General features: G+C 33.1%; 3 protein-coding genes and 1 non-coding gene across 18 annotated transcripts in view; 2 read left to right on the top strand and 2 right to left on the bottom strand.

Annotated features, from left to right (window-relative positions):
- Window positions 1–80,228: 80,228 nt before the first annotated feature.
- Window positions 80,229–364,429, bottom strand: LOC145291276 (protein DOP1A-like). Of its 10 annotated transcripts, none has more exons than XM_080136910.1 (29): window positions 363,784–364,429; window positions 276,548–276,713; window positions 273,939–274,291; window positions 273,034–273,223; window positions 271,451–271,679; window positions 266,033–266,667; window positions 256,434–257,319; window positions 243,062–243,330; window positions 241,809–241,961; window positions 240,425–240,528; window positions 238,144–238,296; window positions 231,293–233,167; window positions 224,467–224,566; window positions 209,223–209,399; window positions 207,208–207,333; window positions 203,987–204,127; window positions 199,886–200,046; window positions 197,722–197,788; window positions 195,449–195,599; window positions 190,996–191,099; window positions 185,705–185,814; window positions 184,223–184,434; window positions 183,184–183,336; window positions 182,054–182,190; window positions 180,876–180,931; window positions 117,219–117,266; window positions 86,779–86,943; window positions 84,083–84,212; window positions 80,229–81,116 (listed from the first exon to the last, which is right to left on the bottom strand). In XM_080136910.1, exons 2-29 carry the CDS (start codon window positions 276,692–276,694, stop codon window positions 80,763–80,765), a joined length of 7,386 nt encoding a protein of 2,461 aa, XP_079993036.1. In that variant the 5' UTR covers window positions 276,695–276,713; window positions 363,784–364,429; the 3' UTR covers window positions 80,229–80,762. The 10 variants fall into 10 exon arrangements, with proteins under 10 accessions (XP_079993036.1, XP_079993037.1, XP_079993031.1 ...); XM_080136911.1 differs by lacking the exon at window positions 117,219–117,266 and adding an exon at window positions 132,997–133,020; XM_080136905.1 differs by having other exon boundaries at window positions 224,362–224,566.
- A 12,258-nt stretch (window positions 364,430–376,687) lies between these two features.
- Window positions 376,688–394,532, top strand: LOC145291277 (mitochondrial import inner membrane translocase subunit Tim13-B-like). The gene is made up of 3 exons (XM_080136915.1): window positions 376,688–377,082; window positions 392,693–392,761; window positions 393,883–394,532. Exons 1-3 carry the CDS (start codon window positions 376,966–376,968, stop codon window positions 393,982–393,984), a joined length of 288 nt encoding a protein of 95 aa, XP_079993041.1. The 5' UTR covers window positions 376,688–376,965; the 3' UTR covers window positions 393,985–394,532.
- A 22,315-nt stretch (window positions 394,533–416,847) lies between these two features.
- Window positions 416,848–520,000, bottom strand: part of LOC145291278 (protein O-mannosyl-transferase TMTC1-like) — a 163,098-nt gene continuing 59,945 nt past the window's right edge. For 4 of the 6 annotated variants that reach the window (XM_080136916.1, XM_080136917.1, XM_080136919.1 and 1 more), the window contains 17 exons: window positions 500,609–500,786; window positions 493,525–493,598; window positions 483,551–483,703; window positions 481,528–481,594; window positions 479,185–479,288; window positions 473,556–473,745; window positions 471,247–471,359; window positions 464,276–464,440; window positions 460,919–461,032; window positions 457,515–457,658; window positions 446,567–446,778; window positions 437,877–438,012; window positions 434,172–434,325; window positions 433,404–433,547; window positions 430,121–430,243; window positions 421,238–421,318; window positions 416,848–417,347 (listed from right to left, as the gene is read on the bottom strand). In XM_080136916.1, the coding sequence (XP_079993042.1) occupies window positions 417,219–417,347; window positions 421,238–421,318; window positions 430,121–430,243; window positions 433,404–433,547; window positions 434,172–434,325; window positions 437,877–438,012; window positions 446,567–446,778; window positions 457,515–457,658; window positions 460,919–461,032; window positions 464,276–464,440; window positions 471,247–471,359; window positions 473,556–473,745; window positions 479,185–479,288; window positions 481,528–481,594; window positions 483,551–483,703; window positions 493,525–493,598; window positions 500,609–500,786 (2,281 nt within the window). In that variant the 3' untranslated portion in view covers window positions 416,848–417,218. Of the gene's footprint in view, window positions 417,348–421,237; window positions 421,319–430,120; window positions 430,244–433,403; window positions 433,548–434,171; window positions 434,326–437,876; window positions 438,013–446,566; window positions 446,779–457,514; window positions 457,659–460,918; window positions 461,033–464,275; window positions 464,441–471,246; window positions 471,360–473,555; window positions 473,746–479,184; window positions 479,289–481,527; window positions 481,595–483,550; window positions 483,704–493,524; window positions 493,599–500,608; window positions 500,787–517,766; window positions 517,891–520,000 lie in introns of those variants that run through there. The other 2 variants (XM_080136920.1, XM_080136921.1) reach the window with 2 other exon arrangements.
- Window positions 461,561–461,633, top strand: Trnar-acg (transfer RNA arginine (anticodon ACG)). Its single transcript has one exon. It is a non-coding gene; the product is annotated as a tRNA-Arg (tRNA).

A 520,000-nucleotide genomic window follows, 5' to 3' on the forward strand; every position in this document is an offset into this window, starting at 1 on the left:
TTTGTAGCCCATTTGTATTAGTCTTCATTATTGTTATCCGTTGTATCTTCTCAGACATTCAACTTGTTCTAATCTTTCCCATTCTTTTTTGGAAGTATTTCCGGATAAGAAAAATGATTCACGCAAAATAAAATACATTGGTTATAATAGCATAGTGAAAGGGAAAAACAGGCTAGCTCGAATCAAGTATGTCAGACGTTTTACTATTTAGGTCTTTGCAAATCCGACAAGAAAATTTTGTGTTAGACTTGGAGTTCTAGGCTAATTGTTTGTGGCAAATCGTTGTTTACGTTTTTATCAGCAAGGTAATCATTGTTGATGCATTTGCATCGAAATCCTGTATGAATCTCAGTTTATATTTTGTGGTATTCTTTGTTTGTATCTAGTCCCATGGACTAAATAAATCGCTTGTTTTGTAATATTACCCACGCAAACAATAATAGCAACAAAAATAGCTTAATACATAACATATCGATTTCTATAAAAGTTAAACAAATAAAAAAAAGCGCGACAAACGACATAATCATTGTCATTAGCATCATCGTCAATATGTTCTAACTTATGAAGCTATATAGTCAGATTTGCAAAGTAAGACGCAAATACCATTATATATATATATATATATATATATATATATATATATATATATATATATATATATATTGTTTTAAATATAATTATCTACTGACACGTGTTTCGTTGTCTATGTCAGCCACTCTGATGAGTCGTAGACGACTAAACATGTGTAAGTGGATAATTATATTTTAAACAATATATATGCCGCTCCCCATTTGGGGTTACCAGATTGGTAAGAGGGAAACTTATTCCCAACTCGCATTTAGGTAAAAATGCACTTTCGTGTAAATAATTGAATTCATTCAAAAAGTATCGCAAAACAAAAACATATATATATATATATATATATATATATATATAAGTGAAAATTTCTCTCTGTGTCTGTCTGTCTGTCTGTCTGTCTGTCTATGTGTTACACTTTCCTTCCAAATAACTCTGTTAATTTTCGGTCTACAGACTCGATATTTGACATGAGAGGGTATTGAGATTTGGGCAAATCTTTTTAATCGGTTTTCGACCAGAAATTTTGCTGTTAAGGGGTCAAAGATCAACAACTTGACCTTTGATAACTCTACCAAACTCCTTCGCCAATTCTGGGTCTAAACACTTGAATTTTTTTATATATGTTCCTTGCACATGGATCTAACTTAATAACTTGATTTGAGCTCAAAACAATAAATGCTAAGGGATCATAACTGGGGTTAAATTTTAAAAAATTGACCTCTGCGGTCTCTACCAAATTACTAATGCTGTGATAGGCCTCCGTGCTTAAGTCAGCAACTGACCTCTAACGTGGCCTTCGTTATAAAGATGGCCGGCCAGCTGAAAAAATAACGTTATCGCCGAGGTCCCAACAAGCAAGATATGTGGAACTCTTAGACTGTCAATAATGAACAGTAATTTTTACAGACAGCATTACAAAACTTCAAAATTGGATTAAAAAAAATAAAGAAAGAAAGAACACGATGATTTATACTGAAACTCATCTAATATTGACAATAAAAAAATAATAAAAAAACACAAGTTGTTTGTTTAAGTATTATGAGCAATTGAATATTTCGTTGCATTATAGATTTTAAAGATTAGAATGCGTACATTAATTACTTATAAATTACATTTTAAAAAAGTGAAGGAACACGATTTGATTTGAAATAAACTTGAAGTTTATTTAATATAATTAAATGAAAATTATGCATGTAAGATTATGAATATTTGAAGCAGAACACAATCAAAACATTTGATATGAGTTAAGACAATAAACAAATATTAAAATTAAACTATTTTTTTAATCAAAATGAACAATATTTTTTAAATTAAAATGAAAAATATTTTTTAAATCAAAATGAATTTTTTTAATCAAAATGAATTTTGTTTTTAATCAAAATGAATAATTTTAATCAAGATGAACAATATTTTTTTAAATCAAAATAGAAAATTTTTTAATCAAAATGAACCACAATATTTTTAAATGCAAATGAACCACAATATTTTTTCAAAATCAAAAACAATATTTTTAATAAATTCATGAAATATTGCACAGTAAAAAAATAATTAACCTAAAGAAAAAATCATGTTTCTTATTTAAGATTATTTCGCCACATAACAAAAATAACATGCAAAATCATTTTTTTATATCCATATTTTCAGTTTGTGGTACGTGGGTTTGTATTACATAGATTCGAAAAAGTTGTCAAAAAACAAATATATAACAAATAAATGTTATCAAAGGCAAGATAAATTACTTTTCTACCAAACTGGATATATTTTTCGTGTTTTTATTCAATGTTACATGTTTATTCAGCTCGAAAACCATACAGTGTTTACCGATGTATTCGAAAATTCAAGATGGCGTCTGATTCTCTCTTTAACACGGTAAGTTTGGGAAAAGGTGTTATCAATACAAAACTGGATAAAATACTGTTAAAAACTCGCTCAATATATGTTACTGTGACATAGGTTGACATATATTCGGCGGCTTTTTAATAGTATTTTGTATAGTTTTTTATTTATAACAACTTATCCCAAACTTACCGTGTTAAAGAGAGAATCAGACGCCATCTTGAATTTTCGAATACATCGGTAAACACTGTATGTTTTTCGAGCTGAATAAACATGTTACATTGAATAAAAACACGAAAAATATTTGGTAGAAAAGTAACTTATCTTGCCTTTGATAACATTTATTCGTTATATATTTGTTTTTTGACAACTTTTTCGAATCTATGTGTACAGTAATACAAACCTAATTACGTTAATGAAATGAATTTAAAGACCGCGAGTGAACGCGCGTTTTTTTAGTTTAGTTTCATATATATATATATATATATATATATATATATATATATATATATATATATATATGTAAGTATTTTTAAATTTTATCTTTCTAGCTTTAAAAAAATAGTTTAAAAATTTTATCAGCCGGCATAATTTATTTTTAAATATTGAAAAATTTCAGGAAAATTAATTTTTGCTAGATTTTTAAAATGTGTGTGTCAACAGCTTAAAAAAGTCGTCTCTTCAAAAGAACGTGTTTTAAAGAGTCGATGTTGTCTCGCATTTTCATTAGTTTTGTATGCTGTAAAAAAAATTTTTTAATATTAGCAATTTATTTGAAGCTTCTTTTGAATGCTAAAAAACTTAGGATGATAATATTGAATTAAATTATAGTTACATCGTGTTAAATACAGGGGGGAGCACGTTAAAACTTACTTTGCTGAATAGAGATGGTGTAAAATCTTTTTTTTTACTGCATTATAATTCTTTATCTTTCGGAAATGAAAATACTGTCACTTTTTGGTCCTTTACGATAATTTCCTCGGCAATTTGGAACGATGCCCCGTGAAGGCATTTTAATAAAAAAAAAAAGAAATATTACACTGACTTCAAGACGTTACGAGTTACGAGTGACTACCAGTGTCAAGCAACTAAGGGACTATCCGTGATGACGTCAGCAGATTAAATTATTTTTGCCCACCGGCCATCTTGGCTTTTATGACGGTCTCATCGGAAACTGTGGCTCGTGGTCGTCTTCTTCCAGGAGATCTTCACAAAACATGCTCAGCGTCTCAGCTCTGTATTGATTTCTGCTGAAAAGCAAGTATAAAGCTTTACATGCGAGCCGGGGAAAGAAAAACAGACAACTCAGGGTTTCTAACTACGAAAAGTTAATTTCACAAAAGTTACAGATATTTTACATATGTACATCGTTCAGTTCACCAAAACATTTCTTCGTCCACCGGATGGCGGTCCGGGGGAAGGGGGTCTCGGGCGTTCTGGGATCGGGTTTCTTTCTCGAGAATTGGCTTAAATCTGCCCCAAACAGTCTGGCCGCTTGCTTAAATATTCAGGGACGGGGTGGATCGGGCGATTTGCTAGATCAACCATAATTCAACACGTCAAGACGGGAGTCCCAAACCAGTTTGCGTGTGTGCACTTCTGCAATCCGTCCACAGTTTTCAAAACCAGGGACAAAAAATTGAAATCCTTTCACACGACCTCAGGAGTCAAATCCTGTCAGAAGGCCATAGTCTAAACAGGTGTTCTCCAGCATAGGTCTGTTTTCATCTCCACATTATTCTGACATTTCCTGTCCTTGGGTTTTTTAAGCAATAAAATTTTTGTCTGTTTTTCTTCAAATACACTGTTCATCACTTTTTATAGGTCACCCACCGAGTCCGGGATTCAATTAACGTTCAACAGACAATCTCAGACTATTTACCCTCCTCTCTCAGGGGGTCTCAATCTCCCCAATCGGGAGCAATGTCGCTCGCTCAAGACAGTTACGTCACAGGCAATTTTTAGTCTAAATATTTGAAATTTTACATAAAGTGTATTCAGACATAAGACAAGCTTTTTAATCGCTTTTTGGTCGAAATTTTGGCTGCTAAGGGGCCAAAGTTAAAAAGATTTTACATTTGCGGTCTCTAGCAAACTATTCAGCCAATTTTGGTTTTAAACATTTGAAATGATACATAAAGAGTATTCAGACATGCAGCAAGCTTTTTAATCAGATTTTGGGCGAATCTTGAGAGGTCAAGATTGAAAGCGTTGACCTTTTCAGATTCTACCAAACTCCTCCGCCAATTTTGTGTCTAAACACTTGAAATTTAAGATGTAGGTTACTTGGGCGTAAGTCAAACATTTTAACTTGATTTGAGCCTAAAACAATAAATGCTAAGAGGTCAAACTTGGCGTCAAAGTTAAAAAAATGGACCGCTGCGGTCCTTGCCAACTTTACTCTATGGTAGTATAGGAAGCCTATTATATCGAAGACATTACTGTACATATGCTGACTTTTTAATGTATACATATGCATATAAAGTTATGAACAGTACATAGGTTTCGAGCAAAGCCGGGCTGAACTGCTAGTATATATATATATATATATATATATATATATATATATATATATATATATATATATAAGTAAACATGTCTGTGTGTCTGTGTGTGTGTCTGTGTACATTTCCCTACGCAATAACTCTGTCAATTTTTAGTCTACAGACTCGAAATTTGATATACAAGGTACTGAGATTTGGGAAAATCGATGTGATTGGGTTTCGGCCAGGAATTTGGCTGTTAAGGGTTCAAAGTTCAACGATTTGACCTTTGAGAACTCTACCAAACTCCATCGACAATTTTGGGTCTGAACACTTGGCATTTTAGATATTGGTTCCTTGGACATGGATATAAATTAATAACTTGATTTGCGTCCAAAACAATGAATTTTAAGAGGTCATAATAGGGGTCAAAGTTTTAAAAATCACTGTTTTTTTTTTTTGTTTTGTTTTTTTTTGGGGGGGGGGCTCAACATACACCTCCAAACACCCTGGAAACGCCGGGCACCCATTGCTAGTATATATATATATATATATATATATATATATATATATATATATATATATATATATATATGGGGGGGTTCTACTATATATATATATATATATATATATATATATATATATATATATATATAGTAGAACCCTAAGATTCAGTGGATCTAGGATACGGTTTTTTAAGTTTACGATGTGGAATACAATGTTTTTCCAGACCCTAGTTACGGTATTTGCCCCGCCTTATGGTGGTATTTGTATTTATAATGTTACTTGATTATATACATGTGTATTATATACTGTACTGTATTTTGTTACTAATTTTTAATGCAGTATCCGGAGTTCTAATATATATATATATATATATATATATATATATATATATATATATATATATATATATATATATATATATATATATATAAAGGTGAGTAGGTTATATGTTTAAAGTTAGTACGAAAAAACTCAGTGTTCGATTATATCGAACTAAAAAAATAAGAGCATAACATATATATATATATATATATATATATATATATATATATATATATATATATTAAAGAGGATAAGAAAACTAAAGTTATCGATGTTGTTCTGATATTCTGTAATAGATATATAAATGTATATGCGTACGATATTCACAAGATAGTGTTCAATAACGAGTAGCGATGTATTTTAGTATAAATTCTATTTATACAAACGTTCATGGCTACACATATGCAACTTTATTTATAATTCAGCATTCTCACTAAATGTTTATTGCGACCTAAGGAAGCTGGATTTGAATAAAGTCATAACTGAAACATGTACGCACATATACAGCTAATAAATACTTGTGGAAAAAAAAGTATACTAATATATATGAGTGCAGTGCGTTTACCCCTACCTCAGAAAATATAAACCATAAGTTAAAAAAGTATTTATTAATTGTTTATTTTTATCCACTTTAAAATAATATATATATATATATATATATATATATATATATATATATATATATAAAATAAAAAGGAACAAACCGTATTATGTGTTCATCAACGTTTCGTCTTTATTTCGAGACTTCCTAGACGAAACGTTGATGAACACATAATACGGTTTGTTCCTTTTTATTTTTTCTATTTTGTCGGAATACTATTTCCATTATTTTCATCATATATATATATATATATATATATATATATATATATATATATATATATATATATATAATGTACATACACACATACATACACGCGCACACACACACACATATATATATATGTATATCTATAATATAAAGCTAAATGTGTGTGTGTGTGTGTGTGTGTGTGTGTGTGTGTGTGTGTGTGTGTGTGTGTGTGTGTGTGTGTGGTCACGAATAGGCTCCTATATGGTTGACTATTTTAAAAAACTGATTACATATAATGATAGAAGATGTATCGAGACGCAGGAATAGGTATGTTCGATCTGGCAGAATTGTGGTTCATTAAAATTGTACGCGCCTGCTCCACAAAGTATGGAAATGAAAAGTTTAAAAATTAAGAAAAAAAGTTTACAAGGGTTTTTGATATAGATGAACATAAGAATACTTTGATCAGTATGTTTTAAATTAAATCGGGATGGTATAATAAAATTGTGGGGTCTGTGTTCGCGCCTGGCCTCCATAGAATGGAAATAGGCACAAACTTTAATAAAAGACTTTTCATATCTATCTGCGTAAGTATACTTTGATAATTATGTTTCAGTTTGAAGAAATATAGGATAATAAAATTATGAGGTGTTCGTTCGCGCCTAACCTCCATAGAATGGAAATATGTCACAAAGTTTAACAAGGTTTTTTAATATAGATCCACGGAATATTGAGATGAGTGTTTCAGTATGAACAGGTATGGTATAATAAATTATGGGGTTTATCTATTTTATTTTTACTTTCATCATATTTTGCTTTGGTTTTGATGCCCCCAAATTCGAAGCTGTCTATTTACAACCCTTCCTTTTCATAACCTATAATACTTTTATAAATCAGAGTCCATTTTCTGTAGGCTGTTTTTGAACCCAGTCAACGACGGCTACTTTTGCTAGTATATATATATATATATATATATATATATATATATATATATATATATATATATATATATATATATATGCAGGGAGACTAAATATTGCCCGGGATTGATTGAATAGTTGCAATCCCATTTTCAATCTAATCGATTAATTGCCTGCTGTAGTCGCGGACTCCCCGCAGTACAGCGGCAAAAACTTCTCATACCTCCTCGCAGTGATTTAGTGCACAACATATTGTAGTCTGTATTGCACTATAGAGAAACTGCTGTTAATTTTATCAAATTAATTAAACTTTAAAATGAAAAATCAAGTACCATGGTTCAATTGTGCTATAAACGGAAACATTTTATTTCGAACCCGCCCTTGTCTTACTGCTGTTTCATACGCCGGACCCTTCTGCTTGTGCGATGATAAAACTTCTTAAATGCATTTGTGATATGCTATATAAGGGTGTTAACTTTGGTCAAAATCGGACTGTTCTTTCTTTACTCGGATTTTTCGATTATCGATACTTATCGAAGGCATTTTCATTACATAACCTATCTAACAGTACTACCAGACACATAAAGAACATTTTCATGAACTTTTTTAAATCGGCCCAGCTGTTTCAGAATTCATAGAAACGAATTCACACACACAGAAAAAAAAGTGTCTTTGATATATATATATATATATTTATATATATATATTTATATATATATGTGTGTGTGTGTGTGTGTGTGTGTGTGTGTGTGTGTGTGTGTGTGTGTGTGTGTGCTCTTCAATGTAAGGAGGAAATGCTGCCATAAGCTACCCAAATATATATATATATATATATATATATATATATATATATATAGGCGATGGACCAGATTGATAAAAATGCATCGAACCTCCAAAAACCATACATTCAATCATGGCGGTAGCAGTAATTTGAACATTTTTACAGAAGACAAGCGAGAATCCTCCCACCCGCTCCTATAAAAAAATTTAACAAATTCAGTTATCCGTCATGCGTCTATCTCCCATTTTTACCCGCTTCGTGTGCAGCAAGCACAATGATCACGTGATAGAGATAAGTGTCCAAGCGTTTGCCGCTCTAACTCGATTCGGCCATCTTGATTTCGCCCGTCGCCGGCCATAAGGGCCTCTTGCAGAAAACAGCCACGGTATTTACTCTGCGAATAAAACTTTGACAGAAACATTTTGTTGAGTGAAGTGGAGCCGTAATTGCATGAAACTGTCCGCTTGAGGAGCGAAGAGGTTAGGTGGGGTAGATCCGGCTGACTTCGGCGCTCCCTCCCTCTCCAAAACTGAAAGGCGTCCGTATTGGTAGGAGCCGTGCGATTTTGGTGATAGCTTCAGTCAGTGAATATTCTAAAGACTGCATATATCAGTCGAGTTGGCACCCACTAATGTATGCCCAACGTGTATGGGGGCAAAGACCTGGAATTAGCTTGAAGGAGGCTTCAACTTATAATGTCTCTAGTGCTTTATGCATATTCATGGCTTGAACTTGCGTTGATTTATGCAAACAGAAAAAAGAACAATCATCCTTGGGTAAGTGTCATGTCATAATCGTGCTTAGCGAATTAGGTAAACACGACCCCGTCAAACGTCGGTCCCTTTAGATATTAGATATTAGCGTTCTAATTAAAACAGGATGGTAATTAACATTGTATATGATGAATACCATACATTTTATATATATATATATATATATATATATATATATGTGTGTGTGTGTGTGTGTGTGTGTGCGTGTGTGTGTGTGTATATATATATATATATTCCAAAGTTCATTATGCTGATCATCTTACAATTTATTTCTTTAAATCAGTTGACATCATTTACAATTCTTGACAGTATCTGTTTCGTAGCACAACATCAATCACTTAATTATTATATCAATCAGTGAATCTATTTTTCCCTTAACTCATCAGAAGAAATAGCAACAATCAATCCGTATAAAGGAGATAAGATGCGTTTTGACGTGATTAAAATGGCGCAATGGAAACATATGATAAGGTATTTACAGCTTCTCTTTCACTTTTCGGAATATTTATCATGTCAAAACGCACTTTATCTCTTTTTGACGGATTAATTGTTGCTATTTCTTTTTATGAGTTAAGGGAAAAATAGATTCACTGATTGATATAATAATTAAGTGATTGATTTTGTGCTACGAAACAGATACTGCCAAGAATTGTAAATGTCAACTGAATTAAAGGAATAAATTGTAAGATGGTCAACATCATGAACTTTGGAATTCAGACTGTTGTCATCCATTCATTCATTATATTACTCTGTAATTAAGTTGAGCTTCTTAAATAATGATTGGTATTAGGAAATAAAGTATATTTCCACAGAAATATATACACACACACACACACACACATATATATATATATATATATATATATATATATATATATATATATATATATATATATACAACAGCAAAATCCTAATACCATTAACATATCCTACTGTAATCAAATGCAACCGGGCTTCAAATTAGAAGAAAATGCCATAAAAATGTTATCCATAGATATGTTTCTCCCTCTGACCACAATAAGATTAGACTCATATACTATTAAAAAAATTAAAAACCCAAAATCTAGTAGTAAAAAATAGTGTCCCCCTCAAACCACTGGAACGAACCAACGTCATCTATACGTTCCAATGCTCCTTGGGGGAGTTCCTATAACAGCAATAAAACTAATAGTTACATTAGTTACGTCGGTTATAAAACGACTACCCTATCACGTCGTCTTACGATGCATAATACAGAATCAAGTGCAATATTACAATATTTACAAAAAAAAACATAAGGGCCCTCCTCTTTCCTGTTTCTTTCAAAAGCACATAATTTTCGACCGATCTCTCGGTCTTCCTCAGTTGTTTTCCAAAGACTTTCTGTATTCCTACACGTCAACACATAGGGAATAAATGCAGAAAAGATATAAAAATTTATATATTTTTCTTATTGATTTTTTATTCATACATATTTACATATATTGAAAGGAATACACGTGGATACCATATATATATATATATATATATATATATATATATATATATATATATATATATATATATTAGGTTGAAAAGAAAGATCTTGTGAAGAATATATAACAGAAGAGAGTATATAAATAGACAATATTTGGCTAAATTCCAGTGACTGAGGTTTTATTCATTATATTGCTCGTGATTATCCAGTTAAAAATGGCGACATGTTGTTACGGGTTATATTAGTATAGATAGAAACCCCAAGTTGGGGTTTTTTAAACGAATTAAAATCTACTAAAATCCCTTATTTTTGAGCAACCTTTGTTTTCCAAAAAGATAAAAGCCTGAATTTTATCATATGAACAGCAGAATAATATAAAACTTTTTCTACTTGTTTTAATAGAATTTTAAATTTTAAATTTTCCGAGAAAAAGAAAGATTTACCGCTATTTTTGTCTCGATGGATATCCATTTATATATTTTTAAAAAGGTTTTTGAATCAATTAATTTTTTGTCTTAATAAGATTTAGGATCACTTGCTATAAGACTATGCAAAAATGTTATAATATAAGTACCTCAATTTCAAATAATTAAATTTTTTATCTAAGTCTATAGATTTCGCGTGGCGAAATCAAAAAATCCAAAATTTAATGATAGTTTTGAAGAAACTACGGTAGCCTTTAATGAAGAAATTTACTCCTGTAAATTTCCATGTATTTTTAATGTTTGGTTTGACGATTAAGTGAAGAATCAATTTTATAAGGATTTCATTGTTTTTCCTAAGCGATACATATTGTTGCTTATATAACTCCCGAAGTTAAGCAACAATGAGGCTGGCCAATACCAAATGGGTGACCATTTTCGGAATGTTAGGCGTCGTATGTGTTGGAGACAACTCCTGCATCTAGTATCACGCTGGGTCGTCTTGACTCTGTCTTGCCATCAGGAGCAAATGTTTTTGGACGAGAGAGTGTGGTAGATATAAAAGTCCCCCACGCTTTAAACCCAGTCAAGCGCAAGTCACAGCAAAAAAGGAAAAGGGTGAGATAACAACTGTTTGTAAATATGAAGTACTGTTTTTATGGTCTACCTTAGGTGAGGAAACATCACGTAACGACAAATTGACGAAAGGATTTCACACTTCAAAACACAATGGATGGAAAATCAAACACATTCAAAATTAAGATTTTCAACCTTAAAATCTGATACGTGCGCAGTTGTTTTCTTTTTGTTTGTTTTATCTGCAACCCTCACTCTCCTCACAATACAATATACTTTGTTCAGTTTCGGCTGATTATTTTAAGCATATTTGTACCCACAAATAAAGAAAGTGGGTTATAGGCAAATATGTGTGTGTGTGTGTGTGTGTGTGTGTGTGTGTGTGTGTGTGTGTGTGTGTGTGTGTGTGTGTGTGTGTGTGTGTGTGTGTGTGTGTGTGTGTGTGTGTGTGGATATAGATATATATAGATATATATTGTGACATAATCCTTAAATTGGATTATGTATTTTATGAAAATTTAAAAATTAAATTTTTTGTTGTTTTTTGATTGTCACCAATGTAAAAATAAAAAGAGAGATACAAATAGAGGCTAAACCTATAAAGAGAGAAAGAGAAAGTATAGGAGAAAGAAGGAGAGGTGCGAAAGACGTTCAGCGGGTGAATCGGCAAGCAAGGTGACCGGGTCACCCGGTTAGCGACATGCTTTCTGACTCCTACTAGTTACTAATCGAACTAAGAAAAGAGAGGAGGGTGAGAAGAAAGAGGGAAAGAGACATTTTAGTACAGGACTCTCCGCCGTACCGCCGAGCCGGGCGCACGTGAAAATTTTCCACCCAACAACGACAATCGACCGATCTGCCGAGGCGGACGGACGTATAAAATTTCCACTCCACCACGACAGAGAAGGGGGAACGAACCGGCGTCGTCGAAATATAGAATGTCAACTTTACAAACGCAAGGCACACAGCACTCCAAAAAAAAAATATATATATATATATATATATATATATATATATATATATATATACATATATATACATATATATATATACATATATATATATATACATATATATATATATGCATATATATATATATACATATATATATATATATATATATATATATATATATAACTTGAGTTCCTTCAGCTATAATGGAAACCGAAATCAAAACTTATTAAGAATTCTTGATAAAATTATTTATTAAAAAAAAATAGATGACTTGAGTGCCATCAGCTATAATCGAAACCAAACCGAAATTTATGAAGAATTCTTAGTAACATTATTTATTACAAGAAATGGAAGTGCATAACAATTAAACGGCACTCACTCGGAAAAAAAAATGTAAGCGTGACGCACAAAATAACACACGCGCTATCGTATTAATATGTAGACTACTACTACTACTACTATTATATATATATATATATATATATATATATATATATATATATATATATATAAAATAAGAGGTGAGAATTCGGTATATTTTTTCTTTATCTCTTTTCAAAAAAGCCATAAAAACTTGATAAGCAATAAAATCTGTACAGCAAGAAAATCGTCAACAATTAGCAGAAGTGTTGCCAAAGATCCATCCATATCATTTAGACGATCAAATCAAATTGTGGTCTGTCGGTCATCTCTTCAGCGAGTTCTTCATGAAAAATTACATGGGTACAAGAGCGTCAGCCAAGAGATATTAAGAAAGGGTTCCAATACACCATCCAATTTTTAGCTTTTCGCAAATCGGAATCCAGACTCCCTCCAAAAATAAACTGGCATAAAAAAAAAATGCACACACAACATACAGAAATGAATATACAAATTGTACATAGTTAAATTTTACATTCAACGCTGGGGTTATTAGTTAGATTAGGATCCACAGAGTGATTGAGGTATTTTGGTAAATGTTGCCAGTCAAGAGTAAGACTTCAAAGTCTCATCTGTTACATAGTCAAAAAGACCCTGTACCCTCCCCCTCCCAATTTCTTGTAGGGCCTTGTGCCTAATTTTGTTGAATTGAATTTTTTGTACGTTTTTTATGTTCAATTTTTTCTTTCTCAATAAAATATATAAACAAAATAAATCCTCTCAGAAACAACATAGTGGAGGAAATTAGGGCAATAAGCCCTGTAACATTAAATAATGTGCTCGACAGTATCTTGAAGAAGGCACAAGTGTATGAAACTAAAAATGGTCGACATTTGAAGTAACATCATTTTTCATAACTAAAATTAGAAATTTAATTTTAAGTTTATTTTCTAATTTAAATAAAAATTTATATTGGAAATAAAATTTAAATCAGAATTTTTTTTTAAATACTCTTAAACAAACTATAGCAATAGACAGCTCTTTGCAAAGTAATGCTACATATTAGAGTTGACACAAAAAAATGAGCATCGCTTGTCTTGAACAGATGATTTACCTTTTCTTCTTCGTGTCTTCGCCTTCTGAACGTTGCTGACGAGTAGGTTTGCCATTACAATCCTCTGATTTCTATTCCAGATCCAGCAAGGTCGTATTGAGGAAACCCGGGTACACTCAACAGACATTGCAATGTACAGTTTTTAAATGAAATACATTGTTTATATATATGTGTGTGTGTGTGTGTGTGTGTGTGTGTGTGTGTGTGTGCGTGCGTGCGTGCGTGCGTGCGTGCGTGCGTGTGTGTGTGTGTGTGTGTGTGTGTGTGTGTGTGTGTGTGTGTGTGTGTGTGTGTGTGTGTGTGTGTGTGATTAGTTTTTTTTTGGGGGAAAAGAAATCCAGCAGAGTGCTCAATTAAAAGGAAAATTCGAAAAATAAAAACGCATTTATATTTTGTATTTTGTGCACAGAAAGTTGTTAGATGAGATAAGTCATTGGTACCGTCGGTTTCAAGCCTGATGAATAGGACCGTTTTAGATATCCATATCAAGCTCTCTTCAGCCAATACTCATCTCTATGAGACGGTACCAATGACTTGTCTCATCTAACAACTTTCTGTACACAAAATACAATATATACATATGACTTAAAAACATTATTACAATGATCCAAACATAATTCTCAATGAAAAACCAAGACACGGAATAATAAAATAATGTTAAAAAATACACATTGTTGGTGACTACTCCCTTATTTAAATATACATCTTTCTTTCGTTGGAATTTATTAACCCATTTTATATAAATATATATATATATATATATATATATATATATATATATATATATATATATATATATATATTACTTAAGTAATAAAATTCTATTGTTTATAAGCACTGTTGAATTCAAAATTTAACGACAATAATCAAAACAAGTGCAGACTTTTTTCCAATAAACAAACATGTATTAAAATTAAATTCGATATTTCGATTAATAACAGAATCTTCATCAGGAATATCTTTTTCTTGTTTTTAATATTATGGTGGTATTGGTAATGTCTGGCATGTTTTCCTTCAGGTGTTTGTGGAGTGTAATGTTCAAATGTTCCAATTAGTACAAAAACGCTGGTCTAGCGTGTATTTGTTAAGTAATAAAAACTCTTGTATATAAGTATTGTTCATATGAAATGCAAAATTCAAAATTTAAAGTTTAACGGTTAAAAGACCTAACCAAGTGCAGAATTTTTTTTCAATATCTATATTATAGTAGCGGCCAAAAGTTAAGGTACGATCGAGATTTTTTTTTTTAATGGCTTCTAACTTTATCTATGAAAAAGAAAAAAAATTTTTGGGGGTGAATTTTCCAATGTTTAATAATGGTAGTTAAAGAAAAAAATATTTTTTAATTTTTATTTTAATATATATTAGTTTTTTTTTTTTACATATAAATAAATTTAATTAAATTACAGGCGTCCAAATGTTAAGGAACGAGGGAAATTCATTATGAAAAAATATAGAATCCTTTCAGTATTTAGTGAAAAGCCCCTTGTTTTCAATCACACTATGGCATCTTTTGCTGCAAGACAGAATCAATCGTTCACATGTTATAGGGGAAATATTATTCCATGATGTTTTTATACATTCCCATAAATCATCAAGTTTTTTTTTTGGGGGGGGGGTTCTGTGATCTTATCACCAATAATTTTCCAAACATTTTCAATTGGATTCAGGTCTGGGCTCTGAGCTGGCCAATCCATAACGCAAATATTGGATCTATTTAGCTCTTCTAAAACTATTTTTGCTTTATGGCACGGTGCGTTGTCTTGCATAAAGATATCAGAATTAGACAGATTAGGTACCACATGTTCTCTAATCAATAATCTGTACATTCGGGCATTAACTTTCCATGAATTCTCACAAAGGGACCAGTTCCTTTTGAAGATATCATGCCCCATACCATTATATTGCCGCCTCCAAATTTTACTGTACTTTTAACGAACTTAGGGGACAGTCTTTCTCCATTTTTTTTCTTCTGACATGTGGTCTTTTGTCTGATCCGAAAAGATTAAATTTAGATTCATCAGTAAAATTAACCTTTTCCCATTTTTTTCTTCCCACTTGTATTTTTTGAATGGCTTCTAACTTTATCTATAAAAAAGGAAAAAAAATTTTGGGTGAATTTTCCAATGTTTAATAATCGTAGTTGAATAAAACATTTTTTTTTAATACATATTAGTTTTTTACATATAAATAAATTTAATTAAACTACAGGCGTCCAAAAGTTTAGGAACGCAGAAAATCAATAAAAACGTTAACAATTTTATTAAAAAACAACAAAATGTCAACTCCGAATATTCGAAAAAGGCTATCTGTACAAGAAAAACACCTTATTTGTGACCATTATTATGAAAAAAGTGCATAGGGGAGATTGCTAAAATATTGAAAAGGTCTAAAAGCGTTGTTTTTCGGATTATTGAAAATAGAAAAAAAGGTTTACCATTGACTGAAATGAAAAAATCGGGCCGACCCCGAATAACAACTAAAAGGGAGGATAGAAAAATCACTCGATCATCGCGTTCTGATCGCTTTAAAACTGCGGCTTCGATATCCCGGGATTTTACATCCGAAACTGGACACAAGATTTCCCGACAAACGATCTCACGAAGATTAAACGAAGTTAGATTATTTTCAAGAAGTCCATGCTCAAAGCCTTTAATTTCTATTAAGAATAAAAAGGCCAGATTGTTATTCGCCGAAAAACATTTGTTTTGGGAAGAAAAAAATGGGAAAAGGTTAATTTTACTGATGAATCTAAATTTAATCTTTTCGGATCAGACAAAAGACCACATGTCAGAAGAAAAAATGGAGAAAGACTGTCCCATAAGTGCGTTAAAAGTACAGTAAAATTTGGAGGCGGCAGTATAATGGTATGGGGCATGATATCTTCAAAAGGAACTGGCCCCTTTGTGAGAATTCATGGAAAAGTTAATGCCCGAATGTACAGAGAATTGATTAGAGAACATGTGATACCTAATCTTTCTAGTTCTGATATCTTTATGCAAGACAACGCACTGTGCCATAAAGCAAAAATAGTTTTAGAAGAGCTAAATAGATCCGATATTTGCGCTATGGATTGGCCAGCTCAGAGCCCAGACCTGAATCCAATTGAAAATGTTTGGAAAATTATTGGTGATAAGATCACAGAAAAAAAAAACACAAAAAAACTTGATGATTTATGGGAATGTATAAAAACATCATGGAATAATATTTCCCCTATAACATGTGAACGATTGATTCTGTCTTGCAGCAAAAGATGCCAAAGTGTGATTGAAAACAAGGGGCTTTTCACTAAATACTGAAAGGATTCTATATTTTTTCATAATGAATTTCCCTCGTTCCTTAACATTTGGACGCCTGTAATTTAATTAAATTTATTTATATATAAAAAAAATGAATATGTATTAAAATAAAAAATTTAAAAAAAATTTGTTATTTAACTACCATTATTAAACATTGAAAAATTCACCCCAAAATTTTTTTTCTTTTTCATAGATAAAGTTAGAAGCCATTAAAAAAAAAATTCGATCGTACCTTAACATTTGGCCTCTTCTGTATATGTATATATATATATATATATATATATATATATATATATATATAAATGAAAGAAGAATTACAGTTAAATTTACAAAGAGAATTCAAAATGGTAAACTTAAAATATATTATACATATTAAAGACTTAATATTTATAAATTACTCCTAACCAGATGCAAAAGCTCAATAAAACCAAATAGGAAATAGAGCTTATACTGTAAACAAAAAGTTAATAAAATATGTTAAAAAATACTTTAGCAAAACTTAAAAACATATTCAATTTTTAAAAGGGAAACACAAAAGAAGTGAATTGCCCTTAATCTGCGGAGTTTCGAAAGAAATACTTTCCTTCTCATTAGAGATGATGAGAAGGGAAGTATTTCTTTCGAAACTTCGCAGATTAAGGATAATTCACTTCTTTTGTGTGTGTGTTTTTTTTAATTAAAAGTTTTTAACTCTTGCATATGTGTTTTTAACATATTTTATTAACTCTATACATACATATATATATATATATATATATATATATATATATATATATATATATATATATATATATATATATATATATATAGGTGCTCGGAAAACTCGTCCCGGGAAAACTCGTCCCGGGAAAACTCGTCTCGGGAACCCCGTCTCGGGAAAACCATTCTCGGGAAAACTCGTCTCCGGAAAACTCGTCTCCGGAAAACTCGTCCCCTTTCGCTAGGTAGGAAAACTCGTCCCGTATTGAATAAATATCGATTGAAAACACATTTTATGATCGTTCTTGAAGGAGATATTGTTTTTTAAAATAGACTATAGCCCCCCATAATATTAAAAAAAAATATTTTTACTTGTTTAATGTTTTTTTTTTTAAATAAAATCGATTTTCTAAGTGTCCATTTTCTACCTAACTGGCTAAGTTCTTAGTGGTTTCATTTATTTTAAAGCGTTTATTATGTTCATACAAAGTTAATTACAAATTTTTTTGTTCTTATTTTAACGATGTTTTTTGGAGTCATAAAAACAATAATACAAAAAAAACCAAAAAAATTAAAAAACAGGGAGCGATTCGATTCTTCGTTACTTTTTTTGTTTTGGTTTTTTAATTATGATAGTTTTTTTTGTTGTTGTTATGTTTTTGTTTTCTCTCATACCAAATGCACTCATGCGTTATTTAAAATTATAATTTTATCAATTATCAACATTTATTGTCGTCCTGTCAAATTTTGCAAAAATTAACTAATAAATTAAAAGCGAAATATTTTTTTGGCGCGAGAGATGCCATGTGCTAACAATCTCTCGTTAACTCATTTTTAATTTTTACTTCAAAATTCTAAAATCAATCATTAAGAGAAAAAGTAATCACTAAATAAATTTATTAATCAATTTTATTGAAAACTCCGCTATCGTTTATCAAGAATCTTTTTAATTTCATTTTTTGTTGGTTGTTTTTCGGAGGGAGATATAGTTTTTAACCCCACCCCCCTCTCAAAATTATATTTTAAAAAATATTAAAATTTATTATTTTCTTTTTAAAACCAAATCTTCCTTAGTAATTTCTTTAATTTTCTATTTTTTAGCGATTATCAAGACCCCTAAGATGTGATATACCGGACATTATTTCTTGTTCTCACGTAACACTTTTGTTTGTTTTCTGTGTTTTTTTTTTCTTTACCTAATAAACGATTCCAAATAAATTAAACAACAGTAAATAAGTAAATTATTTTTTATATTAATATTTAAAAAAATATGCGGTCTCGTTTATGAACATAATAAACGCTTTAAAATATGTGAAACCACTAAGAACTTAGCCAGTTAGGTAGAAAACGGACACTTAGAAAATCGATTTTATTCAAAAAAAAAAAAAAAAAAAAAAAAACATTAAACAAGAAAAAATATTTTTTTTAAATATTATGGGGGGGGCTATAGTCTATTTTAAAAAACAATATCTCCTTCAAGAACGATCATAAAATGTGTTTTCAATCGATATTTATTCAATACGGGACCAGTTTTCCTACCTAGCGAAAGGGGTCGAGTTTTCTGGGGTCGAGTCTTCCGGAGACGAGTTTTCCCGAGACAAGTTTTCCCGAGACGAGTTTTCCCGGGACGAGTTTTCCTAAATTCGTGGAGAATATCCAGCTCCAAAAAGAGGAATTCTGGGTTGGAATAAAAATAAAAAATTGCCTCAGTCTAGAAGGATTTCTCCTTCATTGAATGATGAGAGAATAGGTGAAGTGTAGCACCAGAACAGATACTACACTTTGTTAAAATTTCGATCGATGTAACCTACGACCGAAATTCTGTGCAGATTCTCGAGTTCAGCAGAAAAATTCCCGAGCTCGAGAACACAAAACAGAACAATTAGTCCATTAATATTTTTTTTAATTGGAGTGAAGAATGGGGGTCTTCTTCTTAAAACAATATCTCCTGCAAGAACTGTTCTAAAATTTATTTTCAATCGATATTTATTCAATAATTGCCCTTTTTTCTAAGCTGGCCAAAAAAATTTATTCCATTGTTTTTTTTTCCGTTGCCCAATTTTCCTAAATTCATAAATTTAATGTAAAATGATCACCCGTTTCCGGGTCATTCTAAGTGTTTTAAAGCAGTTAACTAAATTTTTTATCACTGACCCAAAGCCCAATCGGCAAAATCATAACACCACAAGTAATCGCTTTATTTTTCGTATTATCACCCGGACTTAGGGTTAGTAGTAGGAAGGGGTCGCGTTTTTTTTATAACTTTGGACAATGAAATATTTTATACAATTTATTTTTATTATGTATTTACCGATGTATTGGAAAATTCAAAATGGCGGCCGACTCTCTCTTTAACATGGTAAGTTCGGAAAAAGGTGTAATAAATAATAAACTAGACAAAATACTGTTAGAAATTTGCTCAATATATGTTACCGTGACATAGCTTGACATATATCTGGTGGTTTTTTAATAGTATTTTGTCTAGTTTATTATTTATAACACATTTTCCCGAACTTACCGTGTTAAAGAGAGAGTCGATCGCCAATTTGAATTTTCCAATACATCGATAAACACTGTATGCTTTTTGAGCTGAATAAACATGTTAAATTGAATACAAACACGAAAATTATATCCAGTTTGGTAGAAAAGTAATTTATCTTGCCTTTGATAACATTTATTTGTTATATATTTGTTTTTTGACAACTTTTTCGAATCTATGTGTACAGTAATACAAACCCGAAAATTGATTAATAAATTTATTTAGTGATTACTTTTTCTCTTAATGATTGATTTTAGAATTTTGAAGTAAAAATTAAAAAAAAATAAAAATTAGTTAACGACAGATTGTTAGCACATGGCATCCCTCGCGCAAAAAAAATATTTCGTTTTTAATTTATTAGTTAATTTTTGCAAAATTTGACAGGACGACAATAAATGTTGATAATTGATAAAATTATAATTTTAAATAACGCATGAGTGCATTTGGTATGAGAGAAAACAAAAACATAACAACAACAAAAAAAACTATCATAATTAAAAAACCAAAACAAAAAAGTAACGAAAAATCGAATCGCTCCCTGTTTTTTAATTTTGGGGTTTTTTTTTTGTATTATTGTTTTTATGACTCCAAAAAACATCGTTAAAATAAGAACAAAAAAATTTGTAATTAACTTTGTATGAACATAATAAACCCTTTAATATAAGTGAAACCACTAAGAACTTAGCCAGTTAGGTAGAAAACGGACACTTAGAAAATCGATTTTATTTTAAAAAAAAAAAAAAAAAAAAAAAACATTAAACAAGTAAAAATATTTTTAAATAATATTGGGGGGGCTGTAGTCTATTTTAAAAAATAATATCTCCTTCAAGAACGATCATAAAATGTGTTTTCAATCGATATTTATTCAATAAGGGACCAGTTTTCCTACCTAGCGAAAGGGGACCAGTTTTCCGGAGACGAGTTTTCCGGAGACGAGTTTTCCCGAGACGAGTTTTCCCGGGACGAGTTTTCCGGGCACCATTCTCCACATTAAAAAAACGATCTTGCGTCTAACTTTACCCTACTAAGGGAAGCAAGTAAATAGGAACACTCAACATGAGAACAGTAGTACGAAGCGTGTTCAGAACTTATAAAAATTGATTTTATTTGGTTTTAAAGAACTCTTAAAATTTTAATATATGTTTTTTAATATAATTTTGGAGGAGGGGTCGCCGCTTTAAAAAAAAAAAAAACTCTTGGACAATGAGCTATTTTCAATCGATATTTATTCAATAATTCTCCTAAATTTATATGCGCTACTAACCCTCCATCCTTAATTCTAAAATGATTTTTTTAGTGGGTTCACAAATATCGCCTAAAAAGTAGATTATCATTGAGGGGGGGGGAGACGTAGATATAATTTTTTTTTAATTTGATGTAAATATTTTCTTTTTGTGTATTTTATCCAAGACTTTGATAAATTTATTGTGAAATATCTATGTATGTTTTTAACTTTTTCGGGGAAACGATTTATTTAGAAATTTAAAGTACATGATCAGTTTCACATATAAATTTAACGTTAAAATAAGCGTCTTTTTCCGAAACATTCTAATGTGTTAGGACATTAACAATTTCAGAGAACATTGTGGTCAGACAAAGCAGCTCCAAGAAAATAAAACTTGCCTATTCGTTTGAACTGTGACCTCTCTGAGAAGCGCCATCTAGACATTTGGCAAGAAGATGCTAAAAAACACTTGAACATGTGATCGGGCTTCAGACGGCATCTGGCGCCTAGGAATTCCTATGTCTAAGCATAAGCAAATGATAACGGAAGAATCAAAGAAAATTTGATGCGAAAAGTTTTTCATGCGGAAGCATTAAAATTCACAAATTCATTTCAAATTCAATTCAACGTTTTGTCAACTCCTTGTCGTATTTGTCAATGATGAGTGAGGGATCAGACAATAACTTACCGGATAAAATCCAACTGGACAAAAGCATAAATCCATAAAATAGATAAATTAAAAATTAAAAAAACAACTTTTTACATTCCATTTTTACTCAATTAGCAATAATACTTGATATTATTTTTCTTGCCAAAATATTTCTTTAATTTTAAACAAGTAGATTATAATTGGAGGGTATTTTAAAATGTATATATAATTTTTTTTTAATTTGATAAATTTATTTACTTTTTTTAGAGCAAGATACTATAAAACATCAACAATTTTAGGCAAGACAAAGCGGCTCCAAGATTTATATTTTTATTCAATTAGCAATAATACTTGATATTATTTTTCTTGACAAAATATTTCTTCAACAATTGTTTCGATACTTTGTAAATAAACTGCATTCTTGTAGAGTTTGTCAAGTGAATTTTCGCGAAGTTTCAAGTTTTGTTTTGTTTATTTTATGCAAATAAAAAATTACATCCTATTTGGATGTTATTATGATCTATAGAATTTGGTTTTACTAATAGTTTAAAACAATAAAGATTCATCATCAATACAAGCAATGGAAATTCAGGTTTAGAAAATAATAAAAGAATCGATTTTGGAATCGGAAATTAGGCACAAATTTTTCCGATTCCGATACTGATTCCGATTATATGTATGGGTGTGCAAGTGGAATCTACGTTTTTTTTTTCTGGGGTTATTTCTTACTGGAACGATCTACAAATAACTTATATATATATATATATATATATATATATATATATATATATATATATATATGCGTGAATATATATGTATATATATATATATATATATATATATATATAGAGAGAGAGAGAGAGAGAGAGAGAGAGATTTATATGTAATATACTGAGTTCGTGTAATTCAGTAAATTTTCATATACCAATAGCTTTTAAGCCACAAATGGTTGACTTAAGGATTAAGCTACAAAATTATCACATTTCATAATTAAGCATTAATACAAGGTTTATATATATATATATATATATATATATATATATATATATATAATTGAGCATTAATACAGGGTTTATATATATTTAATACACCCATTTTACTTTATTCTCATATTCAATCAAATTCTAAACCGGAAATGGTATTATATCCATGTACCAATAAAACGATAATATATAAACATGACTTGCCACTAATACGAAACTAAAACTAACCGTAACATCTTTACAATGTTGTTACGGCCATAATATAAATATAGATACCAAACTTTTACAAATTCTTTTTACAAAAAATCAATCATTGGGAAATAAAGGAATTTAGGAACCCAACAAATGGGATGTATTTTAAAAAGAATGTTCTTTTTTAAATGGCTTAGGGCTCCCCGTGAAAACTTCACATAACTTTTCTTAAATAAGGATACGAAAATTAGGCGATACCTTAATATTTAAATGGGCTTTTCCGTAACCACAACCAAGGTAAATGTTTCTCGCATGCTTTTCCCGTTAGGGATTCCCCCCCCCCCGCCTATTTTTCTTTCTATTCAAAAAATGGTACATCGTTTAAAGTGTGTTTATTCATAAAGTCTGAAGAAATGCTGTTTTTTTCTAATTTTCAAACGATATAATGCTTGAAATTGTCGAACTAGACATTGAAACAATTGTAACGTAAAATGAAATGCCCTTTTTGTTGCCATCAACACCTTGTCTTGAAGTCTTGATTTTGCACACACAGTATATATATATATATATATATATATATATATATATATATATATATATATATATATATATATATATATACTGTGTGTGCAAAATCAAGACTTCAAGACACATATATATATATATATATATATATATATAAAATATATATTCAAGACATATATACATATATATATATATATATAAAAGCTTTTATAATCGACAATTTTTCGTATTTAAAATATGCAAATCGGCGTTTTACGAATTTTATTTGTATTTTTCATTGAAAGTTGAAATCATTATCAAACAGTTAAAAGGAAAAAAGCTAAGTTTATAAAATTAGGTAAAAGTGATTCAGAGGATTAACTAAAGACTTAACTTTAAAAACTTGTTTTAGATGGTATTCCACTTTTACCTAATGCTAGAAATTCCAATTGCAAATTGAAATCGTTTTCAAACGATTAATTTTTAAAAAATTCATAATTCGAAATGCCACAAAAGTTGTTAGTATGATTCTTTTAATTAAAAATAATTATTTAATTTTTATTTTTTTAACAGTTTAAAACATTTAAACTTCATTTTTTTCATGCTACAATTTGAGACGCTAAAAACACGCAAAACATTTAACATAAAAAAACAAAACCGTGATTTGTGATAAATGTCTTCATTAAGAGTCGCACTTCTTTGTTTACAAGGCTATTCGGCGGAAATGACGTCAGACAAATTTTAAGGTTCGGATGACCAACACTATATATAATGTAACTTTTTTTACAAAGCAAATCTAAAAATAGAAGTTTTGGTAAACTTTTACTTGGTTTCCACCTTAACATCTTCCTTTAAAATGACGACTTCTAAAGGTTTTCGGGTATGCTGAAAACGACTATCGCATTTAAATTTTCCGCGAATAAGTAGTTTCCGGATATTAAACAATGTAATTATTTATGTTTAAAGTGGTGGCCATCATTGTACTCGCAAGCGCGAATATTTTTGCCATAATTAATATACACACTATTCCAGCTAGCCTACACATATACTGACTCAACGCGTCACGGGTAGTCTAGTATATATATATATATATATATATATATATATATATATATATATATATATATATATATATATATAAGTGAACGTGTCTGTGTATCAGTGTGTCTGTCTGTGTGTCTGTCTGTGTACATTTCCCTACGCAATAACTCCGTCAATTTTTAGACTACAGGCTCGAAATTTGATATACAGGGTACTGAGATTTGGGAAAATCGATGTGATCGGTTGTCGGCCAGAAATTTGGCTGTTAAGGGATCAAAGTTCAACGATTTAACCTTTGAGATCTCTACCAAACTCCTCCGATAATTTTGGGACTAAACACTTGAAATTTGAGATATAGGTTCCTTGGACATGGATCTAACATAATAACTTTATTTGAGCCCAAAACAATAAATATTAAGGGGTTAGTATCGTTTTAAGGTTCGACATTTCATACGACAAATATCGAAAAATTGGCTAAAAACATTAATATCTTCACCTTCAACTAGGCACTTTTCTACAGGGGGGTCACTTTTTTCGCCGATATTTTTTAAAGTTATCCTCTCCTTTAGATTGTCTAGCCTTAATTTTAAAAAAATGTCGCTTCTGGTTTGGCGGTGGTCGTAACAGCATAAACGTTAGGTTTTACCCCGTTCTTTTCCTCCTTTGCGGTACGGGTTCGAGCCTGCCTTCCTACTACCATTCCCAGATCACTTTTTTGGATTATATAGAGATGATGGACTTTGCCTATCGCGTGACTACAATGGATGTGCACTAGACAGGCTTAGAAAAGACCTAACTGAATTTTTTAAGGAACTAGGCTTTAAAATAATAATACAGACAAATTTAGATAGAGTAGATTTTTTAGATGCCACTCTAGATCTCGAGAAGAAAATACACAAACCCTTTCACAAACTAAATGAAAAACTCATGTATATAAATAAGGGTTCATGCCACCCACCCACAGTGTTTAAAAATATGGTAGCGAACATTAGCCAAAGGATTTCACGGCTTTCTTCGAACGCTGAAGTGTTCGAGAAAGCAGCACCATATTATAATGACGCACTGCATCAAAGTGGGTTCAATGAAAACATAAAATTTCAACAAACCCAGAATAAAGAAAATATAAAACGAAAGAGGAAACGGAAAATAATCTGGTTCTTACCTCCGTTTTCATTGAACACTAAAACTAGAGTAGGGCATTGTTTTCTTAGCCTTCTAGACAAACATTTTCCAAGAACACATAGACTACATAAACTTTTTAATAGAAACACGGTGAAAGTTAGTTACTCGACAGCTCCATCAATAAAGTCGATAATATCCAAAGAACCAAAAAAGATAGATAACGCAGGCTGCTCTTGCAGGACCAAAAATAGCTGTCCATTGGAGGGTAATTGTAAAGCTGAATCCCTTGTCTATGAGGCCACAGTAACGGAACAATCCACAAATATACCGGAAATATATATAGGTATGACAAAAGGCCAATTTAAACAAAGATATTATGCACATATGAGCTCCTTTAGAGCTAAAACAAGGATGAATACAGCATTAGCTACCCGCGTGTGGGAGCTTAAAGAAAAAAATACACCCTTTTCCATAAAATGGAGAAAAATAGAGCATAGACCAGCATACGTCCCGGAATTAAGTCGATGCTCACTCTGTAACGCAGAGAAATACTACATCCTCCGGTCCATTCATGACCCAAAAATAAAATGTTTAAATGTGAGGAGTGAAGCTTTGAAAAGCTGCATACATAGAAGGAAGGGGCTCCTAATAAATTGGATCAATGAAAAGAACAACACTTAGATGTTGTTTATATATATATATATAAGGAAAAAAAATTGTAAATACATAAATAATTAGTCGGTAAACTTGGATTTTAATCGCAATTATATTATAGATTTTTAATTAATGTCATATATATAAAAAAAAAAAAAAAAAAAAAAAAAAATTATATTTTATAAATGTAATTTATAATCTATTTCGAATTTAAAACTATAGAAAAATATAATAATGTTAATAAACTAGGGAAATCACTTAGGATACATAAATACTCACTTCCCCAAACCTTGAAAGATTTGTGTTTTTTAAAAATAATTTTTAAACGTATTTCGAAATTTTTAAACGTGATTCGATATAATTAAAAATATATATTTTAAAACTTTAAACATATTTTTGGAAATTTTTAAATGTTCGATATAATTAAACGAATTTTTAAGTTTTTAACCGATACCAATACAGATTTTGAAGTTTTTATACATAAGGAAAGAGATTTTGAAATTAAATGGGGTTCAAATTAAAATCGATTCATATAAAAAAAACATTTTTTCGAAATTAGATCTTAAATTTAAATAATTCAAAGTTGAAAATTAGGTATTACATTACTCGATATATATATATATATATATATATATATATATATATATATATATATATATATATATATATATATATAGATTAAAAAAAAAAAAAAAGGGGGGGGGAATTAAACAAAACGAGATTTGAACGTGGATTCGCGAGGTATATATACTTCACACCTCCGGTTATAAGATAGACGAATATTGGCTGAAGAGAGCTTGATAAGGATACCTGAAACGGGCCTTATTATCGGGCTTGAAACCGACGGTACCAATGATCTGTCCCAACTAACAACTTTCTGTACACAAAATATAAGTACGCTCTTAAAATTTGGATTTTCCTTTTAATTGAGCACTCTGCTGGAATTCTTTTTCCAAAAAAAACTAATCATATATATATATATATAAATTAAAGTTCTAAAAAGGATACGTGGAGTTATTATTAGAATTTGGAGGAAGATCGATGGGGGAAGAAAAAAAAATAGACATGAAAAATAGTCAAAAGACTAATCGACTAAAAAAAAAAGGAGACCCTCGCGGTACCTTTCGTCCGACACCTGTAAAGAGATTCCATCGGCGGCGATTAAAATAAAATAATTTACACATAATTGAAAATGGAGGCGAAGGGAGGGGTAAAAACAAAAACAAAATTATAAAGCTACGTGAATTAAATGAATGAATAACCCGTGATCGTCCATATTTCAGAACCTAGGACGAAATAAAAAAAAAAAAAGAAAAATTAACTTGCCTGCAAATACGTGCAGAAACAAAAACTAATGGCGCAATGTAGACATTTTTTCTTTTTTTTTTTTTTTTTTTTGTAAATTAGAGCTCTTTAAACAGGTCTCATTTGTGCTTCTTTTGCCTACAAGTCTCGGGCGAAAGGTACCTCGAGGTTTTCCTTTTTTTGTTGTTGTTTTTAGTCTTTTGACTATTTTTCGTGTCTATTTTTCTCCCCCACTCGATAGGTGTATCAGAAATTTGGAGGAAATTTTGACACAACTGCGAATAAAATATAAAAAACTCGTAATTTCTTTTTAAAGTGGGTTGTTTATTTTCTGTATGGAATATATTTCCAAAATAAACTATTAAAGTTGTTTGAAAAATAGTAGAAATATCATTTTGTATTAAAAAAAAAACAGTGTTTACAAAATGCCGGCGTGCCTTCATGCAGCCATTCTTTTACGTAATAAAATCAATAGAAGTTTACGAGTTAAATATTTTTCAATTTTTAAACTTTAAAAATCTATCAAAATTTTTCTATCGGTTCAATTTTTACGATATTTTCAAGGTCAATGTGAAATCTTATGCTCTTTCCAATAAACTAAACATAATATTTTAGAGAAACATTTTTTTTTCAAATTCACCCCCCCCCCATTTTAAAATATTTATTAAAATTTTAATAACTAATTTACGTGCCAAAGTTTTATATATCACAAATTGAAGATAAATGATCAATAAAGAAAATATTCTAATTTAAAACAAAAAAAGACGAGTTTTTTGGAAATTTACCTGTAAAGTCCAAAGTGTAAAACCTTCTTTTTTTTAAAAACTTTTATTTATTTATTTATTTTTTAATGAAAATCGCAATGTTATGCTTACATCGTCAAGTAAATACCAGACGCTGACGGCAAATATTTCTATTTCATTGAATGTTTCCTTTTTTAGATGTTTTTAAAAAAATTCAGTCGATAAAGAAGTATTAAAATATATCAATCAAAAATTCGTGTATTTCATTAAAAGAATTTTTTTTTTAATCGACGAATCTGATTTTTTGTTCTAGGGGAAAAACTTATAAGTGAATGTGCGTTTCCTTTTTAAATACGGAGGATCGTTATATTGTTCAGAAAATTTCGTACAACTATGACAATTTTTTCTTTTCTTTTTTTTTTTTCTTTTTTTTGATATTTTTAAAAACTCCTGTAAAGAAGAACTAAAATATATTAAATCAAAAGCTCGTGTATTTCATTAAGAGAATAAAAAAAATCAAAAATCGGTCGACTTGGTTTTTTATCGGCAAAAACTGATAAGTGAAATGGGATTATTTTTCATCTACGGTGACCCATATTTACTCACTTTTGTTTACAGCACACAATAGAAAGAGACATTAATTCTGGCGCCGAAAGCCACCGGAGATTTCAACTCGAAGAAAAACAGACATTTGTCTCCCTTTATTTCAACTCTGAAAAACATCTGATGGCGCGTTTTTTTTAATACTTGCTTAAAAAAGTATTTTATTTAAGAAGGACATGAAATGTAAAATATAAATGTGGATAAATTCTTAACAATGAAGAATAGAAGTACCCATTGATTAGTATTTTTATAGGTAAGTGATTTTTTGGAATGTATATATACATATATTTTATCGAAGTAAGTTAAAATTCGTTGATTTTCTTTGATTCTTGTTTAAAGAAAACCGATTTTTAAAAAAACAAATATTGCATAATTTGCTATTAAACCTGTTATTTTTATTATTTTTTTTTTTACATGGAGTTCACCACTTATCAAGGCCCAATGGCCACTCAGGGATAAGGGTTATTGTGTGTACAGTAATCAATGGGATAGTGTAGCAATAGTATTGGAGAACTGGTAAGGTGTCATTACTTAAGGGGGCGGTTCATCAGGAATTTGTTTGTGTTGGACTTGAAGACATCCAGGTTGAAGTCGGGAGGGAAACAGGCAAGTGGAACAGAGTTCCACAGGCGTGCAGTTCTAAGAAAGAAGCTTTGTTCATGGTATCTACGTTTTGATTTAGGCACAGATAGGGAGTGGGGAAAATTATTGCCAGTGGTTTCAGCTAGTCGGGTGTTTTTTTATTACTCCAAAAAATACCGTTAAAATAAGAAGAAACAAAATTGTAATTAGCTAATAAATAAAAAGCGAAACATTTTTTAGCGCGAGAGATGCCGTGTATTAAAGGCTCTCGTTAACTCATTTTTAAGTTTTTTATTTATTTTTACTTCAACAATCAATAAGAACATGTTTTTTGTTTTTTGTTTTTGTTGTTTGTTTTTTGTACTGAATAAACGCTTCAAAATAAATTAAACCACTAACAACTTCGCCAGCTAGGTAGAAAAATCGATTTTGCCATTTTGAAATCAACAGTAAATAATATAATTATTTTATTTAGAAGAATTAATTCAGTTTAAACAATTTTTGTGATATTAAGAAACAACAAAAAACAAAACACGGTATTTATGTGTTTTTGGTACAGCGCTAAAATAATATCGTTATTATTTCGAAAGCTATTCTTTACATGAGGAGGGGAAGGTATCGTTTAAAAGTCATTTCGGGGGCAATTCTACAGTATGTAGATGGCAGCTATTGTTAGGGGGCAATAACTCCAATTTCTTCTTGTTAAATAACGCGGCAAATAAATAACAAACAAGTTGTTGTTTTTTTCCAAACATAAAAATATTTGAAAACTAAAAGATTTATTGTATCAAAATATATCAATATATAATTGTAAAAACATTTATTTAAAAGTCTGCGTAAGAAAATATAATTTTGATAAAACAATTTTGTAATAAAAGCAATATTGGATTTTTATAAAGTAATATTGCGAACAAATAAATAATTTAAATGAAATTTTTTTTTTTTTAAATTAAAGCAACTTTGAAGGGTCAACAACAAATTAATAATTTAAATGTTTTCTGACCGAGAAGCGCTACCTAGCGATAGTTTAGTGACACTCACCAAGAAAAGATGGACGCCGTCCGCACACTAACTGCCTTTTGTTGTTTTCTGAACACAAAAGTGTTAAAACTAAATTAATTTTTCTAAATAAAATATTTGTTTTATCATCTGATAATACAAGAAATGTTTTTGTTTGTTTGTTTGTTTGTTTGTTTGTTTGTTTGTTTCGTAATAACACAAGAAATGTTAACAAATAAAGTACTTTTTTTAATATATATATTGTTTCGTTTTTCGTGTCTTCTGTTCGGTTTCGTTACATAATCAACCGTATCCACTTCCGGTAGCTTGATTTTTTATCCGAACAGTGATCTTGGACATTACTTAAAGTATAAAAATTCACGAATCAGTTCGGTAAATATTTCTCCTTGTGTGTGTATTAAATCCACACCCACCCGTCGCAACAAATCATATTTCCGAGAAAACACTTATTAATGTCCAGTAAATAAAACGTTGTAAATCGGTATTTTTTTTTTTTTATTTATTTTTTTCTTTTTGCATTTCCAAACATGGATATAAATATGACTCAAACATCCGCTGAGTCATAAGCTTCCTTTCGAACCGCCTGCCTGCCTGCCCCTCTCTCTCTCTCTCTCTCTCTCTCTCTCTCTCTCACACACACACACACACACACACACACACACTCACTCACTCACTCACATACACACACACACAGTAAATCGAACTTACTAAGAGAGATAATAAATTCCGGTGAATACCGGAAAAGTATCCAGTAAATAAAACTTTGTTTAGTAAATCGTTATTTTATTTATTTATTATTATTTTATTTATTTTTTATTTTTATTTATTTATTTTTTTTTTATTTTTTTTTTTTTTTTTTGCATTTCCATATACCAAACATGGATATAAATATCACTAAAACGAATTTAGGAAAACTCGTCCCGGGAAAACTCGTCCCGGGAAAACTCATCTCGGGAAAACTCGTCTCCGGAAAACTGGTCCCCTTTCGCTAGGTAGGAAAACTGGTCCCTTATTGAATAAATGTCGATTGAAAACACATTTTATGATCGTTCTTGAAGGAGATATTGTTTTTTAAAATAGACTATAACCCCCATAATATTTAAAAAAAAATATTTTTACTTGTTTAATGTTTTGGGTTTTTTTTTTAAATAAAATCGATTTTCTAAGTGTCCGTTTTCTACCTAACTGGTTAAGTTCTTAGTGGTTTCACTTATTTTAAAGCGGTTATTATGTTCATAAACGAGACCGCTTTTTTATATTAATATAAAAAGAATTTACGGGTTTGTATTACTGTACACATAGATTCGAAAAAGTTGTCAAAAACAAATATATAACAAATAAATGTTATCAAAGGCAAGATAAATTACTTTTCTACCAAACTGGATATAATTTTCGTGTTTTTATTCAATTTAACATGTTTAATCAGCTCGAATAGCATACAGTATTTACCGATGTATTGGAAAATTCAAAATGGCGGCCGACTCTCTCTTTAACACGGTAAGTTCGAAAAAAGGTGTAATAAATAATAAACTAGACAAAATACTGGTAGTAATTCGCTCAATATATGTTACCGTGACATAACTTGACATATATTCGGTGGTTTTTTAATAGTATTTTGTCTAGTTTATTATTTATAACACCTTTTCCCGAACTTACCGTATTAAAGAGAGAGTCGGCCGCCATTTTGAATTTTCCAATACATCGGTAAACACTGTATGCATTTTGAGCTGAATAAACATGTTAAATTGAATAAAAACACGAAAATTATATCTTGTTTGGTAGAAAAGTAATTTATCTTGCCTTTGATAACATTTATTTGTTATATATTTGTTTTTTGACAACTTTTTCGAATCTATGTGTACAGTAATACAAACCTGAACGGGAAATAATGTCCGGTATATCACATCTTAGGGGTATTGATAATCGCTAAAAAATAGAAAATTAAAGAAATTACTGAGGGAGGTTTGGTTTTAAAAAGAAAATAATAAATTTTAATATTTTTTAAAATATAATTTAGAGAGAGAGAGAGAGAGAGAGAGCGGGGGGGGTAAAAACTATATCTCCCTCCGAAAAACAACCAACAAAAAATGAAATTAAAAAGATTCTTGATAAACGATAGCGGGGTTTTCAAGAAAATTGATTAATAAATTTATTTAGTGATTACTTTTTCTCTTAATGATTGATTTTAGAATTTTGAAGTAAAAATTAAAAAAAAATAAAAATTAGTTAACGAGAGATTGTTAGCACATAGCATCTCTCGCGCAAAAAAATATTTCGTTTTTAATTTATTAGTTAATTTTTGCAAAATTTGACAGGACGACAATAAATGTTGATAATTGATAAAATTATAATTTTAAATAACGCATGAGTGCATTTGGTATGAGAGAAAACAAAAACATAACAACAAAAAAAACTATCATAATTAAAAAAAAAAAAAAAAAAAAAAAGTAACGAAAAATCGAATCGCTCCCTGTTTTTTAATTTTTTGGTTTTGTTTTTATTTATTGTTTTTATGACTCCAAAAAACATCGTTAAAATAAGAACAAAAAAAAATTGTAATTAGCTTTGTATGAACATAATAAACGCTTTAATATAAGTGAAACCAGTAAGAACTTAGCCAGTTAGGTAGAAAACGGACACTTAGAAAATCGATTTTATTTTAAAAAAAAAAAAAAAAAACATTAAACAAGTAAAAATATTTTTTTTAAATATTATGTGGCTATAGTCTATTTTAAAAAACAATATTTCCTTCAAGAATGATCATAAAATGTGTTTTCAATCGATATTTATTCAATAAGGGACCAGTTTTCCTACCTAGCGAAAGGGGACCAGCTTTCCGGAGACGAGTTTTCCGGAGACGAGTTTTCCGGAGACGAGTTTTCCCGAGACGAGTTTTCTCGGGACGAGTTTTCCTGACACCCACTAAAACATCCGCTGGGGCATAAGCCTGGGGGGATTGCCTGTAGGCTGAGACAAACCACGTCACACACACGCACACACGCACACACACACACACACACAGTAAATCGAATTAACTAAGGGAGATTATGACTTCTGGTAAATACCGGAAAAGTATTCAATAAATAAAAGGTTGTTTAGTAAATCGTTATTTTTTTTAAATGTCACTAAAACATCCACTGGGTCATAAGCTTCATTTCGGTACCTTACTTTCTTTAGTGGATTGCCTGTCACACACACACACACACACACACACACACACACACACACACACAGTACGAAAATTTATAATAGGATATATAATATATAAAAGGCTGTATGTGTGTCTACCTGTATCTCCGCCTGCCTGGCTGTATGTCTCCATGTTTTTAAACTGTATCTTTTTGAAAGTCGCAGAGTTGCGGCGCTAGGGGCCTCAGATGATTGGATTTTTTATGGACCGTTCTTTTATGGGTTTTTAGCTTGTTAAAATAGTTTTAAGAGATAAAAAAAAAAATTGGTCAGAATCTTTTAAAAACATCGCTATACATTTTGTACATTCATCTTAGTCATTTTTAATTTTTTTAGTTTTCAATCAGTTCGTATGTATGTCACGTTGGTTCAGTGGTAGCGTCACTCGATTTAAATGCTACAGTTTTGGTTTCGGTTATAGATGATGACAACGAAATATTTCTTTTTACCTTTGAAATAACAACTCTATAATAATATATACGAAATCTGAGGAAATTAGAATATCAGATTTAAGCGTATTTTACGACCGGGAAAAACCGGGCCCACCCGCTATTAACTTATATATATATATATATATATATATATATATATATATATATATATATATATATATATATATATATATATATATTAAGTAATGTGATTTATAATTTAAAATTTAAAAATTTAAAAAAAAATTTAAATTTAAAAATCAAATTTTAATTAAATTAAAAATCAGTTTCATAAGAAGGAACAACAACAAAATCAATTATCTGTACGATCGTTTCGGAAATCCGTGCTTTTTATTGTGGTATACATGAAGTTATGTAGAACAATTATATATAGTTTTTTGGTAAGCAAGGTCTCCTCATCAGCAAATTTAGGAGGGTTTTTATTGAATTTAAAAGACACCATAAATAAACCTAGCATTAAAAGTAAGGCAGATGAATCTGAAAAAATTGAAATAAAAGGTTTGGATTTAAAATTTATAAGAAAATTAATCTTCTGACCGGCGACACTTGAAATACAATTGCGAATTGATTAGGACTTCTACTCAGTGATGGCTGATAAAATGAGATCATTTTACCATCGTGTATACATTAAAGGGTTCCGTTCAAAATTCCGAGTTCGACAAAAATATTCCAGAGTTCGTCAGAAATATTCCAGAGTTCGTCAGAAATATTCCAGAGTTCGTCAGAAATATTCCAGAGTTCGACAAAAATATTCCAGAGTTCGACAGAAATATTCCAGAGTTCGACGAAAATATTCCAGAGTTCGACGAAAATATTCCAGAGTTCGACGAAAATATTCCAGAGTTCGACAGAAATATTCCAGAGTTCGACAGAAATATTCCAGAGTTCGACAAGATACACGTGAGGGACGTCGGAGGTTACCTCAACCGAAACGTTGTGAAAATAACACTTAAGATGAGAAAAGTAGTCTAAATAATACATATAATACAAATTCTCAAAAAAGAATTGAAATAAAATAAAGAGCGGTTGTAAACGTAAAAAATATTTTATTTAAAAACAAAAACATTGACATTGTTTTATGTTCGTCTGTGTGAGTTGATTGCGCAACTGCGACAATGTTGTTGGTATTCCAACGCACTCTCCTTCTAGTTGTGAGTAAAATAGACCCTTATTCTGTTAACCCTATACAAAGAATCGTTTATGTGTTTCATGTTTATGCATTAAATAACCTATGAAAAGTTGATGTGCGGCAAAATGAAGAACTTAAGCCTGGAAGACTTCTTAATAATTTCACAGATGCGTCCATAATCAACATCTTAATAATTTCATAGATGCGTCCATAATCAACTTCTTAATAATTTCATAGAAGCGTCCATAATCAACTTCTTAATTATTTGATAGATGCGTCCATAATCAACTTCTTAATAATTTTATAGACGCGTCCATAATCAACTTCTTAATAATTTCATAGATGCGTCCATAATCAACTTCTTAATAATTTCATAGACGCGTCCATAATCAACTTCTTAATAATTTCATAGATGCGTCCATAATCAACTTCTTAATAATTTCATAGATGCGTCCATAATCAACTTCTTACATATATGCATGCATACACAAGACTATCTCAATAATAAAACTGAAAATACTTATCGAATACACAATGCAAATATTCTTATATGATGTGTAATAATATGGGAGTCGTAGAGAAGAACAAAGGAATTTCGGTTCGAAGTTACGTCTGGAAAAAAGAATAATAATTACTAGAGCTATGACAACAGCATATTCTTTTCCTTGTTTTAATTCTCAAGTATATACCCATTGATATCTTATACGTTTTTATGTAGAGTGATGTGGTTCTCGGTTGATTAAATGTGTCTGACTGTGTCGTATATATAACTGAGAGTCAAAACAATGAAAAGAATATGCTGTTGTCCTAGCCCTAATAATTACAGCCAAAGAAAAAAGAAATAATTATTTGGAGAGAGATTGGAATGTATAACATTCCTTTGTTTGTGACGGAAGTATGTCAAAAGAAAGTATATTGTTTTGAAAGAAAATATGGTGAGAAAGTAGGAGAAAAAAATACTAAAACAACAACAAATGTGACATGGTTTATTTATGCAATTATTATATAACAACTGAAACCATGAGTCCCGAGGAAAATAGATCAGACTGGGAGACAGACATGGTATAGAGGCGAGAGTCTAAGCAAAGATTCGTTGTTTATTTATCTATAAAAGAACTGGCTGGGGGAGGGCGGCTTTGCCCGGATGTAAAATACGCTTAAATATGATATTTTAATTTGTCCAAATTTCGTATATATTATTATAGTCGTGATTTTAAAAGTAAAAAAAAAAAATTAGATGCCATCAACTGGAATCGAAATTGCAGCATTCAAAACTGGTGACGTTACCACTGTACCAACGTGACACGCACATAACCCGATTAAAAATTAAAAATAAATTAAGATGAATTTATAAGATGTCTAACGATTTTTTCAATTTTGACCCCTTAAAAAAAATTTTAACCTGCTATAAACCCATAAAAGAATGGCCCATAAAAAATCCGATCATTTGAGGCCCTTGGCGCCGCTTCGCGACTTTCAGTTTTGGATGAGATAGAGTTTGATAATATGGAGACAGACAGACAGACAGACAGACAGACTGACCGATAGACAGACAGACAAACATATAGCCGTTTATATATTAGATTAAACAAAAAAATACAAATCGTAGTCTGCAGTTATATTCAAGGGGAATAACCCTTCCCCGACAAAAATCGAAAGTATAAATTAAATTAAAGCCCTTACATCAGGAACCACGGAGTTATATTAGAAAAAAAAAGAAAGAAAAAAAAAACACAATTGATCATGTTACAGATGGACTGTTGGAGATTTCAAAGACGTATGTAAAACAATGTAGAATAGGGGTCAATTTTTTTTTTTTTCACTTTTGTTCATCCTACTGTGGTGAGGACCAGATTTATAGAGACAACCTGGGTGAGAAGTTGAATATAGATATGTTCACATTACATTTAAATTGGTGCATGTTTGTACGATCGGAGAAACCGGAAGTAGGAAAGGATTTCCAAAGTCGAGCAGCTCGGGGAACAAAGCGATCAGAAAAGCAAACATTAATTATTACTGTCTAAATGGGAATCGAATAAAAGGCATTGTTCTATCGTAATTTTCATGGTAGGCGCTCGACTTAGCTTCAATCTATGCCCCCTGTAAAACATTCACAACAAATACTTGTCTAGCTACAACCACTATTCAACAATTTTCCTTACTCTCTACCTGTGCCTAAAACTAAAAGAAAATTCCTTGAGGAAAGTTTCTTTTCTGGAACTGTCCGTCTGTGAAATACAACACTGCGGAACTTCTTTATAATCGACTACAATATGATCGTTTTCAAGTCTAATGTAAACAAGTTCTTGTTGAGACATCCATTTAAATAACAAATCCTATTCAATGTCCACAATTTCCGATCATCTCTGTGATGTCTAACCTTTATTTTCGAGTGGCTTATAGGTGCTGAACCCCTAGCCAGAAAAAAAATTAAATATTCGGCACTTCTGCATTACACGGACGGCGTCATTTTTTGTTTGGTGTTTTTCACTAAGCTGTCGTTAGTAGGTGCTTCTCTTCATTCAAAGTGTTTAATAATTTAAAAATTAAAACTATAACATATAATATATATAACTTTGTTGACCCTCCAAGAGATGCCACAAAAAAATTAAGACTATATTTTTGTTACAGTGACAATTTTACTTTAATTCAAAAAATGTTTAAAAAAAAAAACAATGTTGCTTTAATTCGAAAAATGTTTCATTTAAATCAAATTCTTCAGACAAAATAATCCAATTTTACTTTAATTGAAAAAATGTTTCGGGAAAAATCCAATGTTGCTTTAATAAAAAAATTGTTTTATTAAAATTATATTTTCTTACATAGACTTTTCAATAAATGTTTTTACAATTATATTTTGATAAATTTTTATACAACAAATGTTTTGGTTTTCAAATATTTTTCTGTTCGGGAAAAAAATCTTTTTTGTTATTTATTTACCGTGTTATTTGATCAAGAAAAAATTGGATCTATTGCCACCTAACAATGGCGCGGTCCGTGTAATGCAGAAGCGCCAAATATTCTCATATGAAGTTATTATTTATTTTTATATATATATATATATATATATATATATATATATATATATATATATATATATATATATATATATATTGTTCAGCCTCTTGTTTACTATTTTTGTCAGAATTATTGAAGACCACTGTTGTAGTCAATACGTGTGGCTTACCACCTAAATGCGATCTCTCCCGCCGGTGTTAATTGCGACCCTAGCCGACCCGATTACTGTTAATACCAATATACGCGGTTGTGCGAAAAGCTGTGAAAAGCCTGTATTAATGTGGCCGGGACTTGTAGACATTTTCCATTAAAAGACGGAGATATACCAAGTTTTATTAAGACTTGAGAAGGTTGATGGGGAACGTGGAGCAAAATGGCGGAGTTTAGAAGTGGTAGGCGTTAAGAGAACGACGACGGGGAGGAAAAGGTTGAGGATGAGGGGTTGTGAGATTGGTTATAACATTTGGGAAACGTATTTCGAACAGATTGCATCGAGCTTGGCGCAAAAGTAATTACTCTGTCAAAGACATCGCGTTGAGTATTGTAGATGTCAGGATCCATGAAAAGGGGTCGCCATTAGGCAGGCTCTTCTCAGTCTGACGGCCACGATGCAAGCCGAACGCTGCAAGCTGTGGGGGCCCTCAAGTGCGCCCATCGATAGAACCGTAATCAAGACTTTCCCTCCGAAGTGGGGGGGGGGGCAGTTTATTTAACCGGATGGGATCGGGGCGGGTGTAATGTCGTTGTAGTCGTAATGGAGGGAGGCGAGCGGACTGTGGATGCGTTGGCTGGTAAAAGAAGTTTCGTGAGAGAAAAAAGGGGATGGAGCGGAGAGAGTGGCCATGAGGGAGAAGGTGTTAGGATATGGGGAAGAAAAGGGGTTTTGAGCAAAGCCATTCATAAGTTTTTAGTCAAATAGCCTCCTCGTGATGCCAGTGTGTTGCACGCACCAAATAACATACTGCCTGTCTTCACAAACACTTTTGCACATGTTCGAGCAAACCTCATGGATCTATTATCTGATACGGGTATATTTGATCTCTCTCTCTCTCTCTCTCTCTCTATATATATATATATATATATATATATATATATATATATATATATATATATATATATATATATAACAAATGACAAAAGACTATATCCCAAATTTCATAATGTTGACCATCTTACAATTTAACCTTTTAATTCAGTTAACACTTACAATTATTGACGGTAACTGTTTCGTAGCGCAAAATCATTCATTTAATTATTATATCAATCAATGAATTAGTAGTTGCTACTTCTTCTGGTGAGTTAAGGGCAACATAGATTCATTGATTGATATAATAATCAAATGAATGATTTTGCGCTACGAAACAGTTACTGTCAAGAATTGTAGGCGTCAACACAATTAAAAGAATAACTTGTAAGGTGGTCAATATCATGAAATTAAGAATATAGACTTTTGTCATTTATTTGTTATATGCTCTGTAATTACATTGAGCTTCATAAATTAAGGATTAATATATAAAAAATGAAATGTAATTTTTTAAGAATCATATTTCCACAGAAATAAGAATCGATGTCTTTGTGTGTGAGTTCGCTCATTTTGGACTCGGAAACTGCTGAGATGATATTTTTTTTTCAATTTCACACGAAGGTACTTGATGTGTCTGGGAGTGTTCTTATGTAGGTTTTGTATCGGATTTAGTCTGATAAGTAGGGCTAGGACAACCGCATATTCTTTTCATTGCTTCGACTCTCGACTGTGTATCCGTTGATATCGTATATGCTTTTATATAGAGTGATGTGGTTCTCGGTTGGTTAACCGTGTCTAACTATGTCGGATATATACTCGAGAGTCAAAACAATGAAAAGAATATTCTGTTGTCACGTCCTTACTGATAAGTATCAAAAATCAATAATCCAAAAAATTGCATTAAAAAAGTACGATTTTGAGCAAAGTTAACACTTTTATATAACCTAACATCACGATTGCATCTGAGAAGTTTTATCACCGCACAAGCAGAAAGGCCCAGCTTACAAAATCAACTGTAGATTCTTTTATAAGACAGGGGCATGCTGGAAATGACTGTTTCCTTTTAGAGCATAGTTGAGCCATATTGACTTTTGTAGGTTTAATTTTAATTCAAGTGATTATGTAAAAATAATTACATAAAATCAACAGTTGTTTTTTTGTTTTTTTGTTTTTTTGATAAGACAGGGGCGTGTTCGAAATAAATGTTTCTGTTTACAGCACAATTGAACCATGATACTTGACTTTGCATTTCCAACTTCAGGTGAAGTTATTATTTACAGAAAATTGTATGAAAACAACAGCAGATTCTTTACAGTGCAATGTTGACAACAATGTATACTAGGCACAGTCACTGGGGAGAGGCATGTGCAGCTTCCTGCCGGTATACTGCGGAGGAGGGTCTCTAACTAGTATAGGCAATCCATTGATTTGATTAAAAAATGGGCGATTTCACCGATTTCGATGACAATAAAAGTATGGGATTGAATATTCCATCCTCCCATACTTTTATTGTCATCAAAATCGGTGAAATCGCCCATTTTTTAATCAATATATATATATATATATATATATATATATATATATATATATATATATATATATATATATATATATTGTTTGTTGGAGAGCTATTGGTTACACATTAGCAAACGTGTTTCAATGACCCCCTCCACCTTGGATGGTTTTTGGCCTGATGAGGTGATTTTCCCTGCTAGGGGGTCATTGAAACACGTTTGCTAATGTGTAGCCAATAGCTCTCCAACAATCACTATATTGCTCTGTTTCATGCATTGAGCACTCTTTGGAATGACATATTGTGTTGTTATGAGTTACTGAAAAATTCTACCAACAGTATAATATATATATATATATATATATATATATATATATATATATATATATATATATATATATATCTCCTTGATATATATCAAGGAGACCCGATGTTATCAGGGATTGATTATTCCATCCTCCCATATATATATATATATATATATATATATATATATATATATATATATATATATATATATATGGTAAAACTGGTAATTAGTAAAAACCTGAAGAGAGTGCTCAATACTATTGCAGAGCAAATATGTGTTCTATTTTTTTATTACCGTTTTATCTGTTTGGTTACATATGTTTCGGATGTTGGACCGTGTTTACGATCTAACAGCCTCGTCAGACCTTACAGAAATGGTTGGTTAGTTTTAGCAAGAATTGTTTTTAGGAGGAATACGGAAAAAAAGAGTGGGTTTTGAGGTAGGAGATAATAGAGGGAGAAGGCGGGTAATGACAATATTTCAGTTTTGAAGTTTAAAGTATATTAGATTGTATTGTGTGTGTAGGGGTAGTAGATTCAGGTGGAGATATGTGGATATAGGGAGGGGGAGGGGGAGAGAGGATGGTAAAGAGAAAAGAAAAAAGAGAGGGGGTAATCATTACCCCCTCTCTTTTTTCTTTTCTCTTTACCATCCTCTCTCCCCCTCCCCCTCCCCCTCCCTATATCCACATATCTCCACCCAAGCCTACCTGAATCTGCTACCAACCATTTCTGTAAGGTCTGACGAGGCTGTTAGATCGTAAACACGGTCCAACATCCGAAACATATGTAACTAAACAGATAAAACGGTAATAAAAAATAAAACATATATATACATATATATATATATATATATATATATATATATATATAGAGAGAGAGAGAGAGAGAGAGAGATAGATAGATAGATAGATAGATAGATAGATAGATAGATAGATAGATAGATAGATAGATTGTTTATTTTTTAATTGTGGTCAGACGTATATATCTAGATAGATAGTGTTTTTATTGTGTTCAGACGCATATATATATATATATATTATATATATATATATATATATATATATATATATATATATATATAATAGCAAGAGTACCCGTCGTTGATTGGGTTCAAAAACTTCCTACAGAAAATGGACTCTGATTTATGAAAGTATGATAGCTTATAAAAAGGAAGGGTTGTAAAGAGATAGCTTCGAATTTGGCGGTATCAAAACTAAAGCAAAATATGATGAAAGTAAAAATAAAATAGATAAACCCCATAATTTATTATACCATACCTGTTCACGCTGAAACACTTATCACAATATTCTGTGGATCTATATTAAAAAAACTTGTTAAACTTTGTTTTCATTCGTAGCCAAAGAGACCAACAAAATGATGTTCCCTTACAAAGAGAAAAGGTTATATATTTAATAATATAAATATACAAGAAATAAATGTTACCATAGTCAATAAAAGTTACTTTTATGGTAGAAAAGTTCATTGGTTTGTATTTTGAAGTAGTTTGTAAAAAAAATGCTTGTTTTTTTTAATTCACGAACCAGTTTAAGAAAAAATCAAAATGGCAGCGATTTTGAAATGGAGAGCCCCGTTTTCAATTTGAAGGAGGGGCACCTGAGCATTCTGTGTTAACAATTTTATAGAGTTCCGTCAACGTAAGGAATATTTACAAACATAATTTAATGCTTTCCGTTATTTTGTGCTTGAGGAATATTCGATTATGGCATGTGTAGTTTATATAAAAATTTATTTAAGTAGTTATCGCCTCAAATTTCGTTTTAATTTCGGTTCGCTGAAATTATTTCAAGTAAAGAGCATTAAAAACTATTTCAAAACAAAAAAAAGATGAACTGAACTTTTATTGACTATGGTAACTGTTAAGTTTGCAGGTTGAAACAAGTAAGGTAGAAAGCAATACAAATGACGACTCAACAAACAAAGGTAGATCAAATAAGAAGTGTATTAGGAAAAGGTATATTTACAGGATATTTACATAATGGTGTCAAATAAGAGAGTCTTTGCTGGAGAAACATATCTGCTCTCGGCGGCCTTCGGTGGCTTCTGGTGAACACACACTCAGACTAACTGAGTCTTCCTATTTATGTGTAATTACTATCCACATATGCAAATGAATGTGTGCCACCACAACACCCTCTTCCCAAGATTTTAAGTCGCACATATTTCAATATCTTCTTTTCTTGGGATTTAACATTAATGGTTCATTAAACTTTCTTTTTCTACCTGATCTTCGGGGTTCAGGTGTATATTGAGGCGGTTCCAAATTAAAGGATTCGTATATTATGTCCATGGTTTCCTCCTCTTCGACTGCTGTTGTATAATCACCATCTTGAATGTGGCGTTTTTTTTTTATTTGGTTCAGGTGCCTTTTATGTATATTTTGTGGACCTTTAATCATGTATGTACAATTACCAATGCGTTTATCCACTACTCCACATTCCCAGTCAGATGTGTTATTCCTGTAGCACTTGAAATATACTCGATCTCCCGAGTTACATTTCTTCCTTATCATGTGTGTAGTGTTTCGGACAATTGCTTGCCTTGGCAATCTGTCTAATTCTTTATTAATCTTTTCCAACCCAGCGAACGGAACTTTTCGCATTTTTCTAAAAATTGGGCTGGTGTTTTCTTTAAGTTCAAACGAGGCCTTAAATTTATTGCAACGACTTAATTTAGTCATAAATGCACCAGGGAATATTTTTTTTAAGTCCTCTTTTATATTTTCTGTTGTTGGAGTAGTACATTCTATTTTTTTACAGAATGTATTAATTGGCTTATCCCAGAGTCCAAATTTCTCAATTAAATCTATTCCAAACACGTTTTCACTATTTTTCAATACGAACATTTTTAATTTCTTCGTAATCCCTTTCAATTTTATCGGAAAGATAACTTCTTCAAATTTTATTTCACCACCAGTTACCGTCCGAGCTGATTTACTTGTTTTCATCATGGTTGGTTTACCCAACTTTTTCCATGTATTCAAATTTATTATAGAAATATCGGATCCTGAATCCAGTTGTAATTTTATTGGCGTTTTAAATATTTCTGCTTTTATGTATTTTCGCCGATTTTTGTCTAATTTTTTATTTGATTTTGTTTGCTGTACTCTCTTTCTGGTGAAATCTTTATATCTGCAACAATCGCTTTTGTGTCCGACTTTCTTGCAAATTTAGCATTTTTTTTTCTTTTTATAAGGGCAATCCGATTCCCAATGTCTTTCTGCGCATTTCTTACAGTTATATCTAGGAAGAGACTTGTTATATTCTTTACTATAATTATAATTATTATATTTGGAATATCTCGTTCCGTTTTGACTGCTTTTATTTGTATAGTTCTTGGTTGGTGTGTATGGTTTTCTAACCTTTCTTACATATGCCACTCCGGATTCTTCTATCTTTTTTTAATCCATTTTAGTGTAATGGCCCTTTCCCAATCCTCTGCTAATTTCTGAAGTGTTAAATCTTGCACAGATTCCAGCTTAGACAACACTCGTCTGCGTATTTCTGCATTTTTCGTGGAGACTAACCCTTGTGCGAAGATTAGGCATTTGAAATCTTCTACTGTTAGTTCCGCTAGCTTAAAATTATCACAGTTTTATTGACAACTGGTGCGTATGTCAAATAATCTTGGTTGTCCATCTTCCTTAGATTCATACACAACCATCTCTTATGAAAAAGAGATATATTCGGATTAAATAATTCTTTTAGTAATTTTACAGCTTCCATGAAATCTAATTCCGTAATTTTTTTTAGGTAATATATAATCTACGAACTTGCTGTGTTCTCTTACACCCAACTTCCTGAGTAAAAGGCTCACTTTCTGGCTATTTGGCCAACTTTTGCAGTCCAGTTGAAAGACATCCTCGTATCTTGTATAGTATGCTTCAAAAGTCGTTTCTTCCTCCGGCACATAATTAAATGTGTCCATGCTATTAAATACAGTTGTATGCGAGAAATTATTACTGTCGACATTTTCTCGATTAGTTTTTAATAGTTCTAGTGTTTTAGCAAAGCGTTCATTTTGCCTTTCTTCATATTCAAATTGTAATTTCTTCCGCCGTTCTTCTTGTTCAAGTTGTAATTTCTTCTGCCTTTCTTCTTGTTCAAATTGTAATTTCTTCTGCCTTTCTTCTTGTTCCATTTTCCATTTCAATTATTTCTCCTCTCTACGTGCATCTAGCTCGGATTGCGCCTTTTGTTGCGTCTGCAAAAATTACATTAACATTCTAGATAAATCTTCCATTTTTTTTTGTATCCTTCAGTAGCAGTAATGCAGTTACGAAGAAAAATTGTACAATTTCACATGCAACACAATATAAAATGACGTGTGTTACAAACAAAATTGGTCATAGTTCCTGTTTTCAATAGTAATATCGCTGCTCGAATAATATCTTCTCACTTCGCTAGCGAGTCGAGCTCATCCAACCACAGCATAAGAACTGAGGCTTTTGCTGAAACCACAAAATACTTTTCCGTTTTAGGCATTTCCTAATAAATAACAGCCGAACTTAAGTCTTAAGTACAACTCTTCCCATAGAAAAAAAAAAGTTTTTCAACTCGAGTCACAATTGAAAAAAATAAAATGTATGGACTACATTTAATTTTTTTTTTTTTGCGTGACGTTTTACTGTCTTATATCCGTTGTCCAGTGACAACTTTAGTTTTAAAAAATTCTTTCCTTGATTTTAGTTTAACTGTGGTATTTTTTTTTTTTTTAAATACCGAAGAGAAAAATTTGGTTTGCCAAAAAGTCTTTAGTTGGTATTAACAGCAATTTAGGAAATCCACTGGTGAACTTTTTTTTTCTTCGTATGTTACTTCCTTGTAATTTAGTAATACGAATCTGTTCTTCGTAATTTAGTAATACGAATCTGTTTGTCGTTTTACAAAAATTCACTTTTACAGTTTGTTATTTTTTTAAGTGAGTTCTTTCTATTTCTTCGTCAAACTGTTATATTTGACGTTCATCCTCGTCGTCACTGTTAAGTTTGTAGGTTGAAACAAGTAAGGTAGAAAGCAATACAAATGACGACTCAACAAACAAAGGTAGATCAAATAAGAAGTGTATTAGGAAAAGATATATTTACAGGATATTTACATAATGGTGTAAAATAAGAGAGTCTTTGCTGGAGAAACATATCTGCTCTCGGCGGCCTTCGGTGGCTTCTGGTGAACACACACTCAGACTAACTGAGTCTTACTATTTATGTGTAATTACTATCCACATATGCAAATGAATGTGTGCCACCACAACAGTAACATTTATTTCTTGTATATTTATTTTTTCGGGTAGTCGTTTGTTGGCTGTTCTTCTAAACACTCTTACTAAATAATATCGACCAAATATCGAAAAACAAAGAAACAAAAACAGTTTTGAAAAATAATGAAGCTGTACTTACTTTAGTAAAATAATCCGAAACAGCAAAATGGGATATTAAAAAAAGCAAACACGTAATTACTTTAGTTTTTTAAAGCTAAGAATCGATATGAATATGAATAAGAAGAAAATGGCGCCCTTTTAAAGCAGAACAGCTTCGTTTCAGTTTTACAGTATTGAACGGTGTGGTATTGCGCCGTCGGATTCAGGGTTGTACTATTGTAATGTAAAGAACACGCCGAAAGGGTTGTAATCAACTGAATTCCTTCTAGTACACTGACGAAAAAAGCTTAAACAAATATATAAATAAAAATAAAAAGGTTATGTAAATGTTCTAAAAAGACACGTAATCACGTGAGCAGGATTTTTTCCTTCTTTTTGCACGATAACAAGTAACGTTCTTATTTGTTATTATTTATCTATTTTAGAAAGAGTGTCACGTGCAAGTGGAGAAGAAAAAAAACAGAGTTATGCAAAATTTGTGTTGAGAATTGTCTAAAGTTCCGACTGTTTTTTTTTGGGGGGGGGAGGGCTTTCACTTTAATAAGAACGTGAATTTATGAGGTGAATTTATTCGACACAATATGATTCAACTCAAAAACAAAATAAATAAAAGCTAACGTGAATTAAGATTAAAGTTAATGTGTTATTGTGGATCCTCACCCCTTTTAAAAAACCTTGTTAAACTTTGTGACATATTTGCATTCTATGGAGGTCAGGCGCGAACGAACACCCCATAATTTTATTATACCATATTTCTTCAAACTGAAACATAATTATCAAAGTATACTTACGCAAATAGATATGAAAAGTCTTTGTTAAAGTCTGTGCCATATTTCCATGGAGTACAGACGCAAACACATACCCCACACCTTTATTATACCATCCCTATTTAAGTTGAAACATACTTATAAAAGTATTATTATGTACATCTATATCAAAAACTCTTGTAAACGTTTTTTTTTTTTTTTCATTTTTATTTCCATACTTTGGGGGCCAGGCGCGAACGCAGACCCCACAATTTTTATGAACTACCGTTCTGCCAGATCAAACATACCCATTCCTGATCCTCGATACATCTTCTATCATTATATGTAATCAGTTTTTTTAAAATAGTCAATCATATAGGAGCCTATTCGTGACCACACACGCGCATGCGAGCGTTCAGCTTTATATTATAGATATGGATATATAGCAAGTTAGAGGTATTCATTAGATAAAACTCATGAATTAAAACGAGGTTATTAAGAGTGATTAATAAAAGAGAGCAAAATATATTATGTTTATTTATATAGACAAATATTACATAGTCGCATCAGTGAACATGCTAATGTTTCGGACAAATTGGTTTGCAAAAAACCAAAAGTCCTCGTCAGGCGACGTAAAAAAAAGTTTATTTGCCACTAGAGGCATCTGGTTCAAAAATGAAAGAAGAGAAATACATTTTTTATTTATAAAAATAAAATAATAAAACGCTAAAATTTAACTGAGAGGTGTGACAAAGTGATATTTTAGATCTAAAATAGAACGCGATAAGGGGAAAGAGAATGTCAAGACTTAATAGGATAAATGAAAAGAGTAGACAGAGATTTAAAAAAAAGAGAGATGAAAAGGGAAAGGAATGGACAACGAAAGAAAAGAAAAAAAACGGAAAAAGAACGAATAAAAAAAGAAAGAAGGGAAAGACGGAAGAAGCACGAAGGGGTCAGCATGATTACATTACATTATTATGAGGAATGGGAGAGAATGGAAGCATTAACGGTTAAGAGATAATGTGTCAAAGAAAGAAAGAGGTTGACGTAAGGGGGTGGATAAAGATAAATTGGCGTAGAGAGTGAGATAGACACAGACAGAGATAGAGAGAGAGAAAGAGAGAGAGAAAGAGAGAGAGAATCAATAAAATAAGAAAATGACAATATAAAATATATAGTATGCATACAAATTTATTCGTTTATTCAATAAAGATGATACATCAATTAATGGTGTACGATAAGAACTCTTTACCCCATAATATTTCGAAGTCTAATGCTTCTCATCAGAAGAGGATAGAGGTAACATAATAGGGATCCGATGATTAGCGATAGCTACATTAGGAGCGAAATAATTGTGCAATGAGATATAAAATAATGAGACTGTAAAGTAATCTCTGTGATATAGTTTTTATTATACAATGAATGTAGGTGTAAAGCATATCTGCCATGGTGGGTTTAATATATGTGAACAATATGCGCAACTCGGAAAGAATATAGGGTAAGCGATTGAAAGAGGATGCTTATTTAATCATATGTATTAATGGGTTATAACTATTAAAAGGGGTTTACGTGCTATGTGTGTATATATTAGTAGGGGTATCAGAATTACAACTTAGTATTTAAATGAAGTATAAACTATTAGAAATACTTGATATAATAAAATAATAAATGTAAGGGAATAAATTATAAAGTATAAAATATAAACATTATAAATGAATAACTTAGAAAATAAACAAATGGTAGAATAGTTACGATTGATTCGATCGATGAAATATATATATATATATTTGTAGTCATAGACAACATGTGTGTGTGTATGTGTGTGTGTGTGTGTGTGTGTGTGTGTGTGTGTGTGGCTTAGTGAGTTAGAAGAAAAGAGTGAGCTCAATTCTATAAGAGGAGACTTATCGGGACAATATAAAGCTCAACAAGTATCATTGGAGCTTATATAGGAGAACAAATAGGAAAGGGAAATGAAGTCACAAAAACTATATACTGGTAAATATAGATTGGTTCATTTATTCAATAAGGGAATACAATAGAATTAGATGGGGGATAGAAGGGACTCTTTATGCCAAGGCATTTCGAAGCCTAATGCTTCTCATCAGAAGAGTAGGGAAGATGCTATGTGACCTTTGAACGTGACCTTTACACGTCTTTGACCCCTGATCGCGGCCCAGTTATGATCTGCACCCTGGTCGGTACAGTTATGATATGTCGACTGGGCAACCAGGTCTGCCAACCGTTAGTACGTCGCGTCACCCAGTGAGTTCTTCGTTAAGGCGTTGGGGATTCTTCTCGGATGCTCGGTCCTCAAGGCCTGTTCTCCGTGGATCGTCTAGTTATCTGGGTGTTCGTTGACGGATACGGTGTCACAAATGGCAAATAAAGAATGTACATATATATGGATCAACGCACATCAGCAACAAAACTCCGGAGGTTGGTTAATATAATATATATTTCGGAAATTCATAAAAGAAGTATTTACAGCATGTACATATAGTTGACAATTAATTCAAGCAAGCAGTTAGTTCTACAACTGAGCTTCTGTTGTTGAAATACCTGGTCGGTATCGCGGACTTTGCGTAATTCTCATTAAGTAATCTACACGTTATAAGCGTTGAGTTATCAGGCAACAAGCGAGGGGGAGAGAGAGAGAGAGAGAGAGAGAGAGAGAGAGGTGATTCTGCCGAGACTTATCTCTCTTCTTCTGTTCTTCACTCACTCTCCTACTTTTTACTGACTTAATCTCTGATTTTTCATTTCTTTTATAATACAATTATGGAATGATGACGACACCCATGTTCGTCATCGACCAATCAAATTGCTTGATTATAATTCGACGGGGCCTTTTCTCATTGGTTGATTATACTTCGACAGGGCCCTTTTTCATTGGTCCATTTCCAAAATTGGATTGACTCCTCCCTTAATTAACGCCCAACTTACACGTTGTATTATTTAACTCCTCCCTGGCTTACTAATGGAATTTCCCCATATCCAGGAAAATTATTTTTCCTTTGACTTAAAGCAAATCACGCGATTTTATTTGTTTTAAAATTACCTATTGATCTCACCTTTCGCTTTGATAATTCAAAGGGATTTTAGTTTATCTTTGAATTAAGTTCTGGTTGTCGGCCATTTTATTATATCAGACATTTTGTTTACGTCAAAAGACCAAGAATGCATTTGTCGCTTTGAACTTATCGGACAACAAATTTTCCCATCCGAGTAAACATATTTAATAACTTACATTCGACCTGATTCACCAAATGACAATTCTCGATACGTTATTTTATTGTTTTGAAATTTCGGACAATTCATTTTTTTTCCTCTTCTTTGTTCTAAACATAATGACGAGTCACTGCGTGTGTTTCTCTTAGATCAAAAACAACCCGACTTTTCAACTTGTCAAATTCCCAGGTCAACTTTGGCTCATAATTTTGCCAATTGCGGGTGTGAAATCCCCACCCCTCCGGCTCATGTACACTATGATTTCGGCCCTTGGAGATCAAACGCCTGTGTATTTTGGCTAACATATTTTATGCATTCTTTTTCGCTTTTGAAGTCCAGCATGTGATTAAACTTTTCGCTACAAAGGCACTCTTGCCGCCGCCATTTCAACAACAGACTTAGCTCAGAATTTATTCACAAAAAAATTAATAATAGTTTTTATTACTTTAACCCGATCATCGTCCGGGAACAAAAAATTATTCAGCCAAAATAAACGTCATATCAACCCTACAGGTCTGATGTGGCCTCTCTTTAGTGTTACACTAGGTAACATAGTGGGGATGCAACGTCTAGCGCGGGATTCATTAGGGACGAAATATTTCGTTCCTAATGAATCCCACCCTAATCTAATATATAAATCTCACTATGTCTATCTGTGTGTGTGTGTGTTTCCGTTATTCTAATTGTATCTCCTCCCAGACGGATGGTAGCTGGACGGCGTGCTTTAGCTCAAAAGATTGCATTTTGGGTGCAGAATTTTATTGCAGGTATTTACTCGGTTAAAATAATTGCTAAGGGGTTCAAAAAGGGGTTAAAAGTTGAAAGAAATAACAACTTGGTGAGTGTAGCACAATAGCGTCGTTCTGTGCATGCGTACACACTGTAAAAGAGAAATTTAGTTATTTAGTTATTTCAACCGGGTGTCCCTTCGATGCAGTGGATAGCATGATCAGTGTTTCGGTTTCTAGCTCCACCATTTCCTTTTTTTTTTTTTTTTTTTTTTTTTGACATTCCGATAGTCTTGCCATATAAATATTATTATGTAATAATTTTACAAGAACACTTTTATTTTTTTTTTTTTTTAATTCAAAAGAATGTTTTTGATGTACGTAACGAAAATGTCATATTCCAAATATATATTCTATACGATATAATAGCTTATTTGTTACATTCAAAAATTAACGTAAATAGATCAAGTAATGGAATTTTGGATTGGATTTACTCCTAAACTAATTAACCGATCATTATGAATTTTATTTATGTGTATATATTTATATATTTGTATGTATTGGATTAACTTCTAAACCGATTAATCGAGCATGATTATATATTTCTATGTATTGGATTAACTTCTAAACTAATTAACCGATCATTATGAATTTTATTTATGTGTATATGCTTATATATTTCTATGTATTGGATTCACTCCTAAACTAATTAACCGATCATTATGAATTTTAATTATGTGTCTATATTTACATATCTGTATAAATGTCATATTCCGAAAATCACATACAATGATTATTTACTTATTTAATGTATTTATGTATACAAGAAATCCTACCCAAGTAATAAGGTACTTATAGAGTATAGTACTCATATTAAAAAACTATGCAAAATCATCGCGTAGTTTTATCTTTATATTAGAAATAACGTACTTGCATAGTATCCACCAAAGAAATAAGGTACTTGTGCAGTATAGTACTCATATAAAAAACAAAGAAAATCTTACCTATGACGTACTTAAAAGTTGTTAAGACCGAAAATCATGCTATATATTCGAGTAGTATGACTAGCATATGAGAAACAAGGTGCTTCTTCACTATAGCACTCAGATGAAAAACAAATTCTTATCCCTGACGTACAGAAAATTTAGCACAAGAGAAAATTACATAAAAGTTCTTTCATTTGTAGATTAGAAAAAAGTACTTGTACAGTATCTTACACAAGGAATAAGGTATATCCAAGAAATAAGGTGCTTGTACAATATAGTACTTTTTTTTACATGGGTGTCACCGCTTATCAAGGCCCAGAGCCACTCGAGGATAAGGGTTAATAGGTATACATTAGTCATTGTGATTTTAGCATAGTAAACAGTGGGAATTTTGTAACTTGGATTACTTAGGGGGGCGATTCAATTAGAACTTGTTCACATTGGATTTTTTCTTTTTCTTTTTTTTTCATAGGCATCAACACATTATCAAGGCCAAGAGGCCACTCAAGGATAAGGGTTAAAGAGTGTACAGTAGAAATTGGATAATATAATAATCATTGGTAATGAAAATTTGTTAAATTTGATAACTTATATGGAACGGCTCATCAAGAACTTATTTACGTTAGACTTGAACACAACCATATTGTAGTCAGCCGGAAAGCAGGAAAACGGAAGACAATTCCACAGGCGTTTAGTTCTAATAAAAAAGCTTTGTTCATGGAATCTACGTTTAGGTTTAGGTACAGATAAAGAGTGGGGGAAATTATTGATAGTGTTTACAGCTAGACGAGTGTTTCTTGTGAAAGTTTGGCGAGGGGGGACGATAGACTAAAGCTCAGTCGAACACTTTCCATGAAAATAACAATACAACAGAGACGAACTCGCAACATTTCTTCTGTGAGATAGAGGTTGTAAGGAGGAGAAAAGGACATCTCCTACGAGGCTACGAAGTCTATTTTGAACTCTATCAAGGCAGGACAAGTCCTTTCTAGCAGCTCCTGCCCAGATGTGGCAACAGTATTCCATCCTTGGACGTACCTGGCTCTTATATAGATAGAGAATAGCATCAGCAGTGAGATATCTACCGGATCGATAGAAAGATCCCACCATTTTTCCAGCGGCCTTGGCAACAGATTTGATGTACGTGTTCCATTTAAGATCAGAAGTAATGGTCAAGCCCATAAGCTTGTCAAAACTTGAGGCTTCCTGAAGACGAGAGCCATTCATTTCAATTGATGCCAGATGTGGATCAGAATGTTGATGATGTAAAGAGAGAAGCTTGGTTTTAGATGCATTAAAAGTAACCAGCCACTCCATACTTATATGAAAAACGAAGGAAATCTTACCTGTGACGTACATAAAAGTAGTCAAAACCAAATATATTCGAGTAGTATGACATGTGTATAAGAAATAAGGTGCTTCTTTACTATAGTACTCTGGTGTAAAAAAAACTAGCTCTTACCTATAACATATGGAAAAGTTAGCAGAACAGAAAAATATGTAAAATCAACGAGTAGTTTTATATTTATATTAGAAATAAGGTATGTGTACACGATCCTACCCAAAAAATAAGGTACTTGTGCAGTATAGTACTTATATGAAAAACCAAAGAAAATCCTACCTGTGACGTGCATAAAAGTTATTAAGGCCAAAAAATCATGTTATATATTCGAGTAGTATGACTTTTAAATGAGAAATAAGGTGCTTATTCACTATAGCGCCCAGATGAAAAACAAATAAATTCTTACTCTAGACGTAGAGAAAATGGAGAAAATGTAGCTCAACAGAAAATTAAAAAGTATCGAGCTCTTTCATTTTTAAATTAGAAAAAAAGGTACTTGTACACTATCCTTCCCAGGAAATAAGGTCCTTGTATAGTATAATATCCATATGAAAAACAAAGAAAATATTTCCTTTGGCGTACATAAAAGTAATCAAAACCGAAAATCATGTAATATATTCGTGTAGTATGGCATTTATATAAGAAATAAGGTGCTTCTTCACTATAACACCCTGATGTAAAAACAAACTCTTACCTGTGACATACAGAAAATTTAGAACAACAGAAAATTATGTAAATTAGTTTAAATATGTGTTATACGTTGCCCGCCTGATAAGGAATTTTTTTTTTTCATGTACGTGCTGTAAATTTCCTGTCCTAGGGACAGTACAATCATTTCATACGTCCTAGAGTAGGTAAAATATACTTTTGTTCGCGATAGCAAATGATGCATAGACCTAAAAAGTAGACCTAAAAAATTCCACTATTCTAAGAATAATAGGTATGTTACAAAATTAACTTCATTTTTCTCATTGTCTTGTACGGTCCCGAGCGACGCCGGGTTGCCTTGCTAGTATAATAATAAATACGGAATCTGTATTTATTAAAAATATCATATTTAAGCGTATTTTACGACCGGGCCATGTCGGGCGGCCTACTAGTATATATATATATATATATATATATATATATATATATATATATATATATATATATATATATATATATATATATAGTAAGTTATAAAATATATATGGCGATTAAGCTACACAGAATTATCCGCGTTTCATCCACTCTAGGGTTCTTCAGGCTTATCGTTAAGCCTGAAGAATCCTAGAGTGGATGAAACGCGGAATATTCAGTGTAGCTTAATCGCCATATATATTTTATAACTTACTAACTAGCTCTACCTACTATTGAGCACTGTTGAAGTAAATACTTAAAAATTAAATTATATTATAATAATAATTTATACTTTCGAATATTAATTTATGTGAGTAAATGAAGTAGTCTATATATATATATATATATATATATATATATATATGTGTGTGTGTGTGTGTGTGTGTGTGTGTGGGGTGTGTGTGTGTGTGGTGTATCACAAAAAAGAGTACACCTCTCACATTTTTTCAAATATTTAAGTATATCTCTTCATAGGACAAGGTGGGGGAGCGCAAAATCTCAAATATTCGCCAGCTCCGCGACATCGTAATTGAAGAGTGCAAGAGCATTCTAATGGTTACATGTGAAACTCTAGTAAACTTTATACCCAGGAGAGTAAAAGCATTTTGGATAATGATGGTGGCCACACAGAATATTGAGAGTTGGTATGTTGTATGTTAATATTGACAACTTTTCGTAAGGGGTGTACTCACTTTTGTTGCCAGGGATTTAGCTTTTAGTGGCTATATTTTGGATTTATTTGTAAGGGAAAATAAATTAACTCTGTTATATATGCTGCAGACAGACTAATTTTCATTGTGTGAAAAAATCATTTTTTCAGTGTTGTTACATGAAGAGATATACTTAAATATTTTAAAAAATATATAAACAAAAAACCTTCGAAGGAAGAGATGTAGGTAAAAAAATTTATCACGTAGTTTTCTTTAAAAGAGAAATGAATTCCATATTGTTCGTTGTAAAGGTGTTTCTTTTCACAACGTCTGATGAGAGGCCATTCTTGCGAAAATTTTGGAACGATATACTGTTTGAATTCGTCCGAATGGTCTTGAATATCGATACACACAAAAGAAAACCGAATTTATTGGAGTATAGAAGATATATATATATATATATATATATATATATATATATATATATATATATATATATATATATATATATATATATATATATTCAGCGTTTCATAGTTCTTAATTCTATTAATTCCTGTCGCTATTGTTTGATGGCCCTAGGGTAAAAGCTTACCAAATTGAGCAAAAGTTGACTTCATAGCTCGGTTCAAATCTCATAACCTCTCTACACTGATGATAGCAAAAGCATGAAACACTAGTGTCTATAGGTATAAATAATAATTATTTTTCAATTATAATTATCAAGCACCTTTAAGAATACTTAAGGATGAGCACTGTCTGCGGAATTATAACTAAAAGGTAGTAATGTAAAAGTGAACGTGTCTGTGTGTCTGTCTGTCTGTGCGTGTGTGTACATTTCCCTACGCAATAACTCTGTCAATATTTAGTCTACAGACTCGAAATTTGATATACAGGGTACTGAGATTTGGGAAAATCTATGTGATCGGTTTTCGGCCAGAAATTTGGCTGTTAAGGGGTAAAAGTTCGACGATTTGACCTTTGAGAACGCTACCAAACTCCTCCGCCAATTTTGGGTCTTCAAATTTTAGATATAGGTTCCTTGGACATGGATAATAATAACTTGATTAGAGCCCTAAACAATAAATGTTAAGGGGTCATAATACGGGTCAAAGTTTATTTTAAAAAATGACCGTTTTATTGGGTTTTTGTTGTTGTTTTGTTCAGCATACACCTCACACCCGGGCAACGCCTGATACCCATGCTAGTATATATATACATTCGTATTCCTGTCCTTTTGTTTGTTTGTTTGTTCACAATTTGATTAATATATTCAAAAGCTCCCTTTTTTTTACTCTCTCATTCATTTCTATATATAGTATGATTTTTTGCAAAGTATATACAATTAAGAGATCATCTCATTTGTATATTACATTAAGGTAATCGATTTTATTAAATAGCGGTATCTTAGTTAATATTTCTAGCGAGAGATTCGTTGTAAGTGTTATATTTAAAGTTGTTATTTAATAATTTTTAAACAATAATTATATCGATAACATATTTAATTTAATTTATTTGGAATTATTATTCCAACATCGATTTTTTAAAAACATTTTTTAGAGTTATTTGCCCCTTAGAAACTTCCGAAAATTTTATTTGTTTGCTTTTATTATTCTTCACCCATACAGAAATCAGCAAATTTTTACGATGTGACCCAGCGTCGTTTAACACCTGAAAAACATAAAGATCTACTGCCCCCCCTCTAAATTCCACAATTTACACTTTTCTTTCTTTTTTCACGTTAATCTCATCGATTACAAACTTAAATTTCTAATTAAAAAGGTAAATTTTTACGACGTGACCCAGCGTCGTTTAACCCCTAAAAAAATTGAAGACCTACTTTTGGGGGGCATAATACGTTTAAACAGCCTTTATAAATAATATGAAATAAGAAATTTTGAAAGACAAGAAAATTAATATTTTAGAGTAGGGGATCACTTTTCTATATAAATTTAACGTAAAACGAGCACCCACTTTTGGGCCACACAGCGTTCAACGAGACATGTCATCTCTACCATTTTTTCAAGTTTGACGATCGAGGGGGGGGAACATGACAAATACAAGTTTTTTGGTGATGGTTTTGGGAATTACATTTGAAACATAAAATTACGATAAATGTAATTATTTTTTATGAGACTATTCTGTACTTTCACCTCACAATTTTATAAACAAAACGGACCCCCAAATATGACAAATTCATTTTCTTTGGGGGGGGGTACATTAGAAACATAAAATGACGAAAATTTTCATTTAATTGTTTTTGGAATTAATTTTTGGTAGATCTTCGTTTTGTTTTGTTTTTTTTATTATTATTGTTTTGCATACTTGGCTAATTTTTTCTTTTTTCTTTTTTTTTTGCGATCGCACGGGCATTCGCTGCTATTTTTATTGAAACAAAAGTTGTAATCATTTATTTTTAATTATTTGTGGGGGGAGGAGTTTTCTTTCCAGAGCTCAGTATACGGAGAATAGTTTCTTTTCTTTGTATCCCTTCTGCCAAAATATCTGGTGGAGAGGGTATCAGATACTTCTTTTTGGGGGCGATTACATTTACATGTTTTTATCCGTTCTTTTATTTTTGGAATTGTTGTGGGAGTATCTACGTTGCCCATGATGAAAGTGATTAGTATAGCAGGTGTGGTCCAAACGGAACTTCATGTCAACACAGGAAACGCCGGGTACCCATGCTAGTTTATAATAAACCGATGTACTAATTTCGAAATTGTCTTTCGCAGTCTTCAGTCTATAAAAACGCCGTAATTTCTGCTGTGCTCAATCAAATATTGTTATTATAGTTTTGAGGCTGGTGTTTGATCAGCAGCTGCGGATTATGATGCACTGGTTCAGTGGTTCACCGTGGCTGAGGGTGAAGCGGGAGCGTTAAATCACCGTCGTGATTAGAGCATCTGGTCGTCGGGTTCTGAAACGCCTTTCTATACGACGTTGTTCTATCAAACAAGCCCTTTTATTTCTTTTTACCATTCTTTTTTCTTCTTCTTCTTCTTCTTCTTATTTTTCGCAGCTGCTGCCGAATTTGAGCGACTGATAGACACTGATCTGGTCAAAGACGAGCAACTGAAATGCTGAACGGGCCACCTGCCAAAACGGAGACTCAACTTAGGCTTAACTTTGGCTTTTATTTATTTAGTTTTGTTTTGTTCTTTTTTAATTCCTTCTTGATGCAGTAACGCCGCTGACACGTTAGCCAACGAGGATGACAACGTAAAAGAGAAAAAAGGTACCTTCGTCGGATAATGTCCATCAAGTCTGGTGAGAACAACTGCATCCAGGAATTCAATGATCTCGCAAAGTAAATATTGGCGCGGTGTCAGGAAAACTCGTACCCAGAAAACTTGCTATGTAGGAAAACTGGTTCCTTATTGAATAAATATCGATTGAAAACGTATTTAATGACCGTTCTTGGAGATATTGTGTTTTAAAGATGACTACACACCCCAGTAATATTTTTAAAAGTTGTTTGTTTTAAAAAAAAATAAACTTGATCACGGAGTCAAGACACGAAAACGAAACCATATATTTATTTTTAAAAATACTTTAGTTTTAACACTTTCTGTGTTATTACTACGAAACAAAAATAAAATTAAAAAAACACGCATTATCAAAGAAAGCAATTATTTTATTTAAAAGAATTAATTTAGTTTAAACAATTCTTGAATTATTACGAAACAACAAAAAACAAAACACGGTACGTATGTATTTTTGGTACCGTGCTGAAATAATAATGTTATTATTTCGAAAGCCATTCTTAACATGGGGAGGGAAAGGTATCGTTTAAAAGTCATTTCGGAAGCACTTGTGCAGTATGCAGACGGCGGCTATTGCTAGGGGGCGATAACTCCAATTTCTTCTTGGTCAAATAACGCGTCAAATAAGTAACAAACAAGATTTTTTTTTTTTCCGAACAGAAAAATATTTGAAAACCAAAACATTTATTGTATAAAAATGTATCAATATATAATTGTAAAAACATTTATTCAAAAGTTTGCGTAAGAAAATATAATTTTAATAAAATAATTTTGAAAGAAAAACATTGGATTTTCATAAAGTAAAATAGCTTCTTTTTTTTTAACAAATAAATGATTTAAATGAAACATTTTTTTTAATTAAAGTAATTTTGAAGGGTCAACAACAAATTAACAATTTAAATTGTTTTTTGGCCGAGAAGCGCCACCTGGCGACAGTTTAGTGAAACGCACCAAGAAAAGATTGCCGCCGTCCGCATACAGTACGTGAATACAAAAAGTGTTAAAACTAAATTAATTTTTCTAAATAAAATATTTGTTCTATTATTTGATAATACATGAGGTGTTTTCTTCTTTGTTTGTTTGCTTGTTTGTTTCGTAATAACACAAGAAATCTTTAAAAAATAGTCATTTTTTTTATATATGGTTTCGTTTTTCGTGTCTTGCGTTTGGTTTCGCTACATAATCAACCGTATCCACTTCCGATAGTTTGATTTTTTTTTCCGAGCAGTGATCTTGGACACTACCAAAAGTATACAAATTTATTTTCTTTTTTTTGGGGGGGTCGTTTTAAACCTATATCTACCTCAGTATTTTCTTTAATTTTCTATTTTTGAACGATTATCAGGACTCCTAAGATGTGATCCTCTCATGTCAGACATTTTTTGTTCAAAAGTAACATTCGAGATTACTTATTTGTTTCTTTTTTTAACTAAATAAACTCTTTAAAATAAATTGAACCACTAAAATTTTACAAAACTAGGTTTAAAACGAACACTTAGAAAAATCAATTTAATTTTTTAAAACAACAGTAAACAAGTAAAAAATATTTTTTTACAAATATGGGAGGGCGTACAGTCTCTTTTAAAAACAATTTTCTTTTGGAGGGTGGGGTTCTTTTTAAAACTAAATCTCCCTCAGTATTTTCTTTAATTTTGTATTTTTTAGCGATTATCAAGACCCCTAAGATGTGATCCTCTCATGTCGAACATTATTTCTCGTTCTCACGTAACACTCGACGCTACTTTTTTTGTACTGAATAAACGCTTCAAAATAAATTAAACCACGAACAAATACACCAGCCAGGTAGAATAATCATGTCGCCCTTTTAAAAATAACAGTAAATAAGTATAGTTTTTAAAATATTATACGGTTTGTATTCTCGTTTTTGAACAGAATAAACGCTTTAAAATAAGTGAAACCACTAACAACTTAGCCAGTTAGGTAGAAAACGGAGAGTTAGAAAATCGATTTTATTTTTTTAAAAAACAACAGTAAACAAGTAAAAATATTTTTTTTAATATTTTTTTTTGGGGGGGGGGTATAGTCTCCTTTAAAAACAATATCTCCTTCAAGAACGATCATAAAATGTGTTTTCGATCGATATTTATTCAATAAGGGACCAGTTTTCCTACTTAGCAAAAAAGGACGAGTTTTCTGGGTACGAGTTTTCCTAAATTCATTGGCACTTATAAAATGCAAAAATGACGGTGTACTTTTTTTTTTATTTCCTCACAACTTACCGACAACTTTTATAATTAAAATCACATGGAGAAAAAAAAACAGTTGCTTACAAGCTATACTTCAAGGCATCTACTGCTGCTTGAATGCATACTGAATCCCCTCCTTTGATGTTACAAAGGAAAGGGTATTTATATGTAGTGATATTGAAACGGAAACATAACTGTAATTAAAGTTTATTATACCTTAAGAATAACTAAACGCGACACAAATCTGATAAAAGATGGCGAGCTATTTATTAGACGAAATCTTCATTTGAAGCCATACATCAGTGTGGAAAAAAGAAGTGAAGAAAGAAAAGGATTGCAAACACTAATTGGTTATATCTTGTCTACCCATATACATTCGTGAGCAAAAAAAAAATGGGCCAAACAAATTTTATACATTTTATTGCACTAAAAGCTATATTGAACAAAGAACAATTGAACAAGGAAACTTAAACGAGACTAATATTACAGAACAAGACATTTACTTTAATAAATGCTTCGGATGGAATCGCATTTTCTTTTGATTTCTTTAAAAGATCAATCCTTTTAGACATGCTCTCAACCAAAGTGAAACACTGAAGAGGAGATGCTATTCTATTCGCTTTGCACAGCTTCCTACAGTTTGTCATTCTTCTCAAAAGTTCTTCCGGTCAATGCACGATATATTATGGACCAAATATTCTCGATTGGGTTTAAATCGGGGCTTTGACCTAATCAATACCCCAACTCCTGCTGCAGTAACAGTTCCCCATACCATTATCTCTCCATTCCCGTGTTTAACTGTCGTTTTTATGCAACTTTGCAAAAATCTTTCTCCGGTTCTTAGATTGCACCATTCAGGAGCATCGGAAGCATCACTAACAAGACAAAATCTTGATTCTATCTAACTAGAAAACATTCCTGAACCAGTCTCTATCTTTCTTGCCATAACACGAGGAAAATCTCTTTCTATCATTGATGTTCTTCTTAGATAAAAATGACTTCTTTGCACGTCTTTTAGAAGAAAATCTCATTTCTTTCATTTCTTTAGATATTGTATATCTAGAAAGAGAATTTCCAGCCCCTGTTTTGAATTCTTTGCTATGGTCAACATAAGTTTTCTTCCGATCCTTCAAAACAGTTCATTTAAGCCTGTGGTCGTCCTTCAAATTGCATGCTCTAGGGCGACCAGATCCAGATTTCCCCTTTACCAAGCATGCGATTTCGAACCTTTGACCAATTCGCTTCATTACAGAAAGAGATGTTTTCACATTTTCTTTTCTTAAAATATCAAAAATCTGCTTGTAAGTCATTTTGGACTGCTTTAATGCTGCAATTCGGTTTTTATATCCTCGTCAACATGCGGTCTTACCATTTTTAGGATTAATTTTTTCACTTATTATTATATGCTATTTACAAAATTAACAAAAATTCATGGAAAAATATTGAAAAATCGATTTCTTCCTTCTTTCACTCTTGGTCCATTTTTTTGGGGGGGGGGGGCTCATGGGTGTATATACGGCATAATCACGTTGACACACAGGTTCTCATCAGATCATTGAAGTTAAGCAACGTTGAGCCTGGCTAGTACCAGATGGGTGACCATTTGAGAATTCTAGGCACTGTATGTGCTCCCCGCTTATCTCAGCACATGTTTCCAGTCGTCCTATACATGCATTCACTTGCCACTGGTATTTAACAATGTCAACTCAGGAGAGGTGTGGTTGGAGATTACGCACCTCCTGCCACAAAAATTTCACGCGCAGGCACCCCTTCATGGGTATCCATAGTCTGTCAAAGACTGAACGAGCCCCTGTGTCTACCCATATAGTTTTACGCCGGATGATCTTGTGTACACTCTCTCTCTCTCTCTCTCTCTCTCTCTCTCTCTCTCTCTCTCTCTCTCTCTCTCTCAGCTACATGACGTTGCAAATTTACACCTCCGGTTCAGCGAGTTTGCCTGCCACATTATATATAAATAAGTCAAGTGTTGAGTTTTTAATGAATAGCTGATCTTGACAATTTCTTATTGATGTAAGCAAACCCCAAAAGGAGGAGGTAATGCCTAGGAGGATGGTGTCGTGACAGAACATACACTACATTATCCCTTTCACGAACTGAGTATTGAAAGCTATTCCATTATTCTGAAATTGTGTAATACACTGAATCGACCATTAAAAGATAGTACAATGGTTCAATTAAAAGATTAACCCGCGTGTAGTTTTTGGTATTTATATTCTCTTTTAGGTGTAGAGTTTTCTATGTCTCTTCTCGAGTGGAAATATGAAAAATGTGGGTTGGATTTTGTGTGACTTATTGTGTGTGTGTTTTTTGTTTGTTTGTTTGTTTGTTTATTTGGTTTTTTTTTGTAAATTTTTGTCATTTTTTGTAATTTTTTGTGATTTAGTTTTTGTATTTTATTGTGATATTTTTTTGTGATGTTTTGTGATTTCGTTCTTGTGTTTTATTGTGTTTGGGGGAGGTGATTTAGTTTTTGTATTTTATTTTGATTTTTTGGGGGGGGTTTTGTAATTTTTTTGTGATTTAGTTTTTGTGTTTTATTGTGATTTTTTGTGATTTTGCTTTTGAGTTTTATGGTAATTTTTTGTTTTTTTTTTTTGTAATTTTTTTGTGATTTAGTTTTTGTGTTTATTGTGATTTTTTGTTTTTTTTTGTGATTTTGTTTTGTGTTTTATTGTGATTTTTTTTTGTTTTTTGATGATTTAGTTTTTGTGTTTTATTGTGATTTTTTTGTTTTTTATGATTTTATTTTTTTTATGATTTTGTTTTTGTGATTTTTTTGTCTTTTTGCGATTTTTTTTTTGTGTTTTATTGTGATTTTTTTTTTGTGATTCAGTTTTTGTGTTTTATTGTGATTTTTTTTTTTTTTTTTGTGATTCAGTTTTTGTGTTTTATTGTGATTTTTTTTTTTTTTTTTTTGTGATTCAGTTTTTGTGTTTTATTGTGATTTTTTTTTTTTTTTTTTGTGATTCAGTTTTTGTGTTTTATTGTGATTTTTTTTTTTTTTTTTGTGATTCAGTTTTTGTGTTTTATTGTGATTTTTTTTTTTTTTTTTTGTGATTCAGTTTTTGTGTTTTATTGTGATTTTTTTTTTTTTTTTTTTGTGATTCAGTTTTTGTGTTTTATTGTGATTTTTTTTTTTTTTTTTTGTGATTCAGTTTTTGTGTTTTATTGTGATTTTTTTTTTTTTTTTTTTGTGATTCAGTTTTTGTGTTTTATTGTGATTTTTTTTTTTTTTTTTTTGTGATTCAGTTTTTGTGTTTTATTGTGATTTTTTTTTTTTTTTTTTGTGATTCAGTTTTTGTGTTTTATTGTGATTTTTTTTTTTTTTTTTTTTGTGATTCAGTTTTTGTGTTTTATTGTGATTTTTTTTTTTTTTTTTTTTGTGATTCAGTTTTTGTGTTTTATTGTCTCGCTAACATCATTTTCTGAATCAGAACATTTTTGGTTTCTGAGAACTCTATAGATGAAAGATTCGGAATTGACACACTAATATTGGATGTTTTTTGTTTTGTTTTTGTTTTGTTTTTTTTTTTTTGTTTTTTTGTAAACGAAACGTACTTCATAAGTAACAAGGAAGTAACTGCAGTGAGAATGGATTAAAGTGAAGTTCAAAATTTCATAAAATGTCAAAAAACTACACAAGCGTCAAAATGTACCGTCTGCAAATCGTGGTATGAATGAATTAACATGAAATTAAAAAAAATCCGTTGTTAAAAAATAAAAGATCAAAAAAATACGATGAAAACATTCAAAACCCAAGACGTTCGTAGGGAAACAATTTATAAATAAATGATTAAAAATTTATTGCCATTAGAAAACGCTCTTCGGCAAGCCAAAACTAGTTCAATAGAAAAGAAGTTTAAAACAAAATAATTTAAAATCTAAAACCTATTTTATTAATACAAAAAAAAAAAAGTAGATAAAGATAACGAAAGAAAGAAAAAAGAAACAGCAAAGAAAGAAAGAAAGAAAGAAAGGGAAATCAAATATAGAAAGAGAAGGTACGTATTTGGGTGGGGTAAGAAATTATTAATGCTGGACAAGATTAAAGTGTAGTATCTGTTCTTCAGATGCTGCACTTCAATTTCTTGTTCTCTGTCAGTGGAGGAGAAATCCTTCACGACTGAGACAATTTTTATTTTTGTTCCTTTTCTCCGCGTTAAAAAACGATCCTGGTGTCTAACTCTGTCCCGTGGGGAGACATTGTAAATAGGGACAACAGACAGGATAAAATAGAACACACCACGCTCTATAACAGGCACAAGGGGAAAACAAATGAACACATATCTAAGGCAATGGGCAAAACACTACAGAACTACCTCCAATCTGTAGCGGAATGGGGACAAAAATGGATGGTCACATTCAATGCTGCCAAAACTGAGCTTGTTTCCTTCAATAATCATAAGAAACTGAGAATAATAGCTATGACTAAAGATAGATTACCTGAAAGTACTACTTTTAAACTCCTCGGCCTAACGTTCACAGGGAATATGAGTTGGAACAGATACATTTAGAGCATTGTCAAGGGTGCTGCGAATAAGGTGGGCTCTCTCTACCATGTTAGAAAGCTACTTATGCCTAAAAGTATCCTGTATCTTTACAAGGCCACCGTTCGTCCATGTACGGAGTATTGTTGTCACATTTGGGCTGGTGCGTCTGCTGCTTATCTCTCACTCTTGGACAGGGTTCAACAGAGAGTCGCTAACCTGGCAGGTCCTAAACTGTCATCAAAGCTTCAACCTCTGTCCCATCGACGTAATGTTTCATCTCTCTGCCTGTTTTACAAGTATTTTAATGGTGAATGCTCTGACGAAGCACAAGCCCTTGTACCCCTTAGATGTAAATATCCCCGACAAACCCGACAAGCAGCAAAAAAAAAAAAGCACAAAAGTAGTGTGTTTATAATTTACTTTTCAAATCATAGCTATATTATGGGTACAATATAATAATCAAAAGAGTGTAGGCTCTATAATTATAAATACGTAGGCTCTATAATAATAAATACGAAATTTTCATAAATTAAAATATTATATTTATGTGTATTTTATGACTGAGCCACACCGGGTGACTACCACTATATATTGAGTACAATATAATAATAAATAAAAAATTTGCATAAATTAAAATATCATATTTAAGCGTATTTTATGATGGGCTAGTATATTATAAAAGTCTGTATTAAATTATTCTGTCAATTTTTGGCCTACAGATTTGAAACTTGATATATGGCGTAATCGGACATGGAACAAATTTGATTTGGCTTCGTCCTGGAAAAAATAGCTGCTAGGGGTGTGAAATTGAGAAATTGGAACTTAGCAGGCATAAGTCAACTTAATGTGTATCCTCTACGCATGCACAAATATATATTTATATGTTTAATTGCATTGATTTGTAGATTTTGTGCGCATGTGTCCTTAGGTCAGATGATAGCGGATAGCACTGGAAAACTAGAGGTTTTGGTTTCGATTCTAGCTGATGGCACCTGAATCATATTTATTTTAACTTTTGAAATCACTACTATATATTGGGTACAATATGATAATCAATAGAGAATGGGATCTCTGATAATAAATTACAAAATGGCGGCCGACTCTCTCTCGGAGAGGGTAAGTTTGGGAAAAGGTATTATAAATAATAAACTAGACAAAATACTGTTAGAAATTCGCTCACTATATGTTACCTTGACATATATTCGGTTGTTTTTTAATAGTATTTTGTCTAATTTATTATTTATAACATCTTTTCCCACACTTACCGTGTTAAAGAGAGAATAAGACGCCATCTTGAACGTTCCAATACATCGGTAAACACTGTATGGTTTTCGAGCTGAATAAACATGTTACATTGAATAAAAACACGAAAAAATATCCAGTTTGGTAGAAAAGTAACTTATCTTCCCTTTGATAACATTTATTTGTTATATATTTGTTTTTTGACAACTTTTTCGAATCTATGTGTACAGTAATACAAATCCGAAATCTGCATGAATTAAAATATCATATTTAAGCATATTTTACCACAAAGCAATACTAGAAAATCTGTTAGAAATAAATATAATGAACAAAATTTATAAAATATAATGAAAATTAGAATTGAATAGGAAAGATATAAGAATTATGAAAGAAGATCACATATTTTAGATGGTAGAAATAATAGTTGATATAAAGTCATGCAATCCCTCTCACCTTTCATATTTTAATATATTAATGCTAAACTAGCAGGACCTGTGGAAATTCCACAGGGGACTCATTCATATGTTTTCAGAAAGTTTTATAAAAATCCAAGGCATCAATTTTTATTTTGATACGCACAAAGGTGTCAATTTTAGGCATTTAAACCCGAAAGGCACCCCTAAGGGGGCAACCGGAGTTTTCCCGGAAAATCTGTTCTGTTACTTTTTTTTACTGATGTTTTTTTTATTGATGTTTGAATTTTGCAGATGTTCAGCGTAAATGGAGACGCTCTGATATTTTTGTAGCTGTTTTGTTTAAACTGCAAAAGTATTTATCTAAGCTAGCAGGGAAGCCCGGCATAACCTGGTCGTAAAGTACGCTTAAATATGATATTTTAATTCTTTCAGATTTTGTATATATTATTGTAGTTAATGTTCTATCGATTTTTATATATCATAAAGTTGCGATTTCGAAAGTAAACAAATGAAGCATGCATGGTCCCCTGTGAGTGCGCAGTGAACGAGGCATAAAAAAATGACTAAGTTCAGCATTAACCCTTCCTCTCAATAAGCCCCAAAAATCCCCAGGGGATGTCAAATCCTGGTGAAAATGAATAAACGGTGCAGTTTTAGGCCTTAACAAATGTAAATTTGAGTTCTGCACCATGCAAAAAAAGAACTGATTAAGTCCATCATTTTCCCCACCCCCATTTAGCCCCAAAAGTTCCCAAGGCCTTAACATATTTAAATTTGAGTTCAGCACCATGCAAAACTGCTAAATAGACATACACAGAAAATTTTGGACAAATATGATAAAATAGTCCCAAAAATAGTGTTTTTATTAGTCCTAAAATAGCCCCTGGGGCACACGCAAGAGTTATCGCGAAGTATAGACAAACAAAATTATATAGAAATCAGTTAGTTACAACTTTTCAGAAAGTTTTATAAAAATCCAAGGCATCAATTTTTATTTTGATACGCACAAAGGTGTCAATTTTAGGCATTTAAACCCGAAAGGCACCCCTAAGGGGGCAACCGGAGTTTTCCCGGAAAATCTGTTCTGTTACTTTTTTTTACTCATGTCATGTTTAATGTTTGTGCAAAATTTCAAAAAATTCCAATGTGTAGTTATTGAGAAAAGTGCGGATAGACGAACGAACCTGTGGACAAAGGTGAATTTACAGGTCCACCCATTATTGTAGTAGGACAAAAAAAAAACGCTCTATATATGGTTTGAGATGTATCACTTCACTGGGAAAGCTAATGCTCCAATATAAGTATGGATTTTATGAGAGTTTATAATTTCATTCGCGTGATAATTATAGTGATAAATCTACTTGAAGTTAAGATATTCAAGTGTTGGTTCGCGGATAGGTTTATGTTAATTCATTGATATTAGGCTCCTAGAGTAAACCTTTCATTTATTTAATAGGGATAAAAATGGATAAATTGTGAGTTCATTAGTTCCTATTTACAATGCCTCCCCACGGGACAGAGTTAGACACCAGGGTCGTTTTTTAATGTGGAGAAAAGGAACAAAAATAAAAATTCGTCTCAGTCGTAAAGGATTTCTCCTCCACTGACAGAGAACAAGAAATTGAAGTGCAGCATCTGAAGAACAGATACTACACTTTGAGGTATTTATTTGCTCCCCCACTGAGCAAATTAGGCACAAGGCCGATTTTTAAAGTGAGGAGTGAAGGGGAAATGGGGGACCAACTCCCCGGGGAGTAGGGGAGCTGGATAGTGACAATTGGTATGAAGGGTTGCCCCTACATTGACCAAGGTCTTATATGTGGGGTTTCCCCCACATATGAACTTTCCTTGCAGTATCTGCCGGAACAGATGGTATTTATTTGCTCCCCCACTGAGCAAATTAGGCACAAGGCCAATTTTTAATGTGAGGAGTGAAGGGAGGGGGAAGGGAAAAAGGGGACCAACTCCCGAGAGGTGGGAAATGGGAGCTGGTTAAAGGTCAGCTATGTGGGGTTGCCCCCACATCTGGTCTTTGCTTGCAGTATCTGCCGGAACAGATACTACACTTTGATCTTGACCCGAAAGTATTATTCAGTGAGTTAATTTGTGTGTGTAATTCAGTTACTGTGCAAGAATATCTTGCATCTTTGTGCATACAATTATTATTAAGTGAGCATGTTGTGTTCTTTGGTAATTACAATTGTTACCAGGGGCTAATAGAGAGGGATTTGTTTGAGTAATTTTAATTATTTATTGTTAGAAGTTATCATTGTTTGAGCTATATTAAGCATTGTGAATTAAGAAATTTTTATAGAGGTTTATTTAAGATAGTTTTATATCTGTGTGGATATTCAAAGGATGTTTTAACATTATTGTTATAGGAGGGATTAAACCAAATATTTTTCTCAGTCTATTAATACAAGAGTTGGTACTTATGCATTTTCGTCGAAATTTTCCTGGCAGTTTACGTATAACACTAAAAGGTACCAAAATGTCTAACCAATGAAATCGCAGCAGCTAACATCATTTAAGAAAACATGTTTGCTATCATCGATTTATTATTTAAAAAAATTAAATATTTATCTTGATTTCAAAAAAAAAATAAGAAAAAATCATATAGAAAATAAAATTTTTGTTTGTCATTCATAAAATAAACATTTATGAAACTTACCTTACAATGAGTGTTTTTTTGTTTTAATTTTCAGTTTCGAAAAAATACTTCAATAATTATTAATTGTATTTTCTTCTTACGAAAAATTTTAATTTTTCAATTCACAAAGATGAATTGAAAAATGAAAATTTTATTTCTTAATAATAAAAATAATATATTTTTCATTGAAAAAATTTGTCCAGCGTTTGCACACACACAAAAAAAATAATCACAAAATATTCGTTTGGCATCTTCCCATGTTTTACGTAAACTGCACAGTAAATTCCGACGATAGCATGGTCCTTATTCTTTCTAAGTTCCCAAGAGTTATTATTGTTCTTAATAAAACTGTTTTCACATTTCTTTTTAGTGCCATATTAAAGCATTATACTAAAAATGACAAGTTTGGTCGAAAATTGACTTAATAGCTGAATTTCAATTTCTTATTAGAAACTCTCAGCTAAGTCAACTTTTCAACGAAAATTCTCATTTTTAGAATAATACTTTAAATAATTCTGAATGAAAAAAATAACATACAAACAAAATCCTTAGATTTTTATTACTCCTGACGTTCATAAACGACCTCCTTGATGAAATTGCATTCAAGATGGCTACATTTGATGATGGTACCACACTCCATTCTCGACATGTGAGCAAAAAAATGGACATACACACATTCACTATAACAGCTAATTCCTTAAAAACGACCTCCAGTCTATAATGAAATAAGGACATCGCTGGAATGCTACTAAGACAAGCTTTCTTTCTTTAATAATAATAAAAAAAAACCTCTCCAACTACTGATTCTCATGGTCAATGACGTCCAAACTCCTTGGCCTAACATTCACAGGTAATGTGAATTGGAACAAATGCATAGAAGATACAGCCAAATTTGCTGGAAAGAATGTGGGCTCCCTCTACCCTAGTAGAAAAATTCTATCTCCTACTAACATCTTATATCTGTAATAAGCAACCATTCGCCAATGCATGGAGTATTGTTGTTACATCTGGGCTGGTGCACCAACTACTAGCCTCTCCCTCTTAAAAAATGGATCTCTAATCTAATAGGTCCCACAAAGTCTAGCCAGCTCAACTCCTTATCCCATTGTCGCAATGTTGCATCTTTTTGTTTAGAGAAATTGAATATACAGTCATTTTAGCTGTTGCCTTGCACATATGTGTATGTGTGGGACAGGCATGTAAATGTGTGCGTACATTAGTGTGCCTGTTTTATTAGTGAGAGAGTGAATGTACAGATTCGTTTGTACATGCATTCAATGAGGAGCATTTATGTGTGTGTACCCTTTTTCCTTCTCATGGCGATTAGATATGATATCCTGGTCACGGCACCATCAAGCTGTACCCCTTACTCTTTTTGGTGATGTCCTTAACTTTGGCCGTTCCTGAGTTCCAGGTAATACACTCAGTACTTGCTCACAAAAAGGTTGCAACTCTGATGAAGACCGCATATGTTGAAGGGTTTTGTTCCGTCGAATTACTACTCACTCTACATTGTGAAAAATCATGAGGGCAATCGTTCAACATTGGTCATCGGAGTTGTGCCACTGAGGAACAAACGTGCTTTTCAAACATGAAAAATAAATAATTCACCGGTTGTTATTGTTTGCATAAAAATAATTATTCTGAATAAAAGTCACAATGTTGCATTTGTGTTGAAAAAAAGAAAAAAAACAACTTCTAAATTCACTTACGTTTTTAATTAAATTTTCACTAGTAAAAATTTAATTAAAACTTAATGAAAAATTGAAAAACATTAAAAACTATGTAGTAACACAAAAAAAGAACCACATTTTTTCTTTTTGAAAACTTTGTTATTTCAAATGTCCACTAAAGACTCCTCCCCAATGTGACAAGTCAATTTGCTACACGCAAACGCATAATGTAAGAAAACACTATTATGCGCTCGGCCATAGCGTTAACGAAAGCAGTGAGATGGCACAAAATCGTTTCAAGTTCCAGGGGTTAATACCACGCAAACAGTAAATTTGTGATGGGTTTAATCATCAGAATTGTTGTCGGGGACATCGAATACAGGGTGACCCTAAAAAACGGGCCTCAACTCTAATAAGGCCCCGTTTCTTAGTGTTTTGTCCTAATGAAATGAAACTTTGGTCATAACTAGTTTATTATATTCAAAACATCACATCAAAACACTAGGGTCTACAGGATATATTCTAGATAGTCTCCATTTAGCTTTTTTTTTTGGGGGGGGCGGGGGTCACCATGTACTCCTAAAAATAAAAAAATAAAAAATTAGAGTGGTGGGGGTTTCGGTGTAGCATTACATGATATTTACCAATATATTTCGTTAATTTTTTTTAAAACACTTATTTAAAAAAAAAAAAAAAAAAAAAAAAAAAAGGGGCTGGCAACTGAAATAAAATAATTCTGAATTTTTTAGATGAGGGCTGATTGATTAAACCAAGTAATGCAAACAAACTATTGTTCTCATCTTGAGTGTTATTTGTGCAACGTTTCACTCCGTGTAGCCTCCGACAGACATGTTGATCGCCAACTTGAAAAGGAAAGGAGAACAGTTACTGGCTTTGTAGATGGTTTCGTATTCTTCGAGTTGCTTTTGCTTTGTTTTTTTTCGCCTTGGTTTCATATTGTGCGAAAAACAAATTAAATTGACAAAGGGAAGGTAACTTTTATAAAGTTTAACAGAATCATCTCCCTTTTACCGTTGAAATTTTAAGAAAGAGGTTGTACTATTTTGTGCTTAGAGGTTCTCATATACTGCTGCTATCTATTTATCTGTCTGTTTCATTATTTTTTATTTTATTTTTTTAAAATAAAATATAGAAAAGAAGATTCTTATTTTGCCCCCCCCCCATTCCTCGATGCGATCTTATGGGGGGGGGTTATATCTTAGTTTGTTTTTTTTTTATATTAAAATATACTGGAATGATAAAATATATTTAATTGTAGGTAACAAACATAGCCGATTTATCAAAAAAATAAAAATAAAAAAGTAGTTGGAAAATATATTAAAATTATTTAAATTTTACGAAATTTTAAAAAATTATTTACATTTGACACTTTTTACCTCTGTAATTTCAAATGATTTCCGAAATTGTTTCTTAAAATTTTTTAATGGTTGAAATTTTCAAGGTTAGTGAAATAAATAAATAAATAGAAGATTCAGTCTTAAAACTTATAATTAACCAGAATCTTACTGCTAATAATTTAAAAAAAAAAAAAAAAAGTGGCTTTGTTTTTTTTGTTTTTTTTAATCAATGCCGTTTTTGAATAGTGAATAATTAAAAAATATGTTTAGAAATCGAACATGAATAAATTTCTCCACAGACTTCGCTAATAAAAATCGTAGTGTTACTTGTTTCTCAAAACAAAAATATAATTTCTAAACAAAGTGACTGAAACAATTAGGATTTAACAGTTAAATTTCTTTGTGCACAGCATGTGTTACAACCTGTTAATATTTAAATAAAAATGTGACTTTTAGCTTATAAGTCCATACAAAAGTTTTGTATGGAAAATAAGTTTCCGATAAAGTTAATTTAAGGATTTAGTTAAGATTTTTAAAAAAGCTTAGTTTTAGGAATTAAAGAGGAATTTAATAAAAATAATTTGAATATTACTTTTTTGGCGGCTACAAATCACGATATTAAAAATTTATAATATAAGAAAATTAACGGGTGCTATATCAAATCGGAAGTTAATTTTTTTAGGTGTTGTCTGCTTAAAATATGAAATTTTTCTGGATATACATTTTTTTTCATATTTCAAGCCAAAAGATAAGACTTTTACTGCTTAATTTCACTTGAATAATGATTGGACAAAAACTTTAAAAATACATATTTGTACTAAGTTTATCTATATTTTAAATGTTTTATAAGATCTGTGTTTTTTTGGTTATTTTGTGTAGGTCAAATCAAATTTCGTCCATTTTATTCAACGTAAAATAAAGAATGTTTATATGCGATTTAAACCCTGATCCTTCTTCAACAGAGTATTTACAATTACGATGAAATAATTTTAATTTACTAGTTTTTACTTGTATTTTTTTTTTTTTTTTTTTTTTTTTGTTCTGGATGTCGACAATCAGTGTCATACCTATTCTTAGTTCACACGTGGAAACAATACTTTCCTCGATGTGCACAAGATATACACTTTGCAAGTGCTGGTGTGGCTCAGTGACTTTCTTTTGGTTAGCAAACTTACTGTGTTTTCCCAACAAACAACCCCGAAAACCTGTGTTTTACTGAAAGACAATCAACACACATTTATTTAGGAAACAAGATTAGGGGAGATAAGTCATGCCAAAAAGTGTTATCAATTACTTCCCCTGAATATATTCAACTGATTGTCGGACTTGATATAGTAATTAACTTGTACATTGTTCTCACGGTGAATAAACTAGAATAGCGGTCAATAAATTCAGGACGAAAGAGAGAAACTGCCTTTCACATCAGTACCTTCCATGCATTGAAACTATCCGAGAAACATTTTTAATGGTTGTAAGTTCTGGCTAAAATGTATAAAAGCTGATTCAGATCAGAATATTCAAGGGGGGGGGGGTAATTATTAAACTTTCTCAGCATGATTTTTCTCCCCTGAACCATTTAGCGGTCCTTGTAAAAAGAATCAAAATCTCATTCAACTCTCCGACGAGTGCCTTTTTCATTGCACGAAAATAAGTGGGTTATAATCGATCTCTGGTGACTGCAGTGCAAAGTTCAATATTTGCCCCATATATTCAATAGCACTGGGGTGGGTACTTTAATTAAAGCAAGAAAGATATACTTTGTATCGTCGAGTTCATACAGTATTATGTATATAAGCCAGTGTGTTGACAACTATGAAGAGAGGCCAATTCGTCTAAGGGACGTAACTCTACTTTTACTAAGATTTGTTTTTGTTCTGTTTTCATACAATTAGCATCCCAAATTATCGTAAGAACAGTTAGGTGCGACTATTCTTTGAAAAAAACACCTGACATCTTAATAAATTATCTATTTTATTTACTTTCTTTTGGCGGGATTGCAGTTTACAGGGAAATCAAGGGACGCAACTCCTGCCAAACTAAAAAGGACGCAAACAGAATCACCGGGGGGCACCTGTTTCAATTTTTCTTTTTTTTGTTAATTTAAAATATGAACTGTTTGAATAAGTTATTTTTTAACAAAGGAAGAACATAGAACTTTATAAAACAGTTATAAATTATTTTAAGAAAGAATTATTTTAATAACATAGAATTATTTGAAGAACATAGGACTTTATTAAACAGTTAATTTTTAAAACGAATACTGTTCGCGGATGCATCTGATGATTCGTGGAAAACATTCACCCTTCTCTCTTTTTCGCCATAAAAATTCCATCAGATGCAAGCCGAACATATTTTGTCGATTCCCGAACTTTCGTATATGTTTTTTGGCGTGTGACCATAGTCCTTCAATAGTCTGTGTGTGCACTGAAGGGTCCAACGGATCAACGAAGTTGTCTTCGTGGACGACAGTGTCGTGCTCATAAGTTCCTTGAGCGAGTCGATCAAGTCCTTGGTAAGCCGCCCAACCGTCAGAAATAATTCTTGTTCCTGGCAGGCACCATGAATTTATGATTGGAAACAGGGTATCTCGATCCCTATTTTCCACTATTGCGAAATTGCACAAATTCGAGCCTCTTTCCACTGCGCCAAAAAGCCAAACGCCCTTCCTCACACGTCCCCTATTATACTTTCGTCGGAAAAAATATGACTCATCCACCTCCACTTCTTTAGGTGTCGAATGTTCGTCTCTCCCACCTAACATGATGGGATGGTCTAGCATGTCCTGTTCACAGACTTCTCTTATGAATGACATCCAATCTACGATTGTATGGTTACTCACACTTGCTTCCTGTTTAATTTTAATCTGCGGCATCTCCATGCTCCAACTGAGCAAAATAACTAAAATCTGCTTTATTGTCAGATGACTTCTCTGTAAGAAGGAACCCATCCTTGGCAAACCACCCTTCTTACAGACAGGACACTTCCACGCAAAACCATCCCCTTTGGCTCCGTTTTTATAGAGAATTCGATCTCTCTCACACGAGCTGCAGAAACTCCTATTCGGTATGAGTCCTAATGAGGCCGCTGTTTGTAACTGTACCTCGTTATTTGGTGGCAGCAAATTATACAAATGCTCATAGGTCCACTTCTGCTCTTCCACTTCAGTCGTAGACATAACGTGGTCAACGATAGTAGTTCTCATTTTGGTAAAAAAAAAATAAAAACGTAAAGAATAAAAGTATAATAAAAGATTGTAAAAACAAAAAATTAAAGAAGAAAATAATTTAGAAGTAAAACGAATAAAAAACAAAGGAATTAGAAAGAAATGAACTATTCAAAAGAAATCTTAAAACTTGTTATATTATTCCACGTGTAGTAGGTTCGGTTAAAATTCGTAATTTAAAAATTGAAACAGGTGCCCCCCGGTGATTCTGTTTGCGTCCTTTTTAGTTTGGCAGGAGTTGCGTCCCTTGATTTCCCTGTAAACTGCAATCCTGCCCTTTCTTTTTTCTAAATTTTGTTACTTTAAGTAAAAGTAATTGAAAAAACACTGTTTGAAAAAAAAAAAAAAGTCGTACAGTAATTTTTCTAGTCTAACAGTCTAATAAATGTAGGGAAAATGTAAAAATATTAACTATATTTATTTTTTAAATTTTTGTTACATAAAATAAAATAGTTGAAAAAACGTTTCGTGCAATTAGCGTTCTATAGTATAGGTACGGGCAAAATGAATGCCGATGCTGAAAATGTATAAACATTTTGACCCCTCCCTTTACTTAAAAATTCATCAAAAATCAGGAAATTAACCAATTTTAATGAAATTGTCAGTATTTATCAAATGATCGCGGAATATAATGAACTAATTATTTTTATTTAAAATTTTAGTGAAAATGTACTATTTTGTTTAAACAAAAAAAACTTTACTAAAGTTATGGTTTTCAGTAGTAAATAAAAAATGCAAGAATTTATTTTTGCTTTTTTTACGTAAATAAAGCATCGTAATTTGTAACAATAAAATAAAAATAAAATAATTTTTACAGGAACATTACGAAAAAAGCCCCTGAAGTCCGTATTAATGAATTTGATATAATTCAAAGAAAAATTAATTTCTCGGACTACTAATATTATCATTGAATTAAGCATTGTTTAATATTTTCACACAAAAAAATTATAACTGCAAAAATTATTTCTACTTTTTTTTTACGCTTACATTTTTAACGTAATCTTTACATGTAAGATTCTAATATTTCCATTGCACGCAAGAACGTATAATTATCAACGTAAAATAATGTTCATATAATCTTGGAAAATAAAGTAAAAAAAAATTAAATTGAAAAACAGGAACATAGAAAAATAATTTAATTAAAAAATGGCAAAAATTATACGAACGTTCCATGTCGGTAAGTACGGGTGCAGGGGTGCACAGAGTTGAAAAGAAAACCAGTCTGTTTTGCTCACCGTCCTCCTCTTTTCAACTACCCACATTATGATAAATTTTAACGTAAGTCTGTATTTTTTAGTGCATAATTTTTTCAGTGATTATAAACTGTTTTCTTAACCAATTGTAATTCTGTATTAATATTAATAAATAATGGTGCTAACTTTTTTTTTTTCAAAGAATAAATGGTCAGTAGTATAATTAATGAACTTAATTAACTTTTATACATTTTTAAATGAAGGAAGGAGGGTCTTTGACTAAAAAAAAAAAGAAAAAAGTCGCTCAGTATGCCGGAATAATGTTAAATAAAGACATAAATTATGTCTAATTTGTCCTTCCATACATATTTGAATTTTGCCGCTAGAGTTTTTTTGTTTTTTTTCATACGATGAACAAATCTCGTTCCTATTAGTGATACATTTTTGGATAATTATTACTTTTTTTTGCAAAAGTACATTTATTGTATTAATTCATTATCTTAAAACTTTAACTTAATACTTAACTTGGAAAAAATTCCAGAAAACTTATATTTTTCTTACCAGAAAAATGTAAACGCATTTTTTGTCATAATGAATTTTTACGTGAAATCTAGGGTTTTTCAGATTTGAGATAAACTTATTCCATGTATTTTTTTTGATTTCACACAAGTTTTTCTTTGAGAAATTAACTTTAAGCTATAATCTTTCAAATACAATAAAAAAGTACTCGAAAATTTAAAAAAAAAATTATTATGATTAACCGGCGTTAAAAAGCATACCCCCCTACCGAAGCAGCCATTAATTGCCGGTACCTAGCGTTCCAAATTATCATATGAAAAAAAAATAAATAATCTCTTGGTAGACGTAGAGTTATATCGCTCAGACGAACTAGTCTTCCTTCGTGATTGCCGTTAGGTATTGGCAAAATGAATATCCGATCCCTAAAAGATTAAAAAAAAAACAAATTTAGCGCATGTGTGAAAAGAGCAGGGGAGATAACTGCCAGGTTTGTTTCAATAGTAATTAAAATAATCTCTCTATATATAAATATATTATATGTTAAGTAAAAGATATTTTTAATATAATTTAAAATTAATAAGAAAAAAGTATTTATGATTTTATCATTAGTGCCAGCAATGAAAATTTAAGTTTTAAATAGCAACAAAAGAATCGGTTTTAGAATCGGAAATAAAATATTTCCGATTCAAATATAGATTTAGATACCCCCAACAAAAGTTCAGTTTTTTCCGCTTCCCAATTCCGTCCCAACGTATCAGTTGATACGGCTGGGATCATGATGGATTAAAAAAATCATTAAGATATAATTGTAGAAAAACCGGATGAAATATTTAACAAAATTTTATCTGTATATTTATCGATTATTAAATTAAAACTTACTCAACCATTATTTCACTGAGGCTTTTTCAGCATTTGTGTCAAAGTGGTTGATAACACAGGGGAGATAACTAGGCTTCACTAAGAAAACAAGCATAAAATGAACTTCGGATGCTTATTACAGGAGACTCGAGTAGTAAAAAAGAACAGAAAAAAATTAAATAAATTACCTGTAAATTATAAATATTTTAATGCTATTTAAAGACATTTAAGTTGTGCTAAGCCTTATTATATTCTATATAAATCATAATCGTTACAATTATTTCAATGAAAAAAATATATATATACAAGTCTTGCATATTTTTTTTTTGCAGTTTTCTACCCATAATATAAGAGGTCTTGTCTACAACTTATTAAATGGTACTTGTCGATTTCGTCTAACTTAATCTACATTTTTTTTTAAATAAATTAGCATGCTGCTAAAAAATAACTCGCATAATTAGATAGGGCCTGGTGCATCAGAAAAGACTGTAAGAGAATGACAAACACCTGGATTTCTTTCAAATCAGCTCAATAGTAGCGAAATTAGTGGGCTTAAAATGGTAGCATAAGGTTTCCACAATCGTTGATTGAACTCGAGTAATGAGTTCATGGTTTAACAAATGAAAAATTCAAATAATTCAAAATGAAAGTTCTGGCGGCGTTGGTTTATATACCACTCAAATGCAGCTAACAAGAAGAGAAAATTATATTGTCGGGTGGGGGGGGGGAGACCATCATAAAGAATGTAAGAAAACATGAATGAGTTATTATTTTGGCATCTGGACGCCAACTGCCCTTAATACCAAAAATGGTGGTTAAATCTCCCGTCTTAATTACCCTTCAATTTCAGTTGTTATTATACAGCAATTTGTGATCACTTAAAATGGCCATATAGGACGTCATTCCCCTCAGGGTGTTTTATTTGGTAACAGTTGTTTCATGACAATTTTTCTTCTCTCAGTCTCCCTATTGCATTTGCATGTAATTCTTGCCAAATGATCTTTAATACTTTCAGAATTTATCTTATCTTTTGACGATCTGTCATGTTTATATTGTCTCTTCCCATGCAAGTGAACCCTAATCTTATCTTTTCACGATCTGTCATGTTATGTTGTTTCTTAAATCCTGTTGCCAGGTGCACTGCTTCTTGTCAAAATGATTTTTAAGAATATTTAAATACATAAAAAAAAAGGAAAAAAAAAAAAAACATATTATTATGATAGTAAAAAATATAATTAAAGTTCTCTCAAAATTTTATTCAATTTAATGCATTTGCGAAGCTCACAAAATTCAGTTTTCAAAATAAAAATGAAAAAAAAAAAAAAAAAAAGACAAATCAAATTTTATTCTCATAAGTGAATCAAAAAGAATGTATTCTCTCTTTACATATATGCACGCACACACACACACACATTCTCTCATACACACACACACATATATATATTTGCTTTAATTTGTACAATCTCTCCCTTATAAGGCCCCCAATCCCATCCTCCCAACCCCTTTACTTTATGAACCAAACTTCCCCCGCCCATTATCCTCCTACCCGTCTCACCCAATGGTCAAGTTTTCACACTACGAGAGAGAGTGAGAAAGAAAAAAGAAATGTAATAATACAAAAAGAAAGTCAAAATGCACACGAATGTCATCGATGTTTTTGTGTCAGTTTTTTTTTTTTTTTTAAATGGAGGGGGTAAGGGGGTCTTCCTTTGGGGAAATGCTATCAGTTTTTAATTTTTATTTATCTACCCTCTCCAACTATGAACCCCTCAAACATGGGGCAGGAATTCGAGGAAATCACGCTTTACGGTTTCTTCAATCTGTTGGCGGTTTGTGAGAGGATACAAGTTCGTGGAGGAAGAGAGGAAGTCGGAGCTTATGGAGGTTCGGTGATCAAACTCAGGGGCAGATTTGGATTTCGGTATCGATGGGCGGGGCACGTTCAGCATTGACGACTGCAGCGTTGACATAGCAGAACCGCCCGCTTTGACTTCTGGTGATTGTTTATACAAAGTATTGAAAAAAGGTTGAAGTTCTGTAAGAGAGCGAATGTGTGTCATATTGATCAATGGTTGACCGGCCGTTTCCTTCAGACTTGGGATCTCCCCACCTTGAACTTGAATCTAGAGAAAAAAAAAGAAAAAAAAATTTTTTAATTATGAAAAAAAATTATTTAAAATATTTTGAAATCATTTTAAAAAAATGTTTAATTTAAATGAAAAAATTATTTAAAAAGGTTTAGAAAAATTTTTTTTAATTATTTAAAATTATCAAAAATAGATACTGTAAGTTTGTCATTTAATAACCGAAATTACAGTTTTTCTTTTTTGATTTAAACTGAAAAACATGCTCAATTAACTTAAAATAGTTTCTTTATTCATAGCATTTTTTTACACTTAAAAACAATGTTTTGGAACTTTTTTAGATTAGTCTTGATAATTTATACTGTTATATAGTGAGACCCTATGTTAGCAGACTGACAGTTTTAACTAGTATATAGATATAGATTTTAGAAACAGGATCCATTTTTAGTTTGATAAGTCACCGAGTTCAACACCTGTCGAACACAGCCAGAAAGGCTGGGGTGACAGGAAAGGGTCATTGGGGTTATGTCAGAGAGATTAACAAGGGCAGCCATCTTCAGCTAGGACTCGTTTTGTGGGAAGATGATTTAGCAAAATTTACGAGATCATATTCTAGGGTGAGATTTCGGAAAAAAGGTATTAGTTTCTTCTTGCGCAAGTCAGTTTTGTTCTTGGATGCATGAGAACACAGATAAACCAAGATGAAGTGCTAGTGAAGGATTTGGCGATACATCTCCAGACCAATGTGTGAGATCGAATAAACAACTACATCAAAAGAAAACAGCCACAGTCTTTCTGTTGTTGCTTGTGCGACTAGGTTTCCTTTTATAGAGAAAGATGTCTCTTTTCAGAGAGAAGGGTCACGCACATATTTTACAGTCGCTCAAACAAATGAATAACATGGGTTCAAAAGGTGTATAACCCCAAATGTGGTAAAAGTACTTTTGTTGTAAAGGCAAAAGGGTTGATATGCTGTGACACGAACTGAAGTAAATAAGTTCAACAGGCCATAACCACTATTCATATTATTTGCATTCTTTGGCCTACTGCTCTCAACATGAAAATAGTAGTCGAAAGAATACAAATATGAATAAGAAATCCTCATCTCAAAAAATCAGAAATGTATAAGCATTATGTATGAACCCTTTATGTTACAGTATTATCTACAAGGACATGTGGTACAATGAATATAAATGCTAGGTAACAATCTTCAAGGGGTTGAAGGTTCAATTCTCAACATGAATTATTTAAGATTTCTACCCTGTCATGGATGACAGAATGAGAGCAAGCTACCCTCACAGATTAAACAAAGGGGTTCGTTCAAAATTTTGTACAGATTTCTCAAGTTCAATAAGATGAAACTGAAGAAGATCAGAAGTTACATCTACCAAAACATTGTAAGAATAACATCTAAAATGAGAAAAGCCATCCGAATCATCAAAAAAAATTACATTTAAAGTAGATAAACTTGTTGCTTTCAAAACTAAAATCCTGTATTTTTTTTTTTTTTTTTTTTTTTTTTTTTTATAAATCGGCCAAAATTGCAGGAGTTTTTTTTATTAAAACTGATAAACATGTTCCATTTAATGAAAACTGTTTATGGATTTCATTATCAAGAGCATTTATTTCCATGAAAAAACAATTGGTTGCATATCCTTTCATGTGTCAAACTGGAATTAAAAATCATCACCTGACAACAATTTCTCACCTGCACAAGGTAAGAGAAAATCAAAAGAGGGCAGCATGCAACTACTCATCAAATGCTTCCAGTACCTATAACTGCAGTTGCTGTGGGTTACAATGCACATCACTGGTGAGATTGAAATGTCACCAATGATTGAAGCACCATTGAAATGGTGAAGAATACTATTATCAGAACCTTATACGCTGAACACAATGGAGAATATATATATATATATATATACTTCAGGATAATGTAATGCAATACACCTATTGATATGCAAATACAGTGATTATCGGTCTTACAAAATATTGGATGTAATATTTTATAAACACAATCCCAGCTATATTATACTAAATTATGTATTCTCAAACACAGTAATACTAGGAGATACGAATGCATTAAGATAGTATCTTTTTGAAATCCAATACATTTTATCTATATTTACACCTTAAGATAAAGTGATTTAAATTTTAGATATTTCAAAAATTGTGTAACATTAAAAAATTTAAAAACGAATAAAGAAAAAATTTTCCAAAGAAAAGGAAAAGCCCCACACAAAAAAATACAAACTAAGAAATCATGTGTCTTTGTGTGTGTATGTACGTGTTTTGTAGCCTAGATTATGCTGTTTCAGCCCACTCCATCTCTCTGCTTCCTCCTTCTAGCTCACTTTTGTTAGTCATTCATCGCTGTCTCCATGGTAAGTTGGTTACCATTTTATTCATCTTTTCTGTTACATTAAGACTTAAATATTAAGCATTTAGCAAGTTCGTTCAACGTTTTTAAATGCATATAATCTTGCCCTTTTTATGCATGCTTCTCTGCCACCATCCTCCTTGCATGCATCCCATATGCTTGCACTTGTCTAGGCAGTGAGTGCAACTATTTCTTTTTATCAATTTCTCTGTCATTGTTGTTGTATTTATTTTATTTTAGTGATTATTGAGCATAATTTGAGCTTGTTTTACGTAAATTTTTTACCTTTCAAATGGATTCATTGTTTTGTAATGTTCAAATGAGAATAATTATTTTGAGATAAAATTTTTCAAAGACACGTTGGTGGCCATGGGAAAAATTAAATTTGCATCTCAAGTTATTACTGCATGTATGTATATTAATAAAATAATATTCATTGTATATAATTCCATTTTCAAGCAACTTGAATTAAGCTGATAGACCTCTTTCTATGAGTGAATCGCTTCAGTACCCCCCTACTCCCCATGATTTTCTTCTAAAAAAACTTACATTTAATTTCATTATACAAGTTGGGTTGTCCTTAAGATATTAGGCAACAACACAAAAAATCAAATTAAAAACTCACTCGAGAATTCAACAGTTTACTGATCCGTGTCACATGACACACAAAGCTTTTAATTTTATCATTCTTTTCGCTTGCATCGGGTTCATGATCGTCATCAATACTGGGCCCACCAGTAAAAGCCCATTTATATCTGAAAAAAAAAAAAAAAAAAAAAAAAGCAGTTCCAAATGTTAATAATCAAGATACAACAAAAATGAATGTGTTAGCCTTAAAAACTAAATTGAAACACAAATTTTTACAATAAATTAAATACAAGTTTACGGTACAATTTGGACTGAATTATTTGATTCAACATCACTTTTTCTCTCTGCAGAGGTTTGATATTTTTGATATTCGCAAGCTCCAGTTCTCATGGTTTAGTGCGTCAACAGGCTTCGATACAATCTAATCTAATCACTTCAAATGTTTTCATGACTTGCCAATCTTCCTGTTATTCAAGATATCTACGCTTCTGCAATGGTTTATCCAAGAGAATGATAGCTCCACAGAACCATGCCAGCATAACTTATTCTTCCTCAGAATAACATCTTTGCTGGACAAATGTAGGGATTTCAGCAAATCCTGTGACCTAATTTATTAGTTTGGTTAGATTTCATATTGTAAATTTAGCTAATGGACAGATGGACAAAAATCACTATATCTATATAGTTATAGAATTGTGGACCTTGCGCCCTTGCTTGAATCTTGTCTTCGATCAGGCAATTTCAACTTTTTTAAAAAAGGAATGATAAGTGAATTTATATATATGTGTGTGTGTGTGTGTGTGTGATCCACATACAGTACTGTTTTGTTGTATCACAACCCATCAGTGCGGCTAGACATACACCTTTCCCCAGCCATAGATCGAACCTACAACCATCGAGTTCAGTCGGTTATTCTAACCATCGAACCAAAAATCAGTGTCATAAATAATTTCTCGAGTGTGCATTAAATCCACACCCACCTGTCGCTTACAGTGCTCAAACCATAAGTTTGTTTACGACCCAAACAAATTAATAGTGGGTTTCACTTAATTGCATAAATACGCGTCAGATGAAAATATATTTAAAAAGTGCTCAACACAAAGGTTTTTTTTTTTATTTGTCATCCACATATAGTACTGTTTCGTTGTATTACAACTCATCAATGCAGCTAGATAAACACCTTTCCTCAGCCGTGGATCAAATCTACAACCATCGAGTTGACAGTCGGCTGTTCTAACCATCGAACCATATATATATATATATATATATATATATATATATATATATATATATATATATATATATATATATGGACATGACTCAGAAGCTAAAGAATAAGAGTGGAGAGTAATGTAGTAGGTTTTGATTTTGATTCTAGCTGATGGCACGCAAGTCATATATTAGTTTCCATCTCACTACTATATATTATGTTCAATATAATAGCTGATAGCAAAGTTTCTATAATAATAAATATTTAATCTGTATGAATTAAAATGTCATATTTAAGAATATCTTATGACCGAGAAATGCCGAGCGGCCTTCTAGTAAGATATAAATTTCCAAATAAATTCTATAAAATATTTCATTCGATAGTTCTCACAAGCAATTCGTTTTGTTTTCCCCATTATTTCTTCATTCACCAGGATTCCAGCTGTATCCAAGCTTCTGATGAGGATTCTGTTCATTGCTGTAGGTCTTGGATGACGTGAGAGTAGATGCAAACCAAACTCATCAACGCCATAAACAAGTTAGCTTATGCTAAATCTAAAAATTATTGTTTGTAAGTTTTGACTTTTTTTGGGGGGTAATCTTTTGTTTCTTAAATGCTTGAAGTACAATAAAAAAATTTTTTATCTTTCTTATATTCATGCCAGTGAAAGACTGTCAAGCTGATTGTTGAAGACATGAATCAAATCCATTTTGAAACTAGATGACCTTTCTTTTATTGAGTTGCAGTATGGTTCTGTGAAGTTCTAGATCCACTTTCCCAAGCTTTACCTTCTCATGTTTTGAGAAAGGATGACTTTATTGCTAAGGCTGCTCAAGCATTTTTTGTGGGCCAGATTATACTTCTTGTGTGCCGGCTTTTTTTATGCCAGCTTTCTGACCTTGTGTCACATTTTTTGCAATGTAAAATAAAATCTTTTGCATGTTTACTTTTGGAAGGCCACAACTCTGCTGACCCAAAATGCAACCCACTTGAAGTGTTTAGGTTTCACATACTGACAGCAGAAATAAAAGTTTGGTTGTTTTGTTTTCCGACATATCAACTCTTGGGTTATTTAATGCAAAATCCGGTCATTTTGGAAGAAGCTTTTATGCTTCAATTTCTTTATTTTCAAATATTTATTCATGGTGTTTTTTTTTTTTGTTTTTTTACAGAAAAATTGTTTTTAGTTTAGCATTGCAGAACATGATTCAGTTTTGCAAAAGGAAAGGAAAAACAATATCAATGTTTGGTACATTTAAGTCAGGCATTTAAGTCATGAAGTTGATATCTTCAGACAGCCTGATCTAGTAGGACCAGAACAGAAATTAAAAAATAAACAATTTAAAAAATAAAATAAAAAAATTTAAGATAAATAAATGAACAAAGTTAAAAGTGGCATAGCGACTACCAACATCGATCACAGACTCGGCAAATCACAAAAAATATAATATAGTGCTGTAACCCCTGAATTTAGCAAATAATATAAAAATGGAGGAAAAATTAAAAATTAAAAAATGACTTACAATTGAAATTGCGGTATGATATCAGCCGGCAAAACTAAGGCCATGTCCAGAAGCTTGCAGACACTGAGATAAAGTTGTAACCAGATTGGGTTGTTGTGGGCATTCAACCCATTAGCAAGGTGTGCCCAACTAGAATCAAGGGCAGCTATTCTTTGCAGTTGAGTTCTGTAGAGAAAAAAATAAAACAGTTACACAAGAAAGTTTTCCCCAAAAATAAGGGGTTACCACCTTTAAGTAGATAAATAGCACATTTAATGCATAATTTATATAAAAATAATAAAAACAAACTTATTTTCAATTTTGTCTTGCTTTCAGTCCAACTTCTATCTTATACATTTCTGCATTGTAATTGTCATATAGTGAGTATGTAATACTCGTCTATATAAATAAAAATAATATATTTAGCTCTTTTTTATTGAGCACTCTTAATAACCTCGTTTTGATTCATGGGTTATATCTCCTGAATACCTTTAACCTGGTGTGTATATATATATATATATATATATATACACACACACACACACACACACTGGTTGGTTGCATCCCAATGACCAAAGAAAAGAAAAATCAGTCTAGAATCAGAATGATTAATTTTGTTTTTTGTTTTTGTGAATGCCTATGTTTTCTTTTATACTGTCTTACACGTGTTTCATAATTGCATTCGCCAAAAATAAGAAAAATAAAAATGATGAAATAATAAGGTGAATGAATTTGTTTCCAGCTTCAGAGCATAAATACTGGTTGATTGCATTTCAATGAACAAAGCAAATAGTCTTATTTCCTTTGGTCATTAGGATGCAATCAACCAGTATATATGCGCTGCAGCCGGAAACTTAACTTTGTTAAGTTAGGAGTAAATCCTATGAATAAAAATGAACACATACCTAACTTATATATATATATATACTAGCAGATGTACCCAGCGTTTCCCAATATTAAATATAACATTAAATTACTTAAATAAATAAAGTAAAAAAATGTAGTAAAAAGAAAAGACGGAAAGAAATTGAGATGTGTGCATGCGAGTATTGTTTTTTCTAAACAGTTTGATTTTTGTAAGTAAAAAAAAAATAATACTCAAGCTGAGATCGAAACCAAAACCTAAAGACAGTGAGTCAAGTACGATAACCATTAGGCCAGCTTGATATGATATTTAAAAAGTATTTTCCAACCTACATATTCTTAATATAAAGAAGCTGTCATGTGAACGATTCATGCATGTGCAGTCACGAAACAGTTGACAAATAGATAAAAATCCAATGACCCCCACCCCACCCCACCCCACTGTATCAATTTTGACCCTTTACCAACCCTTTTTTTTTCCGGATGAAAACTGAAAAGTTTTCCACATGTCTGAATGCCTATATACAAAATTTCAAGTCTGTAGATCAAAAATTTGTTGAGTATATAGGTTGAGAGTTGTCCTCACACACATATTCTCATTTTTATAGATATACTAGCAGGTCGTATGGTATTGCCCGATCGTAAAATATGCATAAATATTAAATTTTAATTCATACAGAAACTGCATGCGAGTATTATGTTTTTTTTCTAAACAGTTCACTTCTTGTAAATAAAAACATACTCGAGCTAAGATCGAAACTGAAACCTAAAAACAATGAGTCAAGTAGAATAACCATTAGGCCAGCTTGACACAATCTTCAATAAGTGTTTTCAAACCTACTTATTCTTAACATAAGGAATCTGTCATGTGAACCATTCACGCATGCGCATTCATGAAACAGTTGACAGATAAAAATCAGACAACCCCACATACCAATTTTTCAATTTTGACCCCTCAGCAGCCCTTTTTTCAGAATGAAATTCGATTAAAGTTTTCCTTATGTCTGATTATCCTATATACCAAATTTCAAGTCTGTAGATCAAAAATTCATTGAGTAATCCAGGTTGAGAATTATTCTCACATATATATATATATATATATATATATATATATATATTGATAGCCTCTACCTGATGTGCCTAGGAGAATTTGTAGCATGCATATGCCACCCCCTCCCCCAAAGCAAACATTTAAGAAAAATTGAAAACACTAAGTATGGGTGGTAAACAGATAATATAAGAAGATTTTAAAAAACAAAAGGAGATGTGCAATGTTGATGTGATGTGTTCATTAAAAATAAATTCATAGTTTAAATGGACACATGAAAAGTCAAATTCACCTGAAAATAAACAATTATGGCAAGTACAGGCTATCCAAAAAGTCACTGAAGGGTTTTGAACTTAAGTAGATTCTTTATTTTTGATGAGATCTTTCTGTAATTTGAACACACAATTTGGCAGACCTCAAAACGTCAAATCCCAAACCCTGCAAGAGTTGAAGGAAAACATCAGGAACAAAATAAGGGAGTTAAATCGCAATCCAGAGATTCTGCAATCTGTCATGAATAATGTTTTAGAAAGAGCACAATTATGCAAAGCTGAAAATGGGCAACATTTAAAAGACATTTTTTTTTTCATAAATAAAGATTGTTTGAATTTTGCATTTTCTTTTTTATGTCTCAATCAGATTGTGTTAAAATTACAGAAAGATACAAAAAATAAAGAATCTAAGTTCAAAACTTTTGTGACTTTTTGGACATCCTGTATTTATGTATTTTTTGGAATGGAAAAGAAAAAGAAAACAATCAAAGTAAAAATACATAAATGTTATAGACGCGCATTATAAAATCAATGGATGTATGAATCATTGGTATTCTAAATGCAAACATCAGGTAGATGTTGCATAGAAATATATCCATGTAGAAAAAAAAGGATTTATGTAGCAATTTAGCAACCGTGTATTTTGTTTCTAATACTTTAAAATCGTGAACCTTTTTTTAAAGGATAATATTATTTCCAGAGGAAAAAATCTTTACATAAGATCAAAGAAAATGCGATCTTTTAGTTATTTGGATAGTGAAAACAAACTGGAGAATACACTTTCCTACAAACAAACATCACTTGTAAGAACATTTTTAACATAATAGAACAACAGTAGACAGGTTAATGAGTGCAAATTAATAATCATTAAAACAAGCAGGTCATTCAGGATACACAAGACAAAAAGAGGGTCTTTTATAGAATCACTCCCGGCTCCAAATTGTTTTTCTCATGTATTTCAGACGGTTAAAACGAAAGGTTGGGGACTGTAGGTTAAAAAAAAAAAAAAAAAAAAAAAAACAGCATCGCACAAGCACAAACATCTGATTAGAGACGAGAGTGATTCTATAAAATTACAAAGACTAGAAAGATACAATTTATAAAAAGAGGAGGGGGTGACTTTTAATACGGACATGTTTAAACAGAATATAAAATATGGGAGATAAAAAGCAAACATTGATAGGAGAAAGAATCGTGCAGATGTAGTTCTGACTCTTGTAGAAAAAAATGAAGAGAATCAAACAATAAAAGCAAAAAAAAAAAACGGCAAAGAGTAAGAAATGGTTAGTTTTAAGCTGGAAAGTTTAGTTTTAAAAAAATAAAAATAAAAACAGATTAACAAGTAATACGCTTTAAAAAATAAAAATAAAAATTTTTTTTTTTTTTCATATTTAAAAAAAAAAAAATTTTTTTTTAGATTGGCACTTATGGCGACAATTAAAAGTAGAGAAAATACAGAAAAGTCTGATGTTCGTGCCAGTCACGGAACGAAGATAGAATATTCCAAAAATCACGTAATTTGCTCAAGTAGTTTTTTTTTGTTTTTTTGTTTGTTTTTTTTTCAAGAAAATCAAACTTTATTCTGTGACAATGTGGGAGGTGGGGAGCAGCGTCCATGAAGGAATCAAAAGCAGACAACCGACTTTAATTTCAATTTTTTTTTTTTTTTTTTTTTTGTAGATAATATCGGAAAGACAACCAAAAATGGAAGATTTAAAACCAACCAATTTATTAACAAAACGCGTATTAAAAAAAAAAAAAAATTATTTTTCAAAACATAAAATTTTCAAATAATGAAAACATTTTTTAGAAGGGTCATTTCAATTGATCTAAAAACAAAATTTGAAGAATATTAAAATGGCTTCACTTATTTGTAAAAAACGACAAATTTGTTTACTCGAAAAAAAAAAAAAAAAAAAAAAAAAAAAATTACTATCAATTTGAGTGATTTTTGGAATATGCTATCTTCATTCCGTGACAAGTATATAGGTCTCAATTTAAAAAGACATACTAGCAGGCCGCTCAGTATTGTCCGATCATAAAATACGCATAAATATATTTTAATTCATACAGAAACTGAGATTGCATGCAAGCATTGTTTTTTCTAAACAGTTCACTTCTTGTAAATAACAAAAAAAAAACTGAGATCGAAACAAAAGCCTAAAGGCAATGAGTCAAGTAGAATAAACATCACACCAGCTTGACACAATCTTTAAAAAGTGTTTTCAAACCTACTAATTCTTACCCTAAGGAATCTGTCATATGAACCATTCATGCATGCGCATTCATGAAACAGTTGACAAGCAGATAAAAATCAGAAGATCCCCATGTACCAGTTTTTACTATAATAAAATATATATTATAATAATATGATGAAAGTTTTTCTTCATTTTTGTTTATTGCCATAAGTGCCATTTTTTTTTTTTTTTACTTTCAGGTTTCTGAAAATAAACAAAATGTCAATGTAAACTTTATGAAAATCAGTTTTTTATAGTTACAGATGATCCAAAGACCCTATTTTTTTTCTCCATATTTCCTTAACAATAGCCTAGTCTAATAATACTTTCTTTTTTTAATGTTTCCATAAGTTATAAAAAAAAAAAGTTAATTTTAAAAATTGAAATAGTTGCATACTTTTTACAAACATAGGTCGTTATTATACAGTGGACGATCAAGCTTGACTACTGTTCAGAACAGTTGGAGAAATATACACGATTGTGAGTTTTAAGGATCAAAGTAAAAAATAAAAACATCTGATTTTCATAAGTGAATGATTAATGAGATAAGTTATGAGAAACAATCGATGTAAATAAATGACATATACAACAATCTCGATTATTTTGGATTGTTAAGATTACTGTCATCTGGATTATTATTTTCAACAGATATCAACCAACCTCCAACCATCTTAAGGTGTGCATAAAATAACGACGATAGACTGATGTACGCATATATAATGATATGTATTATCGATGGCAGTGAACGAGTGTGGGTTAGTGAAGAACAAAGATACATACACACAGAAATTTGACAATTTTTTTTTTTTTCGACACAAATTAGCAACCAACTTAAAATATAAAATTCAAATTATTAAATCTGATCAAAAGATGAGAAAATGGATGAGATGTAGAGTTTTACCATATTGAAGTGGAAGCCTAAGATTTCATTTGTCTGAGAAGTCGAATTGGGTTCACGCAGTCTTAAACAGGTGTTACAGAATGGATAGAGAGAGAGAGAGAAAGAAAGAGAGAGAGAGAGGTGAGTAAACGTGGAGTGTAGACACGTTTACCAGAACCGAGGGTCAGCTGATCAGATTACGTATGAGTGACGTGGTCAGGTTGGCTAGATCTGTGAGACTGGATTTGGACTTTGAAGAAGACGGACGGCTTAATAGCTGTTCCCTCCCCTTCACTGGGGGTGGGGGATGCTGACGTGTTCAAAGCAAGCAAGATTCACTTCCATATTCTGTGTCGACATCTGGAAGGTAAATAAAAAACTATAAAACCAATTCATCGTCTTGGAGTGATAAATCTTTGTCTAACAGGTACCAGTCTCCCTCCAAGAGAAGATGAATTCCAGATGGATCAACATCGACGACACATGAAGTAAGGTATGTCGAAGAAAATGCATGTAACACACACACACACAAAAGCATATGAACAATTAGAGATGAACACACACAACCGCATATGAAACTAGACGATCATACACACACAGAATTCTTTTATGACACGCATAATCTCCTTTCATTCTAATAATAATCATTCCATGACAACAAATACAATTATGGTCCCCCCCTTTTATGTTATACACCAAACGGCAATTTGGTGCCCCTCTATGATAACCCTAGTGATAACTTCAATGATAACTATGTAACACAGGCTGATGACAGAAATCCGAACAGCAGTCGAGAAAGCTTCAATGTGGTTGTGGCTTAAGAGAAATGACAAAAACTAAACAGATTGTCTGACGTCAAATGAAACATCAATGCCATCTAAGGTCAGAGCAATGAAAACATTTCAACACCCATAGTGATCTGTTACAGAGAGCTGGAGACAGCACCAGACTGAGACGGACACCTTCAAAAGGAGAGCCGCCACTGTGCCAATGCAATCAGTCGAGGTGTACTAATAGACTTACATAGAACGACAATACAAGCATTAAATAAAAAGCAAGATAAAGAAAATAGTGAATTTGAATGCTCATTTTGCGTACTGAGAGTGGCCAAACTGGTCAAGTATAATTTATACCAGACAGCTCACAAATATATTGAGTTCAAAAATCCTTGAAGAGAATATTTTTTAATGGAAATCACTCCAGACAAGACATGAAGCTACCTGATGTAAGGAGTTAACAAGAATGAAAGTTACTTTGTTTTATATGATCCTTTGATGCCGAATCCAGTTATTTTGTTAAAAGCTATTTTTTATACACTTATTTTTTATATGCTTATAATTATTCTATATTTATAATTTATATACATTTATAAAAAGACTATTTATAATATATATCTCAAACAAAAATAATATAAAACATATGTATATATATCAAACAAAACATCTACACGATTACTTATGGTATTTCACTTCAATAATAACACTAAAACTTTATACAACCCCATGAAACAGATGTTCAAACAACTAAAACAGGACCCCACACTGAACACAATATACATTAAACCCCCATTTGTGCCAAACGACAGCTCCCAACTTGCATTCTTTACTCACATCCACTTGGGTTAACCGCACACTCACATCTCAAGGAAACAAACCTTGCAACAGGCCCAGATGTCTAATATATACACATTAACACCAACAGCACATTCATCCCTCCAGGTACCAACATCCATCTCAAACTCCCCCCTCTAAAATGCAATAGCTCAAATGTAGTATATTTGTTATACTGCACCGAATGCAAAAAAGGCAATTGCGTAGGGGAAACAGGCCTGGAGTTCCCCCTATGCCTTAACAACCACAAATATACAATTAGAGGCAAATCTACACAGCATCCAGTAGCTGTACACTATAATTTACTAAACCACACAATAGACAACATCAGGTATATCCTCATAGCATCCAATTTTATTACAGAACATCAGAGACGAAAATCTGAAGAAAAAAAAAAAACAGAACACGCACACTTCAGGCCTCAACAAAAACCTGGGACAACTCAATGACTACGATTTCTATAACAAAGATTTTCCATAAACATTTTCCTTATGACTGAAATGCACGGTGGGATGAGGTAAAAAAAATTATTTTTTCTCTCTTGCTAACTCTTTCTGAAACCTTCACATTTTCCCTTCTTTATATTCTTGTACATATAGCTCATTTTTCTTATCATGGGATCCTACCAGATGCAAAACATACACCTGCTATTTTAGACACTCCAACCGAGAGATCTTTTTAAGATTCTAACCGTCCCTTTAAGTGCAATTGTTTGAATCTCCTTTGCACTTGGTTTACCTGGTATATTTGTAAGATAGTTTGTAAAATTCTTTTTCATAAGTCCGGTTGCTCCTATAATTACTGGAATGATAGAGATCTTCTTAAGGTTCCAGTTTTTTTTCATGTCATGCATGTACACGTCTGTGTATATATATGTGTGTGTGTGTGTGTGTGTGTGTGTGTGTGTGGATATATGTATATGTCTGTGTTTTTTTCCAAACATTTTCTTTAAGTGTTAGTTTTCTTCATATTACCGCATATGTATGTGTATGTATATATATATATATATATATATATATTTCTCGCACACCTATATCTCTTTTCCGCCCCCCTCTTTCTCCCTACATTCGCTTATGTAGGCTTGTGTATATATGTATAGCTGTCTCTATGTGTAAGTATATGCGCAAATATTTATGTATGTGCACGTGTATTTGTTACTTATATATATATATATATATATATATATATGCATGTGTTTCTGTGTGTGTATATATATATATATATGTGTGTGTATATATTTGTACATGTGCGTGTTTTTATACGTATGTGTATGTACATATTAATATATAAATAAATAAATAAATAAAAAGGAGCGTTTCGTTTCTGTCTTGAAATAGTAGAATTTGGAAACGAAGTTTTCGTTCTTTTTTCAAACGAGAAATAGCCGTTGATTTACAAATGAATTCATAGCCTCTCTCCTCATAACGTCTTATATCCTTTGAGTTCTTCTTCTCTCTTGAAATAAATAATATGGTTGGAATTCAAAATATTGGACAGTTATAGGCGCGTTTTTTCATGTTTTGTTTACGGTTTAATTTTTTTCTTTCGTATGTATATATGTACTGTGTGCATGTGTGTATGTATATGTATTTAAAACTGACATGGAACCTTCTCATTGATTATACCTCCTCTTTCTTTTCTCCTTTTCCCCCGTGTATGCTCATCACTTTCACTACACTGATGAAGACTGATGGAAATTATGTGCTTGTAAAAAAAGTTTTTAAATTTTTTTTCATAATATTATTTGGTATTCCTGCACGTCACCAATAGAAAATGAATAAAGAAAAGTTATAAGCTTTTATACTTTTCGTATTCTTTTATGTATATATATATATTTTATAAAAAGACTATAATATATATATATATTTATAAGACTATAATATATATAAGAAGACTATAATATATATATATAAGAAGACTATAATATATATATATAAGAAGACTATAATATATATATATAAGAAGACTATAATATATATATATAAGAAGACTATAATATATATATATATATATATATATATATATTCATAAGAAGACTATAATATATATATATATTTATAAGAAGACTATAATATATATATATATTTATAAGAAGACTATAATATATATATATATTTATAAGAAGACTATAATATATATATATATTTATAAGAAGACTATAATATATATATATATTTATAAGAAGACTATAATATATATATATATTTATAAGAAGACTATAATATATATATATATTTATAAGAAGACTATAATATATATATATATTTATAAGAAGACTATAATATATATATATATATATATATATAAGAAGACTATAATATATATATATATATTTATAAGAAGACTATAATATATATATATATATATTTATAAAAAGACTATAATATATATATATATTTATAAAAAGACTAATACATATATATTTATAAAAAGACTATAATATATATTTATAAAAAGACTATAATATATATATATTTATAAAAAGACTATAATATATATATATATTTATAAAAAGACTATAATATATATATATTTATAAAAAGACTATAATATATATATACACATATATATTTATAAAAAGACTATATGTATATATATACACACATATATTTATAAAAAGACTATGTATATATATATTTATTTATAAAAAGACTATAATATATATATATAAAGACTATAATATATATATATAAAGACTATAATATATATATATATATATAAAGACTATAATATATATATATATAAAGACTATAATATATATATATATATATATATATATATATATAAAGACTATAATATATATATATATATATAAAGACTATAATATATATATATATATAAAGACTATAATATATATATATATATTTATAAAAAGACTATAATATATATATATTTATAAAAAGACTAATATATATATATACACACATATATATATTTATTTATAAAAAGACTATAATATATATATATATATTTATAAAAAGACTATAATATATATATATATTTATAAAAAGACTATAATATATATATATATATATATTTATAAAAAGACTATAATATATATATATATTTATAAAAAGACTATAATATATATATATATTTATAAAAAGACTATAATATATATATATATTCATAAAAAGACTATAATATATATATATTCATAAAAAGACTATAATATATATATATATTCATAAAAAGACTATAATATATATATATATATATATATATATATATATATTTATCAAAAGACTATAATATATATATATATATGTATATATACTGTATGGAAGCAGAACAATACAAATATTTGAAATTTGAAGTTTATACAAGTTCTAAGCATATACTTTTAAATATTTGTATTTCCATAAAATTTTTTTTTTTTAATACTAACTTGCGTTTAAAAAAAGACTTCAATATCGTTTATAGTTTTTAGTTATTTTCAAATTAATAAATCCAATGTCTTTATTGAATCTGCAGAATCATCTCATGCAAACTTCCATATATCTAAATAAATAAATGCAAAAGTTTATCTACTTATCAAAAGTATATCAACATAAAAACAAGTCCGACTTTTATGCATATGTAACAAAGTAAGGGTGTGGGTAGGTTGATGCCCCCCCCCGTTAGGAAGGAAGGCAAAACCACTTGGTATCAAGTTATTTATTTAAGAAACCTGAGAACTGTGTGTTAAAGGTTAACAAAAACTGTATTTACTAACTGTTTATTTGAGTTCGATCAGATCTTTGAAGCGAGCCATTGTGTTATTTTTGTAAATGATAATTTAGATTATGGACTGAGAATTGAATTTCTAAACAAAAAAGAAATAATATCCGCGTGATGTTCAGAGGGCGATTTAATTGTTTATATATATATATCAACAAGTCAGATGGACAAGAGGGAGAATGCACAGGCATTTCTGGGAGAAGAGATGCGCAGAGAGGAACACAGTCAAAGCAGAGTTGGCTCTTGACTTGACACATTTCTTCAGATACCCAGAGACCGACACTCCACAAGGTTACAAGCTGATGCCTTCGACCATATTCTTAGCATAATAACACATCGCTTCCTTCAGGACTCTGAAAGAATTATAAGAACTGTACTGTTTTTTTTTGTTAATATATATTTGGTGCAGAATCGTTTTATCCTGTTTTTTTTCTTTTACTACACAAAAAAATCCACGGCTCTCTTTCGATGACGTTCGTCGTTAAGAGGGTACACAACGAATCGGTCCAGGATATATAACTAGACGATCAACCGATAATTCGGTCACTTCCCCATACCAGTAACTTTAGACGGCCAAGAATTATCACCGCCAGTGGAAGGGTTCCGAGGTCGACGATCGTCCTCAACAGACTGGTGGAAGAGTGTGTGGGGGGGGACACATATATATACACTTTTTATTTAATTTTAAATAAACATTTAGGTATTGCTACACATTCATGACTACTCTTCAGACATGGACTTCTGTGGACTTTTTTCCAAATTTCATTAAGGAGTTGAAGAGCAACATCGCCTGACAGTGTCTAAATATTCATAACTAGTTGATTGAAATATACTCATGAATGTGTAGCGATACCTAAATGCTCATGCAAAAATAAATAGGAAGTATATCTTGCTCTACTTTGGTATTGAGTACTTTTGTATAAACTTTAAATTCATTGGATGTTTCACCTCTGAATAATATTAACCTGGAATAAAATTATATATTTATATATATATAAAACTACTTCATTTACTCACATAAAATTAATAGACGAAAATATAGATTTATGCGTAAACTTTAAGTATTTACTTCAAAAGTGCTCAATACGTAGGTAGAGCTAGTTGGTAATTTATAAGCTTAATCACCATATATATTTTATAAATTATTATATATATATATATATATATATATATATATATAGAGAGAGAGAGAGAGAGGGAGGGGGGTGCATTGCAGTTTTATTTCTGTTTTTTTTATTATTATTTTGCTTCGTTGGTTATCTTATTGTATTTTCTAATGTATTATTTTCTTCTTTACTAATTTAACGCGGTTATCTTAATTTTTAATTTATTTTACAATATGTGATTACTCTTCAGACAAAAACTTTTGTGAACTTTCCCCAATATCCATTAAGGACTGAACATTTGTGAAAGTAACATCGCCTGACAAAATCTAATTATTTATAACTACTTGACTAAGACATACTCATGTGTTACAATACTTAAACGTTTATGTAAACATAAATAAAAAAAAGTATTTCTTGCTCTACCTTGGTATTGAGCACTCTTATGTAAACCTCATTAAATTAATTGGACCTTTTACAGCTGAATTATATTAGCCTGGAATAATTTATTTATATATATATATACATACACACACACACACAAACACACATTACTAGCAGGAGAGGGCGTCCGGCTTTGCCCAGTTATAAAATACATTTAAATATGATTTTAATTTAACCAAATTTTGTATATATTATAGAGTCGTAATTTCAAAAGTAAAAAAAAAAAGTATTTGAGCGCCATCAGCTAGAATCGAAACAGAAAGCAAAACTGTAGCATTCAAAGCTGGTGATGTAACCACTGTAACAATGTAACATGCATATGAACTGATTAAAAATAAACTAACATGAATGTAAAAAATGTACAAGGATTTTTTTCAGTTTTCAGTCCTTTAATACCTTTTAAAAACTACTTTAACCAGCTAAAGACTAATAAATTCTTTTATGGTCTATAAAAAAAATCCAATCATTTGAAGCCCCTAGCGCCGCTCTATGATTTTTAGTTTTGGAGGAAAGAGTTTGAAAATATGAAGGCAGGCAGGCAGACATATAGCCTTTTATATATAATATATATACATATATATATATATATATATATATATACACACACACACACACACACGATGGTTTTGATGATGTAATTATTAAAACGATTGAATAAAAAACAAGAATAACCTTCAAAACTTGGTTAGATTTCCATAAATTTTCAAGAAAAGTAATTTTATTTGTTCATACACAGAAAATTTCTTCAACATTGGAACATACCAAATAACAAATCTTTGTTATTTTTCAAATTAACAAAATGTGATTTTTTTTTCTTCAAAGAAAGCTACAGTTAGAGGGCAGAGGTTTTTGCTAAAATAATATGCATACAGGAAAGGATTTTTTTTTGTTTACAGGTGATTTAAATATAAAGAAAGAAAATAAAAAGCAATAATGGAATGGCAAAGATAACAGTAGCATTGATACAACAACAAAGACCACTGACTCAAAATAAACGTAGTAAGAATACAATGGCAAGAACAAATATTAGCTTGGTCAGTCAGAAAAAAAAATGTGGTTTTGAAAATATGCAGAGTTTCGTATGGACTTTTATTAAGAATAATCAAAGTTTAAAAATAGCATACATTATATAGATAGCTATATACAGACTAGTAGATATCAATTAGTGAAATATGACAGGAAATTATCACTGGAAAAAAAAATAAATAAAGGGTTTGCGCAAATGTTTGCTTTTAATACATAATTTACACTCTCTATCAACCTTTTGGCTAATAATTGCCATTTTGTTTATAAAAAAGATGTAGGATCACATGAAATATAAACTTTTGATAAAAAAAATCTATGTGCACACACATAATATAGTGCGATAAGCTTCATTCACTGAAGTTGTAAATTAAAGATAATTTAGAATGTATTAAAAAAATAAAAGTAATAGAAATATTATTTGGTTTACCTCACCATAAGATACTGAAAACCAAATTAGGTAAAAAAAAAAAAAAATCCTAAATCTCATTAACTGCTATATTCCCTGCAACTAGTCTTTTAGATTTATTTAGCATCAGCTTTCCTATGTTCAGGGGATTCTTTAATATTTTGCAAACATTCTCCAATCTTCATGGTTCGATTGTCTTCAAATGACATCCTGTATGGTTTTGTCTAATCACTTGCTTCAAAGTTTTCCTGGACTTGTCAACCTTTCTGCGATTCAAGACAGCCATGCTTCCGCAAGGTTTATCCAAGAGGATGAAAACTTCACATGACTGTACCAGCATAATAGATTCATCCGAAGGATAATCTCTATTCTAGGCAAATGTAATGCTTTCAGCAATAATACTTGCACATAAAACTTGTAAATTATTATCAAGGCACATGATAGAATTTCTGACATTTTGTTAAAATATGACAACTAAAATGGCTTCTTGTAATTTCTCAAATGTGGCTTAAAAATCACATAATTCAACTTTTAACGTTCAATATCATAGAAAACTGCACTGATAAGTGTTGTTCATAATCTTATATAATATTAAATAACCTTTTGTTTTAAAATAGCTTTAAAAGATTACAGCTGAAGAGAAATAACTTTTACTTTAACTTTGAAATTTACATCCGGGTTATAATAATTATTTCAATATCTATCAACAAGTGCAACAACTGCATTACTATCAACCTCACCATCTATGATTTTTCATTTTTTTATGCAAGTTTTTTGTTTTTTTTAATCTTATAGTTAATCAATGGTCATGCATAGAGAATATCATTAATAGTGCAAATAAAAACGTTAAAGAACAAAAACCTTCCCAATTATACTGTTGAATTTCATAAGTAAACGAATTTAAAATATTTAAATTGAAAAACAAATTGTTTAGGATTATTCAGACTGCTGTTCTTGAATGTCATACTTATGTTTGTGTTGAATAATCCAAATATAAATTATCAATTTTCACCAAAAAAAACTTCTAGACCCGAGACAAAAATTGATAATTTGTATCATTTTGATTAATTATGCAGTGAATGACATGCAGAGCTTTGGTGATGATCAGAGTCAACTACTTCATTGTCTGTTCCAAGGACTCAAGTATAAGTCCTAGTAGTGAGAAACATTTTAAGTTTAAATATGATTACATACCAAGGGTCAGAGCTCTGTTACACACTCTTCTCTGAATGCCATTGTTCAGACTACTCTTCTCATATGGCGCAATGGATAAAGGTATTCAGTAACATCAATTTTAAGTGTGTCTTCTAACATTTGAAGGTTTAATCCTAACAACACACTATGACTAATACAAAAAAATTATTAGAGACTTCTACCTGATGAAATGAGCTCAATTTATTGTTGGATTAAATAAAAGGTTCACTTCAAAATTCCATATAGATTTTCGGATTCGACAAAATGTGCCTGAAGCAGGCAGGAAGTTACATCGACCCAAACGTTATCAGAATAACAACCAAGATGAGAATCATAGTAAGCCAAATCACACCAAATATATTTTAGTCGTTTTCTGTTAATTTCTTACAGAACAGAGTCTCTGGAAATGTTAACAGAATGCTAAGAATTAAAGTAATCTTACGAATGAGAGAAAAGAAAATGAAACATCGTAGGACGAAAGAGAAAACAAGTTCCAGAATGTAAAGGAAAGAAATAGAGACAGAAATTCAAGCCGACGGAAGAAGCGTAAAAACACCAAAAAAGTTAGAAAATTAACAGAAAAGACAATTATGATTGTTTGGAGCTTTGGTAACAGCACGGTACTAAATGGAAAAGTGAATTTTCTTTTCCGTCTTCGCGTCATGGGTTTCCAGCCTGTCTGCCTATGACAACGTTTTTTTTTTGTTTTTGTTTTGCTCAACACACCTACAAACACCCAGGCAAGGTCAGGCACCCAGACTAGTCTTATATATAATAAAGTAGGTGCAATTTTTCCCCTCTGGACGAAACTAGCATAGATGATACATAAAAAATTATTATGTTTACACCATTAGCCATTACCGTATTTACCTGTAGAATGCATTTAGATACACATTTCTTATTCTTAAAACATTACTTATATTCCGAGGAACGCCATGTTCATCATCATTGTAGCCTACATAGGAAGTAGCTAGATTTTCACCACCCCTTCCACCAGTCCTCTTACTCCCCCATTCCATACCGTGTATATTTATACATGAGTTATGGATACTGCATTTACACTGTTCTTACCAGATTCATAAACTTATAGCACAACCATTAAATTCCCGTCCGCCTATTTGAAAAATAATAACTTCTCTCTTACAACTATCGCGATCGACTTAGCTCATACCGATCTCTTATTCTAGATTGTTATTCTACACATTAAAACTAACACTAAATCAATCCGGTATCCAATATGGTGACTATCGCTAGAGTCCAGATTTATACATTAAATAAAGCGATTTCTGTGCCTCAACAAAGTTCTATGCTTCTCGAACAAGCTCTCCCTCCATCCCATTCTTTCTCTCTCTCTGTCATTAGAGGAAGATAGAAAAAGTAAGAGAGAGTACTGCTAGTAATAATAATATGGGATAATCATGTTGACGTACTGATTCCTGTTAGATTATCAAAGTTAAGCAATGTTCAGTGTGGTCAATACTGAAATGGGTGACAATTTAGGAATACCTGCTGCTGTATGTGCCCTCTGCTTATCATGACATTGTTTCCAGTTGTCCTGAACTTCTTGCACTGAAATCAGGAGTTCTGATTGAAGATTGCACAACCCTTGCTTCTCCATTACATACATAGCTAACCTTACAGGGGTTATACATTAACTCTTGAGACTTATTGGAGGTCATGATACATGGAGGTTATTATGTAATAAAGACACTTTTTTTATGTAGAAGAGTGTTAGAAAAGAAATATCACTTTCAAAGTAGAATAAACAATGCTAGTTACAAAACGGGTCACAGGTACATCTTGTAGATGCTAAATTTATATATACAGTAGAACTGCGAAATACGGTAGCCCTAGGATTCGGTTTTTCAGGTCATGATGTTTTTCTGGACTCTGGTTATGGTATTTGCCCCGCCTTACGGTGTTATTTATAATGTTATTTGATTATATACATGTGTATTATATACTGTACTGTATTTTGTTACTAATTTGTAATGCCGTATCCCAGGGTTCTACTTTAATACTAAAATTGAAAATCCAGCTTGTTTAGTGGTTTACACAGGGGGACATATTGAACACAAAAGTCTCATAATTTCAAGGTTGTGAGTTCAATCTCTGTAAAGGCAGTACATTTTCATTCGCAATCAAAAATGAATTGCAGCATGATATAGATTGAGTCAGGATCAAAGGCAGCAAAATGTTAAAACATGTTGATGATGGGGAACATAAAAAGCATTAAAAACTATTCGTTCCTGCCTGGAATTGTAAAGGAATCTTTAGTTTCAAGTTTGATCTGTTCATTCAGACAGGAGTTAATAATTTAAACAACCAAAATAAAATCGTAGCTTACAAGTCCTGAAAATGTAAACATAAAATATAATCGCAGCATCAGGATATATTCTCTGGTACATGAGCAAAACACAAGTTGCAGAGACAAAGAGAGTAACGGATAGAGAAAGCGGAAACAGAATGAGACAAGTGAAAGATAAAGCATCCTTCAACCACGGGTTCACACCTGCACAAGTGAAAGACAAAGCATCCTCCCACCAACACTATTACTACTGCTTACAGTGCACCAGCCAAAATCTTTGAAAAGTTAAAGAAATAGTTAAATTAAGACAAAAAAAAAAAAAAAAGGCACTGTTTTGTCATTGTGCAGGGGGAGATAACTCTCGTTGACTAAGAAATTTGTTAATTTTTTTCATCTCATAATTTAGGACGCTTGATGCAATTATATTTTTTTATTAAATCAAAAATTTTTTAAAAAAAAGCTGCGATTAATTTTTTTTTTATATAACAATGTTGATAACATTAAAAATACAAAATGTAGTCTTTACATGACTATTAAGAGAATCATTTGTTTTCATATCATAATTTCCGATGCTAAAACCAACGATATTTTCATTAGATAAAAACATTAAAAAAAAAAAAGCTGTGGCAACTTTTTTCTACATTTTTTATGACTACTTTTATTTTAATTAAAAACTAAATGTTATGCTAAGGTTTTTAAAACAGAAAAGCTTTTAACCTTAAAAAATACAAGAAATGAAACTTTCTAATAAAACAAGGATGAAACTTTTAAAGCTACAGCGACTTTTTCTTTTCTTTTTTTACTGTAACGAAACTTATAATATTAATAACACCAACATTACAAAAAATGAAAATGGGATGATAACTGTAGAGGAGTTGTAATTTTTATTAAAAAAACAAAAAACTGCAAATTTTTTTTTATTTATGTTACAAACTAAAAATTGGTGTTATTAATATTGTAAGCTTTGTTTAGTAAAAAAAAAAAAAAAAAACCGCCACAGCAGTTTTTTCATAATTTACATCCTTGTTTTATTAAAAAGCTTTGTTTGAAAAATATAATTTCCTTTTGTCACATTTTTGATGTTAAATACTATTTTAAAAAAACAAAAATCTTACCATAACATTTACTTTTTAATTAAAAAAAAAAAAAGTAGTTGTAAAAAAAAATGTAGAAAAATGTTGCCACAGCTTTTTTTTAAATGTTTTCATCTAATGAAAATATTGGTATTTGTTTGTTGGTTTTAGTATCGTAAATTATATGAAAACAGAAACGATTCTATTAATAGTCACATAAAGACTACATTTTGTATTATTAAGGTTATCAACTTTGTTCACAATTCCTCTACAACTATTGTTGCATTTTTATTTTTTTAGTATTAAAAACTAAACGTTGGTGCTATTAATATTATAAACTTTGTTACCGTAAAAAAAAAATGTCCCGCAGCTTTAAAAGTTTCATATTCCACAAAATAATTTGCTTACAGTCAACAAAATTACTTTTCATTTCTTGATTAAAAAAAAATAAAAAAATAAAATAAAAAAGTATCATTTTTGCTTTTATTCGAGGTAATACTGGGCGGATATGGCATCTTATATATCTGGATAACAGATTAAGAATGGAGACATTTCTAATGAGTTTAAACAAATTTCAATTAATCTTCCATGCTAAGTTTTAAATAAAAATACAAAACCGTATTTAAATTTTATTTGGAGTTTTATTTGTTTTATTAATACTAACAAGCCTTGTGGAAATTCCACAGCATACTCTTTAATATGTAATAAATTGATGTTGGCATTCTGTGGATGTTCAGCGTAAATGGAAATGCTCTGATATTATTGTAGCTCTTTTGTTAAAACTGAAAAAGTATTTAAGCTAGCAGGGGCGTCCGGCATAGTCCAGTCATAAAATACGCTTAAATATGATATTTTAATTTATGCAAATTTCCTATATATTATTATAGTCTATTTTCTATTGAGTCTTATATATTATAAAGTTGTGGTTTCACAAATAAAAAAAAATACATCCATATGACTTGGGTGCAGCAGTTTGAATCAAAACCAAAACTTAAGAAAAATAAATAAATATAACTTGAGTTCCTTCAGCTATAATCGAAAACCAAAACTTAATAAGAATTCTTGGTAAAATTATTTATAAAAAATAGATGACTTGAGTGCCATTATTTATCACAAGAAATGAAAGGTCATCTATATATATAAAAGGCAAAATGCGCGCAAAAGTTTTTGTATGTCCAAGAAAGGCTTTTTGTCGGAGGGTTCCCGGGAAAACAAACACAAAAAACTGTCCCGCAGTAAAAATTAATTGCGCTATTTCTATTTGACCTCATTAAATGCGCGCACCTGTCAATTCTGTTTTTCATACCTAAATAAATTCAAATGTGTTTCAGTTACTCTTTCTTGCTGGCCGAGCAGGTAACGTATCAGTTTTTTTTTTTTCACACTTTATTTTCCACCTTCACCTCATGGCGAGGGTTCGATCCTACCTACCTACCAAAACTTTTTTTAAATCCCCCGGCTTCCCAACACACATATACACACACCTACAAACACACAGGCAAAGATTTTTTTAAATTTTAACGTTTTTTTTATATATAATATTTAAACAGCATTATTACTTTGCTTATTATTTTGTTTTGATATACTCCCCCCTCAATGCACACATCTCTAAACACCCGGGAAACGCCAGGTACCCCCGCTAGTCTATATATATATATAAAAGGCAAAATGTGTGTGACCATTTTGTGTATGTCTCGCAAAGGCTTCTTTCGCACACGCTCCTGGGGTCGTTACTATCGCTTAAAACTGTTTATATAGGTCCTATATAATAATATCTAGGATTTGGGAACACGGGTTGTCTCTAGAATTATTTATGCCGACTTTTACAAAATTATTGCTATTTTGGCTTCTCACGTGTTCATTCGGCTTTTTCCTATAAAAAGCGAAACTAATTCACAGGCCACAACCGTTCTCGGCACCGCGCTGGAAAACATCCAGAAGCAATCAGCTTTGATCAATCTTATATATCAGACAGTTGCTATTCAATCTGGACAATTGGGAGCTGCTTTCTCCTCCCCAACATCTGTTGGGGGAAAAAACAGTCAAATTTGGGTAAACAAACCCAAACGCTGTGTGACTTCTATTTGACCTTCTTAATTAGGTCAAATGAAAGCAGCAGAGTTAACTTTTATTGTGCACGCGTGTTTTTATAGTTAAATAAATAAATTCAAACCTAGGTATGTTGTATGTCGCGGTGGCCTAATGGTTAACGTCACCCGTTTTTTTTTTTCACACATTAATTTCCAACTCAAGGGTACGGGTTTGATCCTCATACTCACCTACCAAAACATTTTTTTTATTATTATTTAACACCCCCCCCCCCCGGGAGTTTTGATTTACCTCAAGACACCCGGGCATCACCGGGTACCCCCCGCTAGTATATATATAAAAGGCAAAATGACCATGTGCCTTTTTGTATGTCCAAGGAAGGCTTTTTTCGGGGCGGTTCTCGGGAGGGTTACTATTTTTTAGAACTTTTTATATACTCCCTAGATTATAATATCTACGATTTGTGAAACGCACGCTGTATCTACATTTATTTCGATCGACTTTTATAAAATTCCCTCTGTCCCGTCGTGTGTTTGTTCATCTTTTTCATATAAATAAAGCAAAACTAATTGAAGCAAAGTAGGCCGCCTGACTTTCCTACCAGGAACGTCTTGACAGCCATTAGCTTTGATCAATGTGGGGAAAACCTTTCATATCAAACAATTGCTATTCATTTGGAGAGCTCCTCCTTCTTGGGGGGGGGGGAGAGCTGGTTTTCCTAAACATCATGGGGAAGCAGAAACTGGCCTGCAGTCAACCTTCGTTTCTGCACCTGAACTAATTTCTGCAAGCCAACTTTTTATCGATAAATTTGAACGCTTTTCACTTTCTCTCGCCTCGTAGCGTATAGTAATAAGATCTTAGCTTTTCTTTCCGCCTTTGCGTCACGGGTTCGAGCCTGCCTGCCTACTAACACCCCCACCAAACAACCGGGCAATGCCAGACACCCCTGCTAGTAATAATTAAATGACAGTCACTCAAAAGAAAAAAGATGGAAGCACACACACACACACACACACACTACTACTGTATTAATATATAGATAAAATGTAAGGATATAGCGTTACATTTTGATACAACGATGACTAATGATTTAAATTAGTTGTGAATCCTTAACCAATCTTTAACTATGCAGCATGAATATTTTTTAATGAGTTTTATACATTTTTAAATATTTCTGCACAAAATAAGATTACTTATTCCAGCTGCAAAAAAAGTTATTAAATGCCAATTGTTTTCCCTTACTCACTGAATATTCGGTTCTTGTTCAAAATTCCCATTATATTAAAAACAAAAGATAATGAAAAATCTGTATGATGTGCATACCCGTGATGGAATAGAGATGTCATTTTCCAAAAATCATGTAAAGTGATACAGTAGATTTTTTTTTTTTTCAAACTAAGAAAATAAAATTTTATGAGGAAGAGAGGATAGAGTGTTTCACCTTTTAATAAACAAAGAGATAACTCAATTTGAACTTTTGAGATTTTAATGACTACGATTTACCATTAAGCACTTGAAAATAGGGAAAAAAAATGATTTTCTATTTATAAAAAATATTTGATCAATTTATGTGATATTTTGGAATATAATCTATTTGTTCCGTGGCAGGTATGTAAATCAAAGATTTTTCTGTATTTTTGATTTTTAATAGAAGGGGTAATCCTGGACAACCACCGAATATTCTTATTGTTAAAGGGAAATAATCATATTATATTTAAACGTTATTTACAAAAGAAAAAAATATATACAATCATGACAATTCAATTAAAGTTCAAGGGTTGATAGTTATTTTTAACTGCTTTTGATAACAAAAAATTCCAAGCAATTCAAAATAAAAAATAAAAATTGAAATAATCCCATTCCAGTAAGGAGTGTAGAAAGAAAATGAAGATATGAAAATGTAAAACAAAAAATTAGCACAAAAAAAATGTATTTGAGTCTATGTATTTTGTGTGTGCAAAAAAGTGTACGCATCACACAAAAAATGACTCTTAGAACAGATAATCATATCTGTTTATTGAAAAAAAAACTTTCTATTATATATATATATATATATATATATATATATATAACACTTGCATTTTATGTGCCCAATGTCCAATTCAATGAATATTTACTGTTTATACAAAAGTATGCAATAATACATGGAACTGTATATATTTAGTATAAAACTTTTTATAAACATCTTTGGCTAGACATTTGCAGCCATGTTTCGGTCAAAGCTGTAAATTAGCCAGACCTCTTCAGTCTTGTTCTAAATGGATGCAAAATATATATGTGTGTGTGTGTGTGTGTGTGTGTGTGTGTGTGTGTGTGTGTGTGTGTGTGTGTGGTCTAAAGAAGCTCGAGTATTTTATAAACGAAGAAAAAAAAATTCAGTATAAATTTCTAAGGGTACTAAGTTCAACATATCCCAGACTTAGCACTTGCATAAGCAAACTTGCCACTGGAACATTGGAAAAGGGTTTTCGATTAATCAAAATTGAGAATTAGAAAAATCAGATTTGGGGGGGGGGTATCAGAATCAACAAAATTTTAAATTAATTTCAGATTCCAAAACGATTCTTAAAACAAATCTTAATTTTCCATTGCTAGTACTAATGATAAAATGAATTTTTTTTTTTAAACAACTAGTAAATTTAAAATCTAACAACATAAAAATACATGTCAATTTATTTTACTCATGCAAAAAAAAAAAAAAAAAAAAAATTTTTTTTTAAATTTAATTTTAAAAAGAAATAAAAATTTGGCTTGCGTCACTCCTACAGCATTGACAATCCTCACAAAAGACAGCTAAAGGCATGAAAAAAAAAAGTTTTTCAACAGATTTTTTTTCACCTCTACGTGAAACACACTTTGGAGTTGGCTTTGCTTTAATATTTAGTCTCATAGTACCTGTTTACTAGTTGTAAAAACAATGCCACATTTACTCTAAGACCATCCTATCTAAAATATTCTCAATGTTACAAATTTATATATAAATTAAGGTATTTTTTAAATTAAGAAAATATATTTTCCGCAAGATTGTCAAAAGAATATGAATAAATTGTTTGTCAATAATATATTTATTCAGTGTCAGATATTCAATCAATAAAAATTTGTACAAAAACATCTGCCCCTTTCCACAAAAAACAAAACAAAGAAAAAACACCTAAGATTAATAAACGAACATATCGGTTGCCTCAAATTTCTTAGGGTAAAATCATTTTGGTTCAAAATTTAACATTGTAAAAAAATGTATAAGTTCACATGAAAGGAAATTGATTTATCTATAAATTTCCCAATGTGCACTTTTAAGTAAATTATCGATGATATACAAAAAATAATTAACGTTTTTTATAGAATTTGTTCGAGCATAAAATTATATATATACACATTAGTGTTGGGACCATTAATCTGACTTGGGAATCGGAAAAATCAGAAGATTGGTGTGTATTGGAATCGGAAAAATTGGTGCCTATTTTCCGATGCCAAAAATTCTTTTGTCTTTATTTGATTTTGTTTCAATTAAAAAAATCTTCCATTGCTGATAATAATGATAAAATAATAAATATTTATTGATGTTAAAATATCGGTAAAGCTAAAAAATTAATAGATCATCCTCCACAAGGGTATTGTGACATTTAGGAAAATACCTGCATATTTAATGTGTTTTTACGAAAAGCAAAGAAAATAATCTTATAGTTAAATAATTAGAGATTTATAAAGAATCAGAATCGCAAATAATATTGGAATCATCCCATCGCTTAAATATATATATAAAACTGACATAAACAAACGTTAGTCGATTTTAAAAAAAATAATTTTAGCATATTCATATTTAAATCTCAATGTTCTTTTTATGAAAATCTTTGCAATAAGTAAAACTCTGAATATCTGAACATTGCTATAGAAACGAACTTGAATTGATGCGATTTAATGAACTCTTTCAATGGAGACGATGGGATCTATATTACCTTAATTCTGTGGCTTTGTTCTTTCGGATGTTTTTTGTTATTGGAGTCAGTAATCGTATCGGAATTGGGGGAAAATATTGTGACCGTCCTATCACTAATAATAATGCTATCAAACTATTACCATGAAGAATTATATTGCGATATGTTAGTTAGCATATGAAATTATCTAGAAATAAAGATGCATTTATTAAAAAAAAAAAAAAAAGCTTAAGTACCTTTGGTACCAGACAGGCAAATAGATAAGAGAAAGAAACCTAGCCATACAAGTCAAAAGGCCAAATATATAGTCTAAAGAAGTGTGTATATAAGAGAGAGAGAGAGAGAGAGAGAGAAAGATAAAAAAAAAAAAAAAAAAGATAATTTGGACCAAATCCAACAAAATGTTGAAAAAAATAAATGGAAAAAGTGAATAGCCACATAAAACCGACTCATTTTCAACATCTTTTTAATCTATAGGATGTAGACAATATTTATTTGCAATTTACAACTGTTAATTTTGTGCATATTTTTTTTATTATTTGTATTTTCGCTGTCATGAAAATAGGGAATATATTTTCACCTTTTTTCATTTTTTTTTTTTTTTCACAAACAATTTTGTACATCTATATTTGTGGAAGAACGAAATTGAAGTTCTCCTTGAAATCTATATATGAGGACATCCACCACATTTCTGCAGGTAAACCATTGAAGTACATAAAAAGCTGAAGAACCAGTTGAAAGAGTGATGCCTCATCCAAAGAAATGTCCAGAATCATGATTATTTCCGTGTGACAAGGTCGAAAGGTGGGAAGAATCAAACCAGTACCAGTAAAGGAGAAGCACTTTGGTCTCTTAAAAATTGCCTGGACAGCCCCATTGACATTCCCTCGATCAGGGTACCTCAGGTAGTTAGCAATAAACTCAATGCCAAAGAGGAGAGGCAAGACCTGAGAGGCTGGACCACCTAGGATTACCCAGCCCAACAAATAAAAGACCACTAAAATAGCCCAGTTCATGCTGAACTGATTGTTGAGATTGCATTCTCGACTGGTAGGCATAACTCAAGACTCTGCAATCAAAGTTGCTGCATGCCCAAAGTCATTCTGTGAGAGTTTGCGGTGCTAACCATGGCCTTGAGTGTCATCAGCAGTGGAGGTGACATCATGCCATCTCACTTCTCCCGAGAGCCTTAGGTTAAACATCAATGATTACATCTACATTAGGAGAGAAACTTTAGATTGACCAGGTAGTTAGCTGAAAGTAGGCCACACGTGCAGCAGCAATACTCAGCGCTCTCTTATACCAACTGGAAGATCCTCAGAGAACTTTGTTGATCACACTTCAGTTGACACCTGGCCTTCCAGCTCACCTAACTGCAAATCCCTCAATTTCTTTGCGTGGAGTGGAACAAGACACTAAAAGCTCAGTTGCAGCAAACAAAAACTGAGCTGAGCTACACGTCAGGTCACCAAATCTTTTGGAAGTATTTAGTGTCATCAGCAATGAAGGTGGCATCATGCTATCCCTCTTTTTTGGGAAAGCCTCAAGCTGAACATCAGTGATTACATCCGGGTAGTTGCACATAGGCTATAAGTAGGAGCAGCAAGACATCCATAGGTAAAACTACAACATCAACGACAAGATGAAGGCCAAGGTAATCAGAGCCTTTGGGGGTCAAAATCAGGAGACAGTGATAAAGGTCTGTGGTCAATTTCAAAGATGCCTTGATGCTGGCATCAAAGCCAAAGACTACTTCATCACATGAAACTGACGGAACATATCAAGACAAATGTACAATGAATAAGTCTCAAAATAGAAAACATTTTTTTAAAATATTTTTCTAAACCCTAATATAAATATCATCCACATCCAGGATGCATCAAATATACTTTTGCATTGTTATTCCATATGTAAAAAAAAATCCCAACTATCAACCCTTTATGGCCTGAATTATGGTGTGGTTGATTAAAAACTATTTATTGTTAATTTTAGTTTATTTAAAAGGTAATGATGCTAAGATTTTAAGACTTCGGCACTATAATAATCTTTCATTATGAAATTCAATCGTTAAGCTACCACTGAGAATTTTTGCATTTCATAAACTTACCTTGATTATTATCCATAGTGATTGAAAAAAAAAAAAAAAAAAAAAAAAAGTGTGTTTATGACAACAAACGAAATCCTCAACGCTCTGAGACAGATGGCAGCATACTGAATGTAAGCAATGGACAGTTGCAATCTGGATATATCTAGCATCTACCCAGATACTGAACTAATACGTACAAGACGTGTATGAATTGCTTCCCACTTTATGCCGTTATATTCATTTATTTACGACTTAACAAATTGGTTCAATCAAGTCATAAAGGGTTAACTTCACTTCTTTCTTTTTTTCTGCTAACTGATATAAACAAAAATTCAGCCGTTCGATGGTCCTGTTATATTAATTTTATCTCGTTTCTAGTTTTGGCTGATCTTTTGGCTAATATTTCGATTTTTTTTTTTTTTTGCTTTTGTATCTTTCCCCTTCATGTCTATTGCTAACATTTTTTCTATAATTTCTAATTAAAATCCTATTTCAATCTCACTGAGAAGAAAGTCTTTCAATAAATAAAGAAAAAACGTGTTGGAAATGAGTCTGATGTGTGCTTATTCATTCTTTCTATTTTCTTAACATGAAAAATGCAGAAATGAATTTGTAAGAATCTCCAATTAATTTATTCAAAATAAAGTGAAAAGCTTCGATAAGTTTTTTCCAAATTCAATATGTAGATTCTTTAGTACATTTTATCAAAAAAAAAAAAAGATAAAGAATCATTCCTTTTGAGATAGAAAATCGTTTTTCTTCTTTCTAAATCAAATTATTTACAGGGTGGAATGATAGAATTGTCACCATAGAAAAGACGAAATGATTCCATTTCCATTTAATGAAAACCGGTTTTCTTGGTTTTTTTTTTGTTTTTTGGGGCTAGTTGTGTACAAATCCCAAGATTGATAGGAGCCTTCCATCATGTCTGAAACACAATGTTCAACAAGCTAGATCATAGATAAGCCACTCATGCTCTCTACCGATCCAAGTTATGACAACAGGACCATTGCCAGCACCCTCAAAATACATCACTGGATTGACATGAATAACAAAGATGTGCCCAAGATAATGAAAAAATTTTCCAGCCACGGTTATGGTTTTTGGTGTGGTTTCAAGTGAGGGCCACATCATGCCACCTCACATTTTCAAAATCGAAAGTCAACACCAAAGTATACCTGGATGTACTGAAGAGTGTGGTGATCCCTTGGTGCAATCAGATGGCTACTGGCCCTGGGTGTGGCAGCAGTACTCGGCGACAGCCACAAGTCCGAAAGACCCAGACTTTGCTTCAGAAGAAGTGCTACAACTCACTGCACCCCCCCCCTCATCCCTCGACCTGAACCCGCTGAACTACTTTGTTTGGTCATAGGTCAAGATCATCACCAACATGACCTCCCACAAGACCAAAGCCAGCCTGATCGCCACCATCTGCCGACTATTCACAGAGTTCCCGTCGGCACTTATGGAAAAAGCATGCTCCCAGTTCCGGACCCGTATCAGGGCCTTAATGGAGGCTGAAGACGGCTACATTGAATATCAGCTCTACTACATAGTCCAGTTACCTGAATTGATTTTTTTTCAATAAAAAAAATCAAAATAAAGTTGTAGTGTTGTTTTCTTTAGGGCAACACTTATCGTTCCACCATGTATTTGTCAAAATTATATTTTAAATATATTTCTAACTCCCTAAAAGCGAAGCAAAGAACACTTGGATCTTGTATACAATAAGCACTTCAAAATAAGATATGCAAAAATATTCAATTGCATTTGCTTTTACAACTTTTTTTTTTTTTTTAGTTGTCATGCGTATTTTGTTTTTGGAAATGTTCTACTTAGAACATTTATTTGAATAAATATTAAATATGTGAAAGTTATTGTTTTTATATTTTCTTTAGTAAAAACACATAAATAATAAAAACGTGAATTTCATTCAATTTATATTCAAATAAATATATTAAGTTCAAAATCCCTAATCTAGCATAACTAGCGAGGAGATTGGGGGGAGGGGGGCTTTGCCAGTAAAATTCGCTTACATATATTTTAATTCATGCAGAACCAATTCTGTTAAGAATATATATATATATATATATATATATATATATATATATATATAAGAAGTATGTCATAGTTCGCTTGAGGCCACTCGGGGATAAGGTTATTGCAGTAATCAATGGGACAATATCGTAGGAATTATTAGTAATGGAGATTTGCTAAAGTGTCTTACTTATACATACATACACACATATATATATATATATATATATATATATATATATATATATAGTATTAATTTTAAAAAAATTAATTAAATGACTTGGGTGCCATCATCTAGAATTGAAACTAAAACATTTAGTGTTCCAGCTACGTTCCCTACCGTGCAAACTATCAACAGGAAGATAAGATTTAAAATTAAACCACTTCAAGCTATGAATTAATTTTGTGCATGAGCAAAAGTAATAGCAATATGTCAGCAAATTACAATGAACAGTTTGCATTTCAACTTGCTGACATTTCTGTTCATGGTATTTATCCATCTAAAATATTTTACTCCTTATAAACCATCCTTCGTGTACGATTACTATTTCCTGTTTATTTCAGCGTTATGTGACCAGTTATTTAAGAGTTTATCAGTTAAGTATTTTTACACAGACACTATTTTATTTATAACCATTACTTTCTTTTTGACATTAGTACATCTTGTTAAAAAGAAAAAAAAAATTCAATTCGCTTTAATTTCTATGCAAATACAAATCAGAATGTTTTTCTTTGGAAATATCACATTATAGATGAATTCCATTTTTTATTTATTTTTTATTTATTATTTTTTTTATCACTTGCAAATTTCGCCATTATTGCAGAATAATAATAATTATACATTATTTCATTTAATAAAACTGTTTAAAAAATGATATTTTAATTAAGATGGAAAGAAATAGGTAATATTCGAAAACTAAAATTTTAATGCTGGAAAAGGTTACATAAAAAAATCATAAACGGTGTCTATATTCCTAAGCACACATAACGCATGCAAAGAGGTTAATTCATAATTTTTAATTGAATCTTATAGGAGTTGTCTACCTTACAATTATAATATTTATTTTTCTGTATATGTTTAACAATGTGAAAACAAATAACAATTAGAAACTAAATGACTTTACTGCAATCAGAGCTAGAAAAAAAATGTGATATTGTTTATAAATCAACATGAAATAATAATATAGTGTGAAGGTCAATAGTAATTTTTTTTTTTTTTTTTGTATATTATTCTGGGAGTGCTTAGTGTATACAGCATCCTATTTTACAAAATAAAATGACAATTGGAAAATTCAGACAATTGCAGATCATTTCCAAATTCCAAAATTAAATATATAAGCCTGTATGTATATATTATATATATATATATATATATAGTGTGTCCCAAAAGAAGCTGAATTGATCAAATATAAGATAGAACGATAGAAGCATCAAACTAGCGAAAAAAGATTTCAGAGCATCTAGATTAACCCTACCAAAGTCATGAGTCGTTACACCATCAAGGAGTCGATATTTATTGTAGAGAGGTACTTTCAGTTGAATTTAAATTTCAAATCCATCAGCTTCTTTTGGGACACCCTGTATATATGGAATGAATTGATAAGCATGAGAACAAGCTAGTTTAAAATACTGACAACCATTTAGAGCTTTCATAAACATTACATAAGCAGATCTTCATGGCAAACTTGTGACATTGTTTGCAAATAAATTGATAGTTTGTTTTCAATGTTATTAACTCATTCCATTTTTATTGGAAATTTTTAATTCATTATATATATATATATATATATATATATATATATATATATATATATATATAATAAAAAAAGATAAAATAGATCAGACAGTATGAATTGAAAATTGAAATGTGAAAAACATAAAACGTTTCATCAACTGTTGTACTGGCTTTATCAAGCGAGAGAAAAAAAAGAGCTAAAAGTGGCAATTAATGAGAAAATTTGTGATATTCCTGAAATTAACAGATCTTCTCGTTAATTGTCACTTTTAGCTTTGCTTTCATTCTTGACAACGCCTGTACAACAATGGCTGAAACATTGAACTTTTAGGTTTTCCACATTTCCATTTTTAATTCATATATGCTGAAAACAGTAGATATGCCAAAGAACACCATATTTCTTTTCATTGAAAAAAAAAAAAATTACTTACCTACTAGCTAAAGTTGTAGCTTTGTCCGGTATATACATGAGATGTTTACTAAAAACGCAAAGTAATGCATTTCTTTTTTTAAATTCCAATATTAATTTACAAAACAAACAGTGAATAAATGCAAATATCATTGCAAATTTTCAATATTTGCTTTACTTTTCTGACATTAAACAGCCTTTTGACCATCCGTTTAATTTATAGGACGATTCAAAAATCGTGTTATAAAATATAAACCTACATATGGCGACTTATCCTAGGATTCATTCATGCAAATAGCATTCCTTTGGTTAAGAAGATTCATTACCCTTATTAAAAAATGTAAAATTTCTTATATCATCTTCAGATGAAAATAGTAAAATGTATGAAAAAAATAAAAAGCTTGTTGTATTGTCACAATGATTCATCCATTTGCGCCCAAAGTCTTTTTTCTTAAGACCAGAAGGATAATTAACTATATTTCAGTCACATCTGTATTATTCAGAGGTATCTCCAGTTAATCATTAAAATTGTAATGCATTTCAAATATTACATCTGTCTGCTGTATATTAACAATACTGACATCTCAGTTTTCAATATACTGTAAAAAATCTAGAGTGGACAGAGACAATAAGTTTAAAAAAAAAAAAGGGGGGGGGGGTTATTTTGCAGTATAGTTAAGAAAAAAATAAGGCATTCAACAAATAACTGTTACCAAAGGCAATAAAAGTTACTTTTTTTTTTTAACCTATGTGTACAATTTTTTTTTTTTTCTGTTAAAACATTCTTTTTATTTCAATTAAATCTTTCATTTTAATGGTTTTATGTTAGATTAAAAATCAAAAATCGTAGACAGATGCTTTGGCGGACATCTCTAAAATTTGATTGATGGGGTTTTCATCTTTTTTTGGAAGGGGGGGAGGTAAATAACTGTTCTAAACGCTATAAAATTTACTTTTCTACCGGATTGAAAGGAGAAAATGACAAAAGAAAAAAAATAGGAAAAAAAAGGAAAAAAAAAGGAAGAAAAAAGGAAAAAAAAGGAAAAAAAAGGAAAAAAAGGAAAAAAGGAAAAAAGGAAAAAAAAGGAAAAAAAGGAAAAAAAAGGTAAAAAAAGGTAAAAAAAAGGTAAAAAAAAAAAAGGAAAAAAAAGGGAAAAAAAAGGTAAAAAAAGGTAAAAAAAAGGTAAAAAAAGGAAAAAAAAAAAAAGGTAAAAAAAGGAAAAAAAAGGAAAAAAAAGGAAAAAAGAAAAAAGGGTACTTGGACAGTTTAATCAAGACATTGAAAAATGAAAATATCAAAAAGTTATATTGTACATATCTGTTTTGGACTGAAGATCTAAAAAAAAAAAAAAATCACTTAATTTGATTGAGTAGTTTTGGTTTTTTTTTATTATTATTTACAGCAGAAAAATACGTTTTTTATGACAGCGCGTTGAAGGTAGCCATGTTTGAATTTTTAGAACACGCCACAGGGAAATAACCTGACACCACCCTCCTCATTTTAAATACTAGCTTTTTTCTAAAAATCGAAACATGACTACCTTTTGCTCGGTATCATAAATTGTTTTTTTGTTTAAAAAAAAAAAAAAAACCTATTGATCAAATTAAGTGAACTTCTTTTTTTTTTCGGGGAACTTCATTCAATAATGGATGCGTACAATATAACTTTTTTCGATATTTTCATTTTTTTAATGTCTCGATTAAACTGTACTAGTACGAGAAAAAGTAATTAGACTTCGAAGATCTCCACCAAAGTGAAATTAGTCATTTTGGATTCTGACTTAAATAGAAGACACTTCAAACGAAATTGAAATAAAAATGCTTTCGAAGACTTTAAAACACAAAAAAATTATTCAGGTAGATAGAAATTTTATTGCCTTTGGCAATAGTCATTTATTCATTTTTAAAAATTATTTTTGTGTAACCTATACTGCACAATTGTCCTAAAATGCGTTGGTAAGTAGTCGTTATAACCAGCCCATATATTTATATAGTTTATAAGATAATTAGAGAATTTATTTAAAGTCAATTCAATTTTTGAAAGAAAATATTTAGTATCAAATAATATTGGATTTACAAAAGAATTTGATAACAAATTCAAAAATGGGCCACTAGTGTATTACATCTGCAAAGATTTACTAAAAATTCATTTGAGAAACGAATTTTTAGATGAAGGTATTTATAGGCGATGATTTGAAAAGCGTTCCAAGTGAAATAAGCTTTCTTCAATTCATCTAACATTTCCATAACATGAATACGTTCTGGAGAATATTATAAAAATAAAATGAGGAAAAAAAAAAAAAGAAAAGGAAGAATGAATACACGTGAAGCTTACAAAGTGAGAAAATATCTAGAGATTTAAAACTGGATTTAGAGACAGAAAAGAAAAAAAAAATATCACATGTTATTATCGTCCCCCCACCTCCTATATACATACAGGGCCTCGCAGTAAAATAAAACCCAACACTTGACAAAAAGTAAAAAAAAACACCAGGAGGTGTTGAATAGACAAGGTCGCTGATGGACACTGCACCATCTTTCAGCAGTACTCTGTTCCTGCATACAAGGCCAAGGCGACTCGGGTGTGTAGTGTGAAACAATCTTTCACATACTATGTATCACGAAGTGAAAAATTCTTATGGAATACTGAGATAACCTGCCCCACTATGTGGCTTTTCAACGTTTCTCACCACTGATTGTTGGACTTGCAGCCATCTTCCTTACCTAACTACAACCTCCTTGACTATTTCTTCTGGGGTGTGATTTAGACCAAAACCAACAAGCACATCCACAGTATGGTCGACTCTCTGAAAGTTGCTATTGTACAAACGCTTGCTGCAACAGTTAAGGACACTATCGATAAGCATGCAACTTATTTTGCGCCTGCACCGAGAGGACCGTTTCCATTAGTGGCAGTTACTGAAAAGTAATGTCGTATGCAACAAGCTGTTGTTCTGTCGGGTCTCTGTATACACAACTTATTTTAGTTCCTCTTTCGTTTTCTTTTTGTCAAGTATCGGATTTTACTGCAACACCATATATAAAAGTAGGGGAGGCAAAGACACCCCGAATACAATAGTAAAGATTTTAAGTGAATGACCATTGTTTCTTTAATTTTCCTAAAAAAAAAAAAAAAAAAAAAAAAAATGTTATTTCTTATTTTTTTTATAAACCTTTCTTTTATGGTAAAACCTCTACTAAGTGCAAAAAAGAAAAAATACTTTACAAAACATAAACGGCCAATTTTCTCCCATAAAAACATGAGACTTTGAAATCAAATATGTATTTATTTCTATATTTCTATGTACAGGATTATCTCCCTAACTAATAAACAGATCATTGTGAATTTTTGGAATATATATTCTAGGTAACATGGTCAGTAATATGAGCACATCATTTTTTTTATAAACTTTGCCATTGAGCAAATGCAATCACCCAAACCTATACCCCAAAATACTTTTAAAATACATAAAATTTAGAAAAAAGAACTGCTTCTTGCCATCATCACTACCTAACCCCGATGTATTTTGGATTATTTCTGCAAGACTCTTGTTGTTTTTTTGTTTTTTTTGTTTAAGACAAAAAACATAATTGAGAGCTCTGGTATAAGCACAATTTAAAAGGTGAATTTGGGATGCTAAAATCCACACAATCAAAAAATGGTCTCAAATCCATGGTCTACCTTTTCCTTCTTCAGGAAATTAATTAAAAACCCAGTTTTGTTTAAATGAAAATTAGACTTCAATTCAATAAGACAAATATTTTTTTAAGATCTGTGCATTGCAATAAGATATACATATTGATATCTTCTAATTTTGTATAACTTTTAGTTTTCTCTGCCAAAATGTTTTGAACTAGCACCCATTTCTACAGGGTGAATCACGGGAAACGGATGTTTTTAAGGAAAACAAAACTGAATATTTCAACAAAATTTTTATAATGTACATAAAAACATTTACTAAACTATGCTATTAGCAGAGCAAGGAGCGTTCTAAAAACATCCGTTTCTCGTCATTCGCCCTATGTTACAGTGCAAACACAATTCTAAATTTCAATAGTGGTAAGTAGTCATTATAACCAGCCCATATTTTATATAGTTTATAATAAACACAGCAAAACAATATATTTTACTTTAAAAATCACCCCCACCCCCACCCCCACCAAAAAAAAAAAAAAGATAATACTTTATGGTTTTCTATCCACTTAAGTCCATCTTTGAAAATGTTTGACACCTCTAGTGTTCCTTTGCACATGGACGTGAGAATCCAAAAATGGTCAGGAATATGCAGATTAATACACACTAGTTACTATCCCATTGGCTCTATTTCCCTGTTATTTTCATATGTGAACGAATAACAAAGAAAATACAAAATATATAAACACATTTATCTTTCACATTAAGTTTTTATACACACATTTTTTTTCCATGAAGTATGGGTGGTAGCCAAAGCATGAGACAATGTATTTGATTTTTATTTTTCGGTTATTATTCAATATTTCTGAAATACATATGTTCGTCATCGGAAATGTAGTAAACAGCCTGTCTCATATATATATATATATATATGGCTTTGGAATCTCTAAAATCTATATAATTTATAAATTACTGTATTCTAAGAAATGTTTATAGAAAAAAAATTGGATTAGCATGCTTCCCATTGTAGCATTAATTTTTTTAAACTCTATACAAGAAATAGTTTTTTGGTTGTTTATTGGTATTTTTTATTTTTACAAATACTTTACGATATTAAAATATGTAAATTGACTTAATAAAACTGAAGCAAAAATTATATAAAAATAAGCTTAAATATATAGCAGTGTGACACTGTGACACGCTAGTAGTAACTCATTAACAATTAAGAGTTACTTCCCTTGGGTCATAATGTTTAAAAGATGTATCTAATATGTGGAAGCCTCCGTTCAGTCTCTAAAAACAGATAACCCTGTAAGAGGAACTGTGCATAAAATTGTGAGGCAAGAGTTGCACAATCTCCAAACACACCTCTCCTGAATCAGCATTGCTTGAGTGCAATGGCAAGGAGAAGTCCAGAATGACTGGAAACCATGCCGAGATAAGCAGAAAGCACATACAGCATCTGGAATTCTCAAATGGTCACCCATTTGACTGCTGACCAGGTTTAACGTTGCCTCACTTTCATTGATCTAATGAGAAACGGGTGTGTCAACGTGATTATGTTGTATTATTTAATATAAGATGGACAAATAAATCAAGTTACTATCTCGTGTACATGTTATAACTTTCTAACCAAGGCAGCAGTAATATGCAGTATAACAACCTCAAGAAAAGTAAAATGTACAAAAAGAGGGTTTCAAATATTCCGCTACTAATATCAGATTGGCCACCAACATTCATCATATGCTGTTATATGTCAGTTTTACATGCTGGCATCATGAAACGACTTTAAGAAAAAAAAACTTACTTGCAAAGTAACCTATCTCTACCTAAGTCATTATTTAACGCTCAAGTATATCTTTATCACTTCTTTGCATCTTTTTCTTATCCTACCCTTGTGAACTTAATCTGCTACATCAACTGTTGTACATCTACTAGCCCAAGAACTCTCATCCATTTTTCCAAACAGAAAACAAGCCAATTCCACCACTTCTCTTGTTGATATACTCTGTTTGATTAAAATAAAATCTATTTTGTGGGACTTAAAGTTTTAATTGAATGAAAAATTTAATCTATACTATTAATAAAATTCTAAATGTTTATTTATTTATGTGTATGTGTGTGTGCCAATAAAACTTTCGAACGGATGCACTGAATTGAAAAATTCTTTTTTTCCCTGAAAGGTGTGAGTCCTTAGATTGTCCTTATCTATATATAGTTTGTAACAAACAATGCCGAGTCACAGAAAAAGTCCGAAATAAGGGGTTTGGGGCCATTTTGTGGATTTGTCAAAAAAGTTATCTACTCATGTCAACGGAATTTAGCATTATTTGTATACAGTCACGGTAACATCTTTCATAATATGGACAGGACTTGTGGTGCAATGGATAACGTGTCTGACTACAGATCAGAAGATTGCAGGTTCGAATCCTGGCAAATTCATAATAATTTTAACCATCATTTTATCCAACGTTTACTCACTATCCTTACCCTTAGTTAGGGTATTTGGGGGGGGGCGTTATTTTGTTTGTGCATATGGGAATTTCCCATACTCCGAGTTCACAGGGTAAGTGCTGATGGTAAGATGTGGTTAAGTGTACTTGATTTTGGGTTTGACATGGCATAGCCGCTAGTTATCAATAAATGTTATTTAGTCATCATTTATAATTTATTTTATCATTATCCAATCTTTATTGGATAAAAAGGTAAAATAATTTTACAGAGTCCAAACATTTTTTTTTTTCAATTGGGTTGACATGCAGAAGAGAAAAAGGCCCAAAAACAGATAGTATTATAGAGAAATGTTGATATTTCATGACAGTACGTCAGTGGCAATGAGAAACATCTTCATGCAATTACAAAGGTTTGGTGAAGACTAGTACAGATTTGAACTTTGAAACAGATCTGTAGCATATACTCTTATGAGAAAATAAAAGAACGTGTTTTCAAAAATTGTGAATTGAACTTTTATATATATATATATATATATATATATATATATATATATATATATATATATATATATATATATATATATATATATATATGAAGCTGAACGTGTGTATGTGGTCACGAATAGGCTCCTATATGGTTGACTATTTTAAAAAGCTGATTGCATATAATGATAGAAGATGTATCAAGGATCAGAAATGGGTATGTTTGATCTGGCAGAACGGTGGTTCATAAAAATTGTTGGGTCTGCATTCGTGCCTGGCCCCCAAAGTATGAAAATAAAAAAAAAAAAAAAAAAAAAAGTTTACAAATGTTTTTGATATAGATGTGCATAAGAATACTTTGATAAGTATGTTTCAACTTAAATAGGGATGGTATAATAAAATTATGGGGTTTGCGTTCGCGCCTGTACTCCATGGAAACATGGCACAAACTTTAACAAAGACTTTTCATATCTATTTGCGTAAGTATACTTTGATAATTATGTTTCAGTTTGAAGGAATATAGTATAAAATTATTGGGTGTTCGTTCGCGCCTGACCTCCATAGAATGTAAGTATGTCACAAAGTTTAACAAGGTTTTTTAAAAGGGGTGAGGGTCCACAACAATACCTTAACTTTAATCTTAATTCACGTTAGCTTTTATTTATTTATTTGAGTTGAATCATATTGTGTCGAATAAATTCACGTTCTTATTAAAGTGAAAGCCAAAAAAAAAAAAAGTCGGAACTTTAGACAATTCTCGACACAAATTTTGCATAATTGTTTTTTTCCTTCTCCACTTGCACGTGGCACTCTTTTGAAAATAGATAAATAATGATAAATAGATAAATAATAAAAAATAAGAACGTTACTCGTTATCGTGTCAAAAGGAGGAAAAAATCCTGCTCACGTGATTACATGTCTTTTTATAAAAAATTTACATAACCTTTTTATTTTTATATCTGTTTAAGCTTTTTTTGTCAGTGTACTAGAAGGAATTCAGTTGATTACAACTCTTTCTGCGTGTTCTTTATATTACAATAGTATAACCCTGAATCCGATGGCGCAATACTACACCGTTCAATACTGTAAAACTGAAACAAAGCCGTTTTGCTTGAAAAGCGCACCATTTTCTTATTCATATCGATTCTTTGCTTTAAAAAACTAAAGTAATTACGTATTTACTTTTTTAATATCTCGTTTTGCTGTTTCGGATTATTTTACTGAAGCTTCATTATTTTAAAAACTGTTTTTGTTTCTTTGTTTTTCGATATTTCGTCAATATTATTTAGTAGGAGTGTTTAGCAGAAAAGTCAACAAACGACTACCCGAAAAAATAAACATACAAGAAATAAATGTCACCATAGTCAATAAAAGTTCAGTTCTTTTTTATTTTTTTTGTTTTGAAATAGTTTTTAATGCTCTTTACTTGAAATAATTTCAGCGAACCAAAATTATAACGAAATTTGAAGCAATAACTACTTATATGAATTTTTATATAAACTACACATGCAATAATCGAATATAACTCGAGAACAAAATAAATGAAATACATTAATATGTTTATAAATATTCCTTACGTTGACAGAACTCTCTAAAATTGTTAACACAGAATACTCAGATGCCCCTCTTTCAAATTGAAAACGGGGCTCTCCATTTTAAAGTCGCTGCCATTTTGATTTTTTTTTAAACCGGTTCGTGAATTAAAAAAAAAAATTTTTTTTACAAACTACTTAAAAATACAAACCAAGAATTTTTCTACAATAAAAGTAACTTTTATTGACTATGGTAACATTTATTTCTTGTATATTTATATTATTATATATATAACATTTTCTCTTTGTAAGGAAACATCATTTTGTTGGTCACTCTTGGCTATATATGGAAACAAAGTTGATATAAAAAAATATATTTTTGCAAAAATTATCTTTACTTTCATCATATTTTGCTTAGGGTAAAATTTTTGAGTATCAAAACCTTTATCTTTACAACTCCCTCCTTTTCATAACCTATCATATTTTCATCAATCACACTCCATTTTCTGTAAGCTGTTTCTGAACCCAGTCAACGACGGGTACTTTTACTAGTATGTATATATATATATATATATATTAGCAGGGTTACACAGACAAAATAAAAATTTTCTACATTTTTATACCTCTTCATCCGTCTCTCTCCTCACTCTCTCTTCCTCCTCTCAGCCCATTCCTCTCTCTGAACATACAAACACACAGATTATTCTTCCTTATATAAATAATTCAAGGAATGAATAAGCATAAGGAAATTAATTCTTTCATAAAATTCGGAGTTATTTCCCTTTAAAATGTGCTAGTTTAGGGTCAAAGAACAAATAATTTTGTTCTAAATTTTAATTAATTCACCCAGAGCAACACAAATGAAGAAAATACCAACTTTGTGAGTGTTTGTTTTGCATTTTGCTTTTTAGTTGGACACACACACAACTGCACTATATAACAGACTAGTACTGCTTGAGGATCACAACTATGTATTTTTTTTTAATATGCTCATAACATAATTATTTGTTTCAAACTGCCTCCTTTCACTTGTTTAACCATCTAATATATTTGAATGATATGAAATGGAAAACTCTTAATGTTTTATACATATGGTTTAAATTTCATTCAAATCAGATATATTTATTTGAAGTTTTAAGGAGATTCTGTCTCAAAAGGTCGCTTAGAGGTGGGAGCATATAAATAGTCATGACCACTTCTATTGTCTACATAGAGAATTTGATACATGATATACATTTCATCAAAATAGGATACATTTGAAGTTTTAAAAGTAGTTATACACTCATAGACCCCTTAAGAGTGCACTTCGTGATTTGAAACCACTCCCATTTTACATAGCAATCCATTTTTAGATTTCATGCACATTTTCTAACCTCTCTTTCTATTGGAAACATACATCACACACATACATACATTGAGATTATATATATATATTACTAGCAAAAGTACCCGTCGTTGACTGGGTTCAAAAACAGCCTACAGAAAATGGATTTTGATTTATGAAAGTATGATAGGTTATGAAAAGGAAGGGTTGTAAAGAGATAGCTTCGAATATGGGGGTATCAAAACCAAAGCAAAATATGATGAAAGTAAAAATAAAATAGATAGACCTCATAATTTATTATACCATACCTGTTCACACTGAAACACTTATCACAATATTCTGTGGAAATATATATAAAAAAATAAAAAAATTTGTTAAACTTTGTGACATATTTCCATTCTATGGAGATCAGGTGCGAACGAACACCCCATAATTTTATTATACCATATTTCTTAAAACTGAAACATAATTATCAAAGTATACTTACGCAGATAGATATGAAAAGTCTTTAAAGTTTCCATTCTATGGAGGCCAGGCGCGAACGCAGACCCCACAATTTTATTATACCATCCCTATTTAAGTTAAAACATACTTATCAAAGAATTATGTACATCTATATCAAAAACACTTGTAAACGTTTTTTTTTTAATTTTTAAATGTTTTATTTCCATACTTTGTGGACCAGGCACGTACGCAGACCCCACAATTTTAATGAATCATCATTATGCCAGATCAAACATACCCATTCCTGTGTCTCAATACATCTATCATCATATGTGATCAGTTTTCTATAATAGTTAACCATATAGGAGCCTATTCGTGACCAGACACACACACACACACAGGTTCAGCTTTATATTATAGATATATACAGTGGTGCTATGACGCTTCAATTAAAAGTCAAATATGAACAGGTAAAATCATAATCAAACGAGGTATAGGTTGTTTAAACAGTTACATTCAATTTAGCTTAAATTTGCAGTTTTTGAAAAAAAAAAAAATGACACATGCAGACTTTCTTTTTGGTGCCACTATATATATATATATATATATATATATATATATATACATATACATATATATATATATACATATATATATATACTTGCATTTCAGCCCAGTGTTGCCCAAGTGTTTGGAGGTGTATGTTGAGCAAAAAGTGGTTGTAGCTTCTTTGCTGTTACGACCACTGCCAAACTGGAAATGACGTAGGTTTAAATTAAGGCTAGACAATCGAAAAGAGGGATGACTTTAAAAAATATCAGTGAAAAAAGCGACCCCTCCCTGTAAAAAACTGCCCAGTTGAGGGTGAACAAATTAATGGTTTTAGCCAATTTTTTGGTAGTTGTCGTCTGAAGGGTCAAGCTTCAAAACGATACTGGTCTTGTGAAAATCCATTGCGTCTGCCGAAAATTTTCTGCAGACATGTAAACATACATAGATTTATATATTTGTAGCTCAAATTTTGGACCCAAACCGATGAAAAAGCTTGCCCTATCTCTGAATACCCTTATTGTAAAATTTCAAATGTATAGACCAGAAATTGTCTGAGTAATTTGGTAGAGACCGCAGAGGTCAAATTTTTTTTAACTTTGACCCCTATTATGACCCCCTTAACATTTATTGTTTTGGACTCAAATCAAGTTAAGTTAGATCCATGTCCAAGGAACCTATATCTAACATTTCAGGTGTTTAGACCCAAAATTGTCAGGAGTTTGGTAGAGTTCTCAAAGGTCAAATCGTTGAACTTTGACCCCTTAACAGCCAAATCTCTGGTCAGAGAAGGATTACAAAGATTTTCCCAAATCTCAATACCCTGTATATCAAATTTCGAGTCTGCAGATTGAAAATTGACAGAGTTATTGTGTAGAGAAATGTAGACAGACACACACAGACATATTCACTTTTATAGATATATAGATATACTAGCATGCCACCCAGCATTGCCCAGTCATAAAATAAGCTTAAATATATTTTAATTTATGTACATTTCCGATTTATTATTATAGAGCCAATTTTCTAATTATTATATCATACCCAATATATAATAGTGATTTAAAAACCTAATATATATACATGACTTGGATGCCATCGCCTAGTATAAATCGAAACATTTAGTTCTCCAACGGTATTAAGATAGATATCAAAATTTTAAGTTTTAACAGTTGAACATATAAATATATATTAGCACATGTATAGAGGAGCACTTTAAGTTAACTTACGCCTGCCAAATTCCAATTTTGACACCTAAGCAGCTATTTTTACTAGCTAAAAACTAAATCGAAGTTTTGTTCCACAACATGTCTGTGCCATAAAAAAAAATAACTAATTTCTTTCTCAGGTCGTCTCTGTTGTAGAATAGAAGTTGTCCTATCAACATCAGCTGAAGAATATATTTTAAATGTTTCAGAATTTCTAAGATGAGGATTAATAATTTGTATGACAATTCTCCTCTTGTATATTATTCTCGCAACCTATTATTTAAAATTGTCAGTGTTAGTATTAATAGTATTTGATTACATATATTTATAATTTAATTGTTTTAAATGTTATTCTTAGTACGTTTCTATGTTCAGTTTAGCTAAATCAATTGGTTTACATTTTTCTAATCAAAGGGAAGCAACTCGGCTGCGACTAGTTATTGTAACATTTTCTTTTCTTTTTTTACATAAATATTTATACACAGAAATATGCTAGCAATAATACAGATATGGTAAAAGATAACAGACAAAATAGAATGAAATGCTGAAAGAAAGTCATTTACGTTTTAGTTGGTTTTATGCTTATCTTTGTTTTATTCTTGTTATTTAATTAGTAGGTATTAGAATTTTTGTGCTTATTTATAAACAAGTACATGCGAAAGACGGCAGTTTAAAATTAAATGAGACTTGAATACTCAACAGTTGAAAATATTAGGGTACACATCAAAATTACAGAAAATCATCAAATAAAATTTTAGTAACATACATTTCTTTCCCCATATTTGTAAATATACATTGGATTGATGCCATTTGGAGCTATTGTGCACATCCATTTAAGGGAAACTTTAAACTGACAAACCGACTTATTAAGTATTGACTTTTTAGTAATTCAAGTAAAGCAAACAGTGGCTCAAAATGGTGCTAATCCAACGTATGACAAAAGAAATTAATTTTATTCATACCTTTTTTTTTTTTTCTAGAAACCATTCCAATAAATTAAAAAAAAAAAAAAAAGCCTGAAGCTACTTAACGTATGGGGTTAAAAATAATTTTTTAATACTACTTTTAAGGTTAAAAACTATCCAACACTAGACCAAGAAAATACCAATTCTTCTCCTGTTGCCAGAAAAACATCACTCATAGAATGTAAGAACTAAAGGACAAAATAAGGGAATCAAGAGTCACGGGTCTGCCAATAATAAACCCAAGGTCCATTCTCTACTTGCTACTCAATAATTTTCCATAATTTTTGATGTGCACTAATATTTTAAACTGGTAAGTAAATATTAGTGATGAGTCGATTCCAAAGTTTTCCCGATTCCGATACAATTACTGATTCTATACTTAATTTCCAATTCAGATTCTTTAGAAATCTCTAAATATTTAACTATAGAGTTATTTTTCACTTCAATTACCGTAAAAACACATGTTAAGTGTGCAGATATTTTTCAAACGTATAAACACACGTGTCAGAGTGATCTATAGATTTTAACTTTAATGGTCGTTTAAAATCAATAAATATTTTTTATTTTATTATTGCTACAAGCAGTGGAAGAGTTTGTTTTAAATAAAATCAAATTAAAAAAAACACAATTAAAGGAATCATTTTCGGCATCAGAAAATAGGCATAAATTTTTCCAATTCCGATATCCCAAAAAATTTCGATTTTTCCGATTCATCGTTCCAACATTAGAATATCCACGTTTCTTCTTTTGAACTGTCCTATTTCATATGCACAATTATAAGCACAAAATTTATAGTTATTATTTTAGTTGCCATGAAGTCTTAAAGTCATAGTTAGCATCTGAATTATGAATAATAAACATGAATTTTAGTTCAATATAATTATAAAAATCCAATTTTAAATAATTGTTATATAAAAAATTAACTTTTCATTTTTATTTTTTAAATGTTAATTTTGAAAAATCAAATGCATGTAATTTTTTTTAATTATTCATAAAAAAATAAATAAATATTTTCTTTTCGTCACGAATAAGTTTGTTTGGTTATGGCTGAATTCTTCCAAATAAAAGATTTTTAGGTTACTAGAGAAGTTAGAGAGCTTGACTAAAGAAAGTTTAGCTTGTGATATATGTAGAAATGTTCCAATTACCAGCAGTTCCATAAACTACAATGATAAAAATTTCTACTTGGTCTACAGGTTTTACACCAAACATTTCTACCTGGTCTACAGGTGCTATGCCAAACATTTCTACCTGGTCTACAGGTGCTACGCCAAACATTTCTACCTGGTCTACAAGTGCTACGCCAAACATTTCTGCCTGGTCTACAAGTGCTACGCCAAACATTTCTGCCTGGTCTACAAGTGCTACGCCAAACATTTCTGCCTGGTCTACAAGTGCTACGCCAAACATTTCTGCCTGGTCTACAAGTGCTACGCCAAACATTTCTGCCTGGTCTACAGGTACTACGCCAAACATTTCTGCCTGGTCTACAGGTGCTACGCCAAACATTTCCGCCCGATCTACAGGTGCTACGCCAAACATTTCCGCCCGATCTACAGGTGCTACGCCAAACATTTCCGCCCGATCTACAGGTGCTACGCCAAACATTTCCGCCCGATCTACAGGTGCTACGCCAAACATTTCCGCCCGATCTACAGGTGCTACGTCAAACATTTCCGCCCGATCTACAGGTGCTACGCCAAACATTTCCGCCCGATCTACAGGTGCTACGTCAAACATTTCCGCCCGATCTACAGGTGCTACGTCAAACATTTCCGCCCGATCTACAGGTGCTACGTCAAACATTTCCGCCCGATCTACAGGTGCTACGTCAAACATTTCCGCCCGATCTACAGGTGCTACGTCAAACATTTCCGCCCGATCTACAGGTGCTACGTCAAACATTTCCGCCCGATCTACAGGTGCTACGTCAAACATTTCCGCCCGATCTACAGGTGCTACGTCAAACATTTCCGCCCGATCTACAGGTGCTACGTCAAACATTTCCGCCCGATCTACAGGTGCTACGTCAAACATTTCCGCCCGATCTACAGGTGCTACGTCAAACATTTCCGCCCGATCTACAGGTGCTACGTCAAACATGTCCGCCCGATCTACAGTGCTATGCCAAACATGTCCGCCCGATCTACAGTGCTATACCAAACATGTCCGCCCGATCTACAGTGCTATGCCAAACATGTCCGCCCGATCTACAGTGCTATGCCAAACATGTCCGCCCGATCTACAGTGCTATGCCAAACATGTCCGCCCGATCTACAGTGCTATGCCAAACATGTCCACCCGATCTACAGTGTTATGCCAAACGTGCCCATCGATCTACAGTGCTATGCCAAACATGTCCGCCTGATCTACAGTGCAATACTAAACATTTTTCCCTTGTCTACAGTGTGATAACACATTTTCCCATCATTAGCAGTGCAATACTAAACATTTTTTCTTTTCTTCCACAGCGTAATATCCCACCTTTTTTATTTGTCTACAGTGCAATATTACACTGATTTCTATAATCTGAGATTTTTTTTTAATTAGAACATGAATTGAAAAAGTAAATAAGCAAATAAAGAGATAGGTTGACTATAGAAAAATATGTACAACTGAAGCAATAATCTGCACACACCTTAATAAACTACATCTGCAAAGTGCAAGTCCTTGGCAGCAGGACTAGAGGCAGTAACTAAACTAACATAAAACAAAACCATCATAGTGAATAAATGAGAAGCGGCATCTATCGTCAAAAAGAAGGGAAAAAAAAGAAAAAAGCCAGAAAGATATGCATGACAGAAAATGAGGTAGCAAAGAGGAACAGATATAAATAAGGTTCAGTTTGCAATAAAATAAAAAAGGTGAATGTTGGGATCAATTATTAGGTTTTATATGAAAATATTACAAGTGAGAAAACAATTAGAGGGGGAGGGGGCGAAACACACAAAGCAAAAATGCATTGAAGTGAGACAGATTGACAGACAGAAAGACGGACAGACAGGCTGGCTAGCTGGGCTAACGATACTTTGGACATTCAACAAAAGTCCAAACATCTTTGCATATCTTCAAGACCATAAAACTAATAGTTACATGCTAATGCAAGATAAAATACGAAAAAGAAATTGGGCAATGTAAGGTTATAGATATATAGATATACACACACACAGAGGTACGTGTATATATATATGTTTTGTTGGTTGTATACCTGGAACGTGTCTTGATGTACACACTGCATGGAAAGAGAGAAAACATACAATTCACAATAGAAAGGAATGATTATTTACCAAAATTAATCAAATATGGCAAATGGGAACCTTTGCAGCAGATCTGAAGCTAAAATGAAGACGAATGGCTGGGGCAGCTTACTCTCCTCATCAGAAAAAGAAAAAAAAAAAAAAATCCATAGGATATTTAGGCTCAAATTCATCCATGAATGTACCAACAGACATTTTGTTTTTTAAAATTAGATAACTTTTATACATATATTATCAGATTTTTTTTTTTTTTAAGTTTAATTAAATTAGTTACAGTATGATTTGATTAATAAAATTATTTAAAATTATAATACACTTCAAAGAAAATGTGAATTTTAAAACTTATGTCTGAACATGACACGTATTTTACCTGACAATTGTATGTGATATAGTCTCGGAAGTTTTTTCATACTTTAAAACTATATTAAGAAAAAATAACTTAACCCAAAGTCCTTTCTTTGGAAACTCTTTGCTTGTACATCAACTAATCTCTTATATCATGGTTCCTCAGTAGTGTTGATCAAACACCACCTTTGAAAAAAAAAAATGTTTCAAATATTAGATCTATTACTTTTGCTCAAGATTAACTTTTTTTTCTAACTTATGATTTTTAAAATGTTCTGACTATATTAGTGATGGGACGATTCCAATATTTTTTTCAGATTTCAATACAATTACCAACTCTGATTCTTTATAAATCTCTAAATATTTAACGATGAAGTTATTTTGTCCCAATTACCATAAAAACATGTGCTAAATGTGCATATATTTTTTCAAACGTAAAATAACACTTGTGGGGGAAATCTATAGACATTAGTTTTACTAGTAATTCAAAGTCAATAAATATTTATTATTATTACCAGTAATGGAAGATTTTGTTTTAAACACAATCAAATAAAAAAAAGATAAAGGAATCGTTTTGGGCATCAAAAAATAATCAAATTTTCCTGATTCTGATACCTCCAAAAGTCCTAATTTTTCTGATTCTGATTAATCGTCCCAACACTATATAAAAAGGAATTCACTGTTTGAAACACTCAATAACAATTTAAAAATTAACGGTTGGAGAGACCAGACAAATGTGAAATTGGTTTTAACAAATATTGCTATTTATTAAAAATAAAATTTTTTCGAAAATTTCCAAATTTTCTAATAGCAAAATATTAATCTTCAAGAAATATGACAGTTTGTTTCTTTCTCTTTTTTCTTTTATATGCCATGGTGGTGGTGGTTGTGGTTTTTTAATAAATAGCAATATTAAAAACAATTTCACACTCATCTGGTCTTTCTAACCATTGAATCATATATATATATATATATATTTGTGGATTAAAATAAAATGCAGATTTAAAAAAAAAAAAAAAAAAAGAAAAGAATAATTATATATATATATATATATATATATTCATCAGACTACTGTTCACATCTTGAGTGATTTTCACAACATTTCAGTCGATATAACCTCCGACCTTCTTCAGGTGTATCTTGTCGAACTCGAAAATGTTTCTTTCGAACTCAGGAATTTCGATGGAACTTCGAGCAGAACCTTTTATTCACTTCATGAGGGTAGTGTGTTCTTGCTCCGTCAGCCATGACTGGACAGAGGACCTCAATCAAAGTTCTATCCAAATTCCTGAGTTCAACAGAAACATTCCCGAGCTCAACAAGATACACTTGAAGATCGGAGGTTATATCGACCGAAACGTTGTGAAAATCACACTCAAGATGAGAACAGTAATTTGATGAATAATTATACAAATAACCAATCCTCATCTCAAAAATTTAGAAATGTCAAAAATTTTATAGTTTGTTTAAATCAGGTATTCTCACAGGAACTTAAAAAAAAAGTTCCTATTTATTTTGTTTTGTTTCCTAAGAGATGATGTGTTTATTGAAAGTTTCAAAATTTAGATTTGGATGTTATGAATATAACAAAATTGATTCAGTGTGTAATCTAGAAAAAAGTATTTGATTTCAAAACATTATGTACGCATGTATGATGCCCACAGATTATAAAATAGCTCTCTTGAGGTCCACAAACCTAATAAAGTTAGGAAGCCCTGATTTAAACCTATACATAAATGCACAATATTAAACAAGAGATGCTATAACAAAGCATACGTGTGTCTACGTAAGAATCTCACTAACGATGAGAAAAAGAAACACTCAAACTGTTTGCAGTTATGCCCCACAGAATGAAATAGTCCAAAGCACAAAAGGTTGCTCGATTTAATGGTACCACTCCCGTCTTCATAGCTCTAACTTGTTTTAGTTTAAAAAAGAAAAAAAAAATTTATGTTGGCATATTTTTGTTTTGATCCTGCCGAATTCCTTCATGTGTTTTCTGGTTCTGAGCTGAAACTGACTAATGTATTTGCGTTATTTGCACATATCGCAAATACTGCAGATACATCAGCCAGTTTCTTTCTAGAAGCAGAAAAAACATAAATTAGAGAGAATCAAAACAAAAATACAAAAAAATATGTAGATATAAATTGTCTTTCATATTTAACAAAATGTTTAAAACAAAAACTGCTGCCTAGAAAAAACATATATATTATATATTAGCAGGCTGCCCAGTGTTGCCCAGTCGTACAATAAGCTTAAATATATTTTAATTTATGCAGCTTTTGTATTTATTATTACCAGATAATTAATAGGCTATAGGCGACGAGAATAGTCCATTTTTATTTCGAGGGTGGGTATAAGAATATATTTGTTAAGTAAAAAAAAAAAAAAAATTGGAAGCTTAAAATAAAGTTTTTATAAATAAACGTTTTCACATACCTGCAAATTGTAACCAAATGTTTTTTTTATGTAAATTTGACCGTTGTTTTTTATGGACAATTATGTTTGAATTGTAAGATTATATCCACCATATTGTTTTAACGTTTTGGTTGGTTAGCGAGATTGCTGGCATACATTTTTCTCAGCCAATCAGAATATGGCTAGGTTTTTGCCTTGAAGCGACACCAATTTAGTTAAACAAATGTGTTCGGAATACTCCACTTTCCAAGCACACGATGATAACGGCCGAAGTGAATTACGATATTAATTTATTATTATAGAGCAAATTCTCTATTGATTATCTAGTATAAATATGAATGATTCCAAAAGTTTTTTTAAAAAATCTCTTTGGCTGGAATCAAAACATTCAGCTATAGTCATTGTTTAGCACTTCAGTCTTTGTTGTTATCGTCTGAATTTATCACCAGATGGATAAAAACAAAAGGCTAAAAATTATTGAAGCTAGAAATGTGCACGTACATATGCTCCAAAGTTAGTTTATGTACTCCTACCAAGATAAACTGGGCTTTTTTTCCATTTTGACCCCTTAGCAACTATTTTTACAAACTAAAAACTAAATCAAAAGTGTTCTTGAGATCCAGATATCCTATATATGAAGTTTCAAGTCTGTAGACCAAATATTCAAAGAGGGGTTTGATAGAAACGTTTCATACACACACACATATATATATATATATATATATATATATATGATTGCTTCATCTTTAAAGATGATTGTCGTCTCACTCAACAAAAATCCCACCATCGCCCCCCCTCCCAGTTCATCTCGTATGGCTATGCAGGTGACTCTTCAAATCCCCAGCCGACTTACATAGTCTGAAGCAAAGATGACACATAAATTCAAGTTTTTTCCCCGGGTTAACTGGACCACTTTGTGGTATGGTGTGCCTGTTCCAAGTTCTTTGTCCCCAATACCCTGCAACCCTCGGAGACAACTCCTCACCATTCACTCCTAGTTTCGGCTATCTCTTCCCATTTCTCAACATTTATGCAAAGTTTCTTGAGATTATCTTTCAAACAGTCCCTGAATATCCTCCTTGGTTTGTGCTGCGAGTGCTTCCCAGCCGCCAGCTCACCATAAAACAGCTGGTTTTGGTAATCTGCAGTCATCCATACGGACAATGTGTCTAGCCCAGCAGATCTGATTGATGGTTATCATGCTTCCAATACTTGGACAACCTGCTCTGAAAGACAGAAGTGTCTGGTGTCATTGATTGCCATTTTATGTTAAGGATCCTCCTTAAGCAGCCATGATGGAATCTTTGAAACCATTTCAGTTATATATATATATTTTTTTTTCATGGTAAGTGCTCGTCTGAGCTTCAATCTATGATCCCCCTTGCAAAATCTTCACACAAAAAAAACAAAAAGCCCTCATCTAGCTATAACAGCAACCAACAATTTCACTCCATATCTGCCTAAATCTAAACACAATTTCCATGAACAAAAAGCTTTATTCGTAGAACTGCCCACCTGTAGAACTGTTCCACTAGCCTGCTTTCCAGCTGACTACAATATAGTCATCTTCAAGTCCAATGAAAATCAAATTATACCCAATTTTCATGACTAACAAATACTACACTGTTGTCCTGGTGACCACTTTACACTCATTAACCCTTATCCTCGAGTGACCTTTGGGCCTTAATAAGTGGTGACTTCTTTGTATAAAAAAAAAAAAAATCCAAACAGATCTGATCTAATAATGCAGACAAATTATATTTGCATATCTTGTTAATAGCAGCACTATATTAATGATACTTCAATCGATTTCAACGTATGAGGTCCGTCAAAGCAACTAAGTTGTTTGGAAATCTACACAGATGATTTGTTTATATTGGTGAAGGCTTTGTGCAGAACCAACCACATTTTGGTATAACTGCTAATCTCAGTCGGTGCAATGGCTGCCACAAGACACAAAAGACAGTAAATCTCAGGTTTTTACATCAGGGTTTTCTTTCTCCTAAGTGTATGTCATAACGAAGACTGAGGGTGCATCTCTCCCTGTGGATTAAACAGGGTCCCCAGATACCAACCTGGATATTTCTATGTCCTGGCACGGTACATAGAGCACCTAGCATTCCCAAATGCTCACCCATATTGTACTGGCCAGGCTCATCATTGCTTAACTATATTAGGACATGAAAATTACAAATAGTCAACACCCTATAAACAAAAGGCCAACTTTAAGAAAATTAATTTTCAATCATGCAAAAACATTCTAAAACGCCTCTAACCTATTTACACAATTAATACTACCATTGCTTTAAACTGTATTGCCAAATTGTTTACTAAAAGTATTTAAGAGTCTTTACTGGATATACAACTCTACAAGTACTAGGGTTCATGACAACTATGGAAAAATCATCAGCCAAATAAGGTCTAAAATGAAAGTAATTTGAGAGGATCATATGGAAGATGCACAGACATAATTTACTTATTATTTAACCAGATGTGTAAGGAGATAAATAAATATATTTGAGATATATATATATATATATATATATATATAATCTCAAGTGGGTTTAAAGAATTTGTGTAAATCCTTTATATAGGGACCTATTAAAGTACATCTAGTTGAATACTTGAAGGTGGAGCATAAATTCAGACAAAATAAAATACGTTTAGGTATATATAGATTTATTTTTCAGTTCAATAAGGGAAAACATCATAAAAAGTTATAGAAGCTCTTTATACCACAGCATTTCGAAGCCAAATGCTTCTTATTAGAAGTGAAAAAAAAGCTAGGTTAAATATAAAGATATTTGCGGCATCTAGTATAGGATACATTAGCCTAAAAATAGAAAAACTATAAAGAATAAATTAAAAAAAATAAAATGCAGGGGAAATGATAGGGCTAATATATGACTAGGGGTGTAGCCTTGGAAGCAGTGGGGGAGGGGGGGGGAGAATATGGGAACAATCTATCTATATATATAAAAGCGAAAATGTGTGTATGTGTGTTCGTTTTTTGTGTATGTCCAAGATGGGCTTTTTTAAGAAAAGTGGTCGGTTGGCTCACAACTTCTTAGAACTTTTTATATTACATAGAAATCATAATATCTCCGAGTTAACAACGGAACTCGCCTGTCTATTTAATTTACTCGACTTTGGGAAGATAAATATTCAACATTTGTCACTCGCGGCATGTGGATTAGTCTTTTTCCTATAATAAAAGCAACACTAATTCCGGCGGTATTTTCCGTCTATCGGCGGAAATGTCAGAAAGCAATCAGATTTGATCAATGTGGAAATATTTTCCTTATATCAAACAATTGCTATTCAAATTGGACAAGGGGAGCTGGTCCCCCCCCCCCAAAAAAAAAAAAAAAAAAAAGCTTTCCGCAGTAAATGAAATACTATCCGGCAGTCAAAGTTGACCTCATTAAGTCATTAAAACGTGCACCTGCCAAATCTAAGTAATTAAATAAATTCAAACGTGTTTCCGTTAGTATCTCGCAGTGGGTCAATGGTTAAAGTCGTACACTTTTTTTTTCACACTTTAATTTCCAACTTCACCTCAAGGGTTTGGGTTTGATCCTCATACTCACCCACCAAATTTTTTTATTTTAACCCCCCCCCCCCCGGAGTTTTTTGATTTACCCAAAACCATACACACACCTCCAAACACCCGGGCAACGCTAGGTACCCTCCGCTAGTATATATATATAAAAGGCAAAATGTGTGTTAGTGTGTGTGCACATTTTTTGTATGTCCGGGAAAGGCTTTTGGAGGGGGGGGGGCGCTTGGGACGGTTACTGTTTCTTAGAACTCTTTATATACTACCTAGATTATAATATATATGATTCACGAAACGAGGTTGTGTGTATCTTTTATTTGGGCGACTTTTACATGCTATTTTCGTGCTATTTTTTTACTCTTTGCGTGTTTGTTTGGCTTTTCTATATATATAAGCGAAACTGCATCCATAGCAAAATGAACCTCCCTGGCACTCATGGCCAGGATGCCCAGAAAGCAACGAGGTTTGATCAATGCAGGCAAAACCCGTCATATCAGACAATTGCTATTCATTTCGACACTCCTTTTTTATGGGGAGCTGGGGAAACAAATATGCAGAAACTGGCTTGCAGCCAAAGTTAAGTGCGTCATTTCATTCCCCTATGGCATGATGTTTGCCCTCATTAAATTTATGCACCTTTCACTTAACTTTTTATTCATTAAATTTATGCACCTTTCACTTAACTTTTTATTCATTAAATTTATGCACCTTTCACTTAACTTTTTATTCATTAAATTTATGCACCTTTCACTTAACTTTTTATTCATTAAATTTATGCACCTTTCACTTACTTTTTATTCATTAAATTTATGCACCTTTCACTTAACTTTTTATTCATTAAATTTATGCACCTTTCACTTAACTTTTTATTCATTAAATTTATGCACCTTTCACTTAACTTTTTATTCATTAAATTAGAATGCTTTTCAGTTGCTGTCCCGTCGTGACTGAACAATAAGATGTCAGGTTTTTTACAATTTCTTTTCCACTTTCGGGTAAAGGGTTTGAGCCTACCTGCCTACTAAAACTTATTTTTCTCAACACACACCTCCAAACATCCGGGTAACACCGGGTACCCCCGCTAGTCTATAATATAAATTTCACCTGTCTGTTTAAATGTATGTATGTATGTATGTATGTATGTATGTAACTTTCAACAAAGTTGACAAATTTTCACAAGATTTCAAAAAATATCAAAAAATTGGCTAAAATCATTAATTCCTTCATCCTCAACTGGACACTTTTCTACAGGGAGGAGTCGCTTTTTTCATCAATATTTTCGAAAGTGATCCCCTCTTTTTGATTGACTAGCCTTAATTTAAACCTTCGTTACTTCCGGTTTGGCGATGGACGCAACAGCAAAGACGTCATTTTTTTTTCTTTTACTCAACACACACCTCCAGACACCCGAGCAACGCCGGGCACCCAAGCTAGTTAAATGTGAAGTATGTATGTGGGAGAGTTTAAAACAGAGGAAAATAGAAATTTAAGAAAAGTGTCAAAATAGTGAGTAGATAAAATACAGTATGGCAGAATGGAAAAATGAAATACAACTGAAAAAAAAAAAAATAATAATAATAATATACGTATAAGCTGTAGAAAGCGGATTGAAACATCAAGGACCAAAGGTGTGAAGGCTTCGAAATGTCATGGTATAGAGAGCTTCTATAACCCTTTTTATGTTCTTTCTTTTTGAAGTGACAAATAAATCTATATATGCCTAGACTTATTTTGATTTAAATTTATTATTAATTATTATTATTATTATCATTACTTCCTTAAAGATACCACGTTAAAAGGAACAGGCACGCAAGTATTTTCTTATTTTCAAAATGTTGGTCTTTTATTGTTAACACCTTGCATACAATTATTTCAGCTTTGGTATTAGCATACAAGTATATAACAGTTTATCAATTATAATTTTGTACAACCGGGCTTCATCAGCACATGGGAAAAAAAACAATTATTGAAACGTTTCACAGCCCACGAATAAGACATTTCTTATTAACACAGCAGGCCTTTGTTCTTTATTATCCACAACATACTTATAAACTACATATAAACTAAGAAACAATCTTTATCTGCATTTCAGATAAAACACACTAGCATGGAGGTTGAAGCAATTGTACACAAGGTGCTACCAATAAAAGACCAAAGTTTGAGTTTTAATTAATTTTAGATTAATCTATCAGTACTGTGGAAATTCCACAGGGGACTCATTCATATGTAATATATTGATGTTAGCATTCTGTAGATGTTCAGAATAAATGGAGATGCTCTGATATTATTGTAGCTCTTTTGTTAAAACTGCAAAACTATTTATATAAGTTAGCAGGGATGCCTGGTGGTAAAGTATGCTTAAATATGATATTTCAATTCCTGCAGATTTTGTATATACTATTAAAAAGTTAATGTTCTATCGATTTTTATATATTATAAAGTTGCGATTGCAAAAATAAAAAATATATCCATATGACTTGGGTGCATCAGCTTGAATCGAAACCGAAACTTATGAAAAAAAAATATATATATATAAATATATAACTTGAGATCCTTCAGCTATAATCGAAACCAAAACATAAACTTTATGAAAAAAATATATGTATATATATATTTATAACTTGAGTTCTTTCAGCTATAATCGAAACTGAAACCAAAACTTATGAAGAATTTTTGGTAAAATTATTCATTACAAGAAATTGAAGTCCATAGCAATTAAACAACAGTCACTCGGATGGATGTAAGTGTAACACACAAAATAAATAACACACACACTACCCTATTACTATATAGATACCCACAAGCATTTTTTTTTTTTTTTTTTGTCTAGTATCCATATTTGTTCAAGGGCAAGTAACTCTTGTCTTATAATACAAATTATGTCCTCAGTAAAAATTTCTGAAACAATTTTATATACTTTTTTAGATAAATATTAATTTTGAATTGCATAACAGATATAGTTGTACTTTGAAAGTATTTCCTCACATTTCCGATTGCATAGAAAAGAAGAAAAAAAATCTATTGTCGCACAATTTTGGGTGCTACAAACTAAACAGAATTGACAATTGGTACCACACATTAAACAACGATAATTAAGGTTAATTAATTATGAAAGTTATGTATTAAAAGAAAGTAGGGTTACTTTGTTTTTCTTAACACTTTTTTTTATTTTTTTATTTTGTTCTCACTGGAGATAGGGCATCCTACTGGATATCTCATACATTCCACCCGAGAGATCATGTTAAGATTCTAACAGTCTCTTCATGTGCAATTGTCTGTATCTTTGTTGCACTTGATTCACCGAGTAAATTTGCCAAGCCGATTTTGAAATTCTTTCTCTTGAATCCGATTCCAGTTTCTTTTTTCATGTCTTGGTATTTTGTTATCTTTTTCCCCTACTCGACTGTTTAACACAGTATCATTGGGGATACCAACTTCCACTAAGGTTGTTATTTTCTCCTTGTTGCATATCACTGGATTAGGTTTAACAGCTCTGTTTTCAAGATAGCTGTGGAAATTGCATAGTTATAATGAATGATGCACGGCTTATTTCCAACTTTCAAGTTTATGTTACGACTTGCTGCTACATTCACTAGTTAAATTACTATATATATATATATATATATATATATATATATATATATATAAAGTAATAGCGTGTGTGTGTGTGTGTGTGTGTGTGTACGTACGATTATGACCAACTCTGGCATGATGATAGTCCCTCATCTACAGATGGTGCACACCATTTTTCAAGATTACAGTCAAGGTCATATAATGTATATATACTCTACTACAGCCCACACCACTGGACCTGATCATAACCAAACCTGACATGGTTTCCAACCTAGGGATGGTGCACATTATTTTTCAAGGTCAAAGTCGGACGTTGCTAGCATATATATATATATATAATTATTACTATAATCATTTTTAAATACCTACAGACACTACTGTGTCATCCTTTCGGGAATCATTAGTGCAAGATGTCACAATTACCACCAGTTGACAGATTCGAATCTTCATCTGACTATTAGCAAAGAATAAACCCACAAGACCAACTTTAACCACAAGAAATATTGTTGAAATTTAAACATTTATTTTTAAATGTTTAGACGTCCGTCCATAGTGATTTAATGATTATAGTATCATGATCTATGCATGCGAGCTTAAATGACCGACTTTCATTTCAACTGTAAAGTGCTCAACAATAACAGAGTTCTTAAATTGGCTGACATATATATGGCAATTGCTTTGTCTTTACAGATGTTAGCCATCCCAATGCTCCCCACCGACCTCATAATAGTTTTAGGGTTGATCATCAGCGACACCCAAACCACATATCTGGACCCAAAGATGACTTTTCAGGCCAGCATTTGACTTGCACAGTCTGCCACACATATGGCAGACAAAGTTTTGTGTTGAAACTTGTTTCACTCCTGCCTCTGTTTTTTTTGCTCCCTCTGCTCATGACATGTGTTTTTTGTGGTTTTACTGTGTGTGTGTATGTATATAATATATATATATATATATATATATATATATATATACATATATATATATATATAGGAAATTTATTGCTGTGAGTCCATAATGAATTTACATATTTTTTCTGCTAGGAAGATATCCTCTGAAGATGAGGAGAGATCCGACCAGCTTCGTCAGAATTCATAGATGGACTCTTCCTAGAGGATATCTTCCTAGCGGAAACAATATGTAAATTCATTCTGGACTCACAGCAATAAATTTCCTATATACTGCTCTGGCTACACATTGAGCACTCTAGTCCGATTTTTTTCACCACTAATGAAATTATATATATATATATATATATATATATATACATACTACACTGCAGTAGATATTTAAACATGCCATTGTGTAGCATTGTATAGTAGCCACACCATCAGCAGAAACTTACAGGTGGATGTCAGGTTAACATGGAATGTGAAAAGGGTGTGAGTATTTACAATCTGAATCAAATTTTTTAAATTTTACAACTCTGCATAATCGGTGTTAAAAAGATGCACAACTGAAATAAATTTTTAAACTTCAGCTTAACACCGATTCCATTTTACTATAAGCATAAATGATACATGGATACACTTGCTAAAAGTTCTAAAAATAAAACATTTTGGCAATTTTATTTTCCATGATAATTGCAAAGTTTGGCATCTAATAGATATCAATTCATAAAAGTAAAGAAAGTAAAGAAAATGTTCTTTTTAATAGTTAGAAGGCAGGCGTTGCTATAAGTCTGCCGAAATCATCTTCGAGAATGACTACACAAACTATTCTGAAAATTACCATTATTTTTGCAAGCCCTGGTATGAAGAGTAAAAATGAAACCAAAGGAAAAATATCTACATATGCAACGATACATTTTTTTTTAAATCAATTATAATTAAGGTACCTTAGAATCAGAAACAACAAGAAGATATTTTGGTGTGACACTGGGGTCTTTTCCTTTACTTCCATTTGAATTATAAACACGCTTTGATCTCTACCGTTCCAGGTGAGCATTGTCTGAAGATAGCAGTTTCAATCCTACTCAAAGCTGACCAGAGGATACATTGACCAACAACTATGGAAAGCAGTAAATACTGAAGATACAGTTAAGAGACTCAGCATTCCTATCCTGTCACGGTTAACCACCTGACGAAGGCCAGAGGAATAGTTGGCCGATACATCACGAAACAACAACTATGAAGATGAGGATAACAGTCCGCAAATAAATAAATAAAAATGTGCTTGCCTTTGCAAGTATTTTAGAAAACGTTTTTTTTTATAAAATAATTTTTAATTAAAAAAAAGTTGGGTTTTTTTTTCATTAATCAAAACATATAATTCAATGGAAATAAAAGAATCAAGTGTCAAGCTAAAATGTGTTCTTTTAATCATTTCCAATTCTGGCAAAGAAAAACACAATTTCCCATTATCTATAGAACATACGAAAGTATCACATGTTCATACATATGTTACCACTTAAAACACGTTAAAAAGTTAAATCATTTATCAGCAAAGATGGTAATTAATATGATACCACTAGAGTAAACATGTTCAAATTTACACATTTTTAAATGAATCATTCCCAAATCAGATTATGTTGTCCTCTCGACTGAAATGCTACAATTCCAAATATCAAAAAGTCAAATTTGCTTTATTGAAAGGATATTAGTTGATAATGACAATTATTTTTAGAGAAGAGTCATTTCTTCTTCATAGTATTAATCCTAACTTCAAAAAGGAATTTTACTTTTAACAATAGATTGATGTAGGAAACATTGTGGAATTTCCAAAGGGTCATGAACAGACACAAACAATCAAACAAATTCCTAATAAGCTTTAATATATAGACATTGATTTTATATATGAAAATAAAAATTTGGAATTAAATTCTCTATTTACGACAAATTTATGATTCAACAAGGAATAAAAAAAAAAAAAAAAATATTGAAGTTTTTTCATTAAGCCATGGATTTTCAATAAATGGCTCATCTTAGAGGAAATGTTTTTTGCAAAATAATGTTTATAGGAAGTCATAAATTTTGCTAATTAGCACATTAATTGAAAAAGCTAAAAAACTTGCTTGAAAAGTCTATAAGAAGCCAAGCTTAAAAAAGGATATTCCATGATATAATTTGGTTCAATGAAGAAAAATACAGACACAATCATAAGAAATAAAGAAAGGTATAATCCAAATGCAGAGTTTTTAATGCTCAAATACATACGAAGCAATCTATTTATGAGATGAGCCATTTATTGAAAAGGCATGAATTAAGAAAACAAAAAACTTTAAAGGTTTGTATTTCTTGTTGAATAATAAATTTGTTATAAATTCTTTAATTTATTGAATTTAATTCCAAATCTTTTATACTGTTGCTCTATTTTGTATATTGAGCTTCTTTATTTGATTAGGATTTTCTTATAAATATTGATAGTAATATTTATATGAACTTTGATTTTACAGTTAATTTATTTATATAAAAAACAGACATGGAATAATTTAAAAAACACAGGACATGATAAATTAACAGTTAATAAAAAACTGAACCAAAATTAGAAAAACAAACAACGATTAGTCCAATCTACATTAACTAACAAACTTTTATTTTTTTCAAAAGGAATATTATTTTTAACAATAGATTAGACAGACTGATGTAGAAAGCATTGCAATTTCCATGGTGTCCGACAAGTATATTGATAAACACAAACCCTACACAAGTACATAAAAACAGAAGCTGGTAAAGCATTTTTTTAGGATGATAGATAAATATTTTCGTAAAAGTAACAAGCCATCTAAAATTATCGATAGGAATAGCATTAAACTTGGATACAATGGCCTTTTGGTCAAGATCAAAGTGTAGTATCTGTTCTTCAGATGCTGCACTTCTATTTCTTGTTCTCTTTCTGTGGAGGAGAAATCCTTCACGACTGAGACAATTTTTATTTTTGTACCTTTTCTCCACGTTAAAAAACGACCCTGGTGTCTAACTCTGTCCCGTGGGGAGGCATAGTAAATAGGTACAATCAATGATAAGCAAACAAAATTTTTTCAAAATGAATAATAGGAGAGTGAAAGCTGACCGGTGAAGACTGATGATATGTATTGCATGGAGAGAAATGATATGTGAATGATACTAAGCAAGTCACAAAGACAGGCTTAGATCTAATGACTCCAGAGGAAGATTAAATCTGGACACTATAGGAAGGTGTGTGCAAAATAGGAGACTTTGTTGGTTTGGTCACATTAAAAGAATAGATGAGAATGATTAGGTTAATAGATGTAGAGTAGTTGAAGTAGCAGAGTCTGTTTGCAAGGGAAAAGTAAAAATATTAAAGGAAGTGAACGTATATAACGTATATACCATTCACTGGACAAAGCGGGGGAGGGCAGAGCGGTAGCTCTAGATATATCTAAGGCTTTTGACAGGGTATGGCATGAGGGTCTCCTCAGGAAAATTAGATCATACCGTACCACTGGTAGAATACTTAACATAATTAAATCCTTCTTAGATAAGAAAAAAATCCAGGTTGTCCTCGACGGTCGTACATCTAAACAATATGATATAAATGCGGGAGTGCCCCAGGGGTCTATCCTTGGACCTCTATTGTTCCTGATATTCATAAATGACCTCCCCGACAAAATTGCCTCTGAGATGGGTATATATGCTGATGACACTACACTCTATGGCAGGCACGACAGGAAGACGAATGAACACATTTCTAAAGAAATGGCAGAAACACTAGAGGAAGACCTCCAATCTGTAGTGGAATGGGGACAAAAATGGTTGGTCATGTTCAATGCCGCCAAAACTAAACTAGTTTCATTCAATAATTACAAGAAACCCTCTCTACCACCTATAGCAATGGCCAACGACTCTTTATCTGAGAGTACATCTTTCAAACTCCTTGGCCTAACGTTCACAGGAAACATGAGTTGGATCAATTACATTGAAGGCATTGCCAGGGCCGCTGCAAGAAAGGTGGGCTCTCTCTACCATGCTAGACAACTACTAACACACGAAAGTATCCTGTACCTGTATAAGGCCACCATTCGCCCATGTATGGAATATTGCTGTCACATTTGGGCTGGTGCATCTGCTACTAGTCTCTTGCTCCTTGACAAGGTTTAAAAGAGAGTCGCAAACCTGATAGGCCCTAAACTGACATCTAAGCTTCAGTCTCTGTCCCATCAACAAAATTTTGCATCCCTCTGCCTGTTCTACAAGTATTTTACTGGTGAATGCTCTGACGAACTGCAATCACTTGTGCTCCCACGACAAACCCGACAGGCTTCTAAATCCCACCCCCACACTGTAGAGATCCCTAGATGTAAAAGATCTTTCTACTCCAATAGTTTCTTCCCCAGAACCGCTAGACTTTGGAATTTCATTCCAGGTCCCTGCTTCCCCAACAGTACTGACGTGCAGAAGTTCAAGTGTAATGTGAACCGACATCTTACTGCCCAAATCCCTACATAGTACCCCAGTAGTTGTTGCCCCTGATAGTAGCCCCCTACACCAAAGTGGCAATTTGCCTTGTTTGGGGTGAAAATATAATTAAAAATAAAATAAAATAAAAAAATAAACTATGGATTTGAGAGAAATAGATATAAAGACCTATCCATAGATGGTTTAGTTTTGAATTTCTAAAATCCACCCAATACATGTCCACATATAAGACAGACGTTAAACCGAATATGTGATGATGAGTAATAGTAATACTAATAGTGTTAACATTAATTTATGTAATTGCAGAATAGAAACAATTGCCCATTGATGAATAAGTGTCTAACAGGTAATGTTAGATACAAAACAGTAGTAAATAATATTAACAATGAGAAAATAAAGTGTACATAGAGGCTACGAAATAATATGTGAAGGTATAATCACCATATAACATTTAGGAGTGAAAAATATAGAATAATGCATAGTTCAAGTATAGGGTGTCCAAAAAAAGTCACTGAAGAGTTTTGAACTTAAATAGATTCTTTATTTTTGATGATATCTTTCTGTAATTTTAATACAATCTGACTAAATATTGGGAAATTTATAAAAAAAAAAAAAAAAAAAATGCAAAATTCAAACAATTTTTATTTATGAAAAATAATGTCTTAAATGTTGCCAATTTTCAGTTTTGCATATTTGTGCTTTTTCCAAAACATTACTCAGGATAGATTGCAGAATCTCTGGATTGCGATTTAACTCCCTTATTCCGTTCTTGATGTTTTACTTCAATTCTTGCAGATGGGGGGGGGGGGTCAGGTGATCGAATTCTTAAAAAAAAAAAAAAAAAAAAAAAAAAAAAGAAAAGGTGGAAGGTAATAATATATGTACGAATATGAAATTCCATAGCATATTATTATATTGATTTGATATTCTTCAAAGTATAATGAGAGAGCATAAAATCGACTTTGCAATCCAATGAGACAATCTCTTCTCTTTGCTATAGTTCCTTTCTCACAGAAGACATGTTGCTAGTCTTCATTCCTATAGTAGGCGCTCGACTTGGCTCCAATCTCGGGTTAACCCAATAAAACATTCACAGCAAGTACTCGACTTTTGTAAATAAATTAAAAAAAAGCCTTACCGATTTTTATAATTTAGATGGATGTAAAAATAAATGGAATAAGGAAAAAATTTTTAAATATTTCAAAAATTAAAAATATAATTCAAAAGAATAAAAAATGTCATGACTAAAATTAATTAGTGCAGAAATTCTAAATAAAAATAAATAAAAAAAATAAAAACGCCATGATACAATATAGACACTACTTAACCCAGTAATAACAAAAGCAGTCGACAAAACAACGTAGAGTAGGACAGGACAAACATGCTAACTTATCTCATTGTGATAATCAGGGAAAAAAAACTCATGAACTAACAAAAAAAAAAAAAAATGACAAAAAGTTTACTCAAAATACACAAACGCCCATTTTGTGAAAGGACTATTAAAGCCAATCAATATTTTCTTTTTAATTCACTAAAAGTATGGGTCTTACAGATCCAAATATGAATATAAATTAAATATTAAATTGTTTTTAATACCAATATGTAGTAATAACAAAAATTCTTTGAGACTATTAAAAGAATTCCCACACTTAATAGTGTTTACCCATTTATTTATTTTTTATTACTGTTTATTCTTGAATTTATGTTCTGAAAAAAAAAAAAAAAAAAAAAAAAGACGTATATCATAAATCTATGATGTCACAGCAAAGCTATAACTATCTTGTTAAAGTAATGTCTTAACTATTTATAAGAAAGTCAAAACAGCTTAGTTCAACTTAGAACTGAAGATCTCAAAGGATCCATGGCGCAGTAGTTAGAGCACATGGAAAAAATCAATTGTAAAAGTGATATTCTCCTGAAGGTTGAAGGTTCAATTCTCAGTGTGCGCATTCGAAAATTAAAAAAATTTTTAAATACAATTGCGAATTACTTAGGACCTCTATCCAATCATGGCTGACAGAACAAGAGCATGCTACCCACATAAAGTAAATAAAGGGTTCCGTTCGAAATTCCATTCAAATTCCAGAGTTCGACAAGATACACTTGAAGGCCAGAAGTTACATCTACCGAAATGTTAAAATCACACTCAAGATGAGAACAGTAGTCCAATGAATTCCAAATGATACGAAAGATCTCAAAGTTTTGATTTTCAATCATGCCATCTGTCTTACTTGCGAATTTATTATTTACTATTGATGCAATTTTTTCCATTTCTAAAAGTTGTTAAAATCTCTAATATTTCAAAATTAGACAAGTTCTTTAATGTATTTCTTACATTAAAAAAAAATTTTGACTGAAAGACGAACAGAATAAAAATTCCTATATAAAGATACTTTTACATTAAAAAAGAATCTAATTCATGCTTTCAGAAAAGATTGAAATTCTCAAATATTTGTGGCTTATATTTAAATGAATAAATGGGAAAGTTGTTTTTTTAATCTAAACTCCTAGAATTACCATCTCCTTATAAGAGGGGAGGGTAGTGTTATATTTTCTGTTGAAATGCATTCCAACAGATTTACATTTGTGATTAATTGTTTTTCTTAAACAAGATGTTTTTAAAATTACCTTTATTTTAATGCTATTGGATTCAATAAATATCTATCTCTACTATTATATAAAAAGGACTCTGTGTGTGTGTGTGTGTGTGTGTGTGTGTGTGTGTGTGTGTGTGTGTGTGTGTGTGTGTGTGTGTGTGTTTCCTATGGACTCCAAAATGGTTGAGCTGATTTTTATGAAATTTCACACGAGTGTATTTTATGTATCTGGCAGTGTTCTTAGATAGCGTTTGTATCGGAATGTCTTTGGCAAGTATCAATAATCGAAAAAAATCCAGTGAAAGAAGAAACAGGTGATTTTAACCAAAGTTGATTATATAGCCTAACATCGTAAGTGCATTTGAGTTTTATTACCACACAAGCAGAAAGGCACCATATATAAAATCAACAGAAGATTCTTTGATATGATGGGGTGCATTCAAAATGAATGCTTCTGTTTAGAGCACAACTGAACCATGATACTTGAATTTTGGATTTTAAACTTTAATTTAAGCTATTATATATAAAATTTTAGAAAATAAACAGTAGATTATTTACAGTGCAATGTAGACTAAAATGTATCGTGAACTAAGTCACTGCAGGGAGGCATGTGAAGCTTCCTCCTGGTGCACCATGATGGGTTCCAAACTAGAGCAGACAATCAATCGATTTGATTGATAAAGGAGGGATTTCACCGATTTTGATGACAATAAAAATATGGGAGTGTGAAACATTCGTTAATCATCATTCAATCCTGGACAACGTCGAGTCTCTCTGTTGATTTTATAATAAATGTGTCCTTATCAAAATTACACTAATGTGATAATGACAGACATATATCAGGTTATTTAATAATTTTTTTGATATTGATAATGCAATTTGCCCTGCTATTATTATAATTATCTATACAAGCAATCAAAAAATAGTGAAATTGAAAAAATATCTTTTCATAAAAAATAAGAATTACATTATAAGTCAGTAAATAATATTTTAATTACAAACCTAAAAACATGTTTTTTTTTCTTCAAACAATTTTCTATGAATAAAATGGAGTTTGTTCAAATGAGTTTTTCTTAAATGTATAACTTTAATGGCAAGACCAATATTTTGTTTGGTACTTTCACATTATAATTGAATATCAAAAAGTGCATTTTATGTAAAAAACACATACTGACATGTCATGTTCAAATTAGTAAAAACTTTTAAAAATTACGATAGAGTAGAAGATCTGACAGAACTATTTTTTTACAAAAAAAAAAAAAAAAAAAATATATGCTCAGTCTGGTATTTTCTAATTTGAAATAGCAGAAGTGAAAACAAGGAAACCAAATCGATTTGTCATCATGGAATTGACTGCAAAAGAAACCAATAAAACTGTATTCAATAAATTTTATATTTTTGTGTAATTATTTTCTACTTTGTAATTTTTGTAATTTTTATTAATTTTAACATAACACATCAGTAATTAATCATGTTTTTATTTAAAATGCAATTTTTTAGATATTCAACGAGCGGGGGGGGGGGGTCACCCGGTCATAAAAAACGCTTAAATATAATAATTTAATTTGTCCAGATTTCATATATATTATTATAGAGTCTTGATTTCAAAAGCAAAAAAAAAAAAAAGTATTTAGGTGCCATCAGCTAGAATCGAAACCAAAAGCAAAACTGGAATCAAAGCTGGTGACGTTACCACTAAGATGAATGTACAAAATGCATAACGATTTTTTTTAATTTTGACTCCTTTTTGACCAAGTAAGAATGGTCCATAGAAAATCCTATCATTTGAGGCCCCTAGCGGTGCTCTGCAAGTTTTTGTTTCGGAAGAGATAAAGTTTGAAAATACAGAGACAAACAGACAGATATAGTGAGTTTTATAAATTAGATTATAATGCACAAGCTGTTTTTGTTTTTATGAAGTCATTGAATTCCATGTGAGCATTATACAGTTCAAACAACAAGTGTTAAACACATTTTTTTTTTTTTATCAAAAATGTTAGATTTAAAATTTAATTTTCTTTGTAAATAGTATGAAATTGAAAATTTGACAATAGAGGAACCACATTAGCAAGTATTTAAGTTTTAAAAAAAAAAAATATTTTTTTTCAAGGGAGATAACTGTTGAAATCAGTTTCAGGAACAGTTGAAAAAGTATGGGGAAAAAAATTTGATGCAACTAACCAGATTCAGAATATAGTGCCACAATATTATTAATTATTATCGTCAGGTATTTAAAGGTAAAGAAAGTTACAAAGATTCAAATTAGAAGTGTTTCCCAATTACGAAAACAATGTTACTTTACACAAGCAATTATGCTACATATGTACGTATGCAAACAGCATTCACTCTAGGTTTGGTTGAACTGGCCTCCCTCAAAAGAGGAAGTGTCAGGGGAATATTATTAAATTCCCAAACGGTCCCTAGTCCCATGTATATCCCAGTCAGTGGAGATGACAAGATTAAGTTTTTTGCAATTCTTGGAGGTAGATTCTGACGTCCTACATGTGATGCCCCCATTCAGTCTCAAGAGACAATGGATACACCTTGAAAGGGTAACTGGACATGTAATTGTGAGGTAAATCCCAACCACACTTCTCCTGATTTGGCACTGCTGGAGTCCAGCAGCAAGGAGAAATGCTAGAAGACTAGAAACAATGCCAAGATAAGCAGAGAGCACATACAGCACCTGGAATTCCAAAATATTCACCCATTTTAGTACTGACCAGGCTAAACCTTGCTTAACTTCAGTGATCTAATGGGAAATGTGTTAACGTGAATTATGCCGTATGTACATCCTACATACAGCGCCTGGTATTCCCAAATGGTCAACCATCTGGTACTGACTAGGCTCAATGTTGCTTAAATTGATAACTGTAGATACTACACAGCAGTTCATTATTTAAGTAAGGAGAATCAAAGGTTTTCCATCAGATTGAAATATAAACTCTAGATTTCTTTTATCTCTCCAAACGTTTTCAAATACTAAACTGTATTCTCACAAATAAGAAACTTTGTTTTGGAAATTAAAGGCCATTTTTCCCATCAAAAAATTTGGTGCTTGTTAAGATAGAGTCAACAGATCGATTTTTTTTTTAAATGTGGTTTTTAAGCCGAAACAACAGTACTTACTTAATTGTTGTGTCGAAAATAGTAATATATCCAAAATTTACAAAAAGTTTGAGTAGAACAACTGCTATTGTGGTGTTTTTAGTAAAAACGTATCGCTATCAACTAAAACAAAACGTCAGCCATTAAAGTCAAAGAAGGGAGATAAATATGTCCACCGTATTCGCAATCTTCAAGGTGTTCACATCTAGGAAAAATATTTCCCCTAAATTTCTGTCAAAATTTCTTTAAACTATAAATAATTTTCTACTCAATGAATTTTCGTAGCTTTTTTAATATATTACTATTTTCGACATGACAAGTACTGTTTTTGCTTAAAACAGCATATTTTACAAAATTGATCTGTCGGCTATATTAACAAGCAACAAAAATTTAATTTTTTTGGTTATTAAAAAAAAAAATAAATAAATAAATGTTCTTTAAAAAAAATAAAATATAAAAAAAATGAAAATTTTTCTGAATTATTTTTTTTTTTTAATCTATATATTATTCAGCTTGTTCCTTTCTTAGTCCATATGTTAATTCTTTGAAAAGGGGCCAAATTCATGGAATTTGCCTAAAAAAAAAAAAAAAAAAAAAGTTTTCACAACTCTAGACAAGAATATGAGTGACTTTCCTTTGATGTAGCTTTGTTTTCAAATATCATAATATATGATCACTGTTGTAACGGTGTAAGAAAGGAACTCTCAGTAATTTTGACAAACAGCGGTCTTCACTGCGGAAATAAGTCAGTGAAACGTTACGTAAAACAAGGAACATATGAAAGAAACGGAGCATAAAAAGAACATTGTCTACCAAGAGATGCTGGACTGAAGGAGTAAATTAAAGATTGTCTCTTACAATGTGATTCTATTATTTGTATTGAACTATGTAGCACAATATTACTTTCTGAGTATTTATTAGTACTTATTAATTTATCTCATTTGGATTAGTTACATATTTAAAATACAATAGACACTACTTTCATAGGAATAGTTTTTCTGTCCTAAAAACTAATTTTTTGTGCTATCCAGAAAAATATCAGCTTTACCAAAACATTTATTGGTTAAATATATCTCATTCTGTGGAATTTCTTTAGGTCCTGATAGCTAAAAATATTCTAGGACAGGAGTTGGCCACCTTTGTTAAATCTAGCCAAATCTTTAATACAATTTTTTATGTACCAACTGAAATCTCAGGAGAAATATTCAAAGTTTTTTTTTTTTTCAGTAACCCATCTAGCAACAAAATTCCACCCCTTCACTTGTTAAGGTCCCTAAATTTCGGAAAGCCTTCTATTCTAATAGATTTTTACCTCAGACTGCTGGGCTTTGGAATTCCGTCCCTGACTGTACTAACACACAGAAATTGAAATGAAACGTGAACAGACATCTTGCTCATCTCCTCACAATCCCCCAATAGATATGGTCACGAATACCAGGCTCTTACATCCAAGTTGTTCGCAGTGAACAAGAGTATTAAAAAATAATTTTGTAGAATCAAAAATTCTGTCAGTAAAATTAAGCAAATCATGATATTTAATGAATAGAAAATTTGATAGAATTTTTATTCAAAGGTCACTTTTCCCGTTTGATACAGGGATAAGGTTCTTGTCCAGAATTTAACCTAATTAAAAAACAAAGATAACAGAAAATTTTATGATGCACGCACTCCTCATAGAAACAAAATGTCATATTCCAAAAAAAAAAAAAAAAAAAAAAAAAAAAAAAAAAAAAAAAATCACAGAAATTGATTTTTTTTTTTTTTTTTTAAACACTAGGAAAATGAAATTTTATGAGGAAGTGAATTAGTCAACCATCTTTAAAATCCATCACTGGTGGCTTCCTTTAAAACCTCTCTAGAAATAGTGATCAAACTCAGCCTTGTAATGATTACAATTAATAGTAAATCGCTAAAAATCGTCAAAAGATTTTCTATGTAATACTTGATCAATTCAGATGAATTTTGGAATATGACATCTTTGTTCCATGATGGGTGTATACACGATAATAATTTTTTTTTTTTTTTTTTTTTAATTAGGTTGAACTCTGGATTTGCACTGGGGATAATTTCTAACAACCTTTACATATATTTCAAGCTTCATATACATCCACACAATTTGAAAACACTATTTCCCTTTCTTTTTTTTCTTTTGTATTTACACCAGATGTTTGTGTGCTATGATAGGCATGTGTGCCAATTGTTGCCCCCTTAATAGCATGTGAAGCTTTATTATATCACAAAAAGATCTGGAAAAAAAAAAAGTGGCGAAATAAAAATAAAAAATTATCCCAGATTTATATTTTGTAATCATTTTAATTTTTCAAAAGAAATAGAACAAACGATATACAAATAGAAAACTAAATAAACTTTTTTTTTATTACCAGAAATGTGACTAAAATTGTAGCAGTTAGATCATGTATCCAAGTTTTTGTTTTTTGTTTACAAATTATAAAACCTTAATTTAAGAATACGTTTCCATATATTATTCAAAAGTTTTCAGACAAAACTAATTCGCAATATTTTTAATACAATTAGGAAACATTATTAAAATATAGTAAAAACGAAAGTAAAAGAGTTTTTACATCAGAAGTGAAAATGGTGCTTATATAATATTGGCCACAAGTGATAATCACAGTTCCAAATAAATTAAAAGGAAAAATGTGACGTACTTAAAAAAAAAAAAAAAAAAAAAATACTTTCTATTGTATCATTTTTAAAATTGAATTAATGTTTGCTTGCTTTATTTTTAAGTTTTTTTTTCTCGCCTATATTTCAAGGAGATAAAAATTTCTGAAGTTTACAGACTGTGCCGAGATAACCACCCACAAAGTAACTTAACCATTGCAATGGACCGTAAAAACAAATCTTTCTAGACTGAGGCAGCATTTAAGAAATTTGCTAAAAGTGGTACATAGTTATCAAAGAGTGCTCGATATCCTATGAATAGCTCCTTCTCTTTGTATCCAATTTGCTGAAATATCTGGTAGAGAGGTGGTCAGGTACTTCCTTTTTAGGGCGATTACATTTTTATGGTTTTATCAGTTTTTTTTAAGTAGGATTACCGGTTTTATTATACAAAGGAGTCACCCCTTATCGAGGTTTGGAGGCAACTTAAGGATAAGGGTTCATGAGTGTACATTAGTCAATGAGACAATATTGTAGTAATCGTTAGTAGAAATTTGGTGAATTGAATTACTTAAGGGGACGGCTCATCAAGAACTTGTTTATGTTGAACTTGAAGACAACCATATTGTAGTCAGTTGGAAAGCAGAGAAATGGAAGAGAGTTCCACAGGCGTGCAGTTCTAAGAAAGAAGCTTTGTTCATGGAATCTACGTTTAGGTTTAGGCACAGATAAAGAGTGGAGGAAATCGATGATTTCAGCTACAGGGTGGTCAAAAAGTCAGGTAACATTTTAAAGAAAAACGATATTAGCAATGTATATTTAAGTACCATACATTGAAATATAAAATGAAACAAACATGAAATATGTTTATTTTGTTAATTGTCGTCCATTTCTCTATCAATCGCTGGAAGCGATTAACCACTGATTGTGTAACACGTGTAATCATGTCAGCTGATATCCGCGCAATTTCCTCTTCAATAAATAACTTTAAAGACGCTATTGTATCAGGCTTCTTGCCATAAACACTATCCTTTACATAGCCCCAAAGCCAGAAATCAGGAGGGGTAAGATCCCTATATAAGATTATAATGGATCATATTGTTTTTTCTACCTTTAACATGTTACCTGACTTTTTGACCACCCTGTAGACGAGTGTTTTTTTGTGAAAGTTTAGCGGGGGAGGAGGCACAGATTGGAGCTCAGACGAGCACTTGCCATGAAAATAAGAATAAAGAAGAAACAAGCTTGCGTCTCTTCTATGGGAAAAAGGTTGCTTGTTTTTGAAATTGTTACATTAATATTTATTATTTGTGGACCCAGGCAATGCCAGGTATCCCTGCTAGTTAAAAGTACAAATTAGTTTTATCGTATTCTGAAAACCCACTATTGACAAGGGCAGAAATCTATTAGATCAGGGGGAGATAAGTCAGTTTTTCATTTAACTAAATCATAATGAATGGCAAATTGACAAAATGCAAAAACTGATTTTTTTTTTTTAATTAAATTTCTACTAGATAATTTTTCCTAATTTTAGGTGAGGATACTTATTTTTGCATGATATACAAGTATATCAAAGAGTTTTTTGTTTTTTTTACTTGGATTGCAATTTTTACTGATGTCCAATTTTACATAAACACTGTGAAACTAATTTTTCAGATTAAAAAATATAAAGCCAACATCTTTATTTCATCTTATTCAACAAACAAAATGAAAAGACAACTTCAAACTGAAATAGGACATGGAGAAAACCCTGTTCCATGGATTAGGCTCTAAACTGAAATAAATGGTAATAAAATTCTAGAGATAAAAACTAAATATTCAGGGAAGGAATAGCACCATGCAATAGAGTCTACACTAAAATTGCAATACTAGATTTAATGGAATAACAAAATACTAAACTAAAAAACAATAAAAACGATCTGCCTGTACAAAATGAAAACGATTTCACATACAAAAAGTGCAACACAGTTATTTATCAAGAAATAAGCAAAAATGAAGAAAAAATTATTTTTAATGAAGGCTGAACAAAATATTTTTTTAATAAATTAACAAAAGATCATGTCTGAAAGTTAAAAAGTAAAAACAAAATTTTTCCTGAGAAACTGTATCATTTTACTTGAATGTTTGTTATTTTTTTTTTTTTAACTTATAGCTTTTTTTTTTCAAATTTTTTTTAGTTTTCTTTCTAAATATGATTTTGAAATTTAACTTGATTACAGTAGCACGTAATCTTTATTAACTTGCCTCTCCACAAGGTCAGAGTTGGATATTTTGGGGAGACAAATAAATAAGGACTTTTAAAATGTTAGAAATGTATTGAATATATTAATAGGTTATTTTAAAGTGCAAATGGAGCAAGGAAAGGAATGGTTCCTTTTAGGAGTTGAAACCACTTCCAAACTAGCAGAGTGGGTAAAGCCCTGTATATATATATATATATATATATATATATATACTTGTATGGTTACCCTGTGTTGCTTGAGGGCATAGAAGTGTTAAAAGGTACGAGTACCGTCTTTCTTAAAAGCTTTTCTCTCTCTCTCTAACCTCTTCCCCACTTTCTATCACACCCTCTCTTATTTTCTTGGGCAATTGTAAAAAAAAAAAAAAAAAAAAAATCGTTAACAGATTACTATATAATTCATTTTTTTTTTTTTTTTTAATTCAGAAATCACTAAACGTCAATTCAACTCTAATTTTGTTTTTCTGTTGACCACCCTCCTCTAAACAAAAACACAAAAAAAAATTGCTATAATAAAAGAGAAGAATGTATCCACTATATTGTCTTAAGAAATGACAAGCAAGAATATATTAGCTTTCAATTTTTAGTTTTTGACCAAAGGCCAATAAAAAAAAAAATTAATTACACTAAATGTCTAACTTTGTTCCTGGTGATCGTCAAAAGAATAACTATGTAAAAAATCGAAATACCCATATACTGTCCAAAGCAAGTTTGAAAATATCAGCTTTGTGCATTTTGTGAAGTTCTTGACTTATCTGAACACACACAACAGCTCTTTATAAAATAAATAATAATCTTGATAATTAAAAGTGCATGTGACAGTAAAAATACCAATAATTCTAGCAACATTTAGATGCAGCTGTGTATAACAAGTGAGGATATTTGAGTACTTATGCAGAATAAGGACCATGCTATTATTTGTCGGAATTTTCTGAACAGTTCACATAAAACACAGAAAGGTGCTGAAATGCTGAGCCAATGAAATCACAAAAACCAATGTCATTTACAAGCCATCATTATATTATAAAAAAATATATATCTTGATTTAAACGAAAAAAAAAAATCATTAAAAGAAAATTACTAGAAACATTTTTATTTTTTTAATAATTTTATTTACTATCAGTTGTCAGTTATTAAAAAGTATTTGTTCGTGTAACTAACCTTACATGTTCTTTTTAATTTTAATTTTCTCAAAGTTAAGTAAAAATTGTCCAATAATTATTCATTATATTTTCTTTGTAATAGGATATTGTTTTTCAATTTTTCATTGAATTTTCTTCATAGCAGAAATGTCATTTTCATTAGAAAAATTGACTAGCATTTGATCAAAAAATAAATAAAAATCATGAACCTTTCATTGGGTACTTTCTGACGTTTTACATAAACTGCCCAGAAAATTCTGATGATGGCACAGTCCTTATTCTGCATAAGTACTGAAACTTCAATATACAGTTGAAGTTATGAGAACTGAGTTTTCCACACACGGACACACAGGCACAAACGGAGGACCTTAAGGTAAACACAATTATCACCCTTCAACTCTGGTAACACCATGCCTTGCCACCAGGGGGCGATACAGCCATGTTGACTTCTGTTTTATATCATTCATTCTTTTTTTTCACTGAAACTCAACAAGTGAAGATGTGACAATAACTCACCGTCAACCTCTCAAGATACAACAACGCAAGTAACAGCACTCAATCTTTTCTCACTAAATTCTTACTATCTCTATTCTTACTATTACTCTTGTATTCGGCTGTAAATAAATTTACTTTTGTTTTTATTGTATAACATCATACCACATGTCTTAACTACACGACCTTTGCTTCTTTCACCTACCTTTACAACATGGGGGATGGGATTGCCAATTACATAAGCAGGCGACTATCCTACACAAAATTAAGTAAAAAGTGAAATTATTCATTTGAAGTTATTTTACAGCTGTGTGTACAGAATGTTACAAAACAGGAAGTCACTAGCAGGATGTGGTAAATAAGCTGATCAGATCCTTCTTTTTTTTTTTTTCTTTTGAAATCACAAGAGAGAGCAGTCATTTTTGTGCTAGCACATGCATGGAAGTGGGATGAGGTATACGCAAGAACAATAAAACCCCTGAAACATTTTGTACCATTCTCAAACAGAAAATGACAAGAGGGACAACAAGCGAGACACTAGGGAATAAATTGCTGTCATGTGTCATCTATACGAGATGACAACTGCTAGCACGAGAAGCCACTATCTGGATAATTCGTTCATGCCCAGAATGCTAGATATCAATCCTTATGTAATCTATGCCTCCCCACGGGACAGACTTAGACACGAGGGTCGTTCTTTAATGTGGAGAAAAGGTACAAAAATAAAAAATTGTCTCAGTCGTGAAGGACTGATCCTCCACCTAAAGAGAACAAGAAATGGAAGTGCAGCATCTGAAGAACAGATACTACACTTTGATCTTGGCCAAAGATAAATAAATATTAAAACAATTGACATTTAAGAATTTAGGGATAGAATTTAAAATAGTTTTTTTCTGAAGAGAAAATTTAAAAAAAAAAAAACAACTTTTTTTTCACAGGCATTAAAACAATAAAAGTTTGGTTAATATTTTAGTAGATAGTACTTATATACATGCACTGAACGAAGACAGCATAGCAACATTCAAATGGTAATTTTGATTCAACATTTAATCAGATGCAAAACATTTTCAGCTCAATTTTGATAGTATTGCTTCAGCCATCGTATTAAAAATAATCACTTTAGCCTGTCCTACAATAGTACACTAATATTAATAAAGAGCAGATTTATCTCCCTTTACTTCTTGACCATATAAGGATCAAATTACTTCCTATGTATATACTTTTGAAAGCAACCTCAGTATATAAGTGTTAAAAATTATCACTTTAGTCAATTGTAATAAAATGCACTAATCGTAATGAGAGAGTAGATTTATCTCCCCTTTATTCTTTTAATTTAGCTATCAATGAAGAGTCAAAGCTCAAAGTTTTCAAGGTATCGGTTGAATCCATCTTATTCTACGGATCAAACTCTTAGACATTAGCTGTTGTGCAACCTAAGAAAATTGATGGATTATACACCCAACTGCTAAGCGCCATCTACAACATATTGTGAGACCATGTAATAAACAAAATGCAATACAATTGCTTTTCAGCATATCCGAAAATATCTTGACACTACAAACCTGCTGAAAAATGCTACTTGTGGTTCACAAAAAATGATACATAAACTTTAATGTTTCACTATCAGTTGACGGATAACTCAAGAACAAGGCTTTTGATTATCTTTCCGTAGCTCCTTATTATATAGCAGTTTCCTCCTCACCCTTGCCCTCTATTACAAGTATCATCTCACACAAAAGATTGGAGGGAAAAAAATACATATATATTTCTTCCATATATATCATATTCCAAAAATCACAAATTGATCAAGTAGTTTTATTTTTAAATAAAAAGATCAAATTTTATGAGTAAACAAGGAATGACTTGCTTGCCAGTTTAAATAAATAAAAAAAAGATAACTCAACAATAATTCATACTTACTAGATTTATATTATAATGCCTATGAACTGCCATCAATCTCTTAAAAATGATTTCCTTTATAAAAAAAAAAAAAAATAAAACTAATTTACATGATTTTTGGAATATAATTGCGTTTTGTCACAGATGATCATACAAATTTTTCTTGATTTTTGTTGTTTAATATAGGGGGAATTCTGGACAAAAACCAAAAATATTGCTCTAAATGTTGACTAATACAGAGTAATCTGGTTTCTCCATTGGTACCTCAAAGAACAGGTAAAAAAATCTTTTTTAAAAGTGTCCATATTCTGCCTGAAGCAAAGCTGAAAAAAAATATATCAGCATTTTTGGTGTGTCTTGCATAGTTTCTGATTTTTAACTCAATACACATACACGGACAACTGCTGCTTATGTAATAGATGATGATTCAGATTTAAATAACAGCTCGAGTTTAATGAGGAGATAAAGGAAACAATCTCAAAAATCAAAGTAAAAATCATTCATTCATTAGTAAATAATGTTTATGTTAAAGAAAAAAATGAATATGCTTGTTTAATATAATGGATTTTAAAGTGCATTTTAAGTAATAACACCATCACATGCTTAGATACTATATCGAAATTAGTAAAAATCCTAAAAATTACAAAAATAATGATTGAATAGGTCTGCTAGAATTTTTTTTTTTTTTACAAATAAAGATATTAGTGGTCTAACATGTTATTTTGAAATAGCGGATTTATCAAAATCGTTGCAGTTACCTCCCCTGAATTTTAAGACCTCTCCAACATATAACCAATAAGATAAAACTTCAATTCAAGTGGTGTCTTGCCTGGTACAGTTATTAACAACTACGACTTTCCATCCATCTCTCCCTCGAGGCATTTATGAATTCATCATTGCTTATGTGTTTAGACTGTCAACGTATGTTTCTCACTGTTGTCCTCTGCTTCTTCTACACCCGATCATTCCCGTTATTCTTTGCTGGTTGTCAGAGAGTAGTTTGATGATGATCAGGTGCCACCTATCATGATAATCCTTACCAAGTGAGGTGTTCTGATTCAGAATCCTATTGTTTCTCGAATAAAATGTTTGATGTATTGCTATAGCTTTCTTTGCAGTTATACAGACAGCAGTTTTGTCCGAGCAGTGATCATACTGGGTGATTTTCTTGACCATTGTACCCAGAGGTATCTTCTGCTCAGCTCAATGAAATACGAAACCATGAACAGAATTATGGGCTTGCTTCCATATTATATCAGTCACCTGCTTTTCATGACCTCGCATTACGCTAATTGAGAGGGTTAAGTGGGTTCTTAACTATGCCCAAAGGTTTCCCTACAGACTAGTGGAGAGAAGGAAGTGTCTTACTTTTTCTTTGTCATAAGCACTGTCCAATTCAAAAATTGCTTTCCCCCCCCCCCTTGTAATTATTTTTCTATTTGACCATTTTTCATCATTTATGGAATTCTTACTAATTTTGACATGACAAGTAAGTATGTAACTGTGTTTTGACTAAAAACGCATTTATTTGAAATCCGATTATGCTGCAGAAGCACCAAAACAGAAAATGCCATTTTAATATATTGATTAGAAAATGGAATGATAAAGAAAAAAAAAAAAAAAAAAAAGATAACAAAGAAGTGAAACTAATCTAATATCTTAAATATGCAACAAAGTAACCATTGATACAATAAGAGGAAGCCATCCAGCAAGCCATCTAAGCTGTTGGGTAAAAAGGAAGCTCAACAAGTGTTACATATTGAACAGGTAGATCAACTAGTATATAATTTAGTTAGTTGAGAATAACAGGAAATGTAAACAGTTGAAGGTCAACATGCTGAACCCTAGCTGTGAAAATTACAGCGGCTGTATGTATGTATTAAAAACATGACTTCATATGGCTCAAAGAAACAGTGTGATAGCAAAGAGTCAATACATTTGAAATATGACTAATTAGTGATTAGTATCAATTTCTGTCTCTTCCCTCCTCTCACTAGTTAGTAGTTTTATACAAAGATCGAATTGAATAAATATTAGCTATTTTCCATCAGATTTGTGATTCACTTTTTTTTCTTTTAAAAAGGTAAAAGAAATTTTAATTACAAGATAAGGATTACGACAGGAGTGTGTGTGTGTGTGTGTGTGTGTACAAGAATGAAAGGCCAACAAACAGATATTAGTAACTATTATGAACTCTGTTTCTCTAGTGATTACAGTAACTTGTTTGCTTTGTGTATGACATGAGGTTGAGTATGCAACAAACTAATTAAACCTGGTGGGACTGCTACTACTGATAGTGTTAGATATTTAATGGGTAGACCATCTATTATATAAAAGCGAAAATGTTTGTGTGTGCGCTTATTTTGTATGTCCAGCAAAGGCTTTTTTGGGGGGGGGGGTCATTAATTCTTACAACTTTTTATATACTCCCTAGATTATAATATCTCAGACTTATGAAACGAAGTTGTCCATTTTTTTTTTTTTTTTGAGCGACTTTTATTTTATTTTATAAGATTCCCACTATTCTACCTTCTTGTGTGTTTGTTCCTGTTTTACGTATAAAAAAAGCGAAACTAACAAAAGCGAAGGCAATTTTCCGGCTTCGTTCCAGGGACGTCCAGAAAGCAGTTAGCTTTGATCACTGTATGGAAAACCCCTCATATCAGACAATTGCTATTCATTTGGACATCTGGAAGCTGGGAACAACCTCGTGGTGAAGAAAATAATACTTAACTAGCCCCAGGCACTTTCATTTCTTCGCTGACTCCTAACCTAATCATCACCGAGTCAACAGCTTTTCACTTCCTTTGTTGTTGTAGTGCAGCAGTAAGATCTCACGTTTCCGCCTTCGCGTCACAGATTCAAACCTGCCAGCCTACTAACACATTCTTTTTGTTTTTTTTACACCTTCAAACACCCCAAGCAACGCCGGGCACCCCCGTCAGTCTATAATTTAAATCTCACCTGTCTGTTTAAATGTATGTATGTATGCATGTCTAAAACTTTTGACAATGCGACGGATTTTCACAAGATCAGTATTGTTTTAAAGCTCGACCCTTCGGACGACAAATATCGAAAAATTGGCTAAAAGCATTAATTTCTTCACCCTCAACTGGGCACTTTTCTACAGGGAGGGGTCGCTTTTTTTGCCGATATTTTCAAAAGTCATCCCCACTTTTCGATTGACTAGCCTTAATTTTAACCTACATCACTTCTGGTTTGGCGACAGTCGCAACAGCAAAGACGTCACTTTTTTTTCACAATCTTTTCCTCCTTCACGGTAAGGGTTCAAACCTGCCTGCCTACTACCATTCTTTTTTTTTTTTTTTTTTTCTCTATCTCTCAATACATACCTCCAGGCAACTCAATTAAGAACCCGGTATACTTTTGACCATCTTATTAACATTTCTATTCTCATGTTTGAATCTATAACTTTTAAGTTATAAAGTAAAATGTAATGCCTTTTGTGGATACCAAAACAGAAACCCTACAATAATGTTGTACCACCTTTGATCAAAATTAAATATACTTATCCAAATACTCTGTATCAGAATATATATAGTAACAGGGTCTACTTCCAAGAAGTTAGAAATTAATCAACAAACACTAAGGAACTAATTTATACATACATATCTACTAATATATAAAAGGCACTTTGTGTGTGTGGGAGTTTATTTGCTATCGACTCTGAAACAGCTGAGCCAATTTTTAGGAAATTTCACACAAATCTACTTTGTATGTATTGGAATGTTCTTAAATGGATTTTGCATTGGAATGCCTCTGATAAGTATAAGAAAATCGATAATAAAAAATTTGATTAAAGAAAGAACGCCCTGATACAGCCTAACATCACAGGTGCATTTCAGAAATTTCATCACCATACAAGCAGAAGGATCTGGCATATAAAATCAACAGTAGGTTCTCTGATAAGACAGGGGCGAGTTCAAAATGAATGTTTCTGTTTAGTGTACAACTGAACAATAACACTTGACTTTTGAATTGTAAACTTTAATTTAGCAATTACATAAAAATAATTTTATAAAATCAATCGTAGGTTCTCTATGGTGCAATGTAGACTAGAATGTATTATGGACTAGGTCACTGTGGGGAGGTATGTGAAGTTTCCTTCCTTCTGGTGTACCGTGATTGGTCCCCGACTAGAGCAATCAATCGATTAAGTTGAAAAATGGGCGATTTCACCGATTTCACTGATAAGTATTGGAAGTGTTAAACATTTGTTGATCCCCATTCAATCCCAAGCAACATCGAGTCTCGCTGCTAGTGTATATGTTTTGAGAAAAACTTATTTTCTTTTACACATGCTACCCATTATTACTGGCATATTTGTCTTGGAAATATTTATAATGTAAAAAAATTTTTTATTTTTTTCAACTTCCCACATTATTTTGAGATTGTTTAAAATTAAATGCTGTTTTACTTTAATCGATATTCAAATTTTTATTTTAAATAATTATATATATATATATATATATATATATAAAGCTGAATGTGTGTGTGTTTGTGTGTGTGTGTCTGGTCATGAATAGGCTCCTATATGGTTGACTATTTTAAAAAACTGATTACATATAATGATAGATGTATCGAGACACCGGAATGGGTATATTTGATCTGGCAGAACTGTGGTTCATTAAAATTGTGGGGTCTGCGTTCATGCCTGGTCCACAAAGTATGGAAATAAAAAATTTAAAAATTTAAAAATTTAGCGTTTACAAGTGTTTTTAATATAGATGTATATAATACTTCGATAAGTATGTTTTAACTTAAATAGGGATGGTATAATAAAATTGTGGGGTCTGCGTTCGCACCTGGCCTCCATAGAATGGAAATAGGCACAAACTTTAATAAAGACTTTTCATATCTATCTGCATAAGTATACTTTGATAATTATGTTTCAGTTTGAAGAAATATAGTGTAATAAAATTATGGGGTGTTCATTCACACCTAACCTCCATAGAATGGAAATATGTCACAAAGTTTAACAAGGTTTTTTTAATATAGATCCCCAGAATATTGTGAAAAGTTTTTCAGTGTGAACAGGTATGGTATAATAAATTATAGGGTTTATCTATTTTATTTTTACTTTCATCATATTTTGCTTTGATTCTGATGCCCCCAAATTCGAAGCTATCTCTTTACAACCTTTCCTTTTCATAACCTATCATACTTTCATAAATCAGAGTCCATTTTCTGTAGGCTGTTTTTGAACCCAGTTAACGACGGGTACTTTTGCTAGTATATATATATATATATATATATATATATATATATATATATATATATATTCTGATGATTCCACATGGGGTTGAAATGTACACATAGCTTACTTGCAATAAATATGTTTTCATACTACTACTAAGTTCTACTCACCTATTGAGCATTATTGAAGTAAATACTGCAAATCTATTATACCACTTTATATAATATGTGTATATACATGAAATAATAGTTTGTGTGTGTGTGTGATTGACAACACTTTTGGCCTATATGAAAAAATGTTCTCCAAGTTATGATCTGCATGTCTGAATATTCTTTATATAAAATTTCAAATGTTTAGACCCAAAATTGGCTGAGTAGTTTGTTAGAGACTGCAAAGGTCAAATCTTTTGAACTTTGACCCCTTGACAGCCAAATTTTCAGCCAAAAACTGATTAAAAAAATTGCCTTATGTCTGAATACACTTCATGTAAAATTTTAAATCTTTACACCAAAAATTGCCTGAGTAATTTGGTAGAGACCGCAGAGGTCAATTTTTTTTTCAACTTTGACCCCAATTTTGACCACTTAACATTGTTTTGGGCTCAAATTAAATTAAAAAGTTGTATCCATGTCCAAGTAACCTACATCTAAAATTTCAACCTAAAATTGGCGGAGAAGTTTAGTAGAGTTTTCAAAGGTCAAATCATTGAACTTTGACAGCCAAATTTCTGGCTGAAAACCAATTAAAAAGATTTTCCCAAATCTCAATACCCCTTATGTCAAATCTCGACTCTGCAGACTGAAAATTGACAGAGTAGTTTGGTAGGGAAATGTACACACAGACAGACAATTTCACTTTTATAGATATATAAATTAGGAGTTTAGCGAATTTTTTTATTTGAATAAAAAGCACTATGTTAAAATAATTTTTTAAAAAGATGAAACAGTGCAAAGCCAATACACACACACAGACACACACATACATATGTGCATAAAACATGCACACACTGATATTTATACATCCTGTATAATGAATGCATGAAAATTTTACTCACGCCTTCCAGAGATGCACCCAATTTTTTCATTAGACAAAGAAAGAATACACTGAAATACACACTGCAAATCCGTTGAGGGTGTAGGTTTATTTTGTGGTCTGTCTTAAAAAAATTTCCACAGGTGAGTTTACTTCCTGACCCACCCTATTTCAAGGTGACTGTAAAGACAACCAACCCACCGGGGTTTTTTTTTTTTTTTTTGTAACTTAACCATCAGTGTAATACATTTTGGTATTTTTGGTAAATGGACTGGATTTGGTTGATGAATTTCAGAAACCATATTATATCAGGGCTCTATGGATAAACTTATCTTTAGTTGACCTTTGACAACTAAATATTTTCATTTACTGGCCAAATACAAAAGTTACTAGCAAAACCCACATGATTTTTAGAATCTGACATCTTCGTTCTGTGACGAGTATGTACATCAAAGATTTTTCTGTGTTTTTTTTTTATAAGTGTAATTCTTAATATACAACAAATTTTATGTTAATACTTGAAGGTAAAATATTCTAATTTCTTCAGATATTTTTTAAACAACCTTCGTTAAAAAAAACAGTACATTGTTCTATTAAACTTTTATTGTTGAAATAATTTAACTTTGTTCGTTTTATATTAAAAAAAAGAAAAAAGTTGAAAAGATATTTTTCACTCAGTAGTGAGCTTTGGAAGATTGTCAGTGAAAGAAACACAATCACCAAAAGATAAGTGTTTCATTATTTCTAGTCGCCACTTTGAAAAATTACTTGCAAATGTGACCGTTTCACTCGCAATGTAGAGTCCTATATATATATATACATATATATATATATATATATACACACACACAATTTAAGGAAGAAATAATTGTAGTAGATATAAATTATCTGGATATAATAATTTGATGAAGATTTTGAATAATTCCTGATAATGTAGTTATAAAATGTTAAAACTAATAAAAATTGTATTATTTGGATTCTTCAGACTAATCTTCTCATCTTGATGGTTATTTGCACAACGTTTCAGTCGAGGTAACTTTTGACCTTCTTTAATACATCTTGTCAAACTCAGGAACTTTCCTAGTGAACTCCAGATCTGCACAGAATTTCTAACAGAACCCTTTATTTAATCTTTGGTGGTAGTATGCTCTCATTTTGTCTGGGTATAAGTCCTAAGTAATTTTCAATTGTATTTTGAGTGTCGCCTCTAGAAGTAACTTTACAACTGAATTTAACCCAATACTTTAAACACTATGCCACGGATTCTTGTGTTCGAAATTCTGTGCAAATTCCCAGAGTTCAACACCTTAACAACGTAGATTAGATAAATCTAAACGTTATCCAAGTAACACTCAAGATGAGAACAGTAGTCTGAAGAATCGAAATATGAATAATCAATAATAATCTAAAAAAGTCAGAAACATAATCAAAATCTTGAAATAAATCTTGTAGATCAGCTATCATTAAGGAAGTAGTTTCACTGTTTTTTAGGTTTTAAATTGGTAAACGTGCTTCACCAGCAACACAAGTATTTCTCCAAAGAGATGCAACGTCGTGCAACATACGACATAAACATTTCAAACTGAAACATGGAAACTCAGCATCAGTCAATAAAAGAAAAAAAAATCATTATAGCATTGTTATTTCCTTATAAATATCTATCTGAAAAACATGCATAGGCTCAATGCAATTTCATTCAATAAAATTATTCTTGTAATAAGAAAAAAAATTTAAGAGTTTTCACAAGAACTGCAAATAATTTTAAACTTCTATCAATAGTTCAATAGTGCAGGATGAGAGCTAAAAAAAAAAAAAAAGACTAGTAAAGATTATAAAATTGAAAGGCAGAATGCAAAAAAAGTGTTTTCCACTGTAGAGGTTGCCATTTGTTTTATATATATATATATATATATTTGCAGCTTCTCTTCCAATTTTCGGATATTAATCACACTTTATTTCCTTCTGATGGATTGATTGTTGCTATTTCTTCTGATGAGTTAAGGGCATAATAGATTCACTGATTGATATAATAATTGTTGGATTTTGCGCTATGAAACAGATACTGCCAAGAATTGTAAATGTCAACTGAATTAAAGGAATAAATAATAAGATGGTCAACATCATGAATTTTGGAATATAGTTTTTTGTCATTTATTCACTATATTGCTCTGTAATTACATTGAGCTTCTTAAATTAGGATTGGTATATATAAGAAAATATTTCTACAGAAATATATATATATATATATATATATATATATTTCTACAGAAATATATATATATATATATATATATATATATATATGAGAACTGATGACTGCCTAACTAAGAAAAATATATACACATATAATGAACATTTATATCTTAGTATGGACTGAACAATTGTTTGTTTTAATGGATAATACAAATTTATTTTCCTATGAATTCATAACTAGATTTGTTTCCTGTATCCAAAACTAGTAATATAAAAAAGTGTGTGTTTGTGTGTGTGTGCATGTGTGTGTGTGTGTGTGTGTGTGCGCATATATATAATGTGATATTAAGCTAAAGCTTTTTAGTTACGTGTCCAATTCGAATGGAAAGATTCAATTTAATATCAAATTATAAGAGTAATAAATATACATCAATGTAATGTTTATTACTTGACATATGTATTTAATGTGCAAATATTTAAGGATAAAGTATACAAAGATGTGTGCGTGTGTGTGCGCGCACAGTAGTTTGCTTGAAGCATTGCGTGTAGAAAGTTTGGGATATTAAAGACCATGACAATACGACATAAGGTTTTCCAACATAAATGGAATTGAAGTTTCCGAGAAGGAGGAATTTATTCGAAATAGTAAATAATGATACTAAACACCATATTACCATTAATCGACAACAGTACAGCAGGTAAATAAATCACAGTATTGTTTTCTTTTCGTTTGCCATTACCTTTTCTTCAAACTTACTGCCTTCAACTTCATCCCCCCCTCTCTCTCTCTTTCCTTATTTATATGTGTGTGAAAGAGAGTTAGAGATAAATAATGACTGGAAAAGTCCTTTTATATAAAATGTGTCTTATTAAATCTATGTTTCAGTCTAATTTATAGCTTGTTCAAAAGTCAAATGAATAAAGCTGCTATTAATTGAAACAACATTAATAAGTGTTGTAAATGTTCATTTATATTTAGGTTTTCCAATTAACAGCTTTTACATATCTCAAGGCATAAATTGATTCAAAGCTAAAAGCTATTTCACATAAGAGGACTTTTCATGTACAATCGTCAAATATTGACACCCCTCTTGTATACATTTTTTAACAAAGTGAATGATTGAGCATTCAACTAATTCAATATTTCAATACAAACACTACATTTTTTTGCTCATTTTTATTCTAAGTAGAAAAGAAAAGAAAAAACGAAATTTTTTGCTATTTTATTTTAAACATAAAAACATTCAGATTTCTTTTTGACACTGTTGTACAACAAATTCGATGATACCCTCTGCCACATTGTCAGTGATGTGAGCCACAAATTAAGGTTTTCCATTTTTTACAACATCAGACACTGTTATACAAGCGACCCAAACGATATTAATCACATACTAACTAGCTACAAAACGTACAACATTCTAAAAGACTTTTTTGTAAATGATTTCAAACAGAAAAAACAGAAAAAAAACAGAACAGAAAAGGAGAAAAGACGACAGAACAGAAAAGGAGAAAAACACAGAACTGCAAAAAAAAAAAAAAAACAGAACTGCAAAAAAAAAAAAAAAAACAGAACTGCAAAAAAAAAAAAAAAAAACAGAACTGCAGAAAAGAAAAAAAACAGAACTGCAGAAAAGAAAAAAAACGCAGAAAAGAAAAAAAACACAGAAAAGAAAAAAAACACAGAAAAGAAAAAAAACACAGAAAAGAAAAAAAACACAGAAAAGAAAAAAAACACAGAAAAGAAAAAACAAAAAAGAAAAAACAGAAAAGAAAAAACAGAAAAGAAAAAAACAGAAAAGAAAAAACAGAAAAGAAAAAACAGAAAAGAAAAAACAAAAACAAAAACAGAAAAGAAGAAAAAAAACAGAATAAAAAAAAACAGAAAAAAAAACAAAAGAAAAAACAAGAAAAAGCAGGAAAAAAAACAGAAAAGAAAAGAAAAACAAAAGAAAAGAAAAACAAAAGAAAACAGAAAAGAAAAAAAACAGAAAAGAAAAAAAACAGAAAAGAAAAAACAAAAAGAAAGAAAATAAAACGAAAATAATAGAAAAAGAAAGAATAAGGAAAGAAAAAGAAAAAAATATAAAGAAAAAAGCAAATTAATATTTTCTAGCAAGCAATTCATCCAATCACATACAAGCAAGACATGATTGTGCATTATAAGTTACTCCCTTGACTCTTCAAATTATAAGTTATCTTCCTGATAATCATTTTTGGATATTTAATATTTAATATTTAGTTTATGACAAGAGTAGATGTGTTGATAATAGAGGAGTCAACAAACATAAAATACATGATTCCTCCTACGGCAAACTTTAACAGGTTTTTTTTATAATGTTTATATACTAAATAGATATATCTTAGGTTTATTCACATGAACTAAGAGTGTAATGTCAGTTGGATACATGCATGGGAATATAACCCACCTTACATCTCTACAAATATATGAGGGAAAGTGGAATTGGATAAGAGCACAAAAGCTGCTGCAAAGGTCAAGCAAAAATATATTGGGTAAAATTCTGTGGAAATTGGTTTTAAAAAAAGTTGTAAAAAGAATACCGATAATAATGAGAGGATGTTGTCTTTCCCAAATTCATGAAACAATTTTAGATAGTAGCAAGCATTTCAAACTATACAACTCTCCAGATACATTAAATATAAAATTCATGTTATAAGAATGCAAGTAATAGCTAATAATTATGGCAAGTAAAAAAGAAATGTAATTTTTTTTTAATTTTACATGAAGCAACAACCATTTTACAATAGAAAATTTTAATTTATGAAAGTGAGGAGGATATCAATGCAAAAAGATTTTTTTTATTATTAAAAGCTAAGTACATACTAAATATAATTCTAAAAACTATTTTTTTTTTTTTTGATCAAATAGATTTGAGGCACCCCCAGAATAAGCAACAACTAAAAAGGAGCACATTTTTTTTCATTAAAATTGCTTTTTCTCTTATTTTTATTATTTTTTTTAATTCCAATTAAATTGTAAACAAAATTTGCTACTTTGCCGATTTCTTCTTTTTTTTAATAAAAAGGAAGGGGTACTTACAACTTTTATAAAAAAAAAAAGTTTGAAACTATTTGAATATAAAACAAATAATTGTAATTAAGGATAGCAGAAAGTGGACCTTTGGTTTATTTGGGCAACCTCGTAATTCTTCACTTCCCTTAGTTTGTTGTTTAGTCCTCACATACCATAAAAGATGTTTCTGATAAAGGGGGAAGAATTGCTGTTTTCTGGGTTGAAATTTATCCATCAAACACTTATTAGCTAGTTTTTGACATTGAAATGGTACCTTTTTTTTAGCTTTTTTTTTTTCTACATCAAATGGTGTCATGCCTTGTCTGAAGTGATTTCTGTAATATTTTTTTTGTAAATAAAATCTCTTTTCTTTAATTGAACAACATTGTCCTTTTAGTTGTAGCTCTTTCTGGAGTGCTGCAAATCTATTTGATTCATTTTTGTTTAATTTTTTTTTTTTTTTTTTTTTACAGAATATATCAATAGAACTTTTCTTTTGGTTTTAAAACTTATGTATTCAAAACATTTTGTAAAAATTAATGATTGTTTAAGAAAAGATTTTTTAGGTATCATTTAGAAAGATCCCCCCGCCCCAAGTAATCAGCTACTCCTCTTTAGTTAACATTGAATATTTCTAATCACATGCACATAATGTAAGAAAGGAAAAATGGGCAACTATTTACAAAAGTTGACATAAAACGTCAATTTTGTACATGCTAAAAAGTTTATGCAAAACATTTAATGTTGGCGTTCTATTTGAAATAATCTGTTTAAACTTCCAAGTTTAGGAAGCCTTTGCAGACATATCTAAAATATCAGTGTTTGATAAAATATTCTGCTGACTAGCAATCCCTCAGATAATGGCAATGGAGATGGAAATGCACTTGTAAAACCAAGTCAACTTTTGCCCGGTGTTGTGCGACATTGATAGACCACAATGATTGGGGAAGTCCTGCAGGGCGGAACCAATCACTGTACACGACTCCACATGACAATTTGTTAGAATACAAATCTATTAGCGTATTTTAATCACTTGTGGACCTCTGCTGATGCTGCTGTAAGGTTCAGGTTTTATCAACGATATGATTATTGATGATGGCACAAGCATGTCAATATCAGCTGCATCCCATATTGATGACTTGCTGCTGATATTTACTTCCTTCCCATGACAGGAAGATGTGACACATGGTTGGAAGATGCGGGGGGGGGGACTTAAAACCAGCAATCCTAAAAACGAGGAACATACTGACCTATTAAAAATTGCTTGGGGGAGGGGGGGGGCTGGTGAGTCCCATCTGCATTCCCAGCAGGGGTGCCTCAAGCAGTAATTAATATCCTGGGAGGGTGGACCTACTAGAACTGCACAGGACATCAGCTATTCCTCGGTCAACAGAGAAAATGACATTTTAAATATGGTCTAGATTGTTGGCTTTAGTGCCAAGAGAAAATCCCTGGACGACTTGCTATCGTTAAAGGGAGACACTGTCAAACATTTGGCTTGTTTGCCTTTCTCTTATACCAAGGTTGACCATTTCAAAGATTGACGGGAAGCCAACAATGTCTAAATTTGACTAATCGTTTTTATTTTTGGTGACTGTCCAGAATTCTTTCTATATTAAAAAAAAAACAAATACAGAAAAATGTTTATGATGTATATTCCAGTAATGGAATGAAAAGATCATATTCCAAAAATTATGTAACATCATACAGACTTTTTATTTTGATTTTTTAGTATAAGAATTCTGGACAAAAATTTGTTTTCTTTTTGGCAGGAGGGGGGGGGGGTAAAAACTGGACAATTTCAAAGGTTACTGCAGACTGTCATTCAACAATTTTATTTCTTTTTGTGCACCTTGAAATCCCACTTGCCTCCTCAGTAATAAATCTAATTACAATATTAAAACAGAATATTTAATAAAGGAAGAATTTTCTTCTTACTTGCATTTTTGTTTTGCATTTATTTTAATTATGATTTTTGTTTTACCTGCCATCAACAATTTTTAAAATAAGATTTTGTAAATAAAATTTAACTATACGGTATCATTTGTTTATTAACTGAGCAAAATTGCAACAAAACTATCACAAAGGTTTTTAAAGTAATGCTTTTTTTATAAAAATCGCCCCAGACAAGGCATGAAACAATTTGATGTAAGGAGCTTTAAAAAAAAAATAAAATAAAATAAAAAAAATGTACTTCAAGGTCAAAAAAACAGTTAACAATAAGTGCTATATGAATAGATTGCAACCCAGAAAACAGCAATTCTTCCCTCTTTGTCAGAAACATCGGTCATGGAATATAAGGACTAAAGAGTTACAAAGCTGTTGAATGTAAACCCAAGGTTCACTTTCTATTTTCCATATTTTAATATTTTATATAATTTATAGTTTTAATACATTTATCGAATGTAAATAGCTTTTAAAACTTAATATATTAATGTGGATTTGCTAAGACTTTTAAAGTCAGAAATAACTTTCTATTCAACAGTTTACATGCTTTCAAAGCAATTCATTTTTTTTTTCATCTATTAAAAAAATATTAAAATGGTTAACTTGTTTACGAAGAAATCGAAATGCATAGTGATAGATTTAATTTTGTAATTATCTTTTTTTAATAGAACTTTTAAAATTTTGTTTAAACTTTATGCTATTGCAGTTTCATTTCCGTATATATTCGATTAATAGTAAATTAAGAAAAATTGGCTAGTGTTCAGAATTCTCCTTGTATTAACAAAGATAAAAAAAACAACCTGCGCAATATATGTACTCATAAGGAAACAAAAATACATATTCCAAAAATTAAGTAAATTGATCAAATAGTTTTATTTTTATAAAGAAAATCGTTTTTAAGCAATTAATGGGAATTCGTAGGCATTCCAACAAAGCTTGCAAGTTCGAATTATTTTGAGTTATTTCCCATTGTTACTCAAAATTGTTTTTAAAATGACGGCCGAGACAGTCGCTCTTCGGATACTAATAAATTTTGAAGTTCATATATAAAAATAAAACTGACCAATTTACATAATTTTTGGAATATGATATTTTCTTTCCATCATGGGTACATACACAAAAGATTTTATTTTATTTTTGTTTTTTTAATAACAAGAGGGGGGATTATAGACAAGAATCCCAAAATTAATTCAATGTGTAATTATAAAAGCTACAGCAATGTGTAAAATAAACGCATGAAGTTGTCTCATAATTTCATTAATATGGTGCTATAATTAACTTTTATGAATATTTTATGAATTACGAATCTTTTTGACTGCGTAAATGGCAATATCAAAAATATAGATATACTATTTCTGTAACACAAAAAGACTTTTGTGATATTTGAATCTAAGTACTCTGACAATGAGTTTTTATTTATCAAGTTTTTACTTATAAAAAAAAAAAAAAGAAAAAAGAAATATGATCTGACACAACACATTAGGCAAGTCAACAATAACAGGGGTCTTATTCTTCTTTTATCATTATAAGTGGGTTTAAAACAGCACACAAAAAAGTGAACAGGGAGAGGAAAAAATACTGGAATGTGTACAAGAAAAACAACAGCAAAGAGTTTTTTGTTTTTTTTCTTAAAATAATAAAATTGAATTAACTTGCGGTTAAATAAAAGACAGTTGGGAAACAATATCATCCAGAAACTTTTAATCAGTCGATAATTACCTGAAAATAAAAAAAAAAATTAAAAAAAAAAAATACACATTTAAATTAACAACTTGTATCAATAAAAGGTCCGTTGATTCTTGTCTGGAATTACTTCTACATTAAAAAACGAAAATCAAGAAAAATGTGCATGATGTACGTACCCATCATGAAACAAAAATATATTCCAAAAATCTCAAATTCATCAAGTAGTTTTATTTTTAAGAAAATCAAATTTATAAGTATTCAAGAAGTGCCCATTTCACTAGTCATTTTGAAAGATATGTAGAGAAACAAAAGGAGATAAATCTCGTTATTGTTGACTTATGTTGTAATGCCCTACAAATTCCCATTAATCGCTTAAAAATGATTTTCTTTATAAAAATAAAACTACTTGATCAATTTATATAATTTTGGGAATATATTATTTCCGTTTTGTCATGGGTACGTATATCATTACAGATTTTCTTTATTTTTGTTTTTAATATTCTGGATAAGAATTATTCATTCTACAAAAAAAAAAAAAATTCTAACTGTCCTTTATTTTCCTCCCCATGAGGGCAGAATCAGACACAAGATTGGCTTTTGATTATAGAAAAATCTATTTCATCAAAACGGGGAACTCTGGATTGGGACAAAAATGAAAATTGCCTCAGCCTAGAAGGATTTATATTTATTGATCAAGGACAGAAAAGATCAAGTGTAATCTCAGAACAGGTATTACACCTTGCTCTAAGCCCAAAAGGTCAATGGATAAGCGTTTATTACAAAATTAAAAATACAAACTGTTTTTATCAACAAGAACAGTTATCTTTAATTGTATTATAAATGGAGTTAAGGAGTTTGAGGTTTCAGAAGGAGTGAGAATTGTAACAATGTTATGAGTGTCAATTTTTTTTTTAATCTGCAAAGAATCAATAGACAACAATCAAATATTTAAACATATTGGAAGATTTTAAAATATGGTATCAGTGCAAGATTTTTTTGAACCCAAGATTGGTTGGTTGTTTTTGTTTTACAACATATCAACCTTTTTCGGGTTATTTAATGCCGAATCCAAAGATTTTGAAGAAAAATTTTTAATAGAATATATTTGCTGTTTTCACGTCAGTTTCTATTTAACCCATAGTTGGGACCCTAACAGGTACTACCACTCCGGGTCAGAGTGGACCTGGGAGCAATGGTAATTAAAGGGTGGCTCCACACTCCCCAAAGCCCACAAGCTGGGGCCTCACCACTGGATATAGTTTAAGGTCATATCCAGGACCCCCATTGAGGGACTTTTACCCTCTGCAGGGGGGCAGTCGGCGTATTCTAATGCCCCACCGACAGGGCCGTTGAACCCAAGGAGTCAGACATAATATTTATATATTTATCAACCTTGCAACCCTGTATATAAATTGTTTCTTTTATATCTTTTTTGGTGAGAGGAGGATAAGGGTCATATCATTCAAAACCAGTTTTTCAGAAAATAAAATTTACTATAAAAAAACAAACTTTAATATCTTCTGGTATATAACTAGCCGAGTTGACCTGATGCTGTCAGAGATTCAATTAAGTCATTTTAGTTTGTATTTTTTTTTGTTTGTTTAGACATTTTTTTTTTTTTAAGTTTGCCAGGAAAAAGAAATTACATTTTAGTTGTAAGAGAGACAACTCTTTATATGCCTCAATAAAAATATTTTTTTACAGTTTTATTATCCTTAACAATATTTTTATTTCTGATTAGTCATAAATAAAGGAACTTGTACCTTCACACTAAGTTTTCTTACTACCACACATAACACCAGAAAAACATTTACTAAGGGACAATTTTATTAGATTCACTAAATAAAAATGTATTTTTTCAAATTCAATAATAGATAACATTATATTAAACCAGGATGGCTACCAAGCATTGTCCAGAGACATGGAATACAAAATCGAAACATTAAAAAGTGTGTAACATCTGTCTATTAAAACCTATTACCTATTTATATCTATCCTCCTCTCTTTTTCTCCCTTTAGTCAATAAGGATTTACCCTCCACCCTGACAAAAGACAGAACGGACACATTTCGATCCTAGCTCAAAGTGCAATAAAGTTTATTTTAGAGTTTCAGACTAAAAGACAATGAAAAAAGTTATTTTACTGTCTATCCCCATTCCTGACTAATTTTGTTCCTAGTGATACCCCAAAATGAAAAAGAGATAATTATGCAGTATCATAACATCTATATACACACACAAACAACTTTTACCAAACACAAGAAAATTTTATTTTTTTACCAACGTGTATAGTTTTACAATTCTGAAACTCATTGCATGCATTTTATTTCAGCATTTGTTTTCAAACTGCAAAGGTATTAAAAATAAAAAAGGATGAACACATGCAGACATAAGTTTTGAGGTATTGTAACCTATTTTGAAATAAAATAAACTTTTAAACAGTTTCAGAATTTTAAAATCATGCAGGTCAAAAATTTTAAAGTTTCTTGTTTGATAAAAATTTTTTGTTGCATATTTTGTTTTCGATTTCTCAGCTATTAACTATACCACATAAACACAAAAGATTAATTTTTACTTTTTTTTTCTTTACAAACCTCAATTTTAACAAGATCTTGATGTTGCAAAAATCAACTTTTTGCTTAGTGTGTGAGTGTATATATATATTAGTAAATCCGCTGTTTAAAAAGCGCTGAATATTATGAATTTAAGATTTAACAGTTGAAAGATGAAATGAGTGCAAAATTGATTTTAATAAATATTTCTATTTATTTCTTCAGGAAATAGTTTTTTTGTTTTTTTTTTTCAATTCAATTTTAATAAATAAAAATGTTTATTAAAATCAATTTTGCACTAGTCTGGTCTTTCAAATTTATCTTAATTTTTTCTTAAATTCATAATATTGAGTGCTTTTCAAACAGTGGATTTCCTGTTATTATTGGCCCATGCATTCGACCAACGTTAACACCGTTATCAGACATTTAAATCTCATACAGCCTCAATTTTCAACCTGAGGACGTGTCAGGTATTACCTCTTATCATGACATGAAAGAATATTTTATTGTTAAAAAAAAAAAAAAAAAAAAAAGGGGGGGTCAATTTTATTTTAATAAATAGAAATGTTTATTAAAATCGATTTTGCACTTGTCTGGTCTTTCAACCATTAAATCCTTAATATATATATATATATATATATATATATATTTCAAAATGAAAAAAAAATTTTTTTAACCAAATTTGACAAAACTAACTCATAATAAAAATGTACAGAAATTTTAAAATATTTTTTACTAATGAATGTTTTCATTCAAGAAATATAAAAGTCAGAAAAAGAAAATTTCCATACCTGAATTCATCTGTGTCTGTGGATAATTCCTGCTGAATTTGTAGAAATACATTCACCTGAAGAAAGAAATTTTTAAAAACATAAAAATAATGAAAACTGATTTCACATTCTAATAAAAAAAAAAATATAACTGGGTTGATTATAAAAAACACATAAAACAAGATGGGTTTCGTTTGGCCGTTTTGTTTTATGGCATATCAACCCTTATAGGGTTATTTAATAGCAAATCCATTAATTTTGAAAAGAAGTTTTTATATTTCAAGTTCTTTATATTTAAAATGCTGTCTCACTGCCTTAAATACTCAAACTCTACCCAATTTCCACCAAAAACGATCACTAAGCTGTTGTCTTGGTTAATCCTTATCTTCGAGTGGCATTTGGGCCTTTATAAATGGAGTCCCTTGTAAAAAAAACATTCATGGTGTTCGGTGTGGTTTGGTTGTTTTGTTGAGGAAAATAGCTACTCTTTTGTTTTTGGCTTTGCAGAACACAATGGAGTTTTGCAAAGGGAAGAAAAAAATAACAGTGTTTGGTCAGGAAGCCAGCATCTTCAAAAAGCCTGATCAGATAGCACCAGAATGGGAAAAATATAACATACTTTATTCAGATGTTTAAATAATTTTCATATATAGATTAGAGTTAAGATTAGAATGGTCCTGGGAGTAATGACAACTACTTGATGACTCCACACACTTCAAAGCTAAATTGGAGTCACATTACTCAATGGCAGGCATACAAAAGAGAGAGTATTTGATTTGAATGCAACATAGAAAACATTGCTCAACAGATATTTCTTTTCATCTGTCGATTATATTTTTTCTCCGAAACTACTGGGTGCTGATCTGACTGAGCTGATATTTTGTATGGCCATTTATGATAAGGTGCAGTGAACTATCTATTATGGTATCTGTTCAATGCATAGTTATAGATTAATAGGGATTAATATTTAATGCAAAAATGAGCACAAATTTAACTATATTCAGCCATTAATTTGGCATAAAGCACTCTTTCTAAATCAACAGGCTATAACTTTGCCTGTATTTAATGGGTTAAACGTCTAATAATAAATAATCATCTAAAAAAAAAAAAAAAAGTTTTTTAAGGAAACAAAAAACCAAAAAAAATTAAAGTTAAAAAAATTTTTTTAATTAAATAAAGTTTAAAAAAAATAAAATCACCATTTCCGTAATGATGGTGGGCCATAGTGACGTCAATTGGTAGGGCGACATCCGTAATATAAGGACACGGAAACAAAGGAATACTTGAGACATCACCGATGGCACTTGTGGTGTACGTAAACTTTCAGCCAGGCGTTCTGAATAGCAAAAATATTAGGAAAACTATGAGCAAAATGTTAATGCATATTGAAATTATTTTAAAATTTAATCAATTCAGTCAGAATGCATATGTTTACTATTACAAAAAAGGATACATAATTGTTGTATCTGTCAATAAAAATCAGGTTTCTGAATTTTTCTGATTATTTGTATTCTTCAGACTACTGTATCGAGTGTTATTTTCACAACATATCAGTCAATATAGCCTCAGACCTTTTTCAGCTGAATTTTATTGAACTTTTTGTAAAATTCAGTTGTAAATTACACTCTTCTGGAGGCTGAAGTTACAATTATCAGTGCAGGTGACACTCAAAATACAATTGTGAATTACTTAGGACTTCTACCCAGTGATGGCTGACAAAACATGAGTATGCTAACACCTTGGGTTCCATTCAGTTCGACAAGATACACCTGAGGAAGGTCAGAGGTTATGTTGATTCAAGATCAGTGCGATGAATCCAAAATATACAAAAAAAAAATGTTTTTTTTTTTTCTACTATTAGAATTTATTTTCTACTAATTCTATTTTTTACTATTATTTTTACTGTATCATGGAGAAGACAATGCTTGGGAGGATGTTAGCATAATAATCCCTAAACATAATAAACATGAATTGCCAGTGCAAATAAATTATAGCGAATGCAATGAGCATTGGAAAAGTAAATAAAATTTACTTAGATTATATCAAGGAACATTGCCTTTGACTATAACAAGGCCAATAGCCATTAGTCGCGTGCTCTTGTGTAATGAATGAATGCGTGAATGTAGGATTGACATGAAATTCTTAAAGATAAACTAAAATGACCGAAAAATGGGCTGAAATGACTTAAATAAAAAGTCTGGAAGTTATATAATGAAGGAAGTTTAATAACGAGAACTAAATCTGACACAACACCATTTGCTGTCGATTTCTAAAATGAAATTAACATTCCTATTTTCCAGAAAACAAAAACAAAAAATTGAATATTTACCCTGAATGTCAGGCATATTTCTTTGGTACTGGTCTGGTTCACTGCAGAAAATGGTAAAGGATAATCGCTTCAGCATCTGAGCTCTGAGCTCAAATTCTTGTTCTTTGCTACTGAATAAATTTAAAGAGCCGGACTGTGTGATAGCTACTCTGGCTACAAAAATAAAAACAAGAACATTTCTAAAGAAATGAAAGAAACAAAATAATAACGATTTTTAATCAGATTATTTTCTCAGAAAATAAAATATTTTACCAGTAGTGGACAGTACAGGTTTATTAAAATTTCGACTCCAGAATTTGGATTGTTTTTTCTTTTTAAATTTAAATGATCACAATAGGGAGTTTCCTTGCTTTTTTTTTTTTTTTTTTTTTTTTTTTTAAGGAAGATACAACACCAACATTGAACTTTTTCAGCCACGTTTCTACCTCAGGAGGTAGAGAATTAGGGTTGAGAGTCAAAATTTTTGCAGCAGTAAGAAATTTAAATTGCATTATATTGTTCAAAATAGAAATCTTCAGGGATAAAATCTAAAAATTGTATCAAATGCTATAAGTATTTACTTAATTTCAATTAAAGTAGAGATAAAAATAAAAAATTCCCCCTATATTAAAAAACAAAATAGAATCTGTACGATGTACATATCCATAACAAAATTAAAATATATTTAAAAAATCACTTTAAAAAAACATTTTTAAGTGATTAATTAGAATCGTTAAACATTACAAAAGTTTTGCAACTTTTAATTATTGTTGAGTTACTTTCCTTTGTTTCATGGGATTGTTCTACAAAAAAAAAAAAAAAGACCACAATGAGATAGTCGCTCTTTGGTTACTCATAAAATTTGATTTTCTTGTTAAATTTTTTATCAATGTACGTGATTTTTGGAATATTTTCTTTTCATCATGGATACACATACAGATTTTTCTTTCATATGTACACACATACAGATTTTTCTTTTTTTTTTTCTTCTTCTTTTAAATATAGGCGAAATTCTGGACAAGAAAACGTAATAAATGTTAAGATGACAAATCCTGCTTACACATGAGATCCTTGAACGTTGTTTTGTCATGAGTCATGAGATTGTCAATGACAGTGATCCAGTGCGTCAAACATTTGATGTCCATTTGAAAGAAGCTCGGATCTAGCAGAAAGTCAAAGGCCTCCTTGCGCCAGGCTTTCCGAGTATACTGGTAACCGCTGATACTAGAGAGAATTTGGGAAGCAGCTCGGAAACTTGGCAGATTGTGGGCACTGAAATACATGTAGAAATAAATGAAAATACAAAAGATATCAAAGCAAATGTTTCTGAATTTTTTTTAGATGAGGATCGATTACTTGTACGCATTTGATTATTTAGACTACTGTTCTCATCTCGGTTGTTATTTTTCACAAAAGTTTTGCCAGATGTAATCTGACCTCCTTCAGGTGCATCTTTTGAACTGAATGAAAGTTATATAATAATAAATAACTGAAGACAATTTACGCAATATTTTTCCTAAAAAAATTAATCTATTTTTCAGTAAATCTTTTGCATAGTATTTCAGTAAATTGTTTTACTTGCATAGAATGTAGGACAGTCAAAAATAATTTGATATTTCGGGAGAACCTCTTCCCTTTTCAAAGTTTTTTTTTTTTTTTTTTAAAGAGAAACCAATTAAATTACTGAATCTATGAACAATTACAGCAAACTAATGGCTAATAGTCTAGTGTCTAAATAAGCAAGAATGATTCATACAACTCCAATATTAATTAGGGAAACCAAAAATATCAATTTCAACTACCAATTTTTTAAAATCAATCTAGAACATTTAATTCTTATCTTTAAATATATCTATATATATTGTGATACTATGAGTTAGAATCAATTGTTTTTGTTTTGTTTTTTTTAGATTAAAAAAATAAGTCTAAATATGATAAGATTTTAAAATGAGGAATTGGATATTTTGGAATTCTAAGAGTCAGAGTTGAGTTTTATACCTTCTGGCTCTGCAACCCTGATATGCTAAAGTGTCCCATTTTTTTTCTGATAGCTGTTGCAAAAGGGTTCATAGACTTGACATAGATTTAAATAAAAAAAAAAGAAAATTAAGTCTGAGCATCAATACAGCAAATTATTATATGATTATTTTATTAGTTTAAGTATTTATATACAACAAATTAAGGCATGGCAAATGCTATTTCTCTATTCACACAATTTAGACATGCCATTCAAGACATCTGTGATGGCAGACAATTATGCAAAGAAAAAAAAAAAAAGAAAAAAAAAGAATCCAATACATATTTTATTTTATGAAGATTTGTTATTGTGTTTAAAAAAAAAAAAAAAAGCTTATTTTTGGCAAATATATAGAAACAGCAGTCGATTGTTGTGCCTTAATTTACCATACATGAATAGTAAAACCAATTATTTCAATTTTTTTTTTGTAATTTTAAAATAATTTTTTTATATGTATTTGTTTTGTTTTTTTTAATGTGTAGAAGATGTAATGTTTTCGTAGTTTATAACATTTCTGACACAAACCTGTGGTTTCTCAAGTATGGAAATACATTGTACATGATGGATGTTAAGAATGAAGCGATCCGTTCTTTTTCATCACTGCCATAAACAACATCTAACAAAGGAGCCGTTAACTGAAAATAAAATGAAAAAAAAATAAATATAAGTAAAAGAAAAATTTTCACATCAAACTTTCCAAAGCTCATTAGAATATATGATGGAAAAATACAAATTCAGATTGAAACTTTTCTTTGATCATCTAATTAAATCTTTTTAAACAACAATGACATTGATACAACTTAATGTAGAACTGGACATATTGTCTTGGGGCGCAAAAACTGGTTTACAAATATTCAATTAAAAAACAAACAAAATAATGCAAACTCACAAGAGAAAACATAATGCCGATATATTGTGTATAAATCAATTGCGCTTTGAGTGTGCATGAGTGTGATACAGAACCCTAAATTCTAAACATTAACTCAGAATCCAAAATCCTATGTCCGGTCTTTTGTCTTGGTCTAAGCAGAAAATGCCTCTCCCTCTCGGACTCATCCTACTTCTGATATATCTTTTACTACTTTTATGCATCTTGGTGAATCATTTCTAACCATTTTCTTAAGTCATTGCTGAATCATCTTGGCAATCGCGAAAGGTTTACAAATATACAAAAAAACAAACAAACTCACAGGAGAAAACAACTCCATTGTGTACAAGTCAGTCGTGCTCTGAGAGTTTGTGATAAACAAACCACAAATATTGTCCATTAATAGCTGTCTGTTAAGATATCTTTGTAGTCAGTTGATCAGTTTATCTCCTCTGCTAAAACTTTACCTGATCTGTTCCGGGCCACAAACTGTCATCAACTATTAAAAACGAAGTCAAAACTTCTATCGACTTGGGATTGGAAATCCCATGTCCTATCTTTTGCCTTAGTCTAAGCAGAAAATGACTTGCCCTCTTCGTCACTCTTCACTGACTACCTATCCAACTTCCAATATTCATCCTGCTGCCTTTCTCCTGGGTCATGTTTTTTTTTTTACTTCCAACTTTTCCTCTTTTATGAATCACTTGACAAAGTTCTTGTGGGTTTTAACTTTTAAATTCAGATGAACATAGCTTAAAAGTTTATTGATCGAAATAAGCACCATCACCACCAACACACTTTTGCCAACGCAAAACAAGTGTATTTATACCAGTTACATAAAGATCTTGTGTTCTAGTGACAAAGTCGCTGAAGGCGTTTTGATATTGCTTAGGTTTTTGAAGCATTTCCATGTAGAAATTTGTTGAGATGCTTGAAAAAGTGATAGGTGAGAGGTCGAGAGTATGGGAGATAAGACATTTTTGTAGTTTAATTCGTTCAACTTCTACAGGGTTGGTTTAGCAATGTGCGGTCGGGCATTGTCATTTCTGTTGACTAATGCTGGGTGTTGTCAAAATTTCTGATGCATTTCATCCATTTGTTGACAGTACTTCATGGCTGTGTACAGCACAATCACATTGACACACCGGTTCTTTCCAGATCACTGAAGTTAAACATTGAGCCTAGCCAGTACCAGATGAGTGACCATTTCGGAAGGCTAGGCGCTGTATGTACCTTCTGAAAAGGTTGGATGTGGGGCCAGCATCCTCACCCTGTAAAAAGAACTCTTTGCTACGAAAGCATCTACAAAAAGTTGTACATGGCCTATGCCCCTTCAGGGGCTCAAGGCTATGGATGGGACTTCATGGCTGAAATGGTTTCATCTGCAATCAAAAAACTGATGAGATCGGTCGCAGACCACCAAACAGCCAGCATGACCTTCTTTGGTGCAACTCTGGCTTCATCAGCATCTAACCACCGAAACGTGCAAGAAATTATTCAATCACCATACAGGCCCTAACTGCCATTGTATCGATCGATTTGATTGGTCGAATCTAACCAGACATGTCATGTGCCTTTGGTGCTAATTTCTATTTCCTTTTCAGATTTATAAGTTCTTTCAAGACTAGCAAAGAAGAAGGACTCATTTTTTATTATGTCTTCTAATAAGGAGACTTGGGCGCTAACAGTGTTGCCTTCTTTACTTCAGAACTCTGCCGTGGATGAAGTATAAACATTTGTAAAAGCCTACGAGTTGGCTCACCTAGAAGACAGAATGTCTTCAACCGCATTACGGATTTTTAACCTTTCATCTTCGGTATGCAGCCTTTTTGCGTTGCTACCAACCTTTTGGGGCCATGAGATCCTATGGAACACGGCTAACTTCAATCTTTACCTGCAACGGACTTCGACAACATTGCAGAATGCAAAAGGACACTAACTACGGCTCATAGAAGCAAACTACCCGATCCAAAGTTGGACGCAAGATGACGCACTATTTTGCAATAATATCCTGTGTTTCTCGTGAATTTTACAGGTAGGGTTTGTTGTTTTGTGATTGTCTCATTTCTTGCTTTCAACAGAGAGCGTCGAACCTGTTAGATAGATTCCATCTTGCTGCAAAATAATTCCTAAAAGGCGAGTGTTGCCAGTTGTTGTACAGAACCCACTTTTCATCGGTCATGCAGAGCTGGAAGGGTTAAAAATGATTCACAAAATCACAACCCAGTCAAGAAATGGGTCGTTCTTGTTGCATTTGTTCAAAACAGCATTTTTGATTGTCATTCAATTTGTGAGGCACCCATTTATCAAGTTTTTTGTCTTTCCAATCTCTCTCAAGTGGTTGGAAATCATTGTATACATTACGTGTAATTCAGAAACAAGTTCTCAAACAGTTGTGTGTGGATTTACTTTGACTAAGGCTTTTCATTGATTGTTGTCAATATCCAATGGCCGACCACTATGCTCATCTTCAAGACTTGTCCCCACCACAAAATTTCTAAGACCACCATTGTGCTGTGCATTCAGTAATTGTTCCCAAGGTAAACGCTTCATTGATATTGCAAGCTGTTTCAGAAGCTTTTCGGCCTAGCTTGAATTAAAATAAGAAAATTGTGCAAATTTGCTTTTTCATCTTGTCTTCAACATTCTGAAAAGATGACAGTTGTTTTAAAATGATTGTAATTTAAACGATTAGATAGAGTAAAAAACACTCTTTAAAATGATATTCAAAGTAAAGTTATTATAACAAAAACTTATTGGAAAATACATCACTTGGAATCAAAATTAAAAATTCCGCAAAAACTTTATTCTCAACCTAATACATTATCAAATAATTTGGCTAATCATCTATTGTCTTTTTGGATAATTATTGCTTAATCGGGTCAGGGTCAAAACGGATAAAAGAGCGTTATTGTATTTTTATTTTTATTAAAAAAAATCATTTTAAACCCTTCCAACCCTGCATGACTGATATATCAGCCATAGCAACATAGTTATAAAAAAAAAACAAAAAAAACATGGCCAATATATCACCTAATAATATGTAATCAAATAATTTTGCTATTCATCTATTGCCTTTATGACCAATTATTGCTTAATTGGGTCGGGGTCCAAAGGGTTAAATATGTTTATTTACAGATATTTAACAGAAATAATGAATGTTCAAAGTAACGATTTTTTACATGTAATAAAATATGAAAAAAAATAAAAATAAAATGAATGTTGACTTAATATACAACAATATTTTTTATCAAAAAATTGTGCAAAAACGAAATGAAACAAGATATCATGTGCAACACAATTGGGGAGAAACAAACATACTTAGTTGACTAATACCATCTATTTCCTATAACATGTTATGACAGACAAAGCAATGGCTCAAGTTGGTATGTATGATCACCGAATTTCCCAACCTGGGGAGACACAACCATTGTGTGTGGGTGTGTGGTTTAGTTGTTTTATGGCATATCAATCCATTTTCGGTGCATTTAATGCCAAATCTAATAATTTTGGAAAAAGTTTTTTATGCTTCAAGTTCTTTATATCTTCAAATATTTATTCATGGGGTTTAGTTTTGCTGTTTTATAGAGGAAATTGCTTTTTGAGTTTTGCAAAAGGAAAGAAACAACATCAATGTTTAGTGCATTTTAGGACAGGAAGTCAGTATCTTGAGGTAGCTTGATCTTGTAGCACCAGGAGTGTACGTGTATGAAGAGGGCAGTGTATTCATTTTCCAAACAACTTCAATTAGTTTCGCATCAAAATAAAAAAAATTAAAAAAAAAAAAACACCAATTGCACATGTGGGAGGAATGAGACAGGTTATTATTTGATGAAACAAAAGTCTTCTAACTCCCTTCTCCCATGAATTGCTTGAAGTCTTAACCTTCACAGAAAAATAAACATTTTCAGTTTTCAGAGAAAACTATCATAAAATGGAAAAAAAGGGCATTGCAAGATGGAGAGGAGAGAAGGAAAAAGAGGGGAAAAGATAAAACATGAGAGAGGAAGAAGGGAAAGAGTAATAAAATACAACAAAATGGTGAGAAAATAATAAGCAAGCAAGACTAGCAATTTGGGAATAATCACTTTTTCTTATTTAAAAAAAAAAAATTTTTAATGTAAAAATTTCGACCAAAAAGTGAAGTCAGATCTATGGAAAGCACTAGTAATTTAAGCAGAAATCCACTTTTTTAGGATTTAAAAGAAAAGAGTAGAATTCTGTTAAAAAGTAGAAAATTTGCATCCTTGAATGATTCATACCCAAAAGAGATATTTGCAGTTTTATTATAATCACTTGGGAAAATATTTCAAAAGAATTTTGGAAATATTTCATTTTCTAAAGAAACTGACAAGAATCCCATGACCAATAAGACTTGGGAACTCCTGTGTCCTGCAGCCCATGAGGTTGGTTGGTGGTTTTTGTTTTACAGCATATCAACCCTTTTCGGGTTATTTAATACCGAATCCAAAGATTTTGAAAAAAAAATTTTAATAGAATATATTTGTTGTTTTCAAGTCGGTTTCTATTTAACCCATAGTTGGGACCCTAACAGGTATTACCACTCCGGGTCAGAGTGGACCTGGAAGCAATGGCAATTAAAGGGTGGCTCAACACTCCCCAAAGCCCACAAGCTGGGGCCTCACCATATATAGTTTAAGGTCATATCCAGGACCGCCCATGAGGTAGTCAAAGTTTTTGGTCTGAAGCCAGATCCACAGCATCCCTCCAGCTCTTTCCTGTTATGATTAAATCTCTAAAACATGAGATGTCAACTTCTTCAGTAAGGTTTTTATTAGCATCTGTTGTACGATCACAAAATCGAGACAGCTGTTGTTCTGGCTGCCTTGAATTTGAATTTGGCATATTTAGACTGTTTACATCTTCAGAATTTTTTTAAACAGATCATTAGCCAGAAATCAAATAAGAAAGGAATCTAATGACTTACCTCTGCTAACATAGTTAGAGCTTGGACACAATATTTTACATCAACATTTGTGTGAAGTTGCGGTTCTAGTACTTTCCGTTCTGCTAAAGTAGAGTGTTCCACATCTAAAAGAAAAAAAAAATCACATTATAAAAGGAAACATCAGAAAACAAGTAGAAACCATTTTGATGAAAACATGTTCACCATCAACATCTTTTTTACATCATGTCATGTACAGGATGGCTTTCAAAAACTGACTTCTAAATTAGCCTATCTCTAACCAGGTCTGTATTTAACACCCTTTCTCTCCTTATTTCTTTTTTTTAATTGAAAGCCATGTTTAATTTTATAAGAGTTTCTGATGGGTAACCAATCTGTATAAGTCACAAGACATACAGAGTTTTTAGTAAGTAGCTAATTTGTACAAGTCTTGAACTGTAAAAGTTTGCAAACGAAGAGCAAAAATCTTTCTTATGTAGGCACGAAAATCTATGTGTGGGAATTCTAAAAGATCCAGTATTCCAGTTTCTAATTGGTTGCTAGCAGAACTTGACTCCATTTGATTAGTCATTCCTATCACCAGTGTCCATAAATAGAACCTTCCAATTTTTTGTAATCATATCTGCATATATTATCAAAAACATTGCAACGGCATTCCAATTATAGTGCTCAAAAAGCTTCAACCAGAACTAGCTCCCATACTTACAAAGCTGTTTAAACATTGTCTTAAGGAGAATTGCTTCCCAATACCCGGGAAAATCTCATTGGTATGCTCAGTCTCTGTTTTATCGTTATTTTCATAGCAAGTATCCGTCTGAGTTCCAATCTATGGTCCCTCCTCACCAAACATTCACGAGAAACACTCGTCTGGCTGAAAACACTATCAATAATTTCCCCCACTCTTCATTTGTGCCTAAACCTAAACGTAGATTCCATGAACAAAGTTTCTTTCTTAGAACTGCACACCTGTGGAACTCTCTCGAGTTTTCCTGCTTTCCAGCTGACAATATGGTAGTCTTCAAGTCCAACGTAAACAAATTCTTGATGAGCCGTTCCTCTTAAGTAATCCAATTTTACCAAATTTACACTTCTAATGATTACTATGATACTGTCCTTTTGACCACTGTACACTCTTTAACCCTTATCCTCGAGTGGTCTCTGGGCCTTGATAAGTGGTGATTCCTTTGAAAAAAAAAAAAAACACATTTCATGTTTCTTTAAGCCTTCCCCTACTAACTGATCTTGCTATCTCAAGTTTTTTTTTTACATCTACCAATCCAAGAACTCTCATCCATTCTTTCAATGAAGTCTCCTGTTGTGTACATCTCATTATTTTGTCCAAATTTAATCTTTCTATGGGGGTCATCAGATTTAAGCCCGTCTTTAACACTCGCATTATACATCCATTATATTATTGTCACATCATTTATCGCCATCCAATGCATATTTTCATGCTGCATTGGCCAGTTTTTACTTCCATACATCATCACACTGTATATACATGTTACTACAGTCTTCCCTTGATTGAAAAAAAAAAAAAAAGCAAAGAAAAAATAGTAATGGCACAATGCCCATGAACTTACTCCATCTACTCCTAATTCTTGTGATCAGACCAACATCAGCAACTACTTGTGTTCATTATGAGAAAATAATATGTATTACTAGCAGTTCACCCCTGCTTTGCTCAGGCCCTATGTATTGTTCATAACTTTATGTGCATATATATATATATATTAAAAAGTTTGACTCGTGTCCAAGTAACCTACATCTAAAATTTCAAGTGTTTAGACCCAAAATTGGCGGAGGAGTTTGGTAGAGTTCGCAAAGGTCAACTCTTACCTCTTGGCAGCCAAATTTTCGCCCACAAACTGATTAAAAAGCTTGCTGCATGTCTGAATACCCTTTATGTAAAATTTCAAATGCTTGGACCTGAATTTGGTTGAATAGTTTGCTGGAGACAACAATGGTCAAATCTTTTGAACTTTGACCCCTTGGCAGACAAATTTTCAGTTTGGCCTTGTCTGATGTTGACGAGATGACATCAAGTCCATTGATGATGGTTGGGATAGAACGCATGCTTCTGTTCAGGATCCTGTTTGCTATTTGCCAAAACTGGTGAGAACCAAGCCGCTGCTCAGCTACTTTGGATTCAACGGACTGAGCATATAGCTCTCTTGCATTTTTTATTAATCTTTTACAGTGGTTGCTAGCAGCCCTGAAAGCAGCTTTAGTCTCAGTACATCTATTACGTTGGTAGCTATGGAAAAAGTGATTCCTGTGCACGATGGCAGCAGCTGGGGAGAACCATGGCTGACTGTTAGGTTGTTGTTGGAATTTTTTGGACAGTATGAATCTATGCCTACAATTAACCATTCAGTCAGATCTGATACTATAGAGGACACATCCTTTTTAAACACAGATCAGATATAAATTATTTCTATTAATTCTCCTACCTCTTAATGCTCAATTCAGTTTACTATTTCAGACTAATTTACTTTCTTTCAAGGGAAGGGTAGCATAGTATCTGTTTTGTTGTCATGAAACCACCCTCCCAGACATTATCTTCTCATTTAGGAGAGGGAGGGGGTAACATACACATTATTGTTAGTCATAATAATGAGAGCAAAATAAATTTCATGCATAAGATGAATAATGCTTACCAATTCTATTACCTATGCCACTTGACCTATGAACGCTATATTTTTTAAAAAAATAATATTATAGTATAAACGCAAAACATTTTTTGATGGTGTAGAGAATCTGAACAGAAAGGATTCATTGTATCAGTGTTTACCAAATAATAAGCAGGGTGTACATCTTGTACCTGTAATACCAAGCAATGTTAAATAGTAGAGTGGAGTGGATAGGTTGACCAGTGGATATATTTGTTAGTACATAATGCTTAATCAGGATGTGCTGTAGATGAGGTCAGACAGCATCAAGTGGTTAATTCTTACTGTAGAAATACAATATTGAGAGAAAGAAAGGATGGCAGGTGAATTAGATGTCAAATAAACAACAAAAGGTAGCTATTGGTAAGCTTCTTCTAGTCTTAGAGAAGCAGCTGAACTATGAATAATAACGTGTTTAAATACAGACTTTTTTTTTACTTTTTTAATTGCTTTTTCATCCCAAACAAGGCACAGGGGAACTTTGATCTAGGGGGCTACCAATAATTTACAGGGATACTATGTAGAGAGCTTAGCATCAAGATGACTGTTTACATTACATTTGAACATCTGCATGTCAGTACAGCCAGGGAAGCAGGAACCCGGAAGGGAATTCCAAAGTTTACCAATCCTGGGGAAGAAACTATTAGAGTAGAAGGCTTTCTTGAATCTGGGGATTTCTACTGTGTAGAGGTGAGATTTTGCTGCTTTCCTGGGGTATTTATATCAAGGAGAGACAAGGGCTTGTAGTTCATTGGAGCACCTACCATTTAAATACTAATGAAAATCTTATGAAAACTGTAATATAATAAATGACATGCTAACCATATCTTAATTTTTTTTCCTCCCAATCATAATAGTGGCAGATGTGGTTAGCAATGATGGTTTTTAATTGTAACTTTATTATTGATATGTGGTTCAAATAAATCCTCCATTCACTATGATGTGGCTTATATAATTGTATAATTATTTTAAAAAGGTACAACTAGTGGTCTTTGTTTCAACTCCACAAATCGGCATCCAGTTGTCCAAGAGAAGTGAACAAGAATGTCTCAATATGGGGAGGATACAATAAATCAGACACACAAACACAGTTTGAAGACATCAGGGAAGATATTTTTCCCAAATCAGATTATTGGATAATAACCCTGGATAAAGCTCATCTTAATTGGTCGAGAGTAGTGTTTCTCCACCAAGGGCCTGTGGCTCCTTTAGACCTTGATCGGGGAGCCATAAGAGGATGGCGTAAAAATGTAATTCAAAATGTAGAGACTAGCAATAAAGTGACAAGACTCCAGTCATACTAACAAAATAAAGCAATTTTTGCAAAGTGACGTTCAAGACAAACTTGCCAGGCTGTCTGCTGGAAATCTGGAAGGCACAAATCAAGGCCGGGTCTACAGCCTCATTCCCTTTCTTGGGCAAGCATTTGAAACTTTTCTGCTTGTCTGCTTTCCAGCTGGCTACAATATTGTCATTTTCAAGTCTAACATAAGCAAATTCTTGTTGATCCGTCCTCGTAAATAATCTGATTATACCAAATTTTCACAACAAGTAATTATTATGCTACTGTCTCAGTGACTACAATACATCCATTAACCCTTATCCTCGAGTGGCCTCTGGGCCTTGATATGTGGTAATCCTTTGTAATAAAAAAAAAAATTAAAAAAATCGATGCATACACCAGAAAAAGCATTCATGATTATTTTAGGATATCACAATATGCAATATGTATAAAAAAAAAATAATATGGAGACAATATAAACTTTAATATTTGGTGGTCTGAAATTAAAAACAAAACTCACCACTGTCCTCTGTAATTTCTCCTTCCTCCGTTTCAGTAATATCTGTTTGGGGTCCTGGTTTTACAGCCAAATTTCTTCGAAGCCATGTCGTTTGTTCAAGACACAAGCCAGCAACTGTACTGACAGCTTCAAGAAGCTTTTGTGCAATATCCTGTAAAATAAAGGTTTTAATATAAAAACAAAAATACTTTGACTTATAAAGTTATCTTATCAGATTTTTAAAGTTAGACCCAAAAAGCATTTAAACTAACAAATTAAATTTTGCTTCTGACTAGTCAATTTTTATTTGTTATTGTTGTCATTATTGGCAGGTCAGATCAAAATCAATCTGTTCTGGTTGATCTAAGGATTCCATCGCACAATACAATGTTGTCAGTATTCACTTATTTTGTAAATGATATAATTAGCTAGTCGAGTTGTTCTCACCTAGAAGATGGAAAGTCAAATGAAGTATACATGTGCAACTAAACCATTCACCTACAGATTGACAAACTAAGAGCATGCATGCCAAGAAAACAGTTAAATCTAGAACCTTCTATAAAGGTCAATAAAAAAAAAAAAGAAAAATCAGTTTGATCCATGATATCTAAGCTACAATATCCTCGTCTCTGATTTAAAAGAATGTACTGCCAACTATAAAAAAGGGGGGGGGGATTCACTCTTTTCTTTTTTACTAACAATAGTATTAATATTACAGCAATACTTAACCAAACTAGGTGAAACTCAATTATCACTATCACAAAAACAAACAAATTACCAGCAACATGACTGAAACTGCTACATTTATATGACATATAGAACAAATACTTTGGTTCTTGTAAACAAAAATGTATGATGTACATGTACAGAACGAAAATATCATATTCCAAAAATCACATAAATTGACTAAGTAATTTTATTCTTAACTAGAAAAATCAAATTTTATGAGTAAGTAAAAAGAGATCGCCCTCACATAACCAATTTGAAGAAACATGGGTAGATAACTCCACAATTCAAACTTGCGAAATCAACCTTTTAATGCCTACGATTTCCCCTTAATCACTTTAAATCGTTTAAAAATTTTCTTTATAAAATATAAAACTAATTTGACAAATTTTACATATTTTTTTTAATATGATTTTTCGTTCTGCCATGGATACAACGTCATAAAGATTTTTCTGTTTCTCTATTTTTTTTAATATAGAGGGAATTCTGGACAACTACCAAAATTTCTACCAAAGTAATAATAATGTATTTAATCACCTACAGAGTTATTCCCCTTTAATAAAACTTTTATTAGAAATGCATACAACTATGTACACATTTTAGTGGGGCAGGTTATCTCAATATTCCATAAGAATATTTCACTTAGTGATACATAGTATGTGAAAGATTGTTTCAGCAATCTGCCCCACTACTTGCAAATAATGTTTCCCAACATTTTTTCCCCAGAAATCAATATTTACCTTTTCATTATGACATATCTTATATTATTTGTACGGAGCTTATGACAACCTACTCCTTTAGGAGGGTGATTGGTTCATAACAAGTATTACATTTGTGCTTCTAAATAACAAACCAGAAAATATTTTTCGACCATGTCACTGTTGTATCAAGTAATCAAATTCTGAATGCATTAGAGTCTCATTAAAAAGCGAGTGGGATGTTTCGGCATGGCTGCTTCGGCGAAGGGACAATTCAGTGTCGATCACACCAGTCACATTTTTATAAAGATTTTATAACTTTTTTTTTTAAATTGAGAAAAACAATATGAAAATATATTACTTTAATTGTTTAAGAAAAATTATGTTTTTGCAAAACCTTTTTTGGTTAACTATTTTCTAATTAATTTTTTAAGGATTAAAAACTTTAAAATATTTTAAAGTTTTTTTTTAATTAAGAAAAATTATATGAAAATATAATCTCGTTGACGATTGAGTGCTGTATTGGAAGTTTTGAATGTTTATATAAATTTAACTGTTTTTTAAGGAAAATTCATATTTTTGCAAAACTCTTTTTGGTTAATTATTTTAGATTTTTAACGATTAAAAACTTAAAAATATTTTAAAGTTTTGTTTTTTTTAAATTAATTTTAAAAATATAAAAAAAAACTGACTATAATGAAGCACTAATTTGATGCCACATCATTCTCCCCTCAAATCAGCTATGTCGGAACGACCAAGCAAAAACTGAAACCAAAACTGCAACGTTGAAACGTACCAAACCCCATTAAAAACTACAATCATGTTTTTTTCTTAATTTGCTAAGACCAAAAAGAGAAACGCATGCTTTACCTGGATATCTTTTTGGCTTTTCCGGTCTTCCATACTAGGTGTCCTTTGAACAAACTCATTCAAAATTCTGCAAAGAATTAATTTCAATCAAATAAAAATTTTAATTAGATATCACGAACTCAACTTAGCCATCAAAATTTTCAAAAGTCTTTGTATTTTAAGATATAAACATTTTTTTTTTTGTTTGTTGTACAAAAACTATCTAATATACCATCTACTTTTCGCTCTGAAGAAGTTTTTGTCAGTAAAGAAATGAGATGTTAATTCACTGATGGATTTTTTTATATCATTTAGTGATTTGCCCACTTTTCCTTTCTATTTTTTTTTACACCAAAATATTTTAAGAAATCTTTTTAATCATTCAATAATGTAAGAAAATATTTGTAATTTGTCTAACTATGGTCATGTTTGTTACTTTTTATTTTTAAAAAAGACATGGCTCATCAACAACAGGTTCTGCACTACAAAGCCAAATCTAAAGTAATTTTCTGTTTAAGATTGCTCGGTCATTTTCACTATAAAAGACCATACATGAAAACCTCTACATTAGAAATAAATAAAAGCTGATTGTTCTCTTTAATAAAAAGAAAAATATTAAGTTTTAGTAAAATATTAAAATCATGTCATTAACATCTACATTACAGAATTAAAAAAAAAAAAAAAATTAATACTTGATAAAAACTAGTTCAATATAGTAAAATAAAATATGCATCAAGTGTGCTTGAAAGCCAAAAATAAACAAATATTTTACTTGCTTGTAAAAGCAAGTAAAATATTTGTTTATTTTTGTAAAATTGTGTTGTAATTTGGCTTTCAAGTGCACTTATTGTGTATTTTATTTTATTCAAATTAAATGAACCGCTTCTATAACGGAACTCACACCTCTGACATTAGTTCAATATAAATTCATTCATTCATTCATTCAACTGGTGTCCTGCCTGGTACAAGCATTGATGACTATAGCTCTCCCTCTATCTCTTTTTTGAGAGATTCATGAATTCATTGTTATTCTATGCTGGTTGTTGGAGATTAGTTTGATGACGATCAAGTGCCACTTGTATCATGGTAATTCTTACCGAGCAAGGTGTTCCGATTCAGAACCCTATTCACGCTATTTCTCGAATAAAGAGTTTGATATATTGCCATAGCTTTCTTTGCAGCTGTACAGACAGTAGGGTGCAGTTTCTTTCTGTCCGAGCAGGGCCCGTATTGGGTGATTGTCTTGACCATTGTACCCAGAGGTATCTTCTGCTCAGCACAACGAAATATAAAACCATGAACAGAATTATTTCCGTTTGCTCCCGTATTACATCAGTCACCTGCTTTCCATGACCTCACGTCACCCTGATCAGTGTGTTCTTGACCATGCCCAAGAGTTTTCCACTAACGGAGGGAAGGAGGCACCTTACTTTTCCTTTGACAGTAGAGTTGTCCCGTTACCCAATTAAGATTATAAAAGATAAGAATTTAAGATTTTCCATAATCCTTAAATTATTTTACTCTTTCATTTTTCGTCTTCTTGGCTCATGTTGAGGTTAGACATTTCAAAAATGACTTATAACTTTTCCTGTCTGTTGACATTTCGCCTGTGCCATCTACTTAGTTCATATCGTCATCAACTAATCCCCCCCCCTCCAGGTCTTAAGTGGCCTACCATGTCAATGTAGGACACATTTTGGAGCATTTTAGATGACTGACAAGAGGTGGCGTGGCCAAACCAGTTGAAGCGACAGCATGCAACATACTCTATCGGCTTCCATGGGAAAGTAAGACTAGCAATTTTCTAAATGCAATGCACCACAGCAAGGATTGTGTCATTCTGACATTTCATTGGCGATCATGTTTTGCAGCCGTACAAGAGTACAAATCAACAATTCAAATTAAATCTTTACAGATACATATTTAACAATGTGACAAATTTCATTTACCATTTCTTTATTGAAAGTTTGATATAAAATAATCGATTATATAAATCTCACCAGTCTGTATGTTTGCATGCCTGCCTAAAACTTGCAACAAGCGACGGATTTTCACGAGATCAGTATCGTTTTGAAGTTCGACTTTTCGGACGACAAATATCGAAAAATTGGCTAAAAACATTAATACAGCATCATCCATCATACATTTAAACTTTCAAAGAAAGAAGGAATGTTTTACAACTTACTCAAGAAGCAAGAATAGTCCTGGAGGTGTGAAATTCAGTGTAAGTCCCTCTTTTAACAAAGCCAGCAGAGATTGTTTTGAATCCAATAATTGCTGCATCGACGTCTGCTGCACATATGCATAGAAGAACTGCAACATATTCACTTCAAGAGGAACTGATTTCTGCAGAAGAGGTAAAAATGAAAACATTACATATGTTAAATATTGTGCTAGTATGATTTTCTTAGTTGAGAATAATAGGAAAGACGGTTATTTGATGCCGACTCAATTTTAAACATTTAACAGATTTAATCTTGTGTGTAGATCACTTGCAGATTAATTTCTTTTACATTTGTATATTTTCTGAATAAACAGTCTGTAATTGATTATTTTTTTTAGATATATCGTTAATTAGTTCAAACGATTATGGTGAATAAACAAACAGAATATTAACATGTGTTCATATTAATTCTCAGCTGAGCAAGTCTAAACTATTACATGGTCTATCAAATGGCTCTTCTATGCCCAAGAACAGTCCTACTTGATACAACAGGAAAACAAAAACAAGAATCCCAATCTCTTCGAACAGCAACACAATGAAAGACAACCAAATCCGAGAATGGAGGAGTGTCAAAAGCAGGAAGCAATATTTGTATTTCAACAGAAATGCAAAAGACTTTTCTAAATTAATTATAGGCAACAAAGTGTCTATTTTTCAGGAAAATGGCACAGCAGCAAACGACAATGATAAACGCACTGAGTCATGTAGTTACATCCTCAACATGCTAAGGACACAAGTGGAAATAAACCAGCGTGAGAGCGGCTGTTGCAAGGGACATTACACAAATACTTTTCTCCAGAGAGATGCCGCTTTCACTTAATATTTTTAAGAATGACAGATTTGTCTCTTATCATGAGGAGCAAATAAAGGGTGTTTTTTTAAAGGTGACAAACTCGGAATTAAAATAAAATCACAGTAAAATATTTTTATTATACAGATATGTGGTTATTCGAAAGATTAACTTTTGCCATTTATAATTTACGAGGTGCCTTCAATAAGTTTCCACGCTTTTTTCGTACAGTCATTTAAAATTGTTGTACTCTTGAAAATTCAGTATGTTATTGTTATATATTTTATGAGATGACTGACCAATTTTTATGATTTCAGGTTCAAATGAATAGCTACAACAAAAATTGGAATACAAAAGCCTGATTGTCACAGCTGATGAATTTCAAAAATGGAATCTAGATGGGAGGACAATAAAATTATGCTTTAAACTTGGAAAAAAATGCCACAGAAACGTATGGAATGCTTCAGACTGCTTTTGGACCATCTTGCATGAATTAAGCATCAGTTTTTGAGTGGCATAAGAGATTCAGGGAAGGTAGGGAGTCTGTGAGGGATGACGAGAGGTATGGGTGGAGTAAGGAAGTCAGAACACCAGAGTTGATTGGCCAAATAAAGAATTTCATGGATAAGGATCGTCATGTGTCTATAGAGACAATAAGTGCACAGTTTTATGTCAGTGTGGGAACTGTACACACAATTATTCACAAGGAACTGAAGATGCAAAAGATTTGCACAAAATTTGTCTCAAGAGTGCTCCATCCTTGTCTCACACTATTTGACGAAGATGGGCATCAAGACACTTTCTTACCCTCCCTATAATCCAGACCTTGCTCCCTGTGATTTTTAGTCATTCCCTAAGCTCAAGGAAAACCTTAGAGGCTGCTATTATGAGACAACTGAGGAAATGAAAGAGGCTGTGACGAGAGTCATTAACACACTCACACAAGATTTTCATGGGGCCTTCCAGAGGTTGTTGGAACAGTACAACAAGTGCATTGCAGTCAGAGATTACTTTGAAGAGGACTAGAGTTTCATGTGTGTACTATCAATAAAAGTGCCCATACAAAAAAGTCTGGAAACTTATTGAAGGCACCTCGTAACATATAGTCCCTACGTCTAGCCCATATGACGTAATCTAGGTCCAATTTTCACAACTCTATGCAATAAATTAGGCTGTATTTCAGCAATAACATGTTGAATGTTCTCTTCTGAGTGGTCTATTGTATCTGGTTTATCAGCATAGACATGGGACTTTACAAATCCTCAAAGATAATAATCTAATGGAGTTAAATCGTACAAACAAGATGGCCAGTCGACAGAGCCATTTTGTGAAATTATTCATTCATCAAATGTTTCTCTCAGTAAATTGATCATATCGCGTGCTGTGAGGCATGTAGCTCCATCCTACTGAAACCACACGAATTGCCAAACCAAGCTGAACTAAAAAATAATAGAGTTGCCAAAACTGCAATTAAAGAAAATAGAGTTGTCAATTTAAAGTTCAACGTCTCTAAGAAAAAAAAACAAAACAAAAACTGCTGTACTTTCCTCACAATCAGTCGTTCGCTACTGTATCCATGCAGTGTAGTAGTTGTATGTGGCAACGATGGTAGAGTTACCACTTCACATGTGACAAATTTTAAATACAAAGTCATGAGCAATCCTACTGAACAGCTAAACTTCAATCTAGGATTTCCTGTGGATGGTAGTCTTGGCTTGTGTGGGCTGCAGCAGATGTTTGATTATGAAAAAACATTTTTTTTCTCATATTCACTCTAAACAAAGCACATTGGCACTGACACTTCATTGGTTACTGTAAATCAGGCACCATGTCTACAAGAACACTAAGTAGGGAGTTGAGCAGCAAGATGTCTGTTCACATTACATTTAAACATCTGCAGATTAGTACGGTGAGGGAAGTAGGAAACAAAGAGGAAATTCCAAAGTCTAGCAGTTTAAAGGAAGAAACTATGAGAGTAGAACTCTTTTTCTCTGGCACTGGGGGAACTCTAGAATGAAGGCGTGGGATTTTGCTACTTGTCGGATTAATCAGGGTATTTACATCAAAGGGGCACCAATACTACAAGTTTGTTGGAGCATATTCCATTAAAGTACTTTTAAAATAGACACAAGGATGCAACATTGCAGCGATAGGATAAACGATAGAACTTAGTCAACACTGAGAGACCTTTTTTTTTTTTTTTTTTTTTTTTAACTCTATTCAATAGAGAGACTATTGTTTGATGCACTGGCCTATATGTGGCCATAATACTCCACACATGAATGGTGACATTGTAGAAATATAGGATACTGTCCGGTGTATTTTTCTAGCTTGGTAGAGAAAGCCTACTTTCTTTGTCTTTTACAGCTGCCTTGGCATTCCTATGTATTTGTCCCAATTCATGTTATCTGTAAATGTTAGGTTGAGGAGTTCGTTAACTAGAGTGTTATTATCCATGGCAATCGATGGTTGGAAATGTACTTTGTAATTTGTCTTAGTATCGTTAAATATTACCCACCATTTATGTCCGCATTCCACAATCAATTTTTGTGTGTGTGTGGCCATTTCCTTTTGTTGGTAATTCTGATATTAACTGTAGTGTAGTTCTGAGGTGAAATAACTGAATTGTGTCAAACATGGTTTGCAGGAAGGCCATGAATTTAAGTTCTATTTTTAAATCTTAGAAACAATTTTACTTTTTTTTATGGAAATCGCTCCAGACAAGTATTTACTTCTGTTGCAATATATTTGACTCATAGTGGGGGTATGGTCCCTCACAGTTGAGACATTCTATTTATAAACGCTGCTGCTAGGAACTGACAAATCAAATTAATTCACATTCTACTATCAACCAATCAGAAACCAGAATTGCTCCATAAAAATTAAAACTTTTTTTTAGGAAAGTCATGTTTTCTTAGTGTCAACACGAGAAGATCTTTTGCTCTTTGGCTATAAAATTATAAAGACCGGAACCTGTACAGAATAGCTGTCTACTAAGAACTCGTCATCTCCAAGACTTGTATAGAAATACTACATATCAAAAACTCTTCTGAAACTAAACATGGCTTCCAACTCAAGAACTTCAACAGTGCTTAATACATGAGCAAAGCTTAGTAATATGAAAATATATCTATGACAAGTTAGATATGAACAAGGCATGCATGTTTCATTCCTGCAAGAAATCATCAGGCTATATATATGTGTATGTGTGTGTATATATATATATTAGTTACCAGAATAAAAATTTACAAATATTACTGTGCATAGCTTACCTTGCCCCGGCCAAGATCATTAGGCGGAGGTTGCTTGAGGACTTGTTTCACCGTTTGTACAAGAGTATCTGTAGGTAATACTCGAACAGCATCCACTAACCGTACAAGCAACAATTGATCTTCACATGGAGTTGGTATCACCTATGAACAGAAACGACATGTATGCTATAAAGCATGGAAACTGGTCTGAAATATTTAAAAAGTTGTTACAAACCTGGTGGACAAAAATGAATGAAGAAAAAGGATATAAAAATGGCCGCGTTTCACTTTATATGCCTGCAATGTTACCACCTGATATGCAAATGAAATGCTCCTTGTTGGTGATAAAAAAGGCCTGATTTTTCAGAGAAGGCATTCATTTTGGAGTTGGATTTTGAAGAAGTGAGTTTGATCAGCAGAAGTGCTTTTGAAGTTGAGAGAGTAATAGCAGAGAGTTGACTTTTTGGACTAAGGAATTTTGGCAGCAGTGTATCAAATCTAACAATCGAGACTTAATTCAACCACAGAAACAAAATTGCAGATTTATCGAAAGTGCAAGTTTTTCATAACTTGTGATGAGAGTAGAGTCAATGCATGTTAGCAAAACTATTTCACAGCTTGTCAAGTCTATCTTGGAACTGGACCGATGAAGATTTTAATATTTTACAAAAGAAATTAAGTGTGAACATGCATACTGATGTACGTGTTAATGGGGCTGCATAGATGTTACAAATATCTGGCAATGAGAAAAACATTCAGCAATCGCCAAAGACATTGATTAGCTTCTTTGAAAAACTTATGGCTTCTTAAAAATTATGTTTCATGTTGAGAAAGCAGACCACTTGAGATACCACAGATGTCCACTCCAAATAGACAATACGGTCAGTCAATTTTTTTACAATTAACAGCTAAAAACTTGAGTGGTCCAATTGATATATATTTGTGAGATTTAGTTTGTCAGTTTCAGAAACATGCAACAGGCCAATTGTTTTCTGTTCTCTTATAAAGGACTTGTTCCTATTACAATCTTGTCATTTATTAAGGAATCAAAGATTTTTACAAAACTAAATATGTTTTGAGATGAGGATTGATAATTTAGATTATTCAGACTACTATTCGCATGTTGGCTGTTATTTGCACAATGTTTCAGCCAATGTAACTCAACCTTCTTCAGATGTATCTTGTCAAAGTCCAGAATCATTCTCTCAAACTTGGAAATCTGAACAGAATTTCTAATGGAACCAGTTATTTAATCCCCTGGAATCATGTTCTCATCCTATCAACCTTGACCAGATAAAAGTCTTAAGTAATTTACAATTAATATTCTTCGTATCACCCACACTGAGAATTGAGCCTTCAACCTCCACAAAAGTGGAACTTACAACTGAATTTTATCTAGTACTTTATCCATTATGCCATGAAACAAGAGCATGCTATCACTATGAAGGTCAGAGTTAAATCAACCGAAAATTTGTAAAATTAACACTCAAGATGAAAACAATAATCCAAATAATACAAATTATTAATCTCCATCTCAAAAAGAAAAAAAAAAAAAAAAAAAAAAAAAAAAAAAATGGAAACAAAATATTTTTCTAAATTTTAAAATATTGCTATTTTCTACTTTATTTAAAAGGGAAATCCCTTTGATACAATACCAACTGAAACCATATAACTGATAATATTACCAATGTCGAAATTAAGCACATAATTCAGACAAAGATAATGAGCAGACGATGCAGTGGTCAAATACAAACACAATTTCACAGAAGAATATTTTTTAAATCTGAATAATTATCTACAGTAAGGAGACCCATAAAAATTCCATGGTTGTGTTCTCCATTTATCTATATAATTTACTATTAATAATAAATTTCTTGACATAATAAATGACTGTCCTTCAAAAAAAAAAAAAAAAAAATCGTCTCTTCAATTCATCATAGTCAACATATATTTTTAAAATAAAAGTGAATATCACTTTTTCAAATTTATTTAAAAAATTTAATAAATATATCTGGGGAGGTTTTTAAGAATGCGTAAAAATTATTTATTAGGATGAGAAGTTAATTTTTTTTTTTAAATTTAAATTGTTACAATAAAAAAAGTAAAACGCTTGTTTTACTTTTTTTCCATATATTTAGAGCTCAGTTATTTTTATGCTAGAAAGAAACAAAGATTGAAGTTGTTAAAATTTTAAATTTAAAAAAGATTTGTTTTATTTAAAGAACTAGCAGGGAAACCAGATGTTGCTCGGGACTGAATGATGATCAATAAATGTTTCACACTCCCATATGTTTATTGTCATCGAAATCTGTGAAATCACTCATTTTTCAATCAAATCGATTAATTACCTACTTTAGTGGGGGACCCATCACGATGCACTAGAAAGAAGCCTACCCACAGTGCCAGTCCACAATACATTGTTGTCTACATTGTAGAGAACCTACATTAATTTTATAAGATTATTTTTATGTATAACGGCTCAAAGTTTAAAATGTAAAAATCAAGTACCATGGTTCAATTAAGCTCTAAACAGAAACATTCATCTCAAACACACTACTGTCATATCAAAGAACTTACTGTTGATTTTATATGCTGAGTCTTTCTGCTTGTGTGATAAAACTTCTAAAATGCACTGTTGCTGTTAGCCTGTAAAAGGTCTTAACTTTGGTCTATTCCTTCTTTCATTGGATTTAGTTTTGCTAAATTGGCCAAAAATTTTCAGTTTTCAGAAAATATTTACCTCCCTTTTGTTACAATTTGAACTCTTCAGATTTTTTTTTGCAAAACTTAAATTTTCCCCTAGTTGTCTTCAAAAACTATTTTCATTAATAATTAATTTTCTACCTTATCGTTTTTCGTAATTGTTTGGATATTTTTATTACTGTGACATGACAATTTAGTAGATACCATCGGTTTCACTTGAAATTCAACATTTCAATTATCGCTACGATAACAAAGAACCTAAATTCAAAATGTAGCCAAGGGAGATAACTCCATAACACTTAAAAGTTTTAATATATTGTCAGCCATATTGTATGTGTTTGTGTCAATGGAGAATCATAAATATATGATACAATCGATTTATATTTTCGATTAAAACTATTCAATAATTATTTCAATTTTTGGTGTAGATATCTATTTTTGCATGATATGTAAGTTTATCAAAAGAGTTTTGTTGTTAATTTATTTAGAACCCTCATATTTCACCTTTGTATTTGTATTTATAAGCACCCAATATTTACCTTTTTATGGTAACCAGGAATTTTCTTCCGTCGATCATTCCAAGCAACAGCCACTGAACCTAAAAGGTTGACACCATGTGGAACAGCAATGGGACTGATAAACTCTAAAATATATGAACGCACCACCTGAAATATAGAATAAAGTCTTTAGAATCTACGTTAGGGTTAAAATCTACATGTGGCTCACACTTAACTTTCAAGTATCAAATGGGGAGGTATTGATGGATGATGAAAATGGCGGTGAAACCTTGTGAGAACATTTATTGAACAGAAGCAACATTTTATAAAGTGAAGTGGTAATAAGAGTAGGGAGAGACAAATATTTCTCTCTCGCCTTCTCACTACCATTTTCTTCTCAGTTTTTCTTCACCGATTCACAAACTTATGGTAAAATAAAGCAAGTAAGATATTGTATATATATTATCTAATTGAAATTCATTATTGAGATGAGTATTATTTATTAATTTATTTATTGCGGACTATTATCCTCATCTTTCTTAGATGTTTCATGACGTTTCGGCCAACTATTCCTCTGGCCTTCGTCAGTCAAGTGGTAACCACGACGGGATAGGAACTCCGAATCTCCTAACTGCATTCTCAGCAATTACTGCCATCCATAGTTGTTGTCGTCTCACCACGTTTTGGCCAAGTAAGCCTCTGGCCAGCTTTGGGTAGGATTGAAACCGCTATCTTCAGACAATTCTCACCTGGAAACGCAGAGATTCAATGTCTCTATCCACTGTGCCACGGGCCTCGAAGATGAAACAACATCTAAGAAAGATGTGGATAATAGTCCACAATAAGTAAATTAATAAGATATTGTAGTTCAGTTTTAATAATGTGTTTATATCGATATTTCTACTCGCATGTTGCTTTGCTTATCCACTATTCCATAAAAGTATTTTCCATTTTTGTCTGAAATTTCTTTCATGTTTATCCATAGACAAAGAAAATTGATGATGAAAATAAAAATTGAATAAATTACAATATTTATTAGTCAATCAAAAATTCAAACAAGGAATTATAATAAAGGAAAATTATGGGTTAATGATTTTTCTTTATTATGATTACTTGTTTAAATTTTTTATAAAATATATATTGTAATGTATTCAGTTTTTATTATTTTTTTTTTTGCCACTTGCACAGTTTAATCAAGACATTAAAAAATAAAAATATCGAAAAAAAAAGATTATATTGTACGTATTCGTTTTGAATTGAAGATCTCAAAAAAAAATTTCACCTAATTTGATCAAGTAGTTGTTTTTTTTACAGCGGAAAAATATGTTTTTATGAAAGCACGTTGAAGATAGACATCTTTGAATTTTTTTAAATTTTCGTTTGGATTTTTAGAACATGCCACGGGGAGATAACTCAATTTAAAGTGTCAATACTCCCTCCCCATCTTTAATACTAGCATTTCTTCATAAATATTGAACCTTTTGTTTGGTATCATAAATTGTTTTTTCGCTGTAAAAAAAAATTTTTTTTTTTAAAACTACTTGAGGAAATTAAGTGAAATTTTTCAGAAAACTTCATTCCATAATGGATACATACAATTTTAACTTTTTTTTTTCGATATTTTCATTTTTTTAATGTCTTGATTAAACTGTACAAGTACTGTTTTTTTTTGTTTTTTTTTATTGCTCTATCTAGCAAAAAGCTTTCTATTATATCAGTAGATTATAAAGATGTTTATTTTTGTAATTAAAATCTAATTTAAATTAGATTATATATACTTTTTTTTCTAATTAGGTTTGTTTAATACATTTCTTTTGTTTCTATATGCTTTCTTCCTTGTGCAAAAAACATTTTCAATGCATTAATACATAAATATACTTACATAACTAATACTTTATGAATTTGAAACTTTTTAGCATGGGAAAAATTTTAAAAAAATAAATAAATAAATGTATGATAATTTTAAAATCTAATAAACAGGGACAAAATGAGATTATGACAAATGAAAACAAAAAAAAAATAGCAGAAAAAAAAAAAAGGTGGGAAATTTTGCTTACCTTCGGGGCACCAATGATCCAATTATGATGTACACCAGTAGTTTCTTCTTCAGATTTAGTAATAGCTTTCCACAAAGTCAACATACAGGCAATAATTCGAGGGAGGATGCTGAGCAGGCCCCTGCGGGCTTCTAAAAGTGGAGCCAAAGATGCAGCATCTCTCTGAGGACTTGTTTCCTGTCAAATAAATAAAACGATTTTTTCTTTTTAATTTAAGATGTTTAAAACTTATAAAAATATATAAAAAATATAAGTCACCATAATTACAAAATTTACTCACTTGACAATAAATTAACTGCCAAGCGCTTTTCGGGCATCTATACTATTTTTACTATTTCCAATCATTAAAAGTGTGGATCAAGTTTGAAAAATTCTTTGAAAACTTGTAGGGGTTGGGAATCATCCATGTTTGGTTTGTAAGCTTAGAAGATTTTTATAAGTATCTCAGCGTTGTCCAGTCATAAAATATGATATTTTAATACACAAAGATTTTGTATTTATTATTGTAGAACCAATTTCTATTGATTATTATATTGCATCTAATATGTCGTAATGATTTCAAAGTTAAAAAATATGATTTGGGTGCCATCAGTTAAAATTGAAGCCAAACTTTCATTAAGTCGCTCGCATATCCATGAATGAGTATATTTAGTTCATTTTAATTTTTAAATAGCAAAAGTAGGCTTTTAATATCAATGCCAGTGTGCAAGAAAAAACTCGACTTAATAGATATATAGATTATAAACGAATATATTTAATACATAAAAATATTTAAACCCAGCTAAAGAAAGAACAATGTTTTTGTTTTCTTAAAGTTTAAAATAAAATATCATGTTTGCTACATTCCTAGACATTTATCATCTTCAGCAGTTTTAATTAAGTATAAAGAATTTAGCAATGATTTGCAGGTTAGTAACAATTCATATAAAATTTCAAGTGTATTTTTATTTCTGATTCAATGTTAATTTGTTTAATAACTAATTCCAACTGCAGATATTAATTTATAAGATTGTGGATTATTTTTTAATAAAATTTTATTTGTTTTTTATTCTTTATTTTTTTCAGGGCAACTTGTTCCATTTTAGTATTTTAAATATTTTATTTATAAAAGATTGTGAAATTTTCTTTAATAGCTTTTTAAACAAAAGTTTTAAAAGTTTTTAATTATTGTTTTAGCTAGTAAATTTTATTAGTGCAGATTTCTTTTTCATTCTTTTAAAATGAGATTGAAGATTTTTTTGGTGTTGTTTTTACAGAGAGCTTTACTAAGATGGCCATGACAGGATAACATTAATAAGCAAATGACTACAGATTGACTGCAAAGGAGCATGTAACCTTCACATTTTTTTTATATGGAAATCACTCCAGATAAGTCATAAAGCCACCTGATGCAAAGAGCCAAAAAATACCACTTCAAGGTGAAAAAGTAACCAATTACAATGGATCCAATAAACAGATCAGTACACTATATGCAATTTCTTACTCTGATGAACATTTCTCTTTCAATCACATTGACAAGAAATCAATTTTTGATTCAATTTTTCTTTAGCACATTTTTGTTGTTTCTATTAAGTTTAGGTGTGCACAAATCTTTTTATACTATTTAGTTTCTGTTTCTTTTAAAATGATCTGAACTGTTATCTAAGCTTCAGCCTCTGTCCCATCGATGAAATGTTGCATCTCTCTGCCTGTTCTACAAGTATTTTAATGGTGAATGCTCTGACGAACTTCAAGCACTTGTACCCCCCCTCAAAGTAAATACCCTCGACAAACCTGGCAAGTAGCTAAATCCCACCCCTACATAGCAGAGATTCCTAGATGTAAAAAAGCCTTCTACTCCAATAGTTTCTTCCTTAGAAATGCTAGACTTTGGAACTCTTTTGGGATCCTGTTTTCCTAACTGTACTGACATGCAGAAGTTCAAGTGTAATGTGAACAGATATCTTGCTGCTCATCTCCCTTCATAATATCCATTCAACTTACATCCCTGATAGTAGTCTATTACTTCAAAGTGACACTGTGCCTTGTTTGGGGTGAAAATTGAAAAAAGAAAAATAAAAAACAAGAGTTTTTGTAGAAATCCTCCCACATTAACATATTTAAAAAAAAAAATTTTTTTAAATAAAAAGTAGTAAAACAATTATTCAATATTTAAAAGTACAATATTTTAAGATTTGTTCAAACAATTGAACTCAGTGGTTCAGTTATTAGCAAAGATATTTTTTACTTATCTACTCTATGAAAAAAAAAAGAGTAAAAAGGGAATATATTTAATTTACTACGAATCATTGGAAACTGCTGAAGTAGGTCTTTTTTTTAGTTGTTGGTATAGAATTTTTACCAAAACAGACAAGATGCTAAAAAATAGAAAATAGTCTAACCAACTTAAAGAATGATTAAAAAAAACACTTTTCTCAAAACGTGCACAGACTATTTAAAGCTGCTTATTACAACCAGAAAAATTGAATTCAAACATTTTTCATGAAAAAGAAAATAAATAATCACAGTTTCGAAAATTTTTAGATAAGGGATGATCACATTATTTGGATTAATCAGACTAATGTTCTCATCTTGAGTGTTATTTGCAGCGAAATGTTGTGAAAATAACACTCAAGTACAGCACATTAGTCCAATTAATCCAAATACAAAAAAATATATTAAATCAATTGCAAAAAAAATATATCATGTATATAATTTGAGAAGAAAGAACAAAATAACTCCATTAAATTAAATATATAAATATTTATAGACATAATTTCCAAGAATTTATTGCTCAACAGGATACTTAAGATTTCATTAATCCACGGGGTTTCAAAGAAGCGGTCTTTTCATCAGAGGAAAGATATTAGCAAATCATTATGAATTTGTTGGTACTGGCATAAATTGAAATTGCATATAAAAACTAATTATGTATGCAAAAAAAAGTTAATATAAAAAGTTCATGAAATGAACTCCATGGATTAAAGAAATCTTAATATTTCTTTTTTGAGTATCCTCTCGGACAATAAATTCTTGCAAATTATAATTTACAGTCTTGAATCGTGTTCTTTTATGACAAGCTCTGTTTCCTATTTTGTTTGTATTGAGCTTTTTTATTTAGTTGGGATTACTATATAAATATTAATATTCGTTTTAAGTTTACAGAAACTTTTGGCTTGTAAATTTAATTTTTATTTATTGATTTTATAAATATATATATATATATATATCAAGGCTCTATGGACAAATTTATCTTTAGTTGACCTTTAACAACTAAATATTTTCATTTACTAGCCAAATAGAAAAGTTACTAGCCAAACCCATGTGATTTTTGGAATGCGACATCTTCGTTCTGTGGTGATTATGTACATAATAAAGTTTTTTTCTGTATTTTTTAAATGTAATTCTAAATATACAACAAATTTTATGTTGATACTTGAAGGTATAAACATTCTAATTTCTTTAGACGTTTTTTTTAAACAGCCTTCGTTAATAGTAATCAAAAAAAAAAAAAAAAAAAGGAGTATATTGTTTTATTAAACTTTTGTTTAATAATTTAACTTTGTTCGTTTTTATTAAAAAAACAAAAAAATTGAATAGATAATTTTCACTCAGTGAGCTTTGGAAGATTGTCAGTGAAAGAAACACAATCACCAAAAGATAAGCGTTTCATTGTTTCTAGTCGCTACTTTGAAAAAAATCACTCGCAAATGTGACTGTTTCACTCGTAATGTAGAGCCCTATATATATATATATATGGGGGATCTCAGTGATCAGTTGTCAATCTGTCTTGTTTGGCATGAATTAGAGGTAAGAAAAAAGATTTAGCTGAAAATATACTAATGTTCAATTCAGTATATTATACTATTTTAGGGTAAAGCACCATCTTTTAATGCTGAATACAGTGGAGGGGTGGGGTTGGGGGATATACAAATCAAAATTTCTTAAATATTCCATCAAAGAGACCACAAGTTTTTTATAATTTGAAAACAATTTTAAAAGTAAAACATTTTTTCATTTAAAATTTTTTAAACATTAAAAAACGTCCATTTTCAAATTAAAAAATTAAACATATTTTAAAGCATTTTTAAATTTTAAATAAAAAAATTAAGCAATGAAAAAAAAAAAAAACATGCAATCCAAATTACATTTCTGAAATAAAAAAAAAATTGAAAAACTGCTTGAAATTTACAAAAAGTTTTAAATTAAGAAAAAAGATTTCAAACCCAAATTTAAAAACATTTTAAAATGATTTTTTTTTTAAATTTAAAAAGAAAAAAAAAGATGAAAAAGGAAAAAGCATGCAATCCAAACACAAAAATGCATAAAGAAGAATACACAGCAAAGAGTTATGCTCACTGCCACTATGTGAAGATAAAAGATTGAACTAAAAACCGCAAAAGCAAGAAATTTTCAAGAAAGAGAAAACAACAATGGAGGCAATGAATGATAATAGAGCAAAGAAGAGGATCATCTAAGCTTCAAAGCTACAATAAAAGAGACTGACACTCAACAATTATATTAAATAGGAGATAAAACCATGCTGAATACAAGGGTCAACCTAAAATACGAGCAACTGTCATCCAACGGGAGCACCACATGCAAGAAAATATTATGTCATTTTGAGATATTTGTACTTTTAATGGTACTAAAATTCAGCTAGCTCAGGATGCAAGTAACTTTAAGGTTGACCCTATTTTTATCGTTTTGATTTAATTCAGCAACATTCACTGGTGACTGTCAGACTTTGGCGAAATATAAGCAGAAATACCCAAGAAGCAAATGTAGATGAAGTTTTAGTTTAATGATATTGAATTTGGTTTCAGGTCTTTAAAATCTATTTATTGCAAATTCAGACTTCAACCTAACTAAAAAACAAAATTAAAAATCTTTATAATGTACACACCCATCACTGAACGAAGATGTCATATTCTAAAAATGATGTAAATTGATCTAATAGTTTTTTTTTTTTTTTAACTAAAAAATAAAATTATGTAAGGAAGCAAGATGGCTATGTCTTGATCGGCCATATTTGATAAAGGGAGACAACTCAATTCAAACTACCTAGATCATATCAACCTTGTAATGAATACAATTTATTAAAATCAAATTTTTTATAAAATGATTTTCTATATGAAAAACTATTTGATTAATTTATGATTTTTGGAATATGACATTTTAATTGTGAAAATCTTAAAGATTTTTTCTGTATTTTTGTTGGGTTTTTTTTTTTTTTGTAAAATTTGGTTGAACTCTAAATTTGCACCATCTATTCGATAAATGCTGCCACATAAAAAAATGTAAAAAAATATTTTAAATAAAAAAATTAATGAAAATTAAACGTTCTCAAAGACTTTAGTCTAAATTTGTTTGGAAATAATTTATCAATTTTTAGAAGTTTATGAGTAATTAGAATAATAAACGTAAAAAGAAAAAAAAAAATGAACTTTTTTGATAAAAATAATGATAGTCATACAAAAGATTTATTTAAAACACAAAGTCAGCAGATGTATATCTTTGTTTAAATTAGATTTAACAGAATTATAATATTAAAATTAATTAAATTCATAGAATTACTTTTTCTCTTAAAATCCTTCTCCCTCTTTGTCACTTATCCTCCTCTTCCTTTCAATGTAGAAATATTTTTCTCAAACATTGGCCAATTAGTAACATAATGTTAAAATGTTAGAACAGCAAACAAAAATAAAGTCAAAAAATGTGTCTGCCTCACATGAAAAGTCAACTCCTGATAACACTAACAGATATTTCATATTTATTAAAATCAAAGCTCCCATGTATCATCTTAGTATATCTATAACTTTCATGTAAATTACTTCAGACAAGGCATGAAGCCACTTGATGTAAGGAGTTAAAAAAAAATGTAATACTAATTCAAGGCCAAAAAGTAGCCAACTATAAATGTTAGATGGATAGATTTTGATCCCCCCCCCAACAAAAAAAAAAAAAACAGCAATTCATCCCCCTTTGTCAGAAACATCGCTCATGAAACATGAGGACTAAAGGACAAAATAAGGGAAGCGAGAGTTGCCAAGGTCGACTTTTTACTCTCCTTTAACAGAGTTATTCTATATGGTCAGGATTAAAAAGAAAAAAAAAAAAAATTTTAGATACAATAACTTAAAAAGATGTATTTAATAAAGTTTTATACGGAATCATCATGTTGATACACTAGTTACCGTTAGATAACCAAAGTTAAGCAATAGTGACCCTAACTTATACCAGATGGGTGGCCATTTCATTGTATATGGGAAGATGACACGCAGAAAAAAAAATAACGCTCTGAATATGCCTCCAACAAGTACTTCAGTATAATCCACTTGTGAACATTTGTTGACATGATGAAACAACCGCCATTCTCATGGCAGAAGTTTGGTTCAATCATTTTTATTATTACTTATATTTTAATTCATATTTTGAAACATGATGTAAATCATAGATTTATGACATCACGTCAAAGCTATAATTATTTTAAGGTAATGTTTTAAGCTCTATTTATAAGAAAGTTCAAAAAGTTCATTTGGTCAGGCAAAACTTTCATTTTGCAAATCTGCCATCCAACTTAAACAGGCATCACTTGTAAGGTACAAAAAAATAAACATCTATTATTTGTTTATAAACTCGACTCCAGATTTTGTTTGGAATGCAAATTTTTTGTTACAGAACTGGATTGAATCGAGCAACAACCTTGGACCGACATAACGAGGGGGGGGGGGTAATCACAGTCAGTACACAAGTACATATTTATAAGACTACCTAGAAAATATACTCAGTGAACCAAGTGCAAGAGAGTTTCAAACAATTGCACTCCAGAGATGGTCAGAATCTTAGAAAGATCTCTCAGTTGGAATATCTGAGTTAGCAGGGCGAATATAGGATGCCAAACATACATTCACCCACTTGAACTAACTAATAATTAAAAAAAAAAAAAAAAAAAGTAAAATTGGTGCTAACTTTATAATCAGGAAATATTTCAAAAAGAATTAAATAACGTGCATGTTATAAGGCAGAGTAGGGACTGTTGTGGATGTCTGCCGGAAAAAAAAAATTTCATCATGCAGTAGCTAACATTTGCTACCTTGTTTCTATAATCCTGCAAAATAGGCTGAAAAAGTTTTTGGTTTTTTTTTTTTTCTTATCAAGAATTCCCCTTTATCGAAAAACAAAAATAAAAAAATCTGTATGACATACACACTTGTGACAAAATGAAAACATCATATTCCAAAAATCATTAAAATTGATCAAGATGTTTTATCTTTTTTTTTTACTAAGAAAATCAAATTTTATAGGTAAGAAAGGAGTGACTGTCTTGCAATGGCATTTTGAAAATAATCTCAAGAAACAAACGATAGGTCAACAATAATTCAAATTGGCAAGATTTTTGCATTGCTCAAAGGCAGCATGCATTCCGCAGGTTTAACCGACATAAGTCCAGTTCTAACAGACAGAAGTACATAGAAGCTAGAAGTAACGTTAAGAAAGAAATAGCGACAGCTAAGAGGGAATTTACGGAAACCACTAAAAAACGCATCGAAGCACAAAAATTAGGAACTCGTGACTTCTGGAAAATCTACAACAGTGTAGTAAATAATGGGCAATCAACAATTCCTCCACTAACCAACAATCACGAGGTTCTTTGTTCAGCAACCGAGAAGGCTAACATGCTTGCCAGTCGGTTTGCCTCCAACTCCACACTGGACCCTCTAAACCACCCCCTACCTCAATTTCCTATGCGGACAGACGCCACGCTAGACGATCTGATAATCACCCCTGCTCAGGTGCATGCTATCATAAAAAACCTTGACACTTCAAAAGCATGTGGACCCGACCTCATCCCAGCTGTGCTATTAAAAAAGTGCTCAGCCGAAGTAGCTCCAGTTCTCTCCAAACTCTACAACAAATGCCTTAATGAATCTTGCTTTGGAAAACTGCTTCTGTGGTACCAGTATTCAAGAATTCTGGCGAAAGAACTAACCCATTAAATTATCGCCCTATTAGCCTCCTCCCACTTTTTGCCAAAATATTTGAGACCTTAATTAACCATGCTCTAGTCCAGCACCTTACAGATGCTAAACTTCTGACCGACCAACAATATGGATTTAGACAAGCCCGTTCCACGGCAGACATCCTCACTGTAATCTCTGAACGCATATACCAATCACTGGACAAAGCGGGGGAGGGCAGAGCGGTAGCTCTAGATATATCTAAGGCTTTTGACAGGGTATGGCATGAGGGTCTCCTCAGGAAGATTAGATCTTACGGTATCACTAGTAGAATACTTAACATAATTAAATCCTTCTTAGATAAGAGAAAAATCCAGGTTGTCCTCGACGGTCGTACATCTAAACAATATGATATAAATGCGGGAGTGCCTCAGGGATCTATCCTTGGACCTCTGCTGTTCCTGATATTCATAAATGACCTCCCCGACAAAATTGCCTCCGAGATGGGTATATACGCTGATGACACCACACTCTATAACAGGCATGACAGGAAAACAAATGAACATATATCTAAAGCAATGGCAGAAACACTAGAGGATGACCTCCAATCAGTAGTGGAATGGGGACAAAAATGGATGGTCACGTTCAATGCCGCCAAGACAAAACTGGTTTCATTCAATAATTACAAGAAACCTTCTCTACCACCTATAGCCAACGACTCTTTATCTGAGAGTACGTCTCTCAAGCTCCTTGGCCTAACGTTCACAGGAAACATGAGTTGGAACAATTACATCGAGGGCATTGCCAGGGCCGCTGCGAGGAAGGTGGGCTCTCTCTATCGTGCTAGAAAACTTCTAACACCCGAAAGTATCCTGTACCTCTATAAGGCCACTATTCGCCCATGTATGGAGTATTGCTGTCATATTTGGGCTGGTGCATCGGCTACTAGTCTCTCGCTCCTTGACAGGGTTCAAAAGAGAGTCGCAAATCTGATAGGCCCTAAACTGGCATCTAAGCTTCAGCCTCTGTCCCATCGTCGAAACGTTGCATCCCTCTGCCTGTTCTACAAGTATTATAACGGTGAATGCTCTGAAGAACTGCAAGCACTTGTGCCCCCACGACGTGAACACCCTCGACAGACCCGACAAGCTGCACAATCCCACCCCCACACTGTAGAGATCCCTAGATGTAAAAGATCTTTCTACTCCAGTAGTTTCTTCCCCAGAACTGCTAGACTTTGGAATTCCATTCCATGTCACTGCTTCCCCAACTGTACTGACATGCATAAGTTCAAGTGCAACGTGAACCAACATCTCGCTGCCCTAATCCCTACATAGTACCCCAGTAGATGTTTCCCCTGATAGTAGCCCCCTACACCAAAGTGGCAATGTGCCTTGTTTGGGGTGAAAATGTAATAAAAAAAAAATAAATAAATAAATAAATAAAATTTTCTAAAAATTCCTATTAATCACTTAAAATGATTTTCTTTATAAAAATAAAACTACTTGGTCAATGTATATGATTTTTGGAATGTGATATTTTCATTTCATCATGGGTGTGTACATCACAGATTTTTACATTATTTTTGTTTTTTAATATTGGAGGAATTCTGGGCAAAAACCGTTTTTATCTACATGTCTACAATAAAATTGCAGGTAAAACAGAAGACTTGGATACCATTTAAGATGGATGTTTTTTTGCATAACATGGAGAGTCAGGTTAATTAATGGAGGTGTACTAATTAACAATAATTGGTAGACCTGTACAATGCACCCACTCCTACCCAACTTGCATTTTTTCTTTTCGGTTATTTTTTCAGATTATCATTTGAACACTAATCTACTAGATTATCCCAAAAAAAATGCAAAATTCAATATTTAAATATTTGTAGGTCGGTGCTCAGGTCCTAATACATTTTAATAACCTGATCCCAGATATTAAAACCACTCGAGGAAAAGACTCGCATCTCGTCTTTTTTTCAATTTTTTTCTGTGGATTTATTATCCATGGGACACTAATATACTACATTATAAAAAAAATTCCATGTTTTAATATTTATAAGGGGTGCTCAGTTTCTAATACAACATCCTAGTAAATTGACCCTTCATATTCAAACCAGTTGTCGATGAAAAGATTTTTTATTTATCAATCTTAAGTGCAGTGATATTAGGACCTTTATTACCCAATGTATTCCGTATTGTTTTCACTGGTCACCATGTTTGTTTTTGCATTCATTCAAGTTTGGTCTTCAAACGTCAACCGGTTCCAAAATGGTGGGGTTCATTTATTAGAGCATTGTATTAGAAACTGAGCACTGGCTAAAAATCTTTAAACATTAATTTTTTTTTTTTTTTTTTGATAATCCGGTAGATTAATGTCCAATTGATAAAAAGACGAAAAATTTTTTTTAAATGGGTTGAGTGGGGGGCGGGGGGATTGTACAGATCAAAATAATTAATATTAAAAACAAAAGGAAGAAGAGGCTGGCCAATCGGAGAAGTGGAAACAAATCAACACGGTGAATGATAAACGAGAAGAAGCAATCAGGAATGACGTTGAGTTGGTTTGAGAGGACAGAAGCTGCCACAGTTAGCGACAGAGATAGACAAGAGAGTGACATGTCCAGGGTGGTGTCCCCTCCCTGGACAGAACAGGAAGGATCATCAGCAAACACATTCAGCAACACAGGCCCCTCCAAGGAGACACACAGCAAATTACATCAACTCGGATCAGGTCACCATTTTTTTTTTTTTTTTTTCCCAAAAAGAATTCTGGATCAGCTTATCAGTTTCAATCTGATGTGTCTCAATTTCTGAACGTTCCAGAACAATATCTTTAAATACTGAAACGATATCAATTGCAGATCATAATAAACATATCAAATATGATACTAATCATTATATAAATTGTATTATAATTATATTTTATAGTTATATTAAATAAAATAATGATCGTTTTAATATTAAGTAAAACGGAAAGGTTGCCTCCATTTAAAAGGTTAAAAAAATAAAAGAAAAGAAAAAAACAAGATATAAAAAAAAATCTTTATCATATTTGATTTAACGCCAATTTTACATGCTGGCATGTGTTGGACAGCTTTAAGAAATTCACTTTCAAACTATACAATCTCTAGCCAGGTTTTTATTTATCCTTCTTATCTCAAATTCATCCTTTTCATTTCCTCTCCTGTATCTCTGAAATATACCAAATGCAATTTGTTTTATATTTGGATAATGCCCCCATCATGGCATGGAGTGGAGGGCATTGTCTATTTGTTGTGGAAGAGTTTAAAAATAACAACTGTTATGCAGCCTTTCCTTTGAAAGCACTACAAAAAAAAAAATCTACAAAAGAAGCTGGCTTAAGGATACTTATGCTTAAGCAAGGTTTTTTGTAGATTTATAATTCTGACTCTTTCCCTACTGACGAGAAGCATTGGGCTTCAAAATGTTATGGCCTAAAAGAGTTTTTTTTTTCCTTATTGATATAATAAAATTTTTTTATTAAACTTGGAATTCTCATCACTCACTTCTATTAGTTGTTTCACTTAACCATGTTAAGCTTTTACTATCTCTATGTTCGTTTGCTAAAAAGATTTGTATCTTCAATCTTATCTATTACTATAATATATATTAGTGATGGGATGATTCCAATATTTGTCCCCCGCTTCCGATACAATTACAGATTCCGTGCTAAATTACCGATTCCAATTCTTCATAAATCTCTAATTATTTAAATATAGGATTGTTATTTTCCTCGATTTTTGTAAAAACACACGTTTAATATGCAGATATATTCCTAAACGTCAAAATACACTTGTGGAGGATGATCTATCGATTTTAGCTTTACTGGTATTTTAAAATCAATAACTATTTATTATTTTATCATTACTAGCAATGGAAGATTTTGCTTTAAACAAAATCAAATAAAAAAGACAATTAAAAGAATCGTTTTTGCATCAGAAAATAGGCATCAATTTTTCTGATTCTGATACCCACAAATCTACCGATTTTTCCGATTCCTGATTCCGATAATCGTCCCAACACTAATATATATATATATATATATATATATATATATTTAATCCAGCTTAGCAGTGTATCAATAAACTTTTTTAAAAGAAATCAGTTAAATGGAAAACTTATTAAAAGAATCAGAGTTATTCTTTTTAGCTATTAGCATTCCTTACTTGTTTTTAATATAAAAATATTGGCAAAACAAATTTAAATATAATGGATCTTAGGCAATGCCAGGTTAGAACAGCTAATATAGTACACACACATATTTTTATATAACTTATTCAAACAGTTATTCTTACATTATTTGATATACTACTAAGATAGATGTAGAGTGCTCAATACCAAATGATAAAACCACTAAATAAAGTGTATCCCTATAAACAAATTAAAAATGCTTTGGATTATTGTGCATCCATGTTTACACTAAAACAATCCAAATTATTTTCGCACAGAGTTAACCTAATATGGTTTTAGTTACTTTAAAAGTGTAAATCTCATTTGTAGAATCATTTTTAAAATTGGTGCTTGTGCATTATAAGAAAATTTTAAATGTATTTTAGATAAAAAAAAAAAAAAAAAAAAAAAAACACTGTTACATACATATGCTGAAATTAAGAAATAAATTTTTTTTTTAATTTTAAGAAAGGGTAGAGTAGAAAATTATTTACAAGTAAAAAAAAAAGAAAGTAAAATAAGTAAAAAAAGCAAAATAAGTAAAAAAAAAAAGTTTAAAAAAGTACAAACAAAAAAAGTAAATAAAATTTATCAAATTGTAGAATTTTATTACATGTGTTGAAGACTTCTAAATATTCAAGGGGAGGTAACTGTCGTCTATGATTTTGACAAAATCATAATACAGCATTTCAAAATAAAAACTGTCAGACAGTTAATATTTACTTTTAAATAAAAAATAGTTCTAGCAAGTCTTCTACTCGATCATTATTTTTTTGTAATTTTAAAACTTTTTACTAATTTCGACATGACACATAATTATGTAATGTTCTTTTTACCTAAAATGCATTTTTTGAAATCCCATTATATGACACAAGCACCTTAAAAATTAACGGTAATGCCATTTTTTTCATTTTATTGCATTAGTGTATTATCTGCATGGTGAATTTTCAAGCTGTCGATAATTTTTCAAAACGCAAGGACCTCATCGTATGCAAGAGAAGCAGTATTCAACAAATGTCTGACTTGTACTCTTGTATGGTTGCAAGGCATAGTAGACAATGAAACGTCAAAGCAACATGATCATGATTGCAGTGAATTGGATGGAGAAAATTGATTTTTCATATGACAATAACGTCTCAACTGATACAACCACATCACCTGCAATTAGTCATAGGAGATACTCCAAAGCATACTTCCTAAGACTAAGATTACAACCTGATCTTAGCAGAAGGCACATGTTGGGAGTCATTTACAAAACATAAGACACCAAGGCAAAAAAAATAAATAAAATGAAAATAATCTATAAACTATTAAAACTAAAACAGAAGCAACACTTGATGATTGCCTCCCAGTGCACTATTGATCACTATAAAATAGCCTTTAATTTTGCTATTCTCAAACGTTTATAAACTTAACCATACATATGTAACAGTCGTTAATATGTAGGGATCCAACACATTGTAGCTCTCATCAACAGGGAACATAAGAAAGGAAGAGGAAAGAAATCCAACTCTTTGTTTCAGGTATTAACAAAAGACCTTTTTTCCTCTTTCTTCTGCCAAGCGTGACTTCTTATCTTGGCTGTGACGTCACCCACGTGTCTAATGTGAACATAATCCTCGGTCTTTGCATATGTTCTTTATATAATCCTTTTCTTTTTCCTTGCCAACGACATCACTTCAAAAGCAGTTCGGTCATTTGCATACAGCTGCCATACGCATGCTTACACTCTGTTACACACATATTAGACATCAATTAATAAATATTCTCAAGACTTGAGTTTCTTTAGAGTATTCAGTTATTAGTAGCACATTTAAAATATTCCAGATTTTCAGAAATTTTATCCATCATTAAGACACTAATTATGCAAGATTTTCTGAATTTCAATTCATGCTTTAGTCTCTTTCAGTCTAAGCCCCAAATTTTAAATATTTTTCTAGAAAAAAAAAACCGTTTAATAAGTTTTGATCAAAATTGGAATAAATTTTCTAGAAAAAAGATCTAGTAAGTGATATTTATTGAGATATTAATCTTGATAAACGGACATTAAAGTAGCTCAAAATTATTCTCCTCAGGGAATAAATTTTGTTAATTATTATAAATGTGTTCTGTTGCAAGTATTCTGTTAATTATTTATACAGGGTGAGGCAAAAAGGACAGCTATTTTTGGAATTGCTATTACAGCGGTTGGACAAAATAAGTGAAACAGTGTTGGAAGGTGGGGGGGGGGAGAAAAGGTCTTGCACCAGCACATTTTTTTTTTCCTTTCAAGGGCTACATAGACATTTCCGGGATCACATCAGAAAAACTTGTATCTCGCTGAAAACAAAACCAACATTTTGGTAATTTTTTTAATTTTTATAGATTTAAAACACCTATTAATTGATGCAAAATCCACAAAACTTTTCCATTATGTTGTCCAACCCCTGTAAAAGAAACTTCAAAAACACTTATTTCTGCCCCACCCTGTATATATATATATATATATATATATATATATACACACATTCCCAAACTTATATTACCAACAAACATTAAGCAACTTAAAAGAATTAAAGATATACTAACCTCATATGAAAGATTGTGCAACAGTCTTTCATATGAGGTTTATAAGGCATATTTAGAGTTAGAAAATCAACTAGCACCTATTACACTATATATATATATATATATATATATATATATATATATATATACTATCTTTGATCTTGAGCACTGTTCCATCAAACACAAAAAACAAGACAACTTATTAAAAATATAAATTCCTCTTCTCTTTGCTAACATTTTTGAGCTATCAATCAACATGAGCCTAGTGTGCCCCCACACCTGTTGGTAACACTAAGCATTGCAGCATCCGTACGAAACCATCATCTAAGACTATTTCAGCATCTGAGCATTCTTCTGCGCCTGCCTGCATGAAACAAGCGTCGCAGCCTTTTTGTCATTGCAGCTGTGTATCTCCTTTGGAATAATGAGGTGCACCATGCATACCCGAGTAGTACTGACTGGATTGAACACGTGGATGAGGTTGGTGATGATCTGTCCTGCACTGTAAGAATCCGAAGCCGATGGTGTTCCCAGTGTAGCTGTATTATGTTGATTAATAGATACCGGCGATGTGTTGTCCAGTAGACAATAATGGCAAATTGTTGTAAGACCTTCCAGCATGGTCAACATGTGGTCAGGTGGAAGACTTTTTAATTGACCATTTCTAGAGAAAAAAAAAAAAAAAAAGAAGTAATATTATTAATTTTTTTTTTCTTTTTTAAACAGGCATGCAATTTAATAAAACAGAATACAATTTATATACTGTCAATCCCAGCACCACAGTTCCATTCACCAAAAAAAAAAAAAAAAAAATACACAACAAATACAGATAACTAATGTAACATTTTCAATAACAAAAAAAAGGTCATTATACATACATTCAAGGTGTTTGTACATATCTTTTTATTCTTCTCATCACTATTTTCTTCTATGGTTGCTATACACTAAGCTTTTTCTTTTATACAGAAATTAATACTCAGGGAGATGTATGCTGAGTTTTCTTCAAGGTTTTAATTGACTTGGGAGAGAGACTAATTTTATCTTAACTGTTTACTTCTTAACTTACTGAAAGTGGTGACGCAGATGGACAGAGGCGTCGAAGTAACACTCCACTTTGATTATTTCTACATTGTTGGCAGTATCTTATTCACGCGCTTCCATGGAGAGATCGATCTGAAAACATTAGTTTTCTCTCCACTCGAAAACATGACATTCTTCATCTATGTTTTGTCTACAATTTTGAAGTACTACACAGGGAGATGTATGTGAAGTTTTCTTCAGGGTTTTTTTTTTTAGAGAGAATGGACCTTGGAGGGAGAGAGACTAATGTTATCTTAGCTAATTGTTTACTTTTCAACTTGACTTTTCAACTTATTGAAATGAGTGACACAGATGGACAGAGACATTGAAGTAACATTACACTTAGGTTAATTGGTGGTGTGTTATTAGCAAGAGACCAACTCAAAAACCTTTGTTTCCCTCAGTTCAAAAGCGTGATGTCATTTTTCATCATTTAACTGTTTTGTCTACTGTTTAACTTCTCACTCCATGTCACCTGTTTATGGTAACGATTAATTTTGCAGATAAACGTTATCACAATCTGTGCTATTTCAATTCACTTTCACAAAAAATAAAACAATCATGCTTCAATTGCCATGTATGGAAAAGGTGGTAGAAATTTACACAGAAAACAATACAGTAACTCAACACCAAATTCGCTTTGAATTGTTGTTGCTAATGCATTTATTAGCTCGCTATTCCAAGATCCAGGGATTCTGATCAAGAAAAAGGCTCTAAGGTTCGATCAAAATCAACGACAAAATAATTTCTTACTGTCTACGTAGACCTCTTTCTGGCACTAGAGTGAATAATAGGTCCTTAGGTATATCAATATCATTGTAGGCCAAAATGAGATCACTGCATAATCGTCGGTGCTTAAGGGAGAAAAGACTAAGCTTTTCGAGTCAGCTTCCATAGGCCAGATCTGATAGAGCCTGCACCATTCGAGTAGCCAGTGTTTGAAATCTCTCCAGATGCTGGATATCGCATATTAGAGATGGAGAAGACCCTTATCAAAATTCACACTAGTTAACTTAATTGCCATTGATATAGGGTCCCTAATGTGTAAAACCAATTCACTGTTTCATTTTTCAATCTGTATCAATGAAAACATCAATCCTGATACATCACAATTTATATGAGACACTGAATAAATGATAAGTCATTTGTAGGAAGCAACCCCAAGAGACCTCTATCAGCCTATCATCAGAGGCAACGTCATGTCCATTATGTCATCCTGCAAAAGTCTAAGTCTTCATGAAGAAGACCAAACAAAACTATTAGGATGAGCATATAAATAAATATATGACAAGTGACACCATTTTTAGTTTTGCACAATTCCATCTTACAACAGCAGTTTCATGCTATTTGAAACTTTCAAGTAAGGCTGGTTCCATTAAATGCCATTATAGAGAACCATAAATTGAAGCTCAGATGAACACCTACCATGAAAATAATAGAACACAGACAGGCTTGCAACTTCTCTTCTGTGGAAAAGAGGTTGCAAAGAGGAGAAAAGGACATCACTTACTTTTTGCAGTCAGTTTTGAACTCTGTCATGGCAAGATAAGTTGCAGTGACAAGCTCCTGGCCAAATGTGATAACAGTACTCCATTTTAGGGCATATTTGGCTCTAATATAGGTAGAAGATTTTGTCGAGAGTAAGATGCCTTCTGGAGCAGTAGAATGACAACCATTTTTCCAGTTACCTTGGCAACAGATTTGATGCAAGTCTTCTATTTCAGGTCAAGTATGAAGGTCAGTCCTAGAAGCTTATCGAAACAGAGTGCTTTTTTAAAGCAGGAGCTATTCATATCAATTGCGGTCAAGTGGGGATCAGAGTGTTTATGATGAAAAGATAGAAGTTTGGTTTTGAATGCTTTAAAATTAACCAGCCACCTTTTACCTCATTGCACCATGCACTCAAGGTCAGAGGAGAGAGAATCAGAGAGATCTTGGTCGTTGCTGGATTTTGAACTGTTACCATAGATGGTAGTATCGTCTACGTATATGTTGAATAAACTTAGAATATGATTTGGGAGATCCCTGATGAAGATAAGAGCTTAAATATATACATGAAAAACAAAAATTTAGGAAAACCAAAGAAACAGCCTTATTTAAAAATAAAAAAAAATAAAATTAAAAAAAAAATGCATTTTGAAAAGGAAATTCTTTCCCATTTTAAATATTTATTAAATAGAAAAAGTTTTCAAAATGCAGAAATTATTTTAAGTAGACAGGCTGAGGACTTCCAAATTTTTTTCAAACTTTGAACTGTCACAATTTTTTTTTATTTCAAGAAATACACACATACTGTCTAATGTTATTGTAGAGATGTATATAATTTACTGCAAGTAACACATAAAACATAATAAAATGCAAACTTGCTTTATGTTATTAAACCATTCAGTTCCATAGTATAGAAATGTTTTACTATAGAGTTGAAATTTTGTGTAATAACTAAAAATGGATTAGAATACACAAATTGAGAGGGAAACCGTGTCAATGCATTTATGCCCTAATTTGAAAATCCTGGTGAGAAATCTCCCAAAAATGACATCATTTTTCTTAAAATAATAGTGCCAATAGTGAGGAAGAAAAGAAATCCAGTAATGTTGAAATTTATAGTGAAGCAAGAGTTGCTTAATCATTAACCAAGGCAATGTACTTGTGTATTAATTTGGAAATCTTAATGATCTATATTCTAAAAATGATTTAATTTTTCTTAAAATTATGGTGGCCTTGGTGGGAAGAGAAATTATTTCATATATGTTATACGATACCTGTCGAGAGTATTTTAAATTGTTTTATATGCATATTTACATTACCCGTCTGAGGGAAGGTAAAAGTATTTTAAATATGTGTTTTACATTACCCATTCTAGCGATGGTAAAATTCTTTCATATACGTGCTGTAAATTATCTATCCTAGTGAAAGTACAATTATTTTATACATGTGTAATATCCGTCCTAGGGTAGGTAAAGTATTATTTTGCTCAACATAGCAAATGATACATAGGATAGAGGAATTTTTGATGTCTAAGAATAATAGGCATGTTCAAAAGTAACTTAATTTTTCTAATTGTTTATATGGTCCCAAGCAACACCAGGTAGCCTTGCTAGTTCAAAATTTAGTTTAAAATTTACATATTATGGTAAGGAACAAAGCAGTTCACACAAAGAGTTACATTGCACTTTTGGCTATTAGTTAGTGGATTACTATTGCAAGACTCATTTATATAAGTCCATACATCATTGAACTAATAGAATTTTAACAAATTTTACAAGTCTTAAGAGGGTTGAAACAACTCTCAGAGAAATTGATAAATACAGATGAATTTTATCCTTTTTTTCAGTGCAGTAAGCAGTACTATTATATATTATTTTATACATTTTAAAAAGAAATTATTTGGCATTCTATTTATAGAACAGTGGGACCTAAACAGTTTATATAGAGTTGCATACATTTTACTTAAATGGACATGTAAGAAACCATAACACACAAAAAAAAAAAAAAAAAAATGGATAAATTAATTTGTTTTAATACAAAAGATGTTGTCTATTTTTAATTGCATGGTTTTATTTTGAAATTTTAATTTTTTTTTTTATTATCACATGCATATTGTATTTTTTTTTAATTTGAAGGAAATAATGTCTAAAGTAATGAAATGAGTATACAACCTTGCCATGTATGTGTGCATTTTACTCATAACATGACATGGAGAAGTCAGAAAGTTTTCCAAAACAAGAAAGTAAATCCTTCCAAAATGTTTTTTTTTAAAGTTTGCTAAGAAAAAAGTAAAAATGCGAATAAAAATTGGATTTGATAAATTATAAAAATTAAATTTAAAATAATTAATCTTATACAAGTGTTTGAATGCAATTGTCTGAATATAAATAAAATAAAAACTTTGGTGAAAGACTTACCCTGTGAATTAAGACAATATTTGCATTTTTAACAAATGGAGTGATTTCCTTGGATAAACATCTTTGTTGGTTATACATGTATGTTACTAAAAGAAGTATCAGGCTAGATAGAATATGTAAAATCGATTGGAATTTAGTTTTTTTTTGTTTTTTTTTTCAGTTAAAGAATACAGACTGATATTTTTAATTAATGGATACTAATGCAGACTATGGGTGCAGCAAATCAGTTTAAATTTAATTGGATCTAACATATTAATTTACAATCTAATAAAATGAGGAAACGTATGAATCCCAACTCAAGGTTGCAGAGAAAGGTTCCAAAATATACCACGCTGACCCCTTACGTTCCAAAATATACCACGCTGATCCCTTACGTTCCAAAATATACCACGCTGACACCTTACGTTCCAAAATATACCACGCTGACACCTTACGTTCCAAAATATACCACGCTGACCCCTTACGTTCCAAAATATACCACGCTGACCCCTTACATTCCAAAATATACCACGCAGAACATTTATTTTAAAGATTTACAATATACAGACTATATGTTAAGTCTCCAGAGATAAGAAAATCCAACTCCAACTCTTAGCATTCTTATGAGTCTGACGGACTCTCTCCAACGCTGCAACCCTATCCTTTACCTATGGGTAAAATAGCACCTTACTAATGGTGAGCAGTTTCCTATATGTACAGCGTTTCTACATTAAACAATCTAAAGAGTTGATATGCCATAAAATACAAAATTTTCTTAATGAAGAAACTGAAAAAATGAAAAGCATTTTTTTAATGATTTTCATGAGATTTTAATAAAAGGAATTAATAAAATTCAATGATACGTTGTTGTGATAATGCATGCCTTCTGCTAAAATAAAATAAAAAAATATATATATATATTAAAATACTTATTCAATAAGAACAAAAAGAATTGATTTTTAATCTTTGAAAAGCTTCTACAATTAGAATTAAATTTGAATCAAAAAAATTTATTTCATAGGAAATATTTTTAATAAAAAGAAAATTAGACAATTTTAAAAATAAAAACTTCACATTGATAATCTTTGTAGTACAGGGACTATTAAAAAATTACAAGTGACATGCATGCGCGCACATATATATATATATATACACACACACACAAATTATTTAAAACCATGTTACAAATTTCAGAGATGTACCATGGTTCCATTGCAGTGGTTCTGCCTTTTAAAAGTATTATTGTGGACATAGTATGTGTGTATACAGGCCTGGTTGAATATCAGTGCTAAGTTCTGCATATTCATTTTTTTGCCCATTTTTTTAATATAGCGGGCTAATTTTCTCATATTTTCAGAAAATGAGTAGAGAAATTTGCCGAACATACTAGCGTTTTCAACCCACGTGGATAGTCTTAATGTACTGTAGTGTATGTTCATTCATGAATTGATGATGCGCCTATATATATATATATATATATATATATATACACACACACATACTAGTAGATTTGCAAAACACGGTAAAAACTGCTGTATGTTCTAATTGTCAAAGATTTGTTTATGAAGTGTTCATTTATTTCCCTATTGAAACTGTAGAGGCAGAAGAAAAAAAATTAAGATAATGCATATGTTATACTCTTGGAAATAAATTTCCTACACTAAAAAGAAAAACAAAAAAAAACATTGAATAGTTTATATTTTGCTGCTGATGTAGCAAGGCAATATGGTTACATTGGAAACTTTCCCAAAAAAGAACAATGCTGATTCATGAAATTAAAATATAAATATCCCAAAGTTATGGTAAAAAAGTCAACTATGAATTTGTTTCCATCAAATTTTTAATAGCAATTAGAATTGTTTTAATTGCCCTTAAGCACTAGAAGGGCCCAGATTGTGGACTCATTTTACATTAAATTTACATATGAAACTGATCCTCCACTCTAAATTCGAAAAGCTGATTTTTCTGTTTATTTCTTCCTGCCAAGTTTTTTCAGGATGTTCACATGGAATTGCCTAAAAAATGTAAAATTCCATGCAAGTCAATTGAATACTTTCAAGGGTTACCTAGCAAATTTATGCAAAGTTTCATTTTTTTTCTTTTATACAAGTCAAATAAATTTACATTTAGTTTTAAAAATAATAAATATTTAGCAATGGAAAATTAAGTTGTAAAAAATCAAAACAATAGTTTTTGGAATTTATATATATATATATATATATATATATATATATATATGCACACATGTACACTCACACACAAATAGAGAATATTAAATATTGAACACTTCATGAATAAAAATTTTTTAAATATTGTAGATTAATCCTTACAAAATTATTAAACTAAAATGTAGAAATATACCTTGCATAAGCATTACTAAGGTAGGAAATTGATTAATTAAGATAAAAAAAAATAAAACATCTTACCTTTCCTCCTTTGATGCTGTATATAAAAGAGAAATAGATTCCAAATTACGACAAAGCTGAGAGACCACCATCATGACGACAGAGGCCAGAGCCTTACCCATGTGAGGTAGGGCCGCAGTGACCATGGAAATCCAATGCCGATGCATGTGGGCCCTGTGCACTTGTTTTAAGGCACTCAACACAGCTGATAGGAACATGGTCTGCTGTACAATTGGTAGTCCAGAGTTGTAGCGTGCACGCAACAGAGATGATTGGATGTTGGATTTTGATCGATCGCCGTCCACAGAAGAGGAAGGCACGTTGTCTGTACTGGTTCCATCACCAGTAGCTGCAGCCGTTGCGCCACTGGTACCTTTGATGCGCTGGATTTGACCCTCCAGCATCACCATGACTAACAAGAGATTTAAAAGTTCAATCTGGAATGTCTCGTTGGCGCTAGTTTCCAGACTATCCTCATTGAACGATACAATTGTTTCAGTGAAGTTGACGGGCTGTAACACGCTGCTCGACATCTGACGTGCATTGTAGACACTGGCGAGAACCGAGTGTAGGATTGCCTTTTGCAGTTTGCATTTAGTGAGCAGGTCGCTGATGTAGGAGACGAAGCTCTTGCCACTCTCCTTCATAATGTTGATCAACTCGGACACAAGGTGCTTAAGGATCTCCGCACTCAGTATGTGCACTTCTTTGTTGCCGTGCAGCTCTTCCGGGGACAGCTTACTCATCATCAAGTTCGGATAGTACGAACGAATGAAATATAAACAGAGAGAGATGACAATCTCCAGATACATGTTCGTCCGATAGTTAGACATGACATCTGACGGGAGCTCTCCAAAGAAATTCTTTCCAAATACGGACTTGCGGTGCCGAGCAAGCAGCATTTGTAATTTCGGTAATTGTAATGATCGGTTAGCACTGATGCTGGTGGTTGCCATCGCAGTGACCATAAGACGTGGACAAGTAATTAACATGGACTTGAGGGTGGACAAGGCGTACAATGTTTGTTGGCAGTCGTATTTCTGCACATAGAGAAGGATATGCATATGTAATGTATGGATACCAGTCGTCTCGTCCTCTGGTTCAATATTCTGACTTATCTGACAAGTGTTATTAATGCTCCTGTAGGTGCTAGTATGGTTACTTGAAGACGGTTTCGACAAATCCATCTCGCTGCCCATAGGAGAGTCCATTTCCAGACCGCTTTTATCGATAGCATTTAAAAGGTCGTCATCACCAAGGATGCTACTGCCTCTGGAATTTGTTTCCGTTTTTCCTTCAGGGAGACAGAAATCTTCTGTGATTTCAATCTCCTTGCTTGAGAGCAGTGGCTCCCTTGTGACTATATCGATGATCTCATCGAGAATCTCCTTAACGACGGCTTCACTGGACTCGCTGTTTTCATCGTCTATGGTCACCGTGCTTTCGGCTGTCTCGTTTTCATCAAAGTAAATCCCTTCCTTTGCGCAGGTCTCCTTGTCCAGGCGGCGGATATTACCCAGGTCAAAATTCTGAGCAGAGGGCGGTAGCTCAAATCCATCAAAAATCAAACGATCCAAGGAGTTTATTGATCCCCCAAACGGATTGATCCTGAGATTTAGGTCGTCTGCGTTAACGCGTTCAAAGGGCATGTCAATTTGAGCCCTCGTTGGTGCTGTCAACACCCCGGACCCCTTCTCGTTCATCACAGTTAGGGCAAAAGATTTAAGCTCCTCCACATTCTTCTTAGAAATGTTTTTGGCCTGTGAGCTAACATGGTAGATGATATTTCCACCTTCACTGCTTATCGCGTAGATTTTCGTATCGGATTTGTCCTCATCTACGTCAGACAGTTTCACTTTTTTCGGCTGGTGAATATTTACATGCTGAATAGATATTCTGAAAAAAAGAAAAATAAATGAATATATATATAAAGTAAAAATATACCTCTTTTCAAACATTGTGAAATATGAATAGGTTTTATGCCTCTAGTGATAGGTAAAAAAAAACAAGATATGCAGGTTTGTTGTGAAGATATTATTTGTAATGTTTTCAAAATTAATTAGTTTTATAGAAATTGTCTGAAGTGTTAAGATAGTGAAATCGAAGGAACTGTATGTACCGTTTACTCCTCTCTTCCCAATTTTCTTGTCCTAGCTGGGGATGGGGCATCCTATTGAAGAGGAGACATTCACTTGCTATCTCATAAATTTTAAGATTCTAACCATCCATTTCAGTGCAATTGTCTCTTGCACTTAATACACTAGTTATATTAGGTAGTTTTTGGGAACTTTATAGAAGTTACTCCTGTAAATACTGGAATGATGGAGATCTTCCTAACATTCCAGTTTCTTTTCATGTCATACATAAGATCTTGGCATTTCATTCTCTCAGTTCTGTTTAACCCAACATCATTGGGGAAACTACCTTCTTCTAAGGTTGCTTCTTTTTTGTTGTTCCATATCACTATGTCAGGTTTAACAGCTCCTTTTTCAAGGTATGTAGCTGTAGGAATTGCATAGTCGTAGTGGATGGTGTATGACTTATTTCCAACTGTTGTTTCTGGTAAACATGTTACGAGGTACATTCGATATTCAACTGTTTAGAGATGGTCCAGTGGGGATATTTACACTCATCATGGTGTATAGTAGCTGCCCCCCAGCAGGATGTCAGGTGGCTCACATTCTACTTCTGCGTTTCAAAATATGCACAAATGACATCATTTATGCAAAAGGAAACGAGTGTTTGGTGAGGAAATGTGCGAGCATTCTTTCAGTATGGAACAGTTTAAATGCAGCAATGTTTTGGTATATCTATCTATATATATAAAACTCAAATCATCTTGCTTGGATGCTTCATGTTTCTGGTCTACAGCTTTTTTTTTTTTTTTTTTTTTTTTTACACAGGAATCACTACTTATCAAGGCCCAGAGGCCACTCAAGGGTAAGGGTTAATGGGTATACATTAGTCAATGTGATTATAGCGTAGTAAACATAAGTAGTGGGAATTTTGTAAATTGGATTACTTAGGGGGATGGTTCATCAATAACTTGTTTACATTGGACTTGAAGACAATCAAATCGTAGTCAGCGAGAAAGCAAGCAATCGGAAGAGAGTTCCACAGGCGTGCAGTTTTAAGAAGCTTGGTTGATGAAATTTACATTTAGGCTTAAGCACAGATAAATAGCGTGGGAAATTATTGATAGTGGTTTTAGCTAGATGAGCGTTTCTCGTGAAAGTTTGGCGAGAGGGGACCATAGATTGAAGCTCAGCCGAGCACTTGCCATGAAAATAACGATAAAGCAGACAGGCTCGCAACGTCTCTTCTGTGGGAAAGAACTTGCAGGGAAGAGAAAAGGGCATCCCCCACTAAGCTACGAAGTCTATTTTGAACTCTGTCAAGGCAGGATAAGCTGCTTCTAGCAGCTCCTGCCCAGATGTGGCAACAGTACACCATCGGTGTGGTTTGAAAAATTCTGCACTACACGAAACATAACTTTTATGCATATTAAACCAAATAAAAATTCTACCACGCTCATATTCATAACTCTACATAGTTATACACTTACCTTTTACTACACAGATTATTGGCATGGATTGTTTCAAATCATAATTTTTTATTGTCACTTTTCCGTGATGTTACAGATTAATGTTTACAAAACTTATCATAACTTTTAAGTTATACAAATGAATAGTTGTAAATTTGGTACAAATAAGTTAGCACAGCTTCTTCTGGCAATGTTTATATCTACTGCAAATAGTGCTGATTCATTGGTTCCAGCATCATAAATTATGCCATTTTGCATTATTTAGATTAACATTATTTATAAATTGGTGTAATAAAAAAATTTTGTTGCAGCTTTCTTTTTATGTACAGTTTCAGCGTCCTAAATTATGCAATGATAAAATGAACTGCTCTCTGAGTAAACGAACACAAGCTGTTGTCTCTCTACCTGAGTATTAACAGAAAATCACCAAACCAATGATACTTTCATTACATTTTTTTTTAATTAAACAATACATGTTATGGTAAGGTTTTTTTAAACATTTGTCTAACATTAAAAAAAAAATTAGCCCCAGCTTTCTTCCTTTAATGTTTTGATTTAATAAAAAATATTGTTTGATGGAGCTACTGAACAAATCTCTGAATAAAAGAGAGTTGTAGTAGCCCCCTACATCAAAGTGACACCTAGATTTCAATTTTAGAGTGTCTTCTAAACCCTTATACGATCATATTTTCTTTTTTTGGTTTTATTTTCCTTTGTTTTGTTTTGTTTTTTTTTTGGGGGGGGGGGTATTTTTCTGCCTTTTGTTTTTATTATTTAAAAATACTGCTGTAAATGCTTCGTTTGTTGAAAGGCTAACAAATCACAAACGCTTCTTATTAGATAAAACACATTTATACACTCAAAGCCTGAATTACATCCAGAAAAATTCTCATTTTCATTAATTTTGATTCAATTTGTATCAAACTACATTTACGTGAGTTTTTATGATTTTTTTTGTCTGTCAAATAATCTATGCCGCTAAAGTACAAATTTCCCTTTCATTACATTGCTTACGGATAGACTTATTCGTTATATATTTGTTTGTTTGTTTTTTGTACTATAATTGTTTTTTGTTTAGTTCTCTTTTCAGGACTCATTTTTGACACTGCTTACACATTAACTTTTTTTTTTTTTTTTACATTAGCTCCACCTACACATTTCCTTTAAACTGATGACTTCTATAGGTTTTAGACTATACTAAATAAGACAATCTCTTAACTTTGGCAGAGACGAGTAGACTATTATGCACTGTAAGTCAGTGTTCTACACACATGTGATAAACAAGTTTACTTCTCTCTGCACGACACTACTATCCCCACCCCCAGTTTCTTTTTTGGTTTATAGTCTTTGCAGGTGGGTATGCTGACAGCATATATCAAGATTAAACTTGGAGCAAATGCTTTGACAATCCCCCCCCTTCATAAAATGGGGTGTCTATTCCTAAAGCCGTTCTTACCATGGCCAGATTGGACGTGTCTATTCCATACAACGTTCTTAACATGAGGAGGTTAGGGGTGTTTATTCCAAAAGCCATTCTTAACATTAGGACATTGGGGATTGACCACCAACAACAACCATATTTTTTGTATGAAGGGGAAGGCATGCTCCTACCGAGCAACACTGGTTAACATGTCCTGCTAGTATATAACATAAAGGATGATACATCAATTAGGGGTGTAGGATAAGTAAAACTCTTTATACCATGATATTTCAAAGCCTAATGCTTCTCATCAGAAGAGGAGAGGCAATGCTAGGTAACATATTAGGGATGCAACGTCTAGCGATAGCTACATTAGAAGCGAAATAATGTTAAAAGAATAGGTGAAAGTCGTTAAACTAGTAGATACAGAACGATTGTGGTAGTAGGAGCAGTTAACACAGGGGGACCAAAGAAAACATGGAAATGATAAGGATGGATTTAAAAGATAAACAATCATCTTAGAGATAAATTTGTTTGGAAATCAATTTCTAGCTAGCATGTAAAATGAATGCTAAACCAAATATGGTGGTGAATGATATTATTTTAAGTCATTTGGCTCTCGAGACCAGGAAATACTGGCAATATTTATCAAAACCATCTATTATATAAATCTCACCTGTCTGTTTAAATGTATGTATGTGTTTGTCTGCCTAAAACTTTCGACAGGGGTGACGGATTTTCATGAAATTGGTATCGTTTTGAAACTACTCTTTGGACGACAAATATTAAAAAATTGGCTAAAAACATTCATTCTTTCACTTTTCTTCAAGGAGGGGGTCACTTTTTTCGCCAATATTTTCGAAAGTAATCCCCTCTTTTCGATTGACTAGCCTTAATTTAAACCTTTGCCACTTCCGGTTTGGCGATGGACAACGACAAAGACATTACATTTTTTTTTTTCATGTTCTTTTCCTCCTTTGCGGTTAGGGTTCGAGCCTGCCTGCCTACTACCACTTGTTTTTTTTGGTCAACACACACCTCCAAACACCCGGGTGATGCCAGGCACCCAGGCTAGTCTATTATATAAAGGATAGTTGTGCGAGTGTATCTGAAAGTTAAAAACTACAAAAGAAAGACCCACAAGTTGGTATATACTTAATCAACATTTTTTGGAATCGATACCTAAAATTTAGGAAGAAAATTTCATTCTTCGACACTAACTTGGGGCAACTTTCATCAAGAGGAGCAGTTGGTTTTCCAGCCATTTCATGAACTAAACAGAAGTTACTTTAATTTTTTTTATCACAGACTTAATTCCTTTATGCCGATTCATCCCTTAAGAGGACTTAATGGATCTTAAGATATATAAGAGAGTAGCGAGATGGATAGAGAGGGTAAAGAGAGTTTTTTTTACTCGGGTAATGCCAGATGGTCTGGCTAGTACATTATAATTGTTCTACTGTTCATAATACAGGGTGAGTCACGGGAAAGAAACTTTAGTGAAAGTGGAGGCTAACTTTAGAAAGCAACTTCAAATTTGTGCTCGGGAAAATAGCCATTTGTCAGACAAGTTTTCGCTTCTAAATATTCCATAATGGCATAGTTTAGGAAATGTTTTTATGGACATAAAATTTTTGTTGAAATATTCAGTTTTGTTTTCCTTTAAAACATCCACTTCCTGTGACTCACCCTGTATTAAGCACTGTTGGATTCTATGCATATTATTCTACAAATTTGCCAAAAACTGAAATTCAGTAACATGCTTCAATATTTATTATATACGTACCTATAATTACATACATTTAATTTCATACATATAATTGCATACATATAATTGCATACATATAATTGCATACATATTCTTGAAAACAGAGAAATTTGGAGCCGCTAAAAATTCCATCAACTTACCTTGCTGTATCTGGGTGTAAAAGTATTAGCAGAATTGGTTCCAAGATTCTGTAGATTCCGCCTCTCTGGATGGTGTGCATCAGCCAGGTGCTGGCAAGAGTTTTTGCTGAACTTGTTTCTTCTCGAAGACTGTCCAGTACAGCAAACATAGAACTAAAAATACAAAAGGCATTATGTTTTTTTTAAATACTTTTTTACAGAAATACCTGAAAATAAGATTTACTTCATAAATATAGCGCATACATATGATGTATAGGTTGAAGCCCCCACCCTAAAATTTCATCCATCTAAAACAATTTACAATCTTTTCTGCAATCAAATATTTTGTACAAATAAATTTCAATCTATGTTTCAGTCATGAATATACAACAGCCTTTTTGTTTTATTTCCGTTCAATTATCCACTACAAATCTAAAGACATGCATAATTGTCAATATCTGCCATTAAATCTTTTGACACTGTCCCAATTTGGGCTGTGAAGTAAAAAAAAAAAAATGTAATAATAATCTTCACATTTCATTGAACTATCATTACCATACATACATTTACTGCATTAAACAAATGTTTCATATAAATTGCATTTAAAAATCTTCTGATGGTGACATAATGCAAGTGGGAAGACTATATATATTAGTTATATTTTTTTTGGAAAAAAAAGATTCCAGCAAAGTGCTTTATTATAAGAAAAAGAAATTCTGAAAGTAAGAACATTATGTTTTTATTTGCAGAAAGTTTAAATGAGACAAATCATCGGTATCGTCAGTTTCAAACCTGTCCGTTTTAGATACCCATATCAAGCTCTCTCCAGCCGATACTCATCTCTTAATATCTTAGCATCAGCTGGAGAGCTTGATATGAGTATCTAAAACGATCCCCTATTATCAGGTTTGAAACCGACGGTATAGATGATTTGTCTCATCTAAACTTTCTGTAAATAAAAAATATAAATAAATATATATATATATATATATATATATATATATATATATATATATATATATTTATGTGTGTGTGTGTGTATATAAAGTAGTAGCATTCCGGTGTGTTTTCATTAGATCATATTTCTGACAAATTTTCTCATCTTTACAAAAAGTCCTAATTTTTTATATAGACAATTTTTTAAATAATTGTATTGAAATTAATTTTACTTCAGAAGAACATCAGTATGATGAGAAATTCAAAAATCCAACAAGAAACAAGATAACACAATGTGGGACATTTTTTAAATAATTTATTAATTTTTGGTTCCCTGAAAAAAGGAAGGCGGGTCAGTAAATTCACCCTTGTCCGTTCGTTTGTCCGCACTTTTCTCAATAACTATGTCCTGGAATTTTTTTTAAATTTTGCACAAACATTAAACATGATATGAATAAAAAATGTAACAGAACAGATTTTCTGAGAAAACTCCAGTTGCCCCCCTAGGGGTGCTTTCAGGTTAAAATGACTAAAATTGACACTTTTATGCTTATTAAAAAAAAATTGATGCCTTGAATTTTTAGAAAAATTTCTGAAAAGTTGTAACTAACTGACTTCTATATAATTTTGTCTGTCTATACTTCGCAATAACTATTGGGTGTGCCCTAGGGGGTCTTTTAAGGCTAATAAAAACACTCCATTTTCGGGATTATATTAATTGCTATTTTACCATATTTGTCCAAAATTTTCTGTGTATGTCTATTTAGCAGATATGCATAGTGCTGAACTCAAATTTAAATATGTTAAAGCCTTGGGGAGAGTGGGGGGGATGCATTTTTTTATGCCTTGTTCACTGTACACTCACGAGGAACTATGCATGTGTCACTTGTTTTAATCCAATTTTTTTCAAATTATTTTTTTATAAAAATTTTTTCAAATAAATAATTAACTTTTTTAATACAAATTTTCGGCTGCATATGTTTTCAGGGTGATACAAGACATTTTTTTATTTGAAAAATCATATATCATTATCTAGTTTCTAATTATACTGGTGCTTCTACTATATTAAAATTCATCAATATTTGTACACACATACCAGTGCATCTTACTACGGCCATCAGATATTAAACACAATTTCTTCAACAAGATTGTAGGAAGTCAGTGATTTTTGGCAATGCTACAAAATCTCAAAATAAAAAAAAATTGTAATACTCAGAAAAAGGCTCATGGAACCGAAAATTTGGATCAGAAAATAAATAGTTCATTTATTTGAGAGAAAAAAAAAAAATGCATATTTTAACCATTTTATTTTTTATTTATCTTCAAAATTTATTTTTCTTTCTAAAATATCAGAAAAGATGATTACCGGTCAAAAGTCCTTAGAGGCATGCCAGGTGCGCGTGAAGTTTTCTTGTCTCTTGTTAAATGCCAAAGCGTTGTGAATTTGCGAAAAGCTGCAATACGCGTTTCCTGAAAAGACAAATACAAGAAACTGTAGAAATACGTTAAGAAGTAAGATTGTACATCTAAAAACAAAACAAGGTTAAAGACTCACAAAATTCATACTAGCATTATATATATATATATATATATATATATATATATACATACACACACACACACACATTTTCTTTATCATCATTTTGTATAATATAAGGAGACATGTTGAATGCTTTCTCTCTATAAGTATTTATCTGTTGATAATTAAGTATTTCTTCTATTTCATGTGTCATTCGAAAGCAGCTATTTTTTTTTTATAGCATCATTGAACTTGAAGAAATCAGAGTTGTCATTGCTCAAGTACCAAAATATGCTACTCAGTCTCTGAAATATCAGCAAAGTGCATGGAGAGCACATGGAACTGTAATGTTTTAATAATGTTTTATGTTGCAAAAACTTGGTGTATTCTTTGTTAAACTCTATTGTAATTGTATAGTTTTTCTTACGTTGAAATTATATATTACATTTATTTATAGCAGACCCCGTGTATGTATCTCTAGTGTTATATAAAAGTCACTGTGTGTGTGCAAGTTCATTTCCTATGGACTCAAAAACTGATGGGCACAAGTTTTTAGATAGGTTTCGTATCAGAAGGTCTTCAATATGTATCGAAAATCAAAATAATCCAATGAAAGGATCAGGTGATTTCAACCAAAGTTAACACCTTACACAGCCTAACATCACAAATGCATTTGAGAAGTTTTATTATCACACAAGCTGAAAGGCCCAACACCTAAAATCAACTAGGCCCTTTGATATGAAGGTTTCTGTTTAAAGCACAATTGCACTATGATACTTGACTTTTTCATTTTAAACTTAATTCAATCCATTAGATACAAAAAAATTTTTTAAATCAACAGTAGGTTCTATACAGTGCAATGTAGACTACAATGTATTTTGGACTAAATCCTTGCGGTGAGGCATATGAAGTTTCCTTCCTGTGCACCGCGATGGGTTCCTAACTAGTGCAGGCAATCAATCGACTTGATTGAAAAAAAGAGTCATTTTACCGATTTCAATGAAAATAAAAATATGAAAGTGTGAAACATTCATTGATCATCATTCAATCCGGGGCAACGTTGGGTCTCCCTGCTAGTATCAAATAAATTATGTAAAAGCGACATCAAACAATACAAATCAAAATAACCTATATTCTGAAAGCAATAAACAGTCTTTTTAACAAAATCAATATTTTCATATCCAAACAAAATTTATAAGAATTCAATTCAAATAATATAATTCCAACTCACCTGGCTATCACCGATCAAAGCACTACCGATAACATCCTCACACACCCAGCTGTTTGGAGTCACCTGATGCAACTGCTGAAACAACTCCACACTTCTCTGATGGTTACTTGGAGTCGTTTCACCCAGCTGATTCCATAAATTCCGTGCCACCATCTTGAAAAAGAACACAAGAATGAATTTATAATCATTTATACAAATATTTTATTCATTCCGGTGTGAATCGGAAAGAATTTATATTTGTGTTTTCGTCATTGTCTGTTAGTTCTTTTATGTAAAAAAAAACAAAAAAACATTTTGTTAATTAGGTTTTTACAAATTTTGCATAAAGTTATAAGTGACCGTGAATAAAAAAAAAAATAACCAAGCCAACTTTCTGATAAAAACAAATTTGTTCATCAGATAAAATTTTTCAAAATGTCAAAAGTTTTAATGCAAATATTAAAACATTACATCCCAGCCAGTCAGCAGCATTAACCCTAGCTGGGTTAGACCGCCCACCCACTCCTAACGAGGAGGAAGTGTCTAAGGAATATTAAATTCATAAGAAATCCCCCCCCCCGTCACATGTATTACATTCATCAGCTTTTGTTTAAAATTTATAGAACTGAAAAGTGAGGGTGTAGAGAGGACAAGGAGAGGGGTGTAGAGAGGACAAAGAGAGGGGTGTAGGGAGGACAAGGGAGGAAAGAGGGGCACACAGAGACGACAAGGGAGGAAAGTGGGGTACAGAGAGGACAAGGGAGGAAAGTGGGGTACAGAGAGGACAAGGGAGGAAAGTGGGGTACAGAGAGGACAAGGGAGGAAACAGAGGAGACAAGCACGTAGGGGGTAGAGAGAGGATAGGGGCGAGGAGATGGAGTAAGAGGGGGGAGAGGGGGGCACCTTTTTTTTTTTTCAAAAAACATTACCAAACTAAGAAATAAAGAAATATTTTATAACAGATACTGATCCAACGGCTCACAGGTGGTCCAGTATCTGATCAAAGTTGTGATTAATGGTTTTATATAATAGATGATCTCAATGGGGAAACCTACAAATATTTTACTTTTTTTTTTTAATTATTTATGAATGAGAAAGCGATGAATGCACAGTATTTAAATACAGAGAACGACTAGCAGGACAGAAAAAAGAAAGTGCTTTCTATTAATTATTTCCATGTTATGGTATCTATTTATTCATTTTCTTAGATTTTAAATCAAACAAACTAAAAATACCAGAAATGCAACGTTTTTAAGATTTGATTTGATTTTTACCTGATAGAAAAGAGTGTTGTTGTTGAGGTACTTCAGGTGTCTGGGCAAAAGTGCGGGCAGGATAACCACCGATATTGTGCCCCCACCGTTGCCAGAGGATGACTTGCGATCACCATCGTCCTTGTTGCGGGACTCACATTCCACAGACTGTGTCAGGCTGATCAAATCCAACATGGTAGAAATGGCCGCCACTTGTACATGAAAGTTGTCCACAAAGCAACTACATATGATCAGGTCTTGTAGCCATGGCGGCAGCACGGAATCTTCCTCTGATTTAAAAAAAAAAAAAAAAAAAAAAAATTAAAATAAATAAGTTTATTAATTTGTCAGTTCATAAATAATTTTAAAAGATTATATCTTGCCTAATGGAGATTTAGTATCTGTCTGAAGCCAAAAATGTACTATTATTCCTATATCTATGAAGATGAAATTATACCATTTTTATCTTTCCATGCTCAATTCAAGTTATTGGGAGGGGGGATGCAACATCTGTTCTGCTGTTATGATACTATCCTCCCAGGTATTACCTTCATTAAAGTGTGTGTAAGGGGAGGCAGTGAGTATTCATGATGTTGTCATATCATTCTCCTAGGCATTGCCTCGTTTTTGTAAGGGGAAGAGAGGAAGTACATGTTCTCTTGTGAAGAGACCATCCTCCCAGGCATTATGTCCTCCCTTGTTAATAATCTAGAAGGAGGTATGTAAGAAAACACTTGTCTCACAATGAACTAGGTAATTTTTTACTATTATACACAATATAGTTTACTCACTCAAAAAACTTAAATTCTACTTTTTTGAGGGGTGATTACATGTGAAAAACCTAAAAAATATATGTCCATAAAAGGAATAAAAATTTTTTTAATATTTTAGATTTTAAAGTAGGGGGATCACTTTCTTATAAATTTATTGTAAAATGAGCAAGTGGTAAGTAGAGATGTATAACATCTAGTATAGTTCTTTTTCAGTTTCACAAATAAATTATGTTTCGAGTACAAAAAATATATTGGAAAGGGGGTTAGGCATAGATATAGTAAACGTCAAGATTAAATATTAATCAAGCATTTTTTTAGAAAAGACTATAAAATTGTATAGTGAATGAATGACAATGAATGGTCTATATTCCAAAGTTCATGATGTTGACGATCTTACAATTTATTCCTTTAATTCAGTTGACATTTACAATTCTTGATAGTATCTATTTCATAGCACAAAATCAATCAATTATTATATCAATTAGAGAATCTATTTTGCCCTTAACTCATCAGAAGAAATAGCAACAATCAATCCATCAAAACAAAATAAAGTGCATTTTAAAATGATTAAAATCCGAAAATTGGAAGACAAGCCATAAATACCTTATATGTTTACATCACGCCAAAATGGTGTAATGTAAGGATTGGTATATATTATAAGGAAATAAAGTATACTTTCACAGAAATATATATATATATATATATATATATATATATATATATATATATAAAATTGTATCTAGGTAATAATTTTTTTAAGGTTATGACATGCTGGACGTAGTGGAGTTAAAATTAATTTAATGTTAGTATGAAATCTGAAGAAAAGCACTTTTTAAATGGGTAAATATGCTAGTATTATCAGCTTATTTCCTAGATAACATATCTTAGAGCAGCATTACTAAAAATCCAAAATTAAAAGTAGGTTCAATGAAAAAATTCCAAGCCTTTGAATGACTTATATAAAAATATTTTCATAAATACCTTTATTTTGTAAATAAATTGTTTTATTACCCGCTAAAGAGAAAACAGATGAATTATATTGTCAAACAAATATTTTTTACAAATAAATGCCACTCCTCTCCAATCACATATTTTTGATAGGCTGGGAGGATTATATAATTGTGAAAAAACTATATGCAAAATGTAGCTGAAGCAAAATAAATTGTTTTAAGTTATTAAAATAATTTTCAATGATATTGATAAAGTTTATCCATTTATTTGATTTTTATTATTGCTTTTGTTTGAATTCATGTTTTGAAGCATAAATCTATGACGTCACACCAAAGCTATATTTCGTCAAGGTAATGGTTTAAGCTCTAGACAAGTCCAAATAGATCATTTTGTAGAAAGAAAGACTGAAGATCTCAACTTTTTGTTTTGATTTCTGATCATGGTACTTTATTTGTTGGGCATTTATCATTTACTATTATTGTAATATTCTTCATTTCTAAATAGTTAAGATCACTGAGATTTTGATAGGAGAAATTTTGCAATGTTATATTTTTTTAAAATTGTGACAAACAGACAAAATCGCTATTTATATAAGATATTTTTTTTAAGTAAATTATTTTTCTAACTCTTTAAAAGACTTCACTTATTTTCTTATAAATCTCATTCCCTGTTTTTATGAACCATGCTGAAATCATGAAAATGATGTATTAATTTAAGGTGTTAAAATGAGTTTTTTTTTTTTAATTAACACATAATACTATATTGAATTTAACTCCAATACATTCAACATGTCATAATCTTAACAAAAAAATACTGAGTTACATTAAAAAAGAAAATAAATAAAATAAAGTGTCATTTAATCTTGACATCCACCCTCTAACCTAATCCTAAAGATGTATAAAGAAGTGAAATGGAGACAAAAATGAAGATTCATTTTTTTTCTCTTTGAAACAGTACAATTCAGAAATTTGGTAAAAAAAAAAAAATAAATAATTGGTTTCTCCATTTGCCAATAACTGGCCATGACCAAGGTCTTCATTTTACATTAAATTTATATTATAAAGTGATCTACTTTTATAAATTTTAAACTATTTAAAAAAATTTTAGGTCTTTTTTGCAGATATTGTTTTAGGCTATTTAAAATGTAATCACCCTAAAACAACAAAAAAAAGTAAAGTCCGAGTTTTTGAGCAGACTCAACTTTGATGAGTGTAAAAAAAAAACAAAAAAAAACTATAAACTATTTTGGAATGTATATAATCATTTACATCTTAAATCTGAGTGCACCGGTTAACTGGCATTTGAACAACTTGAGAGAATTTCAATTCACACTAGACACTATCTTTGAGCGCCTAAGGTCTCTCTGTACTGAGATTGGTAAGTACAAGCAGGAATAACGATACTTTTTCATACAAACCTTGACCAAATATTCAAAAATCACATAGTATTCACAGCCCAAATAAGAAATCTGTATAGCTAACCTACACTGGCTTTTACAAAGAATAGTACACATTCTCCAAGTGATGTTAACTCAAGTAACGTCCTGAAGCTGGATACTTCACAAGACTAGATGAATTCTAGTCCTGGAATCCAGTAAGACCATAAGACCGCAAGAAATATACAACATATTTAAATGGTCACTTGAGGAGAGGAAAATTATGTTCTCAACTTCTTTACTAACACAGTAGTTGATAGATTAAGAACTTTAATGGAATATTTAAATATCTAAGTATCTCAGAGAGAGAGAAAGAGAGAGAGAAAGAGACAGTGCTCAAGTGTTAGGTCTCAGGTATAGGACTCTTTGATTTCTGAGAACTTTGAAAAAAATGAAACAAATAAATAGGCATTAACTTATTCTTTTAATAATCACTATCAGTCAAAAATTACAAAATGGAACAACTGCATTCTTAAAAAGTTTCTAAGCTCACAAAGAATTTAATACTTCAACGATAAAATGTTCATGAAGAAATACCGATTTGTGTGGACATCATAAAGATCATTGCCATCAGGAATCAAAATGAGCAAAACGGTATGAAATTGCAACAATGAATAGATTTATTTTTTATACTGTCAGACGGCAAATGCTGCTGTTGGCACGAGTACCACTTTAGTTACTAAAATTGTTACACTTGGTTAGTAACTGATGAAGACTGGATACCACACATGTCGTATCCTAAAAATTTGTTATTTTTCAAACGTGTGTGATGCCTAAATGGTATTTAGGACGCTCAAAGAAACAAAATAAGAATTACAAACATTACTCCTGGTTTGATTTATGGCATATAAACCATCCATCGGAAACGGCACTAACCCTATGCAGTTTGACTGGCTTCCTCCAAAGGAGGAAGTTCCATGAGAGTATAAAATTCGCAAGTGGCCCCTAGTCACATGTATATCCCTGTTAGGAGAGATGACGACGTTAGGGTTTTGCAACTCTTGCAGGGAGGGGTTGACGTCCTCCTACATACAGCACCTGATATCCCAAATTGGTTACCCATTCGGTACTGACCAGGCTCAACATTGCTTAACTTCTGTGATCTGACCAGAACCAGTGTGTCAACATGATTATGCTGTTAAACCATCCATTATTCTTTAAAAAAAATTACTTTTCAGCAGTCGTAATCTTGTTTTCAACATGACACTAGGGCATGACGTGACCATCCAAAGAAAGGGCCAAAGTGAAGAATCGAAAGTCACTTGGCCATGCACTGCTCAATCACTAGGATTCCATCCCAAGATTTCATGGGTTGCCACCGACAGCCTATTGGTGGCCCTGTTTTCAGGTTTGTTTTTACTCTTCTGCCCAAGGTTGTAGTCGACAAATTTGTGGCATTTCTTTTTTTTCAGACAAGAACCTTTTACCTCAATCCACTTAAATTATTTTCTTTATACAACAATTAAATTTTATTTATAGGATATATCCATCCTTAAAGACTGAAGTCTTTATTTAACATTGAGATCAATATAAGTTGCGGCAAAAACACTTTTCTATTCAGCCTTAAAAATAAAACTTTAAATAAATTTTTAAAAGACTGATTAATATTAGAATAAAAGCAAAGAGAAAAAAAATTAAATTTTTTGTTTTACACTTATTTTTCCTTGAAGAAAAAAAAGTGGTTTCTTTGCTAGGAGTCAAAATAAAATTGTATTTGGGAAAAAAATAAAAATTGTCGTAATCTTGGATTTCTCCTTTGACTTACGACAGAACAGATTCTACACTTAAATCAATAAAGTTAGATTGCAAGAATATATTTATACAAACATTCTTATCCTCTTGGAATGATATAGATTTTTGTTTGAGGACATTAAGCAAATGTGCATGTGTGTTTGCCAGTATGCTCGCAAACTTTGACAAAGGAGCACCTATTACTTGCTCCGCCCCAAAGGTAAAGCTAGAAACAAGGTAAGGTATGTTTAACTGAATGGAGGGGTACACCAAGCTCCTCAAAATAGTTCACTTTTTATTTGGGACAAAGATAAAAGTTGTCCTCATCTTGGAGGACTTTTGCCTCTGACTAACAACAAAACAGATACTATACTTAAGAATCATATGACACTGATGTGTCCTGAAATTGCGCCCCCCCCCCAATGTAAATACCCATGACTAATTCAATAAGCAGCAAAATTTCATCCCTTCACTATAGAGGTACAGACAGCCTTTTATTCTAATAGTTTCTTCCTTCAAACTACATGTGAACAGACATCTTGATGCTCAACTCGCTACATAGTCCCCTGTAGAAATGATCTGAAATAGTAGCTCCTTACATCCAAGTGATAGTATGGCTTGTATGGAGTGAATAAGAAATAAATAAATAAAAAGGAAATCAGCCCAAGCATAGAATGAAAATAAAAAAAGATGCATTCTTATAAATTGGATGACAATAACAAAATACATTTTTAGAGGCATCAAGAATAATCTTCAGTGATGCACTGTCCTCATTACCAATCTCAAGTTCTGCATTATATCAACTCAATCAGCAACCTCAATCTGACATGAAATATCAGGCTGCTTCCTTGAAAACATCTACGCTATTCACATCGACATTGCAAAATTCATCCAAAATTATGCAACAAACTGACATATTGAAACACGTTTGTCAGTGTAAGCCAACAGAAAAAAGTCTTTACTCCCCCTGCTCCTATATGATTTTCCTTATTTTCTCCCATTTCAATTTCATTGTCTTTCTCTCTTTTCCAATTAAGGTAAGATGGTCTTCTGTACAGCTACCTGATTTAATCTAATAGTTGATTTTGTTTCAACTTATTAATTTTCTATTCCTAATGTATCTCCAATAGTGTTCAATACAATTTTTGTAGAGATATGTAATAACGTTATAAATAAATACTCAATGTTAGAATCAGGGCTACAGAATCAAATAGTATTAGGTTCAGTCTTTAGTCAAATCATACCAAAGACTTGGAGAAAAAAAAAAAAAAAAAAAAAAAAATGGTGCTTGATGCCCCTTTGTTAAACACTCAGCATTACAAGGATGAGGATCAAGAATAAGTGAAGTGATCTTGGAATGAAAAGGGAGCCTTTGGGTTGTCATCGACTATGATCGATCACTTTATACTTCTACTTTACTACACTGAGATGTTTAGCAAGGAGATATTAAGTACCACTTACTTTGCTCCTTTGGTATGATTTGACCAGAGATTGAACCCAGGTCTTTGAAGCCATTAGAAAACACTTTAACCATTATGCCAAATGAGTCCAATGGATAATATTAAAAAACTGGTGCCAACATTTCTAAGATGAAATATTATCAATTATGTCAGACTTGTATTTATTATTTAATTAATTGGAACGTTTATTGAGATGAGTATTATTTATTCATTGCGAACTATTATCCTTATCTTTTTTTAGTTGTTGTTTCATGACATTTCGGCTAACTATTCCTCTGTTCCAGGTGAGCATTGTCTAAAGATAGCAGTTTCAATCCTACCCAAAGCCAGCCAGAGGATTAGTTGGCCAAAACATGGTGAGACAAAAAACAACTATGGAAGGCAGTAATCGCTGAGAATGCAGTTAGAAAATACAGAGTTCCTATTCCGTCACGGTTACCACCTGATGAAGGCCAGAGGAATAGCTAGCCGAAACGTTGTGAAACAGCTGGAAAAATTTGAGGATAATAGTCACCAATAAATAAATGTATAGACCTATTTCTTTCATTTTTTTTATTGTTTTTTTTTTAATGGAAATAAAGACAAGGTATGAAACCACTTGATGTAAAGAGCAAAACAAAAGAAAAAGCATTTCAAGGCAAAAAATTCCAACCCAGAAAACAGCAATTCTTTCCCTTTTATCAGAGACATTGTCCATGGAATGTGAGAATTAAATGACAAAAAACAAGAGAAAAGCAAGAGTTACAAGGCTGCCAAAAGTAAAGTTAATAACGTTATAAATAAATACTCAATGTTGGAATCAGGGCTACAGAATCAAATAGTATTAGGTCCAGCTGAGAAATTTTTAAATTCCAAAAATTCCAAAACCTAGAATTCCAAAATATCTGATTCAGACCCGTTATTTTATAGTTTTCCAATACTTAGATGGTTGATTTTTCAGAGATTTAAAAATCTGACCGATTTCTTGTGTAATACTACAGACTTCTCCTCCAGAGTGTAAGGAAGTGATCGATAATAAAGATAAAAATGTGTCAGAAGTAAAGAAAAAAAAAATGTCAGGACATTGGTTAGAAATAATTCACTCAGGCCCACAGAGGTGGTCGAAAATGAGATGAATGGGTCAGTTAAGAGAGGTCAAGTCATTTTCTGTTTATCAGTCATTTTTAGACAAAAGACCTGATAGGATATCTGATTTTCAATCAATAAATTTGGGAGTCAAAATTAGATTTATGGACAGTTTTCAGTTTGAGACAGTTAACAGGTTGTGGTTCGGAGTATGAGGAGATGAACTGATCCACAGATGACAAAGATCCTCCAGCAGTCAGCTAGCAGTAGACAACACTTGTCCTTCATCACACATACTCAAGGCACAACTGATTTATACGCATTATATGGAGTTGCATTTTCTCTCATAAGTTTGCATTGTTCTATTTGCCTTCAGACAGAACGAGAAGAGAGAAACGAGAAGAAAACCATGGCATGCACAGTGTTTGGGGTCAGCGATTGTTGAGAAGAGGATACGCGTGGCTTCACACTAACATTCTTACGCATTCAACTCCTTAAATCGTTGATTAACTCTGCAGCCCAATGTATGAAATTGAAACCTGGCCAGTAATGTTTGAAGTTTCATTTCCGTACATCAGATTATAGAGTCATCTGGAAGTTTCAAAAGAAGTTTGAGATGGACTCCTAAGAATGCTAAGAGTTGGAGTCAAATTTTTTGTATGTCTAAAGAATCTATATAATAATGTGATAGTTTTAATTTATACATTTTAATTATTTACTTCACAAACTTAGTTATGGAATGATGTCCCAAGTAGCTGCTGCTGTCACATACAAGAAAATGTTTTTAAAATCCGCGCATCAATCAACTTCATTCATCATTTTCAATTCTCCTATTCTTCATCATTCGACTTTAACATTTATTCTCGAATGGTTTTTGACCTTGATAAATAATAATAAATAAAAAAATTTAAAGAAAGCTTTTAAAATTGCATAAAATGAAAAGCAGAAAAATATTTGGGTATTATTTTGTATAGCCAATAAAACGAAATAGTAAAATTATATATATATATATATATATATATATATATATATATATATATATATATATGTAAAACCTGTCAAGTTGGAACGTAAAACAAAGTGGTCACATCAGAGACATCTAATTGAGCCTCTATAATCACTCAAAAATCGAAAATAAAACAAAATACTGGTAGAACATATTTTCACACAATTGGTGGCATTTATTGGGCATGTTTCCAACAACATTGTTTAATTTTCGATTTTTGAACGATTATTGAGGCTCAACTAGGCTTCTAATGAAACCACCAGTAGAAAAGTAACTTATCTTGCCTTTGATAACACTTATCTGTTACATATTTGTTTTTGACCACTTTTTCATTTTGTCAGCTATACTGGAAAATGTCCAAATATTTTATGTGCCTTTCTCTTTAATTTTAGATGAAACCATTTTAATGCATGGGTTCAGTTTGAAATAATTCAATATTCGATGACCTCATTGACAGCTGTGTGCCATGTGCTGACCAGGATCAATTGATTACCAGCTAATGTCAATTCTCAATTAAAAATCAACTTAATCAATATCATATATAATAGAAATACCAATATCCCTCACTATAATAAAGACTAATGTGTATTTATCTGTATACAAATCAATCATCCCAAAGAAGTCTTGAAATAAAAATGAAACATTGATGAACATATAAATAATTCCATTTTTATTATTTTTACTTTTTAAAGCGGTGAACTTAAAATTAAATCACAGAAAAATATTTTTATTATACAAATATGTGGTTTATTGCAAAGATTAAGATTTGAGTATGTATAATTTGAATACAATTTTAAGCATATGGCGTAATTTAGAGGTCCAAGTTTCAAAACTACACATTAAATTAGGGTATATTTCAAGTGGTCAATTGCATCTGGACAAAGACATGGGACTTTACATATTCCTAGAGAAAATAATCTAATGGGGGCTAAATCACATAAACAAGATGGTCAGTTGACAGGTCAATATCTTGAAATTATTCATTTATCAAATGTTTCTCTCAGTCATCATTATCATAATCTATAATATAAATCTTGCCCGTCTGTTTAAATGTATGTATGTATGTCTGCCTAAAACTTGCAATCGATTTTCACGAGATCGGTATCGTTTTGAAGCTCGACCCTTCAGACGACAAATATCGAAAAATTGGCTAAAAACATTAATTCCTTCACCCTCAACTAGACACACTTTTATGGGAAGGGGTTGCTTTTTTTCGCCAATATTTTTTAAAGTCATCCTCTCTTTTCGATTGTCTAGCCTTAATTTAAACCTACATCACTTCCGGTTTGGTGATGAGCACAACAGCAAACACGTCACATTTTTTTTTTTCCACATTCTTTTTCTGCTTCACGGTAACGGTTCAAGCCTGCCTGCCTACTACCACTTTTTATTTTTTTTTTTTGCTCAACACACACCTCCAAACACCCGAGCAATGTCGGGCATCAAAGCTAGTTTCATATAAATCCAAAGATTCTATCGTTGGCATTGGTTTCCTTGATATTTTTCTAGTTAGAATTCTTTCTAGAAAGACACCGGGGATTATAGGAGGGAACACATAAAGGTCACCAACATCCTAAGTGAACGCGATTTTTGCAAAACTAACTGGATTTGAACAAGATACACCCAGGTCATCAGCCTATTAAACACTATACCATTGTCACCTTCTTTTCTCTCATTAAATTGATCATATCGTCCTAAAACCACATGGTTAATTGCCAAACCAAGGTGAACTCAAAATAACCAATAGTTGCCAAATCTGCAATTAAAGGAAAGAGGTGTCAATTTAAAGTTTGCCACTTCTTTAAAAAAACAAAAAAACTATACTTCTATCCCATCATGCAATATTTTAAAAATAAAACATGACTTTTTCTAGCCTCCAGAAATAAGGAAGTTAAAAAGTAAACAAGTCCGACAACTACGTCCAGACTTAACCACCAGAAAGAAATCCTTTATTCTATAATAAAAAGTCAATGATGGGTGTTTGCTTTTTCTTTATGTAATCAGAATAATATACTAGCAGAACCCGTGGAAATTCTAGGGTAGTTGAAAATTTTTTAAAACAAATAAAATGAATGAAAAATAAAATAAAACAAAGTCGAATTTAAAACAAATTTTTAGCAAATTCTTTTATAACCTTTTAAAGTTAAAGGAATAGACTTAAAGATTTTGATTTTTTTTCAATGAAAATTCAACACAACACATTGTGTTTCTTTTTTTTCTGAAAAATTTTTATGAAGATTACAAGGGAACAGATGTCAATTCACTTGCATTTTTTTTTTTAATTTTAAAAAGAAACTATAAAAAAAAAAAAAAAAGAACTTAGTCTCCTTTCAACACGACTTTTTAAAATCTATACGCCTATAAATTTTTTTTTTGTGTATTGGTATTCATATTAAACCTTTTTTTATTTAAATAAAAATACAACATTGTTATATATGGGCTGTGGAATTGCATACATCTGCAAAAGTTCTAGCTAATTTTCATATTCTTTTAAACATTCATTTTCATTAATTCCCTATTAGTTTTTTCAGTTTTCTTATGGGATGATCATCTTTAGTTAACTATTACATGTAATTATATTTATGTAGACATTCTACATACTTGCATAAAAAGGTTATAGTAAATACAAACCGTTTTATATATATATAAAAAGGTCGCCCTCAGTCTTTGACAGACTATGGTAACCCATGAAGGGGTGCCTGCACCTGAAAGTCTTATTGACCGGAGGTGCACAATCTCCAACCATACCTCTCCTGAATTGACACTGTTAAATACCAGTGGCAAGTGTACAAGACTGGAAACAATGCCGAGATAAGTGGAGAGCACATACAGCACCTAGAATTCCCAAATGGTCACCCAGCTGGTACTAACTAGGCTTGCCGTTGCTTAACCGGTGAACCGATGTGTCAACGCGATTATGCCGTATATATATATATATATATATATATATATTAGTAGAGAGCAAAGCACTAAATAAAGCTATTTGTATGCCTAATTTGCATAACAATTTATAAACAGTTAATTTTTGGTATTCGTTTGTAATTTTATTGCTACCTTTTCTTACATATATGTAATAGTTTTGTTGATATCTATAGTCATTAAAGTAGTTTAATAGAAAAAGGAATACGTAACCAAAACCATTTTTAAAATATTAAGTTTATTAATTTGCAAGGGGGGGGGTGTTACTTGAATGAAAAGTAATACACCCAACTTAGCAAAAAATATATTCATGAGGCATAAGAATAGTAGGAACATTTAATACAGGCGTGGGAGGGTGACTGCTCTCTCTCTCGCTTCAAGAGGAATATCTTTAGCACATCAAAATAAAAATACTTCATATTTTGTGAATGCATATAAAAAGCGAGATATATTTTTTTTTATTGGAATCTTAAGACGCGTAATTTGTATATTTATTTGCAGACTGTTATCCTCATCTCTATAATTGTTGTTTCGTCACGTTAACAACCACATAAAGAAGGACAAAGGAATAGTTGGCCGAAACATGGTGAAACAACAACTATATAGATGAGGATAACAGTCCGCAAATAAATAAATAAATATAACAAGCCGAGCATGCAGGGTCCTCCTCCACAAGTTAAAAATTTACTTTCACCATGACGAATGGTTGTGCAAAATTTAAAAAAAAAAAAAAAAAAAATCCAAGACGTGGTTATTGAGAAAAGTACGAACAAATAAATAGATGAACAATTTTGGAGCAATTTTACATCTATAATGCCCTGGGGTGGCAACCAGAGTTTATCAAGAAAATCAGTTCTGGCAAAAATTTACTTTCATCATGACTAATGTTTGTGCAAAATTTCAAATAAACCCAAAGCATGGTTATTGAGAAAAGTGTGAACAGGTCCCGCTAGTTTTTATTAATCAGTGTGCACACAAAGTAACAGCAGTATGACGTATAGTGTTTGGTTGGAGAGATTAAATTTCCATTACAAGCAATTCCTGTCACATTTTTGTTAGCCTGGGAGGAAGGCATGACAAACATAATATACCGCCTCTTCTCTAGGGGAAGATAATGCCTGCGAGGGTAGCACCATGACAAACATACTATACTACTCTCCATAATAGAAGTGAGTAATGTCTTGGAAGATAGTCTCATGACAAAAAAATAAAATATAAACACAGAAACAGATACTACTGTTGTCAGATTTTTTTCCTGTCATCGGTTATCATTGGGTAGAAATCTGAAGTAATTTTTATTACATTCTTAGTATCAACTGTAGTTGGGATTTAATATCCAACTTTAAGAAGGATATAACTTTGAATTGATTATTACTTGGAACGTTATCCATTTCACCACAGGTTCATATGGTCATAGGTTACATTGACCAAAATATAGTTCAAATAATACAAATTTACGTTTTTAGTAAAAAAAATTTGTGGTAAATGAAAATCTATTATATAAACAGGAAATTGTCTGTATGTCCGGTTAAAATTCTAAAACTACAAAACAAACATTCATAAAGTTGGCATTTTAATGATCAACGCTGTACCAGATGAATAATATGTACAACTTGGGGAAGAAGAAAAAAATCATTCTTTAACTCTAAACTGATGAAAATTTTGTCAAGATGGAGGGTCTGTTTTCTGGCCATTAATTAAAGGAAATTAACTGATTTTTTTATTTTTTTTTAAGAAATTCATCCATTAAAGTATTTATAAAACAGGTATAATGATGTAACACTGCGACGATGGGAGAGAGATTGGAGCTTGGCTGATAGTGTGGGAAATAATATTAGATTTGAGACTGTTTTTTTAATTCTTTCAAAGGAGAAACTAGTGGTAGATGCACCAGCCCAGGTGTGGCAATAATACGCCATACATGGGTGAATTGTAGCTTTCTAAAAATATAGGATACGGTTATGTGCGAGCCAGTTTAGTTGGTTGGTTCATCTGTCCTGTTTATATTCCTTGTCATACCCAATAAAAAATAATTAAAAAAAATTAGACTTACCTTGCTGGAAAGACTGTTCTAATACCTTGTGATAATCAGTACAGTATACGGGAAAACTTGCAAATTCAACAAGCAATCGACAGGCCCATGTGAAGGCTTCACAAAAGTCCGAACTTAGCTGATGGATGGCAATTTGCAGAGGTGGTCCATTCTCTAGGCTCTGTTTACGAAGGGTTTCGTCCTGGCTGTATATAGACGAGGAACTTCCAATCACAGAATCTTTGTCGGAACATCGTATCAGATCCAATGGCACTGTGATAGAGTCAAGGAACGTTCGGATGCCATTGTCTTCATTGAATACCTTGTGCGATACAAAAATATGGAAAAAGTTTTGGAAGCACTGGACACATGCCTGCATGAGAGTCAGAGGAGCTCCCACCATTTTGTCGGAGGACTTTATCGGAGAATTTTTTATCCTGTTATAAAACGATGCTCTAAGGTTGGCTACGTGATCGATGGTGTCAGCCGGTGTGCGTTTGGATATGTCCATGATCTGGTTTCGACTGGCAGCTTCCCTTGCTCCCCGGAAGAGTTGTGGACTAGAGTGGGTCTCAAAATCGTTTAAGGCACTTGGGTCAGATTCGCTACCACTGTCAGTACTGATGGTATTGTCTATGCTACCAGAGCTATCAGAGAGGTTCCCGTCCTCCACTGTACATTCCTTGTTAGCGCTGTCCCCAGCAATGGAGCTGTCTGAAGTCTTACCCTGCTCGTCTACACCAATCACTGTCATGGACGGCTGAGCACGAGTGAGAATTTTGCCACACAATTTCAAACTAGACACAATCTCATTATTCCTGAGTTTGTCACTAAAATCAATCATGGAGGTGATCATTCTGCGCAACAAGGTTGGTAGAAATTCTGTCTGTGTTTCTAAGTAGGTTTCCTGATGAAAAAAAAGAAAGAAAAATTGATTTTAAAAAGTAATTAAAAATATGAAAAAAAAAAAAATTTTTTTTTAAATATGTGGATCGATCAGTCAAGGGTCATCCAAAGGCTCTTTTTTTATACTGTTAGGTTCAGTCTTTAGTCAAATCATACCAAAGTCTTAAAAAAAAATTTAAAAAAGAAAAATGGTGCTTGATGCCCCTTTGTTAAACACTCAGCATTACAAGGATGAGGATCAAGAATAAGTGGAGTGATCCTGGAATGAAAAGGGAGCCTTTGGGTTTTCATCGACTATGATCGCTTTATACTTCAACTTTACTACACCGAGATGTTTAGCAAGGAGACATTAAGTACCACTTACTTTGCTCCTTTGGTATGATTTGACCAGGGATTGAACCCAGGTCTTTGAACCCATTAGTAAAGAGCAAAAGAAAAAAAAGAAACATTTCAAGGCAAAAAATTCCAACACAGAAAAAAATTCTTTCCCTTTTATCAGAGACATTGTCCATGGAATGTGAGAATTAAATGAAAAAATAAGAGAAAAGCAAAAGTTACAAGGCTGCCAAAAGTAAAGTTCACTTTTTACTCTCTGCTATTCGATAACTGTTGTGTCGTGGAATAACAGTGAAAGTAAGAACAATCAAGTCAAGGTTCGGTTAAGGAACAAGTGTATTAACAATAATGTACAAAGATAGGAAAGCGTGTATATCTGCTGGGCACTCGGCTAGCAGTTGAAGTGCAGTCGCATCTCTCTCACCGGTGTTGGAATTACTAGCGCTATTTATAGTGCTAATCGGTGTAAATTCCTCTGCTCAAGGAAGGCTGGTATAACACCCCCCCCCTTGAAAATATCCAGTCTGGGATTAATAACGTTTTTGTTTTGGGTTCACCCTAATCAATTCTGTTGATTTCCGTTTTCTACTTGATCTTCTGCTCTCCGGAGCTGTCTCTGGTATGGGCACCCGAAAAGTATTAAACACCGTGTCCATGATGTCCTCCTTGGGCGATCTGGTCACCTCACTGTTCGAGTATCTTTTCCGAATTTGGTTAGTGTGACGTTTGTGCATGAAGTCTGGTCCCTTAATCATGTAGACCATGTTGCCTATTTGTTTCTCAACACTGCCGGACTCCCAAAAAGTCTTATTATTTTTGTGAATCTTGTAGAAGACTTTCACCAACTTTATACTGTTTTTTTGTTATCGTTTTTTTTTTTTAGGTTTACCCTATCCTGGTTTGTTAACAACTTGTGAAAAATCGATCTAACCTTGCATCCAAACATAACCTCAGCAGGTGTCTTCGACATTTCGATGTTTGCATTCAAAGTGACTCTGTAAACTTGTAAAAACTCTTGGATTGACTTATCCGTCGGCGACCCACTAGCTTTTTCAGAGCTCTCTTGAATGTGTCAACAAATTTCTCTGTTTGTCCATTACTTCTTGGGTGGTATGGTGGAATGGTTATATGCTCAATTAGATGATCCTCGCAAAAATGTTTAAATTCAGTAGGCATAAATTGCGTTCCATTGTCTGTAACAATGCAGTCTACTACTCCGAACCTAGTTCATACAGGAAGTTGATAGTTACCTCGGATGTGGAATTCTTACATTTTAATACTTCCGGCCATTTAGATAGGCTGTCTACAACAATGAGATACTAAAATCCATCTAGTGCTCCTGCAAAATCTAAATGAATCCTAGACCAAGGTCGGTCCAGTTTTGCCCACGATTCGAATCGAGTCGGAGGAACTTTCACTGCTAATGCGCATCCTCTACACTCACTGATTTTTCATTCTATATCCTTATCCCTGTTTGGCCAATAAACGAAAGACCATATAAGGCTTTTCATTCTTGATATACTTGGATGTCCTACATGGAATTCCTTGACCATTCTTTTCTGTAATGTCACAGGAATTACAACCCTGTCGTTATATAACAGGCCGTTATCGCAAATTGAATAAATTTCTTCATCCGGTCCGTTAATGTTGATCCTTTCTTTCGTGCGTATAATAATTTCGTCCACTTCTGCCTTACTCTTAATCTCATCAAGCATTACTAGAAGTTCTCTTAGTGTGTCACATAACATTTTTTTTTTTTACTTCAACTTCCGCTTGAATGGCTGCTATTACCATATCCTCCAATGGTTCTGTCTGCTTAAGTATTAACCTTGATAACCCGTCTGCATGACCAAATTTTTTAGATGGTACAGTCTATTCGCCTATGTTGTGGTAGTCCCTGTTTCGATATGAAAATCGTTAATAATGGTTTGTGGTCTGTAACAGAAATTGCCTATCATGCAGGAAACAATGAAATTTCTTTACCGCAAATATAATGCTTAGCACCTCTTTTTCAATTTGTGAGTAGTTCGTTTCGGCTGGCAAAAGTGATCAGGATGAATGTGCTATGGGTTTCACTTTTCCATCATCCATTTTGTGTAAAATGCATGCTCCTATGCCATAGGAGCTGGCATTGCTTGCAACTATAATTTCACGCTTGGGATTATAATGTGCCAGAAACAAGTCAGACGTTAAAGTCTCTTTAATTTCTCAAAATGCTTATCACACTCTTGCATTCAGGCCCATTTTTTTGGTCTTTCCTTAACAGTTCATCTAAAGGCGACCTTATTTTATGCATATTTGGCACAAATACATTGTAGTAATTTGCCACCCCTAAGAAACTTTGTAAAGACGCAATATTTTCTGGAGCATGCATATTCTTTATTGCACTCGATCTATCTGGATCCGGCCTTCTTCTGTTTATCAACGATTTGCCCTAAGTATTTTATTTTCTCCATGAAAAATGTACATTTTTCCTGTTTTACTTTAAATCCATAATCCTGGATCCTTTTGAATACTTGCTTTACATGAACTTTGTGTTGTTCTTTGCTAGCGCTTTTCATTAACACATCGTTCAGGTACCCTACTGCAAAATCCAACCCATTTAACATAACGTCCATAATTTGCTGAAAAATCGCAGGTGCGACTTTGACCCCAAAAGGAAGTCTGTTAAACTTGTACAATCCCTTATGGGTATTAATACATAGCAGCTTTGAACATTCCTCATCGATTGGAACTTGTAAGTATGTGTCACTGAAGTCGATTTTAGAAAAATATTTCCCTCAACTCAGTTTCGCAAATATCTCTTCAGGGCTCGGAAGAGGATAATGGTTATCTTGTAATGCCCTGTCGTGAAGTCGGCGCAAACCCAAATCTCCTTACTCTTCTTTTTGATGTAAACCGTTGGTGCAGCCCGCTCACTGTGATCAATTTTTCCGATGACACCCATGTTTTCGAGTCTTTCTAATTCACAGTCTATCTGTTCTATAGCGGCATATGGAACATTTCTTTTCTTTCTGAACATTGGCTGTTCATTTACTTTTACGTCAAATTTTGCTACTGCTTTTGTACACCTTCTCAAACCGCCTGAAAATAAATCTGGGAAATTCTCTTAACTCCCTCTTAAGTTTTTCTGCCTCCACATTCGAATCCTCAACCTTTTGGCAAAATAAGCTTAAAAGCAGATCCCATAGTCTAAACTTTTCGAACAGATCAGTTCCATAAAGGTTGTTTGATTTTCGCATGACAAAAATTCTTGCTGTTCTGGAAAAAAATATTCGTCAATAATTCTCTTTAAAAGGTTATTTTTCCGCCATCGATGCTTCTTGACGTTTTATGTGATTCAATCATAGTGGGTCTCCCAAGCCTCTTCCATTTCTGTACATAATGGAAATGTCAGACCCACTATCAAGCTGTTGCTTTACTTTCTTTTTTAAACATTTTGACCTGTACATAGTTCCGGATATTTTGTTCCTCAGGTTCAATTTTCGTAAGTTTAATGGATGTCTTTCTACCAGATTTTTTTCTACAATGCGATGCTTTATGCCCTTTCTGGTGGCAGTTGCCACATTGTTTGAATTTGTAGGGACACTCATTGTACCAGTGTTTATTTCCACACCTCCAACATGGTCCAGGTGGATCTTTTCCCTGTTTCTTTCTCTGGTTATTTTTTGAAGTCAAATTTTTCTTTTGATGGATCTTTTTAATGTGACACTCCGCTTTCCTCTATGTCACGACTGTCTTGTTTCAACGCAATAAACCATTCACAGTCTTCCGCTAAGTTTTGAAGTTTTAAATTTGGTTTGTTTTCAAGTTTATTTAAAACACGACGCCTGATTTCAGTGTCTATTTAAGACCTGCCCTTGCACAAATATTAAACATTTAAAATTATCTGCTGATAATTCCTCCAGTTTAAAATCGTCGCAATGCTTGTTTACTATACTTGCATAAGTAGTGTAGTCGTCTTCCTCTCTTCTAGTAACATTCATACATTTATATCGACTATGGAAAAGAGCCGTTTTTGCAGAAAACAGTTCTGTAAGTAGCCTAACTGTTTCTTAGAAGCTCAACTCACTGGTCTTTTTTAGGAGAATAAAATTCACAAACTTTGTATGCTCGGCTGTTTCCAACTTCCTTAGCAAAAGCCTAACTTTTTTCACGTCTGACCAAGTACCACAATCTGATATAAAAATATCCTCATATCATCTATAGTACTGGATGAAGTGACATCATCTTCTGAATTATAATTGAAATTTTCAATAGCGGCCCACACAGCTGTTTGAGAAAATGCGTTATGGTTATCGTCCACTTTAGTTAACTATGTCGCCTCCAGAATTTTTCTTTGTTCCTCCTGTGGTTTCATCAATATTTCCTCGAAGCGTTTCTGTTGTTGAAGCATTTTTTCTTCAAATCCTTGTTTAAATCTCTTCTCTTTCTACTTGTTGAATTTGCTGCTTTTTGCAATGCGAGATTTTGCTCTGCCTGGAATTGGAACAATTCCAACAGTGAATCTTTGAATTTCGCATCCATCATACGAATTCAGTTTACAAGTTACGCTTGTATTAAATAAATATTCCTTAGTAAAAAAAAAAATAAAATAAAAAAATAAACCAAGTTTTTTTTCCCAATTCTTTTGTTTGAACAACATTTTAGCAGTCCTTTTATAACTTAATTTGTTGAACGCTATATTTCTAGTCTTACTAGAAACAATCCAGCAAAATAACATTTGTTTAACATTTTTTTTTTATTTGCCTGCGTTTTTACGTAGCAAAAATAAAATCCGTCGCTTTAAATATCCGACGAATTTGTATGGGAAACTTCTTTTACCCACTTTGCTTTTTGCAAAAAATGACCTGATTCTTTATGTGTTTGCTAAGCACAAATGACGTATGCGAATAATTATTTTTCATGGGCTGTCTTTTTTTTTTTTTTTTTTCAAATCCCAGATGCTATCGAAATACTGATAACCTTACACGGTTTTGCTAGTTAGTTTTGGACATTTAACTTTGCAGCAGAAAATTCTTACCATAGGAAAAATGACTTCTGGGGAAGAAAAAAATGAACCATTTTTCCTTTTCTAAAACACTTGGTAAGTGTGTTCAATTATTAAATAAATGACAACATTCGCCTTTTTTGCTGTAGATTTTGGTAGCAAGTTTTTTCCCCCGTCGCCAAATTACTATTGTAGTAATTAATTCGCTATTAATCCTTGCGTATCCAAATATCTGTTGAAATAACGAAGGTGTTCTGCCGTAAAGATTTTACGAATCTTTATTTCAATCACTTTCAGTGATTCTCTGCAGTGATGGTCGTTTCGATTCCTTGTTGCCAATCTGTTGTGTCGTGGAATAACAGTGAAAATAAGAACAATCAAGTCGAGGTTCGGTTAAGGAACAAGTGTATTAACAATAATGTACAAAGATAGGAAAGCATGTATATCTGCTGGGCACTTGGCTAGAAGTTGAAGTGCAGTCGCATCTCTCTCACCGGTGCTGGAATTACTAGCGCTATTTATAGTGCTAATTGGTGTAGATTCCTCTTTTCAAGGAAGGCCGGTATAACAATAACATTTTATATTTTCATTTCCTATATTACTAGCAGTTCAGCCAGGCTTTGCTTAGGCTCTATGTACTGTTCATAACTTGCCCTACGTGTGAATAAATTTTATGTAAGATTTCAAATGTTTAGACCAAAATTTGTCTGTGTAATTTCGTAGAGACTGCAGAGGTCAATTTTTTTAAACTTTTTTTTTTCAATTTTGACCCCTTAGCATTTATTACTTTAAGACTTCAGACAGCTCCAATCAAAATAAAATGTTTGACCCATGTCCAAGTAACCTACATCTAAAATTCCAAGTCTTAAAATTGGCGGAGGAATTTTCTAGAATCTGCAAAAGTCAACTCTTTCAACTTTGACTTTTTGGCAGCCAAATTTTCGCCTCAAAACTGATTAAAATGCTTGCCGCATGTCTGAATACCCGTTATGTATACATTTCAATGTTTAGACCCAAGATTGGCTGAGTAGTTTGCTTGAGACCGCAAAAGTCAAATCTATTGAACTTTGACCCCTTGGAAGCACAAATTTTTGATCCAAATCAATTAAAAAGCTTGTCCTATCTCTAAATACACATTATGTAAAATTTCAAATGTTTAGAGCAGAAATTGGCTGAGTAATTTGGTAGAGACCATAAAGGTCAAATTTTTTTTTAACTGACCCCAATTTTAACTTCTTAACATTTATTTTTTGGGACTTAAATCAAATTAAAATGTTTGATCAACGTCCAAGTAACCTACATTTAAAATTTCAAGCGTTTAGACCCAAAATTGGCAGAAGAGTTTGGTAGAGTTTTCAAAGGTCAAATCATTGAACTTTGACAACCAAATTTCTGTCCAAAAACTGATTAAAAAGATTTTTCAAGATCTCAATACTCCTTATGTCAAATCTCGAGTCTCTAGACCGAAAATTACCAGAGTTATTATGTAGGGAAATGTACACAGACACACACAGACATTTTCATATTATAGATATATAGATGTGAAAATGGGGAGGGGGAAATGTGTCTGTAAGTCATAGGCATGACTTTAGAGTACATCTAATGGTGAGACCCTAACTTGGGAATTTTGATGAATATGAAGTCACTTTTTAATTATCAAGTGATAGTAGCTGTCAGGGTTCCACCTAAGAGTTACATAGAACTTATCTCAAGCACAGCACCAAACTGCTTCAGATACCCTTCAGTAAGGTGTTAACCTCTACCCTACCTCAAAATCCATTTTTCCTGCCCCTTTTAAACTATTATTTCCTAACTATCAACTAATGAAGCCCCTTCCCTTTAGATCATTCAGTGTATGACACAAAACTGTATCCAGTGGTGAGACCCCAATTTGGGATCTTTGGGAAATGTGGTGTGCCCTCTTAGTTACCACTACTGCCAAGTCTACTCTGACTTAGAGTGATAGTAGGTGTTAAATAGAAAAAAAAATTGATCTGCAATTTCAAGGAAGAAAACTTTGAAAAATTGCAGATGATGATTTCACTTTAATTTTATACAAAAATGTCTCCACTAACAGTTTTCTTAGTCAAAACAAGCTGCACATGCATGCACCCCCCCCCTCTGGTGCTGCATGTGAGATGACACCACAAAAAAATAGTGAAGAAATCATGAATGTGAGAAGTGTGAAGGGCCAACGTTGCCTTCACATTTTCGCCAAGTTTCAGAAAAATCTAATGGATGGGGCAAAAATTATGGGATAAAAAGTGTCAACTTTGGGACATTTCTGACCTCTTTTGAACTCCTGGGAATGCCGAATCCCAGACAAACAGTGCAGTTTCATGCCTTAAGACATGTATATTTGAATTCAGCACTATGGAAAGCCACTATATAGACATACATATCAAGTTTTTGAGTAATATGAAAAAAGAGCTCCAAAAACGCATGTTTTTTAACCTCAAAAGTCTCAGAGGGATGCAAACCAGAATTTTGCCAGGGTCACCCATACTGAATTTATATTAAGAACAATGGCCTCCACATTTTGGTCAAGTTTCAGGAAAATCTAACAGATGGATCAAATGCTATAGGGCAAAAAGTGTCATTTTGGGGCATTTTGACCCCTTTTGAGCCCCTGGGGACGCTGAATCCCAGTATAAATGGATAACTGCAGTTTCGCACATGTGTATATTTGAGTTGACCACCGTGAAAAGACACTATATAGTCAGACATATCAAGTTTTTGTTGAGAAATATGAAAAAAGAGCCACAAAAAGGAGCGTTTTTAGCAATAAAAGTCTTCCGGGACGCAAACCAGAATTTTGCCAGGGTCACCATACTGGATTTATATTAAAAACGATGGCCTCCACATTTTGGCCAAGTTTTAAAGAAAAATCTAATGGATGGATCAAAAGTTACAAGGCAAAACGTGTCATTTTGGGACATTTTTTACCTCTTTAGCCCCTGGGGACACAACAGGAACTTTGTCAACAAAATATTTTTTTACTGTGCACATCTATTTAATAAAATACAATTTGTGGCAAAATTTCAGGAAAAACTAATGGACGGTTAGCTGGCAATCATCTGGAATAACCGATGCACGGATGCCACTGAAAACATAGGTCCGTCTCCGATAAATCGGGGGACCAAAAAGTATTTTCAAAAGGAAACCAAAGCAAAATAAAATGTATTTGTGTCAATAACATGGTGAAAAACTCACATCCTTGATATATCGATAAAATTTTGGGACTAAATATTGTTCAATCTTAAGTTGAAATCCAGTTACAACCAAACACAGATGAAGAACTAATAACATTTAACTTCAGAAATAGAATATCAAAAATACTTAATAGTATATAGACAAGGGAAAAAAAAAAATAATTCCGTTTACTTACTAAAGAGATAATATCCAAGAGAAAGTTACTTAATTCACACAATTCCACAAAGTCTGGCATATCAGAAGTGCCTTCAAGAGACGACTGTCTATCAATAATCACCCGTTTAACCTGCTTCTGGCAGGCCGTCTCAAACATCCGGCCAATGAAATCCCAGATAAAAAATGGCTCAAATGCATTGAACAATAAATTTGCAGTCTTTAGTAATTCATTCACAATCTTCTCATCTCGTCGAAACATTGATTCACGCCGTTTCTGAATAGATTCTCCTCTCCTCGGATGATGATAGTGATGACCTGTTGGACTATTGGAACTAGCTTCAGCCAGTTTACATTCCCTGTGGAGACTCCGGAATATTGCCCAGAGGACATTTTCCAAGATGACTGGTCCGATTTCCGGTTTGTCAAGCAAGCTAATGAGAATGCGAAATGGCTGAAGGATGGAAGCTTTTCCAGTTGGTTCATCCCCGCTATAGTCTGGAATGCAAGAACTTTCATAAAGCCTTGATTTAAGAGCTGCAACCAAAAGTTCTTTGGAGAAAGTGTGGAAGTAGGATTGGTCCAACTCGGCAGATACAGAACTATCTGTGCTACTGTTGAGCGAATTGGAATGCCTCTGCTGGGCCTCAACTGCACCTGGAAAAATAAATAAAAAACACATCAGAAAAAGAAAAAGTAAACACTTTCTGCTACAGCCAGAGAATTTTTAAAACAATAATCATAAAATGATCAAATTTGGCTTTTTCTTTACATAATATATATATAAAAAAAAAAAAAAGAACTTTTCTTGAGAAAAAAAAAATATATATATATACTAGCAAAAGTACCCGTCGTTGACTGGGTTCAAAAACAGCCTACAGAAAATGGACTGATTTATGAAAGTATGATAGGTTACGAAAAGGCAGGGTTGTAAAGAGATAGCTTCGAATTTGGGGGTATCAAAACCAAAGCAAAATATGATGAAAGTCAAAATAAAATAGATAAACCTCATAATTTATTATACCATACCTGTTCACACTGAAACACTTATCACAATATTCTGCAGATCTATATTAAAAAACCTTGTTAAACTTTGTGACATATTTCCATTCTATGGAGGTCAGGCGCGAACGAACACCCAATAATTTTATTATATCATATTTCTTCAAACTGAAGCATAATTATCAAAGTATACTTATGCAGATAGATATGAAAAGTCCTCATTAAAGTTTGTGCGTTTTTTAAATTTTAAATTTTTTTATTTCCATACTTTGTGGACCAGGTGCAAATGGAGACCCCACAATTTTAATGAACCACCGTTCCGCCAGATCAAACATACCCATTCCTGTGTCTCGATACATCTATCAGTTTTTTAAAATAGTCAACCATATAGGAGCCTATTCGTGACCAGACACACACACACAGCTTTATATTATAAAAAATATAAATATTATATTGTATTTAAATGAAGATATTCATTCATTTATATATATATTTTTTTTACAATACTGATAACCCAAAATACTCGATTCTTCTTTTTATAGAAGAACTAGCAATCGGTGCCCGGCGTTGCCCAGGTGTTTTGAAGTGTATGCTGAGGAAAAAAAACGGTAAATTTTTTTAAACTTTGACCCCTATTATGACCTCTTAACATTTATTGTTTAGGGATCAAGTAAAGTCAATAAGTTAGATCCATGTCCAAGGAATCTATATATAAAATATCACGTGTTCAGACCTTAAATTGTAGGAGGAGTTTGGTAGAGTTCTCAAAGGTCTAATTGTTGAATATTGACCACTTAATCGCCAAATTTTTGTCGAAAACCTATCACATCGATTTTCCCAAATCTCAGTACCCTGTATATCAAATTTCGAATCTGTAGGCTTAAAATTGACAGTTTTAGCGCAGGAAAATGCACACAGACACACAGACACACAGAGATACTATCACTTATACATATATATAAACATAAACATCATATATATAAGGATAATAGTACGTCATATATTAAACAAAAGACCATTATTTACTGAAGTGAAAGGAAAACCCGGGGGAACTTTACCCAAAAATAAATCTATATTTTTTGTGTGTATTGATAGTCTGGTACTTATACAGTTTAGTGACGACATTAAAAAATGGAAATATTGAAAAAAAAATTTATTGTACGTAACTGTTATAGACTGAAGTTCTCCGAAAAAAAATTTCACTTCATTTGATCAAGTAGTTTTTTTTTTACAGCGAAAAACAATGATTTGTCACGGCTACGTCAACGTGGCCATTTTGGAAATGTTATTGCAGGCCCAGGAGTTCCCCAAGGGCAGGTAACTGCCGTACATAGCAGAATACCTCCAGTTTAGGCCAATCTAGCCCCCCCCCCCCCAGAATGAGATTTTTTTTTTTTTTTTTGCGAAGACAGATGCCATTTTTGGGGTGTTTTTTTTTTTCTAATTTGTAACAGACGTAAATAAACGAAGTTTCGAAGTTATCCATGCATGTCCAACTGAGCATGTTTCGAAAATAATCTCGTATAAAAATTCTTCAATTCTTTGCATTCTTCAATTTCTTTGCATATTCAATAGTATTCTTATTTATAAAAAAAAAAATACGCAAAAAAATTGCAGATTAAAAAAAAAAAAAAAAAAAACGTAAAAAAATTTCAGATGTGTTGTGCGCATCTCAATATGGCGAGAAAAAAAAAGGCTCGATTGCGAAATTTGGGCTAAAATGGAGGTATTCTGCTAGGTACATTTCCAAAATGGCCACGTTGACGTCGTCGTGATAAATAATTGTTTTTCGCTGTAAGAATTTTTTTTCGGAGAACTTCAGTCTATAACAGTTACGGACAATAAAATTTTTTTTCAATATTTCCATTTTTTAATGTCGTCACTAAACTGTATAAGTATTGATAGTCTTATCAACACCCCTTTTTTCTATTTATTTATAAAGAAAATACAACTTTATACAAATTCCCTATTAGTTTTTTTTTCGGTTCTCTTATACGATGATCATCTTTATTTAACTATTACGTGTAATTATATTCATACAGATATTCTATATGATTTATATTTGCGTAATATTTGCGTAGAAATGAAGAAAATCAAATTTACTGTGTATTTATCGTGTTGCCATAACAACGTGACGTAGCCAAGGACGGTAGTGGACGTGAGTGTGTGTGCGTGTGTGCGCGTGTTTTCGTGCGGTAATGTTTGTAGTAGTAGTAGTACTAATAATCTCTCCAGCGTTTGCTTTCTTGTGTTAATGGCGGACGTTGAGTCAGAGGTTGGATTGTGATGTCTGTAACTTTCGTATTTTTCTAATTTGTAAATGGAAAGTTAGAAAAAAATTAAACCCTTCCAAGATGGACAATAAATAAGACCAAAATATTTTATGGTAAAGTTAAGAGCGTAAGATATATACTTTTTTAGGAGATGTGATTATTGGATTAACCAATCAGAAATCGTCTGTGGCACACACATCTCTGTTTTTATAGATATATAGATATTGCTTTAAGGGGAGATAATCATTTCCGCCAACCATGGGGAAATGTGTGTGTGTGTGTGTGTGTGTGTGTGTGTGTGTGTGTGTGCGTGTGCGTGTGCGTGTGTGTATATATAAACATAGTCATTCAGCTTTATATTATAGATATATATTCAGTAAATTTACAATAGGTTTTTCTTATCTTTTTTTTATTGTAGTTTTTTTTTTTTTTTTTCAGTTTGTTTTGAAATTTGTCTGCGTTTGTTACTTTGCTCGACTTAATCCAGTTACTGCCGGTCGAGCCTGCATCATAATTGACAGAAAATCTTGAGGATCCGGGTCAATTTTAATTAAAAAACAATAACTGCTTACATTTTTTTGTCTATTTCAATGATAAGCAATGTCATCTACCTAATTGTCATGTCACAATTAGTAAGTCTTTCATGATTCAATGAAAAAATCATTTTGGCTATGTTTGTTTTGTCACATAACATGTGACACAAATACAAGAGAAAGACTATTTTTTTAATAATTAATTTTCTTTTCAAATTTGCCATAGATTCATTATTGATAAAACACTATACTTTTATACAAAAAGAAAATCAGCTAATTTTCGTAATTTACGAGATTTTCCAGTTCGTGTTCACATACATGTTCATAGTAAAATTAAACCCACATGTTTTCCCCTCTCAACCTCAGGAAGAACGGCCAGCAAACGTGCACTGAATGGTTTCAATGGATATACCATTTTAATTAAAGCTGTTGCACTCCACAATTTGCTTGGCATTTGCAATAACCATTAACAAGGTTCAGGGATAATTTTTACATTTGTGTGACTTGCATTTACACCCTGATTGCTTCTCACATGAACAAGTATATGTTTCATGTTCTACAGTCGGCAAATCAGACAATCTTTATATCTGCACAGAAAAAGGAACACCTTATACGTATATTGTGTGTCCGTAAGTATAGAGAACATAAACATAACATTGTTTTTTTTGTTTGTGTTCCATTTAAACAAACTAAGCCACAGCAACGCATGGCCAGATACAGCTAGTGTGTGTGTGCATATATATATATATATATATATATATATATATATATATATATATATATATATATATATTTTACTAGAAAAATACCTGGCCCAGAACAGGTAATATTAATCTCTCAAACAGAACAGTTTTTCACCGATTCTATGTTCAATTACAAAAAATTAAAGTAAGATATAATGATACCAAACCTTATGTTTAGAACACTTATTCCAGTTTTCACATATTTAAGGTATATAGGTTTGATTGCTGTAAATTATTTATTTTTTTTTTTTCCTCAGCCGTTTCTAAATTTTTGATGTGAGGATTGATAATTTAGATTAGACTTCTCATTCTTAATGTTATTTACACAATATTTCAGACAATGTAATCTCCAACCTTCTTCAGGTGTATCTTGTTGAACTCTGGGAATCTTTCAGTTAAACTCTGGAATCTATATGGAATTTTGAACATAACCTTTTATTAAATCCACAGGGGTAACAGCCATGACCAGATAGATGTCTTAAATAATTTGTACTAGTATTCATAATATCGCCCACATTGAGTATCAAACCTTCAACCTCCAGAAGAGCGTCATTTAGAACTGAATTTTACCTAGTACTTTAACTGTTACAGAACGAGAGCATTTTAACCACACGGATTAAATTAAGGGTTCTGTTCGAAATTTTGCGCAGATTCCCCGTTTGAACAAAATACACCTTAAGGAAATTGAAAAGTTACATCGGTCAAAAGGGTTAAGATTCCTCAACTGTTCTCAAGAGTTCTTTATATTCTGGGTTGTATCTGGATATCTGTGTCAAATTTGGTCAACATCTAATGAGAAATGTTTATTTGAAGACAAACTTCGACACTTATTATAAGATTCCTTGGAGAGAAGAGAGAAAAGATGGGTTTAATTAGTAAAGATACATACCAATAAGAGGCAATCCATTACAATCTGTTCCTAACATCCAAGCATATAAGCGACGATTAAGAGACATGTCTCTGCGCAATATCACAGTAATTGCTGCCTTTACAATTTTCAACATATCAGGCTTGGTCAGTTGGCCATTGTGCATAGGGAACGCTGCCAGAAGAAAATCAAGCATGCTTCGTTGCACAAGCACACTGTTGTCTTGGACAGCTGCACATGCAGACTGCACCTAGAAACAAAAAAAAGAATTCATACAGTAGATGCTAACAAATAATTCATACAGTAGATGCTAACAAATAGTTGAAAATAGTTATACATAAAAAATGTGTACAGAAATTTACAAAGTTTTATTGCAGTGTAGACATACACTCAGCAACATGTTTAATAGTTTGCATAGTTGCAATACTGTGCAAATTTTTTTTTTTAATGGAAATCGCTTCAGACAAGTCATGAAGCCACTTGATGTAAGGAACTAAAAAGTATACTAAGTCAATGTCTAAAACTAACTAACAATAAGTGTTATGTAGATGAATTCCAAGCTAGAAAACGAGATAGAATGGGGGGGGGGTGCTTTGGGAAATGTAGGGTGCCTTCTTAGTTACCATTACTCCCAGGTTTGACCCAAAGTGATAATATGCGTTAAATAGAAATCATCGTTTGACTGTTTACAAAAAAATAAATAATTCATGAAATGTGAGGACTAAAGGATAAGATAAGAGAAGTGAGAGTCACAAGGCTGCTGAAAATAAATCCAAGGTTTACTTTTTCACTTTCCTCAAATTAAGATGAGGCTTGTTGTGAGTGAGAAATATTTAGCGAAAAGAAAAGAACACAAGAAATTGAAAAAATGTTCTACAGTTTTTGACTATCCAATCTAGAATTTAGTTTTCTACTCAAGAAAAGTTAGCATCTCTTTAAACAAGAGTTCATGCTGAGCAAAGAAGTTTAAAAAAATTTAAAAAAAAAAAAAAAAGAAAAAAAAAAGGGTACTACACATTCTCTACCGTAGTCTGCTAGACAGAACTTCCTAGATTGTTTTCATGTCCATAGATTGGGAGCAGATTAGTGTTTTCAAGTGGGTGTGTATATATATATATATATATATATATATATATATAAAAATCTATACTGAACTTTTGGAAAAGCAACATCACTTAATGAAGTAACTACTAGTTGTCTATAACTGGTTGACTGAAACCTAAATTGCTATATAAAAATAAGTATATCTTGCTCCATTTTGTATTGAACACGCTTGTATAACCCTCGTTATAATTTATCCTTTGAATATTCTTAACTTCGAATAATATATATATATTCAAGCAAATGGACAGCGGGCAGGGTTCAGCTTTTGATTTTCTGAGATCTGATAGTTATTTAGTTATTTGGCTTTCATAGTGAGTTGAGGTTTATGTGCCTCTTTAAGCAAAATGGGCCTTGAATTCTAAGTTAAGGGATTGTCTAATTTGCAAGTTTCTTCAGTAGAAAAAAAAAACAATATTACTACAAAAATAATATATATATATATATATATATATCTCAAACAATCATAAAAGGTAGATGGCGAAATAATGAGGAATACCTACCATCAGATCAATATTGTGACCCATCATGTATAGTTGATCTTCCATTGTTTGTTTTTTATTATAATGTGCAACGAGAAAAGTGATGGCCTGAAGACGGATAGCAGGAAAGGAAAAGATACATTCCCAAACACACGTGTAGAAGTAACTACGTTCGGCTACTTCACTAAATTCTTCTAGCAATGAATTTGTTCTGAAAATATACAAACAAAACAATATTAAAAAAAATTTTCTACCTAAAAAAATAAAATAACTTTAAAAATGGACACAAAAATTTCAAATATTTAAATAATTGAAAGAATGTTAATTTATGATTTTTTGTTTACAGGAATTAGCATCTTTTTTTTTTAACATGCTGCCCAAATATTAGGTTTGATGCAGAAATCAAATTGTTGGCTAGTTTTTTAATGTTAAAGTTGTATTTTTTATCTCCTTATATCAAGTGGCTTTATGCTTTGTCTGAAATGATTTTCATTTAAAAAATAAATGCTCATTTCAAAACTAAAGCCACATTAATTAGAATCTTGCTGATTTTTAGGGGAGGCTTGCTACACCCCCCTCCCATAAAGACCAATGCGTATTTATTTACATATACATATGTACTTTCTTACTATATAAGTAAAAACATGCCAGACAAAAGTATTTCAAGTTTTTAGGAGAAAGGAGAAAACAAACAGCAAGTTCAACATTGCCTGAAATTAATTTGGAAAGAAATTCTTCACTATTTCATGAGATGCTTTCATTTTTTTTTTTTTGCCATTTCTTTCTAACTGATTGATAGACATTTTTTTTATAATTTTCCAGTTGAAACGTTTTCTTTCTAATTTCTGAATTTAACTGATTGAAGTTATTTTGTATGGAGAAAAGTGTGAATAATAAGGGTGTACAATCGTGTTAAAACAACTTACCTGCCAGAAAATTCTGATCCTTCTTCAAGACCAGGCAACAGACCCAAGAGAAGTCCATTAAGGCCCGGTTTGATGTGCTTCCCTAACATGACAAAATGGCGCTCATAAAGATCAAGGAGCACAGGTTTCACATTCATAGCAGCATGACCCATCAATGGAAACAGACCAGCAGTGTAAATGAATAAATCTTGTGAGAGACGGCCAGGACCAATACTCTTGAAGATGATATCATACGTTTCCAAAGCTTTGAGGTGCACACCACTTGGGAGATTCGGATGAAGACACTGGGCCAGACGCTTCCCTATAGTAACTCGTTTTGGAATCACAACATATCTCATGTTAGACAACAGCACCTGATTAAAGAAAAAAAATCATTTAAAAAAAGAAAAAAAAAATTTAAATCAAAATACGGAGAAGCAGAGAAGGCCTCAATTCCAAAGGTTAGAAAAAAAAAAAAAAAAAGTGGAGATAAAAAAAAAAAATGTACTTTTGAAACTATTCAGTTTTCCTTCTGCTAAACTAATTTGTGTGTGTGTTTGTGAAATAGCACTAATCCTATTCAGGTTTAACAAGCTTCCTCCATGGTAGGAATTTCCATGAGAGTATGAAATTCACAAAGGGTCCTCAGTCACGTATATCCCCATTAGGGGAGATAATGACATTAAGTTTTGCAGCACTTGCAGGGAGGTGTCGACATCCTCCTACATAAAGCGCCTGGAATTCCCAAATTGGTCACTCATTTTAGTAATGACCAGGCTCAACATTGCTTAACTTCAGTGATCTGACAAGAACCGGTGTATCAACATGATTATGCCATACAAGTTGGTGAAAAGATATGTGAATTTATATTTTCTGAAGGTTGTTAATGATAATGATAAATATTAGTGCATACATTCTTTCATTTAAGCATAACATAATTCTACTGTTTAGGTTTTAATAAAGACAGTTTCAAATACTCTTAAATTTTTAAATTAGTTTCATGTTATGAACTAAAATGTCTTAGATCAAAGAGGAGCAAGTTTTAATGCTAGTATACATATATAATAGATGACGAGAATATTGGAAATAGTATTCCAATGAGATTGGGAGATAAATATACAAACAAACCAACTCATGTGTTCATCAATGTTTCATCTTTATTGCATTCATCCAGAGAAAGTCTCACAATAAAGATGAAACGTCGATGAACATATAACTTGGTTTGTTCTTTTTTTATTTCTCCCTCTATATATATATATATATATATATATATATATATATATATATATATATATATATATATACACACACACACATCTCCAGGCTTGAGATATTCAAAAGTAGGAACTAATGAACTCAACGGGGTTAATAGATAGTGCTCAATAACAAGAGCAAAATAGGTTGATTATTATTTATTGAAAGGTAAACAGTTACATTTGGTTGCTACAAACAACCATCTGTTTCAGTCAGTGAGACTTGGTCAGGCGACACTGAACCATTCGACACTATAGAAAAAAAAAAAAAAGAACAATTTTCCTTTTTTTTTTCTATAGCATTGAATGATTCAGGGTTTCCCGATGAAGTCTCTCTGACTGAAACAGATGGCTGTTTGTAGCGACCAAATGTAACTGTTTACCTTTAAATAAATAATAATCAACCCATATATATATATATATATATATATATAAGTAGTAGAAATTTCTGTTGGATTACTGTATCACTTTTACTCATACCATTCATATTTTGAGTATTTTATTATATATATATATATGTAAAATGATTATTTCTGTTTAAATTCCTAGGGATATGAACTAAATTCAACATATTGAAAACTTAGCAATTGCACAAGTCAACTTACTGCTAGAAAATTCACAATTACTAAAGAGAACAGTGACAAAAAAAAATTTTAACTTAAACAGAAAATGGAGATCATCAGCGGTTCATATTACAATTAAATAAGTTCAAATGTATTGAACTGAAAAAAACTATTTGTTCAGTTTAATTATATATATATATATACACACACACACATTTCCCCATGGTTGGCAGAAATGATTATCTCCCCTTAAAGCAATATTCTATAAAAAGAAGAATTGAGTATTTTGGGTTATCAGTATTGTAAAAAAAAATATATATAAATGAATGAATATTTTCATTTAAATACAATATAATTTTTCTCTCTGCCACAAACAGTGTCACATCTAGATCAGTAGAGAAGTGGAGGTTCCAAGTTATATCTAGCCAAACTGAAGAGCTGTGTCTGTCTATAATATGTATAAGTGCTTAAGGAAAGATTAAATACTATTACTGCTATTTTTAACCTAGAGGCATTGTGTTTTAGTATTCAGCTGTATGACCAGTTGAGCTTCCACAGGAAACTCAAGACAGAAGTCTAGAAAGTTGGTTTATAAGAAGGTTGAAACATTCCATTCTGTTTAGATGGGTAAATTAATTCTCTGCATTGTAATTAGTTGCTAGTACATATGTGGATAATCTATTATATAAATATTGCTTCAGCTAAGCAAGAATTTTTTATCACCTACTTTGAGTCCTTTATGCCGACAAGTGTCAATTTGACTGTTCAAGAGAGATTTCTTATAAAACTCTAAAAGCATACAGCTTAAACTTACCTTATTCAGTTTTCCTAGGGCAGAAATAAGATCTGCCCATTCACTGGTTGTTTCAAAACTTTTCAATGCTTTATCTACCTGGGAGATGTATGAGCGATATTTTGAATCGCTGAGGAGTTCACACTCCTCCACTGTAAGCATACTCATGATGAAATAGTTTTATGATCTGAAAAATAAAAAATATATAATAAATAACAATTGAAACTGAAAAACAAATGTTAAATGCATAAAATGTGTGTGTGTGATCTTGTTTCTTTGTGTGAGGAACGGTCTCAACTAACTACTGTCTACTTTCGGTCTACAGACTTGAAACTTGATATATGGGATTTTTATTTTTACCTGTGGAACAAATTCAATTTAGTTTTTAATCGATAAAAATAGCTGCTTAGGCATCAAAATTGGGGAGGGGGGGAGGAATTGGAACTTGCTAGGTGCAAGTTGACTAAACCTGTATTTTCTATACATGCACAAATATACATTTATATGGTAAAGTTGGTTAATTTTTATAAGTTCTGATAGCCATCTGTTCTTATTTCAAATAATAACGAATAAAGCTGGAGAGCTTTATGTTTTGATTTCGATTTTAGCTGATAGAACCCAAGACATTCTTTTTTCCTTAACTTTTGAAATCACTATATATTGGGTCTATAATAAATACGAGGCTGCAGGAATTAAAATATCATATTTAAACATATTTTACAACCAGATAACATAAGGTGGCCTGTTAGTCTTATAGAAAGAAAAGTCATGACCGTGTTACTTGAGTGTCAGGCTAAAAATCAGAAACTACAGAAGATACACTTGTAAATCTTGCATCATTGACTTACTGTGACCCTGCAAAGATGATTACAATAGCAATAATAAAAAATAACATAATATCTATTCTTTTGGTCACCAGGGACCAAATTAATGCACAAGTAATATTATTATTATTATTATTACCATCATTACTTCTTGATTTTAATTCTTGTGTCAAAATAAAAACTTAAATTAGATCAGTCAGGGTTTTTGCTCAGAGATATCAAAGCCCTCCTACATACAGAGCCTAGTATTGTCAAATGGTCACTTATCTGGTACTGATCAAACTCAACATTGCTTAGGTTTGGTAATCTAATTAGAACCGGTGTCTCAATGTGATTATGCCCTACTTATTATATAGAACTAGTTTCCAGAAAGAAAGAGCGGAAACTAGAGGGGAAGGAATTAAACCTTTTTCTTTCATTTAATCTATATAAATAAGACAGTAGATGTGTGTCTATCTGTGCAAATATTTAACCGATAAACTCTTAAACTACTGGTCACATAACACTGAAATGAACAGGAAATAGTAATCATACACCAAGGATGGTTTATAATGAGTAAAATCTTTGTTTGGATGGATGACTAATGTATACAGACATATCGGCAAATTAAAATGCGAAATGTTTATTTCAACTTGCGTGGCCAAACTCAATTCATTTCTTCAAGTTGTTTCATTAAATCTTTCTTACCTAGCTCTGGATTGCTACATCAGTATATGTGGCTGGAGCGCTGAATGTTTTGGTTTCGATTCTAGCTAATGGCACCCAAGTCATTTTTTTTTTTTTTTATTAACTTGAAATCACTACTTTATATTAGGTACAATATTTAATAGAGAATTGGCTCTGTAATAATAAATATGATGAATTAAAATCCCGCAAGTTGGAACACTCATAGCATACCGTTAGTTCTAATATATTTTGTTATTTATGCCACCCCCATCCCCGGGGGAAGGGTTGTTATAGAAATGGATTTACATTTTTAATTTCTAACATCTGTTGCAAATTTAAAAAAAAAAAAAAAAAAAACGGTTCGAAAATTATGCATATTCTTAACATAATCATGTTTATAACATGACACCCCCCCTCCCCCACGAATTCTGTTGGTATAATTTTACACTTTTCTGCGATCAGCTGGTTAATATTTAGCCACTCCCAGATATTTTCCAGCTGGAAGTAGTTATGGCTGCAATTAATTGGAATGGAATTGAGGGGGGGGGGATGACATGAATAAGAGAGGTATACACACAAATTCTGCTCAAAGAATAAAGGGAGAACATCTATTTTCGTAATTTTTTCTTCTTCCTTTCTGTTTTCTATACGGATTTATACGGTTTTTTTTATAATTTGTTTTTCAAACTTTCCTGTTCGAGACGTTTTCTGCCTTTTTTTTTTATTTGAGCAATGAATGTTCTTTCAGTTTCACTACTGCTAACGACTTCAATGCTTTTAGCATTTTTTAGTGTTTTTATTTATCATTAATTAAAAATGACGCCCGACTCTCTCTTTGACACTAAGTTTGGGAAAAGGAGTTAAAAAAAAAAACTAGACAAAATACTGGTGTAAATTCGCTCAATATATGTTACCATGACATAGGCTGACATATATTCATTGGGTTTTTAACAGTATTTTGTATTTTTTTATTTTTAACTCGTTTTTCCAAACTTACTGTGTCAAAGAGAGAGTCGGACGCCATTTTTAATTTTTCCAATACCTCGGTAAATACTGTATGTTTTTTGAGCTGAATAAACATGTTACATTAAATAAAAACACTAAAAACATATACAGTTAGGTAGAAAAGTAACTTATCTTGCCTATGATAACATTTATTTGTTATACATTTGTTTTTTGAAAACTTTTTCGAATCTATGTGTACAGTAATAAAAACCCTATGATTTTAAATATTTCACTCAGATTTCTTTTTAAGAGAATGACATGCATTTTTAAATAAACTGCAGTCTCATATTTTCCAAAGATAAGAATTCTTTCAAGTGTTTATATTATTTGACATTCTACAATTGCTAACGCAACAGAATGACGATTCGGTTGATCCAATGGAGTCAGAAGTATTAGCTTAAAGTCAGGCAAGAATGTCATTAGATGTACGATATATTTTCATTAAAGCTAATGTCCTTTAAAATTGCATCACCACACAGCTAGAAAATTGCATCACATTTTACAGGAAAAGAGTGTGAAATTAGTTTCAAAATTGAGTAGAAAAGCATTACATCAATGCAAATATTCGAAGAAGCAATTTGAAAATTATAAAGTGGAATTGAGCAAAAAAAATGAACAATTCCAATCAAGTCCAATGTTAAAAGTCTGAACGGTAAAATTATTGAATCCAATAAAATTTAAATCCAGAAGTCTAAAAATAAATTTATATATATATATATATATATATATATATAATTACATAATCGCTGCATTGGATTATGTGTTTTAAAAACGAAAATTTTATATTTCACCTTTTTTAGCCGACAGAGTATATCTTGCTTTTTCATTATCACTGAAGCAAAAGAACAGAGAGAGAGAGAGCGCGCAAGGAGAAAGAGAGAGGATGAAGAGTCAAAGAAAATGCTCAACAGATATCAGCATCCCCTCAATGATGAGTCAGTGATTTGACATGGTCAGTGCACCACTTGGCCCTCTTTGGTTTCGGGTACTTAGTGCCAAAAAGTGAGCAAAGGGAAAAATAGAGGCAAGCGAAATACGGATGGAAACGGTTGTGAGAGAGAGAGATAGAGAGATAGAGAGAGAAACAAAGGAGTTAACACTTATCAAGGCCCGGAAGCCACTCGAGGATAAGAGTTAATGAGTGTACAGTAGTCAATGGGGAAAATGTAATCGTGAGTAGTGGAAATTTGATAAATTGGATTACTTAAGAGGATGGCTCATCAAGAACTTGTTCACATGGGACTTCAAGACTACCATATTGTTGGAAAGTAGGAAACCGGAAAAGAGTTTCACGGGCGTGCAGATCTAAGAAAGAAGCTTTGTTCATGGAATCTATGTTTAGGTTTAGACACAGATAAAGAATGGGGGAAATCATGGATAGGGGTTTCAACTAGACAAGTTTTTCGTGAAAGTCACATCAGGGGGACTATAGATTGGAGCTCAGACGAGCACTTGCTATGAAAACAATGATAAAGCAGAGGCAGGCTCGCAACATCTCTTCAGTAGAAAGATGTTGCAAGGAAGTGAAAAGGGCATCCCCTACTAGGCTACAAAGTCTATTTTGAACTCTGTCAAGGCAGGATAAGCTGTTTCTAGCAGCTCCTGCCCAGATGTGGCAACAGTACTCCATCCTTAGACGTACTTGGCACTTATACAGGTAGAGAATCGCATCAGCAGTGAGATATCTACTGGAGTGGTAAAATGATTCCATTTTTTTTTCAGCAGCCTTGGCAATGGATTTGATGTATGTGGTCTATCTCAAATCAGGAGTAAAGATTAGACCTAGAGACTTGTCAAAACAGAGCCTCCCCAAGATGAGAGCCATTCATTTCAATTGATGCCAAACAGGATCAGAGCATTGATAATGGAAAGATAGAAGCTTGGTTTTAGATGCATTAAAATTAACCAGCCACCTCTTTCCCATTGTACCATGTACTCTATACATAATTCTGGTACAGCCTATGTTTGAGCATATGTCTTCAAAAAGATATCGTACACCTGGAGCATGTTCAAAGGTTCACAACCGGGATAGTGACATGAATCTCCATCTACAAAGAGCGACTTTGAAAGACTGAATTTGTTCTTACAGAGTAGCAGGGCGGCATACAACCTCAATGGTTTAAAAAAAAAAAAAAAAAAAAAAAAAATGGACCTTTTCGGAAGCTTTTCATCCCAGCATGAAGTTACAGCCTCTGCGGGCATTCGCAGAAGTTAGAACATCATTGCTTTCATTTCAACAGAAGAAAGGCCGTATTCTCTGTTCAGGTTTTCACTTCATGTAACAATCTAGCAGAGGAGGATGTTATGATGCGGACCATATCTACATTCAAAGTGGTCCACAACAAACATTCAGACCGTATCCTTAATAGCCTTTTCATATGGAAGAGACATTCCTAGCCTCTCTCTACTATATTTTTATGGTTATGGTAGTTACTTGATTGAGTCCCATCACTTTGACAGTAAAACATTCATAACAAGAACTCATTTGGTTACAACTACAAAGTTTCTTGTGTCAGCAATTATAGCCCAACCAGCAATCCTTTTAACCCTCTTCTTTAAGTGGCATCTTAACCTTGATGAGCAGTAACCCATCAGTAAAAAAAAAATGAATAAATAAAATAATCAAGACGAAAATCTTTTGGTTGCACTTTGCTATATTTTTATGCCAATAAGTTTGAATTACTAACAGTTATCTCGTATCTAGTGACACCTGCTGTGCATGTAAAAAATATTTAAGTGAAGGATTGCACATTTTACCTATGTAATCAATATCGACTCAAAAAAATGATAAATCAACACGACTGGATATTAAAATGCCACATGTTTAAACAAATTGCATTTACAATGCATAATAACCAGAGGAATACAATATAATTATATTGACACAGCAGTCCTCATTAGATCACCAAAGTTAAGCTATGTTTAGGTTTGTCAGTATCAGATGGGTGACTATTTGGAAATACAAAGAGCTGCATATAGGACAGCGACATTGCCCTGCAAAAATAAAAAATAAACCATTATGTTTCTGAATTTTAGAGATGAGGATTGATAATTTAGATTTTGAGCATCATTTGCAAAATATTTCAACCAATGTAACCTCCAACCTTCTTCAGATATATCTTATCGAATTTATGAATCTGTCAAACTCCGGAATCTGCATGGAATTTCGAACAGAACCCTTTATTTAATCCATGGGTGTAGCATGCTCCTGCACCATCAGCCATAACCGGGTTGAAGTCTTTAATTCCCGATTGTATTTTTCATACTACCTGCACTGACGGTTGAACTTTCAACCACCGGAAGAGCATCACAACTGAATTTTATATTGCACTTCATCAATTACACCACTAGTCTTTGTAGAATGCCATTGTGAATTACTTAAGAGTTTTACACGGTCATGGCTGATGGAATGAGAGCATGCCCCTTCCAGGGTTCTGTTCGAAATTCTGTGAAGATTCTACAGTTTTACAAGATACACCTTAAGGTCAGAGATTAAATCGCTCAAAATGTGAATAACACCCAAGATGAAAACAGTTGTTCAAATAACACAAACACACATCTTCCTCTGACTAGAATACTGGAGACCACTTGTGAATTTAATATTCCCGAGAAACTCCCTCCCTCAGAGGAAGCCGGTTCAACCCGCCCGGTGTGGATGCGGTAGTAGGATGACGACAATCAAACCTGTGTTGGATTCAGCATTGATCCTGTCTGAGAAGAGTTGCTTACACCACTAATAAAGACACAAAGTCAACTTCATTTTGAACTCGCTCTTTATCTTTCTCCCACAGCAGAATGTGACACAAGGGTCGGACAGTGGGATTTTAAGAGCTAGTACCTTAGAGGAAGAACACACTGGCCTGAAAAAAAAAATGCCGGGACAGTCTTGTTGGCATTCCCCAGAAGGAGAGTCTCAGACAAGTTACTCAAGACTAATCCCTTTTCAAAGAGGGAGAAAGCAAAGTGTAAGAGTTGATCTGGAACTGTACAGGATGACATAAACTAGGGGTCGCCAAACTATGGCCTGCAAGCAAAATTAGGCCTGCCAAAATCTTATCTGGCCTGCAGAACTTATTAAAAACGTAGGATTTTTTTTTATATAGAACTACATGAAAACACTGTGTTTTTTTTTTTTTCATTTTTGTTCAGAAAATGATTAAAAGAATGAGGTCTGGGGCAACTAGTTTCATTAAAAAGCAAAATTACTAAGCAAAACAGTATAAAACACATCCAGATAACTTTTATTTTTTTATTTTGACTCATGTAGCTGTAAAACATCAGCAATATGCCCTCCAACGGGTTTATTAATCACCAACAAAGGTAAACTAGAAAGGAATGCAAGCATTGTTTCAGAAATACATAACTATAAACTGAAGATGAGGCAAAGATGAGTTTACTGAAAAATCTAAAGAGACTCAGACTTAATAAAACTGCAGAATAGAAATAATTTGGAGTATTAAAATAAGGCTAGAAAGGAAAAAGATACAAATTATTCTAAGAAATCAGCGAGTTATAAACAAGGAAAAATATAGGCTAGCATGTTGGGAAACCGTAAACAAAGTTTGTTTAGATAAGAGAAAAAAGTACTAAAAGGTAATACTAACAACATTAGAAAGAAATAATATTTTTTACCAGCGATGCTCAAAATGTTGAGATACTTGACAAGACTCTGCCAGTGACAAGTCTAAAGAAATTTAAAGAAAAATGGGTCGGCAACGAGAGATAACTGAAGGGATCTATTTTATGTAAGGCAGAACAGACTTAATTTTTCTGTTAAAATTGATTTCTCCAATTCTTTCAAGAATCAAGTACTTGCAAACAGGTAAAGGTTGCCAACATTCATAAGAAATTGTGATGTTACTGAACACACTCAAGATTTCCACTCAAAGATGTGAGGGCTATTCTGGTTCTAAATACATACATTAAAGTTGGCGTTTGTTTAGTTTAAGTTTACACCCAATTATAATAGAATAAATATGTTCCATAGTACATGGCAGTAAAACGCAAAAAAAAGAAAAATAATTTTCATGTGTAAATTATTAAACAAATACATGCCAGCCACTCTTGTGATAAAAATAACCAACTCGTTAGTTTTCCACTCCTTTACTGGTAAAGGTTTGTAACAGCAGTAATGGCTACCAGTAGGAAAATAAAATGACTCAGATTAGACAGAGTGTTGTGCTACAAACACTAAAATCTCTATATAAAACTAAATACAAGTGCTAATAATTAATAGAAATTCACTATTTAGAAGCACAGTGAAAATGAAATTCAAAACATGACAGTTAAAAGATCAAACTCGTGCAGTATTTTTATTTTTAAATAAATATTTTAACGCATATGCACAAGGCTGAGCGCAAACATGGAACTAGATGATACAACCTCTATCTTCAACAACTAGAAACTGCGAAAACACCATCATGGCTACTAAGGAGAAAAAAAAAAGTATCGTCTAAACAATCCTGATGAAGGTTTTGCTATAAGCCGAAAATTAGAAATTTTAAATAAGTATTTTAAAATAGAAATAGTGCAAGAGCCTGATCTTTTAACCGGCATATATTCAATTTAAACGCATTTGTGTTTACTATAGAAAAACAAGTTAGAGAACTCATGAAATCTACATGAATTCTGTAAAACTAAATTTTTAATCAATTAAAAACAGACAAAAGATCTAGACTGTTGACCTAGAATGAGTGCTTTGTGCCAAATTGATGGTTGAATATGGTTACATTTGTGTCATTTTTGTATTAAATATTAATCCTGATTAGTCCCAAACTGTATCAAACAGATACCATAATATTTAGTTATACTATTGAGGTATATATTCTATAAATAATATTTTGATTTGCAACAAATACTAAGCTCAATGAAAGTAAATTTTCACTTTCAGAGTATGCTTATCATTAGTTATTACTTCAAAACCACACACACACACACAATATATATATATATATATATATATATAATTGCATCATGTGTTTCTTATTTTGGTAATATTAGTAAAAAAAATATTGGACAGAATTATACCCACTTTAAAATCTAAAATCCAACATAAGCTTGTGATTTCTTCTGGGGGAGGTGATAGATTGGTTCCAGAAAATTCTTAAATACCAAAACAGTAAATTCATTATGCTTGACATCGACTCATTATCCTATAACTGCTGAACTATTTGAGAAAACACTAAAATTAGTGGAAAGTGAAACATATGTAACTAGATTATAAATAGACATTACAAAACTAGTGAGGAACACTTTAATTAGTTATAATGAATTATGGCCAAGGAAGGATAGAGAAAACCATTTCGATGTTACAATGGAATCTCTAGACTGGTTATAACTGACCTGGTAGTACATACTAAAGGAGATGCATAAAAAAAATACTGGGCTTAAATAGAGGGCTATTACAGATGATGCATTATTTTTAATTAATTCAAGTGATCAAATTATAGAAAAAAAAACAAAGAAAAGTAAACTATTTTTTAATGAACTTGAGTTAGAAATAACACCAGACTGCAATTGGAAAATAGTGATTTTTTTTTTTTAGATATAACTCTAAATCTCAACGATAATACTTATGAACCATATCACAAACTGGACCAAACACTATTCTATATAGAGTATAAATCTAATTATCCTAAAGGTATGAAAAAAGCTATTATCACCAGTATATTAAAAAGAATATGCAAGTATTCACAAAATGAGAATATATTTGAGAAGAATAAGGATTATTATAACGAAGCTTTAATTAGATCAGAATATCAAGGAAAGATCAAATACATAAAGGACGTGAATAATAAAAATAGTAGTACAAACTACACAATATCATATAACATGGCAATAAAAAGAAAAAGAAATATAAAGAATAAAATAGGTATAAAAATAATAAAAAGGATTAAATTAATAATGCTATTAAGAATAAGAGAAATAGGCGCAAAAAGAAAACCAAGTCTGGTTTAATCCTCCTTTCAGTGAGCATATACAAAATAATATCCCTAAAGAGTTTTACAAAATAATTGATAAGAACTTCTCCGCAGAAAATAGATTAAGTAAAATAATCAAGAACACAGCTAAACTTTCATTCTCAACTGCTGCCAATCTAGGTAATACTATATGTTCTAATGGTAAAATAAACAAAATAGCGAATAATATTAGGATTGAATCAGATGAACTAAATTTGGAAGGAAAATGTTACTGTAGAATACCTAACGAATGTCCATTGCAGAGCAATTGCTTAATTTCTGAAATTGTATACAAATGTAAATTAAGGTGGATAATAGTAAAAAGATATACCTATGGGGAACTGAATGTTTTTTAAAGGGCAAATACCGAAACCATGTTGCATTATTTAAAATTAGACTAGAGAATGAACCAAATCAGGAGGAGGATAACGATTGAAATAAGGATAGAACAAAAATAATTATTAAAAATAAACAGAACACAACTGCATTAGGTGATTGAGTTAGGGAACTATGTAAGAATAAAAAAGAATTTGAATTAAAATAGTCAATAGCTGTTACAGAAAAAAGGGCTGTCCCTTTTCCTGTAAATAAAAAGAACATTAGATAAATGGAAAATGAGATTAGGATAAACTGAGACTCGAACCTTGTAAGCAAGGTTCAGAATGGATTCAGAATTGGAATGTTAGAATTTAGCTATTGTTTTGGAAATGGTTGGATGTTGTTTGTATTGTAAAAAGAATTTAATGGTCCATTCTTTTCTGAAAACTTAATTAAAAAGGTCAGCTAGAAAAGAATGAACAATACAAATTAAAAATATATTAAAAAAATAGATTAGGTTGAAAAATAGGTTAGTGAGAATTCTTTGTTTGCAGAAGTGTGTCTCTGAGAACGTGTGCAGAGCCTCGTGAGTGGTCACGTTTAGAACCACACATCTGAGGTCATAGCAAAAAGAGAATTCTCAATAATAGGAGCTAGGATTAGCAGATTAGTCCAAGTCGACAGTCGGGCAGTCAAGTTCGAACAGTCAGCAGAGTCGGTCAGAAAAGAGCTGACATGGTCAGAGGAGGGTCCTCTCAGAGGCGAAGGGGTAGAAGTTTAACCAAGTTTAACAATGTGAATTCCTAACGTCAAATCATTCGACCGGTCAAATGAAATAAAGAGCATCATCGATTTTTGTAACTTGTCTTCATATTGTCATTCAACAATTGAAGGTAATGCGTTAATCATCTTTAGTGAACTTTGTATAACCCCTTCCAAGTCTGATGTAAAAGAAGAGTATTACACATTCATTCAATAATGAATTCTCTCTCACTCTGTTATAAATGTCTCATCATCGTAAATCCTGTACCCGTTATATGCCCCCCCCCCGTCATCTACCCGATATATGATCCCCAGTATGACCCCGTGCTTTACAACAAGTAGATAAAACTAGAAAATATAAACTGAGTAAATCAAAAAGATGTAATCTATGTTTACTCGAGGCATACCACATAGTGAATTCTACAGAGGAAATTTTAAACAAAAAAGTAAATGTTATACAAAGCTGTTGTTATAGATGTAAATTCCTCTTATCTCGCCTAAAACCTGATTAAAATAAATTTAAAAAAGGAAAAATTTACAAAATATGTTGACGGTAAAATGTAAGTGCAGAAAGAAAATACTTAAATTTAATACAAAGATTTTAAAATGGTGCAATAAATAAATAATTAGATCATCAACTTAACATATAGAAACTAAAATAATTAGAACTTCAAGGTGTAGATTAGTATTTTCGAAATAAATCAATTAAATAAATAAATTGGGGAAGAAAAATCATTATTGAAATAAAAGCATACAAAAGATTAAATTAATATTAGAATAGGTAATTAGTTGAAATATTATTTAAAAAGTAAAAATAAGAAAATGGGGCGATTATTGAACTCGAAGGCTATCGATAAAATAAAAAACAAAGAAAATATAAGAGCGGTGTAGAGATAGGTCTAACTGCTCCTGTTAAAATAGAAATTATGAAGCTATTCATATAACTAGTGTATTTTGTTGTCTAAAGAGTAGCTATTTTGGAATATTTTTAAATAATATGATATTTAAAATTGTCCAAATGATTATGAAACACTTGTAACGCATAAGAAAATACACAATATAATGTTCTCATTTTATATTTTGTTGTCTTGATTTTTGCAAATGCTCAATTATGAAACCTGATAATCATAAAACTTAAATGGAGTCAATTAATTTTGACTTTGATTTTATTGGTGTATGAATATTATCGGAATTTTAAAATTTTGGTTAAAAAAATATTAAGGTGTATATATATATATATATATATATATATATATAGTGCCACCAAAAAAAAAGTCTGCACTTGCCATTTTTTGAAAAATAGCCAATTTAAGCTAAATTGAATGTAACTGTTAAACAACCTATACCTCATTTGATTTGCCTTTTATTCCTCTATAATTTTACCTGTTCATATCTAACTTAATTGCAGTATCCTAGTGTTCATGTCAATTTAAAAAATTAGCTTCAAATAGAGAAGGCAAAAACAACCCAAAAACTCTGCAGCAACAAATGAGCTTAAAACCAGCTTTAAATATCCACCTTTCAGCATCTCTAATCATAATTGTTGTTGTTACTAGGTTATACAATGTAACATTTAGTCCTTATACCTCAAGTATCTCTTAGTGATCGTCAAGAGTTCATTAATCTCCACCTTTCTGGTTTATCCAATCAAGAAATCGGCTGCAGATTGAAATGTGATGAGAAAACAGTATGAATGACTGTGCAAAAGCACCAAACACCAGCTGTATTCGTGATGCCCCTTTTCTGCAATTTAATTTTTTTTTAATTGGTTTAATTCTATATATGAACCAATATTTGTGCTATGCTAGTGTTAATCTGAGAACTTGTTCCAAAAACATGACGTATTAGCAAAAATATCCAAACGGATGGTTATATTGAAACTTCAAACTTTCCCATACGAGTTGAATGTGATATAAATAACATGACTGCTGACATAGCTGCAATACAACTTACCTCAGATGTAAAAAATGTAATTGGTCAATAGATTTAGCTTTTTAAATCTTTTCAATTAATGTCCTGTGCAAGCAAAGATATAAAAAAGAAAAAGTGTTCCGTATTTAGAAATCTTATTTTGAATGTATCAATTTAGTCACCATTCATTCTTTTCTATAGTAGCTAAATCTCTCTATTATTACTATCATTATTTCACTTTTAATCTGCCACAACCAAAATAAGTAATTACATGTACAAATGTCTGTAAGGATATCTTGGGGGGGGGGGCGTTTGAGGGTTGTTGGCCTTTGTGAATAGAGCTCATTTCCTTTCGTCAGTATAAAGGCACTAAAAAAGAATTTTATAAATAAAAAATGTAGACGGTTTACCAACTATGGATAATGCATAAATTCATAATATATAATGCAAGAGAATACAAACTTTATAACAATTAATATTGTGTCAACATAAAAAAAAAAAATTCATCAACAAAAAAATCATGTCTACATGTTTGAGAAATCTTAAAATTCTCTTCCTCAGCACAAAAAAGAAAAGCTCCAATATTTTCTTGTCTCATTATGATGCAACTGAAGTTAAAACATTTGACATCTATAATATAAATCTCACCTGTCTGTTGAAATGTATGTATCTATGTCTAAAACTTTCGACAGAGGCGACGGATTTTCACAAGATTGGTATCGTTTTGAAGCTCGACCCTTTGGATGCCAAATATCGAAAAATTGGCTAAAAACATTAATTCCTTCACCCTCAACTGAACACTTTTCTACAGGGGAGGGGGCGCTTTTTTGTCGATATTTTCCAAAGTCATCCCCTCTTTTCGATTGACTAGCCTTAATTAAAACCTACATCACTTTCAGTTTGGCGATGGGTGCAACAGCAAAGATGTCACTAGTATTTGTGCTCTATTTATCTAGATATATTAAAACATTCGTACAAAACCATAGAATAATGTCAATTTCATTTTTGATAGGTACGTGCAAAATGAATGCCGATGCTCAAAATGTATAAACATTTTGACCTCTCCCTTTACTTTAAAACTCCCCAAAAATCAGGAAATTAACCAATTTTAATGAAATTTTCAGTATAATGATCATGGAATATAGTGAATACATTATTTTTTTACTTAAATCTTAGTGGAAATGTATTATTTTGTTTAAACAAAAAAATACCTTTTCTAAAGTTATGGTTTCAGTAGTTAAAAAAAAAAAAAGAAATGCATGAATTTATTTTTGCTTTTTTTATGAAAGCATCGTAAATTGTAACAATTAAAAAAAAAAAAAAAAAACTACATTTAATTTTTACAAGAAAATTACAAAAAAAAAAGTCCCTAAAGTCTGTATTAATGAATTCAATATAACTAAGAAAAATTAATTTCTTTAACTACCGATATTATCATTTAATTAAGCATTGTTTATTTAATATTTTCACACGAAAAAATTATAATTGCCAAAAATAATTCTATGTTTTATTTTGTGGAATTACAGGTTTCACATAATTTCTGTATCAGTTAAGATAAAAACAAAATGTAAGAAGCCATCAGACGTACCCCTCCACCGTACTGTATACCGATACTCTATGGCTGACTGGGATAGCTTCCGTACATTCATATCTGATTTACCTCTGCACTCCATGTTTAAAAAGGAAGTGTCCTCTATAGTATCAGATCTGACCGAATGGTTAATTGTAGGCATAGACCAATTCATACCATCAAAAAAATTCCAACAAAAACCTAACAGCCAGCCATGGTTCTCCCCAGAATGTGCTGCTGCTATCGCGCACAGAAATCACTTTTTCCATAACTACCAACGTAATAGATGCACTGAGACTAAAGCTGCTTTCAGGACTGCCAGCAACCACTGTAAAAGAGTAATAAAAAATGCAAGAGAGCTATATGCCCAGTCTGTTAAATCCAAGGTAGCTGATCAGCGGCTTGGTTCCCACCAGTTTTGGCAAATAACAAATAGGATCCTGAACAGAAGTGTGCGTTCTATCCCAACCATTATCAATGGACCAGAGGTTATCTCGTCAGCGTCAGACAAGGCCAAACTATTTGCAAAGAACTTTGCAGCTAATTCTACCCTATGCGACGAAGGCCATCAACTCCCCATATTTCCTCCTATAACACAGAACAAGCTAGGTAATATACAAATATCCGTGCATGAGGTCGCCAAGCTAATAAAAAACCTAGATTCCAGTAAAGCAACTGGCCCTGATGGCATCCCAATTATAGTGTTAAAAAAGTTTCAACCAGAACTTGCTCCCATACTTACGAAACTATTTAAGCGCTGCCTTAAGGAGAAGTGCTTTCCGACCCCCTGGAAGACCTCATCAGTTTGCCCTGTATTTAAGAATTCAGGTGATAAGTCATCTCCCTCTCAATACAGACCAATAAGTCTTCTCTGTGTTATGAGTAAGTTACTGGAATCAATATTAAATAGAGAAATAGTCAACCACCTCAGCAGAAACAACCTTCTTAGTGACACACAATATGGTTTCCGCTCTGCAAGATCTACCGCAGATGTGCTGACGGTTATATCCCACAGGATTAGTGAATCTCTTGACAAAGCCTTCCTTTCTAGGGCAATTGCTCTTGACATATCAAAGGCCTTTGACAAAGTATGGCATAAGGGTCTACTTCACAAGATTTCCAGCTACGGTATAACTGGAAATGTTTTCTCAATCATTAAATCATTTCTCTCCGATAGGCTCATAAGAGTAGTGGTAGATGGACAAAAATCGGAGGCCTGCAATATAAATGCTGGAGTCCCTCAGGGGTCAATCCTCGGCCCAACTCTCTTCCTGATCTACATCAATGACCTCCCTAAACACATACTTAAATCATTCGTTGACATCTATGCTGATGACACGACCATCTACGGCAACACATCAAAGGCTGTAAATGACGAAGTTCTCTCTGATTCTCTCTCCTCTGATCTCGAGCGCGTGGTTCAGTGGGGGAAGATGTGGCTAGTTACCTTTAATGCATCTAAAACCAAACTCCTATCCTTACATCATCAACGCTCTGATCCCCAGCTGGACTCAATTGTGATGGATGGCTCTCGTCTGGGTGAGGCCCCGTGTTTTGACAAGCTTCTGGGTTTAACCTTTACTCCTGATCTGAAATGGAACACGTACATCAAGTCTGTTGCCAAGGTCGCAGGAAAGATGGTGGGATCCTTCTACCGCTCCAGAAGATATCTCACTACTGATTCAATTCTCTATCTATATAAAAGCCAAGTACGGCCAAGGATGGAATACTGTTGCCATATCTGGGCAGGAGCTGCCAAAAACAGCCTATCATGCCTTGACAGAGTACAAAATAGACTTCGTGGTTTAGTGGGGGATGCCCTTTTCTCTACCCTGCAACCCCTCTCCCACAGAAGAGACGTTGCGAGCCTATCCTTGTTTTATCGTTATTTTCATGGCAGGTGCTCGTCTGAACTCCAATCCCTGGTCCCCCCTCGCCAAACTTTCACGAAAATCACCCGTCTAGCTGAATCCACTGTGAAAAATTTCCCCCACTCTATATCTGTGCCTAAATCAAAACGCGGATTTCATGAGCAAAGCTTCTTTCTTAGAACTGCACGCCTGTGGAACTCTGTTCCGTCTGCCTGCTTCCCTCCGGACTACAACTTGGATTTCTTCAAGTCTAATGTTAACAAATTCCTAATGAACCGCCCCCCCCAATTAAACACTTCATAAAATCTCCTCACTAACGTGATGTACTTGCAATAACCCTTATCCCTGAGTGGCTTCCGGGCCTTGATAAGTGGTGATCACTGTGTAAAAAAAAAAAAAAAAAAAAAAAATGTACGATTCTAATATTTTCCTTGCTTGAATGAATGTGAAACTTTCGGCATAACATAATTTTTATATAATCTTGAAAAATAAAACTTTAAATTTAAAAGCAGAAACATAGAAAAATAATTAAATTAAAAAATGGTAAAAATTAGACAAACGTCCACGATAGGAATGTGTGGATGGACACATGGGAGAAAAAAGAAAAACAGCACGCCTACCTCCCTTTAAGTACATGACGTCATTTTCAGACAGCCTGAAATTTTGGGCTTCTATATAATCCATATGACGAAGACTTTTCTTTTGTTTGAACGAAGCGAGGAGTGAATTAAGCTATTTTTTTGTACAAACAAGGTGTTTTTTTTATTTGCTTTTATTTAATTCAATATCTTAGAACTGGAATTTACTAATTATCTTTGAAATAGACCCAGAAAACTAATATTTATTTTTCAAAGGATTTTTACAATGAATTTATTTCACTTCAAAATTTAGCTAAATTGGTTAGCTCGCCATAAAAACATTTTTCATAACTTTTATTTGAATTATATTAGTCTTTAATCTTTCAAATACAATCAAAAAGTAGTCGAAAACCTACAAAAAAAATATGATAAATCAGCTTTCAAACTGTCTCCCTCTCTTTTTTCCAACATTTTTGCCCATACCTAATTTTTCATATATAAATTATTATTAGCAATTTGGATGATCTAAAAAAAATAAACACACACTTGACTTTATTATAGATTTGAGGATTTCTTTCTCAATTCATATCAAGCAGCAGGTTGTCAGAGTTGATATTTGCTTTCTTGCATCATTACAAATGGTTTCGTCTGGGAGGGGTGGATACTAAAAAAAGGTATGTGTATTTAATCGTTAAATGTTGCGGGTGGGTATCGAAGTACATATATTTATTTATAAATAAATATATAGCTGAACAAAACCACGGTCACTCATTAGAGCTTAGATGTTTTGCAATATTTTTATCATGGTTTATCTTCTTTTTTTTTTTTTTTATTACTTTTGTTCATCTCTGACAAAGTATATTGTCACTGAAGTGGCAAGGATTAGTATAATAAAAGCCAGATTTTTTTTTTGGGGGGGGGGATTCTGGGTGAGGAGTCTAGCATTAAGATGTTTGTTCACGTTATATTCTGCAGGTTGGTACAATAGTGAAACGGGGAGGAAATACCAAAGGCAAGCAAACCAAGTAAATAAACTATCAGGATTAAAAAAAAAAAAAAACTTTCAGCATCTAGAAACTTCTTCAGTTGAAAGGGTATGATTTTGCTGCCAAAAGTGTGGGTTAGGGGTACTTTTGTGAAGGATGAGAGTACAAATGCACCAAATTTGGGGGGGGGGAATTAATTTGTGAAATTTTGGAAAAATAAAAATAAGAAAAAAAAAAAAAGAAAAAAAAAACAAAACAAAAAAAAACGTCATGAACCACCCATTAGTCTGTGCTGAAAACCTATAACTAAATTTCTCTTAGTAAAACTCCATCTGAAGAAGTGTCTAGAAAATAAGTAGTTAGTGGTGGCTGCTACTGACAAGTGTTGTGTTCTCTTAAATTAATTGATGTAGCAGAAAATCAACGTTTTTTTGTTTTTTTTTAAATGTGTTACTAATATTGCAATCATTATGATAGGATACGGTGTCAAGATTTCAGTGGGTATAAAGTACAAATAACAGATCTATTTCTACTATTTGTAACAACAAGCCATTTAGTCCACTACGTTCTATCGGTACATGGCAACGACAGCCAAAATTAGGTTTGGGCTATATAGAGATCACTGCAATCAACGTCAACATTGTGAGACTGGAATTAACTATCTAATTTTCATGCCAGAAATGCATACCCTTATGTAAGGGATAGTTTGGGAACTGAAATTTGTCTCATGGCATCTATATATAAACAGATGCAGCCGGGAGTATCCACAGAAGTTGGAAAACGTGCAAAAGCTATACATTTCAAAATAATTCAATGCTATCAAAATGACTGGCATCTTCCAACATGGTTACGGAAGAAGCTGAAAGATGCCGATGATGCGAATACTGCTAAAAATGAGAAACTCAAGGCACAGCATTGTAATCAAGTGGGACAAAATAACGAATTTGTAGAAAAAAAATTTTTTCCAGAAAACTAGAAGTATTTTTAAGAAAAAAAAAAAATTTTTTTTTCAATCAATTTTTTTCTGAAGAAAACATGGAAACAAGTGTGAAAGAAATTTATTTTTGGATTTTAAACTTTTTTTTTTTCAATGAAATTTGCAAATAAGTTTTTTTTAATGCTAACAACCATAAACCTGATAATTTTGAAAAAAAAAAAAAAAAAAAAAAGTTGTATAACAACTTCCTCTTTTTGTTTTTGTTAATTTTTTTGGAGGGGGTGGGTAGCTTTAAAAGGTTTTCTTGGATATGCATGCAGATGACAATAAAGCTGAAGAGAAAAGAGTAGAGAAGCGCAAGGAAGATCGTCTACAGAGTACAATTCTGCTATCTGTGCTAATATGGAGTCAAAGAGGTGGTTTCACAAATTCATTGAAATTTGTCGTCTGCTGACAGACAATTGCTGATTGGCTAATCACTTCAGTGTCTTCTAGCTGCTTTCGTAACCATGCCAGAAGATGCCAAGGCAATGCTGTTAGAACTAGAATCGGAATAAGAACCAAGGCAAACTATTATGGTAAAAACAATTTCTTTTAAAAAATTGTCAAACTAGAGATTATACAACTTAAGTTATGGGTTTAGAAATTTTATTTTACTGGATTTAATCTCTCATTGAATTGTTGAAAATCTACATAATCTGTACAAAACTTGCACTTCATATTTTACTAGTGTACACTGTCCATCAAAAATGACCAAAAAAATGCTTTGTTAATGTTTTCACTATTTGGATAAATTACTAAAATATTTATATAAAAAAAAAAATTAAATTACACCAGTAATTTAAGTTTTATATATATATATATATATATATATATATATATATATATATATATATATATATTATTAACACCCCACTAGTAATAATAATGCATATATATATAAAAATTAAATTACTGATGTAATTCTATAATATTTTTATCAATATTTCAGGATGAACTTCCTGGAAATTTAAAATTTAAGTCTTTATAACAGCAGCATTTTGTCTACACTGCTACATGAAAATGAAACTTGGCATCTCAGAATCAGCCAAGAGAAGAAATTAGATGTGTTTAATTTCAAGTGTCTTAGAATTCCGGAGATTAAATGGAGCAATTGAATTACCAACCACAAAGTCACATCATTCTAACCAGCAAGTAAAATAGTCAATCTGCCAACAACGTCTAGGCTGATTCAGACATACTCTAAGATTGGTCAGAGATGGAATTGCCAACCAAGTGCTCCAATGAAGACCTGATGGAAAAAGGAGAGAAAGAGCAAAAATTAACTGGAAACAGACAATCGAGACAGATTTGATTGCAATAGGAAGAAAATGAAGGAACGCTTTGCTTCTGGCTTCAGATCGAAAATAATGGCATACTTTAAGTATGCAGGAGTTCCTAAGTCTAGATAAATCTGTATATTTAGCTTTCTAGACAGTCATTTCAATATTCAAAACTCAGCAATGAACAACAAGAGACATTTCTATTTCCATTAAAAAATGTTTTGCTTTTCATCAAAATGCATTGAGATTCTGTGAGTTTATGACTTGGTGTACTAACGCTAAAAATTGGATAATTTAGAGATAATAAGTCACCTTTTTCAAGGCAGCGATTGGCTATAAAAAAAAAACACCATCTGTTACAAAAGTGGTGAGAGATGAAAATACAAAGCCAAATTGGGTGGAGTTTTATCATAGAATCAAATATGATTTTTGTCAATCATCAACGATAATGGGAAAAAGAAAATCCAAACGCTTACCAGATGTGTATATTTATTTTAACAAAATGGATTTATCTCTATATATAATAAAATAATAAAAGCATTATAGCCTTGCAAACGAAGACGCCACATAAATTCAACATGGTCAGGTTAATATGGTCAGCTTACATGTTATAGGTTTTGCATATATTATCATCCGCTTCCACCTTTTCTCATACAATCAAGTCTTAGGAAAGTTACATTCTCGATCAAGTCATATTTAATGGTGGCAGCATGATTTTCATCTAATTATTTTCTCCTCCTCCTCCTCCTCCTCCTCCCTCATATCCTCAACGTCACTGGAAACTTCTTTACATTAGAAAAAAGCTTTTAACAAGAATGCTGTTCATGTTGTTTCTATTCCCATACATTTCATATTAATTCTTTCAACAACAAAGCTTGAAATAATGAACACTATCTGAAATTCCATTCACTTTTCATTGGCTGTTCACATGCACTTCTTGGAATAACAGAATAGGTAAATTCCGAATAGTTAGAAAACGCTTTTTACAGTAACGACATGTAATGTCGTTGTCCAGCAACAGAAATTCTCTTTACATTTTTCATTTCTACATTAGAATTGGTAACAATCTCCAACTATGGTTCACATTTTTTAACGCACAACAAAAATATACATCCTCCGTGTACCTTCCGATGTCCCTTAGCCAAACAAATATTATTACACGGAAATAAACAGTCGCAATGTCTACTTCGCATACATTTAATCAAACAAACTTATTCTGGCATATACAATTAACATATCCCTATTTTTCGTTCAATTTGTTTTCAGAGATATAACCATACTTTCCAGAAATCGTTTACCTTAACTACCGGAAAACAAGATAAACAATGCTAAACGCACGTTATTTTCACAATACCACATTTTTCTCATTACAGTCTGTGCTATTCACAGGTATGGACACCTGGAATTGCAAAAACCTCCTTTTTCTTTTTATTGTATAAGCTTCATTACACACCACATTAAACATATTCTGTAGTGCTTCGTGGCCTTTGTAAAGTATCAGATGCTACAGTGATTACATCTCCCATTATCATTACGCCTTGCGTCAGTTTTATTGCTACTGCTAATAATTTTTTTATTTATTTTTTTTTAATTTTATTCTTTTTACTATTCTTTTTTATTTATTGTCATTATTTTAGGCACGGCAAAATGTTTTTTTTAAACAAATTAACACCTATTAAAATCCATTATTTTTTAGTAACTTCTTTTCCAGAAAGATAAAAGCCGAATTTTGTCATCTGAAAAGTAGAATAATCAAGCTTTTTCTATTTTTAGTAGAATTTTAAATTTAAAAAAAAAAAAAAAAAAAAAAAAAAATTATTATTTCTGTCTCGATGGATAAAACATTTAAATATTTTTTAAAAGGTTTTTGAATCAATATTATTTTTTTATTATTTGTCTAAATAAGATTTGCTATAAAAATATGCAAAAATATAACATAAGTACCAGAATTTCAAATAATTCCAACTTTTTATTTCACTGTATAGATTTCACATGGCGAAATTAAAAAATTAATAATAATTTAGAATAAACTATGGTAGCCTTAATAAGACTAAAACTTCATTTAGCCATGTAAATTCTCATATATTTTTAACGTTTGATTTGATGATTAAGTGAAGGGTTTAATTCTTTTTTTTTTATAAGCGATATATATTTGTTGCTTACATAACGATGAAGTTAACCAGTACCAGATAGGTGACCATTTTGAAAATGCTAGGCATCGTATATGTTAGAGACAACTCCTGCATCTAGTATCACGCTTGGTCTACCATAGGTGAGTTAATATCAAGTAACAACAAATTGCCAAAAGAAATATTTTTAGCAAAATGCGCAGTTATTAATTTTTTCTTGTTTGGTATCGATTATTCAAAGCATTGTCTAATGGTATATTAGCAATATTGGGCTCACTAAAAAAAAATTAATTTATTTTTCAAACATTTAAAAGTAGTGTTTTTCATAAAAATAATGAAAATATGTAACTTTTTGCTAATCTGAAAGATAATTAGTAACATATTCAATGAATTTCACACTTAAAAACATAAAATCTGAAAAATAAAACATTCAAAATTTGGATTTTCATCCTTAAAATCTGATACGTGTGCAATTTTTTTTTTTTTTTGTTTTATCTACAATCCTTACCCTCCCCCACAATTCAATATATTTTGTAAGCATATTTGTACCACGAATAAAGAAGGGAGGGTTGTAGGCAAAAATATAGATATATATATCGATTATGAAAAAAAAAAAAGTACACCATTATAAAGTTCATTCTTTACTTAATAATCGGTGAAAATTTCGTATTGATTGGATAATTACTTGATCTTTGGTAGATTTTTAAAGAGTCCGTTTTCGTTGTGCCTACGTTATTTGTAACACTCAAACTAACATTCGTTTCTTTTGAATATACTAAAACGCACTTTTCTTTGTGTATGTTAACATTGAATTACACTTGAAAATCATAACTTTATATAGCATGGTGCGTATTTCTTTTCAGAAATGATAACATTAGCTATAACTTCAGCATCACATTAATAGTACTTACTGTTGTTAGTACTGCTACAGACATGGATTTTCTACTTTCGATTAACAATTTAATACAAATATACTGTACAAAAATATTACTCATTATTATTAATATTAGTAGTACAAGCAGTAGAATTCTTGATAATACTAATAATAAACACTATACAATTATTTAAAAGCACTTTTAAAAAAATTTTCATAAGCATTGAATTAAACTGTTTCATAATTTTTTCATTAACTTGTGTGTGTGTGTGTGTGTGTATATATATATATATACCATCATTCAGTGCAAGAAATAAACATCCTATTTCGGTTACAATTTTAATATTTAAATCACATTCTTAAAATGGAAAGTATCCATTAAGGCCAGCCAGCCAAATCCAGCCAGTGTTTGCCAGGACAAGTTTTCAGACGTGGGAGGCTTCACTGAATCTGTTCTGGTTTTGCATCATACTTCCATTGGGCAACGCCAGTACATGGGTCCTGCTAGTGTGTATATATATATATATATATATATATATATATATATATAAGAATAATACTTGTCCTAGGACTGGTAAACTCAATTCCCCAAACAATAATTTTGCACCATTTTTATGTCCCTTTATTAAGATTAAAATTATGATACTAAACCTTATATCTAGAATGTTTATTATAAAGTGAATCTATTACATAATTTTACTTTTAGAAAAGTAAAAAATTTCAATTGAAATTCAAAGAATTTTCCTTCATTGGTGTCTCATTAACATGGATCAAATTCAATGCAAACATGATATATTTGATTTTACATATGAGAGTTGGGGGTCAACATTATGCCCCTTAAAAAAACTTTAAATACTCCCAAGAAATTGAAATTTTTGGAATAGTGTTAAAATTTCCCAAAAATCAGAGATGTTTGAATTTTTACAATGACTTTGTTTCCTTTGCATAAAAAGTAAACAAAATATAACAAAAAGTAAACAAAACAACAAAATACAACAAACTATAACCCATATTTAACCCTTTTACACCTAGCAGCTGTGTTCCAAAATACAAGATTGGTTAATTAGTTTAAGAGTGAATCCTGTATATACTTAAACACACACACACACTTCTTTCTACCGGTGTTGCTGGGGATTTATTGTTGTCATCTTAAGGAGTTTAAAATTTGTGTGTCAGTCAGCACTAACCCTATCTGGGTTTAACTGGCTTCCTCCAAAGGAGGAAGTTTCATGAGAGTATGAAATCCCCAAGCGGTCCTCAGTTGCATGTATATCTCCGTTAGGGGAGATGACGATGTTAAGTTGTAGCAACTCTTGCAAGGAGGTGTCGATGTTCTCCTACATACAGCGCCTGGTATTCCCAAATTGGTCACCCATTTTAATAATAACCAGGCTCAACCTTAAGTTACTTAAGTTCCTAAACGTTAGTGATCTGACGGGAACTGGTGTGTCAACATGATTATGCCGTATTGCAGTATGCAGTTTAAAATTTAAGGGGGAATAACTCATTCTTATCTTTAAGTTAAAGAATTATTTCCTTTACATTCTTTTTAGGTCATTATTTAAAATTGTCTCCATCTTTCACGGAATAATTATTTTCTGAAAGAAACTGAAACGAATTAAACTATTTTTAGTATAAAAAGCATACAAATGAAATTTTTAGTCAAAATCAAATATCACTTTGTTAAATCTAAACATGGAGAATATGACAGTGTATTGATTTTGTAATTATAGTTTCACTTAATCTTGTATCGTTTTTTACTCATTGTCTTTTGGGTACTTGTGCAGAATTTGAACCAAACGTAACTAACTGGGCGCTTGGCTTTGTTCGGAAATGTCATCCGCTGGTTTTTGCTAACCATCGCTGATTATCAAAGCATAGCAATGCTAAGGAAAATACTGAAGAAAACATGTAAATATAAAATCACCAGAAAAAAAAAATAAATATAATGAAAATAAAAAAAAACAATCTATCGTAACAATTTCTGTTTTATTCTTGTAACAAATTTTTTTAAGTGAAAAAAAAATAAACAAGTTGTACTTTCTTTCAACCATTTTTTTATTTTTGGTCAAACAAAATTGAACAAAATAAGAAAACCAATTTTTTTTATTATTCATACATTTTTAAACAAAGTTAAAAAAAATAAAAAAGCACTTTTTATGTGTTTTTTTTAATGTATTATATATTTTTCTTCATTTTTATTTTTTAATTTAAATTTGTAAATAAAGTAAACTTTTGTCTTTTCATGAACATTCTGGGCAAAAATTAAGACAGCCAGGATATTCCCTTATGATTAGGTAGATTTTTTTACTGTCGCATCAGATGATGTTAAAGTGGTGTGAGAAGAAGGGACAGCAGACGTGGAAGAAACTTTGCCAACCGGGTAGCTTTTTGATATATGGTTTTAGATGGAGATAAAAGGATCATTACCAAATTTCTGTCTCCACATAAACTTGAAAAGATAACAATTGAGAAGCTCCTGGCGTTTTCAACTGACTGTTAATCCAAGATGGAGATATTCATTTTGTATAAAGTTGTTACGAGTAGCCATTTGTGGGTGTGTTGTTTACTTAATTTAATAATCTTTTCTTTTTTTTTTTTCATTCAATATTTTCCAATGATTGTCGGCTCCTTTACCGCATTGATTAGCGTCTCACATCAGATCAACTGTCTGCTTGGGTTTGACTGTAGTTATGTCTGGCTCAAATTTTGCACAAGTACCGTCTTTTTTTTTTTTTTTTTTTTTTTTTTTTTTTTTTTCCCCCCCCCCGTACACAAGTTGAACAATTTTATGTGTTCATTTCTTCCTTCTATTTTCTGATCATATTTTTAGATTAAGTCATGGCAACTGAACTTGGGCATTTTTTTTTTTTTTTTTTTTTTTTTTGCACAGTAACTTCAACGTTTATTGCTACGTGTGTGGGCGAATCCCATCACTAACATTTGTTTTCCACATCAACCTGACTTTACATTTATTTATAGTTTCAATTTAAGAATTTCACTAATAAACCTGAAACAATACTATTATTCTATTGATGTACTATATTTTCTAATGGTCTATTCAGTTTTCTGTACTATTTTATAATTCAGGAAGGGTTACTGTAGTATCTGTTCTGAACTCATCCTTCTAGGTATTACTTTAAAAAAAAAAAAAGTTTTTAAGTTTAGTAGTGTTATATCTGTTCTATTGCTATGGGAGGATCTTACAAAGAATTACCTTCTTTTATACATCAAAAAATTATTACGATCGGCTGTTCATTAGCTAACTCAACACCAACATTATAGAATAGATATTAGCAAAAATATGCGACCAAAACAAACTGTATAAAAACGAAAGAATAAAAGAAAAAAAACTAAAGAAAGGATAAGAGTTAATTGCGTTAATAATCTGACTGGATGTTTTAGGTCCTGGATATGACCTTAAATTATATCTAGTGGTGAGGCCCCAGCTTGCAGGCTTTGAGGAGTGTGGAGCCACCCTTTAATTGCCATTGCTCCCAGGTCCACTTTGACCCAGAGTGGTAGTACCTGTTAGGGTGCCAACTATGGGTTAAATAGAAACCGACTTAAAAACAACAAATATATTCTATTAAAAAATTTGTCTTCAAAATCTTTGGATTCGGCATTAAATAACATGAAAAGGGTTGATATGCCGTAAAACAAAAACAACCAACCAACCAACCAACTGGATGTTTTGCATTAAACATTTAAATGAGGCGGTTAGAGAGATAAAAGGGTCAATAAGTCAGTGCACTAGATGAAATGCACTTTGGCCTACAAAAAAATGCCTGAGCAATCCTGTCAGCATTTTTCATTCTGTAGGTGATTAACAAACTAATCCCTTCTAAAAGCAAGAAAGATAAGTCGAAGAGGGTGGATCTCAGAATTAAACGATCATGTACACCTGACAGACACGAGGCCACTGTCGAAACTAAACTTCAAGATATTTTTAAAGTATCGAAATAAAATTAAAAAAATATCAGCAAAGAAGCAATTGAGGATTTTTTTTTTTTTTTTACTGAAGAATCACCACTTATCAAGGTATAAAGTCTACTCGAGGATAAGCGTTAATGAGAATCAGGTGGATGGTAAGACAACACCATGATAATTAGTAATGATAATAGAAGTTTGACCGAATTTGGTTATTCACTAGGACAGCTCAAGAATTTGTTTACATTGAACTTGAACACTACAATGTTGTAGTCAGTAGGAAAGCAGTCCCGAAGTGTTGTGTTCCACAGATGGGTAGTTCCTGGAAAGGAACTTTGCCCATGAAAAGATTTATTAGTTTTAGGCACAGAGAGGGAGAAAATAAAGTTACTGCCAGTGATTGAAGTAAAAATAGCATTACCTCCCCTGAGGAAATGAAGTCATGTCACCTGAAGATAGATTATTTTTGTTCTTATTCACGGCATCCATTTTTTAAGTGTGTGTGGGGGGGGCTGTATTTTTGTAACTGAGCACAAACACGTATGCAAATGTATACGAAATGTGAAAGGGCATCACTGTGAGAAAAAGACTATAAAAAGAATGTGTGAAGAGACGATGACGTTCGAAAAGACAAAGGCCAGGAATATGATCAGTTTATCCGCGTAAAATAGCCCAAAATAAATGTCATTACAACACAAAAGTTCCAAGTTATTCTTTGACTTGGTCTCCTTTGCGACGTAGACAGTATACAACATGCGAGTCCCGTGCCCCCCCCCCCTCGCAGGAGGACCTTTTTGGCCTTCGGGCCAAGATCAAAGTGTAGTATCTGTTCTTCAGCTACTGCACTTCAATTTCTTGTTCTGTCAGTGGAGGAGAAATCTTTCACGACTGAGACAATTTCTATTTTTGTTCCTTTTCGCCACATTAAAAAACGACCCTGGTGTCTCACTGTCCCGTGGGGAGGCATTGTAAATAGGAACATTAAAAACCGACCTTGTGGCTAACTTTACCCTCGTTGGGGGAGGGGGGTAGATAAATAAGGGTTGAAAATAGAAAGCGAAATTTATTTTTATCGTTCTATTTTCAACACGAGGTCAACCAAGAAAAACGTGCCATGAATAAAAAATAAATCAGTATAATTATGAAATCAACCGAGTTCAGCCAAAAGTGTTGAGACGATAAAAACGAATTATAACGGACAATTATCAATTTCCTTTAATTAATTAGTAACAGTTCAGAATATTAATATCAGATACATTTCATGTTTCACTTTCTAACATACTGAACCAAAAGAATTTTAGAAATGTCTATCGTGATTATTTATGTCCTTTTTTTGGTACTTGTACAGTTTAATCAAGACATTAAAAAATGAAAATATCGAAAAAAGGTACGTATGCATTTTGAACTGGGCCCTCTTGCACTTTAAGTAAATGGAAATTAGGAAGATAAAAAAAAACGGAACAGTAGTAGTTTGACACCGGTTGAAAGAATGCAATTTGACTGGATAGAGAAATATTTACGTCATTACTATGAAATATTGATAAAATTTAAAAATTGAAATTGTTTGGAAAAGAATTTAATAACTAAGTATTTAATAATTAATAGTATTTTTAGAATTTTTTAAATTCTTTAAGTTAAGATAGAATTTAAGAATTGAAATTATTGTAAAAGAATTTAATAAGTATTTAATAATAGTATAAAAATAATTAATGTAAAGGTATTTTTAAAAGAGTTAAAGTTAAAAAGTTTTTTCACTTTCTCCGTATTTATCTCAGATCTTTTTTTTATATCATTGGGTGTATTTATTTCTAAAACAATCATTTATTAAAAAAAAAAAATTGTTTTCTAATATTGCCAATTTCAATATCGTTTCTTTCATCATTTCTAATTAATTAAAATTACGCTTAAAAAATTGTTTTAAAAAAATCCTGCATTAATAAAAATCATCTATTTAAAAAAAATTCTGTTTTCTAATATTGTCAATCCATTTTATTTATAAAATGACGTCATAATTTCTCTATCCAATCAATGGCATTCAACCGGTGTAAGACGACTGCTGTTCCTTTTTTATCTTCCTAATTTCCATTTACCTAAAGTGCAAGAGGACCTTCTTTAATAACTAGCTTTTCTTCCTAAAAATCGAACCTTTTGCTCGATATCATAAATTTTTTTTTTTTTCGCTGTAAAACAAAAATTGCTTTATGAAATTAAGTGAAATTTTTTTGGGGGGGAGAACTTCATTCCATACCAGATACGTACAATTTAAACTTTTTCGATATTTTCATTTTTTGAGGTCTTGATTAAACTGTACAAGTACCCTTTTTTGTATATTTTTAACTTGTGAAAGGAGTTTGCACACACAAAAAAAGACTAACAAAACCGTACGCAATAGACTAATCGTTTTTAGACCCCAAAAGAAATCGTTTATACAAAAGTAAACACTAGTAAGACATACAAGCTACATGTGTGTGCTTATATATTTGTATGTACAAGATTCAAACTAATTAACTGATCATTGTGCAATTTGAAATACACTGACAGGGCTTTATGTTGTGAGTGAAATAGTCGCATTTGCGAGTGATTTTTCAAAGTAGTGACTAGAAATAATAAAACGCTTATCTTTTGGCAATTGTGTTTTTCTTTTTTTGTTTGTTTTTTTTTTTTTTTTACCGACAATCTTCCAAAGCTCATTAATAAGTAAAAAAAAACAAAGAAAACATGTCCTTTCAATCTTTGTTTTAATAAAACGAGCAACGTCAAATTATTTAAACAATACTCTTTTGAACAAAGGCTTAAAAAAAAAAAAAAAAAAACTGAAAATATTTGAATAATTCTTAAAATTCAGTGCATATTTAGAATTACACTTATTAAAAAATTAAACAAAAAATCTTTATAATGTACGTATTCATCACAAAGATGTCATTTCAAAAATCACCAGGGTTTGGCTAGTAAACGAAAATATTTAGCTGTCAAAGGTCAAGTAAAAATACATTTGTCCTTCGAGCCCTGAGTGTTTTTTTTTTTTTTTGTTTTGTTTTTTTTTTAAAACAGATTCTTCCAAAATCTGTTTTTGGAGCGCAGCTTTATCTGAATTAACGTTAGAATTGTGTTTAACCAAGTATGTTATTTAATCGATGATAAACTGTAAGTTGCTAAATTGAAATCCTGAGATTAAACAGTTTTATTGATATTAGATTAAAATAAAAAATATTTTCTGTGCAGAAGTGTTTAGAGGATTTAGTCACAAAAATTGTAACAATAAACACGTCTATTTCTGATATGGTTATACATATGTATATATTTCCCGTGACAATTGTTTGATGACCCTTGGGTAAAGGCTTAGCAAGTGGAGTGAAAAGTGGCTTTGTGGCTGGGTAGCAGTGCCAAAAATCGCCATTAAAAATGCGTGATAAAAACTTGAATAATTCGACTTACTATCTTTCAAAGCTTATAACTACTTGAAAAATGTAATTCAAACCCTTTTTTTTTTCAATTAAAGGAGCAAAGACCAAATTTAAAAAAAAATAACAGGTTTAATAGCAAATTGTGCAATATGTTTTTTTAAATCGGTTTTCTTTAAAAACGATTTAAAGAAAATCAACGAATTTTAATTTACTTCGATAATATATATATATATTATACATACATTCCAAAAAATCACTTACCTATAAAAATACTAATCAATGGGTACTTCCATTCTTCATTGTTAAGCATTTATTCATATTTTATATTCCACGTCCTTTTTAATTAAAATACTTTAAGCAAAGATTAAAAAAAAAAAAAAAAAAAACGCGACATCAGATGTTTTTCACAGTTGAAATAAAAGGAGACAAATGTCTGCTTTTCTTTGAGTTGACATCTTCAGTGGCATTAAGCACCAGAATTAATCTGTCTTTATTGCATGCTGTAAACAAAAGTTAGTAAATATAGGTCACCGTAGTTGAAAAATGATCATATTTCACTCATCAATTTTTGCCGTTTAAACAAAAAAAAAAAAAAAAAAAAAAAAAGATTTTTTTTTTATTATTAAAGAAATACACGAGTTTTTGATTTAATATATTTCTTCTTTATGGAGTGAATTTTTTTTTTAATATCTAAAAAACATTGAATGAAATAGAAAAAAATTGCCGTAATTGTACGAAATTTTCTGAACAATATAACAAAATTACAAGGTTTCACTTAAAAAAAAATTCAACGTGGTTTAAAAAAAAAAAAAAAGTTTTTAAACTTTGGACTTTAGGTAAATTTGCAAATAATTGGGGTTTTTTTTGTTTTAAATTAGCTTATTTTATTTATTGATCTTTTATGATATATAAATTTGAGGTGAGAAAATTAATTATTTTCATTTTAACAGACATTTCAAAATGGGGGGGGTGAATTTAAAAAAAAAAACGCTTGTCTAGAATATTATATTCCGTTTATTGGAAAGAGCATAAAATTTTACATTGAACCTGAGAATATCTTTAAAATTGAACCAATAGAAAAATGTTGATAGATTTTTTAAGTTTAAAAATTGAAAAAAATTTAAGTCATAAAATTCAATTGATTTCATTACGTAAAAAAATATGGCTGCATGAACACGCGCAGGCACTTTGTAAAGACTTTTTTAAAAAATGAAAAATAATATTTCTATTATTTTTCAAACAACTTTAATAGTTTATTTTGGAAGTATATTCCATAAAGAAAATAAACAACCCACTTTAAAAAGAGAAATTACGAGTTTTTTATATTTTATTCGCAGTTTTGTGTTAGGGGTGTCAAAAATTCCAAAAGAATTCTGATACACCTAGTGGCTGGGTTTGAATCTCATGACCGGCAAAAATTGATGCGTAAGCATGAAATACTAGTTGTCTAGTGAATGCATGCACACACATTCTAGTTGGCTTCGCCAGTTTGCTATTGCTTATCAAAATACACCACTTGAAATACTTGAAACATTAATTTAAAATAAACAGGGTTTTTGTTGTTTGTTTGTTTTTGTTTTTTTCATAACGTTTTTATATACAAAAAACAAAATCTTTCTCATAGATAGGCACGGTCAAAACGGACGGAGGGAGTAAATATTTTTTGACGGAGTCTCACGTTAAAAATCTACCAAAGATCTAATCAATATGAAATCTTCATCGATTATTAAGTGGAGAATGAACTTTATAATGGTGTACTGTTTTTTGGGGGTTTTTTTCATGATCGATATATATATTTTTTTGCCTACAATCCCCCCTTTCTTTATTTGTGGGTATAAATATGCTTAAAATAATTAGCCGAAACTGAGCAAAATATATTTTATTGGTGATGTTGAGGATTGTAGATAAATAAAAAAAAAAATAAATAAAAAAAAAAAAACTATGAATCAGATTTTAAGATTGAAAATCCGAATTTTGAATGTTTTTAATTTTTCATCTTTTGTGTTTTTAAGTGTGAAATTCGTTGAATATGTTAATTGTCTTTCAGATTAGCAATATATATATATATTTCATTATTTTTATGAAAAACACTACTTTTAAATCTGTGAAAAATAAATTATTAATTTCTTTTAGTTAGCCCAATATTGCTAATATACCATTAAATAGAAAATGCTTTGAAGAATCGATACCAAAAAAGAAAAATAACTGCACTTTGCTAAAAATACAATAATTTCTTTCAGCAATTTTTTGTTGATTTGCCTATGGTGGACCAAGCGTGATACTAGATGCAAGAGTTGTTTTCAACACATGCCGCCTAGCATTCCCAAAATGGTTACCCATCTGGTACTGGCCAGTCTCATCGTTGCTTAACTTCGGGGTTTATGTAGGCAATACAAACACATATGCATTTCATTTAATCATCAAATCAAACATGAAAAATACATGGCTAAATATACTTTAGTTCTATCCAGGCCTTCATAGTTAATTTTAAACTATCATTAAATTGTTTTTATTTAATTTCACTATGCAAATCTATTGATATAAAAAGTTGGAATTATTTCAAATTCAGGTACTTATATTTTTGCATATTCTTATAAGATCATCCCAAATCTTATTTAGACAAAAAATTTTAAAAAAACATTTTTTTTTTTAATATTTTATTGATCAAAATAAAAATGGTAATGAATGGTGTAGTTTTGGAAAATTTTAAATTTAAAATTCCATTAAAAATAGAAACAGTTTTATATTATTCTGATTTCCATATAAAATTCAGGTTTTCATCTTTCTGGAAAAAAAAGTTGCTCAAAAATGGATTTTAATTAATTTTAAAAACAACAATTACTTGTTTATTTTTCTATTTTTTAGCCGTGCCTACATATAGACAAATATTAGTATTTTAGTCATCTTGTTACAAATTTATCTTTGTAAATTTGACTGTAAAGAAAAAAAATAAATCAATTTTCCTTTTCACTTGCAATTTAGAAATACATCGCTCCTTGCTGAAAAATCAAGTCTGTTCTTGTCAAGAAAGGCATATTTGGAGACGAATACTAAATAATTGTCCAGAAAATATATTGCAAAACAAAACTATTTGTTGAATTACAAAATCATTGATTTTAAAAGCAATAACAAATAATAGTTAATAAAATTTCCTTTTTCCAAAACAATATGCAAATTGATTAAGCTTGCAACCGATATCACATATACATAAACAGTATATAAAAAAAAGACGGTGCATCGATTGTAGAAAGTTGAATTAACTTGAAATAGGACATTTCGTATCATATATATATATATACACACACACACACACACTTAAACATAAGCGGAAATCTCCCTAGAGCTCTTTCAGCTATCATCTCATCAGGAGAAAATCGATAACTTTTTCCTTTTTACATAGGCATCACCACTTATCAAGGCCCAGAGACCACTCGAGGATAAGGGTTAAGAATGTACAGTAGTCAATTGGACAATATAGTAATCGTTAGTAATGGAAATTTGTTAACTTAAGTGGAACAGCTCATCAAAAACTTGTTTACGTTGGACTTGAAGACAGCCAGATTGTAGTCAGTTGGAAAGCAAGAAAACGGAAGACATTTCCACAGGCGTGCACTTCTAAGAAAGAAGCTTTGTTCATGGAATCTATGTTTAGGTACAGATAAAGAGTGGGAGGAATTATTGATAGTGTTTTCAGCTAGACAAGTGTTTCTTGTGAAAGTTTGGCAAGGGGGGGGGGACCGTAGATTGAAGTTCAGTCGAGCACTTACCATAAAAATAACGATAAAGCAGAGACAAACTCACAACATCTCTTCTGTGAGGGAAGAGAAAAGGACATCTATGAGGCTACGAAGTCTATTTTGAACTCTATCAAGGCAAAAAAGCAAGTGAAGCATGCATGGTCCCCCGTGAGTGCACAGTGAACAAGACACAAAAAAAAAAAAATATGATTAAGTTCAGTATTTGTCCCCTCCCCCATCAGCCCCAAAAATCCCCAGGGGACGTCAAATCCTGGTGAAATGTGCAGTTTTATGCCTTAAAATATGTAAAGTTGAGTTCTGCACCATGCAAAAATAGAAATGACCAAGTCTATCATTTGCCCCCCTCCTCTATTTAGCCCCAAAAGCCTTAACATATTTAAATTTGAGTTCAGCACCATGCAAAACTGCGAAATAGACATACACAGAAAATTTTGGACAAATATGGTAAAATAGTCCCAAAAATGGAGCATTTTTATTAGCCTTAAAAGAGCCCCTGGGGCACACCCAAGAATTATTGCAAAGTATAGACAAGCAAAATCATATAGAAATCAGTTAGTTTCAACTTTTCAGAAAGTTTTATAAAAATCCAAGGCATCAATTTTTTTTTATAAACACAGAAATCTCAATTTTAGCCATTTTAACTCGGAAAATCCATTCTGTTATTTTTTTACTCATATCATGTTTAATACAAAATTTGAAAAGATTCCAAAGCGTAGTTATTGAGAAAAGTGTGGACAGACGAACGGACAAGGATGAATTTACAGGTCCACCTTATTTTTGTTTGGGGACCAAAAATAATATCGGCAAAATAAAGCATTGGGGGAATTTTTTTGAATTTTTTATTTAAAGTGCCAAAAGACGACTAAAAGAAACAATTTAATTCGATAAACGAGTAGAAGACTATGTTGCACTGCGTGGGAGAAAAAAGGAAACGGGGGGGGGGCAAAGCTCCCCAAAGAGATTTAATGCTTTCACCTATTTCTTCTGCTGGCACAAAGGTTTTCAAATCGCGATAGAGACAGATCAAAAAAATTTTTTTAATGACTTTTGGAATCTGCTCTATGTAGTACCTCAAACCACTATTTCATACTTATTGGCACAACAAGGATTCTCAACCAAATGCTGGCCAATAGCGGAGTCAAAAGTTGCAGAGAAAGGGACACTTATAGATCCTATCCTACCTAATATTAGATGGAATATGCTGGTTTATAAGAGTCTGCAAATGCAAAGGAGTATGCCCCATATAACCAGCATCACACTGGCATTTAAATTGATAAATAATATACATGTCGTGGATGTAAAGCAAACTGTCCTTGCAAAAAAAAGACAGGCAGATCTCGTAGTATATACCAAATGCAGGAAAACAGTAGAAGCAATTAATATTTCTAACAACATGTTTAGCCTATTTTACACCATTATCCCTTATCCATGTTAATTTTAAATAAACGGGTCATTTTAAAGACCCAAATATTTTAAATGATTTGAAATTTGCAATTTTTCATTGTATGTTATCGATTTTCTTCCGATGAGATGATAGCCAAATGAGTTCTAGAGCGATTTCCGCTTATGTTTGAATATGTGTATAAATTTTGTACTCCTAAATGTATATTTCATTAAATAAGATACTTTTTTTGTCTATTAATTTTGTTTTTGATTCTTTCCAACTTCCAAATAACGGCCTTCACATTTGGCAGGAACTGGTTGATGTAATAGTCATATTTGTTGTAAGTCCAAGTACTTTCCAATCCTTCTGGATTCATTGTCAACTTAGAAAAGACAAGATTTTTTTTTTTGTTTGTTTTTTACTGCAGACCGTCTGCTAGTTGGCCAGTTGTGTAAAAATCCCAAGAGCGATAGGGACCTTCTATCATATCTGAAAGTGACACAATGTTCAATGAGTGAGATCAGAGATGGGCCATTCTACAACTTATGCTCTCTAACAATTCAAGTTATGACAACAGGACTGTTGCCAGCATCCTCAAAATGCATCACTGGATTGCCACAAATAAGAGAGATGTGCCCAGGGTGATGAAAACAAAGTTTCCAGACACGGTTATGGTTTATGGTGTGGTTTTGAGTAAGGGCCACACCTGTCCACTTCACATCTTCGAAGTTGGCTTGAAAGTCAACACCAGAGTGTACCAGGATGTGCTGAAGAGTGTGGTGATCCCGTGGTGCAATCAGATGGTCGCTGGCAGATCTTGAATGTAGCAGGACTCGGTGCCAGTCCACAAGTCTAAAAAGACTCAAGCTTGGCTTCAGAAGGAGTGCTACAACTTTGTACGCTTCTCACTGGAACCCCTCCTTCCCCAGAACCCGTTGGACTACTTCATTTAGTTATACATTAAAAACATCACCAACATGACCTCCCACAACATCAAAGCAAGCCTGGTCGCCACCATCTGCCGAGTATTCGCAGATCTCCCACTGGCACTTGTGGAAAAGACATGCTCCCGGTTTCGGACCCATATCAAGGCGGTGATCGCGGCTGAAGGTGGCTACATTGAATAGATGTCAGCTCTACTACATAATCAAGTTACCTGAATTGATGTTTTCAATAAAACTTTGAAAATAAAGCTGCAGTGTTGTTTTCTTTAGGGCGACAATTATTGTTCCACCCTGTATAATAAAAATTAAACATTTAAAAATTTTTAATTTACTTAGTTTTAACAATATATGTCTTCAGACATAGAAACAGTTTGCATTTATTCTTTTTTCCTTCCTTGTGAAACAAAGTTGATTTTACCTTTTTATATAATTTTTTTACAAAGGAGTCACCACTTATCAAGGCCTGATGGCCACTCGAGGATAAGGGTTAATGAGTGTACAGTGGTCAAGGGGAAAATGTCAGTCATCTTTAGTAGTGAAAAGTTGGTAAATTGGATTACTTAAGGGGGTGGCTCAAGAATTTGTTCATGTTGGACTTGAAGACAACCATATTGTAGTCAGTTGGAAAACGGAACAGAGTTTCACAGGTATGCAATTCTAAGAAAGAAGCTTTGTTCATAGAATCTATGTTTAGGTTTAGGCACAGATAAAGAGTGGGGGGAAATTATTGATAGTGGTTTCAGCTAGACAGGTGTTTTTCGTGAAAGTCAGGACAAGGGTCGGGGGACTATAGACTGGAGCTCAAATGAGCACTTGCCATGGAAATAATGATAAAGCAGAGACAGGCTCGCAACGTCTCTTCTGTGGGAAAGAGGTTACAGGGAAGAGTACAAGAAAAGATCCTGCGTTGTAGTGTTTCTTATAAATTCCAATTTAAAATTTACACAACGTTTACATCAAAGAAAACAAATCTGATTGGAGCATAAAAAAAAATTTTTTTTAAAAATCACTTTAAAATCCCACAAACTTTTTTCTAATGACACACCATGCCACAAAAGGAAAAAGAAAACTGTTTCTATACCCAAAGTTAATTTTAATTCTTTTAATAAGCTAGCCTGGGTGCCCGGGTGTTTGGCGGTGTGTTGAGCAAAAAAAAAAAAAAAAAAAAAAAAACTGTTGTAGTAGACAGGCAGGCTCAAATCTGTGACGCGAAGGCAGAAAAGAAAGTGGAGGTGTGTGTAAGGGTGTTGGTCGAGAAAAAAATGTAGTATTAGGAAGGTAGGCTCAAACCCGCACCGCAAAGGAGGAAAAGAAAGTGAAAAAAAGAAACCATAAAAAAAAAAAAAAAAAACGTGGTGCGAATGTTTTTGGACAATTTTTCGATATTTGTTACCCGAAGGGTCGCTCTTCAAAATGATACTGATCTCGTGAAAATCCGTCGCCTCTGTCAAAAGTTTTTGGCAGACATGCATACATACATACATACATACATACAGACAGACAGACAGACAGACAGACGAGATTTATATTATAGATGTTTATTTAAAGACAAAATTATGTGCATTGTTTTTTGTTTGTTTTTTTTTTTAAATTGAAATTTTATTTTTCCTTCCAGATGAGCATGATGTCCACACAACAAAAGAACAAACAATTTGTAGGCTGAGCTAATAACATTTGTAAAACTTTGGCACGAATAGCAAGAAACATTCCAACATAATTGCAATTAATTGAGTAACAATAATTGTCAGTGGTCATGAGACAATTAAAGCTATTTAACATCTCGCCTCAAAATGTCAGCTTTTGTAAAAAGACTATTTAAAGAGTCGCAAATTAACATCGAGGTGGTGGTGAAGAGTTTTTATATAGTAATTTTTTATTATTATTATTGTGTCACTATTTATCAAGGTCAAGAACTAATCGAGGATAGGAGTAAATGAAATAGAAATGACTGCCAGATCAGGAACACAGAGCACTATCATTGATCAAATGGTAGGAATTGACTACTTATAGAACAGTTTTTGACAGAATTTTTTTACATTAGATTGGAAGTCGATCAAGTTGTAATCAGCAGGAAGCAATCCTATAGCAATGTGTCCTACAGCAGAAAGCCCTTGCAAAGAATGTCTGTTTATGAAAATTTCACCTGGTGTTAGACACATCAAGTTAAAAAAAAAAAAAAAAAAAAAAAAAGGTAATTCTTCTTTGATGTGGTAGATAGACAAGTTCTTGCTGCAAATGTCTTACAAGGAGGAACCAAAAACTGGACTTCAGTTAAGCAGCTTTTATTGATATAATGGTAAAGTAAAATTGGTTGATTTTTAATGACATATCTCCTGTTAGGTAGTTTAATCACTTATGAAATGTTTATTGTAGATTTTTATGTGTAAGTTATATTATTGGGTCGTATGGGTTTGTTTCTTCTTTTTTTTTTTTTTAATTTAACATAGCGGTAGGAATAATTAGGAAGTTGATAAAGAGATTTTCTGTATTTTTAAAATTTTCTTGCAAAATCTTGTGACTTTCGGAAAATATAATATGTTGTGCACCTGAACTTTGTTAAACAGATTTTCATTTTATCTATTTGGTAGTATTTTTTCTGGTTTGTTGGAGATCTTTACAGACACTGAGTATGTGTTCAATGGTGAACGGTAACTGGCATAGTATGCATACCGGGCGTTCTTCTCTTTTCAGGGGATATGAAGGAATTAAGAGAGCATGACCAATTTGTATTTTTGCTAATGCCACCTACTCAGTCTTCCATGCCATGGTTACCATTCTTTGGCGATAGGCATTAAGAAATGTAGTTTATTTCTTAGAAAAATTCCACATGTCTTGCCATTCGGTTAGCATGTAGTTTCTGATTTTTGTTTTTAAATCTTGGTGTGGGATTTTTTTTTATTTTGTAGGGAACGATTTCTTATGCTTTCCTTGCTGCAATATTAATAGACTAGAGAGACTAGCAACACGTCTTTGAGAAAGATGTTGTTGCAAAGAGGTTATCCTCTACCTTTAAGATATATCAAATCATTGCACTTATTTTTCACAAAACTTTGATGAGGTCCTATGTAAGAGACTACATCAATACTAGAAGTTCATCTACATTGTTAGTTTCAGTCCAAAAAAAAAATTAGCTGTCCCGACCCAGCATTGCCCATGAGAATTTATGTTATCTTTTGCTTCATATTACTTGTAAAAATTAAGTGAAGATTCTTATTAATTTTAAAATTATCAGATGTATTACGAAACAGAAGTTAAATCACATAATTACCTTTGAATTTGTTCTTTGTGAAAAATTAACTTTATATAGTAGATAAAAGTCTATGAATCAAATTTCCAGTTTAGATTTATTATCATTATCTCAGTATCACTTAGTGTTCTTATTATACACACACACATATATATATATATATATATATATATATATAGCCTAGGTGCCCGGTTTTGCCCAGGTGTTTGGAGGTGTGTGTTGAACAAAAAAAAAAAAAGTGGTAGTAGGCAGGCAGGCTCGAACCTGAGCCACAAAGGAGGAAAAGATCATGAAAAAAAAAAAAATGTGACATCTTTGCTGTTGTCTATTGCCAAATCGGAAATGATGAAGATTTAAATTAAGGCTAGTCAATCGAAAAGACTGGATGATTTTCATAAATATCAGCGAAAAAAAAGCAACCCCTCCCTGTAGAAAAGTGCCTAGTTGAGGGTGAAGAAATTAATGTTTTTAGCCAATTTTTCGATATTTGTCATCCAAAAGTTTAAGCTTCAAAATGATACTGATCTCATAAAAATATGTCGCCGCTGTCAAAAGTTTTAAGTAGACATAAAAACATACATTTAAACAGACAGGTGTGATTTATATTATAGACTAGCAGGGCTACCCGGCGTTGCTCGGGACCGTATAAACAATGAAAAAACAAAAGCAGATATTGAACATATGTTTTATTCTTAGGGGAGAGGAATCTTTCATCTCAAGTTTTAGCGTTACAAACAAACATTTGTCTTTTATATATATAGATAATGACAGTTTTTTTTGGGGGCCCCCCTTGAAGAAAACTGATCAGTTGACCCACTTCTAGTGGTCCGTTTGACGTGAAATTTCGATATTTGTCATCCGGATGATGGGGCTTCAATATGATACCAAATTTGTCAAGTTTGGTTCCGTCTTTCAAAAGTTTTAGCGTTACAAATAAACATACATACATACACACAGACGTTTGGCTTTTATATATATAGATTATTATACACAATGTAAAATACAAAAAAATAAAATTATTTAATATTCTAATTATTAAAATTCAACTTGTGGGTTGGCTGCATGGTTTTGCTCATGACAAAGGTTGTGAGTTCGAACCTCAGCTTGACTGTACAAATTTAATTTTTCTGGTTTCTCCAAATTTGAACTTATTTGCTTCATTTTTCTGGAGAAACCAGAAAAATAAATTTGTACAGTCAGGCTGAGGTTCGAACTCACAACCTTTGTCATGAACAAGTTGAATTTCTTTTTTTAATTCTTTAAAAATATCAATTATTCATGCATCACTAGTGTAGTATACAGGTGATTTTTTTTATTTTATACAATTTGCATTTTCAGTTGTGTACAAATGACATTCACCCTAGGTAGGTCGAACTTATTTCCTCCAAAGGAAGAAGTGTCAAGAGAATATTAAATTTACAAGTGATCCACAGTCGCATGTATATGCGGGTCAGGGGAAATTGCGTTGTGTTTTTTGCAGTTATTTCAGAGAAATGTCAACGTCCTCCTACATATAGACTCTAGTATTCCCAATTGTTACTAACTAAACTCATTGTTTAACTTTTAGATCACCAAAGTTAAACAATGAGTTTAGTCAGTAACAATTAGGATACTAGATTATACCAGTGTATCAACATGATTATGATGTAAACAAATGCAGTGATTTCATTAGATAATCAGCTCTTTTGATTATTTCATGAAAGTAAATGAAGGATATTAGAACACACCCCCAAACACCCGAGCACCCAGGCTAGTATATATATAAGATAAAGATTAAAGTTACATAGGAACTTTATTGCATTATCAAGTCAATAAGGGTTACAGAAAGAGGAATAAGAGAAAATTCTTTAGATCATGGCATTTCAAAGCTTAATGCTTATCATCAGAAGAGGAGAAAAAGCTGACATTACACAAATGTAAAGGTAAAAAGACAACACTAACTTTGAAAACATTCAGATTAAAATTGGAACAGAGCTTTTTTTCTCCCACTCTCTCCCCGACCCAGTTAGATTTGCCTTACCAATGAAAATTTATTTTTCGGCTTATATATAACAGAGAAAGGTAGTTTGCTTGAAGCATTGCTGGTAAATAGATATGGAGAGGTATAAGAAGGCTATAGCAATGCAGAGAATCAGCTGCTGTATTGGTGTGACATATGAACAAAAATGTTTTTTGTTCATACGTCACACCAGTACAACTCTCGGTTTCCTGCACTACTATAGCCGTCTTATACTCCTCTATACACACACTATATATATATATATATATATATATATATATATATACACACACACACACTAACAAGAAGACCCTGACATTGCTCAGCATTAAATGAGGATCACTATTGAGTACTTTTTTCTTTTTGCTATGCTCATTACACCATATTACTTTATTTTTACGCCCCCCCCCCCCACCTCCAATATAATCAGAAGAAATTAAATGTTAGACTCTCTGAATTAGTGCCTTATACATTTGGTTTACATATTAAAACTGGATATATGTATTTAAAGTTTTAAGGAGGGCTATATGCCCATGGATTACTTAGAAATGAAGGGGGGGGGCACAAATATTCAGCACCACCACTTACATTGCTTTCCTAATTAAATAATCTATTATTTAAATTTCATAAGAACATTTTAAGTTTTAAGGGAGTTATGCCCTCATAACTCCTAACAGTTCAAAAACAGACTACAGAAAATGGACTATGATAGATTATGAAAAGGAAGGGTTGTAAAGAGATAGCTTCGAATTTGAGGGTATGAAAACCAAAGCAAAATATGATGAAAGTAAAAATAAAATAGATAAACCTCATAATTTATTATACCATATCTGTTCACACTGAAACATTTATCACAATATTCTGTGGATATATATTAAAAAAAAAAACCTTGTTAAACTTTGTGACATATTTCCATTCTATGGAGGTCAGGCGCGAATGTACACCCCATAATTTTATCATACCATATTTCTTCAAACTGAAACATGATTATGAAAGTATACGTACGCAGATAGATATGAAAAGTCTTTAAAGTTTGTGCCTATTTCCATTCTATGGAGGCCAGGCGTGAACGCAGACCCCACAATTTTATTATATCATCCCTATTTAAGTTAAAACATACTTATCAAAGTATTATTATGTACATCTATATCAAAAACACTTGTAAGCGTTTTTTTTTTTTTTTTCATTTCCATACTTTGTGGACCAGGCGCAAATGCAGACCCCACAATTTTAATGAATCACCGTTCTGCCAGATCAAACATACCCATTTCTGTGTCTCGATACATCTATCATTATATGTGATTAGTTTTCTATAATAGTCAACCATATAGGAGCCTATTCGTGACCAAACATGCACACACATACATTCAGCTTTATATTATAGATATATATATATATGGTTTTATGGTGATAGCAATCTTGAACAAACAGTAAAAATATGTTAATGAAACAGATCTGTAACATATAGCCTCATGAGAAAATAAAAACCTGTGTTTTCAAAAATTGTGAATTGAACTTTATACATATATATTTTTTTATCACATTGTTTTTTCTGGGAATGGGGCATTCTACCGGATGCCAAACACTCCCATTAGTTTAGTTGCTCCAACCAAGATATATTTTTAAGATTCTGTCTTTTTAAGTTCTATTGTTTGTATTTCTTTTGTACTTGGTTCACCGGGTATATTCGCCATGAATGTGTACAGAATAACCTCCTAAATTAATGAATGGCTAATTATGAATTTTGGAATGTATATGCTAGGCAACCCAATGAGCAACAGGAGTACATTTTTTTTTCTGTAAATTTTACATTTATGGGGTGTAGTTATCAAAAAAGTTGAATAAGTTAGATACAATAAAAAATGATATCTAAGAGTTACGAACAGGAGTCACCTTTATTTAATTTGCCCGACTTTCACGCTCTATTTTTTCCAGGTTTTTAGAGCGTCCCGCATATTTTTTGCTTTTCAGTATAAAACAAGCGAAAACTGGCTTGCAGCCACGTCAAGTTTCAAGGCCAAACATCACGCAACTTAAGTTTTTCTCACCTGTTAATTTCATTTTATAAACGTTAAATTAAGATGCTTTTCATTCCTCATCTCTCATGGCCGAGATGGTTAGGTCCCAGGGTTTTTTTCCATTTCATTTCCACCTTCACGTCAAAGGTTCGGGTTTCAAGCTTACTTTCCTAGTAAAACTTTTTTTTTTTTTTTCTTTTACACCTCCAACGTTTTTTTTTTTTAACACACACCTACAAACCTGCTATAAATATAAAAGCGAAAATGTTTGTGTGTGTGTTTTCGTGTATGTCCAAGAAAGGCTTCTTTCAGAGAACCGATCGGTCGCCTAACAACTTAAAACTTTTTATATCGCGCCTAAATGATAATATCTACGAGTTAACAACCGAGGTCGCCTGTCTACTTAATTTGCCCGACTTTGAAAAGATAAATATTCAACAATTTTCGATCGCCGCATGTGCATTAAGCTTTTTCTTATAAAAAAAAAAAAAAAAAGAAGCGAACAGACTTGCTGTAAATAAAACACTGTCCCACACTCAAAGTTGACGTCATTAACTCTTCAAAAACGGGCACCTGCCGTTAAACGTCGCACGTTTTTTTTTTTCTTCACACTTTATTATTTTCCAACTGCGCGTCAAGGCTTCGTTTTTTTTTTTTTGTTTGTTTTTAAACAAACATCCGGGCCAACGATTTACCCAAAAGCACACACACCTACAAACACCCGGGCAACGCCGGGTACTCCCCCCCCCCCGCTAGTCTATAATATAAATCTCACCTGTCTGTTTAAATGTATGTATGTTGTATATCTCGCAAAAACTTTTGACAGAAGCAACGGAACCTGACAAGATTGGTATCATTTTGAAGCTCAACATCTCAGACGACATATCAAAAAATTGGCTCAAAACATTAATTCCTTCACCCTAAATTTGGCCGTTTTATACAAGGAGTCGATTTTTTTCCTGCTTACATTTTAGCAAGTCGTCATCGTTGGATTGTCTTCGGTTAATTTCAATGCTTTTGACTTCTGGTCACGTTATGGAGACATCGGCTAAGATATTAGATTTTCTTTCATTTTTTTTCCACTTTAACGTCACAGGTTCGAGCCTGCCTGCCTACTTTTTTTTTTTTTTTTTTTTTTTTTTGCTCAACACACACCTCCAGACGCCGGGCACCCAGGCTAGTTAGATTTATAATGGCGAAAAAAAAAAAAAAAAAAAAAAGATATATAATAGAAAAGAACAATATCAGTACAACCTGGTTTTGACTAACAAACCACTGTACAGAGAGACCGTAGACACTCAAGGATAGTGTCTAGTAGGCATTCAAGTTCTCCCCTTGCACACACTGACATGAGCATTTTCATGATTTTTCTGAACCTTACTACTTCCATGCTGACTCATGACAAATTGGAAGCGAATATTTTGTTTTTGATACCATTATTAAAAGTTGGTGATACAGGGTCCACAAGCTCCCTCTACCCAGTTAAGTTTTAACTAGTGGTGGGACGATTAATCGGAATCGGAATCGTTAATCGTAAGAATCGTGTATTTTGGGAGGTATCGGAATCGGAATCGCATCGTTAAAAAATGCCTTAATTTTCCGATTCCTTCATTACGATTCTTTTAGTCTGATGTTGAAAAAAAGAAAAAAAATTCCTGATATTTCTAACCGCAAGAGAGAAATAAAAAGAAACCAAAGAAATTCATTATTAACAGGGCAATGCTTAGTGCCCCTCCCTTACAAGGTTCATTCATTCAGATCTATTGTAATCAAAACTACAAAAGAGTTAACTTGAAAAGAAGTATGCAGGGCTCTACATTGCGAGTAAAAATAAAAAAAAACGCTTATCTTTTTGGCGATTGCTTTTTTTTACTGACAAATCTTCTAATACTGAATGAAAATGCTTTTTCAACTTATATTTTCTTAAAATAAAACGAGCAAAGTCAAATTATTTAAACAGTAAAAGGTTTAATAGAACAATATACTTTTTTTTTCTTTTTTTAAAAGAAGGCTTTTGAAAGAAATATCTCTAAAATGAAATTGATCACGGTGTATTATTTCGCAAAGCTTAGACAGTAGTCGGTTTCTTTTGAAGTTTCAAAAAAATCGACCCCATACCTATCTCTTCCAAACCTAAAGTTATTAAATAACCCCTTCGTTAATTTAAGTGTAATTAATTCAATTCAGTCAAGTTTTTTTTTTTTAATTTCATTGAAATAAAATCCATTATTTTTTTTTCTCCAGAAAGATAAAACCCTGAATTTGATTATATTAAAAGCAGAATAATATAATCTTTTTTCTAGAATTTTAAATTGAAAATTAAAAGTGTTTTGCAAAAAGAAATTAATATATATATTTTTAAAAGGTTTTGTAATCAGTTAATTTTTATGTCTAAATAATATTTACGATTAATTAAATAATTTCATTTTAAAAAGTATTTATAAATAGAATTTTACTAAGGACTTATATCTGGGCAGGAGCTGCCAAAAACAGCCTATCATGCCTTGACAGAGTACAAAATAGACTTCGTGGTTTAGTGGGGGATTCCCTTTTCTCTACCCTGCAACCCCTCTCCCACAGAAGAGACGTTGCGAGCCTATCCTTGTTTTATCGTTATTTTCATGGCAGGTGCTCGTCAGAACTCCAATCCCTGGTCCCCCCCTCGCCAATCTTTCACGAAAAACACCCGTCTAGCTGAATCTACTGTGAAAAATTTCCCCCACTTTGTATCTATGCCTAAATCAAAACGCGGATTTCATGAACAAAGCTTCTTTCTTAGAACTGCACACCTGTGGAACTATTCCGTCTGCCTGCTTCCCTCCGGACTACAACTTGGATGTCTTCAAGTCGAATGTTAACAAATTCCTAATGAACCGCCCCCCCTAATTAAACACTTCATCAAATCTCCTCACTAACGTAATGTACTTGCAATAACCCTTATCTCTGAGTGGCTTCCGGGCCTTGATAAGTGGTGAACACTGTAAAAAAAAAAAAAAAAAAAAAAAAAAAAAGTTGGGTTTGTATTACTGCACACATAGATTCGAAAAAGTTGTCAAAAAACAAATATATAACAAATAAATGTTATCAAAAGCAAGATAAGTTACTTTTCTACCAAACTGGATATATTTTTCGGGTTTTTATTCAATGTAACATGTTTATTCAGCTCGAAAAGCACACAGTGTTTACTGATGTATTGGAAAATTCAAAATGGCGCCCGAGACTCTCTTTAACACGGTAAGTTTGGGAAAAGATGTTATAAATAATAAACTATACAAAATACTGCTAGAAACTCGCTCAATATATGTTACCGTGACATATTTTGATATATATTCGGTGTTTTTTTAAATAGTATTTTGTCTAGTTTATTATTTATAACACCTTTTCCCGAACTTACCGTGTTAAAGAGAGTGTCGGGCGCCATTTTGAATTTTCCAATACATCGGTAAACACTGCATGTTTTTCGAGCTGAATAAACATGTTACATTGAATAAAAACAAAAAAAATGTATCCAGTTTGGTAGAAAAGTAACTTATCTTGCCTTTGATAATATTTGTTTGTTATATATTTGTTTTTTGACAACTTTTTCGAATCTATGTGTACAGTAATTTATAAATTATTAAATTAAATATTTATCTTTTTTATATTTAATTAGTATATATTTTCTTTCTCTTCGGCTATATTTTTTTTTATTGAATTCATTAAATCTGTTAATTATGAGGACCAAAATAATGAATCGTGTGTATTTATTCTCTAATTTTCTTGTTTTTGTTCTGTTATATAAATTCTATTTTATTTGTTTTTTCTCTGAAGGATAAATTCTATTTTCTTTGAGTTTTTTTTTTTTCGGTATTCCAATTAAGTAAAATAAATTTTCTCTAGAATAAATTTTGCTAATTTTTCCGTTTAGTTTGCTATATAATAATTTTATTTAATCCAAAACACGACGGTGTATACATAAAATATCTCTTCCAAAGTTAGGGAACATATTTGGGAACTACCGACTATAAGTATAAAACTACCTGGTATATTTCAAAACAATAAATTCCCTAGGAATCGGAATCGTACTTGGTATCGGAATCGTTAATCAATATTTTCCTGGAATCGGAATCGTATAAAAATTAGGAATCGTCCCAACACTAGTTTTAACAGAGCCCTTCTTTAACCATGGTTAAATTTACTCCCATGTATGGTGACCCTCCAGATGGAGGCTAACAGGTGCTACACCTTGCCCAAGGATGACCTGAAACTGTGCAAGGCAGGGGTGTTTATCTTCCGGAAGTATTATACATATCTGTTTACTGGAATACATACAGTGCCTAGTATTTCCAACTGATCACCAATTTGATAATGGCCAGGCTCATCATTGCTTAACTTTAGAGATCTAACAAGAACAAGTGTGCCAACATGACTATGCCATAAATACCAACTTCAATAAGGTCTTGATAGAACACTCAAAAGTAAAGAGTTCAAAGGGTCAAAAAATATTGAAAGGGTCCAGACAAAGGTGTTCTGTTTGCACTCGCATGAGCAAATCTTTCATAGAACTGACCATCTGTGGGATGGTACTACAAGGCTTTCTACCATTTTCAGGTCTAATGTAAACAAATTTCTTGTTGAGCTGTCCTCTTAAATGATCAATTCGGACTGGTTACAACCATTAACTAATCTGCTCGATGTTTCACCATCAACCTACCAAACTCTAGTAGCCTTTATCCTTGAGTGGCCTCCAGGCCTTGATAAACGGTGATTAAATTGTAAAAAGGAAAATTATATATAATAGTTTGGTTTATGGCATATCAACCATCTACGGATTATTTAATGCTCAGATAAAGTTGTAATTTTATAAGTATTTCATATTCCTAAAATACATTACTCTCAAAACACATCGCTTTCAGATTACACTGCTGTGGAAACATTACTCTTAGAAGAAAATTTTACAGAGCAGGATCCGACGTTACAAAAAAAAAAAAAAAAAAAAAATTACTCCTTGGCGGGGGTCATCTTTTATCTCAACATAGTGGACCTCAACAACCACCTTCTAGTATGTATTTGTGAAGAAAATAAAAAGGAGAAATAACGATTTTTTTTAAAGAATGAATAGTACGGTTAGGGATGAACTTATAGATACTAGGGCATTGATTGGATCTGGCAGAAGCAAGAGCCCAAGTGAACGGACGACTCAGCCACCAGGATCCCATCCTAAATCATCACATCGCTCCACCTACAGCATGCAGGTGGCCACTATTTTTTTTTTTTTTTTTTCACCCTGTGGTTGCAGTCGTGACTTTGCCGACGGGTAAAAATAACAATGAATAGATATAGTAATAATACAAGTTGCCAACAAACCACTGGCTTTTGATGACTTAGTGCCAATAGAAACACAAATTTAATATATTTAGCTTTTAAGTAGAAGAAATAATATATTTGAAGATTAAAAATACATTATTTATTTTGGAGGGAGGAGAGATTCTTAAGTTATTAAAAGATCAGAGCTTGCAAGGCAGAAGAAAAACCAGACATTAACTTGCGTTACTTAAAGTGAGAATAAAATATTTTTTACCAATTAATGGTCACATCAAAAATGTATTGTAGCAGAAACAAATAAAACTCTTTTCTTGTGCGTCAGTGCCTCCCCTGACTGTGCGATATGGCACATACTGACCAGAGGCATAGCGCAGGGATCTTCCTTACCCCCTTAAGGAACTATAATTGCTTTCGTCCCGGATGAGAAAAACTCTAGCCTTTTCCAGAGAGAGCAGACCTGTTTCCTCACACTCTCTCTCTCTGCCTACACTGGTATCTACAATTCCCACTTGGGATTAACTACCGGGCAAAGGCAGACCAGTTCTATCCTAGCTATATCTAAATAGCATCACGCCCTTGCTTCAATAAGTTTTATGAAGTCGTTTGTTCGTTTATTCAGTAGCTTGTATCACGTCGGGGTCACCATTTTAGAGAGTTGAGTTAATGCTTTTCGGGCACTCCCTAATAAAATAAATATTTCAACACAAGCTACTTTCTTTCTCTCTCAACCCCTAGTTTCTATTCTGCCCAGACCATTCTCTCTGGACATGCATACATAATTTATTTTCAGAAATTTCTCTAACGCGTTGGCATAAAACTAATTCAATTATAAAAAACTAATCGGTTATAAAAAAAAAAAAAAATAATCGGTTATAAAAAAAAACAAAGAAAATCACTTTCTTGTAGTTAGTACATAATGTGGTTAAAAAAAAAAAATCACACTCCCTCGCTGACAATATCTGTACCAGTTTAGAATCAAAGAATGAGTAATTTCTTCTAGATCTTAGATATTATTCATCCTGGGCAATGTCAATCAAGAAAATACCAACTTTGTGAGCGTTTGTTTTATAGATTTTTTTTTTAACTTTTGCTGGACATACAGACAACTGCCTTTTATATTATAGACTAGCAAGGGGTACCCGGCGTTGCCCGGGTGTTTGTAGGGGTGTGTGGTGTTAAATAAAAAAGAAGCCCGGGGGGTGAGGATCGAAGCCGAACCCCTGAGGCGAAGTTTGAAAATAAATAAATAGATAAATTGCCTCTAGCAGCTCCTGCCCAAATGTGGCAACAGTACTCCAACCTTGGACGTACTTGGCTCTTATACAGGTAGAGAATTGCATCGGCAGTGAGATATCTACTGAAGCAGTAGAATGATCCCACCATTTTCCCAGCAGTCTGGCAACAGATTTGATGTACGTGTTCCATCTCAGATCAGGAGTAAAGGTCAGACCTAGAAGTTTATCAAAACATGGAGCCTCCCCAAGACAAGAGCCATTCATTTCATAGTCATTTTATTATTTAGCATTGTCTGTAGTGAAGATTGAACCTTCAACATCCAAAACACTTAGACATGATTATATTAAGCACCTTTATCCGTTGCATCACAGATTCATTCTTGAGTTCATAAAATTCACCTGAAGATGGAAAGTTACATCAATTGAAACATTGTGAGAATAACATCCAAGATAATTCTTAGCTGAATAGCAGTTCAAATTAGTGTTGGGACGATTAATCGGAATCAGGAATTAGAAAAATTCAAACTTTTTGAGGTATCAAAATCGATATTGGAAAAATTTCTGCCTATTTTCCAATGCCAAAAACTATTCCTTTAATTATCTTATTTGATTATGTTTAAAACAAAATATTACACTGGTGGTAGTAATCTATACAATTAATAAAATTCTAAATGTTTATTTATTTATGTGTGCTTGTGTGTGTGTGCGTGTGTGTATATACCAATAAAACTTGAATGGATGCCCCGAATTGAAAAATTTTTTTCCCTGAAAGGTGTGAGTCCCTAGATTGTTCTCATTTATATATGGTTCGTAACAAACAATGCAGAGTCACACAAAAAGCTCGAATTAAGGGTTTTGGGGCAGTTTCGTCTTTGTTGAAAAAGTTACCTGCCCATGTCAACGGAATTTAGCACTGTCTGTATACAGTTGCGGTAACATCTTTCGGCATACGAACAGGACTTGTAGCATAATGGATAACACGTCTGACTAAGGATCCGAAGATTCCAGGTTCAAATCCTGGCAAGTTCATAATAATTTTAATCATCATTTTATCCAACGTTTACTTATTATCCTTACCCTTAGTTAGGGTATTTTTGTTTTTTCAGTGATTTTGTTTTGTGCATATGGGAATTTCCCATACTCTGAGTTCACAGGGTAAGCATTGATGGTAAGACGATGTTGAGTGTACTTGATGTTGAGTGTACTCAATTTTGTGTTTGACTCGGCATTGTGTGCCGACGCAGTGCAGCCCCTAGTAATAAAATAAATATTTATTTCAAGCTACCAGTAAAACTAAAATCTATAGATCACCCCCTCCCCACATGTGTGTTTTTACGTTTCAGAAAATATCTGAACATTTAACTTTTTTTTTTTTTTTTTTTTTTTTTTTTACAGTAATCGGGAAGAGGGGATAACTTTATAGTTAAATATTTAAAAATTGATTAAAAAAAAAATCGGAATCAGGGGAAAATATTGGAATCGTCCCATCACTACAAATAATCCAAATTATCGGTAGTCATCTGAAAAATGCAAAACATAAGTTATTCAAATATTCTTAAAATATCTAAATGTGCTAAAACTATTTGTCGAAGCTAAATTATGTAAACCATGTGCAGAAAAGCATGAAATGCATCAAGTTTAACAAGTTTTTATTCCAGAAAATATTGAATCGACATGGAATGTAGATAAATGTTATTTGTTGCTTGTTTTGTTTTTGTTAGACATAACTTTAGAGTTCATCAACGAAAGTAGATGAGGGGTTTCTTTTCTTCACATGTCAATTATGGTGTTTTGAAAATCATTAAGAATGTATTGGCCATAATTAAATGGCAAAGAAAGTATAGAGAGGGCATCTTAAAAACTGAGCGTAAAGAGTTCACAAAAAACAGTGCAAGAATGCTAATACAAAACATGAAAACAAGGACAAAACAATGAACATAGAGTGTGGCATCAAGTAAAGATTTTAGAGTTTGTAAGGGGGGCAACACGAGATTCCAAATTGGGGCAACCCAGACATTTTTTTTTTTTTTTTTTTTAATAAAGGTATTTATTAAAAACTAAGTTTTGATAAAATACGTCCTCATCAGGAATAATTTTTTTTTTTTTTGAACAGACAAAAAATTATTAATCTGTACTTTGATTCCATAAATACTAACAAGTAGACAATAAATATGAATATAAACTAAAATGAATCTGAAAATTGATACTGAAACAAGAATGTTTTATGGTAAGATATTAAATACCATTGTCAAAAGGTAAATAAAATAACAAAGCTAACAGCTTGCAACAACATACATGTTTAGTGAATGTACAGCAGACACAAGATAAAATTTCAAATGTGATAAAACCTTTGTTGTAAAAAAAAAAAAAAAAATATGTCCAACTTCAGTACGAGATACAGATACAGGAAAGAAATAAATCATAAAAAGAATCTATACTATTAATAAAATTCTAAAATGTTTGTGCATTATATATATATATATATATATATATATATATATATATACACACACACACACACATACCAAAAAAACTTTTGAACCGATTTGAAAAATTCTTTTTTACCCCTGAAAGGTGCGAGTCCCTAGATTGTCTTTATCTATATATGGTTTGTAATGAACAATGTCGAGTCACACAAAATACCCGAAATAAGGGTTTTTGGGCCGTTTCGTTTTGTATACAGTCGTGGTAACATCTTTCAGCATACGGACAGTATTTGTGGCACAATGGATAACGCATCTGATTCCAGGTTCGAATCTTGGCAAGTTCGTAATAATTTTAACCATTTTATCCAATGTTTACTCATTATCCTTAGAATATTTTTTTTTCAGTGATTTTGTTTTGTGCATATGGGAATTTCCCATACTACGAGTTTACAGGGTAAGCGTTGATGGTAAGACGATGTTGTGTACTTTATTTTGTGTTTGACTCAGCGTTGTGTGCCAACGCGGCGCAGCCACTAGTATAAAATATAGAAACACAACTAAAATTGCTAAGAAAATATGATGATTACTTTGGTGAAGAAATTGTCAAACTACACACATACATTACGGTAGACAAACCTATATTGCCAACAATTTACCCAACAAGTTCATGCTTCCATAAAGTTCAAGCAAAACTAAAGAAATTGTTTTTAATGGAAAATACTCCAGACCAGGCATGAAGCTATTTGATATAAGGAGCTTTAAAAAAAAAAAAAAAAAACAGCACGCCTGTGGAACTCTGTTCCGTCTGCCTGCTTCCCTCCGGACTACAACTTGGATGTCTTCAAGTCTAATGTTAACAAATTCCTAATGAACCGCCCCCCCCTAATTAAACACTTCATAAAATCTCCTCACTAACGTGATGTACTTACAATAACCCTTATCCCTGAGTGGCTTCCGGGCCTTGATAAGTGGTGATCACTGTGTAAAAAAAAAAAAAAAAAAAAAAAAAAAAAAAAAAAAGGTAAAAAGCTAGGCAATGATAAGAGTTTGATATATAGATTACGACCCAGAAAACAGCAATTCTTCTCCCTTTATCAGAAACTGTCACGGAATGTGAGGATTAAAGGACAAAATGAGGGAAGCAAAAGTTACAAGGCTGGGGAAAGTAAACCCAAAGTCAATTAGAGACAAGATTACAACAGCAAAAACGGCTTAAAAATAATACAATAGTCTTGACTAAACTAAGAAATCAAGTTTACCAACACATACATGTTGAATGTTTAACAAAGTTCTTTTTAAAAAATTATACACAAATCGAGCTAAGATCACAATGTAGCACCTGTTCTGATGCTTCATTAAATTTAATTTGTCCTTGATCAATATAGAGGAAACTCTTTTATACCAAGGCAATTTTAATTTTTGTCGACTTCCAGAGTGCCCCCTTTTTTTTTGGGGGGGGGGGGTTACCTCCACATTAAAAACGACTGCTTTCGTGGAGAAGCAAATAAATACCAATACACCAATATCAAGAAATTTAGAAAAGAGAAAATGGGGCTTTGGTTTATTTGCAGCAGTCTTGTAGTTTGTTTTCGAGATTGTCCTTTAGTCCTCACTAAAAGTTCCGGATTTTGGTTGGGAAATCTTGTCTTATCTTGCATATTCTCCTGATCTAGCTCCCTTAGACTATTCCTTATTTTGAGGATCACCAGATCATATTCGAACTTAGCTGATGGACTTCGGTTAACATTGCAAGAGAGATGTATATTTCACATGGAAATTTAAAGAATTTTAAATGCAAGGCATTTATAAACTCGTTGACAGATGGAATCAAGTTGTAGAGAGCAAAGACCGTTAAGATTTTCAAACGCAGTTTTTCATTTTTTAAATAAAATTTTAAATCGGCAAAAACTTACCCGATACATATGGCATTACTACAACTACATAAACGCTTAAAAAAATAAAAGTATATTCACTAACTAAAACCTTACTGAATAGAAACATGCATACTAATCTAGTATACATCACACGTAAAAAAAAAGAAAATCAATCAATCTTCATGAAATCAATAAACAAAAATCAATTCAACTAAATATACTTAAATCAATTGACACAGTATGTATAAATGATTGAAAAAGGAAAAGAAAAATAGTGAAAAAAATAATTTTTTTATATATATATATATATATATATATATATATATATATATATATATAGAGAGAGAGAGAGAGAGAAAGAAAGAGAGAGATCATATATAGTAATTACACAACTAGGTCGATATATGGTAATATAGTAAAAAATTTTAAATATATATATTTTTGATATGATTCATGTATATTTTTGAGATGAGGATTTATAATTATACTTTGTATTATTTGGACTATTATTCTCATCTTGATTGTTTTTTTCACAACGTTTCGTCCAATGTAATCTCCGGCCATCTTCAGGTGCATTCACACTAGATGTTATTGGTGAATAGTGAAAAAAAAAATGAACCCAGATTTATTAATAAAAAAAATTTAAAGACTTGGCACTATTTGCATTTTAAATTTCTAACGGCTGTGTTCGTTGAGAAAGCAAATAAACCAAACAATTTTCACTATTCACTAATAACATCCAGTGTGAATACACCTGAAGATGGTCGGAGGTTACATCGGTCAAAACGTTGTGGAAAAAAAAAAAAAAATTAAGATGAGAATATCATCTGGTGAGCCTGGGCATTACAGATTTCCTATCAAGCCTCGAACCAGTTGACCTCAACAGAGGGTATGGTAAATATAATGGCCTGGCAGTGTTCTCTTTCCCAACGTCAAGTCATTAATATGGGATACGACTTGTGTTAGCACTTTTTTCACCCTTGTCTAATAACAGAATCAGTGATAAACCATAGACTTGTAACAGCATTAGCAGAGGACTGCCAGCAATCAAAGTATGCCAGTCTTCAGCAGATGGGTGTTCCAATTGATCGCCATGGAGACAAGTGGAGTCACAGGCCTTGTTACTTGGTCTAGTAATGGCATGCCACACCAAGAACCATCATTAATTTCCAAGGCAATGGCAGAAACCTTAGAAAATGGCCTTCAACCTGTAGTGGAATGGGGCCATAAATGGATGGTAACATTTAATGCTACTAAGTCTAAAGTTCTTTCCTTTAAGAATTACAGGAAACCTTCTCAAACACTGATTGCTATGACAAATAACACTTCCTGAGAACTCATCATTCAAATTCCTTGGTTTAACATTCAAACACAACATGAAGTGGAACAAATACATTAAATACAGTGCCAAAGCCGTTGCAAAAAAAAAAAAAAAAAGTAACCTCTCTCTACTATGCTAGAAAACTACTCACACGCAGTATTCTGTATCTTTACAAAGCCATCATTTGCACGTGCCTGCAGTATTGTCATGACAACTCTCTCTTCCCTTTTTTGTCCTTTAGTTCTCATATTCCATGAGTAATGTTTCTGAAAAAGGAATAAACATTGCTGTTTTCTGGGTTATAATCCATTTAACACTTGTTCTTGACTAGCTTTGACCTTCAAGTAGTATTTGTTTGTTTTTTTTTTCGTTGTTTTTTTTTGGGGGGAGGGGTTAAGTTCCTTACATCAAGTGGCTTCATGCCTTGTTTTGAATGACTTCCATAAAAAAGAAAAGAAAAAAACATCTGGCAAGAGATGAATAATAAATCTTTTCAGCAACAAATTATTTAAACCAAGGTTGCAGAGAGAAACTTCTAGGATTCCAAAACTCCTGACCGACTCAAAATTGCAAAATATCTGACTTCTCATTTTATGTCCCATATTCAATAATAATCAGTTGTTTAAAAAAAAAAAAAAAAAAAAAAAAATTGACTCCAAGCATTCTTAGGGGTCAAACTCTGCAATTCCAATTTAAACATTCTATGCAATTCATCTATTCAAGGTGCCACTGATTTTGTTTTTTTAATTTTCTTTCTTTGAAGATTGTAATGCTAGGTATGGGGCAGCCAAACCAGCTGCCAACATTGCCCTGCTTTTTATTGAAACCAACCGATGAATGGTTTAAGACATGGTAAAGAAAAAGGATACTGATCATCCAGATTTACTTTTGATATAAATCTTGGGAAATGTGTAGGTGCGTATGTAGTGGTTAGTATCTACAAAAGTTTTCATTATCCTTTCAATATCTCAACATTTTTTTTTTTAAATGTAAACTAATACCTCATAGAATTTCCATGTTGATTTCTACATCTGTATAATTTACTGTTAATAATAATAATAGTAGTAATTTTGAAATAATGAGTGTCTGTCAGGGCCAATACTACTAAAAACTTTCTTTCATGAAAAGAAACTAATTGCCATTATCAGATATTTAAACAAATAGGTCTTTTTATTTAAATTTGTAGCAACTGAATTCTTTTTAAAACAACATATACTCCGTCTTATTACCATAAACATAATTATCAGGTAAATATTATTCAAATCGATAAAACTAATGTCACTTTCTGAAGTGTATTTATTTAATGTATTTGTTTCCCCACCAAAGCAAATTAGGCACAAGGCCGTTTTTAATGTGGGATAAAAAACCAGCTCCCCTAAAAGTAGGCAAGAAGGGGGCACTCTGGTTACTAAAAATAATATTTGTCCCAGTATAGAGGCTTTCCCCTCCATTGACTGGTACAAATTATCTTAAGTGCAGCATCTGCAGAACAGATGGTATTTATTTGCTCCCCCACTGAGCAAATTAGGCACAAGGCCGTTTTTAATGTGAGGTAAAAACCAGCTCCCCTAAAAGTAGGCAAAAAGGGGGCACTCTGGTTACCAAAAATAATAATTGTCCCAGTATAGAGGGTTTCCCCTCCATTGACTGGTACAAATTATCTTAAGTGCAGCATCTGCCGGAACAGATACTACACTTTGATCTTGGCCAAAAGGCCACAAAGGTGCCCCCGCGAGGGAGGCAGGTGGGCCGGGTAAAAGGGTGCATCTGCAGAACAGATACTACACTTTGATCCGGCCCGAAGGCCAAGAATTTATTTAAGATCGTGTTGCTTTAGTTGACAGGATAGCATATTTTGGATTTTGAAACAATTCATTTCAAAATGGATAAATTATGAATTGTTTTTACCTTAGCAAGATCAGATTAATCACTAATCAACATTAGATCGAGAGATCGGATGATCACATTTTTTTGTTAATGTGTGGATAAAAAGGTGATAAGATATGTATGAACATGAAAAACGTCTCAACATATATAGATAAGGTTAAAATGACACCTGAAACAAAGTACTGTTTCTGTTTAATAAAAAGTGTTGCCCGAAGATATAAGCAGGTCAATCCTTGATCAGTGAAATGATTTTGTTTGAGCAGAGCAAATAACAAGCATGAAAATGAGTAATACTTTTTTTATTTTTGACATGACAACTAAAAAGATATCAAGTTAGAAAGGAAGTATCAGCCCATTAAAAACTAGTACAAATAAGCTAATAGGTTTTTCCCAAAGATATATTTCGATGGGATTGTTTAAGTTGTAAATTCTAAAAATACACACACTTAGATTTTAATACATCTCACAAACAAGACAATTTAGAGTTCAAAATGCATAAATAATGAAAATATGATGCTATTTAGAATTACACTTAGTTAAAAAAAAAAAAAAAATTTTTTTTTGATGTACGTACTTGTCATAGAACGAAGATATGTTCCAAAAATCACGTAAATCAATCAAATAGTTATTTTTGTTTTTTTTAATTAAGAAAATCAAATTTTATGACAAACCAAGGAGGCTAAAAATGGCCATAGTTTTAAATTTTCCCAAAATTCAAGTCGACTACGAAGATTTTGTTTGTCTTCAAAATCATTAAAAGTTCTTAATCACTAACAATTGTGAAATTTGATTTTCTTAAAAAAAAGAAAAACTATTGGGTTGATGCAAAAATGTCGTTTTTTGACTTGAAGTGGAACATCAAAAAACAACATTTTTGCACCAAAAATATTTGATCAATTTATATGATTTTTTTTAAATATAACAACTTTGTTCCATCAAAGATTTTTGTTTTTTGTTTTTTAAATTGAGTGTAATTCTTTAGGTTTTTCAATTTATGCACCAAAAATTCTTGTTATTTCAACTATTAATTTTTTTTTTTTTTTGAACGGGGTTGGGGGCGGTAATAAAATTTGAGGGTAAACAATGTAATTGTTTTTCTTTTTATAAATGCTCAATTTTTCTCACGTCATTAATAGGTTTTTAATGTTTCTGAACTTTTGAGATGAAGATTGATCATTATCATTTGTATTATTCGGACTACTGTTTTCATCTTGAGTTGTTTCATCTCAGATCATTTGGATCGATGTAACCTCCAATTTTTTTCTTCTTTTTTAGGAGAGTCTTGTCAAGAAACTAAATTTCCCGCAACTGGCACATGATTCGGTCCATGACAGGTTTATTGTTCTCTTTTCATCAACCATGACCAGATAGAAGTCTTAAGTAATTATTATATTCTTACCATCGCCCATACTGAGGATTGGCCCAAATGAAGGTTAAATTTTCAGCATTTCACTTGGAATTGATCTGATGCACCACAAGTTGAAACGTTGAAACTTTGAAACTATCCAATATGAGAATGTAGCCTCTAACAGTTTTCATGTGAATCTTGTCAAACTCAAATCTTTAAGCAACGGATAAAGTACAAAGTAAAATCCAGTTCTAAGTGACATTCTTCTGGAGGTTGAAGGTTCAATCCTCAGTGTGGGCAATAGTAAGAATACAATTGTGAATTATTTAGGACTTCTACCTACCTGGTGATGGCTGAGGATCGAGAGCATGCTACCCTTGTGCATTAAATAACAGGTTCTGTTTGAAATTCTGTACAGAGTTCAGAGTTCAATAAGACACTTCTAAAGAAGGCAAGAGGTTACATCAGCCAAAATGTTGAGAACAGTAATCTAAATAATCAAAATGTTGAGAACAGTAATCTAAATAATCAAAATGTTGAGAACAGTAATCTAAATAATCAAAATGTTGAGAACAGTAATCTAAATAATCAAAATGTTGAGAACAGTAATCTAAATAATCAAAATGTTGAGAACAGTAATCTAAATAATCAAAATGTTGAGAACAGTAATCTAAATAATCAAAATGTTGAGAACAGTAATCTAAATAATCAAAATGTTGAGAACAGTAATCTAAATAATCAAAATGTTGAGAACAGTAATCTAAATAATCAAAATGTTGAGAACAGTAATCTAAATAATCAAAATGTTGAGAACAGTAATCTAAATAATCAAAATGTTGAGAACAGTAATCTAAATAATCAAAATGTTGAGAACAGTAATCTAAATAATCAAAATGTTGAGAACAGTAATCTAAATAATCAAAATGTTGAGAACAGTAATCTAAATAATCAAAATGTTGAGAACAGTAATCTAAATAATCAAAATGTTGAGAACAGTAATCTAAATAATCAAAATGTTGAGAACAGTAATCTAAATAATCAAAATGTTGAGAACAGTAATCTAAATAATCAAAATGTTGAGAACAGTAATCTAAATAATCAAAATGTTGAGAACAGTAATCTAAATAATCAAAATGTTGAGAACAGTAATCTAAATAATCAAAATGTTGAGAACAGTAATCTAAATAATCAAAATGTTGAGAACAGTAATCTAAATAATCAAAATGTTGAGAACAGTAATCTAAATAATCAAAATGTTGAGAACAGTAATCTAAATAATCAAAATGTTGAGAACAGTAATCTAAATAATCAAAATGTTGAGAACAGTAATCTAAATAATCAAAATGTTGAGAACAGTAATCTAAATAATCAAAATGTTGAGAACAGTAATCTAAATAATCAAAATGTTGAGAACAGTAATCTAAATAATCAAAATGTTGAGAACAGTAATCTAAATAATCAAAATGTTGAGAACAGTAATCTAAATAATCAAAATGTTGAGAACAGTAATCTAAATAATCAAAATGTTGAGAACAGTAATCTAAATAATCAAAATGTTGAGAACAGTAATCTAAATAATCAAAATGTTGAGAACAGTAATCTAAATAATCAAAATGTTGAGAACAGTAATCTAAATAATCAAAATGTTGAGAACAGTAATCTAAATAATCAAAATGTTGAGAACAGTAATCTAAATAATCAAAATGTTGAGAACAGTAATCTAAATAATCAAAATGTTGAGAACAGTAATCTAAATAATCAAAATGTTGAGAACAGTAATCTAAATAATCAAAATGTTGAGAACAGTAATCTAAATAATCAAAATGTTGAGAACAGTAATCTAAATAATCAAAATGTTGAGAACAGTAATCTAAATAATCAAAATGTTGAGAACAGTAATCTAAATAATCAAAATGTTGAGAACAGTAATCTAAATAATCAAAATGTTGAGAACAGTAATCTAAATAATCAAAATGTTGAGAACAGTAATCTAAATAATCAAAATGTTGAGAACAGTAATCTAAATAATCAAAATGTTGAGAACAGTAATCTAAATAATCAAAATGTTGAGAACAGTAATCTAAATAATCAAAATGTTGAGAACAGTAATCTAAATAATCAAAATGTTGAGAACAGTAATCTAAATAATCAAAATGTTGAGAACAGTAATCTAAATAATCAAAATGTTGAGAACAGTAATCTAAATAATCAAAATGTTGAGAACAGTAATCTAAATAATCAAAATGTTGAGAACAGTAATCTAAATAATCAAAATGTTGAGAACAGTAATCTAAATAATCAAAATGTTGAGAACAGTAATCTAAATAATCAAAATGTTGAGAACAGTAATCTAAATAATCAAAATGTTGAGAACAGTAATCTAAATAATCAAAATGTTGAGAACAGTAATCTAAATAATCAAAATGTTGAGAACAGTAATCTAAATAATCAAAATGTTGAGAACAGTAATCTAAATAATCAAAATGTTGAGAACAGTAATCTAAATAATCAAAATGTTGAGAACAGTAATCTAAATAATCAAAATGTTGAGAACAGTAATCTAAATAATCAAAATGTTGAGAACAGTAATCTAAATAATCAAAATGTTGAGAACAGTAATCTAAATAATCAAAATGTTGAGAACAGTAATCTAAATAATCAAAATGTTGAGAACAGTAATCTAAATAATCAAAATGTTGAGAACAGTAATCTAAATAATCAAAATGTTGAGAACAGTAATCTAAATAATCAAAATGTTGAGAACAGTAATCTAAATAATCAAAATGTTGAGAACAGTAATCTAAATAATCAAAATGTTGAGAACAGTAATCTAAATAATCAAAATGTTGAGAACAGTAATCTAAATAATCAAAATGTTGAGAACAGTAATCTAAATAATCAAAATGTTGAGAACAGTAATCTAAATAATCAAAATGTTGAGAACAGTAATCTAAATAATCAAAATGTTGAGAACAGTAATCTAAATAATCAAAATGTTGAGAACAGTAATCTAAATAATCAAAATGTTGAGAACAGTAATCTAAATAATCAAAATGTTGAGAACAGTAATCTAAATAATCAAAATGTTGAGAACAGTAATCTAAATAATCAAAATGTTGAGAACAGTAATCTAAATAATCAAAATGTTGAGAACAGTAATCTAAATAATCAAAATGTTGAGAACAGTAATCTAAATAATCAAAATGTTGAGAACAGTAATCTAAATAATCAAAATGTTGAGAACAGTAATCTAAATAATCAAAATGTTGAGAACAGTAATCTAAATAATCAAAATGTTGAGAACAGTAATCTAAATAATCAAAATGTTGAGAACAGTAATCTAAATAATAAAATGTTGAGAATAGTAATCTAAATAATCAAAATGTTGAGAACAGTAATCTAAATAATCAAAATGTTGAGAACAGTAATCTAAATAATCAAAATGTTGAGAACAGTAATCTAAATAATCAAAATGTTGAGAACAGTAATCTAAATAATAAAATGTTGAGAATAGTAATCTAAATAATCAAAATGTTGAGAACAGTAATCTAAATAATCAAAATATTAATATAGTCTTGTTTGTTTTGTTGGGGTTTTCTTCAGGGTTATTTCAAGCCGTTCCCTCTTTAAGGCTATTTCAAGCTAGGTTACTGTTTTCCGTGATAGGCAACTTATTTTTTAATGTTGACATTTTTAAAGCTAATGTGAACGATATTGCATCTCTTTGAATCAGCTGGTTTGGTTATGTACAGTATGCTTGTAGTGTTTTATTACAGAACGGAAGACAGAGCAAAACCTCTTTACTAGGCTTTACCGAACTAATTTCACAGCCAATAATAAACGTAAGAGCAAATAGTAAAGAGCAGGTAGCAGCAGTAAACGCAAGAGCTGTTAGTAACGAAATGTTGAAGAAAAAAACTCGGCCCTTTTAAAAAGGAAAAGGAACGTGTGCAAAATCATGTGCCATAGAAACTTTTACTGAACGGAAATATAACAATCTCCCCCCGCTAGTAAGAGAGATTGCAAGGTGTAGATTTTTTTTTTTTTTTTTTTCAAGTACAAAGTTATCTTTGAAAGTGGCGATATGTTTTATTTATAAGTCCAGTCGCTGGACTGGTTTACGGATTCGGCTAGACCGGCGTGGAAGCAGTTCAATATTCGAAGGACTGGCAGGTCTCTGTGAATTCTCTATATTTTCTGCATTAGGTGTATTGTCAACTGGACTTTGTTTCAATCAAATGGGCCGGGTCTGCATTTGCAAGGTCGGGTCGAGTATTCTCAGCAGGATCCTGAGGTCCATCAGAGCGCGGAAAACGAGCCAAATGTCTTAGCGCCACTGAATCCTCCCGGCCATCATTATGCCGTATTCTCGCATGCGTAGGGTTGGTCTCGAGGAGTTCCACTACCTCGACGATCGGGTCGTACTTGCTCCTGTTGCCAAACCGTTTCAATAGTACCTCCCCAGGTTCGCAGAGCCAAACAGGTAAGGCAGTACCAGTAGAAGAGCGCCTTTCAAATTTGAACAATTGTTCGTGGGGAGTTGCATTCGTACTAGTGCATAGTAAGGAGCGAATAGAATTTAAAACATCAGGCAGAATGTCCTGCCAAGCACTAAGGAGTAGCTCTTTAGATTCCAGGGCCAATAATATTGAGTGCCAAATAACGCCATTATAGTGCTCGCACTGACTGTTTCCTCTTGGAGTAGTGTTATTGCACCCAACCCCAAGTCGTGTCAGGAAATTTCTGAACTCCGACACAAACGATGTTCCTCTACCAGAATGGATGAAAGCAGGGAGTCCAAAAATAGGAAAAATATTCATCAGGCATTTGATTGCGGTCTGAGAAGAACAATCATGGCAAGGGAACGCAAAGGGAAATCAACTGTACTCACCCACGATAGTAAATAGGTAACGACATCCTTTCGAAGATGCCAGGATAGGCCCCTTGAAGTTAGTAGGGATGAAGAATTGAGGCTTTATTTTTGCGCACGTTGTACACTTGGATGTCACTCGCCGAACTTCAATTGAGTATGGCATATTTTGTGATCGTATAAAGTGCCATAAACGCTGTACACCAGGGTGTATTAATGAACTGTGTATGGCCCTTAGCTCCTCCAAGGAGGGAGCAGCAGCAACACACACTCTCGATAAAGCATCGGCAACAATGTTTTCACTTCCGGGACGGTGTTTTATATCATGAGAACGGGAGAAGCTCCATTTTCCACCGAATGATTTTATCGTTTTTAATTTTTCCTCGGTTAGCTGGCTTATTCATAAAAGATACGGCTTGCTGGTCTGTTACAATAGTGAAGTGCTTCCCAGCAAGGAGGTCCCTCCATTTTTGGACACATTCAACTATCGCCTAAGCCTCTTTTTCAACTGTGTATAGTTGTATTTCTGATGGGTTTAGTGAGCGGGAAAAGAACGCAACAGGCCTATCAGCCTGTAAGAGGGTGCCTCCGATAGCCTTTTCTGACGCATCGGTTTTGATAGTAATTGGTAGTTCGTCGTCGATAACCTTTACAGATGATTCGGCGACGTCCTTCTTAAGTTTCTTGAAAGAATTCACAACTATAGGCGGCATGGGAAATTGTTTATTTTCAACCAGGGGACGAATTTTGTGCGAATACTTAGGTATCCATTTCGCGTAGTAAGAAAACATACCAAGGCACCTTTTTAATGAATTTGAATCCAAAGGAGGAGGCATTTGCAAAAGAGGTTTCAACCGCTCAGGATCAGGTTGGATAGTTCCGTCACAGATCTAGTATCCAAGCAAATTGATAGAGCGAAGCGAAAACTTTGATTTTACACTGTTTATTTCGAGAGTGTATGTTGAGACAGCTTTTAAGACACGTTCCAAGTTAGCGTCATGCTCCTCTTGAGTTTTACCGCAAATGGTAATATCATCAATGCAAGAAAAAGTTCTGAATAACTTATTTTCAGAAATAAAGGAATTCATAAATCGTTGAAAGGCAGAAACCCCATTAGTGACACCCATGAATATTAGTTTGAATTGATACAAACGATTTCCAGCTTGAAAAGCTATATAGGGCCGATCTTCGGGACAAATTTCAATTTGGTAGTAAGCCTTGCCTTAGACAAATCAATCGTACTAGAAAAATGCCAGAGTTTACCACAGCTTCGACATACCTTATCACAGACAGGGCAAAGGCGGTGGTCATCCTTAAGGTGACGTCATCCTCCACAGTTGTAGCACTTGCCACGAACAGGAAGTGCAGTAGAGAACTGTACAGAGTCATACTCCATTCGAGAATCAGTTGGAACAGAATTTTTAGAAATACAAGTGGCCTCCTCGGCAGAATCGGCCAGCACATTTTTAGTTCCCGTAGTAGAAGTAACAGCGACTGCCCCAATCCGAGAGGCATACGAATCCGCGCGAAAGTGGGTATTTATTTGCTCCCCCACCGAGCAAATTAGGCACAAGGCCAATTTTTAATGGGAGGGGGAAGGGAAAAAGGGGACCAGCTCCCGAGAGGTGGGAAATGGGAGCTGGTTAAAGGTCAGGTATGTGGGGTTGCCCCCACATCTGGTCTTTGCTTGCAGTATCTGTCGGAACAGATACTACACTTTGATCTTGTCGCCCGGGCCCCGGGCCTCGAAAGTGAGCTTGTTCTAAAGTCCTAGCACATTGAGTAGCTTCTGTGAGAGTTAGAGTATCTGTTTCAAGGAGCTTAGCACGTATCAATGAGGATCGGAAACCATGAATGAATGCATCACGGACAGATTCATCCCTGTAAATGGTGGCCGTTACGTCTAAAACAACAGTCAGCGGCAAGTCGATTCAAGGCCTGAAGGTATTGGTTGACAGACTCGCTTTCTTGTTGCAAACGTGTGGAAAGCAGATGTCTAGCGTGAATAACGCTTGGAGACTTGTCGTAAACGCCTTCCAATAATTCCACGGCATGTTCAAAACCAGAGCAACTTTTGATAATGTCAGCAACAGAGGGACCGATGTTTAAATAGAGAACTTCTAGCTTATCAGGGTTTAACGAAGCAATAGTTGATAAGTAGTAATTAAAGTTGTGGAACCATAATTTCCAAAGCTTGCTGGCCTGAGGGTCTGCCGAGGAAACATCAAATTTATCCAGGCGAATTATATTCTCCATGAGGAAAATAAAAAATTAGTTCGGTAAATTGTGGTGTTTTATTACAGAACGGAAGACAGAGTAAAACCTCTTTACTAGGCTTTACCGAACTAATTTCACAGCCAATAATAAACGTAAGAGCAAATAGTAAAGAGCAGGTAGCAGCAGTAAACGCAAGAACTGTTAGTAACGAAATGTTGAAGAAAAAAACTCAGCCCTTTTAAAAAGGAAAAGGAACGTGCGCAAAATCATGTGCTATAGAAACTTTTACTTTAACGGAAATATAACAATGCTACTTCTTACATCAACTCCATAATGTGTGGACATCCAGGCATTAGGGAATATGATCAACAAGGAGTCCTGGCTTGAGTGTGTACATAATTAAACATATCAATCGTTTGGATTGGACTACATGGAGACCAGACGTTGCCTGCCTTGTCCATATCCGAGTCTGGAATACTCACAGCATCCTAAATACCAAAACTGGATGAGTAATAAATATTTATTCAATATATATTTGTATGTTTATGTCATTCAACCAAAATATACTAAAGACCGATGCTATTTAACAGACTGCACAGGGTAAAAAAAAAGAAAAAAATACTTTGATAAGTTTTACACCGTCTATCAAGTGCCATTGTGAAATTTTACATTCCTATGCTTGTTTTGCAAGTACTACTTCCTTTGTTTCTGCTCGTTTGACTTGTTAGTCTAGTACTCTTCATCAATCCATTTAGTCCGAATACATCTTCCATCTCTAGGAGTTTCTTTCCAAGAACTGCAGGCTTGTCAAACTTTCTTCCTGATGATCGTTTTCCTTCTACCTATAGACTGTCTTTTTCAAGACCAAGATCAATAGGCATCTTCTATTTTTTGTATTATTAATCGTATTTTCTTGTTTTTAGCTTTTTACATCAAATGGCTTCATGCCTTGTCCGGAATGGCCGCCGTGAAGAAAAAAGACTCACCTGCCTCCATCTTAGAGAACATAAGATGACTATCCTCACAAGATTACAAAAAATATGCACTTAAATCAAATGGCACAGTCTGCATACTATACAACAATGATTTGAAAAGAAAGGAAAAAATAGTAAAACAAAACTAGACATGCTCAGATCATATACCATATCAAAGCAGCATTCATCCTTAGGAGGTTGAACTGGCTTCCTTCAAAGAGGGAAGTTTCATGGGACTATTAAATTCGTAAGTGGTCCCCAGCCACTTATGTATCCCATCATGGGAGATGACAATGTTAGGTTTTGCAGTCCTTTGCAGGTCGGTCGACATCCTATATACAATACCTAGTATTCCCAGATGGTCATCCATCTAGTACTGACCAAGCCCACTGTTGCTTAACTTCAGTGATCTAACAAGAACTGGTGTCAACGTGATTATGCCATATAATAGATCATATACAGTAATTACACAGAGTAAAATAAAAAAATTCATTTAAATGAAAAAAAAAATAAAATAAAAATAATCCAGTATGAAAAGTTTAGTATTTGAATTATCGAAATAGAGAAATTCTATTGTTGCATTACAAATTGTTCTTTACATTAAAAAAAAAGAAAAAAAAAAAGAATTTTCAAAACAAGTAAAATATTTGTTTATTTTCGTAATATTGCATTGTGATTTGGCTTTCAAACGTATCTTATACGCATTTTATTTCATTCAAATTAAATTAATGCTTTTATAATGGAACTCATACCCCTGACGTTAATCTCACGTAGCTAATGCACTGTTCTGCCATTTCAAAATACAACTGCCGAGAGACAACATGCGGATCTTTACTAACTGACTTTTCATTCTCCAACTTTACAACACAGCAAGAAAAAAGACAAATTACTGAGGATGGAGTTTGACTCCGAAATATATTTAAATTTCAAACAAGTAAAATATTTGCTTATTTTCACAATATTGCATTGTGATTTGGCTTTCAAGCATACCTGATGTGTATTTTATTTTATTCAAATTAAATAAACACTTTTATAATGGAACTCACATCCCTGATGTTAATATTGTGTAGCCAATGCTGCGTTCCAGCATTTCAAAATACAACCGCCGAAAAAACACGCAGATCTTTACTGACTTTTCTTTCACCAATTTTACAACATAGCAAGAAAGAAGAAAAAAAAAAAAAAAAATACTGAGGATTGGAGTTTGACTCCGAAATACATTAAAATTATAAATTCGAAACAAGTAAAATATTTGCTTATTTTCATAATATTGCGTTGTGATTTGGCTTTCAAGCGCACCTGATACATATTTTATTTTATTCAAAATAATTTTAATTACTTTTTAATTGGTAGAAACCAAAATGTAAATAAATACAAAGGATACTTTCAGTAGTGATTCAATACGTTTTTTTTTTTTTTATCAAGTCATTAACTAATTCAAATGAGGAGAAAAGTATTGTCATGGCCTGGTGCTGTTCACTAACATCATGAGAACCAGTGTGTCAATATGATTATTCTGTTGAAATTATGCAGAGACAAGTATGAAATTTCATATCTCTTTCTGCACCCACGGCTTTGGTCAAGATCAAAGTGTAGTATCTGTCTTCAGATGCTGCACTTCCATTTCTTGTTCTCTTTCGGTGGAGGAGAAATCCTTCACGACTGAGACAATTTTTATTTTTGTACCTTTTCTCCACGTTAAAAAACGACCCTGGTGTCTAACTCTGTCCCGTGGGGAGGCATAGTAAATAGGTACAATATATTTCAATCTTGCGTCATACAGAGACATACACATATCTTGCTAGCTGCTCATTCCTGCACTTGTCTCTTATAGCAATCATACTAGATTGAGAAAACGCTGCCTTGAAGCAAGTTTTTTCATACTTTGAAAAAAGACCGAGTCAAGACAAACTGTTGAAGATAAGAGGTTTATTCCCCTGGAATTGTTTGTTCTAAATCACCAATCAGTTTGAAGGAGGAGGGGAGCAGAGAGAGAGAGAGAGAGGGGGGGTGTAATTACTGGTTAATCATATCTTAAGACATTTCTAAATGTACAAGTTTGAACCTCCAGGCCGAGGCATAGTCTCGTTTAATATTAAAAAGTGTAGCCTCAGGAATTACCTTCTCATTTGCGAGGAGGAATCGGTTTATTGTTGATTGCTTACAACAAATACCAACAAGTCTGTTTATGATCATGTTTAGCAGAGCTAGACTGTTCGATAAGAAGTGCTGCCCACAACCTCCCAGTTTTTTTGACAAATTTTTTTTGATTAGAAGAAAGAAAATCAAAACCTGATATAAAAAACTACAAGTCACCTAAAGTTAGTCATAGCAAGTATATAAAAAAAAATCGGGTTTGTATTACTGTACACATAGATTCGGAAAAAGTTGTTAAAAAACAAATATATAACAAATAAATGTTATCAAAGGCAAGATAAGTTACTTTTCTACCAAACTGAATATAATTTTGGTGTTTTTATTCAATTTAACATGTTTATTCAGCTCGAAAACCATACAGTGTTTACCGATGTATTGGAAAATTCAAGATGGCGGCCGATTCTCTCTTTAACACGGTAAGTTCAGGAAAAGATGTTATCTCTATATAAATAAAATGAACTCATTTTTTCCCGTCTGATTTTGACATTAATAGGATTAAAAATCAAGATATTTCATGCAAATATAATATGCACAAACGGCAGAACAATATCTGAGGTGTGTTATAGGCTTATTATTTCTCAAATTCCTCGATAATCTTAGATTTCTATACTTTTTCTGCTGAGAAGTCACGGCCAAAATCGGTTAAGATCAATGGAAGTGGTAAAATATTTTCTCTCTAATAAATTCCTCCTCCCCCTGCCACCACTTAACACCGTTTGGGGATCGTTCACAAGGAACAGTTGAGAAGAGAACACCGGTTTGGCTTCGTAGTTCTTTCATGTGAAATTATTTAAAATCACTAAACTAAGCTGCAGTGCTCTGTGGCATAGTGGTTAGCATGCTGGACAATTCACATTATATTTTCACGTTCGCGCCGACCTACCGTAGTCGTTTTTTTTTTTGTTTTTTTTTCCTAAACAACTGGAATGGACTTTTCTTGGTGGCCGAACTGTTAACGTTGCAGATGTTTTTTTTTTTGTTTTTTTTCACACTTTATTTTCCTACTTTTACTCACGACTCCGGGTTTGATCCTTCCTACTTACCTACCATAACATTTTTTAAAACTCCCCCCCCTTCCCGGAAACAAACACTCGGGCAACGCCGGGTACCCCCGCTAGTAAATAATAAACTAGACAAAATACTATTAAAAACCACCGAATATATGTCAAGTTATGTCACGGTAACATATATTGAGCGAATTTCTAACAGTATTTTGTCTAGTTTATTACTTATTACACCTTTTTCCAAACTTACCGTGTTAAAGAGAGAATCGGCCGCCATCTTGAATTTTCCAATACATCAGTAAACACTGTATGGTTTTCGAGTTGAATAAACATGTTAAACTGAATAAAAACACGAAAATTATATCCAGTTTGGTAGAAAAGTAACTATCTTGCCTTTGATAACATTTATTTGTTATATATTTGTTTTTTGACAACTTTTTCGAATCTATGTGTACAGTAATACAAACCCAAAAAATCATATATATATATATATATATATAACATGTTTAATCTTTGTAATAACCAAGGTTGCTAGGAGTCTATCAAATTGTTTAATCTCCAAAGATTCAACAGACAATCTGAATATTGGAAGACTTTAAAATAAGGAGTCTGAGTGGATTTGTACAAATGTAAGGGAACATGAGCCGAAATTTTGAGTTGCAAATACCAAAATGTTAAAATTATTTAAAAATATATGTGTATATTTTCCCCATCTTGCTTGAGTTTCATTTTTTATTCTCAGTATTTTGTATAAATGTAAATACTGACAAACAACAGGTTGATATACGAGCTCTGGATATGTGGCTAAAATGTGTATTAGATATACCAAGGTTGCATAATCAGGAGTCATAGGTTTTGGAAGGAGTCTAGGTTGGACTCCTAAGAATGCGAGGAGTATTCAGTTCTTTCCCACTGCAAGAACTGACACCAGAGTTGGAAAGTAGGACTGATAAGTTAGTGCCCCCCAAGGAGGAGCACTCTGACGTGCAAATAGCGCCTGGGCAATAAGTTAGCATTCTTCAGTAAGGGCACCTCAAGCAATTAGCAATAAACTAACGCCTTCTCAAAGAGAATGCAAACCTGGGAGGGTGGACCTCTTAGAACTGCACAGAACCAGCATTACATCACAATCAACAGGGACCATGTCATTACAGGAATGATATAATCTCTGCTGATTTTGGGGTTCAAGGATAAAAATAGCTAGCCAAATTTTTTGCTCTACGAAGAATCGGTTCAAATATTGGAAGACTTTAAAATAAGGAATCAGAGTCTGGTAATTTGGAATTCTAGGAGTCTTTCAACTCCACAAATTTGGAATATACCCCAAATGTTAAAATTATTATCTACAAATATAATTTTCATTGTTTTCTTTAATAGATGATCTTTAAAAATAACTGCTGAAAAATTAGTACAAATTGAAAATCCAGTTTTTGTGTGCATGTCAGTAGTGATGAATGTAATTTCAGAATTTATTTGATTATGAAGGTTCATCTCTAAAATCCTTGAGTTTGTCGCATATTTCCATTCTATGGACGTCTGGCACAAACAAAGATTGAATAATATTGTACCATTTTTGTGCAGAACAAATACAACACTTTAGACTTAAACACTATGAAAGTGTATTTTAGTTAGAATTTCATGTTTGGCACAACAGCAACATTAGGAAAGTGATCGTAAAATGGCTAACGATACAGACTAACAATGCAAGTGTGCCGAGCACAAACAGATCCAGTTGTTGCACAGAAAGGACTTCACTTAAGAATGTTAGCAACCTTCATATGGTCCCTCCCATAAATATCCAATGTCTTTCTGGAAAAAATTCTAACTAGAAAGATACCAGGGAAACGAATGCCAACAAAAATGATCCGATTTATTCAAAATGAATGATGCTCAGTAATAAGAGCAACAAGATCAGATCAAATTTGAAAAATTAGTTTTTTTGGTATCATATCTTCAGTAATCAGTCAATTCCATCTATATATATAAAAGCGAAAACGTGTGTATGTGTGTGTGTGTTTTCGTGTATGTCCAAAAAAGGCTTTTTTCCAAGAAGCGATCGGTCGCCTCACAACTTAAAACTTTTTATATCGCGCCTAAATGATAATATCTACGAGTTAACAACCGAGGTCGCATGTCTATTTAATTTGCCTGACTTTCAAAAGATAAATATTCAACAACAGTTTATCCAATAGAATGAATATTCTGGACGACACATAAATTATTCATCCTTAGGATAACCTCCATGCTCTCATGTAGTGTCTGCAGCAAATCCTCTGACCTGACTTGTTCGGTTTAGTCACAATCATGAAATTGCGTATTACTAGATAAAATGGTGTATGTAGAGGAGACAGTGCCACGCTCTTCACCAACATTTTACTAATTCAATTAGCAGTAGCTGCTGCTTTTCAACTTACAAATAAGTTCATTAACTGGGAAATTAATACAGCAACAACAAAACTAAACAGAAAAAAAAAAGTCAGCTCGAGTGAACAATTCAAATCGCACGACACTTGCAAAGTCAATGTGTTAGAAATGCTTAATTGGATAAAGAATGTGTGCAATGGATGATGGGAAAAGACAAACACCGAACCTTGAAATTTTACCAAACAACACAATTACATAATCTTCATTAGAACAAGAGTGTCATCATAATTGAAATCAAGTAGACACATGTTGAAGTTAACTACGTTAGCAAGATTGGAACATTGTTAAACAAGTCGCTTTGGTGTGACTACTTCACAGAAGAGATACTAATATCTCTCTGCCTATCATTATTTCCATGGAAGGTGCTCGACCAAGCTCTAATCTTTGGTTTCTCTTTGTCAGTAATTTACAGGAAGAACTCTTCATACTACCACAACAGAAAACAAAAAAGACTTCCTTTGCTTCCTTCACGTGTCTAATGTTAGGTGTTGTTTCCATGAACAGAGCTTCTCCACAAGAATTCCCTATCTGGGGAACAATTTACCATAGGATTGCTTTTCGGAACATTCTAACATGGTCATCTTCAAATCCAATGTGAACAGATTCATGTCATAAACTCCAACTACTTTCAATTCTCTTGTAAGATTCTTAATATCAACTTAAAATCATCTATTATAGAAATCTCACCTGTCTGTTTAAATGTATGTATGTATGTATGTATGCCTAAAATTTTCGACAGAGGTTATAGATTTTCACAAGATCGGTATTGTTTTGAAGCTCGACCCTTCAAACAAATATCAAAAAATTGCTTAAAAATATTAATTCTTTCACTCTCAACTGGGCACTTTTCTGCAAGGAGGGGGATCGCTTTTTTCACCGATATTTTCGAAAGTCATCCCCTCTTTTCGATTGACTAGCCTTAATTTAAACCTTTGTCGCTTCCCGTTTGGCGATGGATGCAATGGCAAAGATGTCACATTTTTTTTTCCACATTCTTTTCCTCCTTTGCGGTACAGGTTCGAGCTTGCCTGCCTGTTTCTACCACTTTTTTTTTTCTTTTTTTTTTTTTTTGCTCAACACACACCTCCAAACACCGGGCACCCAGGCTAGTCATTAGTAAAAATAAATGCACATCTTTTTGGGAAATTACAAATTCATCACTCAAATTTAGTATAAATTTTTATAGATTTACATTTTAGTAGAATAATTCTTCCCATAAAAAAAAAATCCAGATTTAAATATAACAATGAATATGAGCTTAGTCTGACTAAAAGCTGTCAGAGAACAAGTTTCAATGAAAATTCATTAAATCAAGAGAAATTCTTTCTTTCTTCCTTTCCCCCGATGTTAAGAATGGCTTTCTAAATAGAAATCTGCACTTTGAATTAATTGTCTGGCGGTCTTTGCAGCATATTCCATGCATATTCCAGCTAATTACACAACCTGCCAACTTATCAAACAAGAGAGACTGAAAAAATTAGGTACTTGTTCAGTTTATGACCCAATTTCTGGTAACTTTGCATCTGCATTTTTATGAAATTGAGATTGGGGTGTAAACTAGATATCTAATTTTTTTTTAGTCACTCTAGTTTAATAAATAAGATTGTATTTTCTTTTAAAACCGCTTTTGTTTTGTTTTTTGTTTGTTTTTAAATTGTTAAGCTCAGGCCGTTCCTTTTAAACATTTACGATTTTAGTCACACATCAAGGCTTAACAGTCACAGCAAAATAAAAAAGAAAAGAAAAGATTGCGTCTTATAAAATGCCCAGTTAACAAGGCTGAATGGTGAGTAAACCAGTAGTAACAGGTAGAAAGGAAAACCAAGACAGAAGATTGCACAGTAAACAGGTTGGAGGAGATAGAGGAGGTCAAATAAAGGAATTCAAATAAAGAGAAAAAGTTGTCCACTTTTGACCCAATAATCAAGACCCAATCAACCTTTAAAGAGAAAGAGTTTCTTTTATTGTTTTTTAATTTATTAAAAAATCAGGAGACTCAAAGAATCAGCACGTATGTCAGGCTACTGTGACCTCATAATTATACCAAGTATAGGTATGAATCAAGGCCAGCACAGGCGAAAGCAATAATATTTAGGGTATTTTACTGAAGGCAAGATGACATCGTTTAAATGTTAACACTTCACTCTCAGTGCTCAGATAAAATTCTATTTTGCGAGAACTTGAATGCCTACTAGACACTATCCTTAAGCATCTAAGGCCTCTCCTCTGTACAGGGGTTTGTCAGGACATCTTGACATGAGGATACTTTCAAGGAAAGTAAATCCCGACTAAATATTCAAAAGCACATAGTATTCACAGTATAGATAAGATCTCCTTGCTATGGTCATCCTAAGCTAGCTTTTGCAAGGAATGGTGCATCTTCTCCAAGTTATCTCAAGCAACAGCTCAAAGCTGTATACGACATCAGACCGGATAAATTCTAGTCATGAAATCCAGTAAAACCAAAAGACTACAAGAAAGATGCACTACAACATAATTTAATGGTCGGTAAATTTTTTACTTTCTTTTGACCTTAACACTCACCTTTAAAATTGACTACGTTTACAGGTTTTGGGGTATGCTGAAAACGAAACGAATATCACATTCAAATAGTTTTCTGGATATTAAGACATTTTTTTTCAATGTATTACTTAATGTCGGTGGTGTTTGCTATTCCTAACATGAGGTGTTTTGTAGCACACACATACATTAGTACTTTTTAGGTGAGAAAAAACATGGCCACCAGTGAAAACAATGGATTACATTGGAAAATAAAGGTCTTAATATCCAGAAAACTACTGGTGTTCATTTTCAATATACCTGAAAACCTATAAAAGTCCAATTTAACTGTGAATGCTGAGGTGGAAACAAAGTAAAAAAAAAAAAAATACCAAATAGTCCATTGGGGAGATGAAAATTATGTTCTCAACGTCTGTACTAACTCAGCACAAATAAGATCCCCTCGCGATGACCAATCTACACTGGCTTTTACGAGGAATGGTGCACCGTCTCCAAGTGATGTCACCTCAAGTAGCAGCACGAAGCTGGACACTCCACTAGACTAGATGAATTCTTGTCCTAGAATCACATAACAAGCGACCACAAGAAAAGTATAATATAACATTTAAATAGTCAATTGGGGAGATGAAAATTATGTTCTCAACTTCTTTACTAACTCAGAGTTTGAAAGGTAAAGGAGACCTTTATTGGAATATTCGAATATTTATGCATCTCATATAGAGATTAAGTGTTAGTCTCAGGAAAGGGGTCCCTTGCTTTCTGAGAACTCCAACTGAAGTAAAATGAAAAACAAGAGAATTTTAACTCAAATTTATTTTAGTCAGCATTCCGTATTATATCATTAAGCATGTTTTGATTGTAAGTTTGTGAGTATATTATATAAAACAAAAACAAAAAAAAATGAATTTTGAGAACTATTTTTCCATCAATATCAACAAAAAAAAAAAAAAAAGTAAACAGTTTATACTAAGCTATTTAGAAATTTGAAATTTTGAAACCAAACAAATTGTTTTTTAAATAAATTATTTATTTTAATAACCAAGCTTTCGATGTAAAACGTCTTTTTCAAAGCAAGACTTTATCATTTCGTAAAGATAAAAAAAAAACACACACACACACACACCATTCATTCTAACCAGATTGAACCAGCTTCCTCTCAAGGAGAAAATGTCACAGGAATATCAAACTCACAAACGATTCCTGGTTGCATATATATCATGATCAGGGAGAGGACAACATGTTTTTGCAGTTCTTACAGGTATGTGTCGAAGTCCTACATACAGCACCTGATATTCACAAATAGTCACCAATCTGATCCTGAGTAGGCTCAATGTTGCTTAACTTCAGTGATCTAATGAGAATCGGTGCATCAACGTGATTAGGCCACATTCACATATTTCAATGTACCTATTTACTATGCCTCCCCACGGGGCAGAGTTAGACACCAGGGTCGTTTTTTAACGTGGAGAAAAGGTACAAAAATAAAAACTGTCTCAGTCGTGAAGGATTTCTCCTCCACCGAAAGAGAACAAGAAATAGAAGTGTAGCATCTGAAGAACAGATACTACACTTTGATCTTGTCCCGAAGGCCAAGAACGAGCCACATATTTCAATGTAGCAAAACATTTGTCGATTGTTAAAAATACTGAAATAACAAAATGATCACTCGATTCTTGCCTACGACTCATCGATTTTGGTTTTAATTTTTTTCGCTTTGCAGAAAAAGAGAAAAAAAAAAAAAAAAATGGTGACTCGTTTTATGTTAAATTCATATAATAAAGTAAATCCTCACTTCAAAATTTTTTTTTCCTTTTTAAAGATATTTTCAAAGTGTTGAATGATCATACGAAAATAAAATCTCATTTTTATTTTTCTGTTGACATAGTGGGGGCAAATAGTAAAATTTTACCAAAACATGAAACAGACTTATTGTTTATAAACAAATACTAGCATAATAATAATGATGAGTAATGATTTGTTGAAAATACAAGTCTTCTCCTTTTCACAAGATCTTGCGGTAAAACAAAATGACACAATACATTTTTTAATAAGTATTTAAATTTTAATTATTTAAATGCTCAAAATGAAGGGGGTTATCACTCACTCACAAAAAAAAAAAAAAAAAAAAAAAAAAATCCTGCTGCGACAATCATTTTGGCAAAGTTTATAGCAGTTGCAACTGAAAATCTCGACAAATTCTTCAGCAAAAAGCTGAAGTAGCATTTTTATTTTTTCAGAATGGCTCGGATAATCTGCTTTTAGGCATGGCACGCGAGCTGAGCAAATAGAAGAGATGGCAAATGTGTATTTCAGCAGCGTAATTTATTTGACAGACAAAAATTTATAAAAATTATTCATTTTTATAGAAAACACATTAGACTCTAAGGCTGAAATAAAACCCACTAAAATGTTGAAAAAAAAATAAAAATTAAATTTTTTCACGTTTTATTTCAGCCTTAGGGTCTAAATCTGTTTTATATAAAAATAAATTTTTATAAATTCTTGTCTGTCAAATAATTTACGCCACTGAAATACACATTTGCCAAAAAGATACTAGATAAGCTAAATAAATAAGATTGTATTTCTCCGTTCGTTTGAAGTGTTTTTGTTACTACTCGGACTTCGGATGTTTTGAGAGTAGACACCCGGACTTAGGGTTAGTGATTTTTTTTTTTTTTTTTTTTTTTTTTTTTGCTTTAATTAGGTTGAACTATAAACTTGCGCCGCTTAGTTTTCACGTTTGCTTATTTCGTGCGTCGTGTTCGAATCAACAAATGTAAGTTTGCCACATGTTTGAAAACGGTACACCCCTCCCCCTGTATTTTTTATTTATTTTTATTTATTTATTTATTTTTTTTCAAATTTATTCAGCGGATTATTATCGAATGGACACTAATCTATCAAATTATAAAAAAAAAAAAATTATTTTTGAAAAAGTCAGTATTTAAATATTTGTAGGGGGTGCTCAGTTTCTAATGCAACGTTTTAGTAAATCGATCACCCATTTTAGAACCACTCGATGTTTTTAGGCCAAAATTCACGAATTTTGCATTTTTTTATCAGTTTAGCCATTTTAAATAATCTCAACAAATGGCTAAACTACTATTTAAAAGGCTAAATTCGTGAAATTTGGTCTAAAAACGTTGAGTGGTTCTAAAATGGATGATCGATTTGCTAGAACGTTGCATTGCATTAGAAACTTAGCACCTCTTACAAATATTTCAATATTGAATTAAAAAAAATTTTTATAATCTGGTAGACTAGTTCCGCTGAAAAAAACTGAGCAAAAAGACGAAAATAAAAAATACAGAAGGGGGAGGGGGTACCGCTTCCATACGTGCGCCGCAAGTTTATCTTGTTAATTACAGATGACAACGTAGCCACTTCATTTATTTTGTAACTAATTTCGCTCTTTTATTGTTCTTTGGATGCATTTTTTTTTTTGAACCGAAATTAGTTACAAAATAAAAAAATCTGGCCTAAAATATAATCAGGAATTTGGAGAAGTTGATTGGTTGGTTGGCAATTTCTGATTTCAGATATGGTGGCCATAATGAAATGGATGGTTAAGAAAGTTTAAAATCAGAAATCACTTTGCATTTTCTTTGATAAAGTAATTAGACCTGATTAGGTTTTCAATCTTAGCCTTTAAGTGTTGTTATTGTATTGTTGTTGTTATTATTATTATTATTATTATTATTATTATTAGTAGTAGTAGTAGTAGTAGTTTTGTAAGGCGAAATTGACCTTTAGCAGTGCCGCAGTCCGCACCTTTTTTATTAAAGTTTGATCCGGATTGTTCAACACTATTAAAAAAGTCAATTTCGCTCTTTTATTGTTCTTTGGATGCATTTTTTTTTTTTTTTTAATGATTGTATCTGACTTTGGCCTCCTATATTTAGCCAGAATTTTATTTCAAATTTACAATTTATAAATAAAAATCAAATTCGGCATTATCACAAAGAAATCACCATGACGACAATCTGAGAAATTCCATTTACATTCGCTATCTTTTTTGTTTAGGCCACCCACGCAGTTTGGTGGTCGGCCGTGATTGGTTAATTTTGAATGAGTCAAGTGAATTGCTTGGCGCCTTTTTATTTTTGTATCATGCTTTTATTTTTTAGTCCAAGCAGGAACTCGGCAAAGGATGGACTCCAATTCAGCAGCTCCCACACGTGAAGAGAGCTACGTCAATTTCTTTATGTTATATCACCAAACTGTTGGTGAACAAAGGATCACATCTCTACAAGCAGAGACACTTTATATATTGCTGAAATTATCCTAATTAAAGGATGACATTCATGAAAATTTCTTTGCTTTATTTACCAAATATTGGATCTTATCTCAATTTAACTAGAGTCCCAAGCGACTCGCATTATACTTAATTATAGGCGCCAACATTCCCGCCAAGTTCACCATGAATATACATGGATCCTTTCGAGGAACAAAAAACTAATAGTCCGACAATAGGAGTTTATACTACCGGTTCCATGCTAATGGAGACAAAACTGGCCACCGTTTTGCAAATGGACAATACCAGAACCAATAAACTTTCATTGCTATTACTTTTGAATAAATTTTAAGTTTGAAAGGTATGGCTTTTGTATTTGTGGATTCTTTTGCCTATGCAGGGAGTAAATTGGGATGCGAGAATTAATTTCTCACAAATCATCTTGCCCGGAAATTTTTACTTTTATTTAACTTTTTTTTTCTTCCTTTTTAACTGTTTTTAGGGGTGGGGGTATAAAATAGGATTTTAGGAGTTCTATTTAATTATTGTTTGGTCATTAAATTGCTTAAAAGTACAGCTTCAACTATCAACAAAATATTAGAATGGTTAACCTGTTTACAAAGAAAGTGATATGTATTCTTGTGGGTTTAATTTTGTAATTAAATCGTTTTTAATTAGGCACGGCCAAAACGGAAGGCGGGAGTATTTTTTGACGAATCTCTTTTTAAAAATCTACCAAAAATTAAGTAATCATCCAATCAATATGAAATTTTTACCGATTATTAAGTGAAGAATGGACTTTATAACAGTGTACTTTTTTTTTTCGTAATCAATATTTAAAGATTATATATATATATATATATATATATATATATATAGCCTACAAAATCCCATCTTTATTTGTGGTTACAAATATGCTTAAAATAATCAGCCGAAACTGAACAAAATATATTGTATTGTAGATTAAAAAAAAAACTGTGCATATGAGATTTAAAGGTTGTAAATCCAGATTTTGAATGTTTACTTTTTCATTGTGTTTTGAAGTGTGAAATTTGTTGAATATGTTAATTATTCTTTCAGATTATAAAAAAAAAAAAAATTATATATTTTCATTATTTTTACAAAAAAAATCTTTCAAAAATGAATTAATTTTCTTTTAGTAAGCACAATATTAATAATAATTAAATAAAAAAAACTTTTTAAAAAATTTTATTTTTAAATCAATAACTGCACATTTTGCTAAAAAATTAATTTCTTTCGGCAATTTGTCATGACGTGATATCACCTCATCTATGGTAGACCATAAGGCCTACAAAGAGTTGTTCCTATTTACAAACAGTTGTTACCTCTCCTTTTGCTGCGACTTGCGCTTGACTTAGTTTAAAGTGTGGAAGACTTGCATCTACCACACTCTCGTCCAGAAACACTTGGTCCTGATGGCAAGATCAGGAAGACGACCAAGCGTGATACTAGATGCAGGAGTTGTTGCCAACACATATGGTGTCTAGCATTCTCAAAATTGTCACCCATCTGGCATTAGCCAATCACAACCTTGCTTAGCTTTGGGGGGTTATGTAGGCAGCAAATATATATATTAGTGGCCTGGCAATGCCACAGGGGAGACAACAAAGCAAAAAAAAAAAAAAACCTAAGCAAAATTCATCCCAAAGCAGCAAAAGTAAAGCTAGCTTGCCAGGCCACTATATATATACAAATTTGGGCATATTTTATTGGTTTGAAAATATAGATTCTTTTTTACAAATTGTCAATATTTTAACCATAGAATAATACTAGCAGTTCAGCCTGGCTTTGCTCAGACCCTATGTATTGTTCATAACTTTACGTGCATATGTATATATATTAAAAAGTTTGACTCATGTCCAGGTAACCTACATCTAAAATTCCAAGTGTTTGGTGGAAGAATTTGGTAGAGTCTACAAAGGTAAACTCTTTCAACTTTGACTTCTTGGCAGCCAAATTTTTGCCCAAAAACTGATAAAAAAGCTTGTTGCATGTCTGAATACTCTTTATGTAACATTCCAAATGCTTAGACCCAAAATTGGCTGAATAGTTTGTTAGAGACCACAAAGGTCAAATCTTTTGAACTTTGACCCCTTGGCAGCCAAATTTTCAGAAAAAAAAAAAAAAAAAAAAAAAAAACGATTAAAAAGCTTGCCTTATATCTGAATACACTTTATGTAAAATTTCAAATGTTTGACCCAAAAATTGGCTGAGTGATTTGGTAGAGACACAGAGGTCAAATTTTTTTAACTTTGACCCCTTAACATTTGTTTTGGGTTCAAACTGAATTAAAAAGTTTGATCGATGTCCAAGTAACCTACATCTAAAATTTCAAGTGTTTATACCCAAAATTGGCGGAGGAGTTTGGTAGAGTTTTCAAAGATCAAATCATTGAACTTTGACAGCTAAATTTCTGGCCAAAAACAAATTAAAAAGATTTTCCGAAATCTCAATACCCCTTATATCAAATCTAGAGTCTGTAGACTGAAAATTGACATAGTAGTTTGGTAGGGAAATGTAAACATACAGACAATTTCACTTTTACAAATATATAGATTATAATCTTCAAAAAGCCTGCAAATTTTCATGCAGAGTAGTCTCCAAAGATATGAGCATTTCAATATTCAATTTGGCTACGAGTATATATCACCTTTTTTGGCAATTTCATAAGTTCCAAATCTCAGCGACTATTGATCAGAATTTTACAAATGAAGACTCATTGGAAAGGTAATTACCTTGTGTAGTGGGCTTTGTGAATGTTTGCTCTTAAGGTCGCATATTAAGGGGATCACCCATCATTCAGAACCTATTTTTGGCACTTTTTTTTATGCCCATAAAATTTTTCAACAATAGTCATTTGTTTTCCTAATTTTGCATATGAATTACAAAATATCTGCTATTTCCACGTAACCTCTGGCCTTCATAGAGGGGAGACTAAAACTTGCAGTTATGGTTTCAAATGATCTTAAATAACAGCAAGAGGAAACTCGATTCCAAATATTTCTCCTCTTCGGTTTTTAGACATAAAGTAAATTTCATAGTGTATAAGGATTATTTGATGCTGGAGATATTCATAATCGTATCCTATTTCCAAAAGAGGGGAGTTATGGTATATGAGAAATATTTGGAATTAAGTCTCCCCTTGCTGTTTCATTTCAGACCATTTGTAACCATAGCAAGTTTTAGTCTCCCCTCCATCAAGGTCACAGGTTTGGGGGAAATATATATATATAGCTTATGAAAAAAGAATTAAACCCTAAAAGTTTATTCTTCACTTAATCGTCAAAACAAATGTTAATACGTGGAAATTTACAGGACTAAATAAACTTCATTTAGTCATGTAAAAGCTACCGTAGTTTCTTCCAAGCTATCATTAAATTTTGGATTTTTTAAATTTTGCCACGCAAAATCTATAGAGGGAGATAAAACATGGAATTATTTAAAATTCAGGTACTTATCTCCATATATAATATTTTGATTGCAGAAATTCCCCTCTGGACCAAAATGCTGTAGGTTTGCAACAACAGATGCCACATACAAATTTATTATGTTTAGACTATTAGCCACTATCTTATATAATTTTAGAATGCCATTCTAGACACATTTAGTCTAGATAATAAAATCCTACATTTCATACTAGGAGCAACACCATCATAATCGCAGCATCTTTAGAGGAAGTAGTTCCTATGTTTCCTCCTAAATATTAAGTCCTCCTACCGCCCCCCAGTCAAAACCGGGAGGAAATACACATTCTGCAAATATTGTGCTTGCACCCTTCATAACTGGATCATAAACTCATAAACATAAGCTTTCCATTTCCTGATTCAAATATAATAAATTCTCCCTTTTCAAATTCCGCTCATTCTCATTGGCCAAGAGCTGATAATTCAGTTATTCTGGAATCTACCTCTTAATACATAAACGAATGCTCCAAAATTTTTCAAATATGGTGGCTCTCTCTACAAGAGGTAATCGTTTTAAAAAAATAAATAAATAAATAAGCGAAATACAAACATAATAACCGCTCATAAACAAAAAATTAAATACTGATAACTTTATACTTACTTATGCACACATTAAAAACACCCCCCCCTCCCAAAAAGAAAAAAAAAAAATGTACGGGTACCATTGTTTATTTTTCTATTTCGGAGCAGCTTAGCAACCTTACACCATGCTATTTTTTTTTGTTTTATAACAGGGTGTTTGTTTTTGTTTTTTTTTAATCTTTTTATACTTTTTTACAAAAATTATCTTTTAATGTAGGTAATTTAAATTACTGACATATTTTCCTACGTTTAGCTAGATTTCAATCATGTTACTCATCTTGTACACATAGGTTTTCACCACAGCGAGCGAGATAGATTTGGGAAGAATATATACATAAAAAGAGAGAAATAGGAAATAAAAACTGGGTAATTGTGCATTAAACCAGACCCTAACTTTCAAACACACCAGCAGCTCTATTAATTGAGGTATGGAAACATGAATTTTTTTTTTTTTTTTTCTTTTTCTTCTTTTTTTTTTTTTTACAAGGAAGTCACCACTTATCAAGGCCCGGAAGCCACTCGGGGATAAGGGTTATTGCGTGTACAGTAATCAATGGGATAATATCGTAGTAATCGCTAGTAATGGAGATCTGATAAAGTGTCTTACTTAAGGGGGCGGTTCATCAGTAATTTGTTTATGTTGGACTTGAAGACATCCAAGTTGTAGTCAGGTGGGAAACAGGCAAATGGAAGAGAGTTCCACAGGCATGCACTTCTAAGAAAGAAGCTTTGTTCATGGAATCTACGTTTTGATTCAGACACAGATAAAGAGTGGGTAAAATTACTGACAGTGGTTTCAGCTAGACGGGTGTTTTTCGTGAAAGATTTGCAGGGGGGGGGGCTGAGATTGGAGCTCAGACGAGCACTTGCCATGAAAATAACGATTAAATAACGAAAGGCTCGCAACGGGGCTTCTATGGAAGAGAGGCTGCAGGGAAGAGAAAAGGGGATCCCCCACTAGGCTACGAAGTACTCTGTCAAGGCAGGATAGGCTGTTTTTAGCAGCTCCTGTCCAGATATGGCAGCAGTACTCCATCCTTGGATACAATACTTCCACTATTCTTCAAAACTGCTTACTTATACATTTAGGCAAAATATTAATATATATTTTCCAAACAGTTACGTTTTTTTTTAAATATACTTTATTTAAACCTGTGCAATCTATTAGTATCATTGCTGATTTTAAAATAACCTACACCACCATCCAATTTTTTTTTTTTTTTTAGCATTTGCGGGTGGGTATGTTAACAACGATTATCATGGGTAAATTTGGGGGAATTATTTTTCTACTCCCCTCCCCCCAAAAAAGGGGGTTGTCTATTCCGAAAGCCATTCTTAACATGATAATACTCAAAGAAGTGAAGTGAAAAAAGTCATACTTGTTTTGTTTTACACGTTAAAAAAGGACATCAAATTGGAATTTATTTAATACTATTGGTGGAAGAGTTGAAAAGAGGAAGACTTGAACAACAAACGGAAACAGCTAGGATTGTTACCACTGATTTCGATCACTCTAAACAGTTCATATACAGTGAGAATCCCTAACATCTAAATCTTCTGTTTTTACTTTCCATTATTATTCTAATTGACTATTTTTTTTTTTTTGTAATTTTGTCAATTCATACTGATTTACGCATTCCCTTGTTTGCTTTTTGTTTTTGTTTTTCTTTTGTTGTTGTTTTTTTATTATTATTCAAACAGTACTTGCATTTTATCGCCCCAAATCAGCACTAATCACCAGTGAAAGTCAGATTTCATTTTGACCACGGCTGTCAGTGTCTGTGATTGTTCAGGGATAGCAGTGGCCACCAACAACCACTGTTCTTGTGAGAGGGTGGGGGTAGGCTTCCACCAGGCAACGCCGGTTAACGGGTCCTGCTAGTATTATATTTGTGCATATTCTTATAGCAAATCATCCTAAATCTTAGACAAAAAAAAAAAAAAAAGAAAGATTCAAAAACCTTTTTAAAAAAAAAAAAATTTAAATGTGTCATCCATCCACAGAGACAAAAATGGCGCTCCCCCGCTTTTTTTTTTTTTTTTTTTTTTTAATTTTGTTTGAAAGTTTAAAATTCTATCAAAAATAGACAAAGTTTTATATTATTCTGCTTTCCATATGATATAATTTTCTTTCTGGAAAATAAAAGTTGCTCAAGAATGGATTCTAATAGATTTTAATTAGTTTAAAAAATAAACTGATTTTTTTTTCATATGCTACATTGCTACTGTAGTTTCCAAGGTGCTTATTTAGAAGCAAAACTATTTTCAAAACGAATACAGAAAAATCTGGTACTTTTGCAGAATTTGACCCGGATACTCGGGATTTTCCATCATGGTTCGGGCTCGATTGGAGTCACCGGATTAAGTCGAGAAACGTAACAAGACAGATGAATTTCAAAACAAACAAACCAAAAAAAAATATATATATATATATATATATATATAGAAATAAAAACTTACTGTAAATTTATAATGTATTTTTTGGGGAGGAGGGGGGGTTGAAATTCGTCTGTGTTAAGTTGCTCAATAAAAGTTGCAATTTGTAGTGTTTATTTACTTTCATTATTATTATTATTATTATTATTTATTTTTGCAAGTATTTTATCAAAAGTTGGGGGGGGGGATCCAAGAAAATATTTGTTTTGACAGTAAATTCTTATGTGAAAGTACATTTTTTTTTCAAGAAAACTTACGTTTTTGTTTGTTAAAGAAAATTGGCAATAAATATTTTTATATAAGAAAAGATGAATGCTTTTTATGAAAACCGTAAATTGTTAGGTGAAAGTACAAAAAAATTTAAGAAATTTTCTGTCAACAGATGTTATAAAGAAATAAACAGAAAAAATACCCTCATCATCACCCCAAAAATAATTTTAACAAATGATATTTTTTTAACAAAAACAAACAAACAAAACGTCGATTTAAGCACGAGCCATAATTGACGGAAAGTCCCGAGAATCCGGGTCAAATTTTGCAAGAGTACTAAAAAAGTTTAAACTTTACATACCTTTCACAAAACAAAGATGTCATATTCCAAAATCACAAATAAATCAAGTAGTTGTTTTTGTTTTTTTTAACTAAGAATCAAATTTTATGACAAAACGCAGTGTTTTGGTGCGCCATGTTTTATAAATAAGGGGAAGACAACCCAATTCCAACTATTGGGATCAAAACCAGCTCTGTATTTTGTAATGGATACAATTTACTGCTAAAATCGTAAAAATGATTTTCTATATATAAAACAAAACTACTTGATTAATTTACGTAAATTTTAGAATATGAAATTTTCGTTCTGTGACGGCTATGTATGTACGTTATAAAGATTTATCTACGATTTAGTTTTGTTTTTTTTTTCCTCATAGGTTTAATCTTAAATAAGCATCGATTTCAATAAATAATCGATTAATAGTCAATAAAATACCTTGTAAGTCACGTTAGAAACGAAAAAGCACGTAGGGAATGAATGGTGACAGATTTTTATTGATATTTACTCAACATATTGTCAAAAATGTACATATTTTATTTAATGCAGACGATCTTTTGTTTAAAAACCATCAAAACATTTTGTTTTGGTGCATTGTAAATAAATTATGAAAGTGCGAACAAATTATTCCTCCCTCTTTTACCATTCACTTTTTTTTTTTTTTTTTTTTTTTTGCAAATGAATTAAAATCGGTTTTACAAAATTCTGAGGAACTCGCTAAATAAAGATCAGATATGAAAAATATTACAATAGAAGATAATTCGATTGCAATGTTTTGGTATATCCGACTCTTTTTCTTATGCGGAGAACAGTTTGTTTATTAACTTGATATTATATAGTAAAAGAAAACATGTATATATATATATATATATATATATATATATATATATAATTTCATAATTGAATCCTAAAATATAAAACGAAATACTAAAAAAATAAAAAATGTAGGAAATAAAAAGGGAAAGAAAATAAATATTGACTCAGAGACCAAAGAAAAAAAAACAGACAGTTCTTACCTTGATGAGATCAGTACCAAAACAGATGTGGCAGGTGGAATTTCTGAATCCTATCAAAAATAAGTGGTAATGTCGGTCCCATTTGAATAATGGATCATTCGTGAGGAACACAGCAAGACCAAAGAAAAAATAGCACTATCAAAAGCTTATTTTTAAATAAAGTTTCAATTCACGAATCTTTTAAGCGGTAGTAATTTTAAACAGTAAACAGAAATATGCGTAATAAATTAAAAAATAATAACAAAGCTTCGTTTAATGTTAGAGAGAAAATCACTGCAATATTAAATAAAATGTGCTCTTTTTAATATCCTTGTTTTGAAGAAATAGAATTCAATGTCTATTTCTTCTATTTGGGTGGGTGTTTTTCCTTTTTTTTTAAACTTCACTATTTAGCAGATAGCCTTTTGAGTGCAAGCGTACTATAGATATATATAAGCAGCAACTTCTCCCCGTTAAAAACATCCTCTAAAATAATGCAAAAGGTGCCATCAGCCGCCAACAGGCAAGAAACCTGGCGGAGCTAATGTAAGTCGCCACATTATTATGTCCGTCTTGCTTATATTATTACATGTGATGTCACAGCTGTAAGATTTACTGCGGTACTGTAAACATTCAATTTCCGGTAAGGCAAAGGTCAGACAAGTGTATTGTTTTTTGTTTTATTTTATTTTATTTATTATTTATTTTTTAAATTAATTTAATTATTTATTTTTTAAATTTAATATTTAATTTTTTTAAAAGACAATTGGAAATAGTTAAACAAAATATAAAATAACGCGTAAAAAAAATAAAAATTATCCGACGGCACTGGCGCCACTACTGAGTACTGCACAGTGCAAATGCACAGACTTAAATTTTTATTTTATATTGGGGCGGGAGGATTTGGGAGTTAACTGCCTCGCACTGTAGCAAATAGACTTGACGTCATTTTGTATTGGAGTATCTATCTCCAATCCAACCTCCAACTCCAAAATAGGGCACCTTGGATGCAAAGTTTTTGTGATCGGACACGTCGACATTCCCCGTTAAGGGTGCTTTCGACAATCACCAATTAATCAATATTCGGTACTTCTACAGTTTAAAGGCCGTTTTTTTTTTTTTTTTTTTTTTTTTTTTTTTTCGTGAGTCTCGCTCGACAACGCCCGGCGAACGACGGAAACCGCCGGAGTGAGCAAAAAGAGACGCCAGCGAGCAGACGGCAAAAATTGGAAGAGAAAAAAAAAGGAAAGGAAGAGCAGTCAGCAGTGCCCCCGCGTAATATAAACACCCCAACCTCCCCATATTAAGAACGGCTTTCGGAATAAATACCCCTAACCTCGAAAGCCGTTCTTAACTTGAAGGTGTTTATTCCGAAAGCCGTTCTTAACATGGGGAGGTTGGAGGTGTTTGTACTATGCTTGGCCCATTGCTTGGGCAGGTCGTAAAAAATACCGAAATAACTTTCCGTGCACAAACAAAACAAAAATATATATTTGTTCATTAATTATTATCGCCCCCCCCCCCAAAAAAAAACACAGTTGTCATAAAATAATAAAATTTATGAAATTATTACGGTAGGTTGTTTGTTTTATTTTCTTTCTTTTTTATTCATTTTTTTTTTTTTTAATTGGTAACTCGGTATAATCCGGTTGTTTCCATCGTCCGCCAGGCGTTGCCGAGCGAGACTCATGGAAAAATGGATTTTAAACTGCAGGAGTACCTAATATTCTCTTTTAAAAGAGGGGTAATGCCTGAGAAGATGATTTCCTTGGACAAGACAAAACCATACTCCATTTCGATATAAATCCGAAGGCTCTGCAAGGAGTTATATGATTTTGTTTTAAGTGGAGAAGAGCGAGTTATATAATTTTGTTTTAAGTGGAGAAGAGCGATCCAGCTGGGAGTTCTCCGGTACTAAACCAAGAGTAAAGTTGATTCTGTTCGTATTTACTTGCCTCCCCACGAGGGTAGAGTTAGACACAAGGTCGGTTTTTAATATGGGGAAAATCCAGTTCCCCAAAAAGAAGCATTTTGTTGACTGAGATATTCTTTGATCCTGTGCAGTTCTAGGAGGTTCATCTTCCCAGGCTTTACCTTCTACATTTGAGAAAGTTTAGGAAAGGGAATTTGTTTTCCTCGTAATTATAAACATGAACACAAAAGAAAAAAAAACAACATCTCTTTAAGACAAACAACAAAAAGGTTTATTAAATATAGGAAATCGACCAACCAGGAAGAAGTAAGCTGTTTCTTTCGCAAGGGTTGGTATACCAAAGCGCCAGGTGAGTCGCCAGCTTCTATGGTAAGAGTAGATGATGAGTTGTTGCGTCCAGTTGATAATGGCAGACAAGAAAGAGATCTGTATTGCTTGCCGGTTGAGCTCTCTCTGCTGACTGATTGTAGTTCCCGCTCAAAAGTGGCTAAAGAATTTCCTTAGGGTACAGATGAATCAATGCACCCCGCCAGCTGATTGGTTAGTGTGGCCAGATCACTCAGTGGTGTGGGCATTGATTCACAAGTGAAAATACATCATTCTTTTGTTTGCTGTTACAAAGGGGTTAGTTTATTGCTAATCGTCTGAGGCGCCACTACAGGTGCATACCAACAGGGCTCCCCAGGCATTTTTTTTTTTTTGTAGGCTAGAGTGTTTTTTGGTACTTGTACAGTTTAATCAAGACATTAAAAAATTAAAATATCGAAAAAAAAAAGTTATATTGTACGTATTTGTTAGGGAATGAAGTTTTATACAAACAAAATCACTTAATTTGACCAAGTAGTTTTTCTGGGGGGTTTTTACAGAGAAAAATTAAATTTTAATGACATCAATCGTATCGTCACCATTTGCCTATTTCCGGAAACGAGGAGAGGGATTCCTTTAAACGAAAAAGGGATTAAAAAACGATAGAGAAACTCTGTAAAATTAGTGAAAAAAAAAAAACTAAAATATTTATGTAGATATTTTTTCTGCCAATGGTTCAAAATAATGTCAAATTTTGACAAATTTGGATAAATTTTAAGTGCTGATTGGAGTTATCTCTCCTAGCGCCCCCCCCCCCCCCCCAACCACTCCTCATTGGCGAAAAACAAGATGGCCACGACAGAATCGATCTCATTAAAGTTTGATTTTCCTCTGTAAAAAAAAAATATTTGATCAAATTCAGTGACTTTTTTTTGTATGAAAACTTTGTTCCATAATGAGTACGTAAATATTTTTTTTTTTTTCAATATTTTCATTTTTTTAATGTCTTTATTAAACTGTACAAGTACCTGCTTTTCCTCTAGAGCTCTGGCTCTTCAATCATATTGGCACTTTTCAACCCTGTTGGGAAGTAGATAAATATTGAGAAGAAAAAGATAGATTTAAAAGGAGTAGATAGTTGTGTCTTGTCTGTAGGTGATGTGGATATATGGTTGTGGTTTAAAAATATAAAGGCATTAATTTGCATATGAGAGGAGTGGCTGTGTTAAGAAGGGCGAATTGTGAAGGACAAGAAGTCGAATGTTTAGCAGCTAAGAGAACACATCGAAATTAAGAGGTGGCGTGAATTACAGAGTCAGTGAAAAGGAGCGCTGTCAGTTTTTATTTAGATTGGAATGGTGCTCGGAAAAATGTCATCAGAAACAATGGCACCCGTGAATATATAGGAAAAAAAAACAGAACAAACAAGAACAATTTGGTAACAGAAAATTAGGTTTGTTCATGAGCAGGCAAGGGAGAAGGGGTGGTTAGTCTCCTTCCCGCTTAATTTTAAAGACAGGTTAAGATCTGTAGCAGCCGATGCTCAGCAAACAAGCAGGAGCTACTTCTCACAACTTCGAGATTTGAAATCCATTTCCTCCTGGCTTGTCCAATAACAAGCCAGCTCTCAATCACATGACAGAGTATATAAAAGACGTAGGGAAATGTTCGTTTCCCTTATGGCGCGTTTGTTTTATTTATATTTAAACCTGGTGTGTCTGTGAATGAATTTATACTTAGTTTATCACTCGTGGCCTTTTATAGATATTTTTTTTTTATCACATATATTCGTATCCTCTCTGTCGAAATCTCCTGGCCTTCTCTTTCTTAGCATACCTATTTCCTTGGGCAATGTGTTGTAGCAAACCTATTTCCTTGGGCAATGTGTTGTAGCAAACCTATTTCCTTGGGCAATGTGTTGTAGCAAACGACACTCGCTACAAACAGGCAGAAGCTGCTTCTCTCAATGAGATTTGACATCTCTCTGGCTTGTCCAATCACAAGCCAGCTCTCAATCACGTGACAGAGTATATAAAAGACAAAATCTGTAACCATTAATTCTCTTTCTCGCTGGTTTGATAGAGTATATAAAAGACGAAACCATGAATCTTTAGCCCTCTTTCTCACTGGTTTGCTGATATATCCTGTGGTGGGTGGCCGTAATAAAGGGATATTCAAGAAAGGTATTCCACCAGGGAAATAAATGGATAAAGAGGTTCTGAAGTAATAAAGAATTAGAGAAGCTTATTGAGAATATTTACAGAGACAGCATGTTACGTTTTTAAGTATTCCCGCCCAGGGAAAGCTCTCTCCACCGGTGACCGGTGATAACGTTCTTTCGATAAAAAGTTCCGGCGGTGAATTGCTCATCTCGCCATAACACCTCCCCCTAAGACAATTTCTCCCAAGAGAATTTGGCTTAATATCGTTTGCTTTTTGGCTTGGGGCTTTATCATTCTACGGGACTACCCAAACAAACATTCTTTGTCATGCTAAGAACATGCAACACACACTCACCCACTGAAGACTTTGCCTTTTCTTTCTCTGCTAATCGGCTTCCTTTTTCCCCAGCGACTACTAGCTATAAACACGTGTGGACTGAACTATTCTCTCCTTCAACCAGACGGCAATATATTAATTCTATCATTATGCACGAACATATCTATCGAGGAAAATCGAATATTTCATTCTATCACATTTTTTAAGCTGCAAAGCAAACAATTTTTATATGAGAATATTTTTCAGTTGTTTTAAATTTTTAATTTTTTAATTTTAAATAAAACATTTCATTGAGTATTTTCAAATATTTTAAAGTTAGAAGCATTTTTCACAGCAGTTTTGTAAAAAATTTTTTAGCAAACCAAAACGATCGATGAATTCACCAAGCGTAATTTATTTCTTTGAAATGTATTTAAAATGTAAGGTTTGTTTGTTTTATAACATTTCAACTGTATATAATTTCTATGACTGAAATGGTAAATGAAATAGGAAATTCTGTTTATCAAGACATAACAAACACAAACTCATCTGAAAAATTCATTAACTAATCAGTTTAATTAAAGTTTTGATATGAACTAAAATTAAAGAGTTAAAATTAAATATTAGTTAACATATTTTCTTGTGTTTTAAATAAATGGGTACTCCACGGGGAACATGGACCCTGCGTAAACAGTGTTTTTATTCAATGATTGCTTCCTGAAAGCGTTTTCTTTCACTTTCTTCATATATATCTCAGACTTTTCTCTTTTAATTTGTGTGTATTTATTTTTTTGAATTTTTTTTTCGTTTTTTGGGGATTAATTTGATTCATACTTTTATTTCGTGCTTGTTTTTATTTTATTTAATTTTGATTTTTTTATTATTTTCTCCACTAAAGATTTTTATTTTTTTAAATTATTTTTTCATACATACTCAAATAATGTCCCCCCCCCCACTTTTTTGGCCTCAAATAGTACCTGCAAAAAAGTTTTTGTGATTAAATAAACCAAAGAAAACCTTTTGTGCATGCGTTTACAGGGAGCAATCATTAAATAAAAACACCATTTACGCAGGGTCCGCGTTCCCCATGAAATACAAGTAAATGTTGTACACGGCCTGCTGAAATAACGTTATTATTTAGAAAGCCATTCTTAACAGTGCAAGGGGCTTTCTAACTATTCCGCACTTTCATCTAATAATTTAATGAAAAAAAAGATACCATAAAAATTTAATTTAACTTGAAAATACTATCTAAAATATAGCATACACTGCACAAGCACCATTATTCTTATTATAATAATTATTATTATTATTATTATAACAATGGTAATAAAAAAAAGCGGTGTAGATGACATCGACTGACGCCGCATCAACTAGTTGTGAAGAGTCAGGGAGAATGGAAAGACCAAGGTGGGAGAGTACTAACCAGATCTCCACTGGAAGTATGCAGTTCAAATCTGGTACCTTACGGGTGGGGGTGGGGTGGGGGGAGCATTTTGTCACCCAAACCCCAGGAAACACTGATGGCTGATGCCAACGAGAAATCAACTCATTTTTCGACCAAATATCAAACAATTATCACAGTTTATAGATCACCTTCTCGGCTATATTTTGAAAAAAAAAATTTCAATTTTCAAAAGTTATGATGAATTTACTGGTGTTCAAAATCTTAAAAATTTGTAAGGAGGTGAGCGACGTTTTTATGACAAGTTTCCATAGCAACCATGTCGCTTCAGTGACTACTGTTGCTACTAATTCACCACTTTCACAAAACGAGAAGTAACAAATGCAACAGAGAGAATGAAAGGGAGATAATTGGGGGATTTTATTGAAAGCAGACGAGTGCAATATATTATTATTACATATGTGTATGTTATGTTTATGGGGGCAAAAAAATAAGGCTGAAATTAAACAAAGAACAACTGAATTTACTGGAAGCCTGGAAAAATCATGGATTACAATAGAAAAATGCGCGCATGAAAAGTAATATGGTTAAGTTTAAACATGGAAAAGTAAAGGACTAGTTGTTATGTAAAAATTTTATTTTCCACCTTCTGTCTTTCCTTCTCTCTCCCTCCCCTTCTTTACCCCCCCCCCTTTTCTTGGTGTATCTTGTGCTGCTACTGCTTGTTATATCACGTGTTTAATTCGTGCCTTTCGATTGATAAAAGGAGATGTGTGTGCCATTTTGTTGGAAGTTTTGAACGCGAGAAAGAAGTCGGCTCGCTATCCCCCGTCAACAGAAAAGACGTTAAAAATCGCAAGTTTGAACAAGAGAAAAAAAGTTGGTTCAGTATCTCGCGACAAGAGAAAAGATGTTAAAAATCGCAAGTTTAAACAAGAGAAACCAGTGGTTTGGTTTCTTTTTCTTCAATCGGGATTCGTCAAGGAAGATGACACAGAATTAGTCAGAAAAGACTGTTTAAAAAATCAGTTGCAAACGAAATTACAATGAGAACATTTAAATTAATGGTGCAAGGGAGGTAATTTACATACACCCTCTTTTAAAAAGATTAAGTGTTGATGTGTTTTATTTAAGTTCTTTGACACGCAGTAAGCCCTGACTACACCTATATTCTTACCCCTACTATCCCTTACAATATTGTTAATGGAGTTCTTTGAGAACCGCCAGAGGGACTAATTCGGCAGACACTGTTATTGGTGAACATAAAACTGACTATATCTTTCTTTCCCTATTTACCTTTCCATTTATTAAAAAAAAAAAAAAAATGTTTATCGTGATATTCTTTCGGTTTTTTTTCCTTCTTGTTGTGCAATGGGATAACCTTCATTGGACATCATGATAAAATTCCCGTTAGTTAAAACTAGAAAAGAAAATGACAAGATATTCTAGCAAAAAAACCTGGTCGCCCCCCCCTTCTGCCATTGATGAGGCATCTGTCTGTCAAGTTGAGGCTGCCATTTTGGAAGATCGACATATTAATACTCGCCAAATAGCCCAAGATGTCAAGATTAGTACAAGGTTTGTGGAAACTATCATTCATGTCCATTTGCATATGCATAAGGTGTCTGCCAGATGGACTCCCAGGTTGCTCACACCATTCCAGAAGCGAGAACACGTCGAGTGCTCGAGGATGAATTTGGAGATGTGTCAAGAAGATGAGTCAAAGTTTTTCAAAAGACTGATTACACAGGATGAAACCTGGGCCCATCACTATGACCCAGAGATCAAAACCCAGTCAATACAGTGGAAGCACTTGGACTCACCACCTCCAAAGAAGGCAAGGGTGCAACCCTCAACTGACAAGGTCATGCTCACAGTCTTCTGGGACCAGGACGGAGTAGTGATGACAGATTTCCTGGCAAAGGGTATCACAATGACAGGAGCCTATTTTGCTTCACTTTTGAGGAAATTAAGGGAAGCTATAAAAATCAAGAGGTGGGGCAAGATTAGCAAAGGTACCCTTCTCCTCCAGGACAACGTTCCAGTCCACAATTCGCATGTCGCCAGATCAGAAGCACGGGAGTGCGGTTATGAAATCCTCCCCCATCCCCCCTACTCTCCTGACCTTGCACCCTCTGACTTTCACCTCTTCCCAGCCATGAAGTTGTTTTTGAAAGGAAAGCGTTTCCCAGATGATTCAGCCTTGATTTCTGAAGTCACGTCGTGGTTGGAGGACCAACCTGGAGTGTTCTACCAAAACGGTCTCCAGAGATGCATCAAACGATGGGAGAAATGCATAACTGTAGGTGGTTCCTATGTAGAGAAAGACCAATAATTGCGCAAAGGTTTGTTGCTCTACTGCTATGGGAAGTAGGTCAGGGGCATTATTTATTGCACACGCCTCGTATATATATATATATATATATATATATATATATATATATAGAACCATTACCGTTGGGTCCCGATTCGAATCTCGCTAGATACAGCCACTCTGATGAGTCGTAGACGACGAAACACGTGTCAGTGGATAATTACATTTTAAAAATAATATATATATACCGCTCCCCATGTGGGGGTACCAAATTGGTTAAAAGAGAATATTATTCCCAACTCGCATTTAGGTAAAAATGCACTTTTGTAAATAATTGAATTCATTCAAAACATATCGCTAAAACCAAAACAAAACAACATCTATATATATATATAACTACTTCATTTACTCACATAAAATTAATATACGAAAGTATAGATTTATGCGTAAACTTTAAGTATTTACTTCAAAAGTGCTCAATACGCCGAATATTCAGTGTAGTTTAATCGCCGTATATATTTTATAAATTACTATATATATATATATATATATATATATATATATATATATATATATATATATATATTCTTAAATCAGCCCAGCCTTGACAGTCATGCTTTAAATTCTTCCATTCCTTTTTTCTACGCACATCTTATCTTTCTTATAATAATATTATTTGAACTCATTCCCTTTTTCCTTGTGAATTTGTGAATTATTCCACTGATTTCTGCCTTTTGGATTACTTTGGACCATCTTTCAATTGCGCGATTCCCTTGGATTTTACTTGTGGGAATGGAAATTTAATCAACTTTTTTGGATTTTACCGTTATTGGATATTTTACCCTTCACCAGACCATCCATTCACGTAAAATCACCTTTTTCTTCACCCTATTCCCTCTGCTTCACTATTTGTTACCAAGTAAGATCTATTACTTACTTGTAATTTCATTAAATACTTTTGCAAGCAAAATCCGATCCCGCATTTTGCTAAATCCTACCCTCTGATGAGAAGGAAAGTATTTCTTCAAAACTTCGCTGATTAAGGACTATCCACTTATTCTGTGCTCCCTTTTTTAAAATTAAATATGTTTTTAACTCTTTTTCAAAGTGCTTTTTAACATGTTTTATTAACTACTTGTTCTTATATATATATATATATATATATATATATATATATATATATATATATATATAGCATAATTGCGTTGACACATCGGTTCTTGTAAAATCACCGCAGTTAAGCAACGTTGAGCCTGGTTAGTACCAGATGGGTGACCATTTGGGAATTCTAGGCGCTATATGTGCTCTCCGCTTTTCTCGACATTTGTTTCCAGTCGTCCTGCACATATACTTACTTCACTTGCCACTGGTATTTAACAATGTCGACTCAAGAGAGGTGTGGTTGGAGATTGCGCACCGCACGCACCTCCTGCCACAAAACTTGCACACGCAGGCACCCTTCATGGGTATCCATAGTCTGTCAAAGACTGGAGGAGCCTGTGTATTACATATATCCGTTTGTGTGTGTGTGTGTGTGTGTGTGTGTGTGTGTGTGTGTGTGTGTGTGTGTGTGTGTGTGTGTGTCGTGTGTGTGTAAGCAAGACCGTCTTAAAAGACAAGATGGCCGGTGGGCAAAAATAATTTAATCTGCTGACGTCATCACGGATAGTCCCTTTACCGGTGTCAAGCATTGCTTGACAAGCAACCAACTGTTGTCACCGGTAGATATCGTAACGTATTGTAATATTTCTTTTTTTATTAAAATGCCTTCACGATGCATCGTTCTGAATTGCAGAGGAAATTATCGTAAAGGACCGAAAGTTACAGTATTTTCATTTCCGAAAAATAAAGAATTATCTTGTCTATGGATTAATGCAGTAAAAAGAAAAGATTTTACACCATCTCCATTCAGCAAAGTAAGTTTTAACGTGCTCCCCCTGTATTTAACACGATGTAACTATAATTTAATTCAAGATTATCATCCTAAGTTTTTTACCATTCAAAAGAAGCTTCAAATAAATTGCTAATATTAAAAAAAAAATTTTACAGCATACAAAACTAAGGAAAATGCGAGACATAACACGTTCTTTTGAAGAGACGATTTTTTTAAGCTGTTGACACACGTTTTAAAATTCTAGCAAAAATTAATTTTCCTGAAATTTTTCAATATTTAAAAATAAATTATGCCGACTGATAACATTTTACAACTTTTTTTAAAGCTAGAAAGATAAAATTTAAAAAATACTTATATATATATATATATATATATATATATATATATATATATATATATATATATAATATGAAACTAAACTAAAAAAAAAAAACGCGCGTTCACTCGTGGTGTTACAATTTATATTATTAACGTATTTTAACAAACTGAAAATATGGATATAAAAAATGATTTTGCATGTTATTTTTGTTATGTGGTGAAATAATCTTAAATAAGAAACATGATTTTTTTCTTTAGGTTAATTATTTTTTTACTGAGCAATACTTCATGAATTTATTAATGTTTTAAAAAAATGGTTAAATATGAAGAATAACTCCACCTTCGAGAATTCTTTTAAAATTACCACTTTTATAAGTTTTCGAGTGCGCTGAAAACGAAAATAACATTTAAAATTAAGGCAAACGAGTATTTTCTAATATATTTTTAAAAAGAAAAAAAACTACTTGTTTCCTGGAATTTTAAAGGATTTTCCGAGGGTAAATAGTGGCCACAAAGTGGATGGTCAGTTTACGTTAAATTATTATAGAAAAGTGATCCCCCACTTTTTTAACTAACATTTCTTGGAAACTACTCGTTTGCCTTAATTTTAAATGTTATTTTCGTTTACAGCGACCTCAAAAATCTATAAAATTAGGAATTATAAAGGAATTTTCCAAGGTGAAGTATTTCTTCATATTTACCAAAAACTGTTTATGACTATTTTAGTCAACAACAACAAAAAAAAGTTCATTAATAATTATTTTTCTATCATCGTTTTTTTGTCATGTAATTTTGGGTTTGTATAACTGTACACATAGATTCGAAAAAGTTGTCAAAAAACAAATATATAACAAATAAATGTTATCAAAGGCAAGATAAGTTACTTTTCTACCAAACTGGATATATTTTTTGTGTTTTTATTCAATGTAACATCAGCTCGAAAAACATGCAGTGTTTACCGATGTATTGGACAATTCAAAATGGCGGCCGACTCTCTCTTAAACACGGTAAGTTCGAGAAAAGGTGTTATAAATAATAAACTAGACAAAATACTATTAAAAAAACACCGAATATATGTCAACCTATGTCACGGTAATATATATTGAGAGAATTTCTAAGAGTATTTTGTCTAATTAATTATTTATAACACCTTTTCCCGAACTTACCGTGCTTAAGAGTCGGCCGCCATTTTGAATTTTCCAATACATCGGTAAACACTGCATGTTTTTCGAGCTGAATAAATATGTTACACTGAATAAAAACACCAAAATTATATCCAGTTTGGTAGAAAAGTAACTTATCTTGCCTTTGATAACATTTATTTGTTATATATTTGTTTTTTCACAACTTTTTCGAATCTATGTGTACAATAATACAAACCCATAATTATTAAAATTAATTAAAAATATTGTTTTTTTGATTGTGGTCCATTTTGATTAAAAAAAAAAATTCATTTTGATTTAAAAAAAAATTCATTTTGATTTAAAAAAAAATTCATTTTGATTAAAAAAAAAATTCATTTTGATTAAAAAAAGTTTAATTTTAATATTTGTTTATTGTCTTAACTCATATCAAATATTTTGCTTGTGTTCTGCTTCAAATATTCATAATCTTACATGCATAATTTTCATTTAATTATATCAAATAAACTTCAAGTTTACTACAAATCAAATCGTGTTCCTTCATTTTTTTAAAATGTAATTTATAAGTAATTAAAGAACGCATTCTAATCTTTAAAATCTATAATACTACGAAATATTCAATTGCTTATAATACTTAAACAAACAACTTGTGTTTTTTTTAATTATTTTTTTATTATTAATATTAGATGAGTTTCAGTATAAATCATCGTGTTCTTTCTTTATTTCTTTATTTTAATCTAATTTTGAAGTTTTGTAACGCTGTCTGTAAAAATTACTGTTCATTATTGACAGTCAAGAGTTCCACATATCTTGCTTGTTGGGACCTCGGCGATGACGTCATTTTTTCAGCTGACCGGCCATCTTTATAACGAAGGCCACGGTGTAAGTAAGATTTTAAAAATAACGAGGGCGGAGAAAACAGCAAAGAAAATCACCAAGTGTAAAATACAATTCAGTAAATTCAATAATTCCGTCTGCTAAAGTGTAGTCTTGCGCATGCGTTACGTTGAAAATTAGAACAAAAAAACGTATGCTCTGTCTCTGACAAATAACTTAGAGGGAACTAATTTATTGCTATTTTTATTAATATTATTATTATTATTATTATTTATTTATTTTACGAAGTCAATTAAACAAGTTGGAACTGCTTCTATAAAAAAAAAACTGAAAGAATATATTTCCGTCATCTCTTGTTGCAAGACTAGCATGGCTATAAGTTCCGGTTTTCTGCAGTAATTTTTTTTTTTTTTTTTTTTTTATCCAATCAAACATCAGAGTTTTATTTCATGCGAAACTCTTTATACCCACGTGCAAATTGACTTGAAACTTTCAACCTTCTTACCGGACGTCTATTAATTACACTTAACTTTACATTTCTTGTGCGCGTGTTTTCATTTATTTTTTTTAGTAATCATGGATTTTGGATCATCGTCTTCATCGTCACCATCCATTGACCCGGCACAGCGGGAACAACTGATGGACTCAGTTAAACAGCAAGTTGCGTTAGCGAATGCCCAGGAAATCCTACAGGTAAAGAAAATGCCAATACATGGAAAGGGCAACAAAATGTGTTTTAGTTGTTATTCTTTTATTAATCAGTATTTTTTTTTTCTCTCCGAAATAAAATGATTATCTAATATATGCTTGTCCATTACAAAGCAAACGTGGAATTGGTTATTGTTTTTGTATGACTATTATAAATGTCTCCTTTTATTGACCTTCTGTCCTTGATAATGTGAGACCCGTTTTTTCTTTTATGAATGTGTATAGCCTATTTACCTTTACTCTGCTTCTTTTTTTTTTTTTTTTTAATTTCCTGTCGATTAAAGTCGCCGATTTATTTCAATATATTTATTTTAATATATCCACTGCTTAAGTCAGTCTTAAACAGGCACAGCTCTTTATTTTATTTATTTATTTTTGATATTGACGCTAGACTAGATGATAATATAGAAAATATTTTCTTTTTCATGACAAAATGTTTCATTTAGAAAGTTGCCGTTTTAGTTATTAGAAAACAAAAAATGATTAATATTACTCCCTTTTGTATTTCCATTATTATTTTCTTTTTCGGCGAAAGTGCAGTGGAGGGGGGGGGGGTCACCCGAAGACAGTCAATGCAGTACTCAGTACTGCAGTGCACATTGTCCAACCTGCAAAGGGTGTTTATTTCGAAAGCCGTTCTTAACATGGGGAGGTTGGGGGTGTTTATTCAGAAAGACATTTTATGATTTTCGCTATTACTCTCAAATAACTTGTTACTAGTGCAGTAAGTAACTGCAGTAGTGCAGTATATTGACTGCTGAAATAATGTTATTTAAAAGGCTATTCTTAACATGGGGAGGGTGTTTTGTACCTATTATGTACTTTAACCTTACAATTGAATAAAACTTTAATTAAACTTGGAAATACGATTTAAAAAATAGTAAGTACACTATAGGGACTGCCAAACGATTGTGAAGATTGGACCGCATGAAATACGGTTTTACTGAATGTTCTTTTGGTTACCTTTTTTTTGTTCGGTAAAAAGAGACAAACAAAATATGAAGGGGGGGCGCTACAGAATGCTTAATATTGTGCAATAATGTTTTCAAATTGGTTTTAATTTGGCGATAAAATAGCTCACAAGAGTCATGTTTATATTAAAAATTAATATTTAAAAAAAATTAAACAATTAAAAATCTGTTGTAACGGAACATTTTGAAATAATGGAATTTTTAACGTTTTAATCTTTTAAAAATGTTTACGAAGTTTCTTTTTCTTGGCAATACAACTGATTATAGTATATATTAATTTGAAAAAACGCTATTTAAAAAAAAAAAACATAAGTTTATATCAATTTTTTAATTGCAACTTCAAGGTAAATTTTTGGGTAGGATTGCAGTTTACAGGGAAATCAAGGGACGCAACTCCTGCCAAACTAAAAAGGACGCAAACAGAATCACCGGGGCCACCTGTTTCAATTTTTAAATTACGAATTTTAACCGAACCTACTACACGTGGAATAATATAACAAGTTTTAAGATTTCTTTTGAATAGTTCATTCCTTTCTAATTCCTTTGTTTTTTTATTCGTTTTACTTCTAAATTATATTCTTCTTTAATTTTTTGTTTTTACAATCTTTTATTATACTTTTATTCTTTACGTTTTTATTTTTTTTGCCAAAATGAGAACTACTATCGTTGACCACGTTATGTCTACGACTGAAGTGGAAGAGCAGAAGTGGACCTATGAGCATTTGTATAATTTGCTGCCACCAAATAATGAGGTACAGTTACAAACAGCGGCCTCATTGGGACTCATACCGAATAGGAGTTTCTGCAGCTCGTGTGAGAGAGATCGAATTCTCTATAAAAACGGAGCCAAAGGGGATGGTTTTGCGTGGAAGTGTCCTGTCTGTAAGAAGGGTGGTTTGCCAAGGATGGGTTCCTTCTTACAGAGAAGTCATCTGACAATAAAGCAGATTTTAGTTATTTTGCTCAGTTGGAGCATGGAGATGCCGCAGATTAAAATTAAACAGGAAGCAAGTGTGAGTAACCATACAATCGTAGATTGGATGTCATTCATAAGAGAAGTCTGTGAACAGCACATGCTAGACCATCCCATCATGTTAGGTGGGAGAGACGAACATTCGACACCTAAAGAAGTGGAGGTGGATGAGTCATATTTTTTCCGACGAAAGTATAATAGGGGACGTGTGAGGAAGGGCGTTTGGCTTTTTGGCGCAGTGGAAAGAGGCTCGAATTTGTGCAATTTCGCAATAGTGGAAAATAGGGATCGAGATACCTTGTTTCCAATCATAAATTCATGGTGCCTGCCAGGAACAAGAATTATTTCTGACGGTTGGGCGGCTTACCAAGGACTTGATCGACTCGCTCAAGGAATTTATGAGCACGACACTGTCGTCCACGAAGACAACTTCGTTGATCCGTTGGACCCTTCAGTGCACACACAGACTATTGAAGGACTATGGTCACACGCCAAAAAACATATACGAAAGTTCGGGAATCGACAAAATATGTTCGGCTTGCATCTGATGGAATTTTTATGGCGAAAAAGAGAGAAGGGTGAATGTTTTCCACGAATCATCAGATGCATCCGCGAACAGTATTCGTTTTAAAAATTAACTGTTTAATAAAGTTCTATGTTCTTAAAATAATTCTATGTTCTTCAAATAATTCTTTCTTAAAATAATTCATAACTGTTTTTCGTTTTAAAAATTAACTGTTTAATAAAATTCTATGTTCTTCAAATAATTCTATGTTATTAAAATAATTCTTTCTTAAAATAATTTATAACTGTTTTATAAAGTTCTATGTTCTTCCTTTGTTAAAAAAATAACTTATTCAAACAGTTCATTTAAATTAACAAGAAAAAGAAAAATTGAAACAGGTGCCCCCCGGTGATTCTGTTTGCGTCCTTTTTAGTTTGACAGGAGTTGTGTCCCTTGATTTCCCTGTAAACTGCAATCCTGCCAATTTTTGTTCAATAAGTGTATTTAAATTTAAAAAAAAATATTTTTTACTTATTTGAACTCTTATGTTTCATAATAAATACAAATTTCGATAGATTTAAATATTTTTTTCGAATTTTGAAAAATAAATATGGGGGGGGGGGCACGCACTAAAATATTTCCCCTCCTACATTTTACGAAAACTACATTTTATATGTAATTTCATTCTAAAATGGATAAGTATCGAAAATTTCACGAAAATCTGACCATTAGTTGATTTTTGCTAGATTTATTAAATACGGGTATGTTTTCACGTTCGGAATGTCTACTACATGGGAACGTTATTTGGTAAAACTATACAAACACCGTGACAGCGAATTAACCCTAAACCTAACCCTAAACCCTAACCCTAACCCTAATCCTAACCCTAACGCTGTCACGGTGTTTGTATAATAATACCCGTTATTTTAAAGCGCCAATTATGTAAACATGATTTTCGTCTCGGAATTTCATTATTTTCGTTCGATGAAAAAATTTTTTTTAAGTTATTACTTGTTTATTTTGCCCTTCTTTTAAATGGTACAAAAGTTATACTGATAATATTAATTTATAATGAAGTTACATCGTGTTACATATAGGGTGGGGTAATTCTGTGGTGACTTTTGGCAGTCGCTAGCACCAATAACTTTTTTCGTACAGTTGTTTTAATAAACACCAAAGAAAATATCAATTCTTGCGTTATTAACGGAGGTCGGAGAGTTTTACCGAATGGACTGGATGTACAAAGTACCTTTTTCTTTTTTCTTTTCTTTTTTTTTTTTTTTTTTACGCAAACTTCTGTTAAAATGTAAACACTGATATATCTTAAGTTGTGTAGGAGGGGGGGGGGGATTACTTACGTAGGTGGCTTCAGCACCAGGGGGAATAATCCGAACTGATTGCAAAAACGACAAACATATAGAAGACTAGGAGGAGGTGTTGGAGGCATGTTTTTTGTTATAAAAGACTGCCTTGGATCAGTCAAAGTATATTGTAGTTTACCCCCATTATCTGTGGGGATAAGTCTCATTGCTGCTTCGGCGGCTCTGAGACTGGGTAGAAAGTACTCATCAAGGATCCGTTCTTCACACTCAGCCCAACTGTCAGACTGAGGTACGCCACCTGGGTATCACCCAGAAGGTTCACCCTCCCAGACCATGCCACCCGGCGTTCGGGTGGGGCAAGGTTTTTGTCGCCTGAGGTATCTCGACCGGGGAATGCCGACCAGGATGCTCAGGCAATTTTTTTCCGAGGCAAGAGTGCTCCTTCTTTTAGGGGAGCTTGCCTGTATCCCACCTTCCGACCTTGTGTCACACAATGCTCTGGTGGGGAGCATTTAAATATACCCTGGCAAGAGGTTACTGGAACCCTCAGTTCTAGTTTCCTTCTATTGAATCATTATCATAACTTTGTGGAACAGACAGCACAACCCTTGTTACTAGTTGCTCTTTGTTTCCACTTCCTTACCGTATTTTGTTGCTTGACCCCGTGGGGGGGGGGCATTCCTATGCACCCATCCCCCTCCCCCCAGAAGCTTAAACAACCACTTGAGTAATCTCCCTTCTGTCTGAAAATTTTTTTTCGACATCTTGCAAAGGAATTGCTGCCCCATTAATTCCTTGTTTGGATTGTCCTACTGAACGTCACAAAAGCACAGCTCCTACCTTTAATAGACAGGAAATGGTGGTTGACCGTATGAGTTTCAGGAACTTTTTAACTAGGTTTGAGAACTGTAGTCGGCATGGCCAATGACATCGGGATGTTGAACTTAAGTGTTCCCTCTCGGACAGAGCCTTGAAACTAATAAACAATCTAAATTGTACAAATACTAATTATCATCGCGTTATGTCTATATTAAAGAGTATTTGGACTTTGACGAAATCATTGACTAAATATTTCAGGATATCCTCGATTATGTCCAGATGTCGTTGCTGTTGGAGGAACTAAGAAACTTTCTCCTGCGACTTTTCTGTGGAAAATTTAGGTGGAGCTCGTCTTATGGTGAGGATTCTCTTCAGAAAATTTCCTTAAGAATAAAAGAGGGAGATAATAGCCTTAATTTATAGGCGGGTACTGCTGTTGTCTTAATATAAGGATTCGCTGGTGAAGTAATCAAGAGATTGGAAATTAAGGGCAGTATCTCTGCCGTGCTCATGTCCACGATTGTAAAACTGCAGTTACCACTTCCTTTCATGTGGATGCGAACAATTCTACTTTGACTGTTATTTACGCATTTTGCCTCAAATCTTATTAGTTACCTTCTCTTATGGAATGAGGACTGTCAATTAATTACCTATTAGACATTGGTAGTGAACGTTCATACTTGGTTACTGATGTACTAAGAGGCTCGTGTTCGATTGAGACTATTGGCATCAATTTTCAGCTTAAACTGTCAACCTTTCTTAGTGAGTGTCATCGTGGATTCAGAGGTAGTCCTAGGGATTGGCTTGGGTTCGCGAAAGACTAACATCTATCTTGGTGGCCAATGGTATGGATTTGTCAGTTTGATGGTCCAACTTGAAGTTTTGTTGCATGCTTTTAGAGATGCAAACTGTTCTTTGGCTGGTCGGTTTGAGACTGGATTGGACTTGATACCAATTAAGAGCATAATTGGATTAGATTTGATTCAACATTTGAACTCATTAAAGCTAATCCCTGTTTCCAGGGTTGGGCCCTTTTGGTTTGGGTTGGTCTTGTTAGGAGCAGTGGACTCCTTTTTCCAGAAGATGTGATCCCTTATGAGGTTACTCACCTGCCATTTAATTCCGTGGTGGAACATGCTCCTCAGGTCAATGCCTCCCATTTCTTTCATTCTGGAAGCCCAATTGACATACCTTTATTTCTTGGCAGTGCTGTACAAAGAGGCTTAGAACAGATGTTTTCCTTTGAGTCTCTAGGGCTACCCAACCCAAGATGCATTTTCCGATTACGATCAGGAACAGATGAAGCACTTTAATGAAACTGTAGAACTATGGGACGACAGTTATTACATGGAGCTTCCCTGGTATCACAATAGCTATGGTCCTTTCTAACCATGTGACTTCTTTGCATATTTTGAACCGGGTGGTGGAACACTTGACTAAAAGAAATGTATGTATTGTGAATATTAAAAGGTTTTCCATCAAGATCACAAGGATTGTATAATTGAAGAAATTTTTGCCTCCCCTTAGGAGTTTGATCGATATGTGTGGATGCCATATTGTCCAATTTTTAAGTCGAATCCCACTGAAATGACTAAAATCAAACCTGTCTTTGACTGTAGTTTGAAGACAGGAAGTGGCTTGTCACTGAATGAAAATGCATATTCTGGGGTTAATCTAACTGGAGACATTTTAAAATTAATTGGCATTTAGAGCCAACAATTACGTGCTGATAGCGGGCATCTGCTGAGCATTCCTGATGATTCGGCTTAAGCTAGAGGTGGATAGTAACTGGTTTTGCTTCTTTCTGAGGGAAGTTTTATTGCACTGTTTTCAGTATACAATGCTGGGTTGGGTTTAACTCTAGCCCATTTGTATTAAGGTGCATCTTGAAACTGCACATGGCCAAATATCTGCAGGACGCTTGCCACAAAATGATGGATGACCACTTTTATGTGGACAACCTTGTGGCATCTGTATGGCAGATCCAAGTGAAAACAAGTTATATTCCCTTGTTAGAGAATGCTTGCAGGCAGTGGGCTTTGCCATCCAATCGTGCAACTCCAACTATCAAGCAGTCTACATCAGAATGGAGAAAGATGGTACCCTGAGTGTCCATGATGAGGAATGGGAGAGGGTGCTGGGGTACTGATACTCTCTGCATTCAGAAAAGTTGTATGTGTCCCACATAAAGTATAATCACAGCATGTCAACAAAAAGAGGCGTTCTTTCAGAGGCGGCTAAGATTTTTGATCCCTTATCTATCTGCCAGTTATGTATGCTTATCAGATCCATGTGGAAGAATGGTTTGGAATGGACAATCCTCCAGCCTACAATTTTGAATGGGGAACTCTCAGGATTGAGCGGCATTTCTATTTTTTATTTATTTTTTTTTTTTATTACATTTTCTCCCCAAACAAGGCACATTGCCACTTCGTTGTATGGGGCTACTATCAGGGACATAAGCATCAGGGGTACTGTGTAGGAATTTGGGCAGCAAGATGTCGGTTCACGTTACACTTGAACTTCTGCATGTCAGTACAGTCGGGGAAGCAGGGACCCGGAAGGGAATTCCAAAGTCTAGCTGTTCTGGGGAAGAAACTACTGGAGTAGAAGGCTCTCTTGCATCTGTTACATGATAAAAGGGCTGTCCCCTTTTCATGTAAGTAAAAAAAAAAAAAAATAGGGAATTAGTTAAATGTAAATATGAAATAGGATAGTCAAGGATTCGAACTTGCAAAGCTAGATTTGGAATTGTAAATTCCAATCATAAGTTAAAATAAATACAGAATGTTATTGAAATAAGGAATTGCAATTGTTTAGCTTACATATCTGTATATGGAAAAGGAATGTAATAATGAAATTTGTTTCTGTGAAAATTAAAATAAGGAATTTGATCGTCAATTGAAATTGTAAACATATTTTGTAAAAATAGGTTACTGAACTAAGGTCATGTCAAGTTTGACAATGTGACGCATCTCATCCAGCGTGCTTTATGAGCACATGTTTAATCATGCGATAACGGGACGAGTTCTCAATATAGGAAAGAGTTCGAAGTTAGTTAGGGAGAGTTAGATCAGTCACATCAGAGGAGCAGAGAGGTTCAGACCGATTCTCGGCACCCTCTGGAAGCGAGGAGGGGTTTAGAGATAAGCATGTAACTACTTTGAATCCCTGAAATACAAAATCATGTCCGACCGGTCGAAGAAGAAATAAACGTGTCATCATGTGGGTTTGTATCTGCGTCTTCTGTGTTCATCATTACAACGAGAAAGGTAACGTGTTTATATTATATACACAAGTGTCAAAACGTAAATGTCAAACGCACTATCTCTCGGTCTATCTATCAAGATATTCACAAATATTAATATGAACTTTGTGTTTATAAAAATGTACAACTGTCAACGTAAATGTTAAACCCTCGGTCTATCTATCTATCTATATATCAAATCTCCTTTCATTATGTATTACATGCCATTGGCTATTGTAGTAACATGTACAGTCTATTATATATATACAGAAGTCTTTCTCTTTTTATATGTACTGTCTCCATCTCTTACAACATGAACATCTTAAGACATATGAACACTCAACACATGAACACTCCTAAGACTAATCTCTCTCACTAAGACTCTCCTAAAACGAACAGCAATACAGAATATGTCATCTTAATAATAACACCAGTATATAACATATGCACATATTTAATATGTTCTAAAAATAACACTCCTATGCAACATAACTAGGGATCTCTACTGTGAAGGGGTGGGATTTAGCTGCTTGTCAGGTTTGTCAGGGGTATTTACGTTGAGGAGGCACAAGTGCTTGCAGTTCATCAGAGCATTCACCGTTAAAGTACTTGTAGAACAGGCAGAGGGATACAACATTTCATCGATGGGACAGAGGCTGAAGTTTAGCTGACAGTTCAGGACCTATCAGGTTGGCGACTCTTTTGAACCTTGTCTAGGAGTGAGAGACTAGTGGCAGATGCACCAGCCCAAATATGACAACAATACTCCATACATGGGCAAATGGTGGCCTTATAGAGATATAGGATACTTTCAGGCGTTAATAGCTTTCTAGCATGGTAGAGAGAACCCACCTTCTTCGCAGCGGTTCTGGCAATGTTCTCAATGTAATTGTTCCAACTCATGTTTCCTGTGAACGTTAGGCCAAGGAGTTTAAAAGATGTACTTTCAGATAAAGAGTGTTTGGCCATTGCTATTGGCGGTAGGAAAGGTTTCTTGTAATTATTGAAGGAAACAAGTTTAGTCTTGGCAGCATTGAATGTGACCATCCATTTTTGTCCTCATTCCAATACGGATCGGAGGTCTACCTCTAGTGTTTCTGCCATTTCTTTAGATATGTGTTCATTTGTTTTCCTGTCTTGTCTGTTATAGAGCGTGGTGTCGTCAGTATACATACCCATCTCACAGACAATTTTGTCAGGGAGGTCATTTATAAATATTAGGACTAACAGAGGTCCAAGGATAGACCCTTGAGGCACTCCCGCATTTATATCACATTGTTTAGATGTACGACCATCGAGGACAACCTGGATTTTTCTCTTCTCTAAGAAGGATCTAATTATGTTATGTATTCTTCCAGTGATGCCGTATGATCTGATTTTCTTAAGGATACCCTCATGCCATACCCTGTCAAAAGTCTTAGATATATCTAGAGCTACTGCTCTACCCTCCCCCGCTTTGTCCAGTGACTAGTATATACGTTCTGAGATTACAGTTAGGATGTCTGCTGTGGAACGGGCTATATTGTTGGTCAGTCAGAAGTTTAGCATCTGTAAGGTGATGGACTAGAGCTTGGTTAATTATGGTCTCAAATATTTTGTCGAAAAGTGGGAGGAGGCTAATGGGGCGATAATTTACTGGGTCAGTTCTTTCGCCAGAATTCTTGAATACTGGTACCAGAGAAGCAGTTTTCCAGCAGGCAGAAAAGCAAAATTCATTAAGGCATTTGTTGTAAAGTTTGGAGCTACTTCGGCGGCACACTTTTTTTTTTCTGAAGGGCCTTTGTGACAGAGCTACCAGGGGATATGTACTTTTTTTTTTGCAAGACTTTCAAGGAGGCATATGGGTTTGCTGCATACATCGTGCAGAATGGTTGGTCTTCCTTATTGTTCGCAAAGGCTAAGGTTGCACTAGTGAGAGACAAGACTTTGCTTTTTTTGGAATTAATGGCCGTTTTCCTTTTAAGTATCTCCCCACAATCCTTGACAATTGTGACGGATTTGTTCCACCAAACTTGTGTGGCCACTGACATCCAGGTGGTGTTATCCTGGCTTCTATGGCTAGCAAAAACATTTACGTGGACACTACACACACCTGGTTGATTTAATAACAAGAGTTAACCCTAAGGAGATTTTGATCTAAGTTCAAATTCTGGAATTATCGTCGTCCCTAGCTGTGTGAAGAAATCTGTCAATGGTTGGAACAGGATCTGCCTTGCTTGAGTCAGTGACTGGCCCGCACTCCAGCGAATTGTTTCATAATAAACAATCATTGTTCTCCCCTTTGCTGACTTTACTGAATCAACAATGGGACTATAAGACAGCGATCTACCAAATGAGGACACTGCAATAGCAAGAAGTCGATCTGAAAACCTGTGCCAGTTTGTGATTTGCATCTTGGACGCTGACGGTTTGATTTGATTTAAAGGAAGGATTCATCAATTTTGACATGAATTATGAGGTTAAAAATCCTATTCTGATGGGGAAGCATTGTCCTATGACCAGACTCATTATTTGGATTTTTGCCATGAAACTTGATGCTACCTTGGAACTGGGTCAACTCTAGCAGAGTTGAGGCAGAGTAGTTACTGGGTCTCGCAAGGAAAGCAGGCTGGGAATATGGTTCTGGCTACTTGTTCCAGATGTAAGCATTATAATCCAAAACTGCTAACACTGAATGTTCCTGCTATCACCCCGTACCAATTTCGGGGTCCATTATCAACACTAGGATCGATTTCACTGGTTATTTTTTGGTGAGTAACGAGATACTAAACTGCCCTTGCTACTATTCACATGCCTGAACATCAGAGCAATACGTATTGAGATAGTTCCAGATATGAGTGTGCTTTCTTTCAAGCCCAGGTTTGCTTCACTAACCAATATGGTGTCCCAAAACTGTCCAAAGCAATAATGCAAAAACATTTATAGGAAGTGGAAAACTTTTCAGTTGTCTCTCTCTCTCTCTCTTAAGGATTATCAAAAAGCGTATAGTCCTTGTAGATTAGAACTCAAAACCATCTCCCTGTTCTCTCCTTGGTATGGGAGCGATGTATTGAACTGCATCTATAATATTTTTAGCAGCAAACTAGATTACTTTACCAGTGTTGTCTGACATTCAATCAACAACCGGCCTCTTACTAAGTATCAGCTGATAAAAATATTACTGCGATTACCCTTAATCTATTTCTTAAGCCCAACCAAAGCTCCGGGCTATTGTTACGACTGAATAGTGCTGATTGGACTACTTCAGTACCACTTAGAAGAAAGAAGCTAATCTAGACCTTGGAATTTAAGGACCAGTGTTTGATAGTTCCATGAATTATGTTATAAGGAATACTTTCTGGAGATAGGAAGAAAAATTCTCATCGGTCCCAATTCTGGACAAGAAATTACCTCCAAATGGATGATATGGTTCTAATCAAGAGCTCCTTGAAACTAGACCATTTTGGGTCTTAGGAACTGATCCCGGGCAATGATGTTGTTGTTAGAGCAGCACATGTTCAGAAAGATGTGTTGAGGAGGTACATTCCTCCGAAACATCTGTATCCTTTGGAACCTTCTCGGACTCTTGATGGCCCTTCTGTTGCGGTGGAAGTGGAGGAGTTTTGGGGCTTACCCCTATTGCTGAGGAGCAGGTCTGGTTGTGCCCCTTATGCAACTCTCCACAGCAAAATTGGAATATGATCAACTATGATTCATGTGACAAATGATTCCATTTCCAATATGTTTGCATTCACTCTGAACCTCCAAGCAGACAAAAATGGTTTTGCCCGGAATGTGCATCCTGAAAAAAAAAATGTTGGGGTAGACCCAGTTTTTTTCCAGCATAGCTTATATCTGGACTAGTGGACTACAGCTAATAAGATATATTGTACCAGTGGTTCTTGATATTTTTGTGCCTTAAGGTTTCATTTAGCTTTGTCTTTGTCTTTTTTTTTTTCATTGGGAGTGTGTGGTGAAAAAAAAAAGGACTACTTATGTTGGTAGCATCAGCATCAAGGGGAATAATTCGAACTGATTCCAAAACCAATGAATATATAGATAAGATGGAGGTGTGAGAGCCATAAAAGAATGTCTTGAATATAATAAGTCATTTTTATTATTATTAAAAACAAGCAATCCAAAGTTTGGTTTAAAACATTTTCTTGTTGCAATATTTGTTACAGAGCCAATGTGTGTGTGTGACGGTCAAATCGGTGTCGACCGAAATGTGTCCCTTTTTTTCTTTCTTTGCACTAAAGCCACTGAGATCTTATTTCTAAGCGGGTTTGTCGGGGATATGTACGTCGAGGGGGGGGTACAAGTGAAATAAGTTCATCAGAACACATTCCATTAAAATGTAAAACAGGCACGATGATGCAACATTGCAGCAATGGGGCTGGAGCTTAGTTGATAAAATTGAACCAATTAGATGGACAACTCTTTTGTTTGGGTGGTTGTCTGGTTTAATTGTGATATTTGTTTGAGTTGTCATTTCATTACGTTTTCTTGGTCAAAAAATGTTTCCTGGTTCTTTGCTACAAAATTATGAACTTGAGTTATATGCCCTTAGCTTCATTCTTCTCTTCGAAAAAAAAAAAAAATTCATCTATTTTATAAATCTCACCTGTCTGTTTAAATGTATGTGTGTATGTATGTTTGTATGTCTGCCTGAAACTTTTGAAAGAGGCAACGCATTTTCATGAGATCGGTATCGTTTTGAAGCTCGACCCTTCGGACGACAAATATCAAATAATTGGCTAAAAACATAGATTCCTCCACCCTCAACTAGGCACTTTTCTACAAGGACGGGTCACTTTTTTCGCCGATATTTTCGAAAGTCATCCCCTCTTTTTGATTGACTAGCCTTAATTTAAACCATCGTCACTTCCAGTTTGGCGATCGATGCAACAGCAAAGACGTCATGTTTTTTTTTTTTTCACCTTCCCCACGGTACGGGTTCAAGCCTACCTGCCTACTACCACTTTTTTTTTTTTTTTTTTTTTTTTTTTTTTGCACCTCCAAACAACCGGGCAACACCGGCCACCCAGGCTAGTAATAGTATTAAAAGAATATGTATTTTAGTCAAGTTGCTAAATGTATGATCACAGCATGTATGGCACTTGATCGTTGCTATTTCTTTGTTATGAATATAACAAAATCCATTCATTATTAGTTTTTACGAATCTAGAAATATATTCAAAGCGATCGGGACTCTTATCTCTCGTTACAAGGCCAATAACTTTTTCATAAAGAATCTTTTCTCATGGAAAAATATTTTACCATAGTTTTAAGATGCCATTTTGACATTTGTAATTTGCACATGTTCACCGATCAAGCACTCGGATTATTATTACAATTACATCTGTATCTCTACATCTAACCAATCAGCATTTTCTTTTGATTGTACCATATTTTTCAATTTTTTTTCTTCATCGAGCCAAGACTTCATTTCATTTGCAATATCCTTTTAAGCTATAAATTTCTGCACTATTCCAAACTTTTATACAAATATGACTTCTCTCATAATTTGTAGTTTTCAATTTGTGGGTTAACCAGCAAAATTATGGCTTGCCTATGATCTTAATTTTGCTAACTTTCCTCAGAGGATAAGTACCATTATCTGAAACTCCATAGAATAAGGAAAAATGTTAAGTGTCGAATAATAAATTGCAAATTCTAATTTAGAGTTTAAATTGAATTTCTTATATAGTGGGAGTCAACAGGCAAAATATGATGGGAATCTTGGCTCGAGATGATTGCACAGTATTAGTTTTCTTCTCCCGCTGTCAATCGTGGGTGGGTGGTGTAAGGAAAAGATTTCTAAAGCACATCTGTTCTATTTGAAATCCAAACTCAAGAGGTTAAACGAGACTGAATTTTTATTTTCAAACATCATTCCCTTTGACACTTTAAATTTTAAACTTAAAACTGTAAAGCAAAAATGTCCTTACTCATCTAACACATCAGTTGAAATGAATGGCTCTCGTCTTGAGGAGACCTCATGTTTTGACAAGCTTGTGGGCTTGACCTTTACTCCTGATCTTAAATGGAATAGGTACATCAAATCTGTTGCCAAGGCCACTGGAAAAATGGTGGGATCCTTCTATCGATCCAGTAGATATCTCACTGCTGATGCAATTCTCTATCTATATAAGAGCCATGTACGTCCAAGGATGGAATACTGTTGCCACATCTGGGCAGGAGCTGCTAGAAAAGACTTGTCCTGCCTTGATAGAGTTCAAAATAGACTTCGTAGCCTCATAGGAGATATCCTTTTCTCTTTCCTGCAACCTCTATCTCACAGAAGAGATGTTGCAAGTTTGTCTCTGCTGTATCGTTATTTTCATGGAAAGTGTTCGACTGAGCTTCAGTCTATGGTCCCCCCTTGCCAAACTTTCACAAGAAACACTCGTCTATCTGAAAACCTCAATAATTCCCCCCCACTCTTTATCTGTGCCTAAACCTAAATGTAGATTCCATGAACAAAGCTTCTTTCTTAGAACTTCACGCCTGTGTAATTGTCTTCCGTTTTCCTGCTTTCCGTCTGACTACAATATGGTTGTCTTTAAGTCTAACGTAAACAAGTTCTTGATGAGCCGTTCCATAAATAATAGTAGTATAATTTACTGAATTTCCATTACTAACGATTATTATATTGTCCAATTTCTACTGTACACTCTTTAACCCTTATCTTCGAGTGGCCTCTTGGCCTTGATAAGTGGTGATACCTATGTAAAAAAAAAAAAAAAAAAAAAATTTTATTTTACTCGCTTCTCAAATGCACTCGTGATGTTAGGGGTATAAGGCGTTAACTTTAGTTAAAAATCGCCTGTTCCCTTTTTTTTTTTTTTTTTTTTTTTTGCTTGCGTTCACCCCCCTAACAAGGCATATCGCCACTTGGACATAAGGGGCTACTATTTGGGACCATGCCTAGGAAAAATTAACAAGATGTTGGTTTATGTTACATTTAAGCTTCTCCATATCAGTACAGTCAGGGAAGCAGGTAGCAGGTAGGGGATTCCAAAGTCTAGCTATTCGAGAGAAGAAACTATTAGAGTAGAAAGCTTTCTGGCATTTGAGGACTTTTTGTTGCTAAATGGGTTTGTTGGGGATATATACGTCAAGGGGGCATAAGTGCAACGAGTTCATCAGAGCACATTCCATTAAAGTATTTGCAAAACAGGCACAGATGCAACATTGCGGTGATGGAACAAAGTTGGACCTGTCAGATTGAAAATTCTTTTTTGGACCCTATCCAAGAGGGAGAGGTTAGTGGTAGATGCACCAGCCCAGATGTGGCAACAATACTCCATGTGTGAGCGAATGGTGGCTTTGTAGAGATACAGGATACTCTCGGGTGTGAGTAGTCTTCTAGCTCGATAGGAACCGACTTTCTTTGCAGAAGCTTTTGTAATGTCCTCAATGTACTTGGTCCAGTTCATATTGCCTGTGAATGTTAGGCAGAGGATTTTGAAGGAAGAATTCTCGGTAGGGTGTTATCTGTCATGGATATCGGTGGTTGGAGAGGCGTTTTGTAATTGCTAAAGGAGCGTCTGGTCTCACTAGCATAAAATGCCACCGTCCATTTGCGGTCCCCCATTCCATTACGGTCTGGTCATTTTCTAACGATTCTACCATTGTCTTAGATTTCCCTCGTGTATGTTACAGAGCGTTGTATCAGCAAATATACACATGATCTTGTTACAGTAAAACAAAGCCTATTCTGTTATTTAAATGTGAATATTTGTTTTACTTACATTTGGTTTCTTTGGTTTTCAGAGGATGTCTGAAAAATGTTTCAAAAAGTGTATAACAAGGCCAGGATCTTCATTAGATAATTCAGAGCAGGTAAGACATTTTTTTATTTTCTTTTGAATTTTTGTTTTAAATCATTTTTCAAAAATGTAAAAAAGAAAAAAATGTATAAATCATAACATTTTAAAAGGACAAAATTTTGTAGTCAATAAATGGAGTTTTCAGATAAAAAAAGCAATAGTTTCTACTGATTTTTTTTTTTTTTTTTTTTTTTTTTTTTTTTGTCGATTTAATAAATTGCAATGATAGCTTCCACATTATGCAGTCGAAATTGAATATTAATGAATTATTAAAAAAAAACAACTTTAATCATGTTAGCAGGTGAAAAATTTCAACCATCTTTAAATCAAAACAGAAATTTACTCTCCTGTGTCTTATGATCGTTTTCATCAAATTCTATTTTATATTTTCTTTAATAAATAATTTTCGACCTTATCGATTTTGATAATTTTTGCATATAATCATCTTTAAAATATCAGGAATACGTACTACCATTGTTTTCATGTGAAATTCAGTTTTACGATTTCTGAAATTTTGTCCTAATAGTGTAGAAGCGCCGGAAGTCCTACTGATATTTATATATTTGATTATCGAGGTAGAAAATTATTTTTATTAAAGAATTAATATTTCTCAAGAAGATAACTATATTGTATTGGGGGAGGGGGGCAACTAATTAATTATAAAAATAATAGTAATCTAATATAATTACTTATTGTGCCACATCTTTATTCAGGTTTAAAATCTAAGGCACTAAACAGCTATTTAACCCCTTCAGTCCCCGGGGCTAATGTGTACTGGGCAGCTTTTTAAATTTGACACAATGCACTGTCCTATTTATTGGACAAGTTTTGAATCTGGCAGATGATGTTGAGGAAGACAGTAATTCCATATTAAATGATGCAGAAAAATTTGAACTTGTGACTCCAAGTGGTTTTCAAAATATTGCATTTTTAAGATTTCAAATATGTCGTAAAATTGTGAATTTAAAAAATTAAATTTTTTTGTGCATAAAATGAATTTAGCATTCCCCCCCCAAATTCACTAAAAAAAAAAAAAATCTACACTGATAATTTGATTTAAATTAAAATAGAATTTTTTTTTTTTATGATGATATAAGAAATAAAATTAATTTGAACATTTTTTTTTAATTTCAGAAATGTATAGCAATGTGCATGGACAGATACATGGATTCTTGGAATTTGGTTTCCAGAGTTTACAGTTCTCGGCTAAGTAAGGAACGGGCGAAACTAGCTTAATGACTGAAAGCAGCAACAGTGCTGACAGAATTGAGCACTGTTTGACTGCCAGATCAAAATGCCTTCTTTCTACCCCCCTCTTCCCTTATTAAAAAAAATGTATATCTCCTTGAACAAGAAACCTTGGTGTCTCTGCTCTGTTTTAGGAGAGGGGTGAGATGATATGATGCTACCGCCTTGAAGGACAAAACTTATGATGTGCATGCATCTGGATTAGTTTGGTTTTCCTTAGATAAAAAAACAAAATTCTAAATTCTGGGATTGATGTTCTGGCATTATGAAGATGGGTCTTGTATCCAGGTAGCAACTTCTGTTGAAGAATTTAATCATTGATTTGAATTTGACATCCTTATTAACAATGGCGTGCAAACAGTATGACGTTTTGACCATTCACGAAACAAAAAGAAATTTAAAAATCAAGCCCACACAATTATTGACCAAAAAACAATGCTTTTTCTTTTTGCCGTTGTTAATTCTTTTGTAATTAATGCATTCAGCACATAATGCATTAAACATTAGTTTTCATTGAAATTTTAAATGAAATTGTTTTTTTTTTGTTTTGTTTTTTTTTTATTACATTTCTGTCTGGTGTTAAAATTTATTTTAAATAACTTTACAGCATTTTGAACAATTTTCGCAATTTCGATTTCCAATTGTTTTAAAATTATATAATATATACACTGTACTTATGACCCGTTAAGTCACAATAATTATAACTATTTATTTCACTTTGATTTTATTCTAAATTTTATAGGCTGATATATCTATTAAGAAATTCTACTTGCACAACTAAAAATAAGTTCTATTTTGAAAAGGTTGGTGATTTCATTTTGTTTATTTTTATCATTAAAAAAATAATGTTCCTTCCGGTTGGATTTTTCTGCTAGTATATGTGTTGAATTTACTAATAAACTAGCGGAGGGGTACCCAGCGTTGCCCGGGTGTTTGGAAATGTAAAAATAAAAATAAAAAAGTTTTAGTAGGAAGGTAGGATTGAACCCTGAAGCCTTGACGCGAAGGTGGAAACGAAAGGGAAAAAAATCCAGACACCTAACCATCTCAGCCACGAGGGAAAGGAACTGATAAGGGTGTTAAGTGAATGTTTATGAAGCAAAATAAACAGGTACGAGAAAGTGGCGTTGTCTGACCTAGTTTTGCGCTGCAAGCCAGATCATTCGCTTTTTGAAGCGGCGAGCTGGTAATAGTCGGGCAAATTAAATACACACGCGACCTCTGTTCGTAACTCTTAGATATTATCATTTAGACGTGATATAAAACGTTTTTAAGGAGTGAGCCGACCGATCGCTTCGCGGACATACACAAAAAGCGAACATACACACACACACATTTTCGCTTTTATATATATATATATATATAGAAGACAACTGATTGTGACAATTACATATAGATTGCACCTCCAAACGGGAGGTAATTCCTGATAGAATAATTTGATGACTACAGAACATATAGACCACCTCTTTTACAAAATCTCCTGAAAATGATTGAAGTTCATGAAAAAAAAATTAAGTATATTTTGGAAAAAGTGTTTATTTTGTTTGATTCATAAAAACGGATTAGAATTTTGGAAAAAAAAAAAAAAAAAAAAATTCAAAATTCATATATGACTAGTAGGGGGTATCCGGCGTTATCCGGGTGTTTGGAAGTGTGTGGTTTTGGGTTTTTGGGTAAATCAAAACTGGGGGGAGGGGGATAAAATAAAAGTTTTGGTAGGTAAGTATGAGGATCGAACTCGAACCCTTGAGGCAAAGTTGGAAATTAAAGTGTGAAAAAAAAACGTACCACGTTAACCACTGGGCCACCACGAAATACTAACGGAAACGCGTTTGAATTTATTTAATTACTTAGAATTGGCAGGTGCACGTTTCAATGACTTAATGAGGTCAACTTTGACTGCGGGGTAATATTTTATTTACTGCAGGAACGCTTTTTTTATTTTTATTTTCCCAAGATGTTGGGGGGGGGGGACCAGCTCCCCATAAAAAGGGGATTGTCCAAATTGAATAGCAATTGTCTGGTATAAGTAAAATATTTCCGCATTGATCAAAGCGGACATTTCCGGCAATCGCGACCGGAAAAATACCACCAAAATTAGTGTCGCTTTTATTATACGAGAAAGCGCAATCCACATGCGGCGAGCGAAAAATGTTGAATATTTATCTTTTCAAAGTTGAGCAAATTAAATAGACAGGCGACCTCCGTTGTTAACTCATAGATATTATGATTTATGTGATATAAAAAGTCTTAATAAGTTGTGAGCTGACTGACCGCTTCTCGAAAAAAGCCTTTCTTGGACATACACAAAAAGCGAACATACATATACACATTTTCGCTTTTATATATATAGATAAGATACTAGACAATTACTCTTCTATTAATGGGAATTTTATCATGATATCCAATGAAGGTTATCCCATTGCACGACAAGGTAAAAAAACGAAAGAATACCACAATAAAATTTTTTTTTTTTTTTTTTTTTTAAATAAATGGAAAGGTAAATAGGGAAAGAAAGGTATAGTCAGTTTTATGTTTACCAATAACAGTGCCTGCCGAATTAGTCCCTCTGGCAGTTCTCAAAGAACGCTATTAACAATATTGTAAGGGACAGTAGGGGTAAGAATATAGGTGTAGTCAGGACTTACTGCGTGTCAAAGAACTTAAATAAAACACGTTAACACTTAACCTTTTTAAAAGAGGATGTATGTAAATTACCTCCCTTGCGCCATTAACTTAAATGTTCTCATTTCGAGAAAATTTCAAACGTCTTGGTTTTGTAATTCAAGAAAATAATCCAAATCTTCTGTGGTGTAATGTATTTTTATAGAAGATTTTTTGGTTTCTTTGAACTTGTGAATTCTAACGCCTCACTGGAGTTAGTGTTCTTTTTTTTTTTTACAAGACCAATTCTAGGCCTTAAAATAGTTCTTTCTTCCTTGGTGAAGAGATTGTTGTAATTTCGTTTACAACTCTGATTTTTTTAAACAGTCTTTTCTGACTAATTCAGTGTCGTTTTCCTTGACCAATCTCGATTGAAGGAAAAGAAACCAAACCGCTGGTTTCTCTTGTTTAAACTAGGGATTTTTAATGTCTTTTCTCTTAACGCAGAATAGCGAGCCGACTTCTTTCTCTTGTTTAAAACTTCCAACAAAATGGTGCACACATCTCCTTTTATCGATCGAAAAGCACGCATTCAACACGTGATATAATAAGCAGTAGCAGCAAAAGATACACCAAGAAAAGGGGGGGGGGAGAGAAGGAAAGACAGAAGGTGGAAAATAAAATTTCTACATTATTCGTCTAATTACACTTCCCTTGCTCAGGGCTTAGACGTTTTCTGATATTACAAAAGTTCACTCTCCAGTTCCCACGTGTTCAGTAAGTGTCTCCAGATTGTCTTTCTTTCTTTTTTTTTTTTTAAGGGATGATTACTTGCCTTTATAACTGTCACAGTCATGGCTATCAGTATTGATCACTGTGATTCAGTGGTGGTTATGACTGTCATTTGTGTAAACTGGGGGATATTGATCTTTTTAGGTGGTTACGTTTAGTTGAGGGCCCTGATAAGCACTGTCAATTATTACTGTATTGAGGTGGTTACTTGTTCGCACTGGCTGTCTTAACAACCCTTTTTCACAGTCGGCAAGTGTTGTTGAATGGCGGCCATGACCAATGTAGAGTTTGCTGCGTTGGTATAGATGTTATATCATAACGTGTTTTGTAAGTATGCAGAATATCAACCATGCCATATTTTACATACTGTATGCGGTAAATGTTTATCTAATTGTTAGGTGCCTCCCATGTTAAGACTGGGTCAATAAATAATAGTGTTAGTATTCAGCATGGTCCGTATTCTGCATAATACATTCATGTGTAAAATTGTAAAAACCTGAATGCAATCTGGCATGTTTATTTATGCACAATTTTTAAAAGTATATGGTCTCTATAAAAAACTTAATTCTAAGTTATTTTGAAATATTTTTTGATACACGCAATTATGTTCCGTTAATGAAGATGAAAACTTGTGCAAACTATGGTGGCAATCTGAAAACCTTGCCGATAGTACATTATGCATGCATTTTTTTCTGAAAATCGAAAGTAATTTTGAAGCACTTAAACTGGCGAATCAAAAGTTAGTTGAAGAAAAACGTTTATTCAGTCGATAACGTGTCCTGTAAAAATCCCATCAGTAATTGTCTATAAGTTTTCCGTAGAAGGTAGGAAAAAACATTCTTTCATTACATGTTATTTTATAACTCAAAGACAGTTGGCGTTATATCCACTCTGCTTAATAAATAAAAAATAGCAAACCAAAATTTTAAATGGTTCTCAGTCAATATACGGACCATGCTGAAATCGTAACATTAGAAAACCATTTATAAAAGGAGTGGGGGCATTTTGTAAATAATTAATACTTTCACTTAACATTTAAAAAAATAAAAGCTACCTTAAAAATTGAATTTAAGTTGCAAATCCTATTTTAAAAAATAGCATGGTTTGCATTCTGCTTAAGTGCTATTAAACAATGATAGTTCTGTTCTTGAACAATGATTAGATTTGTTGGTTCACCGAGCTATCTTCTCGTGCCTTACCGCCTCTGAAAGGATGTAGGGTTATTTTCTTGCATAAGATGCTCCATATTGATACCTATAGCTCTGGGGGAGTGGGGTGATATTTGCAAGTGTAATTCATTTATTACGATATGTTTAATATCAGAAGGATAAGAAAGAAATTGAGGGAGAAATGATGGAGTGAAAAATAGGAAGCCACCATTTTGCCCGTCAATAAAAAAAAAAAAAAAAAAAAAAACAGCAGGTTTGTTTACGAATGAGTGAAGTAGATTGACTGAATATCGAAAAAAATGAAAAGGACAAAAAATATGAAAAACGTGAAGAAAGAAATGGTGCGTGCCTTAAACTCTCAGTAAGAAATTGTGTATAAGGTTTTTGTCACGTGTGGTAGGGGTGGACAATTAAACGGCAGGTAATCGGTAATTGGCCACTTTGCCAATTAATTGGTAATCGGCCAATTATTTTTCTCTTTCCTATTAAATTTAAACCCTTTCATCGCTGCCACATGACTCGTCGGATAGCTTTGACACATTAACATAGTAACTACTAATTTAACTTAATATTTGTTAAGTGTTTGGCTTCTATTATGGTTTTTGCCTTAACTAAAATTACAAAATACAAAGTATAATTTCCAATTCTTAAATGAATATAATGAAACAATTAGATAAGAAAAAAGAAATTACAAACCAACTATAAAGTACAAATTGTGATTCTTTAAGTGAATAATTATAAGATGAAGTTCAGCACCTGCTGCTGCTCTACTTCCTCTTCTATTCTTACTGCCTGCCTCCTTTGCTCTCATAGTCTCCTCAGTATTTAAAGTTGCATACTTTTTAAGTTGTAATGTAGAAACATTAGAGTTTCTCTATTTTCAGGACACGGTCTGTTTCTCATAGGTTCATACACATTACCACCTGTACTAAAGAGCCTCTCACTCTCCACAGATGAAGGTGGTGCACTTAAATATTTTGAAGCTAGTTTACTCAGCAGTGGTAAGATCTCCTGTGTCTTCTTCCACGATTGAAATAGATCATCTTTTGCGAGTAGTTGTAAAGCTACGTAATGGTCAAGTTTTTTTTATGCATTTAACCATAAAGGATTTACTTCTGTTTGAGTTTATATTGTGATTCTTGTGTTTCTGTTGTAGTTGCAGTTTTCAGGTTTAACTCGGCTCCTACTTGCTCTAAATTTTGCTTTGTTAGTGTTGGCTTATTTGAAGCTAATTCATCAAACAGGCTTGAAAGAGATACAGTTTGACTTTTACTTTGATCTTCAACAAAGCTTAAAGAAATGTATCCTGCTGATTCTGCGTCATTATCGTTATTAGAAAGTAGATGTAGAATCCAATTCTTTCCATGTCATTCTTTTGAAATTTAAATTTGGATCTAGGAAAGTAGACACTTGCAAATTTTTATCATTTAGATAGGATGAAAATCTTGTTTCCATTGATAACCTGAATTGTTTAACAATGATAAGGATTTCACTAAAGTCAGAAATATTAGAATTAGATTGAACAGCTTTTGACAGAAATAACCTCATAGCTAAATTTTTAGGTATTATCTTTGATATGGTTGATGTTCTGTGACTTGCTTCTTTGGTGATTTCTTCAAATAGACTCAGGAACTAAATATTTTTTTCGAACAAATCCCCATTGGTAAGTTGTTAAGGTAGTAATCTTATCAACACCACACATTACAAGAACTTTTTGTTGTTCTTAATATCATTTCAGCAAATAATGTTCAATTCCACCATGTGGACACATCTTGGATGAGTTTATGGTTTTCCAAATTAAGCTAATTCTGCATTTCGGTTAATTTGCTAACTGCTAATAGAAAACAATTAAAGTGAGACTGTATTTCTGTTAGATGTAATGGTTGCCTTCACAGCCTGAGTTACAATGTATAATTATTCTAAATCACATTCCCTGACACCAGCAACCATATTTGCTCCTGAATCCTGCAAAACTAAGAAAACTTTATTGAAAATTTTATACTAATCAAGAACATTGTGCAATTCTTCACTTTTTACCTCTTTGTGTACCAGGGAATTGAACAACTTTAAGCACAGCTCTGCACTGTTCAAAATCATTTGAAAGTCAGTGATCTTTCAAACTCTGAAGAGGAGCATTATATGTTGTAGTTGTCCAAATTTTTGTAGTTCATGAAATGCTGCTAATTTCATCGTGAGACAATTGAATTTTGGTTTACTTCTGTAAATATATTAAATTATTTTCCAGTGAAGTACTTATTTGATGGAATGCTGTAATTTGAATGAAATTTTGCAACAAGCCTATTAAATCCAATGTCAGATGTTACAGAATATGGTTAAATATCAACAGCAATTATTTCTCTTATCAGATAATGGATCTTTTGTGTGGTCATTAATATTCCAAACTCTTTTTGGCCAATATTGATTCTATAGTAGTTTAGTGTTTTGCTGGAGGCTTGTAGTTGCTGCCACCCGTTCCTGGAATGTCTGTTCCTGAATGTTCATTGTTTCCTTTTCTAAACTGCAACCATTTTCTTTTTTTTTTTTTTTTCTTTTTTTATGAATATTCCTAAGATGGTTTAACATTAATTGTTGTAAAAGTTTTTGTTAATGTGCCACCCTTTCATGTGATGGCTTGACATAACTTGCAAGCAGCTATATTCTTATTCTTGGGGTTGATATAAAAATACTTGCAACAGAAACTGGTTGCTATAATGGTTGAAGGTTGTTAATATTTAGTTAATTGTATATTTAAATTACTTGGGTCTGATATCTAATTAGTAATTTATCGGTATTAGAAACCCTATTAATCGGTTGATTATCAAAGGCCGATTAATCAGTAATTGGCCAAATTGTTAATCGGTACATCCCTAGTGTCTGAACAACCCATAAGGGAATGAGTTGGTTCTGTTTGACACCACCTTATGTTTTTAAGTGTTCGAAAAGATACTGGAAACCAGTATTCCATCATTCCAAGAATTGCGAACAGACTTTTAGAAGGGAGAGATTATTGTTTCAAGCACTGAAAACGCATAAGTAAATGTCAAATCTATCAATGACCCAAATTCGAGCAGTGAAGTAGCAAAATTTACAGACAATGTAGAGAATTTCTGGAGTACTAATGGGAGAATGTAAGGATATAATAATTAGGGAGAAAAATTTATGCTAAGATGCAGTTTGGATTGTCGTGCTTCTAGGAATTAATATAAGATTTTATTATAACGGATGACTGTGACTGCAAATATGTGCAAAACCTTCATAAGATAATGGTTATTAGTTTGATTATAATTACATATGTGGTGTCTGTGTGTGCCAAGCTATATTTCTTTCTTTTGGGGAATAATTGGTCCTATTTTATTAATATAGAGATAAGCCATTATTATCTTTGAGAATTAAACTGAAAAATATAAATAAGTAAAAGTAAATTGTATTCTAACTGTTTATCTCTGTATTATTAATAAAATAATTATTAATCCTGTCTAGAAAAAAGCAGGATTACAAACAGATGCCACACAAATCCAATACGGTGGCACCTTCTGCCAATACCTGATTTTGCAGTAATTACCATTCTATCTGATTGGCTGTTTACATATATTTCCTTAATCCAATAAATGTATTTTTGTGAATGGATAAAAACACATATTGAGAACTAAACATGGCATCATCCTATGCCTTCTTTCACATAAAAACAATCTGTTGACAAAAACTTTGAATCTAACGAATGCCGAAAATATCTTCCTTCACATGTTTAATTTTGCATGAATCAGATATCATAACTTGCTTTTCCAAACTTAAAAAAAAAAAAAAAAAACTAAACAACTTTGTGCTCAATTAGCAACAAGCGGTTGGTTGGTTGTTTTTGTTTTACAGCATATCAACCCTTTTCAGGTTATTTAATGCCGAATCCAAAGATTTTGAAGAAAAATTTTTTTTAATAGAATATATTTGTTGTTTTCACGTCGGTTTCTATTTAACCCAAAGTTGGGACCCTAACATGTACTACCACTCCGGGTCAGAGTGGACTTGGGAGCAATGATAATTAAAGGGTGGCTCCACACTCCTCAAAGCCCACAAGCTGGGGCCTCACCACTGGATATAGTTTAAGGTCATATCCAGGACCCCCATTGAGGGACTTTCCCCCTCTGCAGGGGGACAGTCGGCGTATTCTAATGCCCCGCCGACAGGGCCTAACAAGCGGTAACAGTTAGCCAGGTTTAATTGCTTTTGTAACGTCTGGTAACCAACACATATGCTCAGTCGCTAAGTAGAAAAAGAATAGAAAAGAACTTCAATTTGCTTTTTCTACTGTACAACATTTATTTCCTCTTGTTACTGCTGTGATGTCCCTCATTGTCTCGAGCATCATTCATGCCTCTAACGTGGTCTCCTTTTTAAAGTCTTTATTTTTCCCTACCCATGACGTCATTTTGCGTACACGTGTCTGCACTGTTACACTTTTTCTTTCTTTTTTTGCTTCGTCACATTCTTATTCAACTTATCATTGTACTTCTGTTTACTTCAGGAACAATCCGTTTTCACAAATAACATCTACATGTGTTACACATTAATGTAACCAACGTTTGCTCGCATCTAAAAGGGAAACAAAATAACAAACATGAATTAAATCCTATTTTTCCCTGATTTTCACGCAATTTTAGTAAAAAATAAAAGAATGTTATTACGTTATGCAGAGAAGGAGTGGTCGAGGACTTCCATTCATTTCATCCTCAGAATATTTCCAACTTTCAAACAAGACAAAAAGAAAACATCTGCTTTCAGTCAGCAAAATTGTTTCATATGGTATCAGAAAAATTTATTTATTTTTCTTAAAAGCACAAATATAACATATCAATTAACAAACGCAGAAACCTATTAACGTGTGAAGGGATTAGGGCTTCTTGTAACTATTCTGTACTTTTATCTAACAATTTAAGATTTAGAGTTGAAAGACATTTTAGTTTTAGAAAAAAAAATCTTAGTCCAAACAAAATGATAGTATCAATCCAGTAATGTGCTTTGAAAAGCTTGTAAAAATTAAGGAAGTTATCACTATTTTTGTGTCTCACAGGTTTTAATATTTTTCCCTCTTTTATGTTTTGTCATATCTTTACGGTACTTTTTCAGTAAAAATGTTATATCTTTGTTAAAACACAAAATTAAACAATGAAATTTTTCCCATTGGATAGCAAATTCATAGAAGTCTTGAATTGTAAAAGTTTGCAGACAAAAAGCAAAATTCCTTGATGTGGGCACCAATTAAATATCTACCCTCATTACTTGTGATGGGGATGGTCTCCTAGCAGCTTTGGCTTCAAGGAGACTGGGTAGAGTACTTATTGAGGATCCGTTCTGGACACTCAGCCCGACAGATGTCGGACTGAGGTACACTTGGGTATCACTCATGAGGCCCACCTGGGTTTTGGGTAGGCCAAGTTTATTGCTTGTCGTCTGAGGCGTCCCGACCGGTGGATGCCCAACAATTTTTGAGGCAAGAGTGCCCTTCCTTTAGGGGAGCTTGCCTGTCTCCCACTTTCTTGGCCTTGTGTCACAAATTGCTCTGGTGGGGAGCAATCAAATATCTACGCTTACGACGATACTAAAAATACTGCAACAATAAATACTGTAAAAATTGAATTTAACTTTAACATCATATGTAAAACTAGCACGGCTTGTATAAACACAAAACATGTCATAATCTATCTACACTAATGGAGCTAATGAGGACTAAATAGAACAAAGAATAGCATGCTCCTTGCTTTGATTGCTTATTGCAACATAACAGATATTACTCAGATTTAGAACAAAATACAACATTGGTCATGACTACCAGTGACTGACAGTTGTAAATGTAGCCAGTGAATGCAAATGCCTGCAAATAACCACCTCAAAACAGCAATATAATGGAATATGGATACATTTTTTTTTTTTTCTTTTTTAAATTCATTTATTTATAGGTTAACAGGAACAAATACTAAGGATTAATGGGGTAGACAACCTTTTAGAGCATTTTTTTTTTTTTTAATTTTTAATTTTTTTTTTTTTTATTTTTTTTTTTTAACTTATTTTTTTTTAATTTTTTATTTTATTTTATTTTTTTTAATTTTTAATTTTTTTTTTAATTTTTTTTTTTATTTTTTATTTTAATTTTTTTTATAATTTTTTTTATTTTATTTTATTTTTTTTTACAATCAACCTTGGTGTAAAATGATATTTGATCCCGGGCATTGCCAGCCAGATTGCCACGCTTGTCTAAATGAATGAATGTAAAAGTATTTTCTATTCATCCAAATTATATTGATAGCAAAACACTTTAGACTTATTTAATTCAATAATACAACTAAATATTTCCATGTTAGATATTGATTGGAAAACTTACAAAATGCACCCACAGCCATGCTTCCTTTGCAAATTTATTTTATAAACAGTTCCAAATAAATATATATTGTAATTTGATTATTTTTTTTTTTTTTTTACCTAATAGTTTTCTTGATATTATCAATATTTTACAGATACAGTAAATTCCAGATTCCAATTCTTTTTAAAATCTCTAAATATTTAGCTATCAAGTTTTATAATTTTTATTTTCAAATTCCCATAAAAACATGTAATATGTGCATATAGTTTTGTAAATGTAAAAATACACTTCTTTGGGGCATCTGCTCTTAACTCAATATTATAATTATATATCATTTATTTATTTTATTTGCATGCTTGAACCAAGAGATTTGAAACTGGGAACGCAGAGACTGAAGACTATTTCTCAATAGGTTCAGTTATCGTCGTTTACCTCCCCTCTCCCCAGTGTTGGGAAGTAAAAGAAAAAGATCAAAGAAATAGGAAATAGTATTTACCAGTAGACAATGAATTGGAATTTGTTCCTTAATGTAGACAAAAGAGAGCTCAGGTGAGGTAGTTACTTTAGGATAAAAGAATTAACTGGGGTGGGGATGGGGGTCGGTCAATGTATTTTGGAGTTAGCGTGTCGACTTTAAAAAAACAAAAGATATATTTAGGATTGACAATGGGTTTTACGATGCTGGTGAGCGGTTTTCAGAAGCTAGTTTTGTGACATCTTTATAACAGTGTCCAATTGATGCTGATTGTAAGGAGCACTTTGACAACACGTGACGACAGTCAGAGTTGAGATCAGTTGAGCACTTGACATCAGTTGAGATGAGGATTGTTGCAACTTGACACAGTTGAAGTTAGATCGTGGTTTGAACTAGATTGAGAGACCTTGAATAGACAGATGAACTGAGGGTAACTGCCAAACACAGCCACGACTGTAGATGTAGACTTCAGCATTTAGAGGGTCTAACGAATATGTATAGAAAGCACTAGAGTCTGTGTTTTCCTTTTGGAATTGTTTTATTTATTTTCCTTTTGGAATTGTTTGTGGCTGACAGCCACCAAAGTGAAAAAGATGGAGCCAGAACCAGACCAAGAGAAGATAAAAGAAAAAAATCACAGCACACAATATTGGGATCAACGAGTTATCAACAGGAGACCATGTGGTTACATCATATATGTAGGAGTATGAAAATGTATTCTTTTTTTTTTTTTTTTATGAAATAGGTTACATAACCCCTACCCCCTTTACAAATTGTTTGAAATCTTAGCCTCAACATTTTCAGAGAGAACTGTCATAAGCGGAAAAATCAGTTTTTCTTTTTAAAGAAAAAAAAAAAAGTATTCATTCACACACACACAGACGAGAAGCTTCAGCGATTTAAGCAGAAGTCTGTTTCTACTCTCTTTTTTGTTCTATTTTACTTCAGTCGAAGTTCTCAGAAATCAAGGGGCCCACAACCTGGGGCTAACACTTGAAGTCTATATGAGATACATAGATATTCGAATGTTCCATTAAAGTTCTTTATCTCTCAAGCACTGAGTTAGTAAAGAATGGAAGTGCTTGTGCATTATCAAGAAAAGCATTTTAAGTCGAGAACATGATGTATTACATGCCATGTTGAAATTAGTAAAAAAACAAAAAAAAAAGTAGAAGATATGCTAAAACTATTTTTTACAAATTAAAAAAAAAACATAGCATATTCTCAATTTGCCACTTTTTTAATTTGAAATTTCAAAAGTTAACTGGAAACAAGGGAGATAAGTCAGACAGTGAAATTGGCTGCAATAAATGTAGATGTGGACGACTTCAGCATTTAGAGAGTCAGAGGTGTCACACACGCACTCAGAGTCTAACGAATATGCACAGAAAGCATTGGAGTCTGTGTTTTTGCTTTTGGAGTTTTTTTTATTTTATTTATTTACATGTACTTGTGAACCCGTGGGTAGTACACCACTTTGAGGTGGCGAGTTATCAACAGGGATCATGTGGCATTACACAGCCACACTGATGGGGGATTATGACAAAATATGTTCTCAAGGATAATTAGTTGTAAGTAATCTTTATATTAATATCATAATTCGCTTCGGCCATTATCATGCTGTGCAGCCCTAAAAAAGGAAAGTGGAATATTCCAAATAAACGTTGTCACCCACCCCTTAAAAAAAGTGGAATATTGCAAAAAATTGGTGTCGCTTTTAAGGCAAAGCTAATAAAAATGATTTGTTTTCCTTGGCCTTTTGGCCAAGATCAAAGTGTAGTATCTGTTCTTCAGATGCTACATTTCAGTTTCTTCTCTCTCAGTGGAGGAGAAATCTTTCACAACTGACAATTTTTTAAGTACTATATTTAATCTAACAAAGTTTTAATATTACAAAAGTAACTGGGAAAAGTAATTTCTGATTAATTATAAAATGCCCTGGAAATGTCCCTTCTGATTATTTTTTTTATTTTTTTACATTTTTTTTACTTGCCTCCCAACAAGGGCAAAGTTAGAAATGAGGTTGGTTTAAAATTTGGGGGGAAACCAGCTCCCAAAAAAGGCACTCTGCTCAGTAACAAAAATAAAAATTGTATCAGTAATGAAGGATTTCTTCTCCATTACCAGAGACCAAAAAGGGGGTGGGGTTTAAAGTCACTGGAACGCTGAAACTGATACTACACTCAATAATTCATGGTTGCCTAATTCCTAACCGTGTTAATGTTCTATGTATTAATTTTGAAAAGCTGCTGAAACCGTTTATGATTTAAGCATTACTTTATTTCAAGTATACTTTTAACAGTGAGGTAGGGAAATATGAAATCAGCCCCGGAAATGGCTGAAACCATTTACGCATTAAACATTACTTTATTTCATGTATATTTTTAACAGTGGGGTGGGCGATATGAAGTCGGTCATGGAAATGGTTGCAACCTTTTACGTTTTAGACATTACTTTATATAATGTATATTTTTAACTGGGGTGCCAGTCCCGGGATTGGATGAGATAAGTGCAAGTATATACTAGCAGATAGCATCGCCCAGTATTGAAGGAGATGGGTGGAAAACATATAGTAGCAAAATACCCAGCGTTACCCGGGATCAAATGAGATAGGTGGAAGATATATGCTAGCAGAATACGCGGCATCACCCGGGATTGGATAAGATAGGTGGAACATATATACTATGAGAATACCCGGAATTGATTGATTGATGTGTTTGTAATGAAATAATCAGTCCAGGCAATATATCAAAGTTATAATTTTAGTAAAGGGGGCCACATTATGGGTTAAAGTTATGAAAAGTAATTGTCCAAGTTAGTAACATATCCAAAAATGATGAAATGTGTATTCAGTGGTGTGTTTGTAATGTAGCCCAGACAATATATCAAAGTTATTATTTGAGTAAGGAGGGGCAGAGCGATAATGTGGGTTAAAAATATAATAAATAATAGTCGAAATTAGTAACATATCCAAGAATCATGAAAAATGATGAAATGTGAGTTAATGGATTAGTGTGTTTGTAATAAAATAATCAGCCCAAACAATATATAAAGTTATTATTTTAGTAAGTGGATTAGATTGTGAAAAATGATTGTCAAAATTAGTACCATATCCAAGAATTGTTTGTTTTTTTTTTTTTACAAGGTAGTCATCACTTATCAAGGCCCGGAAGCCACTTAGGGATAAGGGTTATTGCATATACAGTAATCAATGGGGTAGTATCGTAGTAATCGTTAGTAATGGAGATCTGATAAAGTGTCTTACTTAAGGGGGCGATTCATCAGGAATTTGTTTATGTTGGACTTGAAGACATCCAGGTTGTAGTCAGGTGGGAAACAAGCAAACGGAAGAGAATTCCACAGGCATGCACTTCTAAGAAAGAAGCTTTGTTCATGGAATCTACGTTTTGGTTTTGGCACAGCTGAAGAGTGGGGAAAATTTTTGACAGTGGTTTCAGCTAGACTGGTGTTTATCGTGAAAGATTGGCGAGGGTGGACCAGAGATTGGAGCTCAGACGAGCACTTGCCATAGAAGTAACAATAAAACAAAGACAGGCTTGCAACGTCTCTCCTGTGGGAGAGAGATTGCAGAGAAGAGAAAAGGGCATCCCCCCACTAAGCCACGAAGCCTATTTTGTACTCTGTCAAGGCAGGATAGGCTGTTTTTAGCAGCTCCTGTCCAGATGTGGCAGCAGTACTCCATCCTTGGACGTACTTGGCTTTTATATAGAAAGAGAATTGCATCAGCAGTGAGATATCTTCTGGAGCAGTAGAAGGATCCTACCATTTTTCCAGCGACCTTGGCAACTGACTTGATGTACGTGTTCCATTTCAGGTCAGGAGTAAAGGTCAAGCCCAGAAGCTTATTAAAATATGGAGCTTCCCCTAGACGAGAGCCATCCATTTCAATTGATGCCAGATGGGGATCAGAGCGTTGATGATGTAAAGATAGGAGCTTGGTTTTAGATGCATTAAAAGTAACCAGCGCCCCACCCCCTGTACCACGCACTCTAGATCAGAGGAGAGAGAATCAAAGAGAACTTTGTCATTTATGGCCTTAGATGTGTTGCCATAAATGGTCGTGTTATCAGCATACGAGGGGCGTGCAATAAGTAATGCCCCTGACCCACTTTCCATAGCAGTAGAGCAACGAAACTTGGCACAGTTATTAGTCTTTCTCTACATAGGAACCACCCAGAGTTATGCATTTCTCCCATCGTTTGATGCAGCTCTGGAGACCGTTTTTGTAGAACACCCCAGGTTGGTCCTCCAACCACGACGTGACTTAAGAAATCAAGGCTGCATCATCTGGAAAACGCTTTCCTTTCAAAAACAACTTCATGGCTGGGAAGAGGTGAAAGTCAGAGGGTGCAAGATTAGGAGAGTAGGGAAGATGGGGAAGGATTTCATAACCACATGCCTGAGCTTCTGATCTGGCAACATGCGAGTTGTGGACCAAAGCGTTGTCCTGTAGGAGGAGGGTACCTTTGCTGATCTTGCCCCGCCTCTTGATTTTGATAGCTTCCCTTAATTTCCTCAAAAGTGAAACATAATAGGCTCCTGTAATTGTGGTACCCTTTTCCAGGAAATCTGTCATCACTACTCCGTCATGCTCCCAGAAGACTGAGCATGACCTTGCTAGCGGAGGGCTGCACCCTTGCCTTCTTTGGAGATGGTGAGTCCAAGTGCTTCCACTGCATTGACTGGGCTTTGGTCTTTGGATCATAGTGATGGACCCAGGTTTCATCCTGTGTAATCAGTCTTTTGAAAAACTTTGATCTTCTTAGCATATCTCCAAATTCATCCTCGAGCACTTGACGCATTCTCGCTTCTGGAATGGTGTGAGCAACCTGGGAATCCATCTAGCAGACACCTTATGCATATGCAAATGGTCATGAATGATAGTTTCCACAGACCCTGTACTAATCTTGACATCTTGGGCTATTTGGCGAATAGTAATGCGCCGATCTTCCAAAATGGCAGCCTCAACTTGATGGACAGATGCCTCATCAATGGCAGAAGGAGGGCAACCAGGTCTGGGAGCTGTTTCCACAGACTTCCGGCCATGTTTGAATTCACGATGCCAGCGTTTTACAAGGTCATATGATGGGGCATTATCACCATAAGTTTCTTTCATTTCAGCAGTGAGATATCGTCTGGAGCGGTAGAAGGATCCTGATTGGGAAATCATCAAAGATCTTATCAGAGATGCCCCATGGGGGAAATATTTTTTCTCTTCCTGCTGAACAGTGCGCAAGTGAGACCACTGAATGGTTCAAAACAGCAATTGAAGCACATGTTCCTATGTGGAAATTTTATAGCAAGCCCCACTCTCCCCAATGGTTTACTTCTACTTGCGCAACTGCCATTGCTCAAAAGCAGCATGCATACCGCAGATTTAACCGAGATAAGTCCAGTTCAAACAGACATAAGTATATAGAAGCTAAAAATAACGTTAAGAAAGAAATAGCGACAGCTAAGAGAGAATTTACTGAAACCACTAAAAAACGCATCGAAGCACAAAAATTAGGAACTCGTGACTTCTGGAAAATCTACAACAGTGTAGTAAATAATAGGCAATCAATAATTCCTCCACTAACCAACAATCACGAGATTGTTTGCTCAGCAACCGACAAGGCTAATATGCTTGCCAGCCGGTTTGCCTCAAACTCCACACTGGACCCTTCCAACCACCCCCTACCTGACTTTCCTTTGCGGACAGACGCCACGCTAGACGATCTACAAATCACCCCTGCTCAGGTACATGCTATCATAAAAAACCTTGACACTTCTTGTTCGAGTGGGTCAGCCATTCCACATTGTGGACATGGAAGTCACCACAAATGTGGATGTTAGCCGAAGGATGAGCAGACAGGATGTGGTCAATTTTGAAAAATGATTAAATGTGAGTTAATTGATTGGTGTGTTTCTAATGTAATAATCAGCCCAGGAAATATATCAAAGTTATTATTTAAGTAGAGTTGGGCGATAATGTAGGTTAAAAACATAAAAAATGATTGTTGAAATTAGTAATATATCCAAGAATTATGAAAAATGATGAAATGTGAGTTAATTGATTGTTGGGATTGTAATGAAATAATTAGCGGAGGCAATATATCAAAGTTATTATTTTAGTAAGGGAGGGAACGATAGTGGTGGTTTAAATTATGAAAATTAGTATCATATCCAAGAATTATGAAAAATGATGAAATGTTAGTTAATTGATTGGTGTGTTTATAATGACATCATCAGCCCAAACAATGTATCAAAGTTATTATTTTAGTAAGTGTGTTTGCGTGGTAGTGGTTGGGGGGACGATACAATTTTAACAAAAGGGCTAGAATAATATGATGGTGTCTTCATTCATGCATCTGTCGAATTTCCTTACGTCCCGCTAGTTAATATAATTACAATTAATAAAACACACTTGTTTAGGGGTGACCGATATATATATATATATATATATATATGACCTTTGGTGTAAAACGGTATTTGTGACATAAAGGGGAAGGGTGATGGGTATTTATCGGTTTTAAACTGCTATGATTAATAACAGCAATGGAAAATTAAGTTTTAAACAAAACAAAAAGACTCGTTTGTGGCATTGGAAAGTAAGCATAATAGTTTCTGATACTCCCCTCCCCCCCAAAAAAATTCTGATGTTTTTGATTTCTGGTTCAGATTAATCATCTCAACACTTAAAAAGAAAAAAGTGAACCTTAATAGGCGTTAAACGTGAAGTGAACAATCTTATTTTGATCTGAAATCAACCACATCTTTCTGATTTATAATTTTTTTCTGATTTATAATTTTTTTTTGATTTATAATTTTTTTGATTTATAATTTTTTTGATTTATAATTTTTTTGATTTATAATTTTTTTTTGATTTATAATTTTTTTTTGATTTATAATTTTTTTCTGATTTATAATTTTTTTGATTTATAATTTTTTTCTGATTTATAATTTTTTTGATTTATAATTTTTTTTTGATTTATAATTTTTTTTTGATTTATAATTTTTTTTTGATTTATTTTTTTTTGATTTATTTTTTTTTTATTTATTTTTTTTTTATTTATTTTTTTTTTATTTATTTTTTTTTTATTTATAATTTTTTTTTGATTTATAATTTTTTTTTGATTTATAATTTTTTTGATTTATAATTTTTTTTTGATTTATAATTTTTTTGATTTATAATTTTTTTGATTTATAATTTTTTTCTGATTTATAATTTTTTTGATTTATAATTTTTTTGATTTATAATTTTTTTGATTTATAATTTTTTTGATTTATAATTTTACTTTTGCAAGTTTTTCTTCTTTTGTTTCATATTCTCTCACCATCTATCTATAATATAAATCTCACCGGTCTGTTTAAATGTATGTATGTATGCATGTTTGTATGTCTGCCTAAAACTTTCGACAGATGAGACAGATTTTCACGAGCTTGGTATCATTTTGAAGCTTGACCTTTCAGACACCAAATATAAAAAAAATTGGCCAAAAACATTAATTCCTTCACCCTCAACTTTTCTACAGAGAGGGGTCGCTTTTCTCACCAATATTTTCGAAAGTCATACCCTCTTTTCGATTCTCTAGCCTTAATTCAAACCTAAGTCACTTCGAGTTTGGAGATGGGCGCAACAGCAAAGATGTCACTCTTTTTTTTTTTTTTCACATTCTTTTCCTCCTTCGCAATACGGGTTCGAGCCTGCCTGCCTGCCTACTACCACTTTTTTTTTTTTTTGCTCAACACACACCTCCATCCAAACAACCGGGCAACGCCGGGTACCCAGGCTAGTCTTAAATAAAAGTCAAAAATATTAGTTCAAACAAGTGTTTATTTCAATTTTTTTTTTTTTATAGAATCGTTATACTTAAACAAAAAAACAAACAAAAAACATTCCAATCAACAATCAAATAACAAAAACAAAGCAACAATGTATTTACATGTGTACAACACCCGTCAAAAAAAAAAAAAAAAAAAAAAAAAGACAGGAAAAACTATGCTTCCCCAGCATTTGCCTCAATATTCATGTAAAATGTCTCAAACGGTGAAGAAACATTGCTCAACACTTGCTGTACCACCGGCTCCCTTGCATAGGCACCTTTATAGCAGTATCAAATTGTCTATCAAAACTGAGCAGAGGTGTAAGATAGAGTATCTTTTTTTTTTTTTTTTTAAACATAGGCATCACCACTTATCAAGGCCCAGAAGAGTGTACAGTTGTCAATTGGACAATAAAGTAATGCTTAGTAAATGAAAATTCAGTAAATTTGTTCACCCAAGTGGAATGGCTTATCAAGAACTTGTTTACATTGGATTTGAAGACAACCATATTGTAGTCAGCTGGAAAGCAGAAGACACTTCCACAGCCATGCAGTTCTAAGAAAGAAACTTTGTTCATGGAATCTACGTTTAGGTTTAGGCACAGATAAAGAGTTGGGGAAATCATTGATAGTGTTTTCAGCTAGACGAGTGTTTCTCTTGAAAGTTTGGCGAGGGGGCATCACAGATTGGAGCTCAGATGAGCACTTGTCATGAAAATAACGATAAAGCAGAGACAGACTCACATCTTTTCTGTGAGAAAGAGGTTGCAGGTAAGAGAAAAGGGCTATAATATTTATAGCTTATATCGACGCTACCAAGACTTACTGATCTCTTCAACAACAAAATAAACTTTTTTTTTACGTGTCTAAATTAAAATATTTCTTGCTTAAGCTATTTTCCATTTTATTTAATAGTAATTTGTTGAAAAGAACAATAGAAAGTAGATCTTGGGTTTATTTTCTGCAGATTTGAAGCTCTCACTTCCCTTATTTTATACTTTACTTCTCACATTCCGTGAGCGATGTTTCGGGGGGGGGGAGAATTGCTGGTTTTTGGGTCAGAATCTATTCCATCTAACATTTGGGAGCTACTTTTTATTCTTTTTTTTTTTTTTTTTAACCTTGAAACGATCATTTTTTTTTTTTTTTAACCTTGAAACGATCATTTTTTTTTTTTTTTAGCTGTTTTATATTAATTGACTCCATGCCTTGTCTGGAGTGATTTCTATTAAAAAAAAAAAATTCCAAAGAAAAGTATGTGAGGAATTTTATGGATTAGAAATATATATTTCTTGGAAATAATGTTCAATATTTTTTAAATAGTGATAATAACATAGAAATAGTGTGAAAACTTATAGCGAACTTGGGTTCTATTTCATTTTTTGTTTTTGAGATGAGGAGATAATTTAAATTCTTTACATTATGGCTGTATCCTTATGTTATTTCAGTCTTTGGCACTTCTACAGAATTGGTACAAGATTTTGTAGTTAATAAATGGAGTTTTCAGATAAAAAAAACAAAAACAATGGTTTCTACTGATTTTTTTTTTTTTGTCAATTCTAATAAGTCACAATGGTAGTTTCCAAATTATGCAATTACCTGAATATTACTGAATTATTAAACAAAACAACTTTAATCGTGTTAGCAGGTGAAAAATTGCTGCCATCTTGTTTGAATCAAAACGGAAAATTATCTCCGTTTTGAACTCTCCTGTGTCTTACAATCGTTTTCATCAAATTCTATTCTTTTTTTTTTTAAATTTTCTTTAATAAATAATTTTCTACCGCATCGATTTTCATAATTTTTGGATATAATCATCTTAAAAATATGAGGAATATGTATATACCATTGTTTTCATGCAAAATTCAGTCTTATGATTTCCGAAATTTCGTCCCAATAGTGTAGAAGCGCCCAGTCTTTTTTCAGCTGTGTCTTGTTAAACCCAGGAATTTCACGCCGAACTCTTTAATCCACAAGTTATGCTGTGTCATATGTAGCAACCTAACAGATAAAGTGTTAAGTAATAAGCAATTCTAAGTGGCAATATTCTGGAGGTTGAAGGTTCAATCTTCAGTTCAGGCGATACTAAAAAGATAATTAAGAATTATTTGAGACTTCTATGCAGTCATGGCTGACAGAACAAGAGTAATTTATCCCTGTGAAGAAAATAAATTGTTTGAAATTTTGTACAATTTCCAGAGTCAACAAAACACACCTGTTGAAGGTTACATTAGCTGAAACATTGTGAAAACATTTTTGGAGGATAAAGAGGATTAAACTTGAGATTAGATATAACACAGAATCAATTTGTATCATAACAGTTTATATACTAGACTTTTTTTTATTTATTTGTTTATTTATTATTATTTTTATTTATTTATTATTATTTATATACTAGACATTTTTTTATTTATTTGTTTATTTATTATTATTTTTATTTATTTATTATTATTTATATACTAGACTATTTTTATTTATTTGTTTATTTATTATTTTATTATTATTATTATTTATATACTAGACTTTTTATTTATTTGTTTATTTATTATTTTTTTATTTATTTATTATTATTTATATACTAGACTTTTTTATTTATTTGTTTATTATTATTTTTTTATTATTATTTATATACTATATTTTTTTATTTATTTGTTTATTATTATTTTTTTATATTATTTATATACTAGACTTTTTATTTTTATTATTTATTTTTTTTATTTATTATTTATATACTAGACTTTTTATTCTTTTGTTTATTTATTATTTTTTTATTATTATTTATATACTATATTTTTTTATTTATTTGTTTATTTATTATTTTTTTTTTATTATTTATATACTGGACTTTTTTATTTATTTGTTTATTTATTATTATTATTTTTTATTTATTATTATTTATATACTAGACTTTTTTTATTTATTTGTTTATTTATTATTTATTATTTTTTTTTTATTTATCATTATTTATATGCTAGACTTTTTATTTATTTGTTTATTATTTATTTACTATTTATTACTATTATTTTTATTTATTTATTATTATTTATATACTAGACTTTTTATTTATTTGTTTATTTATTATTTATTACTATTATTTTTATTTATTTATTATTATTTATATACTAGATTTTTTAACCTGTTAAAAACGTTCATTGGTTTAGAATGATTGCTTTATGCACGAATTAATGGTTGAATATAGTTAAATTTGTGCTCGTTTTTGCATTAAATATTAATCCCTAACTGCATCAAATGGATACTATAATACTTAGTTCGCGGCACCTTATCATAATAAAGTCCATATAAAATTTCAACCAATTCGACCCAGAAGTTATCAAGAAAAAGTGGAACAGACGAACAGAGAAAATATTATTTACAAGTATCTTTTTCATAGCAAAAATAGTGCTCAATACTCTTTTCAAATAGAGCAATAATAGTCATAAATTATGGTCAACGTCGCAGTACCTTATCATAATTAAGTCCATACAAAAGTTCAACCCAGAAGTTTCCAAGAAAAAGTGGAACAGACGAACAGAGAATATATTATTTACAAGTGTCTTTTCATAGCAAAAATAGTGCTCAATACTCTTTTCAAATAGAGCAATAATAGTCATAAGTTATGGTCAACAAAATCCATTTTTATGTACATGTTTTTTTTTTTCATTTTTTTTGTTCAATGTTTCTCAGCTCTCGAAGGTTTATTTATTTCTTAAAAATAGTGCTCAATAATTTTTTAATAGAGCCCGAATAACAAAATTCAATATGATTTTTCAATGTTTGTCAATTTCTTTCAGTGGATCAAATTTGAAAATTAAGTTCCGTCCGCCTGAAGATGTATAGCATAAAAAATGGTTTGCGACATTGTAGTAAATCTCCATCTTTTATATCGATCAGACAAATCTCTTTTTATAGTTAAAAAAATAGTGCTCAATATTTTTTTTTAAATAGAGCAGTAATAATAATATTAATGTTGGCTGGCAATGGTTATTTCAGACTGTCTTTTATGTTCATGAATTTTTTCTTCTTTGTTGTTGTTCTATGTTTCTCAGCTTTCGAAGGTTTATTAGGATGTCCTCGTTATCTGGGTCGAGCTTTGCCGCCTTTGAATAATAATTTCGGGCTTCTTTACAGTTTTCCTGTGGATCAGAAAAGAAAAAAATATATCGAAGAAATTCTGACACAAAACCTTTCTAAGAACTCTTCTAGATACATAAAGTACATTTGTGTGAAATTTCATAAAAATCGGCCCAGCCGTTTTGGAGTCCGTAAGGAACAAACTTACACACGCAAAGTTCCTTTTATATAATAGTAGAGATGTGCATGTTCAAAATAATTAAATATTATTTTTATCTATTGACTGATTTTATTTGAATCATCAGAATAGCCTACTTATATATATATATATATATATATATATATATACACACACACACACATACTAGCATGGGTGCTCAGCGTTGCCCGGGTGTTTGGAGGTGTGTGTTGAGCAAAAAAAAAAAAAAAAAAAAATAGTAATAGTAGGAAGGCAGGCCTGTACCGCGAAGGAGGAAAAGAACGTGTTACGACCAGTGCCAAACCGGAAGTGACGTAGGTTTAAATTAAGGCTAGACAATCAAAAAGAGGGGATGACTTTTGAAAATATCGGCGAAAAAAGCGACCCCTCCCTGTAGAAAAGTGCCCAGTTGAGAATGAAGAAATTTGTTTTTAGCCAATTTTTTGGTATTTGTCGTCTGAAGGGGTGAGCTTCAAAACGATACTGATCTTGTGAAAATCCGTCTCCTCTGTCAAAAATTTTAGGCAAAAATGTAAACGTACATACATAGATTTATATATTTGTAGCTCAAATTTTCGACCCAAACCGATTAAAAAGCTTGCCTTATCTCTGAATACCCTTTATGTCAAATTTCAAATGTTTAGACCAGAAATTGTCTGAGTAATTTGATAAAGACCGCAGAAGTCAATTTTTTTAAAACTTTGACTCCTATTATAACCCCTTAACATTTATTGTTTTGAGCTCAAATCAAGTTATTAAGTTAGATCCATGTTCAAGGAACCTATATCTAAAATTTCAAGTGTTTATACCCGAAATTGGCGGAGAAGTTTGGTAGAGTTCTCAAAGGTAAAATCGTTGAACTTTGACCCCTTAACAGCCAAATTTCTAGCCGAAAACCGATCACAAAGATTTTCCCAAATCTCAGTACTCTGTATATCAAATTTCGAGTCTAAAGACTTAAAATTGACAGAGTTATTGCATAGGGAAATGTACACACACGTTCATTTATATATATATATATATATATAACTACTTCATTTACTCACATAAACCTAATATACGAAAGTATAGATTTATGCGTAAACTTTAAGTATTTACTTCAAAAGTGCTCAATACGTAGGTAGAGCTAGTTAGTAATTTATAAAATATATATGGCAATTAAGCTACATTGAATATTCTGCGTTTCATCCACTATAGGATTCGTCAGGCTTATGCGCGAATTCTGTGGTTGCTTCTTGTTTTTATATATGTTGAGGATTTCTAGTTAGCCAATCAGCTTTCTAGTATCCACCGCGCCCCTTCCTATCAGCCAATGGGCATGCATTTTATCGAACAAAGGATCTGTTTTAGAACTAGGTTAGTGGTTTAAGGTAGACGTTTTCCTTCCTTTTTTTTTTCTCCTTTTTTTTTTAAAAAGTTTTTTTAGTACATTCAAAAATAAAAAACACTGTATAAAAACAACATTAGCGAATAAATACTGGGAACTCAAAGAAAGCGGACATTCGCCGGTAATCGAATGGAAAATAATGAGACAAGCTACCACGTGCAGACATTTAGACGGCCCATGTAATTTATGCCTCCATGAAAAATTTGCTATCCTGTACTTTAAAGAACCTCAAAATCTATTAAACTGTAGACGAGAAATAGCAAACAACTGTGTTCACAAAATAAAACTTACTCTAGGATAGCGATACAAAATAGCTTTAAAACTAACAATAACAATAGAAAACAAACAAATAAATTAAATAAACATGAATATACATAAACGATCACACATATGTATATATATATATATATGTATATATATATATATGTATATATATGTGTGTGTGTACACATAGGTATATTTATATATATATATCACTTTGTGTGTGAGTTTTTTCCTCATGGGTTCCGAAACGGCTGAGCCTATCTTTTGCAAATTTCATACAAAGGTAATTTATATGCCTGGCAGTGTTCTTAGATATGTTTTCTACAGAAATTCATCTGATAAGTATCAGAAATCGAAAAAATCCGATCTTAAAATATCTCCCTGGAAAAATTGTTCCTTTTTTATCTATAAGAGAGAAAGATTATTTTTATGTTACACTGGCTGAGGAAAATAATAAAATTTTGGCAAATCATTTCTTTAAAAAAGCAAAACAAAACAGATTGATTGTCATCTGAAGATATAGCTCAGTGGTAGAGCATTCAACTACAGATTGATTGATCCCCCTGTTCAAGCCCAGGTGTACCTTACCATTTTATTTTAACATTTTCTTATTAATAAGTTCAATTTACGATAAAAGAAGATGTTACCATTTAAAATCGTTGCAAATCATTTCTTCGTTTGTATATTTTAAAACTAAACATTAATCAGAAGTGACTTTCCAGCGCATTCATCGTCAAGCCCAAATATCAGCTGACATGATATTGTAAACAAACACAGACGGAATTTGATGAACGACATTATCATTTTTTTATTTTTATGAATTAGTTCACCAAGCAAATTATTCCTTGTAACATATAATAATCAGTAGAGAATTGATTCTATAACAATACATATGCAATCTGCATAAATTAAAATATGTTTAAGCGTACTGTACGACTGGGTAACGCTGGGCGTCCAGCTAGTTTATATATATATATATATATATATATATATATATATATATATATATATATATATATATATATATACATACTTGTTTATTGTTATATAAACATGCTCACATCCCGCTGCTACAAATAGCCACTTGTTTCAATCAAACAACAGATATCATCAGGCAGCGACTTGACTATTCAAAAGTTCAATGAATATTATTCATTGAACTTTTGAATAGTCAAGTCACTGCCTGATGATATCTGTTGTTTGATTGAAACAAGTGGCTATTTGTAGCAGCGGGATGTGAGCATGTTTATATAACAATAAACAAGTATTATCAGCTCTTTTTATTGAGCACTATCTAACAACCTCGTTGAATTCATTAGTCCATTACTTTTGAATATAAAAAAACCCGAGTATATATATATATATATATATATATTTTTATTAGAATGGCAACATTTTATAATGATGAAAAAGAAATGAACCATATTCAGATGTTATAAAATAAATAAGTCGATTAAAAGAATCACGAATTGTAATAAAACCCGAAACGCTTTTCGTCTGAAAAAACTTTTTAAAAGATATACGTCTGAAAGAAAAAAAACAAACTTTTTTTTGTAGAAATATTAATACTAATATGCGAACGGGATAGAAACAACAACAAAAAAAAAACTTAAATGGAATGCTGTGTCTCCCCAAATAGTTTCAACTCTAACTGAAGGTTTCTCCGCTTGCACAAAGTAGGGGGAGGGGGCTAAAACTGATGGCAAGCGCCTCGAGGACAGACAGGTGGAACTTAGTGCGTCCTCCATGCAAAACAGAAAAACACTCCAGAGAGAGTGATTTATTTATCTTATAACATCTGAATAGGGTTAATTTCTTTTTCATTGTATATATATATAAATATATATATATATGATTGTTGTAACTGGTGTTTGAGCAGAGACTCCATGCATCACTTCTGATTCTCAAATAGAGAAAATCGGAGATTTTTCTTACTAAAGACATCAGCACAAAAATTGCTTAGATAATCAGATCTTTAATTAAACGGATTTGTTTCAAACCAAATTCACTTCTCTCCAACCGATCTCAATAAGAAACACAGAACCATCAGATTCTCTTTGACCTCATTAGCAGCAAAATATTAGTGATCTGAAGAGACTCACCAGTAAGTGATAAACTGTTCCAATGTTGAATTCGACTTTGCCATCTTTTTGTTTTCCAATTCTTAAACTCTCTTTATAGCTCTAAAAGAAGAAAAAAAAACAGTTAAGTTGCAATATATTCTTTGCTAAGTATTTCGCACTTTTTTTTTTTTTTAATTCACATTCTTTTTTTTACTTGAAGAAAACCAACTTTGTGAACTGTTAAAAACAAATATGAAAAAATAAAATGGATGAAAACGATTCTATGTAGACCAATAGTAATAAATTAATTATTATATAACTTATAACTGAAAGGAATAATATTTCTGAATTTTTTTTAGATGAGAATTAATTATTTGTATTATTTGGATGCTTCAGACTACTGCTCTTATCCCGGGTGTTATTCTTTTTCTTCAGGTGTATCTTGTCAAATTCCGGAATCTGTAAAATTTGGGACATTGTACAAGGACACTTGTCATATCGAATAAAGTACTTTGTAAACTTCAGTTGTAAGTTACACTGTTTTGGAGGTTGAAGGTTCAATTCTCAATGCAGACAACTCAAAATACAATTGTGAATTACTTAGAACTTCTACCTGGTCATGGCTGATGGAACAAGAGCATGATCTCTCCATGGATAAAATATAAAGGTTCATTCAAAATTCCAGATTCCCAAAGAAGGTCGGAGTTTACATCAACTAAAAACATTGTGAAAAATTAGCTAAGCCGATATCAGTAAGCATCTCTCCATTTTGAATTCTTAATTATGATCTAATCGAATACAGGGGCATATAACTCATGCTTCTAAATGATTTTGTGCAAGGAAGATAACTTTTAGGGTACAAAATTATTTCTCTTTAAATATAAAAAATATTCAATTTTCCCTTTTGATATAAAAAAATATTTCAAAGTATTATTATTAGGTAGTATTATGACGAGATCCCTGGCGACACAATATGATCTTGCTTTTCAAATAGAGGAAGAGAAGATGGGAGAGGATGAGGTATGGTTAGGGGAGCCATGCTGACACTTGGTCAAGGAAAGACAGATGTTTATGAAAAATGTCCAGAAGAAATAAAATATTTCAATGGGAAATAAATAGTTATCGCTTATCACATCAGTGCCGGGCTGGGGTTTTTAAGAGAAAGACAAACGACTACACATCTATCAACAACGAAAAGGTTGTTTTTAAAACCTCTGAGCGATATGGAAGACAGCTGGGGTGACTAATAACTCCTAATTACATGATAAGTTAGTTGGACAGATAAATAAATAAATTGAACCTAGGGAGAGATATGGTTATTAATGAGGGAGAAGGTTTGGGACAAAAGAAAGAGAGAAGGGGAGTAAATTAATAGGGAACGAAGAGAAAGAGAGAAAGGGAAGAGAAAAGAAAGAATAACTCCAAAAAGGTAGAGGGAGGAATTTCTGATTTGATAAAAACGATTGGCTTTTTAGAGTTAGGGTCCTTAAGTCCTTTTTTTTTACTAGCTGGCATTCGAGGCGTCCACATCTCTCTCACCCCGCCTGGGGGGAGGGAGGGGGGGGGGGAAACATCCATAAGAGCTAAGTTGAAAAGCTCTTGTTCTTAGCTGGGAAATTGATTAGTCGAACTTAAGTATGCAACCTGCATCATGAAGCTTGAATCAAAGAACTCGACTAAGCAAGTGTAAAACAATTTATGAATAATTATTTTGTTTCGTTATATAAAAATGTCCCAGAGTTTTTCCTTGTTTCTCGATTTGCCAGCCTGAATGATGATGCAGTTTATTTCAGGTATGCCCTGACGCCAGATGATGAAGGAGACAGACTGGATCCAGCACAAAGTCAGAGTGACGGGCGAAATCGACAATGCTGCCACATGGACTTAGGGTCATGCACATTTCGCATGCCCTGAGCAGCAGAGAGATATTTTCCAGTGACCAGTGAGAGTCTGGTCACCCTTGAGGGGTCCACCACTAGGCAAGTAAGAATGTAGCCCTGCTGGGTTGCATCTATGGTCCTGTGAGCTGGGAGCGACGAACACGGCCAGAAGTACATCACAAGTATGCTCCCGTGAACCAGGATAGTGACGGATGCAGCCTGGCCCTCGGACGAGAGGGAGTTAGGGTTATAGTATGGAGCTACCTACCACAAACTATAAGGTCTTTAATTTGTGTAGCAGACGGAAATTGCAACAAGCACAGTAGCATGAGTAAATTCTCACGGCTAAAGATTTTGAATCTACTTTCTTTCTGGCTTGTCCAATCAGAAGCCAGCACTCAGTCATGTGACAGAGTGTATAAAACGTGAACCTGGCAACAGACTTTTTTCCTGGTTCGGCTGACAGTGCACTCCTCTATGCGATATACGATATAGTGTGTGTTCTTTTGTGTGTCACGCTTACATCTTTTTTCTTTTGAGTGGCTGTCGTTGAATAATTGCTGTGTCCTTCCATTTCTTGTAATAAATAATTTTGCCAAGAATTCTTCAGAAGTTTGGGGCCCTTTTGGCCCTGGGCTAGCATGTCTAATATTTAATCTTCACTTCCGCACAAGAACATTATCAGCTGCTAACCCGTTTTTCTCCTATACACACTACTAATGAAGATAACCAATAACGTTGCTTTGAAATTTTAGAATGAAACTTCTTTTCTTTTCTTTATTCTATAAATTGGTCTATTTTGAAAATGTACCTCAGGATTAAATTAACTTTAGGAGAATCCTAAAAAAAAAAAAAATGCTACTCTGTTCTATTTTAAAACAACTTATTCCATAAAACTATTTTATATAATATAATAATTTAATTTTATATAATATAATAATAATAATAATTTTATACTAGTAGAACCTGTGGAAATTTCACAGTGGCATCTTTCATATATAATATATTGATAGTAGACATTCTGTGGGCTTTCAGTATGAATGAAGACACCATATTATTCTAGCCCTTTTGTTAAAACTGTAAAAATATTTATCTAAGCAAATCTATATATTAATACAGTAGCGTGTAAACGAATAAAAAGGGATAGAACAATAAAAAAGAGGGGAGTTATTTTTCTCTATTTGATAATGTAAGCATGACCAGTAAAAAACAAGATAAAGTAGTGATGTCAAAAATAAAAAAATAGATGAGCTGAGTGCCATCATTTATAATTGAAAACGAAACCAAAACTCTTGAAGAATTCTTGGCAAAATTATTTATTATAAGAAATGGAAGGACACAACAATTATTAAACGACAGCCACTTGAAAGAAAAAAGATATAAGCATGACACACAAAAGAACACACACACTATTGCATTAATATATAGATATTAAGGGCAGTCATTTGTGCGTGTCCGGTGAAATGTCAGAAACTACACATGACATATGCACAAAGTTAATATATTCTTTGTCAACATTGCATTGGGCAGAATATGGGCACATATTCATTCATTTAGGGGTCACCAGAAACAAAAAAGTCAAGGATGAAGGTCTGACATATAGAGATATTTATTTTCCTCATTGATTTTGGTTTGAAACTAACTAAATTACACTTTCTGCCTTTAAGCTAGGATCTTTGTTTCTCTCCACATGCTCCATCAGAAAGAGTGGCAACCTTTGTTGAAGTGAGTGTCCCAAATGATGGAGGTCTGAACAGAGCTGAAAGAGAGAAACAAACCAAATACCAAGGTCTCATGTATGGCATGAAAAGAAACTGGAATCTTAGAGAGATATAAATCATACCAGTTATTATAGGTGCCACAAGACTTATGAAGAAGAACCTGAGTCCTACCTAACTGATATTCCTTGTGAACCAAGTGCAAAAGAAACCCAGACAATTGCACTTAAGGGAACAGTTAGGATACTAAAAAGAGCTCTCGGTTGGTTTCAATAAAAAACAATGTTGGCAGCTGATTTAGCTGCCCCATACCCAACATTACAATCTTCAAAGAAAGAAAATGAAAAAAAAAAAAAAAATGAAATACTTGTATCTATATTTTATTTATTTTGGTCTGTCTGTCCATTCCACACTTGTGAAGATGCAAGTATGACAAACAATACCCATTTTCTTCACACTTTTGAATGGCCTTCTGCTTAATTTGTTATTAATGTTATCTATGTAAATATTTCAAAGTTCTGTCCTTTGTCAAAAAAGGGGAAACTCCTTCTTGAAAGAGAGAGAGAGAGAGAGAGAGAGAGAGAGAGAGAGAGAGAGAGAGAGAGAAGTTTTAAAAGGAAGGTGTTTCACACACTTTTTAATTATTTTGTCGTGCATGCCGCCAGGGCAACACCAAATATTTTTTTGCAAAACTATTAAGTCATCTTACGTTTTTTTTCTACTGAGTCACCAATTATCAAGGCTACTCGAGGATAAAGATTAATTGAATTGTAAACTGAACAACAAAATTATGAGAATATATATCATTTAATTGGAATTTATTAACGTGATAAGTATTATTTATTAATTTATTTATTGCGGACTATTATCCTCATCTTTCTTAGTTGTTTGTTTACAACATTTCGGCCAACTATTCCTCTGGCCTTTGTCAGGTGGTAACCGCGACTCCTAACTGTATCCTCAACAATTACTGCCTTCCATAGTTGTTGTCATCTCACTTCGGCGTCCGTGGCGCAGTAGATAGAGATGTTGAATCTTTACGGTTCCAGGTGAGAATTGTCTGAAGATAGCGGTTTCAATCCCACCCAAAGCCGGTCAGAGGCTTACTTGGTCAAAACGTGGTGAGACAACAACAACTATGGAAGGCAGTAATTGCTGAGGATGCAGTTAAGAGATTCAGAGTTCCTATCCCGTCGTGATTACCACCTAACGAACGCATGAGGAATAGTTGGAAAAAACATCGTGAAACAACAACTAAGAAAGATGAGGATAATAGTCCGCAATAAATAAATTAAACTTATGAGAAGCCTGAAAATAATGAATGGAATTAAAATATGATAATGACAACGATTTGTCAAAAGTGTTTATTGATATTGGGCTTGAAAATGACCCTGTTATAGTCCATAGGTAACAATCCCATAGTAACGTGTTTCACATATGGAAAATTCTTAGAAAGAAGGGCTGTAAAATTCCGTTTGATGTTAGGCACACAGAGAAGAAGAAAGGAAAGTTCTTTGCAGTGGTAATAGGGAGATGAGTTCTGGTTGTGAATCAAACACACCAAAAAGAATTTTCATGTTGGATTCTTCGTAATGACTAATATAAACAAGTCAGGGAGATTATGAAAGAGAAAATAACTATTCATGATATGCCATAATGGAGGTAATCCAGTCAGGGAGAGGGGTACATGCTTCTCACTTGCAGCAAGATTAGAAATGAAGTCAGTTGTCTGGAGTAGGGCTGGAAATTTTCTCTTCCCCAGTGGGGTCACTCTGGAAGGGGTACAAGTATAGCTGAGACTGACACATAAGCATTTCTCAAAAGAGTCACAGCAGACGACCAGCAATGAATCAATCTCTTTCCGAAGAAGTAGATTATAGTTAGTTTGATGATCTTATTGGACTGAATCAAACTATACATCAAAGAGTTGTCCCTCTTCTCTACAAAACCAAAACTTAGATCAAAATGTGTGTGAAACCCCACCCTCTGACTGATATTCAGTAGGTAATAAAAATGAAAATAAAAACATTAAAAATTTTTATTTTTCATTTTATAAAATCTGTTGGAGTGGGGGTTATCTCCCTTGTGGCTTTATACAGATACAAATACATATATACACTCATACCTTGCATCCTCTCCAATTTGTTTATATCAAAATATTAAAATTCCAATGTGACAATGTTTTTTTTTCAGTGTTTAGTATGTTGAAATTAATTTATGGGGATTATCTCCCTTGTAGCATTATATATATATATATATATATATATATATATATATATATATATATATATATATACATACATACATACACACACCCACATATATATATATATATATATATATATGAATATTCAGTTAGAACAGTAAAAAACACATAGCTGCCAAAAGCGTTGCTCAAGAATCATTGATGATCGCACAGAAAATTACATACGTATATCCCATCCTTTTCAACCTTTTTTATGTCGTCCATATTAAAATTCCAGTGGCACAATGTTTTTTTTTTTTTTGAGTGTTTTTCTTTGTTCAAATTGATTCACTGTTTTTTTTATTCTTATGAAATATAATGGTTTTATATAATAAGTTAATGGTAGAAAAAAATCCTCTGCTCAGTTTGTGGAAAGAAAACCAGGCACAACTCAATATTTTGTGGTACTTGTAAACACTGTACACAAGAAGTAGAATTACTAGTAGGTTGAAAAAAAAAACAAAAAAAAAGAAAAGAAAGAAAGAAAGAAAAAGAAAGAAAAAAAAGAAAAAAGAAAGAAAAAGAATACGTTTGTGTGCAAGCAGTTTAAGACAATGGAGATGAATGAGAACTCAGATGGGGAGAAAAAATATATTTGTATGGTAAAAATATAGAAGTTGTTCAGAAATTTTGTTATCTTGATACAAGTGGAGCACAGGAAGGAGCAGGTACTAGTGATTGCTAGAATTAGGAGCGGGTGGAGTAAGTCCAAGGAACGTTTGTCATTAGTAAATATCAGTGTTAATTCTGTCAACCAAAAGAAGAGTATCAGACTTGTGTATTCAGGCTTAGATCTGATGACCTCATAGGAAAATTAAATCTGGAAAGCAGAGAGATTTGGTTATGGTTTGAAAGAAAGGATGAGAGTTGTTAGGTTAGTAAGATTAGAATATTTTGTAGAAATGAAGAAAAAAATGTTATGGTCTTTTTTGAAGAGAGAAGTGTTCAGTGGACATGTGTTGAAGTTGGTAGTCGTAGCATGCGTCCATGTATGGACGGGGGCAAAAGATTAGAGAGTCCTGTGGTAAAAAAAGAGAGTACATGTGTGTTTACCACATATGAAGATGCCCATGGTTGTTTTCATGCTAGCCTGGGGCCAAAGGGCCTGAGAGAAGTTGCACTCCAACAGAGGAGTGTACTATTAGCAATAGCTGATAAGAGAGAGAGAGAGAGAGAGAGAGAGAGAGAGAGAGAGAGAGAGAGAGAGAGAGAGAGAGAGAGAGAGTGTGTGTGTGTGTGTGTGTGTGTGTGTGTGTGTGTGTGTTGCCGGTTTATTCTTTTATAAACTCGGTCACATGACTTAGAGCTGGCTTCTGATTGGACAAGCCACAAAGGAAGTGTAATCAAAATCTCCAGCCGCAAGAAGTCACTCCTGCTTATGTTTGTTGTAAATCTGTTTGCTACAAGTTTTAACAGTAGGTTCAGTTAGCAAAGAAAGGGTAGGGAAAACATGGGAGGAAGTAAGTATGGACTTGAGAGAAAAAGGGATAAATAAAGACTTGGTCAGAGATAGGTTAGTTTGAAAGTCAATTTCTAAAAGCCATCCAACACGTGCATGTAAAATGGATGTTAAAACGAATATGATGATGAGGATGATAATGATTTGAAATATTGCTAAGCATTATTTGAGGGGGGGTTCTTTATGTCTGATAATTAGATTTATCATTATTTAACCTTTTTTATGGGCATCACTTCAGACAAAGCATGTAGCCACTTGATATAAGTAGATAACAGGAACGAAAAATGATTAATGCAGAGACAGGAAATGCCTATTGGTCTTCATCTTAAAAAAAAATATGTGAGGAATTTGTATAAATTTTGCTGTATGGTCTTTTTTTCAACCTAACAGGTAAGTACATATGTCAGAGAATAGATAGAGAGAGAGGGGAGAGGGAGATTGTGAATTATAGTGTAGACACGTTGACAGGAAGTTAAAATCAGCTGATTGGATTGCGTGTGAGTCATGTGATCAGGTGAGCTGAATCGAGGAGATTTGATTTGTAATTAGAACTGAACGGATGGCTTCGCCGTTGTCTCCTCCCCTTCCCTGGGGGTGGGGAACGAACGCTGACATGGTAGAAATAAGACCTAGAAGAAAACAACACAGGCTAAATTCACTTTCCACCTTCTGCAAAAGATCTGGGAAAGTGAAATAAACTATAGAACCGATTTCTTGTCTTGGTGTGAAATAATTATTCGTCCCCAAAAACAGGTATCAAGTCTCCCTCCCAGACGAGAATTTCCAGATGGACCAACGAAGAAGCAGAGGTATGTGAAAATGCATGTCACACATATCCACACTTAACAGCAATTCCACAGAGGCATCTTTCATATGTAATATATTGCTACTGGGTATTCTGTGGATGTTCAGTGTGAATGAAGACCCCACAATAATATTAGTCCTTTTGTTGAAACTGTAGAAGTATTTAAGTATTCTGGTTAATGTAGTGTCAGAATATATCTGGTTATTATGGATTATCTCCAATATCCTTATAAAAGCCTGTAACATATTTTCACTGTATGGACGCTCAGCGTGAACGGAAACTCTACGATATCATTATACCATCTTTAGACAGAACAGATACTACCCTTGAATCCTAGCCAGAAGACCAAGAAGGTATATTTTAGTTTCACGTACGGTTAAAAGGCGACATCATTTAAAAAAAAAAAATTTTCTTTGATATCACGTCTTCGGTGATAACATACCACAAACATCAAATTAGCGTATCTGTATACTGATTTAATGTTCATAGCATGAGACACGTATGTATATTAAAAGGTACTACATATATAGATTATTGTATATGTTAAAAGACTATAATAATTTAGCATGTTATCAGTGATTAGAAGTTCTGAAGTTGAGAGGCAATCACAAAAATACTAAATAATACTCGTCACGTGGGTGATATTAGATGATTTAATTTACAGAAACAGGACAGATCATTCTCTCATTTCTCTGTAGAAATCAGGGGAGATCACTGCTGATAACTGAGCCAACAAAGCAAAAAATTTCCACAGATCCTGCTATAAAATCACTGACTAAAAAGAAAAAAAAAAACCTTCATTAACAATCACTTACGGAAAGAGCATCCATGTATTGTTCACTATCCCTTTGATGATTACCTCGTTCGTAAAGAAGCTCTGTTAATTCTTCCGCAGGTCCTTGGTGTGTGTAAATAGTGTTCGTCAACAGATCAATAGCCTGAAGGGGTCAATAGAAAGAACAAAACTTTGGTTTAGTATTTGACTTTCATCTAGGAAGACAAATAGGGTATTTTTAATCAATAAAAATGAAGTCAAAATACAATTATATAACAAATAAATGTTATCAAAGGCAACATAAGTTACTCTTCTACCTACTTGGTTAAGTTTATTTGTGTTTTAACATATCTTAAAGCATTTTCTGGTTCAAAATAAACAATGTCCGCTTTATTCAGTTAGAAAAAAAAAAGACATGACTGTCATAAGCATTGCTCAAGAACTTTTGATGATCACACAAAAATCGAAAATTAAACAAAATAGTAGAACATTGCATTTTTGTACACTTGCAGATATTTATTTGGCATGTTTTTATCTGTATTTTGTTTAATTTTCGACTTTTGAACTATTACAAAGGGTCGTCGTGCAATGCTTATAGCAGTCATGCTTTTTTTTTTTTGTTGTAACTACACAGAATAAACAGTTGCTTTGTTTTATTCTTAAAAACGCTGTAAAATATATTAAAACATGAATAAACTTATCCAGGTAGTTAGAAAAATAACTTATCTTGCGTCTGGCATAACATTTATTAGTTGCATATTTATGTTTGTTTGTTTTTTTGTTCTATTAACTATAGTTAAAATTGCCCAACAAATGGCATCTCACTTTTGGTTATTGAAAGGACCATTTACATATTTCTAAGTAAAATACAACAATTATGTTTAGGAAGGTTTTTGAATGAAAATTGAAAATATGGCTTTCTATTTGTCTCTTGTGCCACAAGTGCTGACAGGAGCTCGGCAGATGGCAGCGATCAGGCTGGTTTTGGTATTTTGGGAGGTTATGTTGGTGAGGTTCTTGACATACGACCAAATTAAGTAGTCCAGCCGGATTCAGGTCAAGGGAGGAGAGGGGGCCAGTGAGAGAAGGGTATAAAGTCGTAGCATCCTTCTGGAGCCAAGCCTGAATCTCTTTGGACTCGTTTTGCCATTACTTTTCCCAGCAACCACTTGATTGCACCAGGGAATCACTATATTCTTCAGCACATCCAGGTACACTTTGGTGCTGACTTTCAAGCTGACTTTGAAGATGTGAGGTAACATGATGTGAAACCAAAGACCATAACCGTAGCTGGAAACTTTTCATCACCTGGGACACATCTGTTATTCATGGCAATCCAGCCATGCATTTTGAGAGTGCTTGCAATGGTCCTGTTGTCATAAAGTGGCTCGGTAGAGAGCACGAGTTGTACAGCAGTGCGTTTCGATCTCGCTCGTTGAACATTGTGTCACTTTCAGACATGATAGAAGGCTCCTATCACTTTTGGGATTTGTATACAACTGGCCAACTAGTAGATGGTCTGTAACAATAAAAAAACATTTCAAACGGAAATGGAATCATGTCGTCTTTTCTAGGGCGACAATTTTATCGTTCCACCCTTTACATAAAGACTGATTACTCGTATTATTTTAATTCTTCAAATTACTGTTTTCATCTCTGATTTTATTTGACTAATGTAACCTCCAACTTTCTTAAGATCCATCTTGTTGAATTTTAACAGATTTTGGACCGAACCTTATTAATCCATTGAAACAATGGATAACTGTATTAAGTACTTGAAATGAATGGCTCTAGTCTTGGGAAGGCTTCATGTTTTGACAAGTTTCTGGGCTTGACCTTTATTCCCAATCTGAAATGGAACATGTATATCAAATCCATTGTCAAGGTTGCTGGAAAAATGGTAGGATCCTTCTACCACTCTATAGATATCTCACTGCTGATGCAATTCTCTACCTATATAAAAGCCAGGTACGGCCAATGATGGAGTACTGTTGCCACATCTGTGCAGGAACTGTTAGAACCAGCTTATCCTACCTTGACAGAGTTCAAAATAGACTTCGTAACTTAATGGGGGATGCCCTTTTCTCTTCCCTGCAATCTCTTTCCCACAGGAGAGACGTTGCAAGCCTGTCTCTGCTTTATCGTTATTTTCATAGCAAGTGCTCGTCTGAGCTTCAATCTATGGTTCCCCTCTCGCCAAACTTTCACAAAAAACACTCGTCTAGCCAAAACCACTACCAATAATTTCCCACACTCTTTATCCGTGCCTAAACTTAAATGCAGATTCCGCGAATAAAGCTTCTTTCTTAGAACTGCGCGTCTGTGGAAGTGTCTTCCATTTGTCTTCTTTCCAGCTGACTACAATTTGATTGTCTTCAAGTTCAACGTAAACAAGTTCTTGATGAATCGTCCCCCTAAGTAATCCAATTTAGAAAATTTCCACTACTTATGTTTACTATGCTATAATCACATCGACTAATGTATACCCATTAACCCTTATCCTCGAGTGGCCTCCAGGCTTTGTTAAGTGGTGATTCCTGTGTAAAAAAACAAAACAAAAAAAAACAGAGTGCTCCCTCCTTTTAACCTTTTCCCACATCTTGCTGCTGTCAAAATCAAGTAAATCCAATCATTCATGGGGAGCTTCTTTTTACGAAGGAGTCACTGCTTATAAAGGCCCAAAGGCAACTCAGAGACAGAGGTTAATAGTTTTTGTCAGGTGAATGGTGAGACTAATATCATGAGGATTGTAGACGATGGATTGGATCTCGAAAAAATTTGATTCCTTAAGAGAACAGCTCAAAACTTGGGCTTGAAAACAATCATGTTGTAGTCGGTTGGGTAGCAGACCAACGGTATTTCATTCCACAGACAGACAGGTGACAAGAGAGAGAGACTGAACACAACAGCCTTTAGCTGTAAGGTGGGTGTGTGGCAAACAACGGCGGAAAAATGTCAATCACGTTGGATGGCTCGGTCTTCTGTCTCTTTCTTTTTTTGTATATGTTAACTGTGTCGTATATAGGTATCAACCTGAAATGTAAAAAAATATAAAATGTATATGTAAAAATATAAAAAAATGTTTGTTTTTTTTTATTTTGCGGTGCACAATTCTAACTTCCCGACCTGGAATGTAAGCGTTTCTTTGTTTACTGATGGAAACTGTCTTCAGGCACAAAAAGAAGAAAGGAAAATTCGTTATAGTGGTTATATGTAGACGAGTTCCCACTGGTTTCCTTCAACTTCTACAGTGGATAAATTATGTGTTGAGAAACGACCCCCCCCCCTTCAATCAGATAGGTGGTGAGTAACTAATGACTTACATCTTTGTGCTGTTTCTGCATTCCATAAAGTCTTGATAAAAGAATGACAGCTTTGGTTTTCGTAGAGGAAGATTGGCCTTGGACGATTTGCAGAAGGACAGTTTTAGCCTCGGTCATTTTGTGGGATTCGGCCAATACTTGCGCCTGAAGAATATAAATGTAAAATCAGATTTAAATATGTAAAAAAAAAGAAAAGAAAAAAAGGTTAACAGATACAAATAATTTCATGATTAGAAGAAGACCTGTCCTAAGACGGGGGAAATTAATCTATGTAAATAAATCGGACTACTGTTCTCATCTTGAGTATGATTTTCACGACGTTTCAGTTGATGTAGCCTCTGACCTGCTTCAGGTGTATCGGGGATGTTTCTGTCGAACTCTGGAATTTAGATGGAATTTCGAGTGGAATCCTTTATGGCTTAAAGATTCTTCATTTGCATATGAATATTAAAAGGTTCCCTTTTTACATGTGACTCCCCCACCCCCACTTAATTTTTTTTTAATGATTTCCCCTTTATGTAGGTCTTCTTTGCCTCTTTTTTCCATACATACAAAAAAAAAAAAAAAAAAAAAAAGGTAAGATTTCCCATATTTTGCATATGGATATTTTTTAGTATCTGACAAATTACAAACAATTATATACATCGTAAACTATCATGATCGATCTCGTCTCCATAGGCAGACAACTTTTTATCACGGTGCAAGGGAGATAACTATTTGCTGCTTTTATTTTTATTTGAGGGTTTAATAAATTGAAGATTGCCTTACATAATGGAGAATGACGTCAGTGTTATTCAACTCGGAATGCGTTTCAGACAGAATTTGCTGAAAGACATTCAGGGATTTTTTCACTTGCCCCCTATGAAGATAAAACATCCCAAGCCGATCCATTATAAGCGGTGTGTGCTGCACAGAAAGTGCCCTGCAAATAAATAAGCGATCAATTATTATTTGGAAGTGATAAAAATAAAACGGAAAATTTATATTAAAACGTGAGAAGTTAAAAAAAAAAAAAAAAAAAACGATAGAAGAGAATTTGGTAAAATCGTAGTTTAGTGGCCTGAACATGATATGATGAAAAATTGTGTACAATTGATAAATATTGTTTTATTTTATAATTTTTGTTAGATATTAATAAATGAGGAACTGTTTGGAGTTAAAATCTATTTAGTATTACACTTGTAATACTAACACACTGCTCAGATTTAATCTTCCTCTTAATTCATCCAAACTAAGCCCGTTTTTAAGACTCACATTACACATTCATCATATGATTCTTATTACTTATATTAATAATAGCAATTTGGTATTTGCCTTCCTGGAGATATAAGATGAAAAAAAAAAAAAAGCAAATTCGCACAATTTTCTTATTTCAATTCAAGCTAGGCCGAAAAGCTGCTGAAACAGCTTGCGATATCAACGAAGCATTTGGTCCAGGAACAATGATCTCCCAAATCACATTCTAAGATCATTTGTAGACATTTATGCTGATGATACTACCATCTATGGCAACACTTCAAAGGCCGTAAACAACCAAATTCTATCTGATTCTCTCTCCTCTGATCTTGAGCATGCGGTGCAATGGGGAAAGAGATGGCTGGGTCAATTTTAATGCATCTAAAACCAAACTGCTATCTTTCCATCATCAACGCTCTGATCCCTGTCTGGCATTAATTGAAATGAATGGCTCTCATCTTGAGGAGGCTCGATGTTTTGACAAGCTTCTGAGCTTGAGCTTTACTTCTGATCTGAGATGGAACACGTACATCAAATCCGTTGCCAGGGCTGCTGGAAAAATGGTGGGATCGTTCTACCGTTCGATATCTCACTGCTGTTGCAATTCTCTACATGTATAAGAGCCAAGTACGTCCAAAGATGAAGTACTGTTGCCACATCTGGGCAGGAGCTACTAGAAAGGACTTGTCCTACCTTGAGTTCAAAATAGACTTCGTAGCTAAGTGGGAAATGCCCTTTTCTCTTCTCTGGAACCTCTTTCTCACAGAAGAGACATCGCAAGCCTGTCTCTGCTTTATCTCTATTTTCATGGCAAGTGCTCGTTTGAGCTCCAATCTATGCCCCCCCCCCCGGTCTGACTTCCACGAAAAACACTTGTCTAGCTGAAAACGCTATCAATAATTTTACCCACTTTTTATCTGTGCCTAAACCTAAACGTAGATTCCATGAACAAAGCTTCTTTCTTAGAACTGCACACCTGTAGAACTCTCTTCCGCTTTCCTGCTTTCCAACTGACTACAATATGGTTGTCTTCAAGTCCAACGTGAACAAATTCTTGATGAGCCATCCCCATAAGTAATCCAATTTACCAAATTTTCACTACTAACGATGACTAACACTGACCACTACACTCATTAACCATTAGCCTTGAGTGGCCTCCGGGCCTTTATAATTGGTGACTCCTTAAAAAAAAAAAAAGAAAGAAAAAATGAAATTATACAAATACTTCTATTAAGAATGGAGACTTCATATGTGCTTGCTTTCAAACAAGCACATATACACTAGCAGAAATATACTCTCTTCAGTCACATATATTTACTAGTATATTCATATACTTGTAAATATATGTGACTGAAGAGAGTATATTTCTGCTAGTGTATATGTATATATACAATGCCGGCAAAAAGAAAGTCCGCACTTGTAACTTTTTCAAAAATTGCAAATATAAGCTAAATTCAATGAACTGTTTAAACAACCTATACCTCATTTGATTCGCCTTTTATTCCTCTATTATTTTCCCTGTTCATATTTGATTTTTAATTGAAATATTCTAGTGTTCACGTCAATTTAAAAAAATAACTTCAAATTGAGGAGGCAAAAAGAAAGTTCGCAGCCACAAATTAGTTTTAAACCGGCTTAAATTATCGCCCCTAAATCAGTTTAAAATATCCACGAACAGGCAACAAAGCATCTCTAATCGTAATTGTTGTTGTTCCAGGTTATACAACGGAACATTTAGTCCATATGCCACGACTTTCTCTTAGTGATCGTCAGGAGCTCATTAATCTCCACCTTTCTGGTTTATCCAATCGAGAAATTAGCCGCAGATTTAAATGTGATGAGAAAAGGGTACAAAAGACTATACAAAAGCACCAAAACACCGGCAGTGTTCGTGATGTCCCTAAATCTGGTCGTACTAGAGTTACTTCTAACAAGAAGGCAATGCTATCAAGATCTGCAGCCTAAGAAACAGCTTTGAAATGGCTGCCCAAATCCAACAACAGTGCAATCCTGTTAAAAAGTGATCTCTTTCTACTGTTAAGAACAAATTAAAGGAATTCCCAAAAGATTGCAGACAAATTAAAGGAATTCCCAAAAGATTGCAGACAAATTAAAGGAATTCCCAAAAGATTGCAGACAAATTAAAGGAATTCCCAAAAGATTGCAGACAAATTAAAGGAATTCCCAAAAGATTGCAGACAAATTAAAGGAATTCCCAAAAGATTGCAGACAAATTAAAGGAATTCCCAAAAGATTGCAGACAAATTAAAGGAATTCCCAAAAGATTGCAGGCTGTCAAATTGCAGAATGGCTATGCTACTAAATAGTAACTAGTTCATTGTGTTTCTGTTGTATTTGTGCTGCATTAATGTCCTAAAGTTACATTTAAATAACAATTTTCCATTCTGTGGACTTTCTTTTTGCCTCCTCAATTTGAAGTCATTTCTTTAAATTGACATGAAAACTAGAATAATTCAATTAAAAGTCAAATATGAACAGGTAAAATTATAGAAGAATAAAAGGCCAATGAAATGAGGTATATTTGTTTAAACAGTTACATTAAATTTAGCTTAAAGTTGAAGTTTTTGAAAAAATTACAAGTGCAGACTTTCTTTTTGCCGCTTGTGTATAATTTACATTCAACATATTTGGCAATGCCGGCTAAGTCAGCTAGTACATTTATATTTTCTTATTACTTTTTAGGTTTCACTGTTGAGCCTGCTAACTTACTTTTGGTCGATCAGATAACCATAATATCACAGTGAGCCTCAGTTACTTGTAGGCCTTAATCCAATGGACGCTGTTTGTCAAGTTGTGAGTCTATCTCTCCTCTATCGTTATTTTCATAGCAAATCCTCGACTGAGCTTCAATCTATAGCCCCCTCTCTGCAAAACATTCACAACAGACATTCATCTAGCTACAACCATTACCAAAATTTATCCTACTTTCTATCTGTGTCTAAATCTAAACTCAAATTGCATAAACAAAGTTTCTTTTTTAGAACTGCTGGCCAGTGGAACTATACCGCAGGTTGCTTTCCATCTGACTACAACATGGTTGTTTTCAAGTCCAGTATAAATAAGTGCTTGTTGAACCGTCCTTTTAAGTAATCAAATTCTACCCAGTTGCCATCACTACCAATCACTATAGTATTGTCTTACTGACTTCCTGACTCATTAACACTTATCCTTGAGTGGCCTTTGAGCCTTGATAAGTGGTGACAACCCTGTTCTTACCTGAGCAACATTGTTTCTGCCTCGTCATATTGCTGAAGGTGCTCGAGACTGCGTGCAGCATTAATCATTGCCCGAGTGTGTTGAGAGTCTTGCTCAACTGCTTTATGATAGAACTCCAGTGCTTTCTTGATGTCCCCTATGATATAAAAAAAAATACTAATAATACAGGGTGATCGCTAAAAAAGCGGGAAATTTGTCAAACAACGATTTATTTTTTAAGTTTTTCAAAGACAAATGTTATATTATCCTCATAGATACTCAAAATGTCGTCCGTGCACTTCACTGCAGCGTCAAACAACAATTTACTTTTACAACACTCACACGGCACCAATCAAAAAATAGCAATCACGTATTTTATTCATGATCTTAGCTGACCTTCAAATTTCCCGATTTTCTAGCGACCACCATGTATATGTATAGATAAACATTTATATATATGTATACATGAAAACACACACACACACACACACACACACACACACACACACACACACACACACACACACACACACACACACGAGGGGCGTGCAATAAGTAATGCCCCTGACCCACTTCCAGTTGTCTGATCTAGCTGAAATTTTGCATGTGCAAAGATTTATATATCTACGGGTTATGTGGAAAATTACAGCTCTGAACTAATTGTAATTTCTGTTTTACAGGTGTTTGAACTGATTCAGGTGTGAAATGGAGCCTGTTGAAAGAAACTTATGGTGATAATGCCCATCATATGACCTTGTAAGGTTTATTTATTATTTAAAAATTATTTGAAATTTGGTAAAAAAATTTTTTATTCTGGCATTACTTCCCTTGTTTTCTAGCCGGTGATAGCTGATTTGGCATCCCCGACGAAACATCTTCCAAAAGATATTTAAAACTGAAGAAATTTATCACATACCTATTATGATGATGGTGATGATGATGATTAAACGAAATTTCTTTGGCAATATAATGTACTGGATTCGTAATTATTATGCAGTTTAAATTTAATTGTATTTAATAAATGTGTAATTTTGATATTTAAACATTCATTTTTGTTAATATTACTTGTATTCAGACTGTTTTTCTCATCTTGAGTGTTATTTCTGCAATGTAATTCATTGTCCTTCGACCGTCTTCAGGCATGTTAGTTGTTATTTGGAAAAGAAAAGAGAAAATATTGTTTTGATGTCATATGGATTGTATATTTTTAAAAAATTTCAGACAGGCCCAATATACAAGAGTGGTTTGACTCTCAAAAAAACACTGAGTACAAGTCAAATCCCCGACCAAAAGTCTCATGACAAAAAACTGTGCACATGAGATTTTATGCAAATGCAGAAAACTATACAAAGGTGAGACTGGCTGCTCTCTAAAGGTAAGATTAGAAGAACACCGTAAAGCTGTGACACGGGGAGAGGTCAAAAAGTTGGGACCAGCTGATCATATATGGAAAGACAAAGGGACACACTTCCCTATGTGTAATGAAGTCAAAATAATTGATAGGCATGCAAGGTGAAGAATCAGGCGTCTCAAGGAGGCAGCACATATGCTTAAAAAAAAAAAAAAAAAAAAATTACTAAGCAGACCAAGCCTAGATTTTCACAGCATTTGGAAGCCTCTAATCATAGAAAAAAAAAAACAAACAAACAAACAAATATTGTACACCCTTAAAATTTTGGCGATGAAAGGGAAATAATCCCCTATCAATCTTTATTAGGATTTCCTCTCCTTTGTCAACCAATGTTTTTTCACATATTCGAAACTAAAACCATAAAATAGATACCAACTTAGAATACGAAAACATCTACAAAGCCAGTAACTTTTTTCTTTTCCAAAACAACAACCAACATGCCTGTGGACGGTCAAAGGGCAATCCGATCGAAACGTTGCACAAATAAAACTCAAGATGAGAACAATAGTCTGGTCAATACAAGTAACATAAACAATCAGCCCTCTTTTGGCCAAGATCAAAGTGCAGTATCTGTTCTTCAGATGTTGCACTTCAGTTTCTTGTGTTGCATAGAGGTGTTATTTTTAGATACTAAATATGTGCGGATGTTACATAATTCTTATTCGAAGAGGACTGATGTTATTTGTTGAGAGTCTTAGAGTGATAGACAGTCTTAGTGAGAGAGATTAGAGTCTTGTTGCATAGGGTGTTATTATTAGAACGTATATTCTTTATTGTTGTTGTTCGTTTTAGGAGAGTCTTAGTGAGAGAGATTAGAGTCTTTGGGTGATATCTAGAGACAGTCTTAGGAGTGTTCATGTGTTGAGTGTTCATATGTCTTAAGATGTTCATGTTGTAAGAGATGGCATATTGGAGACATAAACAGAGTATATATAAAATAACAGACAGTTCTTATATATAACGACAGGATATATATAATACACAATGAGAGGAGATTTATGAATATCTTGATAGACCGAGAGATAGTGCGTTTGACATTTACGTTTTGACAGTTGTGCATATAATATAAACACATTACCTTTCTCGTTGTAATGATAAACACAGAAGACGCAGATACACAAAGATGATGACGTCCTTTATTTCATGACTGGTCCATGATTTCGCTTGAGGAATTTAAAGTTTCTTTACATGGTTATTTCTAAAACCCTCACTTCTAGATGGTGTCTTGATTCTAACGGAGAATCGGTCTGCACCTCTCTGATTCTCTCTGACTCTTCTCCCAGACTCTCAGACTGCATCTAAAAACTCTACCTATATTGAGAACTCGTCACGTCATCGCATGATTAAACATGTGCTTATAAAGCACGTTGTATGACATGCGTCACGTTGCCAAACTTGACATGACCTCGAGTTCAGTAACCTATTTTTCAAATAACATTTTTACAAAATATGTTTACAATTTCAACTGACGATTAAATTCCTTAACAGAAACAAATTTCATTATTACATTCCTTTTCCATATACAGATATGTAAGCTAAACAATTGTAATTCCTTATTTCAATAACATTCTGTATTTATTTTAACTTATGATTGGAATTTTCAATTCCAAATTTAGCTTCACAAGTTCGAATCCTTGACTATCCTATTTCATATTTACATTTAACTAATTCCCTATTTTTTTTTTACTTACATGAAAAGGGGACAGCCCTTTTATCATTTCACGACTGAGACAATTTTTATTTTTGTTCCTTTTCGCCACATTAAAAAACGACCCTGGTGGGGAGGCATTGTAAATAGGAACACTCAGCCCTCATCTCAAAAATTCAGAATTTTAATTCATTTTTACCATGTTAACCTATTTTATGTGTATTACATATATAAAAAAAAACATTTTTATCAATACGTTAACTTTTTTTTAATAGTGTATTTCATATAAAAGACATTTTATACGAAAATAAGTGGAACAATGCAAACAATTCTTATTTTTATTAAGATTTATTTCTTATAACTTAACTTTTATGTGAAACATTCTTAAAAGTAAATAAACGTTTTTTTTTACCGAAAAGTTTCACATTTATGCCAATAATAAAAATAATAATAAAGTGGAACAATGCAAACAATTCTTATTTTTATTTCATTAATGTGTCCGATTTATTTCTTGTAGCTTTTAACTTTTATGTGAAACATTCTTAAAAGTAAATAAACGTTTTTTTTTACAGAAAAGTTTCACATTTATGCCAATAATAAAAATAATGATAAAGTGGAACAATGCAAACAATTCTTATTTTTATTTCATTAATGTGTCCGATTTATTTCTTGTAGCTTTTAACTTTTATGTGAAACATTCTTAAAAGTAAATAAACGTTTTTTTTTACAGAAAAGTTTCACATTTATGCCAATAATAAAAATAATGATAAAGTGGAACAATGCAAACAATTCTTATTTTTATTTCATTAATGTGTCCGATTTATTTCTTGTAGCTTTTAACTTTTATGTGAAACATTCTTAAAAGTAAATAAACGTTTTTTTTTTACAGAAAAGTTTCACATTTGTGCCAATAATAAAAATAATGATAAAGTGGAACAATGCAAACAATTCTTATTTTTATTTCATTAATGTGTCCGATTTATTTCTTGTAGCTTTTAACTTTTATGTGAAACATTCTTAAAAGTAAATAAACGTTTTTTTTTACAGAAAAGTTTCACATTTATGCCAATAATAAAAATAATGATAATGATCATTATTGTAGGTATGTGATAAATTCCTTCAGTTAAAATATCTGTTGGAAGATGTTTTGTCGGACGCCAAATCAGCTATCACCGTCTAGAAAACAGGGGAAGTAATGCAAGAATAAACATGTCTCAAAAGATATGCAGGAATGCCCAGAAATATATTACAAACTAGCGGGGGTACCCGGCGTTGCCTGAGTGTTTGTTTCCGGGACGGGGAGGGGAGTTTTAAAAAATGTTATGGTAGGTAAGTAGGAAGGATCAAACCCGGAGTCATGAGTAAAAGTAGGAAAATAAAGTGTGGAAGAAAAAACAAAAAACATCTGCAACGTTAACAGTTCAGCCACCAAGAAAAGTCCATTCCAGTTGTTTAGGAAAAAAAAAAAAAAAAAAAAACGACTACGGTAGGTCGGCGCGAACGTGAAAATATAATGTGAATTGTCCAGCACGCTAACCACTACGCCACAGAGCATTGCAGCTTAGTTTAGTGATTTTAAATAACTTCACATGAAAGAACTACGAAGCCAAACCGGTGTTCTCTTCTCAACTGTTCCTTGTGAACGATCCCCAAACGGTGTTAAGTGGTGGCAGGGGGAGGAGGAATTTATTAGAGAGAAAATATTTTACCACTTCCATTGATCTTAACCGATTTTGGCCGTGACTTCTCAGCAGAAAAAGTATAGAAATCTAAGATTATCGAGGAATTTGAGAAATAATAAGCCTATAACACACCTCAGATATTGTTCTGCCGTTTGTGCATATTATATTTGCATGAAATATCTTGATTTTTAATCCTATTAAGGTCAAAATCCGACGGGAAAAAATGAGTTCATTTTATTTATATAGATGAAAAAAAAAAGTGAAAAGAAAAGATGTCAAACGTCAATAAAATTTCAAGACTAACAGTTCACTAATAAAATGTCCTTTCTCGAAACCAATATGCAAGTATCAGGAAGTCTTTCTGGTTTGGCAGGGTGAGAGCAAGCTCAAGGCATTTTCACGAATAGTGGCAATGAAGAGGTGTTTGTACAGCCAAGTCAATTAATGTCCACAGTGTAATACATCGTTAGTAGATAAAGACCGTTAAGAAAGTAATGCAGGGTTTGGCCTATCACGCCATTTGTGTAAGATTGTTGTGTTATTGAATGTGTATGTAATTTTCTAGTTTACACTTTTCAAATACTTGCAAAATTATACAGGGTGTCCCAATAAAATGTATACACTCTTTAAATGACCATAAAACCAACATCTTCTATAATATAAATCCCACCTGTCTGTTTAAATGTATGTATGTTTGTATACCCGCCTAAAAATTTCGACACAAGCGATGGATTTTCACAAGATCGGTATAATTTTGAAGCTTGACCCTTCGGACGGCAAATATAAAAAAAATTATCCAAAAACATTAATTCCTTCACCCTCAACTGAGCAGTTTTCAATAGGGAGGGTTGATTTTTTTTTGCTGACATTTTTTGCAAGTCATTCAACCCTTGCATTCACGACGTCACTTAAAAAGCGTTATTTCGACCATCACAACCACGGTAGGTTCATCGGTAAACAGTTTGATTTTTTTCACCTCTTTTTCCTCTGGCGCGTTACGGGTTTGAGCCTACTTACTACTCTTATTTTTTTTTTTTTGCTCGCATTTTTTATTTTTGCTCAACCAACACCCTTACACACGCCCCACTTTTTTTTTCTGCCTTCACGTAACGAGTTCGAGTCTGCTTGCCTGCCTGCCTAATAGAACTTTTTTTTTTGCTCAACACACACCTCCAGACACCCCGGCAACGCCAGGAATCCAGGCTAGTTTATTATAAGAAAGAATAGTTTCATACATCAAAATACTATGGACAAATAATTATCGAAAGTGTTCAAATTATTGGCCATTGTGGTCTATGAACAGCTGACAATGCACACTGATTGAATCGAAAACGTTCCTAATCAGTTCAATTGTTATGTTGACACATCTTTCAATGATTGCTTTCAACTCATTCATTGTAGCTCGTTTTGTGGTGTGAATCCTGTGTTTAACATGCCCTCCTCCAAAAATCCATGAGCAAGGTCAAATCTGGTGGACGTGGACAGTACTCAATACTTCCTCTTCGTCCTAATTATCTGTTTCACAGGTGACTATCAAGATATGCTCTTACGTCATGATGATAGTGGGGAAGTGCTCCATTCTGCTGGAAATACCATTCTTTATTCCTAAACATCTCTTGGGAAAGTGATATAACGTATTCATGTAGCAAGTTGAGATACTTTAAAGACTGTATACATTTTATTGGGACACCCTGCATATACACCTGAAAATTCTTTTGTCGTTGTTCTGAAAATCAACACAGATGAATTTTATCAACATAGAAATTTATTTACAGTTAACTAATGCCGATTGACAAGAGAGTAAAGGAACATAAAAACTGTGTTTAGCTCTGTGTGTGTGTATGTGTGGCAGAAAAATGTCAATCATGCCGGACAGCTGTCGGTTTTCTGTTTTCACTTTCTTTGTTTGTGTTCACTGTGTCTTATATAGACATCAATAGACATTCCTGAAATGTAAATATTGAAAATATTTAATTGTTTCTTCTTTACTTTGTGTTGTGCAATTCTAACTTCCCGTTCTGGATGTAAGCCTTTCTTTGTTTCCGGTGATAATTACAATTCCGGTCATTTTTATAGAACACAAGAATGTAGATCAAAGTCTATTTGGAATGTGTGTATGTGCGTGTGAGTATTTGGACTAGTTGCTTTGTTTACGGTATGGCAACCCTTTTCGAATTAAGTAATTTTGGTAAAAGATTTTATGCTTTAAGTTCTTTACATCTTCAAATATTTATCCATTTAAGGGTTGGGTTTTTTTATAAGTGGAAAATTTTTGTTTTATGTTTTGCAGAACATGATTGAGTTTTGCAAAGAATAAAAAAATTAATGACATCAATGTTTGGTGCATTGTTTTTGGTTGTGAAGTCAGTAGCTTCAGATAGTCTGATTTGGTAGCAGCAGAGAAATGTAAAGGAATTAAAATCCATACTGTTGATACAAACATGTATCTGTATATCATGTACAGACGTATGATATGTATACATAATACATGCATGACATGTATACATAATACATGTATAACATGTACACATAATACATGTATACATAATACATATATAACATGTACACATAATACATGTATAACATGTACACATAATACATGTATAACATGTACACATAATATCTTTATAACATGTACACATAATACATGCCTAACATGTATAATATGTACACATAATACATGCATAACATGTACACATAATACATGCATAACATGTATAACATGTACACATAATACATGCATAACATGTATAACATGTACACATAATACACGCATAACATGTATAACATGTACACATAATACACGTATAACATGTATAACATGTACACATAATACACGTATAACACGTACACATAATACATGCATAACACGTACACATAATACACGCATAACATGTACACATAATACACGTATAACATGTACACATAATACACGTATAACATGTACACATAATACACGTATAACATGTACACATAATACACGTGTAACATGTACACATAATACACGTGTAACATGTAAACATAATACACGTGTAACATGTACACATAATACACGTGTAACATGTACACATAATACATGCATATCATGTATAACATGTACATGTAATACATGCCTAACATGTATGACATGTACACATAATACATGTATGACATGTACACATAATACATGTATAACATGTATTATGTGTACATGTTATACATGCATCACACGTATAACATGTACACATAATACATGTATAACATGTACACATAATACATGTATAACATGTACACATAATACATGTATAACATGTACACATAATACATGCATAACATGTACACATAATACATGCATAACATGTATACATAAAACATGTATACATAATACATGTATATAAACAGATAGTCTGATTTGGTAGCAGAGAAATGTTAAAGAATTAAAATTCATACCGTTGATACAAACATGTAAATAAACCATTAAATTATTCAAAACAGATTCTATCATCGTTGTATTGTAAGCAGTATTGCATAGTCTGAGGTTTAAGTATTCAGACTCTTAGTCTTAAGAATTCTAGGAGTACGATTTCGTTTTATCTGGTTTGGTTATTTTGTAGAGGAAAACTTTTATTTTTGGCTTTGCAGAACATGATTGAGTTTATACATTATTTAACTGGGATTCATTATTGAGATGAGTATTATTTATTAATTTATTTATTGCGGACTATTATCCTCATCTTTCTTAGTTGTTGTTTCACAACGGTTCGGCCAACTATTCCACCTGACGAAGGCCAGAGGAATAGTTGGCCGAAACGTCATGAAACCACAACTAAGAAAGATGAGGATAATATTCCGCAATAAATAAATTAATGATTGAGTTTTTGTAAAGGGAAATGAAAACCATCATTTTAGATCAGGAAGTATTTTCAGACAGTATGATCTGGTAGCAAATAGTTCTAGGAGCCTTCTAGTTTAAAAAATGAAGAAAGCTTACCTTTCTTCTGGTAGAATGAACCATAGTAGTTATAGGCATCAGCATAATTTGGTTTCATACTTATGGCTGCTTCAAAGAGTTTTTCTGCTTCGTCCATTTGCTTATTCTCTGCCAGAAGATTTCCGAGGGTTAGAAATAGTTGGGCATTCGGAGGACTAAATTTGACAGCTTTCTTCATCAGTTGAATAGCCTGTGTTGTGTCACCATCTTGGCTGCAAACATAAATACATCTCTCAAATAACAGAAACTATAGACTTTTCCTGCTCTCAATGAATTAACTCTAACCCTCGACTCATGTGACTATCAGCAAAATTCCAACCCTTCACTGTAGAGATCCTTAGATGTGGGAAGATTTTCTACTCTGATAGCTTCTTTGCTCAGACAGCTTGCATTTGGAATTCCCTTATTGCTCTTTGTTTCCCCGACCATATTAAACTGCAGAAATTTAAATGGAATGTGAAACATCTTGCTGCTCAACCCACAACCTAAGTTACCTCTATAACTGTGGCTCTTATCACAATAGCTACTTACACATCAGTGGTAGTATGCCTTGCTTGGGGAGAATAAAAAAAACAGTTCTCTCATTGATTTTTATTTAAAAAAATAAAATAAGTAAAACAGTTTGTTAAAAATCTGTTAAGTTTTACAGAAAATTAATAAAAAAAAAAAAGAATACTGAATAAAGGGAAGTAACTCTAACCATGATATTCTGTCATCCACATTATAAACTATAAACTTTTCCCGCCCTCATCGAAAATACTCCCAACTCACCCGACCAGGAGAAAAATCCCACTCCTTCACTGTTCAGGTTCCTGGAAGTTTTTCTATAGACAACTTCTTTCCTCAGACTGCTTGCACCTGGAATTCACTTCCTGTTCCTTGTTTTCCCTGATCATATAAACTTGCAGAAATTTAAATGTAATGTTAACAAATACTTTGTTACTCAACTACCTAGAGGTTGCATCCCCCATCTATAAATCTTACGTATATCATAGTAGCCCTTAGATATTAGTGGCAAATGTCTTGTATGAAGTGAATAAAAGTTTAAACAATAAAAGCAAGGTATCCTTTCATAGAAGGTCCATTGTTTCGAGACAGAAGTAGACAATATAATAAAATATCCTTTAGAGTTTATTAAAATTAGAAATATACATATTCATCTTTACAAATATTAAACCTTCGTAGATATCAATACAATACGTTGTGTTGGTAATGTCACTAAATCCAGAAAAAATCTGTGTAGGCATTAAAAAAAAATGTGTTTTTATGTTAAATATTAAGGCTTCCTTTAGTCTTGACAGACAACGGATACCCACGGTAAAGGTGCCCGCGCGTAAATTTTTGTGGCAAGAGATGCGCAATCTCCAACCACACCTCTCCTGAGTCGACATTGTTGAATACCAGTGGCAAGTGGAGGTTAAGAACGACTGTAAACAATGTGGAGGTTCAGAACGACTGTAAACAATGTGGAGGTTCAGAACGACTGTAAACAATGTGGAGGTTCAGAACGACTGTAAACAATGTGGAGGTTCAGAACGACTGTAAACAATGTGGAGGTTCAGAACGACTGTAAACAATGTGGAGGTTCAGAACGACTGTAAACAATGTGGAGGTTCAGAACGACTGTAAACAATGTGGAGGTTCAGAACGACTGTAAACAATGTGGAGGTTCAGAACGACTGTAAACAATGTGGAGGTTCAGAACGACTGTAAACAATGTGGAGGTTCAGAACGACTGTAAACAATGTGGAGGTTCAGAACGACTGTAAACAATGTGGAGGTTCAGAACGACTGTAAACAATGCCGAGATAAGCGGAAAGTACATACAGCGCCTAGAATTCCCAAATGGTCACCATCTGGTGTTAGCCAGGCTCAACGTTGCTTAACTTTGGTGATCTGACGAGAACCGGTGTGTTAACGTGATTATGCGGTACATATTAAATATTATTACCGATATAAAGCATTTACAAGTCGGCCATGTTAAATTTTAAGCAATGCTTACATATTTAAAGCATGCATTTCTCATGTTTGGACGCTTAAAATAAAAAATTATTAACTCGAAATAACTCCTCATTTAATAATAATTTACATAAAAAACATTTTTTAATGCATACAGATTTTTTTTTCTCACAATCAACTCAAAACTAGATTTAGTAGCATTACCGTTGTGTTTCTGTTTCAATATCTATTTTTATAAATAACTATCCTTTTGAGTGACTCTTTGAATTCACGAACAAGAGTGATTTCCCTTGGATCAAATCTAAGTTATCTCCCCTGAATTACACTAAGGAAACAAGATTATGCACGCTTTTATTTCCGGAAATTAAAAATATATAACTCTACCTACATAGGGGTGGGGGTTACTGTCATAAAACTAATCTTTCGCATACATTCGTGGTGCACTGGTGCATAAAAGATACAGCTGTAAAAATGTCCTTATCAGCTTCAACATAATAATTTACTAGATTAACTTCAATCTCTCTGATAAAAATACAAACATCATCTGTTCCCTTTCCATTTCCAACCCAACTTATGTCTAGCATTTCTTTCTACAATCATTTTAACTAGCGAGACCTGTGGACATTCCACAGCGGACTCTTTCATATGTAATATATTGATGTTGGTATTCCGTGGATGTTCAGCATAAATGGAGACGCCCTGATATTATCGTGTAGCTCTTTTGTAAAAACTGCAAAAGTATTTATCTAAGCTAGCAAGGACGCCCGGTGTGGCGGTGTACCTATTTACTATGCCTCCCCACGGGACAGAGTTAGACACCAGGGTCGTTTTTTAACGTGGAGAAAAGGTACAAAAATAAAAAATTGTCTCAGTCGTGAAGGACTGTTCCTCCACCGAAAGAGAACAAAAAATGGAAGTGCAGCATCTGAAGATCAGATACTACACTTTGATCTTAACCCAAAAGGCCAAAGCCTAGTCGTAAAATATGCTTAAATATGATATTTTGATTTATGCAGATTTTCTATATATATATATATATATTATTACAGAGTTAATTTTCTATCGATTCTTATATATTATAAACTTGTGATTTCAAAAATAAAAAATATATCCATATGACTTGGGTGCATCAGCTTGAATTGAAACTAAAACCAAAACTTATGAAGAAAAATAATCTATATATAACTGGAGTTCCTTCAGCTATAATCGAATCCAAAGCCAAAACTTATGAAGAATTCTTGGTAAAATTATTTATTATAAGAAATGGAAGGTCATAACAATTAAACGACAATCACTCGGAAGAAAAAAGATGTAAGCGTGACACACAAAATAACACACACACTATCATATTAATATATAGATATAGATTTAACTCTCCATTGGGTTCCTTGTCCATAACACAAATCAATACATTTTCTCTCAAGGAAGTCAATAATCTTTCCAAACCTTCCAACTACACAAATTTTCCTTAGAAATCATTTCTTTAATGAAGCAATATTTGAATGGAGGATATGCGTTGCATGGAGAGAAATGATATAAGAATGGTACGATGGATGTGCAATGAAAATTTTAAAGGCAGGCTTAGATCTGATGAGCTCAGAAGAAAATTTTATCTGGACAGTATATGGCCACATTGAAAGAATAGGTTAACAGGTATAGAACAGTTGAGATAGCAGGGGAGGGCCAAGGAAAACATGGGAGAAAGTGATAAGGATAGAGTTGAGAGGAAGATGAATAAAGACCTGGTCAGAGATCAGTTAGATTGGAAGTCAATTTCTAAAAGCCGTCCAACACATGCGATTAAACATGGGTATTAAACCGAATAGGATAATGTAGAAAATATAAAATAAACTAGATTCACCCTCTTTCTAGCTTGAATACCCAACGTATCAAACTGAGCTCAGCAGGTTACCATTTTAGCATGCCTTTCACTAAGCCAGATCAAAGTCATCTTCAGCTTCTCTCTCTTCTGGTTGTAGTCAACTAGACTCCCTGTACGACTCTCCACCTTTGCATAGCTTTTTCTGGTAGCAGTCGTATCAACTCTCAGAACATCACCAATGATGTAAATCATATTTATTTATACAATATTCTTTTGTGACTCTAGCAATAAATGTTCTTCATTAATCATGTTGAGGCATTAACACAGTGTTTCCTTTAGCAACTACGAGGGGCGTACAATAAGTAATGCCCCTGACCCACTTCCAGTTGTCTGATCTAGCTGAAATTTTGCATGTGCAAAGATTTATATCTCTACGGGTTATGTGGCAAATTACAGCTCTGAACTAATTGTGGTTTCTGTTTTACAAGTGTTTGAACTGAGTCAGGTGTGAAATGGAGCTTGTTGAATGTCGAGCAGTGATCCAGTTTTTGTATTTGAAAGGACGCACACCACAGGAGACTTGATGAAATGAAAGAAACTTATGGTGATAATGCCCCATCATATGACCTTGTAAAACGCTGGCATTATGAATTCAAACATGGCCGGAAGTCTGTAGAAACCGCTCCCAGACCTGGTCGCCCCCCTTCTGCCATTGATGAGGCATCTGTCCGTCAAGTTGAGGCTGCCATTTTTGGAAGATCGGCGCATTACTATTCACTAAATAGCTCAAGATATCAAGATTAGTACAGGGTCTGTGGAAACTATCATTCATGACCGTTTGCATATGCATAAGGTGTCTGCCAGATGGATTCCCAGGTTGCTCACACCATTCCAGAAGCGAGAACGCGTCGAGTGCTTGAGGATGAATTTGGAGATGTGTCAAGAAGATGAGTCAAAGTTTTTCAAAAGACTGATTACACAGGATGAAACCTGGGTCTATCACTATGATCCAGAGACCAAAGCCCAGTCAATGCAGTGGAAGCACTTGGACTCACCACCCCCAAAGAAGGCAAGGGTGCAGCCCTCTGCTGGCAAGGTCATGCCCTTCTGGGACCAGGACAGAGTAGTGATGACAGATTTCCTGGCAAAGGGTACCACAATTACAGGAGCCTATTAGGTTTCATTTTTGAGGAAATTAAGGAAAGCTATCAAAATCAAGAGGCGGGGCAAGATCAGCAAAGGTAACCTCCTCCTGCAGGACAACACTCCGGTCCACAACTCACATGTCGCCAGATCAGAAGCTTGGGCGTGTGGTTATGAAATCAACCCCATCCTCCCTACTCTCCTGACCTTGCACCCTCTAACTTTCACCTCTTCCCAGCCATGAAGTTGTTTTTGAAAGGAAAGTGTTTCCCAGATGATGCAGCCTTTATTTCTGAAGTCACGTCATGGTTAGAGGACCAACCTGGGGTGTTCTACAAAAACGGTCTCCAGAGCTGCATCAGACAATGGGAAATGCATAACTCTGGGTGGTTCCTATGTAGAGAAAGACTAATAACTGTGCCAAGTTTCGTTGCTCTACTGCTATGGAAAGTGGGTCAGGGGCATTACTTATTGCACGCCCCTCATATCTCTGTGGTTTTCACCCTTTATTTTTCACCGTTTATCTTTGATAAATTGATAAACTATATAAAAGAAACATTCATATATATATATATATATATATATATATATATATATATATACGAGAAACGTTCCAAAAGTAATGTCTCCTATTTTTTTCTGCCCAAATGAATCAGAGGGGATTGTAAATTGTATTGTCATGATGACTGAACTTATGCATTCATGACCTGAAAGTTTCATCTCTATTGCAGATATTGACGGTGTGAGACTCTAAGAAAGCAATGCTTGCAGTGAGCATGCATCAGAAGCAGAAATGCATCATTTAATTCCTCCATGCAAAAACAATTGAACCGATCAACATCTATAATATAAAGCTCACCTGTCTGTTTAAATATGTTTGTATGTCTGCCTAAAACTTTTGACAAAGGTGACGAATTTTCATGAGATTGGTATCATTTGACGTCTCAGACAACAAATATCGAAAAATTGGCCAAAAACATTAATTTCTTTACGCTCAACTGGGTAGTTTTCTACAAGGGGGGGGGGGTCGATCTTTTGCAAGTCATTGTATCGGTTGGATGGACTTCACCTAATTTTAACGTTCCAAACTTCCGGTCGCATCATGGAGTAGCGGTAAGAGGTCAGATTTTCTTTCACTTTCTTTTCCGCCTTCGCGTCACGGGTTTAAGCCTGCCTGCCTACTACCACTTTTTGTTCTTTTTGTTTTCTGCTCAACACACACCTCCAAACACCCGGGCAACGCCGGGCATCCAGGTACGTTCACTTATAAATACCAATAAGACAAAGTTACAAATTGCAGGTCTCCTTCCAAATGAAAAGCAGCTGGTTGTCTTCAAAACAGAAACCCTTGAAAAGGTCAACCAGTTCAAGTATCTTAGTTCCATCATCATCATCATCGCAACTGACCAAGGGGAAGAAGACATCCTCAACCGCATCAACAATGCTCACACTATTTTCTGTCGACTTTGATTGCAGTTCTGATCTCAAAAAGAAATAAAGCTGAACACCAAAGTCAGGATCTACCAGGCTCTCTTCTGCAATATTTTCTTTTATGGATCTGAGACTTGGCCTATACAGACAAGTGACCTACGCAAACTGGAGGTATTCATCCATCACTGCCTACGCTCTACCCTCCATGTCTGCTGGCAATAGTCTATCTCCAACAGTAAAGTTTGCTCTTGCTACACAATCCACTTCCTCCAAAAATCTCTCCTTGCCAGACGTGTTTGTTGACTCGGTCACACCCTTCAATGACACCTAGGTGACTTCACGGATGAAGTCATCAACCCAGCAGAACCACTGTCATTGGAAATGCGAATGCCTTGCACTCATAACATTAGCAGCTTTGGATTACCATGCCAGTATTAGAGATGTGGTGAATTTGTTGGAAAGAGCCAGTCCAGCTGACCCAGGGTGAATGCTGCAACTATAACTATAAATGACTGGAGCTTGTTGAACGTTTATGAAGCCAATGCAGTTGATGTCAGCACAATTAGGAGATGGATTCGCCGATTTCAGAGAGGTGACAGAGATGTGAGTGACAAAGCGTGCTCCAAACTGTTACGACTTATGCATCAAAAGAGGCTGGCAAAAGGGCATTGAAAATGGTGGTTTCTATATAAAGAAATAAATTCTGGATCGCTAAAGGTTGCTTGTTTTAATGGTCGCACTCCTACCTTCATATCTCTTCAACATTTTGGTGTTTCAGTTAAAAAATATGGAACCTTACTTTTGGAATGACACGTACACTATCTATAGGCAGACTGTTTTACTGTATCACAGCTCTTTAGTGCGGCTAGACAAGCAATTGCCTGAAGTCAGAATGGAAACTCAACCATCAAGTTGACAGTTGGTACTTCTAATTCCTACGCTATCATCCAACACCTACTGAACGTAAGCGAAATTTCAATGTAAATATAGTCATATGCCGAAAAACTAAAATTCTTTTTAGCCAATGGCCAATGTCTTGATAACTAGTGGCAGTTGGCAATTTCCTTATGAGAGCTCTACCCAAGAAGAGGAAAATATATCTTTTATCCCCATTATATTGCCCCTTCTATAAAATAATTTTTTCCATTTCTAATCTCAACAATTTTTCCATTTCTAATTTGAATGCTTTCAAAGTCGATATTGACTTTTTACTCTTACTTTTGTATAATGCTGACTTCTGACAAGAAGCATTTAACTTCGAAATGCTATGGCCTAAAAAGGTTTCTCCCTTATTCCTCTTTCTGTAACATTTATTGACTTGATAATGTAATAAAGTTCCAATGTAACTTTACTTTTTATCTTCTTAATTTATTCGCCCTCTCTTTGTATATATATATATATATATATATATAATTAGACATTAAGAAGAGATTATAGATAGATATATAAATACCCGTTCACATACACCTTTGACGAAAAAGCTAGAACCCAGAACTAGATAGAATCGAGCAATTGCATCGACAATGGACAACGCCAAATCCAAAGTGGGTTTCGATGTACTACATCTCATCAGTGACATGTTCCGACATAGGCGCGAACCCAGGTTGTCGCACTCATAAAGTGTGCAATACTGACGACCTAACCATATGGGCCATGGCGCAATCTATTGGCTATACCTCGATTTTCTAAATTCTTATATTTTATATCCAGTTCTACATTCTACGATGTGACAAGCAACGCGGGTATATATATATATATATATATATATATATATATATATATATAGATAGAGAGAGAGAGAGAGAGAGAGAGCAAATAGTTAATAAAACATGTTAAAAAACACTTTGAAAAAGAGTTAAAAACATTTAATCTGAAAAGGAAACACTTAAGTGGATATTCCTTAATCTGCAGAGTTTCGAAGAAATACTTTCCTTCTCATCAGAGGGTAGGAATTAGCAAAATGCGGGATCGGATTTTGCATACAGAAGTATTTGATGAAACTGCAAGTAAGTCAAAGATCTTACTTGATAACAAAAGTGAAGCAGAGGGAATATGGTGAAGAAAAAGGTGATTTCACGTGGATGGATATTATAAGCTCTATCTCCTATTTGGTTTTATCGAGCTTTTACATCTGGTTGTGATTACTTTATAAATATTAATTCTTTAATATTTATAATATACTTTAGTTTTACCATCTTGGATCATTTTGGTAAATTTAATTGTAATTTTTATTTTATATATATATATATATATGTATAAAAGTTACTTTGTGTGTGTGAGTTCCTTCCTCAAAGGTTCCGAAATAGGTGAGCCTATCTTTTGCAAATTTCACACAAAGGTAATTTATATTTCTGGCAGTGTTCTTCGATATATTTTGTACAGAAATTCATCCGATAAGTATTGAAATTCGAAAAAATCTGATCTTTAAAATAGTCTTTCTTCTCTTATAGATAAAAAAAAGAATTTTTACGAGGGAATATTTTATGTCACACCGATGTAACCTTGTCTGGTGTAACGTAAAATATTCCCTGTAAAATTTCTTCATTTTTATCTATAAGAAAAGAAAAACTATTTTTAGAATCGTCAAGCCAAATATCAGCTGACATGATGCTGTAGACAAACACAGACGGAATTTGATGAACGGCATTATCATTATTAATTTTTTTATTTTTCTGTAAATTAGTCCATCGGGCAAATTATTCCTTATAAAATATTTAATAAAGGATTGATTCTATAATAATACATATGCAATCTGCATGAATTAAAATATGTTTAAGCGTATTTTGCAACCGGGCTATGTTGGTCGTCCAGCTAGTATATATATATACGATGTGTGTGTATCTAAATCCAACTGTTAATTATTACCCATTGTTCTTGATATATTCCGATCCTCGTGTATATACTCAACCAAACAATACACAACATGACGTCATCATTTGGGAGAAAATGCTCTATCTAGAAAATAATGTCCAAAGGAAATAACTTTTGTACTTTATAACTAATTTCCTTGCCAAAAGACACTTTGAAGCATGATTGACCTGTGCAGAGTTATATACCCTTCTATTTGATCAGACGACAATAAAACAGAAAATCCAACATGGAGGATCTTACCAAATTCAGCTTAGCGACAGAATTAAATCCTTTGTAAATTTGTAGTAATTCTCTTAGCCATAAATATTGTTATGAATCATCTAGTTTTGCTCATCTACATAGAATCGTTTTTATCCATTTATTTCTTCATATTTGTGTTGTTGCATTTGCACAAACCAATTTACAACAGAATTTTACAAAACTAAATGACTTTAGGCGCGGATACAAAAAGATTGTATTGGAGTCCCTGATTCATTAATGGCCAATCTCTCGTAGTAGTAATTTCATATTATTAAATAAATCTTAAATTTAAATTCTAACCAAAGATGGGAACTATAATAATGCCCAATCAAATTAAAATGATCACAAACTATGATTTGATTGGACTTGAACTTAAGCATAGCCAATTTCATAATCTGAAACAATATTTACAAGACCAGTCATGGTTCCCTCAATTATGTTCTAGTTACACCCATTTAAATTCTTTATTTTCAAAGATTGTATGAAGCATCAAATGATATCTTCATAAAAAAAATATTTATCATGAGATTAATAGGTTATGCAAAATATACGTTCGCATATGGAAGTTATTTGATCGAGAAGCAGGTGATCACATAATAGACAGGAAATTGCTTTCCGTACCTCATGAAGAATAGTGCGATAAGACAAGAAAGACTAGACTTTCTTTTTGGTTCTGTTCGCACAATGAGGCAGACGTGTTTCAGAGGATTTGTTTGTTCACCCTTACGTGTATAATGCTCTAAGAGAAATTTAAAGAAAAAATAAAACTAAGAAAACTATTGGTACTTGTGAAGTTTACGGACTGTGCTGAAATAAAATTATTTAGAATACCATTTTTAACATAGGGAGGTTTATTTATTTATTTTTTTACTATTACGTACTTTTATTCTAACAATTTGATAAACAAACGATATCATAAAGATTTAATTTAACTTGAAAATCCTATAAAAAACAATTACATAAACTGCATAAGCACCAAAATATTAAAACTCAAAGAGATGATGTTTTGTTCCTATTTACTTGCCTCTCCACGAGGGCAGAGTTAGAGACAAAGTCGGTTTTTAATGTAGGGAAAACCTAGTTCGCCAAAAAGGGACACTCTGGATAGGAACAAAAATAAATATTGTTTCAGTGTAGAAGGATTTCTCCTCCACCGATCGAGGACAGAAAAAGTGAAGTGTAGTATCAGAACAGATACTACACTTTGTTCCTAGCCAAAAGGCCAAAACACATTGCTGACTAATAAAAGAGCAACACTGCATTACAACTACTACAAACCCCAGATGTCACAAATAATGCTAGGGGGCGAAAATTCATCAGCAGCGTTCTAGACATGAGTCTCCATAGAGAAGTTACAAAGCTTTGTTGTTACATTCAGAGGCATCTTCTTAAGTCAATAAAGTCATTCCTTGATGTGATTTTTTTTTTTTTTGGGGGGGGGGGGGTCATGATATAACAGGGTTCTGTGCTTTGCTTACTTACTGTAATAACACTCCCAAATTGATGAGCGCACTGGTAAGTTGTGGTGATATTTCCAAAGCTTTCTCATAGTGATACCGGGCTTGTTTTTTATCAGTCAGGAGGTTACCAAGATTATTGTGAGAACTGGCATGCTTAGGCCACAAACTGAAATGCAAAGTTTTATAAATAAGACATGTAAGTAATAGGATCATAAAAAAAAAAAAAAAAAAAAAAAAAAACATGTAAGGAATAGGATCATAAAAACAAAAAAAAAAAACAAAAAAAAAACAGGAGTTTCATTTTCTTTTTCATGACAAGCTCTCAAATACTATATCTCTTCATTATCATTAGTAGTGTATGCCCTCCACCAAAATAATGAGTGTACAGGAGTCCCATTAATTACTGTAGACTCATTAACCCTCATCCTCGAGTGGCCTCCGGGCCTTAATAAGTGATGACTCCTTTGTTAAAAAAAAAAAAAAAGCAAAAGAAAATATTTTGCCAGGGTTTTCACTTCCTAGTTTTCTAATTATGATCGCAAACTTTTGTCTAATAAGTCAATGGCATTCTGCATCTAGTCTGGCGCAGTGCAGCATCTGCTGTGGCTATGCAGTTCGAAGCTGGAATTGGCTCTCCAGATGCAGACCTGGGCAGATGATAATGAGACCTAAGTTTTACCAGTCACCAGGATCCGTTTCTCAATGTTGCAGAGAAAGTCCGACGGAAAGGTAAACCAATACAGTCGGAGCCGGCGCAGCTGCAGGAGTTGCCAAAAAGGTGTTGCAGTGCTTCTTCATCTGTATATAGGGACTCTAAACTGGATTTTTTTTGTCAGGTTTACTCTCTTCGCGTTTGTCTTTCTCAAGGCATCCACAACGTAGTGAAACTATTTGCACATAGCTGATGAAAATTTGAAAAGGTTTCCAATTTTGACGAAAAATAACGAAGATCCTCATTGTAGTTATGGTTGTATCAAAATGAAAATCCTTAAATGATTCTTTTAAAAAAGAGTCAGGCGAAAGAAATGCAAATTCTGTAAAGGTAAAAATTTGAAACATTTTTCCTGTTTTTACGGAAATAACGGAGATCCTCAGATCTAAATATATCCGTAAAATATTCATATGAAAATCATAGTAATTTAATCTTTCACATATAAATTACTTGCATTTATGATGCTATACCCCCCCCATCTAATGCATCATTGAATTTTTGTTATAGAGTGAAGGATTTCGTTCTAAATTCATTTCAGATGGGAGTGGTTGTCTGACTTGCTATTTGCTTTCTTGCTTCCGCTCACTATTTGAAATAATTTCATCTGGGGACTAGAAAAAGACAAGCACCTTACTCGTTAATTTTTTGCGTGATAGAATGGAATACACATATTCATTTATATAAAAATAAATATTGGTCTTTATTATAGAGTGGATTATTATTATTATTATTATTATTATTATTATGAGCAGGAAATTCCATGGTGGTTCATCTATCGTCTTCCTTTTTTCTCTTACTATAAAAATAATTGTTAGTTAAATATTTAATAAATAAACTGAAAGTTATAACCTTTTAATTTATTATAACAATTTTAAATTTATTATAACAATTGGTTATAGTAAATATTTTCTGCTCGTTTTTTTATTTCCGGTTTTCGCTCTGCATACGGGACGACTGTGACAAGCAAGATATGGTCGCTTCTGATTAATGATTATCTTCCTCCCAGATAATATGAAAGCCTCCCCTCTCACTTTTTCCATGTTAAGAATGGCTTTCTTGGTTGCTTAACCATGTCTAATTATATGGCCGAATGGACAGTAGAAACCGGAAATAAAAAAAGAGTAGACAATCTTGACTATAACATAATAATTTAAATGTTTTAAAATTAATATTTGTGAAAGAAAAAGTTAATCACTTTCAAGTTAACAATGGTAAAAAAAAAATTTATTTTGTTTTATTTGGATTTTTTCGATTACTGTTCTCATTTTGTTTGCTATTCTGAACTCCAATCTCTGGTCCCCCCTCGCCAATCTTTCATGAAAAACACCCGTCTAGCTGAATCCACTGTGAAAAATTTCCCCCACTATATCTGTGCCTAAATCAAAACGCGGATTCCATGAACAAAGCTTCTTTCTTAGAACTGCACGCCTGTGAAACTCTGTTCCGTCTGCCTGCTTCCCACCGGACTACTACTTGGATGTCTTCAAGTCCAATGTTAACAAATTCCTAATCAACCGCCCCCTTAAGTAAACACTTCATCAAATCTCCACACTAACGTAATGTACTTGCAATAACCCTTATCCCTGAGTGGCTTCCGGGCCTTGATAAGTGGTGATCACTGTGTAAAAAAAAAAACAAAAAAACATTTTGGCCAATGTAAACTCAGACTTTCTTGAGGTGTGTCCTTTCGAACTAGAGAATCTTTATGTTGAAATCGGCAATTTGTAACAGTCTAGCTCCATAGATTAAATAAAGAATTTGGTTTGAAATTCCTGGACTCCAACAAGTAATAGTCTGAATAATTCAAACAATTCAAATTATCACTCCTTATGTAAAAATATTTCAAAACAAAATTCTATTCATGACATCATATTCAAGTTTTGAACAATTCTTTTCAATACATGTTATTTGGACTTTTTGGACCACTGTCATAAACTCAGTGTTATTTTCATAACGTTTTGGTCGATAGAACTTCCAACTTTCAAGTGTATTTTGTCAAACTCTGGAATTTTTCTACCAAACTCGGGAATCTGCACAAATTTCAAATGGAACCCTTTATTTAACCCACAGAAGGTAGCATGCTCTTGTTCTATCAGCCATGGCACAAAACACACAAAGACCCAAGGTATAGTGGATAGAGTACTTGATAAAAATTCAGTTGTAACTTACACTGTCCTGAAATTTGAAGGTTCAATCCTCAGTGTGAACGACACTCAAAATACAATTGCGAATTACTTAGAGCTTCTTTTCAGTCATGGCTGACAGGATAAGAGCATGCTACTACATGGATTAAATAAAAGGTTTCATTCGAAATTCTGTGCAGCTTCCCCAAGTTCAACAAGATACACCTGAAGAAGGTTGGAGGTTACATAAAACAAAAACGTTGTAAAAAATAAAACTCAAGATGAGAACAGTAATCGGAAGAGTTCAAATAATATGAATAATCAATCCTCATCTAAAAAATTAAAAAATAATTCTTTTCAAAATCGATAAAAATGTTTGACACACCAGCGACACCAGATGATTTTCAATTACTTTTGTTGTTGAGCAATTTTCTTTTTTTAATGTATGTGGAATATAATCAAAGTGCGCGTTTGCTTTTAGTTTGCACTTTCTAACCTTATTATCCGGAAGATACTGTGAAAATGTCTATAGAATTACACTATAAAAAACATTCTTGGAATTTTTATGCAAAAACTGAACAATGTTCTTACCGTAGCACTTTTTCGTAATGGTAGATTGCACTGTCTATTTGTCCTTTATCTTTCAGTAGATTTGCCAAGTTGAAATGAATTTTTGCATTGTGGGGAAGTGCTTTTAAGCCCGACCTGAAGTTGAAAACAAGAAAAAAATATATATTAAGGACAAAAAGTCTACATTTCAAATCCCAAGATTTTGTTCATCTTACCGTTTATTTCTTTCAGCATGTTAAAATGTCCAATTCTTGATAGCACCTGTTTCATAGCACAGAAACAATCCTATAATTATTAGGTTAATTTTTAATATTTTCTGCCCTGACTCATCAGAAGAACTTATCAATTTATACTATTAATAAAATTCTAAATGTTTATTTATTTATTTATTTATTTATGTATGTATGTGTGTATATATACCAATAAAACGTTTGAACGGATGCACTGAATTGAAAAACTCTTTTTTTTCCTTGAAAGGTGTGAGTCCCTAAATTTTCCTTATCTATATATGGTTCATAACGAATAATGTGGAGTCACACAAAAAGACCGAAATAAGGGGTTTTGAACCGTTTCATTCAATTGTTAAAAAAGTTACCTGCCCATGTCAACGGAATTTAGCACTGTCTGTAAACAGTCGCGGTAACATCTTTTGGCATATGGACAGGACTTATAGTGCAATTGATAACACATCTGATTACGGATCAGAAGATTCCAGGTTTGAATCCTGGTAAGTTCATAATAATTTTAACCATCATTTTATCCAACTCATTATCCTTACCATTAGTTAGGGTATTTTTGTTTTTTGGTGATTTTGTTTTGTGCATATGGGAATTTCCCATACTCCGAGTTCACAGGGAAAGTGTTGATGGTAAGACGGTGTTGAATGTACTCGATTTTATATTTGACTCTGCATTATGTTTGCCGACGTGGTGCAGCTGCTAGTTTAAAATAAAAAGAATATGAACACGATTACATAATTACATGCATAAAGTTAATAAATTCTTATTCTTCTGATGAGTCAGGGCAAAAAATATTAAAAATTTGACATAATTATAGGATTGTTTCTGCGCTATGAAACAGGTGCTGTCAAGAATTGAACATTTTAACATGCTGAAAGAAATAATCGGTAAGATGAACAGCATCTTTGAATTTGGAATATAGACATTTTATCATTTATTTGTATATGCTCTGTAGTTATATCGAACATACATTGAGCTTCATAAATAAGAGGAGTGATATAAATAAAGCGTGATATATAATTGAATAAGCATATTTTCCCATAAACATACATATAATATTTAAAATATAAATATTGTTATCGCTCACTTTCAATGAGGATTTGAGAATTTATCAACAAGCTACCAATCTATGCATAAAGTGATGTTCCACTGTATCATTTGAACACGACATGACTAAACTTACTGTATATGTTTGCTAATTTGACATAATATATAAATTGCCTTCTTTTCTATGCTAATTAATTGTGGCTTGAATACCAGACTACAGAAATAAAAATGACTTTGCAACTGCATTCGAATTCTTCTGACAATAATTACCATTTCCTACACTGAAACTTGTGCAAGCATGAAACACTAGTGTCTGTAGGTAAAAATAATAAACATTTAATATACTAGAGTTTGGTCCTTTCTGGGGATCATCAGTGCAGGGAGTTACGATTACTGTCGGTCAAGTGATTGAAAGCCATCTCTGACTCCAATAGCAAGGAATATACCTCTCGGCCAGCATGAATTGCGGCGAGAATTTTGTTGAAATTAACATTTAACACCCATCTTCCAAAAAATGAAATTCTACTTAAATACCAATCAAGTAGGTCTATAGTGATCAAGTGATTTTTAACATCACAATCTATGCACAGGGGCTAAGTGACCAACTCTTTTCATTTCAATGTAGTGTTTAATGATAAGAACCCAGTTCTTAAAACATAATTATAACTATAATTATTTTTAAATGACACACACACAGACACACACATATATATATATATATATATATATATATATATATATGTGAAAGAACTTAACACCTTACCTGTGATCATCACAATCTAATATATTAGATTTTTTTAAAAATGTTCGAATAGTGGTAGGAAGGCTTGGGACTGCCTGAGTTGAGGTGTCATTGAGATGAGTTGAACCTTGAATCTGCATGGGACCTTGCTTTTCCTGACCTCATCCTCGACCACATGGTCAAGGCCCGTCGAAAGCCGTGGAGTGACATGTAGTTCTTGAGAGAGTGTAATGCCATGCTAAAGAATCTACCAGGGTCTAACGACCTTTCAGATTACTAGGAAAGAACTATATAAGAAACTATTGAAGGGAGGGTGCCGCCGACGTGCTTGTTGAGCATTTGGGATTTTCAAAGGAGGAGATCTAATCCCGGTGGAGCTGGGCGCTAGATTCGAGTTATATCAACAACTCTGAGTTTCCCTTGACCAGGCGATTAGTCCGAAATATGTTGCTCCTCAACGCCATATTAGTTGAGGTCACGTGGATGTCCCCGTTGTAGGACTCCAGAACACAGGTTTTTTTGAATGCAGTGCACTCAGCTGGTACTGGACATATGTCAACGATTTGGGGGTAATTTTACCCCTATAATGCTCCCAGGGAGGGGGCAACCAGAGTTATCCCGGAAAATTCGTTCTGGCAAAAATTTACTTTCAATATGGCTAATGTTTATTCAAAATTTCCAAATATATTCACGGAGTGATTGAGAAAAGTGCGAACAAATGAACGAATGGGAGTGAATTACTAGGTCCAATCCCTACTTTGTCGGGGGACCAAAAATTATCCATTACATTCTGAGATCTTTTGGTTTAAAAATGTCAGACTTTTAATTTGTCAAGAGTTATCTCCCGCTTTCATTATACTGAGTTGGTCAAACAACTCTTCCACACTGAAAGGGAACAAAAAGTCTAGATTATCCTTACCCTTAGAGTATTTTTGTTTTTCATTGATTTTGTTTTGTGCATATGGGAATTCCCCATACTCCGAGTTCACAGGGTAAGTGTTGATGGTAAGACAGTGTTGAATGTACTCGATTTTGTGTTTGACTCGGCATTGTGTGTGCCGACTTGATAATTCAATAAATTCTATTTTTACTTGTAATTATTTTTTGTAACTTTTTGGAATTTATACTAGTTTCAACATGACATGTGTGAAATGCATTGGTTTAACAGATCATGAATCTACACAAGCACCCACCCAGTTCTTATCATTAACTGCTTAACCACCATCATCCCAAGATATGAGTTATTGAATTAATAAATGAAGTTCAAACCCCATTGGACTTACCACATTAATTTATGTACCAATATTGTTGGGAAAAATATGAATGACCCCATTATTAAATAATACTCACAAAAATAAGGATTGTCTTGAATGCCATGTTTGGTTCTGGTACCAAGTTTTTATAGAAAGGACAAAGCAAACAAACAGAAAAACGGCCAAAATTTTCTTGGAGTAACGATGGAATCGTTGTTTTAAGAGATTCAGCCCATGAACCACGAGAATGCTATAACCAATGCTGAAAAAAAAATAAATAAAAAATAAATAATAATAATAATAATAATAATAAATAAATAAATAAATAAATAAAAGAATAAATAAAATAATTAAAATACTCTCGACATTAGATTAAAATAATTGAGGTATTAAGACGGTCCTAATTACCTCCCCTTTATCCTAACTCTTTAAGATATCCGAATTAAGTCTAATCTTGTGTGTAGAGATTGCATGGGAAAAGTTTCTTGTCTTAATCTATAGCTTGTTTCGTGTATTACAGCATAAAAAAAGCATGAAATAGAAACTCCATTTAACACAAACTGTTCTTATAGTGTTTGTATCGGCACAACAAAATTACCTTTTCGAGTGGATGCCGGGCTTCTACTCACGTGATCTTTCTGAAGATGCAGAACAATGACATAACTATGATTCGATTGTGTAAACTTTGATAACAAAGTTCTTAATCCATGCCATTATTCGCCCATGTATGGAGCATTGTTGTCACATTTGGGCTGGTGCATCTGCTGCTAGTCTCTCACCCCTAGACAAGGTTCAAAAGAGAGTCGCCAACCTGATAGGTCCTGAACTGTCATCTAAGCTTCAGCCTCTGTCCCATCGACGAAATATAGCATCTCTCTGCCTGTTCTACAAGTATTTTAACGGTGAATACGCCAATGAACTGCAAGCATCTGTACCCCCTCGACGTAAATACCTCTGACAAACCCGACAAGCAGCAAAATCCCACCCCTTCACAGTAGAGATCCCTAGATGTAAGAGAGCCTTATACTCCAATAGTTTCTTCCCCAGAACCGCTAGACTTTGGAATTCCCTTCCAGGTTCCTGCTTCCCCAACTGTACTGACATGCAGAAGTTCAAGTGTAACGTGAACAGACATCTTGCTGCCCAACTCCCCACATAGTACCCCTGTAGCTTATTAGCTTATGTCCCTGATAGTAGCCCCCTACATCAAAGTGGCAATGTGCCTTGTTTGGGGTTAAAATGTAATAAAAAAAAAATAAATAAATAAAAAAAATCAAGGTTGAAGGCATCTAAACTGAAGTCAGTTCTCTATTGCAATTAGCTATGATGATATGGACATATTGAACGAAGTTCTGGTTGAATGAACAGATAGAAACACATCTCAGTTGAGGGTAGGCAAGAAAGAGTTTGACTTCTTTCATATCATATCTCTTGAAGAGCTTAAAATTAAGATATGTTACTAAACTTTGTATTTATAATCCTTATTCCAATTTTGATAAAAATTCATAGCATGATTTTGATTCTAAAAAATGTTAAAAGTTTAAAGCTTAAGAAATTGAAATTCAGGTAATCTTGCTTCATTGGTGTCTAATGACTAAGGATCAAATTTAGTACAAATCTGAAATATTTGAAAATTCAAATGGGGGTGGGGGTTATATGCATATTGTTGAATATTGAGGCTCAGGGCACCAGAAGCAAGCAAAACTGGGGATTCAAATAAAAAGAAAACTCCCAAGCAACGCCAGATAATTACAGTGAATGAAGAACGAAAATGTTGTCCTGAACTCTGATGCAAAAGAAAACGTCAATACAAACTAGAAACCGAGCGAAACAATAAACAATGGAAACAATTTATGAATCGGAAATCGCAATTTAGAAGGAATGCAAACTTATGTAAACTTAATCAAAACAAATGAGTTTGAACGAGAAAGTCACTCACTAGCAAGAGAGAGACATGAGTTGACTAAATTCTGCCTGTAACCCTACCACCTTATCCTCCCTTGCTCCACGCTAGATGTCCATTTGTCAAATAAAAGCGACTGTTTTTATAACCAAAGATTTTGTCATTTATTTGATAAACACAGTATTATGTAACAATTGTATATGAAAGGAGAAACAAAAGGTGTATCAAATAAATATATACCCGGATGTAACAGCATTATGCCTCCCTCCTAAAATACCCCAAAGAAATTGAAACTTAGAAAATATTTATTAATTGATATCTGTTATCTATGATTTAAATTTCACAAATTTCGGGGTATTTGAATTTTCATAAAGTGCATTTGTTTTACCACTTTTATATAGCAATAAAGTAAATTAAATATAGCTCATATTACTCATCCTTACACATTGAAATCTGTGTTCCAAAATTTATAACAATAAGTTATATAAAGGGAGGTAATTAGGACCGTCTTAATACCTCAAATCTAAGACACTCCGATACACACAAATGTAAAACATACACATGTTACAGGGAAGGGCTGTCCCCTTCCCATGTAAATAAGAAAAATATTAGATAAGTGAAAATGAGATTAGGATAAGAATCGAACCCTGTAGGCAAATTTAAGAAATGAAATGTTAGAAATTTAGTCTATTGTTAAATTCTATTAGAATAGTTAAATATTGTTTATATCGGAAAAAAAAGCTGATTGTTAATTCTTTTAGAAATCTGAATATCAAACATGTCAGTAAAAGAATGAACAATGCAACTTAAATTATATTGTTTAAAATAGGTTAGATTAGAAAGGAGGATTCTTTTGTTGTCAAAAGTGTGTTGGACAAACATATGTAAAGCTACATGAAATTGGTCACGTTTGAAAAACACACTTCTGACGTCATAGACCTTTCTCCATATTATGGGTTCGGATTTTAGTCAGAGAAGTTAGTCAGAGAGCAAGTCAGTTGGCAGTCAGTTGGTCAGTTGATGAGTAAGAGTCAGAGCCCCTTGGAGGCGAGGGGAGAGGTGTAAACCAATGTAGCCATACCATTTTAATTCCTGACGTTAATCGACCGGCCAATCAGATGAACAAAGAAGTCATCATTATGTTGTAACTGTTGTCTTGTGTCATCCTTAATCATGAACGAAAGGTAATTGTATTTATCATCTTATAATGAACTTTCTGTAAATCTTTCCAAGTTATGTGTTCCATCTCCTCTATCACAAGAAATGCCTCCCCTCCTCTGTGTTAAGAACTGTGCATCATATCAGCCTCTCCTCTAATCTGTGTTAAAAGAACTGTAATATAAGTTTCTTCTCTCCCTCATCATCACTATCTTTGTATTCTGTTATACATGTCATCGTGATATATGTCCCAGTCATCCTTAAATATGACCCCCTGCTACACAACACACACAGCTAACTCCATATAAATAGATTTTATGAGAATCAAAAAACTTATTTTTTTGTTCATGTGGAACATCTAGTAAATGCAGACATAATTTTAAATTGACATGACTTTGAAATTTAGTGTAGAGCAGGAGGTGATCTCTTCTCCTTCATACAACTCCTTTGCTAATCGCTCTCTTGACTATTATCTCCATGAAACATAATCGACCTGAGGGAACGAATTGCCCTCATTGGGGAGCCTGGTATTCTAAGATAGCTTTAATCGATCCCGGGTAATAGCAGATATCCCGAAGACTTAAAGTAAGGGATATAAATATATATTTTATTTCATTGTCAAAATAGATATTGTTTGGAAGTTAGAGAGATATATTTTGCATTTAAAACTGATGACAGGGAACTTAGAACAATAACATAACACTATCTGGCCTTGACGAACTCAAAGCCAGATGTTGGGCTGACAGTTAATGATTTTAGGGGTCATGGGAATTTAATATTGACTTGAATCTCAGATCCCAGACTGAATTGCACACCCGCAAAATCTGGAGTTTTTCCAATGTCGTGGCGTAATCTGATTGGCTTGGGAAACTTCCACCCCAACCACACACCCTACTATTAATACTAGTGTCGTGCGAAATTAGTCAGTTTCTGAAGGAGTTTCGAAGCAGTTTCCAGCGAGAGTTTGTGCGCGAAACTTGAAGTAAGCCCACCGTTCCCTGAAGACGTGACTCCTCCTCCATCCGTATGACGCTGTCTGTGAAGAGAGATTGGGACTTTTGAAAACTTACTAAGAACTGAACGATATTTGTAAAAACATTGTACATAATTTTGTGAATTAATTCTCGTAGAGTAGAATTTCATATGTCTGTTTTTCTTTTTGCCTGCAGCTTCGATATTCACTTTCAGCATACAGGATTCAATGTAACTGAGAAGGACCAGACGATCAGAGCCAAAGTTTCCAGACAACAGGGGTCCTAGCCAACTTCATCAGGAAAGGTGTTACATCCATAGAAGGTGGTCAACTAATCTCCAGTCTTTGGTTTCTTCTTGTAAGACATCGACAGTAATGACTCATCTTACCACAATGGAAAAAGATCTTCCCTCCATATACTCAGATCAGGTAGAGTTTCCATGAACAAGGTTTCTCACCTGTGGAGCACATTAGCATGTTCCCTTGTTGATTAAAACTTGGTCATCTTTAAATCCAATATGGAACACCTCAAAAGTTATCAAACGCAGTTCATATCATTGATCAGTGACAGTACTCCCATAGTATTCCTCATCTTCCAACTGGCACTCATTTCTGGCTTATTAAACCTTATACTTAAGTGGCTTTATATAAAAACAATAATGTTTCAATGAAATTTCCTATTCACTGTTATTTTATGATGATAATCAAGTTCAATTTTATATATGTTCAAAAATAAATTTGAATTTGTTATCTCCATCAACAAAACGTTTTTTGCTATGCAGACTTGTTATTGCGTAAAAAATATTTTTGTATTTTAGGGAAAAACATTTTTATTTAAGACTAGTAGAAGGTGCCTGGCCTTGCTGGATTGTGTAATAGAAATCATCACTCTCCCAAACGACCTTGTGTTTGCATAGCATGTAAAATGACAGCAGAAAATGTAGAAAAGAAAAGAAAAGCATAATTTTGTAGGTCGCTCATTGATGAATGTATATCATTAATTTGCATATGTATACAATTAGTAACTGTTAATAGGGACGAATTCTAAAGCATATGGATTGAGTTGAGGTTTTTTGTTGAACGGCTTAGAACGATAACGAACGGTGGAAGATAATATTGAATACACGAGGATTTATTGCAAGTTGAGGAAAGAAAGGAAAAAAAGACTTTCATGCGTTGTGTCGACAAGAGGACGGTTTGATACATTTTTTTTGTTGTGTTCCTTTTTCATTTTATAGATCGTAAAATACGCTTGAATATATTTTAATTCATGTAAATTTCATATTTATTATTATAGAGCCAATTCTCTATTGAATATTATATTGTACCTAATAAACGATAATGATTTCAAAAGTAAAAAAAAAAAAAATGAATTCGGTGCCATCAGCTAGAATCGAAATCAAAACATTTAGCGCTCCAACTGTATTCCTTACCATTTGATCTATCAACGGATAGAAAAGATTTAAAATTAAACCACTTCAAAATATAAATGAATTTAAGCATGTGCAAAAGTAATAGAAATATGTTAGCAAGTTCATCATCATCATCATCATGTCATATGAATCCGAAGATTCTATTGTTGGCTTCCCTGATATTTTTCTCGTCAGAATCCTTTCTAGGAAGACATTGGGGATTATAGGAGGGACCACATGAAGGTTGCTAACATCTTAAGTGAAATTGATTTTTGTGGAACGAACTGGATTCGAAATTGAAACATCCAGGTCGTCAGTGTGTTTCGGTAGATTGAAATGAACATTTTGCATTTCAACTTGGCGACATATATTTCTATATGCGTTATTCATCCATTCAAACAAAGATTTTACTCATTATAAGCCATCCTTGGTGTATGGTTACTATTTCCTGTTAATTTCAGTGTTATGTGACCAGTAGTTTAAGAGTTTATCGGTTAAATATTTTCACACACACACACACACACACACTTCCCGTTTTATTTATATACATTTTTTCTATCAAGGGAGGTTTATCAACCATCTTGAATTTTAGTCTATGAGTTTTTTTTTGGTCCCCGACAAAAGGAGGGTGGACCAGTAAATTCATCCTTGTCCGTTCATCCATTTGTCTGTCTGCACTTTTCTCAATAGTTATGTCTTTTTTTTAATTTTGCACAAACATTAAACATTATATGAGTAAAAATGTAACAGAACAGATTTTCTGAGAAAACTCCAGTTGTCCCCCTAGGGGTGCCTTTTGGGTTAAAATGGCTAAAATTGACACTTTTGTGCTTATTAAAAAAAATTGATGCCTTGGATTTTTATAAAACTTTCTGAAAAGTTGTAACTAACTGATTTCTATATAATTTTGTTTGTCTATACTTCGTGATAACACTTGGGTGTGCGCTAGGGGCTCTTTTAGGGTTAATTTTAGAATTTAGGGTTAATTTTAGAATTTTAGCATATTTGTTCAAAATTTTCTGTGTATGTTTATGCAGCAGTTTTGCATGGTGCTGAACAGAAATTTAAATATGTTAAGGCTTTGGGGACTTTCTGGGCTAAACGGGGGAGGGGCAAATGATGGACTTAGTCATTTTTTATGCCTCATTCACTGTGCACTCACAGGAGACCATGCATGGGACTTGTTTATCTTCAAATCACTATCAGACTTGCACTCAGAAAACGACAAGAACAAAATCATCAGTATCATTTTTTTTTTTTTTTTTTTTTTTTTAAATACTGAAAAATTACTGAATCAAAGATGAAATAATTTCAGACAAAAATGACCACAGGTCATATATCCACATGTAACAATCATTCACATCGGATCAGATTGTTTACTTGCTTAACACCAACCAACTATTCTGACCAGATAAACGTGACTCAGTAGCCAAACCTTTTTAACAAAGATCAAGGACCAACCATATTATTGACTGGAAGACAGAACTTTTTATAGGACAGGCATGGTCGCATCTAAAAATAACCAAAATCTGTCAAACGTGGGTGGAAAAAAAAAAAAAAAAGAAAAAGAAAATTAGATTAATTGAACCGAAAAAGAAAAAAAGAAAAAAGATCCCAATTACCTTGGAATATATAGGACTCTTTCTGCAATCACAAATCCCACAGGAAAGAAAAGATTAGAAGCAGGAAGGAAAGGGATAATCAGAAAAGCTAAACCCATGAGAACTGTACAGTCCTGAAAAATTGAAGAGAAAGATTCATTCATATTATTTCTATCATATAACATATAAAGTTATGCTGTCAGATGTTTAAAGTCATGCCCAAATAGTATTTAAACTGACAAGTCAAACTTTGATTCTGACTAGCCAATTTTCATGTTATTTCCATGCTATTGCCATTATAATATCAAGTAATAATATGCCCTAACATCTTTCTTTGCTAATGAACAAATAACTGTGACGATTTCTTGCTTATGTACACTACTAACATAAAGGAGCAAGTAATGTCTGGGAAGACAGAATCATAACCACAGAACACTAGCAGTCTGAATAGCTCATATTCATATCAACTGATGATATGTCCTCGACACAGTTTGACAGAGTTAAGACCATTTTTGAATACAGAATAATTTTGCATCTGTCAGGCTGAGGTATGGTTATGAGTAAACCCAGAAGGTCTACCCTCTTGGGTTGTTGTTTCTCATCTTTTGGGTGGAGTAACTTTATTGCTTACTGCCTGAGGTGCTCCCAATGGGGAATGCCGACGGAGCTGCCGATGCAATTTTTAAAAGACCAGAGTACCCCTTTCTTTAGGAGTATTGGCTTGACCTTCCTCACCTTTTCACCTTGTGTCACATCTTCCTGCGGTGGGAAGGAAGGAGATACTTACATCTGCTCTCTGTACCAAGCATTGAATATTAGTAATAGACGTAGTTTGATAGATTCATTTATGTTATTTTCATCATCTAATATATTAGGCTTATCTTATCGAATTTTGCAGAATCAAACCCAGATAGCATTTAAGCTGACAAATCAAACTTTCCTTCTTATCAACCAATTTTCATTGTTGCACCGTGTTATTGGTAATATAATAATTTACTTTTCTAAAATTTATTTATTTAGATTTATGGAACATTTAAAAAGAAATCACCTAAAAATCAACAAGGGGAATAACTCATACTTTATATTCAAATATACAATAAGCGTTGTCTAACTTAGATGCAAACAAATAAATACTAAAAACTAAGTGGGCTTCAGTGCGTTAGACATACAGATTCAGTTTAATGTCATACCCTGGACATCTTCAAAGATATTCTGAGTTATAGGTTCTTGCTTGTGGTGAAATTCACCTCCAAGGTTTAAATTTTGAGTTCTCAGTGGGTGATTTTCAATCCATTTATAGTTTTAACTTTCTTGTTTTTATTTACAGAATTTGGAGCCCATCATGAGTATCAAAAAAGAAAAAAAATACGATCATTCATATATTGAACATAGACTCACATCATGAATGGAGAAGAAAGGCCTCACTGTGTTATTTGTAACAAAGTTTTGACAAATGATTCTATGAAACCAGCAAAGAGGAAGCAACATTTGCAAAATGTTTATCTTCATCACAAAGACAAGAAGAAAATCTTTTTGAACACCATGGGAATGCTCTCAAAAAGATGAAGCTGTTTTCAACAGAAGATTTTAAAGAAGAAAACAAAAAAGTTACTATGACATGCATATAAAGGGGCAATAACAACAGATAAGACAAAAAAAAACAAGCAAAAAACAAAAAACAAAAAAAAGGACATTAATATCTACTTGATACAAGTTGGCTGCTCTGCTCCCTTCTAAGAAAATTTGACAATATATTCCCCTCATATATTTAAAGGAGAGCTTTTAATGTGCAGTTAGCAGGACAACATACTTTGTATGTTGTAGCACTTGAAATAGCAAAGCTGAAAAAAAAAAAAAACATACAATTGGGAAAATTTTGATTCAGCCTTGCGCTTTCAAAATGGTTGAAATTATGTTGGGAAATGAAACAAAGGAAAAAAAAAAAATTGCACTGGTTCCAATATCAAACAGTACTGTTAAGAGAAGGATAAGAGATACGGCCACTGACATCGAGGATCAAATTGTACAGGAGATCAAGTTTTCAGCATTTGTCTTATTTTCAATTCAATTTGATGACTCAACTGATTTGGGATCATGTTCCCAGTTGATGACGTTTGCAAGGTACGTCCACTCAGGTTCATTTTTTTCCGAATCAGAAAATCTTTTTGTGGAATAATATCAGTGGGTGTTGTACAGATGGTGCACCAGCTATGTTGGGGACAATTAAGAATCTGAGTTTTATTACAAAAGTTATCCTCGAGCAGCCTTTGGGCCTTGATAATAAGTGTTACAAAAAGAAGTTTAATGGTTAACTATTGCAATTTACTTACGTTTTTATTTTGAAAGCTCCTTTTGGCTATACAAATGAGAACGAGGAAAAAAGCCACCGTAAATGCGTTGCGAGGATCTGAACAGGTACCGATGAGTTGAATAGTGTTCACCTGCCAATCATAACAGAGTGTGACTGGTAACAGCAGGAGGTAACCATTCCAGGCGCATAAGTGACTGTATGTAAGAAACCTGGAATTAATAAAAGAATACTATTAATAGTTTACCAAACAGAGGTTTGGTCTTTGCATTATACCAAACCTCTCTAAACCTTTTTGTAACAAAAAAATTTGTACAATTAAAAGGAAAACCAAGTCCTTCTATAAACAATTACAATATATATACTTCAGCAACCTACACCCAACGGTGTAGGTCGCTTAACGCTAAGACAATGTCACAGTGAAAAAAAAAGGTTGGCTGGCAAAAGTATTTTCCTGAGCAGTATATCCTTTAGAGGATAGCCTTGCTCGACATCAAATTGACCAGGATGAGAAAAAATACATCTTTCTTTGTTGGTGCCAGGAAGCTCTTTGTGACTGCCGTGTCAATCCCAAAGGATCTGGAAATAGTTCAAAGTTTTAGTCGAAATAAGTACGCCCTGGAGGTCAGTAGCTCCTACTGAGGAGGGGGTGTGTGTGCGAAAAGTTAAATGAATATATTTTTTTGACAAATAGGCATTGCTACAAATTGTCCTATTAGCCACACATTAAAAGCTCTCCTTTAAATATATGAGGGGAATATATTGTCAAATTTTCTTATAAGAAAGGAGCAAAGCAGCCAACTTAGATATTAATATGTCCTTTTTTTTTTTATCTTATCTGTTGTTATTGTCCCTTTATATATATGTTATAATGCACCTTGTTTCATGGTCCTGGATATGACCTTAAACTATATCTGATGGTGAGGCCCCAGCTTGCGAGCTTTAGGGAGTGTGGAACCACCCCTTAATTGCCATTGCTCCCAGGTCCGCTCTGACTCGCTGTGGTAGTACCTGTTAGAGTCCCAACTATGGGTTAAATAAAAACTGACTTGAAAAAAAACAAATATATCCTATTAACATATTTTTCTTCCAAATCACTGGCTTCGGCATTAAATAACCTAAAAAGAGTTGATATGCCATAAAACAAAACCAACCAATCAACCATGTTTCATGAAAATGGGATAAAAAAAGTATCTCTGTGATAGGACCACAAGTAAACTAAGCCTGGGGCCAGTATTTCCACATACAACTAAATAGGAATTATGATACCTAACAATGAAACAAGCTGTGGGACTCAGAAGAAAGATCTGGGTGTCATGATCGGCAGATGCTCTCTCATTAGCCAACATGGGAGACCCGGTCAGTATCCTGCGAATGTTGGCTCTTCTAATTTCAGGAACAAGTACACAAAAAACAAAAAAACAAAAAGAAACCCAGATAAGTGATCTTAATTTCAGGCACATTGCTAATGTAGCCGAAATACAAGAAAGCAGTAACAAACAGAACATACACAGAAAGAAGTGGACTACAAAAGAAAAGACAAATAGTCATCGTGTGACCAAACCACCTTCCTGAAGGGTAAATAAAGTTATATCAAATATATAACTTATTGTTGTTGATTTCCTTTGGAGGGAGATGAAAGTGGATAAAGAGAAGAAAAGACGACACAACAAAGAAGTATGTTCCTTTGCGTTACAGACTAATGTTAATGAACTGCTTTATTGTAGGTGTTTCACACCCTCACACATAGTGCAGAAAGATGGACGCTTCCCACACATATTGACCATGATAGACACTTTTGTTGTTACAAACATGTAAGAACACAATCGCACATATCTCTATCCCTACTATTATATAAAAGGAACTTTCTGTGCATGTGAGTTCGTTCCCTATGAACTAGAAAACGGCTAGACTGTTTATGATGAAATTTCACATGGAGGTACTTTATGAGCCTGGCAGTGTTCTTTTAAATGTTCAACCGGAATGTCTTCGATAAGTATCCATAATCCAAATAATCCAATGAAAGAAGGAACAGTCGATTTAGACCAAAGTAAACACCTTACACAGCCTAACATCACAAGTGCATTTGAGAAGTTTTATTACCACACAAGCTGAAAAGCCCGAATATAAAATCGACAGTAGGTTCTTTAATATGACAGGGGCGCGTTCGAAACGAATATTGGCTGTTTAGAAGACAACTGAAATATGATACTTGACTTTTGCATTTTAAAATTTAATGCAAGTAATTATATATAAAAATAATTTTATAAAATCAACAGTAGATTCTCTACAGTGCAATATAGACTACGATGTATTGTGGATTAAGTCACTGCAGAGACAGATGTGAAACTGGATTGATAATGTGGGACCTATTAGATTTTAGACTCTTTATTGGATCATGTTTAATAGCGAGAGAGAGAGAGAGAGAGAGAGAGAGTAGTGGTAGATGCATCAGCCCAGACGTGACAGCAATACTCCATGTACAGGTGAATGGTGGTTTTGTAGGGATATAGAATACTCTCAGGACCGAGTCGTTTTCTATTATGGCAGAAAGAGACCCCCTATCTTTTTTTTTTTTTTTTTTTTACACAGAGATCACCACTTATCAAGGCCCGGAAGCCACTCAGGGATAAGGGTTATTGCAAGTACATTACGTTAGTGTGGAGATTTGATGAAGTGTTTACTTAAGGGGGCGGTTGATTAGGAATTTGTTAACGTTGGACTTGAACACATCCAAGTTGTAGTCCGGTGGGAAGCAGGCAGACGGAACAGAGTTTCACAGGCGTGCAGTTCTAAGAAAGAATCTTTGTTCATGGAATCCACGTTTTGATTTAGGCACAGATAAAGAGTGGGGGAAATTTTTCAGTGGATTCGGCTAGACGGGTGTTTTTCGTGAAAGATTGGCGAGGGGGGACCAGAGATTGGAGTTCAGACGAGCACCTGCCATGGAAATAACGATAAAACAAGGATAGGCTCGCTACGTCTCTTCTGTGGGAGAGAGGTTGCAGGGTAGAGAAAAGGGCATCACCCACTAAGCCACGAAGTCTATTTTGTACTCTGTCAAGGCAGGATAGGCCGTTTTTTGCAGCTCCTGCCCAGATATGGCAACAGTATTCCATCCTTGGATGTACTTGGCTTTTATATAGATAGAGAATTGCATCAGTAGTGAGATATCTTCTGGAGCGGTAGAAGGATCCGACCATCTTTCCAGCGACCTTGGCAACAGACTTGATGTATGTGTTCCATTTCAGATCAGGAGTAAAGGTCAAACCCAGAAGCTTGTCAAAACACGGGGCCTCACCCAGACGAGAGCCATCTATCACAATTGATGCCAGATGAGGATCAGAGCGTTGATGATGTAAGGATAGGATAGGAGATCTTTGCAGCAATATCGTCAATATATTTGTTCCAATTCTTAACATCTTTTTTTTTTTAAATCCAGAATACTCACATTCTATCACTGCAACTAAATTTATTATTCTGAAACACTCTTTTCACTGGTAATTTCTTGTTTTCTATGAGTCTCAATAGATCTTTGGGAAATGTGATAAGTTTCGCCGTTTTTTTACTTAAGTTTATAGGTCACTAATTTTAAATGAAATAGCAGTCTTTATTTCTTGGTTTTATTTGCAATTTATATTTTTCACAGCATTAGTTTTGTAAAGTGAAATTTTACTTCCAAATTAAATCGTTTACATTCATTCGAATAAAAAAAATGATATCTTTTTCTCAGTATCCATTTCAATTTGGAATTTTGGAGACAATATATGAATAAACTAGTTAAGCAATGTTTTTAATATTTAAAAAATGCTAACTAAAATGAATGGTTCCTTTATTTAACATTTTCCAAACACAAAAATTACAAATGTTAACGAGAGTAGAAACTTACCTATAAGGTATATTTCTACTAGTGTTCGGATGATTACTAGGAATTGGAATCGGAAATCGGAAATTTTGAGGTATCAGAATCAGAAAAATTAATGCCTATTTTCCGATGACAAAACGATTCTTTTGTCTTTTTTTTTTTTTTTTTAATTTGATTTTGTTTAAACCAAAATCTTCCCTTGCTGGTAATAATGATAAAATAATAAATATTTATTGATTTTCAAGTACCAGTTAAGCTAAAATCGATAGATCATCCTCCATAAGTGTATTATGACGTTTAGGAAAATATCTGCATATTTAACATGTGCCTTTTTTTTTTTACGAAAATTCGGAGGAAATAACAATTTTATAGTTAAATAATTGGAGATTTTTAAAGAATCGGAATCGGTAATTGTATCGGAATCAGGAATTTAGCACGGAATCAGTAATTGCATCGGAATCTGGAAAAATATTGAAATTGTCCCATCACTAATTTCTATCTATTTATTCTTCATAACAAGAAGTAAAAGAAAAAAAAAAAAAAAACAATGCTGACACCATTTTTTTCTTTTACGAAGAAGAAATGCCGAAAGACGTTTATCTTGTTTGGACCAATGACGTCAATATCACAGTTTTGCAGTCTAAATTCCCAACATGGGCACAGAGCTATTGATGAAGAAATTAGTCAGAATAAACGCGACACTTGTGACCTCAGGACATCTAAGCTTACTCTCGGACTCCCAAAATCACAGTAACTTGTCTAGTAATGGGACGATTCCAATATTTTTCCCCCGATTCCGATACAATTACCGATTCCATGCCAAATTCCCGATTCTGATTCTTTATAAATCTATAAATCATTAACAATAGAATTATTATTTTTTCATGATTACCATACAAAAACACGTTAACTGCGCAGATATTTTCTCAAACATAAAAACAAACTTGTGGGATGTGATCTATAGATTTTTAGTTTTAAAGGTTGTTTAAAACCAATAAATATTTGCTTTTTAACATTACTACTAATAGTTGAAGATTTTAAACAAAATCAAATTAAAAAAAAACACAATTAAAAGAATCGTTTTTGATATTGAAAAATAGACCCAAATTTTTTCGGATTCCTATACCCCCAAAAGTTCCGAATTTTCCGATTCTGATTAATCATCCCACCAAATAATTGTGTAACAATGGCCCCATTGTGACTACAGTGTATATTGTTACGCATATATTCACTTATTGCGACTACAGTGCATGTTGTTACGCATATACCCACTTATCGTAACTGTAATGAAGGTCTGTAATACCAACTTGCATCTAATAACGTCAGAGAAAAATTAAATCTGGGAGATGTATGCAGAAAAATGATGGTGTGACTATATCGAAAGAACGGATGAGAGTTCTTGGGTTAGTAAATGTAGAACAGTTGAGATAGCAGGTTCAGTTCATAGAAAACACGAGATGAAGTGATTAGGATTAACTTGAGAGAAATAGGAACGAATAAAACCTTGTTAGTTTGGAAATCTATTTCTTGTTTAATCCATCCAGTTATTTAGTCCTCATATTCCATGAGCAATGTTTCTGACAAAAAGGAAAGAGTTGCTGTTTTCTGGGTTGGAATCTATCCATCTAACACTTCACATTGGCTATTTTTTTTTTTTTATCTTGAAGTGGTAATTTCTTTTTTGCTTCTTATATCAGGTGGCTTCATGCCTTGTCTAGAGTGATTTTCATAAAAGAAAAATAAATAAATAAAAGCAATTTCATTATTTAAAATAAGAATTATTTACCTTGTCAGGAAGTGAGGAGAAAAGGCAGCCGGATTATCTTCCTCTTTGAATACTGGTAAGGTATTTACCATTATCCACATGCGGAATAATAGTAAAACAGTAATCTAAATGGAGAAATAAATACACACAGGTATATATACAATATCATATATATATGAGTCTAAAGAAGCTTTAGGTATTTTACAAAAAGATACCAAAATAAAATAAAAAAAAATGCAGTTTAAATTTCTGGAAAAACCAACTAAATTGAACATATCGCAGACTTAGCATTTCCTAAGTCGACTTTCTGCTAGAAAATCCAGAATTATACAAGAGAATTCAACTATACAACGGTAAAAAAAAAAACTTAAATTGTTGAATAGAAAACAAAGATCATCAGCTGTTTACCATGTAGCTGTTTCGGAGATTTAAAAACAGGATAACCGTTAAATACATATGTCCCCAGTGAAAAATACCTCTTAACCATTAACTAAATGTAGACAAAATCTAGTTACTATTTATACTAATACATAAATTAAAAAAAAAAAAAAATATATATATATATAGGGTGGAACGATAACGTTATCATGCTAAAGAAGACAACACTACAGCCTTAATTTAAAACTTTTGACAAAAATCAATTCAGGTAACTTGATTATGTAGTAGAGCTGACATCTATTCAATGTAGCCACCTTCAGCCTCAATCACCACCTTGATACAGGTCCGTATTTATTTCCACAAGCGTCAGGCTTGGCGAATACTCGACAGATGGCGGCAATCAGATTGGCTTTGGTGTTGTGGGAGGTCATGTTGGTGATGTTCTCGATGTATGACCAAAGGAAGTAGTCCAGCAGGTTCAGGTTAGGGGAGGAGGTGAGCCAGTGAGAGAAGGGTACAAACTTGTAGCACCCCTTTTGAAGCCAAGCCTGGGTCTCTTTGGACTTGTAGGCCCACATTGAGTCCTGCTGCCACACCCAGGGTCTGCCAGCGACCACCTGATCGCACCAGGAGATCACCACACTCTTCAGCACATCTAGGTACACTTTGATGTTGACTTTCAAGCCGACTTCGAAGATGTGAGATGGTATGATGCAACCCTCACTTGAAACCATACCAAAAATCATAACCGTGGCTGGAAACTTTGTTTTCATCACCTTAGGCACGTCCTTGTTATTTGTGGCAATCCAGCGATGCGTTTTGAGGGTGCTGGCAATGGTCCTGTTATCATCACTAGGATTGGTAGAGAGCATGTGTTGTACAGCGGTATATTTCCAATCTTGCTTGTTAAACACTGTCAGTTTCAGACATCATAGAAGACTCCTATCGCTCTTGAGATTTGTACTCGACTGTCAAATTGCAGATGGTCTGCAACAATAAAAAGAAAACCGGTTTTCATTAAACTCATCTGCCAATTTTGTGACTAAACACTTGAAATTTTAGATCTAGGTTATTTGGACATGGATTAATTTGATTTGAGCCCAAAACAATAAATTTGGGTCAAAGTTAAAAACATTTTTTTACTTCTGCGGTCTCTACCAAATTACACAGCCAATTTTTGGTCTATACATTTGAAATTTTACATAAAGTGTATTCAGACATAGGGCAAGCTTAATAATTAGTTTTTGGCCAAAAATTTGACTGCCAAGGGATCAAAGTTCAAAATATTTGACCTTTGCGGTCTCTAGCAAACTATTCAGGCAAGTTTGGGTCTAAACATTTGAAATTTTACAGAAAGAGCATTCAGACATGCAACAAAATTTTAAATCAGTTTTTGAGTGAAAATTTGGCTGCCAAGAGAGTTGAAAGAGTTGACCTTTGCAGACTCTACCAAACTCCTCTGCCAATTTTTGGTCTAAACACTTGGAATTTTAGATATAGGTTAACTGGACACGAGTCAAATTTTTTAATATATATATATATTATATATATATATATATATATATATACACACACACACATAAAGTTATGAACAGTACATAGGGCCCGAGCAAAGCCAGTCTGAACTGCTAGTATATATATATATATATATATATATATATATATATATATATATATATATATATATATATATAAATACACTTGTGTGTGCTAGAACTTTTTCATCCTAAATGCTGTACAATAAAGTACAATGTAGAAAATATGCATAAATAAAACTATATATATATATATATATATGCACATAAAGTTATGAACAGTACATAGGGCCCGAGCAAAGCTGGGCTGAACTGCTAGTGTGTATATATGTATATATATATATATATATATATATATATATATATACACACACACACATTTGTGTGTGCTAGAACTTTTTCATCCTAAATGATTTTTTGACACAATGAAAAGACTTAAAAAGATACTTACTGTAATTAATAATTTTAAGATTCTTTGCACAAAGGCGGGAATTACATGCGTATTGCTCCAAGAGAATCTGTGAGAAACAGCAAAACAAGGAACTTTGCACAGACTGGAATTTTATTGCGACAAAATCAAAACAATGTGAAAAATAAAGAGAAAAAAAGAATCTTAACGACCCAGAGTTGGGAATAACTACATCCAAATGCCCTGCTTAACTTTGACAATTTTCGGGAGGCCTCTTGAATTTTTATTTTTGTCTGAAATCCCAACGGCTCAGAGTTGGAGCTAACTACTTTTGAATGCTTTGCTTCATTTCAGCAGTCCTCTGGAGGCCTCTCGAATTCTATTTTAAAATATTATTGAAAAAATATTGAATAGAAACATATTTAAGGGTTAACAACATATTAAAAAAAAACAAAAAAAAACAGAAAAAATATTTATTTTCTTGGCATATTTTCTGTGTTTCTAGTTTGGAAATGAAATGTCTGATCGACATCCTTGAAGTTAGGAGTCATCTGTTACTAATGGAGATTTTGTATCTGTCTGAATCGTTGTCCTAGATTAATTAGTTGTGTTTATTTTTAGTCACGTGCAAGCGACTCTATAAGTCAATCCGTCGGTCACTCTGTCCGTAACACTTTTGTGCTTGTCCTTTTTGGTTAAGATCAAACGTCTGTTGTTAATAGATACTGTTCTTAGCTTTTTAAGCTTTTCTTACCCTTTTGGCCAAGATCAAAGCGTAGTATCTGTTCTTACTACATGCTGTACTTATGTTTGTAACTGATATAAAGTGGGGGGATCACTTTTCTCTATTAATTTAATGTAAAATGATCACCCACTTTACAACCCTCAAAGCCATTCAAGTCATTCTCCAGATCATTCAAGTTGTATTTGAAGGATTCCAGTTATTTTTTTAAGCATTCAAGTCATTCTTAAGGTCATTCAATTCATCCTTAAGTTCATTAAAGTCATTCTAAGTCATTTACTTTTTATTTATTAAAGTCATTTCAGCCCATTTTTCGGTCATTTTAGTTTATCTTTAAGAATTTCATGTCAATCCTACATTCACGCATTCATTCATTACACGAGAGCACGCAACTAATGGCTATCGGCCTTGTTATTTCAGATAGCGTATATTAATAAAAAATAAATAATAATAGATCTATAAGATTTCTAAATAGGACAGATTGTTGGTGACTGAGATGGTGGCCATATCGATAGTCCCTATCGATAAAATGATGACAACCTATGGAAAAGGAAAAATATCCTCCTTCAAACAAAATTCTGAAAGAAAGTCAAAGGTGGTTGAAAGAGATTGTTGAGCCCTCATGAGAATTGTGAAGTAAAAACACAAAACTACAGCATCCAAAATTACTGCAGACCAGTGGCGTACCTATGTAAAATGGCGCCCATGGCAAAGTTTGAATGTGCACCCCTTCTTAATAATTTATACCTTAGATATACCTAACCTACATAATATTATAATACAGGCACAATTTTAACGAAAGATAAACCATGAAATGAATGTTTTAATAAAGTAATTATATGGTTATTCTTACGCATTGTTCAAATTTTAATTTTTGTCAAGCAATTTTTGCGCCCATGTCACAGTGGCGCCCATGGCACGGGCCATGCCTGCCATACCCTAGATACGCCACTGCTGCAGACCGTAATCATCTAGATAATTTATTTCAACAAAACCTGTTTGCAGGCTGGATTTCATGGGAAGACTGCCATTAGAAAACCACTGCTTTCGATTATTTTCTATTATTTTATCCAGCTCCTCTATTTTTATAATCTCCGAGTGCCTTTTAGCAAGGTGAAAAGGAAGATAATTAGGTCTGTGGTATGTGTACGTATGTTTTTTTTTTTTTTGTGTGTGTGTGGGAAGTTAGTTAATACTAAATGCTTAAAACTTCAAGTTTTGAGAACTTAAAAGCCGCAAACTGACCTTTGCTGGAGAAAGTGTTTTAGCTATTACGTTGTGACATATTTCGTTAAATATATCGCCACAGAGTAGTAATCTTACCTTTGGTAAAAAATTAAGCTGTCATAGACAATGCAAATGCCTAATACGGTGATACCAGTCTCTTTGCAAAACATACTTGATGCTCCAAGAATAAAAGAAATGTATATTTGCAGTGAAGAAAATCCAGGATTATCATATTCGGCCTGAACACCCCTGAAAAATAAATGAATAAAAAAAACCAAAAAAAAACCTGAAGCATTCAATAATCTAACATTGTGATACAGATAAAAAATAAGGGAAACAATAAAAAATATTGGTTATAGTCAAGATTGTCTACTATTTTTACTTCCGGTTTCTGGTGTACAGACCGGATGAAGGTAACAAGAAAGACATGGTCCCTTCTGATTAATGATTATATTCCTCTCAAGTAATGTGAAAGCTCACTTCCCCATGTTAAGAATGTCATTTTTGTCCTCTTGGCCTTGTTTAATCATCCAGTCAAATGGAGAGCAGAAACCGGAAGTCACTAAGAGCAGATAATCTTGACTATAACCAAATAACCAAGATAAAGCAGACGTATTTATATTCCTATATTTTATGATCAATAAATGACTCACCATCATTGACTGATTATCTCGTCTATTTACGATTTTTTTTGTTTGCATTCCTGAGTATTTGCGTTCTATCATTGAAATTATATTTAATCGATGTTTCATTCATCGATAAGTTCCCATTTTCTATGCTTTTTTTTTTAGCCAGACGAAACCAATTTCAAGTTATGAGGGAAAGCGAGAAAGCAAGCCAGACTTACCCTACAACTTGAAATAAATTCGAAAAGAAATCCTCCATCTTTTATAATATAAATCTCACCTGTCTATTTAAATGTATGATTGTATGCTTGTATGTGTGCACGTTTGTATGCATGTATGTATGTATGTATGTATGTATGTATGTATGTATGAAAGTCCAGGCGTTTTAGTACTGTTCGGTTGGATTCTGTCTTTGTCTGATTCCTACGTCCATTTATTTGTAAAATAATGTGTGAAATTCATCATCATCATCATCATCATTATCTACAGCAGAAGTGTGAGTCTTATAAACAAACTTTTTATTAAAAAAAAAAAAAAGTCCAGGCGTTTTAGTACTGTTCGGTTGGATTCTAACAAATATCGAAAAATTGGCCCAAAACATTAATTTCCTCACCCTCAACGGGGCAGTTTTCTACAAGGAGGGGTCGATTTTTTGCAAGCCATTTTTGCAAGTCATCGTATCGGTTGGATTGAGTTTTCCTAATTTTAACGTTCCGAACTTCCGGTTACGTCCTGGTGTATTGGTAAAATGTCAAATTTTCTTTCACTTTCTTTTTCGCCTTCACGTCAAGGGATCGAGCTTGCCTGCCTACTACCACTTTTTTCTTTTTTTTTTTTTTTGCTCAACACACACCTCCAAGCACCCGGGCAACGCCGGGCACCCAGGCTAGTCTCTAATAAAAAGAGTGAATGGTTAGTGTTTAGGTCATCAGAAACGATAATCTATATATGAAAAATTAAAATACTGGTGCACTTCTACGATTTCATGCGAGTATTTTAATAATATATTCAGATAAAGATAGTGAACATTGGAAAAAGCATACAGTTATATTTTTTTTTATTTTACAGAGGCTGTAGGATATTCAACTAAAACTTGACAACACTTGGGAAAATTAATTTATCTTATTGCGGACTATAATCCTCATCTTTTTTTTTTTAAATGTTGTTTCACAGCGTTTCGGCCAACTATTCCTCTGGCCTTTGTCAGGTGGTAATCGCGTGGTGAGACGACAACAACTATGAATGGCAGTGATTGCTGAGAATGCAGTTGAGAGATTCTGAGTTCCTATCCCATCACGGTTACCACCTGACGAAGGCCAGAGGAATAGTTAGCCGAAACGTTGTGAAACAACAACTTAAAAAAAAAAAAAATAGAGATGAGGATAATAGTTTGCAATAAAATAAATAATACTTATCTCAATGAATTCCAATTAGAATACTATATATATATAGTTGGCTGAAACGTCGTAAAACAACATCTAAAAAAAGAAAAAGATGAGGATAATAGTCCGCAATGAATAAATAAATTAATAAATAATACTCATCTCAATGAATTCCAATTAGAATAATATTATATATATATATATATATATATATATATATATATATATATATATATGCACACACTTGGCAAGAGGTTGGAAAACCAATGAGTAGTAACTATGGCAGCCTTTATTGGTCATGGCTACTCTAAGACCACACGACCTTCGGTTGAGAATCACTGTTATATATTGATTTGCATCTTGATTGATTTTGCTATTGTGTCTCTAGGTATTATCAACATTTGTAAACAACAAGATAGGGATAATACGTTCAACTAAAGCCTAACAACTAGATAAGAAGCTTGAAAGGCAATAGATGGTTGTTAGAGATCAAATTTAAGCGTTTGTGAACTTTACACAATCCTCGACTTTATAATAAAGACCAATGTGTATTTATTTGTATATTTATTTATATAAATTATGACCTTACAGAAGTTGGTTGCAGGGGTTTTGCGAGTCAGGCAATATGCAGAGCACTGATAAAAATAGGTATAGTGGGATAGATAATGGATCTGGCGAAAAAGATTAAAGTCCTGGAAAAGAGTTTAGTTGGAAATAGATCGAATGGATGAACTACAAAATAATTTTGAGTTTTTTTCCCTGCTTTATTATTACACGTTTGCTTAAGTTCATTGGCTGATACCTGCTGATGTGTTGTAAAAAAAAAAAAAGCCTCAAACTATGACCTCCTTTAAATTTGTCATGCCTTTTTTAAAGCCACATGACCCTCGGTTGAAGATCACTGTTACAGATTGATTTGCACCTCCATTAATTGATTGATTTTTTTCTATTGTCTTTGGATTTGGCTAAAAAGATCAAAACCCTAGAAAAAATTTAGTTGGAAATGAGTCGAAGGACGAACTCAAAAGTAATTTTTAGTTCCCCCCCTCCTTTATAACTATACGCTGACTTAAGATCACTTGTTAAAAAAAAAAACAACAACAAAAAAGCCAAAGCTTGTCAGAGCACTTTTTTTTTTTTGCAATGGCAGCACGGTTAATAGTTTGCAAGTAGACGATCTGGCTCATCCAGAGTCAGGTTGGGGTTGCTATTCGAGGCAATATGATGCAAAACATGAAATCGGTAATGAGAGCAGTGCATCACTGAAGATCACTCTTGAGGCAACTGAATATTGTATTTCATGAGCTATATATGTACTTTGCCGTCATGCAAAAATTAGCGAGTAAAAAAAAAAAACAAAAACCCCATCTTTTTCCAATCGAAAAAAAAAATTTTTTTTAAGTTATTAGAAAATTATATGAAAGCAAGTCTGACAACCACGTCAGACTTACCCTAGCAACTGAAATAAATTCAGAAAGAAATCCTCTGTCTATAACAAATCAATGGTTGGTATTTTTTAAAGGTTATTAGAAATGTTAATTTATAAATGAAAAATTAAATTACTGGTGTAATTCTATGATTTAATATGAATATTTCAGTAACAGATGTAGATAAATAATGGGTGAAAACATTGGAAAAACATCATTCACCCACCCCACCCCGTTATCTTTTTTGACGGGTGCGGGGGTGTGTGTATGATACTCAATGAAAACCTGACTATATTCGGTAAGATGTGTGGAAAAGCAATGGATGGCAACTTTGTATCTCACATCAATTTTATTGAATCCGTGACCTCCTTAAAATTTGTCACATGGCGCTAGGTTGAGAATCACTGTCTTATAGAGAATGATTTGCGCAGCAATTAATCAATTAATTGATCGATCGATTCATTTTTTTTCTTTTGTATCGTTCAGCAAAGTTATATAAATATATTTTGATAATAGTCGAGACACACAACAAAAACCGACAACTTTTATTTTTATTTTACTTTTAGTCATCCAAGATAGATTGTCACCAAGACGCAAGGGACTACTGTGATTATGGCAAGATTTATAGCGACCATCCAAAATGCAGTAAGATATTTGTTTACATTACATTTATGCATATTGGTACAGTCGGAGATACAAATAGATTTCCAAAGAAATGTTATCTGATGAAAGAAGCTATTAGAGTAGAAAGTTTTCCGGCATCTGGGGACTTCTACAGCGAAGGGGTGGAATTTTGTTCCTGGTTTGGTTGATCGGAAGGTATTTTTGTTGAGGGGTTACAAATGCACTAAATTCATTGGAGCACATTTGTTAGGAGTACTTGTAAAAGAAGCATAATGACGTCACATTGCGGCAGTGTAACAAGGATTGGAGCTTAGTAGATAGTCTAATAGGTTAGAGACTATTTTTTTTTGCATCCTGTCCTCTAGTGATTGGAGCACAAGCCTCGATATGGTATTAATACTCCATGCACGAGTGAATAAGTGCACCTGGACCTTCCAAATTGGTCACCCATTTGGTACTGATCAGGATTAACGTTGCTTAACTTCGATGATATATTGATATGTGTGAAAAGTTTACTAGCCTAGTAGAAATAACCCCCTCTTCCTTGCAGCAAACTTAGCTACATCTATATATTTATTCCGATTCATGTTTCCTGTGAATGTCAGGCCAGTAGTTTTTTACTAGATAAGAAGTTTGAAAGATAAGTGATTATTTCGTGGCCATTTTATTTGTGGTTCTCTTGAAATTTATTACGGCCACTTTAATGCCCCAGTTTGGGAATTTTTATCTTATAAAATTACGTGCTATAGCGATTCATCGATTTTTTTTTCTTTTCTTATTGTATTTTTTATGACAATCTGTCTGTCTCCAGACGAGGTTATGTAAATATTTCTTCAGAGATAGATATTGATTTTGTATAGATTTTAATTAACTTTACACCAGAAACGGCGTAAGAAAAACATGAATACATTTACAGGTCGAAAGTAAAATAGATATGAAGGTGAATGTGTATGAAGTGTGTGTATGTGTGCGAGTATAAAGTGTGTGTACGTGCGCGAGTATACAGTGTGTGTACGTGCGCGAGTATAAAGTGTGTGTACGTGCGCGAGTATAAAGTGTGTGTACGTGCGCGAGTATAAAGTGTGTGTACGTGCGCGAGTATAAAGTGTGTGTACGTGCGCGAGTATACAGTGTGTGTACGTGTGCGAGTATACAGTGTGTATAGTATAGTGTGTGTACGTGTGCGAGTATACAGTATGTGTACGTGTGCGAGTATACAGTGTGTGTACGTGTGCAAGTATAAAGTGTGTATAGTATATACAGTGTGTGTACGTGTGTGGGTATAAAGTGTGTGTACGTGTGCGAGTATAAAGTGGGTGTACGTGTGCGAGGATAATGCGTGTGTACGCGTGCGAGTATAATGCGTGTGTACTTGTGCGAGTATAAAGTGTGTATAGTATACAGTGTATGTACGTGTGCGAGTATAAAGTGTGTGTATGTGTGCGAGTATAAAGTGTGTGTACGTGTGCGAGTATAAAGTGTGTGTATGTGTGCGAGTATAAAGTGTGTGTACGTGTGCGAGTATAAAGTGTGTGTACGTGTGCGAGTATAAAGTGTGTGTACGTGTGCGAGTATAAAGTGTGTGTACGTGTGCGAGTATAAAGTGTGTGTACGTGTGCGAGTATAAAGTGTGTGTACGTGTGCGAGTATAAAGTGTGTGTACGTGTGCGAGTATAAAGTGTGTATAGTATAAAGTGTGTGTATGTGTGCGAGTATAAAGTGTGTGTATGTGTGCGAGTATAAAGTGTGTGTATGTGTGCGAGTATAAAGTGTGTGTACGTGTGCGAGTATAAAGTGTGTGTACGTGTGCGAGTATAAAGTGTGTGTACGTGTGCGAGTATAAAGTGTGTGTACGTGTGCGAGTATAAAGTGTGTGTACGTGTGCGAGTATAAAGTGTGTGTACGTGTGCGAGTATAAAGTGTGTGTACGTGTGCGAGTATAAAGTGTGTGTACGTGTGCGAGTATAAAGTGTGTATAGTATACAGTGTATGTACGTGTGCGAGTATAAAGTGTGTGTACGTGTGCGAGTATAAAGTGTGTGTACGTGTGCGAGTATAAAGTGTGTGTACGTGTGCGAGTATAAAGTGTGTGTACGTGTGCGAGTATAAAGTGTGTGTACGTGTGCGAGTATAAAGTGTGTGTACGTGTGCGAGTATAAAGTGTGTGTACGTGTGCGAGTATAAAGTGGGTGTACGTGTACGAGTATAAAGTGGGTGTACGTGTGCGAGTATAAAGTGTGTGTATGTGGGCGAGTATAAAGTGTGTGTACGTGGGCGAGTATAAAGTGTGTGTACGTGCGCGAGTATAAAGTGTGTGTACGTGTGCGAGTATAAAGTGTGTGTACGTGTGCGAGTATAAAGTGTGTGTACGTGTGCGAGTATAAAGTGTGTATGTGTGCGAGTATAATGTGTGTGTACGTGTGCCAGTATAAAGTGTGTGTATGTGTGCGAGTATAAAGTGTGTGTACGTATGCGAGTATAAAGTGTGTGTACGTGTGCGAGTATAAAGTGTGTGTACGTGTGCGTGTATAAAGTGTGTGTATGTGTGCGAGTATAATGTGTGTGTACGTGTGCCAGTATAAAGTGTGTGTATGTGTGCGAGTATAAAGTGTGTGTATGTGTGCGAGTATAAAGTGTGTGTACGTATGCGAGTATAAAATATGTATGTGTACGAGTATAAAGTGTGTATAGTATAAAGTGTGTGTACATGTGCGAGTATAAAGTGTGTCTTTAAAATATTGCTAGGCAACGTTAGGCAAAGACAGTTAGTTATTATTATATAACGAGAAGCTGGACTTAGTTGTTAGAGCGTACACTGTGAGATATTCTAAACACAATGTGAGCTTATCTCTGCAACGTCTTCGCGAGTATAAATTAAAAACACTTGGCTAAGACTGGAACTCTTCAGTTTACAGCAAACCTGGTGACGATGATGTAGTTTTTTTTTTTTTTTTTTTTTACATAGGAATCACCACTTATTAAGGCCCGGAGGCCGCTCGAGGATAAGCGTTAATGGGTATACATTAGTCAATATGATTATAGCATAATAAACATAAGTAGTGGAAATTTTGTAAATTGGATTACTTAAAGGGGCGGTTCATCAAGAGCTTGTTTACATTGGACTTGAAGACAATCAGATTGTAGTCAGCTGGAAAGCAGACAATCGGAAGAGTGTTCCACAGGCGTGCATTTCTAAGAAAGAAGCTTTGTTCATGGAATCTGCATTTAGGTTTAGGCACAGATAAAGAGTGTGGGAAATTATTGATAGTGGTTTTGGCTAGACGAGTGTTTTTCGTGAAAGTTTGGCGAGTGGGGAGGACAATAGATTGAAGCTCAACTGAGCATTTGTCATGAAAATAACGATAAAGCAGAGACAGGCTCACAACGTCTCTTCTGTGGGAAAGATGTAGCAAGGAAGAGAAAAGGGCATCCCCCACTAAGCTACGAAGCCTATTTTGAACTCTGTACACGCAAGATAAGCCGCTTCTAGCAGCTCCTGTCCAGATGTGGCAACAGTATTTCATCGTTGGCCGTACCTGGCTTTTATATAGGTAGAGAATTGCATTAGGAGCGAGATATCTACTGGCGTGGTAGAAGGATCCCAACAAACTTCAAATTAACGAAACATTATACCCTTAACAAGAAATAAAAGTACTCGAATTTAACAGCAATACGAGTAAAAAATATCGAACAAATGATTTCAAAAGAAATGGCTTTATCTATGTCAATAATAAAGTCCCTAGGCTGGGAAGGCTCCAATCAGGAATAAGAATAGAATGAACATATCGAAGACACATTTACAACATTTCATATAGCAGATGATGAATGACAACTATCATACTCTTGAAAGACATCCTCAAAACCTTAACATCAGAGATGCCATCAGGCCAAGTAGAACCTACATAAAAAAGAAAAATATTTCATCCAGAAATCAGTCTTTGAAAGACATTAATTCAGGATGCTTAGTCAAGAAAAGGGGACTCAATACACGACTATATAACTCATCTATGCACACAAGGAACAAAATGCAACGTTAGTAAAGACAACCTAGACAAGACTATATGAAAATGGAAACGGTACTGACTCTATGCGAGTTTAACCAGCTTCCTCCAAAAGGAGGACATTCCATGGGATTATGAAATTCACAAGCAGTCCTCAGTCGCATGTATATCCTCGTTAGGGAAGATGACGATGTTAGGTTTTTGAAACTCTTGCAGGGAGGTGTCGACGTCCTCCTACATACAGCACCTGGAATTCCCGAATTGGCCACCCATTCGGTACTGACCAAGCTCAACGTTGCTTAACTTTGGTCATCTGACGAAAACCGATGTGTCAACGTGATTATGCCGTGAACCAATTAATAGAAAAATGCTCGTCAAGCACAAGTGAATCTGCAAATGCAACGCAATGTGACAAACTTATTTTATGACATGCCAGCAACCAAGAGATGACAACTTCCATTTCGACAACGAGCTTGGGGGTGGGGGCAGAAAGATATAGAAAATGAAGAGACGGGAAAAGTGGATCTCGCTATAGGCCTAAAACGAACAAAATGCCACATCAGAAAAACCCGAAGGTATGCGAGTACAAACAGAACCCGCAATTAATAGTCTGTGTTGAACAAACAGATAAGCAGAGAAGCACTTCATTTCATTTGTATTTTACACGTGCATAAAGTGCATATAATCTTTTATGTATTAACAGGATAGCGTGTGTTTTATTTATTTTGTGTGTCACGCTTACATCCGAGTGACTGTCGTTTAATTGGTAAGGACTTCCATTTCTTATAATAAATAATTTTACCAAGAATTCTTCATATGTTTTGATTTCGGTTTCGATTATAGCCGATGGCACTCAAGTAATCTCTTTTTTTATAAATAATTTTATCAAGAATTCTTCATATGTTTTGGTTTCGATTATAGCTGATGGCACTCAAGTTATATATATATATATATATATATATATATATATATAAGTTAGAAAAGCATTTCACCCAAGGCATGGAAATTGTTAAACAAAATGTTTTTACTGTAGGCTTTAAAAATAAAGGTACAAGATTCAATTTGAAATTTATTTATCTTCAAAGTGCACTTTTATAAATTTCACAAAGTAAGGTATAAAAATTTAATTTAAATTGAATCAAAAAATTACCTTGGATTTATTTTATATAATGTACATTCTGTTGCACTTAAAAAAAAATCATTGAAAATTTTATATCTATATCATTAATTGCTAGATGAAAGATAATGTTTTTAAATTGCAACAAAATGTGATAGTCTTCTCAAGCGTGGTTCTCATCTCTCACGTGATCTCTAACGTTTTTCAAGTCTCTAACATGATCTCGAAAGTTCTCCACATCTCTAACGTGATCGTTCTCTTTTTTTTATAGTCTTTTTTCTTTACCGGTGACGTCATTTTGTGTGCATTTGTGTCCGCGGTATGCTATTCATGCAAAGAATAACAACAAAAGTTTGATACATACTATATAATGATTGGACAATTCCAATATTTTCCCCAATTTCGATACAATTACTGATTCCGTACTAAATTCCCGATTCCGATACAATTACTGATTGCGATTCTTTATCAATCTCTAAATATTTAACTATAAAATGGTTATTTTGTCCCGATTACCGTAAAAACACATTAAATGTTCATATATTTTCTCAAACGTAAAAACACACTTGTGAGGGGGTGATCAATAGATTTTAGTTTAATCGGAAGTTTAAATCAATAAATATCCATGATTTCATTATTACTATCAGCAGTGGAAAATTTTGTTTTAAACAAAATCAAATAAAAAAGGTAATTAAAGGAGTCATTTGTGGCATCAGAAAATTGGCACGAATTTTTTCTGATATCGATACCCACAAAAGTACTGATTTTTTCCGATTACTGATTCTGATTAATCGTGCCAACACTAATTGCAAACTATATTTTCAATATTAAAAACACAAATAAAAATCTATATAAACACAGATATGAGTATAACATGTTAATAAACGACTTACCTTGCATAAAACATGAACGCCAATAAGAAAAAAACTGCAGCAAGGAGCTCAGCTCTTCCTACTATTCCAGCAACCTGAAAAAATATTCAATGTTTTTTCTTTTAAATATTGTAGAGCTAATGGTTATATATAAATGAATACAGAAATAAAGGACAAACTTATGATTAAATGAAAATGAATGATTTGGTGGCATTTCCGATCAAATAGAAAAAGTGATGATCCATCTGCTTTATTGTCATCTGAATGTATTTCTTTTTTTTTTAGGGGGGGAAGGGGGAGGTAATTCCCGTTAGTGCTTATGCATTTATGTTACCGTGCTATTTTTTAATAGTATTTTAAAGTTAAATTGAAGTTTGACGATATTTTTGCTTTCTTTTTTTTTTTTTTATTAAATTTTTATTAAATTGTTAGGTGAAAGTACAGAATAGTTACAAAACACCCTCCCTTACCCATGTAAAGAATGGCTTTCTAAATAATAACGTTATTATTTCAGTACGGTGACATAAATGCATGTGTACCTTCCTATTTGCTTAATTAACCAGATCAATAATAACTTAAAAAATTTTACACATGCACAATAAATAAAATAAATATAAAAATAAAAAAATGATTGCTGTAAAGAAAACAGAATCATTTCTTTTTTTTTCAAGGCAACCAATGTGTCAACGCGATTATGCTGTATATATAAAACAAATTTACTTAACCATAAATACTCATCGAGTTAACTGATCCACAGTAGACATTTTGATTATGGAATAAAATGAAGTACATAATCGGGGCAGAAGTAAACAAAGGTGAAAAATGTAAAAGCCAACTATTCGGCCCTTACTTGCTTCTGCTCTGTAGAGGGTCGAATGATACAATTGTTGCCCCTAGAAAAAACGACATGATTCCATTTCCGTTTGATGAAAACTGATTTTCTTTTTTTGTTGAAGACCATCTACTGGTATGTTTGTGTACAAATGCTGAGCAATAGGAACCTTCTATCATGTGCGAAAGTGACACAATGTTCAACAAGCGAGATCGGAGATGCGCCACTATACAACTCATGCTCTCTACTGATCCAAGTTATGATCATTACCAGCACCCTCAAAATGCTAATCCAGATAATAGGGACGTACCCAGGGTGATGAAAACAAAGTTTCCGGCCACAGTTATGGTCTTTAGTGTGGTTTCAAGTGAGGGCCTAACCATGCCACTGTTACATATATAGGTTTCATTAAAAGAGAGAGAGAGAGTCTTAGAGAGAGATGCTTAGAAAGAGAGTCTTATTATATGGTTTGTTGTATCTTAGAGAGAGTGTTTAAGAGGAATGTTGAAAGACTCAGAGAGAGAGAGAGATGTTGTTGTAAGAGAGATTTATTACATATGATGTTGTAAGACTCAGAGAGAGAGAGAGAGAGAGAGAGAGAGAGAGAGAGAGAGAGAGAGAGAGAGATGTTGTTGTAAGACTTAGAGAGATTGTTCGTTCATAACGATTCCTATATATTAAATGTTCATACTTTTTATGTGTAAAATGGAAGACATTATGATTTCCCAATAACCTATTTTTTCTTTGATGTTTTTACAAAGGAATTCAACCTACATATCTAATTTATTTAACCCATATTTTATTATCCACATTCTTTTAACAATTGAATAGTTTATTTATTATTTTTTTCATCCGAATTAACAATTTACTGGACATTCCATTTAAACCTATTGTTCTTTAAAACTTATGTCCAGGGTTCGATTTCTGCTTTCTCTCATTTTATTTTCATTTTAACTAATCTCTCTATTTTTATACTTACATGAAAAGGGGACAGCCCTTATCATGTAACACCACCTCACATCTTCAAAGTTGGCTTGAAAGTGTACCTTGATGTGCTGAAGAGTCTGGTGATCCCTTGATGCAATCAAGTGGCTGCTGGCAGACCGTGGGTGTGGTAGCAGGACTCGGCGCTGGCCCACAAATCCAAAGAGACCCAAGCTTGATTTCAGAAGGAGAGCTGCAACTTTATATCCTTCTCTCACTGGTCCCTCTTCTTCCCCCTCCCCACCTGAACCCGCTGGACTACTATGTTTGGTCATACATCGAGAACATTACCAACATGATCTCAAACAACACCAAAGCCAGCCTGATCAACGCCATCTGTTAAGTATTTGCTGAGCTTCTGTCGGTGTTTGTGGAAAAGGCCCCATATCAAGGTGGTGATTGAGGCTGAAGGCGGCTACATTGAATAGATGTCAGCTCTATTACATAATTAAGTAACCTGAATTGATTTTTTTTCAGAATAAGCAGAACATTATATGGATTAACTGTTTTTTCAGAATAAGCAGAACATTATGTGGATTAACTTTTTAACGCAAATAGATCACAAATAAGTAGGTAAATAAAAAGAAATTGTTTTTAATTCAATTTCCAACAGTATTTCCTTTAACATGATGGTGTTTATGCACTTGTGTTTCGTGCTATTTTTTAAATTAAATTTTCAAGTTCAATTGCAGTTTTAGGATATCTTTTTCATTAAATTGTTAGGCGAAAGAACAGAATAGTTGCAAAACACCTTCCCCTCCCCACGTTAAGAATAGCTTTCTAAATAATAACTCTAGTATTTCAACACGGTAACATAAATGCATAAGTACCAACATAATTTATGTCGGTAATAGTAAAGATTACCTAGAAGATTTACTTAACAAAAAGGTACATTGTGAACAAAGTAATTTTTAGCAATCGCTAGGTTGACCGAACAAGTCCTGCGATTTACGCGTATCCCCATTAATGCACGAGAAGATTTGAGTGAGAATTCCAGTTGCACCAAAAGGGGACAATAAAAAATATCTGAACAGACATGTCTGCATTTCCAGGAAAGCGTGCCTCAGGTGATCGCCAATAAGTAAATCTCCCTCCAGTAGTGAGGCCCCAGCTTGTGGGCTTTGGGGAGTGTGGAGTCACCCTTTAATTACCATTGCTCCCAGGTCCACTCTGACCCGGAGTGGTAGTACCTGTTAAGGTCCCAACTATGGGTTAAATAGAAACCGACTTGAAAACATATATTCTATTAAAATTTTTTTCTTCAAAATCTTTGGATTCGGCATTAAATAACCCGAAAAGGGTTGATATGGCGTAAAACAAAAACAACCAACCAACCCTTCTTAAAGGAAGAGAGATACGATGGGGGGGGGGAGTAACTCATTACTGCCTCTAAAGGAGGAGGCACTGATTGGAATCTTTTCTGATATGGAGCAGGTAATAGTTACGAGTTCAATCCAACAATTTGATGAGTCAGCAAGTCCAGTGAGATCGAGTTTATTCTCATTCTTTTTATTAAAAAAAAAAAAAAAAAAAAATACCAAACAAAAAAACAAAAAACAAAAAAAACAAAAGACAATTCGATTCTCCTTATTTCGGTACTGTATGACATACTTTTTATGTACTTCCATTTTTATTTATCAAAAGATATATGGCACATTATGTTCCTATTTACAATGCCTCCCCACGGGACAGAGTTAGACACTAGGGTCGTTTTTTAACGTGGAGAAAAGGAACAAAAATAAAAATTGTCTCAGTCGTGAAGGATTTCTCCTCCACTGAGAGAGAACCAGAAATTGAAGTGCAGCATCTGAAGAACAGATACTACACTTTGAGATATTAAATCTTTTATTCATGTTAAAAAATACATTCAAAATTAACGTTGAACAAAAAACTTAGGCACATGGCCAACTCAAAAGGGGGGAATTTTGGGGGTTGTCCCGAAGGCCAAGTACGAATGTTGCTAACAGTTTTGTCATATTTAAAGGATGCATTATGGCAGAACTGTAGTCGAATCACCCCACACACTCACCCACTGAAAATCTTGAGAAATTACTTTTAAAAATATTTATTCGGTTTAATAATGATTCATTATTATTATTATTTATTATTATTATTATTATTATTATTATCATCATCATCATCATCATCATCACTACTACTAGATGAAATGCATGCATTATAAAGAAGATTTTAGTATTTACGGAATTAATCCAGAATATTGACGGATAATCTAAAGTCAGTCCCCGAAATGATTGAACCGGTTTACTATTTGAAAGCCGTAAAAAATAAAATAAGTGTAAAAAAGTGGACGAAATTAAGTGAAGTAAAAATAGTAAAAAAGAAAAAAGAAAGAATCTCTTTTCTACAATTATATAAATCCCACTTTGTGTGTGTGCGCGTGTGTGTGTGCGAGAGAGAGAGAGAGAGAGAGAGAGAGAGAGAGAGAGAGAGAGAGAGTTTGTTCCTTATAGACTCTGAAACGGCTGAACAGATTTTTTTTTGGAAATTTACAGAACTTCAGTGCATAAGTCTGGGAGTGATCTTAGTCAAGTTTTGTCTCAAAATACCCCCTATAATTGCAGATAATCGATAATCGAAACCGTTATGTTAATTTATCTATCATCGGTAAAGCGATTTTTTCCATGTCGTCGCTTAGCAACAATAATAGAACAACGGGCCGTGAAAATTCTACTGTGGGTAAGTTGATAGCATTTTGGTCTGCAGGTAAATTTCTTAATGTTTTTTTTTTCGTTAACTGGAAAAAAGTTTATATAAAATAATTTTTTTAGAAAAGAAGCAGTAGGTGGCAAATAGCAAACAGAATCCTGAACAGAAGCGTGTGCTCCATCCCAACTATTATCAATGGACCTGAGGTAATCTCGTCAGCATCAGACAAAGCCAAACTCTTTGTCAAGAACTTTGCAGCTAATTCTACCCTTTGCGACCAAGACCGCCAACCCCCAATATTTCCTCCTGTATCAGAAAACACGCTATGTGATATACGTATATCTGTACGTGATGTTGCGAAGCTAATCAAAAACCTTGATTCGAGTAAAGCAACTGGCCCTGATGGTATTCCAATTATAGTACTCAAAAAACTGCAACCTGAATTAGCGCCCATACTTACAAAACTGTTTAAACGTTGTCTTAAGGAGAATAGTTTCCCATCTCCCTGGAAAATCTCATCAGTATGCCCTGTATTTAAGAATTCAGGTGATCGCTCATCCCCCTCTCAGTACAGGCCAATAAGTCTCCTGTGTGTCATGAGTAAGTTGCTAGAATCTGTGTTAAATACAGAAGTAATCAAACATCTCAACAAAAATAACCTTCTTAGTGACACTCAATATGGTTTCCGTTCTGCTAGATCTACAGCAGATGTCCTTACAGTTATATCGCATAGGATTAGCAAATCTCTCGACGGTGGCAATCTTTCTAGGGCAATTGCTCTTGACATATCTAAAGCCTTTGATAGGGTATGGCATAAAGGTTTACTTCATAAGATCGCTAGCTATGGTATAGCTGGAAAAGTCTTCTCAATTATTAAATCATTTCTTTCTGATAGGTTCATAAGAGTAGTAGTTGAGGGGCAAAAATCAGAAGCTCACAGTATTAATGCCGGTGTCCCTCAGGGATCCATCCTGGGCCCAACTCTTTTCTTGATCTACATTAATGATCTTCCAAATCATATCCTTACATCATTTGTAGACATTTATGCTGACGACACTACCATTTATGGTACCACATCTAAGACAGTAAACGACCAAGTTCTCTCCAATTCTCTCTCCTCTGATCTTGAGCACGTAGTACAATGGGGAAAGAAGTGGCTGGTTACTTTTAATGCATCTAAAACCAAGCTTCTCTCTTTACATCATCAACATTCTAATCCACATTTGTCATCAATTGAAATGAATGGCTCTCGTCTTCAGGAGGCCTCAAGTTTTGACAAGCTTCTGGGCTTGACCATTACTCCTGATCTTAAATGGAACACGTATATCAAATCTGTTGCCAAGGCCGCTGGAAAAATGGTGGGATCTTTCTATCGATCCAGTAGATATCTCACTGCTGATGCTATTCTCTACCTATATAAGAGCCAGGTACGTCCAAGGATGGAATACTGTTGCTACATCTGGGCAGGAGCTGCTAGAAAGGACTTGTCCTGCCTTGATAGAGTTCAAAATAGACTTCGTAGCCTCGTAGGAGATGTCCTTTTCTCCTCCTTGCAACCTCTATCTCACAGAAGAGATGTTGCGAGTTTGTCTCTGCTTTATCGTTATTTTCATGGAAAGTGTTCAACTGAGCTTCAATCTATGGTCCCCCCTCGCCAAACTTTCACAAGAAACACTCGTCTAGCTGTAAACACTATCAATAATTTCCCCCACTCTTTATCTGTGCCTAAACCTAAACGTAGATTCCATGAACAAAGCTTCTTTCTTAGAACTGCACGCCTGTGGAATTGTCTTCCGTTTTCCTGCTTTCCGGCTGACTACAATATGGTTGTGTTCAAGTCTAAAGTAAATAAGTTCTTGATGAGCCGTTCCATATAAGTTATTAAATTTACCAAATTTTCATTACTAATGATTACTATATTGACCAACTTCTACTGTACACTCTTTAACCCTTATCCTTGAGTGGCCTCTGGGCCTTGATAATGTGGTGATGCCTTTGTAAAAAAAAAAAAAAGAAAAAAAAAAAAGGTTCTCTTGAATGCAAAGTAGAAAAAACCTTTTTTTGGACTAAGTTACTGCATGGAGGCATGTGAAGCTTCTTCTCGAGCGATTTCACGGATTTCGATGACAATAAAAATATAGGAGTGTGAAATATTCGTTGATCATCATTAAATCCCGGGCAACGTCGGGTCTTCCTGCCAGTAAAAAAAAAAAAAAAAACTTCCTAAAAATATAAACTGCTTCGGCATTTTCCGTGACTGACTCGGCATACTCTGTCAATACTGGAAACTGACACCATCAGAATTAAAATCTACTCGGTGTCCATTCTTTCCGATATTATATAAGATGATATAATGATATTGAATGGGGATAACCATTAACAGGAGAATAGAGCAACAAGAAAGGAAAGGGAAAAGTCCATGGCTAATGACCTCACAAAAAATTGTACTCCAGAGAATCAATATCAATTTCATTGGAACTGCTGAAGTAGACAGCTACACAAAGAAAAAAAGGCGTTGATATATTTAAACCCAAACTACTTTTTTTTGTACTGATATGGGAGAGGGAAAATAAGACCCCCCCCCCCTTAATCTACATAAATGACGAATAGGGTTGTACTTACTGCTTCTGAATGCACCGGATGAACTGCAAAGAAAAGGCCGACCATTTGAGCTGAGTTAGAAGGTAAATGAAACAGCCACTCACAGATGTAAGACAGCAGATAAATCACAGATAGATGTAGAACGAAGTTCACAATGTGGAACGTGTAAGGCTCACCACCACCAAGCCAATAATTCATTCTGGAATTTAAAAGAGAAGTAAATTACTCAATTTAAAAACAAGTTTTTTTTTTTTTTTTTTTTATCTGTACCCTTTATTTTATTTAATGAAGATTGTTATACAAAATTCTTAGGATATTCAAAATTAAATTAAAATTATTTTTAAAAAGTCTAAAATAGATTTGCAAATGCATTATTTTTTTTGGAAGAGAGAAAATATCAGCTCGACATGTTCTACCTATTTACTATGCCTCCCCACGGGACAGAGTTAGACACGAGGGTCGTTTTTTAACGCGGAGAAAAGGTACAAAAATAAAAATTGTCTCAGTCGTGAAGGATTTCTCCTCCACCGAAAGAGAACAAGAAATAGAAGTGCAGCATCTGAAGAACAGATGGTATTTATTTGCTCCCCCACCGAGCAAATTAGGCACAAGGCCGATTTTTAATGTGAGGAGTGAAGGGAGGGGGAAGGGAAAAAGGGGACCAGCTCCCGAGAGGTGGGAAATGGGAGCTGGTTAATGGTCAGGCATGTGGGGTTGCCCCCACATCTGGTCTTTGCTAGTCATAGCTAGTCATAGCTTGCAGTATCTGCCGGAACAGATGGTATTTATTTGCTCCCCCACTGAGCAAATTAGGCACAAGGCCGTTTTTAATGTGAGGTAAAAACCAGCTCCCCTAAAAGGGGTCACTCTGGTTACCAAAAATAATAATTGTCCCAGTATAGAGGGTTTCCCCTCCATTGACTGGTACAAATTATCTTACGTGCAGTATCTGCCGGAACAGATACTACACTTTGATCTTGTTTATATATTTTATTGAGAAAGAAAAAATTGAACATAAAAAACGTACAAAAAATTCAATTCAACAAAATTAGGCACAAGGCCCTACAAGAAATTGGGAGGGGGAGGGTACAGGGTCTTTTTGACTACGTAACAGATGAGACTTTGAAGTCTTACTCTTGACTGGCAACATTTACCAAAATACCTCAATCACTCTGTGGATCCTAACCTAACTAATAACCCCAGCGTTCAATGTAAAATTTAACTATGTACAATTTGTATATTCATTTCTGTATGTTGTGTGTGCATTTTTTTTTTTTTTTTTTTTTTTGTGTGTGTGTATGTGTGAGAAAATAAAGTTCGATTTCATTAGAAAGAGTTCTTGAATTAATTGGCATAAAATGTTCGTGGAGTGGGAAAAAACTAATGAAAATGTTCATTTCAAAAATAAGGAAAAAACTACTAATGTGTTGTTAGTAAGACCCCCCTGTACTATTCTATGTGGCTAGATCCTCCGCTGTTTTCCGGGGAACCGAAAACAAGTAGAGCATCCCTAATGGGGTTTGGGGAAGTCGCCTTAATGGAGGTGGGAGAAAATAAAGCAACGGATGGAGGGGATAGGAAGGTGACCTCTGAGTAGGGGGATGATCGGGGGCATCAGAAAATAAAGATGAGGAGCAGGGGGGGTTGGGCAGACTCAGAGGTTCTCTAATACCAAAAAATAAAATCAGGAACAGGATCTCATTTGTACCACCAGTCAAGAGTTACTTTACTGAACTTATAATGCTAACCTAGGCGGGATGGGTTCCGTAGGACCCAGCACCGCCCATGCCATGCCTAAGGAGGGAACACGTATTGAAACTTGGCTCCTCGACGGATGCACAAACTAGTGCTGTGCACCCACCTCTTGTCAAATTCCACTCTAGGCAACCTCTTCCAATCGCATCTGATCTTTACTTTAAGCAAATGTTTAAAGTAAACGATCAGATCCCGATCAGGAACAGATGTCCCTTCGTGGACCAACTTGAGGCGCGCGATCCAAATGGTCATGCGCGCTACTGCTAGGATCGCCAGGAAAACCAAACTTTCCTCCCTGGGGAACGGCGGCTCCATGTTGTACACAAAAGTTCCTACGTCGAGATCGAGCAGACACTCGGCATCGATGCGAGCTGTTACCCCCTCGACGTACCTTAATAGGGGCTGTATCCGGCTGCAACTAAAAAATGCGTGCTCGATTGTTTCGGGCTCGCGTTCGTCACAGCACGGACAGAAGCGGCTGGTATGTTCTTTATACCGGAAAAGTACGTCGAAGAGGGGCAGAGCATTTCGGACCAGTCGCCAAGTCAGGGAGAATTCCGAGTTATTCAGAATCTCCCGTCCCGGCGCCCAACGCCATTGAGAACGGACAACCTCCATCGACCATCCCATCCGCCTACAAAGTGGATCCTTCGCGGTCCCCTCCACTAAATCCCGATACAGTTTCTTCCTTGGCTGATCGAGGACCTTGGTCCCCGGCAAAGCTCTAAGAGCGGTTCGGCATTCGGAGAAGAACTTGGACTCCCCCTTCGGTCTACGACGACCTTCTACCGAAGGGTTGGGTTTGAGGTTGGGAAACGAGTTCTCAACCACAGGGACCCAAGGAGCGTCTCCTTCAAGCGAACGACCCAGGAAAGCCAATCTCTCGGCGTTTCTATGACACAAGAGACTGGGCTGACCCAGGCCTCCCTCGCTCGGATTTTGAACACAGACCTCTCTGCAGACATAATGCTTACCCTCGTTCCACAAAAGTGAATCGAGGCGCCCTTGTAAGCGGGTTAGTCGTTCTGCAGGGAGAGGAAGTACAGACAAACGGTAAAGGATGAGCGGAAAGACGTATGTAGCACACGCCTCCGCCCGACCCTTCAAGGACAATTTCCTTCCAATCCAAGTCTTTACTGACGATTTGACCTTAGACTGTACTTCCGACCAATTCTTTTCCAGCTGAAGTCCCGGTCCAAACCAGACACCGAGAATGCGGACCGGTCCATCGGTCCAGCTGAAAATACCTGGAAGCGAGTTTACCCCGGTCCAGGCCCCCAACCGCAGGCCAACAGACTTGCTACGGTTGAAGATGGCCCCTGTTACTTCTTCGTATCGAGCGAGCGCCTCGACCACCGCTTGAACGTCCGTGAGGCAAGACACGAACACGGTGACGTCATCGGCGAACGCGGAAACCCTGGCTCGTGTGCCTCCAGGGAGAGCTATTCCGCGCAGGACTGGTGTAGCCGCCTCGTCCCTTAACTTGCGAAGGAGGGGTTCCAACGCCAGGACATACAACAGAGGCGACAGCGGACAACCCTGTCGCACCGACCGAGAGACAGCGAATGACTCCGACAGCTTACCGTTGATCTGCACCGCTACCGTCGGCCTGTCATACAGAACAAAGATCCACTTGCGGAAGTCCGGATTAAATCCGGCGGCCTCTAGCACAGATCCTAGGAACCGATGGTCGACCCTATCGAATGCCTTGGACTGATCCAAACTGATCAGCGCGGCTTCGGCGTCGTCTTCTGTCCCCTCTATGATCGAGCGTATCAAGTGCAAATTGTCTTGAATCGATCTCCCCTTCACAGCATAAGTCTGGTCCGGTTCGATCAAGTCAGTGATGACAACCTGCAAGCGATTCGCAAGAATCTTTGCCAAAATCTTTAACTCTGTGTTTAGCAGAGTCAAGGGCCTAAAATCATCAAAGTTTTCCCTCCCACCATGCCGTTGACCTTTCCTCAGCAATGTGATCACACCTTTGGTCACCTGTCCAGGGATGGAACCCTGGGCAAACCAATGGTTGAACATATCCTTCAGAATAGGGACCAACATGGGCGACAGCCTCAAGTAAAACTCGTAGGGTAGACCATCAAGCCCCGGGGATTTGTTATAGCCGACCTGCTTCAACGCAGTAATGACCTCATGTTCAGTAATAAGACCATCACAGCTAGCCGCCCGAGCCGCCGTGAGGCGGGGCGAGTCAGCCAAATAGCTGCCAAACTCATCAACCCTGAGTCCGGGTAGTTGGGTGAAGCGCACCGATAGATGCTCCCGAAACCCCTCGCAGATCTCCCGAGTCGATACTAAGGGGTGTCCTTCCAGGTTATGTACTTTACGAATGTACCCATCCGAACCGCGCCTTAAAGCAGCCTTACGCTCAACAGCGTCAACATTCACAGCCTCGTTAGAAACTTTCTTTAACCTAGCCCTAACTACTTGACCTTCATACCGCTCGCTAGCCAAGCGGTTGAGATCTTGTTTAGCTAGTGCTAACTCTAGGGGGTCTCCCCCCTCCACCGCCCGGGTCAGCTTATCCTCTAAACGCTTCTTTGCCTTAGCCTTATCTATCGCGAGGCGTTGGCTATACTGGACAGAGAAGCGCCTAATTTTGGCCTTGAGACTAACCCACCACTTACTCCCTGTAACCGCCCCCACTAAAGCCCGCTGAATTAGCTCAGTGACCTTCAACCGGTAGTCCTCCAGCTCCAACAAGGTGCTGTTGAACTTCCAGTATCCGGCCAGTTTAGGCCTAGCACTTAAGCTCAAACGGGCCATAACAAGTTTATGGTCCGAGTGTCCTAGCAAGTGGAACGTGGGGCAAGATAGGAAGTCTACATCGCCTCTTCTAACTAACATCCGATCCAAGTAAGTGCTTGGATGGGAAGGCACTACAGGATGCCACGTCCACATCTCCCGCCCAGGATGATCCAGACGAAATCTGTCGACGAGATCGCACGAGGCCATCAGGTCAGACAGACTGCTGTCACACCACGCCGACCCGCTAGTCCCCCCGACCTTATCTATTTTGGGATCAAGGATTGCATTCCAATCCCCCATTAAAACTAACCGTTCCGGATCCACTAAGAAGCCCTCCAACCGTCGAAAAAAGGTTGCCCTCTCTACAGCAGCATTGGGAGCATAAACAGCAACAATCCGAAAAACACTACAATTAACAGCAACATCAACAACAAGCGCCCGCCCGTCCTCGCCTGCGTGAACAACATTCACCGACGCTGACAGGGTGCGACTCACTAGCAAGGAGATTCCACGACTATAGGTATTGCCATATGCTGAGTAGACATCGTAATCGTTTACCAACACCTGACAATCCCCGTCACAAACAAAGTGGGTCTCCTGGATAGCGGCAATATCTACCTTGAGGGACACCAAGTCTCTCACAACGCGCGAGGCCTTGCTTCGACACCTGATGCCCCTCACATTCAATGTAGCCAAGTTCAAAGACATGATCACTTACCTCAAGCACTGTCACAGACGGGTCTGAAATCCTGGGCAGTGAGGACATGGCAGGCCTGGTCAAGGCTGCCGGTAAGTAAATCCGATGAAGGTGATCCATCCTTGGCCACGCCCCCCACGTCCAGGGGGAAGGTTAGTTTGAGTGCCCTGTATAGCGATGGGTGTACATACATGGGGATTCTACCCTCACATTTAAAGAAAATGTTGGTCAGCGAAGGATGGTCCCTATCCACCAGCTGCTGGCCTGGGATCGCATTCTTCGCTGCCTTAATCATTGCCCACATTCCTCCAGTCCTAGCGTCCTTGTCGACCCTAACGAAAGTGGTCAACAAGGGAGCGTCCTTGAATTTAGTGGGGTCTGTTACTAGGTCTCCACCGACTTTTTCAAAGTTTTTGAGTTTATTGTACCGGACCTTCTGTTGTCCTTTAAGGTCCGGAGCCGGTTGGAGAGGGTCTGTTTCACAAATCCTGCTTCCTGGCAGGAAGGGGAGCTTTTTGGTCCGTTCAGTGCGGACTTTGGGAGTGGGGGAGGGGACCTCTTTTGGTTGATGGGGAGGCTGAGCGCTTGGGGAGGGGGTAGCCTGCTCGTTTTCTTCTTTTTGGCTCCTGTCACGGGATGAGGGGCGGGAAGAGTTTCTTGGGGCCTTTATAGGAGAGGGGGAAGGTTGTTCGGGTTGCTGGGGTGTTGGGATCACAGGGGGCTCATCCTGTGTTGTTGTTGCGAGGGAGTCCTTCTCAGTCTCAGTGGGGGTAGGAGGGTTTGCGCGTGTCTTGCGGCTTTTCCTCCTCCTGGCCCTCCTGATCTCTGTTGCGCTCAGGGCCATAGAGACTGTTGTTGTCTCTTCCTCTGCCTCTGACGCGGCCTCCTCCTCAGATTCTGGTAGTTTCCTCTTGTTTGAGGAGGAGGGTGTCTGTGTGTCCATCTTCTCCGTCTCGCTCTTCGGTTGTTCTTGGTCTTGGGTGACTGTCTGCAAGAATGGCTGTTTGTTGGTCTTGCCTTTCTTTACGACTGTCACCCAGCCTGTCGGTGCCTCTGGAGGATTTGCGGCCGGCGCGGGAGCAGCGGCTTGATTTGTTGTCACGCTTGTTCCCGCCGCTTTTGTGGGCTTCTTCCCTCCATTCCTCTTCGGACAGTCCTTCGCCATATGCCCTTGTTGTGTGCACAGCCAGCAATGGGGCCTCCTCCCTTCCACTATAAGGGAGAGTGTCCACTCTCCGAACTTGAGTGTGGCTGGGATGGCGTAGAATCCAGCCTTGTCCAGGACCATCTGTACTTTGTAGTCCCCGGTCATGATGTTTCTTAATCCGCGGACCGGGGTGACTTCCTCTACGTCCCCATACTGGCTTAGGATAGCCCCCAGTTGTTTGGCCTCCATATAGCAGGGGACGTTTAGAGCAGAAACATTTGCTCTCCTCTTGTTCATATAGATGGGTTGGAGCTTTATGTTCCTGCTCTGATGGCAGGTCCTGGACAGCCTGACTGCGTCTTCGGAGGTGGGGAGCAGAACATCCCACTGTGCGTAACTCCTTCTACAGATGTAGTTGGCGGGAATGTTCTGCTCCAGCAACACGTTCATCATGGTGTCCTTGTTGACGCCCGTCAGACCCCTTGTCTTGGTGTCTGAAGTTATCAGCGAGAGCACTCTTTTCTCCAGAACTTCCACTTGACCCGGGAGGGGTTGGATGTTGTTCCCCTGGGTATACTCCTTGTAAGTGGAGTCGAAGAGTGCTCTGTAGTCTTCGGGCGTCAACTTCCCTTGCTGCTCTTTGGGGCCCCATGCCGGTCCTCCATCCTGGTGGGTGTCAGCTGGACTCGGGTTGGGGGGCGTAGCTGGTGTTGTGGGGCTCTCTCCTGTTATGGGCATTTTTGGCTTCGGAACTGGGCCGTTACCAGGCAAAGTAGGCCATTGTGTCCTTGGCGTTGTTTCGTCCTGGCTTGGTTTGCTCTCCGGGCCGCTCCCCTTTCTTATTTTCTTTCTTTGCTGGGTGGCTGTCCCCTTGGGGGATGGAGGTGTCTCCCCTTCTGGTGCCGTGTTCCCAGCTGGAGCCTTGGTGGGTACTGTCAAGGGTGTCTCTCCTTCCAGCTTGCTTTTGTTACCACTGGCCGGAGAGTCACCCCTTTTCCGTATTTGGTCCTCTTGGGGAGTGTTGGGGGGCCAATCACTGTCTTCCCCGCCGAATAGTGAGCAGATGGAGGCTATTACGTCTTCATCCAGCGCCTCGGTTTGGTCCGCGGTGCTGATTTCCTCCTTTTCTGTTGGGGAGTCGCCCTTTGGGGGAGCGGGGGATGGGTTCCCCGGTCTTCCTCCCTTGGTTCTGCCGTCCTGGGGTGCAGCTGGTTGGCTGGGTTCTGCACTTTCCCCAGCTAGTGACTTAACGGCAGCTTTTTCCGCTGGGTTGCCCTCGTGGGGAGCGGTTGCAGGTGCTTTTTGGGGGGTCGCCGCGGGCTGCGGCCCTACCCTCCCGCTTTCTTCCAAGGTCGCCGCGCGCCGGGGCCCTACCTTGTATCCTGGCGCCGTCTCGCCGGGAGATGCATCAGCTCCCTCACATAGGGAGTCGTTCGCAGTTGAGATGCTGCGCATTTGGGGTGACGTACCCCTCCTGCCTGGCATCGTGGCGGTTGCACTGGCCGCTGGCGCGGACCAAAGTGTAGTGGGGGAAAAGAAAACCCAGGGGAATGGAGGGGGAGGAGGGGGAGGAGCGGACTTTGAAGAAATTAGAGTTTTTGACTTCCCCTCACGGGGATGTCGGGTTAGCAGCTCAGATCCCCCCGCGAGGGGGGAGAGCAGAGAAGAAAGACGCAGTAGGTGCTAGCGGGTCAGAGTGCCGCGTCGCAATTAAGAGAGAGAGGGGATAGGCATCCCTGCCCACAGAGGGGAGCAGAAACGAAGCACCCGCCCTACCCCACGTCACCCTACCCACTAACTTACCCCAACGGAAGCGAGAAAGAGAACCCTGTCTGCTCGATCCACTGGGAGAGCAGCGAAGATAGACAAAGTTTGGGCCTGGCAGGTCAGAGTGCTGCTCAGGCAATTAAGTGTTGAGAAATTAGACCATCCCAGTCTCGAGAAGTGAGACCGAAACGAAGAAAAAACAACATGCAAAAACAACAAATGAAAAAAGAAGGTCTCAACTACCAGCGATAGTGGTGTTGGTCCCGAGATTCCAGTCTCCCAAAAGAGGGGATCGGTTTCCGGGTCCAAGCTCCCACAAATGTGGAGTCGGTCCTCTAGGTCCTGACTCCCCAAAGGAGGGGGTCGGTCCTAACTAACAAAGGTTAGTAAGAAAAAACACCTTAACCTAGCCCGAAAGCCCGGTGGTGGGTCAAGTTTAGTAACTGAGGGAACAGATACTACACTTTGATCTTGACCAAAAGGCCAAGTGAGTAGGATTGCTGCATATATATCCACTTTTTTTTTTTTTTTCATTTTTCTTCCTTTGAAGATTGTAATGCTGGGTATGGGGCAGCCAAACCAACTGCCAACATTGCCCCGCTTTTTATTGAAACCAACCGAGAGCTCTTTTTAGTATCCTCGTTGTTCCCTTAAATGCAATTGTCTGGATCTCTTTTGAAATTGGTTCACCAGGAATATTAGTTAGGTAGGACTTCAGGTTCTTCTTCATAAGTCCTGTGGCACCTATGATAACTGGTATGATTGATATCTCCCTAAGATTCCAGTTTCTTTTCATATCGTACATGAGACCTTGGTATTTGGTCTGTTTCTCTCTTTCAGCTCTGTTCAGACCGCCAATCCACCCTAATGGCCTTGTTGGTTATGAAGAAAACGGATCACCAAGTTTTAGCTAAAAGGACAAACTTCTCTACAATTTAAATACATTTTATTCAACAGTTTCATCAAAAAGTGAATCCTCAGTTTACTTTCGTAACTCTCGCCTTTCTTATTGTGTTCTTTAATCTTCACATTCCATGAACGATGTTTCTTACAAATTGCTGTTTTCTGGGTCGGAATCTATCCATATAACACTTATCGTTAGCTAGCTTTTGACTTTGAAGTACAGTAGAACCCCGGAATACGACATTAAAAATCAATGACAAAATACAGTACAGTATATAGTACACATCTATATAATCAAATGACATTATAAACACCGTAAGGTGAGGCAAATACTGTAACCAGGGACCGAAAAACATCGTATTCCACATTATAACCTGAAAAAACATATCTTAGGGCCACCGTATCCTGGGGTTCTACTATAGTACATTTTAGCTTCTTACGTCAAGTGGCTTCATACCGTGTTTAGAAAGATTCCCCCCCCCCAAAAAAAAATGTCTTGAAAAAGTTATGAAAACCAGAATATGACAATAGGTTGAGTCAGTGGACGTACACATTGGAATTGAATTCATGAAGTTCATCTTGTCTAGCCAAGCCATGGCTAGAAACGAGGGAAGAAATATAACATTTGTTCACATCGACGTTTCAACTAGGACTGTTCATAACGTCGGGAAAAAGGTTTGACCGGAAGTGAACATTGCCTCCCATGCGAACAACATTCTTATCGTCCAATGTGTGTATCCTTCCGCGAATGTGAACGACATGTACTAATTAGTCTGCAAGTAAGAATATGCAAGTGCAAAAGAAAATAGATCGTAATTATGTAACTATTACAGGGCCATTTAGGGGTATGCTCCCACTTTCAAACTCCCCCTCCTTTCCCAATAATAATAATAAAAAACATTAATAGCTGAAAGAATTGCTCCATATCAAATATTTCTTCATTTTGTATTCTTACTTAGTCATGAGACTGCATAAATCTTGACAACATAAAGATAGGCCGAAGTTTTATCTAAACTTTACTTCTCCATATTGTATCAAGCATTCCCCAAATCACACCATGAAAACGTTGCTAACTCAACAACTATTTATCTGATTAGACTAAAAGTCTGCATGGTGTTTACTGTTATCAAAGAGCATTGGATTCTTACATTAAATTTGGAAAAGTTGAAAGCTGAATTTCTGTAAAATTTTATGGTTAGATGAAAATATATTATGCAATTAAATTTTAACCAGATTGGTGTATGCGTGCATGCGCATCAATAATATATGTGTGGAGTAGTGGAGTAAATGTCTAATATAATGATTTATGGGATATATATTCTAGTTAACACAGTGAGTAACGTGGGCACATTTCTTTTTTTTTTATATATATACTTTATAATATTTAAAGGGTGTGTTACTGAATGTACACTTTACTCTCTCTCTAAAAAAAAAAAAAAAAAAAGGTAATGCCGACAATCGTCCTGAGATGTTATTCTTTTTCTTATCTATCTATATAAAACTTTGTGTGTTCCATATAGAAAGAGTGGTTAGCAAATCTACATAATATCTACAACTGTATTCTTATTCAGCTGTTTCCCCAAGGGCGTTTTGTATAGCGAGCTAGCAACAGGACAGCACCCCAGAGATTGCCCGGCTACAAGGATGTATGCAAGCACGACCTGGGCAGCAAGGAGCGGCTGGTAGACAATCGTGGCACCTAGCAGGGTACTGCATGGCAGGGAGTTGGGAAAGAAGAGGACAACAGAAACCTGATGCTGGAGAACAGGAGACAACACAGAAAGCAGCGCTAAAAGGCTGCAAAACCCAGCATACCAGCCTCCTTCCTGTGCCCATATGGTAGAGACTACCATTCGTGAATAGGGCTCTAGAGCCACACTCAAAGATGCCCTAAATCTATCCGCTTAAATACCAAGGTGCATGTCATTATCTCCCGAGATGGAAAATTGTTTACTATTTTATATAAAATTTAGCAAGGAAGATTATAGAAGTGTTTCAGAATCTCTAAGTGCACATCTAGGAGGCTTATAACTTAACACTTCAACTAGATTCTATTTTGATGGAATTTATATCATATAGTTACATAGTAGTGACCTTACACCAGTAAGTAGTACTTAAGTTAGCTAGTGTGAATTTTGATAAGGGTTACTCTTAGTACATGTCACGATGAACTATCTACAAACAGAATTGTACTCGGAGACAGGTGACATGAGGAAGCAGGGGGGGGAATCAAGTAAGACTGCCTAGACAAAACATAGTTGAATGATACGAGGATATGACGATGTCACATTTTCAAGCGATAGAAACAAAGGTTTTTTTTTTTTTTTTTTAATCAATTTCTCACAAAAATCCATACACGGGAGATGTGGTCAGATGATGTAGAGAATGATCATCTCAGCAAATGTTATCTTAAGTCTCTGTCCGTCTGCGTCTCAATTATCAAGTTAGAAAACTAAGGTGAGGAAATAATTTTAGTTATGTAGTCTCTTTTTCTTTATGTCCATTCTCTCCAATATAAGCGGTAAAAAAACTCAGCAAAAGTCTCCTTGTGCCATTCATACATGAGAAGTTTGTGTTAGTTAAACGGATGATCGGCAACTACTAAATGCCCACTTAGTCATGAAACAGTGAAGAGAAACAAATGACGCTGAAGAGAGAGAGAGAGAGAGAGAGAGAGAGAGAGAGAGAGAGAGAGAGAGCAATATGCAAACACTAGCATGTATGTATAAACACATTTGGTTTTTTGATTTTGTGATCGCTCATGAGTGAAAACATAATATTAGAGTTGGGACGATTAATCAGAATCAGAATTTTTTTTGCCTATTTTCCGATGCCAAAAAAAACGGCTCTTTGTATTGGCTTTCATTTTTAGACTTTGTTTACAGCAACACCTTGAACTGTTTATAGTAATGACGAAATAATATTTATCGATTTTAAACTACATATTAAAACTAAAATTGAAAGATCATCCCCAACGAATGTATTTTGACATTTGAGAAAATATCTGCACATTGAATGTGTGTTTTTACGATAATCGTAACAAAATAACAATTCTATAGTTAAATATTTAGAGATTTATAAAGAATCGGAATCGGTACTTGTATTGGAATCAGGAATTGTATCGGAATCGGGAATGATATTGGAATTATCCCATCACTAAATAATTTTCAAGGGAAGACAATGGAAGCAGTCTTGAATAACTAAATAATCCCCCCCACATCTAAGTGACCCATGGGAACAGAACCTAAACTTTCAAATATGTGTATATGCGATTTTAATGAAATTTCAACCATATGTATAAGCGAGTTTTCCACGGTTTCAGCTTCCTCCAACTATGTTAGAGAATGAAATGGGAGTAGTTATTTTCATTTAATCTCGAGCAACGTCGGGTCATCCTGCTAGTATTATATATATAATAAAACCATTAAAACTCAGTGTGTTATTTAATGTGCCATAGGTCAGTTAATAACTAAACCGGTTTTTAAATATGACTGCAATTATCTTGATTTAAAAAGAATACATAAGTAGTTATTGATCAAAATTAAACTTTAGGAAATGTATCTCAGCCATTACATAAAAGGAACATTGTGTGTGTGTGTGTGTGTGTGTGTGTGTGTGTGTGTGTGTGTTTCTTATGGACTCCTAAACGACTAGACCGATTTTTTTTTTCTTTAAATCACACAAATGTACTTTATGTGCCTAACAGTGTTTTTAGATAGGGTTTGTAATAAAAATAGAATCTATTTAAAGTGTTAAGTTATAAGCCTCCTAGATGGGCACTTAGACATTCTGGAACACTTCTATAATCTTCCTTGCTAAATTTTATGTAAAAATAGTAAACAATTTTCTATCTCGGGACATAATCGAAAAAATCTGATGACAGAAGGAACAGACGGTTTTGACTAAAGTTTATACAGCCTATCATCACAAGTACATTTGAGAAGTTTTATTACCGCACAAGTAGTAAGGCCCGGCATATAAAATCAACAGTAGGCTCTTTGATATGCCAGAGGTGCGTTTGAAATGAATATTTCTGTTTAGAGTACAATTAAACCATGCTACTGGACTTTTGCATTTTAAACTTTAATTCAAGTCATTATCACCATACAAGTAGAAAGGCCAAACATAAAATCAACAGTAGATTCTTTGATATTATAAAGGCGCGTTCGAAATGAATGTTTTTGTTTAGAGCACAACTGAACCATGATGCTTGATATTTGCATTTTAACTAAGTCAAACCATTATATAAAAATAATTTAATAAAATCAACAATAGTTTCTCTACAGTGCAATGTAGACTACAATGTATTATGGACTAAGTAACTGCAGGGAGGATTTAAAAATGGGCGATTTTACTGATTTCGATGACAATAAAATACGAGGGGATGAAACATTCGTTGATCCGCATTCATTCCTGGACAATGTCAAGTCGCCTTGCTAGTAAAAAGTTTAATCTTAAAGGTTCTTAAAAATATAAAAAAAATTTGCTTAATTGATTGAATATGGATCAAATTCAATGCAGATATATTTTAATTTTTCAAGGGGGGTGGGTGGGTCTATATTGTGTCCCCTAAAATCCATTTAAAATTACTCTAAAGAAACTGAAATTTCAAGAATATTTACCAACTAATACCTATTAAAATTCCATAGAAAATCGGAGGTATCTGAATCTTCACAAAGGCTTTCCACCCCTTTTGCATAAAACTAAATTAAACTAAATATTGTCGACATTTGTGCCTCTCACGCATAGCAACTGAGTTTCAAAATTCATAATGATCAGTTAATAGTTTAGGAGTGAATTCTTTACATAAAAATATATAAACATAGATTAATAAATTCTTTTTTTTTTTCAACTTTAAAAGACTTTTAGCATTACTATACGGTATAATTATGTTGACAATATGATCCCTGTCAGATCTTCAAAGTTAAGCAATGTTCAGCTTGGTTAGTACTAAAATGGGGGATCATTTGGGAATACCGAGCGTTATATGTACTCTGCTTATCTCGGCATTTTTTTTCCTAGTCGTCCTAGACTTCACCTTTCCCCTGGAATCAGACAGTGTCAACTCGTCAGTGGTGGGGTAGCAGATTGTGCAACACTTGTTTCACGATTACACACACACACACCTTTACAGAGGATATCCATTGTTTCTAAAGATAAGATGATGCTGATGAATCATATCTAACTTTATATTTAAGGAGAGTAAAAAGTAGATGCTGGGTTTATTTTCAGCAGCCACATAACCCTCGCTTTTATTATTTTGTCTTTTAGTCCTTACATTCCATGAGCAATGTTTCTGACAAAGAGGGAAGAATTGCTGTTTCCTGGGTCAGAATTTATTCCATCTAACACTTATCGTTGGCAAGTTTTTGACCTTGAAGTACTATTTTTTTTTTTTAACTCCTTACATCAAGTGGCTTCATGCCTTGACTGGAGTGATTTCCATTTAAAAAAAAAAATGTAGACGGAGATATCTATTCCATCGTCTTTCAAGTAAGGACGAGACAACTTAAAAGTCAGCTAGATTGTCAACTAAACATTACGGTTATCTTGTGTTGATATATAAAAAAGCTATTAATAGGCGATTGTTTTCATATACGTTCTATTCCAATACAAAAGCATTCTAACAGTTAAAACATGTACTTCAATTGTGAGATAAAACTTAAGAAAATGGACACACACACACACACACACACACACACACACACACACACACACACACACACACACACACACACACACACACTAATGAATCCCATTGATGAATTAATAGGCTATTAGGGGTATCCATGTATTATAGTTGATAGCCGAAGAACCAAAAGAATATATACACATACAATTAGCCTGGGTGACCGGCGTTGGCCCCGGGTGTTTGTAGGTGTGTGTTGAGCAAAAAAAAAAAAAAAAAAAAAAAAATAGTAGACAGGCAGGCTCGAACCTGTACCGCGAAGGAGGAAAAAAAAAAGTGACAAAAAAAAAGAAAAAAAGAAAACGTGACGTCTTTGCTGTTACGCCCAACGCCAAACTGGAAGTGACGAATGTTTAAATTAAGGCTAGTCAATCGAAAAGAGGGAATGACTTTCGAAAATATCGGCAAAAAAAGCGACCCCTCCCTATAGAAAAGTGCCCAGTTGAGGGTGAAGAAATTAATGTTTTTAGCCAATTTTTCGATATCTGTCGTTATAAAAGTCGAGCTTCAAAACAATACCGACTTTGTGAAAACCCGTCGCCTCTGTCGAAAGTTTTAAGCAAACATACAAACATACATTTAAACAGACAGGTGAGATTTATATCATAGATAAATAACTTTTACTTAATGCAAGAAAATTTAATTTTTTATGGAGGTATTTGTGTGAGAGTAAAATATAAAACAAATATTATAATTGTATAAAGATAATTTACAGAAGACAATGCAATGACGCCACAAATTCCAGCACGAAATTCGACAATCTTGGATTTGATGTCTAGTGAATGAAGACCATTATTTTCCTGTTCTTGGAAGCACAGATTCTGAGAGACACATTTCTATCGAAATGTTGATGAGAAGTTTTAGTAAGTGAAATATGCATGGTCCCCAGTGAGTGCACAGTGAACGAGGCATAAAAAATGACTAAGTTTAGCATTTGCCCCCCCCCCTCCATAATTTAGTTTAGCCCCAAAAGTCCCGAGGGGACGTCAAATCTTGGTGAAAATGAACAAACGGTGCAGTTTTAGGCCTTAACATATGTAAGTTTGAGTTCTGCACCATGCAAAAAAAAAAAAAAGAAATGACTAAGTTGATCATTTACCCCCCCCCCCTCCCCATCCCATTTAGCCCCAAAAGTCCCCAAAGGCCTTAACATATTCAAATTTGAATTCAGCACCATGCAAAACTGCTAAATAGACATACACAGAAAATTTTGGACAAATATGATAAAATAGTCCCAAAAATGGAGTGTTTTTATTAGCCGTAAGAGCCCCTGAGACACACCCAAGAGTTATCACGAAGTATAGACAAACAAAATTCTATAGAAATCAGTTAGTTACAACTTTTCAGAAAGTTTTATAAAAATCCAAGACATCATTTTTTTTTTTAATAAGCACAAAAGTGTCAATTTTAGCTATTTTAACCCGAAAGGCACTCCTAGGGGAGAGGGGCAAACGGAGTTTTCCCAGAAAATTCGTTCTGTTACTTTTTACTCATATGTTTAATCTTTGAGCAAAATTTTTTTAAATTCCAAGGCGTAATTATTGAGAAAAGTGCGGACAGACGAACGGATGAACGGACAAGGGTGAATTTACAGGTCCACCCTCCTTTTGTCGGGGACCAAAAAGTTTGAGAATTTCGTTTTGGTGTGTAATCGACATTAAATTCTTTCCAATCAAGTTTCTTTCCAATATATCCAGTATGTTAGCAGTCAAATTTGTACTCCCCCACCCCAACCAACTCGTATCCATGAGAGTTTGAAGATTTGGACAAGTTTGTGACTGTAAAAACGAACTTTTCTTTTTGTAGGAATTTGAGAGCCTTCAAACTGGCGAGGAACTGTTTGATCGGGAATTGTAATTACTATCTTTATCATTGGTTTAAACATTTGAAGGTACTTTTCTCATTATTTGTATTCATTTATTCATTTACTGAAACAACATTTGTTGTTTGGAAAAACAACACCATTGTTCTTTTATTTGTTCTACCCTTTGTGGTAGTTTTTACCCAGCGCATTTTGTACCCGCATGAGAAACTATATGCAAGTTTTTTGTGCTTCCATTTTCAACAGATTCATGTATTTCTTTTTCAACTTTAAAATAAAATATATAGCATTATCTCCCTTTCCCAACATATTTACACAAATTCAACACCAGACGGGATTTTCGGACGAGAGTTATCTGCCCTTTATAAACGCCAAATGAAACTTTTATCAGTGACTATAAAATGAGCTGCACAAGAAAAATGTGGTCTCTTCTGTTCTTTCGGTTGGCTTCAGTAAACACAATACAGTAACTGTTTTGGTGTGACGGCACCTTTGACGAACATCACACACTATGCTGATTACTCTCTCTCTCACACACACGTCGTTCTACTCAAACATTGTTGAACATATTCTCGTGAACTCAATGTTCATAACATCATTTACAGACTTTCTTGTACACATTCTCACTTTACTTACCTGTGTGCGTGATTTTTTCCTACTTTTGCACACACGTATCCATGATTCTACTCACACTAGCTTTCGCATTTGGAATCTTCAGAATACTGTTCTCAACTTGAATGTCATTTTCACAACGTTTCAGTCGATGTGTCCTCCGACCTTCTTCAGGTGTATCTTGTAAAACTCTGAAATGTTTCTGTGGAACTCTGGAATTTGGACGGAATTTCGAACGGATTCTTTTATTTACTTCATGGGGGTAGCTTGCTCTCGTTCTATCAGTCATGACTGGATAGAGGTCCTAAATAATTTGCAATTGTTGTGGTGTTAGTGGTTGAATTAATGAAGAGAACGACACAGTAAAAATTAAATAAATATGTATTAACAAAAATAAAATTAAATAATTAAAAAAATTAAATAAATATGTATTAACAAAAAAATAAAATTAAATAATTAAAAAAATTAAATAAACATGTATTAACAAAAATAAAATTAAATAATTAAAAAAATTAAATAAATATGTATTAACAAAAATAAAATTAAATAATTAAAAAAATTAAGTAAATATGCATTAACAAAAGTACATAAAAGTGGTAATTGAAGAATATCTTTGCTCATGGCAGTACTAGTTGTGAACGGTCATCTGCTTCACGTGTGTATCCGACTCTTGTAAACCGCTTCTTGTCACCCGGAAGTGACGTCATTGACAGAAGTGACATCATGGAATAGTTCATTATTACTGATAATAGGGGTGCGTCCCCAACGCAATTATAACTTTCAGTTATCCGCACTGAGAATTGAACCTTCAACCTTTAGGAGAAGGTTACTTTTACAATTTATTTTCTGAAGTACTCTAACTATAGCACAGCAGGTCCGACGATTCCGAATAATAGGTATAACAAATCCTCATGTGAAAAAATTCAGACTCACTAACTTTGTTTATGTCTTCATGAACATAACTTGCAATAAATGTTTCTGAATTTTTGATGATTTAGGATGATTTGTATTATTTAGACAAAGGCATTCTAAAAATTATGGAAAAAGAGAATTTACAGAAGGCAATACAATCACATCGCAGATTCCAGCACGAAATTCGACCTCTTGGATTTTATGTCTGGTGAATGAAGACCAATGTTTTCCTGCTCTTGAAAGAGAGGAAGGCTACATTCACTGCGTACAGATTCTGAGAGACGCCTTTCTATTGAAATGTGGATGAGAAGTTTAAGCAAGTCTGAGGATTTCGTTTTGGTGGACCTGAGGTTTTGGTACTTGAAGGAGGTGAGTGTAATCGACATTAAATTCTTTCTAATCATGTTTCTTTCCAATATATTCAGTGTGCAGGCAGTCGAATTTCTAACCCAAATTTCTTTTCCTGAATATCATTTCACATTTCGACTGATGTAACCTCCGACCTTTTTACAAGGACCCGTGGTGTAACAGATAAAGTAACAAGTAGGACTATGACAACAGCATATTCTTATTGTTTTGACTCTCGAGTATATATCCAACACAGACACAGTTAATCAACTGAGAACCACATCACTCTATATAAAAGCGTATAAGATATCAATGGATACACACTCGAGAGTCAAAACAACGAAAATAATATGCTGTTGTCCTAGCCCTAGTAATAAGTAAAATTCGGTTCCAAATGACATTCTTCTGGAGCATGAAGGTTCAAGCCTCAATGCAGACGATATTAAGAAAATACAATCCCGAATTATTTAAGATTTCTACCCGGTTATGGCTAACAGAACAAGAGCATGCTACTCCTGTGGGTTAAATAAAGAGTTCTATTTAAAATTCTATGCAGATTTCAGAGTTTGACAAGATGCACGTGAAGAAGGTCGGCGGTTACATCGGTTGAAACATTGTGAGAATATCATTCAGGATGAGAACAGTAGTCCGAAAATCCAAATGTTTGTTGAATTATATAAGATGTCCCAAATAGATATATACACACTTTAAATAATTTTAAACCAAATGTTTTTTTTTCTTTGCAGATTAAACTCATCGATTATAATGATGGCAGCCATGTTAACCTTTGAAGAAAAAAAAAATCCATTCTAAAATGCTACTGGAAGCACGAAAACGCTGTTATAGTGCAAAGACAGTTTAGGAACGCGTATACATCTTTTTAGGACACCTGTATATTTTTTTTTCGAGTAGTTACTTTGTTTTCATTGACGTGCTTGCGTACTGAACACAAATAAATATACATGAGTATCAACACTGTCAAGCATTGGCCTAATTTT

Source organism: Euprymna scolopes, chromosome 12 (assembly GCF_053919585.1).
Source record: "Euprymna scolopes isolate OS-2025 chromosome 12, ASM5391958v1, whole genome shotgun sequence".
NCBI classification, from domain to species: Eukaryota; Metazoa; Mollusca; class Cephalopoda; order Sepiida; family Sepiolidae; genus Euprymna; species Euprymna scolopes.

Excerpts from the sequence above, each read along its gene's own strand:
- LOC145291276 (XM_080136904.1), bottom strand. The coding sequence starts at position 276,694 with ATGAGTATGCTTACAGTGGAGGAGTGTGAACTCCTCAGCGATTCAAAA. Across the intron at positions 266,668-271,450 it reads TAATGGATTGCCTCTTATTG|GTGCAGTTGAGGCCCAGCAG; the intron begins GTATGTATCTTT and ends TTATTTTTCCAG. Across the intron at positions 200,047-203,986 it reads ATGATCTTGGCCGGGGCAAG|AAATCAGTTCCTCTTGAAGT; the intron begins GTAAGCTATGCA and ends CCTCTTCTGCAG.
- LOC145291277 (XM_080136915.1), top strand. The coding sequence starts at position 376,966 with ATGGATTTTGGATCATCGTCTTCATCGTCACCATCCATTGACCCGGCA. Across the intron at positions 377,083-392,692 it reads ATGCCCAGGAAATCCTACAG|AGGATGTCTGAAAAATGTTT; the intron begins GTAAAGAAAATG and ends TTTGGTTTTCAG. Across the intron at positions 392,762-393,882 it reads CATTAGATAATTCAGAGCAG|AAATGTATAGCAATGTGCAT; the intron begins GTAAGACATTTT and ends TTTTAATTTCAG.